Source organism: Leptosomus discolor, chromosome 4, assembly GCF_034619465.1.
Source record: "Leptosomus discolor isolate bLepDis1 chromosome 4, bLepDis1.hap2, whole genome shotgun sequence".
In the NCBI taxonomy this organism is placed as follows: domain Eukaryota; kingdom Metazoa; phylum Chordata; class Aves; order Leptosomiformes; family Leptosomidae; genus Leptosomus; species Leptosomus discolor.
Genome location: NC_141394.1, coordinates 33,528,358 through 34,105,073, shown reverse-complemented (window position 1 = coordinate 34,105,073; position 576,716 = coordinate 33,528,358). Strand labels below are relative to the sequence as shown.

The following is a 576,716-nucleotide window of genomic DNA, read 5'->3' as shown; positions in this document are numbered from 1 at the left end:
GTTGGCTATTTGTTGCAACACATATACAAAGGCAAGGTCTGTGGTACTGAAATACACTGTTGCTACCTCTATTTTTTTTAGCATTTAATTTTTCTGGTTTTCACTTTGGAAGGGATATGTGAATGCTACTCTAATAAAACATGTCCAACTTGGGGCAGCAAGGCAGTTCTTCAGATTCTTTTCAGCTATTTGAAAGGTGCTCCTCCTTTACCCTGGACTAAACATTTTTTTAAACTAAAATAGCCGACACGAATGTGTGTTTTGTAGTGTCTCTATGAGAAAGAAACTGAAAGGCGTTTTTTGTAATATTGGTACCTGCTGCTGTTTGGATATACTTTTATGTAGAAACACAAATGTATCCCTGGATAAGACTTATGAGCTGAAATTAGGGTGTGCTTGTAAAACTAACAATGTAAGATGTTATCTTCCGTTGCCCATTTAGCCATTACAGACTAAAGGAAACCAGTAATATTACCAGTTTGATTTTGCAAATTTAAATTTCCACTACTGCAGCTTTCACCAATTCACCTGTGCCGTACTGTAGACCAGTTCTTCTCAGTAAAGGGAACAATTCAGAGCACACTGGGACAACAATAATCAAGATCAATGAATACAGTAACAGATCTTTCCAGTTCTTATTAATGTTCATACAGATATACGTCTTAATGCTAAGTGCAATTGGCATTTATTTCCAAAAGTTAATTGTTAAAATTCTGGATGATCTCTGAATAAGAATGGACCTTTATATCTTATGTCACTGGCATGTTGTCCTAAGTAAATGCTCACATACGTGACCTCACAAATATTCATATGGAAAATGGATTGTACTTTTCTTAAACAAAGCTATCATCAGATATATACTGTTATTCTGTGTTTTGGTTTGTTCTTTTTCTTTTCTTTTAATGCAATCAGTTAATTGAACTCCTCTGTTCTTCTACATTAGTATACCTGAAATCATGAACAGCGTGTTTTCAAAGGACTCCTGAGGTTGGTATGCTATTCAAACATTGTGTGTTTCGAAAGATGTGGCCAACCAGTCAGTACTCCTGATCCTGGTGCAGTAGGAGCCTGTAATGATGCCTCTGGTTCTTCTTGGGTTTTTTTGGTATTCCCCACAATGACTTCCAGGTCTGTTTCATTTACCAAGTAAGCCCTGTAGCATTGTTCTCAGTAGGTCTGTATTCACACTCTGTTGCAAACTATTGACTGTAAGTTTTCAGTAAATCTCAACTATAGCTATAAAAAACCAAAATGGTACTGGTGTCAAGAGGGTCTCTGTTGAAAGCAATTTTTAAATACTTTTAAATCCCTGGTCTTCCAGACCATTATCTTATAACTATTTACTACTGTCAACAATAAAAGCTAAAATCAATAACCCTGTACAAAACTTACTAATTTTAGTGGTAGACGAAAGTCTTTCCTCACAAATTTTAGTGGTAGACGAAAGTCTTTCCTCACAAGTTTTATCATTACATTTTTTATGATAATTTATTTTCAACTTCTCTTCTGTAGCTTAAATGCTGGTATGTTCAATTTGTAGTCAGTTTGTATTCATGACAGTCAAATGGTGTTGTACACTGTGTTAAAGTTGGTATTTTAGTAGAGGTTCCTATATTTAATAAATGTCCTGATGATACAGTTTTGTGGCAGAAGTTATTACTGTCACAACTTTTTTTCCTTTTATGCTTTTTTTTTCCTTTTTTGCTTTTTTCATTTTCTGTCATGACAATGTACATAAGAGTGTTGAGTGTCAGTAAGACTGCAATGTTCACACCCTAATACAAAGAGCTTATGGCTATCACTGTGTTGTATGTACATTTTTTGGACATCTATAGAATTTTTCATTTGGTAGGTAGGGATTACAGTGATTTAGTCTATCCCGTTATAACTTGACTCTGTCTATGCACTAAATGACTAAATGTCATAGCATCTCAAGTCCTCGCATTGTTGGTATAGGAATCAGAGATGAATTCCCAGAATATAGTAGGCCCACCTCCCTGGTACTATTCAGATTTTATTGGGGGGGGGGGGGGGGCGCTTTTTTTTTTTTTTTTTTAAATTATGTATCTCTATGGTTACTGTTTAATACTGGTATAATTCCTCCATGTTACCACCAAATCTTTGTCAGGCTACCTATATTTGAGCTGTAGAGAGGCATGCCAGTGGCAATATTTTTTCAAATTGTCCTCAATAGAATAAAAAGGTATTGTACTCAGTCATTACACTGTCATCTTCTCACAGCAATCAGTAAGTCAGTTATGGAGACCTGTGTTATTGGATGGATGTTTTGTATTTGTGGACACTTCTAGCATCTTTACACAAAAATGCACTGTTTGGCATATTAACTGTAAATCTGAGAAATGACTTCTCAAAAAAAAAAAAACCAAAACAAAAAAACCCACAACCTTTAGCCACCATCAGGCAGTGGCAAAGATGAGTTTGAAGTCTTCTCTGCTGTCAAAGTTGAGGTCCACATCTGAAGTCCTGAGCTGCAAATCAAGTTAGCCTGAGAGTCACGGGCCTGAATTCGTGGACTTAATTGCCCTCCTCTGGAGATTACTTCTCACTCTTTCCATTCAAAATCCAAGGACAGGGTTAGTGACAGTGCTAGTCACTCTCCATATAAAATGGTTTTCTTGAAAGTAGAAAAAACTCTGTTTCTAGGTCCTTCTCAAAACCACATCTCTCGCTTCACAGCAGTAGCCCTAAAAACCAGCCACAGAATGCCACAAGCAGGAAGGATGGTTACTTAGCCCAAGGCTTTGCGTAAATAGTTCTGGAAGGATGGATTAGGGCCAGGATTCTCCTCTCCCAATTTTCTGCTATGCTTATCAAGGGAAATTTCTCTGTCTCTAACATTCATAGAATGGTTTGAGTTGGAAGGGACCTTAAAGATCATCTAGTTCCAACCCCCCTGCCGTGGACAGGTACACCTTCTACTAGACCAGGTTGCTCAAAGCCCCATCCAGCCTGGCCTTGAACACTGCCAGGAAGGGGGCAGCCACAGCTTCTCTGGGCAACCTGTTCCAGTGTCTCACCACCCTCACTGTAAAGAACTTCTTCCTTACAGCTAATCTAAATTTCCTCTCTTTCATTTTGAAACTGTTATCCCTCGTCCTATCACTACACTCCCTGGTAGAGTCCCTCTCCACCTTTCCTGTAGTCCCCCTTTAAGTACTGGAAGGCTGCTAGAAGAAGGTCTCCCCAAAGTCTTCTCTTCTCCAGGCTGAATAACCCCAACTTTCTCAGCCTGTCCTCACAGGGGAGGTGCTCCAGCCCCCGATCATCTTCGTGACCCTCTGCTGGGCCAGCTCAAGGAGGTCCATGTCTTTATTATGCTGGAGACCCCAGAGCTGGACACAGTGCTGCAGGTGGGGTCTCATGAGAGCGGAGGGGGAAAATCACCTCCCTCGACCTGCTGGCCACACTTCTCTTCATGCAGCCTGGGATGCGATTGGCTTCCTGGGCTGCGAGCGCACGTTGCTGGCTTATATTTAGTTTTTCATCCCCCAGCACCCCCAAGCCCTTCTCCACTGGGCTGCTCTCAATCCACTCATCTCCCAGCCTGTAGCCGTGCTTGGGATTGCCCCAATCCAGGTGCAGGACCTTGCACTTGGCCTTGTTGAACTTCATGAGGTTTGCAGAGGCCCACCTCTCCAGCCTGTCAAGGTCCCTCTGAGTGGCCTCTCTTCCCTGCTGTGTGTCGACTGCACCACACAGCTTGGGGTCATTGGCAAAGTTGTCCGACTGTGCAAGTCACATTCTTAGTCATCAGGAATTCAGTGTAACCCCAATGTACAGCCCCTGTTTAAAACTTCTCCTTGAAACATATTAATTTATGAATTCATCCTCTCAAGCCAATCAAGATATTAAAGATGTTAAGTTTTAGTCTGTTATCATCACAATCAAGATCATAATTTTAATCCGAAGTGGTCAGAGCCATTTGATCAGTAACAAGCTCAGTTTTGTCAGGCTATTAAGCAGTTCCTGAGCATATCTAACTTAACCAGTTTAATAGCAGACTGAAGTGAAGAGATGCCTCCTTTGTAAAGCTCAGATGGCCTTAGGTGGTAAGTGACTGCTAAAACACTTTCCTATTTTGCCACATGAGCAAGATCATGAACCTCTTGAGATTCCAGCAGAAAGTGGAAATTAGCCCTTACTCTTGAGCCTCAGCAAAACCTGCTGGCATAGCCACAAGCAAGAGACAGTAGCTATAGATTTTGTGCTCTGTTTCAACTAGGCAGGGCTGACCTAATGCTTACAAGTCGTCAAGTGACTCAGTATGAAGTGTTCTGGGAAATATATACATTGCAGACATGGCACTTAGGGACATGGTTTAGTGATGGACTTGGTAGGGTTAGTTTAATGGTTGGACTTGATGATCCTAAGGGTTTTTTCCAGCCTAAATGATTCTGTGACTCTATATTTTACTTTTTTTTTTTCAATCTGAAAACATGAAAACTTGCCTTTGTCCTTAGGAACCATTTCTTTACTGGTAGGATTCTCCTATAGAGCATTTGCAGAGATAACAGGCAAAATCATGGATTCCTTTTCAGAGTACAGAGCAATGGAAAAACACTGTGCCTAGGGAGATGTTACATCAGTACAGTCCAGCAGTTTCACTACTGTCTTTTAGGAAACTTTACTGTTTGGCAAAACTTGCTTTTAGTTTTACAGCTTGTTAACATTAACAGAGATGTTGTTCAATCCAGGATCAGAGAGTAAATATCCCAAGTGAATTCTAGAAGATACTGTCATTGCTAGTCTGTAAAAAGATTTATACTAACCGGATAGTAGAATAGTAATGTTTTACTTTCTATGTAGAAAAACAAGTTCTTTTTTCAGGAAGAATGTTTACAATTAAATAGAAGTTGGGTTTTGCCAGATATTATGAATACAGTTGAACTAATTAGGCTGTGGTTGTTTGGAGTAGTGCATTAGATAAAAAAGAGCAGGGACTTTTCCTTTAAGTCTCCCTTTTTTTTTTTTTTTCTTTTTTTTTTCTCTGCTCATACTGTTTATCACTTGCATGCCAAAAAAGGAAAAAGAAAAAGAAGGAAAAGAATTGAAGATTTAGTTGGTTTCTGAAGCAAAATGTTAAATAATGTTGACAGTTTCACTTTTGCAGCATGGTAATAACATGTCTAAAAAGGAGTCCAGCTGATGCTTTGAGTTGCCACATTTATTGCAGCCCTGTTATTTTAAGATGCTCAAATATTTTGAGACACTGAAATATTGTTTCAAAAAGTGTTTTGTTAATTCCATTCAAGAGGCTAAAAACCCTTTCTTGTGGTTTGTTATGGTTCTTTGAACTACTTTTTAAGGCTAATTTGTGATAGATTTTTGTACTGTAATTTTTATATTTAGTCTACTGAATCTATCTAACCTGAATAGCCCGAGGGAGATAAGTCAGGAAGCATAGAAATCAAGAAAACCTGAAGCTGGTACTTCAAGATGAACGAGAAGCTAGTATAACTCAATTTGTCAGTGAGAAATTTTGCTGGAAGAACAAAGAACTTGATATTTTTTTTCCCCATCATTCTGCCTTTGTATTTAAAAATTGTGATTTCTACGTATTTTTTGTAAAATAAGAAAGAACATTCAAGTTTTTGCTGATTTGAGGTAGAGATTAACAATCTCTGTAGGAAGAAGTGGAGTTTTCTAAAACAGATTTGACCTCCAGATCTACTCTGATGGGGTTTTGAAGAGGTTTGAGACATTTCCTTTAGTTAATAGCAATAGACAGGGACATTTTCATGCATGTTACACTTCTAAGTTGATGGGAAATTGGTCTCAGGTTCAGTTGTCATCCATATCCTTTTTTCCAGCATCTGACAAATACCAAGAAGAGGCTGTGCACTGGCTCAGTACGCTTGAGGCTGTACTGTACAAATTATGTTCTTCACAAAACTTGTTTTAACATGATAGTTAAGACAAGCAGAAAGGTGAACAGAAGCTTTATGGGTTTCAGTAAGACGGTCATTCACCTGATTGTCTTTTAAAGGCAAAAAACAAAACAAGGACAGATCGTTTGAATGACATAAGTCAATGAACCAGGTGGAACTCATTAGAAAATAGAGAGCTGGTTGGTTATACATAGACTTCCCACAAATTGTCCGGCAGTATGTAAATGAATAGTAAGTACCAAAATCCAGATGTAGAAAACAGAATTAAGATACAGGATCCATGTTAAAATTTTAATTCACTTGATAATAGCTGTGTCAGAGACTACAAAACAGTGTAAAACTTATGCTTCATTTACTTACTTGTTGTCAATCACATGGGTAATGCCATTTATACAAAAGGAGGGATCCTTAACAGGGTCTTGCCAAGTTTTGGGGAAGTCTCCAAAAATTGCAAGTCTAGCACATGTGAAGCTGAATGTGAGGTCTGAGGTGTACCATACACAGTCCAATTCCAATTTTGTTTTTTTGATATATACTATTACATACTATTGATATATACTATTTCACATCCCTTTTGTCAGCAACAATGTTAACTCTGCTGTTTTTAAGAAAAAAAAAAATTAAAAGTGAAGGATTATATTCCTCTAGTCTGCTCGCTACACAGTTGACAAAGATAGTTATGTATTTATTCACTGAGACTGAACCTGAAGTAAGAGGCAATGAACGCTACGTTCCACAAATATCTAAAAGATACGGTAGCTGTGCCTGAGTCCAGGAGCTCCAGGTGTGATTTTGGAGGCTTCAAAAGTATTCCTATTACTGAGTACACATCTATCATGTGGAAAAAAGGTCTCATCTCAGCTGTAAATGCTGAGAATTACATGTCATTTCCCTTCGAGCAATAAATGCTCTTTTGTCTATCTAGATTTTGGTATATGTTTTTCACAATAATTCCTAACAGTGCTGTTCTATGTCATTAAAATATCAAGATCTAGTAAGTCAGCTGGTAATAAATGGAAAAAATAGAAATCCGTAGCAAAGATTAGTGATATCTAAAAGTGGTTTATGGGTCCTAGTGGGATTCCTCCTTTTTTAACAACAAAGTGCAGAGTGAAAGAATATGCACAGCTTACTTTGTCTTCCTGTTTCTTTTGATCTGAAAGAACAATCAGATAAGGCTGATTTCTGAAGACCGTTCAGAATGAACAGATTTCAGTTGCCCCCAGTGATAACCATCATTGTCAACAGGAGGCATTCCAGGTACTGACACTAGAGCCTTAAATGTTCAGATACTGAATATTTTATCTTTTATTTTAAAAACTACTGCTGAGAACTCTCTTTATAGAATGCAATGGATGATGAGTATTTAGAAGAAGAATGAACCCTGAAGGAGAATAAAGCCCAAGCCTCAGAGACTGTCAGTGAACACCAGAAGGACAGAATAATTTAAGGTTAAGGTGGGGAATTTCATGCATACAGAAAACCTGAAGCTGTGGAAAATGGAAGGATAGAACTCGGGAGTTACGGGTTACAAAACCAAAATTAGAAGAATTTAGAGGACCTGGCCCTAATGGGCACTTGTCCAGATTAGTGAATCGGTACATGCTCTGTCAGATTTCAGCAGAACTAAGCACTCTTTCATAAGGAAGGCTCAGAACTAGAATACGTTGAGGCATTTGTGTAATCAAAGTAGAGGTATCTGGGTTAAACCAGTGCACAGAAATGCTAATAGTTATCTTCTGTAAGCCATGTCATTTATCAAGTGCTATCAGTCCCTTTAACACACAAGCTTCAGCTCTCAATTTTTGAAGAAAATATTGATTTTTGGCACAGTATGACAAATTGTGTTTTACATGACTCGTACATTATACAAAGCTCACTGAACATGGTACAGTGCTATGCAGTGTACTATGAAAACTCATTGTTTACAAATGTAAATAGAATATTTTTCTGATTAAAGGGTATTTATGCCCTGCCCGCTGCACAATGCTGAAGGTTATTTTTTAAGTTAGTAGTTACCTATCTTTATGATTATCTAAGTTAGTAATTGACAGCTTAACACACCTCAAAACCAGCATAAAATATGCTATTATCACTCACTCATCCAGAGTAAGTAATTTTGAACGAGCAGATGCAAATGAATTCGTAATCGGAGATTTTTTTTTGTGCTTAGCACGGCCTCTGCAGTTTAAAAATGTGCAAATAGTTTCCTCTCTCTACCAAACCCAGATACAGCATTCAAACACATTAACTTCAGTCCCTCTACTCTTGCCATTGTTGGTTTCATGGGTTTTGGATAATTTCCTTTGCCTGTTTTTACACTCATAATGGAAGAAGAGTTCATGCAATTTTGGAGATTTTCCAAAGTTGATTACTAATAGGAGCTCCATTGCCATATGTGTGTCCCTGGCATACAAGAGAAATATGGAATTGTTAAAGATTGAGTCAAACCATATTGACATTTGTGAGCATGTGGGCAACAGCTAATTTGTTTAAATCTAAAGAAGTCTTAGAATTATTTCATTTTTACTAGCATCTGACAAGACTTGAGTAGAAGGTGGTGAATCTTGTGGCCCAATAGGATTTTTCAGGGTGTTGATACAGCAAATGCAGGTGCTGGTGAGTTGATCGTGGGTCTGTGTTTGTGAATGTCTGTGGGCAGTAAAGAAGAAAAATCAAAACACACATTTGAAAGTTGCAGACATTGAGTAGTATAGCTAAAGGTCTCTTCTCTTCTTCCTCTCTCCATTACTTGATTTATTTCTTGATCCTTTCACCAGTTTCTACTTGTGTGAGGAATGCGTTGTTTTTTAGGATGCATTTGGTATGTCTCTTTGCGTTGGCTGTAACTTGACTTTTGGGCAATTCCGTGTGTGTGTCTGGCATTCATTTCTTCTGCCACCCAGCAGTGAGATATTATCTGTTAGATAATGGTCCAGGAACACCATTTTACACAAAGAGCTGTGCATAATGCAAACATAATTACTTTGCACACTGCACAGAAAAGGTTGCAATGACGGCGGGTGTGGAATATGACTTCTCAGCTATGTATCCTGAAACCAATTTTTCAAATGAAAATGTAATGTACCAGGTGCAAAAAAGTTAAACAAGTATCAGTTTGGCTTATTAGTTTTTTACTAAACAGTTTCTAAATAGATGTGCATGAAGGCAATTGGAAAAAAAAACTGTATAGAAAACATGTGTTGCAAATACTTGTGAATTTTAAGATGGGCTCTAGGTCATACGGAATTTGATTTGTGATCATGAAACACATATTAAACATAGAGGCACTTAAACTGTAAATCCTATGAGAGTGTCCTCCTTGAATAAGTATAATCCAAATTTTATCCGGCTGGGCCCTTCAGAATTTTAACAAATTTTTGTGTACTAGACAGATGAGTATGATCATTGCTCTGGTGTCCTCTGCTGCTAGCAAACATGCACCATTGGGTAACTGGAGATTGAAACCATGCTGTGGGCTTATATAAAACTAGAGAGCTCCATCTTACATTTAAAGTATGTAGAGCAAAAACCTAATGCACAAGAAAAACATATTTTCCCGACATGCAAAAGCTCTCTTTTTACTTTAGGTAGCAAGTTTTTATCAGTGACATCCGAAAGCCCACCTTGCTGATCTTTTTTCATGACTGAAATACCAGCACATTGCTTTAATTTTTATGTAAAGTTACACAGTGTTGACATATTTGCTAGCCCTTCTGTGTCAGGGCAGTATGAAAACCTTTCTTTCCATGCCTACCGAAGAAATCATTGGGGTTAAATGACAGGGCTGTACCAGTGATTTGCTTGTCATGGAGAACTGTAAATTGCAGCCTGTCTCCAGGATAGTGTTTATACACATTCCGAGATTAATGGTTTTGCATAGACACTTTGGACTTCAAATGATTTTGAGCTAAGCTCCATCAAGAAGATTCTTCCAGTTTGAACTCAGCTGAAAGTGCTTTGCATGAAAGTATGAAACTTTGTTGGTACGGAACAGACACTATCTGATATAGAAATGAAATGGTGTCTCACGTTCCAGACTACATAAAAATTTGCACCTCCAGATTAACCCTTTGTGACAGATTTCTTATGGTAGTTCTTAACACTTTCAAATAACAGACAGCGATGAGACATCTTTACATGATTGAGCAGGCTGTATCTTTTCTCTTAAAGGAGCATAGTTTGGAAGGAAAGTCTGTATCCTAAGTTTAGGGAAGAGGAAGTTAAGGAAGGTGTACGAATCACCTGGGAAAATACCTCCATTTAAGAATGTGCTAATCAATTCGCTTTTCAGAACCTGGTAATTGATGTGTGTTTTGCAGTGAATGAGATATGATTCAGGAACTCTAACTTAAGACAAAGGTGTATTAAGGTTTCATTTTTGTTTAGTGTGGTAAAGAGAAAATATTTTTCAGAAGAATGCAATGAATGTAGGCATTCCTTTTTCATGTGTTCTATAATCACCTGATTAAAAAAAAAATAAAGGAAGAAAACACTTTTATCATTATTATAAGTTTTCAAAGTTTTCAATTCTTCTGAATATGTACTGAAAATTGTATGGTTTCAGTAGAATATTAGACAGTCAGATGCCACAGCAGTGGTGGAAGCATGCAAGAAACAGCATAAGGGGCTAAATATTTGTATCTTTCTGGTAAAGTAACCTGTAGTTCATGTACGCTGCCTCTCCCTCTGGGCTAAGAGAAACATGCAGTTATTACTTAAACAGACTAGTCGTTGTATCATTGACTAAATACACCCCACCAGAGTCTGACAGCTTGTGACCTCTTTGTATTACCTGGAGTAGGAATTTTCCTGTCAGGTGACACTGGATGTCTTCCTTGTTCACCTTAGTATTGGCACGGTTACATGACCTCAAGTTTCTGAGTTGCATCATGTGATTAAAGGAGAATTAAAAGGTCTTTTCAGGGAAAAAAAAAAATTTATCTCTTCTTTTCCAAATGATATGTCTATTTGTTCAAATATTTATAGAAGCATCTTCATGATTTTTTAATTTCAGTGTTTAAGTTTTTACATACAATATTCGTGAATCTCATTTATAATATTTGTGACTGAAACATTGATTAAGATATACAGATGACTGAGATGAAAACAGAGATGGATTTGAACAGCCGATCAGAAGTTTAACTTAATGTACCAAACATTAAGTGGAGTCTGTGCAGAGAGCTACAGGACTCCCACCATAAAATCCCACAGCAAATGTGTAGTATTCTTCAGTCAACCTGCCAGTGATTTGAACACTCGCTCTTTCTCCTCCATGGTAGGTAAATTAGGTACAAACTGGGCACTACAGCTAGTAAAGACTTCACATCTCTGATTTGAAGGGCCAGGGTCCACCAGGAGAATGCATGAAAATTACCACTTATGGGCGCAAATCAACTGGAATTTTATTCATAGTGAGCACAGGCCTCAGCCTCCTAGTGACTGATTAGCAACCAGACTCTTTAAAAGCCATTTGAACAAAACAAAAAAGTTTCTTTCATGACATTGTAAGACAAAAATATCCAAACCAAGCCAAACTGAAACCCATTTGGATTTAGTGGGAAAACACTCTTCCCAGTTTGTGGGTGTGGCAATTGGTTAGAGCCACAGACGGTTACAGACAGAGCTCCTATAGAAGCATTGTAGTTCAGATTATGTGAAACAATAGTAGTGAGGGGCTTCTGAAGCCCTAGGGTGAAGTCAAACAATTAATGCGGTAATTTAATTTGTAAGCCTTTATTCCCCTTTGACAGAGAGGTGAGCCCATCTTTCAGGAGCCAGTTTTGTGTTACTCAGTGTGTCTGATTCTCTCCTTTAGAGACTGAGTTGTTCATGTAATGAGTCAGACTGCCATTGCCTTCACTCATTGAAAACTGGGTAGGCAAGTGATTATTTAAATTAATAAAAAAAAAGGCAACCCAACCCCCCACACAATATATTAGTGACAAAATACTTCAGTTATAATGGCTTCACTTGTTTGTTTTAATGCAGCTATGGAATGTATTCGACACTGTTGGGGTTTTTTCAACAACCAGAGCCAAGGTTTACAAAAAATACAAAACACAAATAAGTGTATGTAAAAAAATCCTATTCTGAATGTGATTAGTGCATGCCATTTGCAAATGTCAGCAGTTATTTTTAGTGGAGAGCATTTGTAAGATCTAGCAGAGAGCTCTTGAAATGTCAGGAGGGTAAGAGGAAGCATAGCAGAAGCCAGATACATATACAAATATGTTAGAGGATTGTAATAGTAAGTCCATCATTTTTTGAAAGACAAGATGGAGCTGTCTTGAAGCCAACCTGATAGATCATAATTCCCTTCCCATGTCATGTCTATTGTGCAGACATGGCAAAATTACTTGAATTTTTGAAAGAAGCTTCGTTTCCTTATAACCTGAGGAAAAAGCTTGTTCTCCCCCTCCCTTCTTGTTCAGACAGATTTTGTTAAACAGTATATTGCACTCTACTTTTAAGAAATGTGTGTTACACTTACATAATTTTGTTCTAGTAGATTTATCATCAAGATTTGCTTCAAAATATCGAAGATGTATACTCTACTTTATATATATATATATATATATAAATATATAAATACCTGTTCAAATCCCACTGGAAGCTGTAAAGGAAAGGGCAGTTCTTTGACAGCATTGTTCACAAGCTCAGGGATAATGCTGTTGAGTGCTGTTATCACTTTGCTTGATACAGGAATAGCTGTAGACATGCAAGGTATACTCTATAAACGTTTTCACAGTGAAAGATGGGTCAGATTTGTATGCACCAGTATTTCAAGCATATCCTTTATCTCATGCATGGTTCTAATTTTCTCTACTCTTTCTAATAACTCTATATGTTTCTGCTTGCATATAACCAGGAAAGCTGCTGAGTCATTATCGGTGCAAAACTTGATACCTCTTAGGGTTAAATAATTTAGTTTTTCATTTGTGCAGGAATAGCACTTTTCTCTTTAATAAACATTGTACTTGTGGAATTTGTGTCATCCAAGCTGAAGTATGGCATTTTCACTTACAGGTTATGTACGGTTTTTTTGTTTGCTGGTTGATGTTTTTTCCCAACACCTCATACTAGTTCCCATTGTCCTGTGTTCTCCACACTCAGTGCTGGTGTCTTTGCATCAGAACTCTGTCCTCAGAAATCAGTGTGAATTGCTACAATTGTTAAGGTCTCTTTGGGCATACTCCAGACTTTGTGGTCACCAGAAACAGAAATCCTCCCATCCCTTTCCTATTATGTTCTTGTCATTGATAGGTGAAAAATTGCAGGAGGTATACCTCTAGGGAACTAACTTCTTTTGAATAATTTTACAGAGGTTACATACTTTTTTGCTTTCATGGCTTACAGAAAAGGTAATTTTCATCCTTTAAGAGTAGAACAGCTTATGCAATATTACACTCAGAGTTGGAGACAAAATGGGCCACTCAGGTAAACAAAAGACACATTAATGGCCAAAAAACAAGTCTTGAGTCCTCTTCAGTTGCAGTGCATGTTCTGAGAATGAAAATATAGGATTTATTGATAGGCCAATTTATTTCTGCCTACAACAGAAACGACGGGACTGACCATGATGGAAAATGGAAAAGCAGAATAAGCAATATCTTAATTGCATTAATGCAATTAACAATTTCAAATGCGATGTATTTTTCCTGTTTCAAAGCAATTTTACAACTGTGATTTTCCAGAGTTCCTTTAAAAATATATAACAAGTAAAAATTATGCTTTCTGCCTAATCCTGGAGGGTTTAAATAAAATAAGTAAGGTCAATAAAAAACCTTAAGCGATGCCGTGAAACTTCAACACATCCAAAATTTGACCTAATGTTAAAAAAAAAAATAAAAATAAAAATAAAATAAAAAAAAAAGTTATATGCTCTGAGCCTGAGAATCCTGCCAAAATAAAAGTCCCAGTACAAATAAAAAAATCCCAGCTAGGCAGCCAGCTCCCATTAACACAATTCCTTCTTTACATTTGCAGGTATATCTCCTTTATCTACTTACTTCCTTCTTGTGTTAAATACTTTAATACAGAAGTGCAACATTCTGAAGCATTTACAGAGTCTAACTCTCCTTTGCTCTATTACAATAATACAGCAGACAGATAGTTAGAAGACTTGTATATTCCCAAAGAAAAGTCTACTACTATGAAAATGTATGTGTAAATGAAGTCAATGTTGTGAATTTATTTTACAAGTCTAATGTAAAACAATGTTTTCCTTTTTTCTATAATTATTCTGCGAGATTTCAGCTACTTAATATCAAAATATTTGGATAAATACCAGGTTTGGTTTAGACCTCTATGATGCAATGAACTACAGAAAAAGGAAAAAAAGACACAATACAAATCCATTTCTTTTTGTTGCGTTTTATTCATACAGAATAGTATGAGTTTTATTGTTGATGAAACTAAGAATGAAAGAAGAAAGATGTCAGAAGGCAGCTCCTTTTGTACTGGTGTGAAAGAAAAATGGCTCACATAAAAACAAATAAGCCTGGAACTATAAAAATACTGAATATGAAAGTATTTTTTTGTGGGAGGGCAAGATCTTTTTTTTTTTTTGAGTGGGGAATCGTTAATGGTATAAGAATGATTCAGAAGTTGTCAGAGTGCTGTTTCAAGAAAAAGTATTAAGAGTCAAAACTAGGGCAGGGCAAAATTAAAAATGAAATGACAACCTGAGTTTAGGATCTAAATCCACATTCAAACCCTTTATAGTAGAGTTGATATTTGAAAAGTGCTTAACACTCAAGATTTCCCATTGAGATCAGTATTTTAGAGCACTAGGGTCCTAGGAACCAGAGCATGAATATAGACATTTATGGAGGCTCCTATTTTTGTGACTCTTGATTAATAGCTTAATAAATAAAGCAATTTAAAAAAATAAGGCAATATAAAATGTAGAGGAATGATTTGTTGCAGAAAAGAGCTATGTTCTTCATCTGAATCCATGGAGAACCCAGAGCAAGAGACAGGAAATTTTAAGTTGGCATTACCAAGCAGATTTAGTTACCAGGAAGGAGACCATCACTTTTCGAAATGCATCATCTTGGAAAATAATTAGAGATTAATTAAGAGGGCCACAAGTGATGAAATGTGGGGGGAAAGCTGATGAAGATGTGCTGGAGCTCAAGGAAATCCAGAGAGAGGGAGCCGAAAAAGAAAGAAAAAATGCCATAATGGGGAAAAAAAAATCTAGTACACAGAGTTCATATAAATGCAGAATTTATTCTCCAAAAAATGCTAGTCTGGCACACTATTATTTGCCTACACATTTTGAGCACTGCGTAGGCCATGATTGCAAAATACAAGATATTTGTGAGATAGATATCTGTGATGTGATTATATAGTATTATAAGAAATTGAGAGACTTAGGACTATGAATCTCCTCTTTTTCCATCCCATATGTCATTCCTGATCTTTGCTTGACCAAATAAGTTATGAATATATCTTAGAATTGCTTGAATATGAAAAAAAAAAAAAATAGAAAAGCCTTCGGAGAATTTTATACATAAATTTGCAGAATTTTTAGTGTGCCATTTTGCAGTTTAGCAGATTGGCTTTCGAGGTACTTGGCCCACACTAATCTTTGAACCTAACAGAAAAAGAACACTGCTGTTGGATTTATATCTCAGTACAGTAGATATATATTGCTGACAAGCTGGATATTTTGGGTTTTCTCAGGGAATTCAGAGACTGCTAATAACTTGGTAACAAAACAACTAAATATGAATATAGTGTTATTTAGCTTGTCAAACAGAAGGCATGCAGCACTATTTTAATTCCCAAAAAAATCAGAATTGTGAAAGTGTCTGAGTATGTACTTGTCTAGCCCACCTACCTGCTGTGGCTACTCATTGCAGTCTTTAGTATAACTGTACTTCTGTTGATTTTGTGGAACTAGAAAAATTTTCTTCAAGAAAATGTAATAGACAGTAGTCTGGTTTGTTCTGAGATGTCAAATACCTACTTTATTATAACGAGAAAGTGACAGTCAATTTAAACCAGAATTTATTGAGAACATTAAGAGCTGGAAGGGTTTTGGCTAATCACTGTAATGTCCCCAACAAATTGTAAATGAAAGCATGAGGAAATTGAGTTAACACAAGTTAAAAGTTCACATACTTACTGAATTATATGAAAAAAACCTATACCCTAATTAAATTATCTAAAACTATTCATTTCAGTCTGTCCTGTTATACTGGCGAATGCATATGATGGTATTTTCTTAGACGCATAGCAGTTGACGGGTTTAGCATGACTCAGATAAAAAGCTAATGAACAAGATCAAAGGATGAATTGTTTACTAATGTGCAATATTCTGAACAGTTATACTCAGTGACGAGAAGAGGTTCGCATTGGTGCTTGTTTATTTCCTTCATATTTGTAACTTAAAAATTCAGTATTGTCCCAACTAGAATACATGGATAAAATGTATCCATTTCTCCTCCTTCACAGAATTTTTTGGAGGGAAAGGCTAAAGAGGGTGAAGTAGAACGCAATACGTATATGACCATAGACATGTATTTCAAGTATGCTGATATCTTTTGAAATTGTAAAAGGTGTATTACTGGTTTATGTACCATTATGCTACTTCACAAAGATTCTTTTACCTGCCTAGGTTTTGTAGTAAGATGTAACATTTTCATGTTTTCTGAGTTTCTGTGTTATCTTACCAGAATAATCTTTCAATTATTTTTCTTTAAAATTAAAATAAAAGGATAAAAATACTTCACTAGTATAACTGGCAAATTTCCTACAGTCCCTCCTACAGAGCCAGAGTTTATTGAAAATACAACGGTTAAAGGAACTTCGTGTGGTTTCAGCTTGTGGCATAGTAATGTGTGTTTGAAAACAATAGGCAGATCTTTAAGCATCTATGAGAAATTTGATTCAGTAGTCAGATAACAGCATGTGCATGCAGTAGCATTCTCACTTCTAGCAGCACATGGGACTGTTTCAAGAGAAGAACTTCTGGATAGTGAGCAGCAGAACTTTTTGCAATTTGGAGAGTTACTGAGTTTATGCATTTGCTGGTTTTGCTTCTTTGAAATGAAGAAAATCGCATAGGATACCACTTAATCCTTTGGCTAAGCACAGAGGACAGAACCACCATCAGAATACCCTTTCCTGGGAAAAGTCAAGCACCATAGAGGAGTCATCTCTGTCACCTAACAGACAAATCCGTAAGGAAAGTTACTGATGATGGCAGAAGAAAGAGGCAGCTCTCAGCTCTAGGAAAAAAAAAAAAAAAAAAGTGATGGCATGACTGTAATAAAATATCAAGATGGCATTCCAACAATGTTCAAAATTGGATGTAACCCATAGGAAGTTTCATCTTTTATTTCACTTTGAGGTACATTCTTCTCCTCAACAGTTACTCAGAAAAAATAGTTGCCTTTCAGAGAGAAATACAGTCACACATTTGTTTCTAACTGCTTGCTAAAAGAGAAAAGCAAATGTATAAATGAAATTTTTTTCCCACTCTCAGAGAAATAATTATTTTTTGAAATGAGAGGACTAGTCCACTCCTGTTTAATACTTCTAATTGCTTGTCTAGCAAAAGGAAAGGACATCATTAATTGTTTATTGCTGATATCAAGATTAGAGTCAAGGAACAATGTCAGTTTGGCTTCAGTAAAAGGAGAGCTTCTAAAATTCATAGCAATCATTCTTAAGTTTCCTCTCTGATGATTAGTTTAACATTAAGACTTACTGACAAAACCAAAAAGCATTATCCTTTTTTTCCCCAAAATATTTGATAACTTAATATATCTCCGTTTACATTTCTCAGTTTTAAACTGTAACAAAGGTAATATATGTATTTGAAATAAATAATAATAATTTTTCTGTGTAGCAGAGAACTGCTAGTTTTGATGCTGTACACACACACACCCCTCATCACCAAATAGACAAATAAATGAAAAATAGACACTCTACACTATAAATAGCATACTTTGGCATTTGTGGGTAGCTTGAAACCAGATTTAGGGAAGCCTATGAAAATAAGCATAAGTTTACTTTTTGAAAATGCAGAAACACCTTCATTAAAAATTGAGACATTTGTATATATTTTCCCTTTTAGACAGATAAAATCCCATCAATTTCTCAAACAAAAGTGAATGGAAGAAAAAAGTCTCTGGAAGCACAGACCAGCTTAGAAAGCCCATTACAGTCTAAGAAGATGACCAAACCTAGAGTAACTTTCAAATTGCTGGTGTACTATAAAAGCATGAGGAATTATGCCGGAGAATGATCATTTTGGACTTTTTTTATTCTTTCGATCTGAGTGCAAGACATTGTTTTTAATGAACGAGAAGGAAACAATTATATGTTATGGCTCTGAAGTGCTTTGTGGAACTCCAGCGTCTGTAATGGGTAATCAAATTCCCTTTACTCTAGTGGTAAGCTGCTGGCCCTTGATGATGCATGCCACGTGTCTTACAGTCCTGATCCGCCTCTCTGCTAAGGTCAGTGCTGGTGAAAATTCCGGTGAAATCAATGCGGTTATACTGACGTAAAGCTGGGCTAATGCAATGAAGGAACAAGCTCTAAACCACAAAATTCCTTATGTGGCTGTCAAGTAAAAATAGTCACTGCTTTTACAACATTTTGCAAAAGATGTTTGTAGATATTGTAGTGGGGTTTCCTAAGATCTTTTAAGTTACTACTTTAGATTGTCCAAGTGCAGGTCAAAAATCCCTTCACTTCACTCTCACTGGCATATACGCTATAAATCTTTGTGCTTTCACTGTATTATGCAATTACTTTTGCTCCTGCGAATCCCACATAATACAGAAAAAAAAAATCTTCTAATATATAGCTTATATTAAAGCAATAGGACATAGTATGTCAGATTTGTTACAAGTACATTCCAATAATGGCTTACATAAAAATGAGAGTATGTTTCTCTTAGCTTTGAATTTAAGAAGTATTGCAGTATCTATAAGTATCTCTAGTTGCTACATAGACATTCATCATGCTGAAATGATTTACCATGCCTAAACAAGCTCGAACAATATGAAATTTTAACGATACTGTTGTAAACCCATTCTTTAATTTTACTAGAATAATGAAAAGCATATATTACTTTAGTTTACAAAACATTGAAATGCTAATTCATATGAAGTGTTTATTTTCTACACATATATTGTGGTTCTGTATGTGGTATTAAAGTCTGTTCCTCTTTTTACATTTTCAGTTTTTCCTTTTTTATCTATTTTGCAATAGGAATTTCTAAAATGCCTGGACTTGTTAAAATTTTACCAAAGTTTCTAGACATTATCATCAACTTAGGCTTTCTGATATAAGAATATGGAACATAGAATCCTAGAATCATTAGGTTGGGACAGACCTTTGAGATCATCAGGACCGACTGTTGATCTAATACCACCATGTCCACTAAACCATGTCCCAAAGGGCCATATCTACACATTTTTTGAACATATTCAACTTGAGTTAAATAATCGTATCTGTTGTCAACAAGCAACCCTGAAACAGGTAGCAATTTAAATATGCAACACTATGTGTGTTCAGATATAAGATGGAACTAAAATAAGAGAATCACACAACAAACTAGAGATAGGCCCAAATTATTGGTAGGTAGACAGAAGATTTTAGCATAACTAGAACAAAGTAAACAGATTAAAATACTTTTAAATTACTATATTCTAACAAAGGAAAACTATTTCACCATTATTTATGAAAATCAAGTTATAGCAAACTATGAATTCTGTCTATTAATTTTCTAATGGCCTCTTAGGCATCTTTTTGTTATCCAAAATTAAACATTCAACCTTGTCTTATATTTTCTCAGCAATGCAACTTTTTAGAAAAAGACTATTCAGAACCACTGCTATAACAGAGGAGTGCAATGAGTTTGATGACAATTTCCTTTTTACATATTATTACATATTACTTTTCTCTTTAAATAGAACACATTTTGCATGCCATGTCAGGTTGCTTTTGGTGTGTTTCCGTCCAGATATCAAGTTATTTTCACAGTCACTCAGCAAATGGCCTCCTTTTTTTTTTAATTGATATAGTTCAGTATTTTCCTCTTTTTTTTTCTTTTTTTCCCAGCACTTTTCTCATCCCTAGAGTGCTCTTCTCCTCCAAAATTGCCTATATGCAGTTACTGGGGTTGAAACATAGCTTTTGGCATGTATTCTCTACTAATGTAGAGTTACTCAGGTGTATGAAATCCCCAAGTATCACCTTTTTATTATTTATTTTAATTAATATACGGTTACAGAAAAGTATTTTGGGTTTATTTTCAGGTTTTTGTTTGTTTGTTTGTTTTCCAAAAGTACATTAACATTTAAACACATAATTTATATGGATTTACATTGCAAATTAGCTGATGAACTGCCATTCCTGCTTTGAGAATTTCTGTGAGAACATTCAAGGGGTTTGTCTATTAAATTCAATTACCTAGCTGTAGTGACAGAAGTGCAGAGCATTGCATATGCAAAGATGCCCATGATTTACAAAGCTAAGAATTCAGTCTGTGATGCTTATCTGCACATATTTTCCTGACAGCTGTATATACTTCTGCTGCTTTTAATGGGACTTTTTGTGGGACTCAGGATTGATTCTGCAGCATTTGTGTAACTAAACTCGTACTAAACAAACTGGAAGCTTTTTAAGCATAGGGACTGCATTACTGATATCATATTTTCTTTTTGTTTTAAATATACTGGTAATTTTTGAAATAAACTTATTTTTCATGCGGTAAACATCCGACCTTACATTGTCACTTTCACACCATGAGGTCTGAAGAGATGTTACTGCAACAAAGTTCTCTGTTAACATATAAGGCCACAGTTGTTAATTCAGAATAATAGCATATTACAGAGTGTATTTGATTCTCAAAATGAATACATGTGCCTGTTATGCAGTGGAGCTCTTTGTCCTGTAAGTTCTTAGTGTGCACCGTACCAGTATGCTATAGCTGGAGATATTAATATTAATGAAGAACGGAAGCTAAGCTATAGCGACTCTCGTTCTTTCCCCAGCCCCCTACAAGCTAAATCCATTAGTATAGATAGATCAGCATTAATAAACAAGGGGGACAAAATAGCTCTCAATGCAGGGACAGTTTTGCATGACCTTTGGTACAATAAGCTTGTACTTGGTCATAGTGATGCTCTGAGTTGACCTATGCAGCAATGTTAAATCTGATGTAACCATAGAGAAATATTATCAGTGCTTCATGTTCAACTTCAGTGTTTCAAGCTGCTGAGCTTTAGGGGAAAGAAGTGTTGAGCTTTTCTGTTTGTACTTTGTTATACTGATTACAAAAGGGTTTCATTCAGGGATCTCACATGTAAATCCATAGAAAATTAGTTGTCAGGGAAAAGATGTAGTTTATTGCTTTGTGTTAAAAATGAGCTCTTTTAGCATGCTATGCTATTCATAAAGGCAATACTGACTCAGGGATCCAACTTGTTTCTGGATATCCACCAGAAGAATTATTTTTAATTGTTAAGGCTCAACATAGTTCCACAGATTTCAGTGTCTGAAGTATTACTCATCTACTGATCAAGTTTATACTTCTAGACACTGAGAAATTGCTTTGAGATTAAGAACACTAAAAATACTATACTCTTTATGCATTACAGGTCTGCTGAGAACATTGTTTTCATGAGTTTTGAAAGCTGCAAAACTTTCAGAACATAAAACCGTATAAAGTATTGTTGATTCAACTCAGTTCTAAGATTACACAAATGAAGCTTTAAATGTAGCTTCCACATCTACCATTTTATAAAGCTTCTGTCTGGATACTGCATGTCCAGACAGAGGAGTTGTGAATAATTAGGAGTGTCCTAGAAAAATGACAAAAGCATGCTTGCATTTTAGGATGTGTATAGCCATAGAAATGACCATACTTACAGTATATTACAGTATATCACAACTGGTACTTGTACCAATTACACAAGGTAATTAACTATTGTAAAAGAGGGCTGTAAAAGAGACGAGTACTAATTTTTAACTGATGTTTAAGTAATCTTCATTCAAAGCTGCAGGCACAGTGAGCCTAAGAGCAGGGCTAAGCATGATCCCCTGAACCCGGATTTAGAGTGCTAGCCTAACTTCTTTCCCAAAACTGTTTCATGTATACAGCTACTCTAGCAATTTTAAATGCATACGTTTCTAGTTATACTCTTCTGAGTATGTACTTTTTGTGTACAGCCATCAACAGCATTGCATTTGCGCAGACTGAGATACCTGTGTCTCTATGCAGTGTAGTAACTTAAACAGCATTGGTTTATGATTAATCAGTCTTTGAAAACCCTGCACTCCAGAAGATTCCCAAGTTTTCCAGGAATTGCATTTCCAGTTTCATCCCAGTCCTAGCCTGAGACATTTGGTTTTTCACCACAACTAAACTTATCTTTGGTTTTTTCAACCATCACAACCCCTCCCTATTCCCAGTATTAATATTCTTGGTTGATGTGGGGAAATATGAACATAGTCCTACTTCGGGTTGCAGTGAAAACTTAAACTATGACCTTCCAGGGCAGGGGGGAAATCCTGTCGTATTTGTAACAATGAATCCGTCACTAGGCAATATAGCTGGGCTCCGAAGAACTTTCCCTGTGTGTATTTTCCCTCTTATGCATTATTAATGTTGCTTTTTATATCCAATCTAGCTTACTCTCCTTTTTTTTTTGCCAGTACTTCTGTTTACTTTGGTATCCAGACTCTAGCTAGCTGCTTTGGCTGGCTGATGGAGACTGCTGTTTGGAAACTCATCATCTCACCAGGATACTTGCCTCTTCCAGAAGCACCATCTCTACTGTAGGAAGAAGGGCAGTGCCCTTCTCTGGGTTGAGTCAGCATGAGCTGTGGTAAATATTTTTCAACTGCAAATATATATTTTATTATATCTTTAAGTGCTAAAATGGATCTAGATTACAAAAGACAAATTCAGATCTAAAGGTATTAAGTGAAATGTCATTAACACTGATAAAGTGAGACTCAGACAAATTTTTGTATTCTGTATCCCTTTTCATTCCATTCCAATCTGCTGAAAAACTTAGGCATGCTCTAGAGGTAAATATATAGCTTAAACCAAAAAAAACCCTCGCTTTATTCATTTTAAAGCACTTTAAATTAAAACCATGTTAACTTCAGAAATGCTGCATCGAGAGAACTCAGTATTTCTCTCTGGACTTTTTCTTCTGTCTGCAATCTGCTCACTTTTATGATCAACAGAGGAAGTAATCAGCAAATCAATTGATCACATCTAGATAGTATTTTGTGAATCATACAGCAGGAACGTGAGTGCAAAGATCTGTTCTGGATGCCTTGAGATAGGACATCATTCACAAAGTGCCTTGTGGTTTATACTTACCCCAAATGTTGTCATGTTTTGCATGACAGTATTAGATGTTACCTTAGTAAGTTTGAGGCCTGAAACTTTTTAAGTAAATACTGAAAAGAAAGAAAAGGAGGGAAACTGGAAATAGTCAAGGAAGGAACATAGATGAGTTCTGATCTCATATTATTTGTCTGATTGTTATTTCCTTGGGTATACAGAAGCTAGAGCCCCTACTTAACCATATATTTATACTTAACAAAGTTCTTGCGCTAGCAGAATGCAACAGCTAAAATTGAAAAATACAATTATAGAGTGGAGATTGCTGCCACACATGTTAGTCAGTTGGAATAGAGCCCTTGGCTCTCTTCTTTGGAACGGAAGTCTCCCACTGCCTATGTCCAACCTCACAACTCCTCTGGAAGAAAGCCTCTGCCAATAACTGCTGGTCTCTGTTTCTTCACGTAATCCGTAGTTAGTAATAACACCTTCATGCCACTGAAAGCACTGTGCCTCTCGAAGCTGATTCCTTGGCATTAACGACTTCATAAGCATTATTTTACAATTAGCAATGTAATTATATAGAAGTACAATGTTAGCTGCCTAGTTTGTAATCTTCGTTAAGAGGAAAACATCAAAAATGTTATTAGGTTTTGTAACTTTTTTTCTCATCCCTATCCTAATTCATTATTCTGCAAAACACACATCCTTTTTCTGCTCCTTGCATTATTTCTGCTAGCAATTAGAGCAATTTAGTGATTTCAAGCGGAGAAAGCAAGTTGCCTTTTGAGCAATAAAGCACCACAGGTTATTTGAATTAGGATGTTTCAATAACAGTACAGCTGTCCCACCAACATGAAGTATGTCACCTTGGTAACAGGCTTAGTGTCCATCAGCCTTAGATCCTTTATTTGTTCCTGAACCCAGTTTCATACAATCCACCGTGGCACAAGACGAGTTGCTTCTCCACTCATTTAAGTGAAATCTGTACTTCTCCTCATGCCTCAAATAATTTGTTTTCTTGTCATACCTAAATTAAGTCATGCAAATACCACAGCGGCCACATTTGAAAAGGATATGTACTTGCAGAATTATTCTCTTTTTTAAGCCCATGCTTTCAAAGGCATTTTGTGAAGGATCTGTGAAGTCTAATAGGGCCTTTTCAGTTCAGTAGGAGCTTCCACTATTTTTATCATGGTGTATACTTGTCTAAAAATTGCTTCAGTCTTTTCATTGCAACAAGGAAAAGACCATGCAGAAGAATTAGGAAATATGTGTATCTTTAGATGTCACATGTGTAGCTTTTCTTTTTAAAAAAATGTACAAATGATATACAGGATATACTTTTTTTAAATCACAATTTTGTCCAGAGAGAGCTGTACATTAATCAGAAATTTAAAAGTCACCTCTGCATCAGTAAGAAAGGGATCAAAACTTTTTAAAATGTAAATTTCTTTAAATAGATACTTTTCCAATCAGTCTTTTTACTTAAGAACTTCTAAGTTTATTGGTAAAAGTAGTGAAACCATCTATATTTCCACACGATTAATACTAGTACAAGAATATATAAGACCAAAACACTATTTGAGTTATGAGTAGTGTTTCTCTATGTAAAAAGTTAGATATCTGCATTAATGATCATGTATCTAGAGCATAAGAATATGGTATTTCACTTGGAAATTAATATGGAGGACTGTGGTATTAGAAGAGACTTGATTAAAAGGAAGACTATCATGGAATTTTTCTTATTTTGTAATGATATGGAGCAAATACCAAATTACTTCAACTAGACTATAGCCCTTTCAAGAAGCTACAGAAACACGTGAGAGCTACCAAATCCAAGTTCTCTTGTTTAACTGTGGGAATTAGACTCTGTTGGAAGCATATTGCCAAAGAGTTTTGACTCTCTGTTTGCAGTATTCTGAAGGAAAGTGTAGGAAATACAAAAGTAATTGCTAAGAAAAACTGTGCTTATCATTTTATCTAATAAAGAAAATACACTGCTTGTTTCTAACCTCAGTCAAAAGTGACATTTTTACTTGACAATTATAGATTTTTTTTAGAAACAAATATTGAAACTCCATGTGCAAAAAGATCCTATTCAGATTGGCATCTTTGTGTGAGAAAAGGGCTTGTATTTCCTACTCTGTGCATGTTGTTTTCTGATCCTGAGATAACATGGGCTCTGAAATTTTAATCTGTTGCATATCACCTACAAATACAGTAATGGCACCTTTTTTAGCAAAACCCAAGAGCAATTGTAAGCAAATGACTGAATGGTGGTAACAAAAAAGTAGTAATACCAGAAAGACAAATACATCTGGCACTCTCAGGTATTAATAGGAGACAAAAATTGAAACAAGAGCATCTGTTTTTGGTGCCTACACTTCTGCATGTTTTGATTTATGTAATGATTTAGATTTGCAATCTTAAAATCATAAAGTGTATAAATAATTCTAAAAAATAAGTTTGTTTATTTTTACTTAGTTATACAATCAACTTCAGTGGTTACTAAAGACTTGAAATGAGATGGATTACAAAGTATCTCTGTAAACATGAAGTAAGTGAGCTATCGCAAAAGTGATAGCAATCCCATTTATCAATAAAAACTCAGGAATATAAGCATTAAACCGGTCTATGTTCTTACATAAAGTTATTATTAGTCATAATTAGTCAGGCCAGGAGTTCTTTCAAATCTGTAAATTTTTTTATTTTGCACACCCCCCCCAAAAAAAATTAAAACCAAAACCAAAACAAACTTCATGCTTTTGGAATATCAGAGTAATCAATGCAATGCTGAGAACGCACCTTAAGTGACTCATCCAAACCTAGTTAGCTTTTTAAAAGCAAGGAGCTTTTACTTCCTGCATTATGAATTGTCAGCTCTTCTGGGTGAATCACCTCAATCCTAGTATTTCCAGATATTAAAAGTATCATTAGTTTTAAAACTAAGCAGAATCATTTGACTGATATTTAACTATCACGCACAAGTTATATGAGTTTCTTAGATGTGCCTTTAAAAGTAACTGCACTGCAAGGACATGGGGTTTGTGTGACAGAGCAGCACTGGAAGGTGGTTTCACTGCAGCCCATTCTTCCAGGTGCTGCCTGGCTGAGTTAGCCACCTTTTTTTTTCCCTGTTTGGGCAAGTCTTTTACCTACTTTGCATTTTGATTTGCTCCTTAATGAAATAAAGATAGTAATATTCTAGCTGCTAAGCCTGGTTTTTAAAGCTTATTTTCTCAAATAACCTTTGAAATGGGCTTCACTATATTTGTACCTAATAATAGTACTGGTAGTAATCGTGAGGAAGAGAATATTATGTGAAGCTGCTAATTTTTATTTTATTTATCTTGAATGATAAAGGATGTTGACAGTATACAGGATTTCTGTTGACAGTGTACAGAATTTCAGTGACTGTTTTTACTGAATCTGTATTTATGATGATGTTTTTTGAAAGATAAGCAGTGGGAAGACGCCTTTGTGTGTATTTGAATCTATGCATTACAAAAGAGGAACAACTCTTCAGCTTAGATGAACACTTCATTGTAAATGCTAATCAACATCACTTAGCCTTGGGTGTGCTTCTTAAACCTTTAAGGAAGTTTCCTGGGACATAATCTCTTGCACATGTGCTAAGCACAGTTGTAAAACCTCTAGTCATGTCTGTCTGAGAAACACGGTTACTTTTGCAGTGTTTTTCTTCCTCATCACCACAATGTTAGGTAAGTGGTAATAACAAAAAGTGCTTGAAATTTATAGCAACTGATCACGTTTGGTCATGATGAAATGCATTCTACTGTATCTTATGTTTGTGTGAAATGATTTTTATAGAATTATTATTAAGCCACAAAAATAAAAATTTCTACTGTAAATAGTGACACAGCTTTAATCATAAATGCAGAACATCTAAAAGATAAACCGAAGTAGTTCACAAATTCCTGTGTGAGCTATACTATGTACAGGGTAGAGGGACGGATATGTAGACAGATAGGTAGCTGGGTAGATATCAGACATTATAAGTTATAGTTGCCAGTGTGGAGTGAGGGAATGTATGATATGAAATTAAATACATGTGTTAATGAAGTAGGGAAATTGTATACATTTAAGAGTTGTTCATTTTTCATTCACTTGGATGTGTAAATACACACAATAATAGCACCTGACAAAGAGCTAAGAGAAGGGTTAACATCCAATGTGAGGTGGAGAGTTTAATGGATGAACTTAAAAGCAGATAACAATATAGCATCCCATGTATACTTTCATAATTGCGCATTCCTCCAGAGATAATGGATATCATTATCAGCGGCGCCTGTCCTAAGAAACTTGGCAAGGTTATGATTGTTTGTTACAGCTTTGGTTATATTAACATACACATTAATATTTATAAATATTTGATGTCATGTTAATTTTTCATATAAGATGATTTATGTAATGCTGCTGTGCCCTGTTGGAGGGCATTTGCAGTGCGCTTCAGAAGGGAAGAAAATTGATGCGTGTTCTTTAAGAGGACTTGTCCATGTATTACAGTGCTCACAGTGCATTATTCTGGAGAACACTGATTTAAAGATGAATTATCTGAATCGCAGATACACTCCATTAACATTTTAAATAAAACATAAGGAAAAGACTACTCTAAAAAATAAAATAATAATATTAACATGAAGGATTTTTCCCCTCAGTAATGAAAAAAATTAGCAATAAACTCCTTGGTTTGACTTATATTCCAAGACCTTTTTTGTTATACGGGGGGAAATTAATAATTACTTTCATGGCCTAGTTATAGAAATTTGAGGGGAAATGCTGCATCAACTTTCCAAGCAGTTATTGAGGAAAGAATAATTACATCTATATTTTTATATATATCCATACTTTGATGAGGGAGGGAGATAGGTTACTATAAATCCAACCATACAGAAAGCTAAAATTTAGCTCTGTCTAAAGCAGTAGGTATGACATGGTAAGTGGCAGAGAAGTCAATAATTATGCCATTCAACTTCACTGTTTCTCACTAATAACTGGAAGAGCAATCACAAATCATTGAGTTTGTGAATTAGTGGTTATGCAAGTAAACGCAATGCAAGGATAGTGTCTCACAAATTGTACGGGGTTTTGTTTGACAAATATAGTTTGTGTGTTTGACAAATGTAGGTTAGTTTGAATTCTTCTTGATACTTCATACTGCCAAAATTCTTATAGGATATTTCCTAAAACGACAGAATTTGTGTAACAGAAAATGTTACTGCAGCACATTGCCTGTTAAATCTTTGGGAAATGATCACTTTCTGTGCATTCCCACAGACTTGCAAGTTAAATTGATTTTAGTGCAGCACTATCACATAATCATTTGTTCATATATGCGTACTTCTGCAGAGAGCCACATTATTAATCCATTCCTTTTACTTTTTTATATTTAGATGATGAAGCAAAACCTAAAGAATAGGCAAACTGATAGAAAAGAGGAAAAAAAACCCAAAACAACCAAAAAAACCCCCAAAAAACAATGATTTATATTCATTCTCGTTTATATGTTTACCAGGTGTTTAAAGTCACTTACAACATTGTCTTTATACTGATGGCTGGTTCTCCATTTGGGTGTCTATAATACATGCTGTTAGTACAGGTCTATTTCGTTCACAGAATTTCGTTTGAAATCCTGACTTCATACATATATTGCTTTGAATGAGTCAAAGTCCCAGACTTCTGAAATCTTGCATATTGCTGTGGGACGTCATCCTAGGAGGATCTGCAGGGTGCTGCCACATCCCTAATACAAGCAGCAATGAGCATCTTCCTGGCTGAGCCAGCAGAACTGAGCTTTGTATTCTACCCTCTGCTGAGCAGACCTCCAAAAATTGCTCAGCTGATCCTCCATAAAAATTAACAGTAGAATTTGGTAAAAATGGGTCTACTAGCCCCATGTTAGTAATATATTCTTGTAAGTTTGAGTCCAAAGTATTGATTCATTATCCTCAAAAAAATTCATAGCCTAGTAGGAGTTTTTTAAGGTTGTAGATTATAAAAATAGCTAAGAGTAACTCCATAAATATACATGAAATATATTCATGAGTTCTGATCGCAGAGGTTTCAGGTGATAAGGAACTATGACCATCTTTCATTTTATACTCCCTCCACAATGTGCAGTCACCGCTCATCTTAAGAGATTTTAATTTTGCCTTTCGAACACTAGGATATGCAGTCAAAATGTGATTGGCAGGCAGCAGGGAGTCCTGTTCCTGACTCTGTCACAGATATGCTGCATTTAGTCAGGCCAGTCATTTAGGGTGGTGTCTCTAACTTCACGTCCTACGTTGCACGTATCTACTAGTTACACATCTGCTTTAATCTAGTCATGTGAACAACTTCTATAGCTATTACAGAGGCAGCAATCATAGAAAGCAGCTCATCCCTTCTTAAGTGTCTAACAGTGCTGGAATGTATTGCTCATTCCTTTCCATTCCTTGAGTGGAAGTTAGGTAAGAAAAATTCCAACTTCAGTATGACAATATTTTTTGTGATCATGAAAATGAACTTTGGAAGTCAGGTTATGCAGAGAATCCCTGAGCTCTGCCAGCTTAGAAGGCAAATCAGTTCTTCTGAGATACAACAATCCCAAGCTTTCTGTACAAAACCGCCATCTCTCTTCCCAATTCCTTCTGAGGAATTTCCTGACCAAGGACTTTGATTCTCAATATCTGTTACCAGGCCGCTTTCAAATTAAGGTACAAGCATTAGGAAAAATACAAATAAGCATAATTTCGAAACTCATAAATTACAAATCTGGATTTTTCAAAAGGTGGGTATGATGGATGAATTAGTTTATGGAGAAATAATTTGTTTCTAAGATATGACCTACAGTTGTCCTTAATAGATAAAATATTATAAATCTCTTACATCTAAAATGTAGGTTTTTAACACTGGTCATTTTAGTTGTATGTCAGCTTCTAACAGTTGGGAAGTGGTTCCAGGTTAATTAATCTGGAACCAACAATAACGTTTAGTATCTTGTGGTCAGCAACTGATCAAAGCAGCCTGTAACAGCCAGTAGTATACAGGACCATTTGCCTAGGAAAAAAAAAAAATGTAAAGGTTTTATCTGGATATGGACGTCTCAAAACACATATTTTTATGGCTTCCAGATTGAATTGTTAAAATATATTATCTGTGGAACTTCCCTGGAAAATATTTTACAAGTAATGTCAAAGGAAAGGCTTGTTATCAATTTTAACAACAGGAAGCCAATGCATTTTTTTCACAGCACTCCAACATCACATGTCATGTATCCTTACTTTGTTATGAGTTTCTAGAATCTCTATAACCTGGCCCATAATTACCCGAACACTCACCTTTATTACTGCAACGTGTTTTGACTTTTGAAGTCAGCTGATGGGATTTCACTTTAAATCATAGATGTGAATGAACAGTATCTTTTGATTTTTAAGGCATCTGATTTTAAAATATTCCCTCCGCTTGTCCTATGAAATACAAGCAGATCTTCAAAAACATCTATAATATTACATAGACTTTTGCCTTCAGGAATAATATTTTGATGAATTTGTGGTTGGATTAGGTCAACTAAATTTATAATTTTTGAAAATAAATAAAATAATAAAAAAACTGGCAGCACATTGACCCACAGTTTAATTAGATAATGTAGTGATGAGTGTTGTATAAGAACCTATGCTATAAGTGAGAACTGGAGAAGATACATGGATTTAGGCTACTATTTCTTAAGTCCTCTTTTCAATTTTCAATACCAAATGAGAATTTCATCAGAGTTAACTACCATGGAAGGGGAGGGTGAGGAGAAATTACATAGAATCTCTGGGCTGGAACATGATTAAGTAGCCATACAATACGGTAACTGAAACGACAGTGGACATTAATTGGTTTGCTCTGTGGGAAATACCAGTATGGGGAGCAGATGCTGACAGTGAGAAGAAACGGCAAATTTGTACCAAATATAAGCACTGTTGTCTAGTGAAAATCTTATCATAAATGTGATCATTTTTAATGTGGAGATTGATTTTATGTGTGGTTTAAAAAATAAATCTGTGTTAGGCCAAATGTATGTTGTTAGTTTTATTAGGCATGTATTTCACACAAAATGCAAGTGTAAGGCAAAATCAACAAAAATATTCCTGTAATTTTTTGGGACCGGTAAAAACAGTTGTTCTTAATTGCATTAATCACAGTATTTTATTGATGAAATCTTAATGTTGTGCTAGAAAGAATATACCAGGGCAATGCTTTATTAACTTTCATTACCCAAGTTGTGAGAAATTGAAAACAATAAACAAATATCATATATAATGATCAATACATTGAATAATCAGAAAGGGAAAATTCTAGGTAAATCTTTAGTATTATTAATACCAAATGGAGGAATTTGCGATATGTTTTTGTATGGTTTGTGGCATTCTAAGCTGTTGAAAGCCTGCCTGAGGGTGATCATAACTATGCATTGACAGTAAGAGGAGCCAAGGAGGCACACTCTCTGTATATTTTAGCTACAAGAGAGCATGGAAAAAAGTGTCCTATGTTGGATGTAGCTTGAAGTAAAACAGCATAATTCCAGTTAACAGCTAATTTCAGATTTTAAAAATTCAGACATGTCAAGAGAAGTGATTCGATGAGACTTCTTTGTCCATATCTGGTTTTTTTCTTTTCTGTTGTGTTACCGGGCAGGAGGTTAAACGTGAGGGATACAGGTAAGAATAGATGTGGCAGAATGTGCTGGAGAGAAGAAAGCAACGTGAGCAGTTGTTGAGAAGATACAATCAAAGTGGTTATTCTGCAAGGGAGACGTTCACTAATTGGTGTTACATTCAGAACAGAGATACTTTCCAACAAAGAGTGGTCTGGAACCTGTCCTTAATTTACAAAATAAAAGGTGGTGTAAATTCCTGTACTATCCATGATACTAAACTACAACAGAGTAAATGTTGGTCACAGGACTGAAAGGAAGGCAATTATTATAAAAAATAGCAATAGTCTTTTTAAGCAATAGGTGATTTTAAATATTCATTTTAATAAAATATTCTAGTAAATAGAAATACTGCAAATGCTCAGTATTCGGTACAAATCAAAGTAAAATACAAATACAAGTAAAATATTTAACATTTCATTATAAAATGGTAATATATACTATAAAAAACCACAAACACGTTATTAATGCATTGATGGAAAGGCATCTAGCTGTAACTGACATTTCTATACAACAGCAACAAAGAAAGGTGACTAATTCCTTCCCATCAACTTAGAAAAAAAATTTTGAAGTGAGAAAAACGTTGAATGGAGCTTTTGCAAGGTAAATTTAAAAAATGGTTCTTTCCACTGCTTAACTTTTTGATAGAGTTTTATTAAGTATTTTTTAAAAGCTGCTGCTAGAAAATGGGGTCCATATTAGTAAGCAGTACAAAGTGAAATCAGTAAAGCCATGCTATTTTATTCTAATGTGTTTGAAATTTTCAACTAATATTATTCATCTCTTAAGCTTTCGTTTTATTATTTATTCTAAATGTATTTTATTTCTGTTTAGGGAACTTTTTTTTGGTAGCAAATACTAAATATTATTCAGATCCTTGCTTTTTATCCTGATATTTGTTTTACTATGAGCTATATCACATACAATGTGAAAATTCAGCCATTACTGGGGGGAGGCAGAATTTTAACAGCTTTTAATGTAGTGTGAAAATTAGCCAGCATGTTGGTTATGACAAGGAATGCTTCCTCTAATCTCTTCAGTTGCTTGTGCATAGATTGGTATGACAAGTGCTCGGCATCACAGGTTACCACAGCTAATCAAAGGAAGCCCTGTAATGAAATTGCACACCTCCCATTTCTCTTCCTTTGCAAGCACGGGGATGTAATCATAACAGCAAAGCAACGATCTGGCCATTTGAAACCTTTTCCTATATTTGATGTAAACAAGCAGGACGATCAGGAGAATAAAAAGTAATAGGAAATAGAAGGTGGTCAGTGACACATATTTTCTACAATCAGCTGCTAGCATTTTGAACAACTGGTTAGATACATTCATTATGGCTTTACAGACTTGTAAGCACTGTTGCTGTTCTTCCTCTTGGTCATTCAGGTCTTCCTCCAGACACTTTTCCAATGATATAGAAAACGTATTCTTCTATTTTCTAATTTTACCTGTTCTAGAAACAGGGCTGGGAGTATTGCACCTGCCAGCCATCCGAATATAAAATATATTCTCCTGAAACTTTCTATCAAAGTAGCAAGAGCTTGTAATTCCACAACTACATCAGGGTTTTGAAAGAGTAATTTATTTTATCATTTGGTGAGCTAAGTTACAAAGCATCTTCTAGAAAGAATATGAGATTATATTAGGAAACTAAGCAGTCTCACATCTATCAGCTCAGTACTAAATGCTTGGCACGGCTGAATGAGAAAATAGCCTAAAAAGGTTTAAAACCAACTATTTTTTAATACAATGTTCAAAAAATTTGACTCTTTCCCTAAAACTGTTTCTTTTCCTTTCATTGAGATTTAAATTTTAAAAAGAAACATGCTAGACCAGCTCCTCCCTTTTCTCAACATTCAGGATAAGTGCAGAAGAGAAAGATTTTAAGTCACTTCTGTGTAGTTAAGTGAAGGTTAGAATGGTCCTAGAAAACCTTCCCCTAATTTTCTGGTTATTCTGAATTAAATTGGCTAGAATAATGCCATGAGGGCTACTTGACGAGCCAAGATTAAGCTAAATCACTTCAATGATACTGGTACAGTGTAGAAATGTCTTTTAATGCAAACCTTATCAACTGACAACTAGTAGCAGTGAAGAGGTACAGTGGAGCTAAGTTCAGGATAATGTCCCTTGCCAGGAAGGAAATGTCCTCTTTGAAAGGTGAGGTTTCTGAAGATACTGTCTGAACTAAATATTTCCTACTTAAAAATTGCAGGAATTTCATCCCAGCCATTCTGCCTGGTTTCTGAAAGGGCACTGATGATGAGCAATGGAATTTAAAATAAAAAGATTTTTTTTTCCCGCTGTAGTCTATCTGCTAGTCCCAGCAGAGTCATATTTTAGTGAGTTGATGCCCACACATCTCCTGTGGTCAATTAAAGTGTAAAACTGAAGAGGAAGTATTGCAAGTATGGGAGAGCATTGAGAGGAACATGAGGTGGACAAAGCTCTGGAAAAAAGTCCAGAGCTCAACTAAGGTAGATTTGGGTCTGACGGCAGTGAACTGGAGGGGATGTACATGGGAAGAGCTAGTGAATGCCCCCAGGGAAGCTGGCTGAGTGATCACTGATTTAGTCTGATATCCAAACAGAAAAAATAAAGAGGGCTGTTTCAAGCAGAACTGAAAGAGGATAATGCAGAAGTTTAAAGTGACCAGGGAAAGAGTGGGAATTGGTTTGCTAACGCAAACATTTTTTTTTTCCTGAATCAAAAATGAAATGTCTTCCTTCGTTTCCAGTTATTTAACTTTGTTTAGCATTTTGCTTTCAAGTTGTTTTTTTCTGAAGAAAGGCATTTCAAACTGAAATTTGATATTATTTATTTTATTATTATTATAACATATTCCGAAGTTAAGCATTTCATTTTCAAAGTGTTAACCTAGAAAAAAAAATCCAATATTTAATATCTTTTTCATTTAAAAGAAAGTGATAGCTGAAACTGAATAGAAAGAGAATAACTTTTCCCTTCACCTAGTCCACAGAGAAACTAGCTACCAATCATACAAATTTATTAGTTGATAATAATTTGCCGACCAAAGGGTAAAATTTCTGAGTACTTACTGTGAAAGCTAATGTTTAGCCATAGAATACGTTTTTTGTTTTCATGGTTTTTTGCTCAGAAGCTGTAAGAAGAAAGTAAATTAATACTGAAATTTGCAAGACTATAATCTACAGGTAAGGAAGTAGCAAAATGTGGGTGCCTGTGGAATATTACTTCTGTGGTAGTGTTACATGGTTTAAATAAATGATGGCTTCTTGCACTGAGTGGCCCTGCTATAGAAATGAATCACCAGTTTGTACTGAATGGACTTTCCTTAGAACCTGTTCTTCTGTAGCTGAAAAGTAAGAACACGTGCTTGTGGTGGATTGCGAGGCAAAAGGTGATTTTGTGGTTAGGGAACATTACATGTCACCTGAAGAACCGAGCAAGCAGTTTACCTTTGCTACAGAATTTTTTATATGATTCTAGGCAAGTCTCTCGAGCCCAAATGTTCTCTGTTGACTCTGCTTCTGGGTTAGGTATTCTCTATAAGCTTCTACAGTGTTACATGGTTCAATGCTGTCTGTCTTCAGCCTGCTTGTGTATTCCAGATTAGGCAACCAAAATTTTTAGACTAGTCTGACAATTCTTGAGCTTTAATTCTGGGCCCCAGTAGGTTTATTTCCAGTGTTAAATACTGAGTGCCCTCAGTACTACAGAACTGCCTACGACAGAACTGATAATGTTTTTGTTCAGTGCATCATTCTAGTGGCACGTAGTAAGAAGGATTAGGCAAAATATATTGATTGTAGGAGATAAAAATGCATAGTGATTAACTACCTCTCCTCTAAATAAGACTGGCCTCTACAAAAACTAAGTATTTGATCATTAAAGAGAATATCCTTGTATCTAAAAGCCAGATACTGAATTACTGTTACACGGGCAGCCTTGATTATTGATGGCTGGCATTGGCTGATCTTTGATTGGTTGTTATAGCAACCTCATTGCTTTTTGCATATCACTTCTCATTTTAATGTGTAATAATAAGTATACGTGTTAAAAAAGCCTGATATTTACATGAAGATTAACACATGCAAGTGCACCTCTTTAAGCCAAAGTAGTACTTACACGTATAGAAAACATAGAAAAATGAGGACTATTACCAGCATAGACATGGAACCTATTATCAAATTACCAAAGGAAGTGGTGTGTGAATTTGATTATTGCCAATGTTGTTACTTATTTGTATTGTCATGTCTTCGACGAGCACTCAGACTGCGAGAGCTCTCAGACACGCTGCATTAGATGTAGCATAAATGGAAAAAGACTTTTCCTGCTTCCACAGAACTTCACTATCTAAGCATAAAACAAAAGCAATAAGGCACTGCAGCTAATGACAGCACATGGCAGCACCGGGAGTACTGGTCAGCACAATTGCGGATAAGCTTTTTGAAGGTATCACAGGAAAGAAAATCTCTAAGCGAGAAAACAGTTGAGATGATAGCTAGGTTTGTGGTTTCTACAAAGAATTTCTTCTAGGTGTGAGAGGAATCATGGAAAAAAAAAGCAGAGAGATGCATTTCAAACTTTAAGAGTTGGCAACAGCAACTGGCATCATATGCCAGGCTGACATGGGTGTTGAGCTCTTGACAGTAAGAAAACGATGACTGGCAGGATGGGAAAGGGCGATGGGAGAATCCTTAAAATGAAGACAAGTAGCTTAAGTTCAGTAGTAGAGAAGAAGAGTAGAGGAAGAAAGTGTTATTGCCACAGTGCCTGAAATGGCCAAAGAGGCAGGCTGTACAAATACAGCCTTTGCAGGGACACTTGAGAGAGGGTATAAGCCACATAAAACTGAATCCATAGGTTTCTTTATCTATTCTTTTACTTTCTATGGTAGAATTCCTTCTGACAGACATTACAAGTTTACTGTTCTGAGATTATTTTGAGAGCTATTTATTTTATAATGGAGAAATATAAATGCAGAGCTCTACTTTTGCCAGCACATGACCTATAGTTTTCTGCTGCTGCTTCTTTATGTTTTTCCATTTCTTTATTATTAACATAAAAACAGAAAAGCTTTATTTTTATGCATATACAAAGGGTTTTACTAATTTTCTTCAAATACTGAATGTTTCAGAAAGAGGAACTATAACTGTGTGTTTTAGAAAGCTTCCCAAAAGACTTATGTTGTAAAATGAAGCTGGTTAGGAACTATTTCCTTTTCTGTTTTGCCTTGTTGCAAGTCCTGTTCCTGAAATAGTGGGGTGGCCGCTGAGTCAGCAAATGTTAGAGCTGGCATTCGTGCTGAATCGGGATTTAAGTTTTCTAAGATTCTACCCTTTTGTCTGAATTCAGGGACTTGCTATGATACTATCAACACATCATAAGTATTCAGTGGTCTGATGACAATTTTAGCTTTTAAAAAAACCCTGACGTTATTCATCTTCTATTGAAAGCTTTGATGAACACACTATTTCGGATCTAGTCTTGATCCAGAGTACTTCAGGAGAAGTAACGCAGAATCAGACATGCTGTGTGCAATTACAGTGAGATAAAATCAGCAACGCAAATGTTGTACTTCTATGGTAGTAGCTGAAAATTGAATAAATGAAGGTAATGAAACCAAGAGTGATTTTATTCTGGTTTTCATCCTCTATTCTACCTCATTTTTCTACGTTCAAATTTCTGAAAAAAAAAAAACAAAACAAAACAGAAAGAACTCATGCATCCAGAAGCTATGGGTGTTTCAACATCACCTTAGTTAATATACACAGTATTTAATAGACAACTGAAAGAAAACACAAACAGAAGGTTGAAAGCATATGATGGAAAGGACTACAGCAGTCCAAATTTATATCAGTGTCAAAACTGCCTCCAATGGTGAGGTGAGATGTGTAAAAGAGTATAGCGTTCCACTCAAGCTGCTATGTTTCTGCATGCGCATACGGGAGTCACATTGTTCTGAATATGAGATGAATATCATAGAATCCAAATTTAGGTTACTTTAAGTGACTGAAATAAATTCTGTTCAGAACTGCTATTTGAGGGCAGAATTATTTGGTAGACAATTCTTTTTCTGTATAATTTTCACTGAAGACAGTTGGAGTTTTCCGTATTTAGTTTCTAGTGATTTAAGAGCTCTATAAATCCAATTCCATTTAAAAAAAAAAAAAAAAAAATCTGTATTTTTAATGTGTTTTGAACTTTTCCCAAGCAAGATAAATAAACACATTTGAACAGAAAATATTTGGAAATCCAGAATGAGGATAATTTGTATATCCTGAAACAGCATAAATGTTAAATTAAAAGAAATTGAATTCTAGTCTAGCAAAGTTGATACAAGGACATCAATATTAACACCTGTGGTGAAGTTTCTGATTGCTCTGTCAGGATATATCAATGCTTGTTTTTCTGTGTCACTTCCTTTGTTTTCCTGAATGGATATCTCTCTAGAGAGGATTTGCTTTCTCCATTGTAATTTTTGTAACTATTTAAAAGGTAATGCTGATAGATTGTGATGCAGTCAGCATGCCTGCGTATTAACAGAACTCTTGGTTATAGTTGCCATAGTACGACTGGTTTGGCACCAGATGGAAGGATTAAAAAAAGATCTCTACCTGGCAAACTACCAGAGTTACCATACTCTGTCAACTTCATACCTCATACTTGGACAGTGGCGTGGTTATAGAGCTGACCTACTCTTTATCTGCGTCCTTGCTCCACAAAATAGTAGGTAAGAAGTACCCCTGAAGTCTGGAGGAAGCAGAGCATACAGCTTGCTTTGTGACTAGCACTCCTCTTCTTTCCGGGTTCCTCCATCATCAGATTGCCCTGCTTTTCATAAACAGAAAGAGGACCCCTAAGTCATTCACAGCATGTGGGGCTCTCCATATGATTTTGCCAACATTCATAGCATAGTACCATACCAATATGGGAAATTAGCATTTTCAGCTCGTGCTGTTTCTTTCACACAGAATCTTGGTTTGAATGCCTAGCAGTACAACCCATTTCAACAACAACAACAAAACATTTTAAAAAAACCCATTTCACTAAGAAGTTACATTCCATTGCCATGGAAACACATGACGAACCCTACAGACAGGGTTCAAATAGGAAATAATGTTTAGGAACACAGGTCCAAAACCAACTAGACCTTTGTTCCTTAATAATAATAAGACATTGTTCCTCAATAATAATACTCCATTTATATTGCTGTAAGCAAGATATTCTGAGAATATATGTGAAGCAAGAATTGTAAAAAACAGTTATATTATCTGATTGACTGATAGACTTGGAAAAAGGACACAAGCTTTCAGCTACGGGATTCCTTCATCAGGGTCCTCTATCAGGTATGATAAGAAAGCATTTCCATTAAAAAAATAAGATATCACTTGACAGGGAAAGTGAATATATATTTATATATTTTAATTTTACAAAGAAGCACTGGAACACCCAAAGTTTTGTGAAATCAGGGGAAAAAAGAGTTCTATCTTGAGGCTGGAGAGACCCAAGAAATTTGGGGGCTAAACTGGCGTTTTTTTAATAATATGAAGTGCCATAGCGTCTGCGCATACACAGAGAGGTTGTAGCCCATCAGTAAATGTGTGTTGTGCCTCTGTTAGGCTCACTAATCCAGCTCTTCTGAGGCAACTCCTGTGATTCCAAACCTCTGAGACACTTCAAAGAACTCCTGTTTTAAAAAGTATCAAAGACATGATGGAAAAAAAAAAAAAAAGTTTCGTCCTCTGAACAGAGAACAGTACCTGTCCAGTGGTCCTAAAGAAAAGTAACTGGCAGGTTATTGTATAGAGTAGGCAATATTTAGACCAGGACAAGTACTTAGTTTAGCATTTTCAGCCCCGTGATGTACCAAGGCCTTTGTATTATTTAGAAAAAGAAAGGGAGAGTTCCCTCTGCCAGATATAAATCAGTGCTTGCTTCTGGTGCTGAACATCCACACTGCCATTCAGAAAACTAGAACACCTCTTACTAATGACCTAGAAAGCATAGGACTCCCAACACAAAGAAATATTTAATCTCTCATACACATATTAACACAACAAACAAACAAATTAAAAAAAAAAAATTCTGGAGAAGAAACATGAGATATGCGTAAGCCCTTTACAAGCAAAAGAATACCAAGATAGTTCAACAATTTTCTGCAGAGTATGTGAAACAGCCCAAATACAATAGCCGTTGTAATGGCACTCATTTGGAGCAATCTGCCCACCTCCATCATGACTTCACTCTTTCGTGCTGTAAAAGCAATGAGCCACAGCATCGTGCACTTTTCTTTCTGGAAGACAAGGCACCAGCATGAGTTTTTAATATATATGCATGTTTGTTATAAACAACACATACACTAGTGAAGATATTTTGGGATCTTGTGGTGCAGCTTTTCTGTGCTAGGGCAAAATGAATAGTCTTAAAATTTCTATTTGTAGCAAAGACCCTATCACCCAATTCTCCTGTAAGTATCTTCAGCTACTATTTATTTTTTAGGCTGCTATAATTATGCCATATATGATTTGATTATTAGGGTTAGCAGAACCGTGGCTAATGGAATCAGTATCATGGCTACAGCAAGCTTTGTGAATTCTCCTTGTCAGTTTTCTGCATAACTACACTTATGTCACTCAAGCAGCACAGGGGTACTCTAACAATTAATTGTAAACCAGGGGGAAACTTTTAATGGACCTCTTCTTGAGATCTTGTGTTAAAAAAAGAAAAGTTCCCATGAGTGAAGTATAAGTTAGCTTTTCCAGGGGGAAAAAAAGGAATGAATTACATTTTTCTTCTTGTCCTTTAAATGAATAGCATAGTTTGGGTGAAATTATCGGGCAATTGCATGCCTTTTATGCAGATAATGCTATTTGATGAAAGCGGTGTTTTGATCTGCTGAGGATAATACAGATCCAGGGTTGGATTCATTGGTGAGAGTAAAGCTGTCTTCTGTGATAACTTCATCTCAGCATGAGGTCAGACGGGGAAAACTGGGATGGGGGATTAAAAAATGACACAGTCGGAGCAGTATTCAGTTCCCTGCTGTGCTCCTGGCTGCACACTATAGCTTATGTTTCTGATCTGTTATGGTATTGTCTGCTTTTCTCTCCCAGAGCAGAAAGAGATTGCTTAAAACTTTTCTTTTTTCAGCTAGAGGGATTAGTTCAGTGCAGCTTTTTTAATTAAAGAAACTGTATCTTTTTCAATGTAATTTAAGGCTGTACAAGAAGGCCATCAGCATTCGTAACTTGGCACTATTACCTGTAACAAAGCCTAGCCATTCATTTTACATTAAGAACAAGAAATCGCTGTTAAAGAGTTTCGAGGGTTAAAAATTGATAATTGGCCCTACGATTTAAAGACTCACAGTTAACCATTATCTCCTAAAAGTTTTCTGTGAAGGAGCTTCAGACAGCTTTGCTGTTAGTTTATCTGGATTTTCTTAATTAAATCTCCATGACATCAGGAGAGTAGTTAAAAAACATTCTGATATATGGAAATAGACCCAAGCGTATTTGCTCCACAAAAAAATATAAAAATACCCTCAGATATTAAAATGGGATCTATTGAAAATATCCCTTCCTCTTTAGATCCACATATATGTGCACTCAACAGATTTTTCCAAAAATATAACTAGTACCTTTATTAATTAGTAATAATATGCAAATAATTGACACATGTTCATGACACCTAACAATGGTCAGTGCATATGCATGTCTACAGATGTGTTTATACATATGTGTGTGTGTGGATGTGTATCTATGAATATACGGATGTATATGTGTGTGTATATATATATGAATATAGATACACATCCACACACACTTACATATATTTTTCAGCTCAGAGAGTTGAATTTTCAGCTCAATTTAAACAAGGTTAATGGCTAAAACCTTCAAATGTTTCAAATAAGGCCCATATGGTGATCACTTTACAAAGCATACAGGGACGGTGCTTAGGTTGCAACATACACATTTCCAACTAAATTCCATGCCAGATCAATTAGAAACAGTTCTCCTGAGCAGACAGGAACAAACACAGATTGTTACCACTCTACTGCCTGAACTCTTGTCTTCCAGGAATGAAAGCAGTCGTCTTGAATACAACATATTTCACTACCAACGGCCTAAGAAATTTTTTTAGACCAGTAGTATTTTAATAAAATAGCTTTTTAGGCACACCAGGCAGAGGAGTTAGCATCCAAATTATCAAAATAAAACAGAAAATCATTGTCCCTCATTAGCGCTTTTAGTTAGAGAGGTGTGTTTCCCAGACTGCATTTATTAGTGATGTCTTCTACTGGGAGGAATGCATGGCAAGGGAGAAGGAAACAGGAAAGAAACAGACAATAGAAAAGCAGATTTGGTTTCTTTTTTCCTCATTCTGTGTGCTTATCTTTTATTTGAATAATCTTTTGTGTAGATTTCCTTTATTTGAACAGTTAATTGGTGGAATTCCTTGTAATGATTTTTTTTTTCATACATCTTTCAGCCAGGAGGCTATAAAGAAAAAAAATTGTGTTAATTGTGGGCATGAAGCTTATTTAAAACAAGGCATCTTTCTTCTTGTAAAAATCATAAATTCTGAATATATGTGACTTTATTGTGTAAACCTCTGCATGTGCATACAAGGTCTGTATATCGACTTCTGAATGGCTATGAATATTCTGCATTCCTCCTGTTAATGGAAAATATGGATAGTTACCCCCAGCTATAGTTTGCTGGGAAAGTGTTATACCAGCAAACACAAATCTTAAATTTTTCATGACCTCCTGTGCTAATTCACACTGATGGCAATAACGGCATTTTGTGACGGCTCCTACTTATGAATACAAGGTGGTTAAAATGATTACCTGCTGGATTTTAAGGCCATAAGTTTAGCTCAGGCAGTAGTTCCTAATGCAGTATTAACACCATATGAAAGGCATTTTTGTGTTCCAAATCATATGCAAACTCCTTCAGGTTCTTTCCTAAGAACCCGATGAAGAAGAGGGTCAGCAGTTGTGAACAGCTGAAGTGCGTCATTTTCACCAGAGGTCAGCTTCCGTATAGCTTTGTTTTATGCGGTGGAACACAAACTAATGTAGTGGAAAAGCATGACCCCCATTTAAAGGTTGATTTGTATGATAATCAGTACATTTAGTGGCTTCAAAATGAATGTGTGTAAGGCCCTATCTTGCTTTAATTAAGGTAATTAAGACATATTTCCCTCTGCAGACAGCTATTTAATTTTATGGCTTTGTCAGTGATCAGATTAGAATATTTGTTTTACAATTTTACCACAATTCAATACTCGGGGAAAGTGCCTTTCTCGATCTACTTCTTGCAGCAGAGCACAGTGGCGTCCAAGCCGGCGAGGCAGCGCGGCTGTGTCTGCGGAGTGCTGACGTTTTGGCTACATGTGGCCCCCGCACCTCTGGACTTCTTTCTTCGGCGCACCCCGAGCACACTGTCAGAGTTGCGGCCCCCCCCCCCCCCCGCCCCTCCCGCGGAGCGGCGCAGCCCGGCTCCGGCTCCCCAAAGTTTCCCCATCCCCAAAGCGGGAGGGGGGGGCGGGACGTGCGGTTTTCGCCGGGGATTACGGCGGAGAGGGGTCACGGCCGGCTCGTCACCTTCTGTCCGTCCCGCCGCGGCTCGCTCTCGGCGCGGCGCTGCGAGCGGCGGGGGCTGCGCGGGAGTTGCGCGGGGGCTGCCCGGGCTGAGCCGCCGCCCAGCCCGGGCCGCCGGAGAGGGAGGTGTAGCAGCTCCGCCGCGATCGCCTCAGGCGAGCACCCGAGCGGCGGCCGGCGCCGCCCCTGCCCGGTCTCGCACCGGAGCGGGAGCCGCGAAGCTCACCGCGCGGGGAGCGAACGGGAAGGGCTGCTGCCGTGTCAGGACCACCAGCAAGATCGATGGAAGAGTCGAAAGGAGCGCTGCTTTGCTTTTTTTAATTAGGACGGTGACTAGGAAGCATCCCGACGCGGGATGATGTGGCTAGCTGTTTCCGTCACGTAGAGGCAATCCTTACCTCGCCGCCTACCCCGCGGGGATGGGTAGTTAGGGACAATTTCTTCCTCCCTAGGCTGTAGATCAAGGACTTTTGACAACGCAGAGATTTTCAGAGCTGTTATTTTCAGACCCGCGAGTATCCTAAAGAGCGTGGAGTCCTGGGAGCAGAAAGCGCCGATAAGCCTGGCGAAGCCCGCGGACGGAAGGACACATTAAGAGCAGTTTAAGAAGTTTGGCAAGAACGTGACAATGTCTCGAATTTGTGTCATCTTTTGGTGTTGCTGGTAGACTAGCGCAGGAGCCGGCAGGTCTTGCATCGGAGGACGTCCTGCTCCCTTCTTTCACTAACACCCACCGTCCCAAAAGATTCCCTGAGAGTCACATTTGGAAAAAAAAAAAAAAAAAAAAAAAAAAAAAAAAAAAAAAAAAGCCTCTCGAAGTCGATAAAGATTGCAGATCCTTTTATTCCTTCTCTGCTAAAATAGGAAGGTTATTGGCCATCCAAAAGAGTAAGGAAGGGCTGGACTGTGATTTTAGAGAGTTTAGTCACATTTAATAGTTGACATTAGGAAGATAGTTTCCTACAGAGCTCCAACACAAATGCGACTGCACACAGTTCAAATTAGTTTTAACTCTGAAGGCTGAAATTTAATTAAACTTCGGTAAGCCTAGTAATGCTGCTTCAGTTATGTTCAAATTAAGAGCACCAAAATAACTTACTCTGAGCTTCAAATGTGTATTAGTAAGTAGTTGACGTTTGTTGTTTGTCTGTTGGGCTTTGCACCAGGAAGGAATTACACAATCTCTCTATTTATAATAGAGGAGCATCTTAACTCACTATGTTTGGAGGCGGAAAAAAGCTCAAGTTAGTACTAGATTAATGGATTTAGCTAAGGTAATGCAAATGGTTGTAGTACAAAAATATACCACTTTCTATGTTTGCATTTGCAAAATATAATTTTTAATTTAGTGTTAGAGGACTGCAAGTCAATAAGAAGAAAACCGTATGTAAAGCCTCGACTTTACAAGATTTGCTTTTAGTTTAGCAGCAATGCTATTTTGTATGCTATGCGACAACAATTATAGCACGTGGCGTAAGTTCAGGGTTAAGAATATTCCTTTGTGTTTAGCTATACGTGCTTTGTAACAAAGAATTTTGTGCAATTCACATTTTCACACTTCGAGGGCTTTCTTACAAGGACTAAAACCTTTGTAGGATATTTTATTTCAAAGACAAGGTCATGACGATTCCTATTCTACTTACAGCGTCTTGGCACTTAGCTGCACAGAACTCTATCTAGAGAGGTCTCTGTGACTCCTGCCTTTTAAAATGAAATCCCACCACTTCAGAGTCACCCCCCAAATCGGTGCAGATTATTCATTTCAATCCTATTGGTTTAGTTTGGTATCTTGAAAAGAACTTTTCCAAACTTGTGTTTAAAAGTAGTTAAGTCACTTTACATCTTTCCTGAGGTTGAAGACCAGTTATTTCCGTTATAAAATAGCTGTTTTGTTTCCTGTGTGCTCAATATCACGAATTACACATTGGGCGTCCACTTAAAAATGCTTGAAACATTTGTGGTTTTCTATTACTCTTGTTGCATAACGGTGCTTTGTGATGCTGGATATTTGCGCGCGCCCGTGTGTGTGTGTGTGTGTGCGTGTGCGCGCAGTATCTGCTGTGATTCTCAAATGCTGATCTCAGCACTGTCGAACCAGTTTAAAGACCCAGGTACCTTGCCTCTCGGGTCGAGCCCAGCACAGTACAAATGCGGTGGAAAACACAGGGGTAAAACACTCGCATGTGAGAGAAAACTGCTGGACGGACCATAGGTACACCTTGGCAATGCTCGTCGGCAACACTTGCAGTAGCATTTCTATGATCAGGAGGTATTTCCAGTTATTTTGGTCAGAGGAATACAGGGATTTTCGTCGGGAGCGTTTAAGATGACATAGTCGGACATCCTTCCTGACAGAGTCGGAGATGTGGCAGATAAAGTTTGGAAAATCAGAGTACTGCAGCGGGTAGCCGGCTAACTGTTCAAAGCTGCTCATCTATCTAACTTCCCCGAGTGTTTCGCATCCCGTGTGTGAAACGCCTTTGAGTTTAAAAGGAAAGGATGAAGGAATAAAAAAGAGAGAGCAGCCCTAGATAGACAGACAGATAGATAGGTAACATCTCAGCGGGGGCAAAGTTGCAGCTGCTACTTTGAGTCAAGAGGATGCTGAGGAGTCAGGGAAAAAAAAAATAAGCAGAAGCGCCTTTGTACGAGAGGGAGAAATGGCTTTAAAAGCAGATGTTTTAGCTGTAATCAGGTCACCCAGCACCTGCTTCCGCCTCACTCCGAAAATTGCCGGGGTGCGGAGGAGAGGCCGGGCGGGGGGGCTGCGGCTGCCCGTGCGAGGGGCGGGCTGCCGGGCCAGGGAGCCCCGCCGGCCCCCATCATCGGCTCCCATCGGCCCGGCTGGGCGCGGGGCTGCCGGGCGGCCCCACCGCCGCCTGCGCCGCCGTGCCCCGGCTGCCGGCAGCGAGCGAGGTGCCTGGGCGGGCCGGCCGCGGCGCCGGCTCTGCTTGGCGCGGCGCTGCGGGGAGCCGCGGATTATTTCCACAAATTCTACCCCTCCCCTCGCAAAAATAAACAGGTGCCCGCGGAAAACAAGATACGGCGGGCGGAAGATTTCTGCCTCCGCCGGGAGGGGGGGACGTGTAATGAAGCCGTGCAAGTTCATTAGTGTTTGCAATCAGGAGCACGCAGACACCTTCATCAGGGCAGAAAGCTGCGAAGAGCCATTCATCAGCCTCAAGTGCTGCGCGCGGATGACCCCTAAATCACCGCCGGCGCCGTGGATGCGCTGATTGGGCGCAGCGTGGGAGCCCCGGCCCGGCCCGGCCCGACACTCCGCGCCAGCCGCCGGGGCGGGGGGGGGGCAGAGGCGCCGCAGCCCGGCGGACCCCGTCCCGGGGAGCGGCGAGGCCCTCGGCCGGGTCCCCCGGACTACGGCGCAAGTAGGTGCTGGCGGCGCGGCGGCTCCTCCCCGCGCTCCTCCCCCGCCCGGCACGTTGCTGTGCGCGCACCTCTGCCCTCCTCTCCCCTCCCGCAAGAAGAGGGGCCAAACTCCCTGCCCTCCCCGGCGGGGGAGGAGGCGGGGAAAGTGAACTCCGCGGGGCGCGTAAGCCCCCGCGGCGGGGGGCGCGGGCATCAACTCGTGGCCCTCCCCCCGCCCGGCCCCCGGCCCTCCCTCCGCTCCCGCCCGCCCGGCCTGACAAAGTGCCGCCGTGCAGCTGCTCTCCCCTGCGCTGCTGCCGGGGCGCGGAGGCGGCGAGGGTCGCAGCGCGCCCGCGGTAAGTGGCGCGCTCTGCTCCCCGCGCCCGCGTGCGGCGGCTGGTACCGGGGAGCCGGGGTCCCTGCCTCCCTCTGGCCGAGGACGGGCAAGCGGGCGGGCTGGGCGCCGGTGCGCGGCAGACGGCGGAAGGTTTCCGCGGCCCGCCCTTTCACCCCCCCCACCCCCACCCCCACCCCCCCCGCTGGCGGCGGGACCTTTGCCGGGCGGGAGCCGCGGAGCGCCCCGGGACGCGCGGCTGCGAGCGGAGCGTGGCCCTAAGGTAGGGCTACGCGGGCGTGGGGGGAGCTGAAGGGAGGATTTGGGGACGCAAGTTGATCTGGAAACTCCGCGGTGCGGAAAATTCGGGGGGGGGTGGGGGGGGTGGCGGGATGGCTGCTTGTGTCAGCCGCGCTGCGCGGCCTCGGCGGTAGCTGGGCTGCGGAGGGGGAACGCGCGGCGGGCGCGCGCCCGGCCGCGCGGGGCGGCGGTCTCGGTGGTTTCCCGCGTCGGGTTCGCCGCTCCCGGCAGCTGCCTGGAGAGCGTCGCGGCGAGGGCGGAGGCGCGAAAGCTCATCCCAGTAAGTTTGTGGTGGGTCTCGAACTTCGACCGTGGCAGCGCGGGTCCGGGTGCTCCCTCCGTGCGCCTCGTCCTCTGGCGACGTGTCTGTCAAACGGCTGCCGGCGGTGGCGGGCTCTGCCGGGTGGCCCGCGGCTCCGGAGATGCTACTGGGGCTTTGCCTGCTCCCCTGTTAGAGGAAGGGGGGTTTGCGAGGAAGGGACGGAAGCTTTAACGATTTATTCGCGAAATCGTGGTGGAAGTACTGTTGCTGCGCAGAGAAAACACATGGTGACCCGAAAAAACTGTGTGTCACTGTGGTTTGGGGAGAGAAAGGGGTGGCCTCGCTCACGAAGTTACAAACGTTTCTGGTATCTGGTGGGGTTTCTCTTTACGTAGCTGTGGGCAGCAGGTCCGTGGTTCCGTGGGCTTAGAAGTTTCATGTTGTGAAGTTGCTTTAAAGCAAAGCCATGTAACAAAATACCCAAGGAGACGTCTTTATGTGCTTGCACGCTGCTGAAAGTTTTAACAGGAGCTGTTTCTGTAAGACACCACATAGTTTGAGGCTCATATAAATTTTTAGGTTTAAAATACTTTTTTGTAAGAAAACTTGAGCAGTTTTATTTTTGTACGCCAAATATCGTATGTCCTTTACATCGACCTTTCTTAGTTGGATGCTTCTCTGGTTTTATATATACTGTTACTTGCTGTATTTTATATATACTTCCTCATGCAAAGTATTCTGCATCATTCCACTGGAGAGTTACAGTAATGCTCTGTGGGTGCTTCCACCCTAAAATTCAGTGTAGTAAATAGCAGGTGGAAGTATAAACATTGCTAATCTATGGTCAGTTATCTTACAGATGAGTTAATTGTAAAACACTTAAAGACGTTCTCTGATTAAAAAATACAGCTGCTCTTCCCTTCTAAAATAATCCAAGTGCTATTCAGAATTATTAATGCATTCATATCTAGGAGATTGGCTTAATATTGTATGTAAGGAAAGGTTTTCATAAAGTGTACTTTGATGTAATGTAAGAGTAGTTAGGATGAAAGGGCCCTATGTGGGTATGAATATATATGAAAAATATATCACTTACATTTGGGGAAAATGCAATGGGTTGAGAAAAATAATATTATTTTACAATTCCTAGCTTCGCTGTTGCGGACTTGCTGGATTATTTTCAGTGGTCTGGTAAATTAGAGGAAAAGAAAAAGCCCACAGTACTGAAGTATTGGATGCATAGATCAGATCAAAAAAGTGGAGTGAGTTTACATGAGTGAACTCTGAGCTGAAAGATACTGTTTGGTAGAAGAAATACTTGACTGCACTAAGAAGATTCTTTTGTTTAATATTTATTGGAGTAAAAAAAATCCAGAATAACATTCATAATCCAGTTAGCAAGTTAAGACTGCCTCTTCAGTCAAATCTCTTTGAGCCAGGAGTAATTATTCTCTTCTCAAATGGAAAAGGGGAAAAAAAGGATTTAGTAATAGAAACTAAATTTAAAGTTACAAATCAATCCACAATAGCTGCATAAGCAGCTATTTGATACAAACCCCATAAAATATCAGAAAATTAAATAATCAACCTGAAAGTACATTTCTGTGATCTCCTAGCCCCAACGATTAACAGAGTATAGCCTTGGCTCAGTAAGATATGAGTACTTTTACCTGCAGTTGACATCGAGCCTTATGCAGACTGGTGCCCGTGTAGATCGATGCAAAAACTCCCACTGACTTGCATCAGTTTTGGGTTAGGCCCAATAAAAACTGAGTGCACTCAGCAACTTGGAGGATCAGGTGCTGTTTGTGAAGGGGCATCGTGCTATATGGGCTTAAAGGAAAACACCAGAGTATGCTAAGGCTTCAGGTCAGAGGTACTTTTGATTTTATAGTGATACTGTGCTTACTGTAGTGAATGCTGCATTTCTTTTATAGAGACCTCATCTCTCTGGCAGTGTGCAAAAAGAAAATACAGAATTCTTAAAGAGAAATCTTATAATTTTTTTTTTTGAAATCTTACGCAAGTAGGTTGCACTTGTGTAGGATCTAGAGGCAGATTTGAACTGTGGTACTTCGTACTAGAGATTGTTAATCAGATTAACGTATGTATATAATGTTGTCTTTTAAGAATAGCTTTACCGTATAATCTGTTCTATTAAACGCATACATGTGAACTCATTGGGTTTACTCTTTTAGCAAATGTAGTGGTAACGTAACTTTAGCTCCTGCAAGTTTGTGCAGTATCAACTGTATAAAAATTGATCAGAAATAATTTTAGTGTGTTATAATAAAGACTTTGGTTTGATGAAATAAATTTTTCTTCCTAGGCTTACTGGTTAATTAAGTTCCTTCAGGATGCTTACACATGGTTCTTCTTCATAGGCTGAAGAGTATCTGGTAATATTAAAATAAATGCTTTAACTTTATAGTAGTGTAGTATTATTTGCAGAGAGTTTTGGCTTGTGGTAAAATATATCAGAACCCCAAAGTTAGGGTAGGTGTCCATGCTGTCAGCTGAGCGATTAAAGCAAAACAAAAACTTAAACATTGATTTTTTTTTGGAGGTTACAGAGGCTTTAAAGAGTACCGTTGTAAAAATGTGCTGCTTTAACAACCTTTCCTTAGTTCTAAAACTGATTAATTGCTGTGTCTTATAAAACCTGATTTATTTCATACTTTTTTCATACCAAGCATTACCATTATGAAGCTCTTCTTATAATTGAGATTAATGTTTCTGAGCAAAGAAGTGGTTTGGAGGGCTGCATTCATTTTGAGTGCTGTCTAATCAATTTTAGATACAGCATTTCACAAAGTATCAGTCTGTATCCAAACCTGCCTTATTATGTGGAATTAACTTGTTAGTGATTGATAGCAAGCCTGCTCCATCTCCAGAGGTGATTTGTTTCAAAACAAGTGTTATGGCTTCCAAGAGTTTGAGTACAGGGTCAGGCAACTCAGGTGCCCTTTCTGTGGCCTGACTGAAGCTCGACAGAGTAGTTAGGAAAAAAAAAAAAGGTGTGCTTTTCTGGAAACAAAAAAACTCCAAACCAACAAAACCCCCAAACCCTACACTTATATTTAATGGTGTCCTTTAAACTATGATATTGGTCTTCACATAGTCTGGAGTGACAGGTGTAGCGCACAGATAGTGTCTTTGTGTGTCACTACGTGCTGTAACAATGCATGTCTGCTAGATTGTTTTGAAGAATAGCTTCAGTGTTTGAAGTGAAGGCTCAGGAGGCTAGTTTCAGATGACAAGGTGTACATCTACTGCGTATTTCCTGCGTAGGTAATGAAAGACATGCTAATTCTTTTTCCTCTTTTAAAAGTAGCAAGGGTAGTGCTTGTTTCAGTATCTGCTGATATATTTGCACATTCCCTCTGTGCACCTTCTGGTCTCAGCTTCGCCACCATTTCATTCTTAACCAATAGTATATGGTCACAGGCTACTGCTGAGTGTGATGCATAAATATTTAAAGTTTTGCAAAAACTGATTTCTTGATAGTGACATACAAAGTAAAAAAGGCCAACCTTTTTTTTTTTTAAAAAAAAGAGAAAGATGAGAAACCTCTGAAAATAGTAAACACAATTCTAAAAACACTTATGTGTGTGTGTCTATTATCAAGATACTGATTTCAATCTAAATTGTAGTTATTTATGTATTTTTTGTAAGACGTGCTAATTGCACTCATGTTTTTTAAGTTTGCGTATTGAGATAATTACATGAGTCTTTTAGTTTAAGTGTGCACGTCAACAATATCTAGAAGGTTGCAGCTGAAGCATTGCCTAAAAATTATTTCTAGTCTTATGCAGATCAGAAGCTAATAAAATTACAGAATGTGTAGAATACCAGGCTAAGTGCTCCCCACTACTTAGCTCAGTCTTTTGCTGTGAAAGAAACATTGTCAGTACAGGTTCATTTTAATGCTGTAACCGAAATAGCCGCTACTGAACTAATACGAAGGGACCAATCTTTTACATGTATTATCAAATAGACTGCAACACATACTGTATCTCTGATTACCTTCTTAGATGGAGGTCTCTGTGTATGATACAGACTTTCATCCTACAGTATATTTGCTTCAGTTGTAAAATACTTTTTACACAAAGGTGGTGCTTGGATGATACAAGACAGAAAAATAGTTGAAGGCCGGAACTGTTTTGTGCTGATACATGCTGTGGGTCTTGCGAAGGAGTGGGTCTGCTTTTCTAATTTAGTCTGAAATCCAACATACAAGTTCAGCCTAGCTGACCTAATTATTTTGTGACTTGTGTCTGTGTAACAGATCGAGGTTGTTGATAGTTGATGTGTATGTTCGTGTCTGCAAAAAAGTTAATTGTAAGCATTAGTGACTAGAAATACAGAAGGCAAACCAGTAAACTAGTGCTGTACTAAATTCACTGATTAATGTACCCTGCAGATCCACTGAAATCAGCAAATTGCCTGGATTACTATGTGCGACTGAACTGGGAGGCTGTAGTATCTCTGTGTTAAAGTCTTTTTTCATGTATTAAATGTGCATTATAGGTTATAGCAGCAACTTTGGTTTAGTTTTACAGTAGGCTTTCATGAATGTGAACGCAATCTTCATGTGTAAAAGAAAACAAAAACAGTTTTCAACATGAGAAAAGTAGTGTTATTTTTGTTGTTTCCTGTTTTTTAAATTTTTTAACACACTTCTGGTAAATGTTTAAATCTTACATGTGTTAGCTATGGATTATAATTGTGTAATAGTAGAGACTCCATTTCTCAGTTGCATGGGTTTTTTTTTGGTGTGATGTCCGTCGTCGTCCCGTGTCCGTCCGCCCCCCCCCCCCCCCGGCAAACCACTGGAATGATTGCAGGAATTCTTAGTGCAAAACAGGTTTCCATCTTTGTTTACTCTTTCAAGTAATTTATTTTAAAAGGAGGGAGAATATCTTTCTATAATGTCAGTCTAAAATGTGTATTCTGTGAGTCTTTTAAATTCGTAATTTAACCTTTGCATCTGAATTACATAAGTGTAAAATAGTGGTTTACAAAAATCTCAAGATATTACAACTCTAATTTTTCCTGTGACAGCATAGCAAAATGTCCAGAAAACCAACAAATATTATCGTAAAAGCTCTGTTGGTGCGGAACGTATCATACTGAAATCAGTAGTACTGTTGGTGTTCTTTTCCAACATGGTATTGAATTTCTAAAGGTATTTTTTGGATAGCAGTTGAGCCAACATACAAAGGAACTAATGTGTCTTATTTCCTTATTTGAGTCTTGACAATGTTTAGTGTCTTAAGAAAGCTCCTGTCAATGGTAAAATTGATGAAATATAGATTTAAAATATTTTTCTTGGCAGGAATTGTAATAGAAAGCTGCATGTTAGAATTTTTAGGGGGGGGGGAATGTAATCAGCACCTGATTTACCGTAATACAACAATAGTTACCTAAATCATAGAAGTCCTTGATAAATTTGTCTGGGTCATGGAGTGGGTGACTGTGTAGTGGTTGAAGAAATCATCATTGCTAATAAGTGTTACTTTAGATTAGCAAATGAAAGACTGCATTGTCCTTCAATGGCCTCATCCATTCTCATTATAATTCTTTGAACGTTTGCCTGACCTTTTTAAAGAAATCATACCGAAACTTTAAGCATAAAGTGCCACATAAATAAACTGACTGGCACTTGTCTCAAGAAGTTTGTAATCCAATGACAGAAGCAATAATGTGTCTTTTAACATAAAAATATCAAATTTTACTTGTTACAGCAAATTGTTCATTTATTTAAAATATCTCTCTTCCTAATGATGTGACGGTGATGAGACTGAGTGCTGAGCAGCTTTATGAAAGTAAATAGTATCACAGTTGCCTAACAAAAATCTAAAGCCAGATTGTATGGCTAATATTTTTCCTCTCGTCTGTGTTACTGTCTATACATTCAGAAAGCTTGGGAAGGTGGAGTAGTTTTGTTTTTGTGAATGAGAGCATGAAGATTTGTGAAGCTAGGACATGCCCAGCAAAAGCAAACCAGCAGAGCTCTGCTTACCTTAGTGAAGAGAGAGTGTCATTTACCTTGCAGATGGCGGAGTGTAGAGTTTATTCTCATGAAATGCTTTCGATTTATTTTTCACTTTAACTCTTCTTTTTTTTTTGTGAACAGTTTACTTCTGTCCTGTTACAAAATAAATTGCTAATTTGAGCATGCTTTGGAGCCCCTGAAAAGTGCCACGGCTCAGGCATTGTTTTCGGTTAAAAGAAAAAAACCTCATTCTGTTTGTTGGTGGACTTGGCAAAGCAGAAAATAATTCATGTTATTAAATCAATTTTTCCAAGAAAGACATTCTTTATTCATGCTACTGAATATATAAAGTTCTTAATGTCTCCCTGCTCCCCTTAAGAGATATTCTTGATTTCAATGTCAAAAGGTTGAGTGGTGTTATCCAAACCTACACAACTGGAACCGAGGAAAGATTTGATGTTTCAAGAAACCAGCTGATTGAAATTTTGCTTACAGGTTCTGAGCATTTGTATATCGCTTTAGCAACAAAGGCAAAGTCATTGGAAGTCTTAACATTCAGGCAGCAGTTACCAAACTGCCATTTGTTTACCGATCCCATTTTGGAAGGCAGAAATGTTTTATTTTTAAAGTAATGGTGCAATTTGGGAAATACCGTGTCTCCACAAATGATTGTCCGAGCTCAGACCAAACACATAAAAACATAGTTGTGATTGCTGGGGATTTCTAGCATTTGGTGAGTCGGACCGATAGGTGTTAAGTCTTCAAATTAGATTTCCCTTCGTCCATAACTGGTTAGAAAATTAAAACTTTGGGGAAGAGAGCCCTTTAGAAGTATAGGTTTTCATTTTTGTTTTGGGCCTGATTTAAGAGGTGACTTTGTGTGCGAGTGGGATTGTATAAACAGTAGGAAGGATCTTTTTCCATGCCTTGCTTTCCTGCTTGCAATGGCAATACGTACGCACCGTTTTAAATTGTCTAATCTTCAAGAGTAATAATTTGATTTTGATGTAAATTGCTGGCAGAGGAATGAAAAGCTTTCCTGGCAGCTTATAAACGTGTGTGTGTGTGTTGACCATTCAATACAGCTTGACTTAGTAAACACTATGGTACAAAATTATAGGAGGTTTGTTTTTTTTTTTCCCCTGGTTTGTCTGACAACTGCAGAAGTGTGTGATTTCAGCAGAGACCAGTATGTTGGGAGGTGTTGACAAACCTCTGAAACACTTAGAGTCTGAGGTCCATAGTGATCTCAGTGAATGCTGGGAGTAGAAATGCTCATCACTTTTTGGAAAGTTTTTCAGTCATTTGCGTATTATTAGACCATGAAACAAGACCCACCTTGTAATGGAATATTCATGTTTGTGGCCTGTTTTCATCTTTCACATATGACTTGCAGTCAATAAGAGGTAGCAATCTATCTAAAAGTATGATAACCCAGAAATACATCTATGAATGACTGCTCTACAGGAAACTTAAAAGTAATAAGTGATCAGAAAAGCTGGGGGTTTATTTTCTCAATTCAGTGAAGAATATCTTGGAGTGAAAATGGAATGTTAACTCTTACTTAGCGTGAAATAGTTATAATTAAATTTAGAAATGTTTTAAGTGGCTTAAAAATGTGTGGCTGCTTATATTATTCTTTTGATAATTTCATGTTAATTGTGGAATGATGCAGTGTTACTGATATAAAATGTTAGCACTTCTAATGATATGTTTAAGAACAGTGCAGTCATTAAATTCAGGAAGTGAATATGTGGGCCTCATAAATAAATGCTGAATTATAATACAAAACACACCGTGATCAAATTAATTAGTATGTTTAATCTAGTGAATTCCAGCTAGGCTGCATACAACATGGACATGTATTTAATTTCGAAATACACTACTTGCTGTATAAGTCAACTCTCAGTTATTCAGTGAAGAATTAGTAATAGAAATTTAATATCTTCTAGTGTTTTACATAAGATTATATTATTAAACAAGATGTTTTAACTCTGTTAGAGATTTTAAACATTGTCATTAAAAAAAGGGATGTGAGTGGTGATGCTTCCCCCTGCTCTTCTTATAATATGTTGTCATCAGGAGGTAGAATTCCTGAGGTCCAAAATAAAAAATTCACTCAGTCAAAATGGCAACACTCCTTCAGCAATCTGGGGCGGAATGTTTTGTTATTGATGCAAACTTTTCTGTTGGTTGCTTTGCTGTGGTCATTGTTGCATCAGATTTTATTTATCCAGGGAGAGTTAAAATGCCTTGATTTTTAATTTAAAAGTCTTATTTTTTTCAAAGAAAGCAGAAAATATAAGACTGTTTTGTTTAAACTTTGTACCTATGAATACTTCAGTTTTTCTTCTTAAATTATGTTTTTATCATGTACGTTACAGGGCATACATATTTTCTTGAACTCAGCTTCTGAATTCTTCAGTCTGAGTTTAGGATGGAAATAGGATGGTTTTGATGTGTTCCTTGATGAGTGTAATTCTGCAAATCTCGAAATAATCTGTTCAGTTGGTAGTTCCAGGGACTTCAATGAGATTGTGTAGTGAATAGGCATTGTGTCTGTGATCAGTAGAATACAGGCTTAGGCTCACTGCTTTCAGAGGACAGTCTGTTTAAGATGAGGAGAGTTTGAGAATAATCAGCGTGTTTTTTCTTTTTTTTTTTTTTTTTGTTGATATGGGATTACACACCCCGCCCATAACCTTTGATATGGGTCTACCTTTGCACTACAGTTTTTTTAGTAAATACTTGACTAGAAATGTCTTGATGAACCACACAGTTTTTACAGAGACCATGAAGCACTGAGCAGTCTGACTTGCACCCTGCTCCTCAGTCAAACCTTATTGTTAACTGTATGTAAGGTAATTTTGACGCCCAGCATTTCCAATAAGCAAGTCCAATGACTGTTTACCGGACCACACAAAAGAGCACACTTGTCCAAAAGGGGACACGACGAGGTTATGCTTATACTACTGTATTAAACACCATGCTGTAACTTTCCCACATGCTGGGACACAACCATCTGTATGGCTAACTCTTAAAGAGCGTCCTTATAGCGTTTTAATCTGTACCAATTTCTGTTCCCCTAAACAATTCTTGGGCATGGTTCTGCGGTCAAGACTGGGGACGTGTTCTTGGGACCATTCCCAATAAGTGCTTTACTTCCAGATTCCTGATTTAGAGGTTAAGACTTTTTACTAGCACAGACCTGATTTAATTAGACCTACTTTAAGCAGGTTGTGGACAAGATGACCTCTAGAAGTCCTTTCTAACCTAAATTATGTTGTGATTGCATGCTTGCTGGCTGCACTCCTTGCAATCCTTGTTAGGGACATTGAATTTACTGGTTGGGCATCACATCGGAGTTCAGTGTTGCCGATTCTAATTCAATTGACCACATTTGCAAGAATAATTTGGTTTAATGGGCTCAGAACTAAAATCATACTATTCCTGTTTTAATCAGTTATAATGAACTGGTGCTAGTGTTTTATAATGTGTTGTGCAGGGATAAGTTTTTATCCACCCTGCTTGTTAATAGTTCCTATTAACTCATCAAGAAGATTTGTGGGAGTGGACAGGCACAATGAGGACCCTCTGTGTTAGAAACTTCAAGGTATTTCTTGGAAAGGGCTATTTTACCTTTGGAAGCTAGCTCTTTTCAATACGTTAATCACAAAAAAGAACTGTGTTAAAAAGTCTTTTTTCAGTGCTTATTTCAAACTCTAGAATCATTGTTAGGTGCAGTAGGTCACCCTGCACTAGGAACTTGACAAAATTAATTCAAATGTTAAGAAAGAAAAAACTAGCTTAACGTTAGTACACACCCCTGCTATTTATTGCACAATGCTAACCTTACAGAATTCAAGTTTACTGGTTTATATTAAGTGCACAATAGCTAGTGTTACTGTTTACGGGCAACATCATGTATGGAGCCCAGATTATCAGCTTTTTGTTGAGGTTTTTATTATAAGACTGGATTAAAGAAGATATTAACTGACTTAATCTGAGAATCTCAAATCTGTAGTTATTATCTAAAGTTAATTTTTTTTCTTGTGGTTTGTTACAGAACGGACAAGAGTAACAACCTACAAGGCTGTGTTTTTAACATTAAGGAAATAAATAATAATTTGCAAAAATTGTTCACTAACTGCTAACTTTCTGGATGTGAAGACACTCTGCTTATATGTAGTACGTAATGCCTGAACTGAAGCTACATCACTAGGTATCACATTGATGTAGAAACACAGTCTATAGATTAGACTTAGAAGCATTTACTTAACATGGAATTGAACAGCAATTAGGTACCTGGACTGGAAACCATGTGGGCTGTAGTCTACTGAGCACAAGCAGTTAACTGAAACCCTAAAGGCAGGTGCCTTATGAAGCACTTTTTCTGCAGTGCTTCGGTTTTGTGTGCACTCGATGGAGGAAAATAAATGAAACGGCCTACAAGGGATCTTGTCTCCCTGAGGTTAGGCACCCAAACGGGTTATCTTTGTAAAGGTCTTGAAGGCATGTCATAACCTTCTATCCATTGCTTTGAAAGTTGGACACTTACTGCAGTGGTGCTGCTTTGTGAGATGCCTAAAGCGTAGGATCAGTTTAGTGATCTAAGCTAGACAGACTGGATTTCATACATACTGCCTCAACCAAAACTCTATCAACAGCTATGAGAGCATTGTAAAACCAGTGTGGATGTTAAGGGTTGCTTTAACTGGAATGAAAATAATTGTTTTCAATTTTGCTTTATTTTTTAATGTTATAACAAATCACATTATAGATATTTTGAAACCGTTGTTTCATCATCACTTTGCAGGCTAAATTTTTTCCCCAGGTCTAAATAAGACCCTGGATTCTACACTAACGTATGTGAACTGCACATTAGAAACAAATGTTGCTGCAAATATGTAGAAGCTTTCATATATATTTTTTAATCTCTGGCTTAGGTTGATATTGTTTTGCGGGGAAAAAAAATGTTGCTATGTTATTCCATTATAAACAGGTTAACTGATAAGCACTGTATCTACTCCTATCTTGAATATTTTTGCTAAACGCAATTCAAAGAATTTCATAGTAGAAAATGTGCAAAAGTTGGGTTAAGTGCATTTAACTATTAAAACTCTTCTAGCTCATTAATATTTTCAAAAATATAAGTAGACAATGGCTGTAGACTTCCCCCCCCACCCCCCCATAACATTACTAATATATTTAGTTTAATTTCTTATCCTACAAATCAGAAGTACTAGGGGTTCTGAAAGCTTGGTCTTAATATTTCTTCTTCCTCCTTCACTCTGTGCCATTTGTGTGAGTGTTTCACTCAGCCCTGTTATATTTCTCCCTGGTGGTTGAAAATGACTGTTAGATACCAATTTTTACTTCCAGAAGATGGGTTATATGACTTTTGTGTGACAAGCACGGGAACTGCTTGTTCTTTTGTCTCCTCTATGGTGGTTTGTAACTGTTTTAAAAAACAGTAAGGCTTTGATTTGATTAACATTTTAAGCTTTCGTAAGCTGCCAGTACTTCCTTTAAAAATAAAAATTGCCATCCTGCACCCTCTACAGCCTGTCCTCTGCTCTGTTGCCCTCTCCCTTCTATAAGCTCAGCTGTTTGCTTGGCTATGTGCTAAATTCAGAGCAGCGGTACAGTTGGAAAATAACCATTCAGAATATTTTTTTATTTAAAAAATTTTTTTTTTTTTTCACCAGGTCGGTAGTCACCTCACTGACCCAGTTCAACAGGCAGCCACAGCCTGGTGGTAGGTGCAGGGTGTGGGAATGTAAGGAGGGTAGGGCTGCTTTTTCAGTTTATTATTTTAAAAAAGGGAATAGCACATCACCTGTATTTTCCTGGCTTATTAAATTAGAAACACCTACAGGAGAAAAGGAGATTCTAAAAATGGGTTTGCAACTTATGTTTTTCCTCTCTGTGAATTGCTTTGCTTCATACTCAGCATCGTAGGGGAAAACTTTTGGGACTCTGCTAACCAGGAGAAACCATAAATAAGAGGAAATTGAAATACGAGACTGCCTTCCACCCCCCCCCCCCCGCCCCTCCAATAGCTGTATGTGTGCATGCATACAGTAAGGCCACATTTGTTTATTTTTTTCATATATACTGTTTTATAGAAGGAAAAACAATGATACTGAGATTCCCTTACTCTGTAATCAAATTGCAGTCATTCTCTGGGAGTTCAACCAGCAGCAGAAGGGATGTCGCAGCAATCAGCACTTATTTTCAGAGGACATAAGAGGGCTGATTTCTCTAGGCTGTGCATTTCTGTATTTGAGTTTTTTTAAAAAAACAGTTGTCATTATAGTGTCAATGCTTGTGTTGGTGGTTTGTGCTTCTCAGAAGTTTTCAAGGAAAGAGTAACCTGGAATTGATTGTTTTGTCTGAGAAATAAACTTGAAAGAGAACCGTATTTCATAATGTGGCTTTTCCCAAAGTCTTTGCTGATCATTTAGAGCTGGGCGTCAGCATTGCAAAAAGAGTACATGCAGCTATTTAGGCAGCTTTTCCCTCTACTCACCTATTTCTCCTTCCAGACATGGATCTATAAGGAGATCACGGGGGTTTTCACACTTTAACCCTACCCTTTAGTACCAGCTGATGTGACAGCAGGTAATTCTGCATCCTGTGATGGACTTACGGTTATGCCTTGTGCAGCCTTGCTGTTTTGAGGCGGCACAGTTCAGTTCCTGTTTTTTTCCTGGAGAAGGTCATCATCGCTTAGCTGTAGCTTATGATGCTGATGCTTTTATTTTTCCTGTTGGAAGTTGTTCTGCTTCCCATGAAGAACTTAGATTCATTGGATCAGAAGAGGGCAAAGAAGGGGGAATGTGTCATTGCAGCCTGATGCTTAGGGCATGCATCTGAGAAGGGGAGAACTTACAGCTTCCTTTAATCTGCCAGGAGTGTCCTTTTCCTTCATTCCTGCCACTGCTCTGATGCTGACGTGAGTGCTGGTACGCCTTTGGGCTGAGCCAGAACTTATCTGTCTGAAAGAGTTTTTTGTTTTTTTTTTTTACCCTGAAGTTAATTTTCTTTCTCCTTTTTTTGAGTTAGTCTTTTCTAGCTCAATTTGCGAATTGTCTCTTGGTGGCACAATACAGTTGCTAGTGCTGGCATGCAAAAGAAAGGAATCAGTAGCTGAAGCTGCAAGTAAGAAATTGCTAAGAAGGCTGGGAATGCACTTTTTAAAGGGATTATATGAGATTAAAATGAATATGTAACTATAACATGAATGCATATATATTAAAAAGCTAGGTAGGGCAAAACATGAGTACTCTCAGCTTGTAAGGGATGTTACCCACTTTCTAGCCTAAATCTGAGTTTAAGTGTGCATGTCCATTTTTTGATGTGACTTCTGTCTTTCTCTCCAGAGGAACAGTTACCAGTTTGAGTTTTGGGTCAGATTGTGGTCCTCGGTCACATGGGGCTGGTTTTGTACATGCAAAGGAAAGAAATATAAAATTAAAATAATGAGGTGAAGTAAACAGTTCCAAAATTAAATATAGTAGTTAAAAACCCACAAAGCCTCCTTATTTCTCATGTTGACAGCAGCACAGTGTTTCTGATGTAATTTGGCAGATTATTCTTGTATGCTCAGGTAACCTGGGCTCGCCCTCTAAATGCATACGTGCTTGCCTCCCCTCGGTAAGAGCAGAATGACTACTGTCATTACAGGTTGAAACACAACCCTCACTACAAACCCTTTTCAGTAGCTGATGGATAAAAGTTGAGTTTATTAGGTGTGATTAAAACATATGAAGCTTACTGTTATTTTACAGACCTGAACACTGAGGCAATGAAAGATGATTTGCTCGTAGAACCACAAGAACTTTGAGTAAAGCCCTCATATGACCTGACTCCTAATTAGGCTGTATGGAAGATGGTTCATGTTCTTTATACGCTTATTTTTGGCGTGCCCGTAATTTTGACTTGGTGAATTAATTTATCTTAGTTTTCTGGAAGCAGTCACACATAGGTCCATATAGAATGAAGATAATGTGTCAAGCTGTGGTTTTGAGTTTCTCGTTCTCAAATCTGGACGTGATTCAGAGTGGAAGACATTTTCATTCAGTTCCTCTGGTTTGAAAATCAGCCACCACTGTGGCTTCCTAATTCCACTATGATTAAATTTCCTTGCAAAGCTTTGCTGGCTATATTTGAAGAAACGAGGTGCTGACTAACCATGTTAATGTTTTTAGGTGATAGTCTCAGCAGCTCACACATTTTAATACTATGAGTTTCATGCTGCTGCCATCAGTGAAAACAGTGAATGTTCTTTAACTGCATGTGGTAGCACAGACATCGCCTTAAGTGAAGTAGTCTCAAAAATGTTCCCATGAAGGTGCACAGTGTGCCTACTGAATATAGATTTGTTGGGGTTTTTTTCTTAGTTGCATCTTATGCTATAAAGTCATGAACCAAAGATGAAAAAGTCATTGCGGTGAAATGTTTTGTATCTAGTCACTGACTGAGAACACCCTTTAATTTGGGTAATGGAAGTATGTTATTTTTGGTGTTATAAAACTGTTATTGGGTAGGTGACTTCATAGATTTGTATAATCACACTTAAAATGAGTATAAAATTAAACTTTTCCCCCATTCCCTCAAAAGTACAAAAATGTGCCTTAACTACTATATGAACATATTCCTGTGTTACTTAAAATCTGATAATAGTAAAAAATAATTAACTTTAAATTAAAATATTAAATTTTTAAAGAATATCTTAGGTTCCCTTCCTGGATCACAAGCCCACTTTTATATTTACAGTTGCATCTTAAGAGAATTTTGATATTGTCTCAGATAAGTAGTTGTCAAGGAGTGGAAACACTAGAAGGGTAAAGACAGTGACAATATTTGCAGGCTGAGCATGCTTCTCTGTAAGGAAGTGTTTAAATAAAAGTTAGTGATGTAGAGGAGCACGTTCCACCCATGAACCAGTCCGAGTTACCTATTCAAAAGAAGAAGAAAACTGTTGTCTAATAAAACAATTCCAGCATTTTTCTCCTTTTTGTCTTGTAAACCCAGGCTGAGCTGGTTCTGTTCTAGTTTATGTGCATATTGTTGAGCCCTAATGGGTTTTTACCCTCTCTTACCAGTTTACTTGCTGAAGTTGTTAATGTGAACCCGGTTTTAAACAGTGGCTGAGCTGTGCTGGCGTGAAAGAGGCTGGATGGAGACGATTTTGTTACCAGTTGAGTGGTAGTCTCCTGGAGCCAGGGGAAGATTGCGTGCAGTGCTCAGCCTCTTCAGGTCCGTAATCTGCATCTGTCACCACCCACCCACCTCCTTCCACCTCTCTGTGTGAAAAGGCTGGGGATGGAGAATGAGCTCGCCAGAAGGGATTGTTGTTCCACAGGGGAAAAATGTCTTTTGAGAATTCCCGGTCGGGTGACGCATTCATTGTATGCTTAGAAAGTTCTCAGGTGACAGCTGAGATGAAAAAGGCATACTTGTTTAGTGCTTAAAACACTTAGTCTCCAAAGTTTTCTGTGCTTTGCGAGATTAAGGACAGCTTACTTTAACAGAGAGAATGTCTCATCCATCACCTTTCCTCTGATTTGAGTTACACGATGTCCTTGGAGCAACTTGGAAAAGTAAGATTAGAGAAGTAAGATTTTTTTAAACTGTCTTTAGGAAGAGAATCATTTGCCTATAGTGAACTCTGCAGCTTTGTGTACTGCTTTAGTCCGTAGGTCACTGTTCAGAAGGCACTGAAATGAATGCATTGTCCTCCAGAAAAGAGCCAGAAAATTGAACTTCAGTTCTAAGAAATGTCCTTTCTCTTTCTTCCACAGTCAGCTGATCATTAATAATTTGTGGTACATGTCCGAGTTGGTTGGTTTTGATTTGTCCGTAAGGATGGCTAGATTATTTTGTGGCTCTTTCAGTTTAACTTTTGTAGGCTGCTCTGGCTCAGTATCAGTGTGATTTAAATTCTTACTCTTTTCTCCAGTTTTTTTAGTGTGTTTTTTTTTTTTTACTGCTTTCTCATTTCCATGTGCACTTCTTATTTTGAAGTGATGCACAGAACATCTGTCTGACTGTACAGTTTTTAGCGTTTAGCATTGCTGAAATGTTTCACGTAATACTTATTTCTGGAAAACACATGATACCTAGTGATCCTGTTTAGCTATTGTAGTTGTTATTGCTAGTTTTAGACTTTGAAGTGCCTAGAGGGCCTTTGTGCTCCGCACAATGAACTGGAGCCAGAGTTTCTTATTGCTACTGCAGAAGGAGCGGGTGTGTTCAGGATGGAGGTAAAAGCTTGCTCAGTTGTCATGGGGTTAACAAATGCAGTGGGCCACAGGAGAAGTTGTGCAGTTCTGGTACTGATGCCAAGCTACTATATTGGATGTTTTTTCAGACTTCGCTAGATTTGAGGACCAGATGATTGTATCTGCGGATATCTATGTGAATTATAATGATGCAGCTCAATCCTCGTGATTTTAGTGAAATGGAAGGATTTCCTCCTGAGGTGAGGGATTGAGGTGTTTGTAGTTGATTGTTTTAGTAACTCAAGAGTCTGAATGTCAGAGTATCTGCCAACTGAAACTGATTTTGTGCATCTAAGTAAATACTAGACTGTCAATGTAGGGTGCTGTGTCCTTCTTAAGCAGTAAGGACATTTTAGTTAAGCTGTCTAGTATGAAGGTAGACATATGCCTGTGAGGTCTATGTCAGGGTAACAAGCGTGCTTGAAGTAGTATGTCTTCAAAAGCTGACCTAGTCTAAACAGTGATGGCAGAGTGACCTTGCAAGTGTGCATCTGCTCTAACTTTGATACAGGGGTCATTTTATATGCTGTTGTCTTTGTAAATCAGGTTGCCTGTGTCTTCTGCAGGGTATACATTTTTCTGTTTCAAAATACTTTGTGTAAACATCATATTTTTTTTACCTTAGAGTGCAGAAATATATGAGAAACAGGGTTATACTGGATTTGAAAAGAAAAAAAACTAGTCTTTGTAAATACCCGGCTTATTCTTTTTAGAGTATTATGTCACTAAGAAGATATTTCTGCTTGTTCATATAGCATGCAAGCAATTATATAAGCATATAAAAATTTACAGAGAAAACTAATCATTTTATACATACCTATTCCACTACTTTGCTATCTTGTTTCTTCCTCCAAATTGTTACTCTACGTTACAGCTAGGGTGTGGTATATCAGATGTGCAAAATACCCTGAAATTTCAAGTGAGTTAAGGCAGATGAATTTTTTTTTTATCATAGTGATTATACTTTATATATCATTTTGCCACAGGACAAGTTTCTCCCAATAGCAGGGCACTGAACAGCTTGCATCTGTGGGAAAGTGGTGGCAAAATCGATGGAACAGTCTGTTCCTGCCGATCTTCATTTTGATGCCCCAGAATATGGCTTTCAGTGTGTCTGCTGCCAGAGTGTACCCTGAACTGATGGGACAAAAGGAGCAGCCTTGATCTTAATGTGCTAAAATGGGGAAATGAAATCTTAAATCTCACTTAGATTTGGCATTAAGTGGGTTGGCAACACCTGTGGAGCTTGAAAGGGGGGAAAAAAATGAGTATCTTACTCCTCCCTATCATGCAGCCCTCTGAAAGGGTTGGAAGAGTTCAGTGGAGGGTAGAAGCAGACAAACAGGAGAGCTTTTCTTGCAATAGCCAAAAATGAATTGAAAAGTAAGGGGAAAAGGGAAGACGTGGAAGTCTAATGAAAAAACATGCTGAATTTAAAATGTACCTCAAGAAATATTTGAGGAAAAAATGCTATGCCGTCTACAAGGAGAAAATATCTCCACTGTTGCTAAGACCAGTGAGCTCTCAGTATGATCTGCTGAAATGCTGAACTCTCTAGGGCAGCCCTGATTCATCATCTGATTTTTGCAAGAGGTCACAGAATTCCCAATAAGGCACCAGGAATCATGTTGCTCATACATAGTTTTTTTTTCTTCTGCTTCCCACTTTTCCACAGCGATGGGACCTACCTCTGCTCCTGTTCAAGCTGGAGAGGAGGCTCCTGTTCACATGGACAGTTTAGGATTGGGCATTTTTTTTAAAGGAGATTCTTTAAAACAAATGTAGATAAGGAAATTGGAATGTTACTTATAAATACCTTCTACTCACCTGAATGTGAAAATACCATGAAATAATAGGGTCAGGAACGTGTATAGAACAGGGCTTTGAAACTTGTATGTATGCTTGGTATGCATAAAGTGTGTATCTGTAGAGTGTATGTATAAAAAGCCACGGCTATATTAATTTCTTTAATCCATGTAAGGTAATTTTAAAACAATGTGGTCTTTCATTCCATTCACAGCTGGAGCTGTTCTTGCCCCCCTCAGCCCCGCTGAGATGACAAGTAAGTGAGTAGGTGTCTGTTGCAGCGAAGTGGAATGGCCACCTTCCTTCCTGGCTGTATCAGGCTGCTTGTTTTTTTCCTAATAATTTGTCACTCCATTCCTCAGTCCTCTAACCAGAAGACTGAAGTAGACACCTTTGCAACTGATTCCTGGCCTTTGACCTTTGCGAGTTAGGTGAAGACTTTTTTTTTTTTTTTTTTTCTGAAGCTTGTATTGTAGAACTGCATGAAGTCATTATTTTAAGATTGCATAAAATTACCTGAAAAGATTTTTTTTTCTATAGCCACAAAGTAAGCTTAATATGTCTCTCAAACCATGTGATATTTAAAAATACCAGTCTGTCTTCAATTCCACCCCTGCCCTGGCATTTCTCCAGGGAAAGCCAAATAGAGCATCTTTGACCTTTTTGTTTATCAATGAATTAATAAGACATCTCTATTGTAGTAATAGTCTCTGACGTACCTTACACTGTGTCTTGCTAATAGAGCAGGTTTGTTCCATTGGGGGTTAAGAATATTTAATCCTTTAACACTGACATATACAACACATAGCCATGTCAGCTACAGCTGTTTCCAAACACCAGTAACAAAATTATAGATGGTTTTGAAGCTTCTGTGGTGGAAATGAATACATCTGAGGATTCAACTTGCTGACAGTGCTATGTAATTTAATCTTGCCATCTGGAAGAAAGTAAACATTTTTTAGGAAATTAAAGTTAAGGTAGCAAGCCCCTTGTGGTTTCTGGCTGCTGCAGATAACTTAAGTAGAGCTGAGTTGATGAAAATCTTCAATAGGGAGAGGATCATGGTTATACTTAAAAGATTCTTATACAAGTGCATTGTGGCATAAAACTGTTTCAGAATAGCTGCTTTATTAACTTCCCTGCTTATGCAATAGTTAAATACCTTTCTTTCGCTCAGACAAAACCAGCATGTTTTAAAATGAAATGTGATAAAATATAGGAAGCATATGCATGCAGAATATATAGGTGTTGCATGAAGCAGTTATGTGATCGCTTTTCTCCTTTTTTTCTGTTCTTCTTTCCTATTTCTCCTTGGGTTTTTTCATTCTATATGATGATTTGTTTCTCAAATACCTTACTTTTTTCCTTTGTTCATCTGCTTTATTATTCCCTGAGGTGGTCACTTCTTTCTATGTTTGTAGCTTGGTTTTCTAAAGAAACAGAGTTTATGTGATCTTACCATGTGTGCATCAGTCCTGCTGTAGTAATTTTGAACCTATTAACCAATTTCAAACAAATATGAGAGTCAGGAAAAGATTCCAAAGGCACTGAGTTTCCATAATGTTTGAGTCCAGGTGGCTTGTTAGAGGGGAGGCAGCTTATCAGTGTGATCTCAGTGGGGCTGAGGGAGCAAGAACAGCTTCAGCTTTGACTGAATGGAATGAAAGACATCATCTTTATAAAACTATCTTGCATGGATTAAAGAAATTAATAAAGCCATGGCTTTTTATATACTCATTTTACACATATATACTTTCTGTGCACATATATGTCTCAAAGCCCTGTTCTATACACTTTCCTGATTCTATTTCATTGCATTTTCACATTCAGATAAGGATGAGCTATAGGGAGAGAGAAGAAAAGATGAAACACCTGTAGCAAACTAGGGTTAATTAACTACGCTGGTCGTAAGATCACTTAAATGCTAGCCCCTTAGCCTCGCTATTCCACTCTGTCATTTTCTGTTTGTGCTGTCTGATGGGAAGTTTTATAAGATGGGACAGAGGCAAGATACTTTTCATAGTTGTCATGGCCTAAAATGTTTATATACATATAAGACATTTCTGGTAGGGAGCTGATTTTAGAAGTACATGATTTGAAGGGATGGACAGCGTCAGCCATTTTACACCTGGAGATTGTATGATTGCTAGGAGTGGATGGGACAGGATTGAAGTGGAGCACATGAAAGTTTGGTTTGCCTTTAGGTTTTGAGCCTTTAAGACTGTGTTTATCTTTGCAAAGGGTATTTACTAGGTGTTTTTTTAATCTTTAATGAGATCTTAAATTCTCACATAAGATGTTACGTTAAGAAAAATCTCTAAATTATGCAGCATTTGTTAAGAAATCTAGCATTTTGTGACAAGATCAACAAGCAGACAAACAAATGGTATAGTATAGTAGTGGTGCCCTTGGTTCCTAAGGGGGAGGAGGACAGGAAAAAAATTAGCAGAGGTATGAACTCAGCAGCAATAGTTTGGTAATGGTAGGTGAGAACAGCACTTTTCAGTGTTCTGTAAAGGCTCTGTAAAACCAGGAGAAAGCTATATATGCTGTTCCTGCTTAACTTCAGTGTCTGGTGATTTCAGCTGGTTCTTTCAACCTCTGTTTTATCTGTTGTTTGAGATCATATTCACCCTTCTTTCTTGTCTAAATCCTCCTGCTCTGCTCTCTCCTGATAGAAGCATTGATTTATTTACTTAGGCTTGTACAAGCGTGCTAGTGTTCTGCTAAAATTAAAAATACCGTTGCAATATAGGAGGTGGTCAAGTAGTGGGGTTTTAAACTAAAATATCTAACTTCATATTCAGTGGAAGCTGCCTGTCAGCATCTTTATAGATCTGAACAGGCTTTTAAAAAAGATCTAGCGCTAAGCCTTGATGATTGAACTTGAGCTCCTAAGTTGCTTATCTACTTCTGAAATTTAAACCTGATCTTTGTTGTAAAACTGCAATGAAGATCTACATGAAGATGAAATAGGATGTTAATGGAGAATTTCTCATTTAGGCTTGCTTCTTAGCAGTATAAGCAACAATTTTTGTTGATCTGATTTTTATAGTCTGCATATGAATGACTTGATAAAGCTAGCTAGTTGGTGTCCAAATCATGCCACATTCCAACTTTGTCAGTGTGACCTGGGTATTTTGCTTGAAATAAATACACAGACTGGTGAGTTTGTAAACTTTTATAGCTGTGCCCTGTGTTAAATAAGGACTATGCTTTATTTTCATGCAGTAAAATTTAATTAGTTGTAAGTCAGGTTTTGCTTTAGTTGTAATTAGTTTAGCATATAATTATTGTGTCTAACAGCAATATGAAATCTGCAAGCATTTTGAACTTATTCCAAATTTAAGAAAAAAACCTCTTAGATGTATTCAATCGGTAGCTATAACAATCTTATTAGTCAACCATATTACAGACTGTATAAATCTTTAAGTGACTAAAGCAGTGTTTGACTGATGCTTATTATGTATTGCATTAAGGAGGTATATAAAAATGTTTTGTATTGGACTTGGTTTTTTAGATGATTAGGAAAAAATCAATGATTTGGGTTTTCTTGGTGTACTTGATATTTGCTGTTTGATTCTTAGCTTTTTTGGATTTATTTCAACATTTAATTTTAAAGCTCTTAAGTTTCATAAAATATAACTGGGAACTGTGTGTGTGGAAATAGTAATCCTTCAATTTTAATGAATGGACATCTAGTAAATTTCATAATTTACACACAAGTATTATTGACTGTTAAAAGGTGTTGTAATGGTTAATGGGTAGTTTTTTGAAAAATGTTTTGTCGTATGTCTCTCAGTTGTGGCTGGCTGGCATTTCTAAAGAAGTTGCCCTGCCAAGGAATCTTCTGTCAGCTCTGTTTATGGACTTTTGTATGGGAACAGCTTTACAGCAACAGAGAAATACAGAGAGTCTGGTATGTCGTTAGCTGCAGTGGAGTAGAGGGGAGCAGAGCTTCTGTTCTCACTTCCAGTCCAACCTAGCTTATTTTTTTGGCAGATATCCTATTTAGCAGTGGTTTAAAATATTACTTGCTAGTAATGTTGTTCTAATTTAAATTTCATCTATATTATTAATATTAAGGTTCCTACATGTTTACTTCACAAAAGGGCTCCTCTGATCATTTTGTCAGCCAATAGGTCAGGAAGTCATGACTAATCAGAGCACAGAGAATGGTACTTTTTAAAGTGCTGAATAAATTAACAGTAAACAGCCTTGTACTTGATGAATATTTGTCTTTTGGAAGCTCTGGGATCTGATTGGGAGGAATAAACGACTTCACAACTAGGAAAGAGATATTTGGATATTGACATTTAAAAAGGAATACGTACTTTAGACTAGGAAGGAATTGCCTCATTTTTAGGGAGTGGAATTTTCAGTTCCTTTGCTTTTGCAATTGCCTGCCCTATAACTCTCAAAACACTTAAATATTTCTGTTAAATTTAGCAGGCACATCATATGAGTTAACTTGTCATTCACTTTTCTAGACTTTTTATTTTAGAAGAATGAGTAGGGTACAGCTTGTAATTCTGTTTCAGTTTTTTTCCAGAGCAATTGTATTGATATTATCTGGCATATTTTTAAAGCCTTATAAGAACAGAATATTTGACGTGTATTATTACATGTAAAATCGTGTGTGTGTAAATACTTGTGTATGCAGGTATTACGTGTAATTATAGAACTTAATACTATACATATAAATATGTGAATATATACATAATACAGAATTAAAAGCTTAAAATATAGAACATACTTGTGTAGAAACTCAAAAATGCTCTATTTGCCCATGCCCACTTGTTAAATGTTGTTATACTAAGGCCTTAGTGAAGGACTGTTAAAAGCTCTAAAATTACTGTTATTACTCTGGAATAGCAGTAGGGAAAATTGAACTTTCTTTGGTTGTGTCGCACATTCCCCCCCCCCCCCCCCCCCCCGAAACTGACCAAAAAAATATTTTAATTATGAAGGAAAAAGAAAGAAAATAATATTGCTTATAATAAAGTAGTATATTTGTGCTTTATTTTTCTTGCATCTAGGCTAGTTTAAACCTTGGTTTAAAAAAACCACTCATTTGGCCTCATTGGATTGAAGTTAATTTGAAACCCAAATGTTATAATAAAAACAGAAGTCAAATATATTCCTCTTATTGCTTAAGAAGCTGTAGCTAGAAGATGGATATGGAAATGGCAAAAATACCCAGCTGCTTTACAACAAAGACTAGTCTAAGTATAAATAAACGCTTAGAAATGTTTTGTCTTTAAATTGAAAGGAATTTTTTTTAAGAAAAAGATTCAATTCAGTGTGACAAATGAAGTATGAATTCCATTTTGAAATAAATAAAAGGGTTTTATTTTTGTTCTTTTAACCGTGTTTTACCCAAGCATATGAATATTGTATACTAAATAGTTTCAGAAGATCAGAGTTGCCAATCATTGGAGCCTATGTGCATTTTCTAGGCCACAGCCACTGAGCTGACTGAGGGAAGCAGAGAGATGTGAAAATCTAGAATAATAGAGAGCATTCCCAGCTCATAAACCTGAATTTCACCTGGATGCTTTGAATTAGAAAAGGGCAAATATGAGGGGAAGTATCTCCTCTCCAACTCGTAAACAGTCTCAGAGGGTCTTGCAGCCGATTAGGGCGCTTCCTACAGACTATTATTCACTGAAGATCTCCACAAAAAAAAAAATCCAGGGTTTTTCTCATGTGATAAACAGAGACAGAAGCTCCCCTTGGGACTCCGTATGATCTTTATATTTTATGTAGTTACAAAGGTAAAGCATCCTATACAGACAAGAACATTATTAAATATCCATCTCAAGGAATCAGGTTGTAACTACATTTGGTTTTATTTGTGTTGGGATAGCAGTGAGCAGCACCAGAGCAAATAACGGCAGAGTTTTGCTGGGTGTAGTGTAGTAGAGCTCAAGAGCAAAATAACAGAGGGAAAATGTTTCATTTTTTAAACAGGTTTTCTAGAGAAAAGACCTGGTGAGTCTGTTTTCTTTTGCCCCATCCTTTGAGGCAATACATGATCCTGGGCCTACTCTCTAATTAGTAAGCAAGAAGTCTTCAGGCTGATTTATATGCTGTCCCTGTTGGATTAAAAAGTAGGAAATTTCTAGCTTGCTTACTTCTTTAGGTGTATGGGTTTGGTTTGTGATATTACTTGCATTTTTTTTTAATAAGTATAGTAAGCTGGAAAATGACTCAAAGTCTTAACTTGCATGGAATTAAGAGACTACAGGAGTTTGTTAAATTTTGGGGACTTATGGTAGAGAAGTAGATGAACTTCTGCAGAACAAAGGACAGAAAAGCCAAAAGAGGAGGTTAAATGACTAGCTAAAGGAGGATGGATTAGGCACCAGGTGGCACCCTTTTCCCATAACAGGTTGGTTATGGTTAGTTGGTGGATGGCAAATGCCATCAGGTGGCTCTCATAGGCTTCTGAAAGTTTTGTTTTATTAACATCAACATCCTCTCCCCACAGTAGCTTACTTGTCCTTTCTTTGGTTTGCGAGTTGTTGGCTTTGGGTCAGCTGTTTAGGAGGCAGCAGATGCTGTGATTGTTGCAGAGCTGCTAGGGTGCTGATTAGCTTCTTGGTCAGGGACTAACACATATGTCCACTGGCCACTTCCCCAGAGCTGCTAGAGGGAAGAACCAAACAGGCAACCAAATGTCTTCATCAGGTGAAGAATATGTAGGAGGTGTAGAGGGCTAAGAGAAGATGACAGCAAAATGATTGGCAAGAAAAGGGAATCGGGAATTTATCAAAAAGAGATAAATAACTGAAAATCAATTCTATGGAAGGGGAGTAACATAGAGTAGCATACAGGTAAGGAAATTGTATAATTAGTTTGAAGAAAATAAAATAATGGAAAGAAGAAATGGCAAATGGTCTGTCTGCTCCTGCTTACTTCAGGAGTTTCAAGAAAAACACCTAAAGAAAACCCCAAACAAACCCATAACAAAGAGAACAAATGGCCGTAAGAGGAGAAAGAATCCAAGAAAATCAATTTAATATCTTTTTTTTTATAAGATGTTTTGGTGATTTTTGGAGAACTTGCTTTAGGCTCTGCTATGGGAAGACAGAAGGGACAGTTGAAAGAGTATTGGATAGCTGATAATATTGCTGTTTTATCATCTGTCCAGTGTAGCTTAAACCCCTGGTTGTTCATGGTTATATAGCAGTAGCTTTTCCAGTTGATAACAGAGTTTGTACTCTTGAGATTTGCGTCTCCACAATTTGAATGGCATGGTTGCTTTTGACTTTTTCTGGGGAGGCTTAACCACTCCAAGGTGGAGACTGTAAATAAACTGAAGCTGCCAAGGCAAAATGCATTCTGAACCTATAGTTAAAAACATCTCTTGTTTCCAGGTAGTACTTCTTGCTGAACCCTTGACATGATTTAACTGACACCAGGGCAGTCCTAAAGTAAGTAATACGTGTCGCTTTGGAAAGCATTTTTTGTCCTTAAGATAGAGAAGCATAATTCGGCATCTGATAACTTAAAAAAAACTTTTCCAAGGCTGCTGACCCAGATGCTTTAAGACAGGCTTCAATTTGGTGAAATTTTATTCCAGGTTCTTTTTACTGACCTTCCCTCCCCCTCTCTCCTTGCATATTTCCTTGGTGGTCTTTCAAAAGCCAGGTGTCTGGGATTGTCTCCAGCCTACTCTGAAAGCACCCCAGGCCTTGGATTAATACATGAGAGCTCCCTTTTATTGAAGTCCATCCATTTACATAATGCCTGCTCAGTCAAACCCACTTACAATATGCAGCCAAGTTGAACCAAAACCTTAGCAGGTCAGTAGTGAATGGTCCTGGTTTTTTACTGAATTTAACTGGAAACATTGCACCTTTTCACAATGGAAACTGAAGAATATTGCAAAGGCATTTTGGATTTCTGATTCACAGAGGGATTTTCAGACATCTTTGCTGATCTTTGTGTAAAAGAATTGGAAAAAGAACTGTGTAAAAGTGTACTCCTGCTTAAAGGGGTGAGTGTAGATCTAATATCGGGGTATATCAGGGTAAAAATTTCATTGTGTATATGTGTCATGACAGTACATTGCTAGTATAAAAATACTTTCCATAATACATAGAACAGATTTACCTGGACTGTATCAATGCATTCTGTTATACCAACTTTTCATGCAGAAAGCATCGTTTCCACTAAACGAAACACTGTAAGTGTCATTTTCTAAATGCAGTACTGAATTATCAGTATCTCAAAAAAAAAAAAAAAAACCAACAACCAAATTTCTTGTTATCCTGTGTTGCGTGTCGAACAGGCTGTTTTTTTTGGGGAGGATTTCTCCTTGTTTTGGCCTCTTTGATAATCCTGATTGTCATCTTTTATACCTTGGTGTTGCCTTTTATTAGAGTCCTTTTCAATATTGTTGGAAGTGAGTCACAGGGACCTGGTTCAGTTAGGAGTGCAAGGAACAACTGCAGAAAATAGTGAGCCCTGCTTAAAGTGTGTGATCAAAATGAATTTGCAAACAGATGGTATTATTAGTGATTGTTTTGATTAGAGGTGATATCCAAGTTCTCCTGCCTGGTTAGCACTTGAGTGAGCACAGTTAAGTAAATGAAGTACTTTGTTGGTTTTTTTTTTAAATGAAAATAAAAATGATCAGGTAAAAGAGCCAAACTTTAGAATACCTGTTACTTAGTGATAGGCTTGCTTGTCATGAGTTGCTTTGAATGATACAACTTAGTATGACTGTATCAGATGGGCATTATTTTTGCCATATTTCTGTCTCTGATACTTCTTTTTAACAAAACAACACAGTCTTTGAATCATCAGTTCATTCCAGGACTTAGATATAATGTTGTTGTTACACAATATGGCACTGCTTGTTTTCCCTGATGAGCAAATAGTTGTTTCCTGTATTTTGTTCTGTATGTAATTCATATCTGTATGGATATATTTCTTTAGACTGGAGTATGGTATTAATAAATGGTTGATATGAGATTGATTAGTGTACATGGTTTATAGTTCTTCAATGACTTCAGAATGATAGTGATTACATTTTACTACCATTTCTGAATTATCTTGTTGATGAATATTCTTACTTGAATTTTTTTAGCTTTATAGGTATTTCAATAATACACAAGCAAAAATCTCACTTTCTGTTGCGCTCTCTTGACCCTGAATTATCTTTGTCACCTTTAAAGTTGGTTGGTTTGTGTTCATTTGTGTTTTCCCCCTAAGAATCAGAAATGTTTGCTATCTTTTCTTTAGAATTTCAAGATTGTTTGTGCCCTGCATATATGAATAAAGCAAAGATTCATTAGGAGTAGCATAAGAACACATTATTTACTCTACAAATTAGTTTTCTATACTGTATTGTAAAATTCTGAAATACATAATCAGTGAAGTTATACTAAAATTTTTTTAAAAAGAAGAGGGCACATAAATGATTAGATTTAACAGCTGATCAGGTCTCATGTGGGCAAGATAATTGTACAAAATTGCTGCCAGGTTAGGTCTTGTCCGCTATCACATGGTTAGGCTAAGAAGAAAAAACTACAAATCTTAACATAGATTGTGAAAAGAGATATAAATAAGGACTAAGCACTTACAGATACAGAAGTGTGAAGGTTGTAAATATTAAAAGCTATACTTAAAAGGTTGGATAACAGTGACAAGGAAAATACAAATAAAAATAAGAAACTGTGGATTGGAATAAACATTCAGTGTATATTGTGAAATAGACATATTTATTAGGTGGAAGTTTCATAATCTGTTGGTGGAGTTGTTACGACAGGGCGTTATGTTACTCACTGATTTACCTGGTTCACCACGATGTAGAAGTGGAAAACATAGAGGTTATTTGGATCTCTGATTGTATTCTTTAGATTTTTTTTTTTCCCCCCTTGTTTTACCACACCGTAATTTATCTGAAAAATAAATACTGAAGAAATTATTGTGCTCTTAGCTTGATTTTAATGTTACTGAAAAGGACAACCTTTCAAGAAGGCTCTCCTCCCATCTAAAATGTTGTCCTGTGCACAGCAAAAGTGTCTGCATGACAAAATAAACCTTTAGGATCTTAATATTTTCATTGTGCTTGTCAAACTGGGAGCAAGCAGTGATCCATTTAAGAGCAAGTACTGAACTTACCATGGAGGTCAAGATTTGATGGTGATGCACATCTTGTGTCCAAGGCAGGAGGGATGTTGGAAATCGCAATACTTTTGAGTAGTCAGGGGCCCAACCTATCCAAATAATTCCCCTTTGCCAGTGGCTTCTGACTGTGACATGGACTGTGGTGGAAGATTTCCAGTGCATGATGGCTTTACACCAGCTTTGGCCAGCATCTCCAGCACAAATGGTCCATGGAGCTTTCCATTAACTTCTGTACATACTGAGGTCCCCTTTTTACTACCACCTGCAAATCACAAGGTCACCATCTGTCGTGAGAATTAGTATATGACCAGCAGTGTTTGAAATAGTGCAGAGGCACTTTAGTCCTCCTGTAACTTCTGCTACCTTTTACTTCCCTGTCTACACTGGTTGAAGGCCTTATTTGACTCAGTATGCAAACCTTCTCTACAAAAAAACCCCAAATAAAAGTAGCTGACAATGCGTCAACAGAAGGTGAGTACTGAGAACATGTTCAGTGCCATTTCAGAAAGCTTAGTGAATAACTCATTAAAAAAAAAAAGTCAAAAGTTTTAATACTTTTGGAAATTTGGTTGTGTGACCATATTTTGTTGTTGATGAAACTCAGCACAACCCTGGTTCCGAAATGAAATTTAAAAAGATGTGCTTGCTTTTCCAGTGTATTTCACGAATACATATTTTAATTAAAAGTAAGAATTTCTAGCTTAACTAGTTGGAAATAATTGCCATAGGGTGGGTGAGGAAAGGTTGAGTTTGTGAAGATAGCCTGAGGGAATGGGCTGAGACGAAGTTTGGTCATTATAACTGTATTGATCAGAGAGAAAAAGATAAACCATTGTGACTAAAGGTGAACAAATGATGAAAAGGAGGGAAATGCTGGTAATAAATGGGTTGTAGGTATTTGGGGAGAGGGGAAGGATTTTGTTGCTAATCTGGCACAGATTCCTAGGTCCTCTTAGCCCATTTTTGGGGAAAGAAGTGCTGCTAAATTACTCACTGAAGACTCTTCGGTCAGAACCTCAAGACGAAGACAGTTCTGACTTAAATAAATGTGCTTGAGTTAGTGGCTTGAGATTAGCTGAAAGAATCGTATTTAACAGAGTTCAGTTTTTCTTTCTAAATATTTGGGATTTGACAAATATCTTAAGGTTCAGACACTAATTACTTTTGTTAGTTGTTGCTTTTTTATCTAGCATTAAAAATTTGAAAGACAGCTGCACAATCTGATTTTTGGGTTTTATAAGTAATGCAAAATGAGTAACAGACGAATGGGGTATAAAAGTATTCTTTTTTTTTTTTTTTTGTTTGGGTGGGTTTTTTTGATGTTAGAGAGCGTTATTATTGGGAATTGTCAAACAACTTTAAGTGCGAGTGTGGTAAGGCAGGATCCTTGATTTAACCACTTCAAAGGACGTAAATACATTATAAGCAGAAGGCTTATATACAAAGCTGACAACAGCCAGTTGTGACCACAGTATGAAAATGATCTATTTTAAAAGGCTGACATACATACAAATGAAGTATGCAACTTCAAACATTTTAAGCAGTTGTGTTTCAGCCTGGAAAACAAATGAGATTTCCACAGTAGAGTTTATTCTTAAAAGGTGAATTTTGTGATAAGAGTATTGGATTTAAATTAATAATACGCAAAAGGCATCTATATTGACTTCTTATCCGTCAAATATTGTCTTTTAATTAAATTTATTATAGCATGTTGCAGTTTTGGTGGTATATAAATTGCTTAGCAGACTGTGTAACAATACTTGTTTCTTCCTTTGTGCTACAAAAAAACCCCAACAATAATGAGAGGGTTTTTTAAATACATATTAATAAGGCATGTAAACTTCCTTCCCCCACCCCTTCTTTTTTTGATCTTTGAGTCATACCATCAGTTTTGACATTTTCTTAATCTTGCATACGGAGGAGATTTGTGATGTGTTTTGGATAAGACAGGAAGGTTTAATGGTCTGTCCTGGAGATACAGACTGGCACCTTTTCAGTTCCTAAGTATCAAGAGCAGACTCAACAATGTGACAGGGAAGAAAATTGAGCTTGGAATATCCTGACAATAGGTATTTTGAGATGAAGAAAACATATGGAACTTGCTAACAGAGAAATCCTAGAAGTAGCCAAATTCAAGGCAGCTTAGGTTTTTACTCTTTTTCTTGGCTGATATTGATGCTCTGTAGCAATTACTGAGGAATAGGTGCATTTGGAAATCATGGCTTCCAAGCAGAAACTTGAGTTCAATCTGATTCTTCAAGGAGGAATACAAGAAGGCTTCTATTAGAGATAGATCTGATACTTCAAGGCTTAATGTGTGAAGCTGACCTTGAGGGGGAAAAAAAAATAATCCCACTAACAATAGACTGCAAATTATAAGTATCAGTGAAATATTGAAATAGTATTGCAGGAGAGTGGAAAACTGCCATCAAGATGTAGACTTTTGAAAATCAAAATTTGGTAGCTGTTGAACAAGTGCGAGTTGTTTAACTTGCTGTGGAAACCATGGGATATTTTCTGGGACTTGCTTTGCATGGACTAAGATTAGGAGTAATATAACCTGAATCTAATACATGACTTACATTGCAAAAAAAAAAAAAAGGCTGGATTGTTATCTCTGCTGCACAAGTCTAGGTCTTATTTTACAGTAAGTTAAAATATTTTTTCAGTTGTAGCAAAAGTACACATTTGATAGATAACATTTACAATTGAAAAGATTTTGACAATTTGTAGTAGGAATGCACTTGCTATCCCCTGCTCTAGCCTTTGCTTCTTTAGAATCTCACCTGTGCTGTGACAACAGAGCTCAGATATTAAACAAAGGTTGTGCAGGAGCAGGTTCAAGAAAGCAAGAAGTGACCAGATAAAGTATTAAATGAATGAAAAAGGATGTGTGCGCCGTGGTTTGGAATAGGGAGTATTGAGCAATATAGGTATAATGATTAGCTGTTTACCTTTGCTAGACAAATTACTTTTAAAGAGCTTTTTTAAAGACTGAAATCCTTTGTGATAGGTTGTTTAGTGTTTAGTTGGGGTTTGGTTTGGTTTTGTTGTGGTTTTTTTTTTGGGGGGGGGGCGAGGGGGAGGTGTGTTGTGGGGGTTTTGTGTGTATGTGCTGGTATATTTTTCTGAACCAAAGAGGCACCTTTATGATACTCTTTCAAGGCTGTTTTGAAACAAACTGTCCTGTTATTGTTATCTGTATAATTCCTTACTTTATACAAAATACACTACCATATTTTGTAGTATTTTTTCTTTTACAAAAGAACTGACACCATCTGAGGATTTTCTGTCAAAACCACTTAATTTTGCTGGATTTAGCACTGCTGTACGTTAGACACTTTCTGTGAGATTTTCTATATGCAGACTTTTGCAATGCTAATGGTTACATGTAACTAAAATGGACTTGCAGCTTAGGCTATGGAATATCTGGGTTTAGGAGTGCTTTATCAGTTTCCACTTCTTAAACACTTTTGTTTGCTACCTTTTTTTCCCATATTGGAAAGCTGTATATCTGAATTGACTGGCATCTTGACTGCACTCTTGTACCTAAGATGAGTCAGTTGTGTGGAATAAAGTAGACTGCTGTGTAGACTTCTTTTGTTGTTGAGATATAATCCTTGATATTTGTTCTGTAAAAGCCTTATTTCTTTTTTTTTTTCTTCTTATGAAAAAGAATACGAGAAGGTTTAAAAATGTAACCAGAGTGCATGCTACAATGATTTGTTTTGTTTACTGACTTCTCTTTAGCTGATTGCATGAGCCACTTGGCGTGGACATATATATACATACACAAACACACACACACACATATATATATTCATTTTCAGCTGTTAATTGGAGGTTAATAAGGTTTACGCTGATGGTACAGCAGAATAAACAACAGTCTTTACAAACACTTAAGCGTTTGGCCAGAAAGTGTTTTACATCCTTACAGTGATCCATTGTAGAGACCTTATCGTGAACCTGAACAAAGGTATTGAGTCACGCAGGTTCTTCTGACTCTCAGAACATGAGGTCAGAGTTTGAGTGAAGTCCTCAGATAGCAAAAATACTTTCATTTTCACTGAGACAACAAAGGCCTCTTAGCCATTGCTGGGTAGTTAATATTTTCTGAGTCTCACAAAGACAAAGTGCTTGTTGGTTACAATTCCATTATTGCTCTTGCACGTGGTCTGACAACCCCGTACCCTTCAAAATGAGGAAAGTACTGAATTGCGTGACATAGTGTATGCATCCAGTTGTCTTTCCTGACCAAGTAAGTGAAAAAAATGATGATGTGGAGGGTCTTAAAGCAAAATCCTTCCCTTTCCGGAAATTTCTTTCTTCCGTTTACTGAACTGATCTGTGAGTGAAACATGCAAAGTTACAACTGTAGAATTTACAGTGTAGGATCGAGTTGTTCAGAAGAAAATACTATTTGCCTGTGACGAATGCACAAAAATACTCTATCTGGCCTATTTTTTAAAAACAGCAATGCTTTCAATATGTGCTGCTGCAAGAAAACAGGTTTCATCATGAATTAAGAATCTGTCTGAGTTTGTAAACCCTAGGATAATTAGAGTAATCAGTCTCTGGCCTAGAATGTTGCTACTATGTAGTTAGTTAATGTAAGGAGGAAACAAAGTTCATGTTTCTTTGCTAAGTAGATGATATAAAATTAAAATGTATTATCTAAATAAGGATACTATAGAAAAATTCTGGGGATGAAATTCCAAATGCACAGGTGTCAGAGGGGGAGAGGGGAGTGAATCAACTGTTCAAAAGTATTCTAAGATGCTTTAAAAGAAAAAAAGGGTAAAAAAATCTGGAATATAATGATGATGAAAATAAACATTGTTTCCAATTTTATAGTGTTTTCATGATGATATGAACACACCCGAAGACATACTGGGCTGCTTGTTTATTCTGTACTTCTGTTAAACTAGTAGCAGGTGTTAGCCCTTTCAGGTAGATATGGGCAATATTATAATTATACCATACTGATTATATTTGTATTCAATATTTGAAAAAGTAGACTGCGCAGTTTCAAGATACTGTATTTGTTGCATCTAGCACATTCTTGGTTTTGAGGTACACAAAAAGAAGTATTAAATTTCAGCTTGCAAGCACTCTTTACTGTGATTTGTGTGAAATTAAGGCTGTTTCCCCTGAAATCAGTATTAATATTACAAATTGGACAGTTAATTAGTGTTTAAGTGTATTTTTATCTATAGAATACAGTAAAGGTGGTGCAATTATGGACTTTGATTCTTCATGCCTGCCACTGAATTTATAAAAATAACCTTTCACCCTGGTTCTCCCATTTATGGAATAAGATTAGTCCAGTCCTGGTGAAATGCTCTGATGCTTGTGAAAGATCAGTCTGCTCTCTGTGTGTTCTGTGTTGTGAGTAGCATCATCACTACAAAACTGAGAATTTGTTCAGGAGAATATATTTGCAAGGACAGTTGTTTTTGTTTCGTTTTGTTTTTCCATTTTAATTACACACTCTTTATTCTGTTTCTTTGTATACAAATTTAAGGCTAAAATGAGGCTTGTGTCTTAGCACAATACTGGATCAGTGGAATGTCCTCTGCTGCATAATAGTACAAAGTATATAGCACAATTCCATAAACTGTAAAGAAATTAGTAGCTTTGAACATATAATTTATATATATTTTAACACCTCAGTCCTTGCATTCAGAAATTTGTTATCTTTCTGTTCAAGTGGAAATACAAATATCTTTCCAGTTTGATCCCAGTCAGTATTAACCTTCTAAAACAATGCACTAAGCCTAAAACAACTTCTAATAAGTGTGTGTGTTAGATAGGTACTTTTGAGTTTTCTCGTTTTCATGCATTGTGAGAATAGGTATATTGGTGGAAAAATAAATACTCACTGACATGCCTAAGAGTTGAAAGATAAGCATTTGTAGGGAAAAATGAGAAACTTCAAAAAAAGAAAATCCTCTTGAAGTTTCTTTTTCCCCCACATATCACCAAGGGAATTACAAATAATAATGGAAGAGATTAGAAGATGTTAATATGGGATGGAAAAACTATAGCCATGCCTAAACAAATTTTTCCCTGAAAAATAAAAGACTTTGACACTTTTAATTAAAAAAATCCAAAACCCCCCAAACCAAAAAAAAAAAACCCCTAACAGCCAACCCACCCACCCACACCCAAAAGCCACCAAAACACCCAAACACCACCACCACCCCACTACCCTACCCCCGCCATGCTTTCACATGGCCTCCCAGAAATCTGTTACTGAGAATGTAGACCAGGAGAGCTAAGGTATATCTTTGTTTCTCTTGCTTAGCTGTAAGGTAGAGTAACCAGTATCCAAGTCTAGGAGTGGGTTTTGCGATTCTTAGGTAGAAAAATCCGGTACTTCATATCTTAACAGATTTCGGCTGCTGTTGCTCTTATGCATAGTGTCTGCATGGAGCTGTGTGATACAGAGCTGCAGTTGTAAGACTGCTAAAGATATGAGTAGATCAACTACACTGTTTTCTTTCAGTCATTGTCACAGTGGTTTATACAGTAGGACTCCTGGATAAGACCCTGGATTTGGGTGCTTGTTAGTAGAGGAAGAATAAATAGTGATAAGTTGCAAATCAGCAAAGATGATGATCACTAAAAAAATATATTTTTTATGCTCCTAACAGAACTACTTTAGCTGAAAGGTTTCTGTGATGTGGGGATCATTCTGGGAACTGTTAGAAGCAATTTTTCTTTCTCATTTGGTGATTATTTTTTGATTTAAAAAAAAAAAAAGTAAAATAAGGGTAACCCATTGATTCCTTAAAATGCTAAAACTGTGAAATAAGAACATAAACGGGAAAAGCTAACACGCTTGTTAGCTGAAATGTCTTTTAATATAATTATATTTTTGCTAAATGTTGTAGTGCGCAGTATTTTGTTCCAAGAGGTTGAAATGGATTCCGTAGGACAGCTACAAACGTAATCTCTGTTGGCTGTTTTATCTCTATAGAAGAAAAAGAAATAAAGAAATTCTGGCATTTGTATTTGTGGTGTCTATGGCACAGAAACTACTTGAACATTCTAAAGGCAATAAGGTGGTTTGTTGTTGTTCTGCTAGTTCGGCTAAATTTGCTTCCTCCTTTTTAATATGTGTAATTGACAAAAATAGAATGTGCCATTTTGCTCAAGAAAATGCACAAAAATTTTAGTTACGCCTTTGTGAAGCGTGGTACTTCTCTTATGTAAAAGACGTCAACAATTCAAGTGAGGATTACCCTAATTAATGTTATGTGGGCTGCTTGGCATTTAACAACCAGAATAGCTTTGTTATTGCATCATTAGCAAAAAAATGTCTTTCTTTTCATTCCTCATGACTGAGAGTGCTTATGCAAGCCACATGTTTGTCCTCTTGAGTTGTAGGCTTGCTTTTTCAGTCTTGCTAAGTTGCAAATTCTATTGATTACCTGTATCGGTACCATGTGTAGTATGATAAACAGCATTAGGCACCGGTGTCCAAAGATATCTCAAATAGGGCAAACTGTATTAATGTCTTAATAGCAGTATGTCCTTATAACCTCTGTGTAGCAGATGAAGTATCCCACACAGGTGCTTCCACCAAGTATTTAATCTAAAGGACTGTCAGGTATGCTTCTGAAGGCATCTGCATGTGAATATGCAGTACTTCTTGTCTATCTGAACAGCATAAACATGGAAAAATCAACGGCAAGTTTAGAGTGGGAGAAAGTAATGTCTTGCCTGCTGTGATGTTCATGAATCAAGAGATAGTTTATGTTAATGATTCTTGTGCTGGAGATGGGTGTAGTAAGCCTAGTCTTTTGTTTTGAAAGATAAGTGGAAGTTGCTGGAATACTGAGTTGTTTCCTTCTTCATGAATAGATCTGGACTGACGGGTTTAATTTGGTGGAAAGAAAAATTTGGCATGTTACTGCTAAATTTAAGGTATTGTCTGTTAGCTGCATGGTCCTTCTGCTCTGCCTTTGTAGTCTAGATTAACAGTGGAGATACAGACGTAGAAAATCTACTTTGGAATAAAAATTTGCAGCAGAACTAAGTGCTACATACAGATGGGGGGGTGGGGTGGGTAGGAATTTACATGGAGGTACCTAAAATTCTGAAATGTTCTGTGGGGTGGTATGTAATGATACCCTGAAATTTATAATTAGAAACAGCAAGCAAGCTCATTTTTATATTAGCTTGGAAATTTTCTGTAAAATGTGACAGGACAAAATTCAAGTTCTCCTATTCCTTTTGTAGTAGGTAAGGCTGTATCCAGTAAAGAATTAAACAAATTAAACACAAGGGGTGTGTGTGGGGGGGGGTTATAAAATTACCAAGTATATAGAGTATTCCAACAACTATAAACCATGGAAGAATGTGCTGGGAAGTCAAAAGAAATTGACTAAGTTGCCATTGGGCCTTCCCTGAAGTATGTTCCTACAAATAGAATACAGGTGTGTTACAAAGGTGAGTTAAGAAAGGATTCTCCTTTCTTGTGAAGAGCATGTGAAAGCTTCGAAAACACTGGGAGCCTTCCCTCCTATTAAGAATTACTTTGTCAACCAAACTCCTTGTCTTTTCTTTTCTTGGGGGGGGCGTGGTATTTTGGCAGGGAGGGTGTATTGAAATTAAATCAGAAATAGTTATTACATGAGCAAGAAGAGAGCATATTTTGGGTGTTTGGGGGGCTATTTCCTCTTTGGGTGTTGATCTCAGAAATTCTACAGTTTACGATTTTTACCATATGCTGATCACTTAGTAATTTTCCATAGATCTTGAAGGATGCCATACTCTTCAGGCTACTTGCTGTGGCAGGAGTACAGTGAGCCTGAATTACTGGAAAAAAAATTGCTGTTATAAATTATTTGGAGATTGTATGTGAGTAGGTGTTTATGTGGGGAGGAACCTCCAGAGGTTGCTCAGCTCAAAGCAGGCCTGGTTAGATTGGGTGGCTCAGTGCCACATCCAGCTGAGTCTTGAATGCCTGCAGGATGGAGACTCCACGGCCTCTCTGAGCAACCTGTGCTGGTGGTTGCCCATTCTTATGGTAAAAACTTACTGATTTCAGATGAACTAGCAAGTAGGAACTGGCTTCTTTGTCTTTCAGTTACTGCCTCCTGGCCCCCTTTCCCTCTTCTCTCTGCACCTGAGCATAAGCCAAAGAAGCTGGTATTATGCTGCAGCTCTTGCTAGACTGCTTGTTTCTCCTCAGAGGATAACACTTCTTAGACTTACATTCTTTAAAAAAATATGTAGTCGAGTTGTAGTTTTGTGTGTTATTGGGAAAGAACACGTTTTTTCTCCTAGCTGATTCTGCTTCAATAATTGGCTTTCCATTTTCCATAGGAGTCTATTGCAAGGTGAAAGAAAGTCTATGAGACGTTGGCAACAACAGATAACTACTACTTTAACTTTAGAGGTAAGCTATCATTAAGTGTCCTGTTTGGCATCATATTGGAAGGGAAGTGAGAGGAAACTGGAAAACTAAGAGTAGTGTTTAAGAAAGATGGTATTTACATGTATAAAAATAGTTTGCCCTTTTCTGTGGATGCCTGTAACTGAATAATATTTGAGCTCATCCTCTGCTGATGTTACATACATCTTACCCTTTATCTATTGAAATGCAGAACTTTGTACTTCCCCCATCCCTAGTTGGCAAACAGACATTTTTAAATAGGTATGCTTCTTCCCTGTCTCACTGCCGGTAAAAAAATAATACTTTAGCTATTTGTTCAGTTATTTAACCACAATGAGAGTGGATTGTAAAGGAGTGTATTGCTAGGGATATAGTTTTTGACTGAGGCAAGGTAAATCATACTTTTTGCCAGGAAAGTATTTCCTCTAAGTTTCAGACAGCATAAAAATTTATGGAGTCAAGATGTGATATACCAGCTTCCAAAATGTGGCAGTGCCCAGCCTCCATGCCCCAGGTTTAAAACCTGGGAACTTGTCGGTTGTATAAGGGTTGTAGTAACTCAGTTTGCGGAGGAGGGGGGAGGGGGGGAGGGGGCTACCAGCAGAATGAACTATTGATTATTTTTTTTAACACCTAAAATACTGAATTTCTGCAATAACACAAATAAAAGGAATATGCTGGAATATAAATTTAAGATTTCTTTTCAGAGAAAGAACTGCATAATATTTTTCTTCACTGTGGAATGTTACAATTTACCAGGCTAATGATATACCAGAAGGTTAATCAGGTGTCTTCTTTTTCTGAGGCAGCTATTTCTAGGAATAGCTGTTTCTGAGCTTTTCATCCCCATTTCTGTCAACCAGATTTCCACAATGAACAGCCCAAAGGAACATAAACAGCAGCTTCTGTTGTGGAATGCAATTCCTTTGTACTTTAAAGCGACGATTAACCCTTTTATTTAAAACTTCCTTTTGATGTGACTGGACAAAGAGAGACTCATACAGCCCTTTGGGATTTGCCTGCAGTGAACCTTCTTCAAAAATCATGACCTTGGCTGTCCAAGTGACAAGGCTTTCAAGTTGTTAAAGTAGATTTAAATGAGAAGAAAGCAGAAAGTCAAATGTGCATATTTCTTGCTGTAGATGTAGCGTAGCAGCTAGCAATACTTCGTACTAGTTACAGCACACATGAGTGTATTAACCACACAGGTTGTTGTTTCTATCCTGCTGACAGGATAGAAAACAGAACTAAATCCATGCAACAGTACAGTGGAACAAACTATACCAACATCCTTGTATCTGAACGTGCGAGCATTTAATACATAAAAATGAACATAGGTTACATTTTCTTTTGTCTGGGGGTAGTAATATAGACAAAGTCTTTCTCTGTCTGTAACCAGGACATTCTTTGTAATGCATATGTGTGTATACCTTTTTCTTTATGGTCATAGCAACTTCTTGTCATATGAACCAAAAAGTCCCAAGCGAGGCTTTCGCGTCATGGTAGAACAAGAACTCAATAACTTGTTATTCAAAACCCTATGATAGAATGCATTTCTGTCTTCAGAAATTGGGTTCTTTACACATTTCCCTGGGAAAAAATGCACTCCAGTGATTGTTTCAATGTATGCACTGGGTTATAAAGGGAGTTTCAGAGATACTGTACTTATCAGCTGCACATGAACAGTTTGCAGTTTGAAGAGGGAACCTGGGATGGAGAAATCCAACCTTCTGTATCCAATTTTACCCAGTGGAATATGGCATTAAACAACCCTGTTGTGTGTTTAAAATTTCGTTTTGTCTGTTGGAACACTAGACCGTACGGTTTATCTGGAAAAGCTTAAGGATAGTTTGTTCATCACTGTTTCCTCATTTTCAACTTTATAAATTGGATAATGTGAGGAAATATATTGTGATAGTCAAAAGGTAAATCTTAAAGTTCAGAATGGTCTAAAACTACACCTCATACCTTAATTATTTTGTTGGAACACAGTTATGCCTTTTTGATTTAGGATGTACATTTGAATTAGTCAGATGGAACTGAGAACTAAAACTCAGATGAGTGAAATATTTAATTAGGAAAGGGTATGGATGTTCTGTTTCACAAGAACTACTTGAAGAATTAAACATCCTCAGGAAAGAAATTATTACTACTTTTAATGTGTGAACTGGACTTCAGCTGTATTTTCTGGTAGCAGACAGTCTTTTTGATTTTTAAAGCATGTGCTTGTGGCTTTTTTTTCTTTTCCACTATGGCCTACATTTATTTACTTATCTCCTTTTATATCATTGTTTTTATACATTAGTTTACAAATGGAAGATTTTTTTTAAAAAAAGATATTTAGGATGTATTATAGCTAACCTGTAAAAGTGTATAAGCTATGTGAATATATACACTGTCTGAGAGACAGACTGGAAAGCTGTGTATCACTACTGCTTTATATAGCTTTTAGCAGTGCTGCTTATTGCTGTTTATTTAGATCCATGTTTTGAATGTGTTATAGCATTTCTTGCTTCTGAGACTTAAGTTTGAGTGGCGCAGCCTCACAAAGAAATGTCCTTTCATGATAAGACTGCAAAGTAAAATGAATGAGCAGAGAAAGGATGTCAGGACTGTAATAACGTTTGTTACATTCATTAACTGTTTGTTAAGTAATATATTCAGACTGACTAGTGTTTCCCAGCTTCTACATAACCCATTACGTGTTCTAGTAAATTAAAGCTAGGAAGCCTTTGTTGGAGTTATAATACGCAAACTGACATCTAATTCCTCCAGACAATAGGTACAAGCCTGCAAGCCTCCCTAATTCTTTCCAGTCTTTACATTTATTGATTCTTTTGTAAACATGTTTCATCCAATCTGTTACAAATAGCACTGGTTAGAAGTGTGAAGTTTACCGCACTTGACCTGAGGCACTTTAAAAACAATAGCTGTCTGGCATACAGTTGTGTATCTCAGACTTAATTTTAATCAGTCAAGCAGTTACAGATCCAAATTTTCTTCTGGTTTGATACCCTGCTTTGCTCAGAAGGACTGACATATTAATACTTTGATCTGACTGGTTTGGATATGAATTTAGTTCAGCTATCACTTGTATTCTAGGCTCTAAATATTTTATTACTTGAGTTAGCTTATGTAAGTAGTTTATTTTGATTCAGGACTTCATTTTGTCTAGTCTTGAGTAATATTTTGCATATATAGATGTAAGTTTCTTACTGCAAAGTGTGGATGTAATCCTTCTTTTTTTCTGATGATGTCAGGTTTTTTTGCATCTCTTGTTATTGAAAAGTTACCAGATAGTCCATTCATAATCTCTGAATGGGTAAAAAGAACAGTAAATTGTAGTGAAATGAACATAATACATTTTTATTTTGTCCATATCTTATACTGTAAAACATATGTGATAAATAATTGATAGTAACCAAACACGTCTTATTTTTCCCACCATATTTATCATCAGTTTCAAAGCATTGAAGTTCGGTAAATAATTTATGATAGTTGTTAGTGTAAGGAAATCAAACTGTACTTCTGATCCTGCTTTCTTTTTGTCCTTGTTCTCAAGCAGAACTTGAATTGATATCCAAACTGAATGATGAAGAATGTATGAACAACTGATGGGATTCATTAACAGACTGAAAATTAGATCACATATTTTTATTTGAAAAAAATTACTTGAAATACGTAATGAATATTTTCTGTATTTTAAAAATTTTTAATTGATTATGAATTGCATAAACAATAATCGAAGTAAATATTTTTAATACAAAATGGAACATGTTTTCAGCCTGCTTTTGTTCTCAAAACTTCTATCAGGGTGTCTCTTAGCCTGGTTAAATATCTTGCTGAGACCTGCTGTATTTGAGAATTTAAAAAACAAAATCAAAAACAAAAACAAACAAAAAAAAACCACAACCAAAAGATGCCAGAGTATAGAAATTTAGAAATATGTGGTTTTGGCCTCTAATTAAATGTTCCATAGAATACGTGTTCTAATTCCTTTGTTATCCCTTGTTTACATGGAAAAGTCAAAGACTTTGGAGAGATTTTTAAGCATTGAAGAGATTTATTTTTTTTTCCAGGTTGTTCAGGCTCTTTATAAGAACACATTTTTATTTGTGTTCTTATAAAAGTTCTTGAATACCCCAATATATTGTCAGTTTTACCTATTCTGATTTATCCAAAAGTTAATATAAAGCAGAAAAACATATGAGACTTCAGGCAGAAATGTAAAAATTCTGTGTAATTCTGTAAATTCCAGGTACTGGTTTGTAAGATCTTCGAGGCAACTGTCAAAACAGAGTGAGATCAGGACAGAGCAAAGTGATTTGAATCCACACTCATTTTGGCTGCAAAAAGCAGTGCAGCATAAAACCTCACATGTTGATTTCCCAGGCTGGGTGGGGAACTATGGCAAAAGTTTTATGTTCCTGAGATTTTTTTCCTGTTACTTCTTTAAAAAAACATTGTGTACATATACATGCAGATGCATGATAGTACTTCTATCGTCAGGACTGCCTAGGAAACTTTGGCCTTTCTGACTTCTCCGTGTGTGGCTACAACCTACAGCACTTGTCTTACTGTGTAGTTTTGCATATGTGAAGCCCTCGGTTTTTGCTTTGTTTATGACACCAGGTGGGAGGGGGAGCAGGGGATATAAATAGGTTCTGTTTCATACCGCTGTAATTACAATGAGGTGTCGCATTGAGGCTTTAAAGGATATCTTCAATGCAAGGCTGGATATGTTAGGCACTAACAGGAGGAGGCAGTTATTCCATGATATAGGAGCTTCTGGGTCTGAGGTGTAGGCTGTTTTGTGAGGCTTTCTACATAAAGGTGGTTTATAGGTAGCATCAGCTAGATGTTGTGAAAGTTACCAAGAATAGCAAGGACAGTTAATCCTGTTCTTGCCTTTCAGGGAGGTGTTGTCTCTCAAGAATTCCTGTATACCGCTGTTGTTTCCCTTGAAGTCAATATGGGTCCTGCCTTCTGTTGGCAAGACCACGTTAAGCCAGTATCTTAATTGACTCACTCATTTTTCTGGTGTGGCAGACGACAGAAGAGGGACGTTTGGGGAATTTTCTAACTTTGACAAATATAGTGATAATTTCACTTGGCAAAGACACGTTACTACTTTCTCCCTATTGAGTAGTTATAACCTCCTCCAAAACCTGAATTTGTTAGAACATTTGGGGGGGGGGGGGGAAGCCACCATCTTTTATAGTTGAAAATGTTAGCCTAAATATAGATGCTATCATCGACTGCTCAGTGTTGTTGGACAGTGGCAAATTGTTTCCTTTAGGGATCTGTAAATGATGTGATGAGCAAGTATTCAATCTTCACTTTGTAGCTCTAGCTGCTTCTTAAAAAGTACTTTAGTTTGGTTTCTTTCTAAAAGCTCTTCTTTTTCTTTCCTCCCCATGCCTTCTGCCATGCTTGTTTTGTCTATCTTAACCTACAGCATTGTAAAAACGGTGATGGCAGTTGATAAAGCTAATGATGTTTGCAGATGAACACCCATATTCTTTTGGAAGCTTAAAAATTATTTTAAAAAGTATCAGCAAAAACATTGCAAGAAACATGTGACTACAGTATGACCTCATGCATGTTAATTTTTCAGTGCAAGAAGAACCTGTATATTTGCCTAAAGCATCGCAGGCTTTCCTAGATCAGCTTGAAGGACTGGGGCTTGTTTTTTATAAGGAACATGCAAAGCATTTGTCAGCTACAGCTCCCCGTTTGCAACAATACATCACCTTCATATCTATCTCTGGTCACAGAGAGATTCTGCTGACAGCACGACTATGATAGAACAGGCCGCATCCCCCATTGACTTTTTCAGTGTCACCTTGGAGCATCATGTATAGTTTCCAAGTAATGATAATTTCTTAACGGTTTTTAGTACTTCTTTTTTGTTGTCTTGCGCAGCCTATTGGCTCTTCAGAGGCTAAGTTCGTGTGTTTCAGAAAGTGGATGCAAAAATGCTACAGAAGAAGAAGAAAAATCTCAATAACTTTCAAGCTGCCTTCTTTGTAGTCAGATATTTTGAACACTTAAGAATCGTGTAAAATTGTATTAAGCTGTAATCTGTTTTTGATTTCTTGGCAAGGAAGATGGAGCAGAAAAGGTGGGAAAACAGCTGACTTCAAGAAGGATTAAATTAACCTGAATTAGAGGAAGCAGGTTAACATCCGTACATTGCCAATGTTCAGGCTAGAATATTGTTCACACAGAAACCTCAGTTATCTGCAGAACAAAGGAAGATCTTCAGTAACTGTCAGTACAGAAAGCTCATAGTAGTAATCTTCGAGACCACTAGTAAGCTCATAAAAGGCAAGATATTCACAAATGCAACGCTTGGTTCTTGGTACTGAAATCTTTGGAGTTAAATTAACAAAACAAACTTACGTAGTTATCGGTAAATGCCTTCATGAACTAAATGTTCCTTTTTAGGTCACTAGAAGCAGTATTAAACTATCAAAAGCAGTGTTCTTTAATTGAAGTAATTTTTTAGTGTCAATTACTTGAAGAACCACGTAATTCACAGTAAAAAAGATTAAAATGGGAACATGACAAATGTGTATTTGTACACAACTTTCCTACAAGTATTGAACTCTCTTTAATGTGTATTAGTTGATAAATCGTCAGATGTCTGAGGTGAGAACTGAAGAGCTGAGAGCAAATATTCATAGCGGAAGCTGGTAATAGCCTTAATTAAGGTGCTGCTATCTTTCCTTGATAAATTTAGAACTTTTCCATAAGTCATCTGACTTAATGCGTCATTTGCATCCAGGAGTTTTTGATTTAGATCAGTTTCTTTGTGAAGAGGTCTGCAAATGTCTGTTTGATAGCCCTAGCTCGCTCTCATTGAAGAAGAGCCCAGGAGCTTTGTTTCTGCTGTGGTGCAGTGTAGAGAAGGAGGTGTATATTGACCTAAAGCTGACCTCTCAGCATTTAGCTTTTCCAGGGTTGACATGCCCTGAGAAATACTTTTTTTTTCTTTAAGAACTAATGCTTTCTTGTTCCTATTCTTGAACCCTAAATTCCTTAACCTCTTTTAGTTACTGTGGAAGGTTAAAGATGAGATGTGCAAATAGGTGGGTAATAATTGTCCTCACTAACACTTAGTAATGACATCTATTTTACAGAGGCTGTTCCATGCAGCTGTGTCACATCTGAAACTTTGTGCATTGCATTCTGTGTTATGTTCAGAAAGAAAGATATCCACCTTCTGAGGTCATCAAGCTTTTATTTGGATCCAGCTTCTGTACTGGAATAGACATTTCAGTGTATTTTGAAATTACAAAATCATAGAATCATTAAGGCTGGAAAAGACCTCTAATATTATCAAGTCCAACCCAACACCACCATGCCCACTAAATCGTGTCCTGAAGTGCCACATCTACATGTCTTTTAAATACCTCCAGGGATGGTGACTGTTCCAGTCTGTTCCAATGCTTGACCACTCTTTCAGTAACGAAATTTTTCCTGATATCCAATCTAAACCTCCCCTGGTGCAACTTGAGGCCATTTCCTCTGGTCCTTATATTGGGTAAGACACTCAAGGTGGGTACTCTCCGAGCTTAAAAAGAGCATTGGTTTTCGGATGTCATCCAGGGTATCATAATCTGCTAGTTTTACACAACAAGCCCAAAATCTTGATCTTCTAGACTAAGTTGCAATAGTTGAAGATAGGAAAAAAAGGATAGGTGCTGGTCTGATGAGGTTTTCTCATGTTTGTGGCAGAGTTTTTCATGGGATCAGTTTCTGCTCCTGGACAGCTGTGTACAGGTGGTGATTTGACAGTCATTCTGCCCATTTGTCTCATTCCCCTCTGATGCAGATTTCACTGTAGTTACCCATTTCAACCTCATATTCTGCTACTGCACAGTATCTAAAAGTTAGGAATAGCTTAAGAAAACTGCTGGCACTTGCTTCATTCTAAGAACTTTGATCTTGAAAACTAAAAAGATGGTTTCAAGAATATTTTTAGAAGTGTTGGTGAGCACAGTCTAAGACAACTATATTCCTGTAGTGTTAACTGCAAAGAAACTGAAAACCTTTGAGATAGCAACTCATTTGGTGGATTTTTTTTGAATAGCAAGTTAGTATTATGTCATTGGGTTACTTGGATGGACTTATTTTCTCTATGTATTTTGCTTTTGGGCATTGAGAGACACTTTTTTTTCATTTTCTTTTCATGAGAGAATAATTGGAATTGAAAGGTAATTCTTGTTTTAGAATTTTTTGATCAAAAAATAAAACTCAACATTTTTCCTGTCTAGAAATTCTATTATTGTTTTTGAACGAGACACTTTAATGGTATTCTTCTGTATTGTTTACTTAAAAAAAAAAAAAAAAAAAATTAGAGGGAGCATCCAGTACTACTCCCTCACAAATAGTGAATAAGCAGTATTCAGAAACTGTAATTCTTATAGCCAACAAAATTAGAGATAAACTGGATCATTAAGTTGATGTAAATTAAGTCATCTGCATGTTTGGCTTAAAGTACAGTATTAATGTATTTTATGCCAAAACAAACACGAAACACTAAGGAGTTGCATTTCACTTGAGTCTGAGAACTGGTGTGAAAGGAAAAGGAGCTCTGAGCGAGAGATGTGGAGGCTCTGATATATATCTATATATGACCACTTAAAAACAAACAAGAGAAATCAAGCTTGTTCTGCCATATTTCTGCTGGCTCAGCTTTATGTGCTACATTTTTTTCCTAGCTCTTGTCTGCTTTTTACTTTTTTTTTTTTTTTTCTTTTTGACTTGGTATGCCTCTGGACAAATTTTTAGTTGTTTTGTTTTAATAGGACCTTTGGAAAAAAAATCAAGTGGCTTTTTTCTTTGTGTGTGTATACATGTGCATGTTTGTTGCACTATGGTGCTGCTGATTCAGCAGTTTCGTAACTTCTGAAGTGTTAGGGTTTCTTGGTGTCATACCTTGCGAGGTGGGGAGAGCAGAAACCAGTAAGAGATACTACTCAATATGCGTAACTAGCGCTTGAAGTTACAACAAGTTGTTCTTTGGACAATTGCCATTTGCAGAAACTGATGGCTGAATAAAATATTGTAAGTTGTCTTACCTATCAATCATTCAGGTGGCGGCAGCCAGTTGAGTGGAATTTGTACCTGGAATAATAAATTTTTGCAGTGACATCTGTGGATGGTGTGTGTTGTAAATTAGCTAGTACTGTATGTTACAGAAGTAGATGAAAAATACTTTTGCAAAAAAGAAACTTAGAGTTTATTCTTCTCTGATCTATAATTAATCTGTTACAAAGTCTGTTTGTTGTCTGATTAGTTGCATTTTAAGGAGATTGAAGGTGTAAAAGTTTCTCCATGTGGGTTAATGTTATGGGTTTTTTTTACCAAGGTAGCAGGAATGTTTCTGGACAAATACAACTTCTGTTTGAACAGTTCTGCATACCAGCAGGTGTAGGAACATCAAACAGGAAGATGGAGATTCTCTGGTTTGGGATTAGAAACGTGATGTGTGTAGGTAACTGCTGCAGATGAGTGGATATCAAAGCTTTGCTTCATTGCCTTGCTCCACTCAGGTTATGTACTGCCCTCTTTACTCTGGTATTTGGCAAACGCTTCACTGAGGTAGCTGTGTTTCCAAAGAGCTGCTGAGAACAGAAGCAGATGGCAGCTTGGTCATTTATCCATCTTGCACGATTTACTTTTATATTTCTCTGGAAACGGAAGTTAATTGATGTTAAGCTGTAACTTCCTACCTCCTGCTCTCTTCTCTTTTTTTTTTTTTAAGGGGAGAATAGAAATCATGTTTGTTTTTTGGTTGCGTGTATGTTGGTTTTGCGTTTTTCTCCTAGTCGTAAATATTTCACAACTGTAATGAGTGATAGTTGAGAACTGGTGGATACCAAAAGACTAAAAATTAACAGACAAGGCAGTTTATTCTGTTTGTAGAAACAGACATCAAGATGATGATAAGGGTACGCCTAAAATACAAATTAGGATTGAAGGTTTGTGTGTTTTTTGGCAGGGGGAGGAGGCATACTACACCAGTCCGACCTAACTTCCTCCCATGTTGGATCCTTTTGGTCAGTGTGGATTTTTAAAGACTCTTGATGACTTTTTATGCGAAATAACAACAAACAAACTTCCTCCACAGCAAAAAGTTCTCCAGGTGGATTCAGCACTGCTTGGAGACCTCCACTTACAAAGTAAATATCAGCAGTTCATTACATACACAGGTTATATCCAGTTAGGTTTTGTATGGTGACCTCCAATGGTAATGAATTTTTTTGTTTTGTTTTCGTGATATAGTGGAAGACACTGTAAGCTTTTTTGAATTTTGCCATCAGTGCTTTAGTATAAGCTTAGAATCAAATAATCTTAACAAAATGAATTGACATTCAGTCTGGTAAAAGAGAAGATTTTGCTGCTTAGAAAACATTTGTGTGACACATTTCACAGAATGGTAGGGGATTGAAAGGGACCTATGGAGATCATCTAGTCCAGTCCCCCTGCTAAAGCAGGTTCACCTAGAGCAGGTCACACAGGATTGTGTCCAGGTGGGTTTTGAATATCTCCAGGGAAGGAGACTCCACAGCCTCCCTGGGCAGCCTGTTCCAGTGCTCTGTCACCCTCAGAGGAAAGGAGTTTTTCCTCATGTTCAGATGGAACCTCCTGTCTCCAGTTTGTGCCTGTTGTCTCTTGTCCTATTGCTGGACACCACTGAAAAGAGCCTGGCCCCATGCTCTTGACACCCACCCTTTAGATATTTATAAGCATTGATAAGGTCCCCTCTCAGTCTTCTCTACTCCAGGCTAAATAGACCCAGGTGTCTAAGCCTTTCCTGACAAGAGAGATGCTCCAGTCCCCTCATCATCTTTGTAGCCCTCTGCTGGACTCTCTCCAGTAGTTCCCTGTCCCTCTTGAACTGAGGAGCCCAGAACTGGCACAGAGCTCGAGATGTGGCCTCACCAGGGCAGAGTGGGTGGGGAGGAGATCCTCCCTCGACCTGCTGGCCACACTCTTCTAATGCACCCCAGGATACCACTGGCCTTCTTGGCCACAGGGGCACATCACTGGCTCATGGGTAACTCGCTGTCCACCAGGACTCACAGGTCCTTCTCTGCAAAGCTGCTCTCCAGCAGATCAACCCCCAGCCTGTACTGGTGCATGGGGTTATTCCTCCTCAGGTGCAGGACCCTACACTTGCCCTTGCTGAACCACATTAGATTCCTCTCTGCCCAGCTCTCCAGCATGTCTAGGTCTCGCTGAGTGGCAGCACAGCCTTCTGGTGTATCAGCCACTCCTCCCAGTTTTGTGTCATCAGCAAACTTGCTGAGGGTACACTCTGTCCCTTCACCCAGTTCGTTGATGAATATGTTGAACAAGACAGGACCCAGTACTGACTCCTGGCAAACACCTCTAGCTACAGGCCTCTAGCTGGACTCTGCACCGCAGATCACAACTCTCTGAGCTCTGTCCTTCAGCCAGTTCTCAACCCACCTCACTGTCCACACATCTAACCCACACTTCCTAAGCTTATCTGTGAGGATGTGATGGGAGACAGTGTCAAAAGCCTTGCTGAAGATGAAGTAGACAACATCCACTGCTCTCCCCTCTTCTACCCAGCCAGTCATGCCATCATAGAAGGCTATCAGATTGGTCAAGCATGATTTCCCCTTGGTGAATCCATGTTGGCTACTCCTGATAACCTTCTTTTCCTCCATATGCATCCAGAATGAGCTGTTCCATCACCTTTCCAGGGATGGAGGTGAGGCTGACTGGGTCCTCCTTCTTGCCCTTTTTGAAGACTGGAGTGACATTGGCTTTCCTCCAGTCCTCAGGACCTCTCCTGTTCACCATGACCTTTGAAAGACAATGGAGAGCGGCTTAGCAATAACAGCTGCCAGCTCCCTCAGAAACTAAATAAATACAGGATGGTGGACAGATACCGACCACTACTACTACCATTTCAGTAGAGAAAAATGTGCAAGGTTAGACTAGATCCCATTGCCTTACCGTTGGGGGGGGGGTGTGGTGAAAAAAAATAATAAAAAAAAAAACAACAAAAAACCCCCACAAAACCAAAAAAAACCCAAAACAAAAAAAACCCAAACCAACACCACCACCCCCCCCTCAAAAAAAAAAAACCAACCAAACAAAAACACCTCCAAGGCTGAGCTGAAGTTCTGAAATTTATGTTGCAAGGTCTGTAAACTAAACAGTACTGCTAAGACTTCAGCTAGTGTTGTGTGTTCTGTTATGCACAGTCCTTCAAGAAATAGTATGATCACACAAGAGTTATGTGGACAGACGTAATTAAGAAGGGTTAAGTCCAGAGAAAATGGGGAGTGGGGGGAGGCTGTTGAATTAGTGATGAAATACTAGTAGGATCACTGCAAAATGTTCTGAGCACTGGGGATCAGGCTTATTTACTTCATTTAGTAACACTTCTGCCTTAGTTGTGCATTAACTCTGAACATAACACTATCTTTCCTGGTGAGAACATCAGACATGGAACAAAGTGAGTAGTGGATGTGTCAAGCCAATGCCAAAGTAGATCTGAATTGCTGTACTTGGATATCCTAGGATCCCCCTCCCTTGGGTTCCTGCTCTCGCCTCTCAGTTTGCATGTGGGTTCTTCCCCTCATACAAGTTTGTGGAAAAGGTAGTGTGAATGAGAGAGCAGGCAAACAGTTTTGATCCATTGGTTTAAATATAGTTTCTGCAACGTTCAGGGTATCTGTGTTTTCAACTAGCATGGCACCTTACCTTTGAGCTTCATGCCATTTGGAGTCCTTATACTAGTGGTGTTACAGTTGAAGGCAAGCGAGCAATTAGCTGAGGTGAAACTCAAAAGTCTGCATGGCTCTCAAATTCCCAGTTAGTGGTTTAATACGGGGTAAAGGAAACAGAGTGGCTTACTTTGTGAAAGGTGGCTGCGTACTTCATTGTGAATGAACCACTAATTTATGTGAACGCTATGACATTTTGAATAATTTTTTTTCATGGTCTTCCTTCAAACCCAAATCCTGGGCTGGAAGAAAGAAAGAACGCAATCCTTGATTGACTGCCCATAATAGTAAATGGGAGAGGAGGAGACTGGTCCCATTGTATTACAACTTCTGTACGCCTCCTGGAAATTCAGTTTCTTTCTCCTCTTGGATCTGATATGCAAGAGGCTGTGATGGCAAGAACGATATTGCCCATAAATTGGCTTACATTAATTTCTGTTCCAATTCTGTATAGCACATGTAAGTGAAAATCTTGGAAATATGTTTGCTAAATCATGTGGTAAATGGTCTTGTTGATGACTGCAGAGCTGCTCTGGGGCTGGAGTTGTTAAGCACTTATTATAGGAATCCAACAGGGCAAATTAAGAGAAACCTCTGTGTGTGCTTGTTATTTTAGGACTTTTATGCTTGTCTTCTGAGAGGCCTCATGTAGGATCTCGTAACCTAAAAAGACTTGATGTCTTTTACTCAGAGGTTAACTTCTGAAACCTCTGTTACTGACCTATCAACAATAAAAATAATTACCTCCAAGGGAGGGTTTAGTGTTATTATTCTTTAATGCCAACTAGCTGAATATTGCTGTTAATAATACATATAAAGTAGCTTTTTAGCATTCTGCGTAGTTGTATGTGGTATTTTCACTTGTAACTGAGTCTTTCTGTACTTGTAAATTAGGGGGATTATTTTATGTTTCATTTTAAGTAACTGCTGAATGGGTTTCTTGCTACTTTGTAACACCATTGCAAACATTTCCTTAATCCATGAGTGTTCAGATGCAGTGGGTGGAACTATAATCTGTACGCAAGTGTTCCTGGGAAATGCTATTCCAAGTACACAAAAACACTGTGCGTGGTAGAATTTGCCATTATAATGAATTCTATCATAGAAGAACCAATGCATGGTATTTTTTGCTGGCTTTAACTGTTTCGAGACTTAAATGTACAGTCCGTTTAAACCAAGTATTGCTGTTGTTTATACTGCGTGCTAGATACATCTCCAGATGTATACATCTTTAAAGACTTATCAATTTTTAATGCTAGTTTACAAATGCATACTTTTACATAAAGTTCAAATTTCAATGTGGAACAGGTGAATCGTTTTTTGTACTGTTTTTTTTGTTAGCCACACTTTCTCTGAAATTATAGTAGCTGTCAGAAAAACTGTTATCTTCCTCTAGTGCCTTTTTTGCCAGGATCATAAGAATTTTCAGTAATGCTTGTGAGTAGCTTTAGTGACAGATTTTGAGTTCCAGCTGACTCAGTTAAGGCTTTTGATGGCATGATTATTTTGCCAGTCACCATTATTATAACAGTGGAACTCCCCTTTGAGGGGAAAAAAGGGGTCATCATCTTTTGTAAGATTCAGACATGAGTTTTACCACTGTAGTAATAAAAATCATTGCTTGCTTGCTAACCACAAAGGACTCATATCACTGGAAAATGTAACCACACTTAGATACGTTGTCATGTGCACAGTTAGGTTAGTTTTAGAATAAGCCCATGACAATGGAAGTATAGCATACTAATGTAGAGGGAATGTGTGATCATTTGAATTGATGGAATGCTGGAAAGTTTTGACAAAATCTTAAAAACACCTGAAACAACATTCAGTCCTTCCTGTTCTACCTCAGATTCCTTTGGTAAGGTTTATGAACTTGGGTTTTTACTTATATATATTTACATCTGGTATTCTAAAACCCTGTGTTGTCTTTTCCACCAGTCTTACTAGTTTATTTATAAGGCTCTGTATCTGCAACTCCTATAGCCTGTGCTTAGATGGCTTCTCGTAAACTGTAGTCTAACCATCTGTATTCACTACTATTCACTTCTCGTTTTCATCTTTGTATTTTGTTTGTAGTATTAATGACAGTATACAGTATTAGTTTTATCTATGGTTACAGAATGATTTATTCATGTAGAAACTGATATCAATATTATCTCAAATAAATTTGTACTAGTTAATATCGCTCTTGTGAGACCATAAAACTATCAGCATTAAATGGACTTAACAAGATGGAAAGTATTGCTTTTCAATTTGGAAAAGAAATCATAGGCCTTTTAATTTGTGTAATTTTACAACATGTGGTATAGGGTCTTACTGACTGCATTGTCATCAAGGAATGACTTTCATTCAGTGGTATTATGGAAAATTTCTAGAATTCTGTATTAATATCTTGGGCTGTGACCTGAGCTAGCTTTGCTGTGGTACGTTTGCTTCTGTTACTACTGTGGGCTGTTATCTTCAAGCACAGGGATCAGGCAGTAGTACTGATTTAAACTGCAGTTGCTAACCTGACCAGATTTATCTGCTATACAAACCACAAGGTCCTTATGGCTTGCAAATCGTGTTGAGTGTAAACCTTGTCAGTACAGACAGAAGAAAAAAATAACTGAAATCTAAAAAAGCTGGGTTTAGGACATGTCAGGTTTTTTCGATGATGCCAAGCACTTTCAGTTTATATTTAAGGAAAAAGGTGTGTAGCATTTTGGAGGTGGCATGCATCAACATGCAGGGATGCCTGGTAATAGCAGTACAGAACACTTTCCCCTCCTGATGAATCCTGAAAGGAATTTTAGGCTTATGTTTGCAAAGGCAGCAATAGAAAGGATAACTGAATGGGGTGGAGCAGAAATAGCTCAGTGTTTCCGTCCAAGGACGTAGAAAGCACTTTTCAAAGGAAGATTGCTACTGAATCCATTGTTGTTGATATTTCACAACGAGGTTCTGTTAGGCTAATCTTTTTTTTTTCTAAATAAAGGTAGCTGAACACATGCATGGAATGTGCATTGAATGCTAAAATAAGTACAAATCACTGGCTGCACTTCTTAATGAAGAAAATGTTGGTGTTGGGAAATGTAACAGATATTTCTTTTAATGAAATGAAGTTTGCACATATTCCGTAGCACATTAATCTCTAGGTGATAACCATTCCCTTAACATATTCCAAGAGCTACAGGTACCTAAAGAGAAACAATAAAAATAATTTTGTACACATTCATCTTTAAGATTTTGTTGTCTGACCGCTTTACCTCTTTGATGGAAGCTGGTTTGGCTGGAACGTGATGGCCTTCTAAGTGGATCTTCTACTAAGGTTTTTAAAGAATTCTTGAGATCCTAATAAGTAATTGAAAGAAGGAGAGAGCTAAAGGAGAGAGCTTTTTGTCCTGCAGACTACAGCTGCAGAGTATTTCAGAATATCATGTAACATATCACTGCAAGCTATTTTGTACAAATGATGAACCTGGTTAAAATACCATATGATGCTGCAGAGTATTTTAAAGAATGATTTTAATATCTTGAATGTGCTAAAATATCATGTGTAGATTTACTGATTCTAATTGGGATTTCACAGTAGTATTGTTGTAAAGGAGAATTTCTGTGCAAGCTAAGTTTTGGGCAGAGGAGGGGGAATAAGACTATAGTATAATATAAACTAGATGAGAATGAACTTTTGCTAAAATGTGTAACAAACTTGGTCATCCAGCATGCTGTTAGCAGCACAGTGGGTTTTATGGTGCTTCTGTAATTTGGTTTCTCTGATTTGGAGACTTAATTAAATTCCTGGGCAACATGGACTGTTGTACATTCTTAAGTTCTGTAAAGACTATTTATAAGAATGAGATTGACATTAACCTTTTAAGTTTCCTTTTTAAAAATTTATTTGAAAATATTTTAAAAATAAGCCTCAGTAGAATTATTATAGGTTTCAGGAAACATTCTACTCTCTTAGACTATAGGTAATCATTCAGTTTGGCTCTTTGTAACAGAAAAACCAAATTTACTTTTTTTTTTTTCCTGCCCTCAAATTACCAGTGTAAACCAAGGGGTTAAACTTCCATTTCAACTTGGAAAGAGCAGCTGCCTTGAAATTCAGCCCAAAAAAAGTGGTATTTAGACAGTGGATAAATACAGAAAAACTTAAAATCAGGAAGGCACAGTATCCCCACTGATTTTGTATTCCAGGAAGGGAATGCCAATATAGGTGTGTTGAGTACTTCAGAGACTGTCAAAAATAGCAAGCAATATTTATTTTGTTCGTTTTTTTTTTTTTTTAACTGTAACTTTAGTTTGTGAGGTTGATGTCCTGTTGCTCTTTAAGTGAAAGTAAGGTACGGGTGCACTGTTCTTTTATATTGTTGCTGGTGCTTATATAAAACCATGCAAGGCTGGTTCAGAAAGCTGCTTAGAGCAAATATTAACCTTAAGCTCCTCTTTATTTCCTCCAGTATTGTGACTGCTTTCTGAAACAGTGTACCTTGCAATCATTAAAATGTCAGAGCAAAGGAGGGATTTTGTGGACAAGGTGTCAGGGAAGAGCAGCAGGAATAGTGACTTGGATTGATTTAAATTGTTACAAAATTTCATTAACTTCATTAGACTCTGGTGTGCTTGGGATTCTCATCAGTGTGTGGCTGAAAGATGTGATGTGTCAGGTAATCTGATGTCTTCTGCGTATTGATTCTGTTTGATACTGGGCTGTGGGAGATGTACAAATACCATGGGAAATAAAATCCACAGGTTGTGGTGTGCAAAACTTTCACCTGGCATAGGCCTAATAATGATGTCAATATTTGACTTTTTTCTTTAAAGGGAGCATTCTTGGCAAAGGAATAGCTACTGGGTAGACAAACTGATTTTTCACATCTAAACTCAGAAGCAGTTAATCACATCAGGCAGTTCTGAAGACGTTTGAGAGTCTGTCTACAGGCCATCATACAAAGAGAAGTATAAGTTGTAATGGGAGCAGTATTTCCCCAAGCATTTGGGGAACACCCTGGGGAAAGGAGGAATCTGCACCATCTGGTTTCCAGGGAACCAAGAAATTCCCTGATGGAAAGAAAAAACTACCTTAAGAGAATTTTGAATATACAGAGTAATTTTGGCTTGAGCACTTTGTTCCCACTGGTGAGGAAACTGAGACAGGGCAAACTGAGTGCACCTTTATACTGTTTTGTTTGCATGTGCATGTGTTTTAATGTTAGCTGAAGTTAAAAACCAGATTTTGGAGTCACTCTGTGTTTTGGTGCCGTAGTTTTCACTCATTTTCCTGGAGGGTATGACTTGTTAATCTAGAATGCCTTCAGGTTTTAGAGCCCTGTGAAGGGTTGCACACACAGGGAACAGGATTTCATGAGGTCAGACTCTTACTAGGAGGCTTAATCATCTCCACTGCAATGCCTGATTTATGGGAAGGATGAGGACATTTGCCAGTGAAGCCAAGGAGAGGGACTGTGCCAAAGCCTTTTCAAACAGAGCCTTAAGCTCCTGGGGCCTGCAGTCCTTTTTTACTAACTGTCAAAATAGTACATCTCCTTTAGCTTGCTTGAAGACATTCCAACAGATTTTTGACCAGAAATCACCTTTTCAGGGTATTATACCAATATAAATTTTTTTGTTTGGGAAACTCATTATTCAGATCCTGAATGTGTGCTATTAAGCTGTTCTCCAGTGTATGGTAAGGTAAATCAGGGAATAATTTCAGTTATAAGGGTATTCTTCAGGTCATCTAGTTCAGCTTCTTGCTCAAAGCAAGGCTACCTTCAAAGTGGTCAGGTGGCTCAGGGTCTTGTTAAGTCAAGCTCAGAAAATCCCCAAGCATGGAGGTTTCACAGTCACTCTTGGCAGGCAGTTCCAGTGCTTAACCGTTCTCATTACAAAGCTGCAGGAAGGTGTCTGCAGTGTATTTTGCAGATACTGCATCCTGATTTGATTTGGGTGTCCCGTTTTTTGCTTCGGGGTGAGACGCAGATTAATTTAACATACCGAGCCTGTTTGTTTGATCTAGAGTGTCTAACTGATGCCTTCTAAGAATACTCATGTAATAGACCTTCATTGCTTTTAAATCAGTGTTAGGATTTTATTTGTTGGCATCTGTTTTGATATTTTTGAGCTGCTATGCAGTGTTTTATAACTCCTGAAATGTTTAGTTCTGTTACTTTATATAACATAGTTTACATACATTTATTTTGTTTCTCAAATGTGAGTCCTCATTCTGTGCAGGTGCTGAGATGAGGAGCTTGCACCTATCTGTGTTTTTGCGCATATCTCTGTATGGAGTACCATTATTTTCAGCTGGCTTCAGAAAAAAATAGTGTTGTGGTGTGTGCATCAAGTTGCATAGCTTGAACGGTAATATTCCTAAGAGAATAAAGGATCTGAAAGTAGTAGATAACAGTAATTTCATGTTTTAACTAGGTTATGTGTGACCTTGGAGGGCAAATAAAAGGGGGAAGGGGTAGGTTTTTTTCTCATGTAACCCTCTACCTAATCAAGGGCTTATAAAATTAAATAGGTGGTTGAAGATAGATACCCATAAAGTTTTATCACTTTTCATGTCTGTGGAAATTATTTTATTCTGTACAGTATGAACACTACTATCTTTTGAAGAAAGGGTCTCAGCTGCAGTGTTATTAAAGTGCAAGGAACTGAAGTTGTCGCTGTTGTAAATGATATTTTCAGGAATGAGAAGCTAGTTTACCTGATACCTCAGCAAAGCATCTTCAAAAGTCTAAGGTGCTGTCTTTGTGAATTATGATGGAAAACATTGAGAGGATTTGTTTATGTAGTCTGTCTTGTGTATCTTTTCCAAAACATATCATTGGGTAAATATTTTAAAACATATTTTAAAGCAAAACCAGTGAGTTTGGTACAGATGTAGCACTTGTGTTCCCTGAATTAAGGGAACTCACTATTGGTGAATTATGCTGGTCATTCCAAATGCATGCCAGAAAAACCCATCCATGTTCTGAAAGATTTGACCATTTGACTGAGAAACTGTTATAGAAAGTATTTTAAGAAATACTCTAACATACAGAAATTTCATACTGCATATAAAACTAAGCTGTTGTCTTTACTATGACTAATTTTATAGGTTTCGAGAGAAATTAATTTGTGGTTTATCTTTCTAAGACTTTTATTTTTGAGATCCTCTAATACCTGCTCATACTAGAAGCAGAAATTCTTGAAGTCTTCATTATAATATAAACCTAATAATTGGAATGCATTCTGATTTAGTGGAATGTTACAGCACTTCTGTTCTCCTAAGGTTAACTTGGTAGGTCACCGGATCATCGTTGCAAGGGACAAAGCAAGTATAAACATACCAGGTGCATAGCTGTTATTTTTACATCAGTCTCGGGTCCTGTTAGAAGCCACTTGAAATCAAAGCGCTTGAAGGAATTGCCAAGCATGGACTCAGCCTTGGAAAATGGGAGCACAGCCCCTACTCTGAGTTTCAGTGAGAATTTCTTGTCAAAAGACTAGGGTTAAGATCCTATTTGCACATATGGAATGAGGTAGGATTTAGGCATTTGGACTTTTGAGAATCCCTGGAGACACCTTTCTGATATCTGAAGGGCTGTAAGTATTCGTAATAATCCAGCTGCTAGTCTCCTGTTGATATTTTTTTTTTGTCATAAGTAAGTACATACCTGCTGTTTGAGACTGAATATTATACAAGAAATAACTATACAAGTAAATATATGTTAAAATATATGTTAGAGCTTGCTAGAGAACTTGTTGCACTGACTTAGTGTCCTAGTGGATCTGTTGTCTAATTCCAGTGTTATGTTCCCTGGTGACCTTGGCTAACACGTTTGACCTTAATGCTTCAGCATTTCTAGTTAGCATGTTTGTTTGCTAACAGACAGACCCTTGTGGGAAGGAGCTCTACTGCATTGTATGTTGCATAGCGATGAATATGATAGTCCTTGCCCTAGGGGTACATACTGTTAAAGATAAAACAAAACTAGCATGTGAAGGCCTCCAATAAGCTATATGAGTACAGACTGAGAAAGGTGGAGTATGTATTACTAAAAACAGTTGATGATTTTTAACATCTAGCTGTATGAAGTTTTCCTTTAGTCCTAGTAAGTACACTATTACCTAAACTTTTACTAAGTACATCATCAAGTCTGAAATGCTGAATACCAACATTTTTTCCTGATAATATAGGATTATTTGTATCTTAAAAGGTATGCATTAGAAATTCAAGCAAATCCTAGGTTTATGCACAATTTCAGTCTCATAATCAGATGTTTCCTGAAAATATGAATAGGTGTGCTGATCTTGCATCAAAATCTCTTCTTTTTCATATTCATCTTCCTTATTTATTCATCTAAAACTAGGGAAGATACTTTATTGTTGTGTTGCATAGCCATTTGTTATGGGTTGTTAAAATGCTGCATAGTCATTTGTTCTAGAGTTAAAATCCTGTATGGCCATTTGTTACGGAGAGTTAAAATGTTGACTGCAATAGTAAGAAATTGAACTCTACTTGGATTATTAACGTTTTGCCCCCCTAATTGATATCTCTACTGAGAGAGCTGTCATTTAAAAGTAGTGGGCTGCTCGAACAATATCTGACTGTCATGAACTCATAGTCATAATAGAATTGCAAAGATATATAATGGATAGCATCAGAAATTTGGGTGGGGAATTAATAACTGTAATTTACTTTCTTGTTATGCTGCCTTTTGTGTCTTAGAAAATAGTACTTTGATATTTAGTGCAGACACATGTTGCCGAGTGGCAATTAAGTTATGGCTTTTTTCTTATGCGTAAAAAGCCATAAATTTATTGGAGATTCACTGGGCAGCGTGGAAGGGAGAAAGTGGAGTTTTAGTTATGTTTACTTCATCTCAACTCTACCTCCTTGACACCTGCTTTTCACCTGTGGCATTGGTGACTTGCCCTCCTGTTTGCTGCTGTCGCTTCTCCCCAGCTCCAGCCCCGTGTAGCAGCTGGGCTCTGCACGCTGTGTCCTGATTTTTGTCTTTTCACTTGAGTACCTCTGCTTCCTCATCTTCAAAAATATGCTCTGGTTTAACAGGGCAATAAATCAGTCCCTGGAGTATCCAGTATCCCAATACCAGATCAAAATGCCCATACAGTGCAAATTCTGCCTCAGTATTAATTCACTCTTCTGGTTTGTTTTTGTTTCATTTTTTTTTGTTTGATTCACTTTCTATAAGCAGTTTTTATGTTGGATTGCATGTCACCTCTCCACACCATTCTGACTTGGTACAGAACTGGGTGTCATCTTGCTTAAACTTGCATAAAGTCCATGTAATGCTCTTTGACTAGTTTGGCTGATGTAGTAGTACTATGTTGAGGCCAAATCCTCCAGGTCAAATTAGTACCGTTAGGTGATGGAGCAGTGCTCCTCTCTGCTGCCGCCACTGTAGAATCACTGCCTTGTTATCCCGCCTGTTAGTAAACATTTTTAGTTAGAGTGCATCTCAGGAAATGAAACTTCTTCCAGACTGAAAACCACTTTAATATCACTATCTCATTTCTGTTATTCATGTTCGTCTTTTTTATGACAGCATTACTTGTTACATTTCATAAATGCTATATATATCTATAAATTAAATTTAGATTTCAAATCAAGTACAATAGACATATAAAGTTGAGGAGGTTAAGAAAATGAGTGATGCTTGCAGATACAACCTTACTTCTGTTTTCCTGTGCATGTGTCCTGCAGTATCAGTCATGGACTCTGTAGCAAATATGTGATTATGTCATTAAAGATTGCATCGTAATGCATGAAACTGAAATAACATTTTTTAGTTTGTGTATTAATATTTAGTTTTAAATGGCATCATACACGTTTCATTCCAAAATCTCTAAATTATCATCTTGCAATATGGATAGTGTATTTTTAAGTGCGGTTTTTGGACTCATAGCTCTTCACCATTGCAACAGAGTCTGCCATATGAACTACAGAACTGTTTAACGAACACCTGGAGAAGGTCACTAGATTAGATTTAGGAGATAGATGTGTTTGAGAGAGCTGGATGAGTTGGCTCCTTATTTCAGGAGTTTGAATAACTTCTGTTCCTTAAAGGGCTTCCGAAGTGGACTGGCAGCACCGTGTGCCAGACTGAGTGGCTATTGCCACAGGGAAGATCCAGATTGACGCAGGGATTCAGGTGTTCATCCCAGAAAGCAGTGAGGTGGCTTGGGGATTGCTGTTTCCAAGTTGCATGGACTTCATACTTGAGTTTTTAGAGCATAATCTCTCTCCTATCCCTTTGGCTGTGTTTTTTGCGTTACTCTTAATTGCTTTGGGCCCCTGGACCATGCCTTTAAGATATGCTGATAATGTTTGTGGAATATGTTGGAATTTTAGAATAAAGCTGTTTCTACTTTATGTTTAAAAGATGTAATCTGAGAAATTTCTAACTTTTATAGGGCTCTTTCTCATACAAGTATGTTTAAAGATAAGTATCAAAATGAAATAGAATATGCTGCAGAAAAAAAGTAATCTTAGAACTGAGAATTCTGTTCTTTCTTGGTGGTGTCTTAAGTCTGACTAAGAGCAGTGACTGTCTCATAGCCCTTGTTAAGCACCTGAACAGTTCAACAACAGCTGGATCATTTACTGACTCTTCTCTTCACGTGGTTTCTTCTGGGATCAAATAGAATACTGCCATGCTGAGCATTTTCCAAACGTAGGAGAACTGAATAGAAGACAGACTTGTCTTACATTGACGACTAGATTGATGGTAAGCAGCGCAGAAGGTTCAAGCCCCATGCTAGCTTGAGACCATTTGACAGAAATATTTGTTTATAAATTGAAAGAGTAGGTAATAATAGTGGGTTTTATGATTACATTACATGATATTTTATGATTACACAGACTAATAGCTAGCAGATGGCAGAGTGTACGTTTTACTTGTTTACCAAGATGATGGATGGCAGTGATTGAAAAACAGTTTTTTTTCCTTGTCATGTTACTATGAAAGCTTGTAGTGGACAGGCAATTTACAATATAAGTCAACGATAATTTATATCTGCTTTAGATTTTTGGGGACATCAGTTATTCTGTTTCTTATTTTATTGGAGTTTTTTCTTTTTTTTCAATGATATTCTCTTCTTAGAGGGAGGGGAAAAAGAAATCTCCTAGGAAAAACAGGCCTTTAAAAGGGTGCGTGCATGCCTGACAGCCTTCATATACAACTAATATCAATTTGTATGAGGAATAAATGGTGGGAGGTTTTTTCACTGTTCTGTTTCAATGTTTATCATATTACTCAGGCATTTTGACAAAGAGATATGCTCTGTCTTTTGTTTAGGCACCTCAGCACAAATCTACATTGTTATATTGCATGCTACTAAGATGGTTAAAGCTATCCAGTCACAGTAATTTTTTCAGTGTCTTTCATCCCTTTTATTTAATTGGTATTGACTTACTCATCTATGTGTATGTTTTATATGTATCTGCTGTTCAAGTGTTGTTGTGTTTAGTTTTCTTAGGTACAGGTTGTTCCATAAGTGTAGACCTAAAAATGGAATTTTTTTCTGTGTTCATTCCCTGTGTATTTTAGTCTCCAGTGTCAGATGTCCAGCTCCGTGCCATGTCCCTGAAGTCTACCAGTCCTTTTAGCCTCTCTCAATGATTTGTGCATGGGTTAGGAGTGGCATGCTTGTGGCTTCAACAAATAGTACCCGAATTCTGCTTATATAGTAGATTGCCATTTCTCCAAGGGAAAAGGGACAGAGCCACAGCTGCTTTTCCCTCAAAAATCACTGTGTTGGGTCTTGTTTTTCTGTAAGCTCTCTAACTTCTGTGAAATTCCTGAGACATCTAGGATTTTGCCAAATCTGATAGAATTTGGACAACATGGTTCAAATGTTATGATTTGATGTTTAGTCCTCTCATAATAACATTAGTTTCCTGGAAAAATCAGGCTGAAACAATCAGATGGCACCAGGGTGTCTTTTTTCCTTTAAAGGACTCAATAAGATAATGGAATTTTTTTTTCCCCCCCTGGTTAAAGAGGAAGGAATAAAACATAACTTGAGATGTTTTTTCCACATAAGAAGACTCTTGCCTTTCAGCCAGAGGATGCTCCATAATGTGTATGTCTGATTTCTAATAGAAATATTGAGTGTGTTTAAAACTGTCCCTTAAATTGCCTTTATTAATTTACATACATGATTAAGAGCTGAATGGACATTAGAATTAGGAAGTTCAGTTTTATATCAATCATAAATGGATCCACTGAGTCCCTGTAATTCTGCCCACTTACAAGTCTCTCAAAGGATTTTCATCACTGCAAACTGCTAGTGACCTTTCAAGAGGGAGAAAGCTTATGATATCTTATCTTTTGCAATGTGAAAAGAAAAAAAATATATTTAGACTGGTGTTGGCAGCTTTAAAACTGACTTGGTGAAAATGAGTATTTAAACAGAGCAGATGAGCTCTGGTAACAAGGAAACCACAAACTTTGGGATGGGACAAGGGGCAGGGATGCACAGACCTGGGTAGAAGCGGTGAAACATGGGATTACTGCTTTTAGGGCTACTGTGGGCTTATACTTGTGTAAAGTTTCATTAAAAACTAATCTTAATCCTATTATAGAAATACATATGCAGATTTCTGGATTAGAAGATAAGAGTGATTGACGAGCATGCGCTGTTAGAGTGCAAATCCCAGAGTTTTGTCAGGATTATAGATGATAAACTAGGCAATAGGTATTAGTTAAAGAATATATAAAATGTACAATTGACTTCAGTTGTCTTTACCCAGGTTTTTATTAGCTTTTTTGTTTGCAACTTTCATTCTTCATTATGCACGTAGTCTGAGGACTGCTAGATTGCCTTTGTAAAATTATGCAGCAAAATTTTAAATAGAGGCCTTTTTTAGAGTATGTAATTGTAATACGTGTCTTACTGCTGCAAAGCTACATAGTGATTTTTAAGACTATTCAAAGTCAGTCCTTTGTTAAAGCTGCTTTTTTGTATGACTTGTGTTTTTAATAGTTCTCTTGTTGAGAGGAAAAAGAACTTTACATTTTGTGCATGTATCTAAATTATGCCTTCATGGTTTCATTATATGTTTAGTTCTATTTTTATCCTGTTTACATGCCTCATACAAGTCACTTTGAAACCCTTCTAACAATGTAATACTTCCATTAACCTTCATCGATGTTCGCAAATAGGAGATTTATTCAAAGCAGGTAACAAATTCTTAAATTGTTCCTCAGAAATGTTTCCAATGTCTCACAGCATTTTTACAAGTTAACTGGGTATGTAAGATGGTGTGAATATTGATCAAATTTCAAAATTGAACCTCTGTATTTTGGGGTTGTAGTGAAAGTTAACCACAGATTGTCATAGCTAATTTGCTATGTATTTAGTCAGTGAAGCGTGAAGGAATTTAAGAAATCTATGGAAACCTTATATTTTGTGTTTCAGGACTTTTAACTCTTGTTTTTCCAGAACAATCTCCTTCCAGGTACATCTTTCTTCAAACAGCTTTATGGGCCAAGGGAAGTTCTTGACGACTGTGGAAGGAAGTGCTCTTGTCTGTCCAAAGCAAAAACTACTGTGCATGCTTACTCCTAGTCTTGCAAGCATTTGTTCAAGTACCTGAATGCTGCTCATTTGTGTGCTGCTAATGTGTGTGTCTCCAAGGTGGTTCAAGTGTATCCCAATATTAGAACAAATGAATTCAGGTTTTCTGACAAGAACGAACCACCATTCAGATTTTAGCAATAGATTTGACCTCTGTGTGGGAAACAAAATGGGTTTTGTCGTGATGATGCTTGTCTCAACCATTTACTAACTGGTATGAGTAAAATTTTTTTAACGTTTGGGGGGTTTTGTTTTTACTTTGGTTTTTAGAGAAGACAACCTATTTTATTATTGTCTTTGTGTCAATGAGCATGCTTCAGCTTCCAACTAAAGCTGAAGGTATATAAAATGGTGTACTGGTCCATCAGTATTTTCATACAATACTGCATCTTCTAGCCGATCCAGCATTTTTGTTCTTCAGATTTGCAAATCATTGTTTCATGAGGACAGCAGTGAAGGAAGAGGGGTGGGGGTGTGGAGAATTGCATTTTGGGAAAAACAAAACCAAACCACACAACAAAAAACAAACACCAAAACCAAAAGCCTGTTGTCTCTGTAGCAAAAAAAAAAAAATTTACTGCCTGGCATATGACAAAGTCTAAATGCCCAGTTTAATTTAAAAGAAATAATTTACAAATAGTTCTGTTTTGTGACTTTTGGAATAGAAGTTTTCCATTGTATTCTGTTCCTTGGTTGAAAAGCCCCAAGTTTAATACCAATCCTGACAGAAGGCTGTAAGATTGTATGTGTGAAGGGATGGGGGAACACGAAAAAAATACAAGAGGAAAAGTAATTTGTATTTCCAGGAGTTCTGTTTTTAGTTACAGAAAGACTTTATTTTTTTGTGTGTATTGTGACTTTTTAGTCACTTTTCAAAATTAGGCTCAGGTATTTGCCATGGTTTTTAGTGGAATTTGCATATTGCATGCAGAAGAGAGAGTATACAAAGTGTGTGTGCACATACGTATATTAATTTCTTACAGCAAATCACTTTAAAGTATTATAACTGTACAAGTAAGACCCAGCCCTGTACTTAAAAGAAAAAAAAAAAAGGAGGGAGCAAAAGTTTCCACTGCTTTAGATCTACAAGAGTGTCTAGAGAGAATGAAGCGGCAGAACAAGAATTATTGTTCTTTCCCTCTGTGTCATCATGGTGTCCAGTCCCCCTTCCCCTTGTTCAATGAAGCTGATCAGTTTGTTTTGGTTAGGAAGGTAGGCTTGATGTCGCTTATGTTCCAAATGCTAGGGTTTGTGAGACAAGAGCAGAGGTCTTGCTCAAGGTCACAAAAGGCAAATTCTGTTTCAGGAGTCTGACTCAAATTTGTTCTTTCTGCTTAGCTCCATTCTTGGCCCATGAAAAGCTTGTTTGAAAAATCAAGTAGTATTCATTTGTACTGTCAGTTTTCTGTGAGAAAAATAGTTATATTAAAAATAGAATATTGATCTGGAGGACTATCCCAATGTGTAAAATAATCACTGATGTACCTTGTGTATTTCCAGTCTGTTCCTTACAGGCAAGTTTGTGCTGCTTTCATTTTTACTTAAAAATAAATAATAATTAAAAAACCCACAACCCACCACTCTTTCTCCCCCTATATAAAATAAGTGACTGTATTAGTCTAGATCAGTTACACTGTCTTGGGGAAGCTAGAGGGGGAATTGGAAATGCATCCACTGTATCTCTTGTGTAAATTAGGTTTTTGATCGTTATGATAGGAGGTAATTGCTTAAACATGACAGTTAATTTGTTTTGTGTTCCACTGTAGAAGCTTCAGAGAAAGTGTGTTACAGTGTGTACAGCTGACTTTAAATTTTGACTTTATACCAGAGGCATTTTTATCTCAGCTTGAAGTACAGTACTGTACATATTTTTGCAGTATGCTAATACAGCAGTCTGTGCAAGGAATAGAATCTTGGTTTGAATGTTATTTTAGAAGTTATTGACAATGACAGTGTCTTTGCTATAGAATATTACAAAATTGGGGAAATGTAATATTTAATACCTGACCTTCCGTATGTAGGGTCAGAATATCTTAGCTGAAATCAGTGTTCCCAAGCAATGCAAAATACAATAAATTTGGTTAAAAGATTTATTTTTAATACATCTCTTTATCAGATGTATTAATTTGATATAGTATATGGATGATTAGGAATATATTTTTACTTCATAATAAAACCCATAGTAATCTAGCTTTCAATGAAACAGTAAATGAGTGAATAGTCATATTTGCAGTTCTGACTATAAAAGAAGAAATCCAGGTCTTCACTGTCAGTCTGTCTGAATCAGTTCTCAGGTTTTTGTGTTTGACATAAATTGAAATGAAATAATTGAATTGTAACGTAATGCTGTGTTGTCACACCTCGGTCTTAAATTGTGCTTGTGCTCAGAGTGGTTTGAGTAAATTAAGAATCTCCATGGAACCAATGCTGTGTAATTAATGAGAAGGTAACAAATCGCTGTATGTTTGATCACACTTACTTTGGTGTTGCAGGAGGAGTGAAGCAGAAAGAAAAATACCTGAAGGGAGAAGAGCAAGCAAGGAGTTTGTGGTGTTGGTTTGTTGTAGCTCCTTGCAGGGGCTCTGTGTCCCTGCCTTGGCATGTCCTGCTGGAACTCCATGATGGTGCTCTGGGGAACCGTCCATGTGTTGAGGGTCAGCAGTTCACTAAATGGCCTGCCTCACTGCTCTGCTATTAGACAGCACCGTATTTAGATTTAAGAATGAATTTTAAAATAGTGCCTTGACCATCTTTCAGCACCATTTTGCAAGAGCGTAGTGTGTGTTAATTTATATTTGAAAACATGCTTTTAAGACTCTGTGTGCTTTATCGTTATTCAGAACAACAGAAATCTTGGAGACAGTAACATGGTCACTTTACAGTCACACTCTAACTTACAAGGAACACTTTTCACCACTTCATCATTATGAGAAATGTAGCCTTAATGATTCTTAAGACCTGGAGTAACTGCATACAGTAGAACAAGTCTGAGGGAGGAGTGTTAGGCTTGAGAAAGCACTGAGAATTTATGCCCCTTGTTTAACATTCATTTCTGATTTATACCATAGTCCATAATGCAGGCAGTGACTGTGATGGGGCAGGCTGGTCTGCATAACCTGTCTTGGGTTCCTGGTAATTCTTCCTGTCAGGGGGAGCCTGGTGACTCTTCCTTCTTTCCCCTGCCTGCAGTGAGTGTGGTGTCAGCAGGGATACACCAACTAGAAGCAGAGCACTTTGGTGTTTGAGAACAATCATAACTTACCCTCACTGTCCTTGTCTTAAAATTGCTCTACTTGTGAACGAAAGTCTTAGTAATGGGTATAATGGTATTGAATAATATCAAAAAAGTAAGTTTACTATTAATTTATTTGATTGCTACTGTGGCAGAGATCCTGAAACCACACCTCTAATTCTTTTCTTGAATAAGTTTATTCTCCTGTAGGTTTTGATTACTGTCCTGAAAGCTCAGTGCAAATGTCAGAGTGGTGCTGTATATTAAAACCTGTCATTATTCCTCTTGGTACCATAGCATGATATATCTGAAGTAAAAGATTTTTAAAGGCACACATACATCTTCCTGAGACAGATTTTTGCAAATCTGTCTCCATTTACTCTCATTAGTATTAAATCAGTACAATTGATAACAAATGTCAGACTGTAATTTTTCTGGTGAAGCAGACCATCTGCCTGTTTTGTAATATGAACATTTATGCTTGCAATCAGTATACTTCAACAGCTGTGCCTGAAATGCCAGGTAGTAATGTCTGTTATTTGAGGTCTCTGAATACATTATGTATATTGGAACAATAATTAGTTCCATGCTTTCTGGCAAATGTAGTTATTAGAGGAGGTTTCTTTCCGTGGATTGCTCGCCTGCCTTGAAAATGCCATCCTCCTTTTAGCCTCTGTGTTATTTCCCTGTGATTGTTTTTTTTGCTTGATTCTTACCAATGCATTTATTTTTCAAACTAGTTAGCCTCTTTTTGAATAACTGAAGTTTGTGAAGGCTGCCAGTCTACCAACTAAAGTAATGTTGTGATGCTTGAACAGAATCATGTTGCTATCAACCTACTAGTTCACTCTAACTGAAAGTTTTTTATTAAAAACAAACATTAAACAAACTAAAAAGAACAGAAATATCTGTGAAATCTCTCAATTAAAGCTTTCAAGACTGCACTGCAACTTGGCTTTCTTCCACAGGGAGTGATGGAAAGTGAAAGATGAGTTGTATTTCAGATGACTCAGTTTAGTCATCCTTCCCATATAGATGCATGTGCTTTTACTGGGACGAATGGAAGCTAACGGGCTTCAGTCTCCTCAGTTTTCCCTAAATCTGACTTCTTCACATTAGCAGTTGAAATCTTTGTATTTGTAGCCGGACACTACCAGTTCTCAGTTTGCATTGCCACTTCATGTGCTGCATGTTGTAGGAGCTGAGTGAAGCCACCATGGTCAGGAGAGCTGAGCTGAGCATGTTCCTGCTCACCTCCACTCCTGCAGCATGGATGGCACACTGCAACCACAGGACCTGACCTGGGGGAAGCAGGGAAGGGTTTAGCACTGGCTCATTTTACAGAAGTGCTGCTACGCAGGTCATTTAATTAGCAGTAGGACTTAATGAAAATCACTGGCAGAGATGAAGAGGGGATGGGAGAGAGATGTGTCTAATGTCGCTAGTTTTCCTCAATACCTTTTCATGGAAGAGGAGACTCTTCAGTGTCTTTGTGGCTGTGGAACCTGTTGAGACTGTGGTACAAAATAGGGATGTAGGGTTGGCTTTTTTTGAGACCGATATTAGTATGCATAAAAGGAAACTGGAGAATTGTGGTCTGTTAACAGCAAAGCTGCATACCTTATGTGGAAGTTTTTGTCACCAAGAAAGACTGTAAATAAAATCAGTAAAAATATGCTAGATGTATTCTTTATTCTGTTTTACGGTACCCTTTTCAACTTGAATATGACAGGGTTGTTAACACTATGCTTTTATAATGGATAGAGGGGATTATTGCTAGTGATATGTAAACTGATCTGTGCACTTACTAAATCTGCTAAATTTCTTACAAGTTGTGATCTTTCTCCATTGTAAATTGAGAATGACTGCTAAGAAGCTAAGATAATTGAGCTGTTCTTTTGATTTTTCAAGATCAGATAACTTGAAATAGTATTTGACAAAAAAACCCTTTGTTTTGTTGCAGGATTTATTTTCTTTGTCATTGTGCTGATGGTTTTCAAATAGTGGCAAAACTACATCACTGCTTGTCCCACTTGTGGCATATCACACTATCCTATGCTTTTAAGAAACTTTCCCCTCTTTGCTGGTTTATTCAGCATTTTCAGAGCAGTATGTTAAATTCACAGCTTTCATGTTTGGCTTGGAAACCTGCACTGTTTGACACTTGAAAATAAGTAATGTTCACTTATACATTCATCTGTTTATCTACTTACACTGCAAGGTTTCTTAAGAGTATTATGTCTGGTTAGCTATGTGTGTAACATGTAGGTATGTATATAGTGTATGTATTTGAACATTTGTTTATATCTGTGATTTTTCTATCAGTGCTTAGCACATGTTTGCCTTTTACCAGTTGAAGCAAGGTTAGAAAACTTTCCTGTAAAATACAAGTATCTGTATTTCTGATTTATCCACTGAGTCTTGGTCTGACAATGCAACAGAGATGTCTTTTGTGTACTGAACATTAAGAAATTTTGGATGCTTCAAATCATCAAGATTTTTAAGCAGAGGCATTTTGTCAGTGAGAAAAATCGATTGAACAATAATTTTCCTTGAGATTACTCTAGTTCTTGATGCCGTGATTCTAAGCAGAAGGTCTGGTAACTCGTATACAGAGTTCCAATCCTACAATAAAATCAAGGCCTGCAAGTTGTGCCAAGGTTCTTAGTGAGTAAATATTTAGCAGAATCTGTCAATTGATGTTGAAGAATGTAAAAGGCAGCAGACATGCAAAATTGCAGGAGGTTTTAAAGCTATAGAGCTGCTTCAGTGGAAATAAAATGTTTTAAATCACAAACATGTATCATATGCTTATCCTTGTAGAACACTTAAATGTAATCATATTAGGGCGTTTCATTTTTATGTAACAATGTGCATATGATGCATCATTGTGATTTAAAACATTTTAATCTTCATGTATTCTTTTATCTTCCTGGTTTTCTTTCTTATTTCCATTTTCCTCGTCTCTAATAGAGAGGCAGCTTCTGATATTCTGTCTTATTTGTTTGTAAGGCAAAGTTGTGGCAAAACGGTGCAGGAGTTTTCAGACTTACAGCCCTGCTTGTTAAGATGGTGTCTGTTTGGCTTAATTCATGTCAAAACTGCGAGACTGGAGAGGACTTTCCCATTTTCACCTCCAGCCCATGTAAAAGAAGTACCAAACATATGTATGAGATAAATAGATATTGCATGAGTTACAGGAAGCTTAGAACCTAGATCTGTTCTCAGGGCTGTGGAATTAAGCATCCACCAGAATCTAGATAGTAAGAAAATAAAGAAATGTTACAAAAAATTGCTGATAGTTAAGACTTCTTTCTTAGTATTGTTTTACTGTTTTAAGTAGGCTTGAGCAAGTAGATAATATCATTCTAATTTTCTCATTAACCATTTTATACTATTATATCGTTGTACCAATATGTACTTATTAACCATTTATATTATTTCCTGTGATGACAGTATGGTTTCTTCAAGTAATAAGCACATTCTGTTAAACTATAGCTTGAGAGAAGCAAGGGGACAATCTAGAAACTGTTCAGGCTCTGAGAGAAGAAAGTTTGGCATAGACTGAGTTGCTAGTTAGTCAGACACTTATGGAGTCTTCAATTTTGGTTTATTCGTGAAGTGTAGAGCACCAATTATAGCTGATATGTGCTGACAAGTGATATTTTCACTTTACAATTCTATCTAGTTAGATAATTTAATTAAATGGGTAAATGTACTCAGTACCTGGAGTGAGCTTGCTTACCTGCTGCTTTGCCTTGTGAGAGTTGGCTTAGATTGTTCAGTTAATAAAAGTTTTAAATGTCATATCTATAAAAGGCCTGATATAAAATCCTCCAGCTAAGGAACATTTTTATCATGAATTGTTTGATAATGAAAAAGAGAAGATACTCAGTCTTAGACCTTACTCGTAGTCTTTTCCAAAATATGTGCTCAGAAATTATATTTGAGGTTGACCTAACTGGGTAATGACTGCCCTGAGGAACTCTGTGCAGTCTCTGTGTGCAGATATTATTTCTTTCACTTTCTCCTTCTTATGTAACAACTGCATTTCTACAAATCTCTCATCCAACTGCCTGCCCTATCCTGTTACTGAAGACTTTTTTCTGCACATTTCTTAAAAAATAAAAGAAGGTGTGTGTTTGTTCACTTCTTATGTGACAAGACCCTTGCTCTCTTGAGTCCCTCTCACAAGGGTCACTTCTTGGCCATCTGCTTCTTTCTATATGCCGTGTTTAAACTATCCTGCAAAGTGACAGTTATGTACTCGTGATTCTTAGCTGTACATATTTCTTGACACCTTTAATGACTCTTCTCTGTTCTCTTTCCCTGCTTGTGTTGACTTTCCCTCTAAATACTTTGCATGGATGTGTTTCTCCTGGGGACAAATCAACTGTTCTGCTTGTATAGGTGCTATTTAGATTTTCTGTGAATAACCTCAGTATCATGTTTGATCCTGAACTTCACAACTGATACCTTTCCTCTACCTGCAAATCTCATTTGCTGTATATAACATTGGCATTTTTTTGATACGTTGTGGTCTGAACTTTCTCTCTTGACAGTTTCGTTTCTATCTATTCCTTCTTTGTCTCTATATTTGCTGTGTGTGAAAGCAGCATTCATTCTTTTTCTGAGCATCCTATACCTCGGCTAGCTTCCAATTAATTTCAGGGGTCAATATGAAAGCATGCTCTCTTACTCAAAATCTAAATATGCCATCTCATATTTTGCTTTCAGTGTTTTTCTTTCCTTTTAGCACAGATCTTAGTTACACAAGTTGAACTTATTTTAATAGGAGGTCTTGAGTCATGTATATTGCTTCAAGATTAATTTTAGTCTTTTTTCTTCCAGCTACTATATCATGTTGCTTGAGTGTATGACTTTCTTAAAACTTATTTTTAAAGTTGTTTGGGGTTGTTTTCATTTGTTAGATTATGAAGTGATTCATACATGATACTGTATACAGTCATTCAGTTTTTGGAGGATAACAAAACTCCCTCTACGGTGGTGGCTCTTTAGGGTACTCCTGCATTACCATGTCCAATGCTAAGGTCCTTGGCTTGTTGACTGGTTTAGGCAGTCTTTTAGATAGAAAACTGGCAGTTCTAGAGGTCTAGTGATTAAGAATACAGTGCATATTACTGCTTCTACATTTCTCTATATAAAGCTTCAAGATGCTTGGATCCATGCTGGGCTGGGTGCAAGTGTCCTTGATCATCCTATTCCATGTAAGCACTTCTGAAGTGCTAGAGGCTGTGCTGGAACAGCCTTGTTAGACTTGTCTAGTGAGCAGCACATGCACAGCCTGGGAAGACTCCTGTGATGGCTAGTGCTGGATTCTCAGCTTGCATATGCATTCAGAGAGTCAGTCTTCCTGACCAAGAGATTCTTCATTCTTACATATTTACATGGGACTGATGGGAGCTAGAAGCTGGTGCTTCTTGTGAAAATAAGACCTCACCTCTGTGCAGTTCAGTGGAAGCTGGAAGCTTTCACTGTGAGCACCAGCCAGTTGTACAAGTAAGGTGCAAGAGACAGGGGAACACCTCCCAAGCCGTGGTGCTGTGTGATACCCATAGAGCTGAATGGCAATAACAGCTCTGCCTCTGAACTGGAGTCTTACCTCTATGACAGCATATCAGCTCTCAGATCTGTAGAGCTGATACGATGGTCCAGACATGCAGTAGCTCCTACTGTCAGATTCCAGCCAAAGAAAGTATGGGTTTTTCCTAAATGTCAGGTCTTAAAACATTTTGGAGTTTTTTGAATGCGGGCAATTTGTTCATTAGTGTATTGTTGCTGGCTATAGCTGCAGAACTTCAAAAGAGGTGATCAGTTATGCAAAAGTCACAGTGTATTTGGAGGCTCGTGTGTGTAAGTCAAAGTGTTTTAATTTCAAATGTGAGCTAAGGAAGATCAGCTCCTGCTAAAGTGGTGTTTTCACGTTGTAACAAATTCAGTTAGACTTCTTTGACTGACCAGAGAGTAGCTCTGAAAGTTGCTATGTTTTGAAATTCATTCTATCCAAACCTTTAAAAACATTAGCAAGTTTTCCCTAGAAGCCTTTGAGAGACCTTTAAGTCTCCAACTTTGTTTGAAAGTTCAAAATTTCCTTTTTTTGTTGAAACATTTTTCCACTTTAGTGTTTTTTCTACCTCATACAGTATTTTAATATTTTAGGAGCATGCAGAGGTTTGTCAGTTGTTTTTTTTTTTTGTTTGTTTTTTTTTGTTTCAGATGTAATTTAGTATCTCCTTAGTAGCCATGGTGCAGGCAGGTAATTATTAGAAGTTATTGTTGGGATTAGTCTTCCAACTTGCAGAATTAATGTTCTCCTTTTAAACAGAAAAGCATCTTTAACAGAGATTCTGCAATGCTCCGACAAGAATTTCTTTATCATTTAAATGTAAAGGCAAGAGTTGTTTTGAAGTAGGAGTTGCGTATCAAAAATTTATAGCATGAGTATGAGATTTTTGATACCTCTGTCAGTGTAGGCATATAGTTGTCATTTTCATTAAGCTTACTTGTAATAGTGACTTCTAGGAGAAATAAAATTTTAGTTTTAATTTATGGTTAAGATCAGGTTATTTTCTTATTGTAATCTAGAATATTGTTTTATGTATGTTGACTTTACATTTTGGGGTAAGGGGAAAAAAACTAGTAATTTCATTCTATTCTTAACCATTTGTCTAGAATGGGATATCATACATGTGAATACTGGTTTAGAGGAAATGGATAGTGATTAGCTGAACACTTTCCTTATTCTTTTGTGCAAATTTCTGTTTCTCAGTGACAAACTTTTTTGGTTTCTGAACTAGATTTTTTTTTTTCCCCCCTATTGTTGAGTTTCTAGTTTGCCATTGTGGAAACACAGAGTATTGCTTCTAGAACGTGTCTTATTTTTCTCACTGACATCTATCAACAATACTCACTAAAATGCCATGAATCTACTGTTAAAGTTACTTGTTTAATTTTATAAACTGGATAATATACTATGGCTCTAAAATTCATTCAGTGGAACAACCCCATGTACCAGTACAGGTTAGGGCCTGAGCTGTTAGAGAGTAGCACAGGGGAAAGGGACCTGCGGGGTCCTGGTGGACAGCAGGATGAGCATGAGCCAGCAAGGTGCCCTCGTGGCCAAGAAGGCCAATGGCATCCTGGGGTGTATTAGAAGGGGTGCGGTCAGTAGGTCGAGGGAGGTTCTCCTCCCCCTCTCCTCTGCCCTGGTGTGACCGCGTCTGGAATAGTGTGTCCAGTTCTGGGCCCCTCAGTTCAAGAAGCACAGGGAACTGCCTTAAAGAGTCCAGCGCAGAGCCACAGAGATGATGAAGGGCGTGGAACATCCCATTATGATGAAAGGCTGAGGGAGCTGGGTCTCTTTAGCTTGGAGAAGAGGAGACTGAGGGGTGACCTCATTAATAATGTTCATAAATATGTAAAGGGTGAGTGTCAGGAGGATGGAGCCGGGCTCTTCTCGGTGGTGGCCAATGACAGGACAAGGGGCAACTGGTGCAAGCTGGAGCACAGGAGGTTCCACATTAAGATAAGGGAAAACTTTTTCACTGTGAGGGTGACAGAGCACTGGAACAGGCTGCCTAGAGAGGTTGTGGAGCGTCCTTCTCTGGAGACATTCAAAACCCATCTGGACGCGTTCCTGTGTGACCTGCTGTAGGTGGTCCTGCTTTGGCAGAGGGGTTGGACTAGATGATCTTTCGAGGTCCCTTCCAAACCCCACACTCTGTGATTCTGTGATTCTTTCATGGCTTTAAAATATGAACAATAAGGTATAATCATTACTTTTTTTAGTGTTTTCTAAGCACTGTAGCTTGTTTGAACACCTCAGGAATTCCCTTCTATATGTGGTTGTGTCTTTTTTTTTTCTTTTGAAGTGGTGGGGTTTTTTGTTTATTTGTTTTAAGTTCTGGTTTACACTAAGGGATTTAGGAAAAATTAGTTCTGACTTGATATTCACTATTTCAAAACAGACTGTGTAGACTTGTGAAAAGGGGATAAGAAGATTTCTGTTAGATACTTTTATTCTAGTATAACTGTGTCCAAATTTGAAGTATGTCTGGTGTGGACAGTTACCATATCAGGTATGAAACTCATGGATATGCAGCCAGGGTGGCAATTTACAAACTACCTTCAGCTACCAGGGTGAAAGGCAGTTTGGCAGGCACTAAATTTGTTGACTCCAGGTATACGTTTCTGAGACTGGAGGGAATCACAAAATGCACTGCATTGTTCAGAACTACAAACGGTGCAGTCTAGTTTACAGTGTGTGTGGCTTAGTCCTTTAAACCTGAGGAAAGCTTCAGGGAGATCTGGGAAATGCCAGGCAAAGTGTCATCTCCAGGACATCGATTATAGCAGCAGGGATGATTCAATATGTCTAGTTTGTATTGTAGTCAGAGCTTTTATGTTCAAGCAACACTGGACACTGGAGCTTTATGATGCTTCTACTGCTGTCATATGTGTACTTCCTGGCCCGCTTTCAGAGCAATCTGCTGGTGCTGAATGAAAGCGTGAGCAGGGACTAGGCAGAACACTTTTATGTCCCATGAGGTACAAGTTTGGGTGTAAAGTCAATGTTTCTAGTTTACTGTCAGTTCTAGAACCGTTTCAAAAGTACAATTTGGGAGAAATTTCAGTTTCAGACTTGATGCATCCCAGTCAATTCGGGATTTAAGGATGCACAGAGCAATTTTTATGGATTTCTGTGCCAACCTCACTTAATGAGGGACAACAGACATGCTTTGGTCATTAGCAATAGGGGGCTTTTCCATGGGAAACAAAACTTCCATCACTCTCATCTCGTTCTGCTGGAAGGCAAGTGTTACATACATAAGGCTGTAAGGGAATGCTTACTTCTCACTGTCAGTGTGCCTGTGTGACTGTATGTGCACAGGAGCACACTGATATGTTTTTAATGTATTCGTTTCTGGTGGGAACAGTTAGTCCTCTGCTAAGTAAAAGGGATGATATTTTTAATCTCCAGAAAGGGGCTTTTCTCTGCTATCAAGAATGTCCTTTGGTCTATTGTCAGTGTCCTGCACAAGGATGATCTAGTTGAGAGACCAGTATACGGCTGCAGATTTGGGGCAGGAAGACTTCCCTGTCTCTTTTTCACTCCCTTTTCTCTCTCTGTCCCTTTGACCTCTGTCCTGCCTATCACTTGCTTTGATTTCTCATTGTGAAATGATGGAGAGCCTTGTCTGCCAGTATTCCAGGAAAGAACTGCAAATCCTACATGCCTGACAGAGGCAGGCTGACAGGTACTGCCTAGCCGTAACCTGCAGATACGAAGAAGCAAACTCAAGACAGTTCTTTTCTCTCCTCATTTTTCATTCCTACTCTTTCCCTAAGATAGTTGCTCTAACAGTCAAAGTAGCACGCTGTACACATCAAGGCAGTCCCCTCTTACTGTGGGACTTAGATGCTGAATGCTCAGCTCCCCTGGGTGCTCCTGTTGCTCTTACCCAGTGCCTGGTCTGTCCCTGGGACCATATTGTCCCTTCTCCTGGTTTGTAGGTGTCAGAGCTGCAAGCACCAAGCTTGGGCACTTGCCATCACTTTGTCATCAAAAGTGTAAGCAGTCTTCTCAACTCTAGCATAGACGCTGTTGTCCTTTGCTTTCTACTACACGGACGAGAGATTTTCCTACAGCTAGCAGCTGTGTATGTTGCATGTGTTTCCATCTGCTGGAAGATGCTGTCGTAAACAGTATCACTGCAGAAGTGTCCAGCAGCTGCGCTCTGAACAATGCTTTGGGCCTGGCAGGTGTTACTTCTACAGCTCTTAGATAAAGACATTTCAATGTTTTTCACATTCACAAAGTTAAAAGTGCTAAATGGCTGTGACATACTGGTGGAGGCTGAAGGGCTGGCATCCAGATCTGGGATCTGCAGGCAAGCAAGAGGGATAAGCTTTCTCCAGCCTGGACAAGACAGTACTACAAGAGGATGCCAGTAGGCTCAGTGTTCTTGATACCTTCTTGTGACCAAGATAAATGACTATCAAACACTTTGTGTTGCTATGGAGAAGATTTTTTTTTTTTGATCTAGTGTTTGCCTGGAAAGCATAAAACTTTATTAAAGGGAAAGGAACTTGAATGATAATTTTTCTTCATAGTTATGCCTTTGGTCATCAGTGAGCAGCTTTTGCTTTTCTTTGCACTCTCTTGCCACCATAGTTGGTGTAAGTCTTCATGCCAGAGACTCACACAAACTCTTCAGAAAGCTTCATACTGAATATAAATGTAGCAAATACTTGCAGTGATGTAAACTTATTAAGATCATCAACAAAATATTTTTATTAAACTAATGGAGGAATCCGTCAGCTTGGGAAATCTTATATGCAGTGTCTTTCACCTAGCCTGTCTGTTCATTCTTTCCCTATAAGGCTGCTGTAATGTAAGTATTTTGGACTTAAGAGACATCTCCAAACAAGTGTTGCTTCAGATGTGTATTCTTTGGAATATTTATAAAATAAAAAAAAATAGAATGAACATTTTTCACACTGGTAAAATTCTACTTGGCTCTCCAAATCTAAGAATTACTCCTTTCAAAGGGACAGAACACATATGCATTTCTCTTAAACCTCTGTTCTTCCATTTCCATCACATTTCATCTTGCAACATATTTGTGCATGGATAGTAAGATAGACAAGGACTCTGTCCTGTACTTATCTTGTACTAAATTTTTCTTTTAAGCTTATAGATTTAGTTTTAAAAGCTCCAAAACTCAAGATGCACTTTGCAGGGTATTGTTGGATTAAATCCAAATGCAAATAGGGATTTTTTTTGGCTTTTAGTATGTGCAATTTCTTTATTAGTAGTAAAAATACTACATTATTGGAAAAAATATTTGCAGCTAGGGTAGGTGAGGAGGTAGAAGGCACCTGAGCAGAAAATTAATCTTGCTGCAAACAGATAGTTCTCAACAGTGTTTTCTACCTTAGAAGTAGAAATTAATACAGTGAATTCATCAAAATATCTTAATTAGAGCTATGGTTATGATTGCCTCTTTAAAGTGAGTCATTGATAAGATCCAGAACTTAGAAATCGAATTCTTTTTATTCTTACGTCATTCTCAAAATTTTGAGATGGATTTCACCTGCCAGCATGTGACCTTTACAAATCACATCACTACTTTATCACTTGATCCTTTTTCTGAAGAAAAGCTACTTAGATCACACAGGTACCATCTATTATTATCTTGGAATCAATACAGTCCTTGTAAAAGTCTCTACTTTCCGGAAGTTGCTGTAAATAAAAATGTATAGTATGGAAGTGTTTTCTTTTAGACAATTGTTGTGAACATAAGATTTGGTAAATATACAGTATTTGAAAGACATTAGGTTTGAAGAGCCAGGTATTACATAGTTATAAGCAGTAGATTTTATTTTGGAAGTATGGAGACGGAAGTATTTTTTCCAGCGGATATGATAATTATTTTTGTTCTGTATGTCGCAAATAATGAGCAGTACACAATTATAAACCAGCAACATTGTGTATTAGATAAATATGCTTTTCAAGCTAAACAAAACACTTTCTGCATGTGAAAAATCTTCACTTACCTATAAGTGTTCAATTTTTTTTTTCTGTTATTTTGTGAGTCTTCGTTGCTTTTTCTGACTTTATCCAGAAAAATGAGTGGTTTGTAACTGCTATTAGTAGTGTTAGTATAATATTTTAAAGTGTTCTTTCTTTTAGATACGCTGATTCAGGTCTATATTCTGTCTTTCAAGCATATGTTACGGCATTAAAAGTAAGAAAATAACAGATAACCTACTGTTTGTTCACGTGTTTTCCTCATAAGAATGACCTCAAGATACCAATGTTGACAAACATTGGTACTTTGCCTTGCTGAGTTATGCGGCAGTAGCTGTGTAAATGCTGAATCTTAATGAAAGAGTAGTTGTAACTACTTTATTGGTAATTTTTGTTTTCACTGAGTTCTTCCATCAAAAAAAATTTTTAAAAATACATGTTTTTCATATTTATGCCTTTTTAAAAATACAAATTAATTCCCTGCAGTGTCCTTTGAGCTCTTACAGAAAATGCCATATTAAAACCAGCACTCTCAGCCTGTGAGACAAACTCCCCCTGGACCATCAGATCCAAGCATGCTCTATGGTGTCTTATGTGCTTCATATCCTTTATATTTCCTAGCAGTTGCTTGCTGACACTCATTGTCCTATGTAAACTAGCATGCAGGCACAGTAGGGCTGAGAGAGAGCAGAGCCAAGCTAGCTCACCACCACCAAAAGAGGCCCTTCTCTGAGCTATGCTGTTTCTTTCACTCCTCACGCCAGCTCTGCTGTTCAGCATGGTGAGATGCTTCAGCTCACTGACCCAGTACAACCTATTTCTTTGAGTTGAGAAACTTCCCCATGGGGGGCCAGAAGGAGAGTTTTCTGTAGGTTTCTCTGAGAAATAAAACTGTTACAATTAAAAAAAAAAAAAAAAAAAAAAAAAGGCGCCAGGCAAGAGAGAAAAAAAGTGTTTGTAATATGATACACTAAGGTTAAAATTATGAAATTGCCCATTTTTCAACTTTTTTTCCCCGACCACCTTCATGCTACTTGTATATCCTAGAACTCTCCGTAGGAGAGAGAGTTATTCTAACCGAACATGTGAACTTCTGTAATTCCTCTTCTGGAAACAAGTGGGTTTTTTCCCTTACATACTACCTTTGTGGACGCATGAAAAACAAACCCAGCAAAACAAATTGGCTGATTTTCTAGCTCGTCCTGATGTACAACTACTAGATAAAGCACTGCAGGTATCTCGGTTGTGTAGAAGGGGAGTGAACACCACTTTTGGCAGTGGTCTCTTGGTAGTTTTAATTAAGACATGCTGTAGCATTGTGCTGCTGGCATGTTCTAAAATAAAGGTATAAGAACAACCGTACTGGTCAGGTCAAGCATTCAGCTAGTTTAATATCCTGTTTCCTTCTGTGCACATATGTGAAAAGGTATGAAGAAATCCCTGTTTCTTAAGTTGTATGAGACAGTGAATAGTCATATCTTCAGGCTCAGTTAATTTTGTGGCTTTGCTATTAATCTTTCATTAGTTTTTAGCACAACTCTCTGTGGGACCTTTCTCTTCAGAGAAAACACTTATTCAGACCCTATTTTGCTATCATATGTCAGTTGGTTTGTCTCGGAGTATTTTCCTTGTTACACCATAGCAACTTACCTTTTTGGAGCCTGTCTTGGAAGGAACTTTATCGAATCTCTCCTTTATCATGCTCATTTTACTTCTGTAAAAAATTTCTTCTAGAAATTTGAAAGATCTAAAGAAAGAACTCGTACAGACACTTGAGTATTCTCCACTACATCAGTGGAGTATTATATAGATCTTGTATGTGTGTATGTATAGATAGACAAACCATGCCTTTAATATTTCTTGACAACTACTGTTACTCTTTACATTCTGAATTTGATTATTACAATCCAATGAGCTACCAAGCTACTTTGGAGTCTTAAGACCTGCAGCTCTTGTTCCTAGTGCAGTTGTCTGACAGATGTCTCAAGGACATTGTTCTCAAATGTCATCAAATAGTTGGGTCAGTGGGGAGGGGAAAAAAAAGAATCCACAGGATGAATCAGACTTTCCCATTAGTTGGTCTCTTTGCTCGTGCTTTTATTGTATTTACATTCTTATGACTTCCTAATGTTCTGAAATGGTTTTCAGTTTGGAGGGGTTAGAATACGACATCTGTAAAACTAGGGATGAAAAAAATCCTGTGTCCTCTTGCAATTATCATTCTTGTTTGTTGTCCTTTTTACAAGGAGTATCTGTGTTGTTGTGTGTAGGGAGAAAGTAGATTTTTTTTTTTCTAATGTAATAGTGTAATCTTAGAAGATCTAACATAAACACTGTAAAATATTTGCTGTTTTGTTGATCACAGCATTTTGAATGAAGGAAAAAAGTTTTACAACTTTTGAGTTACCCAGAATACTCAGGACCATATGGCTGGTCTTGTCTTCAACTCTATTCTCAATGAGCTGGTAGAAAACCATAAAAGTCACATTTTACCCCAAATATGACACACAGTAGCTATCCATGGTGTTACTGTCTTCAGCTCATGATCAAAATGGGATCATTCAGTTCATTTGCCTTGCAGGGAAGGTTTGGAGATCACTAATGAGAAGGCACACATTCTTGTAAACTGAGCAATCTTTATATGGGAAGTAGTGAAGGATATTGAATTCAGCAGCTCTGTCTTATACAAAAGACACCTTCTTAACAAGTCCTTTGGGTTCTGTGTCTGTAACATATGCCTGAAATCTTTCTCCTCTTTGCCCGAGTTAATTCGGTGGCTAGCAGTGAAACTTGAAGACTGTATGGAGTGGGAAGAGCTGTAGGAAGAGAGGATGCTTCCAGCCCCCTTGTAAGCTTGGCTTTGGGGGTTTGGAGTTGTATCAAACCTTAACTTGCTGTGGAGGATGGGAGAGAAACCCTCTACTCCCTCCAGCAACTGCTGCTGGCTCAAGCTGGGAGAAAAATCAGTGATGAAGGTGTATAAATTGATAAGGATTCCAAGACTGGAAGAGACAGGCTTATTTGGGCACATAAAGGTAAATTTTTATATGTTTAAATGGCTTACATTTCCCAAGAGAGTGCTTCAGGCTATAGTTTACATGTTGTATCTTTTACTGAAGGTTGTGATTTGTGATTGTTTTTTCTGAAACATGGGTTTCAAAGCATTGTGCACCAATGGAGCTTCACTGACAAGTATTTTTTTACACTAAATAAGCTTGCTATTATGTGTTCTTTATGTAGTTGTTCGTAATGCAACTTCTATAAGAGGGAAAATTTGTCATAAATCTTAATCTGTGTTGTCTATTAGGTTTGCTTTGTTGTTGTGAAAAAGTGAATTTGGAAAACTCTTGAGAGGCACCATTTGAACCTGAACAGCTAGATATGAAAATATTAGGGGCTTTGTGTTGGGTTCTTTGGATGTTTTCATACAATTCTGTTCAAGATTTTTTTATAGAATGCACAGCTGCATGTGGATTGTAAGTGATTATGGGAGACAGTTAAATACCATGAAGGAAACAGCTATGGTAATTATAGATTACGTTTCCATACAGTATGTTACAAACAATGGGGGTTTTTTCATACTCATCACTAATTCTGAGATTCTGACTAATCACTCTAAGGTGAGTTGTCAAAACTTATTTAAAATTGGAATACTGGAATGTAAATCATTCAGCAAGCAAGACAATTTTTTCAGAGCGATAGGCTAACTTGTATACATAAGTGTGTGACCTTGAAAACTGTATGTGTAACTTTGTTCCAGACGTTAGACTCCTTGCTGTAGTAAGATCAAGCATATATGTAAGTATTAGCAGGCTTAGCAGCTTATGGCTGTGTACGCATTCCAAAAATCCATTTGTTACCATTTTTTATTTAATACCTGGTTTCCTCTGAGCCTGGACCATAGTGCCCTCTTTCTCCCTCTTCCCCCCTCCAATAAAAGTTAACAAACAATGCTTTTTACTGCTACCAGTAAGTTGTAATGATCTTAGTAAAAAGAGGAAGCAATTAATTTGTTGACATTCTTCCATTTTTCAGCACACAATTCAGAGTATGAACATATCAGACTCCCATTGTCTGCTCCTAATAAATAACTCAGACACAAATATTTAAGATTTCACATTGACAATGCGTTCACTGAACTCACAAAGTTTAAAGCAATTAATGATGCAAATCTCTTGTGTAGGTGTTTTCCATCATTCATCAGTGTTTTCAAATTATTTCAGAATTTAGGAATGAACCTTAAACTGAGATGCTCTACTTGGTTGGATGTGTTACTGACAGTTGTGCATGTTTCCTTGATGTTTCTTTCAAAAAATGCAGCAATTGAGATGTGCAAAAAAAAAAAAAAACCAACAAAAAACAAAAACAACCAAACCAAACAAAAAAAAAACCCAAACCAAACAAACAAAAAAAAACCAAAAAAAAAACCCACCAAAAAACCAAACAAAAAAAAAAAAACAAAACCGAAACAACAACCTGTATTACATTTGGTAGTATCTTACCTTAATATTTCTGATATTTCTGTTGTATGTACTGGCTGTGTTTTGACAACAAATTAGAAACATGTAATTGATTTTTTTTTTCTTGGTGTAGTTTCCGTTGGTGCTTGCTGTTATGAAGGCTATAACACAATAAACGAATTGTACATGGCAGTCATTATACCAACTGGTATTTCTTGTTTACAGCTGAAGATAAATTCTTAGCTCTTCGTTGTTGTTTGTCTTCCTTTTTCAGTATTGTATGAAGATTACTGGTGGTAAGCAAGTCCAGCAAAAAAATTCATGTACGTGAGCAGTGGTTATTGGTGTTCTCTGAAGCAGCCCAGGACAGGGCTCTGAGCTGGACAGTAAAATCCATTGGTAGAAATTTATTTAAATTTGCTGGATTAAATGAAATGCGCCTCCTGTTCTGCTGCTCAGTTTCCTTCCACACTTCACCAGGAAAAGTGGGAGAAGCCCAAACTTTGACTTTCTTCCCAGCAAGGAAAACTACCAAAAATTGGACAGGGCATGGTGGTGTTACTGGTTGTTACTGGCTTCAAAGAAAACATTGTGGTAAAGGAGTTAATTACTTCAATTTCTTAGTTAAAACTCTTGGTCTAAGTGGAAGCTGCTGTGCCTGTTGAGTGGTTGAACATAGTCTATATTGAGCTTGCCTTATTCTTTCTTGTCTCTTCTTTATAAAAGCTAAATAGCTGCAGTAAATTGCTGAACTTACAATATGAAATTATAGGTATGCCTCCTGTATGCTGGCTGGCTGGCCTTTGGGGAGGTATTTTGTCTTCAAGAGGCAAGCTGGCTTCCAAGACTTCAGTGTTCATTTAGGACAAAAGGAAACGGCCTCAAGTTGTGCCAGACTGGATGTTAGGAAAAGTTTCTTCACTGAAAGGGTTATCAACCATTGGAACAGGCTGCCCAGGGAAGTGGTGGAGTCACCATTCCTGGAGGTATTTAAAAGATGTATAGATGTGGTGCTTATTGACGTGGTTTAGTGGTGGACTTGGCAGTGCGAGGTTAACAGTTCTTAAAGATCTTTTGCAACCTAAGTGATTCTATGATTCTATAGATTGAGTGGCTAAGGGGAGCCTGCAGTTGCCTTTCATGAATGGCAGCTTGTGTTATTCCCATCTGTAAGTGCAGTAGCTGCTTTCTTAGTTGGTAGGAGAGTAGCCTAACAGTCGCTCATCTGCAGTGTTCCTAGTGTTCTCCCTCTCTGTCAAACATACAGGCAGCATACCTGCCTGAAGTTAAAGAAATCCAGTTTCTTAAGCTTGTAAAAATTGCTGTGTCATTTAGAATATATAGAGTATATGTAAATTCTACCACAAACACAGATCCTTGAGTTGCTTCCTTTGCTAGACACCTAAGAACATCTTATTACCCTAGAGCTGTGCAAAGCAGCTTATGTGTTATTAGAACCTTTTAGTACCCAACATAATCTAGACTTACACATGGTATGAATGTACTTTTTTTAGAGAGGCAGAGATAGTAATACAAAATTATCAAGAACTCGGAATGCACTATGACTGTCTGGATTACTCAGTTTTACACAGGATGTTTACAATGGGAGATTGCAGACCTGCAGCATTTGAGAGGTGGGAAGTTTATAAACACTTTTGACTCTTCGTGCAGCATGCTTCTGACAGTCTGTATAAAATTGATACGTTTAGGAGCCTTTTAAATGAGAAACATACTGTCCTATTCTCAGAATGATAAATATCTATTTGTGGTATTTTCTCTCAAGAAAATATTAAAACAAAATTTATAGCAGATGAGTAAGTGTGGACTATTTTGTTGTGGGTTTTTTTAGGTTTTGTGAAACTTCTAATTTTTAGACATGTTTGGGGAGGTGTGCGGGGAGGTTGTTCTGAGTGAAGGATGCTTGGGAGAAGGATTACCCTCCTCAGGATAGAGTGCTGGTATTCTTTCTGCTGAAGTCTGAGAGAGGAGTTTTTTGATCTCAATAATGAAGACAATGAAAAGTCCTTCAGCAAAACCAGGGAGACCAAATTTGACATTTTGTGATGTATCTAAAGTTATTTGGTGGAACGGAAGGAAATGAGGAAAAAGTGGCTGGGAGCAAACCACAACCTGCTAGACCTTGTTTAAACACTAGGGCTTGGGGAGAGGGGTGGCTTGTTTGCTGTGAAGTGGGTTTGGTGTTTGGTTTTTTAATATTGCTTTTATTTTATTTTTTATTTGAGAGGGGAAGCATCGTAATCTTTCTTCCTCCCTTAGGTGGTCATCTTGACCATCAAGTTGATTTCAGCCTGAGGAAGAAAAGAATTAAATAGATGAGTAAAAATATTTAGGTGCTATGCTCCACTGTATTAACTGGCAAACTTTTTTTAGTATGGAAGAATACTCCAGCTTCATGGTTAAACACAAACTCGTGATTCAGTGCAGCAGCCTTCAACTGGGCGCATGTTAGAGTTCAATAAAATTTCCAAGTTAAAAGTTTTGACTGGTTATCTTCATGGAAAATGAAGCATTCACTGTAACGCAGATCCTTTGCACATGTATTTAAAATAAGCTTCTTCACCAAAAAAATGCTTATAATTTAAGTGAATGGAGGAGAAGATTCAAGTAAAATAGTAGTTAATCCCTTAAATACTATATTGCTCTGACAGTTACCATTTTCAAATAAAACTGCGTATTGTGTGTGTGTGTATATATTTACAGCCTTCCAGTGTACTTGTTAATCACAAGATTAAAGAGGAAGTGGCAGTGAATTTACAGTCTTTTTCAGGAAGGCCTGAAGGGGAGTATTCTCAAGTGTTAGTCTTTGGAAAACAGGTGATTATACTGCTCATATTTATTTTTAATAAATGTTTTTCAAGTACCAGTGTTTCTGTGCATCAGTATCAGATTGCCTAGTTACAATACTTATGCTGACATCTGTCTATTTTATAATTAAACATAGGCCTACTGTACATCAAGTATCTGAAATAGCTACAGCAAATGTGAGTGCTGGTACTGTGTGTATAACCACTGAAAGTTGTCATTCCTTTGTGCTCCTGTTATTTTTGTACTCTAAGCTAAACAGACTAACTGCTGCTAAGAAGCTGTCAGGGGATGCATGTCAAACACTAGGTGTATCATGCGATCAGACCAGTGCTGGGATGGAGAAGTCAGTGGTTGGAAGGGGGAAAAAAAGTGACCTTTTTCCTTCAACATTGTCTTTACACTGAAAGGAACAGATGAGTTTCTGAATTATTCACAGTACTGAAAGCTTGTAATCGTTAGCAACGGTGGCAGCAGGAGAGTATAGAGGCAGAGGTTGGTTTTTTTTTTTTTTTTTTGGTTAAAATGCCTGATTCTGAAGCTCATAAAAAGATTCATTTCACAAAACTGTCTCTGGGAATTTGAGTATTTAAGTTCTGTGGGAGTGAGGGCCGTTTCCTCCAAAGGATAAAGAAAGAATATTTTTCTCCTTACTTTTATAAGGATCTGTGTTGAAATAAAGGTTAATATTAATCACAGGTCTTACACAGTAATGGAACAAAAGTGCTGTGAAAAGGGTTTGCTGTTTCAGCAAGTAATCTCCATGAGTCAATTACAATGTTACTAATAAAGCAAATATTTTAACCCATAGTATAATTACTAGATGTATAAATTACCTATCCATCTAAACAAATAAACCAATTCCTGTGGTAGTAGAATGTGCTTCAAACAAAAATAGGCAGTAAGATTGTTTAGGTTATAACTGATATGTGGTAGTGGAAGGTAAGGCTTTTCTTGATCTCACGTAGGGTTTTGCCTACTTAAACTACAGACTGTTTATAGTTTTCTTGAAGTAGTTGGCTTTTAACGATAGTGTTTAAAATTCCTTAATTTTAGTAGGTCAAATTTAATGCTATATTCTCTAAAGTTTTTTTTTATTCTGAAAGGTATGGATGCTTATTACAAATTTGGAAAGCGAGCAATTGGATGCAGTGTGTAATAATTACACTGTGATTTAGCATGCGTGTCATCAGTGTCTGATGGTAAACGCTTGTCAGTCAGATGTTATTGCCAAAATGAGAGCTTGTGTGGCAGCATCCATAATTATCATTACTTTCTACTACATGTTACTAAAGACAAAGTTTTTGCATATGGAAAGAGTAAGGAAAAAACAATGGAAAGCAGCAGGAGAGATAATGATCTACAGCCCTTGGGAACTGAAGTTTTTAAAAAACTTCTAATGGAATTCTTCTATTCCTTTTGGATGGGAGGATATGCCTGTTGATACACTCTGCATCTTAAGATAAAAGGGCACATGCCATAGATAAAGATCTAAGATTCCTAGTAGTCCAGTTGGTGTTTTAACAGTCTAATAGCCCATAGTAATGTAAAAAAGCCTATTTAATAGTACATTTTAAATTGTTAAACAAAACTTCCAAGTGCTGCCCCTTTTTGGCATTATGCTCACTCTTCCAGTGTGCCTCTGGGTTATGAGGGTGGAAACAAAATGGCAGGTGTGGGGGGGGTGTTTCCACAAAGTCACCAGCATTTCCTGCTTTCCACCACAGGGAGCATGGTGTTCATGGTGGGGCTGGCTTCTTTCTTGATCCTGGTCCATGTGGGACTGGTTTTGTGTGTTTTATTGTAGGGTGCTTTATTCTCAGCAATTCCTAGCTCAGGTTTTGAAACTTGCCCCGAAGCCTCCCCCCCAGACTCAGCTAACATAAAGGGCTTCTCTCTGTGACCCAGTGACTGCTGTGGGGTGTCAGATTTTCCCTGTTATTTTCAGGGACAGGCCAGGCAATAATTGCTCAACCACCTGGCAACTGTTAAAACCAGCTCAGGTCAAGACAGCCCCAGACAGCTCCTGAGACCCTGCGCTGCCAGGTCAGTTCAAAGCCTCTGGCCTTTTGCTAGTATTGGCAAGAATCATATTTATAGGTCTAGTTCATATATAGAAATATAATTAGGTTAAAGCTCTCTGAAATGGTGAGCGTCTGGCTTATATTTCCTGTCTGAGGGAACTATGTCAGTCAACACTGCCAAATGCACTCAAAACAGACTGACTGAAGTAATAGCTGCAGGTCAGAAGCTTCTTATTTAAACCTGGCTAAAAAAGATCTCTTTTTTTTTTTTTTTTTTTTTTCAATGATAAAACAAAGTAGATAGAAGCAATAAGCTAATGCTGTGCTGCCTAAGGAGAAAAGGTAGTCTTCTTTTTTTCTCCAAACCCTATCAACCTCCTCCGTGTTGCTCTCCTGGCTTCATGGCTCTCTTATGTGCCACACCAAGGCCCAGCTTCAACAGGAGAAGTGTGAGATGATCCCATGTGCGTTCAGGCCTGTTCGGTTGTGGAGGGCTGGAGCACGGATTTGCTCCTTGTGGATGAGTGGTCAAATGAGGGGATGCATTGAATGCATCTGCAAAGGGGAGAGGAGGGAAGGGAACACTACTACGGTTGCTATTGCCCTTCGTCTTTCTTTTTTTAAAAAACAAGAAAAGATGTTCCATTTGATTTTTTTTTTTTTTTAAAAAAAAAGTTAGTTTTAAACTGAATTCCTCATAAGCATCTGCTAAATCCTATTGCTTCTTCAGTCAATAGGGAGAACATAGATTCCCTCAAAAGACTCCCAAGTCTTTTTTGCTGTCGTTGCATGAAAACGCAGACTGTAGAATTTTACCACCGGGATTCTGGCAAGCGGTACTTTGTGAATCTGAATTATGTTTCATTTGACGAAGCCAACCTGCTTCATGATTTTGTGGATAAGGCATTTGGAAATTGAGACTGACAGATGGCTAAGAAGACTGTGTTGTGTCCTGTCACAAGCGTGATGCACAATGAACTGGTATGCTTAAGCTTTCGGGACTGACATCCTAGTGAGGTAAGATACTACTTCATTAGTTCGTTATATTGTAGCTGTTACTGAATCACTGTGACACAATCTCTAATTTAACAATTCCGCAGGATAGTCAGTGCCCTTTAAACCAGAGTCATGTACCGGTCAGTAATGTTTTTGTTGTTGTTGCCATGTTGTTGTGAAAGGTAACTAACTGCTTAAATAGCACGTGGAAGATGCAGCGTCACAGCAATGGTTTTGACTCGCTGATGGACAGTACTTTTCCTTTCTGAAGCAGCAGCTCCTGATAAATCTGGCATCTCTGCCAAAAGCTACTAATTTCTCCTTCAGGTACAGAGGAACATAGCCCTGTGGGGATAACAGGTAAGGCAATACATAGCAGTATTTTGCTATTATTAGTGATGCTGGTTTGGTTTCCGTAATAAATTTCATTTTAATTGAATAAATAAGATAAAAGGAATTTGGAGGGAATTAGTTTTATGTTTTTCTAGCTGCAAAACCAATGTAGAATTTATCTACACAATGCCATTTTGCACATTTGATTATTTGCTCTGTCATCTAAATTTAAAAATTTCTACCCATGTGTATTTGGAGGAAGATTCCCCCTTTTGTTTTCTTTAGGGGAGGGGGAAGAGGCACTATATAAAAACTGAACTTGCATAGTTACAAGAACATTCCTGCCTTGCCACTTCCTCCATTACTCCCTGGTTGTTTTGGTTTGGTCACTTTTACCATAAAGAACTCATTGTGAAGAGACAAATTATTAACATTACGGTGTTTTGGAATATACAGTTTCTGAAGGGGTAAGGGAGTCAAATTAGTAACATAAATTTCCTAAGCTGGCATGACTTAGGTTAGCTACGTAATGTTTTTTGTTATTTTTGATTCAAAAGATTACTTATAATAATACTTTCCCCACAACATGGCCTTCGTAGGTGTTTTGTTTTTATATATATATGTGCATATATGTAACATTTATTTTTATATGTGTATATATATGTGCACATACACATTTCACTATCTTTGTAATATTAAATTATTCTTTTTAAGCATTAGGGAAGCAAGATCTGCACATCAATTTAGATCTGATGGCTATGTACATAGTCAGGCCACAAAGCTATAAAATGCCTCCTCACCTTTCCAATCTGTCCTTTACCTGCTTCGCTGCAGTCTCTATCACTATGTTTCAAGCTCTCTGTGCAAGTCTGTCTTTCTCTGTTAAAGCTGTGCTTGGTGTTTCTGGGTTTGTTTTGGTTTCATTTTGTTTGCACTACTTGCTGTGGTGTGTGAGAATTCTTTGGTTACATATACTTTGCTGTGGTTTAGGCACACCCAGCTGGCAAGAAAGAAGCACCATGCAGCCACGTGGGCACTCCTACATGCCCCCCACCCCACCCCCTGTGGGATGGGGAGGAGAAAAATAGAACAAAAAGCTCTAGGGTCGAGACAAAGGACAGGGAGGGCTCACTCACCAATTATGGTCAAGGACAAAAGACACACTCTGCTTGGGGAAAAAAACCATAAATCTAATTTAAACACCACCACCACCACCAATTCACCAATCAGATCACAGTAGGATAATGAGAAATACAACCCAATATTGAAAAACACCTTCCCCCCCTACCCCTCCTTCCTCCCCAGGCTTGGCTCTGCCTCTGATTTTCTCTGCCTTCTCCCTGAGTGGCACAGGGGGATGGGGAATAGCGGTTGTGGCCAGTTCATCACGGGTTGACTGCCACTCCTCAGGGAGAGGACTCCTCACACTCTTCCCCTGCTCCAGTGTGGCATCCCTCCCACAGGAGACAGTCTTCCACGAACTTCTATGCAAGTCCTTCCCACAGGGCTGCAGCTCTTCATGAACTGCTCCAGCCTGGGTCCCTTCCACAGGGTGCAGTCCTCCCAGTGGCAGACTGCTCCAGCATGGGCTGCCCTCGGAGTCACGGCCGCCTTTAGGTGCAGCTGCTTGCTCTGGTGTGGGGTCCTCCATGGACTACAGGCAGGCACCTGCTCCACTGTTAATCTCCATGTGCTACAGGGGGTCAGCCTACTGTCTCACCATAGGCTGCAGGGGAATCTCTGCTCTGGCACACCTCTGCCTGTCCTTCCTCACTGACCTGTCTGCATGGTTGTTTCTCTCACATCCCCCTCCTCTCCTCCACTCCCAAAGACTTGCAAACAAAAACTCACGAAGAACTTGCCCAACAGATTTTTCTCCTCTTAAATATGTTATCGCAGAGGTGCTGATTGAATAATAGAACACAGAATAGTTTGGGCTGGAAGGGACCTCCAAAGGTCATCTAGTCCAACCCCCCACTGCAGTGAGCAGGGACATCTTTAGCTACATCAAGTTGCTCAGAGCCCCATCCAACCCGACCTTGAATGTTTCCAGGGATGGGGCTTCTGCCACCTCTCTGGGCAGCCTGTGCCAGTGCTTCACCAAAAACGCTGTAGTGTGTGTTGGCTCAGCCTTGGCCGGAGTCAGGTCTATCTTGGAGCTGGGGGAGCTTCTAGAAGCTTCTTACAGGAGCCACCCCTGTAGCCACTTCCCCACTACCAAAACCCCACCAGACACAAACCCAACACACACTTAAATTCAGTTATGTGGAGATCCTAACTGATGTAAAGGAATATTTCCTTTATCCCTCCTGTTCCCCCATATGAAACATAAACTCCCCAAATACCAGCACATATCCTATGTTAAATCTTTTTGTTTCTGACGCCTGCTTCTTGGGAGCACCAATTAAGTCACACCCCAGCCCCCCCACAATTGTATCACTAATCTGCCTGACAGCTCCGTGCAGCACAGCAAGGCAGCCTGTGTATGAATTGGAGGTGAGGAGTAGCCCATTCATTGTTTCCAGGTAAATGGGACACACACCACGCCACCCCCCACCCCCCCCGAAGGTGAGTGTGTCCAGAGATGATAGCTGAGCAGTGTGAACTCCTTCATTCACCCTGTTGGGCGCGCTCATCCTTTCACCTGGATGCGTTAAGAGCCTATCATATTTATCAGACTGGCTCCAGTCTCAGGACTTATCTACATCAGTGGTTTTAAAAGTGCACTCTTCTGTCAGCATCGCTGCATCTGCACAATAAATTTTGCTGGCTTAAGCTATGGCTTCTAGTAAATTCAACTATGTTGGCAAAACTTTTCAGTACAGACTGGATCTCTCAGTACCGTCAGTTTTCACGCATGCTCCTCAGCTCTGCGAATACAGAGACAAGATTTTGATGTCACCAAGTTCAGGTACAGGTGGTGGGCATTTTCTTCCTTTTCTGATGCCTGCGTTTCTTCATCCTAATCCACCCCTCAGGAGTAGGAGAGAAAGATCAGAATTTTCCTAAAAGTTTAAATGCTTCTGAATGTAGCTAATGCAGTTGAAGGAACTTCTTGGACTTCCTGCTATGCTATAGGGTTCTTCACTTTAGGAATGGGCATGAGCCACTCTACTCCATTGAGTAAATCAAGAAACCTTCCAGATCCTACCTTCTCATGCCTCTCATGAACGCATCTCATGCCCTTTTTCTGTCCCACAAAAAAAAATAAGAAGTATCAAGACAATTCAGGAAAAAGTTAATGCTTGGAAGAGCCTATACTGGAATGGCATTTGTATCCTTAACTCTAGAGTAAGAAAATTACAAATAGTTTCATATTAGGTGTAAGGCCATGCAAGCAATGAATTAGTGATACTTTCACTTTGTTTCATGTTAAAATGGAGCTGGAAATACTTGAAACAGGGTGGAAATTAAACTACCTGCTCATCCACCCAGTTAGTCCATATGGACTTGCCTGAGCCATCTTGACTGTCACTGCGGGAAAGATTCTGTTCCTTGTTCTGCTTGTGCTGTCCTTGTCCTGTAGATGAGTTGAAGCCTGCAGTGTTCCTGGCTTTCATCTTGCACCTGTGCTTTCTAACCTTACTTACGAAGAAATACAATTATGTGTAGTTTAGTTCTGTTGCAACTGAACTGTGGAGCTTTTCTACAAACTCATATTGGATCAAAAAGGATTTCGTTGATAATTGTTAAATATTTTCATTATTCAGTTATAGTTAATTGTCCATGTGTTATGAGTCCAACTTTCCGTTTATTTTATTAGGAGACTTTTTTAAAGGTTCAAAATTGCCTATCCTTTAGAGGTCACCTTCAGATCTGTTGCTGAAGTGATTTGTTACTTCAGTTAGAAGGGTTTTTAATCAATGATTGTGCTAAGAAATTTCTGAGTATTATCTTAATTGGGAATTTAAAGTATTTAAAGAAGCAAGTTCCCTCCCCTCCAAAAGCATAATGTGAAGCTCCTCAACACTTACTGTAGAAATGTGTGCTTCTTTTGCAAAATTGGGGTCTTCTGGCGATGAAGCATTTTTTTTTAAGTCGAGACTGGTTTGTCTCAGAGGTATGAGTGCAGTGGACCAGGTGCTGTCATTGGGCTCTGCCAGCAGCAGCTCTCCTGCATCCCTGCCGTAGAAATTTGGCGGCATGTGGAAGCACAGCTGGGTGCCTTACCTACAGGTGACACACACCCGGGGAAGAGGAGGTCAGCAGGAGGTAGTTCTTTGTCCTACTTCTGTGGCTTCCTGAAGGAGGCTTTGCATTATTAAAGGTTAATTGTTCTTTAAGCAGTTACCGGAGACGATCTTTGTTGGTAGGTAGGGCCATGCCCGAGTAGGCTGTGTGGACACTTTCAGAGGGAAACATGGTCCTTTGAACAAAATTGCGAAGTACTGTGGGAAATTTTGTCACACGTAGTTAGCCAAAGACCTGATTTTAAAATGCATTATTCCTTTGTTTGCCCCAATCAGTCTTAGTTCCGTTGAAACTGGAGACAAAACTTGGGACATAAGACTGGAATGGGGTAATTTCAGGACAAAAAGTTTTTGTATGACCTTTAAGGTGAGGCTAAAAATCTGATGCTATGAAAGGGGTGGTTTGAAAGAGAGTTAGAACAGGGATTACAGAAAGGAAGTGATCCAGCAGGGCAAACAACCTCCAGCCTTTACTGTCTGCTGATGTTGGATAGTGCTGAAGAAGAGACAGTTAGAGGTTGTGACTTGAGAACACAGCTTGTGCAGGGAGGGAAGCGGGAACCTGGGGAGTATAGAGGAAGACATGACAGCTGATGCAGTCTGAGTAGATGTGATAGTTAAATACAGTAGTAGGGTTTGCTAAGGTAAACTTAATCAAGTTAAACAATACTTTACTACATGTTATGTAGTCATTGGCTAGCAAATTTTCGCACTGCTGTGTTAGGAGTTGGTAGATCAATGTTGTGACATTGAGTATACAGTACTCCTCATGTTTCTGTGGGGATTTTTCATCATGTTTGGGACTCTTCTTATTTATGTTTATGTTTTGATTTGTTGCTGTTTTGAGAAAGTAAGTTGGGGGGGTGCACGGGGGCAGGGCAAGGGGATAAGTTTGGAAGAAACCCCAAACTCCAGAGTTCTTGAGCATTAAAAAAATTGACAGCATGCCTCATACATCTTTCTAGTCGCTCTCTATTGAGGTGAGTCACTAAATAGTTCTCCAGGTTTCCAGGCTGTAGCAGTATCCTAATTATAATGTGACTGGGACTAAAAAATCTGGTTACATGTTGGATCATTGTGAAAAGAAAAACCTTCTTGCGAATGTCTCCTGTTTATGCGGAATTTCAGCTTTCACTATGAGAAGCTGTACATGGAAAACAAGGCTGATGGTGAAAGTGTATCCCATGTCATGCAAGCACAGCAATAACTTCAGCACCTCCTGTTTGCTATTCTTTCATCCCTGTCTTGTGTGTCCTCAGTGACATCCTCATTGGAGTTTCCTCAGGTCCTCCTTTCATTTCTGTACACCTTCACAATGATATTTTCAGCTCAGGCTTGTGACTGTATGCCCAGATCTTGCATGTCACATGTAATATACTTCATTTCCCTTATAGTGACTTGAGAGATGTGTTATTTTTGAAGCCTTACTACTGTCAAATTGTTTGAAATTAACTCTGAGTTATAGAAGGGGGAGTTGGAATGATTGACAGCCTGTTCAGTTGGTGAAGCTGACATACTGAAAGCTTTGTTCTCTAAACAGAAATGTAGAAACCATTGTGCTCTGCTCTCTGCTTCGGGACTCGGGGACTCTTGCACTTTTGCTAACACTTATGGCTTGTTACCTGTTGTTCATGTGTTGGGTTCTACATCCCACTTGTTTTAGTTTTAAAAATCCCTAGATTTCTGTGGCTTTGTTCCAGAACAAAAGTGGAATATGCAGAAGAGCTCTGAGGAAACGCAAAAGTAAACTTGGGAGATACTGTTCCAGAAGGAATTACGCTTGCATAAATCAGGAGACCACTGAGGTTGAGTATGAACATGGTGAGGGTAGGCAATCATGTAAAAGATGGGGAGGGAAACAGATAATAGCATAAAGGATGAATTCTAAGTTTGAGGAGTTGAGCAAAGTATTTAGGCCTTTTTAGTTGCTGCTGAATGATGAATTACTCAGTGCTGACTCTCTGAGTTTATTACTTTGTCCTGAAGTAAATGAGGCACAAAGTTTCTCCCTTCTATAGTGTTCTTTGGTTCTTTTCCTCCACTTATTTTTTCCTCTTAAACTCTTCTCTCTTTCCAGGCTTGCTGTGTCACTTCTTCTCCCAGTGTTGCCATACAGAGTGCTAATGATTCTGTCTCCCTCCACTTTCTGTCCTGAGCTCATTTTAGTGTTCATTTTTTTTCTTTATACTGCAACATTTCTGCTCTGTTAACTTCCTTTGCCTCTCCCATCTTTTCATCACATATTCTCGCCCTCATTCTTTCTACAGGAGCACATCACATTATTTCACTCTCTCGGTCTTCGTATTATCTTCCTCACTTAGTGCTTTTGGCCCTTCAAGATACAACACATCTTATTAAAATCCCCTAAATTAGAGGCAGATGATTCCTCTCAGGATCAGAGTTCATGACGGTTTCTGCAAACCATTCTTCCCAAGGAGAAACGGAATTTGTCAGTGCTAACCCTGTATGGAGCTCCTCCAAAGAAGCTGTTCTTGTTCACAGATCAGTTTATCCAGTGTCTTAGCCCTTCCTCCTTGCAAGTTAGGTTTTTTCTGCAGGGCCTGCTTGGCAACTTAATAGCCAGTGCAGCCCTAGGCTGTATGCATGCATAGCCAGCTTCTGGCTATTTTCAGTTTTCTCTTCTGAAGGTTTGCAGCCTTGCTGCGTGGAGGGCTTCTAGCAAGCCGAAGTAGCTGTAGCTCCATCTCAAATGCTGCTGTATGGTCTTTATGACCTCACAGGAAAATGCTATCTGAAGAAGTACTCCCTCTTCTCCCATCATTATAGAGTGTGCATCATCTCTTTCTGCCGATATGAGGGAAGGCATGAGGTGTTCTTTCCCTCTTTCTCCCCGCCCTGGGGTTTCAATTTTAAGCAATGGCAGCAGTAATTACACAAACATCAACCTCTATGACTAACCAGGGCCCTGCAGAACTCTTTATCTTGCTAATTTTCCTGATTCTTATTGCAAGAAACTTTTATAATGAACATAGAGTACATTTATTTGTTGTTTATTCTGTCTCTAATGAAGTCGAGATTTTTAGATAGACCATGTAAAGTAACTTTTTATTAACATTACATCCTGTAGTGATGGTAGATATGAGTGTTCTGTTCCCTGACTGAGGCAGAAAAATACTTGAAGAATACGCAGTATTTTTTCCTGGTCTTCTGCTCTCTTCTTCTTCTTTTTCTTTTTCGTTTATAATTTAAACGAAACATAGGGTTAGTTAGTGACTTAAGGAGGCTTTAAATTTCAGTTTGTGAACTGCCTGTCTGACAGGCCATCTGTTTCCCACTCCATCTTAAGAATGCTGGCTTTGGATGCATCCTCTCTAGTTTCTGTGCTGGAAGACAGACTTTTAATATTAAGAAGTGAGTTTCTAGATATGATGACCTGAAACGTCCATGTATTAAGAGTCATCAGTTTGACTAATGGCACACCGTGGCTACAGATCATCCTAAGCACCTCTTCAAAGTGTCATTTTTCCAGCTCAGTTGATTTCTGACATATCTCACTTTATCAGCCATTCAAGTGGAAATTTCATCACTCTTTTATGCCTTTTGAGTTTTTCTTAGTATTTGTTTGTAATAGGTTTTATGGGTGATTAGTTGTGTGAATTGTGAGTATTTTTTGTGGACAGGAGATTGTCTTAATTTCTGCATATTGTAGTTGGGCTTTTTAATCTGTTACATGTATCAGCTGAATTTGCTTTGTTCCTTTGCTATTAAGAGGCATGAAAATACTATACCTAGTGCAAATTGTAACTAATGTAATATTTACATTAGTAAACAATTACAGATTAAAAGGAAATTATTATTAAATTAAAATAATGACACTTGCAGTAATGTATCTGTTCAGCCTTGCTACTTAGACGTTATTTTCAGCAACTGTTGTCAATGCTGAGAATAGGCACTGTCTGCGCTTATTTCAGACAGAAATTCAAGCCTGCGTCTTCTCCCAAAAGTCTTATGCTTCTTTTACTGCCTGTGTTTATGTTGTAGTGTACTGTGAAAGGAAATTTGTTCCCGATCTAAGCAAGCATTCAGACTGTCCTTGTAGTAAGGGATCAATGTGAAAGGATCAGTGATTCTTAATTTGTAATAATAGCAATTAGTAATAAAAATAATAGTAATTCGATAATAATAATAATGATGATACAGGCTTTTGAATGCAGCTGGGAATACTATTATTCTTAGGAATGCCTAAATTGTTAGATTTAGGGGTTGGGAGGGAAGGTTGTGGTATGTTATATATACAAGTTCTTTCCCTGGCTCAGTTTTGATGGCCTCAGGGTAGTAAAAAAGGGCTCTACTTTGAGCAGTGCTCTGCTTTCCCTGCTGTTCCTTCTCCTTGTGAGACAGAGAAGGAAGGGTCTTGTTTGGCTTTCCTTATAGCAGTGTTTTGTACTCTGTTCCTGTTCTTCTGTAACAAAGGAATCTACAGGTTTTATCCTAACATGTTTAAAACCTTTTCTATTCCAGCACTGTATATATTAAAATAATGACTCTTGTTACTCTCAGAACTAGTTCCATTTTTGCTTTGTATGTTTTGAGATGTCTAAAATGGATATAAATGTTGAAAGGGAGTATAATACATACCATAGTAGATTGATAAATTGTCCCAAGTGGTGACATAATCTGTTCTAGACAATTATTTCTTCATTTTGCTGACAAACATATTTTATTTCTTACCTTTTTGCTACTTTCTGCCTGTGTAGCTTTTTAGATACTAAAGGGCATAAAATATTGAGGTATACTTAGACTTCTTAATCGGTTACCTTGGTATTCACTGAACAAGGATTCGTGCTGGAAGAAGACTCTCTGAGTGAGAGATGGGGAGGGAGCAATGCGTAGGTTAGGCAGGTTTGCCATCCTGATGCCAAACTGTAATAACCCTTTGGGGAACTCTGAGTTGAAGCTGGTGAATTAAATGCAATAATTTTCCATAACAGTTTAAAAGGCCTGCAGGCATGCTAAAGTTGTAGTTGGGTGTTTTGGATAACACTCTGTAGCATGACCCTAAAGCCTTGTTTACATCTTGGCAATTAAAATATATAGTACATTTTATGTCTGTTGTACTTCTCCTATATTGCAGTGTAGGGCTTTAGTGTTGAGGCTTTTTTATTGTAAAAAAGGTAACTTTTTTTTCATTTTCACTACAGTGACTTTATTTCACATTGCAATAGGTGATTAAGAGGAACTGCTGAAAGGCTGTCCTGGGGAATTTTAAATACAGTGTATATCTTCTACTACTGCATTAGTCAGCTTTATCTGCAGCTGAGACTTTAATCATCAAAGCTCCCATGGTAGCTTTGACACTTGTGTGTGAATATGCCTCGTGCTGTGTTTTGGTGTTTACAGTTGGGCTTTCTATGACACTTAGAGTAAAAGAAAGAATTTTGATAATTTACTTGTTTTAATTATCATTTGTTTGTACCTTGTCTTGGTTTTACCTTGGTAATTAAATATTGTGCTAAATGTGCTGATAATGTCAGAGGTCTTCAAAGTAGCCTGGCACATAAGGGAATAAGCTCTGTGGTCCCAGTGACCTGGTCATGTACAAGAAATGCTTCCCTGGTTCTCCTGCTTCCCTTCTAAATGAAGTTAAAAGAAGTATATAAGTATTAGTTTAAAAACTGTCACCTCCTCTTTACAGTTTTGAACTGTTTTAAAAATTTGGAGTGATGCTGGGAAAGTGCAGTCTGACTGAGGCTGCAATCAGCCTCAGTACACAAATGGGATGGGCATGACTATATAAGAGCTGACATGTCAGTCTGGTGATTAGCGTACACTCTTCTGTTTAATCCAGCCAGGAGCCTGTGACATTGGACAGATCACTGAAAAGGTCACGGGAGATCCCAATGCTCAGTGACACAGATGAGCATCCTCACTTTTTATACTTACGAAAGCTTTAGACACAAACCTGAAGTAGTGGCATGTACCAGCAAAATCTTTTTTGATTTTCTTCAGTATTTGCAGGCCATTTCAAGTTAGCGTTGTAATACAACATGTAATGGTACTTAGCGTGGCTGTTTTGACATCCTTTTGTGAGTGGGTGAGTTAGTAGTTCAATAGCTTTGTAAATATTGCTCTATGAAAATTCTTTCATTTAATTGGAGCGAAGCTATTCGATGGACCATAAATATTGACATATGGGCAAAAATTACTTGCATATGAAGGCAAGTGTTTTTGTAACATGTCAAAAAAAATTTAATTTTATTTATTTTAAAATTTTCATCTGATTTGTCAAAAACACTGTTCATGCATCAAATTAGTTGCTGTGTTCCTTTGAGTTTGTATTGTACTCAATACCAGTATTTCATCTGAGTGTCTTACAAGGCATAGTAAAAGAAAGCTAGTCAGTGCATTTGGGTAACTCCCACTGGGATGCAGCTTTTATGTTATAGGAAACAGAGGAGAAGAAAAAATATTTTCAAATTTGTGCACCAGTTGTTCATTTAAATCTGAAGAGTTGAGTGGGAAAACTTTTTAATATTTTAACTACAGTGATCTTTATAGGAAAGAGTTTTTTCTTAAAATGTTGTTCTCAGTAATTGAAAATATTTCTCTAAAGTTGGGGATGAGGGGTGTTTTTTAAAAGGCAGGAGTGGGGAGAAAGAATTCATGATGGGACAAGTAAGTCCTGCATAGTCCCGAGACACTAAAACATCCCACTGCAGTAATAAAACTTCAGATCTGGTAAAGCCATCTGCAAGTCTTCCTTTGTTTGAGTTGTCATTGCTGGCTTACTACTTAAATGTTAAGACTGATATCTGTTTCTGTATTCTGCAAATATGTTTGTGTTCTCTGTTTTTTCTAATCACGGTGGAGAACATTTATGTGTAGACAGATCTTTAAGATAGTTTGATTCTGTCTCCTTCTTTCAGATATGTGTATTAGCTCACTGATGAAGTAATTTCGAAGACGTGAGCCTGAGGATGTTGTGTTTCCTAAAACTTCTTGAATGAATCTATTAATTTTTAAAGTTAAAGGTTACTGAAGTTAAACAGGTGATTTGTAAAATGCCAGATTCAAAAAGACCTGAAATCATACAGGATTTTTAAATTTTTTTTTTTTAAATGCCCACCAAAAATCCAGTAGTCTTCATTATTGTGGCAGTGTAATCAGTTAAAGTGTCTCCATAATGTGATGGTATTAAACAGCTTATATTTTTTTTAACCTTTTCATTCTTTGCCTGGAGAGGCAATAGATAACCCAGAAAATTGCCTTTTGAAGTTTTATTGAATTCATTGACTTCCGTGGGAAGCAGATCAGTACTTCCTTATGCTTCAGCATAGATTAAATCTTTTGAGGTTTTTAGCTTGGTATAGTAACAAAGCATTGTGCAAAGAAGGGTTTGGGTTTGGGAGTTTTGTTGGGTTTTTTAATTACATTACAAAGGAGCTTGGAAACTTAGAGAAAACCTCAAAATTATTTCATCTTTGATGATGAATAGTGTATGTCAGTTTTCCCATGGCACAACTTAGAGACATTAGGAATTAGTGGCCCTTTAAAGTCTTGAAACACTTAGATGAAAGGGGAGATAGGCTTCCAAATGAAGTCTTTACACTGCAAAAGAATACCTGTGTGTATCTGTTAATAATGATTTTTAAAATAAGGATTCAGTTTAGTGTTAGTAACACAAAAGTTTATAAAATATCTATAAAATTGTTCTTACATGGAAAGAACTTGCATTCATTAGTCAAATATTTTAAAATCTGACTGTTTCATATAGATTAAAAAGATGTGCTACATGGGCATGGAGACATCTAAATAGTCATAAATTTAAAAAACTATTATGTTATAAAACTCTGGATTTTCTGATCATGTACAAATATTTCAGTTTCTTTTTAACCGCTTAACATTTGAAAACATAATAAATATGGAAGAGAATTTGCTTAAATGGAAGGCTTTGTAACTTTGTCTTTTAGTCTGAATTGAGATTCACAAAGGCCAAGAAATGCAAGAGCTTTTTGGAGAATTTCAAAACAGAATGATAAAAAGACTGGCTGCCATTCACAAAGTTGAATTACGCATCTGTATTAAATACTCTCTAAAAATCTTTTCAGGAGTGACAGCTAATCAGTTTGTTCGATATTAAATGTTTAAAATGAAATAGGAAAGAGCTCTAAAGCAACTTTGGTTTTGCTGAACAGAGTGCAAATGGAGTTGGCTGTTGCTTTGTGATATGTGCTGTAAGCTGTCATTACAATTCTACATCACAAAGGGCTTGACTGATAGTACTTTGTAAAATAATCTGTCGTGTATTTAAGTACTTTAAATTGAGGGGAGCACCCAGGAGAAAGTTCTTGAGACCAAGGAGAGAACCCTAATATATAAGGTGTTTAAAAAAAGAAATATCAAGGCCTCAGTTAACAGCTGCAGTTGCAAAGTATTATCACCTGAACAGTTCTTCATTTAGATATTTTGTCAGCTGTTTAAAGATACAAACTATATTCTTTATTTTATTTTAGCACTTTTCTTTAAAGAATAAACACAAAATTTCCAAACTATTTCTTACTCTATTAGAAATGTAGATATCTTGGTTAAGTGTGCAGGACCCAAGAGATGAAACTGAGAAGCCTTGTTTTGAAAACTAAGTGGAATGAAACAGTAAAGAAAAATAAGTAGTAATAGAAATAAGATCCTTACTGTAGTATCCTTAAAAACTTGAGGGAAGGAAAAACTATTTCTGACTGTCATTTACAAATCAAATAGTTATTTGCTTTCTAGCACAAGTCATATAGAATATACTGCTGTGGAGAAGTCTTCCTGCATATAATATGTAATGCTTTTGTAGCTTGCTGTGAAATGATGTGTATATGTTCTTGATGAGAACAATTTTCTTAGAATAGAAATGACAATAAAACGTTGTAGAAATCTGTATATAAGAGACAGACATTAAAACCAGAAGTTTCTGACAAGCAGAAGGAAGTCAGACTTGCCATTAAAGCATGCATCCTTCTCAGAAAAAGAGAAAACTACTTACCTGCACTCTAGGTGAGGAACATGTTCTTAAAGCTGAAAAACTACACTTTTTTTTTCTGCCCAGTTCTTAGTCTGCTTTTGATCTTCTATTCTGTTGTATAAAAATGAGAAGTTTTGTGTTGCAGTTCAAGAGAATTTCTTTGCTTATTTTTTTGACCAATGCATGAAACTCTGCCAAGTCTTGCAAATGTTCCCGAAGTGCAGCTCACCCATCGTTGATCAGATCTATCTTTCTCTTCCAGTTAGGAAGCAATTGCAGCAATTGGGGAACATTGTAACACATCAGCGTTTGTCTCTCTAATTTTGTTATAGGTGAATGTAAACTGAATGTAAAGAAGAATTCCAAATAAGCTGGACTGATGTGCACAGAGAAGGAATGAAGTATGGATGTGAAGGAACGTAGGCCTTATTGCTCCCTGACAAAGAGCAGACGGGACAAGGAACGGCGCTATACAAATTCTTCTGCGGAAAATGAGGAGTGCAGAGTGCCTACGCAGAAGTCTTACAGCTCCAGTGAAACCTTGAAAGCTTTTGATCATGATTCCTCTAGGTTGCTGTATGGAAACCGGGTAAAAGACTTGGTCCACAGGGAAGCAGATGAGTATTCCAGACAAGGTAGGCAAGATGTTTTAATTCAGAGTATATAAATCATTAGTACCAAGTAATAGCGCATTCTTGCTGCAGGAAGAGTATGTTGTTATACCAGCTTCATCAGTTTTAGTAATACTTACACACAGTACACTTCACTTGCATCTCCCTAAATGTTTTACAAAGATAGGAAAGCATTGTGTTCCATCTTTGAAATAAATAATATATGATGCACGTGAAAGTTAAGTCAATGATCCATGTTGGGTCTGTGACAACATTACAGACTCAAGTGTGAAGTATTCAGGCCTTACAGTTTAAAAACTAGACCCCCAGAATAAGTTGAACTCGCCAACAGATTGCCTGAAAATTTGTCACTCCAGTATACCTAAAAAACAGCTTCAAAATTAATAAAAATAAACAAACACAACTGTTCCAAGAAGGCCAGGCCCTATGAACAGGTTTGGGGAATCATAGTATGTGTGGATGAGCATATGAATAATGAATTAGCTCAGTGCCTTTATCTTTTAGCTTGCAAGGGCAGTAACAGAGCATTGTACAGCGAGTAAGGTAAATTAGTTCACGATTAATGCATTTGGGTTTGTGGGATTTTTTTTAAGTTGGTATCGGTGATATCTAACCAGGTGCTAACAGATTGCTAAGCTCACTGTTGAAGCTGGAGGCATGAGCGATCTAACTAGCCACGGAGGTGTTCAAAACATGACTGGATATGGTCCTGGACAACTTGCTGTAGCTGACTGTACTTGAGCAGAGGATTTGGAATAGACCATCTCAAGAGGTCCCTTTGGACCTCGGTGATTCTGGGAGATTGCACTTGGCTTCAGTTATGGTTAAGCATTTATGTGCCACTTTTGCATTCAGAACTGTAGTTTCTGGAATTGGCATTTCAACATTTCCACAACTAAACTATTTAAAATAAGGAGGAAAAACAAAAGTTAGGAAATGTGTGAAGTACTGCAGCCCCTCTATCTTAAAGGATAAAGCTGGGCCAAGACCTGTGTGAACCTACGCCTCAGTCTTCTGTATAAAACTATCTTCTCTTTTATGAGGAAACAGGAATAGATTTAGGAGTAGAAAAAGAAAGCTTCCTCCTTGTGAGGAAGTTCATAATTTTAATTTTAGAAATGTTTAAAAATATTTTCCCCATTGGTGGTTTTTCTTTGTTCCAAGTAGAATAACTTTACATTAGAATTAGAGCTGGGCAGATGGTGTTGACTTTTTTGCCTACAAATGTTTGCAAGGGAAATAAAAATATTTCTCTTAGGCTTATATAACTGAGTCTTGCTACTACTGTAATCTGTTTGCTTTTTGCTGTGTATTTTTGGTTTCTGTGATGTGTTGAAACTTCAGGTCATGACTACTTTCTAGTTTTAAGTCAGTACTCACCTTGATCTTATTACTTTAATGAGATAAAATCAAGAGGAAGTTTTCTAAGACCTGTACTGTAGATGCTTTTTTTAGTACTAGTGACAAAATTACATCAAAATAGGCACTATTTATTTAATAAATTCATAAACTATTGCCAGAATAGCGTACTATTATTTTTAAATACCAATAACAAAATGGAAGAAGTTCTGTAGTCTGTCATGTCACGTATGATGGTGCACTGGGGCTTTTGGGTTTTTTCCTCTTCATTTTCTTCAGGAAAGCACATAATATTTAGCTAATACTTATTGCCCAATATACAATAAATTACATGTCTATAGGCCTAAAATGTCAGCCTGGGATGTGTAGCATCATCTTCACCTTTCAGTGGTCTCAGCACTGTCATCTGTGCCCATTTGATTTTCCTCATTGTCTTTTGAATTGTTTTTGTATGGCTTATTGGCTTCCTCTAATGTGTGCTGGTTTAGCACCTTTGGGGACTACCTGCAGGTTTGACAGGGTCAAGTTATAAAGGACTTGTTTTGCAGTTGCAGATAGTGTGTTCCTTTGATTCATCTTTGACTGAGAGATTTTACTGCTTCTGGCATTGGAAGCATTTTGTGGAAAAGGTGTTCAAGGTCATTCCAAAGCTTTTTAAAAAATATATAAAACACACTTCACTGTATTTATTTTCCCCCCCTCTGTCTAGAAATTGTGTGCAGATGTGTGGCTCTGTTGACAGTCTAATTGCGTTCTAGCCTGCTAAATCAACAGGAAATAAATCTATAAGCAAAAAAAAGGCAAGCTTTAATAAATACCTTTTATTGGAAATTAATTTTTAAAATTAATTATGAGCAGTGTTTCACTTTTTTTGCCCAGACTGCGTAAACTGTTTCACTGTGTAAAACAACAATATCAGGTTTCCGGTGTCCACTTGAAAGCTACTGGAACAGTTACGTGAGTTTCTCGAGTCTCTCAAATGTGGCACAACTTTAAAATGTCAGTGTGCTTTTATGGCTAACATTTTGGCCTAAAGCCCTTCAAAGGTTTCTGCTAATGAATCAGAACTTTCCCACTTCTTCTTCCTGAGTTGTTTCAGCACACGTCTTTGTGCTTCCTGCTTCCCAAAATCCCATGGTAGGAATTCAGAAAGGGATACTGCTATAGGACATAGATGTGCCCTGTTCAGTGGTAGCTTTATCCCAGGAGATCTTTACTTGTGGAGTGGAGATTCTCCAATTATCGGTTCCAGTCACAGAATCTTTCTTCAGTTGAATTTCTGTTCCTTGAGATTAATTACATAAATAGAAATGAGAGCCTAAAATGCATATGTTTGTCATTATAATTCTAAAACCAACATTTAAAACATATAGTAAAATAATTGAACATTAAATTGTTGTATAACTGCGATTACATTAATTTTGAAACCCATTTGACAAGACTGGAAGAGCAGGTATGCTTGTTTAGGAAATTGTAACTTCATTTAGGCAACGTGCTTTCAGTTAACATCAATGAGAAATAAAACCTACTGTGGTCTCCTTCCCTTCTTAAGCCCCTTCATCTGTTGCACAACTGGTTTTAGTTTTAAACTCTTCAGATAAACATTTAGTGTACTATTTTTAGAACTTCTAATTTAGTTATTTATTTTCACTTTGTTGTTAATCCCCACGTAAGATTCAAAAAAATTGATAAGCCTGTGCGTAAGTAAACTCAGCACCCAGCCATGTAAATGAAGACCATGAGCTTTTTTTTCTTTGAAAGTATTTTTAAGCTAGATACACAATTTATATTGTGTGTTTGAAAAGATAGCTAATCTCATCCTTGATATTGGATGACACACTGTGAAAGACTATATATTTTCCAAGGTGTGATTGCTGGTTATGTGTTAGAGAGGAAGACAACACCTATTTTCTTATGCTTTGAAGTATCTGACTATAATGAACAGCCTGATTTAAATGTACAACTTCTCTAATTGAATTCAGCCACATAAATTCTTGTATTTTGGAATACGCCCAAGTATCTTGCTGAATTCAGGTTTAAAGCTGACTGTATAAAGTTGAATTTCTCTGTTGTACAGAGAGAAATTCCTGTGTTTACAAAACTAAACTGCTCTGTGAAGTGATAAAAAGTACAGAGGAGACTGCTATACAAAAATCTGAAAGTGTGACATGACTGTGAGTGGGAGGGGAGGATTGTAGAAATATAGAAAGTAAGTAGTATTTTTTAAATTGTGGTTGGGAAAAATAATTGAAGTCATAACAATATGAAAATAATTTGGAGATCATAAATCAAACCTGGACTCAGAAGAACTGAAAACCTTTTTATCAAGTTAGTAAGAAAAATACAGGCAGGTAAAAACTGTATTTTATTTACCATCAGATACATGTTAAAGGGAAGAGAGGAATATGCAATACCTCTGAAGTAGTCATTGTTCCATTTCAGAGCTTTGTTGTTGCAGGACATTATAGTGATCCTGTAGAGTGATCCACGTTTGTCAGTGAGTTTTTGCACAGGAGCGGGAGGCTGACCCACAAGCGCAGGTGGCAGGATGTGCTGCAGATTTGTGCGTGTTCATGTTTACATGCAAAATAATCACAACACTGTGAACTGTGTGAAATGAAAAGCTGAGCTGCAGGACTCCTTTTGCTAATAGAAGACCCGACGAGGTAGTGCAGGTTTTGTTATTTTTTTACTTTTTGAAAGCTTGAGTCAGCTATGGTTTAGCCTGCAGGTAAAGTTTTTTGGTCTTTGTAGCTGGCGGTGAGAGTGATTTCACCATGTTTATCAGTCATAACAATTAATTGTCAGCCAAGACTCGACATCGGTTTATTTTCGTGCTACCCCTTTCATTTTTGCAGGAGAAAGTACTTCTATGCATAGCTTTGTACCTTTACTTTTCTGCAATACTTAAGTGCCTAAATTAGATTAAAAGACCTAGTAACTCCTTGGAGCTGCAAAAAGAGGAGCTGAACTCACCAAACAAGCAAAGAATAATTTCTTTCTTTCACAATATGCTGGATCACTGATACCAGCTTGCTCAAAAATGAAGCCTTGTGCAATACACGTTACAGTGTGCAGATGTATCATAGGTATCATTCAGCTGCCACTCCCATAACAATTAGATTTAGGTGCTGGAAGACTCTCATCATTCAGCAAAGGAGGGACCTGAAACAGTGATCTATATGTTTCAACAATTTGATTTTATTAGTTAATATATTAAACACTGCCAGGGATACATTTTTAAGACTTCAGAAAGCTGAAACATTAGTTACAACTTCTATCCTAATGTAATATGACTCCAAAGTCTATTGCTTTTAAATACTAGCTGCTCAAAATGAGTTATTTTGATAGCAAAATGTTTAATCTTTTTGGTTACCTTAAATGTCAACTGTAGGATTAAAGGATTTAAATGGTCATGTTTTTAAACCTGAAGCTTGAGTACTTTAAACTTACCTGTTTGAAGTAGTGGATGGATAGATATATAAGATCATTTTTGACCTTCCACTATATATGCCTTGTTGTTGAGCTGATTTTGACTATTGAATAGGCAAGTGATTCTCAGTAGAATTGAATCAGCCTGTTTTGCAGATTATTTACAAGAAGATATGAAATAATATATAAGTGACTTTGTGATCTCCTGATGAGCCAATTAATCACCATTTAGTGACATGGAACTGCTGTCTTTCAAAATCTGAAACAGACACTAGAATTAGTGTGTTATGTTCCTGGCTGCAGTGCAAGATGTCTCCTGATTGTCATCATGACAGATCCTTTTTTGTTATGCTAAAACATGGCCACCTGCCTTATTTGCCTTATTTGAGTGGGTAACTTTTGTAAGCAGCATACAGTGCCAGTATGTTCTAGATAATTTTGTGGCCTTGAGCTAAGCACATAACCTTCTGACAGAGGTGTCTGGGGTTTTTTTTCCCTCTGTAATACAGGAATAACACTTGCCCACCTCACAGTCATATTGGGAAGATTAATTAGTTTACGTTTGCAAAATGCTTTGAAGATGAAAAGCGCTGTAAGTGCTAAGTAATATTATCATCTTTCATTGCTATACTAGTTACTTCTTAAAGTAACAATAAGAAGTTAATTGGTTTTCAGGTTCCAGGTGATAAGGATCTGTTGACTTTTAAAGTTACTCTATTAGCTACAGAGTGATACTAAGAAAAACATTTCACTTTTATTTGATTAGAAATATGTTTAGCTCATGCTCAGTGATACACACACTTGCTCTAAGGTATTCATCTAGTTGAAATTGGCCCCTTGTGGATCATGGTCTGTAGATGAGCTATGGATCTGGAGACAAAGGGCAATTGTGATTCTCCAGGGAAAAATCAGCCTTGGTTATTGGCAGTAGACTGCTTGATCAGGCATTTCTATGCAGCCTTGGTCCACAGAGTAAAAACCTTGTCTTTGACTAGTCTAGTTCTAAAATAAGAGAATTAAGTTCTTGATCATAATGATTAAGGATTTATAAGGTGAGCAAGGGGCCTTCACAGGGACTTTCAGCCTCATGGAAAGGAAGGTACTGTAGAGGGTCTTTAATTGCTCTTACGTCTTTCCATAGCTCGTATACTGAGATGTACATGCTGCTTCTGTTCATAACAGAAACTAAAATGAGGACTGGGGAGATAAATGGATCACGTGTATGGCTATGAAAGATTACTTCAGCATATTGACATCTGTGGAGAGAAAAAAGTGAGAGAAGTGCGCGGTTAGAGATGCAGTGAGGGAAGGAATGAAAGAGGCCGAAGAGTCCCGACTGTCCTGTCTGTTGATTCAGTGCTTAGGGCTGAGAGTCAGGGCTGCAGGCCAAGCTGTGAGTGATTGCTTATTCTATCGCTGGCAAATAAATGCAGAAAGTGAAGCAGACATGTAAAATAGGAATAATTCCTCAGAAAGTTCCTTGATACTTTGTGAAATTAGTTTGTAAGATGTCACAACTTACTGACTTGAGAACCAGTACTAAGTGTTACTGAGCTTATTAAAGCTGAAAGAGGAAATGGCAGAGCCAAGGGAACACATTTGCCTCAAGCTTTGTATTTCTACTTTTTTTTGCTTTGCAGTGCCATAAATATGTCTGAGTCATTGTTTCTTGTCTTCAGCATAATGGACATGGTGCTGAAAAATCTAAATTAAGGCAATGCTACACTATGCTTATTATGGAGGTTTACAGAACAAAAACTTTTTTTGGGGTTATGACGGGAAGTGTGAGTGAGAGAGGGAGTAAAAGAGGTTTTCATTGCTGCAGAAAGCCTTGGGTCTGTATAATCTGTTTCTTGCACTTACCTACAGCAATGGTCTTGAGTGCCTCATTCTGTCCATGTATTGCAGAGGTGATTCCCATGCATATGGGATACTTGTTTATGAAATCCTACGAACAGAAGTATATGGGCTGCTCTGAATGGGTGTGTTGGGTTTTTTCTTTATACCACTTCAGAGCCTGTTGAACTAACTAGGTTTTGTACCATGCTGTAAGACATATCCCTCTGTGGGTCTGTTCGCTCACTTGTGGTAGGAGACATGCCTTTCCCTCCTGGAAAGGCAGAAATAGTGGTTGGGTTTTCTCCTCCCCATATGGAGGAATAGCAGTGGGCCTGAGCTCTATTTTGCGTGCTTCTCTTTATTCTGCCTCCTTCTTCCTTACCAGCTTTCCCCACTTCAAGACGTATGTCATGTCATTAGCATCGTGCTGACCTTAATGTGGCAGTTCATACCTGTCAGATCTGTGGTTGTAGGCTCTTTGCAGACTGGATAACCATCATCTCTACATTGCTTACCCTCAGGTCATATTTTCTTCACATCTATCAAATTTAGGCTTTATTCACATTTTGTAATAAATAGATGTTGAGATGTTGATGGTTTGGTCCCAGGATCCAAAGATTAAGATGGAGGCCTAAAATGTCTATACTGTCGTTCTGGTCTAGATGATCTAGACTTTGTGATCCTTGCTACTTGCTACTCATGGAGTTTTATTTCTTTTTTAAATCCACAGAATCCTTTTTTTTTCCCTTGTGGCCCATGATCTGGACAGCTGTGTTAATTTCTCTTAATTTAGTTTGTATATAATAGTAGTCATAAAACCAAGTATTTGTATAAAATCCCCAAATTTGGAACAATAATGTTTAAAATATTAATTCATTTACTGGAACATGATTGCTGATGCTGTAGTTGAAGCTTTGAATTGTGCAATTGCGAAATTATCTTCAGCTCACTTTAATCTTACTCTGCAGTAACTTCAGAAGGGCTTGATGAACAGTCCTTTATCCTTATACTGGATTAAAAAGTGCTTCTTATGTTCTAGTCTGTGGATTAGTACTGAGGGTCACCTGCCACCCTCAAGCCTAACAGGGAATAAAATTATGAGACTCCCATACTGCACAAAAGTGTCTGCATGTTTGAACCATAATTTGGAAAACCCGTGGCAAGAAGATACTGTTTTTCATTCGCATTGATTCTGCTCTATTTCTTAAAACAAAAACTTTCCCAGGCTGGTATTTCAATCAATGTCTACTTGTGTTTCTGTAGTTTAATGCTAGTAAAAATACATGGCTGTTTTAAATATCAGGTTTGAAATACTTTTTTTTATTTCCCACCAAAATAAAAAGCTTTTGTTTTTTTCCCTCTAGAATTAACTTGGGTTTTGAGTCTTGCACTCCACCAAAAGTGGCCACAGTAAGTGCAGCTCAGAGAACTCGCAGTATCTGGCGCTCACTCTTTCAGAAGTCACTGAGACCATGAGTTAGCTCGCCATGCACTTTTGAAAACCCATAAGGACTGGGAGAACGGTGTGGTGAATGTTTGCTCAGACTAGTGAGCACTTGAAAATTACATGCACAGTTGCTAAGACTTAATATAATTTAATGCTGTTTGTTATTATGTAGTTTACTGGAGATATTGGAGAAAGTTTACTGGATATATTGGAAAAGCAACTGTCTTTCATGCAAATCTTACAGCTCCACTCTAAGTCAGATAATGACAAGAAAAGGAGGTTAAGATGGAAAAGTGAATAGAGTGGAAAGGTCAAGAAAGAGAGATTAAGAGGTGACAAGGAAGAAGGCTGTGATGAGCGAAGAGAAAAACATAGGAATTAAAAACAGGAGGAAAATGTGATACAGTGGATTAAGATGGTTTAAATTTCTCAGATAATTTTCACAAAAACAAAAGAGAAAATTGTGCTGAAGTAATAACAACAAAATACTGTGCCAAATCAGAAAGAAAAAAATGTTAACATAGGCAAAGCTCATTACTTGTCAGTCTTCACTGCTATTTCTTGCATCCTAGCAAACAGAACTCTGCAAGTACAGCTTTGAAACCTCGTTTTTACTAAATATGTTGTGAAGTTTGCGTGACAGACGGGTGGTATCACATCTATTACTTATTCTCGCTTTTGTATAATTGTATTCTACCAACCTAACATTCTGACTTCTGGAGACAGCATTTGTACACTTTTTATCAGAGTTTTATAGAGCACCCAAGGCATCTGCTTTGCTATTTTCCTTTTTAAAATCTTTGTCCTTTCATTTCCAGCAAATTTGTTATCCTATGGTACCTTTACTTCCATTTTTATGTCCTTCTTTTCAAGACCTTTCCTGACAAAGGACCACCTTTGTAAGTGTGCTGCACTATATTTGCCACAGTAAATGGATAAATGGAGAGAAAAAAAAATATTTTATTTACAAAGCTACCTATTTTTCCTTAAGAAACCAGATAGAACTGACACTTGAAAGTAGATGATGTTTAAGATCCCATAGGATTGTGTGGAATTCTTGCTAAACCAGTCCAGCTCTGCTTTCATCATCTAGGAAGATGACATCTACCCCTTGTTTTTTCAGTGGTCCCGTAGTGCCTAGCTAGTGCCTTGAGAACAGAAGAGACAGTTTTGCTGCCTGTTGTTATATACAAAGCAGCTCCTTTTTCTATCTTTGACGAGCACATAATTGAACTCTGTATTTTTCTGAATTAGTAAAGTGAACAGCCCTAACAGTTTGCAGTTAACAGAGCTATTCCTTCATAGTTGTCATGTGTATGAGTTAGAAAGGCAAGATACTGTTGAATCAGGTCAGTAGTCTTGAGCTCTTGGTTGTACAGAAATGATGAAGCATTTCAAAGTTGTGGTGCAGCTATGTGCTGACTTCCACTCTACAGAAAGTGTTCAGAGGTATTGGGAATGAGCTCCAGGTAAGAAGCTTCAAATAGGAAAAACATGCCCACTATATAGCATCTAAATGTGGATACAAAAGGAAATAAAGTACTTTTCCTGTATCAAAATAGTGAACACCAGCATGGTCATTGCTGTAACACTTTGACATCAGTGCTGCTTATACAATAAGCTTACATGATGAGCATTGTATTGTGAGGACGTGTTTGTTTGCAGTAGTCTGCAGGCATAAAATAAAAACCTGAGGAAAATTTTTCCTCATTTCCTTTCTAAATAAATGAGACTTTTTAAAAAAATTAAAAGTAGTAAATAATTAGGATTAGGTAGGGAATAGAGGAAATGTAGGGGAGAAGATTGGTTCTCCTAAGGACTGTGATCATAGTTTTTTGCATTTGTATAGCTTCAGCTGTTTCACAATTTTTCTTAGTTTAGTATAAGTATTTTTGTCATGATTTATCACAGAATGGTTATGGGGAAAATGTGCTTGTTTTTTTAAATGGCAAAAGGTGTTCCAGGCAGATAGAAGAAGGGAAGATACAAAGAAAGAATAGGTTAGAAAGAGGACTGACAAGTAATGGAGGATGCAGAGAGAGCAGACATGGCATTAAACTTAATCAGAAACATAAGCAAGAGCCAAAATAAACAGAATTTTTTGAGTATGGACTTGGATGGGTTTAGGACCCCTGCCTTTTTCATACTACGTCTATCCTGTTGTGACAAAACCAAAGTCAGTAAAGGCACTCAAACTATAATTCCTCTGGTTTAACAGGTAGGGGGCTGGGTGTATTTTTATGCGAACAAGGCAGATGCTTTAGAGGCTTTTCAGATTATTTTTTTCTTTCCTTCTTTTCCAAAATATTCTATTATTGCTAAAACCTGACTTGTCGAATTATCAGTGGTTAATGAATTACCAAGGATGATGCTGATGTCTGCAGATGCTGACAAATTCTCCGTTGGATATTTTTTGTTCATTCCTTCTGTTTGTTTCTTTTCCCTTTCCATGATTTTTAAGAGACTATCTCTGTATATATATTTAGTATAGATCCAAATTAGAGCAAGGGCTGACAGCTGAAGAACATGGGGCCTTTTGTTCAGTAGTCCTCTTCAAAAACCCATTTCCAATTTGAAGCTTAAGTTATTATGGATGTTCTTTGAATAACTTCCCCAATTTAGGCCAAGGAAACAAATGTGGCACTAGTACAGCAGGTTTCTATTTAATTCCAGCTGTTAACTTCTGACTTTCTAATATAATACATAATTTCTGCATACATCAAACTTGCTTATATGCAGTATTTGATCGAACTAAAAAAAAAATCATTTACATTTCTAGACAGACAGTGTAACCTGTGTGTTTAGGGCAGAGAAATATGTATATACACACATACATACACTCTTTTTAAAAAATAATAATTGTATAAAACATTTATTAAAATTATGGTGGTATATTTTTTGTATATATTTAACTAATGTAGTTAAGGAGGTACACCAATTGTATGAGGATCATTGCTTACACAGAAAGTGGTTGCAGCGTAACAGGTAGATGTGCATAGTGCTTTTAACAGTCATTGCTGCACAAGCTCCTGAAAGTTATTTTACAGTTATTACATTAATTTTGGAGTTATTACATTAATTTTGTTCTTGTCTGCACAAATGGAGGATGTCAACAGTCCTTACGCTACCCATAAATTGATATTCCTAGCCAAGAAAAATGCAGTATCTAATGGTGGAGTGGTAGTAAACAGCATTATTGTCACTTTTTAAAACCTAACTCCATGATACATCATCCCAAATAATAAAAAAAATCCCCAAAGGTGTCTCCAGAACAAGTGCCCTTGAAACGTTGTGTCTTGTTGGGGTTTTTTTCTATTTTACCATTCATACTTTCTTAAAGGAAAGGGAAAAAACCCACAAAACATTGTTCCTATCTGTTTGTTCTGTATCTACATTTTCTTCCCAGGAATTAGTTCATTATAATTGCCAAGTTGTTTTTAAGTCTTTATGAACTGTTGAGGCACTTATTGTCAGTGGGAGAAATTGCAAATGCGTGTATAGTGTAAGAAACCGATGATTAAATCCCTCACATTGAAGTCATTCTGGAAAGGTTAATTAGAAAATTCAAGAACATAAGAAGGAGAACATCCTCTCTTCATACTCTGGGGTTTTTTTGTTGTTTGGTTTTTTTTCCCCACTAAGCTACAACCTCCTTTCCAATTTTTACTTTTATTTCATAGTATTGTTCATTATCAGGTAAAAGTCCCCAACTAGTCTGCTGCCCACTAGGTCTGTGTGCTATCTGTGTTCAGCTTCCCCTGGATCCTGGAAGACTTCCTGTTTTCATTGTTCAGGGATCTTAAGATGATGTAAAACTTTTGTATCACGTATGTATGATTTCCTTTGGGATATAAATTCCTACGCGGATACGTATTTTTACATGTCAACTTTTTGGTTAGGTTTTTGTGGTTTGGTTTTGTTTTGGTTTTCAGTTGTGGAGGCAATTTACATGGAGTAAAATCCTCTTAGTAAAGCTCCTAGGAAAGCTTTAATTCAGAAGATGATTTAGCCTGATGTTTCTAAAGCTGTTACAATATTTCTGGGCTATGCTGTAAAATTTCTCAGCATAGTGAAAAGCTCCAATATGTTGAATGTGATGAGAGCGCGATGTACAAACCTGCCCCTCTTTTCTATTTTGGCCCTGTGACATGCCATTTTGGTTTTCTTACCATTCATAAGGGGTGGGAGGGTGGGGTGCAGTGGTGTAGTATTTTACATGGAGGTAGGCTGTTATAAACTTAAAAGTAAAAAGTAAAATCCATTAATACATGGTAGGTGGTATGTTGTGTTTGAGACCAAGTCTCCTGGAAAGTGGTCGTGGAGGATGTTGTTATATAATGCCTGAAGTAGTTTCTTTTAAAACAAATGGTTTGCTTAAGAGCTAAAAGAAAAAAAAAAACAAGTGGAGATAGTCTCTTCAAATTGATGCACAGATGTCTCCCTGAGTGATTTGCTGAGTGCAAAGAGGTCCTTTTTGCACTGGGGGGAGCACGGGGCTGTGTGGTGCAGGCTGGCAGAGGAGCTGCAGGTTGCGATGCTCACCTGCTGCAGCTGGCCTAATTGTGGCTCAAGAGGCAGCATCTGTGTCTGTCCACGTCCTTTCTTGCCTCCAGATCTCAGCACCATGAGGTTACAGGGACCATAGGCATGACACCTTGTAGTGTTGAAGTCAACGGCAGTTTTGTTACTGACTCAAGTGAGCTTATCTTTGTTCAAAAATACTTTTTTCCTTTCCATTTTGCTTCCCAAAACCCTGTTCTTAGAACCAATAAGATGTTGCAGGTGCAACTGCGTATACAGATTAGCTGCTTCATGTGTGTAGGTACACCTGTACACATACACACGTGCACATGGGCTTCTCCTATATTTGGTTCTGAATTTAGGCAACTGTTCAAAAATGTAGATTCATGTAATAATGTACCAAACACATAAACCCAGGCTTCTAGACTGTCACCTTTAGCATGTGTTTACCAAAATGCAAAATAATAAGCATTTTAGATACTTTACTACTTTTAGCTCTGCTCCTATGACCACTGGGCGGTTTGTTTGGCCTGTTTGCTTCTCTGATTAGTTTCAACTGTCACAAAATCTGAGAATTCACATGGCATGACAGCTTTAAAAAATGATGAGATACTGTCAGTGTGCATGGTAATCCCCTGTTCTTATACCCTTCACACTGTTCAGACATAGTCATAGATATGCTTACTCCTTTTATATTTACCTCCCCAGCTGTTTTTTCATGCAAATGTTTATTCACAGTTGCATAATAAATACAGTTTAATTTGTACATAATCATAGTAACTGATTTTCATTATTTATGAAAGTCATTGTCAGAATTCATTTATGGGTCTGACTGTGAAGAAACTTATAGCTACAACTTCATATGACTGTAGCAATAAAATAATTAACTGGCTTACTTAAAACAAGTCAATGGCCAGGGCATTATCTCTTAAGATTTCAGGAATTATTTACACTTCTGTATTCACATTTCTGCAGTTCTGTTACTTTCTGATTGATAGGATTCTGTTCTTGTTGTATTATAAGCTTTAATTATCTTACTAATGTATTTTTATGTTAAATTACTAATATTGGAGAAATTAGGATGCCTGTCAGGTTCAAAAATTGAATGTATGTTCTAATTTGTTTCCAGAGCTATGAAATAACTGTGGGCTAGGGTGGAAAAGCATTGTGGGTATAGGCATGCAAATGAGCTTGCCAAGTGTCTATATATCATAAAATGTCTTAAATCTACGGACAGCAGGATAAAGGCACAGCCATTAAAAAGGCAGTCATTTTTGAGTATCACATAATGTAGACACTTTAAGTTATTGAAGTGTCATGAGTTTATTGCACCTAATTTATTAATACAATCATTTGGGATTCACTTACGTCTCTTGCTCTGCCCCAAAACACAGTCTAAAAGTCTGTTTAAAATGCACAGACTCTGCTTCAGCAGTAAAAGCCCAAAATGTTTCTCAAATGATGGAGACATGAAAAATAACAACTTTACTGTAGTCCTTGCAGGTAACAGGTGGCCGTCTTCCTATTTGTTTATATTAGTGTCTTAAAGTAGGGCAGGGTGATCCAATAAACACCAAGTGAGTTTGGTTCCCATTTAGTTTTGCTTCCATTGCCACATTAGGTGACATCTGTACAGGGAAAATAGCCTGTTTCTTTGGCCTCTAACCAGGACCAAAAAAACAAAACAAAAAAAAAACCAACCCAAAAATGCACCACCAAAAAAGAAAAACCAAACCACAAACCTGAGAAATGCCTTGTTACTGCTTTCACCTTTAGAAAAATTGAAAAAAGTTTGTCATTTATTTTTAATTCTTTCATGTGTTGAATTGGCTTTTCTTAGTTTACTGGTTCTTTTACATTTCTTTCTTACCCAGGAGCATTTTTGATGCATTTAAGCAGTTGACAAAACAGTTCTAAGGTGTAGTATGAAATGAAAAGGGGCACTGTAGAGAGCTGGAGACAAAAGAATCCACTTGATTGTAATACATGCGGAGTTTTGACAAAACACCTTGTGTGATACCTGAGACAATTATACACATGAAGAGTTTTTACTTTTAGGTTCTTTTAAAAAATAAAATTAAAAAAATTCTCATCTTATGTTATCTCTTTTTCCCCTAATCAGGACAGAATTTTACCCTAAGGCAGTTAGGAGTTTGTGAACCAGCAACTCGTCGAGGACTGGCATTTTGTGCGGAAATGGGGCTCCCCCACAGAGGTTACTCTATCAGTGCAGGGTCAGATGCTGATACTGAAAATGAAGGAGTGATGTCTCCAGAGCATGCCATGAGACTTTGGGGCAGGGGGGTCAAATCGGGGCGCAGTTCCTGTCTGTCGAGCCGTTCCAACTCAGCCCTCACTCTGACTGATACCGAACATGAAAACAAGTCCGACAGTGAAAATGGTAAGTTCTTACATATATGCCCATATATAAATCAATGTTTTATTTGCTGTTTTGGTTGACATTCAGTAATTTTAAAGCATCAAAGGAATGGCCTTGAATTATTTACTTCCCCCCCCTCCTCCCTTCTTCCCAGAAAAGTCAATATTCAGTATCAGTCCTAACTAATGCAAGCTTTGGGTCTGATGTTTTAGCTGTAATTTTGAAAGAGTTTAATCACAAAAAAAGATTAGCTGTTTTATCTCAGGCCATGTCACCTGTTACCCTTTGGGAAATAGCTAAGTGGTGATAAAGTTGATCCCCAAGGCCAGCTCACAATCAAAGGTTTCATTGTAAACTCTTCTTCAAGACATCTTGGAGAAGTTGCGGAATCTTAGAATGGATGAATGAACACAAAGAATAGCTTATTAACAGGGCTCATATGATTGGAAAACAAATTTGATTGCGCTTTAAACTTCCTAGTTGATGAGAGCAATTGGAATCACGGTGGAGAGGGACATGTGGCCTTTGATGTGCTTGGGGGACTGGATTACTGTGCAATTAAAATCTGCAAAAAAAAAAAAAATCCAGCAGCTTTGTAGGATGTGGGTGTGACCATTGTATATTAAGGCTTAGTGTTTAAATGAAAAGAGGTTAATACAATTGACTGATTAATTTTTAAAGCTTTTCAAATTTTTTCCTTCTACTTGAGGTTATGAACAGAACCTAACGTGGTGTTAAATGCTAAATGCACAAGTCTTAGAAGATGTTTTATCTTTAACTTCTTTTTACTTGCAGAAGATTTTCAGCTTTACTAGAATTAAGGTGATTGTTCTGTTAACTTCATGACTTTCTATGTGACAAATTCAAGAAAGGAATAAAGAAAAATGGGTAAAAATTAAGAGTAGTGATGGCTATTGCTGGCATGTCTACACATCATTTTATTAATTTATTAAACCTGTGCTCAGCTGTACAAAAGTCAGAGCAATTTTATTTCTATCCTCTGGGCAATAACTAGAACACTTCGTGGGAAACAGCAATGTAGGTGTCAATGTATGGTAATCTTTTTTTTTTTTTTAAAAAAAAAAAAACACTTTTATTTTAAACTACAAGCAATAATGTTTAGTCCTACCTATTTATTATTTTAACTTCACTTTGAGAAGACAAAATGAAAGCTATATTGTTATCTTTGCTCTGGTGGCTGATTTTTACCAAAAATGCCTGTACAAGACTACTGTCTCAGATGGGATCCTCTTTCTTTGTATTAGACTTAATGCTGTATGGTACCTGAGGAGATGGCTCTCAGTGTCCACAGGTGTCTTGTCTCATGCTTGGAAAATTTACTTTGAGTTGGAGGCAAGTTTTGACAGCGGAGGACAGGAGTATTTGCCTACCTCCTTTTGGCAGTGAAGATTCTGTTGGATGACTCCTGGTATTTCAGCTGCAAAGCAATCTAGAATAAATTGTTGAGCAGTCCTGTGATTTTCCTTTTAAAAGGTCTAGGCTGAAATAGATTCTCCTGACTCTTTTGTAAAACCCTAGGTTAATGATCATGAAAATACATACTTACAAATACACGCATGCACACACACAGTTTCCTTAGAGTTGTATCTTTGCATTGCCAGAGAGGTGACTGCTTCAGAAGTACAAAAGGTTTGATATACTTTTTTTATAAACTTTATATTTACAACTTTTAAAAAAGCAAAATGCCGGATTACAATATGCCAAAACTTCCTCCATGAGCTTAAAGTTAGAGATTTATTTTATTTTTTCATGTGTGAGAAGCCTGAGAATATGTTAGAAAAGGCATTATTCTGCACTGGTTAAAATTATGCAAGGAACGTCTGATGTTTCATACAACTTCAAAGAAGAGTTTAGTCACTAAAAAGGATTACAGTTGATTTATTTATTGATATGGAGGCCAGCAGCCCAACTTAAGAAGGTACTGGGACTGCTGTGAGGCTAATGAAATTTTGATGGCTTGAGAGTCCCCTAGGGTTATGAAAGATATAGCTTGGACCATGTGATGGGTCGCCATTTCAGTGGAGATGTTACAGAAGTGGTAAAGAGCTTAATCTTCTTTGGTATTTTTCTCTGAATTTTTGTTCCCACTAAACATGGAAGATTTGGCTGAGAAATGATTTTATACACGTAGTTGGAACTCAGTATGTTCAATGCTCACAGTAGAATAGAAAATATAATTTAAAGGCAGGGAAGCTGTATTGTCCTGGCAGGCATAGGTGTTCTAATCAAAAGACTAAACAGCAGGTGCAAGTTTTGTTAATTTATGGCCTGAAGTTAATAGCTGTACCAGTACACTGTTAAAATCTGACAATATCATAAGGCTCTGAAACCAAAGTTAGAGTTACTGTGAGTCCTCTGTACTGTGTCCCCTTTGCTGTGTGTGATAAAACTTCCAGACGGAATTTTAATTAAACACTTTTACAGGTATCTGCAATTCTATGCAGCATGTTTACCTCTGAGGTGGTTAAGGAGCAACAGGTTATGATGAGCAAAACACAACCCCAGGTCATACTTTCCTCACCTGAAGGCCTCAGTTCTTGAGCAATCCCACTATTCACCCAGTAAAACTATTCACTGTTTAAACAGTCTATTACCATAAGCAGACCTTGTTGGAGTTAATGGGACTATTCATGGTGATGAGAACTGTGATTTATCCTACAGGTTTATGAATTCACTATTATCCATTTGTAGAATGTATGTGCGGTTTTCTTTCTCTCAAGTTAGGCAAGAAGAGAAGCTTGGCATCAAAACACAGCTTTCTTTCCTTCCTTGTAACCGTTTTGTGTATTTGATCTTCTGAAATAGTTGTGGATTGCTTATCCTTCAGGAAGGCAAAACTCAAGGTTCTGTTGCATACTTAGACTGAATAAGTGGAAATAGTTTGTTGAAGATATTAACATTTATTTGTCAAGATCTCAACATTGTCCTTCTAAGATCCTACAAAAGCAACCTAAATTTGTGAATAGTATTGGCAGGATCGGAAGTTTCTTTAAACAAGTAACATTGCAAATGATTAGGTTGAAAACTTTTAAATATACCAATAAAATACCATGAATGCCAGCAGATTTAAAAAAAAAAAATATTTAGAAAACAGCAGAACTGTTTATCAAACATAGGGTTTATAGATGTATTCTCACATCAGAGTTTTAGGTTATTGCTCAGTAAATCATTCTGAAGAGAAATATTTTTCTTTGAGCTCATTCAAGTTCCATGCATGACTCTTGGCATCATATTCTGAGAGATTTGTCATGTCAGCCTCCCTGAAGGAGGACCTGCAGCTGTTAATCTGGGCAAGCTACCAGTGTCACGTACAGTATGATGTATCAGTTGGAGCACACTGAGCACGCATGTGCTTCTTCAGGCTTTCTTCTCCATTGCCATTGCAAGTTGTTTCATAAATGCTGCATCAAGAAATTTGTTAGTGATTGTTTTAGGAGCTGTGGCTTTGAAATACAAGCAGCCCATCTTTTACATGCTTGCCAGTAACTTTATGTTGTTAAGCTGTTCTGAGATTACTAAAGCTTGTCTTTTAAACTTGCTAAATATTCCAGCAGTGTGTAAGGTGGAAGTTGTAGTTAGGCTTCAAATGGCCTTTTTGCTTAAAGGGTCAATATATTTTTAAGGTATTTTAGGATCTGCTTATTTATTTAAATTATTTTTAATCCATTAAACTGCAATCCCTGACTTCATGAGACATCAGAAATCTAATAAGCAAAACAAAGAAGTTAATTTAGCAAGTTATTCCTGAAGTCCAGCTCTTTATGGAGTTATTTATTTATATATTGTGAAGTTATATAACCAGTTTTGTATGCACTTTTTGTGCTGGCCTGAAACTCAGGCTGCAGCAATGACTGTGACTGGAAAGCTGCTCATTTAAGACTTAAGCATGTCCATGTCACCTTCTGTCCCTTTGGAAGCAGTATTGACAGTGCTTCTGAAAAAGTTGGGCACTCCAGATAGATGTGTGCCACATAGTTGACTCTGCCCACAGCCACAAAGACTAGCCGGGCGTACAGAAAATAGTTCTGATGGCATTAAAATGTGGGGGGTTATTTTCTTAATTAGTGAAAGTTTTGCGCTGATGGGGATTTGTTACAAGGCCAGAGGAGATCTGGATTTAGCAAAATAAAAAGAAGAAAGGGAGAGAGGAGTATGAAATCATGGCCTCAGGCAGTCGTTCTGAATTGGTTAGAGAAATGATTTGAAACATGGACCCGTTTTTCACAGATACAGAAAAGTTGATATTGCTGGTAGAATGTTCATTGCTGAGGATTTCTGTAAAGAGAATATCAGTTTATCAGATGTGTGGGCACCTGCTCGCTTCCTCTCCAACTTCAGACAGTTTCTGAAGATAGCATTCTTGTGAACCTAATACTCTCTTGTCCTTCCAGAATGGTGAATTTACTGGCATTCAGATCTCTGAAAACCAAGAAATACATTGGTAAGATACTTGTCAAGACATTTTAAATCTGTTCTCTCTAACCCAGTACGTCTATAACATATACTTGAACTCTGCATTCTTAAATAATGCACATCATTCAGGAAGTAGTGTTACACGTTTTCACTTGTTTAACATCCTTCTTTATGCTAAGGCAAAACTTGACTTGGATGAACTCTGCTGAATAGGAGCTGCTTAGTACTTGCTAGCCAAATGCTGAGCCTACTGATCACAACCAGCCACATAGCTGATAAATTAATATTCACCTTACTGCCATACCACCATTTACAGCTTCTTCACTTTCCCACAGTATTCCATTTAGCAATTATCTATCCCTCATTAAGCATGCCAATATCTCTGAAATCCTCTTTTGCTGCTAAGAAATTTCATGACCGGGAAATCAGTCTGTTTTACTGTTCACAGAAGTCAGCTCTTAAAGAATATTTAATTTCTGAACAGCATACAATTTTTTCTTTGGTTGCAGACACATGGAACACAAATTCATACACAAAAGTAGTTATCCCTGGTTTTCTGCAATATTATCACAACTTTTCTGTACTTACGTAAATTTTCAGATTCTGTTGTATTATGATTGTAGTTCTGTGGATATATTTCAACAAGTCTTCTTAGCATTCACTGTTAATGCAATTGAAAATCACGTTGATAATTCCTTTGACTAGTGGTAGTCAAAGAGGGAACAGCTGTTCTGACCTTTTTCCATAACTTTTTGGAATCTCCTGGATTTCAGGTTTGAGTTTCCCTGAACTTGCTGTTGAGGAAGGGCATGAGATTCCAAAGGGCCATCTTAATGATGCTTTCATGATGGGAGTCAAGTACAGAATATCAGGCCAGATGATGGGGCTCTTGGGAAACACTTAACCAAATCTTCCGATGCACAGTAACTGTAGGCTTAACAACAGCCAACAGCAATAAAATTAGGATTGGGGTTTGCAGGCAAAAACAAATCTAAGAGGAAAATTTCAGAGAATTCACTCTTGGCTGTTAAGCTTATAAGCCCTTCTAATGTTAAGGAGTGGTGGAAGAGGTGTTTTAAGACCAACTGTCGTAGCTCAGGATTTCTCCAGAGATCTGAATTTCAAGAAGGAACCAGAAAATGGAAGGAAGGTCAGATTTCTGAGAAGGGGCTTACGAAGATGTAATTAGGGAGGTCCAGGCATCCAAATAAAATTGGGACATAATCAGCAAAAAAGTGAAGAGTTGTACAGAAACATGAAGACGAAGAAAAGGGAGAAGAGGGACTTAATTTGTTACTTAACAATGAAGGAAGACTGGTAATATATTGTAGATATGTTTTCTTGTGGTTGTTTTAGTTTCAGCATTTGCTACCTGGGTAACTGATCATAGAGCTAACATTTATGCTATTAAATAAAAGATTAGAGGTTACATAGGTAAATAACATTTGTCCTGCCTGTATAGAGTGTCTACAGCCTCTGGGCTTTTTATGACGCATGTCTGAGAAATCATTGATGATGGATATGGTTCTGGAAGGCAAAACCAAACAGGATAACTTCAGAAGTGGCAAAGAGAAGGAGGAGGAACCTGCCTAATCAGTTAAGACAGAAAACATCCTAGGAAAAAGAAAAAGTAAAATATTTATGCTTTATAACAATAAGCATGTGTTTGTACTAAATGAGTCTTGTCAAGCTGTAATTATTTCCTTCTGTGATAGTGTAAGCCACTCCTTGATTAGGAGAAAGGAGCAGATGCTAACAGTAATATCCATTTTGATATTAGTAAGGCTTCCGACACAGGCTCACTCCTGACATAGAGACACACGGTCTAGGTTCATTATTGTAAGATAAATGTACAACTTATTGGAAAAATCTGTAAATAATGATTATCAGTATTTCATGAACTGGCAAGTTGATATAGTATGTCAAGATTTTCTTAATGACTTGGATAATGCAAGTAGACTGTTGTAACGTGGAAAGAATCACATAGGCTTTGTAGGCCAGGAAGAAAGCAGGAGAAATAATTCCTCATGAAAAAATGCGGTTCAGGAAATATAAATGCAAAGACCTACATTTAAGTGAGAATAATCAAATTTCCCAAATGTGAGAAAGATAAGTGGCTGGATCACAGTCCTTTAGAAAATCATAGAGTAATTCAGCTTAGAATGGACCTTTTGAGGTCGTGTGGTTCAACCATCTGCTTAGTGCTGGACTAACATTAATTTAGATGAGATTACTCAAGACCTTGTTCAGTTGAGTTTTGAAAATTTATGAGAAGGGAGATTCCACATCATCTCTGGACAACTGTTCAGTGCTTAACCAACTTCATTATGAATTTATTTCCCCTTTCTATCTATTCAGTGTTTCCCTTGCTGCAATTGTGACCACTGCCTTGGGTGGTAGAGTCTAAAGTTAGTTTTCCACCTTTTGCTTTTTCCAGGCTCACTCAGCTTGTCCTTGAGTTGTATCCTTCAGCACTTCAATCATTGTGGTCAGTCTCCACTGAATTCATTCCAGTTTGTCAGTGTCGTATGGGTACTGGCAAGCCCCAAACTGAATGTTGTACTCCAGATGTGGTCTTCAAATGCCAAGTAAAAGGGACTAATCACTTCCCAGGGTATGCTGGCTCTGTTCTGAATGCAACCCGGTATGTGGTTAGGCCTTATTGTTGAAAGGGCACACTGCTGAACTTGTTGTCCACGTTGACTGCCCAGATCCTTTACTACAAAGCTGCTTTCCAGTGGGCTCCCAGCTAGTACTGTTAGATGAGGTTATTCTGCCTTTGGAATTCATGAGTTTCGTTCAGCCAATTTTTACAGCCTGTTGAGATCCCTCTGAAAGGCAATCCTGTCCTGCAGTGTGTTGATCACTCTCTCCAGCTTGGTGTCATCCACAAACTTGCTGAGGGCACATTCCATCCTATTCATTCTCCACATGTTAAATGTAGTACAGACATAAAACAGCATCAGCCCCAACATTAGCCCCTGAGGAATGCCATTAATATTGGCCAACAGTTGGTCTTTGCATTACGAGACACTATTCTTTCAGCTGCTTCATACAACTGGTTTTCCACAAACTGCACTTTGTAGCTCACCCATCCAGTCCATCTCTCTCCAGCATGGCTACCAGGATATTATGGGAGGGCATGTTGAAAGCCTTGAAACAACATCCACTGCTCTCTCTTTGTCTGCTAAGACAATTACCTGTTCATAGAAAGCAATCAAGTTGTTTGAGTGTGATTTGCCTTTGGTAAATACATGTTAGCTGTTCTTACTTTCTTTTCCTGGAGGCTTATCCAGGCATATGAAGGATAACTCCAGCAGTATTTGTTCCATAATCTTCCCTGGAAGACTGGGGTGGAGCTGACTGCCTCTAGTTGCCTATATTCCTTGTTCTTCTTGAAGGTAGCATGACCTTTATCTTCTAATGAGTCATCAGGAACTTTCCTGCATTGCCATGGCCTTTCAATGACATTGGTCAGCTCTGCCAGCACCTGTGGATCCTCCTGTCTAGTCCCCTGGAGTTGTTTATGCCCAGCTTGTGTAAGTGGTGCCTAACAGCTTGCTCGTCCTCTGCAGTGGTAGGGCCTCTCAACTGTGGTTGAGCTTCGGCTTCCCTATCCCCCATCCTGCCTGGCCAGGAAACGTTTCTGTATTCCTCCTGGGTAGCCATCAGCTCAAGGTTATAGTGGTTATTTTTCAGTGGTGTTTTCTGTGGTAGGTGAGGGTTTCTACCATGACCTTATAATGTGTCTTCGTATACAGTGCAGCTGAAGTAATCCTAGTACTGCACTCAGCAGTGCTAAGACAGAAATACTGTGTCTCTGTGATTGGTTTTGGGACTACATTTTGAGGAAAATGCAAGCCTAGAGGCCTAGAGAAAGGGTAACAAGAATGATCAGAAGTTTGAAACATACAGCACTAGAAGAGATTGGGAGAATTCAGACTGTTGTGCCTAGCATGTTCTGTCTAGATATTGCTGCTCTTATAAAGTCTTCATGAGGTAAATAGGACCAGAAGCAAACAATGCAAATAGCAAAAAGTGGAAGTTAGCTCAGACGAGGGCATTCCACAGATAACTTGGTGAAAGAGATTGCTGGGGACCATGTGAATATTTAAATATCTAACATATTTTTCCAAAACAATTCTGAAATGTTGCTGAAGTTCCTATACATCCTGGATCGTGGGAGAGAATGGACAAAAGAAATTCTTCACTTCCCTTTCTGGTTTTGTTTTCCGTGAGTCAACTGTGTTATTCAACCCAAAAATTAATGAGCAGGAGGCATGTTGAGAAAATGAAGGCTATAGAAATATTGCACTGCAATTTACTATAATATTAATTTTAATATCTTGGGGTTTGTTCTAATTGTAAATGGTTAACTTTTCATAATTTCTTTTCTATTCATTTTAAGTTTATATAAAAATACTGCTGTTCAATCCCCCTAAACAAAACATGTTCTTCTGGACATGCTTGTGCAAGGAAATCTTAAAGAAAGCAGCTCTTCTTCATTTAAGTTGTGTTTTAATTGTGAGATTGCCATGAAAGGGAAGCATGCTTTGCACATCTATAAACTGATGATCTCTGCTGTTTTGATTTGGAATGTGGTTTTGATGTCCTTGAAAAATCACAGTGGTAGCAGTAAATTGTTTTAATTAATGAATTAGAGAGCAACAGATTTGCTGAATCAGGTTTATTGATGTAATTATCACTGGAATAAAAGGAGGGGAAAAAAAAATCTGTCAGAGCTGTGAGATTATTTGGTTTGTTGTCATTTGAAAGCAAGTTTCTCAGCCACCACTTTTTTCATTTCCTGTATAGTTACGTGGATATGGGGGGGTGTGTGTGTACATGTGTACAAACTCTTGTATGCACATAGAAATATATTTAGGTATTCATTAGAAAAACCTCGAATTGTAGAGGTAAAGTGTAAATAACACCAGTTCTACATAAAGATTAGGCTTATTCTTATTTAGTTGTTTCAAAGGCATTTTTTAAGCTTCATCTAATTTTGATTTTAACTAAGATTTTAGTTGCATTTACTTGTATAATTAAATATGTCATATTGAAAAATAATCTAATAATGATTTCAACTTTAAAGTAAACATAGGCTAGGCTAGTGTTCGAGTATCAGTAATAATTATAGGTGACAGCCTTGGTATGCTGGTCAAATAACAGCTGAAGGAAATTTGTCAAGATGGTGTTTGGGTTTTTTACAAAAAGCTGCAAAGGCTTTTGGAATAGACCTTTAAAACTGACTCTTATTAAACCAATGTAAAGACATATTTTGATCTTTTCTGGACAAAAAGTTCTATTTCTTTGATTCAGATGTGAATTCAGTTTGAAATTAAGTTTAAAATCAAATTTGAAAATTAATTCTTAAAACAATATGTGAATTGAACTCATCAGAACTATTTTTGGTCTATATAATGTGATGCCTGATCTGTTGGCAAAATCTAAGCTTTTTTTCTTGATTTAAGGTGGGAAGAAGATGATGTCTCAAATCTCTGGAAAACAAATGCTTGTTAAGAAGCTGTGGTTTTGGTTTTTATTCTACCCCACCCTCATTCATTATACCATTGTCTTCCTAAATTATATAGGTTTTGTGTTTGTTTATCTGTTGTTTTCACTTGTGTGTTGTAGAGAAGTGTAGGTTTGGCACTGAAACCAAGGAGAATAACTTATTTTTTTTCACTCCCTGTTAGAAACCTTTCAGTTGAAGGGCATTTGACTCCTGCTGTAATCACTGTGGGTTAGTCTGGATTTCTATATAGTACATGGGAATTTGCAAAATACTTACCAATATCTTACTTAGATTTTTTTTTTTTTTTTTTTTTAAATTTAACAATTGTGTATCCACAGCATCAGTTCAGGAAAGATGAAGGGAACAGTGTAAATTAATTATGGATTAAATTATGAATATGCAAATGGTTAATAGCTATATCTCATATCTTCTATAAGAGTGTCCACAGTACATAACTTTTCTTGGAGTTTGAAGATTCTATGCAGCTGCCATGCCAGATCTGCGCTTCTTCTGGCGAATCCCTCCCTGGGGTACTGTAGCTGTGGATTAGGAATGTCTGGGACAAAATGTGAGTGTTTCCACCTCTGGTGCAGTATTCACAGCAGAAAAAGAAGCAACTGAACTGGGAAACCCTCGTTCCAGATTGTCAGACCATGACAGAGGAAAGACTGACAACAGGCTAATTTCTTTGGTTGACTACAATATGATTGCTTTTTGTCCTTTGTAGTGAAATAGCCATATACACACATTTACGCATCTATGAATGCATATATATGGCTGTCCTTACAAGACCTTTTCTTAAACAGTTGTGTTTTTTTTTCACAGCTTATACACATTGTTTTCTTCCAGCTTAAACATACAGGGTTGAAGACTGATTTCTTTTTCTTCGGATAACCTAGAAACTTTAAAGCATTTCCATAGCGAATCCACGAGCAGTCATGAGCATAGGCAAAGGAAAGTTATTCTGGTGTCACACACTCTGCCACTGGCCTACTGTATGCTGGAGAAAGAGATTGATTTTTTTTTTCCCTAATTGCTGTTTTTTTAATAAATGTAATACTTCTATAAACTGCTTTATAGTTACAAAAAAAATATCTTGTGTAATTGCTAATGACTAATGCTATGGAATCTCAGTCTGTACCTGTGGCAGACAATCTAAATAATTTGAGTTGCGTTGTCTCAAAAAAACTTGAATTTCTTTTTGTAGTGGGCATCGCTGAACCAAACTATATTGATTGCTGGTGCAGTTTGTAGAAAAATAGCAGAAATGAGAAGTCTTAAGATCCTTTTTGGCAAAGGTTAGTTCTTGGAGAAGGTTTGAGATGTCTTTTATGCCTGCTGTTGAAGATGGATATTGAACATATTGAGACAGTTTATAATCTTTTAGTTCTCTTCAATATTCAAAGTTTCCAAGATACCTAGGTCAAAATGGCTTTTAAAGGAATGGTCTCTGTCATCGCTATTTGGTTAAATGGATAGTATCCAATCTTCTTCCATGTACAGTTAAGCAGAATTGTCCAAGCTGCTAAGTTCTTTGTTGCACAATTGCTGTATGTTCTATAAGGAGATTTATTTAAAATTGCTTAAAAGCTGCACTAAGTGGGGAATTCTGCTGCTCGTTCCCTTAACTACTTTAGCTGCAGAGAACATATGACGTCTTTTTCATTAGCTGTCTTTGCTGCTTGTTTGCTTTCAGTGGAGTTCTAGGAGATTGTGATATTGTTTTGTAAACTCAATATTGCTGGGTCCTGGCTGCTTATGGCAATTGAGATGAGATTAGATGCTTTTGTTAACAAGCCCCAGACTTTAAATTTGTAGGGACTAGGCACCATCTGCTCTCAATTAAAGGTCCTGAGCTTTGAAATTAATTCCTTCCATTGGTCCATTAGACTCAATCTTTTGACCTGAAGTCATGATAAGGTTATATTAGCCTCTTGAGCCTTGGAAAAGTGAGGAGTTCATGCAGGGACAGTACTGGATATTCCTATTAGTCCTTGTATCAGTGTAGTTAGAAGGCAGAAAGTAATGATTGCTTTTCATTTTACAGGTAGAGCAAGGTCTTTTAAAAGCACCCTGGAAATTTAGAGCTCACATCCCCATGACTTGTAATAGGACTTGTGCTCCTAAATTATATAAGTGCTATTGAAAATCTTTCACAAAAAAGTCAAATTAATATAGAGTACATTGACTAAACTCACAGGAAGACTTGATATAGAAGTAGGTTGAGCGTAGACTCACATTGTTCCCAGACTCACATTTGCTCATTAGATAAGCCTCAAGTGTTTTTGCCTCAGCTATCTTTCATTGATTGCATCTGCAAAATGTTGGGGGATCTTACCTGGACCTAGAAGTGTTCCACCAGTCCTTTTGCTGAATTTGTATCTGTCCTGTGGTGTGCATATGTTGCAGAGAAGAAATGGATGGATGGACAAGTTGGTTTACATTTTTGCAGTTGTAACTTCTCCCCTCCTTCTCATTTACTTTCTGTGTTTGACTGAAAATTGGGGTTTGTTCTGTCAAAATACAGGAGGGAATACTATGGAATGGAGAGAACCTATAGCCACAAGCTTTTTAGTTCCGAAAGAAAAGCTCTAAGATGCCAAATACTGGTTGTTTAAATTTAACTTCAATTTCTCATACACATGAAAATGTGTTTTAAAGGTTTCAGGATATGATAGTTACTCAGCAGACTTTCGTTTCATTTATACAGTGCTAGTAATTTTCTGGAAGACAGTTGAAAGCGTATTGTTTTTGAGACAAAGATTTCTTCAATGTCTGAGAGTGTTTCTGTCTCACCCCAAGATGCAAATTATTAGAATGTTTAGGGATCTGCTGGCCATTAGGCTATGAGTAGAAACAAGCAAGGAGTGAGTTCATATGCTTGTTTTTATTCCTGTCTAACAATCCCCATGACATAAAAAATGAAGGAGTATTTGACTTGATACAGGGAGCAAACAAAGTCAAAGTGACTGCCTTCTCAGTGTAGAAGGAACGACTTGTGACTGCTCCACCTAAATGTTGCTTGCTGTGACCTATCAGCCAGAGGTTAAACTTGATAGTTCTTTTTTTGTTTTGTTTTGTTTTCCTTAAGTTCATCTAACTGTCCAACTCATAAATTTCTTATTCACAGGGCAGTGAGGATACTCACCTACTCCCGGTGCTGCAGAGGTTTATACCTTGAAGGCTGACTGCAATGCCATTTCCTTCTGCCATCTTGATGCTGCCAAGGCAGTTTTATGTAGTTGTGCATTCCTCTGTTGTTTTTTTAGGTTACCAGAAGATGGCTGTACCTGCTAGCTGAGCCCTGTAACTACTGGCTGAAAAAGGATGGAATACTTTTTCACATCCATGGGGAAAACCGCTCTTCTTGCTATTCTAGTAGTTAACAATTCTTATTTCCAGCAAGGCCAAGTCTCAAAGCAGACAGGGACCTGTTGTCTTTAAAAAGTGGGTTTCGCTACAATCTAGGTGTAGCCATGTAACACCTTTTTATTTGGGTTCATAAATTGGGTAGAAATACTTGTCTGCTGCCTGCAATTAGGAGCTCATAAAGTTTAATAACTTGGAAGATACCTATTTTTCAACATTACCTGAACTAGAATAATGTTGGAGTCCCCATGGTACTAGGCATTATCAAGTGTGGCTTAGATGGCTCTGTGACATATATATACACTTCAAAGTTCAGTTTTAGTTGTTAAAAATACCCAGCTACATTTTTGAAAAGATAAGTTAGAGTTCTCACCTTTTTTCCAAATGTCACGTATTGTATAAAACTATTAAGTGAATTTTTATAGAAAATGCTGAAGTGTCCGCTTCACATACATTAATAACGTTCTCCTTATCCAGAGAGTCATCTTTGCATTTCTGGGTCTTAGGGAACACATTTAAACAACTATAACAATATTGAAAATATGGTAACAGAGTCCATGTACTTTTAGTTAGTAATTTGCTTTAAAAAAACCCAGAAATTCATTTCTTTCTTGTTTTCTTACAAGTTCTTTGTTCTTTGCAGTATCAGCTATATTGATTTTTATGAAAAACTTAATCGGCTTACCTTTGTTCAGAGCGGATTTTTGTTCCTCTGATCAGCTCTACACAATTGAATTTTTCATCCTCTTTTCAGAGGTATTTCAATGTTATGAAAAAAGCATTAAAGAGAATTCTGATAAATTATTCCTTTAAAAAAGATTCTATTGCAATGCACTTTTTTTGAGGCTGAGAGTTAATTGAACTCAAAGATTTCTGTTTTGTTTTCAATGAGGAAGATATCTATGCTTGGTAAATACAAGAGACAGTGTCTCTTGGGGAACTGGATTACATGGTTCCCTGCTGATTCTGGTTACCCCAGAATTCATAATATGAATTTGAAGTAACCATGGCTTTAAACTGAAAGAGAATAGATTTAGATTAGATGTAAGGAAGAAGTGCTTCACCGTGAGGGTGGTGAGACTCTGGAACAGGTTTCTCAGAGAAGCTGTGGCTGCGCCCTCCCTGGCAGTGTTCAAGGCCAGGCTGGATGGGGCTTGGAGCAACCTGGTCTAGTGGAGGGTGTCCCTGCCCATGGCAGGGGGGTTGGAACTAGATGGTCTTTAAGGTCCCTTCCAACCCAACCCATTCTGTGATTTAGGTGACATGGTACTATTGACTATCTCAAAATCCAGTTTTCCTTGTGTTTTAAAACATTTTAAAGTAGAGTTTGAATACAGTGTGCTAAAAGATATGGGGAAAAATATTTCATAGTCATATCAAAAAAAAACTGCTTTCTGAATGTTTATCATACTCTGTCATTCTTTTATGGACCAATGTTTCTCCTCCCCAGAACCTATAAAAAAGCCAGACAGTGTAATATATTTTTATGCAAAATGTGCGATTATCATATTTTGCCTTAAGAAACAAATAATAAAAATAATAATAATTAAAACCCAGGAAAATCCACCCAAAAAAACCCCCACAACCTTTTCTTCCATTGTGGTCCTACTTGTATTTTGTCTGGTTAAATCAAACCTGACTTAATCTTTTATGAGTTGTTTTTGTGTCTGTATAACCTCAGGCTGTGCTCTCATCAGACTTCACTAGCTAAGTGGACTTGAGTTCTGGATAGTCTGTGGAAATAGTCAAAGAAAATGTACCGTGTTCCTGGATATGATGGTAATGGTTCATTATGTCCATTAAATTTAGTACTGAATCAGTGCTGAGTATTCTACTGTGAGTTCAGGTTAGACTTAGTGTCCTGATCACTTGCAATTACTAAAGCGCAGCTGTTAGCTCGGCTAAACTCCAATCCCAGTGACTTTCATTCTGCATATCAATTTCTTCTGAACTTTAAATGTGGGAAACCTTCAAAGTATTTGCTTTGAAGTCAGAGATTATGCAATGAAATCCTGATTTGGTCGCTAATTTGCTGTGTCTGCATTTGCACATTACTTCATCTTTCTGATTTTGTTTTCCTACTCATAAATGGTCATCGTAATGCTTATTTTCTATCAAAATTCTGTCCTTTCTATCACGCCAATAATTTGAAAAGGTTTGGTATTTTTTTTAATGTATGTATATATATATACAAAAATAAAAACACATTTGCAGTAACTTTAAAAAAAGGCACAACTTTTATAAATTCAGAAGGGCTTCTGTATCCTGCAAATAATCTCACTGAATTGTATCCAATTAAAAAAATAAGCAGATGCAAAACCCTAGACAATCTCTGAAATTTCAGGTGAGATCAGGTGAGTAGAACTACTGCACAAATCGTAAGCACCTTTAAGATGTTTGCTTTTGCATATTCTGAATACATGCAAGTAGTTTTGTACGTTCTTAAAGTGTATGTCAAATTGCCGTTACCGGAAATGTATTCTTTATCTACTTGTACAAGAGTAGATGTTACTGCACTTTCTTTGGTTACATGCCGTCTCCCATTATAGCAGAGTGCAGCTGAGCTTAGTGTTCTTGTCTAGGCTTTGGCTAAATTGCTATGAACTTCCTGAATTGATTCTTTTGATTTTTAGTTACATCAGTACTCTCAGATCAAGTATGGACATTTTTCACACTCTAATACCATTTTTATGTTTTTCCTTATCTCCTGTTCAGGGCTCTTCAACCTGAGGCTTCAAATTCTATCCATTCAGTAAAAGATTATTTTTCTTTTTTTTGAAAATGGGCACAAGTGTCTCTGTCTCCTGTTTTGGAGAGCTGCACATACTGCCATGCTCACTGTGCTTGATGTTTTCCTGTAGGATGCACAAAGTATGAGAGACAGGAGGTGAAATCAACTTTCTGGAACTATCTGTACTGACCTCATCAGATCTAAATGAAGCAACAGGCTATCCTCCACTCTGCTCCCATCCCACCAAAACCATGAGAACAGATCATCGTCAGATAGGCAAGCCGGCCTCCATTCTTTCACTAAATGAATGTGTCACAGTATGGGCAACTGCTGATTTTTTGGAGATGGAGGCAGATGCTTGGACTTTTGTCATAGAAGGGTATGAAGAAAGGAGCATGCTCAACCATGCAGAGGGTTTACTCCTTTCCTGCAGTGTCTGAGGTAAAAGAAGATGCCTCCAAATTCCGGTGGTGGCAGAAAGTCCAACATGGCTTGCATCTTACCAGTCACATAAGACTGGGATAGCTGAAGCAGCAGCTGGCACTGAAGCACCTGCTGTTACATGTCCCGGTCATGTGTGTATCATGCTGCTCATTCATGTTTGCGCTGCCTTCCAGATTACTTTGTGGTAGAGTAAGGAAATCTCTGCCCTAAATTTGGTGGTTGATACTGTGGAGAGCAAAGCCAGGGTTGATGGCGCAGGTAGCAGCCCTGCCTAGCCAGAGCATTGCCTTTTTCTGCTCGGCTCTTTGAGTGCTCTGACACTATGCTAAACATGTCTGCCATGCTGTATTTTCTATGTAGTACCTTCCTAGTCCTGCCTGAGAGTCTACTGTAGACAGAAGTGGCTGTGTTTTCTTTGTTTAGGAGCCATAGATGATGACACAGCAGAATTCAAGAGAAAATGCTTGTGTTTGTGGGATTTCCTCATTCTGAAATGTGGGATGGCTTTAACCTGTCAGGTGTCTACATTTGAAGAGATTCAAGAAATCCATAGGTTTCTTGTTAGCCCTTCTCATTTCAGTGCTCCCATTCTTCAGACTCTTCTGGTGCACTGCTTTTTAACTTGAAGGTCATATGGCCACCTTCTGAGCCTGCAAGAAATACTCCATTTGCAATTTCACTCCATAGCCCGTAACATATGAATAAAATGATTTTCCAGACAGCCAGGCATTGCAATATATATATCAGTTGTGGATGCATGCTTGAGGTGGGACCAAATCCGTATGCAGGTTGACTGACATCATCAGAAGTCACGTGAAGCCTGCAGCATCAACTAGGATATTATGAAAGCTGTGATATATCAGCTCATACTGTTCTAGATTATAGAGTTGGTTGGAGCTGTTGTCTATCAGGGGACTGAAAAACAAAACAAACGTACTGAAAGCGTAGTCCTATGAAGGCAGTATGTGGATAGCTGGACATCTGAAATCATATGTCATATGTAATGCTGCTTTCAAGACTTCACTCATAGCACCTACAGGTTGGCTCGAGTTGGTGTACTGCCCTTCCAGGTAAAACCTGAACTGACTGATTTTACAGATCAAACAGATTTTATGAAGCAAGATCCAGCTTGATGGCTTGATCCCATGAACAACATGTGGAGATTCTTTGTTTTTTTCCTTGTGACTATTCATATCAAATGCACCAGTCAGATTGAGTAACTTGCAGATACAAGGGATGTGATGTTGACGTTAACTCAAATTACCTAGTCTTTCTTCCTAGTTTTGAAATTTGTCACTGTCCCACTCAGTGTTGTTCTGCATCTCATTTTTGTGTCTGACTTCAGAGAGCAAGTCTTGAAAAACGACACACTTGAAAGCTAGAAGGACATGGAATTCATTCATCTCATCTCTGCCAGGAAGCAATCTGTCTCACAAGGAGATCTTCTCATATAAACTCTCTATTTCTATGGATTCTGCAGTGATCTGGCATTTTCAAAGTAGTCAAATGATGACTTGGGACCTCAGTTACCTCCTCTGCAATATTGTGTCCTATGCAGGGCACATTCTTGCAGAACCAAGGTCCCATCTGATCCAGTCGTTGGGGCTGGTCTTGAATGTCAGTGGCTTGAGGACCACTAGGAGTTACTGTACCTTGTGGATTCAGGGAATCGCTTTACAAAGCAGAAAGCATGAGGACTTCTTCCTTAAAGTCTAAGGATTTTGCAAGCAAGATTTGGAATATTTGGATCCGAAGAGAGTTTCAGTAACATAGAGCCTAGTCAGGGAGGACTGAGTTTCACGTCTTTGTTCGCAGTAGTTGGTAATGAAACTCCGGTACCAGAATTCCTTAAGACTCTCAAACAAAATCACAGACAGCTAACCTGTGGAATACTGTGCATATGTTCAGTACTTTTTCTAGAGTTTTGCATTTTTCAAGTAGCATATAAGATTAAGTTAGATATGTAGACAATGGACTTTTTATTCCACTTCAGTATCAGTAAAATATCACGGGTCTTCCTGCTTTCACTGGCAAAATACAATTAAAATCAGTAAGCATATAGCTAGATTGGAAATACATCAGTTTAAAGCCTTTGTGCTGAAGAACTTCCAAGTAGAAGTCTTTAAAGTAGGCAATAGACTATTAAAAGGCTAAACAAACTGCTGACTACATTCATTCAGAAACTAAATTATTCAACAGTATCCAATACACATTGTCATAGCATGAATTTATATCTAGCTACTCTTTGGGAGCATTTTATGCAATTACTGTAACTTGAATAGTAAGAACTGTATTACTCAATCTTATTTCAAACTGATCTGCAATATCTGCAGAAGCTGGATATGCACACCTCCAAGTCCCTGACTTTTCTTAAATTGAAAGAAAATATTTACATATGTAAATGCGAGTATGTGCAGAAAACTATGCAAGACTGTAGCCTATATGACTTTAAGAATGTTTGCATGATAGCGTAATTCATAGAAACACAAATACGAATCTTAAGATATGGAGAATAACTCAAGTGTATTTAAAAATTGGTATCTACACCTTATTTTATTCTAATGAATATGACAGAAGTTGTCTTTCAGAACAATATTCACATTTCATGCTATTGTATTTAAGGAACTTTAGTTGAAAAGCTTTATAGAAAGCATTTCAATATGTCTGTGGATATATTAAAAACTTAATATTGAACGATACATCAAGGAGTAAAAAAGTTACTATAGCACTCCCCTGTGCTACGATAATTTGGGTATTATCAAGGTCTTTATTATGAATGCAGTTCCTAATGTAGGCCTGTAATAAACAGAGTGTAATTGAATTTTCAGTATTTTGCCACCAGGGAGTAATTTTCTTACAAGACCTCTGCTCCATCTTCTGGCTAATTGTCAGCCGTTACTCAGTATTACTGCGTTAATGTCACCAAACAGTGAAAACAGAAGCTACCTGCTTCTACTATGTGTAAGGATGTGTATTTACTGATTTTGAGTTGTGTGCCATTGTCACTTGCATCTTTATTAACAACATAAAGTTTTTTTGAAAATACAAAAATACAGCCTTGGACACAAAACATACTTCTCATAAATTTGGCTTGGTATAAAGTCTCAATCAATTTGAGAATTCCACATAGTAAACCCAGAAACATCCACAGCTTTAGGATTTTCAGACACACTAGTGAGAAGATAATTTTGTGTGACCCATGAGTGACTGAATACTTTGTTTTGTTTCTTAGCAAATGGAGTTATAAATTTGGGAATATCCATTGCCTTTCACTTCCATTACAGGTTGTATTACACCGCAAATATAACAAGAACAGAATTACAGAGTGCAGAGGAAGGCTGATTGGTCTACTAGCTAAACAACCAATGGCTGATGTTTTGTAAAGTTCTTGATTCCACTCCTGGTCAATATTTTCATGAAGGTTTTGAATGTTTGGAGTGGTTTTATTAACCTTCGCTAGCAGTGCCAGGCTAGGAGGAGCCACAAAGGCTTTTCTGGAAGGGATTATCATTACAATCTTTGTATGTTGGACTCATGAGCAAAAAACTGTAGTAGATAAGCTGCAGTTCAGTAAGAGAAAGCACAAGTGCAATTCTGAAGTAGCAATAATTAGTTCATACCTTCAAGATGGGAGAACCACTTGCCTGGCACAAGTTCTGTAGGAAGGGAGCTAAGTACTGCAAGGGATTTTTCATAGAGTGTGAATCAACCAAGGAATCATTTTGTGAAGGGAAAGGAAAAAACCAAAATCTGTTGGGATGTGATCATGAGTGTTATATGAAATAGTCATAAAGTAATTTCTTCAGCATTTCTCAGCACTCATAAGGCCTCACCCATAGTACTGCCCACCGCTGGGATTCACAAATCAATAAAGTTTTGGACCTAAGACTGTTGGAAAAAATTTGCAATGCAAAGTGGAGAGTATGTCCTCTGAAGAAATGATGGCCGAACTGGACTTTTTCTGAGGAAGAGAAAATGATGGAAAGACCTCGTACATTTTCAGGTACATACAAGACTGATGGTAACAAGCAGGTAACAACTTTGTGGGTCATTCTACCAGCAGATCAAGAAATAATGTGCTAATTGTTGCAAGAAAGATTTCGTTTAGGCATTAGGGTAGCAAAGCACCGGCTGAGATGCCTTGGGAAGACTGTAAAATCTGTCTCCCAGATGTTTTAAGAACAGGTTTCTGATCTATTAAGAGCAGATAATTCTTCTCACTGTCTTGTTCATTCCTGTGGATATGTGGTCCCTGCAGATTGCTGTAAACGATGTGTAAGAAAGGTTGCATTTTGAAAGCTGGCAAAAATAAAATGTCTGGCATCATCCATCTATCTCAGTTGCTTAGCTGGACTTAAATAATATTTAATAACAATGCATATCTGTTATTTTTAACACTTGCAAGTTGGACTGTTGAGAATTGTTTTGATAATTTATTTATTTCCTCAACACCTGCTAGTTTGAGAATTTGCCAGGTTTCTTGACATCCAAGTGCTGTATTTCAAATTCCAGCCCAAACTTCTATGTTAGCATGAGAAAAAATAAACAAATGTTTTACAGGATTCTGCTGGCAAATATGAAAATACTGTTAAGTGTATTTACAATGGAACAAATGAGCATCAGTCTACAGTTATCTAAATCAGGAACTTTCCTCCCTGCCCTGCCCCCCTTCTCTTCCTTGGAGGAGGAAACATAACGAAATGTGAAGACAGAGAATATGCTAGAGCAGGAATTGCTACCTGTACTGCAATCATGCTCTCTTTACCCCAGCACACCTTCTTTACAGTGCTTTTTATCCCAGCTGTCATTTAGAAAATCCCATAATGGGGCAGGTGCAGTGAGATGAGCGCTGAGAAACCAGGGTGCAAATGAAGCAGGAGGAGAGAATTAATTGAAAATGCTGCTGCATAGTTTGGAGCATTGGCAAAATGGAGGCTGATGATTGTGCTCGTAGGTGTGGAAGAGCTCAGCAGGGATGGGGTGGGTTCAAAACTGAGGCAAGAGAAGTTTTAAGTCTGTACAGTCTTTGAACAGAGGAAGAAACTTGGGCATGCTTTTAAGATGCGGAAGTTGACAATTCTCTCTTTAATGAAAAATTTGAATAATAATTTTGCATTCAATTTATTGACAATATTATATGATGCTATAGTTGCTAGTCAAATATAAAAAATTAACTTAAGAATTCAGCCTCGATAGCAGGATTGTAGCTATAATATTCTTTAAAACGTGTTCAGTGTAATTTTGAAGGTCAGAGTCAAGGTACAGAGGCCACAAACTATCTCCTTGTCATCCGTTAACAATTACTTGCACTTTGCTACTCAATATGGTCAATATAATTCTTTGTAAAACATGTGCTTGAAATTCTATGTACTCTGTGCTAATTGTACCTTAGCTCTTCCTGCAGCATAAAGAATCTGCATGCTTTTGATTCTTTCTTGTTACTGTGCAAAGGATATTTGCCCTGAAAAGGCATTATAATAACTCTATAGCATTCACATGCCTCCTGGAAACCTTACAAGAAGTTCAAAGTGAGGAAATGCCTTCATTTCCCTCTGGTCTCTTTTGACATGAGCACAAGGAGTCTGCTTTTATCAGACCTGTCAGGTCTCATGATTTTAGTGGCAGACTGATTCCCTCAGTAAGATTTCTCTGCCATTGCTTATGTCATCACTGTACAGGAAAATAGTGCTGGAACATCTTCTGGCACTGTAATACTGATGCATTCAGTGCGTAGGATCCTATAGCAGAGTCTCATAGCAAGTGAAAAGCCCTTGAAATGGTAGGATCACCTACTTTGGCCTTGCATTGCCATTGGTCTCCCCTTGTATGTTCCTGTAATCTGGCTTGTGCAAGTCCTGACATGTGTTTCATGAGTTAAATCTTTTATATTGTTTAACTTTATAAATTCCCTTCCCAAATTTCCATTGTGACAAACATAGCTTTTCTGTTTCATACCTTTTATCTGTGAGTTTTGAAGTGCTTCATACTTTTTTAAGCTGTCACAATTCAGCATCTCTACGAAGCGGATGATGGTATGGCCCTTCTTCAGATGCACGGCAGAAATGTAAAGATTGATTTACTAATTGGGGCTTAACCCAGTTTTCTTTCTTGAGGATGTCAGTCAAGGCACTTGTTGAGGGGAAAGCAAGTCTCTAAGTAGTTAGGAGTATTGTATTTTTCAGCTAAGGGGTTAAGAATTGCTTGTCAAGTAGTACATGGACAAGTGGAAGGCACATGTGAAGATAAATGTGAAGATTTTAGTATCTGGTTCTTGGATGAAATGTGTTGGCTTTCTGAGGAATGGAAAACAATTAATTTCAGATGAGATCTATCCACTTAGCACCAATAAAAATAATTTTAAAAACTAGTGAAAATCACTGCAAGGTTTTGAGGTATATTCCTTCAACTCCTCAACAGCAGGATAGTTTTGGTAGCTGGTAGGCAGACAGTAATTGGACTGAAAATTGGACGGTGAGATCGTTTATGATGACAACACATAGAGTGAGAATTACTGCTTTAGTTGTGAGTGTACAGTCTGTTTTTTGCAGCAGATGTGAATTAAGAAAAGTTTGCAAGTGGTCAGAGGCTTAAAGCAGCTCTTGTTTTACTAACCTGGTTCACTTCCCTGAAACAGGGGAAATGTAATGTCAGATCTGCTGGGAACTGTTGGAAATTCTCAGACTATAATTATATCCTTGAAATGAATTTGCATGGCTCCTGTTGAAATAACAAGGACATGTAAACATCAGTTTGAGATTTAGGTGTGTGCTGTGTTTTTTGCTTTTCAGGTGGATAATGAGTCTCTCCTGGCCCATAGGGTGAGAATAGTAAGATATATAACGCAGAGAAGACAAGATCAAACTAGGAGTCAGATGCAGGTAGGGGAATTAGGTGGGCTTCTCAGGACCCATGCTATATAATTTAGGTCTAGTGTGCATAAGGGACATGGCATAACCCCAGTTAAGACCTCAAAAGGTAAAGTTTGGTAGTTAAGTGAATACTTTCTTTTAAGTGTTACTTAAAGCTGCTACAAATTTAGCACACAATATGCTCTTGGTATCCGTCTTCTGAAACAGAAAGTCTCTCAGAAATTGTGAAGTGAGTGTGTTTCAGTAAAATGTGTAAAAATCACTTCTATAACAAACAATCTTGCCTGTTGAAAGGATAAACTGCTCTTTACTTGGCATTTTGAAGCTGGAAAAGGTAAATTGAGAAAATGCAGGTATTATATCTTCTTGATACATCTTTTCATATATTGTTATAAACAAACATACAAACAGATCTTGTTCGTTTCCTGATTCCGTTAAGAAATAGTGTTATTAAGGTGCTAGAGAAATGGTCTTAAAAATAAAAGCAGCACTGAGTGTTTTCTCCTCCCCCTTTATTGCTTCTCTTGAGGAATGTTAGTATATGAGTAGTCTGCATTTTCTTTGTTCTTAAGGTTTAAGGTTTTGTTAGTAAACGTGATGTGTGTTTGATACCTCTTGGAGGTTTTTTATATTGCTTTTTCCCACTCTTTCTAAATACTCTGTCTCATTTTCTCACAGCATCTCTGTATTATAGCTGTTTTACAAGCTCCCTGAGATCTTGTCTATATTAGCACAGTCCCCCGATAGGTGTTTCTATTTAAGCTACTTAACTAATGCTTTCTAAATGCTTTGAAGCAGATGGGTGAATTCTGTTTGACTTAAAGTATTGATATAGGTGGGATTCAACTCCCTGCAGGTTTCTGTTGTTTCTGTGTTCTTCAGCAGACCTAGTTTGAAGGTAATCACTTCCTCACCCCTCTTTTTTTTTTTTTTTTTTTTTTTGTATGAGTATTCAATGAACTGGGATCTTTATATGCTGTTTCCCTACCAAAAACAGACTAATGAATTTTGTCAGCTATTCTTTTTTCTTATGGTTGTTGCTACTTTGTTTTGTGTTACTTCAACCAGTGATTTTTAAGATGTCACATCTAGGATTATTTTATAAGCATAAGTTCTGTGTGTGCTAATGTCAGTCTTATTTGTCAAAGTTAGCACAGCAAGGATTTGTCTGAACAGAGTCAGTGTCGATATTCCCTTTATAATCAATGGAGAAGAACTCTAGAATGTGATTCAGGTACTTCAGGGCATAAGTAAATGCCCAGGTCATGTCAGGTGATTTGCTTCTAAGTGTGTGTCTTTGACTGTAGAGGAAGCATGAAGTATTATACCTGAATTTAGTTGCGTGTCTAGACTACCAAGATCTTAAGTCAGTTTAGAAGAAATAGGCCTTATTCCCGCGCCCCCCCGCACACACCCACACCCGTGGCCCCCCCCCCAGTGCAAAAAGTTCCCCCACAGTTTGCTTGGGAAAATGTGATTTTTCAGAAATTATACTGGAGGAGCTGAACAAACCCATTGTTAACACATGTGCAGTAAAGCTAAGCAAACTGACCACAATCCTACACCCCGCAGCATCCACCGTTGGCAGCAAAACTGAGAAAGCTGTGAAGGAAAGAAACAGTTCAGGGGGTACTGATCCTGACAAGAACATAGATATTTTGGGGCAAAAAGTCATAAAACTGTAATTGTTCCGAATACTGAAAATAGCAAAGAAAGAAGACGGAAAATCGTAAAGTCCAGTACAAGTCTTCGTAAAATGGGTTGCTTCCTAAATGCTCCTTGTTTTTTTTGGGAAGGAGTGTGTGTGTTTGCCTTTTTTTTCCTAGGTCAGCCTACGTATTTTGGGGCCACAGCTGTGGTGCACAGCGCAGAATATGGGAACAATGCAGATGCTCTGTGCCATGGTCAAATGTGTGCATTTTTTCACCCCTCAAAGAACAGTCTAGATCATGGTATCACACCATTTTAAAGCTTAGAAATTAATTTGCTGAATTCTTCAGCATTCAGGGATGTACAGTTTGCAATAGATTTAGTCTACTGATAGTATTTTTTGTATTCCTTACAGAATTTGTAGCATCTAGCTTTAAAAGTGGAAATAATAATTAGTATCAATTAAGCTATTTTAGATTCATAAGTTTATTCCAAACCTATCTGCAGAAATTATTCTTCTTTCCTGCGAAGTTAGCTTTGCAGACAGACATTGAAATTCCATAAAACTTTCTTACATCTCAAAAAATGTACCAAAAATTTAAATCACTATTTGGTATCAAATGGCCTCAGGTTTGTGTTGTGTTCACATGTACTGTAATTCAGGCAGGGATACTTCCAAGAAAGTCATTAATATATAGTCTCAAAACTTGTAGTGGTTTGAAGCTGTGGTCCGCTGTCTTCCATATACTACTTGTACTGTTAACAGCCCTCTTTCAAATAGAATTAAATGCAATTTTACAAGTGATGGAATGGAATTGTAGTACTGTTCAGTAAAAATTAGAAGACCAATAAACATACTAGAGTTTTAACATCTACATACAAAGTTATTAGAGTAATATTTCTGATAGATTTAGTTTCCTCAGCTTTTAAAATGTAAAATACTAAACATTGTTTAAAAAGTTATTGCAGCCATTTCCTTACAACTGGAGGATCTGGGGCTTGACGTAGGTCTTCTGCATGAGTACCTGTGCTGGTACTGCTGCTGGCACTGTCAGGATGTGACACTTTTTCCTCTGGTTAGTAACTGCTAAGCAGTCGAAATTTAGAAGACTGTGCATCATGTCCAAGCTGAGAAAGAACAGGTGGGGGGGAATGCTAAACTTAATTTGGTTTTGTGGGTTTCTTGTGGCTGTGGTATAGCCAATGACTTCTCAGCTCTTTAGCTCTGAGAAAGAGTTCTCTCTGAAATGCCAATATTATAAACATACTTTTTTTCCTTTTTTTTAGCATGCATGCAATAAGCAAGAGTCAGGTTTGTTGCAAATGCAATGTTGAGATTTGATTTTCACTTTTTCTGCTTTAAAGTCTGTTTCTAGCTTGTTTGTGGGGTTTTTTTTGGGCCACTTTGTCCCATGTCATTTCACAAACGTGCTTCTTTCCATATCATACATGTAGTTTTCACTCTGGCCTATTCCTAATAAAGAATTTTTTTTTTTAATCGAGATCATAAAAACAATCATGTTTGTTCATAGTGTTCCTCATGATAGTAGCAATCAAAACCAGGCTATTGCTCTTTTAATAAAATAAGAGAATGTGTTTGGTTGCTCTACTGATAAAGAGTTAAGAAAATGCTTGCAGAGGCAATACAAGTTTGATTTTTAAAACAAGTCTAATGAATTTCTGGGCTTTCAATTGTCACTGAAAAACCACTGACTGCAATAATTTTAAACAAATCACTTCTGCAATGAATACCTGATGTGCTGAAGTGTGAAAATATGAAATGGAAAGAAAACCCGAACAAATATATATATATATATATGTGTATATGGTAGTTTAGTGGAAAGAGTAGCAATGTAATGCATGTATGCTGTTAGGAACAAATCACAAACATCAAGGTATTTTTGCAGATGCGGGGAGCCGTAGTTTAATTTTCTATCAGAAGGTGACTGCTTAAAGGTCATTTCCCAAAGCATAAGTCAGATTCTTTGGGGATGTATCCTTTAGCTTCATCTAATGTTTCATTGACTATATAAGCATTAAACTCTGCAAGAATGACAGGCTGTAGTAAGTGGATCCCAGGTGGGCCTTGGGATCTGCAGAGCCAGCTGTTCCCCAGCTCCGATAACTCTTTCAGATTTGCAGATCCTCTTGCATCTGACATGGCATGCCAAGCCTTTGTACTGCCCAGTGCTGGTGGTTTAAAGGAGAACAGCTTAATAATTTATTAACTGCTACATTTCCTTTGGGATAGGAAAGATAACTGTATGATGTTGTTGAGTCACTGAGAAGTGTAAATACATAGAAGTTAACAGAAGCACAGTCTTTTAAGAAAGCCAAAGCTTTTCCTTTCTTTTTTCCTTTATTTTTGTTTTTGACAAAGGACTCCTCTGAGAATTTATTGTTGGTTTACCATGTTAGGAAAGAAAAAAGTTCTGCTTTTTAAATCAGGGCTGAAGCATGTTTTGGGCTTGTTAACATCATGCCTTCCTCAAAATAATTAACAGTATAATGACAATATATTTTCCTACTGCCAATATCAGCCTTTCCTAATCTCTGTCTCAGCATGCAGTGTGTACATGTATCAGCTCTTTCCCTTCAAATTCAGGAAACGTATTCTTGTCCATCATCTGTGTCTTTGTAATATGTTAGTGTAGACTTCTGCCATGCTGTTAAATCTCCCAAAGGCCTCCTGCTCCACAGCTCCAGAAAAAGATAATGAAGAAACCATAGTACTTCTTCAGTATTTCCTGGCTAAGTGAAATAAAATTCTGTCTTCTGGTTCCCTGAATAAATACAGTGAAAAATGGCTAAAAATGGATAATTTTCACACTTGCTTCTTCATGCTCTACTGTCCACTCCTGGAAAATCAAAGCATAATGCAGTCTTGTCCGTGCATATGGATTTATGATATACATTTAAATATCAGTCCATATTTTCTGTTACATATTTATGAGTAAGAGTTATGACACAACTACAGAACTTCGATACCACTATTTTCAATAAGCTGGAGTAGTACAGTAGTGAATTAGGACCTCTGCAATATCTGTGCTCAAATACAAAACACAGTATAGTGCTGTATTTAAAAAAACTATTAATTTTGTTTAGATATTTAATGTGAAGGCCCTAAAAATAGAGGTCATAAAGGGTTTTCTTGGTAGAATAATACAATGGAGAGAAGACAGACTTTCTCTATTTCCTTTGCTTTATTTAAAACATCTGAGCTTGCAGAATTTACTGTATGTTTAAAATATTAATTGCCTCTAATACTAAAAATTAATATCAATATAAATGTAAGCTATTAAGAAGAGAAGTTTTAAGTGAAAAAAATTTTCTACTAACTTCAAATAAAAATTTTGCTATTTGGATACTCCTTCAATTTAGTAATAAAATACTAATTTGGACAGAGGCATCACTTTCATTTCATATTTTATCCATTTGTTAAAAAAAAAAAAAGGTTGCCAGCTAGAAACTTTCATAATTTTTGGTGCTTCCTCTGTTTCCTCTTTTTTTTCTGTCAGGACTCCACTTAAACTCTGTGGAGGGACCAATAGGTATTGGGAAGCAAGGGGACAATCCTCCTGCAGAAGAATCAAAATAAATGGGCTTTTTAGGTTTGTGGAAATCAGTCAAAGAATATCTGAATACCTGCAAATATGTGGTAAATAGTGTGGTAGAATGAATTGGATAGAAGTTAAATCTGATATGACTTGAGTTTTCCAACTCCAGCTAGAGTGTTCACACTCTGTCTGCGTCCCATAAATCTGGGAACAATGCCATGCAGATTTTCACATGCTATGTTACTGCTTTTATTTCTGTGAAATCACCAATGCTTCATTACTAAAAAGCTGAGATAATGATTATACGGCACTTGCAGACTTTATGCTGGCTTGAGCATCAGGATATGATAATGTGAATTATTTTTCATCTGTTCAGCAGCATTTAGTCTCTGTGGAGGCTGAGAGCATTGTGAAAGCTTTTCATATCAGAAAAAGAGTAGACAAACCTGATAGGTATCACCATCCAACACAACTGGTTCCTAATGTAAAGAATGATACATTATTTTCTTTATCTAAAGCAAGCAAATAAGTCTTGTAGTTGAGCCATTCAAGATTTCCTGAACAGGGTTAGGTTTTCCAGTGGAAGTTTGAAGCATAGCTCTAATATGAAAAGAGCCTCTATGAAAATAACCATTTCCAACTCAACTGCTGGGAGCCTTATACGTGCTTGAACATGAAAATGCTGATTTATATATCCTTTGGTCTTGCAAAGTTACTGTAGCTTTGGATTAGTGAATTGTGGCCTGCTCTGTCCTGATCCTGTTTGTAAATTAATAAAATGAGGTAACTTGAAGTACATTTCCAAACTCCTCCCTTCATTGCTTTCCCAAAGGTGTTCACAATGGTGTTTCACTGATGCAGCTGAGATGGAATTCACCAGAGAGAAAAGATCTGGTTTAGATCCAGGAGGAGTTTATAGCATTGGCAGCTATAAAGAGATTTCATTCTTTGTAAAGGCAATAAATCCAGCATAGAAATTATTGAAGCACAAAACAAAATAATTTTGTCCTTTTTTTTTTTAGCTCAGATTGTATCTTTGTGGGTTCCCAGTTTCCAAAATGACAATGAAATTTACAAACACCCAAGTGAAAATACAAAACAGTAAAAGAGATTGTTACTTATTAATGTATTTTTTTGTGTTCAAAGCTTAACCTCCTTTTTCTTTGTGAATGAAGCTTACAGGCCAGCATTTTTTTTAATAGACTTCTAATGCTGTTGGAGCACATATTACTTCAGAGAGACTCCACCTACAAGCATGTGTCTCACTACTATGCATGCACAAAGCCAAATACAAATTTGGTAACACAGTTCAAGAGCTCGTTCCTGTGTGAACTTGAAGGAATTTTTAACTTGAAGCAAGTTTTTGTTTTGAGCCTTATAAAGAAAACAGCAGTTACTCATTTTCTCTTATTTGAATGGGCCATATTAAAATGGAAAAATGTGGATGTACAGTAGAGACTGAACTGTGAAAGGAACTGCTGGCTGATCAGGGATTAGCTTCCCCAGGCAATTGTTGGACAGACAAAAAAAAGATGGAAATACTGAGTGATTGCTCTCAAATGTACGTGTGTGTTTTTTTAAAAAAACAAAACCTTTTTTTTTGCTGACGTTACTGTTTGCTTCAATAGCTTTGTTGCTTTAAAAGTACTGTCTTATTAAACAAAAAATATGTTTGGTATGTATTTACCTATGCACAGAAAGGTTAGTTTAGAAAAGCTTAAAAATCGTAGTTGGAGGAACTGACTTCCTCACTTGGCTTTATAAGGGTTGTAAAACAATCTCACCTTATTCAGTAGAAGACTTTAATTTAGAAGAGTTTAGATCATGTTCCTACCTTGATGTTGCTTAGCTGAGCTCCTTGGGAATGTAATATGTAGAAAATTTTATAGAAATAGATTATATGTTTCTTTAAGAAACTAATTTTCCCCCTAGTTTCTTATCACCTACAAACAATTACTGTCAATAATAAAGCACTTCTACATTCATTTAAAAAAAAAAATCCAATACTGTACACATTAACTAATATGTTATGCCTGGATATGTCTACATATACTGTTCTCATTGGCTCTTGTAGGAGCAATCAATGTACGCTGAACAACATAATTTGGTCCTTTCTTACTTATGTTGCAGCATCACAATGCTATAAACCAAAGAAGTTGCTCTTGTTTTGTCATTTTTAATAACATTCTGCTTTGATTTAGTCATGCTTAATTCTGTTCGTTTCTGATCTGTAACCAGGCAGAAATGAAATTCGCTCATGAAAAAGAAATAAAATTTTCATCTTTATCAGTCAAGCACAGCCACCTCTGGGCTACTTGGCTTACCTACTACTACCATATCCGTTTCAAATAAAAAAATTCCACTAGTTCAATGCACAGGAATTATTATGAGAGGAAAAATACACTTGTAAAACTGCAAATTTAGAAGCCCTGCTTAAGATCTAGTTGCTGGGTTTTTAAAAAAATTATTTCAGTTAATCTATGAAGACAGGGTGGATGGAGTAACTGTGGTTATGTCCAAATGCCAGGCCTTTTGTGACCATGTTTTTATGTTAAGAGTTTTTATGTTAAGAGATCTGGCTAATAAATACTACTGACACTTATTAATAAATAGTAATAGTCGCAGTCAAGAAAAGTATCGTTCCTAAGTAGGGATGCTAATTTCCAAAGCACAATTAGGTACTATGAAATAAATGGACAGAAAATGGTATTTGAAGTCAAGCATGGCTCTGTGTTTTCTCTCTGATTTGGGAGATTTACTGTACCGGGTAAATAGGTGATACTCATTGTTGATTATTTTCTGTGTGTCTCCCACCAAAATGTGTCATGGAATATTTGCTAATATATGATTTTAGCTAGGACTACCATGTCAACCCTAACATGTACCTTGAAAAACTATTTGGTTGTGACAGAGGGCATGAGCAAAAGCTTTGGGTCTACTTAGTTGGTGGCCTCTGAGGTCTTAATGGCCTTCAGCCCCATGAGTCTTGGTATCACTATGTGCTTGTTAATATTGATATTTTTTTCTTTTGCAAGGAAGCAGCAATACATTTATTTTGAAAATTAAATTGCAAAATAATCTCTTTGCAAGTATTTTATTTGTGTTTTGTTGATTAGTAAAAGCTTTATTTCTAGTCACCTTGCCCCTTTTGTTTAGAAACGCATTTGTGAAAATGGAATTGATTTTTCATTAAGGAGCCTTTGTTTTTGGCTACAGATAAGCCAAATTGACCCAGAATATTCTTAAAGCATATGCAGAGGATTGTCTGAATTCGTAAGCTGTCTTCTCAGGTACTTTGCTAATGTGGCATTGATCAGTCTACAGATCCTGAACTGCAGAGAATAGGAGTATTGGCCACAGGATGCACTACAGGCCAGAAAGATAAATTGTTTGGGTTGTCTTTTTGCAAGTTTAAGGTCACAATTCATTCATCTTGTTACTTTGCTGTATCCCTTTAGTGGCTTCAATTCCAGGATTAAATATTGAATGGTGGCAGATCATTCAATATATGGCTCTTCTACTTTGGCATTAGGAGGCTTTTCATGCTTAAAATGGAACGATGTACACACAGAATGCCAAAGGTAGTCGTGCCGATGATCTATTCTGTAAGATTAATCCCACAACAACATTATCAAGCAATTCTTAACACATCGATTTATTCCTGATATGACACTTCTGAAACAAATGGATAAATGCTTGGCATATCCTCAGCATCCTAGGAGGGAGAGTGTGGAACTGAACCCTCTACAGAAAAGATCAATGTTTAAAATTAATCCATTAAAAGATTAGTAAGAAAAATTTAAAATTTTTAGACTGAAATTCGTGGTCCCTCATGCAAAGCTGGTTCATAAGAACAAGAACGGGCTAAGAGGGAGGACTCTTCCCCAGAGGCTAGATCATAGTCTGCAGATTGGCCACATACATACCTTGTTTACAGTAATGGTTGTGCCATTACACTTTTCAACTAGAGAAGTGCTTCATGTTTCAGTGCCTCTGGCTTCTGTCAGAAAGGCTCCTCTCTGCACCACTGCAGGGCTCTGCTCTAAAGCCCCCAGGAAGGTGCAGGATCCCTTGCAGACCTTTGCCTTACTGCTCGCCTCTTGCAATTAGAAAGCAAGCGTAGGCTTTGCAAAGCTTTTGGTTTTCTGCACTGGTGAAAGGAGCAAGAGAATTTTGCCTCTCGTGATTGGCACCTGTACAAACTGTGTAAACACCTTCTGTGTTTTCAAAGAATATTATATACAGAATATGAAAAACAGCACAGCTGTTGAAGTAAGTAAGTGCATTTGCAGGTTTTGTAACTAGCATTATGATTGTAGTACAAACCAGCTAAAGGAAGGAAATGAGTTGCTATTGATTCTTAGCTTTAGTCCTGGTGTATATAAGGATTCTGAATTGGCATTGTATTTTGTATGTTATAGAGGGTTTTGTTAAACCTATCTGCAAGTTAAGAGAGAGCCTCTGGATTTCAAAAGCACATGATTAACTTCAGCAAGCGAGAAGTAGCTCCAGAGGTGAAAATGTAGTCTTGCTTTTTAAAATTGTACCTGATGATTAAATATGTGTTACGTGTGAGTTGGGATAAAAGTGAGATCCAGTCCCAGTCTTGCATCTGACTTGTGGATACTCTATCATTGGGTGGAATTAAAAGCCTCAGGTTAGGTGCCTACACTTCCTAACAGTGTATTAATTACACTGCCTGTGCAGATGTCTTATGCTGATATTCACAAAAGGCTGAGCAATTTTGCGGCGTCACTCATGTAGCCAAGCAGGTGCCAAAGAAGGAGCTGTTGCAGGAGTAATACCCAGGAAGGAACTTGTGCCCTGGGCTCTGTAAGGTGACACCTGAAGGCTCAAATTCATAATAAAGGAATTTCTGCTTTGGATTTGAGAGCTCTGAGCACATCTGTACTTCCTTGAGAAATTAGAAGGAAATGTCCTCTGTGAAGTGGTGTTTTGGCATCGCCCAAAACTGATGATTAGGTTACTTACACATATGTACATATATCTAATATATGTATATATTAAACCCCTCTCTTTCCAAAATTATTTAAACCCAGGTATCTCATCTCAGAAGGAATATTTGAGACTGCTGGAGTCTCAGTAGTTCTATCAGTCATCTGGGATATGAAGGAGTCTGGTACAAGTCCTGCATCCAACTGAAATTTGCTTATGCAAGGAAGAACATAATAGAGAAGCCTGACAGAGACCTGCTCTCATTTTGATAAAGGCAGCTTACAGAGACCTGCCCAAATTCATCTGATGTGATAGACTGTCAGAGTGCATTTCTTGAAAGTCAGAGATCTGGTTACAGGCACTTTCTTTGGGAAGATTTGATTCTGAATCTCTCTTGCGCATATAAAAGGTATAAGAAGGATCCTCTCATTATCTTGTTTGTGATTCAGTCTGTGTGTGTCCATACCCCTGGTGCACTTATCAAAACAGAAGCTGTTGACTTGTTAAAGAGATCAGCTTAGTGAAACTGGCTGACTAGAGATATAGGGCCAAAATTGTTTCAAAGGTTTATTCTTAACCACTGATTTGCATTGTGGTCTTAAGTATGAAAAATGTATGCTAGGCCAGGTTCTTAAATTAGTGCTTTTTTACCATGTTGCACTTATATAAATATTAAGATGCGTGAATTCTGGTTGCCTGACTGCCAAAATCTCATCTGGATATGGTTACTACGTATATACAGCTACTGTTCACATGCTAATGTCTGTAAATATTCAGGCTAGCTAACAAGACTGTTGCTTTCTTTGCAATTTCTTCATGTAAGTGATTCTGTAAAGTGACCATCTTAATACATTTGAGCTTTAAATATTCATTGAATTGAATTAGTTGAATTGAGAGTCGAAGCTTATTGATCTTCAACATTTTTTCTTAATGCCAGTAAAATGTTTTTGTTGTATAAAACACCTTTCACAGTTTGCTTTAAGCTGCTAACGTGTTTGTTTATTCTAGTGCCAGTGTAATGAAAGCTTACCTGACAATGTTTTATACTGGAAAACAGTGTGTATTAAATGCTCTATGGGTGGTCATAAGTGTGTTTGAAAAAGCAGCTTTTATGTGGATGTGAATAGTTGTCTTAGTTATGAAAAAGGCATCCTGTTTCCTCTGAATTTGGTGACAAATGAAAGTGATCGTATTCACAGATTTGTTACTAGAATTGCAAATAGTCTTGAGCATGGAATTAAAAAATATATATATTTAGGACCTTTTTTTTCTTTAGCCAAAATCCTTGCTTGTACCAAAAGAATATTTTAATTCATTTGGCTGTTGTTGACATCATAATACCATCAAAGTCAGCATGAAATACAAGCAAAAGGGAATCAAGAGTCTGTTCCAGTGTTTGTGCTGTAGATTAATTTTTTGTACTATCCACCTATCATGATGCAAGATTCTTTTGGATCTTATGGAGAATTACACATAATAATCAACTGCAGAATATGTAGTAGTTTAGACTCAATAGAAAAATTTCTTCTTGGTGTTTGAAATAGTTTTTTGGAATATCTTCTGTTACAGTTAGACCCTGCATGAGGACATTCTTAGATAGCTGCATGTGCTCCTGAAGTACACACTTCCCTGTAACATAGATTGCAGATAAATTGCTGCATGGGTGTCACTTTTTTGGTGAAAGTGTTTCGCTTGGACTTGAAGGTGAAATAGCAACAATGGGAAAAACAGCGTGTTACATTCTCAAATCCACAGGGTGATAAAATCATAAATTATATGAAAAGTTGGCTGGAATGGTTTTCCTTATTTTAAAAATCCTACTTTCACTTAAATGTTGATTTTTCTGGTTACAAAGTGATTTAAGCTGTTCTTTTCCTTTGTCTAGATTTTTTTTTAGCACCATGAAATTAATAACCCCATTATCACATACTCACTAGCCTTATTTTCGTTGTTTTATTTTAGTTGAATTGGCATAGAATTCAAAGTGCAACTTTGGAGGTGAAAAGCATCACTGGCCTGGCGATTTGACTTCTGAGAGATATATATATATATATAAAAAATGTGAACCAGTGCTCCTCTGTTGATAAGCAATGTATGTGACCCGTGACGGGCACCTTGCTGTTCTGGTGGAGTGAATTGTTACAGTTAGAGCATGCAGGCTTCTGCTCCACTGGACTTGGAATAGATTAGTGAAGTACTGCCCCAGCTCAAAGGGTTTTAGGGGTTTTTTGTTGGTTGGTTGGTTGGGTTTTTTCCCCCATAATCGATTATAGATCAACTCATATGCAAGTTTATTGCAAGATTCCTCTGAGACCCCTAGCTTTTTATGAATGGAAAGGTCATTTATAAATGTTCAACATCACTGTGTTTTGTTATTTTTCCCATAGGACAAGATAGCTGTGTTTTCTGTAAGAGGCTGCAATTGGATTTTAAAACCACACAGATTTAATGTTGTACATATTACTTGGGTTTAAATAACTGAACACTGTAGTGAGAAATATGTTTGATTTCAGCTCATGGAGGTCTCTCTTATTCATATATTACAATCTTCAAACCAGAACACAGACTTTTCCAGGTCCAGAAGTCTTCAATTCTAAGTTACTGATGCAGGGCCAATCTTTGCCTAGCACGTGGTTTTCCATAATGCTGAAAAGTTTCAAACAGTTTGAACAGTTTCTGACGCATCTGATACTTCTTTGCTGGAATGGCATTGAAGTCCACTATTTGTGGTGCTGTTTGAACCATGGGGTCATATTGATGCTTGGTTTGGTCACTCAATTATACTTCATATTTGTATTTGCTAGTCTTAGTTCCTGAATTATTCCTTTAGGCATAATGCATCTTTCAGTCACTATAACATCTAGTTTGTTATCATCTCCTTTAAAAGCATTAATATTAACTAGAAAAATCTTTACCCAGGGAAAGTCCAGGACTTGAATGTGTGCAGCCATAAGTAACATTCATTATTGTAACATAAAATGTCAATTAGTAAATTTGAGAGTTAAAGCAATAAAAACAGCTCTGTGATCTCATAGAGAGATTCAATGTCAGGCACTGAAATTCTTCAAGCATTTCTTCCCTGGCTTAAAGCTCTAAAGGTAACTTGGATTTTATTAGTAAGGCTTGGTAGCGAAGTACATGCCTGTATTTGTGTTATCATTGCCTCCAGAACCCCTACGCTCAGTCTCACACCAGGAGAAAAGGCACCAGCTCCAACTGCGAAGCTGTCTTATCAGCATTTAAATGATTATCACCAAAGTTTAGAAGCAGTTTCCCAAGATCGTGGAAAAAGCGTCAGGGTAAGAAGAGTTCCTCATCATGGATATGGGAGGGGAAATAATCTTTCCATGTTCTGAAGCAGACAATCAATAAGAACCCCAGCTATACCTGAGAGAGCTTCTAAAAGGTTTGTGTGGAACATGTTCTCCAGCATGCAAATGCATCGATAACTAGTGCCTTGTTTTAAATTTCTTGCATAAAAGAGAAGGGCTAGATTGCTTATGAGTTCCAAGGTGCAGGACTGTACCCCCAGCTCAAGGCAATATTAAACGCAGAGTAGGAAGGAGAACGTGAAGTGTCTCACTTGCACACATCAGTGCGGGAATACCTGGCAGTTCAAACTCATAAGATTTCCTCTTGAGAGATTTAGGAAAGATGGTTGCTCTTAAACTAAAAAACATGTTTGTCAGTGGTGCACAGCTGTGTTAATACCAACTTCTCTGTAAAGTATTTAGTGGCCCATGAGGCTTTAGATTTGTAGATTTAGCTCAGTGTGTAGTGCTGGACACAGATGTTAGATGGCTCTATCATATTAGTATTTAAGTGGTGCATAGGTAGGACTCAACATACTTTACCAGAAGCATGTAATTGGTGTTTTGCCTGTTTATAAATTGCGCCATACTGGTGGGTTTAGTCTGCACAGTACCATGTTTTCAGATGCTTTTTAACATGATCTATTGGACAAAGAGAAGCGAGTCTGCTGTTTCACAGTGGGGTCTGTTATTTCACAGAGTAGTACAGTGGTTCCTTGTTCATTTGTTACTGTTCTAAGACAAGTTGATTTATTGCCTTGAAGGGAGAGGATTATGGGCCAGTATTATGTTTAATAGCTTCAGAAACATCAGCTTTTTGTGTAAGGAATCTAGTAGCTCTTTTCTCCAAGAGATGTCTCAAATTTTTGTCTTGAAGTTCTGTAAATAGCAGGAGGTAGACCAGGTTCTTGCAAGTACTTGTGAAACATTATTTTGAGCAGACATTCTGAACCTAAATGATATTGAAGCATTGCTTGTGGGGAGTATTGGCAATGAGAATACAATGAGATCAAGAGGCAACTGTCAGCTGGCAAAGAAAGCAGTCTTATTAAACAAAATGTCAAAAGTGACGATATTTGATAGGGACAAACTGTTTTCCTTCCTCCTGTGCATTTTCCATAGTTTGTTGCCATCTAGAAATAGGCTAGAAACAGTTCATGTTTCCCCTTCAAATGCCTGAACTCCACCTTGCACACACAGACACATGACCATACTGTTTTTCCTAGTATCTCAAGTAGACAGGATACAAAACAGCCTTTCTGGAGAGTCCAGAGAATAACTGTGCACATTCCCTTGAAAATAACATAATGTGCTTACCAAATAAGGACAGCTGGCATTTGTGAGTAGGTGCCTAATAAAATACATGCGTGTAGTATGTGTCTGTTTTAAGATATCTCAGATTGCTCTAGCTGGCAGTTGCTGTCTTAAAACCCTCCATTGTCAATATGGGCAAGTACACAGTGAGTTTTTATATCACAAATACCGAAGTTTGTTTCTCTCTGTGGTACTTGTTCATATGTGGTACATAGAGCTGAATATGGGAAATGACATTGTGTGCCATAGCTTAGTTTGCACATTAGTTACTGTGAGATCCCTTCCCTCCTGTCCTCTCTCTTCCCCTTCCTTCATACTCATGAAACTTAAATCTGTTGTCTGGGCAGTTTGCTGGAGAAGTGAAGTTTTCCTTGCTGTAACTTTACGTATGAACCAGACTGGATGTTAACGAAGCTTCAGGCATGTAGCGATGAGACAGGCTTTGTCCAATGCTGGTTTACCACCTTCTGTGTGTTTATCTCTGTGCTGTAATAAGATGTTAGGCATGGTTCCTCCTTAATGCTCCCTTGCACTAGGTCTGGTTTAGGTCTGTTTTTACAATTCCTTTTTCTTAAAGTCTCGTTGTAATAAAACCAACCAGCCGAGGCTTTCTCCTGTAGTTTAGCTGCTCCTACAATGTACCCTCAGGACTGCTGAGTCCACTCGACAGGCTGTGGGTTTCAGTTACGGGCCACAGACTACTTTTAAGGGACCTGGCAAGGTAGCCAAGAAAATTGAGCTTGGCAAAATTAAACTACCGTTAATCACCAAAGATTCTGGCCCACTGTGCTGCTGCTGATACCATTTATATTTATGGCTGAATTTAACTGAGGGAATTACAAATTGAACTTGGATACCCTCAGACACACCTGCTTATAACTCCTGAAATGTGTGAACAGAAATGGTCATTGAGAGACTATGTAAAGCACCGAGAGAGACATCCGAGAAGTTCTGAAGCATGATCCAAATGCCAGACCCCTTCGCAGCAGTTTAAATATAGCACAAAAATCACATTAAAAATGTTTTTCCCAAGCTATGTGAACAAAATCTTTATTGAGTTAAATGAAATCTGATTTGATGTAAAAGAACTCATAAGTCATCTTCTAAGATCTTCTGTTCACTGTCAGGAACAGTAGATGCTTACACATTATATAAAATAGTATCTTTATTCCCCCCTCCGGTTTTCAGCTATTTTTTCTAACTAATTGGGTTTTTATACATTCATTTTATTGTACTTGAAGTTTAATATTTAAACTGCTTAACATGCTAATAGATTAATAGAGGGCCAGACCCTGCTACACATTTTTGTCATGTAATTTTATAGACCTGTCTGCACCTAGTTAATCTTTTTCCCTTGTGAACCCAATCGAATTGCCTATATCTGAAGTACTTGCAGTTCCTTAAAGGCACAGATTTCCACTGGAGATCTATATTCTCATTATGGTTGATGATTCTGGCAATTTTATTTTTATGTGGTGTAGTCCTCTAGTCCGTCAGGGCTGAAGATGTGTGAACTAGGGCATAAGGTGAAGAATTTTTTGTTGTTCTTCCAGAAATTAAGGTCTCCAAAATCCAGGCTTTGTGTATTTGTCAACTGTAATATAGCTGCTGATTTGCTAATTACCCGTTATTGAGCTTCAGGAGACTTGGACACTGTGTACAGCTGGGTAAGAAACCCTGTGTCATCTACTCCAGAATGAGACCAGCCTGCCAGAAAAGGTAGGAACCTGAGATGGGTACAAATCTGAGCATCACCAGGTATTGAAGGGGATGCAATTCCCTCATTAGTGCCAGGACACCAAAAGTTGTTTTAGATGGATGTAAGCAATGTGATGTCTGGTGATCCTTGCTCAGAGAAGCTTCTTCCTACTGGCAGCACAGATCCTGATTCAGAGAGGGAGTAGGGATGTATGTGGGGTTGGGCCAAGAAAAAATGATGTTTGGTGTGGAATGGTTTTCCATGGTGCTCTAAGGGAAGTTGAGGGCATGAAGGGCGTACTGTGTCAATGCAGGGGACATGCTGCGGGATGGCTGCAGCATGGTTGGATGCGGGTGGATGGCAGTGCGGGACTTGCAGGAAGCTTTGGAGCTGTCGTGGTCTTGGGAAACAAGAGGCCAGGCTGCTGCAACATGCGGGAAGGATACGAGGGTCACACATGGAGTGGGAACAATATCTACAGTGGAGTGGCAAAAGTGGGGGGTTTTATCCCTTTAAAACCTTATGTGCTTTTGATAAATGAGGGTACCTTGGACTTGAGCCAGAATGGTATTCATTTTTCCTTTTCTAATGCAACTTTATGACCCCTCAAGCACAGCAGAAAAAAAATCTTTAGTGTCTTATTTATTTTCTTTTGTTTGTGTTTTTGAAGGATGTGAACAAGAAGTCAGGAAAAATGTATTTTAATGTTTCAATTTCAAATTAATTTAGTGATTTAATTAGCCAAACTTACTTTTGAAACTGGGAAGGATAGCTATTTTACAACTTAGAAACCTTATTCTTTTCCAAGTATTATCGGGCTGTTAATTCCAGGCAGCTTAGCAAACTGCAGAAAACCTGAGTTTAATTGCAAACCCCATTTTCCTTTGCAAGAGCTCATCATATTTTTCAGGCAGCAAGTCAATGAGGAAGCATTTCTGTAACTTCCTCCCTACTAAGCCCATTATATCTGTCTTTGGTCATGGGTTTGCTCTGTTAATATGTCATAGACGGAACAAGCAGGTTACTAATCAGAAGGTTAAAGGTGACTTGCTGAAATGGAACGACGTAAGCCAGACTTAATGTGAAAAGACAATGAAAAGCGGGGAAGAGACAAAGAAGGGAGAACAGCAACACCTTTTTCTACAATCTGTGCAGTGAGGATGAGGTTAGCCAGCATGTTATTTTGGTCCATTTTGCCCTATTTCAGCATACTGAAACATACCTATTCCAGCATGGGTGCTTTTTGTTAGGTGTTTGTCTAAGATCAAACATTTCCTTAAGTCTGATTTGTGTTTTCGTCACTGTAATATTTGTAATAGGTAAATAAAATAAAGGTAGCAGTGTTTCAGAGAAAATGGTGAAAAGACATGGCTTACTTACACTGAGCAATGAAGAGGAGAAATGTCCCAGTTTGTACTGACCCCAGCTGATAGATCTGCATATTAAAAAAGCAACACTGCAGTCTTGCCACTTTGGGTGCAGAAGTCTGTCTGCATTAGCCAGGAGCTTCACCCAGACTAATAGACCTTGTCAAGAGGTACAGCATAGTGCTAACACTCTTTGATGTTTTGCAGCTCAGAGGTACTTGCATACTTGCCAGGTCAGGTATTTTAGCATCCATATGTAGACATTCATCCTTAGATGTGCAATTTGCAAAATGTTTCTGTAATAAATGGAAGGAAGACATGTCCCTATTTTGTAAAATCAGTAGCAAATACTTGGAAGTAAGTTGTTTAAGCACACTTGGTTTTAAACCTGCTCTGGTTTCTGAAAACAAAGAGTAATCAATAAATTCAAGAATCAAGATGAGAGTTGCAGATTATTACTATCTTTTCATTACCATAGTTACTTGCATATTGGTTATATGATAATTATTGTTGTTAACATCCCACTGATTCTCCCAAGAAATTAGATTTGTTTTCTGTATAGAAATTTAATAAATTAATAACTTAAATAGCATATAAGTACAAAGATAGAATGAAAATCACCCTTACCCTTTTCATCAAGTAATAAAACATTTTTATATTAGCACCTGTGTCGCTAGTGTAGGTAACATTTTTTCCAGTCATTAAAATCATTACTAGTGAATAATGCATTGTGAAAAAGCATGGTAAAACAATCTGTAGCCTTTCAACTCATTTCTTTCACATCATTTCATTCAATTTAAACCTGTTTGACATTGTCCAAATTAACAAGTTACCCTCATCTGGTCAGCACCTACTGGTGGCAATCCATAAATCAGCAGCATCTCATGCAGAAGCATGAAAGACCTCATTAAATCTATTTTTGTGTGAGTTAACAGATCTCCAAATTAACCTTTCTTTAAGAATAAAGTAAGATGGTAAAGGTCAGCCTTTTTGTACAACAAAGTTTGCTGACCACAGAGATTTTCAAGCCTGATGGCACATTTGACTGCACGGTTGTCTCATCATTTTGGCAGTGATCTGTTTGATGCCAGTGAGGAATGCTAAGACTCTGTCTGAAATGTGTTAACATGTAGATTTTTTTTTTTTAAAAGCAGGAAGTGAGAAGTGGAAGAGAAAATGTCCTTAAGTTCTTTTTTTTTTTTTTTTTTTTCCAACAGCAGTAAATTATTGATGTGAAATTACTTTTGCTAATAATCTGGGGGGAGAAGCACTCATCTCTCCATTCACTTGCCAACTCTTTGAAAAGCAACACAATGTTGCATTTTGTTTGATTTATTCTGTTAGGATTCTCTTTATTTCATTAATAGGTAAACACAAAATATATTTTGACGTAACAGTTGCAGAAAGACTACATAAGAATGCCATGTCTTACTTGAACCTGGACTGTTAACAGTTTAGGCAATTAATTAGACATCTAAAGGCAAAAACTAAGCCCATATATGCTGGTAGTCATAGTATTCAGGTATTTCTGAAGATGTAGGAAGAATTTATTTTAAGCACATTACTTTTTCAGTATAGGGTATAGAAGCTAATGTACTTCTAACAGAAATCACAAATATAATTCACTTACATTATACATAAAAGACAAATGACAAATACTTCCAAAATTTACAAACGGGACTGTATATAAATGCAAACACTTTAGTAACATCAAATAAAGGCAGAAGGAAAAGATAATAAAGCATTCAGAGGAAAAATGAAGATGCTGAGAGTATAAATAGCATTTTAGTAACATTATTACAGCAATTCCTGTACTTTTGAGGTTCTGTGTTAAAGAACTAAAATCTGATTATAAAATATGTCAAGTAATGGACAGTGCAGAGTGCAAATACTTGTAGCAAGGTGCAAGACAATTCATGTATTACATTGGTTAAAATTACTGCTACACTGAACTAGATTAATTTTCTTGTCATTTTTATTTCGATTTACACAATTCAAATAACAAATATGATTCCATAAAAGACTGCATTGTATGGTCAAGGTGGGTTCTTCTCCCTTTTGTTACTACTTAATAGAACATGTTAGCATTAGTTAAAGTATGGGATTGGTTCTGAAAACCCACTCAATGTTGAACTTGATCCAGCACCTATGACATAAATTCACACCAGGGGACGATGTGACTTGTTAAGAACCTACCTGTAATATCTGAGTGGAAAAAAAATTGTATTATCATGGGGATTTCAATTGAGAGATGATGTTCTGTATGTCTCATGCTGTCAGAACTAAAATGACTCTGACATTTAAAAAATCATAGACAACTAAAATATTGGTGCAATAAATTCTTTATTAAACATCATATTGATGGCTAAAAAAGAAGAAAAAAAATCACAGTTAATGTTGGCTTTAGCTGAGTGAACAGGTTAATTTATGACTTTGTTAAATAGAGGAAAAAGAGAACCAGGAAATATTCTCTGTATGAAAAACTGTAATGTAAAATCTTTCTCAGTAAATTAAAAACCCATTTTACAAACTCAAAAAAATATTCAAATCCAAAACCTGAAATGATTCTTTCAAGTTTGTGCTGAAAACTGCCTTAAATAGGAGACAAAAAGCCCTCTCAAATGGATCAGTTTGAGAGGATGCGTATTGAAAAACAACTGGAGGAGAGCATAATTTGATGATAATGAGTGTGTATCAGCTAAGTTATTTGGAAAACTGAAGCGGCATGAGGACAAATTAGGGAGAAATCCATGGCCAGTAAGTGTGGTGGTTTTGTGGTTTGTTTTTTCCCCTTTTCTTTAATGGGACAGATACTGGGCTGCTTGTTGTGGACGTTAAGATGAAAAGGAATGAAAGGAATCTGAACAATGTCAAACAAAACTAGGCAAAAATAGAAGAATTCCCCTGAGTAAGGCAGAAAATGCTGAAGTATTCAATAAATATTTATATTCTATACTTGGATGGAGGAAGAGGAGGTAAAGGGGACAGTTGGATCATATGATAAAATACTTACTTTTTTCTATGGAAATATTAAAATGTAGCTATTGATACTGGATGTTTTCAAGTGCTATGGCCGGATAACTTCACTGAGGAGTGCAAAAATATTTAGTGAAGCAACAGGCAGACGTAAAGCAGATGAGTTAAGACTGCAAACACTGATGCCAATTTCTAGTTCCATTAAGAACTAATGAACTAAAAGAGCTTGCTGAAGAGCTCAAATACCGACCACGTTACAAGGCTGACTTTTTCTGGCGAAATGACTGAATGATGTAGGAATCATTCATGTGAATTTTAACGTTAACACTTAACGTTCAGTTGTATTTTAGCATCACAACTAATTAACCACTGAAGCCATCTCTATGGTTTTATGGAAGATTTTCAATTTCCAGAAGATTTTCAATTTCCGGAAGTTTTAATCATATTTTCTCCAAAAATCAAGTTAAACCAGAAATGTAACTAATGGTAGTTTTGTGGCCAGTGTTCTGCATGCTTGCAGTGATACCTTCGAGTCTGACTTCCATTTGTAGTGTGCAAGATATGCAAGACCATAATAAACCTTGGCAGGTTTATGCCATGTTACAATTGCATTCTTTATTTTAAAATCTTCACGAAGCAAGATACTAGGAAACTATTTCTATAATGTCTGTTTTATTTCCAGCAGCTGTCTGTAGGCTGTTCTTTTAGAGGCATAGTTAGAATAATTGATATAAAGCCTTTTGAGATGGTAAGGAATGTGATGCTTCAGACCATCTGTAAGATGGTGGCCTTAGAATAAAAATGAAATGAATAAAAGAAGGACTAGGTGCTCACTGTATTAATCTTTTTCTCTGTCTATGGTCTTTTTTTTTTTACCTGTAATAGAGCTCTAACCTTTAAATGTTCAGAGTTGGAACAATTTTTCGTGATCCAGCTGTCTCAGGATTGTTTTAGTTTAGTTTAATATTTCTTTTGATTCACTGTTGGGTTATATTTTTTTAGCTATTTATGGGATTTAACATCTGTGCAAGACGGGTTAATAAATCATGATTTGATAATTATAAAATAATTCCAGTTGAATAAATCAATATGACTTCATTAGAAAAAACTCTTAAAGCCACTGGGTTTTTTCCAACAACTAGCTGTTTGATGTTACTTTTCGATACCCCTTCTCCTAATAAAATATAGGCATACCAAATCTGTGCTTTAAAAGACTTTTTAAAAAAAGCTGCGTTGAAGCATATTGATGTTTTCTTGATCTATTGATGTAACAATTTTCCCCCTACATGGTTATAATGGAAAATAGAGTTTATTTTTAATAAATAATTGTAATAAATAATTTTTATTTTATTGATGAGATTTCCTACAATAGATAAACCAAACCAATATCCATATGCATCAGAAAGGGATTAGCCCATCCCACTTGATTCCAGCCAGATGCTGTGACCTTTTTTTTTTTTTTTTTTTTTTTTTTTCAGACTTACCACTTAATTACACAGACACAGAGCATGTCAGTTCACTGGATGAGCCGGGGCGATGGTCAATGCTAGCATACATTATGCTGGTACTGCATTGATCTTGACTCTTGCTATGCAGTGGCTGTTATTTCTTTATATTGGGGCAGGCTCTCACCCGATTTCTTAATGATCTAGGCCATTGAGCAAGCAAAGTATTATTCCCTGGTCCTCTCCCCACCCCCTCTACCACCATTTTCTTTGTATAGTTTCCTGAAGATTTAGTGGCTTGAACTTGCTCCCTGCAGAGTCAGACGAACAGCACAGATGACAAAACACAGGAGGCTGGGTTTGGAGAACATGGACATAACTGCAGCAGCACTAAATATTTTAATGTCAACTTTAATGGAACTGTATCCTAACCCTGAAAAAAATTACCTTACATCACCAGCCAGCTGAACCAACTCACCCTGCAGCTGCACAGGCTGATCTAACAAAAAGGGGGAGGAAGGAGGCAGGCAGGAATCTGTGGCTTCAAGGGGTAGGAAGTGGGACCTCCCCTTTTGGCAGGCTTAGACTGACATAGCTGTAATATGAAACTGCTTAAGGTTTACTGAAGAATCTGGGAGTGACTGATTCAGTTTCACATCATCTAGTTTGTGCCCACATGTACTTTCTCATCACTCATTGCAATTCATATTTACATTACAAAATTATTGGTGAGGCAGAAAAAGGAAGAAATTAATTCAAAACCAAAATTTAAAAGTGCAAATAGGACTTTCCATAAATGAACTTGTCAAAATATCTACTTCAAAACTAAATGTACATTTATTTTGGACCCTGATAGTGTCCCCAAGACCCCTGTACTCCCTCTTGTACTACACATAGCTCGTACTGTTGTACCTTCTTATTTGACCTCCCTTTCCTATGAAGGCACAAGTCAAACAGGAATTCACTCTCTGTTCACTTATTTGTTCCACCTGTATTTTCCTGGGCTTCAGAAACTAGGTCTCAAGTTAGAAGAGGTAAATTTTCCCATTTTGATCTGGTGCTTGGATCAGGCAGGTAAAGGCCATTAAACAGGAGGGAGGAGGACGGTTATGTCTGACATAAGTTATTGCTGCTCCAGAGTGTCACTCGCCTCTGTTCTTTACTGGTTCTCTTTTGTGTCCGTTTAACCATCATTCAGATATTTCAGAATGACACCTTTGTTTCCACAAGCTTTCTTAGCATTGCTGATGTCCACATAGGCTCCCAGCTGAGTGGGCTTGCTTGTCAAACTATATGTGTGAGCAATGCATGGGACTTCACAAATTTTGTTCATTGAAATGCACGGGGGTTGATCATCTTCAGGTAAATCTGACGGTGTCAGGACAGATCCAAGGAAAAGCAGCTCATTCTGTTAGCTTGTTTATTCTGAGTGTGGCTATAATTTTCAAGCCATAGAAAGAGTGACTGACTTCAGCCTAGTCTAGGTCACTAGCCTCCTCTAGTATAATGTAGCTTTCTGAGCAGGTTATCCAGAAAAGAAATTTTTATTAGGGAGGGTGAAGAACATAGACTCCTTGGAAGCTATGGTTTTAACTTCCTATTAAGGAAGCTTTCAATATTTGTCTTTTAATACTTAAGCTACTGTGTAGCTTTCCAGATTACCACCTCCCTGCCCTTAGACAGACACTGGAACATCCATTTTACAGGTGAGGTAACTGTATGTTAGTGATCTCATATACACTGATGAATTGTGAGTTAATGCTGCATCATCTGAAAGCAGCCATGGGATTTGTGAGACTGACAGAAGTTTCTTTGTTTCCTTCATTGTTTGTCACAAGTTTGAGTAAGGAAGGAATACATGTTTATAACTGTACTTTCAGGTATCTGGAATTGCAGGCCCAGGTTTAGAAACTAATGGTCAATATTATGTTAAAATAAGAGTGTTACTTTATAACTGAGAACAAATAGTGTGTAAAATTAAAAATAAACTTGTCTTTCTGTAAACTCTGTTCAAACAATTTTACAGGTGGATTTGTGGAGTTGGCTGGGATGTGCACAGAGTCCTGTACTTAAAAGATAATAGCCACTTACTCTCCAGAGTCCTACTAAAGAAATAATGCTAAAAATTATTTCTTCTCCACTAGTTTTGTCAAGCTACAATAATTACCTCTGTTTCACTTGAAAGCATCCTTACCTTTTCACAAAATGTTGACACCATGACAGGTTTTGTAGTTGAAAAACTGAATGTTCTGGCTCTGTGGTCTTGAGAATTAAATGCTTCCATTTATCTTAAGTCTGAAATTTAAAGTTAATAAATACAAAATCATTAACTTCAAAATTAGTAGTATAAAATACGATGTAGCTAGTGATGAATTTTTCTCTTCAGTTTATAATAAGTAACAAATCTATGAATAAAGACACTGCAACAAATATAACCTTTCTTGTTCTGATTTCAAAATTAAGTATTATTGCTTTATACATTTCATATTTTGCAAAAGTGTTAAAATTATGTGTAGTCATTACTTATACAACTGCTAATATCATTGGAGTAAGGACTTCACAGTTGGTCCAGGCACCATATGAAGGTTTGAAGTAGGCTTGGATCCTCCTTGTCTTGTCAGGGAGCATTTAGGAGCGAATAGAGAAATCTGAGCTCAGCAGCCAACTGCTTTAGCACGTCCAACGTAACTGTATTGTCTTGTTATTTTTTCTCAATGCTATGTTCGCCTACCTCTGCCTGAGGCCTGAGCCACTCTACCTACAGAAGTGTTTCTGCCCTTGCCGTGAGGTTATACAGCCCTATCATGCACATCTTTTCATGTGGGAGGACTTTTTTGCTAGTACTAAATTGCTTCAAGTAGATTTCCCGTAGCAGAAGAGAAAAGAAAAAGATGACGTAGTTCAGTGAGGAAAGGAATTGCAGCAGTCTGTCAAAGCAAGCAGAATTCCCTTTGGTTTTGGTTACGTATGGGTACTCCTGGACTCTGGAAATAAATATATATATGTAAGTGTCTATTTGTAGCTAAATGGGACTCCAAGACAGTAGTCATGTTCGCAGTTACCCACCTTTGGCTATAAGCTTTCTCTGTACCATGAAGGAAGAATTGATCTCAAATGCTGTGCACCAGTATGTGCTTGTAAATCAGTAGACCTGAGTTAATTTATGCTGCATTTCACTTAGCTGTTTATATCGGTTAATCATACTTTGTCATTAGTTCTCTACATATGTCACTCTATATGCTCTTTTTTCCCCCTGCCTCCCATATTATTCACAGGAAATGTAGGTTTACCCATCAAGAAGTGCACTGTTACTCTTATATAGATAACTATATACAGAGAGAGAAATAAAATTAGCATTCAGATAATTACAGATTATTAATATGCATCTTTGAAAATACCACTTTTCACTGACAACTTCGCAAAGCACAAGGAAGGAGGTATAGGTGAATCTAGGACATGGTGTAAGTTTATCTGCATGTAGGCTACTGGCTCACAGCTAGATTTATTTTGTTTTATTTTGCAGCTCTAGGCACAAATACAGTAGGATTGTTAATGCACCATATCTTTCAAAAAAACCCCGAACTTCCAAATCAGTTTTTATTTCTAGGGTCACTTGAGCACCACAAGAATGTGTGTAAAAGGAAGTGTGTAGGTAAATGTGGTGGGTTGACCCAAAATACCAGGTGCCCACCAAAGCCACTCTATTACTTCCCCTCCTTAACTGGACAGGAGCAAGGAGAGGAAAAAAATAACAACAGGCTTGTGGGGTTGAGATAAGGACAGGGAGATCACTCAGCATTTACCGTCGCGGGCAAAACAGATTCGACTTCAGGAAAATGTAATTTATTGCCAATTAACTCAGAGAGGAGTAATGAGAAATAAAACCAAATCTTAAAACACCTTTCCCCCCCCCCTCCTTTCCCGGGCATAACTTTGATCCTGATTTTCCTCCCTCCTCCCCCCAGTGGCACAGGGGGAAAACAGGGAATGGGGGTTGGGGTCAGTTCATCACACTTGTTTTCTGCCGCTCCCTCCTCCTCAGGGGGAGAACTCCTCACATGTTTCCCCTGCTCCAATGTGGGGTCCCCCTCACGGGAGAAAGTCCTCCATGACTTCTCCAGCGTGAGTCTTCCCCCCGGTTCAGTCCTTCATGAACTGCTCCAGCGTGGGTCTCTTTCATGGTGTGCAGTCCTTCAGGAACCGACTGCTCCAGCGTGAGCCCCATCATGGGGTCTCTGACAGCAAACCTGCTCCAGCGTGGGCTTCTCTCTCTCCATGGGCCACAGGTCCTGCCAGGAGCCTGCTCCGGTGCAGGCTTCCCACGGGGTCACAGCTTCCTTCAGGTATCCACCTACTCCGGCGTGGGGGCCCTCCACGGGGTGTAGGCAGTCATCTGCTCCACTGCCCATGGGCTGCAGGGGGACAGCCTGCCTCCCCATGGTCTTCACCACAGGCCGCAGGGGAATCGCTGCTCTGACGCCTGGAGCATCTCCTCCCCCTCCTTCTTCACTGACCTTGGTGTCTGCAGGATGTTTCTCTCACATATTCTCACTCCTCTCACTCACAGCAATTACTGCTGTGCAACAACTTTTTCACTTTCTTACATACGTTATCACAGAGGTGAAAAACGCTGTCGCTGATTGGCTCGGCCTTGGCCAGCGGCGGGTCCGTCTTAAAGCCGGCTGGCACTGGCTGCTTCTGACATAGGGGAAACTTCTAGCAGCTTCGTACAGAAGCCACCCCTGTAACCCCCCCGCTACCAAAACCTTGCCATGCAGACCCGTTACATTAAACAAATAAAGAATGACTGAACTCTTTTCTCTCTTTTTTTTTTTAATTTTTTTCATTTTGTGTGTGTGGGATGGTATTTGTTTGGCAAGATACTTTAAGAACAAATGGTAATTTGGGGATGAGAAACAGTGATTCAGCTAGGTGGCCTTTCCTCCTGTAGTTATAAAACACAGCGTACTGAGAATGTGGAATTGCATAAAGCTGGGGTTGGAAGAGATCCCTGGAGCTCATCAGGTCCAGCCTTCTGTTGAAAGCAGGGCCTTAGACTTATATGATCCAGGGCTATGTCTCAAGCAGAAACTGAGATAATTTCCACCAAGGGGGATCCCACCTCCTCTCTGGGCAACTTACTCCAATTTTTAATTGTTCTTGAGGTGAAGTTGTTTTAATATCCAGACAGAATATCCGTTGAAGCAGCTTGGACCCCTTGCCTCCTGTCCTGTCACTGTGCACCTTTGTAAAGAGACTACCTCCGTCTTCTCTACAACCACTTTTTAGGCATTGGGAGGCTGTGATTAGTTCCCTCTGAGCCTTCTCTTCCCTAGGCTGCATGAATCCCTTCTTCCAGCCTTTCTTCATGTGGCGAGGTCTCTGATATTTAGATCATCCTGGTTCGCTCTCCACCAGACTCTCCAGCTTGAGCTGCGTGGGCCAAATTATTGATGTTTTTCTACAGTCATTGCCTTGCAAGTATTTTAAGAGGGCAATGTATATAACTTTGTGAAACCTATTAGTGCTATGCTGTGTGTGTTATTGCATACATTGTTTAAACCTGTTATTTGTGTAGTCTTTGTATATGTCCTAAATAGGGTATGAGATGGTATTTATTTTATCTGAAGACATCTATGTTTTGGTGCTATGTTTAGCAGAGCGAAAGCATTTTAATTATGTATGTCCATGCTTTTCCTTTTGTACTTTATATGGTGTGGGTACTAGTGTTTGGAGGGGTGGGAGGTTTTCATGTTCCTTTTTTTTAAACAAATAAAAAGGGGAAGACTATCAATTTGCTCTCTTACGTTTCCCACAATGTAAAACCGCTGTTGTACCAACTAGTTTTAAACAGTGAGTGGTGGTTTTAAATAATCAACTACATAAATGAACATATTTTGAAGCAGGAACGTAGGGGTTCAGTAAGTTTGTGTACTGGCATTGAACTGCAATACCAGAAGTAATACAAAAATTTTTTTTCAAGGAAATCCAGCAAACAAAATTGTGTTATCTTAAGACAATGACTGACGGCATTTGTATTACTTATATATCCTAAACTCTGATGTTCCCTGACTCACATTAACCTCTTTCACAAGGATCACAAATCTTCAGAGGATCTCCTATATCTATGTAATTTACTCTCTGTCAAACATATAAAACAAATCTCAGTAATACTTTCTGTTAGGGGGGAAAAGGAACTTGGAAAGGAAATCAAATCTCTATCATGGTTGGCCCTGAAGTTTGACTGTCCAGATCAGACAGATGGGAAAATCCTTGTTTCAACACCCATAACCATGGTTAGACTGATTCTTGGTTAAGCACATTAGCTCAGAGAGTCCATTATGGTTTTGTTGTGGTTTGTTTTGGGGGTTTTTATTGGGGGGGGGGGGGGGGGGATTATTCTGTCACAAGATAATTGATAGAGACTTTTTTAAATTACATGAAATAAGCTAGAGTAAGATTAAGCATGTAAAAATTTGACATTTTTGTCTATACAGCTACGGGTGTTAAGTTTTAGCTCCCTTTTAAAAATAAAACCAGCAGAAATCCTGTGCAGCAAAATATCTGGGAAAGTTTTAAGTCTCTTAAGTACTTTCTTAATTGTTGCTCTTATTTCTTTCTTGTTACTGTGCCAGGCTTCACTTTGTGAGTTGTAGGTTATCCTATTTCATTTATAGTTCTAGATCTCCCCTCTATCTTCTCGTATTTCCTGGTTCATAACACAGATCTTTGCTTCTGAGTAGTTAATTGTTAACTTCCCATGTACTTGTATGATGTTAGAAATATTTCTGTACGATGACTAATGGTGCAGGTAGACATATTTATGTCCTTCTTGCTGATGAGCTTATTTTTGTCCTTTTTGCTGTATAAGAATGTGTCTATCTTTACCTTACACGGTAATTATTTTAAACATATGTTCATCCATAGTTTTGAATCTCACTCTGTTGGCATTACAGAGTAGAATTTGACAGCTGGGTAAGTCCTATTTAAGAGCATATATTGCTAGAACTACTTCCTGCAAAGAAAAACAGAAAATATATAAAGTCCCATTTAAACGGAAAAACAGGAAGGGAACAACTCTTCAGCACTAAATTTCCTAAAATTCCTTTCCAATACATAATCAAAACCTAGGCAAAGTAATTTGGGATTGCACCCATATCTTCATTCCAGACTGCTGCTCTTTTTTGCATTTTCTCTGTATTAGGAGAAAATCTATGTGCCCATGGGTTTAGATTAAAGGCTAGTTTTGATAGTGGAGTAAGAGCTGTAGAGCCTTTCACCACTATGAGGAAGTAGGTTAAATGCCTCCTTCAGAGAGTATGACCTGTGTAAAATTCAGCATTTAATTGCAGTCCTACTTGTACCACTTAGTTACAGTATCACCAGACCAATTATAGCAACATCCAGGCTCATCAGAAGACTGGGCAGAACAAAGTCCAGAGCTATTCACTTACCCTAAAAGTTGCATTAGCTCAAATTTGAGAGCTCTGAAAACAACCTCATTGCTGCTGATGTTACTGTAGCTGGGCTGTGGACAAATGTAATTTTAGTCTCTGATGCTGTCAATCTGGAATCTTTCACAAGTAGTGATTATATTATATAAAAATTTAATTTGTCTGCCATATCTTATGGGGTGATAGAAAATGATGCATTTAAAAAAAATGTTGTTAGAAGAGAATTAGGGCAAAGACTCCTAAAAAGTTGTTAACTCTGGGGGGACAGACTTTTAAAGGCCAGTGCACAGTGCCAAACTCTTGTATTGAAAAATTTTGGCTGAAATACTGGGACATACAGATAATATGGTCCCAGAAAACTTGCCAAGGAAACTGCAGACAGAAATGTAGGAAACTGTCCAAGATTAGGCCTCAGACATGCTGCATTCATTACCAGCAGCTGTGCATGTAAGAAATGTTTCTTTATACCACACAGCCAAACCACTGTGGCCTGTCACTGTCATTTTTACAGCAATTTGCTGACTTTTTAAGAAACAGGAAAACATTTAACTAAAACAGAAGTTGAAATGACTGACAGAAGATAATTTAAGGGAATTTTAGTGGCTACAGAGTGTGTACTGTAGAGCTATGCTGAAGTGCACATGTGTTTAAGATTTTACTTTATGTAATAAAAGTCACTAAGAAAATTAAAAAATTGTGATGGTAATAGTTTAACATTTACTGTAAATCACAGATGCATACCTTAAAAGATTCCTTAAAAAGCCGGAAAGGGGAAAATTATATGACAGTAGTATTATTTTGAGCATTAGGATTTTAAGTTATTGACATTTTCTTTTTAAGATAAATTCAAATATGCCTCCATTAGGGGGAGTTACGCATTCATCACTAAGTGCTTCAGATTTTCAGACACTGATTGGTATGATAGATTTTTCTCTTGAATTTTTTTGTTAACTTTTAAAACACTCTGTTACTACTAGTACCGCCTTGTTCCTCTGTAGTGGGACACGTTTTTAACTTGTTTAATCAACATGAAAAAACGTGCAGCAAAGAAGGTCCAACTTCATCAATTTCTGAATACTTCAGGGGAAAAAAACCCCTATTATAATAGTAAAAATATCTTTATTAATTGGAGGATTTTCCAGGATGAAATATAGATAGTAAGATTTAGAAAACCTGGAGCAAAATTCTCTCTGAAGCAGTTTTTCCTTTGCCCATCCTTTTTTTTTTCATCTGTGAAACTGCTTCTGCCTCAGGGTAGTTCAGGAAATCTATCAGTGTCTAGTTTGTTTACTTTGGTGCAGGAGAGTTTTAAATAGCAATGTGACCCTTGTGCTGGATGTTAGCATGAGTGTTATCAAAAAGGCAAAGAATATCAATGGACTTCAGCTGATAAATTCTTGTGCCAGGCTTTAGAGTATAGTAGTTTTAGATGAGGTATTGAAATCATGTAGTTACATGCCTAAGCACTCTCCATCTAGCTAAGCTCCTGTGTAATGCAGATAGTGACAGATCCCTTTCCTTTATATAGAGAACTGAGAGCCAACCAGTTGAATTCTCTGTGGAGTAAGTCCACTGCATGTTTGCCCTACAGTCACAGTAGGAGCCACTGTGCCCTTGCATAGTGCTTGGAGTACTTTTCTCAGTGTCTGTGGTCCAGCTGGAGGAAGCACTGACTCCTGTGAAACTTCAGAAGAACTTCTGGGAGGGCACATAAGTAGAAAAAGGGATTTCAAACACCCACAATCTAGGATTCTGGTACACCGTATTTGAGGGCTTGTCTCAAAATGAATGCCAGTATCGGTGCTCTGCTCTCTAGGACAGAGCTCTACTGGAGACCTCCTATCTCTGCCCACCATGAAGTTACCACAAAGGTAGGTAGACAAGATGAGAAAGCACAATTCAAGGTGGGGAGAAGGGGAGAGGGAGGGATTAACTGATGACAGCAATTCCTGAAATTCAGTTTTCAACAGTCACTCTCTTTGCCTAGATAGATGACTGAGTTGTGTATGCATAGACATCCTCGTTGTAGAAAAAAAGTATTTGAGTCTCTGGGTGGTGGACACAGAGATGTGAGAATAACTTGTTTACCAGAAGTGGATTGAGACATTAAATGTTGAATAGAGATCTTTCTTGTAATAAAATTAGTATCTTTTGCATACATTTTCCATGCAATTTTAAGAACAAGCCGTTTTCCATAGTTTTCTACTGTTTTGACCCCACTTCGGCCAAGTACTGAGCAGGTACAGCGAGATATGTGTTTCAACTCTAATGAAGCACAAGCATCCCCAGCAAATGGGAAGGAGAGAAGAGTAATCCCAAAGTATGGGAACTTCCAGGTTCTTGAGAAAGGGCTAACAATGTTTCTTGCAGTATAATAGATAGCAGGGGGAAGCTAAGGCAAGTTGTGTGCATGTGGGGAAATACTTCAGAAAACACTGTTGTAGAGAGCAAAGTGAACTCTTTGAGACACTGGTAACACTGTATCTGACTCTTTACCAGTATTAAAGACAGCTTCTATAAATTCTATTCTCTTCAGGACATATGTGATAAAAGCTGCATTTTTACTGAATGTTTTTCTTTGAATCCTTTTCCAGCAGGCTCAGCATTGACCATCTCAGTTACATTTTTGGCCTCAGAACTGTTGCAGTCACACTGGCATTTTCAGTCCTAAATGTGGTTCCACTCTTCCATGTAGGTTTTCATTTCGGCTTTCACTTTGCATGCTTTGCTCTTAAAATGTAAGCACATGGTGGGTGGGAAGAAGGGGGTGAGGGAAAACCCTTTCCTGTAACTTGTGCTCGTTCATCAGCAGTCTAAAAACTCCTGTGTCATACCATTGGCTTTTGTATGCCCTCAGTATATACATACTACATTTAGTTTCTTTCTTTTCCTTGAGAAATACTTTTATGCAGAATAGTCTACCACTTGCTTACATTTTAAGGGCTCTTGTATGAGAGAATTCAGCTGGCCTTTGAATTCCTTCTCTTGGCAGGTAACACCAGAGCTTGCAAATCTGGCAGTGCTTGTGGGAAGGTCTTTAGTGAAATGCATTGTTAGTGAAATCATTTAGATGATGGAATTAGGAAATGATAGTGATAAAGTTGGCTGCTGTGAAAATAGCAGCTGAATGACACAGCCAAACTCCGTGATTTCTGAAGCTGTTTCACACACGTGGATCCATGGCGGTCTGACATCTATGCAGTGGCGTGCCGAGCAGATAAATGGAGTATGGGGAAGTGGGAGTGGGAAGAAAGACTTTAGGGACTATTACACATGATAACTTCTCATAATATACTGTGTTCTGGAAACTTGTGCAACGGTTAGCCTTGCTTGAAGTAAGTTGAGCCCAAGTGGTGGTTTTAAGACCTGCAGTACAGACCGATGGTTCTGTGTCTGACCACAAGGTGAACAGGCTCACTAAAATGTAGTGAGCACATAAAAAAAGCCTGAAATACGGATAAAATGAAAGAAGAAATATTTTCCTCTCCTTCCTCCCCTCATAAGTAAATGATAACTTTAAATTCTTGATAGTGTCTATGCCCTGTTTCTGAATATGCCACGTCTGGTGGTATTGAGTAAAATTATCTCACTAGCAGTTCGACATGTTGGCAAATATTAAGTGTCTTGCGTTGAATGTAGAAAATGATCACCTGATCTCTAGGAGAATTAATATCCAATAAATCACTTCAAGGTGTGCCACAAATGCAATTCTAGATGCACTACAGCACTTAGGTCTTGTACCTAACAACCCACCTATCACCAGGCATTCATCATCTGCCTGAACGTGCACCACAGAAAAGTTTGTTCATGTAGGCAGTTCTGAGTGTACATAAAGTGTATATGAACCCTATTCTTACAGTTATGAAAACCTCCTCTTCTTTTTTTTTCCTTTTTCCTGGAAAAGGTCATAAGGTGCCTACTTAACAGCAGCCTGCAATGTTTTTTTTTAATATATAAACCCAAGTTAATATTTTGGAAAACAATTATTTTATTTTAAACATATGATTTTTATAACTATTTTGTATATAGACCACTTGCAGGGATATGGCTTACACCAGGTGTCAAGAGTAGCGTGAAATAATTTTTATGCCACCTTTCCAAGGCAATAAATGTCATATAAGCATACACAAGTGCAGATATAGTACTTTTAGATGAACATTCTCAAACTGTATGTTAGAAATCTGTTTGACAGACTTACCCAAAGGAAGGATGACACTTTTTTCTGATCTTGCCAAAGCAGCAACTGCGTAACAAGAAAATTTGCTCTGGTGGTTGGGTTTTTTCCCCCAAGGAGTTCTGATGTAAAGGGAGGGAGGAGAAGCTGTAATTAGGAGAAAAGAAATGGTTTCTTTCTACTGAGGAAAAAAAAGAAATTTCTGACCAAAATGATACAGGGATTTTTCAGTCATCTACCCTACAATAAAAAGACAAAATAGGAGATGAAGGACAACAGCAGCTGAACCCACAGTCCTGGCCACATAGCTTCTGTCATGATCAGTGTAATGCTTATTCCAAGAAATATGTGAAATATTTTTTGTGGGAATCACATGGATATTGATTTTTGTGTGTGTGTGTGCGCCTCTGTTATTTTAAAATACCTTTTTAAAGATGTCATTTCAGAGAAGCACTTTGAACTTTTTTGTTGTTGTTTAAGATGATCAGAATACAAGTTAAACTTTTCTAGAGATATGAGATTCCAGCTTCATTATTAAGAAGAACAGTGTTTTTTCTTAGAGCTTGCTCTCTTACACTGATAGGATTGCTCTGCTGGTGGTCTTTACCAATTCTAAGACATTCACAATAGGGTAGTTTTTTCATGAAAGCAAATTCTCTTTGTCAGATCTCTGTACAAAACTATTTTACTCTAAATGGATTGTTTCAAACAGCCTATAGATACCTTGTTTGTTATGAGATGTCCTGTATCTCATGAGTTTACATACCAAATTGACCTCTTTTTCTTTCCAGTTACTTTTTTTGTCACTTTCATTTGCAGTAAATATCATCCTCTTTTTCTTCTGACAAAAGTGTCCATTTTTAATTAAAAAAAAAAAAAACAAACGGTAATCCAGAGGGATTTAGAGCTGTGGACCCAAGTATTAAATGTAAATCAAAACTTAAGTCAGTTGGAAGCTGCTTATTATGAAGATTAGACACTCAGTCTCCAGTTTGGAGCATTAGCTGTGCAAGCAACTGCTTCTTTGCCTTATTTTCCGTATGAAAGACAGTGAGTAGCAGCTGCTGATAGAGGTTATTGAAAAAACGGGAAAACGATATGAAAAATTAAGGGAGGAAGGTGCCACAATTGTTCATGTTTCAGGATCTTTCATAGTTTCTCTAGGGTCCTAAAGTGTGCTGATGCGCTGAAGTGAGTCTTGCGAGATACAAACAGGATTCAAATTAGTTCAGTTTAAAGAGAGAGATAAGGCTCAGATTATAGTTGGATTTTTCTTTCCTCAGTGAAGGATTTAAACTTTTTCCTAGAATACTATTGCCTTTTCCTCTAAAATTAGGTAAAATGTCTTGAAAACATCAGAGTATTATTTTTTATTGCTTCATCTCACCACTGCTATTCATATAGCAGTTCTTCTAAAGCAAATAGGATTAACCTCTTTTTTTGTTGGGTATTTTTTGGTGGTTTTTTGGTAGTTTTTTTTTTGTCGGGGGCGTGGTGGGGAATGTATTTCTTTCAAAGGGCTCATTGATACATCATCTAATCCCCCAGAACTTTTGTGAAAATATCTTCGTCCTCATCACTTAGCTGTACTATAAGATAAGGAAAGCATGTATGCTTTCTGTTTCCAAGAATTGTGTTAATCATTCAAAGCATATGTGCCCTTTTTCTCTGCTGGCTGACTGGTACTGCCTGCATTCAAACACAGGAAATGTATTAGTGAAAAAGTAACTAAAACGATATAAGTATTATGAAAAGTATCATGATCAATGTTTATATCTTCAAGAATTCAGATTTTGGAGACTAAGATATTCAATTTGTGTAACAACAGCAAATTTGTGTTTTCCCATACTTTTATTTATGCCAGAAATTAGTGTACAGTAGGATGATTCTAAGCAGGGCGTTATACTGTTAAACAGCAAAATTCTAGTTATTGTTATACAAAAACATTTTGCATTTTTCACCTTGCCTGAAACTGCATTGAGCTCGCTGGGAAATTTGTCCAAGAGCAGAGGAACGTCATTTACTTAAATATTTTAAGCTACAGCACTCAAAAATCACAGTACAAACATACACTGGGTGGTTTTGTGTTGCTTCTTCGGAAAAAACCAAAACCAAAACCAAAACCCCACGTTATCCACTTACATTCAAGAAAAGTGTCACAATTCAATCGTTTTTTGAAAGGACTGTATTTTGCTATAACTCTTGCCCTTCCCCAGTTTCATCTACTTGCTTACAATTTCCACTTTTATTTTTAGTGACAGTCTGATCTGAAACTGCAAAATTCTTAATATACTCTTTGAAGGGGTTATAAAAAATAGACTTCAGGTTTATCTATGTGACTGAAAATGAAAAAAAAAGTTTATTGTTTTCAGATTTGAACCCTGACTCTGAGCTCATCGTGGTCTTAGTCTGTTCTCGTTTAAATCAGCACCATTAGTGCATGAAAAATGACTTATCTTAGTCTTTACTTGTGAGAAAAATCTAGTCAATGTAGTGTACTATTTAAATCCTTAAGAACTACAAGATGTTCTGCATGTAAATATATTTGGGCACATGCACTTTCTCATGGGAACACGTTATACTACTAAGCCTGTTGATATCAGTAGTATTCTTAAGACTTTTCTTTCTAGACAAGAATTTTCCTTTTTTAATACACTCCCAGCAGGAACTAGAAAGCTAAATTAGAAATATTTTACTTGATTAAGTCTGTTTTGTAAAACAGACATGAGAATATATGTTGCCGTTATAAATGATACCTTATCTAACAAAAATCTTTCTCTTAGGCAGTGTTTACATTTCATAGCTTAATACCCTGCTTTTTTGTAGGGTCGTAAGAAAAACAGGTTCCAAAGTGATGTACTGATGCTATGCAATTTTGGCTTCTAGGTAGATACTCCATTCATGCCTGTTTGTGATGCACATGCAGAAAACAGTATTTCTTTAAAGTACACCTAGCATTTTAGTACAAGTAGCTGTAACACTAATTAACTATTTATGATAGGATGTCTTAACAGGGCACTTAGGCTACTACTATTCAAACAGGTGAATTAATATTTCGCTAAAAAGTTGTTTGTTCCCTTTTAATTAATGTCACTGGTCATCGTTAATGTTGATAAATAGCTGAAATTATTATCTCAATGATGAGGAGAAGAAGGGTTCAGCGATTAGGATAGGCCTTGGAAGACTACCCGAGGCATCATGTTTTCCCTCTCCCATGGTACTACTTTTGTGGTATTGACAAGTCGGCTTTGTGTCTCCATTTGCTATTTAAAAACGGGCATAATAAAATTTTCTACTTTGGCATGATGGCACTCAGAGAAGATAATAGTAAGGACTGACTTGTTATGGGATGCAAGGAGCACAGGTTCTCGTACATGGGACACTCTAGTCTAATGACTACCAGAGTCAGCTCCAGCATAACCTCTTAAGTCCTTTCCAGGCATCAACCTGAAGTGATGGAATTACCAACGTGTCAGTTCTCTGGGATAATGCTTATCTTTAACAGACCGTGAGTATGGCTGTTTGTTACCCCCTTTAAATTCCTGAAAACCCAACACAAATTCAAATGCAAATATCAAAATTAATCATCGTGACTAAGATGCAATAGCCCTCCCTCCTCAACTGAGTGCAAACCAGCCAGATTGAAAGCTGAAACAAAGCCCTGCCTCCAGAAACTAACCACATTCCCAATTCTCCCCTGTTTTCATATACTCTGGAAAAATATGAACTATGCAACATGCTATGAAGGCCATAAAATTTGAGCTCTTCTGGATAAGGGAAGAGGAAACAGTTCCAAAAACTCTGAGTTCCCACAAAGAACATCCTGTTAGCAGTTCCTCACCCTTTTATACCAGCAAAGCCCCAGCTCAGTTGTTTTCAGTGATCTAAATTGTAGCAGTATGACACAGAGAGAGAGAGAAATTCTTCCGCATATGTCAAGGCCAGCTCTGTGGTACCTTTCGGTCCTTTAAACAAACAAACAAAAAAGGTAAGTTTTTAGGTGACCTTGGCAGTGACCTGAAAAGGCCACCATGACTTCAGTTCAGCAGGGAATGAGCCTGTTGTCCGTGAAATGCAGCTTCCAGTAAGGAGAGTAGAAGTAGCTACCGTAGTGATAAATGTACTTGCAGATAGCTGCATGGATTAACACAGCTTTAATTTATTCCACATTAAGAAAAAGGACTATAATGAGTTATTAATAAAGACAGACTAAAAATGGGTTCAAATTCAATGGTTAATGCTCTGCATAATTTACTGTAATAATCCTTCTTTCTGGCCAAATAATGGGGGGGGGGCGGAAGTATTTCTCTCTTTTCCTGTGAATGAAACGTATATGTTATTCTTCCCCCCCACCTACCCACAAGGTTTTGTTTGATCTTTGTACTGTTTGGGCATGAGCAATGTTGGCATAAAGTGTGGTATCTGTGCTCCAATTTGCTTCGCCCCCATTTGTCTACTCCATATAAATATTTTCCCAAGCAAGCATCTATGTTTTAGAGGTCTTTAGTGTTGCACCTAATAGATTTCATGAATCATTTGTGCTGGCATTAACAGGACAGTGGAATTGCAGCACAGGGGGCATCAAAGCAAAGGGAAATGCCACTGCAGCTGGCTGAAAATGGGGAGAAGAGGATCCACTGCAGTGACATCCAGGTCTGTTCCTGGATGTAGAGATGAGGAACAGCGGGGTAAAGAGAGGTTGGCGCTGGCGTCGTTAAGAGAGGCAGAATCTTGCTTTTTTCATAGGCTGCAGTCCTCAGAGAGTGAATGTACAGTGGTACGTATTTGTAGAAAAATGGTACAGAACGTGTAGGTGGGTAGTGACAAGGTAGCTTTCTTTTGGGAAGGGGGACTATCTAAATACCTCTCGCCTTCTATAGCATCTGGCTTTTGCAGGACCCAGTATCCTGGTTGCTGCACAAGTCCATGGCAGTCTTCTGTGGAGGGGGTACAATTACTCTGCCAAGGGCAGCAATTCTCAAAAGAGCTCTAGAGCTCTGCATGAGCTGACTCCAAGCACCCAGTTCCCATTGCTCTTTCTTTCAAGATCTGTAAGGATATATGCCTCAATTAATTACTTGTTCAGTAGATTTTTTCAGTGGTAGAAAGTGCTTATCTTTAGGTACTCCATTCAAGCAGTTTGGAAAATAGTATTTGCATGATCTAATACCCCATTTATTACAACTAGACCTCTTGGAAAAGATGCAGAGAATATGAGTGTTGCTGTGGAATTGCTAGAGACTTTCTTCCTTAACTGACTATATTAGTTCATGATTTTATCTCATACATCTCTTCTTGGCTGGTCTTGCAGCTATCACAGATGTCTGTCCAGAACTTAAACTGCAGAAAGCTTCCAATTTTCAGCACCTCCCCGCCCGCCCCCCCCCCAGCCAAAACCTGAGCAAAGTAGAAGGCAATGCTGACTGTATTACAGTTTCTCCTTGTGCTAAGTTAAGGCATATGTACTCTGTTGCATATCTATCTCGAAGAGCTTCAGTTCAAGATGTAGTATTAGTGCTATTACTTTGGGATTTTTTCAGTATTTTCCCCATTGCCAGCCAAGACTGCCCTCATCAGGACCTGGCTACTTAGCTCATTATTTTCCCCCATTTCACAGTTCTTCTGTTTCAGTCTGTATAGTCTTTGTTTCTCTAGGAAGTTGCAAATGAGCACTAATTGTGTGAGCTTTTTGAATATTATTAAATTTCATATGAATAATACATCTAAAATATGTGCTTTTATTGCAGCCTTCTGCATAACAGTGTTGAAACATATTCTAGAATGGTATTATCTTTCCTGGAAGTGCTGTGTAGTCATTAACCATAGCTTGATCTGATTTTTTGCAAAATGTGGCTTCTGGGTAGTTGCTGTGATAACTTAGCCTGTGTCAGCAACAGAGCTTGTAATAGGGTGAGGGGAGTTAAGGTTAGTTGTTATTAGCAAAGGTCCAAGGGGAAAAAAACATGATATGAGAAATTTTGTAGGAATTATTACACATCACAGTACTTTCTAAGCCAACTCAGAAGAAGGTTCTTTGTATAGTGATGTTAAGACTGAAGTTCGAGATACCATTCCCACAAATATTTTAAAGGAGTTCCATGTTCCACAAGGGGTTAATTAAAAAAAAAAAAATTTTTAAAAAATCTAGTTCTTTTACTAAAGACGGAGGCACTAACTTAAGTTTGATTACAAGCTGAAAGTAGGATTTTCTATTTTGAATTGAGTACATTTGTATCTGTATTTTGTAGGTATCTAGTTGTTCAGGCTCTCTACCGTATTTCAGAAATGAATGGTGACTAATGTGAATGCTGTATTTTGTAGCTTTATCTGACAGCGATGATGCACAAAGCAATGCACCTGATCCTGTGTCCAGTCTGATCAGACTGCAGCTCCAAAGGCTTCGTTAGGAGCAGACTTGAGTATAAATTGTTGAGTATTTTGAAGTAAGCCGAGTTTATTGTAATCATGCCCGTAGAGATGTGAAGAAAACCTGTCCCGAAAGGTGGCAGGAGGAGGGGGAGGTGTTCCCGTTTCAGGTGACGCGTGACGAGAGGGTCGGTTCTCACATCTGTGCGCCCACACCTGCGCTTCGGGCCAGGCCCTGGTGTGGGAGGCTTGGTGATGCCCCCACGGGAGTCCCCTGCTGCAAACACTGGCGGGCTCTCGTTGCCGGCGGTGCCTTACAGGCTTTGGTGACAGTCGGTGCGGGAAGGAGCGCTGCAGACAAAGTTGATGCGGCGTCACGGAGAATCTCCGCGGCGCGGTAAGCCCTTGCCGGCCGCCTAACGTGCCCGGCCGCCCCGCCAGGCCTGCGGGCGCCGCTCCGCTCCGCTCCCCCTCCTCCGCGGGAGGGATCCTTCTGCCTTTCTCCGGAGGTCCCGACCTCCAGCTGTAAGCGCCCCCGGCCGTTTGGCGGCGAACCGCCCGCCGCGGCCCCGAAAGGGTTACGCGGTGCCAGGCCCGGCCCCCGCTCCTCGCCGGGGAGTAAACACAGCCGCCTCAGCCTATCGCGGCGGCCGGCTGCGCGGGACCGGGGGCGAGCGGGGCTCCGCCGGGCGGGCCGCCACAGACGGGGCCGGGCGGCGGAGCGGAGCGGTGCGGCACGGCACGGTAAGGCGAGGCGAGGGGCGGGGCGGTGTCGAGGAGGCGGTGGCGGCGCTGGTGGCGGCGCTGGTGGCGGCGCTGGTGCACCCCCGCGGCGCGGGTCGGGGGCCTGGGGCGGTGCTGGCTCGTTCGGCTGCTCGGGCGGCCCCTGCGAGGAGCCGCCGGGGAGCGCGGGGTTGCGTGTGTGTGTGTGGGTAGTGTGTGCGCGGGTGTGTGGGGGGGGGGGGGGGGGGGGTAGTGTGTGCGCAGTGTGTGCGCGGGCGTGTGTGTAGCGTGGCTAAGCCGAGAGGTGGCCGCTCTTCTCCTGATCCTTGCCCGGCTGCTACCAGAGCCCGACCCGGTGCCCGGCCGGGATGCGGTAGGGTAGATTCGCGAAATCGGAGATGTGAGAAATGAGAAGTTTTTGCGTAATTTGCATTTGAGGTGTTGCATCTCGCTGCGGAGCGTGAGCCTTTGAGCTCCCTCGCCTGCCTCTGTTGTGCTTGTATAATGGGTAAAGTATAAAGTGTTCCTAATTATTATACTTCCTAGAGGCTGCGATACCTGATGTACTGGGGGAGGGGGTTGGTGGTGGAGGAGATTGTGCTAGTTCAAAAGTCTAGAGAGAAAAATGTAACTTCACAACAGTGCAAATTATGCAAATAAAAGTATGGGGATAAAAAAATCAGCCTAGGTTCATTTCTAAAGGATTGTAAAATCCTTCATTTAAAGCTTAGTGTAATCTTTGACATTTATGTGGGCACCTGAAAAAAAAAAAAAACAAACCCTAAAGCAGAGCTCTGGTATGGAAGTACAGTGCTGCTGTGAGCAGGCACATTTCTGTCTGCTGGCTCCTTTTTTGTATACCTAATAAATGATACGTATAGAAAATACAGCTGTGTCACAAAGTCATTCTGTATTCTTAAAGCTTAATGTAATCAAATTCATTGCCTAAAGATGGTGTAGTTGAAGATTTGATCCTTTTTCACTGAAGTGGAAATACTTTCAGTAATTGAAAGCAGATTCATGTCTGGAGTTGTACAAGCCAAGGTTTTCATTTTTAAAATAAACCTTTTGTTCCCCAGCCTTAAATACTTCAGTGAGCCATCCGGAGACCTCTGTTTGTTAATTGCTAGAGTAGACTATAAGGAAGGATTGGGAAAAAAAAAAAAAACACAACTGAGAAAGGTATGTCAGCGATTAAATTTACTTAAAATTATAACGTCTGTATTCCAGTGCATGAACATACCATTGCAGCTTTTGTGCCCACTACATTTTAGGTTTTCTGTTATGTCATGTGAAACTGAATTTGAACTGTCCATCTGTCTGTAGAGTGTTTTGTTTTGTTTTAAACTATCTTAGCTTATGTTCACCTTCCTTAGCCCATTTGTCATTTTTTTAACAGTATGTTGAACAAAAAATCTGGACTTTGAAGATTTGGGGGAATACTGATCTGTTCTAGTAAACAGACCTGACACTTTGCAGCAATAGCTCCCCTTTGTTAACTTTGTGCCTGTTGTCTGGCTGTTACTGTGTAAAGCTTCCAGAAACTTTGCCTTCCGATATTTCAGCGATGGGGACAGAAACTGAGGATGTGAACTACCAAACCCTCAGACAACGACTGAGCTGCTTTCGATCTGTTTGTTACCGGCTACAAAGGTAGAGAACAATGGAGGGAGAGGAAGGGAAGTACCTTCTCTCCTAAACTCTCTAATCTGCAGAATAAACTCAGTAAAAACATGTGGAAAAGTTACTGAAGGTGGCAAGAGTCCGCTATGGGTTAGAGAGTGTATTGACTGCATAATAGACACAAGGATGCGATTGCCTGATGTTAAATACAGGCCATCATTAAGATAAGAATTTGTACATTTGCATAATGGTACTAAATAGGCCAGGTTTATTTCCCTGAACTTGATGGTGTGCATGTGGCTGATGTAGTTCACTTTTCCCTCTTTCTTTCAAAAGGTAAATCTTTTAATATATCCTCAGTAAGTTCAGGTGGAAGCATTTGACTAAAACCTGGGAAGGGGAAAGTACTCAAACAGGATCAGAAAATCTAGCTTACCATTTCTTTTCATCCATCAGGCTGGGGCTCAAAACTGTGAGGCAGCTCACTAACTACAAATGAGACGTTACAAAATTTTTTGATTAATCGCTCTGCGACTCTATGTGGAGAATAGCCCCATATATGTCACAGTATGGAGTTTTGTTTTCTTTCAAGGAGTTCTAAAAAGGCTATGCTACAGTTTAGAAAGAAACCTACAACAGCAGAACCTTTACAAAAATATTTAATGTTTAGATGGTTTTGGCTTACTTGTCATTTTTACTTTCTATCCTTTTTACAGTAGAATTGAGAACATGTGAAGTAATAAATTCCATCCGGTATGGGATACAATTTAATTTATTTTTCCTTTTGAAGAGAAGCAGCTAATGTGGTAGCTCTCTAAAAAATTGATAAATGGTACTCGATGCAATAAAAAAATGTAAAATGTCATGTTAGGTGTGTGTTTGTTTTAAAGGTCCACAGTAAGAATGCTGCTGAGCACCCATCAGTGTATGATGCAAACTGACTCAGCTTAAAGAATTTGTCTTGAGCTGTATTCTTGCATTTCTAATGTGCATCTATGAAGACTTAACGTGACTTATCAAGTTACTGAAATCATCTGATAAGCAATTATGAGATCAGACTATACATCTTTTCTTTCTGTAACTTTTTTTGCATCCCAATTCACTTGTTGAACTAAATAAGGAAAAATAAAAGGTCATATCATGTATGCTTTGTACAATGTTGGTGTTTGAGTGGTGATATCAGAAAATAATACTTCACTGTATTGTTTTCCAAATGAGAAAAGACAGTAGCTTTCCTGTCTTTCCACATGTCTACAAAGATCTGACTGCTGATAGTTTCATTCTAAATTTGGCCATAGGCTTCACTCTGTGTGGGTCTGAAAGACTTTCCTCAAGAGGTAGTTACAGATTTATGCATTTCCGAGTAGCAAGAGGGCTTCTGTATGTCCAGAGCTGTGTAGAGAGATGATGGTGTGAGCTGGTGACATCACTGGTGGTTTGAAGATGTATACATCTTTTTAGGTTTGAACACTTCAAATATTTTTATACAAAATAAGGAATCTGCATGGAATAAAGTAACTGTACTAATAAAATGCTGTTTTCCAACTTACTTAAGTTAAGCTTTTTAAATGTTAGGGACAGGAGGGAAAAATGGCTCTTGTGTTCCTTTGGAATGCTTCACTCCTGTTAAACTTTGAAGAGAATAGGTAGGTAGCTGAAATACCCTGAATGAATGGAAAACAATCGTTCACCTTCTTTGCCTAAGGTTGAAAGAGCAATTCTTCAGGAAAAATTTAGAACTCGCTGGGGCTAACAACAAAGTACATAGTCTTCTTTTGGGACTGGCTAGGGCAACCATCTATCCAAACTTGAAATGGAAATAATTGTTTTGTGTAAACTGCTATAAAGTAGATCGTTTATGAAGCGAGTCCTTTAAATGTAAGAAAGTGGCAGAGTTCTCATATCTGGAGACAGTGTATCATTCTAGCAGGATCTACATGGGAAACAAAACACAGGGTTACCATTTCGAGACCTAGCACAGAGTGAAAGGCCTGTTTATGACTTGTTATATACAGCAGGAAGAATTTTGCATAGCAATAATATATGAATCATTGCAAACTTAAGATATTTGATGTGGTAATCAGTGATGGTAGAAGCACTGATTTTTGTATTGGGTAGTAGAAGGTAGCTTTACAGGAAGTTTAAATTCTGGGGTATTCAGAATTCTCAAGTTGAGTCTGGATTAGAAGTGTAACAGCAAAAGATTTAACCAAATACCTGAACGCTTTGAAATTTGGACGAACTACTTCTACAGTTCAAAGTAATGGTGGCCTGACAAAATGGAAAAGGTAGATATTGTTGCCGTTTCTGAAGATCTGCATTATGGTAAAACTCTTGATTAAATACATTAACAGGGTTTCTGCGTACTGTATTTTCTGTGGCAAAGGAACTGCAGTTTTTGCCGTAGCAGTAAGCTCACATATCTAGTATCACGTCAACAGTGACTTACATGTTTTTATCTTCCTGATACAACTTGCTCTTCTGCCTCTTTCTGGCTCTTACAGAGGATCCAGACCTATACAACAATATTTCTAAGATACCTATAAGAAAAACAGATTTAGATGAAAAAAAAGATTAATCTAAAATAAGATCTCTTGCATGCAACTACAAAAAGAACATCCGACTGCTTTGCCTGATTTTTTTATTCTTTTTATCCTGTTTCAGTTGTTATTAGTGCAAGTGCTATTGATGTGGGGTTTTTTTTCTTGGTGTGAAGAAGAACTAGTGTCTTGAAGAATGCTTTGGGGTGCAAGAAGATATATGAATAAATATTAAAGAAGAAAATAACTGCTATTATCGAATGGTGTTATTTGGTCATTTTTCGTCATTGTATAAATCATGAGACAGCATTACCTTAAGTTTCCAAATTGTCATAACTGCCAAATGAGTTTTTGAACTACTTAAATTTGCATGTCTGGTATAGTTGCTGACCACACACAAAGGAATAAAATTAACAGAAATGCTTTTATTAGAGCAGATCTTCGTTTAATCGTATCGACCTGCATTTTCATAAAACATTATTGTAGCCATGTGTGAAATATAGCCAGTTCCAAATCTGCAGAAATTTCAGAGTTGTTAATTTTTGCAGAACATCTTTGTTTCTTAGTCAGAAACTGCGTTAAAGAAAAGACTGTTGTCCTGGGAGTTGTAAAAAGTAATCTGGAAAGCCTTTTATGTTCTTTCTTTTAAATAAAACAGAATCGCCTTATGTACCAAAGTTAATTTTGTTAACCTTTCATAATTATTTAACCATTATTTCATTTTACCCCCTGCTTAAACATTGTACATTAATGCAATAGACACCTGGCTGTGCTCTTAAAAGTTTATTTGTCTTTCAATTCCTGTGATAGTAGGGGGCAGTATATCTCCTTAATTATCTTTGCTCAGGGAAATGTTGAAAGGCCAGAGTAGTTAAACAAGGCTATTTGGATTTGCAATAAGGTCGAAGTCAGATGCAAGGAAAGTGGTTAAATGCATTATCATCTTATTGAGCACATCATCAGTAAAGTGACCTTGATAGAGGTGGAAAAAGCCATTTGGCTATTTTATGACAGCCACCTCTCTTCTGGCTTTATCCCTGCCAGAGTGTACTTGAAGTAGCTTTATCACAGTCTCCTCTTGTTGCTTTGAAATCCGTTTTTTTCTTAATTACAGATAATGAGTTAGAGACTGAACACTGAAACGAACTTTTCTAATAATGCCAAATTTTGGTACTTAAGAGTTTATCCTTTGGCTTGGGAGCTACAGAAATATCTCTAAATTGAATGTTAAGGTTACATTAATGTTGACTATTGTATACATGCCTTTAAGGGTCTCTTAGTGATAATCATTGTTTTCCATTCATGCAAGCTCTTATTCTACTACTTTTTAAACTTTTCAAGTTACTATGAGGACAGGCAAGTCAACTTCCAGCCTTAGCAGCAGGGACACTATTTGTTTTAACATGTGTGTATTTATGTTTTTATAAAGATACTCAAACCATGGGAGGCCTGTGGCTAAGCTGGAAACAAATAGTTTAGAAAATGTGTAACTAATGCTTAAATTCCTATGTCACTTACTCTTTGTAAAGGCAGTCAATAATGATGCCTTAAAAGCTTACAAAAGTAAAATCTCAGCTATTGCACGTTAATTTAAGTATTTAATCAAAGTACTCCCAACTGTCCATCCTCCCTTTCCTCCTTTTTACCCGACTTTTCTCATTCAAAAATGTTTTTTCTTTGGTGTAAAACTACACTGATTTGGAACAAACAGTGTAATTTTAAATTTCTGGCTTTGAAAAGACTTCGGTGATAGTTGTGCTTTTTATAGTGCTCTCTGTACAGGCATTGGCATAATTACTAAGGGAATTTTAAAACAAATGTACAAAGTACAAGGGAAGATGATATCAGGAAAACCAGATCCAAATTTGAGCACCTTAAGACAAAGGTTAATTGGCTGAAACTCACAGCAGAGAATTACAAATTATTAGAGATTTCTAAGACAAGATGAAAATAAAGAAAAAAATACATAGCACAGTCTCGTGACAGATCTGCATCAATAGAATAAACATCTGCGAGGTTTTTAAAGACCATGTGGACAGGTGGTATATCTAGATGCAATAAAATGAATTTAAGGCCCAGAAAAATATCAGCTGCATATCAAGATGCATTTTGTAATGGTAACATCCTGAAGGTTGTGGAAAATATCTCAGCATAGTTGATAGAAGTCCCATTTTTGGAAAGAACAAACATTACCTGTTTTATAGCAGAGTGTGGAGTGTGGCTTTCATACCTTTTGTTCCTAAGTTTTGATTAAATGTTTTGAAGGTAGATGTATTTAACTTCCACTTTGCGACTGATGATCTCTTATTCTTCAACATATAAGTGATCTCCCAAGAAGAGAGCAGGGTTGTTCTTCCTGTCATCACCTCTGTCTTCAGAGCTGCAAAGCATCTCATAGTTATGTCTCCTCACAAATTTTATTGCAGTAAGAAAGCGCATTATCCTTGGGTACGCAGTGCTTTCCTGAGACCTTTTACTTTGGTCAGTCAGGATTTTAAAGTTGCTAGCAATGTTTTGGTGTGGTCTTTAGCCGTGGGTTGTAGAGTCAGAATGCGTACTCAGCATGAAGCATTATCCAGATGGAGAGAGAGTCTCCCTTTTCTCTCATGCCAAGTTCCTCTTTTTCCTCACAGACTTGCCCTATTGCTCTACTTGGCTATATGATGGAAGTGCCCTTCACCTTTGTACTATGAAGAGTTTTCTTACATTTTCTTTCTGTTTAGTTATTCTTGCTTCCTCCTCAGCACTCTGCTGGTACTTATCAGTCACGTTCTACCATGAAGCAGGAGGATTATCTGTATGTGTGTGTGTTTTCGTGTGCCCAACTGGAAGACAAACCTTTTGAAGACAGGTACATAGAGTCAGAGTTTGAAAATGTAATTCTGCCTTCTCCCTCTGTTGAACTCACTTTTTCATCAGATAACTCCAGGAAGGTCGCTGCACAGATATACCTGTCTGTTGTCTTGTAATGATACGGAATCTTAAGGTGTCTTCCATCACAAAGAGACAAGCAGTGAGCTGATGGATCTTGTGCTGAAGAGGATCTTGCTGTTCCTTGACAAGTGTGCCGAAAGCCTTGGCAATATTTGAGTCTTTTTCATAGCCTAGAACTTCTCAAAGAATTTTTCTTTTCCTACCCCATCTTACTTTTCTTTTGCTCCTCCGTCAACCATTTTGGTTTTTGGAGCTGAGCACGTATTTCATTGCCAGGGGAGTTTCTTTTTAACAGCTGTCCTTTCTCCAAAACATAAAGTAAGGTTCATGACATTAAATAAGCATCTTCATAGCATTTCAAATAGTCTTATTCTGCAAACCCTGCTACTCTTCATTTGTGCAAGATCCCCATATTTACTGCTTCCTTCTTCCCCTGAGGACGAGGAATCTCAAGCAGACTTTTCAGGCAGTTGGTTCCTCTCTGGATGTAAACCCTTCTCCCCAGATGATTTTTTCTATCAGTGGAATTTTGATAGGATTTCCAGTTATTCCTCAGCAGCTGTGCCAGCTTTTCACAGTAGAGACCTGTGTATTACTTATCAGTTCTCTTTTCTCATTCGTGCCCTCCAGCTTTTACATTACCCCCTCATCCTAGTCCTTTCTACCTAATCCTAATTTACTGCTGATCAGAGCAATGGCAGCAGGAGCAGTTACATGAGGTGAAAAAAATAAAGAACAAAAATAAAAACCTACATCAGACAAAGTTATGTTTTTGCCTTTGAGGTAGTTGGTTTTGCTTGCAGTGATCTTGGTGAAATTGGGCAGAGCTGAGCATTCTTCATCTCGCTTGTGTATTGCCTGCCTTTGTTTCCTGTAGTGTGACTGTATCCCGTAAAATAACAGGTAACAAATCAGTCTGAGTGTTTGATTTCTCTCTGCAGCATAGAACAGAACTTGTGCTAGAATCTGTTCTTTGATTATTTTTTTCCTGTCTTTTTGCATGCAGTTTTATATGTGAGTGGAGTTTCCATGTGTGTTCATGTGCCAAACGTGGTCAGTATTAAACTCATATGCAACAGACTACATGGGGGTCTTTACTAAGAAATGTGAAAATGTACTGTGGGTCCTATTTTAGCAGGCTGTGGACTACTGTAGTTCCATGGAAGTATGTTTATTGGGTATAGTCTGTATAGAAATTATATCTTTTATTCAAATAATTTGTAGACTGAGCTGTGTTAGTCTGAAACAGCATACGCATGCCTGTGTGTAGGTTTGCATTTTAACCAAGGGAAGGAGTTCCCTACACTCAGCTGGCTGATGTTCCACTTGTGTTCATGGCTATAACACAGCGGCTCTTTATCATTATACCTGATTGCTCCAGAAACTGTTAAAAGGTATCCTAGAATTTGGTGGGTAAAAGGCTGTGGATGTTGATAAATCCAGAAGCCTGGCAAAGCAGTAATACTTGAGAAGTAATAGAAAGTACCAGTTCTGCCTGCCTGCTGAGAACTGCTTGCAGCTGTAGAGTGGTGTGCTGCTAGCTCACAGCTATAGCCACGAGGTGTTCTCTCCTTTCTCAGATTTCCCAAATCCTGCAGTGTTGTGAAACAGGGCAAGGAAAAGGGAGAGGAGAAAACAGCCTGGTGCCTTTTTTTTTTTTTGCACTGTAGAGAGTAAAATTAGATTGTAGAGGAAGAGAGACAGCTGCATAGCCTTTGTCTACACTAACAAGGGGAACAAGCCAAGGTCCATTTCCTGACTGTCATGGCACAAGCATCACTGATGTGCACCTGTCCTTCCCCAGCAGCCTGGGGGGCCTCATTCGTATGACCTGTTGGGAGCATGCCCTGGTCCATACCCTTCCCTGAACTGGATGGGCATTATCTGGGAGAGCACTGATTGTCAGGGCCTGAAATTAAGGCAGGAAAACCACTATCAATTACAAGTTATTCATGATCATGTACCAGTGCTTGCACTCAAGCTTGCACTAAACTGTTCCTTTTGAGTTAGTACAGATGTAAGCGTTGAGCCTCAGGCTTATGGTAGGAATAAGAAGGAAAGAGTAAAACAAAAGCCCTTACAGGGACAAACCTGTCTGCTCTAAACAAATTTGTGTTTGACAGAAGCCATTAACACTTTCCATGATAACGGTGCAAACTTAACAATAAATTCATCCAGTATGTCTATCTCAGAATTTTTTTCACATCCCAGTTAGATCTGGATCTCTTTGTTCTTTTTTTCTCCCTGGTGATTTTTATATGGGGCTGTTGGGGGAGAACCCTTTTCAGCATGGTCCTGACAGACCTGGAGCAGATGTCCCACTTTTCTTAAAGATAGCAGTTATCTCCACTTTGCTAACACTTGATTCCACAGATTCACTTCCAGCTACAGGGACATCCAAATTATGCTTTGCTTCCAGGTTTCTTTGTCATATAGCTTTTAATTTAAGATGAGATCATTTTTTAATTGTTTTTTTTTAAAAAAAAAAAAGAGAAATCCACACAAGAATATGAAATGTCAGTTCCCATTCAGCACTCAGCCTAGCTGAGTGGCTGCATGTGTAACTACCTTGGATGTGCCAGTTCTTGGCAGATTTGTTGCTCCTTTGTCAAGGAAATCATCTTGAAAAAAAGTTTAGCTCTGCCTCATTTTCATATATATTTCCACTTTGTTTTGAGCCACTTAAAAATATTGTAGCTCATGTTAGTGGGCACTATCATTTCTTAAGTGAGATGATTAAGCAGCAAGAAGTGTTTTGATGTGTTTTCTGCTGGATGTAGATATATGCAAGACATTTTTTTAGCTCATAGAAACAAGTTCTTCCCTGACACACACATCATCCTAAAAGTTGTAAACCTTTGTACCATGATATTCCTATTGCTGCAGTTGTATTTTAAGTTGGTTGAAAAATTTACAAATGGTCCCTTTTGGCTACCCATCTGAAGAGCCTAGAGAAATGCACTCAGCTCCATTCTAAGTCAATTATAACTCAACGCTGAATAAATTGATTCAGTAATCTTTCTGTGTCAGAGGAATGACCTAGCTAGCCTTTGTTTTGGATGGAACTATATCTCCTTTTGTAAAGCCACCGTTGCTCTGTGTAAAGAAAATTATTAACACATGCTTGTAATTCTTATAATTTCCTGAGTCATGCCAAAGAGAAGATTATAAAAGATACCACTGTTAGTTTCACAGAATCACAGAATGTTAGAGGTTGGAAGGGACCTCGAAAGGTCATCTTCCCTGTAACTTCAGATACCCATACTTAAAATCACTATTGTGAGCTGTTCTGTGTCTATTAATAGAAAACCTGAAAGTAATTTAGATGCAGTGTCATAAGATAGGAGTCCTTACGTCATTTCAGACTACACCTAGCATTCCAGTGAGCTTAATGAGCTCACTTTTGAAGATGAAAAGTGATGGGTGCTGTTAGAACATATTATATGCATCTTCGAACTTTGGGGGTATGGTAGAGTTATTTGAGGAAAGTATAATTAGACTTTGTCATAATGCCTGTGTATTAAGGGACAGCTCAAGTTCCCTGTGCAGCCTGAACTTAACAAAGTTAAGAAACCCGTCGGAGGTCACAGATGGGATCTGAGGTCTGAACGTGTGGTGTTTCTAGCTCCCATTGCAAAATTGAGATCAGTGCCCCCAAGAAGTATTCCAAGATAGCGTGAGTGAGTTAGTTGAGCGCATTCATCTCTACTGCACTCAGATGTCTCTGCAAAGTCACCCCAGTGTCCCCAGTTCCACACTGCAGCACAGAGCTGCCTAAGAAGGCACAGGGCCAGCATAGCTCTGGTACAGTTTAGGTTGGAAACCACTAATCCAGACTGTTAGACCAAGACATTAAATATTAAAATAAATATTATTATAAATTTAAATATCATTAGCATTTTAAAAAGTAGTTTAGACTCTTAACCAGCTGGAAGAAATCTGAAGCTTTTTTCCCCCCACCTTTTCAGAGGAAATTTGTATGCAAGCTGACTAGTATACCAAATTTCAGCCAGATGTGAATTAAAACTGCTAAGCTACGAATGCTTGAGAAACAGAGTGCATAGTGGAAATGACAGCTCAAGCACAAGAATGCCAGGAGCTGCTGTAATAACTTAATATTTAAAATCCAATAAAATCAGAAATAAGCATCTTTAGATTTTCATATTTCAGAGGGAGATTATGGCTGAGACACATTGCTTCTGTCGACAAATTCTCTGCAATTTTTATAGGTACAGCACTAGCAGGTCTTCACATGCCTACAAGAATAAATCAGTTTTTAAAGTGGTAGTGTGTTTGAAGCTTCAACAATCAGCTTTTTGTATATCTTCATTTACAACATTTGTAAATGTTACAAACATTTGTAAACTTTGAGGTGCTGTCTGTTGGAGTAAAGTTTCCTGAAACATACTTCTTGTTTATGTTTGATGTGTTTGATACCTTGCTTGGTTCTTCTCAGGTCGGGAACTCTTAAAATCATAAGGTGAAAAATGTTTGTTTATTTTACAGATTGTGGTGATGTTAATTGCAAGTGTCATTCAGATGGTCAGCATTTGAGTATTGTTATCCTTTTCATTCTATGAAAGCCTTGAGAAAGGGGAAAAAGCCATTTGCTGAGAGAGTTGTTACTGTTGTTCTAAGGCATCCTCTTCTCTTTCATACTTCATAATAGATCCAAGCACTCAAATGCGTTGGTTTTCTTTTCTGTCACAAAAAATTATTGAAAGAAGGATTTGGAAAGCAGTTTTGCAGGCAGCAGGGTAATGGGAATATTTTAAACTCCTTCATTCAGATAAAGGAAAAGGATGTTTCAAATTGTTCTTTTCATTATAACGTATGAATAGTAAAATACTACCAACACTGTTAAGCAGCAGACTACCAGCTAATTTTATTGGATAGCAACAGGTTACAAGTGTGGCTACATTTCAAATCACAGATAGGTGTAGTATTTATGACAATAAATGCAGTAAAAGCAGTAGTCCTTCCCATCCCTTAGAGAATATTGAACGGTTTAAGCCCAAGAGACTCGAAAATCCTAATACAATGGGATATGCCTGATCCTGGTAAGGCACATTTCTCCCATATTTCTTAGTAAAATTTAAGCATAATCTGAGTAGTAGTTTTCATACTTGTCTGTGACTGATGTTGAAACTTGCATCTTACATGTTAAGATGTTAAAACTCTCATCTGTAGCCTATAAAATAAGTAATCTTTGATAATATGAGTGGAAAATGGGTACTAAAATTATGTTCATTAGTAATGAATGGAATTTAAATGGGTAAATCTCCAAGAACTAGAAAAATGTTTTCCTTTCGTCATTTCTAAAAGGCGTTTTGTGTAATGCCAAAAATCCTGCATATATAGGTATGAAAAATTGACTAGTCAGAAAGTCACACTAGTCAGCTGAAATATTTTGAGTAGACAATATATTTCTTCATGCTATAGAGCCGTGAGAGGAATTGCAGACACTGGATTCTTGGACATAGCATAAAACAATATTAAAGTTGTTGAAGAATCTGTGGTTTAACAGCCTGTGTAAATTTACATCAATACTTTAAAATTATGCATTTGTTAGTATGTGGAGTAATAACATTTTGATTACAAACTTAAAAGTTTGTAAATACCAATTTGTTAAAACTGTGGCACCTTTTTTGAACTGTAAAAGATTCTGACTGGCTACTGCAGGTAGATTTCCAGAACAAAACACTGGACTACTTGTTGTAGGAGGTTATAAGTTTAGAATTGTTGCATAAAATGTGTTAAGGATATAATAAAAGAAAAAACAAGCTCTTTGCTCTCGCTTCTCATAGACCATAGCTCTTACAGGAACATATATTACAGGCTTACCTTTCCCACTGTGTTTGTCAGCAGAGGTGTATCTGCAAGCCCTGCGCCTGTTCTCAGTACTAGAGGCATGTATTACTTCAGTGAAAGAGTTTTTGCTTCCGTAGTTTTAACTGAGTTCTCTTGCTACTCCTGCTGCCATAATTTTATCTATGGTAGGACATTTATTGGCATAAATGTGTTTATTTAGAGGTGTCATTACTTTTTTCCCCATTTCTATTAGGAAAACAAGTCTACCATCATATGCATGCTCATCTGTTTCTTGCAGTTTTTATAACAAATAATAATCTCTAAGCGGTAACTATTGTGTCAACTATTTCACATTAATATTTTCCCAGGGCACTTCGTGGGGGTATTTTAAACAAAGAAAGAAACCTAATTGGCCGCACAAAGAAAATACTGACAGTGCCACACACACAAACATTGTCAATTAAACCGTAGCAGTATTACCCTACCCTCCTTAAATGCAGTGTGTTTGCTATAGAGGCACTCTAGTGACTTTAAACAGCTACTTGCAGAGAGAAGCTGAGCTTTTACGTGTTACATATTCTCCTGCACGCGCTGTCACAGTTGTATCCAGCCCAGAAAGTCTTATCTCCACTATATTGGCAGTTCAAACTAAGTTTTGTCCCTAAAGCTTTTCAGTGAAAAAACCCCTTCCGAGCTAACTCCTGGTTTAACTGATTCAGCTGGCTGCATGGGATACGTGGAGGGTTGTAACATGCGGAGGAGGAGAATGAAAGTTGAAGTTTAGGTCACTGTGCTGTAATAAGGGTGAAGTATCTGGATTTACAAGTTTATCTAACAGTGATCCATGGACACTGTGCTACTGCTTTGTGTAGTACATGCTGTTTCTCAGGGTGGCTAGCACAGATGAGAAAGGCATTGATGACAAGCTCTTGTTTCAGATGTACATGGTGTAGGCATTACTTGTCTCTATTATGAAAACATTTTCTAGCAGGATTTGTCTGTGTTTGATTTCTTTAAATCATGGGTTTAAAAAAAAAAAAACCAACAAAAAAACACACACACAAAAAAAACCAAAACCAAAACCGAGGACAAATCCAAGTAGCTGGAACAAGGTGCTGTTTTACAGTATGTATAATTATTTGTAGCACAGTGAGCTAGCCTGTATTTATTTCAGAAATATGCTTAAAATATGTTTAAAATTAGAGAAAAATAGCAGTACATCCTCAAGTTAAAACCTCTTAAATGCATACAGTTTACATTTAATATTTTAATGTGCTGTGCATTCATTAATTTAATACAAAAACACCATCTGTATAAAAAAGCTCAAATAAAATAACTGCTGTTTTTTCCTCATATTGAACAAAGTAGTTGCCAGATAGCATACAGCAGGAAGAGCAAAAGCCTTCCCACTCTTTCCCCCACCTCTGGCGTCTGGGGGGGGAACTGGGGTACAGTTTTCTTTTGTACTCTCTCCTTGCCAGTGTGGTACTAGGCAGGGTGATTTTTGACTAAGGGGCAGCTGGCTGTGTATTTCTGAGCTGTGCTTATCTCCCTGATTGCATTTTGTTAACTGTGTTATCCATTCTTAACTGGTGTGGGGGGACAGGTCCACAAGAGGAGAGATGCAGCCCAACATGCTTCATGCTGGAAACTCACTTGAAATGGCCTGAAAGCTGCATCCCTTTTTTCCATGTCTTGTTCTGAAATCTTCCTAATTTTCCTGTCCCTTCTCCTTCATATCTGCTCTGATTTTTTACTTCCTTATATTTTTCCCCATGGGCTTTTTGGTTGTTTGGTTGATCGGTGAGTTGTGGTGTTTTGTTCCTCACCCCAGACTTGGGCTCCTTTTTCATGTGTCTTTACCATCTCACTGGAGCCAGCAGTGCTTTTGGCTTGGGCTCATCTGTGACTGGACCAGACTGCTTAGTTCTGGTTCAGATCAGTGACTCAACAGCTAGATACACTTTTGAAGCAATGTATGGTTGTTTAAAGGAGAGAGCAGGAGAAAGGTTTGGGGCACCTCTGGAGTTTCAGGGAGATGTGAGCAGCAATGTCTCCCTTCCTCCGGCCTCCCTCTCCATCCCTACTTTCTTACCCAGTTGATAATCACCTTTTTGTTAGTTTGGTTTAGTCTCAGTGAAAACTCGAGATTATGGGACAGGCTTAATTCTTTCTCAGGAAATAAAAAAAAAACCAAAAAAAACCCAACAAACCTCAAACTGCCTTTCAGTGTCCTGCTAGAAAATGTACTGACTTACTAGACTGCAGATTTCCATATAGATCCTGTCTTGGGTGAAGTAGGTATCACCAGAGAGAAAAAGCTGTGCTTAGGCTGTCCTGTGAGAGTGGTACATTCTGGCTTGAGCAAGAGCAGGACTGGTTGCTGGATTAACTTTAAAGAAGTTCCTCACTACTTAATCCACAGCAGCTTCTGATGTGGTGTGCATCTCCTTTTACTGTTACTGCGCTTCTGCTCAGTCCTGGCCTTCCCTAATCCAACGTCATTATTGGCGTGGATGGCAAGGTTGGAAAATACTGATTCAGGAAATGAAAGGTAGCTTACTTGCTATCTTGAGGAACCAGGACCTTGGCGCTTTGCACTGGAACCTATATGTTTATGCTTTGCGCTTTCAAGTTGATGTGGGAGGAAAGATCAAATCCTTTCCAAATTTCAGATTATTGTTAAGCAATTTATTCTAAGATTAAATTTGCATTCTTAAAGGAAAGCTATGAGCCTTGAAACATTTCAATTAGTAATAGTTTTTGGCTCCCAAATGCTTTCTGATTACCTGTGAGCACCTCTAAAGAGATACTGTGGAGGTTGTGGCTAATTATGAGAACTGCATATTAGCATTGTAATTGGCTAGCTTTGCCTTCCTCAAACAATAAAAAAGCGAACTCAAACTTCTTGCACAAAGTCTGGATCTGTGAAGTAGATATGATGAATCCTAAAAAGACGGTATTTATTAAGAGCAAATCATAAACAATTGGCATATATCTGAGCAGTTACAAGTTCAGTATCCCAGTTCTAGAACTACATTATTATTACTTCCCTTTTTGCTTCAGAAATGACCAGGAACATGGAATGACTGGCATAAAATAAAATACTGAGTTTTCTTTTGCAAATAAAGGTGGTGTGCTAGAAAATGAAGACATCCAACTGAACTTTGCTTACTTCCCAAGTAACTGCAGTGCTGCATAGATCCGAACAGAAACCTCATACTTCCAGTATCTTTGAGAATACTGTTTTTAAGGTGGCTTTCTTTTACTTTCTAGCTTGCCATTTACTTGCAACTGCTTCTCAAGTTTGTCGCCCACAGTTTCAGAGAAGCTCACACTGCTGCTTCAAGCTGCTCTGCAGACGTGCAGGCTACCCAAGGCTTTACATTTATCAAGCATTGCACTATTACTCTGTCCTGCTAGTTGATGATATTAGGTAGGAATTATGGTTCCTGCTTATGTCAATAAAATTTTGGCAAAGGCCCCACCTACTCCAGTAGTGTAAGAAAGACAAACAATAGGGTCTGGTACTAGAACAGACAAGTTCTTCACTGACCAAAATTTGCAAGGGCTCAGTTTTTGCAAGTTGAACAAGATTTTGTACAAGGGTTCAAATCCTTTCTATTATATAGGAGCTCCCCATATGAGTGTAATGGACAAGATTTTCAAAGTCCGTGGTCAGTGACAGGAGAGGATAAGACAGGAAAGTTGTTTCCCCTGTTACTATCCAAAATCTTGAGGTAGAGTCACGCTCTAAGGCTTTAGCCAATCTTGAGCTGACAGTTCACTGCTGCCAAAAAACATAACCCAGAAGAAAACAGATAGGGGGAACAAGAGCATAGTTTTCCATTGAGTTAGCAAGTCAAATCAGCTCCCCATGCAGATAGATGGGTAGTAAGGTGGAGGGGGCAGGGCAGGAATGACTGGCTGGAGCAGGGGGAAGGTAGAGTGGGATGTCCCCTTTTTGGTGGCAGACCATGAGGCTAGCTCAGCTTGGAACTATAACTTCAACCCTTGTTTGCACTACTGATGTCTAGTACCTGTGGTATTTTAAAAATCTTCATCTTGTTTTGCATCTTTTTTTAGCATTCAGCTGAAGGCATTAGTGGTGACAGGATAGCTTGAGTTCCTGTAATGTTTCTGATTTTGTCCCCTACCTCAATCTCTCATTCTTTAAGGTTTTTCCTTGCACTTGGAACGTCTGTAAGGCACAGTCATATTAGTTAAACATGTACATTGATGGTTGCAGCATCAGTGAAAGTGAAGGTTTCAGTGCTGACTTGCAGTGTATTTGCTATTTATTTACTTTTCGTGCTACCTAGTGGGATATGAGAGTGAACTTGTCCTGCTCTTATTTGAGCCTCAGTATGCTTACTGTGCACATTTGTGCAATTGCTGTGAAGAAAAAAAAATCACTACAGTAGACTCATAAACCTGAGCAGCTGTAGGGGCTTTCTCCACAGAAAAATAAAAGGAGGCTATTCCAGTTGCCCTGTGAGTTTGTGCTCTGTGGCTTGCTGCTACTGTCCTCTGGCAGCACAGGAACATGGTCCTGCTTGAAAGACATGGTGCAGTACAATCTGGACTGCAGTCAGTCCTCTCCCCAAAACCCTGCTGCTCAATCTTGTCCCCTTTCTGCTTTCAGGGACTATTTACTCCTTAAAAAACACCTCTCAAGGAGCTGCACATGGGTGCATGCAGGCAAGCACTTTTAAATAACATGGCCCCTTTAATAGCTAGTCTTTAGAGCAGAGTGAGATGAGCTAAGCTTCTTTATTTTCACAGAGCTGAATGTTTGCCCAGTTCCTCTGTAGCACACACCCCTACTTGCTACTCATAATTGTGCATGTTTGTAGTAGCAGGTAGTTTCCTGTTTCTGTGAGAGATGATGAGGTATTTTGAAAGAATGATAAATGAAAGGCCTAAACCTTCATTCTCAAGAAAAAAATAAATGCTTTGCTCCCCACATACAAGTCTCTGCTGTTGGCCTCTCAACCTTACCACTATGGTGATTTTAAAATCTCTTGGACAAAACCATGCAATGATGGGAAAAACTGGACAGTGAACCAAAAAAGAATTCACTGCTCAATTTTTATTATTTTTCTTTAATAAACAAAAGGCTTTATGTTGAGTCATCCCTGCTCTCTCCTTCCACTTCATTTTGTGCAAGTCTGCAAGGGAGATGGAGAGAGGGCAAAATTCAGGGAAGAGATACCATCTAATCCTGTAGCCTGCTAGGGAGGAAGGGCTGGGCAGAAGGAATGTGTGTGCTCCTGATGCATTTATTTATGGTAGTGCAGCTTTACTATTTGCCAACCAAATGGATATTTAAAAGAGAAGATGAATAGTGGAGAACATCAGCTCAGACCTACTGTGGCTGTTTGAAATAAGGCTTATCTGATAAACAGTATCTCTATAAGGTCATTCTGCATTTTAGTTGTTTTACTGCAGGCTCTTGCTAATAGATTTAAAGCCTGTTTTAAGAGGTCAGGTTTGTTCATTGGTTTTGTTGAGAGAGAGACCTGTTAGACATGATGTGAGGCTGTACAGCCTTTTTGGGTAGTGAGTCCCTGCTTGTTAGCAGTGTTACAGGAATATGCTCTTGGTACGTGCACCTGTAGGCCAGTGGGTAGGGACAGCACACTGCCTCTTGGCACTGAGCCTGTACTGGTGGTTGTTACAAAGCTTGCTTGAGTTTTGAAGGAGTGCATTAATGTCTCCATCTCGAAGTTCAGTTTGTTTCAAAACAGACAATGCCCTAAGAAGCATATTTCTTCAGGTATCGTTTAGCTTCAACTATTTAATTAATTTTACTGATACTAAAAGAGAGTGTGATATTGCAGCAAACAAACTAGTTTTTATTTAGAGAAGATAGTAAGAACATTGAGCAAAGCATTGAAATGTCTGATATGCATCCCTCTTCTGCAAAGCACCAAGATAACAGTGTATCTTTGTTGCAATATTTGTATTTCATCGCCTTTGCTGAGATTCAGATAGAGTATTATGTTAAGAATATGAACTGTTTTGCAGAATTAAGTGGGAGATAAGCACCAGCTTTAGTGCACCAGGGTACCTGTTTATCGATAAACCTAAGAATACCATCAGCAGATAAAATCTTGTATTTTCCACAATACTCTTAATTTCCCAATTTTAATATAAAATTCTTTCAGAAATTGAACTTTTAATGTCATTTCATTCGGCTGAGGGGAGGAAACATTAAGAGACAAGAAAAAAGTGAAGAGGTTTTTTTTAAATTTCTTTCTAACATTTCATTTTTTGTTTAGCTTGTTTGTACTTGACTGTTGGTTTGTAGTGAATCATCCACTCTGTTTCTCAATAGATGACAGAGCTGCAGTCGGGAGATACTAACACTTGCTCTTAATTCAGTGCAGAACAAGCAAGGCAACTCCACATGCAAAAGTTAATTCTTGGTAAAGTAGGAGGTGTTTGTAAAGAAAGTAAGTAAATTGCAGATAAATCCAGATAAATTGCAGGTTCAGAGTAGCTGCTGCCTTGTACTTAATATTTGCTGTGAGTAGATTAGGAAACCAAGTTAAATCAAACCAGTGTGCTTTCATTTCTGGGGCTTTGTTCCAGGCCAACACCAAGCATGAAAACGCTGGTTGCCATTTCGTGGGGTGCAGGTTGCTGGATCCATGAGTTCTTACTGGGCCCTTTCATGGGCATACTGGGAGTTTTTGACAGTATTTCAGAAATGCTCCCAAATCCCCTACTGGAAGTATTTCATTAGTGCCAATGCCCCTTAAATTTCTGTGTGAAAATTTTATTGTGCTTTTTTTGAACCAAACCTGACACAGTCTCAGGAGGAATCTTCCAAATTCTCCATGATAGTGGCTTACCATGCTGCAGGTGGTTTCACTGCTGGTTCTCCGCAGCTTCAAGGAAAGAGAGGTTGCTGTCCATTTTGAGGGGGATGCACTATCTCCTTAAAATGGCGGTTGTGGAAGGGATCACTGTTGTGTCGGCCTGGATTTTTATTTATTTTTTAAATGGAATCAGAAGCTTTTATATGCTCAAAGTGGCATAGACCATGTTGCACAGAAGGTGGAAGTCCTCCTCTGGGCAGCCATTTCTTCAAGGCCTTTCCCCACCAGCAAAATCTCCATACATTTTCCTGCCAGAGGTCGGGATCCCACAGGCAGTGTCCAGAGCCTCCTGAAGCCTTAGGAGGCTTTGAATATTTTGTGTTTGGCCTGTTGTTGGTAGGACATTTTTGTGATGGCAATGTACAGCCCTAACACCTCAATGGGCACATTTTTTATGTTGTATGCCAAACACTGCCGTACAGTTCCTGCTGCTGCAGCCCCACATGATGGTGAAGAGTGCGGATGTCGGGCCCCACAGACGCTCAGTGCTGCAGGTTTGTGAAGTCTATTTTGATAAGTAACCTTCATTATTTCACATATTCGGAAATTATTTTGTGTTTTAACCATGGTAATGTTCATCTGGTTGAATTCGGTACCTTATGAAGTCTTTAAAATGCTCCGTCACGACGTAAATCCATAGAAGGAAAAATGCGTGTCAGCAGGTGTCATCCTGCAGTGCTCAGTGAAGGCCTTCTTGTCATTGTTGTGCAGGCGTAAAATGATATATTAGTACCCAGGCAAAGTAAACTGAGTAATTTGGGAAACTGTAGTCTTGCTGCTTTTAACTGTCCTTCTTGTGGCATGTTTAATAGCCAAAAAAATTTGTACTGCTTCATGGAGGGCTTATAGGCAGAGTGGCAGAAGGATATGACTGAAAGATGGGCTTATTTTTGGAAATCTAATTATAACAGCATCGTTTTACTTTTCCGTTATTGTTGCCCAAGGTTTGCCATGTTTCTAGTGTTGCTATTAATATCTTCTTAAATGTCAAATTCAAACTGCTGATGGTGATCATCTCATTTCATATTGCTAAATATATGCACGCTGTTGAGAATGTCTGATGTAAATGTTATGCCAGACCCTCTACATATGCATATTAGAAGTCTTCTTATGCTAAATAGCTGCTATCAAATATATACTTAACTATTTTCCTAAGTGGTATACGAAACAAACAGACTTTTTTTTTTCAGGAGACCTCATAACTGTTGTATTATTTTAAATGATCTCTGATAAGGAAGATCTTGCTTCTGAATAATTGTGACACTAAATGCTGCTAAGTAAGAAACTCCAAATACGTCTTCGCTGATGAACTGAAAGCTAATGTAATTTCCTTCTAATATTGCTCTGAGATCTGAGTGCATGTGACTACCACCTAGCAACTAGCAGTCAAATGAAGAAAACCAAAAATGCCTCAGGGACATTCTTAGTAAAACTTTCTAGTGTGTGTGTGTGTGTGTGTGTGTGTGTGTGTGTATATATATGTATATATATATAAAGTTGGCCCTTGTAGTCTGATAAATTCGATACAGTTTCAATTATTAATGATAAATAGCTCTTCATTTTCTTTTCACTGAGTCATTTTGGAAATGAAAAGTCACTTTAAGACATAGGTTCTTATAGTCATTAAATTAGTTGGCTGGTTAATTGTATGTGAATTACTACCATGTGCAGTTTAAGTTGTGGTGTTCAGTTTACTACTTCTTGGAAGCAGGCTATGCGAAGTTTTCCTCTGATATATATTGAATTTCATGCATTTAAGCTATTTGAGGTGTACAATATTTGTAATTTGGATTGAAACATCAATTACATGCTGTTGGAGCTGTTCTTTAAACGCTTTTCTGTGTAAGAAATCACCTGTAGCTTCACTGTGTAAATAAGATTGCAAACATAACTGAAAAATGAGTTAGTATCTTGTTGCTGCTAAAAGTGGTTGCAAATGACTGTGGAGATTACATGCCAAGGGAATAAGATTTCACATTTACAATGGTCTTGTGATGTTTTCGGTGGCCTTTAATATCTGCCATTATGCTTCTTTCATGCTTCAAAAGCAAGGTCTTGAAATTTTAGAGTTATAAATATACTTATTATATTCACAGACATCTGCGAAAAAAACGTGTCTGACTTCTGGCACATGAATACATAATTGTGGGATTTAAGACTCCTCTTATCTTGTTAGAACAGCAAACCTTTGGATATCAAATATGCAATTTTGAAGAAATGAGGGATGCCATTTGTTTTTATTAAGCTGGGATTTGAATGTTTGGAGAAAACATTGAGGAAGACATTTCTTTTGAAATGGAAGTAATATTCCTCATTTGTGATCTTAATAATATTATTTTTGGCATAGTTACGTTCTTTATAAATAAACATAAGAATCTGTGCCTAAAAGAAATATGCTTATTTTCAACGTCTACTTGGTTTTTTTATTATTATTTTCACTTTCATGAGAGTTTCTGTGTAACAGCAAAACCAGAATTGAATGTACTGTTCTCTAAATGTGCCATCATGGCTTTGTGATGGAAAGGCCAATGTATTGGTTACAGAACACTGAGGTATTGAAAAACTGTTCATTCTATTATCAAGTCATAAAGAAAATGAGTGAGTGATGGTTTTCAGGCAAGGAACTGCAGAATACATTGAAATTAACTATTTTAGCTGACCACAAGCAAAGAGAAAGACAAGGATAATAAAGCTTGGAATTCGGCCATTACTTCTCTTTTCATTTGTTCAATGAACACATTTCCATCCTTTGTGCAGCTTTCTACTCTTGTGCTTTCAGTTATTCACATATTCCAAATACCCAACCTTCTATAAGTATGCTTTTCTATCCTGAGAAGCTTGCACTTTCTATGAAAGATTAAGGTTTTAGTTGATCAACTTAAATTTACAAAAGCCAACATACTTGTATGATTTTAGTTCTAATGTACAATAAATGTAGATGACACAAGAGAAGTTTATGATTTTAGACCTGTCTTATGTCCTGACCTATCCTGTTCACCATGAGAAATTTTAATTCTCTTTTATATTTTTCAGTGTCCAACCTTGAGGTGTTTTGTACTGTTTCTCTAATTATACTTACAAAGTGGCATTTGGGGAAGCCTTAGGGAATATTGGGAAATCATTTTCATAAAGGTTGCTCTTCAGTACAGGATGTGTGAAGAATTAGTTCCTTTTTGGTGGGTTGTGTCTGATTACGAGGAGATTGTATCCTGCGTTTAGTAAGGTAAAGCCAGCGTACCCTTCTTCATGAAGTGACAGTGGGCTTCCGCTATGAAATTAACTTAAGAATTCAGTAAAATGTATTCTAACTCAGGCTTACTATTTTAGTGCATTTTGTGTTCATGGCTAATATGATTATTCCTTAGGGTGTTTGGTATTAAGGACAGCTTTATGAATTCAGCATTATAATTGTTTAGTTGATCCTCATTTCGATGCCTTGTGTTTCATCGTAAGCATGAGGATGTTTTTTTTTGTTATGAGGAATTCTTGCAAGAAGTCAATGTGCTGTAGGAGGACAAGCTATTATGGAGAAACTGGCAAATACAGAGAGGTGCAATTAGCAGAAAAGGAGAGAAAATTATCTAGCCAGTAATAATAGAAATAAGGGGGGAAATTACGGTACATGTTAGAAAAATGTATAGATTGGAGAATAAAATAAGCATAGTATTACTCTGAAGAAAGTTATCTAAGCCCTAGAATTTTTTTAAAAGTTGACATCACTGAGAAATAACACATATAGAAGCAAGGAGAGGAAAGGGATAACTTAGTAAGTTTTATCTATCGCTAACTTACAGCTGTAGCCTGTAAGTGAGATTCAGTGAAACCAGCACCACCAATTTAAGTGCAGTATGTGCTTCACCATGTCCTGAACTGTGAATCAGGAGCAGCTGGGCACATGATGGCACTCTTTTGCATTGAGTAGGTCAAATTAGGACATTCAATAATTTCCTTATATAAATTTAATATAAAAATTTTTGTGATGAGTGCAGAGGAGTTAACCTAATGGTAAGGAAGACAGAGCATGCATGAAACTTAGGAGAACCCTTGCACTGGAGCATGCGGTGGATCACAGTTGAGTATAGACATTATTTTCCTTTTAATTATTTTATTTTTAAGTTGGATATTGTCAATGCAGACCTTGTCAAGCCTGCATTTTGTGGTGTGAAGTATAGTCAATGGCAGCTACCATGTACAGCAGATAGAATGCCAAGAGGGCCCTCTCCGTGCAGCTTGGATTGGATCTGCAGGCTTAAGTGTCTGAAAATCCAGTCTTTCATCTTTCTGAGCTTTCCCTCCCTTGCCAAGATTACACCTATGACAACCCCACAGAGATATTTGTTGCTGCTCTTGATATTGTTAATATTAAATGTTAAAATTCAGTATAAAATATTAATATTTTAGTCGTCACACAAGTTTGCACACATCTTTAGAGCCTCTTTGTACTAAGGACTTTTCAACAATGTAGAGGCATAGCTCTGTCCTGAAGTGCTTGTAATATAAAACAAAGCATGTATGAAAAATGGGGAAGGATGACTCCATCACATATCTGTCTTATATATTTTTATTTTAATTTATGCGTAAAGCACCAAATGTTGCTATTCTCTCTTCAGCCTAGCTGTTGGTTGGCTGATTTGGAAGGAGAAACTGCAAATAGATGTGGGTTTGGATTTGCTTTCCCTTGCTTCATACTTTTGCACATTTCTGTAACTCATAAAAGCTTGTAGCTCCTCAATTTTAAAAAAAAAAAAAATATTCAGATGCAATATTAAAAAAATATTAAAGAGAACTAAATTTATAGGTCACATTCCTGGCTGCTCCTGTCTTATATTTTACTGTCTAGAGAATATCCCAATGCTAGAAAAATGCCTTTTATAGCTAAATTTTGCTGTCTTTGCTCAGATTAATGACAGTACAAATTGATTCCAGATCTGAGATCCAGATTTATTATAATTGTTTGAAAACAGATGCTGATTCAAATTACTGCATTTAACAACTAGAAATAAAATGCCATTGTCTGGTGGTCAAGTGTTAATTTGGATGACTTAAGGGCATGGAGTAAACAGGCTCTGCTGCGCCTTTTGTAGCTGCGCTGCACAGGAGAGGCAGTGGGGGGACGGCACAAGTAGGATGGACCTGCAGACTGGCTTTCCTTGGTGAGCTGGGGCTTTGGAGACCCCCATCCAGGAGGCTGCTCTGTCTGTCAGGGCAGACTGACAGAAGTTGGGCTGTGGATGCTTGCAGTTGCAGTGACCAGAAAGAGAATTTCTTGCTTAAGATTACCTTAGACTTCTTTATAGTGTTGGCTGAGCAGAAGCAGCTCTGGGAAGACAAATTCTTTAATTTGTAACAACTTGTGAGGGTTATTACAGCCCCTAATATGCAAGGTCCAGCAATGCAATTTGATGACCAAGGATCCTTCTCACAGAAGAACTGTACAGTTCATTCATATGAAATATAAACACAATAGGAATGTGCATACATCAGTGCCAGTAAGAAATGTCATAGACTGGTAGGACGTGGGCCTTGAAAGGGCAGCAGAGTCTTTGGCTTTCATTAGGATTTCTCCCACTGCTGAAGGAGTACCTCAGTGTACAAAAATGGGGCATACCTCCTACATGGGCATCTGGTGCAGCTGCTGCTTAGAGGCAGGTAGATGATTCTCTTCTGCATCTTAGCCTTCTCTAATTTGACTTTGTTATCTAGCCCAGATATGCTGGTGTCTACCTCTGTGTGCATCTGGCTTGGAAGGTTTGGTCCTTCTGTGTCTCCTTGCTTGGGATTCCCTACTTACAGAACCTCCCCCCCCATTACAAAGTGGTTCAATCTGCTCCATAAAATTAACAAGAATACAGCTTGTTTCCTTTTGTGTTTTTATGACAGTATGAAAAGTTTCTGACTGGCAGGCCTGACTCTTCCATATGGCACTCCAGCCTCTTTGCTTTTGATTAGAGAGGGACCCAATCTATCCATACTTCTGGCTTTTCTGCATGCTCTGTTTAGTGGTCTGTTGATTTTCTCCCAGGGGCCTTAACCTGTTGTATCAGTGCCATGAAAGTTAATAATTTCTTGAAGCGTTTCTGCTTTCTGTGAAGCCTAAATATGAAGAAGTGATATTTTAAATACTCTTATCTTACTCCAGCTACTGACTATGTATTTTCCATATATTAGTATTTCTAATGTCTCTGTTTTTGAACTGTTTGTGGTTTTTCTAATGCTCTAACTATCTGGAATATTGTGTCCAGGTCTGGGCCCCTTCATTCAAGAAGGACAGGGAACTGCTTGAAAGAGTCCAGTGCAGAGCCACAGAGATGATGAAGGGGGTGGATCATCTCCCTTATGATGAAAGGCTGAGGCAGCTGGGGCTCTTTAGCTTGGAGAAGAGGAGACTAAGGGGTGACCTCATTAATATTCATAAATATGTAAAGGGTGAGTGTCAAGAGGATGGAGCCGGGCTCTTCTTAGTGATGACCCATGATAGGACAAGGGGCAACGGGTGCAAGCTGGAGCACAGGAGGTTCCACATTAACATAAGGGAAAACTTTTTCACTGTGAGGGTGACAGAGCACTGGAACAGGCTGCCCAGAGAGGTTGTGGAGTCTCCTTCTCTGGAGACATTCAAAACCTGCCTGGATGCGATCCTGTGTGATCTGCGCTAGGTGGTCCTACTCTGGCAGAGGGGTTGGACTAGATGGTCTTTCGAGGTCCTTCCAACCCCTAACATTCTGTGATTCTGTAACCTTTTTTAAAAAGTCATCTTGTCCTATATATAGCAACTACATAGCGACATCTCTTTTTATATGAAATAGGTGTCAGCATTTCATATTCTGTGTTCGTGAATAAAGTCTCTTACTTCATGAAAACACTAGTTAGTGATTAAGTGCTTTGTTTATTTGGGGCTTCTAAGCATTACAGATTTTCTAATCTGCTTGCTTATGATTACATGAGACCACAGTGTTTTTATGATGTCTTACATTGACTTACATACATTATTGCAAAGCTTATAGTTTTATGGTCTCTTTTTTACTGCCACAGTCCTTCAGATAAATCAATGGGAATAAGTTTTAAATCTGTGTGATGACAAATAGGACTGTGATGTTTTCAAATTGATGTCTTCTCAAAGCAAAACAGGGGCATGGCCGCTCTGGCCAGCGAAGCAGTGTGCTAGCCACACTAGCTTATCATGGTATCACTTTTCTTCCATGTTTCTTTACTTCAGTTTCCATGACTAATAATCATAATTTTATAATCATTTTTAAGAATGTGCACAGTTCGACTTCTCTGACTCTTTGTATTACTCCTGTTACTACAATGTTACAGAATTCCATGGTGTCCTTCATGTGTTTCCAGCTTGTTCTTCTCATCTCTGCACAAGCTAGTGTTCCTGAACTCTGCGTAGTACAGCAGAGCTCGCTGGAAGCCCATCACTGTGTTGTAGCTGTTGAGACGCAAGGTGTTGATTCCCCCAAACATCTATTTACATCTTGAGTTGCTGCACCTTGCTCTTTCTCCGTGGTGGAGTCTTCCTCCACCCCCTTGCACACTCCTGGCAATATGTGAACTTTGTGTTCATATATTTGTTAAAGAGTTTGAACAGGGAGCTGTAAAACAATCCAAATGAACTTTGTGCTCTTGACATTCACTCAGTCACTAGTGCCCTAAGGGGTATCTTCTTGGAGTTTTTGTTTCCCTTTTCAGAGTTAATCAGACACATAAAGACTATTTTGTCCGGAGACCTACAACCACTGAAAAGCAACAAAGGATCAGCACAAATCGCTGAACTTCTTATAGCATATTGGACTTGGTCATCTCATTAAGTATTTATGTATGCTCTCTTTTTTTTCCTGCAGCTGTCATATTTCTCGAAGGGGACACAGTACCTTATCACCCCATCCACTTGTCTTTATTCTTCTTTGTGAAGCTGCAGTGGGAAGCTCGATCTTTTTTTAGCGAGTCAGACATAGTAAAATTGCTTTTAGTTTAAGCATTTTGCAGTCTTGCAGGAAAATATTCTGGGTGTGAGCTGTTTAGATTCTGTTTGCCAAAGTATGAGCTGGCTTTCATAATTCATTATTCTTTGCTGTATCTGAATTCTAGGAGTTCTGTTTCTGGTGGTTTGGTTTGGGGATTTTTTGTTTGACTTTGCTTGGGTTTGGGGTTTTTCTTGGGGTTTTGTTGTTGCTAGCCTTCTAGTCTGCATCATTAACATGGTGTAAACCTTGACATAATGAGGCATTTCCCCTTTGCATTCTTATTTCTTTTCTGAGTAAAGGATTTCAATAATGGGAGATTAGTATCTGGTTTTGTACAGTTTGTGCATCTACTGCTTGCAGGTTCCTGTACTCTTTACATTGTTCTTGATGTTGAGCATCATTGCAGCCTAGATTGTGTTGGCAGTGAGCACATTGCTCTTCTGCCATCTGGGTCACTACGTATTCAAAAAGTACTAAGCTTCATATATCCCAAAGAGTACTTTCTGACCCAAATGGAGAAGTGAAAGTACAGATCTTAGAACTTTGCTGCAAAAAGGAACTAAATTTGTCTTCTGGCCACATCTATATGTACTGAAAAGTTTTTTTTAACCTGCCCCCACAGGGTGAAATACTAATACTATGTTTTATGTATTTTGTAGCTTTTGAGGGTCAGTGCAAAGCTGTGCTCTGTTTTTCCTGTGTTACTCTTCACTGGATCTTCTGGCTTTTCCATTTCCTAAGTTACTGTTGCGTATATTTGTGGTCTTTTCTAGCCTTGCTTTAGAAAGTTTATAAAATGTATTAGAGGACACATATGCAGGGCTCAATATACACCCACAGCTTCTTACAATGCAGACTCAAAAGTAGTGAAGTTTTCTCATGCTTCTGTATCTTTGATTTTGTCAAGAAGTTTGCTGGCTCCTCACTCCTGTATGTTGATGTGAACATTTGTATTTCAATAACACTCTGTCCCAGGACTGGAATTCATTCCCTGCTACAGGTCATTCCCAGCATTCTGACTTTTAATCCTGTGTGTTTGAAATACTGTATTTCACTTTCTGATGTTCTGTTCAATATTGCTATTGAACCTTTCTGCTAAGCTACAAAGCACAAAATTGTGATCATATCTTTATCTTACATCTTTGTATTTTAAACTACTATCATGATGCAGTGCAACTACTAAGTAATTTGCTGCGCTTCTGATCTCCATAACATTGCTACTAGAATTTACTTTTCATCCTTTTCTCAAGTCTGGCCAAAATCTGTTTCTGTACTCAAAAAAGACATTTTCATGTGTATGACACTGATCCTTTGACATCTTTTACATCTTTTTTTTTTTTTTTTTTTTTACTTTCTATTTGAATGAATTTAATTTTATTCTGATGACTGATACTCTGCTTTGTGTGGAAAATTCAGCGAGTAGTTTGCCTGAGAAATTCACGCTAAAATGCAAGTAGATGAGACGATTTCTCTGAGTAAGCCAAAATATGTTGCATAGAGGAAAATCCTTGTCAGAGAAACCTGCAGAGAAAGTTGTATATCTGAAATTGTGAAAGACAGTTTCAGTTGTCAGCTATTTTGAAGAAAAATAAAAAGTTAAGAAGAAAACAAGCATCAGCAGTTGTTATGAGAAATACTGGTGTGTGATTCCACTTTTTTTCTCCCCTCTCATGGGTTGTGAATGTTGACAGTGGCCATAATACAGAAATTTTACAGGAGTTTTACCAGAACCTTTATGGTTGCTGAAAATTCATTTCCAGAGTTGTCTAAATCCATTGTAGTGCCTGAGTCATTAAATTCTGTAATCTGGCAGTAGGTGGGTGAAATTAAATTAACAGGACTTTAAATGCACTTACACTTAGGGCTAGGAGTGAATTAGGTCCTGTGTTCTGGGCACAACAGACTTGAATGGCTCCTTTGAAGGAATCCTAACTTAGAGGGCTGGGCAACCTCATGCTCATTAAAAGTAAGAATCATAACTTGACCTTTGGCAGTAGATTCTGTATGCATTTGACTGTGGCTTAGACGCAGCAAATAAATGCAGTGCACTAGATGCTGTTGCAATTCATATGGAGTAATGAAAGAAGAGCTTGTCTCCTTTTACGTAAAGACATTTTCACTCCCACTGTTGCTACTACTACGCATTCAACTGCACTGGAGTAGAAAAGAGTGGCATTACCAGGCCTTAGGGACTGTTGCTGTTCTATCTAATGCAACTGAAACCAGCTCTGAACACGGTGAGAGGACAGTAGTCTGGAAACCTCTTGTAGCTGCCTCTTTCTCAGCAGTGCAGTCGCTAGTGGGAAATGTCACTGACATGACTTGGTGCGTCAGCAGCCTTTACGGTCCTGGATGGCTCTAATTATTTGTTGAAGTCCACTGATAGCACAGCAGGTAGTGTCCCATAACTGTGCCGCTCAACTTCACAGTTGGCTCCCTGCTCAAAGGTGAGAGAAGGGCTATTGAACAAGAGCTATAGGATTATCAGAGGTGTAGAGAGGAGCGGCTGCCTAGAGGGAATGACAGTTTGTTTTGTAAAGCTGTTTTTTATTTGAAAGTGCATTTTAGCAACCATTTCCGTATTAGCTTCACAAAATATTTGAAGCTGTCTCTGTTTCTTGGGTGGAAAACAGCTATAAAGTAATCTCAAGATCTTTACCAAACCTTTGTGGCTTTTTCCCCTTCTCTCTTTGTCCTCTTTTCATCTTCCAAATTGCGTTTTCTGGGAATTAAATAATAATGGGACTGTTTTGTCAAAACTCCCTAGCCGCTGCAGTGTTACAGCCCAAAGAGAGTGTGGGAGTTTTCTAGCAGTACATTGAATTTCTCGTCTGATAATTCTCAGGAACAAAAGTACGATTTCAGTTGCTGAAATCCCAGCTGCCATATTTTCAGGTAATTACTGGGAAAAAATTATCTTACTGTATGGGAAATGGTGACTGAATGTGCCCTAATTTTCAAGTACAAGTAAGTTTAGAGAATGCCTCGTATAATATAGGTATCTGTTGCTCTTACACAATGGTTAGATAAGTTATATAACAGTCTTGGAGATGTTATTTCATCTCCTTCATCAAATTGTGATAAAGTATGGAAGCTTTTATTCTGTTGGAATGAATAATTGACTTTTCACTGTTATATCTTTATTTTATTTCCTTCCCCTTCCTTTCCACTTTTTTTCACTTTTCTATTCTGGTATATTTATACAGTCATTATAGAAACAGAATTTATGGTATTTTGTAGTGTCTGTACATCATGTTGTGCATAATACTGTAAACAGAGTAACAAAAAGTCAGATGATATTTTTTGGGAAGTTATGCATTAAAAATTACTGCAGACATTAAATAGTAACATTGTAGTGGAGCTCTGATCTTGACAGATACTTGGTCATAATTGTAGCCTGTCTTTACAGATTTTTCATCTCATATTTAAGAAATAAAATATGGAGTTATGACAATCATAATAGTGTGTGCAAAATTGTTTTGTATGTTTTAACACTGTTAATACTTGTTAACCTGGACTTTGGTGCTTACCAGTTTATAAGTATTTTCTGATTCTTATGAGGATTTAACTATATGATAAATCTTACATTCCACAAAAATGGAAAAAAAAAATTAATTCTGATTTTGGGAGTGAGGCAGGATTCAGATCTAGGTTACTTTCCTGGTTCTTTTGCAGACGACTTCTGACTTTAGGTATACTGTTTAGGCTTCCATCCTCCCAAAGGCTTAGGTAAGCATCCCCAAACCTTAGTTTCTCTCCTGTCGCTGGCAGTGCTCTCTAGTTGGTGGCAGGGACATACTCTGCTTTATTGTCACTTTCTGGTCCTACAGATTTTGCATTTAGCACAAAGTGCCACAGCTTCTATTAGAAGGAAAAGGATTTCTTTTAATAATTAAAAAGGGTCATGTTTCCTCTCCTGGTGCTGATTGGAATGAACAGAGAATTGTGCTGAACTCTGTGTTGCTGGCGAGCGAGGGTTGCAGTCAGACAAGTCTGCTGGCAGCAGCTGAACCACGTAAGGGGTTTCTGCTGCCAGCTGCTTGTCCTAGCCTTCCCGCCGTGCGTGCCCGCTAACTGCCCAGGTAGCTGCTCGCTGCCCTGGCCTGTCCAGATAGCCCCCATTCCTTCACGCGTTTCCGATAGCAAAGCCTTTTTAGCCTGTCATTTTGACATCGGGGGTTAGGAAATGAGTGTGTGGTTGTGATGCTGAGGGGTGATGTTCCCCCCTCCTCTGCCAAAGACGAGCAGCTGGGAGCAAAAGCCTCTTTACCCGCCTCAGATGCATCCAGGGCAATGCATCCGACGATGGCCTTAGGCAGTCAGAGCTTTCTTAGGACTCGAGAGCCTCAAGGGATTTTGGCCAGTCTCCTTTGTGGGTAGCAAATGGCCTGGAGATGCAATGTATTCAGTAGCAGTAAGATAAGATAATGATAAGATACTCAGTAGCAGAATTCAAGAAGCTCTTGCAGCATTGCTGGTGAAAACTTTGTCCTCTGTGAGTTCTCAGGCACATTAAGGTAGGGGGTTTTTGAGTATGATTCCTGCAGTGAGGCACAGAAATTCCCACGGTAAGCATATACAAGTTTCTATAGCACTTGTCTGAGTCCCAGTCCTACCAGGTGTATTGGTGGATGACTTAACTGTGATTTAACTGTGTATCTGATGTATATGCTTTTAAGCAGACTATGCCATGGCTCATTTTCCCCTTCTTTGTTATGATTTGAAGTATGTCACATGCTCAGCAGGCAACAGAAATAATCTGCATAACTATTCTAAACAGAACTAAAGAAAAAAACAGCTTTAATGTTTCAGGAGGAGTATACCCATTCCACATCAGGACAAAATAGAAGCCCTCAAAGTTTTAATGATTGGTAATACAAAAAAAAAAAAAAAAAAATCACTGTAATTCATTGGAAACAGTTCCTAAAGATAATTTTGAAATGTTTTGGTTATATTTAAACTATATAAAATAACTTTTAATGCTGGTTAGATTACATTTGGAATCAGTATAGTTCAAACGGGCAAATAGGAATATTTCTGAGATATTTTAAAGTGATCACAGACAAAATGCTTTGGAGTCCACAGCTTTGTAGTGCCTCCAGAAAGCTTTACAAGTGAAGTGTCTCCTCCACGATTAAGGAGCCTTTAAGTAGAGCATTCAGGACTTTTAAATCTGATTTGGAAAGAGGAGCTTGATGCAAAAACTGAGTTAGAAGTATTACACCACCACAGGTATTGTTTCAGTAGAATGGAATTTCAAAGTACATCCTTTCTACAGCTACAGATTTGCAAAATACTGTTTCAGAATATGTGGTGTTGGGTTGATTGGCACAGAAATGGATGCGTACTGTGGAAAAAAAAAAAAAGCAGCATGTTCAATGTTGTTGCGTAACTGAAACTTGATAATTGGGTTTTTCTCCCTCCTTCCCTCTACTTTGCTCCCACTTTTTTTTTTTTTTTACTCTGATATCTAAGTGCTTTAAATGCAGTGGCATAAAATTATAGTAAGGGGAGCTAAAGTAAAATGTCTTAAATATGCAACAGTTTTAGCATCACTTCTCTCGTCTTTCCTTCAGGCTTCATCAAAGCAGAAAGCAATCCCTTCTTACCTGGCTGTTGCAGATTACCTTTAACAAGGTGGTGTTATATGAGGGGTGTACACTTGCATATTTCCTTCAGAGAAGGTGGAGAAAAGGATTTGGATCCATTCACTTCATATGCTTGTCGGTTAGAGCAACTGTCTTTGTAATACTTAAATCTGTGCTTAGAGAAGTCACGCTAGACTGAGTTTTCAAAGGCTGAATCAAAATTTCTGTTGGCGTGTGTTCTCCATGTAGGGAATCATTTGGATTTTTGGAGGGGGAGTTATAAATGAGAGGATAACATTGCATAATTTCCTTTTGTGTACCAAAACATGCATGTCTAAAAACAAAAGCATTTTCCATACTTTCAGATATAATGCATCAGACTACTTATTTAAATTCTGTTTTACTGAAGGAGGAAGAAAAGAGTGGGGAAAAGAGGCAAGCGTATTTCTTTCTGCCAAAGCTGCTCTCCCCTCCGAAGAGTGGATACTACTGCAATTTCATATTCAAGCTTTAGCCGTGCCTATCAATGTTTGTTACAATCTACTGAGGCTGCACTAACAGTCATCTTATTTTATCCAATATTGGCATTGTCTGACAGGGTTGTGGTACGGCTGCAGGCCTGTTGTGGCTTTGGGGAAAGGACCTAGTGTAGCAGCATCAGCCTGAATTGCCACGCACCTGAGCCTCTAAGTGGAGCCGCAGGAACTGGTATCAGGCTGGGTCAGGGCTCAAATTGGTCCAGACTGACTTTATTTTTTTTTTTCCCCACTTGCACAATATTGTTCAATATTGAAAGTAATGATTTGCAGGTAGAAAAATGTAAAGTATGTTATTTTTTTTAAATTGTAGGCTTCACACTTTGTTCTAATACCTCGCTTTTTTGTCAACTGTGTTAGAGGAAGTCGTTTTTCAGTTTAACATGACATGTCTCTGCCTTTTCCACTCAAGGCTGTAGGCAGAGCTGAATGAGCCCAGGTAACAGCTAAACTGAACCTTTGTTTTCAATTTTAATAACTTTGCCATACAGATCTTCCAGTTTGTGTTTGTAGAAGCTACTGTGGTAACTGTGACATTAAAAAGGGGAAAAAAAAAGGAAGCAGGTCTACCTAGACCTGTGTCTGTGCCTCTCTAATTGAACCGAGTCCCTGTCTATATGGCTTACTGCTTCTGGGGTTTTAATGACAATGAAATGGTTCTGTCTAACAGTATTTTTCTCATGCATGTCAGTTTTCTGAATTTAAAAAAAATATATATTTTTCAGTCTATAGGCTGTACTTACTCACCAGAAAAAGTAAGCAATGAGCTTTGCAGCAAAGGCACTGCCATCAGAATGAAGGGTTACGGACAAAGAGTAATGATTTAAATCTAGAATAATTACCACTGCTTTCAAAATACAAAATCCTTAAAATTCACTATTCCTTTTCTCAAAAGCAGCGACTGAGAAATTTCCCTAGTGCTGCAAATGGTTTATTAGTCCTCGTGAATCCAGATCTGTGGCAAATGGCTTGAGGAAGTAAGTAGAAAGTTCATAGTGCCCAGCTTTAAAACAGGAAGGGACAGTGGGCTTGGGGAAGGGGGCAAAAGGAGGGTTTTTCTTCTATGTGTTGCAATTTTCTTTTTTTTTAATGCATTGACAAAGAGAAAGGAAAAAAATATAGGCAGCACATCTGCAAATGGCCACAGCCTTGTGTAGCCCACTGAATTAAATGAAGTTCCCTGCAGGCACACAGATCTGACCACGTGGAAGGAAATGTGGGATTGAGCCACAGTTAGAAGACTTAGAATATTAGTTGTATTAATGAAAATCAACGTAGAAACAAACCAAGTTAAAATTATGCTGTTAAAGTGATTTTTTTTTTCCTTTTAGGTTTTTTCTTCACTGTATTTTTTTCATTTTCTTTGTGCTTCACACCCACATCCCTGGGACTCCTTTTTCCTTTTTTAAGGTAGAAAAAAATCTAGTCTTGTGACAAAGCTACAATTACCTTGTTAGAAAATAATCTGTCTGAGCACAAATGAGATCTTTGAGCATGTAAGCTAAGGTGAGGCACATAGGCTTACGTATGAAAACAGAACTCAACTCATGATTTGAGGGCAATGAGGTTTTACTGACTATCCAATATTTTTATCCTGATTATTTTATTAAGAAATTTTGTTAAAAGTTGAACTGCTGACTGGAATATGGAACGTGTTCATATATAAAATGGGATCTCAAGTCCATCTGCAGAACAGAGGAGGAATTGTTTTGCTTGTGACTGAGGCAGTACTGCTTTTGAGGCTTTTTCTTTCCAGTCTTTTTCCTAATTTCATGCCTTACTCTTATAGTTTTGAATTTTTTTTTTTTCGGTTGGACGTTTTTTAAGAATAATTGGTTAAACCTTGGAAGAACTTATGTTAGCTTTTGTTGAATGGAGTGTAAATGTCTAAAGCACAAAATATTTTCAGACTACACTCTGACTAAAATTGTCAATCCAAACTAACAAGGCCTTGAAAGTAAACTGTCGTGTTCTGGCTTGCTGGACTAAGGGAGATGAATGAGAAGAAGCAGGCAGGCTTGGTAGCTTGATGAAGAAAAAGAAAGTAATCCATTTTTTTTCAAGCTTTGCCTTCTTGTCTGTTCATATGGTAATCCAGGCTTGCTGAAAGGCTTGTGCTTCCTTTGCTTTCTGAAGTGGATACATATGTGGCAAATAAGTGTGGTTTAAAAAAGTCCAATGCTCCATTGATATTAGTGGAGCCAAAAAAAAAAAATAAATGGCTGATCTTGTCAAATATACCGACTTCCAGAAGCATAATTAAAATTCAGAAACAGCAGCAAGCATACTGGTTAAGTACTATACTGTTTAAATTTGTTTTCTTGTAGTATTTTTGATGGACATCAGTATCTCCTTTAGCATTTTCCCCATTTGATGGTATGGTCAGGAAGTGTAGGAATGTGCAGAGCCAAACTCAGATTTTATTTTTTTTTCTGAGCTCAGTCCCAGTGTAATAGTTTGTAGCCTATAAAATGTCTTTTATGCCCAAGACATCCCAGATAAGTATTTTTCAAACAGGAGGTTTGTGTTTTAAATTTGTATTTGAATTTAAATGTAGCAAGATGGAATGTCTTGAAGAGAGCAGGAATGGCTTATTTTATCTATATCTGGTTGTGAAGGGGAGGAAGAAAAGTTTATTATCTAATCAGATGTATTTTTAGCAGGCTTCCTTAATAGGCATGAGACCCTCAATCTAAGCACTTGTTCTAGAATGGAGATGAGCTGATCCTTTCATGTTCACTGGTTAGCTGGAACAAAATTTCAGTTCACACAGAGTTTTATGATACCCTTTCATTTAGGGGCTAGTGCCTAAACAAGGCCCAAGTGTCTAATGTTATCAGATCTTATAAGAAATTACTTGCTTATTTAATGTAGTAATTGCACTAAGCAAAATAATTGTTGTTCTTGTTTGATTTTTTAATCGATCTTATTAATTTTTATGCCTTATTGTAGTATTGTTACTTTAATTTAGCTAGTTTCATTTCTAAATCTTGGTACATATATGTTTTGGTGCTTCCTCTCCAGATACTGCTCTTGTGAGTAGATCCAAATATGTTTTTAATTAATCAGCAAAGAATTTGGTATAGAGGTACCCAAGCTACTGCCCAAATCAAAAGTAATGCATCTATGTGAGCTCACTACAGTGCCTAAGATAATCAGAAGCAAGGCTTAATAGCCTGCACTCAGTGCTGCAGTGAGGTAGTTAAACTGATCCCAAGATGCAAGCTGCTGTTTTGCACATTTGGTGGTGTGTTGAATTTTAGAAATACACTGGCTCCCTCAAATAGCTTTTTTTCTCTTTGTGCTGCAGTCCTCTGTCCTGTAAAAATGCATAGAGATAGTTTGGACAACTATAGCAAATTTCAGAACACTCGCCTCCATTTTAATATTTAATTCAAGTACATGTAAATAACTGTGAAAAGCTTTTTTTTGCAGTTGTGGGTCCAAAATAACTGTGTTTGTTTCATTTATAATCTCAGCTCTGTGCCAAAATACACTTAATGTGTATTTATTTTCTTGTAAAGCAAGAGATGCCCAGGAAAGTGTTGCCTGTGGTGGCAGGGTGAAGTAAATGAAGCCCATAGCTGAGTGTGTTCACTGTGTGTTTGTAATAAGAAACTCCATATTCACTGTCAGACTTAATTAACATGGTTTGAGAGGTGTCCTGCAGGTTACTTTTGAATCAGTGTTCTTCTGTCAGCTGCTACAGTTGTCTTCTGCTTACTTGAGCTATAATACCTCTCAGCCTTTTAATCAAAACCAACCCAGGCAGAGTAGTCAGGAGTGTATGGTGGATGACAGTCACTCAGGAAACCCTCTCAAGCTTTAAGTCTTCTCCACTGCTTCAGTAAAAACTGAAGCATCTTCTGCATACTCCCTTTGGTCTCTGAGAGTTTGGAGAAAGAGGCTTTTGGACTTTAAATACAACAATGAATACAACCTAAGAACTGGGAGTTACTAACACGTAGTGATTTTTATTTTTGCGTTGTTTAGTTGGGTGTTTAGAGAAAATGTCACCGAATTTCACTGCGGTTCTTTACATGGAGTAGCACGTTTTTTCTCCCTAAACTGCCCTTGTACTTTGAGCCACTGTTTCTACGTAGATACGCAGTTGATAACTGGACAACTGTGTGTGCAGCTTTAGCAAAGGTTGTCAGGAGCGTGTCTCCAGGCCGAGTATTGCTGACTGCCCTCCACAAGGCTGGTATCTCAACTTCCCAGTCGGAGACTGGCCAAAATAACTATTCTGAACTAGAAGATGTTTGCTACCTTTTTTGATAGCTAAGAATTCTTAAATGGCAGATCATCCTCTTCTCCTTAATATTTGATATGTAGTCATCTTGGGGTGTTTTTTATTTAGGTTTTCAATTAGGGAAGAAGAGTTGCGATACAGATCTTAGGGCAAAAATACTTTCAGCCAGATTTGTGTGCTTTGATCTCAAGTGGTGCACCAAAAGTAATAAAAGATTAAAGTTTGTGGCCATTTAATGTCAAATTAGTAGTCATTAAGATCTTTCAGGTATTTTGTAATCATTAATTCAGTTCTTGGTTCATTAAAAATATGTATTTGTTTAATTTGGGACTTCAGAATTATTTTGTTAGTTGCAAAACTTCGATGTCATCTGTGTCATAGCTGCCATTAAGCATTTCTAAATACGTTTTTTACAAAGCACAGTCACTCTTGTACTAGAGTTCTCTTTCACAAATAAAAAGTGCAACTACACGACCTGCATCAAAAGCAGTGTATGTGCTACCTATTTCCATGTGCCTGAGAGCAGACTCTCATTTTCCCTCACTCTCACAAACCCTGGCGTGATACAGTGATATGTCGTTTTTCTTTTTTTTCTGGAGATTTTGCAAATGACTTTTTATGGAAATACCAAGGTGAACTTACTGAGGAGTGACGTAACTGTTCATATTACTCCGGCTTTGATTATTATTTTGAAAAGTATCTTTACCAGGAGTTTTTGTGGGTTTCTTTTGTTGTATTCTCTAGCTGTTGAAGGGTAAATAAGTTAACTGAATGTTCAATGTAATGAGCAGGGTGTTTTATTCAGGTAATTATTCGATCAGTACAGTCACATAGGTATTTTAGAAGGCGTGTTTATTATGAGAGAACCTCTACAGTAAAGAGATGATCGATTTTTTGTTGTTGTTGGCAAACTAGAATGTTTGGTGCTGGAAAAAAATTAGATGATACACAAAAGGACTTTTTATCAAGTGCAGACATTTCTTAGTATGTTATTGTTTAGAAAACCAGAGTACCTCTTGAGTGCTCTGAGCTGAAATATGACACCTGAATTCGGAGCTAAAAATGACCATATCTGGAAGAATGCAGATGCGTATCTTAGACTTTCAAAGTTTAAATAACTAATCCAGTTTTAGTTCTGTGATTTAATAGATTTTTATAACATAATGAACTGAACATTAGCTTTTACACACACACACACACACAAAAATCCCTTTCTTCCGTGTTTTGAGTAAATTTTAAAGAGGAAGAGCTAGTGAAGGTAAAGCAGTCTCCTAGATTCTAACACTGTGTTTAAAAGGAATTTCTCAGACAGGTAATGCGCTATAAGTAGAGCATACCCATACATTTGATGTTTATTTTCTTTAAAAACAAATGTTTTCATGTTGTGATGCAGCTACAGTGTCTTGGAGATGAAAATAGTCACACATCTGCAAATGAAAACATAGGGTGGAACAACAGTTGTGTGGTATAAGTTTAACTCTTAAAAGTTAAAAAATATGTGTTTGATTTGAGTATGTCTCATAATTTCTATAATCTTAGAAAGGTCATTTTTATAGTGCCATTCTTTCAATTTCTTATTTCTTTTCTGTGCATTCCTCGAAGAAGCGTATATATGGTATGATCCATTTGTATACATATATGAGTATTCTTAATGATTTGTGTGGTTATGTATATAAAATATTCATACCTTAATAGAAGCTAAAAACAGTCTTTATTGAGTTAAGTTGTGAATGTGGACACCAGGCTGCAGAAATGATTGATGATTTTCTTACCACATGTAATAGCCTTAACAGGATTTCACAAAACCTTTTTTCACACACTTAAAAATTACCAGAACATTTCCTTAAAATAAAGAGCAGATAGTATAATCCTAAACTGCTGCTTCAGTATTTCAGAGAGATTTTCCTAAATGTTGCTTCAAAAAATAGGTCTGGAATTTTAGGACATTTTTTTGTGTGTAAATAAACACTGTAGACTGCAGTTGCACATAGACTGAAATATGTTGTGTTCATTTGTTGAACAGAGTTCATTCATTGCATCATATCTAGGTGGTTTGGGGTTTTTCTAACAAACACTTTCCAACATAGAAATTGGAAGTAAGGTTAATTATAAAATATGATTCTGTGTTATTTTTTAGTTTCCATCTGGAAGTTACATGCAAGTATCTTGAGAAACAGTCACAGTCCTATTTCACCCTTTATTAAAAACCTCCTCGGCCTGTGCTGCTGCCTCTTCCTCATAAGGTCCCTGCGCCTTATGCCCTTATTACAAAGTTGCCACTATCACTTCCTTGCTTTCCAGTTTGCTGGAGTGAACTCTGCACCTTACGAGGGATGTTATACCTGCCCTATGATGTGCTTACTGTATTTGTGGTTTAGTGTGGGTCGGGCATGTGGCCTTCCAGCAAATCTCCTGGCTTACCGTACTTTAATCTGTCTCATGGAGTGGTATCAGAGCACAGGGGCTGATGCCTGCTGGGTAGCATTAAGCTGGAAAACGCATCCCAGAAGTGCTCTTCCCGTCCTCAGCTGCACACGTGCTCCTGCCCACGGGACCACGCTGGAACTAGCCTGAAGCGAAACCTTTAAAATATGAATCACGTGGCTATCGGGTTCTCTGCAGCAGCTGCTCCACCCAGCAGATCTGCTCCTGTTGGCATGCTCTGCTTTGCAATGTCTAATGTAGCCACGGCCCATGAGACCTGCGTCCCTGGTGGGGGACCTGCTTGCCTAGAATTGCAGGGTCCTTTTCTGATCCTGCCAGTGCTCGTGACAACACAGTTGTGATCCTGGGAACAAGAATTTGAGAGGAGGTGCTTTAAGATGGGTACCAGGAATTCATGTCATTCATCAGACAGGAGTCTTCATGTTGTATGCTGTAATCACTGTAATTAAGGACTATAGTACTATTTTGTTGTGGGTAGCACCCTCCTGGTATTTTTTTCTACCCTTCTTTTTTCTCAGGCTTGCTTATTCTCAGGAGTGAAATTATTCATGGCCAACTCCTGTATCACCCCAGTAATTTACTACAACTTCTGTGTTCCTTGTTCCCCTTTGATTGGCCTCTCCATGTAGTCATGTAGCGCATAACACAAAGATGGATTGTATGGCATTCTCTGCTGGGGAAAATCAACACATAGAGTAGGCTCTCTGCCAAGATGCTCATAATTAAGCTGTTGCTATGGACAGGATTACATCAATGTTTCTATCAATCATTTGCTTCAGTTTTGTGGCTATTGGTACTTGGATTTTTTTAAGTTTTAGTTTTTAGTCTTCCTTCTATTTACCTTAGTTTTCAATCACAGTGTTGCAGCACATAGAGATGTATAAATAAAATAATTACTGGAACACGCAGGAAAAAGAGAAGCCAATTCCATCATTCTGACTCTGTGTTGAAGCCGCTGTCTTTGTGAGGTGTTTGCATTTATTCAGCTAATAGAAATGGCCAGATGCAGTCATTCCCGTTCAGCACTCATCACATTGTTGTGACCTAAGAGTCTGTTGCAAGACTACCCCTATGTGGTAACAACTCTGTATGGCCAGAGTGTTACCAGTTTGCATTAAAATGTTGCAAATACAGCAGAACAGCAGGCATAGCAGAAAAACAGCAGCAAAGCAGTTAAACCTTTAGGGGTTTTTTTTTGTCCCCCATCCATTCTGTTTCACGTGCAGTAGGTTGTGAGATGGACTAATGTCAGTATAGCATGAAGTACGCTGATGTGTTGGAACAGAGCTTGCTTGCCCAAATACGATGACTCTGCTTCACCTGCTACCGTATCATTGCTACCGTTACCCCTATTACGATGATCTTCAGCAAGTAATTCCTTTTGGTAGCACTCAGAATGTCTGGTATTCTAGCTAACTAGTGTGCAGTGCATTAAATGGAGAGAGGTCCAGGATTACAGCACAAATAAGGTAGTCTGAGGGGTAACAAGTGATATCGAGTGCAGCTGAGATCACTGTAACGAGATAAACAGTGTGGTGTCACAAAATTATCTCCCAGTTGACAAAACAATCCATATTTTATAGATTGCCTTAAAAATTGAAGGATGGATTCAATTATAACCAATTATGATGCTACATTTACTGGAGGAGTTTTCATATCCTTTGGGGAGAAATAAGGAAATGTTCAAGTCAGTCAGAAAAAGCTTTTGCGTTTGCTTCCTTGTTTTATCTGAATGCAGTTTTTTCCTATTTTTTCAGGTAAAAACTGCATGTGAAAGCTGGGGCCAAATTATCTTTAGGAAAAAGATTTTTTTTTTTTTTTTTTTTAATTCTTTCAGTTTTCTTCATGTTGAATATAACATTATGGTAGATAATGTGGCAAATAGAACAATGAACTCGAACATCAACTCCCCTCAGTTACATTTGCGTTTACTCCAACAGATTTGTAAATGCAGCCTGGTGATGGCAAAGCCTGCTTAGACAGTTCATGACATCGAATTTTACTTGCTTCTTTCCAAAAAAAGAGCTTCATGTCACTAAAGAAATACCTAGTAGATCATGCCAATTTCCAAATTTAGTCTATTAAAGTGAAAATAAAGGAGTGAGAGCATGGAACGGTTTGCCATGACCTGCAGTTGCTTTTCGGTGAATAGATGTAAAATGGGATACAAAAGCAGTGTATTGAAGATGGACAGACGGATACCCATATTCTTAAGAGATCTGATCATAGTCGCAGTGGCTGAGAGGCAAGCATTCATTTAATGGCCTAGTACTGTGTCGCTGAGATTATCTCCCTCTTCCCATTTTGACTCTCTGGTAGCGTTATCCGAGAGCTGCGCATCCTGTCTGTCTCATTCTGCAGGACTGACTGTGAGGAGTAGTTTCCCTTCACTAGGAAAGCGTGTAATTACCTGTTGGTAATTAATCAAAGATCCAGCTAAATAGATAAAGGTGTATTCAGAGGTGAAAGCCAACAGCAAACAAGTTGTTTTTGAGAAATGTTTCAAAGTGTTCTCCTCCTCCTGTGTTCAGGATTTCATTTAACCAGCTAGCTTCAGAGGGTGACCTAGTACATGTGCCAATGACAAAAGCTACTTGTAACAATTCAGATCATGCTTTCTGCTTTATGAAATGGGATTGTAAAAATCCTCTCAAAAATGACATCTGAAATAGCATTAAAACACAATTTCCCTTTGATAAGGTCTTAAGGCACTCATACGAAAAATGACACTGCTTTGAGTGGCTCTGTGTCAGCATTATGCAATGTGTTGCACATAAGTGACATTAATCCATTAAGGGTGTGAGGGTCACTTATTTTTCTCATGAAGTCATTAAATACCTTTATTGATTTCTGTTCAATCAGTTGCATTCTGCTGCAATACAGTGGTCTCTAGACATGCTAATAGTGCTGTTTCTAATAATGATTATAGACCATAGTTTTAAAGACAGATATTACATTCAAAATAAATTATCATGCCCAAGTGAAACACAAAGGAGCTTAGGGGAGCAGTAATATTACGCTGTTTGCAAATTACCTGAACCTGCTTTATTGCAGAAGATGATTTTGTGACACATGTTCTAAAATCAATAATTAGCCATCTTCAGTACTTTAGTTGCTTTTTCTAATTGTACAAAATTAATTTATATATTTGGACCGCTTCTGTTACATGGCAATAAAGCATCTTTTAAAAATCAAATGCAAACCTGGAAACGCTGTCATAATAAATATAAAATTTGTAATACTAGTTTTTATGCTGAAGACTTTTTAAACCTTGGATCATAACAAATGCTGCACATGGAACTCGTGGGTACTTACTATATTACTAGATTATTTTGTCATTTGAAGCAATGTTGTGTATATGAGATGCTAGTGGATCAAATGCCAATAAGAGTATCTTTCTCCTTCATGTCTTCATGATGAACAGATCTTGTAGGAGGAAGTACATAAAACTCAAATGTAACAGGTGCATTTTAGCTTTATATGAATGGATGCACACTAGATACAACAAAAAAGGAAAAAGAAGTCATGTTCTGCCCTCCCTACTTTGATGCCATCCTAATGACTTTACCTTGACAGTTAGCCTGAGCTTGTTTCCTCACCTAACAGATAACTACAATTGTATTTTCTATTTTTCCTACTTAGAAGGAAATGAGGTTTCAGATGAATTTAAAATCTGATGGAAGAGTTGTGATGGTCCTGTTAATTTTTGCAATAATCTGATATTGCAGTTGTTGCTTTTTACTTCACCTCTTTTAGCTTTTTTCCCTTTGGACACAGACAGTTTATCAGAGTAAATTGCCAGCTTTGCCCAGGGCATAGCAAAAGCAGACTGGTACATTTATCTCTGCAGCTAAAATGTGAAGTTTTCACTTCCAAGCAGTGAATTGTATGCTGCTGAGGAATTACAGTTTGTTTTGTGGGTTTCTTCGCTAGGACCCTTAAGGGGCTCTGACAGTTCTTGTCGAATAGCATTGGTCATCCTTGTCTCGGATACCAAATGATGCCAAGTAGTGGCAAGTTTATTGCATTGTCTTTGGAGAAGCTGTTGTTCACTCAGCGTTTTCTTCATAGGCCGCCTGCCTGATTTCATTGAAGGAAACCTGAGCAAGGCGGTGTTATTAATGAATTATGACAAGCCTTTTGCCTATCAGGCAGTGAGGTTCCTGCTATCTCCTCTTAAGACAAAAACTTAATGGAAGATGCTCAGCTGGGCAAGCTCTCTGGTGATACTCTTTAAGTGCTCATCCCAGGCTGATGCAAATACACAGAGAGCTGTGAAGCTGCAAGTGGCAGCGTTTGATACAGTCTCCCTCATAGTGCCTGAATAATTTTCCAGAAAGCGATCGCCACAGCTGCTGTGATCGTGGTTATTTGTTTATTTTTCACCTTGATCCTGGCAGATTGCTGATCTAGCTAATCTGCCTTGCGCGTGGGGCCAGCAGTGGGGGGGACACGTTGACGTTTCTCTGCTCACAGCGCCGGCACTCTCCTGAACATGACAGGATCGGCAGCATGAGCCTGAGACGGGCTCCCGAAGCCCGGCGGAGTTACGTGGGCTGGCTCCCAGGTCTGCTCTGCGAGGGGAGCTGAGCGATGGTGGCAAAGGATGGGAAGGAGGCGATGACGGAGCCAGCTTATGTTTTTCTTAATGGATGTTTGTGAGCGGGAAGGAGATGGCATGGGCTGTCAGGGTGAGTTACAGAATGCGCTTCGCGATCTCCCTCCGGTCGGGTGGCTCATTATGTTAAACAGTGCAGCTTTTAAAGTGCCATAGCTCTCCTTTTATGTGCCTTGGCCTTCATTTGCTGAAATGCTTTGAGTTCACAGTGCTCAAGTCATTTTGGAAACAGGATGTAATTACAAAGGTTTCTTATGCTTACCAACAGCTTTTTTGAACCACTGTAATTATCATTACTTGTGGATACTGTAAATTGAATATCCCCTCCCTAATTACATTAAACTCAAGGGTTGGCTGCTTAAACAGCCAAATAAGAAAAGTTCACTGTTTACTATAAATAGCAAAATTGTTCTTTTAGTTCTGCTGACCTTTAAAGCGAAGTGCTTTACACGATGTCATCAGGTATACATTATAAAGATAGCTTGTAATTAGATCTGTAATGAGGAGCTCAGTTAGAATGGCTTTCTGAAAAACTTCATTTATTCAGCATTTTCTAACTGCGTGACGGAATTAAAGTTTCAGGGTGCGTCAGGACTTTTAAAGGAGCCGGCAGCCGTTTCGCACTTCACCTGCTCTGCACCGATGATTTATAGCTGCCCAGTGCTACTGCCAGTGCTCGAAGGCAGCTGCGGTAGCTGCAGCGACTTAGCCCTGCCTTCTGGAAGCAACACGGGGTCGAGGGAATGGTCCAAGGGTTTCTGTGGTTCATTAATGTTTCTTCTCTCACTTTAGAGACAGCTAATGACTTAATTTGTAGTGAACAGCAGAATAATGAGAGGGAAGAGGTGGCTGCCTGATTTTTGTTTGGTTTTCTTCACTTAACAAAAGTAATTGTAGTTGTGCTGAAATGTAAGGGGTCTTGTCTGATAGAAGGACGCAGAGCTTTAGTTAGTGAGTTGATGTGCCTGCCTTGAGTTCAGTCTGCTGCCTATCACAGCTTCACCAATTCTGTGCGTGGCTTTAAGAACATGGAAGGCATTTCTCTTGAGAAGTTTGACTTCCCTTACTTGTGGTGACTGAAATTTTTAGTGCATTACTACCAGCTAATACTTAGCTTTGCTTTCTTCATGCTACTTTAATTAAAATCATGCCGTTTATTCTCTGTAGAAGCTTTTTTAGTCAGGACTACTTATTTTCCCAGAGCGCTTCCTGCTGAGTGTCCTTCGTGACCTGTCATAAAAACGTGCTTGGACAGGACAAATTGAAAAGTGTGTCTTTGAAAAAGAAACAAACTTCAATTACAGTTCAATCATAAATAATTATGGCTATAGGAAAAGAATAGAAAAAAAATCCTTAGAGCATAATGGAATACTGTAACATTTGAATTGAAATAACTCCTAAGTGATTTTTAATGAAATGTGAGGCTGGAACGAAGGCAAAAAATAATTTGCAACTTGATCTGTCTTGGTCTATTTTTCAACACGTGTTATTAGCCCATCCGCACTCTCTTGTGGCAACCCTTAGCTAACAGTTTAAACTAATTAAATACCCTGCATAGCTTTTATTTCTTGTTGACAAACACTTATGTTCATATTTGATACATTTATGGCTTTAAAATTGAAGAATAATTATTCATTACAACTTTTGTTTTTCTTCCAACATATTTTCCACCTTTCTGTATTTATTGTGTTACATGATAGGCGAAGCTACTGTATATATGGGTTTTTTAAATAGATTGTGGTGGTAATGCATTTCTCTTATACACACGCATGTGTATATGTGAAGCGAATAGTATTTTATGCAAGTAGGGTACATTGTGCATAGCCAGTATTGATAGACAGATTCTGTGTCTGATATTTGACAATCCACATGAAAACCAGAACAGTCTCATGGCTTATGCAATTAGACAAAGAAGGGAGGAGTATGAGTCCATTAACAGACAGGCAAATTCTTTCTCATAAAAGCAAGAAGTAGATGTTTTGGTAGAGATGTGTAGCGATTAGCTAGGAATTGAAGGCCTAGACTTACTTTAGTTGTTCCCTGTTACAGAATCTCAGTGGGTAAAAACATTTCTGTGTTGTTCAAGCAGCAGAATCTGATTCCAGTGGCACCTTGAGCAGGCTAGCTGATAGGAAAGGAAATGAGAAAAAGAAAGCAGTGAGAAAGGCAAGACTAAAAATTTTTAGATTCCTTTGTTTCTACCTACCCTTTTGCGGTCACTTGTACTTACCCTTAAGGCTTAAAAGCTTTAGCCCCTTCAAAATGGCACAGCAAGGTGATTTTTAGCTGACTGTATACTGCTAGAGTGCAGGCAAATCTTCAAACTTGTCTTTTCCTGGCTATTTCAAATACTAGTAAAGCTTGTGCATTGAGCAATAGCTAAGGTTTTGATACAGGGTAATGCTTTTTAACAGAGCTCATTGACTATATGTGTGTATTTCATCTATCTGTTTTTTAATGGTTTATCAGCAAGTATCTAGAAGGCTCTGTCTCCTTAAATTTTGGATACAGTCTCAGAAAAAACTCTTACAAAAGCGAGATGCAGACAGTGTTAAAACTGATGTCTTTGTCTCCCTAATTATAGGTCATTCTTCTACACTCTTCTTTCAGCTTTGCTGCTACCTTTGTAAAAGTAAACACAAAATACTCAGTGATGAAGCATGTCCCCTAAATGCCTCCCTGCTGGAAGCAGGGACAATGTATGAACTGGGTGGCATTACAAAGTGGCATAACTGTGTTTTCTGTTTTGCTTCCTGTTCAGTTCCTAACAGTACCTAATATTTGGGCAGGTTTCTTTCAGCAGCTGAGCACTGAGCTGACATTTTGATGGCAGTATTTATTGTAACCCCAAGGTCTCGCTCCTGAGCAGTAATGTTCAGCTCAGAGCCCATCACTGTACATGTGAAGTTAAGGTTATATTTTCCCATGTGCATCACTACACTTATCCACACTGAATTTAATTTACCATTTCATTGTCTAGTCACTCAATTTCATAAGGTCCTGTGATTCTTCACCGCTTGCCCTCATCCTTACTGCACTGAATAAGTTTGTATCATCTGCAAACTTGGTTGCTTCAGTGCTCAGCTACCTTTCCAGGTCAATTACAGGTATGGAAAGAGGAGCAGATCTGACTGCAGATCCCTGTGGTACTCCATTGGCAGACTTCCTCCGCTATGCAGGTTGACCATTTGCCACTAATCTCTGGTTATGTCTTTTAATCAGTTACGTTGCTGTGCAGAGACCTCTTTTTTACCATGGGTGCTTAGTTTCTTTAAAATCATATAATTGTTTAGCTTGGAAAAGACCTTTAAGATTTTCTAGTCCAACCATTAACCTCACACTGCCAAGTCCACCACTAAACCATGTCAATGAGCACCACATCTACACGTCTTCTAAATACCTCCAGGGATGGTGACTCCACCACTTCCATGGGCAGCCTGTTCCAATGCTTGAGAACCCTTTCGGTGAAGGGTTTTCTAATATCCACTCTAAACCTCCCCTGGTGCAACTTGAGGCTATTTCCTCCTGTCCTATCGCTTGTTACTTGGGAGAAGAGACAGACCCCCACCTCACTACAACCTCCTTTCAGGTAGTTGTAGAGCATGACAAGGTCTCCTCTCAGCCTCCTCTTCTCCAGACTAAACAACCCCCGTTCCCTCAGCGGCTGCTCACAAAAACTGTTCTCCAGACCCTTCACCAGCCTCGTTGCCCTTCTCTGGACATGCTCCAGCACCTCAATGTCTTTCTTGCAATGAGGGGCCCAAAAATGCACACAGTATTCAAGGTGTGGCCTCACCAATGCCGAGTGCAGGGGCGTGATCACTTCCTTGCTCCTGCTGGCCACACTATTGCTGACACAGGCCAGGATGCTGTTGGCCTTCTTGGCCACCTGGGCACACTGCTGGCTCATGTTCAGCTGGCTGTCAACCAGCACCCCCAGGTCCTTTTCCTGTGGGACAGCTTTCCAGACACTCATCCCTAAGCCTGTAGCGTTGCATGGGGTTGTTGTGACCCAGTTGCAGGACCCGGCGCTTGGCCTTGTTGAACCTCATACACTTGGCCTCAGCCCATTGGTCCAGCCTGTCCAGATCCCTCTATAGATCCTTTCTAGTCTTCAAGCAGATCAACACTCCTGCCCAACTTGGTGTCATCTGCCAACTTACTGATCTCCTCGATCTCCTCATTCACATCATCAATAAAGATATTAAACAGAACTGGCCCCAGTACTGAGCCCTGGAGAACACCAGCTGTGACCAGCCACCAGCTGGATTGAACTCCATCCACCACCACTCTTTGGGCCCGGCCATCCAGCCAGTTTTTTACCCAGCAAATAGTACACCTGCCCAAGCCATAAGCAGCCAGTTTCTTCAGGAGAGTGCTGTGGGAAATGGTGTCAAAGGCTTTATAAAAGTCAAGATAAACAACATCTACAGCCTCTCCCTCATGCAGTAAGCAGGTCATTTGACATAGAAGGAGATCAGATTAGTCAAGGAGGACCTGCCTTTCATAAACCCACACTAACTGGCCCTGAGCACCCAGGTGTTTTGTACGTGCCACATGATGGCACTCAAAATTATCTGCTCCAAAACTTCCCCTGGCACTGAGGTCAGACTGACAGGCCTGTAGTTCTCTGGATCCTCTTTCTGGCTCTTCTTGTAGATGGGTGTTGAATTTTCTAACCTCCAGTCAGCTGAGACCTCCCTGGTTAGCCAGGACTGCTGGTACATGGTGAAAAAAGTGGCTTGGCAAGCACTTCTGCCAGCTCCCTCAGTATCCTTGGGTGGATCCCATCCAGCCCCATAGACTTGTGTGTGTCTAAGTAGTGTAGCACATCACTAACAATTTCCCCTTGGAGTATGGGGGCTTCATTCTGCTCCCCGTCCCTGTGCTCCAGCTCAGAGGGCTGGGTCCCTGGAGGACAACTGGTCTTACTATTAAAGACTGAGGCAAAGAAGGCATTAAGTACGTCAGCTTTTTTCTCATCCTTTGGCACTATGTTTCTGCTCACATCCAATAAAGAATGGGGATTCTCCTTAGCCCTCCTTTTGTTGTTAATGTATTTATAGAAACATTTTTAATTGTCTTTTATGGCAATAGCCAGATTAAGTTCTAGTTGGGCTTTGGTCCAATTTTCTCCCTGCATAACCTCAAGACATCCTTGTAGTCCTCCTGAGTTGCCTCCAAAGGTCATAAACTCTCCTCTTTTTTTCTGGAGTTCCAGCCAGAGCTCTCTGTTCGGCCAGGCTGGTCTTCTTCCCCACCACCCCATCTTTCGGCACATGGGGATGGCCTGCTCCTGTGCCTTTGAGATTTCCTTCTTGAAGTGTGTCCAGCCTTCCTGGACTCCTTTGCCCTTCAGGACTGCCTCCCCCTGGACTCTGCCAACCAGTCTCTAAACAGGCCAAAGTCTGCCCTCTGGAAGTCCAAGGTGGCAGTTCTGCTGAACCCCCCTCCTTACTTCTCTGAAAGTCAAAAACTCTTTCATCCCGTGATCACTGTGCCTGAGACAGCATCCAACCATCACAGTCCTCCTCTGTTCACAAACAACAGGTCCAGCAGGGCCGCCTCTCTTAGTTGGCTCACTTGCCATCTGTGTCAGGAAGTTTTCTTCCATGCACTCCAGGAACCTCCTGGACTGTTCTCTCTCTGCTGTGTTGTATTTCCAGCAGGCATCTGCTGAGTTGAAGTCCCCCATGAGAACAAGGGCTAGGAATTGTGAGACTTCTCCCAGCTGCTTATAGAATATTTTGTTTGCCTCTTCCTCCTGGTTGGATGGTTTATAGCAGACTCCCACCATGATAATCTGTCTTGTTGACCTTATCTGATTCTTACCATACCTTACCCCTGATTCTTACCCATAGACACTTAACCCTAACCCTGTCATCACCATCATTAAGCTCTAGACAATCAAACACTCCAAACATACAGGGCTACCCCACTGCCTCTCCTTCCTTGTCTGTCCCTTCTGAAGAGTTTATAGCCATCCATTGCAGCACTCCAGTTGTGTGAGTCATCCCACCATGTTTCCGTGATGGCAACTATGTTATAGTTTCCCGGCTGCACAGTGGCTTCCAGCTCCTCCTGTTTGTTGCCCATGCTGTGTGCATTGGTGTAGATGCACTTCAGCTGGGCTGTTGATCCTGTCACCTTTTTGGCGGGAGAAGTCCTGATTCCTACGTGACCGTTCTCAGACACGTCTATGGTTGCTAACACATCCATTTCCATTGCATCTTTGCTGCCACATGGATCTCCAATCCCTACTTCCACTGAGGCAGCTGACTGAAGGACCTCGCTAGCACGCTGTCCCTCAAACATTGGTGTGCTACCCTCAGGCTTATCTCTAGTGAGCCTGGTTTTATCCCTTTCTCCCTTGAAATCTAGTTTAAAATTCTTTCAGTTATCCCTGCTAACTGCTGTGCAAAGATCCTTTTCCCCCTTTGGGACAGGCATACCTCGTCTGTTGCCAGCAGGCCTGGTGTTGTGTAAACCAAACCACGATCAAAAAAACCAAAGTTCTGGCGGGCACACCAGGCTCAGAGCCAGGTGTTGATCTGTTGGCTCTTCCCGTTTCTTCCCTCATCATTCCCTGCAACTGGAAGGACAGAGGAGACCACTACTTGTGCTCCTGATCGCTTAACCAGTCGAAGTACTTCACTTTGGTGAACTACTTGTTAAAAGCCTTTTGGAAATCCACCCAGGCTGTGTTGACTGAATCACTGGTTTCGCTTGCTTGTTTGAGCTCTGTAAAGAATTGGGTTAATTTTGCAAGACTGAATTTCACTTTATGAAAACTGAAATGACTCTTCTCAGACATGTGGCCACTTAGTCTATTTGTTACTATAGTTTTGATTAACTTAACTAGCATGTAGACATCAGGCTTGCAGATTGCCATTCCCTGGAGCTTTTCTGGAACCTGTGTTAGCAGTTGGCAGCACATTAGCCACATTGGAGCCATCGAATAGCAAGGCACTGGAGAGAGGGGTGACACATCGTCATTAGTAATTCAGCTATTTTGCCTTTGAATTTTCACTCTCAGATGAGTGCTGTCTAGTGCCAGCCATTTGTTACTTCATACAGAGAAAGAACTGAGGTTTTTCTGTTGGATGCTTCTATAATGCCCAGCACAACAGAGTTCCTTCTAGCCGCCAACATAATAATACTCATAAACTAAAAACAGATCAAGTAAAAACTGGGTTAAAAAAAATGTGACTCGTGCTTTCACTATTATTTGCAAGTTTTAACAATACACTATTCTGTTTTATTTTGTATATTTTCGTTTCCCTTACTGATATTTGAGAGAGTAGTGCAAACGGCTGAAGAAAGGGCAAGATTTCATTTACAGAGAATGAGACTTTAAAAATCCTGAAAATATATAGAGTGGTTATTTCAGTTATGTAAATCTGAAATGTTATTTCAAACCATGGTACTCCATAAAAAGTCAGATGGAAGCAGTATTTTTAGTTTGACAGTTTCCTTTTAATGAAAACACATACGGCCTCCATCAGTAATTATCAGTCTTAAGTTACATTAGTAAAATCTTAGCTCATGGATAATAAATGTGCACCACCATCATGCCTGGTTTCTGAGTGAAGCTTTTGTGATGTTTCAATTTTGGGGAATGTTGCTTTGGCATTCCTCATTATGCAGCTGTCATTCAAAGATGGACAAAGTTACAAGTTGTATTAAAAAAATGACTGAAGGAGAAGTTAGGGGTCATAATCTAGCACTTCTGTGGACAAAACCATGTCAATGTTTGTATTATGTATTCATATTTTAGGGATTCAGAACTGATTTTTACTCACACTGGGCTTAAATTTTTAATCCACCAGGTTTTTGAGCTCTTTTAAATCCCTGAAGTGGGTTTCCACCCCACAAGGCAGAAGAATCTTGTGGGTGAAATGCTTGACAGCAGGTCATTTTGCTGCTTGAAAGTAAAAAGTGTTAAGGCTCCTCAGGTGCCTGCAGGAGTGTAGCCACGATTTTACTGCAAAGCTCAGCTGAAGAAAGTTCCCTCCCACTCAGGGTGGAGGCAGAGCAAAAGATTGTCTGTTCTTGTGGTTTTTATCTTAAGGAAATGGGCTTCATGGTCCTTTATAGGGTCCCACGTGATGTAAAATCTGGCAGCTCTGATCCACCAGCTTCACTTTGCTCTGTATTTCGTGTCCTGTCAGCCCGCAGTGGGAGAAATGACTGATTCTCTTTTTCTTCTGCCATGGGCATTCAGGGGCATGAGGTATGATTCATCACAGACATGCCACTCAGTCTGATACTCCATCATGCTCATATCAGAGGCATGAGAAAAGAATACCCTTGCAGCTGGGATTACAGTGTTTTTTCCAGTTACGCTTAAGGATTTTGCCAATTATAGGATAAGTTTTCTGTTTGTCAGGACAAAGGTAGGAAAGGTGAAGAGAGAGAAAAACAGGGCAAAAGTTACCAGGTAATGAGGTAACATGATGTGCATTTAACTTAAACGGTTTGGCAGGCAAAGATTTAATGGAAATTTACCTATAGTACTGAGCACTGCTTATCTAGGGGTTTTGATAGTGATTTCATTCCTGTTCTTTCATTTTTTTCAATTACTGTGGACAGATCAGGAAACTGAAGTACCCTCATAATTCTTCACGAACACAAGGAAATACAGCATAAAAGAACTGCCAACTTCTATTCCAACTCCACTTTTTTAATGATAAAAATACATGCACTTTACAGAATTGCAATCTTTGGGAAGGCTTCCCCACATCCCTCCCCACTGTATTCATCATTTGTAGACAAATCTTCTGGGTTTTGCTTTCAGAAAGATTTCTTTGACAAAGTGTCTTGGGAGTGTCAGAAACAGGGCAAGGCACAAGTTGGATATCAGCGCTCCAGTTTGCTTGGACATTGGCAAGATTCAGCTGTCAGATTTGATACTGAGGAAGAAAATCCCTCACAGGTCTGAATGGCAAAAAACTTTAAAGTCTTTTTTTCTTAGGTTGTGCTTTCAGTGAGGATCACCTGCTAGGATTATGTGGACATATTACACCCGTGTTCATTACACGGACCTTGAGCATTGGTCTCCTGAGGACTAACATCTGTAATTTGAAAACTGTAGGGGAGAAACTGTTTAACAAGAGGATTTTGAAAGTTTGTTTCAAACATAAAATAGGTAAGGAAGAAGACACAAACTACTTTTTTAAAGGGGGAAAAAAAAAAGGCAAAGTGGGGGTTTAGGTCAGGATGAAAGAGGCATTATGTAGAGGATCTGGTCTTTGGGAGCTTTCTGAAGATACGCTAGGGACAGGCATGAGCTGTGGACTTGTGCATACCAGCAGGTCATGGCAGCTGAGTTAGAGTGCCTTCTTAGTACATAGCATCTCCAATATAAGACTGCGTACATCCACACATAGACTTTTTCACACCTGCCTGGAATGTCTCTTAAGACAACAATGTTGAACTTCAGATTTGTTATCAGGCATGGTGTTTTCTGGCCACAAATTGGCCATTTGTGCTTCCTTTTTAAATATATAATAGGAATGAGTATAACAATAATAATGGAATATTGTGGGTATAAGTGTTGTTGGAGTTCCTGTAGGGAATAAGAGACCTCAAGGTAAACAACGAAGCTTGGTCTATTTCCAGACCTTCTTTGGAGTGAGCAGCTACAGAATGTGTAGATAAACTGAGAATGACCATAAAATTATTTCAGTGAGTGACTTCAAATCCAGATATTTTGTGTAGGGAATTTGTTATAACTGTTCTTTCAGCTCATTTCTGTAGTTCAGGGATGCACAGCTCATAGCCTACGTGCTAGATTTGCAGCCCAGTGGTTAATTCAGTCAGTCATCTGCTGCCTTTCAAGGCCTGGCTGAAATATTTTGGTATTTGGCCTTCTTTTCTCAAGCTCCCACTTCTTCGAGGCACAGCAGGCCAGCCTAGCTTGCAGCCAGCATGTTTTCTGCTCCAGAAAGGCCTTTGGTGAGGAGGGTAACCAAGGCCAAGCTGTGTGAATTATTCTTCAGTCACCGCCTGCTCCCAGCCACCCCTTCCCTGGCAGCAAGGGAGCAGGCAGGGACTCAGTTGGGCACAAACCCAGGGGTAATGCGCGTGCAGAATAGTCATTGTGTGCGTGTTTAGTAAATCCAGCTTTTCTGGAAAGCGTTATGCCTTCCGCTCCAGCTGTGCACTTGCAGTCCAGCTGGTTCTCCCGCACTCAGCCTCATTTAGCCAGTTCTTCCCAGCCTGCAGACAGTGCTGCTCCTGCCGTGGCATGGACCCCGCTGCAGTAGCTGACACGGCTTGATGGGTTTGTTGCCAAATGTACTGTCATTTCGCCAGTGACACTGAGAATAATTTCCAGACTTCACTGGTGTAGGCGCTGCCTCCTTAAAATGTAGACTGGGACAACAACTAGCAGATTCCTTCTCTTTGCGTGTTTATTTTAGGTCTTAATAGACTTAAGTATTTCAGGACTCTGTAGTAAAATAAATGCCTGAGGGAGCCTAAAATGTTCACACATAACTAAGGCTGGCAGGAGAACAAGAATTCAGTGTCATGAAAAATTTAGCAGGCTTGGCATTTGTCTTGATGAGGAACTAAACACAGCTCTTCAGAGATTTCAATGAAAAAAAGAGAGGGAGAAGAAGTTGCTCTGCTGTTAGCTGAGGGCTCATTAATTGGGACACTCACCTGGAAGGTGGGAGACCCAAACTAAATCCTGCTTGGTTCAAGCAAAACGTTCAAGTATCTTTTCTCTGGTCAGCTGCTGTCTCTGCCTGTTTCTTTCTCTTATGTTGACCAAAAGTTGGGTTAGCCATCTGAGATGCCTCTTCAGTAGCAGGTGGTTATAAAGATAGTTCTGAGTCTCTTCTCTCATTGAAGAATCTGTCGTTCCTTTTGGTAAATGGTTGGGGCATACTCCATAAAAAAGTGCCCAGCTGTATCCACTTAGCCCATTTTTTTGAAACATGTCTGAGTTTGCTTTCATCAAAAGAAACAGTGGCATTACCAGTATTACCTGTGTATTTATGTTATTCCATGTACATGTCACAAAATGCTGTAAATAATTTCTAAGTATATTTTGGTATGCCAGTGGTTTACATTAAATGGCATAGTTATTTAATTAGTGCTACATTCAACACTCCCACACATCTTATCTTGATAATTTTTTAGTGGAAGTTCCCTTCCTTTTCTACAGTAAATTATTTAATTTGTAACAGAAAAAGCAAATGAAACTTTTTTCAGTTGTGCTGTGAGTGAAAATAGAAAAGGTGTTCATTAATGAGAAGGGTGTGTGAAAACAAAAGGGCAGGAAGAGGTAAGATGGAAGAAGGTGGAAAGGTAGAGTTTTCCTTGGCTGTAGAAGCAGAGACTGGAACATCAGGAAGCCTTGTCTCTAGGAGGTCATAGATGCCATGATGTAGGAGATGCCTGAAGCGAGAAGATAATTTAGTGTACTCTGTCCGGCAACTTTACATTCAACTAGCATGCAAGCCCCTTCTTCAAAGCCTGGTTTATAGAAAACTAGAGGGGCGGTTTGGGATCTTTTTATGGATAACATCAGTGAAGACTAATCTGAGCTGAGGGTGGGAGTGGAAGAGTTGGATGCGTTTGAATCCAATAGAATCCATGAAAACAGACTGTAACCATAAAAATGTCAAATAAAGCAGTTGTATATTATTGTTTATAATGAATTGTTTTCTGCTTTTTCTGCTAATCGGGCATTTTCATAAATCTATTTTCCTTCCAAATGGATATGTTGTTGTTCCCATGGAGCAGCTGCAGTAACATATTGTACTTGCATGCTAGGATTTTTTCTTTCAAATGGAATGATGTATGAGTCATTTATGCTTAAAACATGGTAAAACTTATTATACCATCATTCATACCACATCTTCTGAAATAAACAGATCCAAAAAGACACTTGCAGTGAAAGTTGGGTTCCTGAGAGTTTGCATGGGCTAATGAATGTTGCAGGCTCATGTATCATTTTTATTCAAAAGAGATTTGTGTGTGGTTCTTAATATCGCTGCCTGCTCATCTCAGCACACATAATCTTAACAGCAGTGTGACAGAGGGGTTTGTATTAAGCTGCATTGATTAACATCCTCCTCTATTTGACAGGATCTGACTTTGAAGTATCCTCTGAGTTGTCTTCTACTTGTGGATGTAAAAATTCTGACCAAGAATTGACTTTGCATGCTGTAACTGCTTCAGAAAACATGTAATGAATAATTATTTGGACTACTAGGATACCTCAAAGATAAATAACAAATACAAACAACACAAAGAAAAGAAAGCATCTCAGATAAGAGCAAGAGAGCTAAGACTATTCCTTTGTCTTTATCTCTTCGTGTAGATACCATGGCATTTTGAGTGTAGGAGGCTAAATCAAGTAGGATGTAGTAACAGCAACTGCATCAGAAAACTGCATGTATATTAGGCAAAAACGTGCCAAAGGACAAAAGGAACGAAATGTGGGTAAACCCGGTTTCAATTCTAGGTTTCTCTTTCTCTCTGAGATTATGAACTGCATTTCATATGGTCTGGTCCTTTCAGAATTAATCTATTTAGCTTGTAAGTATTCCTGAGTAATCTTTTCCTTACATAGTGCTCCATTATCAAGCATCATATAAAATGAGTTACTTTGTGCTGATATGAATGTGGACAAAGTCAAGCCATTAGTTGGCTTTTTCAGGGACTACTCTCATAATTGGTTGCATTACTTCTTTTTATAAAAGGAGCATTGTGTGAATACAAATGTCATCTTGGCCAAGAACCTGTTAAAAAGTGTCTTTTTCAGAGGGGAAAAAAAAGCCAGTCAAATAAGAAATCTATTCATGTCTTTTCTTATCAGTAAGTGCTTTGGTAGATGTTTTGGCAGTAGAGGTTTATGAAGGTTGATGTGAGGGAGTGGATAATTTTGGAAAGCATGTGCAGTAAAGTATATGGGGAATTTTAGTTTTACAGGGCAGGGCTTCCAGACCGATGCCTTTAAATGCTTTCTGTGTAGTAATTGGCTTTTATCTGGCAAGTTTTACAGGTACCAAGAGGTGCATCTTGAAAGTATAATGCTTCAACATTAATAATTTTTCAGGAACTAAGAGGCTTATACAGCTTCTGCACACACAATCCTACTGTTTAGATGAAGAGCAGTTGTTTCAGATTTTGCAAAGCACTCAGACAAGAATTTCCTTTCATCTCTTTTCAAAGAGATGGATAACCTCTGTCTGTCAGCAGATTTGGATGGCCCAGTTGGCATTTCCCTTGTCCTTGGAAAGGCCCAAGAATTCTGGAAGAAGCTTGGTAAAGAGGGTTTGTTACCCTTGGCTCTGGTCAGGTGTAAACAAGGTTTTTCTCTATTTTGGAATTTTCCTTATATGTATTTTGGCCCATTTTTTCTAGCCTTTTCTATTTTCTTTGAAATAAAACCTCTTAGAAGTAATGGGTGTGGTTTACTTTACTTTGGTTTTTACTATTCTGGAGCAGTCAAACTGGCAAAGAAATAAAGATTATGTTATTACTGCTGGATTTTATAGCTATCATTTAATGAAACTTTATTAGAACCCCCTTTAGTTCATTAGCACATAACCTTATGAAAAGCACTTTTGGACTGAAATTTTCCATGTTTAGTCTGAGCTGAAAGGGATTTTGTTACCTCCGTTCAGCATTTTCTGACCTGCCTAAGCTAATGTGAGGGCTTTGTATATTTTTTTAAGAAATGTTAAGTCTGCATTCTTCTGAACTTGAATGGGTAACTAACCCTATTTGAAATTTATGGTTTTAAATTGAACATATAGCTAGAGCACAGTGCAGTCCTGCCAAGTATAAACACAGATAAAATGTTACAAAATTAAAAGCTATCAAATAGGGGGTTTATATAACTAGTCAAAATATATTCTATTTTAGATCACAATAATTTCCTCCAGTGTAAGACAGTGACTAAAAATATACAACTTTCTAGTGCTTTACAAATATGGATTTTCTCATCAGTTAAAACATTATTGTATATATTCAGGCAAAACTAAGGGGCTTCATTGATGTGGGGTTTTTGTTTAATGCTGAATTTCCAGAGACACCTAAATAAAGAGTACAGTCCAGCTTTCTCTGAGTTCTCAGTACCCAACAGTTTTTATTGTTCTCAGTTTTCTAAATCATCCTTCAATGAGACTAGGCTTTGTCAAAAATCTGGCCCTAAAATGCCACCTCCAGCCCATTTCAGCACTGCTGCCTTAGTGGCTTTGGTAGCGAGCTAACTTTGGTGATCATGTGGCGGGTTTTCATTTAAGCTTTCCAGCTTCCTGCCTGTGGTGGTCTATTTGTTTCTAAGGTAGAAACATTTTCTCCGCATGGGCAAAGCTGATAAGTTCTGTTCCAGCAGAGAAATAAATTACATACTAGATGTAATGAGACATCAATGTCCAGTAAATGTCCTGTTGCTTGTGAGAGTGGTACTGCGTGAGACAACAGTTGATAATTTTCTGGTAATTCTCTAATTCCTCCCCTTCCCAAAATTTCTTTGTTAAGGAGTTACATTTAATACAGCAGAAAAAAAAGCCCTAACAAGGAACAAAACCTGAAAATGCAGCAGGAAGAGAAGGGCTTTTGAAAATGGAGTGACGAAGAGCTAACAAAAATATCTACTCGGCTGTGTAACCTTAAGGCATAGGAACCCAGTAAAGTTCAAGACTTCTTCACTGGTTAGACAAGTTTGATGTTTTGTTAGCACGACTGCTTTCTCCTTTCTTCTTGTTAAACTTAACGCTTTTGTAAACATTGCGTGGTTCTTTGGTTTTGTGGGAAATTTTATTGGTTTACTTTATTGGGAAAACACGGGGTGTAGCGGCACGATGTTTTATTTCATATGCAAGGCTCTGGCAGTAGCGCTGCTCGTTCTGGTGGCTGCCTGACAGCATGCTGGTCCTTGCAGGGCTGTGCTGGGAGGCGCATGGAGCTCATGTCAGAGTGTGTGCTGGTCCCTGGGGCAGCTTTCCATCAGGAGCTGGTGAAGATAGGAACAGTCATCACGTCCCTCCTCGTTGTCTTCCTCCTCCTCCTCCTTTGCTATGCCACAGCCCCGATCTTTTGAAATAGCTAATGGTCAAAAAAACGTAGCTAACAGGGATATAAATAACCATACTAAAAGAACAAATTTGAATATTGAGAAATAAGGTAATTATTTTTATAGGTGAGTTTTATGGAACATTTTCTCAGCAGTTTGTTGATCTTTGTTAGCTTCTATCAAAAGCTCTTTAAAGTGCCATGTTCCCGTCTAAGACAACAAGTCATCTGAGGTCTGCAAGCATAGGTGATCCAATGTCTTTTAGAGCTTCTGTAGATGCTTTGCTTCAAAGATATGGTTCCCTTTATAACAGACTGCAAAGCAGCAGCCACACTGGTAGCAAAATTGGCATCCCTACCATTGTTTTGACTACTTTTCTCATGTAGGACCCAGTAGAATTAAGAAAACCAAATATAGTTAATTAGTATTTACTTTCATTCCTCTTTAGACTACTTCTAAACATGGTGGGAGGAATGAGGGTGAGAAATTACCTGATTCTGAAAACTGAATGGTTTGTGAGTCATTCTCAGAAGATTTATTTTTCTCTTTAACAAGCCTCTCCCCTACTCTCTTCCAAAGAAAAACCAACCCAACTCCTCTTGTGCTCTGCAAGGTGCATTTCCTGTCCTATTCCAAAAAGACTTTTTCCACCCCCTACAGTTTAGCCCAAAGCAACACTGAAAATACAAGTATGTAGGCTACCACAGAGTCATGCTGGAAGAATGATAAACCAGATGTGACATGGCTCAATCCATTTCACCTCTAATAATAAAAAGTCACAGATAGGAAGAATAAAGAAGCATTTCTTCAAAGGTTACTTTTTTAGGTGATTGCTCTTCATGAATTGCCATCCAAAAGAATATCAGCATCCAGAAAAATGAGTCATTTACAAAGGTCAGGACTGAAAGTGGAAAATTGGTGAACTCTTCAGCCTCATTGCTGAATGAATGCAAGACATGCAGAGACTGAGAGTGGCTATCCTGTATCCACCAGTTATAGGATATGCCAGCAGCTCCATTTTTGGTGCTCAGTTTTTTGGTTTTGGAAATGCAGAAATGCATTCTGAAATGCAGAGATGGGTTTTTTTCCTGAATTTTGCTTCTGCTTGTGGTGGGTTGGTAGTTTGGGGTTTTTTAAAATGAAAATCCTGGCAGGTTTTTGAGAAGGGCTAGATTCTGTCTACAGCACAGTGAGGCTGACTTAGTTGTTTGGTTTGTACTCGGTTTGGTGAATAGGGAGTGTGACTGGCTGCACATCCCCTCCACTCTGGAGACCTCTCCTGCCCTCTCCCACCCCCACGTGGTGGTCAGTGAAGCAGTAAGCCCAGGCAGCCGAGCGCAGCGGTGCAGGGCTGTGACTGAGGCAGAAGTCGTTAGCCACAAACGGGTGCCTCTCGCGTTGTTCAGTACTCAGCTCTGTGTGCGTGCCTGTGTGTAGAGAGACCCTGCACCTCTAATTTGGCTGGATTTGAGCAGGCGCCAGCTCGGTGGCTGTGGTAGGAAGAAGCCAGGTTTGTGGCCGAGCCGCGCAGGGCCCACATGGGGACTGCAGGAGCTCCCCTGCCTGAAGAGCCCGAGCGCTGTGTGCCCTTGGAGACCTCCTGTCTGCGATGCTCCAGCTGCCGTGTGCTTGCTGCCCGGGCCTTGCAAGTTGGTTGCAGGTGGTAGTGGCTTGGCCAAAGCTGTGAGCATGTGACTTGGACGGCTGAGCTGGTGGCTGAGCTGGTGGCTGCCTGTCCTGGCTGTGCTGGATGAGGCTCTTATCACAAGGCAGAGGAGCTTGAATCCCAGTAGATGCTCTAAATGGAGAGGTGACATTTTCATGTGAGAACTTTCACATCTCAAGTGGAGATGCAAGTTAATCGAAACATTTTGCAATCTGGTGTTGATTCCATCAGCTTGATTCTGTCCAAAAACCACCACCACCACCTCCAAAAAAAAAAAAAAAAAAAAAAAAAAAAAAAAAAAAAATTGGCATCTTTTTCTAAAAATACAGAGACCTATCACTTAAAATGATTTTCTGAGTGGAATGAGAATTTTCACTCTTCTGGAAATAGCTCTCTGTTCCCCTTCCAACATTTTGCATGCCCACTTTTAATTAATATTGGAGGAAATAAAGTGGAAAGTTCAGTTGAGTTGAGCAGAATGGCTCCTAAAAATAAAACCTGGATGCCAGAGATGTTTGAGTTTTTAGTTCAGCACATGAACTTTCTGCCTAGCTGAGTGGCCTTTTGCTCTGCACCTGGTTCTTACATTATAAAGTAATTCCTTTTGAAAATAAAAATAATAATAAAAAAAAATTAAAGGTAGTGAGTGTGATGCACTGCAGTTAGGATAATCTGCCAGTTAAGGCTCAGATTCTGCAATTTCTTTACAGACATTTTACTTCTGTTTAAAGCGAAGATGATCACTGCCTGAGCTCAGGATTGAAGAGGGAGCTGTTGTGATCAAGCAGTCTGACCCTTGTAAGAACAGGGCACTCCTTTTCATTTAGCAATCTGCCGAGCAGCAGCTGTTAAATTTCCAAAACCACCAAAATGCCTCAAAACACACAGTTTGCTTTGTAAATGAGTGTCAGTTCTAATGCATAACCATTTTTCTTAAGAAATCTTTCTCTTTTTCAGAAGACAATTACAAGCTTTATATAACAGACTGTGATTGCTATACTACATTTCCAAGAAGAAAAAACAAAACAAAACAGAAATGAATTTCACGCCAGCATTTCTCTTTCTAATGGACTAGCTTTGTTTTCAAATCAGTGTCCTCTGATTATAGTCCTGTAAAGTTTCAGCTTTCCCAGCCTACAGAAGCAGTTGCAAATTTGTGAGTTAAAATGCATGCCAAGATAATGCACCTGTTTTGTTTAGAGGTAATAACTTTTCAAGGAAATCTAGGAAAGGTAGATGTCATTTGTATTTAAGATTTGCATCTAAGATGTAGTCACAGTTCATCAGCACTCAGAGGGATTTGAAACTTGGAAAATACACTTCCCAGTTCAGGGGTAAAAGGGTCATTATCTGTTATGTGTACAAACAAAGCAAAACAAAAGCAATTAAATGGAAGACCCACAGTAGATTGCAAGCATCCTTTTAAGGTGTTTGAAACCATATATTTCTAAAAGAATTCTTGGCACATAGTTCTTCTCACTGGAGTATTTTTCACTATAGACGGATTTATACAGTCTTATTTATAGAAGTGTATGTGTGCGTGTGTGTATATTTGAAAGACGGCCTATGCGTTATTTGCTTGGGTAGATCTCCACAGTAGCTACAATGGTCGACTCTAGTATAAGTAGATAAAAAGAACTGTGTTGGTTATAAATAATCGTTCTTTGTGTGCAATGCCACAACACTTTTCAGTAGTTTATTTGCATGTAGAGTTTTAATTAAGAGATAACTGTCACTGCAGGTTGGCTGCAGAAAGCTGCAGTATCCAGCAGAGAGATAAATGCCAATGCCAAACCATACAGGTTGGAGAGCATACAGGGAGTCCATAATAAAAAATGAGTTTACTATTAAAACTCACTTATTACTAACTTACTGTGTTACACACAGAGATGAAGAGGTCCAAAATCTAGTCGCTTAGGGTCGTACATACCAGGTGTGGGGTTTAGAGTTTTTAGGGGCTTTTTTGGGTCAATCTACATGTGGTACATTGGAAATTGAAACTTTGGGATGCAATCGGTAAACTTGTTAGGAGGGTATAGGTGCTCTATTTAACAAGAATGTGTTACAGCTTTCAGCACGCTGGGAAGCCCTAGAACAGATTGCAAAGATTCATCTCAGCTTGATTCAGAAGAGCTGTAAGTGTCCTTCTGCCTGTTTGAAAGTGTTTTGGTTTCTAATTAATTTAGCCAGAAGACACGTTATTTCTGACCTTCACAAACCACTGCCTGTCTGATCCCAGTTTTAAAGATCTCATTAACTCTTTTATTAAAAAAAAAAATAAAAACAACCTGTCTTTTCCTGTTGTGAGGAGCAAAGTACAAAATGGATATATATAGCTACTGTTAGTGAGCCATTATATGTATAACATATTTTTCCACAGTATGTGGTATGGGTTTGGGTTTATATGACATAATAGTGCCATTTAAAATAACATGAAATATTCATTTCCGTGAAGTCACCAGCAAAAATCCCATTAATTTAAGTAAAGAAAGGAGATATCTACCTTGCAATTTGTAATTTAATAGCATTTTCTTACTGACATTGAAGTCAGTAAGTACTCTTTACCACTAACTTCAAAATAAGACTCTCCCCCTCTGTCTTTGAGATGCAGATAGAGGAATTTTTTTCTTCAGTCTAAATGACAAGGGCTGCCAAGACACTGAAAGGAAAAATGCACTGTTCTGCCATAGCTGAACACCCTAAACAGAGCTGTCTGCTCTTATATTGCTTTAAGCAGCCGTCAGAAGTCGTATGTAAGAGTTAGGTATAGGATTTATGCATCCTGATTGAGATTAAAATAATGGCCCTTCAAATTTTTATGATGAAATTACTTTTGCAAGGTGTGTAACTCATAATAGATCTTATGCAAAGTGAGTTGATAATGCCAGGTTTTGAGAAGTAATCTAGATATATGAACAAAAGTTCAGCATTAAAGAAATTCATGAGGCCAACAAAGACTTTTCTGAACTAAAGCGTGATCTTAAGAATGTGTAGATTTATAATTGCAAAAGAAAATAAACAAGTTTTTTCCTTTCTTGTTGGTGTCATTGCCAGCAAAATGTCTCTGTTTTAAGAGTTTGAATCTGTTGGGAAGTTTTCATCAGTGCATGTATTTTAGGGCTCTGCAGAGACTTTCTGGGTCATCTATTCCAGCCCACCCACCCTGCAACAGCAGGAGATCATACCATTGCTTCTCTTCCATCCTACTTTTCTCCTAAATGGCATGTTCCAAAAGTGTCCAATACTATTTTCTCTAAAATACACCTAGTGAAGATGCAGTGTGTAATTCATCTATGCACCCGTTGGTGTTGAAGCAAAGTGATTCTTTAGCATGTGATGACAGGTGAAAGATGAAAGCTGAGCAGTTGTTGGATTTGTTCTTGATAATACAATATGAATAAGGTGAAGTGCTGCTAATGGCTTTTTTTTTAAGGGACAGGGTGTAGGTGACCTTTACGCAACTGTACGCTGCGGGTTGTGGCCGGGTGGAAGCGCCCCTGAGGCTCTGGGGTTGAAGGCACAGCTCTGCCCTGCCCTGCCTCTGGCCTTTCCTGTGCTCTGTGGTAGGCCCACTCGCTTCCCTGCTCTCATACCCATGGAGTTAGGCAGCAGCAATTGCCAGAGGCTCAGCTTTAGCTTACTTAAGCTTTAATATACTTAATACAGAAAGTCCCACACATCGCTATGCCTCCCATTACTGCCAGTCCATTGATGGCAGTCTTTCCCATTGTTTATTTGCTATTTTTTTATGGGTTGCACTTACCATACTTGTCCCTTTCAGCTCCTCCATATGTGACGTCAGCTCTACTTCAAACTTTGATTTTATACCATCTTTTAGATCAGTGCAGATCTTTGCACAGAACAGTAGAGGGGTTTTTAACATAACTATCTTGTACGTATGTATTTAATGTATCTGTTATTAGCTCAGGTGTATCTCTTTGTTAACGTTCTTCTTACAACCAATTTTCTTTCGGTTTTACTTTCTTTGGGGACTCATTATTTCCATAGCAAATTTTTTCACATCTTCACATATTGCAATATTGAGTCTGTTCCTGCAAGAGTTTGCTTATATTTGCCACAAATCTTTTTTGCATTTTCATGTGAGATAATTTTTTTTGAATTACATAAAGATAACCAAAAGTAATTTCAATAGTGAAAATGCCAACAAATTAGTGTTTATCCTCATAACTAACCTAGAAGATGAGATTTAAGTACTCTTAAGCCCAGTATACTCTCTCATGAAAAATATCTTACTATCTAGTATCAAAGTCACACAGTAAAAACAAGAATATTTGCTTTTTTAAAGTATGAGCAAGAAAGTGAAAGCAGAAGAACCGAAACTTTTGCTAGGTGTATACCAAAAGAAGCGGAATGGGGAAGAAATCAGTATTTGTATTTTTGTGGTTTTCCTTAGCATGAAATATTCTTTGCATCATCATGTGCCTCCAAGCTGTATGGAAAAAGTGTTATAATCAATATAATTGGCTTTTGTCATACTTAATGATTTTTATGATTTATAAATGTTTGTTAAGACTTCAGTAAGAGATATTACCAAGTATTTTTAAATTACTTTTTTTAGGAAAAAAAAATTGGAGAGGAATATGCACATCATTTACAATCCCTCTTTCTAGTGTCTCAAGTATTTTTTTTCTTAACATGTAGCTTATTCTATAAATGGTAGTATAGATAGCTGTCTGTCTTTTCACTTGGAATCAAAGAGAAACTCACTGCAGAAATCTGCCAGTGCTGGATGAAGTTGTACAGAAATATGCGTCCCAGCTGGTTGGCCTAGGGTTCTTGTGAAGAATTGGCTCATATGATAACCAGCTCCCTTTTCTCTGCAGACCATGTAACTTTGTGACAAGAAAAACCTGCCTGCCAGAATTAGGTTTATTTATAAAAATCAAATTACCAAAGTTGCATGATTTCCTGGTGGTGTTACAGCCCCAATCAACTGATTTTTGCAGTAGCAGAGATCTGTCCCCACTGAGTGTTATAGTGGGAGCTTTGCTAATAGCCCTGTGCTTCCACCTCACACCTGACACACAGTGTTTTCTCAACTGGGAAACTCGGTAAGCCGAGCACCCAGGTGATGCTCTTTCTGGATGGCTACTCATCAGTGCAGTGCAGTGTCAGCTAGCCACATAGCACTGAAACAATTAATAAATTTGGATAAGTGAGGGAATTTACAAAATAATTAAGGGACTTTGGACATGACACATTTTCAGGCAACAGGGTATTTTGTATGATTACGGTTTGTGTAATCAAGACTCTGTTGTGTATGAAAGTTAATGAGTGTAAATTGAGAAGGAGAGAGGAAGCATATTGAGAACAGTGTTGTGCATAAGCACCATAGGTATTACTGAGATGCTGATTTGTTTCAGACATTATACATCTGGAACGTATTACTATAGCTCTCCTCTCTACTCAGAGAAGTCCAAAGCAACTAAAGGAGATTTGTTCCAAAATAAAGAAAGTAAAAATCATAGAATTAATTTGTATTTGGAAAAACAAAACAAAACAAAACGCTGTTAACTATTATTGGAATAATTCAAAAAATGAAACATAGTGGCTATCTGAATTGGTTTGGGTATATCGTAAATAATGCATTAAATACTCCATCAAGAAATAACCACAAATCCAGGTTACTGAAGCAAGCAATGTAAAAAATCAAGCTATAGCAAGAAAATCTGGTGGCATTTTATTTTGAACCTGAGAATATGCCCGCTCTCTACTTTCAAATTCCCAAGTTGAGGCCTGTAAAAATGTCATTCTCCCATCCTTGTTATTTCCCAATGATAAACCTTGGGTTTCACACAGGAGTTGAGTAATAGTAAATGCTCACTTTCTTTCCAGAAGCGGAACTGAGTCTTAAATTGGTAATAGTATATATTGTGCTTTTCACTACAAGAAAAAGTAAATGACATGTGAAAGAATTAAGCAAACAGTTTGTGATGAGGCTGTCATGGGTTTCTTTCCAGGGAAACCAGTTGGACTTTAGCAATGTGTTTTAAACGTCTCTGAGATACTATGTGATGGACTAAACTGAATATGAAAGAAAAAAAAAATTAAAAATCAGCACGATTCTAGCACTGTACAAGGGAGATGGAGGGAAGGTAATTCAAGCTATTGGTACCAATATGATTTATCGTATTAAACTTAAATATAGCATTGAAAGGTGCTGCACCTTTCCAGTGTGATTGTACTACTGAGTACTGTAAAAATAAATCATTACATGATGAAGAGAACTCGTCTTTTCCTTTATTTTAAATTTAGATTTGTAGTTATGAATGGTATCCACGCAGGTTAATGTAATTTTTTTAACATAAAGTATGTAATAAAGCTACTTCATTTTCTGGTACAATTCCCCACCTACAGGCAACATAATACTTTCTTCAAAAGTGGTCCAGCAGTCTTACTCTCACAGAGTGAGATCTGTACTGACTAAATACTATAAAGAACCAATATATTCACAGGGTAAATTAGGTAACTATCTGCTGCTTACTGGATTTAATTTTTATTCCATTGAAGGACTAAATGCATTGTTATAGTATCCTAAAGGTTTATTTAAATGTCTTCCTCCATGATGCCTTTATGATACTTTCAAGATGTAGAAACGGGATGTAGTCGTTGCGTATGCACATTTCAAAACAACTTGTGCAGACAGGCTCAAGTTTGACCAGTGAAACATTTTAATAGTTTTAAATAATATATGTGTCAGAAACACTGCTAAATCTTAAAATCCTGTCAGAATAACTCATAAGGTAGAAATTTAGGGCTGTGATTCACTGTATGAGCTTGGAAAACTGTTCCTATGTCTTTCCTTATCTGTATTATTTTCTTCCACAAGTAGATTTTAGACAGGAGTGTGTTACTGAAAGAAGCAGTCTTGTATTTGACCATATATTCAGTACTTTTGTTCTACTTAAAAGGTTGAAAAATAGAAAATACTGTATTTTCCAAATGGTTGTACAACAAATATTTCATTTCTGTTGGCAACTGTTCCTCTGTCATTCTGTGTTGCAGAGACATTGGAATTCCAGGTAGTGATAGACACTGTCCATTGAAATAGCAAGTCATGGCATTGTGTTATATTTTCTAAAGCTCCTAAACCAGTTTGTTACAGGCAATTGTCATATTTTCTTTGTCCATCTCTTTTTATTTTTTAAAGTAGACTTTCGGTGATGCAAAAAATAAATTATTTGTTGTTCATGCAATACCTTGACCTATATTTTAAATATTTTTTATTTTTTTTCATAGGTCCTCCCATGCCATCCTCCTCATCTAGTCCATCAGTTACTGAGCATTTACACTCCCCTCCTCCATCACCCAATCTCCATGACAACCAGAGGTGGTTATTAAGTAATAATGCCAGCCAGCCAGTTCAGGACTCTGATACAGATGAGGACTATACTGCCAGCTCGTATCTAGTACAGACCGGTACTATTTCAGTGTCTGTTCCAGGTCATGGTAAGAAGAGGACACTTTGTCCATAGTTTGAATACCCTTTTATTTTCTATCCTCTTACAAAATTGCCTAATAAAAATTAAAGGTATCAAAATTACTTTATATTTTATACTGATTTTCCTTTAAATGTCACAAATGATGTTTCTGTGGTAGGATAAGCAAGAGTAGAAAATAACTTCTTATATATAAAAGCTCGTTGAAGTTCTTTTAAAATGCAGTACTTATATGAAGCATTAGCCATTAATGATTTAGTATGTAATGTAATTTGTAGCACATGACTAGCCTTTAGCTGTACTTGTTACAGGTTAGGCTGAAGTTGGTTAAACTGTCATGACGTTTAGCTTCAGAATAATGTAAAAATTATCTTTTACTGCCTCATTGAGTTCAGCAGAGTCCAGCCGTTCCTTCGGTTTCCCTGGGGCAGGAGGCCGTGATTTGTACATTACTGGATAGGGCACTCTAGGTTGAGGAAAGAGATCTAGAGAAAGAGAGCTGTGTGGTGAGACAAGGCAACCACGGCCCGAGATATAAGTTTCTGTGTTTCTTGTCCTCCCAACCGGTATGAGTAACCAACAGGAATGACATGTACTTGACACACTAGTGCCCACTTATACATCATGCCCTAAGAAACCACATTTTTACTTTTTTTTTAAAACATAAAAAATAATAACCGCAGGCTTCCATTTTTGTTGTATGATTGAACAGATTTCCTTGGGGTAGGCAGACTGGAATAATGGTTTGTTAATTCACAACCCTTCCCCAGTAGATCAGCAACGCTTGGAACAAGCCTCTTCATTTTCTAAGAGCCATTTCTGTCTTTTGTTTGTAAAGAACTCTCCTAAAGATGAACCACTAGAGGGGGTTTGGAGAAATATTTTCCTACAGATTGCACATTAGTGGGTTGGACAGAATTATTTTGCAGAGCAAAACCGCTAGGTTTGAGCTTCTCTTCCTAGCTGTGAGTGCAGCCTTGGTGTTGTGCCTAAAAGGCCAATCTGCTAAGAGCGGTTGTGTGTGTGAATTTGACAACCGTCCTGCCCTCCCCCCCACCCCCCCCCGCCACATGTTAGGGGCTTGGATTAAGATCTTTAAAATTCAAAATGATAACTGTTCGGGGTTTTTTTGCATGTTCAGCTTGCTCAATATTTAATCTGTGAAGAACTCCCCAAAAAATGTTAATACATTGTCATAATCAGGGTATGTTGTGAAGATGTCTCGTTTATGTCCAGGAATATGAAATCTGTTAGAAAACGCATGCATTATCCAAAAGGTAACCTGGTTTAGTTCAGTAAGTCAATGCATTCAGATTACTGTATCCACCAGCCCTTCCCCTACAAATGAAAAATGCAAAAGCAACAGAAAGCTGCTAAAAATTTTGAATAGCTGGGATGAACTCCTTACACCTCCTAGCCTCTTAGGAAGCTAGTAAATGTTCAACCTTCCTCTAGGTTTTAGCACTTTGCTGCTTCTGAAGTTTTCAACAGTTGCCTGCCAGTCTGCGATTGCCAACCTTGAGGAACGTTCCTTAACCCCTTTCATCCCAGACTAGCCAAAATAATTTCAGCTGGTCCCATGGCAAGTCAAGTCTTGGCCTTTTAGCAGGATAAAATAAGGGAGTTTTTGATAACAAGCAGGTCAGAACATGCGCTGTGATGTATATTGAGGGAGTTGTTCTTGGTAAGGCTTTTGCTAAGCAGAAGGGAAACCCAACATATTCTGTTAAGTACATGTTAATTTTCCCTTTCCTTCTCTCTTTCTCGTGTGCTCCCCTATCTCCTCTATCTGCAGATGTCTGAGATTCCACCCTTCAGTGTATATGTGTGCAACAGAAGGGCTTGCAGTTTCTGCTTCCCGCTGTCAAAGAATTAAATCAATGGTATATGTACACTCATAATCTAGTGGTGCTGACAGCCATATAATACAGCTAATGATCTTTCTCTTTCTCCACAAGATTAGACTTGTTTTTAGAAATGCTTCAACTTGCTAACCATGGATACTGTATTTGTTATATAGTAAAAATAAAAGTAGGGTTTGTTTTGTTTGCTTTTCTGCTGGACAAGGAGAAGACCAGACCATAGATGTTCCAGTAGTGGGCTTCCATCCCTGCAGTCAGCTGCAGAATCAGGGTTTACATTACTTGAAGAAAGGATTCTTTCATCCAGCACATATATGAATATTGCTTGGAATATATACTTGATTTGCTTCTGGTTGGTTTCTCGTATCTTATACTGTTAGCCTATTGATGGGGAAAAAAATACGTTCTTTGTAAAACAGGCTGGAGCAGAATTTAATAATTAAACCAATAATTTCTAAGTTAGCTACAACTTTTCTTCTGCTAGATGATTTGCATTGTTGTGTAGCTTTTTTTACGAGTACGTGGAGCTTTCCAAATCTACCTAGAAAGTAAATATCATTTAATTATGGTCTTTGGTACAGTCTTATTTGAGTATTGTATCTGCTTTAACTAAAATGGTAAATAATATAGCATGTGTAGCACTTTCACAGAAGGAAGGGGTTTTTTCACCAGTTGTCGTCTTTTGCATCTGGATAAATTAAGCTTTCCATGCTATCCAGTGTTGATGGGTACAAAATAATTCCAGTGCGATATTCTGCATGACTTTGTCCAGTGTTTATATTGGCAGGGGGTGGGTGATCACTTCTGAAACATTTAGGGTTAAAAAGGTACTGATCAAAACCAATTATGTAATTGAACTGGTTTCAGTTATATGGACTTTATGTGAATAGCAAGTTAAATTACCCTCTCTTTAGTCTATGCAAACATCTGATTGTTTTACTTTAGTCTGAGTTCATTTGATCAACGTAGTTTATTTGATCAACTCCCTCAAAATTTAAAGGAACTGATTATGTATTTAGAATTATATTAAGCCAAGCCTTTGGGTTTGGTTAATTTGTTTTGTTAACCAATGGGAATTAGTTCTCATTTGAGGAATTAGTTAAAAGAGAAATGAGAATTGCTAAAATCAGGTATCAAATGCTTACCACATGAGAAGAAAAGGTCTTCATGGTAGTACTGCTAGTTACTTTAAAATTCAGATCAAGTGCAGACTGTTCTGGACAGTTTGCTAGGAATTATTTCATTTCTCTAAAAGCAGTGTGTTAATAAGTTGTAAAATTCAGGAGGGGATAAATTTTAGGTCATAACAGTGTTCCTTTCCTAAGCATCTCCAATTTATTCTGCTTGTTGTTTTTCTGCACGGTGCAGCTCAGTATAGTGACTCTGTTCCAGTAGTCAGCCTATTTTTCTGCTGATTTCAGAACAATTTACTAGTTCTGTTGTTTTTAGAAAGAAGAGCAAACTTGTTTATAAAAAATAGGGGCATCTGAATATGTCTGCAGGGAAGAGGAACAGTTTTTTAAGCAAGAGAGTGAGTAAACTGGGAACCTGGAGGAGAGGATTCTTGAATGTGACTGAGGTGGAGAGGGTTTCTTTGTGTAATAATCTGCTTCTAAACAATAGAAGAAGTCACGTAAAGGCTGTATTTAAGCATCTTGATAAGCTACTTAATCTTCTTCCACCAAAAAATGTAGATTACTCAGAATTTGGAGGGGAATTTATTGAAATTAGTAGTCGCTTATCTTTCAACACAGATATGTATTATGAGAAGTACAGTGCTAAATTCTTAGGTTAAGCAGAGGCTGTGAAGAAAAGATATAGTTAGGTGTTAATGCTTATTACTGACAATGAAGACTCTGAATTTAGAAATTCAGATTTCAGGATTTTTACCCCCTATATTGGGAATATTATGGCAGAGCCATCAAATGCAAAATAGAGAAAGATGTATTTCACAGCAGCATTTGTACAGTGTATTTCAACATTTAAGTTGTATAAGGTTCTTATGTTTCTTAGTAACAGTTTGTGATGATAGTTCATCTGATGGGAAGATCTGAAAAATTTTCAGTATAATATAAAATGTTTTTTTCAGTTGTCCTTGATCAAGGACCTGCCAGGTGATGCACAATAAACAAAATTTTGCTCCAGCCACATGGGAGTTGCAAATTGATGGGCTTTTCAGTTCAAAACGGCTAAGCTTTTCTGCAAGGAGACAAAATTTGGAAATCTAGAGCACAACTCTGAATTTCAATTTGTGAAAGAGAAAAAGTAATATAATAAGGCTGGTGGAATGATAACGTACAAGAACTCTTCATATTCAGAGGTCTCATTGTAGGACATCCCACTCTACAGACACCAAATGTTATGTGGCATAATTCTCCTATAAGCATAATTTGAGGACTTTAGTTCGTGATGACTCACAGAACGTTAGGGGTTGGAAGGGACCTTGAAAGGTCATCTAGTCCAACCCCCCTGCCAGAGCGGGACTCATTAGAATTTGGTGGGAGAGGTTATATAAAAGTATCTGTCATACAGAAATGATTACTATTTTATCATACCATAATGTCAAGAAGACAAATTCAGAACCTTCTGCTCTTGTACAAGCACCTGAGAGAATACAGGCCAAATGCTCAAGTCTGGCAGCAGTAATGACCAGATGCAACACACATACAAAGCATCGGTGTAAATTTTGTTAGGAGTTTGTTTGGGTATTTTTATATGTGAGATTTTTTCCCTCCAACTATCACATTTTATTTTTCTGCATAGATATCTCAATTAATGTATAACTACCATAACTCATCAATCTGCTATTTCCTGATCTCCTCACATCTGCTTTTTCTTCCCACCAGAAGCAAATGAAATTGAAGTGTGAATGGAAGTACACACAGGGATTTGTGTTAAAAGTTAGTGGAAGAGGCAAGTGACTTTAAAGCATCTTTTCCTCCTTTGCAGCTCTTGCTCTTGCTTTTATGAGGGTAGGAAGAGGACAGTGTGATTTACCCTACCATAACCACAGGCTTGTGAGAAGGTTGGAAATAACCCGTGAATATTGAAAAGATGGAAAATTAAGTCAGTCCTAGACAAAATCTTTCAAGTACCTCATGTAACTTTCTGGCAGTCCTGCTTTATTGCTCACAAAATACTTCCCAGCCCTTATTCCATCCCTGCTTTGCCAAAGTTATTCCACAAGGGAAACTTTACGTGCTACTGAACTAGAACTTAGCAGCCAGGCTGTCACTTGCTGTGTAATCAACAGCAGCTTAGTTCTGATTATTGGGGAACAAAAGGAAGGGGGAAAAAAATGCTAGGGGAGAAGGAAACACAAGCATGATAGCATGAGCTTGAATGCTTAAAAACTGTTTGGGCTTTTTTTTTGATGAAGTGCAAATTTGCTTCTTTTTCTCTCCATCAGTCTGAGGGCTGGCAGTCCATCTGAATTCCCTGGAAATTCTGTGGGTATCCATGCGCCTTACTTTCATTGTCATCTTGCGCATTGTCTAATGAGATTTTTTTCGTCTCTTACCTCATAATTCATGATAAATTAAGTTTTGCCATTATCGTGTCAGTACATACAATTTGTCTTAAGGTCTGACATTGGTCCTAAGATGTGTTGCTTGAAAAATTAATTCAGACCTGTTTGGTTTGAAATAGGCTGTGATAATAAATTAAGAATAATAGATCAAAATAGGAGGAGATATGTTGAAGAACATCGAGGGGATATGCTATAATCTTGGTTTTATTTAACTTCGTCATTAGTTATACGGATGAAGGAGTAAAAATGGCACTAATAAAATTTTCTAATGATACTAAATAGTGAGAGTTCTGAGTGCAAACTGGGGACAAATTGTTAATAGAGAAGTACAAGGAAAGATCATTAATTGTATGGCCAGAAACTAATGAAGTGAAATTTTAACTGAAAAATGTAAGCTGGTCTGAGATGCAGAATATTCAGGAAAAGTCTGAGGCGACATGGTGATAGAGAATTTTAATCAGACATAAATCTGCAACATGGTGTGACTAACACGTACAGTTTGAGCTGGGTATACAAATATATCAGCAAAAGGGGAATGATAGACAAAGCATCAATGGAATATAAGTTTTCAGTGTGGGCCTCTTGCTTTTTCAGAGTTCCTGTCAAATTCTTTTATTATTTCTAGAATTATTGCTATTTATTCTAATGTTCAGATGTGTTTGGATGAAAACAGTTAGAAGGTTAGAGACATAAGGTGATATATAGGAATAGGTAAGAGAATAAAACTTTGACTCAGTACATAATCTAAGCACTAATTAAGTGCTGATGAAGGGAAACCAATACCCAAGATGGAATGGAGCATGTTGTATACCATTGAGATATGGTAGAGATACAACTAAAAGCAATAGAATGAAAATAAGGAAAGATTAGGCACGTTATCAGGAAAGACTATCTAACAGTGAACTGTATTAAGATCTTTAAGTCTATCCCAAGGGATGCAACAGAAGCTTTGTCACTTTGTAACATGAAATTAAAATAAATAGAAACGTCAGTCATACTGCTGAGAACAAACCTACATTCGCTTAGGGGAAGGTGAACTGAGGTAACCTCCTGGAGCTTTCCTAGTAATACCTGCGTGCATTTCAAATCAGTTTTACATGAGTTTGTAGTTTATAACAGAGATTATGGTACTAAGCTGTGGTAAGTGTGTTTCATTAGCAGCGTGCATGTTGCAATGCATTGTCTGTTTAAATGTACCAGAAAACTACAATTTGTCCTGTAGCCCAGACTTCACTCTGAAATTGTCCGCACCTTCTACAATAAATCATTTGCAAAACAACAGCTTTCCCTTCCCACTTGCTGGACTAACTTATATCCTGCAAAATTACAAAATGAGATTGCCGGTTCTCAGTGAAAACTGCCAATGTGTTCTGGGCACGTGCATGCTCATGTAAATATTTCATAAGCAAAAATGTTTGATACCAATAAATTCAAAAGGCCGATGATGCTGAATAGAGGTATTTGACAAGCTTTCTGTAAATATGGAATAAGTTCATGCTATAAAAATACATGCTGACTTTTTTTTCTGGGGCCAGAGACTGTTGTATTTCAACCACTATGTAGCTGTACTTGGAGGCTTCCCTGGTAGCTACAGAAGCACTTAATCTCTTACAGTCAAAAATGAGACAATGCAGGAAGGCAAATATCCTTTAGGTACAGATTGACAAATTTATCTGTTCCACGTACTTGGGGCACATACAGTTGCTTTAAAAACTTTAAAATTATATCTTGAATGCTAGCCAATTTATTTTTGATCCCTTTTTGACATTTGATTCCAACTTCATGAATCCATCTTTTTATCCTCTTTTCTTTGGTTTTTAAGCCAAACTTCTGTCAACATTGTTACCTTAATGTACAAAAATGTACATTTGTTCAGTTTAATTAAGCATTCAGTCTGTTTCTCAAGAGCAAATTACAGTTCCTCAGTCTCACCCTTACCCCTCCAAAATCAAATTTTGCAAAGTGGCGGGCAATTAGTTCTCGTATCTGATTGTTGTACGTCATGTTTTCCTCTTAAAAGATTTTTGTAGTTTTCAGTCTCTGTTACTTAATAGAAGAGCCAAGACCAATTATTTCTCCTCAGATTGTGGCCTTTGTAGCCTTCGAACAACAGTCTCCCACACACCTCCTGTATCATTAGCTGCAAAATATCTTTCCAAAGATGATTTCGGCCTCTTCACAAATCAAGGGATTCAGAGTGACAAATTATCCATCTTCTACTCAAATGCGTGCCAGATGGGACAACATGCCAACTGTATATCGTACTGCAGATATGATCTGATGTAGAGACATTTCCTCCCCTCCTCCCTTCCCCATCAAAAGTCGTATTACAAAAAATAATGGAAGTTAAGAAAATCTGTGAAGATAAATTGATTCTGAAGTACAGTGAAATATAAAAGCCAAATACACTTTTATCGAAGAAAGGAAGCTGCATCCGAATGTCAGATTGCTTAAACTGAACAAACATGGTCAGGATCAGACACAAGTGTCTCGTATCATCACATTAAACTCTGTTATTTGTGATTTTTCATTATTTTATTTCAGGAAAAGGTCTAATATTTTTAACTTTGTACCACAATACAAAATCTTTTTTTTAAAAGCCTTATTTAGGAGGAGAGGCCTGAAGATCTTGCACGTGCTCTAATTTGTTCATCACTCGGTGACAACAGCCTGAACTTAAATTTTACAAGCCCCTCTTGTCAGCTCTAATGCTCACCAAGCCTTGATAGCTTTGAGAATATAAAAGTTCTTCTAGCAACAGAGAATGAGTTGAAGATTGTGAGGTTTTGGTAACATATTGATTTTATATTATTTTTAATATTTTTTATCTTCTGGCGTCTTAGTCTTTAGGCTGCTGTCACTGTGGGTTGGTTTTGGAAAAAAAAAAAAAAAAAAAAAGTCCTGTTTTTTCCCAGCTGTAATAGCTTGCTCAGGCATTTCAATTGTTGTGTGGTTTAGCTGAATTAAGTAGTCATGCTCATTCTAAGGAGCTGGTGCTTTAGACAGCACCCAATGTCTACCAGCTTGATACAAAATGTGTAAATTTAGTAAGGATAACATGCACTGTCCTGTCCTCCTGATTGTGGAAAAGTTTATCCCTGCAGCTGGGACTGAGTCTTTAATTACTGGTGAAGAAAAAAGAGCTGTGCAAATACATAAAATGCCTAATTTATTACTTAGTTCTGTTGAATGCTGATGATTACTAGGGCCTGATCCCATGCTTCTGAGGAAGGCTAGGTTGCTGTTGGATTAAATGGAAGTTGCCAGTGGGGGTTAATACAGGAGTCAAGTCACTGTAATGCAACTCCCACCCATTTTATTCTACAGTGTTGAAAAAGTCCCTGTAGCAAAAAAATATAACATTTGACAAAAATAAAAAAAATCTAATTTGTCTCCTCATTGGCTTTTGGCTTGAACTCTGTTCTGGCTAGCTGTAAGTTGGAGGACAATGTTTTAGTGCTTTAAACATGCTGCTTGCTGGAAGTAAACAGAACTCTCGCAAATTCTGCTGGCAGATGCTTGTCACAGTCTTTCATAGGAGATATACTGAGGATTTTGCGCTTGAGTCACTAAGCAAAAAATAAGTAGATGTGCATTGGATGATTGTGAAAACAGAGCTTATCTCAGACCTGTTTTGGAAAGTAAAAGGCTAAACATTTGGCACCTTTAACATCCTTTATCTTTTTAAATATTACCGATGATTTTAAAAGCCTAAGGACTATGCTTAAAGCATAATTTCTCTGCTCTTCTACCTCATACACAAAAGGCTTCTCCATTTAGTATCTTTCTATGTCTGACATAGCGTTGACATGAATTTCTTTGTCACTAACCCATTAGGAGTGCACAGGAGTAGTAACCCTACTTTTTCAGGATTCAGAGATCTGACTAGAAGGCACATCAGCCTTCCTCTCTCGTGCAAGGCCAAGGATTCCTATTGTCAGATGCAGTGGGCATGAAAGCAGCAATTTTACAGCACAAAAACTCCAATAACATTTACTGCGGTTGGCTGAGATTGCAATGCACACAGGCACTGCTCAGTCTTGGTTGCTTAAGCACCAGCTTCCCTTGGCCTTTTGCCAGCCTGCACGCTCCAAAGAGACAAGTCCTTTAAGGGGAAAGAGTTTTCCTTGTAACTTGCTATGGGGTAAACAGACCATTCAGGCATAGTTTATTGCATTACATACTTGACTATGCATACTGGAATGTAGCAAAGTAATTGGTAGAATTATTTTAATCGTTAGAATTCATAGGTATGAGATACGTTCTCTGAGCCAGGAAAAAAAAAGATTTTCTGTAAGGATGTTTCTGTCTGCTAAGTTGCTGATCATTTATTACAAAGGACTAAAAATATTCTCTCCATGGGAATTCTGTGTGTTTACACTAGTATCTCTGCTACGGTTACAGAAAACTGAATTAATTTACCTCTTTATTGCTATTCTTCTCTTGAAGATAAATCCCATAACAGTTAGCAGCAAGTCACGGTGTCAAAGAACAGTTCTGTGTATGTAACAGGATACTTTGTTGTCATAAATCCCCCCCCCCTCAATTTGGAAACACTGTAAGTGCAGGGTACTTGCAAATTAAAAGAAAGTCCGTGACTAAATTCTACCATCACTCCAGCTCATCTTTGCATTGATATGTACTCTGTTTTGCAGTAATCAGCAGTAAACTTAGCCCATTATTACCATAACCTGGAGACTCCACATGAAGTAGTCTCTTGAATATTATTTTATGTGCATTTCTTAAAGCTTTAATTTAACACTGCAGCACCTATTCAAACAACATACAACGGAATTTATTTCTACAAAAACGTATGTTATGATAGCTGAATATACAGAAGGCTGACTTAGCGATAGTGCAAAATGTCAGCTGCTGCTGTTTGAATCTTTCAGTTCATTCAGAAAGCTTCGAAGAAAAGTAAAGCCTTCCCTTGATTTTGTTGCTAGTAGTTGGTGTAAGGGGGCTTGTTCTGTTCATTCTTAAACCCAAAGACCGCAAGGGTTTTTTTGTTGCATGCTTTCTCTTCAGTGGTGTCCTACAGTGTGTTCAGGAAAGGTGTAAAATACTGTCTGTGGTATTTCTTGCATCTCTGGGTTACTTTCAGGTAGCTTGTCCTCTGTTGAGCGGTGAAAAGGCAAGGACAGGGGTGACCTTGCACCCCTCTCTTTTTGTACACCAACATTGAAAATGCTTCAGAAAGCAAGTGAAGCGCTTCTAATGAATTACGCTTTTGATTCTTTGAATCTGCACAGCAGCTCCATCAGTTTTTTACAGCTGGACTCTTGCTATAATTGCTACTGGGATGAGATGCACAACATGGGGTTTTGGAGCTAAGTACTTACATTGTTTTACTGGCCAAAAGTATATAGCGTAGTAGGAGTAACAGACTTCATGAAATTCACACTTGTATATCTTCATGTTCTTCACCCATTTCCGACATGCTGCTGATTTGCCAGCCGGCACTCTAGATGGGGATGATAAAAACGGAAAAGCTGAAAGATACAGTTTCTTAAAGCAGTGGTGTATTAGTAAAGCTGTTGCTTGTCCTTATGAACATGTGATAAGTGTCCGAAGTTTTTCATTAATTAACTTAAAAGTATTTTTTACTGGAACTGAAAAATTAAAAAGAAGCACTTCACCATTTTAATCTTCGTGACATCAGAATATGAAATATTGCTCAGATAAAAAGTATCCAGTGATAGAAACAATAATTGGTCCCTTGTATGCTTCAATTTCCAAGGCCTTTAGATCTTATGTGTCTCCAGGTATGCATCATTTTTGGCATATTTACCTGGCTAATTCACAGATAATACTTTTTTCTCAAGTCTTTATAATGCATTTTTCAAGAGATAGAATATGAAGTTGTTACTTTATATGCCCTATAATGTGTAGTTCTCAAAATTCACTGCAGTATTTTTCTTCCGATACCCTTCCTGATCTATTTCCTCAAGGCCTTTAATCAGTAGCTTGTAATATGGAATATTTTTCTGTTTACAGTTTTGTATGAATAACTCAAAATAATTGGCATCAGAATGCTCTGCAGCATCACGTATGGATCTCTTCCTAACTCAAGTTGGATTATTTCTTATTTTAATCTTGCATTTAAAAGTCTTTGTTGTCTCCCCTAATTGTAGTGAATTCTGGCTACTGTGTGCCTAAGCCAGAAAACCCAAAGGCAGAGAGGGAGGATGGGCTAGATATTTTTAAATCTCCTTTCTAGCTTCCAAAAAACCCTCTAGAATAAACTGCTTGTAACAAGCCTTCTGGGACCGGAGGCCCTGAGGGACATTCCTGGGCAGGGCAGAGGAATCAGCCAGTATACTTGCATTGTCTTGAGCCTGAAAGGGGTATTCTTCCCTCCCTTATTACAGTTATTTATACTGTTAGCTAGACATTAAAATGGCTAGTGTTGTAGAGAAAGATCAGCGGAATAATAGCCAAGTGAAACAGTACAGCCTGCCCAGGTTTATCCACTTGCTTTATCATTAGTAATACTCGGGTAGATCAGAATTTCTTTTAAATAAATTTATCTGGAAGTGCTTTTGATTCAATCTTGAAATTTGGATGCAGCTTTGCTTCATTACCATATAATAATTTTTGATGATAATGGCCACAACAGACCAGATTTTTTTTTTCCTCTTTGTGTGTGGAAAATTCCTTGAGAGAGTTAAAATACGAGCTAGTAAAGAATAAAACGCTTAAACTTAAACATTTTAACCATGCATCTCTAGAAGTAAGTACCCTGTAGTACTAGTTCCGTGCTAGGGAATTTGCGGGAGCTTCCATATCCTTCATGCATGCTTGAGCAATATTGATGTTCTTGTATGGTGTTCTGCCCCAGATTTAATCTGTTCTGTCACATCTTAAAGGAGCAGACGGCGACTATGAATTTTGCACCTGGAATTTTAAACTAGCAGGTATTTAGGTATGTATTTTGGAGTGATGGAGAGGATGCTGTTTCCACTAAAAGTTCGAGAAATTTGAAGGCAGAAAGAACAGCAAGAGAACGATTAAAAATTTTTTAGCTTTTTTTTTGAGTATGGTTAGTAGTATAGAATTTGTCTTCGACATTGATCCAGAAATAATAAAATGTGAATACTGCATAGTCTATAATCAATGCACTAACCTTTTGTCTTAGTGATGATGGTTAGTGACTCTCAGTTTACGCAAATGCAAATCAAGGCTTAAATCCTGGCAGAATTAAATTGTAGTTACTGTATGCTTATGTTCCTGCTTCCAGTTACTGTACTGCCATGATTACAACAGAAGTTAAAATGTAGTTAAAGAAATGTGAAAAGTACACTCCCGTGGTTACAAAGACTTGAACAATTCAGTGGCATCTGCAGAAGGCCTTTGGGAAAAGCTCTTAAGAGTTATGAAGTATGGGAACCTCAGGATTAAGTGCTCTTTTAATGCCTCATCAGTGCTGCTGTAGTTCTCTCTGGTTCCTTGGGAGATCTTGAGTAGCAAAGGAAAAAATGGTAGCAGGTCCAGTATTTCCACCACTCAAACACACACTCTCTGCTGAGATAAGTATCGGACAGCTTCTTTGTGGTGATTTCTGCCTCCAAGAGCAAAGCTCTGCTGCTGCTTTGTAGGTTAATACACCTAAAATGGTATGCTGTTTCTATTACACTGTCTGAATCTCTGGAGGGAAAGAAGTTGCCCCGTGCCATATCTGCTTGTTAGTAGTGACTATGAGATAGGAGCGAAGCCAAGAGGTAGCACATCAAAGCCTCTAATTTTGAATCCGTAGAAGGCACTGGAAAATTAGATCCCTTTGTCTTGGTGTGTTCATTGTTTACCGTAGTATGAACGATGGTTTCCATTGCTGCGTTACTGCTGTGGAGTGTCAGCAGGCATCATAAGCACAGTTCCCCCACGTGGCAAAGTAAATGAATGAATAATGGTGACTGCTCATCTGCCACCCCATATCAGTTTCTGGTGTTGTCAAATGTTCAGATCTCTTATGGAGAGGCAGGCATGAATCCCCTATTCCACTGGAAGCATATGCAACTAATTAGGGGACAATTTTTTTCTGATGCCACCCCTCATCTTGGAACAAGAGGCAGGGAGATGTTCTTTCCAGGCTCTTTCTGAGCCTGACTGCTGGTAGCCACCTCGAGGCAAAGCAGAGGAAAGGTAAATGTAGATGAGAAAGTAGAGATGGTCATGGACTCATCTGCCCTTACCTCCATTCCTAATGACTCATCTGTTTACTGCTCCTTAAGCAGTCAGAAGTGCTGAGGAGTGCCATATAGTCAAATGTACAATACAACAGACCAAACAGGCATGAGCCTATTGCTCCCTGAAGTGATCTGTTGCATGGATGTGATTTTTTGCCTTTTCCTTCCCATTCTTTGGAGAGAGTTTTTTGGGTTGTGGTTTTTTTTCTCTTGTTCCATCTTAGTTTTAATCCTTGTCATCGTTTTAAGTGTGCTCTTTGAATTTCCTCCTTTTCCTCTTTTTGCCCTTTCTTCTTTGAAGGCTTCTTTTTCTTACTACGTCATTTAACCTTTATTAGACCATACCATGCAACTCCATCCAACTTCCTACTTTCTCTTTTATCCTTTTTTCTCTTTTCTAATGGACTCTTTTCATATCATTCTCTTCTCGTTCAGGCTTCCTCATTCCCTTTGTTGTTCTTTCCATGGGACAGGTATATCTCATGAAAAGGTGCTTTGTTCAGAATGTATCTGCCTTGGGGCAGCTATTTAATGAAAAAAATCAGCTTTCCATCCCATGCTTCTATCCCTCTGAAGCCCTACACAATAAATGCCAATTACAGTTTTACATAATTAAAATAACCATGTCATATTTCTTTTTTAATATTAGTGTCTTCACATTAAAGGAATGGAACGCTATGCAGCGTGTATGTTGTTCGACACAAAAAAATAAAAATTGTGCTTCTAATCTGTATTACAGCCCTCATTATCCAGAGTCGTCTTTAACCCTCCTTTTCTGTTTGGAGAATATTCCAGCCATCTGTAGAAGGGGTAGCAAAAACACAGACATGAACGCTTATAAGAATTCTATTTCCTTTATAATTGGGGTTGAAAACTAACATCCTGCTTGCTTCTGATCCCTCTTACACTCTTGCGGCAGGAAAGCTGTTAGAAGAGATGAAAATTGATCCAAAAAACCCAGCAGACTTTTCTCTTGATGGCTGCTGTGATTATTGGGGGAATTTGCAGTTGCAGAGAGGACAATGGAAGATACAAAGAGTATCAATCTCAGGTGGTTTTAACAGTGCAGGATAATCTTAACCTCTTGGGTGCTGGGCTACTTGTCCTGCCCCAGGGAAGTGAGGTGTTCCTGGATACCTTAATATCCTTATAAGAGGATTAAAAGCAGAAATGAAGGAGATGTTAGTACCAGTAATGGCATGATTTCCTGCAATGTGACCACTTTTGCTGTACGGAGTATCTGATTTCAGACTTCTCAGTGAGATGCTTGCACTTAAACTGAAATGCCACAGTCTTTAATGTGTGAGTTTGATATCAAGTGGCTCTTCATGCTCACTGTGCAAAAGTTAACATCTGGATTTGTGCTTTTCCCCAACCATTTTTTCCACGTCTTTTATTTCCACTTTATACAGTCTCCTATTCCTACTCATAACACACAGTATTGTGAGAATAACTGGATTTTAAGTAGCTGAAGCTGACAATCGGTATAGAAATGAATATGTTTTAGAAATAAGGATCTTACCTTTTTCTCCCCAGAATTTTGTTAATGTTATTAGATGATATTTTAAAAGTCAGATTTTTAACAGCAAAAGTCAAGTTTGGAATTGCAGATTTCTCCTGAAGAGATTAATGATATAAATGAATTATTGAAAGCAGTCTTAGGAGCTGTGTTCTCTGTAGTGTTTCATGCTCAGGTAGTCTCATTAGAAAAAATATTTTTGTTCAAGAGATGACAGCCAGTCAGCAAGTAGGACTTCAACAGCATTGCTGTATGTAAAAGACTGCTTTTTGCCTGAGTGGAAGGATCATAATATTAGAGTGGCATCAGGATATGATTCCAATGGCAGTGACACGCTTGTGCCTACATGTGAGATGAATGATTAATTGGTGGACAAAAAAAAATAGATGTGCTGGGAAAAACCATCAGCATTTTATCTAGAGCATTACAAAAAATTACCATGTGTAGACGCACACCACTGCCTTGGTGACTCCCGCATTGTATGCAAGTTGGATCACACCTGAGAGTCTGTCTGGAGTGGAGGAGCTATGTTGTCTCTTCAGAGAAAGCTCGGTAGTTAATTTTGCTCAGCAATTAATTCTATAGTTGTGCTTCCAGCACCCTAACTAGTCATCCAACAGTTTCTGCGTGGGCCTGACGTACCTTCCCATCTGCTTCGGAGCACCCAGTGCCCTCAGCCACATACCCTCCAAGCACGAGTATGGCAGCCCTGTAAAGCAGCCCTCTGGTTGTGCTGGTGGTTTTCAAAAGGCTTGAGTGGTCAAAGGAAATTAGCTGGCATCATAACACAGAGCAGATGTATGTCTGTGGCATAGATAACCAGTCCCAGGATCTCTTCCAATGCTCTAGTCGTGTGGTTGGGACCAGTCTACTTTAAAGGAAAGAAAATATGGGCAGTATCATTCTAAGGCACCCTGGAACGTGGTCAGAAAAAAAACCAGAATTGCTCTTTGAAGCAAATTGCAAAAACAGGATAGCTGCTGCTTTTATGTCCTAGGACAGAAGTTCCTCTTGGGTGCTTTCGTCCTTCCCTTGTCAGTCTTTTTTCTCTTTCTTCACTCTTTTTTAATTCTCTCATATGCTAGTAGAAACAAGTTTGACATGTCTGAGTGGTTGTCTCTACACATTTGCCATTGTGCTTTGTTTTTTCCTTTCCCAGATGTTTGCATTTTTAAGGGATATCACTGCCTAGAGGCTATTATTTCTCAAAAAAAAAAAAAAATCAGGAAGAGAGTATTTAAGTTGCTTTTGTTGCTTTTCATAAAGCACAAGGAAAATAACTTATACTTTTTTTTCATCTCCTGTCATATTTTGCTGGTGTTTATATTATCAGTTTATCAGTCTAGGAATTTCTTAATCATGTTTCTCAACCGTGTGTTCAATATGTCATTATTACATGTGTGGTGCAATAAGATGCTGTTAACAACGTGAAATGCCCAGGCTATATTAAGATTTACAATCAATCACATTAATAAATGAAAGAAAAGAAGAAAAAAAAAAAAAAAAACCAACAGAGTGGGTTTCACACTTAGTATTATAATCCTTCAAATCTGTATACCCCTTTAATTTTTTTAGTTATAGGTATTTTCTTTTGTTTTCTTACTTAGTATGTAGAAAGGAGACTCTGTAAAAGACACTTCCTTGTAAAAGAAACACCTGACAAGGAAGTAATTTCCATTCATTAATACAACACTCTGAACTGATTAGTGATGCCAATATAATTTTGTATTTCAGAAGTAATAGCTTGAGTTATTTTTTTCCAAATTGTTCATATTTTGTTGGCTGTTTATTTTCTATTACATTACTTTTCAGATTATGGAAAGTAATTATCAAATCCTTCATTTTATGCAATGAATGTATTTCGCTGGACAGCATTATGCATTCAGTGTTACATTTTCGTTTTGCAGCTGAAGACCAATTACACTTATGCACATAGTTCCTTGTTGAAGTTTTGGGTTTGTTCTTAAGTGTTTTGAGGTCTTTTTCCAGGGTGCTGTGAATTTTGCATTTATGTGTTAGGCATGTGCAATGCAGGACTAGTTTTAGACTTGTAAAATCATAGACTAAACTCTCATTAGCTACTCTTGTGGTTCTGAAGATTGAAACTTACCGTGGCACCTTGTATCTGCAATTGAATTTTAAATAATAACTTCTAGGTCAACACCCAGTAGTTTTTAGTACAGAAGCAAAATGTTTGTGGAAACTTTTCCAAACTGTTGATTGACGTTTCCATAGTACCTCTGTCCTTCCAAGAGAAAGAGCAGAGAAAAAAAAAAAACTTCTCTGCCTGGGGCTTTTATGCTTACATGCCACGGAGACAGGAGCTGTATACAAATTTTGTCATTTATAGCCAGCACTTTGTTTTTTGTCTGAACCCGGTGATTTTAAAACATCATTGCAGGAGTCATTTTCCTCTTGCAAGTAATAAACATGCCACATCCTTAAAACACAAAGTGTGAGACATAGCTATAATTGCTCAGTTTTGGTGCCAAGAATAAGTGGTTTGAAGAAAGCTTAGCACCCTTTTCCCTAGGGAGATATAAATTATCACAGGCAACACCAGACATGGTAACTTCTTACTTGAGTTCTAGTAAACAGCAGGACATATCATTGGTATAATAGTTATTCATAAAGTAATATTAATATGTCCTTTTTCTGACACATATTTATGATGTTAGTAATTTTGTATGCATATGCACAAATACCTATAGTGCAAAGTATTAGTATCCCAAGAGCTGTAACAGAGCTGCAACTATCAAAGACAACATGAATTATTCTTTTATTCTGTAAGAGTAGATGCCTTTCCTAGAGCCACATGCTCCTCAACATGTTCCTATGAAAGCGCAAAAGAAATCGTGGGTCAAGAGGAACATTCTTACTGTCACAGCAGTGAGACGCACACCAACCGGGTTTGACTTTTATGGCACGTGTACCAGTAACCAGGATTCCTCTGGTTTTATCAGGGAGAGAACACTAATAACAAGCTCATAGAGACTACTGGTATTAGGAAAAGCCCTGGCCATTAAACACCTGAGCTCCAACTCTAGGGGGAGTAAATCTGGCATCTTTGCCTATGTTCAGCAAAGATCTGTACAACTTGGAATATCTGGGAGGTTGTCATGTAGGGGGTGTTCACACATCCTGTTGTACACAAACCTTATGAGTTTACCAGCTGGGACTATGAAAACTGACAGGAGATTAGCTGTAAATGTAACTGTTATAGAAAACCGCACTGGCATGAGAAGCAGCACATCAGTCATCAAATTTCTTTCTTGGGATTTGGTAGAGAAGAGCTAGCATCATCTCTCACTCAGTATATGAGTCACTTATTTTGATTGCCCAAGCAAATGATTTTCATCTGTATTCTGATAGCGTGAGGAATATTCAGCAGTGCCCCCACAGCCTACATTTTGAGGATTGAATATAAGCAGCTGTAAAGCAGGAATCATGCCTCTGGCAGATATGATGTTTTTCTGCAAATTCATGTTTTGGAGACATGATAAGCAATAATCAACTGGCATTTACTTAACCTACAAGGGTCTTACTGGAAGGAAACAATAAAGATTTATGTCGGGTCTCTGAGCTTGAATGAAGTATGGGGCCCGGGAGCATTGCAAGTGCCTTCCTCTTATATACTTTCCTACCAGTCTGACTGATGCCCATGGTTATTGTGAAAGCTAGTCAAAACCAGCACATGCTCATCCAGGTAGATGTCTGTTGGCCAAGGGTAGACCTTTTGCATGACAACAACTACAGCCAGCTAGGTTCCAGAGCAAGTATACCAGCAGTGTGCCCAGGCGAACAAGAAGGCCAATGGCATCCTGGCCTGTATCAGCAATAGTGTGACCAGCAGGAGTAGGGAAGTGATCGTGCCCCTGCACTCGGCACTGATGAGGCCACACTTTGAATATTGTGTGCATTTTTGGGCCCCTCATTGCAAGAAAGACATTGAGGTGCTGGAGCGTGTCCAGAGAAGGGCAACGAGGCTGGTTAAGGGCCTGGAGAACAGGTTTTGTGAGGAGCGGCTGAGGGAGCTGGGGTTGTTTAGTCTGGAAAAGAGGAGGCTGAGGGGAGACCTTATCATTCTTTTATAGCTACCTGAAAGGAGGCTGTAGTGAGGTGGGGGTCGATCTCTTCTCCCAAGTAACGAGTGATAGGACAAGAGGAAATGGCCTCAAGTTGCGCCAGGGGAGGTTTAGATGGGACATTAGGAAAAATTTCTTTACTGAAAGAGTGGTCAAACATTGGAACAGGCTGCCCAGGGAAGTGGTGGAGTCACCATCCCTCGAGGTGTTCAAAAAACGTGTAGTTATGGCACTTCGGGACATGGTTTGGTGGGCATGGAGGTATTAGGTCAATGGATGGACTAGATGATCTCAGAAGTCTTTTCCAACCTTACGGTTCTATGATTCTATCCATTGTCTTTCATGGGATGAGGGCTTAAGTTTGTTCTTGTGTCTAGACTACCAGCATACCCAGTAACTCGGTAGGTATTTTGATGAGAAATTATTCCTTGCCTTTTTGAGAAGTCCTGTACAGTTTGCAAAGTTTCTGATTATAAATCACTGAATGTGAACATTCTTCAGATGTTCCAGTTGTGTTTAAACGAGCATATAATACATGTAACATGCCGCGAAGAAGTCCATACTTACCAAAAGTCATTAGAAGGTCTTCACCCAAACTTTACTGAGAGCTATTCCAAAAATATTTTGGAATCTAGGCTTGAAGTTTATGCTGCTATGAAAGATTATTGCAATGCAAGCATCTTATTTTGTAGCTGGTGCACCAAATCTAAAATACCTCTTAGGGTCTGTTACATATCTCATTGGTATTTAGAAATTTGAAAAGTCTTTTTGAGGCTACGTGCAAAGTCAGGTTTTTACTTTGAAAGGTTCTCAAACACTAAAAGAGCAATTGGATTCAATTATTATTATTAAATGGTAACAACTAAAAGAGGAAAACTTGGAACCAAAATGTACCTATTTAAAAATAAATATTCACACATACAGAGCTTTACACTGTTTTTATTGCCAGTTTAGGCTACACAATTAATCAGTGCTTCTGTTATCTTGATAATCTGTCTGCTTGTTGTTGTAAATAACTTACGCTTGCTGGTGGAGCTGCTGACAGCTATTAAGACTTTCAGCTTTTAGAAATGCTACTAATTGTCCATGTTTACAGCTTCTAAAAGCACTTGCTTCTGAGGTAATTTTTGCAGCTAATGTACCTCAAAGTCTTCACTGTTTGTATTTATTTTCTTCAGATGTGTATTTCCAAAGTGTGACTCTCTAATAGATTTAATTCACCTGAGACTATAAAGTGACCCAGTAGCTTTTGCTGAAAATGTTACCTTGTTTGTGACGTTGGTTTATCTTTGTGGAAGACAGAACGTTCTTTTGTAACGCTGCGCGTAACCTGTGAAACCTCGCACCTTGGCAAAGGGTGCGTGCATGAAATTTTCACACTTACACCTGCATCAAGCCAGTGAAATTGGGCTGCAGGGAGTTCTGCAGAGAGCAGGTGGGATGGGTTGCATGCCCTTCCCCACCTACAGGTTCTCTCTGTGGAAAAGTGATGGAAACTTGACCCATGTCAGGAAAAACTTCGTATCCTGAATATCCCCTTCCATTCCCCACTTTGGCAGTGGCATGTGGTCGCTTCTCAGCAGAACACAAAGCGTACCCTTCCTCCTCATCTCCTCAAACATGTTAGTCTGTGTGCTCTTCATTGTAAATTCAGTCTGAGAGCAGAGGACTTTTACTCACCTCTGCCATATATGTTCAAATTCCACCCGTAGAACATCTTTCGTTTCAAGAACAGTGAAAAGCGTTTGGGCGGGTAATTGGTTCCTGCAGCTCCCTGCGCCTTGGCAGGTATAGTTAACCAGCTTTGGCAGTGAGACCGCTGGACGTACAAAGGTTCTCGCTTGCTTGTGATCATGCCATAAGACACTGGCTGTGCCAGAAATAAAAAAAGAGATTTCCTGACCACAGTCTTACCACAAGACAATTCTCCCTCCTGAAATGTTTGGTTTTAGCCCCTGGTAGTAGTTTTATAAAAGTGTGTTAAATACCGGACTTCTCAGCCTGACACCGTCCATTTCCTTTGCAGTCACATACCACCCACACACACAGGTTGCTTGTCACCAGAGTTGGGTTACAGCAGAAGACAAGAAGAAAGGCATTTTCCCATATGATAGTCTAACCAGAAGATGGGCCAGGGAAACGTGTTCAGGCAGAGGGGGCGTGATTATGCTAGAAATAGAGGGGTGTTTTCCACGAGTATGAGGCAGCAGGCTTCCAGGGCCTCCAGTCATTCAGATCCCCTCTGGTTCTGTGTCTGTGTAAGATCTTGTCCCCCTTGACTGGGGCATAACTTGCTTTATAAATCAGCAGTGTTATGTGGTGAGCAAGCTGTCTTTGTAAGTGCTCTTCCAGCATACCAAGAGACAGTTTTGCCAAATTTGTTGCTGCTGAAATGACGGCTGTTAGGTATAAAGGGAGTTTACACACTTTCTGCACATTAAATCATTTGAAACTCAAATTCTGTTTATGTAGAAATTAGGTTACTATTAAGAGGTTTCGGATCCATCTTTTTTTAAGAACTAAGTAATATGCAGAATTTGTAATTTTGCCAGAAGGACGTAGAATTGTAATGAATCATTATATTTAGCCTTTGCTTACCCCAAAAGAAGCAACAACATCTCTTTTGCTGCTGCAATTGCCTGGAAGGCAGGAGCATTGTGGAATTCAACTTGCATTTGCAAGTATATGGGAGATTTCATCACTTTTCGCTGCACCATAGCGGTGATTTACTTTGTGCTTATTTGTGAATTTTTGCCATTGTTTCAAAAATATTTATTTTAACTCTGCTCTTTTTGGGGTTTTATGTGTATTCTATCCAGTTTGCCACTTAAATCAAAGAGCGTAGTTGTGAGCTGTGATTTCTCTACCTTTTATCTGCTCTGTCAGTATCTTTCTTAGAACTACAGCAGTGTTATTAAAAGGAAAAGCTTACTACAACATGAATCAGCCATATTTTTAAGGAGCTTGGTTCAGGCAAGAAGGTGTAAAGTTTAGCTAGAAACTGATGGGAAAGATCACCTGCTGGAAACAGCTTTGGAGCAGCAACACAACTAGGACATAATGAAAATATGTACAGGAAAAGGCAAAGCCTACAGTCATTTATGACAATATATATATGGAATTTAAATGTAAGAAAGACTGATTTTCACAATTTGATGTGCTTTATAAATTGAAAGAAAATATTTGTGGAATTTCCACCTTACCTTTTTGTTTATGATTGGACATAATTGTTTGTTATCATTAATTATAGTACAGTCTGTTTAAGCTGCTCAGCTTACTGCTGTCCTTCAAAGCATTTGCAGAACAAATAGTGAACACATACAGATGTCTAATTAAATCACTCTCTGTGTCCACTGATACCTCTGGCTTTATTGTCGATTTACTTCAAATACTGTGCTAGATATGGGAGAGTTTTCTTGATACGTTACATGGACTGAGACAATCAGACCGTAAAGTAGTTGTTGTTTCAACTCTTAGCAATTCAAAGTTTGATTTGAGGGTTAACAACTCTATCTTCCTTCTGAAAAGGGAAGCAGTTGTACTGGAATCCCAAAACATCTTTTAAGAAATCTTGTGCAACGGATTTCTTCATTTGATTGATACCTAACTAGACTTGATTGTCATTAGAATAGAATAATATCTTACTAAAATCAAGAGGTTTTGGGGGGGGTTTTTTTGAAAAATGTAAGGAGAAAGAACAAAATTCTAATTCACATGTAAGCCGAAAAAGCTTATTTAAAGTCATTAGAGGACAATAGTTCCTCAGTTTGCTCCTGTGGAGGCCTCCCCCTTTTATGCATTTCTCTTCCCTGACACAGTTAGGAAAAAAGAGGATTTAGAAGCTATTTTGAAAGCTTGGTTGCCTATTCTTTTCCTGTCTTTCATGATCTGCATATTTCTTATACTTGATAACAGGTAGATCGATTAATTGATCTGGAGACAAAAATTCATCTGCTGATCTGTTTTATTTCTGTCTTGCTCTAAAGCCCAAGCTGCAGTCTATAAGAATTTTTACCTTTAACTCTAGAGGCCAAGATTAAACTCCTTTTTTAAAAGTCAAGGCTCTAGAGTAAGCATTTCACTTCCGTGTTTTCCGTAAAAGTTTAGTTATTATGATTTTGTACTAAAATTGTATATGCTTTCTCATTTTTCTTAGACTTTTTCTCTTAGCTGTTCACTTTTGCGTCTCCTCTGTGTATTATTCATTCAGTCTCTTTTCTGTGAAATTCTACCATTTTTTTCCCCCATGGTTTTCTTTTCATCTCACTGTCCCTCTTCCTTTTTCATTTCCTCCAAAGCAAAACATGAATCCCTCTTATCTGAGTTCTTTCAAATCTGATGAAACAAACCCACCTATTTGTGCTTAGAAGTTTTATATTGTATTTTCCCATTCCTAACTTATCTTTCACAGATTTTATTAGCGTGGCCTTGTGTTCTCAGACAAGGCTGAGAATGCGGAAATTGGTTGAGAATTTAATCACTTCTGATTAACTAATTTTGGATTTATAAATTTACAAAATGTTGAAGAGGAGCCATGAACCTTAACAAGTCCATGACAAAAATTCAGTTGACTTAATTAGTGAAGAATTTTCCCTGTGGCTCTTGGAATTCAGGAAATCTAGTGGTTTGCTCCTTCACCATGAATGTCAGCCATATGTCAGTAAGAGTCAGGTTTACTAAGTAGTAAAAGAGCCTTTAGATGCTATTTTATTTATTGGGAAGAAAGGCAGTTTTTTGCAGCACTGGCTATGTCAGCTGTAAACATTATGTAATGACGACTTGTGAGTGTATTTTTTCACGTTAAAGGTTTTGAAAGTTTGCGATTTTCTAATCTGTACAGTAGGAACTGTGCTTCTAAAGTAAATAGCTTTGGAAAATTGTTTTTCTTGGAAGTGTTAAGAAATAAATTCATAAGACAAAGAAAAACATATAGTCATAGCTCGCTTTGGGTTAATGATTTTGGATAGGAACCAAAATTATCTAACACTTGAAAATGCTAGGAAATCTATTAAGAAGTTGTACATCAAACTTTGCAATCCATACCACACTCCAGTTAAACATGTGGTTTGAAATGAAGGACATATATTAACACGCTGTCATTTTGCCTGAATCAGGATTATAGAACTTACTCAGCTTACAGCTGAAGCATGGTACTTCATTTTTATAACATTTATTTATAAATCACAATTTTTGCAGTCAAAATTAAGTGGCTGTCTGTATTTGGTATAAACATAAGGTGCTGGGTGAGCAAAGCAGGAAATGGGTTACTCCACACTGGTTTTTTACCTGTGTTTTACAGGCAGGTTTTGGCTATGTACTTCAAGATTTTTCGGATTCATGCCAGTCACCTGTCAACGTTTTGGAAAGCTGAATTTTTCCTCCCCCTACGAGGTCTTTCAGCCAGACTTCCCCATTTTTGTTTCATGTTTTGTTTTCTTTCAATAAAAACCTGAATTCTCTGGTTAAAAAGCTAGCCTTCAGTTTGTGAACTCAAAACACATTTCTCCACTGATTTCCGTAAGTTATCAGCAAAGAAAATTATCTGATGCTAGCAATAATTGCATAACTTTCTCACTTGTGACACTAAACAAGGAAGAAGGATGATCTGATTTATGAAGATGCAGAAACTCTATTCTTAATAGAAACCAGTATGACTTTAAGTGAAACCTATGGGCTTGGTGATCCCCAGCCCCAGGGAGTATTGCTCTGGGAGACTGCCATCCCCAGGGGGAAAACACCTGAGCCCACAGTCCTGCAAAACATGTGAATCCCACTGTGGGGAAGCCAGGCCAGGAGCACACCAGTAAAGGTTGCATTATTGTATTTTGAATCTCTGCATAATGTAAGCTGAATGTCATTTTTGTGTCTCAAGTGAGCAAGCTTTTGTCATTTCTCACCATGTGATAGCATCTTTTCGCAGTTTGATCTCCAGGTAAATTGTTGGAAATAAGTAAATGACATTTTACCATTGGAGGGTTTTGTTTGGTTTCACAGACCTCAGGTCCTAAAATGAGAATAGAAATAATGTCTATTAGAATCCCTGCTAACTACTCTGTGGGTTAGCCTGGGGTGGAAGGAGATGGTGTTCGCATAATATAACAGCAGGCTTGTAAGTACACTGTTGCTTATAGTTCATTCTGTGTGCATAGCTGCCATCGTGCATTTTATGGTTTTTCTTTTTCTTGTAAAGCAAGATCATGTTACCCCAGCAGATTAAATTTCAATTTACTTTAGCAGTGTTTCTGTACTTTTCTTCTTTTTTCATCTTTCTTCTTAAATGCCTCTGGGGATAAAGAGGCCACTATTAGGAAGGTGGTTTGCTGAACTAGTTCCCCCTATAGTGTTTTTCACTGAAGCTGAAATGTTTATCTCTGTTTTAGCTTTTGTAAGGCCATTAAGCTGTCCTCAATGCAGTCAAAAACCTGCAGAGTTTCAGTTTACTTTGTACTTATAATGTTTGCCTTGTGGATGACAGCTTTGTCATCACTTTTGCTTGATCTGGGTGAATTTGTTCCCCCAACCTGAGCCCTTTCACCATATATACTTCTGTAACTACCTTCTGTTAGCTGGTCTCTTATATGGTACCACGGACAAGAAAATGTGTATCACTATATGGTATTTAAATTAAATAGATTTTGCCTGCCATAATATTGACTGTGTGTTACATATGTATTGAAGGGGTTAATGGAGTAGTTGCAGGCTGGAGGTGGATATGTTGGAATGCTTTGAGAATCGATTCCAGCTAATGGAAAAAATGTTTTAAAAGTGAGCTGGTTCGGTTCCCACAGTGAACAACAGAGAGTGGAAACAACATTTAATAAACCTTTCAGAAGTAAATCCCCTGATTTTTCCTTTCACCACCACCTGTGGAAGAAATGCCCGCTTTCTTCTCAATGGGCAGTATTTCTTCCCGCAGTTCTGTTAGGTATCAGGAGAAAGTTCTTTATGTCTTTGGATTAAAAGATATTTGAAAAATACATTCTATTAATGTGTCCTCTAAGACTTAAGTTTTATTCACTTTGCACGGTTTTGTTCAAACAGCAGGTTGACCAAAAAATAACCAACCCTAATATTCCTTCTCGACTGCTCCTAACTATCTGGTTTCCAGTAAATTGAAGAAGTCTTAACTATGTCCATTCCGTTTTACAACAATGGATGCTGCAAATGAAAATCTCTGTTGTACTTGGATTATGGGGGAATGTCGCCTCTTCTGATTTATCTGTATGTCACCTCCATTTTAAAAATTAAGGCCCTTAAAAGATTTGACAAACATAACCTGTGTCCTTGTGAAAATAATGCATGATTAAATTTGTTGTGGTTTGGGGTTTTTTTCTGTATAGTTTTCATGCAGAGTTAGGGGGCTTACAGTAATATTTTTGCATTGCTAATTAAGATGATTGTATACAGATTTAGATTAAGGAAGAGCTTTTGTTCTGTTGGTAAGCCTCACTGCAAAATCCAAGTTTTATTTTGCATTGAAGAATTGGCATGATTTTAAATGCAGGGCATATTTGTTGTGAACCATGAACAGTCTTCATGAAACCTGAAAAAGATTTGTGAAAACAGCCTGTAATAAAAATCACACATGCTTCATAAAACACTGCTTGATAGATATCACTTGCACCATTAAGAACTAAACGACAAAGGATGTAATTTCAGTTCTGGCATGCAATATTAATCGAAAGCCTTTAAAGCATCTTGCTGATGGGAACTGTGACAACATGACATTGAAGAATTACGAACTAGAGACATCTATCTTAATCAAATTTTCAAAGTAAATGCCATAAAATAGAAAGTTACTTTATCTGTCTTCACAGGGTCACATATCATATAGGGTATATAGCTTTTTAGCTTGTTTATTCTAAAAATACCAGGGACAAAAAATTCTGCCTTTCAAGTAAGTTTAAAGTTCAGTTCATATACTTTACAAAGTTTTTGTGAAAAGATTGTTAGTAACTGATGGTTTCTGTTTGCTGCAATAAGATTTCTAAAACATTACGGAGAACTGAATTATAAAACAGAGCTGAGCAGGCACAGATATTATCAGTATGAAGTTGCTGAGGGGAAATGCTTTGCTAAATGGATGCAAAGTGGAAAGACAAAGTTACAGGTGTACATTTCACCTGAATTAACACTCCTGTAGATAGCACATCTGAAAGACACAACTGAAAGACATTGGTAAAAATATTTTTTCTTCAGTTTCTAAAGATTGCATTTTTTGTGACTCGTTTGTTTGTCTTCCAGCGTATATTTAACTAGTAAAGAACAGCTTCCTTCTATTATAGGGTATAGGAAATTATCAACGTTTACTTTGTGGTTTGAAATACCAGTTTGGTTGGGGACTATTCTACTGCCCTCCAGGGAGCTCCAGCTACTTCTCTCCTCTTGTCATCTGTTAGATCTTAGACAGTCATTTACCACGTGCACCATGAGACTATTTTGAGTTTCTCCACCATCAAATAAGTCTTTCTTCCCTTTCACAGCAGAAGTCTTTATTTCTCTTCAAAAAGTAAAATAATGTTGAGATTTAAAGAAAAATGTGTAATGTGAATAACAAAATTCAGGTTTCCTTCATCGTTTCTTCCAATCTTAGGATGCATAAGCAAGGCAATGCAATCTTTCAGAGCATACCCTCCAGTCAAATTCACTCGTAGTTTCTCACTCCCGGGTAGCCTGACAGGTTGTCAGACCCTACAGGCAGTGTACTGATGAGGAGGCAAACATTGGCCCACTTTGATCAAGCTACTTGTATGACTTTTTCCTATTTTATATTATAATAGTATACACATACACACACAAAATGCATATCTTGATCAAAGTGTCCTTGTCACTTCTCCACATTCTTGACACCATGTAGCTAGCACAGAAGCACAGAGTGCTGCAAGAGGAAGTCAGCAGCAGTGGCTGCGGGTTAATTCTGTTTCCATCTGTATGTCCATTAACTGTAAAGCAAGCAGAAAAGGAAAGTGCAGGCTGACAACAAATCATAGTGAAAGGCGCTCCTGTGGTGGTAGGCACTGTGTCACCTCATTCCGTGGGTTGAGTGTGTAGTTTTGATCCTTAAAGCAGTTGGCAGGGCAGAGCCAATTTGAACATGGATAAGATTAAACAAATACTTGGGATTAACCACAAAATGAGCACATACAGCAAGTTATCTTGGATCGCCTCTATAGCTTGTAGTAAATGATCAGAAAGGAAACTTTGAGTCTTGCAGACCTTGGCAGAAAAAGCACACTAAAGCAGTGGTTCATTCAAAAGACAGATCTGCCCGTGTTTAAGAACACTTAAATACGCAATTTTTCTCTAAACCCATAACCTTCTTTTTGCTTTCATTAATTAACTACAGCTTCTCATGAAAGGTGCTCCCAGACCAGAGACTTCTGGAGTGAATGCTTTTACTCACCTGCATAATCACTGAAGCCCTGGTCATAGCAGTACAGGTAGTCTGACTTACCCCTCCATAAGCAAAGACTCAAAAAAAAGAGCTCCTTTGGGAGCTTTAGGAGTAATTAGGCCATAATATCCACTCTCTTCAATTTGCAGGGATTTCCAAGGTAAATCCCACTTCTACTTAGAGCAGTTTTGGAGATACGACCATGTGTCAGTTATGTAAAACTTCAAGTCCATCTAAGTGTTTTATTGAGGAAATCAAACCAGTTCTTACGGAAATTACTTTTGACTGCTAGCAGACCAGGGACCAGCGACCTGGAAACGAAAGGTTATCTTTCTTCATTACCAGTTTTCTAAAACATTCGGTCTACTCCAGCTGCTTACTTCTGGTATATATTGTGGATATTCGCTTTACCATGGCACAGACTCTTCCAGGAGATGAAAAAAAGGAGCAACCTGCCTAGAAAAAGTTGAGACTCTTGCAGATATTGAATTACATTATGTTCACATTTGAACTGTTTATATCATAATGGAAGTCTTCACTTTTGTGTTCGTCATGGAAACTCAAAGTTAATGTTAATTATACGCTATTAAGAAGCCTAATCCTTATCAAATGGAAATCACCTTTTTCCTAGATGAGTAGCTAGCTGGCAGGTCTCGATGATCTGTCTGTTATAGAAAGGCTATCACACAAAATGTGCAACAAATTGCTTTTTTTTCATGGATACTTGGTCTGCTTTTCTCCTTCTGAATTAACCCCTTTCTCCCAAATGGCAGTAGTTATCATAAATGTGTCTCCTTACTTTTTGCTTTCACATTTTTCTGTATTCTTTTATATGCTGTTCAAGTTCTGTAACAATTAAATGATAAAATTAATTAAATGTAAATTACTTTTCGAAAAAGAAAAGAGAAAAAGGTTTTGTGAAAGGCTAAAGAGTGCATATATTTTACCTCTACAATTGAAATGGCTGCTTTGCTTTACTGTGGTTCCCTAGGGTAAATAACAATTTAAATATGTTTTGAAAAATTCGTGTAACTGTGGTAAGACAGCTTTCTACCCAAATTTGTGTGACTTTTCCAAGTTCTGTACATATGTTTGCATGCATAATTATCTGATGCTGACTTACGCAGCAAGTGCCTCAAAAATTTGGGGCTTTTTTTTGTTACACCCGAAGAACTTGAATGCACCGGCTGGTTGCTGGGCCAATTTACATTTGCTTCTTGCTGCAGAAATCGTCTCTTTAAGATGAATGGGATTGCTCTACAGTCATTAATGTCTAGACCGAACAAGAAAGTTTTAATTAGAACTTACCATTTTTAGACATAAGCCCACCTGCACCCATAACTGCTTATTTTTAAGGTGAACCAGATATTCCCATTTAGACTAAATCAATTAGGATCACATTTAAAATCCAATTTAAAGCAAAGCAACTGTAGCTTTCTGTAATAGTTTTAAAGTATTTCAACAGTTGGGCTTTGTCAGATTTGAGTGCTCTGTCTTCTTCCTGATAATCTAGAAGACAGAAATTTCTAAGAAGTGGTTTGTTCTGAGGGCCATGGCCAAGTCCCAGGACCGCTGGTCTTTTCACTAACCAAGGGAAGAACTGTTTCCCTTCAGGATTCCCATTTTCCAGCAAGCTGATTGATAGAGAAGAAGGAGGAGTTACAGGGTCTCAATACTGGCCGTTGTAGCACATGGCAGGGGTATTTTCACTCTGAGTAACCTCCAGTGTTGCAGAGCTCATGAAATACGTATCTGTGTCATGAAACTCCCACTGTCTTTATCAGTTCCTTAATTATGAAAAGCAAAAAAAGGGTACTTTTCTGGCCGTGATGGTGGTTTCTCAGGAGACCTATGTCTTAACATATGCTCCTCAGTTTCTCTGCGTGTGCAATGAGAATATTTTCATGGTGTCACAGGGATGTTAAGAGGCTTAGTTACTATGTAAGACTGATAGCTTTGTATGAAAATTGCAGTAACACTGAAAACCATTCTTTAGCTCTTAACTCCTTAAAAGATGAGTGAAAAAAGATAATATGGTTCTGGCTTAAGAACAGCATTCAGAATATGACTGTTGTGACAATTATATCTTCCTCGCAAATCAGTGGTGCAAGATTGAAGTTTCTATTAGAAATGGCGTGGCAATCAGAAGAACTGTGGATTCAGGAAATCTGGCAGGTTGAAGAAAAGATCGAAAGAGCAGTCCTCAGTGATCTGTCATCAGAATGACAATATAGGACTGAGGAAATTTAGAGGAATATAGATTTTTAGCTCTACTGATTTATGGAAAATCTAATCTTGTTAAACTCAATTTTACCTGTAGCTTTTGCACAATTAGAAGAGGAATAAATAATTTCAGATTTTTGGGGCATTTCTGATTCTGTGGAGGTTGTAGATTCTCTGCCAATTGAAGTCACCCTCAGACACCAGAAAATGTCACCTGGCAGCATCCTATGGAGAGAGACAGCAGGCCTCGAGGACATGTGATCTTTGCAAAGTTCCACTTGCTGTGCTCTTCTAGCCCCCTTCTAGCCTTGCGCCTTACAGCTACCAGCTTATCCCAACTCTTAAATTATTTTATATGTTACTCTGTAGTTTCAGTGTCGGTAACATTTATAGGTTATATAGCAGAAGGGCTTTGTAGATTCATAGTAAATTTTGGAGGGAATAATCTAAATCCCGAGCAGTGGCCTGAGTACTAGGCCTACGGGCTGAGGCATACAGTTTCATTCCCCCAGCATGTTATCCGTGTACTTACTAGATCTATGCATTTATTTAGGGAGTGCATGATGTCCTTTACAGAGCCTTTACTATTCCTCTTAATCACTAGTAGAGTGTGTGGGAAGGTCTGATGTCTACCTGAGACAAGCCTGCAGGCCTGGCATAGTCCCCTTACTCACACCCTTCCTTTGTGCAAGAGAACAATATTATTTTATCCTCTGCTTTGCCTTTAGCAGAGGATAGTGCAAGATCTTTAGTACTAAAAATGATAGATTAAAAAAAAATTATTTTCAGCTGAGATTTTAAATGAGCAGAGAAATTAATGAATAAGAGGGACACCTCAGTAATGTTTCAGACAGTAGGAGCTGCAGAGGAGGACAGCGTTGCACTGATCATGGCAACACTGTTGAACAAGGCTAGGCAGGTAGGACAGTCAAAAAAGGGAATAACAAAGACAAAAAGTCAGGTCCTTAAGACAATTTGGATTAAGTAATTTATCTGATTAAAAATAAATGAATGAAAATTATTTAATTTCACTTGTATTTTTTTCTATTGTGTAATTAGTTACACATGCACATGTGTGCATATATATATTTATATATACACATTCAACTATATATTACAAAATATAGGGCCACAGTTAATTCTGCACCGGTCGATAAATAGCTTGTAATCTGAATTGGATAAAATTTTAAGTAGACATGAGAAAAAAGTCTTTGCTAGTGTTAGCCTGTTAACTTCTGTTCAGCTGGCTTGTTGAAATGTGGCTTGAAGCCCTTCATAGTGATTGTAATCATATGCAGTGACACCCTCTGTGTTAGCGTTAGTAAAGACAAAGCTGATCAGTTGTATCCTTCCTGGAAGGTAATTTTTCATTAATGTATTAAGGATTTGGTGTTGAAAACCTTATCAGCAACACAAATGCTGTCATTATTTTAGTGACAGATTCATAATTACTGTTTGTGACAAGTCATATTGACCACACAAGATAACTGGAAAGGAGAATGGGATTCTTGGAAAGGAAATTATTCCAAAGGCTGGATTTTCTGTTGAGACTTAGAACATCTATTCCTTAACATTCTCACATTTTCTTATGTTCATGACGTGAGAAATTACTCACTGTTAAGTTATTTTTATGGTAGTCACCTGTAAGTTATTGGAAACATATGTTTCAACAGAAATACTTTTCCTGTGTTCTCCGTACTGAGGTATTACTATTGGGTTTTTAACAATTTGCAGTTATAACCAGTTCCAAACAGGGAATGGCTTAGGAAGATCAAACAACTAATTTAAAAACTATATGAAAGCGTTTACACAGTGGGCAAAGTGCAGGCCCTTTATCTTTTGCTCTGCTGAAGACTTGCATCTATATTATTATGTTCTACTACGTAAGTTTAGGAAGTAGATTGCAGTTTGAATTACGTATTAGTAAGTGTTACATTTTTAAGTGTTATCAGTCATTGCTCGATCATGACAAATGAAGTGTCTTGAGGTTTTTTTAATTTTGTATTCATTGTGTTGTATGGCAAGGTTTGTCTTCTATTTATGACTTATTTACTACTGATTTTACAGAAGAGATTGTTAAAACCTAACATTGATTAGTATTGATTGGTATTTGATTGTGGGTTTTGCTGTTTTGAGTTTTGAGGTTTAAGCTTTATGGGTATTGTGTGCTTTTGTTAAGTCAAAAAATATTTCCTTTTGTTTTGATGGCCTGACTCTCTGATCACCTGTGACTTACTCCAAATTGTGGTTATATTGCATAGTGTGAAATTGGAAAATCTGTTCTGTGTGTGTTCTAATGGATGTGACGGTCATTAAGTATACGAGTCTTCTGACGTTGTAATCAGATGTGATTCAGTCTGTTAAATATCCATGAAGCAACATCTGCTTCACAGAGTGACCTTCTGCTAAAGAATACTTAGCATCTATTAGCAGATCATAGTGCAGATCTGCCTTATTTGAAATGCACTAAACTAGAGTAGTCTACTGCTGTTTAGCAACTAGCTTGTAATAATTTATTGCAGTTAAATAAAGCTTAAAAAACTCCATTAAATAATTATAGGGATTATATGCATTTCGAAAACCTTTGTGTTCTACTAAAATTGCCCATTTAATTTCAGGGTTGGTTTGTTAAAAAAAGCTGAAATCTAAAGGCACATTAGGGGATCTGTCAGATGCTATTTTCTGTAGGTGTTAATAAAACCAGATTAAAAAAAAAAAACTGAAACAAATTAAAACCAAAAGCAATTTTACCATCTGTTGTATATTAATTAGAACTTGGTGTGTCAAGGGTAAACTTGCTCTTAGAGAATGTCACTGACTGTCTGCTAATAGAATAATATGCAAATATATTAGATGATAGGATTATATTGAATTTCTCATTCTGCTTTGGTTGTAGCAAATGCTAAGATGGTGTATAACGAACTTTAATTTTCTTTCTTCTTAGAACAACCTCCAAATAACCAAGGCCAGTCGACCCTGCAGCCTTTGCCACCTTCTCACAAGCAACATTCAGCACAGCATCACCCATCCATCACCTCACTTAACAGAAACTCACTGACAAATAGGAGGAATCAGAGTCCGGCCCCGCCGGCTGCTTTGCCCGCCGAGCTGCAAACCACACCTGAGTCAGTCCAGCTGCAGGACAGCTGGGTCCTTGGCAGTAATGCGCCACTGGAAAGCAGGTAATTACTTAGGTACTAATACAGACTGTGGCACTTCTAAGAAAACATTTAAACTTGATGAAAGATGACTAGCAGCTAATACTTCCTCACATTCAGGAAACGAAACTGAAAACTTTTCACTACTAAAAAATCTGTCCTCTTTCTAAAATCCACAATGACACTCTTTTCCCTTACAATGAACATTGCAGAGTAATTGGACTCAGAGAATATATTCATTTTTCCAGATAAGCATTTTCCTTCCTGTTCATAATCTGTGACTTTTGACTGTTGGAAGAAATTTCTTGACTTGCCTGCCAGATATGTTATGTGTCAAATATATACTGCCATACAGATCAAATGTCAAGGAACTTTGAGTAATACTTTTTAACTCTTGTACTTGGTCCCTTTACAGTAATACCCATGTGAGGCTAGGTGTTTATCTTAAAGTCACCTAGGATTTGATGAGAACAACGAACTCACTTAGTTCTGGTATAATGATATATTTGTCCTCATTCTTTTTTGTCTTCTGCAATTGATAACTGGCTCTGGGAAAGAAGCCTCTGCTATAAAGGGTGACACTAGCTTCTTTAGATGTGGAATGATGTGTGATGCAGAATGATCTATAAAAAAATTTTATAGGACTTACTGGCACAAAGCTGAATTTACCTACAGTGATTAATTGATACTCATGTAACACTCAATCAGCACTAATTTTTTATTAATGAAAGTCATAATATTCCAATTTAGTCATCAAACTGAGCATTTATAACTGTATTGAAGCTGACAGTAATTCTTGAAAATGTTTATGAAATCCCTTTCGTTCATTCTTTGAATCTCTTCGATGTTTTGTAGCGAAGTAAAGATAGTGTAGCTGATTTTGACTACTTTAAAACATACGTGACCTTAAGATTCTCTATTAGGTAGTTTTATCCCCATAGATGTTTCAGGCAACTCTTCTGTCAGGCTGTTGGGAATGGCTATTCATTTTCTTAGTTTCCCTGGACCCAGCTGTATTGCTCATGAGACATAAACACGTGGAATAGGATTCCACTGTAGGGATTTCATCATCATACTCGGACAACTTAGTACATTAAGAAAAACTTTTCTTACGGAACAAGTTTGTAGTGGTAATAAGATGTTCGACGTTTTCCAGACACTGGTTAATCTTCAGTAGATGGGTAGGTTCTTTGATGTTTGCTTCTGTTGTGTTATATGTTTTCATTGTGTTTATAAAGAAAAAGACATAGAACTTGAATGATAATACCACTTCCAACCCAGAGTAAATGTTTTTTGCCATGTAGAGTCTTTTCACCTTATAAATGTTCCTGATGAAAAGCTAAGGGTATTTAAGTGTTCAAGTTTTGAACACTTGTGAATGAGCTGAAATGTGAAGATTTCACATAAAAACTGACAGAGCCCTACTGTAGTTTCTCTAATAGTCTCACTTGGTTGGAACTCTGGAGGTGAAGAACCCATATTATTTGTCATTGATTTTTCCCTTTTTGGTTAAAGTTCCCTACTGAGTGTGATTCTTAGGCTCAGTTTCAGCTATACTAAGAGCTTTGTGATAGGTCTGTTCCTTCATCCTCTTCTCAGCCTAAAAGAAAGTTTATTTCCTTTTTGGCAATATTTTAGCTTATGCTCATAGTAAGCTTTTTTTTTCCCCCTCTTTTTTTTTTTTTTACCTGACTTAGATGACGGCCATTTAGAGGTACAGAGTGTGAATGACAGCATATATACCTAGCTATCCTTCTATCTCTGTAGGCTCATATTGGTGATGGGTGGCATAAAAATGACACACAACTTGCTGTCATGTATAGCTCAATAGGGAATAGGCTGGTTTTGTGTACGTGCATGTAGGTGAGAGGGATGTATTTGCAAAGCCTGTGGGAGGTTTTAGTCCAAATCATTTTGCAGTAGTAATAGAAATACTTCAAAATACATATTTTATAATACTGGATTCAGTTGTATATATAATAGAATATTCTGCAATTTGGCTCTGTGTAGAGTTAATACTTTTGTGTAAAGCATTGCTGTTACTGATTAAATTAATGAACTGTGAGGTGATAGATTAATAACATCCAACAGAAATTCCAATTTATGTTTTTTTAAATATAAAAGGACTCTTTACTTAAAATTTTATAAGGGCCTAAAACTGTAGCTTGGTTTACGTGAGTGCTTCTTTCATCTTTGATGCCATCTTTAAATGACAGTGAGGTTATTGAGCAGTGGCAGAAGTTGTCTTCACTCTGTTGCAGGCTCAGTAAAATCTACATTTAAAAAAAAAAAAGAGAGTAAGAACATATTTCCTGTAGATTTCCTGCAGACTGCAGGACCTTTTCACTGGACATTTAATAACCTTTACTATTTGACTGTTCCTCTACCTGCTGTGAGTTTATGTTCAGCTGTAGAAGCAATAGATTTGCTGGAGAAGCCAGCACCGTAGGACAATGTCCAACTTTTGAAGAAATAAAAAAGCAGGACTATATTGAATAACTTTCTATTTTGTTCTTTGAATTACTGTTTGGACAGAAAAAATCATGCAAATGCATGACTACAGGTCAGGTGTCTGAATATTATAAATTATGATTAAGTAATTAAATACTAGTAGGATTTTTATTATTATTGGTCTTTAAGTTTTTATTCACTTACTAGTTTTAGTAATGAGTTCTTGAGCACCAGGATCATTAATTACATTCTCATGGCTTTGTGTTCTAGTAGGATCTAAATTACTGATATTTAAAAATACTTAGTAATCACTTCTTTAAATGCTTTCTCTGTTAAATATTTGAATGTGCAGAATTTGTCTAATCCAGAGTCAATTATGTATGTTAGAGATGTGCAGAGAAAAAGTGTCATAGAACTCGTAGATTTGTTGATAAAAGTAAGCTGGTAGCATCTCAGTGCATTTCTCAAGCAATATTTCACTAATTTTAGGCATTGAACATCTAAAATAAGTTTGTCAGCAAGGGGAAATTTATATATTCTAGTCAAGGGATAGATCTCTGAGAATACTTTATTCAGAGTCTGTGCTAATGTGTCAGTGAATCTAAGAGCTTTGCTTTTTCTTACTTGACTTGTTGTATACAATACCTCATTTTTTGAAAGATGGCTGTATTTTCTATGACAGACTGTGTATTCTTTATAGAATCTAACCAAAAAACTAACATGTTTTTCAGTATCAGTCTATACTGATACTGCTTAGTCTCTTACCCCCTAACTTATACTTAAAAATTGAGTGGGTAGGAACAGTACTGTATTCAGTTACTTATCTACTAATTTTAGCGAGAAGAAAGAGGGAACTGGTTGAAGAAATGTTTGATGGCTGGAAAATATTTCAGCATTTTGAAGGATTTAATGAAAGTACTGTGTAATAAGTCAGAAGTGGTACAGACAAAACAATTCCTAGAATGTGTTGCTTCAAAACCATTCTGCAAGCTTGATCCAAACTTCATTTCAGAATGCGAAGATTTTAGAAACTCCTAAAGTGTGATGAATGTACCCATATGTCTTTATTGGGGTGGATTGCCAATGAAGCTAGCGTCTTCTGTATTGATTAAGGTGTGGAAAGGGTGTTGATAGTTTCCAGGGAAGTCTTAAATCAATTTGTGTAGAGGCTGATTGATCGTCTGCAAAAGCACAGTGTTGCTGGAGGTTAAAGTCTGCTCAAAGCAGCTATTTTATGCATTCCACCCACTAAAACAGTGCCTGGTTTAATCAAATTCAAAATTGTTCCATTCTGTAAGTCTTCCAGGTTTTCACACATGGACTTGATTAGACATGTTACTTACATTGAGAAGGCATGGTACAAAATAAAGGCAGAAACTGGAGATGGAGTTCAAGTCCTGCTCTCCTGAAGACCCTGCGTATCACTGGGCGTGCCACATTGCTGGTCTGCAAGTCGTGGAGGCGACTCTACTTAGATGGCTGAAAGCATGAATGCGTTTTTAAAGACTGATATGCCATAATTATGGCGTCAGTATATGGACATGTTAGACACGTTGACTAAGTCAAACAAACAGTATTGTTTTCAAAGACTAAAGCTGAATTTAAAAGTTCTGTTTTCTTTGGGCATTCTTATGCAGTCAGATGCTTACCAAGCATCTGTGTTTGAATCCTAGCACGCTGGGCCCATATGATTATAATGATCCCTTGGTGTCAATAGTATCTTACTTTAGATTTTTACTTGATCTCTCTGGCACCCTTCCTACTTAAGAATCCCTTGCTGTCACCATGAATACTTAGAATTTGACCACACTGTGTATTTCATCCCCTGTCTCTTGGGCCAGCACTGACAGTCCAGAATTCAGTAGTATTTGCGCAGAATCCCTTGACTTTATTATTCCCCTCTTCAAAGATATGTTGCCATCGAAGCAAGCATGGAACCAATTTTTTTTCCCAAAGCTAATCTTTTCCTGGTTTAGATAGAACAAAAGAAATACGCAGTTCTAAACAAAATAATAGTGCCTAGCTTGGTTTCTCCCCCTTCGTTTTCTCACCATTCCCTGGGAAAGCCAGAGTCTCTGATCCTTCCTTTCCCTCCCCTGCTGCTCTGCAGTGTCGTTTGCAGAACATGAGGTCTCCACTCATTCTGGTAGCCAGCCCTCTGCATGTTTTCTGGCTGACTAGCTGTGCCAGATAGCCAGCAAAAGACTATCTTTAATAGTCTCAGTTCAGTTTTATTACTTCATCTCTGGTCCAGCCTCATCAAGTAAACAACATCCCCGACTATGCACTGTTCAGTCCTTAAGCCTGTCTTGCCACGGGCAGCAGCCAGGAATTTTATTCAGGTCTTGCATGTAAATAAGGGATCACCCAAGGGTAGTGACCACCTAATGGTAGCCTTGTAACACTGTGTCTTCAAATTACAGTCCAGCATGTAGTTCAGAGTACAGCATGGAAGGCAGATAAGTCCCACATTCAAAACACAGTTGTAGTTTTGCGCATCTGTGGAAAAAGAAAGTTATGAACAGAATTAGTATATTCTTTTTGTGGGATCATCCCATTCTTTAATTTGAAATTGCCACTCTAATTTCATCTTTTTTGTATCTTTGTGTATAGAGAATTAGGAAATCAAGCAATCCTTGCAAATGGTCATGACCACCTTATAGAGATGGATGTGTTTTCTCCAACATATCACGATAGCAGTTATGGGTATGTGACTCTAAGTGTTTTCATGCTGCTAACTGTTGACACAGAAGACAAAATGTGATTTAAAATAGAATTTTGGTTACAATACTCAAAAACATCTGGAACAGACTTTCTCATCTTTATATCTGATGTTTTAAAAATTAAATAATTTTTCATACTGACTCATGGTAAATACTAAATGGTAAACTTTGACTGCCAAATCTTCTTTGCTTTCACTTAAAAAATAAGAGTGCAATGGAGGTTGTATTAATTCTCTGTGGCCTGATTCTGCAAGTTGTTGCAAACTATTTGCATGATTACACATTTGCCAGATCTGATCCTTAGTTTTTATTATATTTACTATGTGGCAAATGTTTGTTTTAGAAACATGGTGACATATTAATATAGCATAAGGAATAATCAAAGTTAAGAAGAATTATATATCTAATCTGTAATATTTTTTACCAGCTAATTTGAAATCAGAACTGCTGATAAATATATAACTGGAAATAGAGATTTCCACATAAGTGAATATTTCCATTTGTTTAAATAAAATTTATATTATAGAACTGTTCAATATCTACTTAACTTTGTCATTAATATCTTTCTTACATTTGAACTGTGTTTTGGGATTCTTATGCCAATTCAGTATACTTGGTTTCTGATCCACAAACAAAATAACCCTGACAAAGCACTAACATTTCTGATGAGTTCCAGCCTCTTAATCAGCGCAGTATGCTAAATTGTAGTAAATAATTATTAATCATAAATTTACCTTTTCTGCTTTTGTTTATACTATGGTAAAAGTCAGAGCTTTATGTCCAAATTCTGTTTTGCTAATTGTAACTCTTAACATTATTAAGGGGATAAGGTGCTATGTGGTTAAATGAGGACATGTTCATCTGCCTGTTAATAACTAATTAATCTGTAAAATAAATTGACACTGTACATTGATCTGCTTCATGTTCCAAGAACTCTTAAACTTTCACTTAGCCACAAATTAAAATCAACAACAGGAAGAGAATGGTGTGTTAAATTCAATTAGTTAATCATTATCAGCAAACAAAAAGATACTGCAGATACTTACCAGAAGACCCTAATATATTTTCTTTAAAGTAAAAATGTAAGCCTACTGTATTAAAAAAGAACAAAACAAAATATTATTGTTCCCTGTAGACCAGTTACCATACAACACTGCTACAGATGCATAATTGCTGAAGTAGATTTAATAGAACTATGCCTGGTTTATGCTTTGTATGTTTGTAATGGGACCACCAAATGCAAGTATTTTGGCAAATGGAGTATGTTACATGAAATTCCTGGTAGTTGATACTAATTCGGGTAACAATGCAATGACATTTATCTTGTTTGTAGTCCTTTCATTTTTAAAATTATGCTAGCAGGGTTCATCTCCTGGTGTGAAAGTTGTCCAGAGATAATAACACATTAGTTTCACAGAGTAGTAGGTTTGAGACTACAACATGCTATCAGCATGAAGATTCAGTTTATCAACCTCACTAACATACTGTGTCACAGCTAGAATCATTATATATTTGTTTCTTTGTTTTCACTTCATGCCTGTGTTACATTATGATATACTAGTTTCTTGTTTATATGGCTTACGGAGAGAGCATTAATCTAATTAATTTGACAATTTTAGTGTTAATAATGATAATAGAAAAAGACATTTTGCATAGAAATTCTAATGATTCATAGGCCTAGACCTAAAGTATAGTTGTTTATAGCTTCAAGAGATTTGTGCACAGTGCATTAATTATCGTAAGACAGCTGGAAATCTCTAAGTCTTTTAGCGGTATGTATTGTTGGCTTTACTTGGTACTGCTGTTCTTTAATATGTAAACATATGTTAGTATACATGTTGACAAATCAGCTTAGTTTGGAGTGAAAAGTCTGCTTTTCTTTCACCTAACCTGATAGTCCTCTCCCCCAGTTATCTAGATATCAAAATTTGAAAAAAGATTCACGATCAACAAATGACCATATTTGTATTTCTTATAGATAAAGTTTCCTAGCATTTTCTATTTCTACAGAATCTCGTTTTCTGAAAATTTCATATTTTTGCAGAATTGGGGTTTGAAAACTTCCTGTTGTATATAAGTAAGAATTCTTTGCAAGGAGGTTGGCTAGGGATTGTTGTCATCTTTTGGGCAAAAAGTTCAGGAGAGCTGAGTTAAAAGAGGTCAGGTTGTTACAACAGCATAGTGAGTTAAATTTAAGAGTGGAAGAAGCCAGGACTGCAGAGTGAAGAGGAGAAAACTGGAAATGACTGGGAACAAAAGGGACAGGAGTGAGTGTGCAAATGAGTAGGTGGAGTGGTCCGGACGGAGAGACTGAGAATGGTTGGTTAGGCAAGGTAGGACTTAGATAAAATGCTAGAGGCCTAGAGACTGAGTATCTAGGATGGAAACCAAGATTTTCGCTTGTTCTTTACTACTTGTGATTACTTATGAAATCCTTTTGAATAGCATGCATCTCATCACCTGTAGGACTGACTCAAGATGATGCAAAACTTTGGCTGCTGGCATATGCTTACTAGTGACAGAAGCAAGAAATAAACCAAAGATTTTGTGACTTCAAAAAAATTGGAAGTTAACAAAAAAACACTTCAGTAAAAAAAATGTCATAGACACCATGAAGTTAAGCACACAAAATTTATAAGTTAAAAGCTAGCCTATTTCTCTGGATACAAGTCTGCGGTCAAGCCTGCTGTTGCAGGAAGTGCAGCTCAAGTTGAACCAGAAAGGAATTTTAACAGATTCTGGAGATTCTTTCTGTCACATTCAAACAGGTGAGAAAACAATACTAAACATCATGGCAAAGCAAAGACCTGGATGACTGGATAGTGCTAGCATCCAGCATCTCTGATAATGTTGATTGCACAAAGAGAAGTCCAGCTCCAAAAAAGGCATATGTGGAAATGAATACTGTTAAAGATAACATGTCACCCTCTTCTGGGCACAGGGTGTAATCCTCTGCCTTGTTGAATCCCTGAGTAGTGGGTCTCTCAAGTCTACAGATCTTGGCATGTTGCATATGAGAGAGTATGCAAGTGTAGCATATATAGGTTTTCACCAAGGAACACCAAGGACTGGAAAACGGGAATGATTGTTGCATCACATGTACATGCACAGTTGCCAAGTTGGTGGTAGTGGCTGTAACTCAGAGGTTATGACAGTGCTGTCACTGTAGTAACATGAATCTGCCTGTTTGAGTGACTGCTGGTAGCATAGTAGTGGCAGCAGAGTTCATCACAGGTTATCATGGACTCCGAATTGCAAGAGAACCACAGCTATGGATATCAATAGGCAAGCTAAGGTTCTCAGATCCACTGTGATGGAAACTTCGGGCCACTTGCAGCTGGAGGCAGAATCAGATCCGATCAGTCACTGCCAGAGTAATACTTCACTTCTTTAACTTCCCTCTAGTTTTATCTCCTTTTAAAATGTCCAGTAGCTCAGTTGGGTCTTTCAGCTGCAGTAGAAACTTCAACCTTTGTTCCAGCTTCTGAATTAATCTTTGGGTTAATAACGCAGCTCTGAGTCTCTCTTAAACCACATTTGCTTTCTGAAATTGTGTCCATGTGCCTTTTGAGACGTTTAGGTCAATTGTTGTCTTTCAGCTTTATGAAGACAGCAAGGGTAGTAAAAGAGATTGGAGGAGTTCTTGTGCCTGAACTTTCTTCTGATTTTCTCTCTGGAAGGCTTAACTTACTCAATATTCAAGACAGGAACTGGCCAAGATTGGAATACCTCATCTCAGAGACAACTTTCTTTCTGTCTTAGTAGGGATATGATTCCAGAAGAGTGGAGAACAAGATAAGGAATTGTAATATAAATTCTTGCTGCTCACTTAAGCATTTCCAGTCCTCACTGCAAAATTCAGATGCTTTCCTCTACTCTTTCTTTGGAGAGAGAAGAGCTGGAATAGCATGAGCACTGTCAGTGTCAGAAAGTGCACTAAGGGGCTGTCAGGTTGACTCCAGCTACTGCCTTTTCCAGAGGTTGAATATCACCAACAATATAGAGAGCCAAGTCACTTACTGTAACCTAGATGGAAGTCTGTGTACGTACTAGTCCTCTGAGAGACCCAGAAGAAGGCTGTAGGAAAAACACAGCCACTTAATATTTTTTTCAGCAATGCGTAAGTCTAGTTTCACTGTCCAGGACAATGCTGCAATGATGAGTATGAGTAACTAAAATTGTGGCAGGTTTCTCTTCTTGCCCACCCAGCCCCATGAGTCATTCTTTGCATCGGACTCTCCTGCTCACTTCTGTGAAGTGTGGCGTAGTGTTGTTTGTTTCCCTTGCTCATCTGCACAGAGTGCAACATAGCAGAGAGGAGCACAGAAGAGCAGGCTTGGCAGAGCCATCTGATTATACTCCCTCTTTTGATCCTAGATGTGCATTTACATATCTAGAGAAGTGACCTCCTCCGGGGGAGAAGCTAGCCGCCCAAATCTGAGTTTAGAGGAACAAATAATAGGATGTTTACAGGTGCCCTCTGCATTCTGTAGCACTATATTATTTCTTATACCACCAAGAAGGTAGGTGCATTGCAGAGGAAGAGATCTACTTTTGCACACCTAAAGAGAGGAAGTTTGGGGCTTTCGTCAGTATCCAGTCCTTCAAGTCACCATGTCCTGGTGGCTTTCACAGCAGATTCGGATACTGTTGTGTCTGAATTGCTGTTTGAAGCTTCAGCTGCACGTTGCCGTGCCTGACTTCTCCAGTCTTTCTCCAGCAGCAGCCAGCAGTGGAACGGTAACCTGCCAGAGGGCCAGATGTGAAAGAACACACAAGCAGTAAGGAAGGTACTTGCAGCCCTAGTAGTACATTTTTCTTTCTTGGCTGTCAGTCTCAGTTTGTAAAGAAAGCATGTCTTCAGTGTAAACCCACCCAAATTCAAGCAAGTGTTACCATATGTAAAGTGGTTTTCAGAAACATTTGAATAAGCTGTTAGTAGAGGCTTATCTCCAGTTCCCACAGATGTTTCCTCTGGTTTTGCATATGGATAATGGCTCTCTTCTCTTTCTTTCTTTCACACAAACTTAGATCATCATTTGATCTGATGTGATCTTGGAGCTTTTTCTGGGATTATGATGGTATTAATATTGGCTCTGAGGAAGCGGAAATTCACTTTTATGTCTTCTAAGCAATTTTTTGATTGCGATTCTGCACAGAAAATAAACTGAGACAAATTTGAAGCATAATGGAGTTTCTGTGCTGGCTTGGATTTCTATTAAATGCAGCCCTATGGTTCTGTGGAAGTCAGTCATAAGCCTGGGCTAAGGGCAAACACCACCAGCTACAAGGTTTCGTCTCAGAAGAATGTGAACAGAAGATGAAGACAGGCATAAAGTGCTCACGGAGAAACACAAATCCAATTCCTTCTGGAGCCCACTGGGAAAGCTGATCTCATGCATAACCAGAGTTCATATGAGACCTAGCCAGTATTTTCTGTTATCTTTTACATCTTCCTTATAATGTTAGTCAGCAATGATTAATCTGCTCTTTCCACCTGCTTCCTCAACTCAGTGCAAGGAATCAAATTTATTGATGTGATCTATCCATTAGTGAACCAGGCAGAGCTTGCTAATGTCAAGTGGCAGGTGAGGGTCATGGTCTCACTTGGAGAACCCAGTGCAATCCACCATGAATAGGGTCTGTCAGCAGAGAGAGAGCACACCTGTCAGTAGATGCAGTGCGGTGATTGATTGCAACCTTGGACCACTGTTTTTTCCACAGTTAATGGTTTTCTTCTGATTCTGACAGTTAATGTATCTGGTAGGGGTTTTGTAAACAAACAAAAAGCATGATAACTCATTCCCAGGAGGGAAAAATTCAACTGCTTTGCATTAAGGAAGGTCATGGAGAGATAAAAAATAAATCTTAAATGAGAGAAGTTTGAGCAAGCTAGAATAGCTGCAGCTGGACATATGCATCCTGTCTTGAAGTTACTTCCTTAAGATTAATTGATTTTTTTGTATGGAAATGGCAAATAAAATGCTAGGTCTTCACACAGGCACAGGCACACACTGTCTCTGCATGTGTCAGTAATGACATATTTGAGGTAGAGCTCCCAAACCTCATAAGTCTATTCTGTCAAACTTGCCTATACCCCTTTAAACCCTCAGAAAAATAAAAAGATAAAGCTGCAACTACCCTTAGTCTTACTTGCTTACACTGGCCTCATGGTGCTGCCAAACTGTTGTAGAAAGTGCCATTACACTTCTGAAAAGCATAATTACTGATTGCTGCTGTCTCCAAATAGGTGCACTATAATCGGGACCATTTTTGAACAAAATCTGTTATTTTATTCTTAGTTTAGGTGAGCAGTCATCACAGCTGTATTCATTACAAAACAGAATAATTACAGTTTTTCTTCCCAGAAATCAAATAATGCCATTTTATTAAACATCACAAACAAGTCATTGGGAGTACTATCGAATTCTGAGCAGAGAAGTCCTGCCTCTTGAGAGGTAAATATGTCACCAAAACATAAACTCGCTAAAATTTACATTTCTCTCAACTTGCATTTACTCGAAGTGGATTCTGCAGAAGTTTTTTCTGCCTCTTAAGGCTCAGGAGAATGTGATTGATGTGTTCCTAATTCTAGATGTCTAAGCTGTAGATATTACCACTTCATGCCTTGGAGTGAACATAAGGTAACAGATTGAGGGCCTTAGCAGAATGGATAACACCATTTACCTGGGCTTGCTTACAGATGTCTTAATTCATATAATAATGTCCACAGATTCAACAGTCCTTGGAGCAAATAGATAATTTTTAATAGAGTTAGATACTGGCAGATTTGAGGTGGTTTTGTGGGACGATTAACCCTATGAACCTCAGTGTAAAAATTGGTGCGCTCATTTCATAAAGTATTTAACCTGTGATTACAGAAGACAGAATGGTATTGCCTTGGCTGGAAGAGGTAAGTAAAGTACAATGATCTTTTGAGACAAGAGTGATCCCTTGTGCTGGTAATTGTTGGTATGTCCAGGGTTTTTCTCAAATGGCAAGGAGAACAGATGAGCCAAATATAACAGATTAGTGGACATGAAAGAAATTTTTAGAGTGCCATGGATATACTTAAATATTTGGGGGTCTTTTGTACCTAAAGGTAAAACAAACAAATACAAAAAATGTTAGGTGTAGTTTTTCTTTTCTCTTCCACCTCTCCTCAAGTCACTTTCTGTTCTGTCGTCTTCCAAATGTCAGTTTTGTTACATTCTGCACTGAAACAACAGGGATCTGAAAATAGCTTTCCTCAACTCCACAGTTGCCTTTGCCTGACCCATAAAGTGCCTAAATTTTGCTTTCTTGCTTTAGGCAATTACTTTTTAATGCTTTTGTGTGTTTTACTCTAAAAATGAAGTGAATCAAACTAATATTATAAAAATTTTGTCTTTATGTACTGCGGGGCAAACAGTACATACTCATACAAGAACAAGAGAACAATCAGTTGAATTTAAATTGAAATTGATAGAAGAAAATACATTTTGACACAATATGTGTTTAGCCTACAAAATGAAACGCCACAAGACATCAGTGAAAGCATGAGTTTTGGACTATTTAGAGAAAGAGTGAGCTGTTCGTGAATAAGTAGACAGAAATGTGTTCATCCTCTCCCTTTGTACTGGCCAGTTTCAGACAGGGTATTGTTCCTTGTGATCTGCCCTACTGCAGTAAACAGTAAACCCTGTTACCGCTTCTTGGGTTACAGTTATACACAGACTTTGCACATGTAATTGTTCTCTATCAAATAAGGTTATCCTCCTTCTCCATGGTTTTTGGAATGAACTAAGTTGTTCATTGTACCACATATGCTTGCAGGAATCCTGCCTCTTACACTGTTTCTTAGACAGAGACCTCCTCCAAAAGCCCAGGTCAGAGATAATTTCTAACTCTGAATGCCTTTTGTAGTGTAGTCTTCTGAGTGTTACAGGTGTTCTTCCACAGTGGTCTTCCAGGAGCGTCTGTAAAGATTTGAAGAGCCACATATCATGAACACCATCATAGAACTGACCAATAGGTTTATTCTGCTCCAAATTCTTCTGGTGCTGGTAGTATACAACAATACACAAGATTCAAAGATTTTGGAGGGAGGGATTTAGGTTTTTGAAGCACATATATTCTAAATGCAATTGTATTCTGGATCAATGGCATTGTAGCTCTTAAGGTGAGGAGGGTTTTGCTGTTGTAAACGCGTAAGGCCTAGCAATATTGACCTTTATTCTGTGACAGCAATCATCATCTAAACAGTAACATTGCACAAAATAACAATAGCTGCCTTTAAATCTCACTGATGAGGTAATAAAATATGATGCATGTTCTGACGTACTTAGAGAAGTTCAGTAGAATTTGTCTGGCCCTTATTCACAGTTCCGTATTTAGTGTGAATTTTGTAAAAGTCCTGTGTGACTTAATACATTGTGACATTTGCCATGGGATTCAGCACTCTTACTGGTGTGGTTGTGCTGCGTGAAGTACTTTAAAACAGAATTAAAGTGCTGCCAAGAAAGTTGTTGGAAATTATAAGGTAGGCTCTTTCACATGTCTTCCAAATTTATGCAAAGCATTCTGTATATGATGCCCAAAATCAGAGAAATTGTAGCTACAGATTGCAGTGAATCTTTTGCAAGGGAAAGCGGTTTCAGCATAAGCAAAAAAAAAAAAAAAGTTATGTATCGAATGTAAAAATTATATTACGAATGTTAAAATTGTGCAATAATTCTATACAAATTGAGACCAATCTACTTACAAGTAATGTGGAATGCTCCTTTTTGCTTGGTGATAGTTTATTTATATAATATCTATGCTTCTGACAGCCTGGAGTTTCGGGCCTTCCAGATGTGTTTATATAATACTGCATTTATTGATGCATAGTATCCATTTTCTTCTAAACTGCAGTCAAAAGTTTTTGTCACAGATCCTTTCGTAAAGAAAGTTATTCTAAATCACATTTCTGTTGCTGGACACCTGGCTATCCTCTATCAGATGTATTTGAGCTTGTGGTCTGAGCCTTACTGTCCTTGAATGTTTTGATAATCTATCTCCATTTCTCTAAAGACACAGTTTTCAGTTAACTTAATCTTTCTGCCCAACTCATGGGGTTTTTTATCACTTTTTCCTCGTCCTGGTCTCCCATTTACTGAATTTAGTAGAGGATGCTTCAATTTTATTTTCCACAGAGGAAGTGGCAGCACAGAGAAAATCTTATTTGATGTGAATTCTCCCCCCAGAGCTTGAGGAGGAAGAAAACTGTCTGCATGTCAGCATATGCACACCAGCACTTGGTGCTCAGAGAGTACAGGGTTAAATTAAAAGCGTGATTTTAGTTTTATTCATATGCTTCTGTTTTCTGAGCTGTCAACTTTGAGCTTTTTGATGCTGAATTTCTGTCTTTTAGGGGCAGAAGATTATGTTAAATGCCTGCCATTTATGAAATAAGGGGACTTCCTAGCTGTCTTTGCATCTAAGGATTAGTTTATCACATAACTTTGTATTTTGTTACCGGTCTGTAGTTTGGACTTGTTAGGTAGTTTAAATTTGTTAGGTACTGAATTCTTCCCCCACTAAAATGTTAAGATTAGCTGCACTTTTTAATAGAAACATATATTGAATAAGCAGACAGAAATACATATTGAATACACCTAAAAGTAGATTATTTGCTTTAAAAATTTAGTTGAATTATTTAATAAAAACAGAGCTAGCTTATCTTGTAAAATATTAACATGATTCGCTTCATTTTTGTACTCTAAAGCTTAATAAAATATTTAAAGTACTGCGTACATGAAGATCTAGCCAGTGCTTGTTAGATGATTGGTTTTGAATGGAAGATACACTATTGTAGATGTTATCCCTATGAGATGAAACATAGTGTAATTGCTGGTAAGTCAGTGCCTGGTCAAGTAGCGCAAACAGTTTAGGCTTTAGAAACTATCTGTTCAAGTTCCACAGTTTGAAAAGACAAGGTAGATGGATATATTTTAATTATCTAATTAAAATCATTTGTGGATAGATTATGTTTCAAGAGCATAAGAATTTCAGCATTATCTGGAAGCAACCTGGATTTGTTGTCAGATACCATATCCTTCTGAGCGTCTCATAGGAACACTATTTGGCATGGCTCAGTGCGGCAGGCAAAATGTGCAAGTCTGATAGCAGCGTTACACTTTAAATACTTATCACTCAGAGTTAATGTAGCAGGAGAGTCTCTGACAACTTTGTTAGTAACTCCACTCATTAGGAATAGAGAGATCCAAACAACTGTTCTTAACCCAGAGTAAGATACCAGGCTGTGTTTTCTGTCTCAGCGTTCTCCAGCCAGCCGGTGTAACGACGCTGGCGTTGTATTCATGGGACTCGAAGCAAAGGAGGAATAGCTTAAAAGTGAGGAGTTGTGCTGTGTGCTGCCAAGGACTACACACTGCTGAATTCCCACTGCTAACTTCCCACAACATTCTCCTGGAGAAACTGGATGCTCATGGCTTGGACGGGCCCTACAGAGGGATCTGGCCAGGCTGGATTGATGGGCCAAGGCCAATAGTATGAGGTTCCACAAGGCCAAGTGTCGGGTCCTGCAACTGGGTCACAACAACCCCATGCAAAGCTAAAGGCTTGGGGATGAGTGGCTGGAAATCTGCCTGACAGAAAATGACCTGGGGGTGCTGGTCGACAGCCAGCTGAACATGAGCCAGCAGTGTGCCCAGGTGGCCAAGAAGGCCAATGGCATCCTGGCCTGTGTCAGCAATAGTGTGGCCAGCAGGAGCAGGGAAGCGATCGTGCCCCCGCACTCGGCACTGATGAGGCCGCCCCTCGAATACTGTGCGCATTTTTGGGCCCCTCATTGCAAGAAAGATATTGAGGTGCTGGAGCGTGCCCAGAGAAGGGCAATGAAACTGCTGAAGGGTCTGGAGAACAGGTTTTGTGAGGAGCGGCTGAGGGAACGGGGGTTGTTTAGTCTGGAGAAGAGGAGGCTGAGAGGAGACCTTGTCACGCTCTACAACTACCTGAAAGGAGGTTGTAGTGAGGTGGGGATCTGTCTCTTCTCCCAAGTAACAAGTGATAGGACAAGAGGAAATGACCTCAAGTTGCTCCAGGGGAGGTTTAGAGTGAATATTAGGAAAAATGTCTTCACCAAAAGGGTTCTCAAGCATTGGAACAGGCTGCCCATGGAAGTGGTGGAGTCACCATCCCTGGAGGTATTTAAAAGACATGTAGGTGGGGTGCTTAGGGGCATGGTTTAGTGGTGGACTTTACAGTGCAAGATTAACAGTTGGACTCGGTGATCCTAAAGGTCTTTTCCAACCTAAATGATTCTGTGATTCGCATACAAAAGTTACAATTTTCTCTCATTGCCTTTATGCCTGAGGTGGACTGTCAGAGCTGTGACAGCTCATGCCACCACAGACATGTGGCCATCTCCCAAGTTTATCTATAGGATTAACTCCTCAAAGGTTTTGAAAATATGGATTACATTCTCTAGTAGGCTGTGCTGTATCAAAGCCAATGTCTCAGCTCTCACTTTCTCAGAGAAAAAAAAGGAAAAGATCAGAGGCTGACTGTTGCAATATTTTCTTAAAGCTTAGAATATATGGCATTCCATTCAAGCGCTCGTATAATGCCAGTTCCCACTTTTAATCTGTTGAGCCTAACAGTGAGAGCAGGAGGACGTGAAAATTGCAGGTTGGTCAGGCAACTTCTTATTTTTAACATGGAAGCTGATGTTTAGGAGTATTATTATTATTATTGTATTTACTGTATGGCTTTTCTTTAGTCCCCCAAAATAGTACATGTTGCACATAGAGAAGGAAACAGCCACCTTTGTGTTTGGCATTTTTTTTTGAGATCTGTGTAGACATTGTTTGTGAAATATACCTGGACATAGCCTTTACCATATGTAACAGGTCTGTGTGGCAAGGTTTTGGTAGCAGGGGGGTTACAGGGGTGGCTTCTGTATGAAGTTGCTAGAAGTTTCCCCTATGTCAGAAGCAGCCAGTGCCAGCCGGCTTTAAGACGGACCCGCCGCTGGCCAAGGCCGAGCCAATCAGCGACAGCATTTTTCGCCTCTGTGATAACCTATGCAAGAAAGTGAAGAAAGTGATTGCACAGCAGTAATTGCAGCAAGTGAGAGAAGTGAGAATAGGTGAGAAACATCCTGCAGACACCAAGGTCAGTGAAGAAGGAGGGGGAGGAGATGCTCCAGGCGCCGGAGCAGCGATTCCCCTGCGGCCTGTGGTGAAGACCATGGTGAGGCAGGCTGTCCCCCTGCAGCCCATGGGCGGTGGAGCAGATGACTGCCTACACCCCGTGGAGGGCCCCCACGCCGGAGTAGGTGGATACCTGAAGGAAGCTGTGACCCCGTGGGAAGCCTGCACCGGAGCAGGCTCCTGGCAGGACCTGTGGCCCGTGGAGAGAGAGAAGCCCACGCCGGAGCAGGTTTGCTGCTGGTGACCCCGTGAGGGGGGCTCACGCTGGAGCAATCGGTTCCTGAAGGACTGCACCCCATGAAGGAGACCCACGTTGGAGCAGTTCATGAAGAACTGAACCCGTGGGAAGACTCACGCTGGAGAAGTCATGGAGGACTTTCTCCCGTGAGGGGGACCCCACATTGGAGCAGGGGAAATGTGTGAGGAGTCCTCCCCCTGAGGAGGAAGGAGCGGCAGGAACAACAGAGTGATGAACTGACCCTAACCCCCATTCCCTGTTCCCCACCTGCACCGCTGGGAGGGAGGAGGGAGAGAAATCGGGATCAAAGTTAAGCCCGGGAAAGGAGGGAGGGGTGGGGGGAAGGTGTTTTAAGATTTGGTTTTATTTCTCATTACTCCTCTCTGAGTTAATAGGTAATAAATTACATTTTCCTGAAGTTGAATCTGTTTTGCCCATGACGGTAAATGCTGAGTGATCTCCCTGTCCTTATCTCAACCCCACAAGCCTGTTGTTGTTTTTTTTTTTTTTTCCTCTCCCTTGTCCAGTTGAGGAGAGGGAGTGATAGAGTGGCTTTGGTGGGCATCTGGCCAGGGTCAACCCACCACACTGTATGTGGCCAGAAATGAAAGAGCATTAAAGATCAACTGGATAAGACACTTTATCAGGACTTATGAATCTGCATGCTTCTGTGAGTCTGTAAAATCAAAGTAATGATGTTGTAAGGTGTAAAACATTTTTTACGTAGGGCCAGTTATTATTTTTGCGTTTGCTACATGGAGAATGTCACAACTTTTAATGAAATACCTTCTTAGAGAGGATTTAAACCACCAGGGCTTTGTCTTTTGAAATCGTTGGTAATCCTCTGAGCTCAGAAGCCAAGAAAAATTCAGATGTGGTATTGTGCATCAGTAGATCTAGTGTGTATCCTTCTTTTGTTACTGCCAGCAAGTTTAAAATTGTTCAAAATTAAGTAACCTGTGCAGCATATTTCATGGGATCATGTTTGTAATGCAAATATTTTCAAGGAGAGGGCTTATGCCAAGATGTTCTAGTTAACCTCCCATAGCAAAATCACCTGCAAGTAACAAACCTTGTTTATCAACTGCTGATATTTTACTCAGGCTGCAGTGGGGCAAATTAATTTCTAGTGTCTCTACAGCGCATTTCTGACAAAGCCACTATACCTGTATAGGTTGGTCCATTACTATGCAAGGATCTAAGCATGGGTCCTGGAGGATGAAAGTCCCATCAGCTGAGAAGCAGTCCACAGTGCTATGTGGTGTAACTAGAGGGCTTTCCCCTCCACAGCTACCTCATTTGGTGCTAGATCCTCTGACCCATACTATATAGATGGTATACAGTAGACAAACACATTGTGGGTATGCACTTGGCTTCAGGACAACCAGGTTATCAGCAATTCATGAGTGTCTCTTACCTACTAAAAAAATGCAAACACCTTCCTAGTTCTGTTTAGCTGTTCGCGTGCTCGGTAAGTTCAAAATGCTCGACAGTATGCTTTCTTACCATTTTTAGCTATAATGTATTCATTTTGCAAAGCCTAATTAGGTAAGGTCAAGCCTTACACTACAGAGTTGCCAACATAACAAATTGGTGGGAAAACCCCTGGTGCAAAGATCTTTCTTTGGCTGAGGTTTTGTTGTTCGTAGAGTTGTCTACGTGCGTCAGGAGAAAAACTCCAGGTAGTATATGCCATGCTTAGAGGCTCTTCCAAAATAATTATGCTTGCATGAACTAAAATTAAAGGATTCTACTGTAGATAGGCTCAGGGAGTAATATTTCTTTTAGATATTTTAATTGAAAAAAATTAAATTTACTGGTAACTCACAGAGTCTTAGCTTTGGCTTTTCTTTTAATTTCTCTTGCTGGCTGTGGTTCTTTTTGAGCACTTACTAAATGTATTTCTTTAGAGTACTTCCTGGGCTGTAAGTAGCTGTTGTATCCGTAATCAGATCTTATTATGGTAAGGTTATGTGCAAGGAGATACGAATTAGTGAACTGAGTATTTAGGACACATAAAAATCAACTTGCCAAAAGGTTGTATCTGAGAGATTGCTGTTTTCTTTGTACTTAACCCAGGAAAGCTGTGATAAGTAGCGTGGGCTATAGTCAGATTGCTCGTTATTGACTTTTTAATGGAGTTCCCTCTAGTCTGTAGTGGAAGCCAACAAAAATAAACAGCAGCAGAAAGCCTGTCCCTACTTGTCAGATAAACTTGGAGAGCCCTCCTCCCTACCAGACCATATTTTGGGTAGTTTTGTTTCCTGTCTGGATACCAGTGTATTACTAATGTTGCGGGGGGGTTCAGTCTTTTCTTAAAGGCAAAGTGTCTTTTTTATGTGCGACTGTCTCAACACGTATTGCTTCTATGACCCTTTGTAGACTGGAGGTTGTAAGCTATTTGAAAAATAGGCAACATGAAAGAAAAAGAGGTATGACTGCCTGTGCTCCAGCTTTATTTACTTTTCATACTTCACCATACACTCTTTCTTCTACAGGCATTTCCTATTCAAAACAGGAACAGGGACCACACCACTGTTCAGTACTGCAACGCCAGGGTACACAATGGCATCCGGCTCTGTTTATTCCCCTCCTACTCGGCCACTACCTAGGAACACTCTATCCAGAAGTGCTTTTAAATTCAAGAAGTCTTCGAAGTACTGTAGCTGGAAATGTACTGCACTCTGCGCTGTAGGAGTCTCAGTGCTGCTGGCAATACTGCTGTCCTACTTTATAGGTGAGTCCTATTTTTTATAATTGTCATCATGAACAGGGATGTCTGATGGACTGTGTATGGACTGTGACAAACTAACCGTTAACTGGGAAAGTTTTCGGTAACAGTAAAAACCACAACAGTGATTTAATGAAAAGTCCCAATTGGTTAGAGGAGCCAGAAAATTTGAATATTTTGCAAGCGTTCTGCAGCATAATAGTGGGTGAAGTAACTTCAAAGTATTTGAACTGCAATTATCTGTATGGTGTCTAGTTCTTAAAAAAGTATGTGTAAAATATAGTCTGTAAAAATTCTATAATGTGAATATAACTTGCAGCATATCCATGGAACTCTTCTCCTCTCATTTTGCCTGAAATGTAACTAATACAGCATTTAAGAATGCTAACTATCACTTACTTTATCATTACATACACGTATGCTTGTGTATAGAGCTAGAGCAAAAGTCTAATACAGACTTTTGATTGCAAGACAGGAATAATAATTGTCCAATAGGACAACATGCAGAGAAGATGGAGACTTCTTCCTCTCTTGTGGGTTGTTTATTTTTAATTATTCTGTCTTTTTCTCTGTTTGTTTGCCGAATTCCATTTCCCAATTTTTATTTTAGAGGATTGCCTTTATTTCTTCATCTCTTTAATTATTTAATTTCATAAATGTTCACTATAAATATTAGATAATTTGAGTTTTAGGCAGTTAATGGCCACAGTGCTTGTCTGTGAGAAAAATGCCATTGACTTTAATAAGGGAACAGAGCAGCCCTTTTTGGGCTTGTAACTTCTGCAGCTTTGTCCAGATTACAGATTTTTTCACATCTGAGTCCATAAATGGTCTTCAAAGATGTTCTTCTAACTCATTTGTTAATTAGAAGTTTAAGTCACCACAGTTACAGAAATATAAGTGTAAGGGTCTGGTTTTTGGTATTGGTTGCACTCCCATTCAGAGTCTTAAGAAGTCAAGGAAGGAAAATAGAAAGAGGAGAGTCAATCTCGCCTAGCCTCCCTCTTTTTAAAATCAGTGTAAATTAAAAATAAAGCCTAGAAGGCCTTACAATCCTTAAATCTTCATTGCCTTTGTAGAAACAGACTTGCTACATTTCAATGCAAGGCACAGCATAAGCTGTGTAAACCCTTTGAAGCAGTTCTTACTGGGCTGAAGCTCCTGTGAACAATGCAAGAAACTGGGTGGTTGAGTAGCTGGAGAAATTCCTTTCTGCTCCAGCAAAGCAGAGTCCCCTGAGCATCCTTTCCACCTCAGCTGCCAGCCCCAAAGAGCGAAAGGCATGTATGCAAGTATAGGGCTTGCCACTGCTGTCCAGCACCTTTCAATTACTGGATTTGTGGTTATTTTGTGTGAATGTGCACAGGAGTATAAAGGTGTGGTTTAGAGTTAAGGTGTGACCCTACATCTTTTTTTAAAGTGGGATTGAAATAATCCCTTTTATAAAACATATTAATTGTGCTCAGTCTCCATAATACTGCCTCATAAGTCATCAGAAGCAAACATCTGCTACTAAATAAATACGGAAGAAGGAATTAGTATGAAGTATCACTGTGAAGAACTGGGAAAAACAGCCATACAGATAGTATTGAAGACCCGATTCTGATCTTAGCTCTACACTTTGCTAGCCCCAAAGAGCCAGATTACTTATGAATCTGAGGGGCACAGGAAGATAGCTGTGTTGGATTATTTCTCCCACAGGCACATTAAGAAATACAAGCATTTCTAACGCGCCCCTATTCCTGTATTCAAGAAAAAGAATCAAGCTTTCCAGTGAGTGAGAGCTTTCAGCTCCACACATCATTTATTCACAGACCCTGTAAAAAAAAAAAAAATATATATATATAGCTGTACAATACTTCATGGGCGCATGCCAGCTCACATCCTTGCTGCAATAAACAATACACAAGAGCCTTCCTCTGCCCATAGTCAATAGGGAGCTCTTTGCCTACTGGTGATATTACACGTTTCAGCTAACTCAGCAATCTTAATGTAAAATCCAGCACTCAGGGATGCTCTCTAGAGAACTTTGGGTCCATAAAACCATGAATGGATTACACTCATTCATATATGTGGTTTTTCCATCTCTACAGAGGTAATATCAGAAATACTCTCCATTTAATAGGCCATCCAAGTATAAATCAGTGGAAATCATTAATGTAAGATGGAAACAGTCCTTCATCTTGGTTAATTGTTTCATAACATAGGTGTGAAAAGAAAATGACTGAGTAGGAAATTGCTCATAACATAAAAAGATGGGAAGGACTGTGGTATTGTGTGACCTCTAGCATCCTGTGACATGCCTCTAACACAGTGGTCTGGCTTGTCTGCTGAGGTTTACAGCAGCTGAGGTGGCATGTCACATTTGTAAAGGCAGTTTGAGACATGTTTTGAATTTCACAGAGAGACATTGCCACAAGTGTGAAAATGCTACAGCCCTTGCTGCAAAATATGCCAGTACACATTGGTAAGGAACATAGTGTGGCTGATGTCCACTGTGTGACTGTGCCAGCTGCAGGCTGAAGAACTAATAGGAACTCTTGCCCGACGAATGGTGATGTAACCAGGCCCTTCTTAGAAAGGCGGAGAGATGAATGTGTCATGCCCAAGCTTATTTTAGTTGCAGTGGATGTGGGGTAGAGAAAGTGACTTCAGATCCTACTGCCTCTGCTCAGGCAACATAAGGCAGAAGAGACAGTTTGCTAGACTTCATGTCTGCCTTTGCAGAACTGCTCAGTCAATTACTGCTCTGTCAATTAGCCCAGCCAGAGGAAGGAGCTGCCTCGAGAGTCTGGTCTGTCTTGCACTTCTTCCATCACTTTGGCAAGAAAGACTCCTACATTTACAAAGTCTACAGAGAGGAGGTGAGAGCAGAGGATGTTGGCATGGGTAGAGACCAGAGCAAACACTGCACTGTAAGACCACTTAATGCAGTCTTGGGGGTCACAAGGAATTGAAAAATCTTATTTCAGTTTAAAGGAAAGAAAGTCTCACTTCCAGCCCCCCCTCATATTGTTGCTTTCTAGCCCTCAGGGTCTCTCTCAACCATTTTGCAATGTACAAAAAATTTAAGTTTAGCATTCCTGTCAATGGGACCTGCTAATTTTTAGAGAAAATAGAAGTGAGTTGTGGAAAATATTGGTCCCTTGTTTAGAGGCTTGACCTACTGTTAAATAGTTGAGAAACAAGGAGTTAAGCAACAGAAATGTGCAAATGCTGAACTAAAAGATTGTGCAGCAACATACAGAGGAGTGGAATTAAAACATATCTCTAGTTTAGAGTAAAGGATTCAAAGAAAAGCTCCCTGAAATAATGGGTTAAAAAGATGGGGAATAAAGATTATAAACTGTCTCATTTTGGGATCAAGATTACACTGGAATTTCTTCAAGCTGCTCATTTGCTTAACATCTATCCATAATCAGATTTGCAACCAAGGCAGAAAATGACCAATTTTTTTCCAACGTGAACATTTTAGAATCTTTTTCCCTGTTTGGAAGACTAGGAAGAGCATTATTAAATTTAAGCCATGAAAGAGTAAGAAGTACGAAGTTGCCTTAGTTTGACCTCTTTCTATATACACATTGATAGTTTTACCCAAACTTTGTACCAGGGAGTCTGTGTGAGAGTCAGAAATAGAGTCCAGCTTTTCTGTTTTGTCTTGCACATTGTATTTTGTCCTTCGTCTCCCCATGGCTTACTGCCTCATTCAGCATCCATCATTTGCAGTGAATGAATGAAGGGAGAGTTTTGTAGAGCAACTCCTAGATCAAACATGGGCATTAAATCAAAGTTTCATATGTAACCTCCATCCTTCAGTTCTGCCTTTTGGGATCTTCTCTGTCCACTCTTGGTTTTGTTAACAGGAGGGGGTTGTTTTTCTTTGGTGTGGTTATTTTCTAACAGAAAAAATCCACTGTGAAATTATAGAGATCTGCATCAGTCAGGAGGAGTTGTTTCCAATGTAGGGCATGCTCTGACCAGCTACATTAACAGACTGATTGGTACTGTACTAGTTATTTCTTTAGTGTGGATTCAACAACTGGATGAAATTAATAAGAAGTTGGGGACATCATGACCCCTCTTTCTTCTCCAGGAATTGCTCTGGCAATTGTTTCTCCATTGCCAATGGCACTATCTTGACATTGTCTAAGTCAATACAAGAAGTTAGTGCCATTTTCACTGTGCATGGAATTGAAGAGGTGAGCAGTTTTCCTCAGTCAGTGCTGGAATTACATAACAGTCAACTGAGCTTGAATGGTTGTACACTGAAAGATTGTGTGCATCTGTCATGAATGTTGTCTTATGTCTCCTAAATAGGTTTCTGTGAACATAAAACGTTCTTTGAATACGCAGTGAGACCTGACCTATTTAGTCAGGCCTCTGCTGTCCTGAGTTCTTCACAACAATCTGTCATACTCCCAAGTCTGTTGAGCATTTTACCCTCTGTGTACCTTGGGATCTATCATTTTGCTAGCCTTAGCTCTGCAGCCAGTGGTCAGGACAAGAATATACACCAGCCAGCTATTCTTTGTGATAAAGCAAATATTTAAATACCAGTGATAAAGAAGGACATCTCTTCTGTAGGGAAAAAAAAAAAAGGAAAAAGAAAAAGGAGTTTTATTTAATTGCAAAGGCCACAGGACTATTTTTATCGCTACTGCTTGCTGTGAACAATTAAGCAAATCCGTTTTGGACAGAAAACAAAGCTAACATTTGACGTGCAGAAAAAAAAAACTTTACAACCTGAAAGGTTATAAAGTAGGTATGTTTATTGCGCGCAGATGCATGGGGGATCGCTCCACCACAAACGTGCATGCCCATCATGGCCGCTTGTCCAGTATTTATACAATTAAAACACTACATATTCCAGAGACATCTATACATATTCATGATCTATCCCCGAAAAGGCAGTTCCTTCCGGTCACTCCATTTCCATAATCTCCGCCTTTGGCCCCTCCTTGGTGCGCTTGCACAATCCCTCCAGGTGGTCGTGAACAGGGGTCTTCAGGGATGAGGGCCATAGGTCTTCCTCGCTCTGTACTTTTCACCTCTCCCCTGAAATCTCTAATTTGGCTGAGCTTGCAGTCCCAGACCGGTTTCGGCCTGGTCTGTCCTTGAGTGCACATCTGGCTACCTCCCTTTTGTTATTGTTTGAAGATGGATGTTAGCTAGCCCTCGTTAGCCCTTATCTCCTCCCGCCTTTGACACCTTTGAACCATGAATTACAACCTTGGTCTTCTCTTTTCTGTTTCCCCTTATCAGCTTCTTTCTCCAGGATTCCGGGCCTCCTTCTCAGGCCATTTGCAAGAGTTAGTAATTAATTGCCTGCTTGCATGCATGTTAGTTCTGGGAAAGCAGGTTTTAATAGTTTTAGCATTTTCTATGTAGCTCTCTATTAATATTTTCAATATATCTTCGGTTAGAAAGTATATTTTCTATATGGCCCCCTATCACATTTAGACTTAACAACTGAAACATCTTCTGGGAAAACACATTTTAGTTTATATTTGATTCTATGAGAAGCAGTAGAAAAACTGCTGTTCTGCTATGACACAGAGATGACCATACAGCCATAATGCAAATTGCAAATGAATTGTGAATGGAAAAGAGATATCAGACTTGAAAGCCATGTTTGATAATTACAGATAATTCATATTCTCAGCATTTGTATAAAAATAGATATATTGTGCTTATTCTGTGGTTGTATTGTGCATGCATGCTTTTTGACCATCTGAAAATGTTACTGTTTTGTTATCATCTCAAGATATTTGAAGTAAGCTGAAAGTTTATAAACTAATAGATTTCTAGTAATGGACAACTATCTTCAGAGTTATCTCAAAAACTTACTGAAAATAATAACAGAGCAAGAGGTTGAGATGAAGAGGTTTTAAGGTAGAAGGAGAAGAAGGAAGTGGCCAGGAAAAATAGCAAACAAGTTTCATCATTAGAGGAGACTTGACACAGAAGGATGCAGGGTGTGAAAATTACAGCTGAGGGTCAATTAACTATCCTGCAGGTGAGTTTTAAGTAATACTTAAAAATTAGAAAATTGTTGCTTTCTTCAGACTGAGGTTAACTTTCCATGTCTCCAGTGCTGTTTACAAGTTTGTTGTCTGTGGTTCTCCCATATTACTCGCGATTTAGTGTGACTACTGCTGGCATTCACATCTATTCCCAGATTGCAGAGGACCAGATGCCTTTCCCGTTGGGCTCAGTGGCAGAAGTCATACTTGGACAGAACCACTCTCCCCAAAACTAATGGACTTACAACCATGACAATTATAGAACTGAATTTTTGTGACTAAAGCAATAATCAACTACAATCAAAAGGAATCTATTTTACTTTATCAATAAAGAACAGTATAATATTTCTTTTTGATTGCAATGCCAAGTTAACATTATTCTGCTGTTTGTAAAGCTCAATTACTGCCAGGAATGAGGAAAACAACTTAATTAATAATGCTATTTAAATGGAATTTTTATTACGGTACCCAGCATAGGTATTGTAATTAACAGGCATGAGGGAGAATGTAGTTTAGTTGCCATTAATCACCTTTACTTAATTATGTGTTTATAGAAAATGTTTTTCTCTTTGACTTGCATTTAATTCTGAGTATTGTAATGCTATTGTCACTGAGAGTTTCATCAAGAACTTCTGGTTTTCCACATTCTCTCCCCATTTCTCTCTACTTCCCTAGGTTGTGCTGGGACCTTAGCTATAACTGGAGCTAGGTTTATGCTTTCACCCCATTTCTCTTTGCATCAAATGAGAGGCATTGAGGTAGACTAATAGGTTTATATCTCTGATTCTTTTGAATAAAAAATCAGAAATATTTTGTCTTTTCTCTTGGTCTATTGTCATCATTTGAAGAAAGTGGTCTGAGATTTTACAGTTTACCAATTCCACATATCACAATGTATTCAAGCTACCATCCGAAAATCTACAGCAGGGAAACTTTGCTGCTGTGAACCTTTCTGACAAAGCATATCAGCTATCTAAGCATGGCTTCTTAGTGTTGTTTGGTTGCACCAAGCGCTTAGGAGAACCACATCAATGTCTCGTGTTCTTGCGCAATGTGTGCCTGCATCTGGAGCTGTGAAGGCAGCCAGTGTCTAGCCCTATAGAAAGTACATCACTCCTTGCAAAGTCGTAGGCAACTTCTCATTTTAACAACCCACGGGGCATTTAAGGAAGGCTTCAGGTGTCTCTAGTGCATTTGGAGGGAGCAGCAGTTTTCCCTGTCATCCTTTCTTTTCCCAAATTAAAGATTTCCAGTATCAGGTCAAGCTTGATGGGAGTTGGAAGTGGCTGCCTCTCAAAGTAAGCAGCTGTGGATTAGATACATGGTGATGTCATGCTTCTGTCCAGAATGGACATTTCCAGGTCTCACTCAGCTCTAGATGTCATGGGCAGCCAGAAGCTGGCTGCTTCTGATGGCAACGCCATGTGTAGGGCTCTACTCCACCAGCCGTTCTCTGTGCCAGTCAAAATCTGCTTGCCTGTTGTTCTAGACATCAGTGCCGCACATTGCTCTTCTCTGACAGAAGAGCAGGTATGTGGTCTAACTACAAGGCAGGACCAAAGGGTGTGTAGTCTCTTCAGCTGGGCCTTCAGTGTGTGGTCATATACCTGGTGAATGCAGTACAGCACAATTATTTCGCAGGTAGAACTCATCTCCTGAAATGTCTAAAGGATTTTAGCATCCTGAATGGACCTTAGGAAAGTCCTTGAAGTCTGAAGTACCAATGTCCTAGTTCCATTTCAGGACTTCATAATCTTTAAAAACAGAACTATAAAAGATGGATAATTGATACTTATAGGCCATGCCTTGCTAACAGCGATTCAGGCAACTCCTTTCAGTCATTTCTGACGTGTGCTTTGTAAATGTCAGCATTGAGATACACATGTGACTGTCCCCACTGTTTTTGTGCTTTAACCTGAAGCCTAATATTACAGCTAGTACTTCCATGACTTTCTGCATTGCTGAGATTTTCAGTTATATGACATGAGATAAATTTATTTTTCTTGCTATCCCATAGCTATGACTTTTAGATATCTGTATGAGTTTCATATAACGTTTACAGCAATGCTGATGAGCTCATTGCGCCCCCATAGTGTGGAAATATTTTGTAAACAATAATGTCATTTCTTATGATTACCACATTCTTTCTTTCAAAACTGGGAGACAGAGAGAGAATGCTAGTCAGAAAATAAAGTTCTTATGCTTCACCACCTTATTGGGCTGAACTGGGCTGAAAGTGTTCTTAACTTTTTCATTGAAATAGTACAATGAACATCTGTGTCTTGAAGCATGAACATTAAATATACTTTCTTGTCTCTTCCAAGAATACTATTATGGATAATGCCTTTGGTTGATGTTTTTTAAGCACAGATCTTGTTACTGTGTTTCAGACTAAGTGCAAAGCATGATATATTTACTGTTTCAGGAGTGCACAGTATTAACATTTGATTGGTGTTGTGGATGTCACATGCTATTGTTGTTAGTGGCACTGAGAGTAAAACGTTCATTGAGAAAGATAATCCTTACACAGAAGGAAGTAGAAACATGTAATTGGCAGTCAGGAGGTTAAAAGAGACTTGACAAGATTTCAAGGGATTAAAAAAGTTAATCTGTCAAGGAACATACCCACCTCTGCTCTGAAAAAGGCTTGTATTCTAATTAGGATTTATCACAAGGGTTTTGGCAATAGTCCTGTCACCCTTCCACTTTTGCCCAGTGGAGCAAACTGAAACTCAGTAATCCAGGCAATATAGCAGAGGTAGTAATAAACTGCAAGGTGGCATGATGTCATTGTCCACAGATCCCACACTGTGTGATTCTGCCATCATACTGTTTTTCAAAATCTGGATGGTGTTTTCAGGACTCTCTTGCAAGAACATAGTGTAGAGATATGGCGGGCCCTTCTGCACACCTCCTGTAGTTTTCTGGCAGACTCCCAAAAAGTAGCAATTTTTTTAGTCTAATGAGAAATGAAGTTAAATTACACCAGCTACCTTTTTTTTTTTAAATAGCAACCTTAGAGTAACTTAGAGATGTGGTTCCCATTTTATCAATGCAAGTAAACACACAGTATATTTCAGTAGTATGTAAGCATATGTAATACTTCAAATGTATGCTTATGTTTAAGAGATTTTGCGAAGCAAAGATGAAATTATTCAGGTGATTATTCAAGTTGTTGTGGACATAAGATTACAGTCTTCTCTCTTTTGCTGGTAGTTTCCATTAATTTCTGACTTGTGTCTGTGAAGAAACAAGCCAGCAGTTAGAGATGTGCTATCTGCTGTGACATGCGAATCACAGAATGGTAGGAGTTGGAAATGACCTCTGGAGATCATCTAGTCCAACCCCCCTGCTAAAGCAGGTTCACCTACAGCAGGTTGCACAGGATCACATCCAGGTGGGTTTTGAGTATCTCCAGGGAAGGAGACTCCACAACCTCCCTGGGCAGCCTGTGCCAGTGCTCTGTCACCCTCAGAGTAAAGAAGTTTTTCCTCCTGTTCAGGTGGAACTTCATGTGCTCGAGTTTGTGTCCATTGCCCCTTATTGTCACGTTAAGAGTAAGAATGTGACGTTTGCCTGTCAGAGCCCTCTCAGGGACTTTCACTGAAACAGTTTCACAAAGTTGCAAATATAGGTAATTTATTAAGGCGACAGATATAACAGGTATGGAATTGCCATTGATAAATGCAGTTTCTGCCTTAGCGCTAATATACTGTAATAATGCTGGCCACGTTTTCCCAGGTATTCTTTGCCAGGGGTGAAGGCGCAATTCTTACCAAGAAGGTGTCCCTGTCTTGGGTGGAGGAAGAGGAGCACAGCCCATCAACCATCTCTTCTAGATCTTAAGTCCCTTTCTCCCAGTTTTTACCCCTTATTCTCCTCTTTTTCTTCTCTGATTCTTTGTTTCCCCTCCCACGGTTTACGTGTAGCATGATTTAGGTGGAGAGTTGAGTGACATAGCCATATATGTATAGAATTAAGCAGGGGTGTTAACTGTAATATTAATTTTCTAGATAATTAAGCAAAAGTTTCACTCCAGGGCATTGTAGCCTTCAGAGGTTTGTGCTGAAACAGTTTTTCTGCACTCTTTAGCCAAAACAGAGCCATCTTGCTGCTGCAAGGCTCCCTCTTTCAGCTGTAACCTCCCCTCTCAAGGTTTGTAGAAGGGAGAAGCAGATACCAGCAATCTTATCCTTTTGCTGTTTTTTGCCAGATGAACAAGTTGCTCAGCTCTTGTCCTTGCTCTGCCAGGGCATCGTAACCTTACAAGCCTAGCATTTCCCCACACTTGTTCTGTCACTGGGCACCACTGAAAAGAGCCTGGCCCCATCCTCTTGACACCCACCCTTTAGATATTTACAAGCATTGATAAGGTCCCCTCTCAGTCTTCTCTTCTCCAGGCTAAACAGACCCAGGTGTCTCAGCCTTTCCTCACAAGAGAGGTGCTCCAGTCCCCTCATCATCTTTGTAGCCCTCTGCTGGACTCTCTCCAGTAGTCCCCTGTCCTGCTTGAACTGGGGAGCCCAGAACTAGACACAGGACACCAGATGTGGCCCCACCAGGGCAGAGCAGATGGGGAGGAGAACCTCCCTCGACCTGCTGGCCACACTCTCCTTAATGCACCCCAGGATACCATTGGCCTTCTTGGCCACAAGGGCACATCGCTGGCTCATGGGTAACTCGCTGCCCACCAGGACTCACAGGTCCTTCTCTGCAGAGCTGCTCTCCAGCAGGTCAACCCCCAGCCTGTACTGGTGCATGGGGTTATTCCTCCTCAGGTGTAGGACCCTACACTTGCCCTTGCTGAACCACATTAGATTCCTCTCTGCCCAGCTCTCCAGCATGTCTAGGTCTTGCTGAGTGGCAGCACAGCCTTCTGGTGTATCAGCCACTCCTCCCAGTTTTGTGTCATCAGCAAACTTGCTGAGGGTGCACTCTGTCCCTTCACCCAGTTCGTTGATGAATATGTTGAACAAGACCAGACCCATTACTGACCCTGAGGAACACCACTAGCTACAGACCTCCAACTGGACTCTGCATCGCAGATCACAACTCTGAGCTCTGTCCTTCAGCCAGTTCTCAATCTACCTCACTGTTCACACATCTAACCCACACTTTCTAAGCTTATCTGTGAGGATGTGATGGGAGACAGTGTCAAAAGCCTTGCTGAAGATGAGGTAGACAACATCCACTGCTCTCCCCTCCTCTACCCAGCCAGTCATGCCATCATAGAAGGCTATCAGATTGGTCAAGCATGATTTCCCCTTGGTGAATCCATGTTGACTGCTCCTGATAACCTTCTTTTCCTCCTCTCTGACATCCAGAACGAGCTGTTCCATCACCTTTCCAGGGATGGAGGTGAGGCTGACTGGCCTCTAGTTTCCTGGGTCCTCCTTCTTGCCCTTTTTGAAGACTGGAGTGACATTGGCTTTCCTCCAGTCCTCAGGCACCTCTCCTATTCACCATGACCTTTCAAAGATGATGAAGAGCAGCTTAGCAATAACGTCTGCCAGCTCCCTCAGCACTCATGCGTGCACCCCATTGGGGCCCATGGATTTGTGGGTGTCCAGTTTGCCTAAATGATCTCTAACCCAATCCTCCTTAACCAAGAGAAAGTCTTCCTTTCTCCGGACTGTCTGTCTTAGCTCCAAGGTCTAGGATTCCTGAGGACCTTAGAAGTAAAGACTGAGGCAAAGAACATTCAGTAACTCCACCTTCTCTGTATCCTCCATCACAAGGGCACCGCTTTATTCAGCAGGGGCCCCACATTTTCCCTAGTCTTCCTTTTGCTACTGATGTACTTGAAGAAGACCTTCTTGATATCCTTGACATCCCTTGACAGCTTCAATTCCAAGTGGGCCTTAGACTTCCTTGTTGCATCCCTGCGTACTCTGACAACATTCAAACAATTATAATATATGTATTAAATCATAAATTATAATATACGTATAAAGCTGGTAGTTTTGTATATAAATTGCATCTTTTCTGCAAATTGCAATATTTTCTTGAATATTTTCTCTGAAGAGAACTGCTTGGTCTCTTTTTCGAATGCTTTAAAAAATTCATGCTGTTAAAAATGTCTGATTTAGATGAGATTCTCATAAACCTCTCTATATACAAGCACTTTAGAATAAAAAGGTCAAGTACATGTGTCCAAACTTGCTTTGAGCAGTATCATTTGATGTTACATTTATGACTGAGATTGGAAGAACACATGGGTTTTATATAGGTGTAATTACCCCACTGCAGTGATTAATTATGGATGAAAGTTAGATGTAGAAGTAGACAGGAATCTTTAAATATGAGATCCTTCATTTTGACATTGATACCATTTCAGAAAACTTTATTCACAAAAACAAACCAAAACCTGCTGTCTCTTAGCAATCGTCACCTATAACAGCATTTGTGGCTTTATAATCCAGGAAAAACAAATGTGCTACAACTGTTTAGATGATGTGGACATTTGCATTTGAAATGCTTAATTTTCCATGGTAATAAAACCAATCAAACAATACCAGAGTGATTTTGCCAACATTTGATGAAATAGGACCACACAAAAGCATCTCTTTTAATAACTCTATAGGAGTAATATAGGAGGGGGTTAGGTATTGTAAATTAATACCAGCCATTTGGAAAACTAGCTAGCTCCAGAAACCTTTAAGTAAAGAAACAGGTATGTTTCCTGTGTTTTTCAATGAAAAATACATCTAAGTTGCCATTACCATGGTACAGAAAGAGTAGTGGTTTTGTTTCAATAATGCTCATTGAAAAGTCTAAACCAGCTGGCTGCATAGAGTTAACAGCCTTTGCTAACCACTGATTTACATGAGTTTCACAAGATGTAACACAATAACTGGGTACAATAAATCTATCTTCACTTGTGAAAGCTCCAAACTCATCTGTTGTTTCATCTTCTCTTTAATCTTTGAAATGCCAGGTTTCACATGGGTTTTCATTAAGGCATTTTTGCTGGACAGTGAGCTTTCGTTTGATTCGCTCCAAATCTTTCCACATTGCCAAGGAACATTTCTTTATGTTTCCAGCTTGTTTGCCAGGTTTTGCTCCCCAGCAGCTTTCTTTCTGTCTCTCTCCTGTTAGTAATCCCAAATAGATGTAATGATATTGAGGTATCCACATGTTTGAAAAGAAAAGATACAATCCTTCCTGTTATTTCGGTTCAGCTGGAGCCAAAAGTAGAGGATAATTTTAAAACACGTCCTTATTACATCTTTTCACATAGTAAAAGGGTTAGGTGGTTTTCTCCATCAGTTTTATAAGTGACTGCTACTTTAGAGCTAAGACTGGCTATTCTTAATATCGCCTGTAAGATTTTATAGTTCAGCATCATGACTGATTTTATTTTAAGGGGGAAAAAATCAGTGTGAAACTGTAATCCTACCTTGTTTTTCCCAACGTTTACATAACTCCTAAAAAATACAGTGTCTTACGAACTGGCTTGCAAGCAACACATCACTGGCCTTACAAACAATTCATGGTAAGATTGTCTTTATGTCATATGTTCCTTTCATAAATCATATATGATAAATTATTTTTTATTTTTCCCTTATATTAGTAGTATTTTTCATGTACCTACAGTATATGTTTGCTCACAGGAATAGTTTCATAAAAGCCACGTCTCACTTTAGTGAGGCCTCTGGAGGAACACAATATGTTATTCCAGTGCACATAAAACACGTTAATGACTACATAATAAAGGATACTCCATCTAGTAGCCAGTCCCTCTTGTGTGTCTCTGGCCCAGACACACAGCTACTTCGGTAGTTGTGATTCCTGGTGATGTAGTGAGGAACTCGGTCCCTGCGCGGAACTGAGCTAGAACAGAGGGTGGTGGAGAGGTTTCAGTAAGAGGATGACTGCCGTCACTGAGCTGACTTAAGCCTTGGTTTTGTGAACTTGGATTTGCACAGGATTGTTTGCTTATGCAGATAGCTAATGGCTTAAATATTTATATTGGAGGTGTTGAGGTAAGATAGAGTTGTGTAAAAAGACCTTTTTGATGGTGAACTCAACATGTCCATTCTGTTTTCAAATATGGATTTAAGTGGAAGTGCTGTGGTTTTAGAAGTTGATCTGCATGTAGTGGTTGGTTTATGCATCTACATAATTGCACAGTTCAGGTAACTGAGTGGTAATTATTGTGGATAGATCTAAGTCACCATAAAGAAATTTTGTAAAGAGGTTATCGGTTATTTTGGCCTGTCATGTACCTTTGATCTACAAGTGGACTGCTGTAATGGTGATACCAACAGCAAAGGATTAGAAAACCTGTATATTGACTTGCACGTTCAATCAACTTGCATATGATCTCAGCAGGAAATTCAAAACAAAAGCTAATTTATGGAAAAATATGTAGTTCTAATCACAGTTTAGCTCTGTGGGGTTCCAAATAACACACTACAATCTCTATATGTAGATGCTTTCATCTTATGTTCCAGATTTGGTGACATTCCAAAAGTTCTTATCAAACCTTATTATCATCTTTTATTAAAGCTTACTACATTTCTCCTTATTGCATGTTTGCTGTAATATTCTGTCATTCTTAATATGGAATTAAAAAGCTTTGATCTTTTTTAGCCAGTCATGGGATGGGAATATGCAACACAAGTATTTCGCTATATACTATATAATCCCAACTCGGTGTGTCCTTTGAACATCACATTAATTGGTCCTTATTTCTTTTTCCTTTGGTTCTTAAATCTTTTCATCAGACTGCACTTCTCTATGTCATCAACATGCAAATAGGTTATGCATGATCATATAGTGCCATTTCATCATTACTATATCCCTCAAGAGATTTGTGGGGTTTTGTTGGGTTTGGGGTTTTTTTTGTAATAAGTAAGGCTTTTGAGCTATAAAAATGGTTGGACCTATTCATTGATGCTCTTGCCTAAGAAAGATGTCTCCAATGAACTTTGAGACAGACATCATTGCTTTTCTTAACACTTGTTTTATGAGGACTGCGATCTAAAGGATGTCGCCCTGAGCAAGAATCCTGTTGGAGTTGTGGAAAAAAAACTAAAATAGATAGGCAGGAACCTGAGCCTCAGCTGTTTTCCAGAGAGTGAGTGTAAGGGAGAAAAAGGAAAGGGTTAAAGATTGAGAAGGAAGAGAGTAAAGAAATTCCTGGAGGAATACAGAGAAGTAATTATCCTGCAGTCTTAACCCAGTCTTGAAAAGCATAAATCAGGGGATTTTTTTTTTTCTCACCCACAATACTTGACAACAAAATCATTGGTTATGACTTTGTTAGATAGAAACCCAAAACTTATGGAATGTTTTTCATGCCTTTGTATGAACTAAGAGAGACAAAACAACCCTCATCTCAAAGGAGTCAGCAATCTAATATGCAATTCCGCATTGTTTCTGTACCTGTAATGATTTTTCACCACCTTGTTAACTGTGAACAACATTATCTGAAAAAAAATAAGCTATTTTCAGGAGAAAGCCCAGGATAATACTAAAGACTATTTAGGTAATACTGAAGACCATTACCTAGTGGGGAATGTTGGATGATCATCAGAATAAATGGGCAAATCTGCAACAAGACATAACAGATACATCTTATTTAAATAAGAGGCTACTGAATAATGGTCTTTTTTTCTGTTTTAAGAATTCTGGATTCTCCCTTAAGCTTTGAATGTGCGTCACATAATGCTGTTGACAGAATTAGACCATTATTATATAAAAGTCCCTGGCTTGACAACTAAAACAAGACATCTAGCCATATAAGTTTTCCAGAGGAATAAGTGTTCCATTTTTGTGTGAATGTAGTAAAACTAGTTACACCAAGACTACCACACATCTTTCTTAACAGTTCAAGTGCAACAATACTTTATAATAGCATATAATCATTTTTGATTAGTGGTAAAAGAAAGTGAGTTTATCCATAGCAGATAGCTGATACATCTTTGTGGCTATATTTTTCCTAGGCAATTTTTTGTGATGTGTTTTGCAAATCTTTTGTTAAAAGGTTCCAAGAGAAAATGAGGAATAGAGTATAAAGGTTGGATTTTTTTCGCAGGTGAAACGTAAAATCAATGGACCCATTCAACAGTTCAGGATAAAAGGAAAGAGACCACACTTTTTCAGTTACTGTATTGATCTTGATAGGTATCGCTAATTTTTTCATATAATGCTATACAGAAATGTTTTACATTCAGAATATAGGTTTGGAAGCTTTTATATGATGCTTCTGGTGGCTAACCTTTTGAAGATGCTCAAAATCATGTACTTTTAAGTTATTTTAAATTTAGAAATAACAGGCTTTTTGTTGATTTGAGAAAAACAGTAATAAATAAAGAACTTGTCTTGGTAACTTTTAATTCAATTTATTTTAAATTTTAATTAACTATTTTTAATTCACTATTTGATCTGCAGCAGCATCCAAGGCATCCTATTATCTTAGAAAAAAGCAAATGAATGCAAATCACTGACAGCTGATTTGCACATCTTCTGGTCCACTCCAGGTCCTTCAGAATAAAATAGGTTTAGATTCTAATTATAGCTGCAAGAAAAATATATGGGAGATAATTCTAAAAACCACTTCAATGTTCAAATATTTCATTTGAAAATGTATTGCCAACAGGGAGATGAACTAGAAGATAATCCTTCAATAAGATTGAGCAATAATTCCAATTTGCTTAGTTTAAATTATAATCTTTTTGCATTGCTTTAAATATAAATGATATTCACTTTTCCTTATGTGCAAGTGTGCATATATATTATTCTATTTAATTCTAGGGAAGCAATTTTGTAAATCATGGTTTGAAAGCACCAGCACCCAGAAATATGTAGCAGTAGCAGTCCTGGAAGATGAGTTCAATATCTTAGCAAGAAGCTCATCTTCAAGCACAGCTTTATGAATAATAAGACTTGATTACCATACCTTCTAAAACGCATGGGAGAAGGGAAGGAGGGTTACCAACATCATTCCATTCCTCTTGCCAGCTTTTCCCACAGTGTCACATTCTTTATGTTTATAGAACATATTCCACAGGCCTTATCTCCAGAGGTCTTGGGGAGATGCATGCTACTCAGAGATAGCCAGTGTTTTTTCTTTCTGCTGTCTAGTGTTAATTTTTCATCTGTCGTTATTCAAAGAAGAGCTGGAGGAACGTTGTAACTCCATTTCCCAATTCAGCAACTCTGTTGCTGCTTCTTTCTACTTAAAAGCGTCCTTCTGTCTGTGAATTCTTGTTCCCCTGAAATGCACTGTGTCACATTTAGAATTCTTTCACTGCAAAAAGCAAGTTTACCTGCTTCAGAATGGAAGCTGTTGAATTACTGGCACTTCCAAGCAGTACTTCAGAGATTTCAGACTCAAACTTCAGATACCTCTCCAGTTACTGTAGGGCTACTTCTGTAAATAAAGCCTCTGCTTACGTGCGTATGGTTTTGCTTGTTCATCCTTATCACCTGCATCTTTAATACTTTTACTTGCACAGCTCACAGAGTCTTTGCTATTCCCTTTGTTTTTCATATGAACCTATTTGTCACTTACAGTACTTTAAAAAAGATATGGCTGATCCTGGTGAGTTACAATAGAGATGCCCTTGAATTTTGACCAGAACAATAAATAACTTTCTGTGGGTTTTATTGCATATTGCTACTCTTTCCTACAAAGAAAAAAATATTCTTTCTTTCTGATAGCAATCATAAACCCCAGCATTGTATGTATGTTCGCATCTGTGGCCAAGCTGTGTTTTCACTTCAGAGCTACATCCTGGATACTGGAGAATGCTAACACCTGTCTAATTTCTTTATCAACTAGCTGTCCCTATCCTCTTACCATTCAAGCATATGGGGAGAAAAAAAAAAAATCCAGACAAGCCCGATGTTTGCTAAATGGAGAAACAGATACATAAATTGCTTTTCTGTTACAGTTCTTTTTTGTGCCTCGTGACTTTGGCAGAAGAGAGCTTTGAGCTAGCGAGCAAGCCAGCAAAGGGAAAGCACTCCCCAGTCAAATGCAGCAGGTAGTTGTCAGCTCTCACCGTTCTAGTTCTGCCATGTAGTTACATAAATTATCTTTCTATCTTACCGCTTACTAATAAAGGGACTGATTTCTTTTTGGCTTGCTGAAGAAAGTCTCAGAGACGGTTTTGAAGTGATAATACAGTGTGTTTGCTCAAGAGCAAATTCCTTGTAAAGCGAATGCATAAAGCACAGCAATACTACCTTGAGAAAGCAGAATGCAAGACAAATAGGCTGGCAATGTTGAAAGAATGAAATGGCCTGATAACAGCAACTTCTTCCTGAAGTAGTTAATTGTGAAATGTTTTACATAGTGTAAACTACTTATAATATTTTTTTCAAGTATTTACTCTGAAATGTATTCCTAGTTGCTATTTTAATTATTAAGTGGAGATGAAGGCCTTGTAGGCTGATCACAAACCAAAATAACCAGACATTAATTACAGAGTGAAAGGTAAGGTCATCCAAGCTTGGAAAAGCTGTTTAAGGTGGTTCAGAAATCCTTCAGTGAACTGTGTTGTGACAGATGGTAAGGTTACGCGATAGCCTGTAACAAAATATAGCATTTTTGTAATAACATCAACGCTACTGTAGGTATAAATGCACTTCTTTAATCTGAGCTCTGAATCTTTCAAATATCCCAGTCCATTTGGCATGTTCTGCTTTGCAGAAATATCAGGGGGGTTGGGGGGAAGCCCAACTGTTAGTTTGGTTACTGCTTGTATGTTTGAGATTTTTTCTGGAGAATTCAGCCATATCCACCAGCACCACCTAGACACTGGTGCTATGTTCATGCCAAGAGCAGCACAGATCCTAAAGGACTTTTTCCTCTCTTATGCCTCTCCTTCCCACTCTGTTAGAGGGAATGGAGTCCTCACCATTTACACTATCACCGCACTAGGTGAAGGCTGGCCATAATGCTGGCTAGTAATGGTGCAAATACCACCTTAAAGAGCTCCATCAGTCTCAAGATAAAATGCTGTCATAACTCCAGCAAGTGCAGAGGATCTGTTGGTAGCTAGAGATTACTTTGCAGAATAGACATGGAGACTGAAACAGCAGAATAGGCAAAAGATATCATCTGTTTCTCTGCTTAAAAAGTCATCCTATTCCACGATGGGAGCAATCATCCCAGTTCTTGATACAAGTGAAAGGAGGCCTTTGTTAGGGTTTTGGGGCACATTTGGAATTGTGACAACCTGTCTTTTCTCCCATCCTCTGAGGATTCATCCATGCTTGCAGCTCTGGGTTATTTGGATTGAGTTGTGGTCTGTGACCACAACCAACCATCATAAGCTGCGTGCCTTCTGGTTAGAGGCATCTGGCATTCTCAGACAAGTCCTTGCTGCCATCAAAGATATGCCAGTATTGAAAGCTGTTCCAGTGTTAGTACCCTCATAGATTTGACAGACTCAGAACTAATTACTCTAGGTAGGGTCTCTTGTCTTCATTGTCATTGTCTAACACCAAATAAATGCCAAATTAAATGGGAATAAACCAGACCTGACAGGCAATATCTAATCAAAAAATCAGGAAACTGCTTTACATTAGATTTGGGACTAAATTGGCAGCTGAGAATAGGTAAATATATTTTGCTGTATATGTTTTTGCTTTGATTTTGTTTCATATATCAAATTCTTTATAGAAAGTAGTAAACCTACCATTTCTCTGAACATAATAGAAACAGAGAAGGAGATTGAACTCTAACATCCCCATCCCAAAGATGAAAGAAAGTCTTCATCCTTTTCTAGACCTGAGGAAATCAAACAAACATATACACCACTGCAGTCTGCCTGCATCATTCCCCCTCTGGAAATTCAGAACTAGTTCATAACATTTGACATGCAGGTCTCAGACCCCCTGCTGAGGTGTGCTCTCAGTGTGCAGTTACCAGTAGCAGGTGCTGCTTATCAGACTCATTGGGGCATCAAGAATTTTTAACAGGTGCCTTACTGTCCTTATAACACTGATAAGAACTTAAAGTTTGCTTTTATATTAGGTGGCTGGCTGAGAAGACACCAATCTTAACTGACAAAATAGTCCCTTATTTTATCTTAATCAGGCAATTTACCCATGTTCTTAAAGTTCTTCCTCTCTACAGAAATTGTGCCTTGTATTTTGATCCTGTATCAACAAGACTAATTCTTTCATGTTGTTCTCCTATGTTTGTAGTGAAAGGAGAATTCTCTGAATTCCATAGTGCTGTCTCAGAGAGACTACGTAGTTGAATTATTTGGTGTATTAGTACACACTGTAAGTTTTGGGTTGTCATTGAAGTTGTCAAGCAACATTTTTGGTCTGCGTCAAAAATATCCCGATATTCACAATCTGTGAAACAGCTGCCTGTATCTATCTCTTCATTTTTATTAGACATCATTTATTGAACGTGGTGCTAGGTCAGTGTCAAAGTTGAGAGAGCAATAGTATTATTGAGGGATACAAGTATTACTTACCATCTTTGACAGTGAACTACAGCAGGACTTACATCAGTACAAACACAAAGAAAAGGTAATTGTCACTTACCTTGTCGTAGCTATGGTTCTTTGAGATGTAATCAATATAGATCCTACAGTCCTTGCCTTTGAAGACTTCAAATTCCAGCTGTTTTGAATTATGAGGGAATGGCTAAAAGGTCATGTTTGAGTTTCTCCTTCTGATCTCTCAGTGGAACATGAAGAGGCACAGGGCATGTACACAGCACCAGCAGACAGAGCTGTTAATGGTGTCCTAAGCTCATGTGTTTGGAAGGGATGCACTTCTAGAGTTACAAAATTAATGTCACTTTCTTTTTTTTTTCTCCTGAAGAGTATTAGAAGTGATAAGAAGCTAGCAAAGTTAGGAGAGGTGATTTAGACCTCCAGACTGAAGACAAGAAATGTACTGGGTTTGAATCATGAAGTATTTAGCTATTTGCAGTCTTCATTGCTGCCGGTGAAGTGAGTATAACAGATAGTAGAGTTTGATCCTAGGGATTTTGATGAAATGTATTAAAACAGATACAATCACCAGATGATTAATACATAAATAAGAATTTCGACTGAGGTAGGGCCAAAATAATAATGGCTAATTCCAGTGATGTGCCAAAAATGGTGGTGTTCGGATTTATGGTTTAACAAGAGATGAGAGGGGAAAAAAGAAATAAGGTTTGAGGGTCAAGGAACATTCTACATTATCAGGCTTTGACAGGCAATTTAAGGTCTGAGAAAGAAGAGTAATAGTAGAGTCAGAGACTTGGAACAAAGAGATATGTCATCTATAGTCTTTGAAGCGTTCAGAAACAGGTCTTTGGTTGCATTCTAGTTTTTTTGTTTTGTTGAGGGTAAGGGGGAGGGTTTAAGGCAAAGACCTGGCAGAGAGGGTCTTAATTCTGCAGTGTTTGCTGCCTGCCCAACTAAACTTCCACTGATGCCTGTTCGTCTTAAGTGAAGGCTCCATGGTCAATACAGAGATGTTGAAAGATCAGAGATTAAACCAAAAGGGATGAAGAATAGTTTGTCATTTGGATAGAAGGAATGAATAAATTAATCAACTACTATAGCAGTCATCTGTTTCAGAGACATAAGGTGCAGAAGCAACAAGATACAGTGAATTATCTTCCTTATATTTTGCACTAATAGTTAAAATACATTGTTACAGAGGTTTTTTCCAATGTATTTTTATTCCCTAGCAGCACTGAAAGACTATTTTAGCTTTGGAGATAACTGCTGTCAGGAATGAGCAAACCTATGTTATATACCAAACACAATACACCATAGATAGCAAGAAATTGCATATGTTATGTGTTTCACAGTATAGCATTACGGTGATTTTTTTTTTCCCATATTTTGTCTCTAAAAGTTTAGACGGAGGGGTGCATTCATTAGTCCCTGGTGATACCAAGGTTCCTTAAGTAGTTCCCCCAAACACCATGGAAGGTTGACTCTGTCTTTCGTAATTAGCTTAGCTAAACTTTTGAACATGGTATCACCTTTCTAATAAACGTGGTTGTGAGGAATTATGTAGTTCAGAAACCTAGCTTATGCACTATCATCATCAGAGTGAAGTGCCCCAGTGTTTCCATCTCTGCTAATGGTCTTGGCCTCATTCTGTAGACTAGTGTGGGGAACGGGCACCTAACTGGAGGTTGTGCAGGGTATTGGTGACAGCATGAAAAGGAGTGTTCATGTCTTAGGTTAGCCCTGCAACACCAACAGCACCCTCCTTCCTCTCCTTTTACATTGTTTCTTTTCCATTTCTGGCTGGCCAGAATGGATCCATCTGCTGATGAAATAATTTATTTTAGTAGGTCATTTAGGAGCTCACTTAAATGGTTCGTCTCTTCAGAAGGATCAAAAATGAAAAAAAGAGAAAAGGACATAATTACTGCCTATCATTTTGAACATTGATTTGGGACCGATAAAAGACTCAAAATGAGACTGGTGAGCTTTCTGTCAACTGTGCTCACCGAAAGCACTGTATCATTAAAGGACAGTGGTAGTAATTGCTTAGTGCCATTGCTAAGTTCAACTATTAGTCTGTCAATGCTTGTTCCTGTAATTTAATTTTTTAATGTACAAGTTGTTATTCTGCTGCCAAGCATGGAAGGCCATTATTTGTGTGATTTGTCATTGTGGTTAAGAGTATCAAATAACCTGTATCCTTTACCACCAGCAATGCATCTGTTTGGCCTCAACTGGCAGTTGCAGCAAACTGAAAATGATACATTTGAGAATGGAAAAGTGAATTCTGATACTGTGCCAACACATCCTGTAACTGTACCTGCTGGAGAAAATGGTAAGTGAAACAGGCACCAATTTCTCTCCTTCTTTTGGAGCATTTCCTTTCTTCATGTCTTATTTACATTGCCAGACTTTAACAATTTTCCTCTGAAACTCTGTATATTTAATGGACGTACACAGCATTTGTAAGTAATAGTAATGTTAAATAGGTATGTAGATATTAAACAGGAGATGTATATTAAACAGGAGCTGTATTTCAGTTGAAAAGAACGCACCGTTTCTCCTACCTAGCATGTGAAGGGAGTGATGGATCCTGGACAATAATGTTGATCTTACCAGGAAAGCTGGCTGTCAACAAAAATTCCTCATGGGAATTTACATGTAGTATGTTATAAGTACAGAAAAGCTCCTTCGCATGAGAAGCAGAACCTCCTCTTACTCTAAAATCTTCCATAATGTAATGATTGTTGTGGGTCCTCAGGGGTAGCAAGATGGTACTGAGGCTGGCTTGGACTATCCTGCCTGAGGGGCTGGGGTGGCTGGGGTCTCATGCTGCAGAAGTGGCCACAACAAAGCCAAGGAGCCCGAGGTGACAGGACACATTATTTCATAAGGGGGACCTGATAACAAGGTTCGATCTTCGGAAGTCCCAATGAGCTCTGGATAGTTTTCAGACAAAAGCCTTGTCTGTGGCAGGGGAGGCATAATATCTTTTTCTGAAGAACTAGCACCAGAAAAGGCACTTCAGGGAGGTTTTGCATATTTTCAAAGCTCTCTTAGCTGTGTTTAGAAGGCAACTCATGATCAAGGAGTTTCCTATGGCGTGATGACCTTGCTATGAAATGGCTTCTGTTTATCTCTAGAGATGATGATGATTTTATTTTTTTTTAATTTCTGTCTGAAATGTAATAGGTCATGTATAATATGTTCATTTGTTTTCTCAGTCTCTAGCATCTGAATCATCCAACTAATATACAAAGTAAAAAAAGAAAAACAAAACACCCAACTTTATTAATTTTGTTGTAGGAGCTTTTGAAATACAAATCACATAAAGGGATTATATTTTATCGACCTTTTTCCATGTTGCCCTTTAAGATTCTCAAAACATTAAAGAGCCTGTGCACTTTTGGCTAACGGAGGCTTTGAAAGCAATAGATTTTGAATGGAAAACTTGATTTAAATGGTTGATGAATGTGGTGTTTGCTTCATTACACAAAAATCCATTTTCCCTTTCACAAGGTAGAGCTGACCTCCTTACCACTGAGGAGGAGGGAGCATCTGCCAGCAGCTGACATCTTGAAAATTTTTCAAGTTATCACAGCTCCCAAGTTATAGAAAAGATACCCCTCAGTTCATTCTTTTTGTCATCATCAGAAGCATATGAAACTTCTCCAGCAGGACTTTTTCTTTTTTCATTTCCTTTACCCTACTGCCGTTTTCTTGCACTTAGATATTCATTATCTCTATCTGTGTTCTTACTTGTTTTGAATTAATAGCAAAAAGCTACTGTATGGTTAATGAATATTGATGCTACAGTGACAGCTCATCATTCCACTGTCTTCTGCCCTCAGTAGCCAGTATACTTTCTCGTATAAAATACATACATGTTTTCATAAATATTCTATAAATATAAATTGTTCTTTTTCCCCTTGATAATTTTGAAATTTTTTTACAAATTAAAATCTGTTACACTTTGTCTCAAAAATAAAAGGAAATAACAAGTATATGAAATCCCGTTTTTCCTTCCTAAATACCGTACAAGAAAACAGGTTTTATTCCATCCACTGTTAAAATGCTGTCCTCTGCAGAATATGGTAAGTGGTCATTTATCAGCATACACTAATACTAACCAGACCAGAAAATACACATTTTAAGCCACAAAAGGAAGGTTAAGCAGAAGGGAAAGTGTGATGACTAGATGTGAAATTTAAGGAGGGGAGCCCTGTGCTATCATACTTGTTACTGAAAACTGTAAGGAAGAATCAGGAAAATCTTGATTTGGATACTTCAACAGCTGAACAACTTTCAGTACTGCCTCTCTTTAGCCCCAGTAGTATTCTTATACTCTGATCTAGATGGGAGAAATTCCCAGTGTTGTATGGGCCATGCATTTTCCTCAACTCTCTCTTGCCTAAACTTTGGATAATACTGGGCCTGCTTTGGTCAGAAAATCATAGCCCACTATGTCCTAGATCCCAGGCATTCATTTGCCATTCAGAAGTACAGGTACTTTGTTTGATATTTGAGATGCATGCTCATGACCTCTGGAGAAAATTCAGCTGTGGTTTACCTAGAAACAGTCATAAATTGACAGTAAAAGCATGTTAAATCATCCTTAAATGCAAATCATTTGGTAAGAGAAGCTTGAATCTCTGAACAAGCCTTTTCCAAAGGTTTTTTGTTTGTTTCTTTTGTGGGTTTTTTTTTTCCTCTTCCAGTGCTTCTCTCTACATGGACTGCTGGCGACATACCACCTGCTTATCCAGAAAGGCATGACTCAGGGCTGCATAAGGTGGCATAAGAGTGTGTATTTTCTAAGGACAGGATGAATTTTATAGGCCATTTCAGTTTAGGTTCTCCAAAGTAATTTGTAAACCGTGTTTAATCAAACACGTTTACTTGACGTGCATCAGTGCTTTATCAGTTTTTATAACTAGGCAATAGAAAAGTTAAAAACCAACTTGTTTAACCATTGTGGTCTAGCAATTGGTCACATCTCACATGTTACTGGCTGGTTTATGTCATATAAAACCTATGTGCAATTTGGAGATAGTTTATGATGTATATGCCTAATTGCAGATTTTTAAAAAGTGTAAGAGAGGAAAAAAGTGAATGGAAAAAGGGGCATTTCTTTTGGCTTACTTAGATGCGCTTTTTGAGATTATACTTATTAAAATACATTATACTTGGGGTTTTTTGTTTTGTTTATGGTATCTCATTAATTAAGGGTATAGTAACTTCTTAGTTAGATGTTGTGTTGGGGATTTTTTCTAAAATGGTATGTGGTGAAGGAGGAATTTGATTTCATTTCTTGAAACGGTTGTTGCAGAAGGATATATAGCAGATGTCTCAAAGAAAAAGAACTGAATACAAGGTTATTCAATGGAATGGGAGAACACGCTATTGACTGTCTGTAAATCCAGCCTTGCAACCTAGTATTCTAATTAGTACTGCCTTTGAAGGATGGAAAATGATATTATGTGTGACACTATATGGCAATTATTGTTGTTTGTGTTTTGGTTGTGCATTCATTTTTATTCTGTGTTATAGATACTCAGTTATTCACATGTATCTTTTAATCTATAGAATGTTTGCAAATAAGGAGAGGGAGTTTGGCTTCATGTCATTTTAGTGATATTTATGAATTATTTTTCCTGTATAATATTGAATTATAAACAATTAAATATTGTTTATTGCTTTAAATATTTGTTTAGCTCAGGATTTTGTCCACCCTAACCTCAGACAGTTGAAATACAATTTACAAATACTAAATTTTACAACTATTTTACCTACTAATTAGCCATAATGCATGGGATTATTGGTATCACAAATGCATCATATAATGATTGTATATGTTAGATAGTATGTGATCTAGCAAATTAATGTATTTTGTAAATTAAATAATACTGTATCTAGCAATATAAGTAATAATGATGATATAAATATTATTTACCTATAAATATTTATGTGTGTTTGTGTTACTGTCTTCTGGAGATGGTCTGTGAAAAAAGAAATTTTAGGGGTAGAGAAGCAGTATAGTGAAAGAGAATATATTTAGGAGGCTAGGTATTTTAAAATTGGGTTTCTTATTTGGACCGTTACGTCACGGAATCGTGTGAATAAACGTGACATTTCATATTTTGACTGTGTATAAGAACTGTTGCTATTTAGAAAGTGAAGAGGAAATTATGACACTACTAAGATTTTTCTTATGCCCATTGAGATACAACAGGGAACAAAGAATAATGAACATCCTATTCTTAGGAGGGCAAACAGCTAGGGATGATTTTGAGAGATGCTTAAATGAAATGAAATAGTGAATACAGATTCATCTTCTAGAATACGTTAAGTCCAAAGTTAGAAAAGCATCAGGCTTATCCTGAAAAGCGTAAAAAAAGTGGTTTCTCCAAGATCAGATATTTCACTGTCTCTTCTCAGCAGAAGTGCTCTTCTCAGCACTGGTTAATATGATGATCCTGTAAGTGAGACATTTTCAGAGACTGCAACACCACTGTGGCACAGCTCTGATGATACTCTAGGCCACTCGGTAGTGCTTCTGTACCTGTTTAATTCAGCAGCAGTCTCTGTTCATCTTGGATGCACAAAAAGTGGCGAGGATCAGTCTGTGACCTCACCTGGCATTTCAGATTTTAATCTCATTTTTTAAAGTCTAAATGTTTGCAAAAAGGTTGTGTCAGTTTGTTCTGTCAAATGATGAATCATGTAGAATTTGAACATAAAAGACAGGGCAGCAACAGAGTGTTGTCAGTTCTTCAGAACACTTGTACACAAACAGGTCAGCATCACTTGAACATGCTTATCACATTCAGATAGATTTTGTTAAATCTTTATAATAGACTAGCTGCTGGAAAAAAAGAGTTTAAATTGGTAAAAACAGTGGACTGTAAGATTTTAACTACAGTTCCATTTTTCTTTATATTGCTTCACTCAAGGCTCACCTTGATATGCCAGCTGCTTAAACATGGCATGCTTGCTTACTCCACAGTTGACATGTATTGGTAGGCAAGTTCTTAGACACATCTTTGCATCTTAGTCTAGATTTGACAGCACTGATTCTATCAGATTGAAGTAGGCTTTGACCCTGGCACCGTCTTCCAAGACTGCCTATGTCCTGCCGCACATCATGAAGGTGGTGTCTGAACATCAGATCTGAGTCTTTGGCCTCAAACAGACTTGATGCAAACTCATCTAAACCATCCCAGATTTTAAAGCTGAGTGGTGATGGTTTGTGCAAACCACTTCTTTAGTGCATCGGGTTTAGTAGTTCTGTTTCCTATGAATCTGGCAGGTAGAAGACACTACCACAACTAAATGACAATTTGTTTGCTGACGAGCTTTGAGGAAGATTTGTAATCTTTGTCAGATTTAACGTGTATGTGTGTAGTACAACCAGGGGCAATGTGGAGATCTCAGAGGTATCACAGACCTGTGCTGTCCATAGTGTCCAGCCCAGTGCCTTTCAGGGTCGTCACAGAATTATAGAATGGTTTGGGTTGAAAGGGACCTTAAAGATCATCTAGTTCCAACCCCCCTGCCATGGGCAGGGACTCCTTCCACCAGACCAGGTTGCTCAAAGCCCCATTGAACGCTTCCAGGGAGGGGGCAGCCACAACTTCTCTGGGCAACCTGTTCCAGTGCCTCACCCTCATGGTGAAGAACTTCTTCCTTACATCCAATCTAAATCTATCCTTTTTCAGTTTAAAGCCATTACCCCTTGTCCTATCACTACATGCCCTTGTAAAAGGTCCCTCTCCAGCTTTCTTGTGGGCCCCCTTTAGGTACTGGAAGGCTGCTATAAGGTCTCCCTGGAGCCTTCTCTTCTCCAGGCTGAACAACCCCAACTCTCTCAGCCTGTCCTCATGGGGAAGGTGCTCCAGCCCCCTGATCATCTTCGTGGCCCTTTTCTGGATCAGCTCAAGCAGGTCCATGTCTTTCTTATGCTGGGGGCCCCAGAGCTGGACACAGCAGTGCAGGTGGGGTCTCACAAGAGCAGAGGGGGAGAATCACCTCCCTCAACCTGCTGGCCACACTTCTTTCAATGCAGCCCAGGATATGGTTGGCCTTCTTGGCTGCAAGCGCACGTTGCTGGCTCATGTTGAGCTTATCATCATCCAGCACCCTCAGGTCCTTCTCTTCAGGCCTTGGGGCTGGAACAGTTTTACCACTTTCATTTATTTGATGATGCTTCACCAGGATAGCACAGAGCCTCGCAGGTTGTATGATACTGTTCTGTACTCCAGCTGCAGTGTAGATTCAGCCTCTGTTGCCTGGACTAACCCGCTTGAACAAAAAGTTTGTTGGGGGTATCTAAAGTTTACAGCTTTATTTTCTTCTTTGTTAATGCCACAACCAGTAGTCAGGTTTTTCAGCATTAGCAATTGACATCATGTGTCTTTTGCATGTTAGCATCTTCTTTGCTTCTTCTGGGCATTTCCAAGACATCATCACTGGCCTCCTAAGGCTAACTGATAGTTGCACAAATGCTTTACAGAGAAAAATCATTAATGCCCTTCAGTGCTGTGTTCTTATTCCTAGTAATTGGCCTGTAGGACAAATACATATCCATGCTATAGAAAATAGTGAAAGTACCACACTTTGACATGCTCATGTATATTTTATTCAAGAGACAGTGTGGACAAGGAGGTGAAAACAAGCTTGGGGCTGAGACTAGGGAGTGCAGAGGATGTAGGCATTATGGAGAGCGAAGGCATAAGGACACAGGCACAGTGGAGCAAGAAACATTGCCCTTTTGGGGGGAGAATGCAAAACCAAAAAATAGGAAACCAGAGCTGTAGACATTGTTAGCATTGTATAAATTCCCTGATATTTAATGTAGGAAAGACTGTATATTAGTTCTCTTGACTGCTTAAGTTTATGTATCTATTATTCTGAAAATCTATATGCTGCATTTCCCTTTACCTTATTTTTTTTGGTGTGAGACTTTATGCTGGAAAACTCCTGTTAAAATACTTGGGGGAAAAAAATGAATAGTTTAATGTAGATCCTAAAACCATTTCCGTAATGCTAGTGATTAGGGAAGTTACAGTATTTTTACTTGGTAGGTATTTGTGGTATCTTTGCCTTTTTATTTCCAAATCAGTGAATTCCCTGCGATCTTATATTCAGAAAGACTGTCAGGTAACATTTTATCTGAGGTGATCCTAAATATCTGATGGCTTGTATGAAGGGTGATTGAAAGCAAGAAAGGTGTGCTAACTTTCGATCTCTTATTATTCTAACCTGTCAGGAAAATCAGGGGGATTTGCACAAGAAAACAACACTATAGATTCTGGAGAACTTGATATAGGCCGAAGAGCAATACAAGAAGTTCCCCCTGGGATTTTTTGGAGATCACAACTCTTCATTGATCAGCCACAATTTCTAAAATTCAATATATCCCTTCAGAAAGATGCATTGATTGGAGTATATGGCCGAAAAGGCTTACCACCTTCACACACTCAGGTGAGAACTGCTTGCATTAAAAGTAGGACACAATACTGAAAATTGTGAGCTTGTATCATTTATATCTTTTTTTCTTTCTCAGGATTACATCCTTTTCCATTTTGCTCAGTTTTATTTTTACTTCTTGTACTTTATTGATCTCATGTGATGTCCAAATAATTTATAATACTGTAAGTGATGGGATCTAAAATGGGTGGGTATTCTTATTTATGAGCTGTTTTGAGTGCCGTGAGCAATGATGATGCTTTAGATATGGAGTTGTTGCATGCGGAATTTAAAGGTACTTTTTTCCTTCTGTAGTATATAGACATATCTTTAAAAACCTAAGCAAACTAATATAGCATTTTATGGCCACACATGTAGTTGAGAGTGCCTGGCAAAGACCACATTAGCCAAATTTCCAAGCAAGATGACACTATTTTTTTAAGGAAGTTTCAGTTTGCTCTACAAGCAAATGCTGCAGTGTTTACAGCTTGGCGTCTCACTAAATAAATACGTAAAAGAAAAAAATACATAATATGTGTCTACAAAGATACAGTGAACTGGCGTTGTAAAAGTCTTAGTCTTCACTAGGCATCTAGTGTCTTGAAAGTTTGTTCTGATGTGTCCCAGGGGATTTATTATGCTCCACCCCTCAGAAGATTTCTAATGACACTTTTTTATTGCATATGATCATGCCTTTGTGTAGTAGCAAAGAAACACCTTCTATGCATGGTTATAGAAAAGTTGAAGTCTAAAAGAATGAATAGCCTTCTCGAGTGGCAGGAGAAGGGCAGAATCATTGTCAGAGACAGTATTTTAGAATCAGTTTTATCCAGATTTTATTTTTAAGATGTAAGACCCTCCAAGTTTACATTTCTTTCAGCTCAATATTTGCCCAAGTGCTGGCTCTGAACCATTTTTCCACCTGGAAAGGGAGTTGAGCTCATGCTCTTCTACCCCATTAGGAGAATTACGCAATGTCTTACTGATTTTTTTTTTTTTTTTAGTTCTATGGATTTGCCTTGGACACATTCCTAAGTATAGCAACCTAATGGTATAACAGAATGGAGCTTGACTGTTGATGCCTCATACACAGTTGCAATAGCAAATCCATAGCTGCAAAATTCAAATATTACATTGGCTCTATTTTTTAGTTTAGTTTCCGTTAAACTACAATTTACTGAATGCAGAAAATACACTTATGTTTATTTAAAATTTTGATCCTCATAAAAACGATTAAATGGATTTTCTTCAGACTTTCACATATGAACACCCACCCTCAGGCTGATGCCAAGCACGAGAAATTCTAGCTCAAAGAAAATTGATTCAGAAAGTTATCAGGCATTGGAAATAGGGGTTTGGAATACAAATGCCATCTCAATGATAACAATAATAGCAGGAGCTAGGAGAATACATGTGTGGCAAGAATGAATAAAACTGAAGAAGCTGATCTGGACTGTGCATTTATATAAGAAGTTATGCAAGTAGATACATCTATGAAAAATGACGATTCCCTATCCTGGCAAAAGATTGAAATAGAGGTAACCTTTATCCAAAAACTTAGGAAAATGAGATAACTAAATCTGTTTCACATCACCTGTGTTACACAGATTCCTTCCACTTCGGATTCGACTGCCCAAGTGCTTGTTCATGTTTAAGGATGATACAACAGAAAGAATCATATGCGAATCCTGGTACTATATCTTCTGTAATTTCTGTGACATTTTGGATATATTGTTCCCAGGATATAGGTCAAGCTCTCTTGTCCTATTTTTGCCTGGTGTATAATTAGAGTATTTTTTACAAACCATTTAACTGACACTTGATACCTTGAAAAGTTAGGCATGCTTACTTATCAGTGCCCTAGTGAACTTCTAGGGCTGCTGAAGGTTCCCAAGGGTGAGGGGTTATCAGAATGTTTATAAGGCCTTGAACCCAATGATGTCTGGTTTAGGTGCCTGAGATAAAGCATGTATGTAATCTCCTAAAAAAGCAGTTCCAGTGAGCAGCTGGGGGAAGGGGGCAGGTTGTGACCATGCTCCTGCACATGGGGGGAAAAAAGTGGACTGAATTTTTTTCTCAACAGTTTAGGCCTTTCTGTAGCAAAGTCCTAATCACGGGACTTTGATGAAGACTTGTACTGGTAAAATACCTATTTTACCAAAGTAGCTTATATAAGCAAAAAAGGTATTTAGGCAAAAGGATGTCTAATGAAACAGAACACTGAGGGGTTTACAAGCATAAATCTGTTTATTGTTTTCTTATTTCCTCTAACCCTTATGGCTTGACAAAGTTCTTTACTGCAAGCCAGGCAGAGCTGGCAGGGTCAGTCTAACAGCTAATTCTGGGCTTCACTGCATCCTTCCATCAGATAGGGCAGTTTACTCATATAGCTCCAAGTGTCATAGGAGCGTATTAGAAAAACACGTGAATGTCCATGCTGGGTCTGATCAAAGGCCCATCTAGCCCAGCATTCTGTCTGTGATGGTGACTATTGGCAGATACGTAGAGATTAATATAACAGCATGACAGATTTGTAGTTATTCTTCTTACAGTGCACTCCTGGCCTCCAGCATTTTAAGGCTGAAGGACTTCCCATGTCAAAGGTCCTATCTTTGTATTTTATAACCTTTGATAGATTCTGTTTTCCTGTGAATTTGCATAGTCACTTTGAACCTATGGAAGCTTTTAGCACCCATGACATTTGCAAGGAGTTTCATGGCTTAACTACACATCTTACACTATACTCCTCAGTGTGTTTTGAGGCAGCCTCCTGGTTGACACCCTGTTGGTAGAGGCAGTGGAGAGTTTCTCACCAATTTCTTCTCCATGCCACCCTTGATTTATAGATCTCTGGTGTCCTCAGAGTTGTATTTTTTGTAGTCTGTTTTCATCATTTTTCTATGAAAGCTGCTTCAATCCTTTGATCATCCTTGTTCTTTTCTGAATGTTCTCCAGTTTTACTGCAGCCTTTTCAAGATGGGGAGACCAGAACAGCACAGAACGTAGCAGATGTTTAACTACCATGTTTCATACAATGCCTTAATGATGTCTGCTTTTTTTTTTTAATCATAGAACTGCTATTTCTGTAATCTGTCTACCATAGCTCCAAGATCTCGTCCTAGAATGATAAAAGTTGGCTCAGAGCCCATCTCTGGATGTGTAAAGCTAGGGTTGTTTCATGAGGACTTTGAAAAGTAGGATCTCACTCATATATATCACTTCATGTCTGCATCTCTTGAATGCTATCTGCCCTTATCTCCTAGTCACAGACTGACAAGTGCTAATAACAAAATTTATGCAAATTAGCAACTGCTGCCTGTTTCTCAAACGTCAGTATTTGAATTTTCAGGTCTTCTGTTAAGTAATGGAGAACTGATTACTACCTGCACTCCACCAGCATTCATAAAGTTCCCTTAACAGCTGTCCCCCTACAATATCTTTGCTCATATGCCTATGATACCCTACACATGTAACCACACACCACCATCTTCTTCAGCTCCCTCCTTACAGCTTCGGTGTTTCTATGAATGTTTGCCCTCTATCCATATCACCTTTGGCTATAATGCACTACTTGCGTATTAGACTTGCCACCTTGTTCTCCACTTCTCTCCTGGACCCTTTACCTGTTTATCCACCTCTTTTTCTGTATCCAGTTAAAAACAGACAGTGAATAAGAGGAAACTGGAGTCTATCTTTCCGTAGCTGTACAACCTGTGATGCCAATTATCCTGCCACTGCAATGGACGTAATGAAAGTATGATAGAAATGAGCTTGGAAGAGATCTCAAGAAGTCTTATAGTTTGCACCCTTGTCTTGGAACAAGATCGACTGTATCTAAACCATTTCTATCAGTTGCTTAGCATTTCATCATTATATCAGAATACAGCAAATTTATCCTGTCCGATAATCCAAAATAATAGGGGTACAGCATGTAGGAAATGGTTTGATGTATTTTAATTAGGAGAGAATTTTTCGTTGTGTTTCTGTATCCTCTTTAGGTACCAAAAGCAGTCTCAAGCACAGCCACTATTTGTGTGTCACAAACTGATCTGAGATGCCTAGTTCTCTCTTTCTGGGGAATCATAAATAAATCAACCAGAAATAATTGACGGTGGCTGTCCATTCAAAACCCAGTCAATGTGAGCCTGAAAGTCTTTGTGACACTTTCTAAAAATGTCAGTTCCATTGCAGCCAGAGAATCAATATGTTTATTTAAAGAGACTTTAAGAATATAAGAATGGCTTTGGTTTAAAACAAAACTGAATGGAGTGGTAGGGCAAATCAGTGCATTTAGACTTAATATAAAGGTAATTAATTTATCCTCATAGGAGGAAAATAAAATGGGTATGTTTTTTGCTTATGAAGGTAATTGTTTTTCCAGTCTGTTTGTATTATCGTGTCCTAAATATAAAAAAACAGCCTTTAAAAGGATTAAGATCAATTATTGTTTTTTGCTGGGGGACAGACTGAACAGTAAATTCTCCTCTGTATGGCTTTTTAAATGTAGTCTAAAATCGTGTTCTGATAACAGCGTATGTCCTTATTACATTACAAATACAAAATCATTAATTGTACCAAGCTTGTCTGCCATTAGTATATTCTTTGTGGTCAATCAAGTAGTGTAATCGCTTATTCCTGTATCAATAGTACGGTTTTCACCTGATACTGTCCTCCTACAAAAAATCATCCTCTGTGTCATACAAATTACAAGGTCACTCCTAATATCCATAAATGACTTGTCAAAACTCAGAACTCCTGAGCTTTCTCTTTTTTAAAATATTAGTGAAAAACACAACCAGAAAGAATTCTTCTTGAGTCAGATAGGAGGGAGAAAAAACCCAAACCCACAACTGCTGTTTTTCTATCTCACAAAGTAAGATAAATATTTAATTCTCTGACAAATGAGAATGTTGAGTGGTTTTGAATTACTGGTGCTCTCCCAAAATGGTTGCATTCATTTTTATGCGGTGCAGCACGTTCATTCAGAGTGACAGCGTATCAAGGTACTGGCTTCTACACATCCTAATCACATTATGTTCTGTTCTGCTAGTTCAGACATAGCTGGAAAAGCGTCTCAGGTGTTGATAGAGGCATATTAACTATACATTGCTTTCACATCCTAACTGGTAAGAAGATAATTCTGATTACTGGGGAGGAACATTCTTACAATAGCAGTGAATTTTGGCCTGCAATTTCAAGAAGGGAACATAAGTACTTAAACCCTTGTTCCATGACAAAGGCTATCATGTTTTCTTTTGTCCCAGGAGCAGTTTGTGAAGGTCACAAGTCAGGGTGTAAAACCACTGATTCTTTGGTCCCGGTAAGCAGTGTTATCCTAGCTCAGATGAATCAGCGGTTTCACATACTGGCCTTTACTTTAATAGGCGCTGGATGTAATTCCATTTGAGAGAGATCTCAAACACGTGGGAATATTTGAAGGTTTACATGTTACAGTTCACTTCATACATGTTCACTTCACACATAACCATGTATCAGAGTAAAAGCGAATAGTGAACAGACTCGGCAGGAAAAGCTAAGACTCTCTACCACAAGCAAGCATGCTCTTTAATTTTCCTACCTGTTTAATTTTGCTATATATACATTGATCTTTACATGATAAATGAGCAGAAGAGATCTTTCAAGCCATGAGAGCAGTCTCCCAGATAGTGTAAATCAGTGCAGAGCCTGGAGCAGATTTAGCCCTCCAGGAGTTATCAGTGGTAGTTAAGATTAACATGCATAAAACCTTGTGTTGTGGGTTTACTTATTGTAGCAGCATCTCAGCTGATTTTTCCAAGCCCCACTGATCATAGAAACATTTAAGTTGGATGATAATTGTTATCAATCTGGTGGTTGTTAACAAAAGCATATGTGCTGTCCGTTGACCTGAGGTACCATACTTTTTGTCAGTTTGTCATTTTCAACAGTTTCAATGTTTTATGCTTTCCATCTCCTCTTTTGGGCTTCTGTGATAGGAAGTAAAGCTCTTGCTTTCTTTCCTCCAGAACTCCAGAATGTCTGAAAGGGGGACTGAACAATTTAGTCCTTCATCTGAAACTAAATGAAAAGCAAAGTAGATTATTGGTGTTGGATATTATTATTAACCCCTATGCATGTAACACACTTTGAAATTTAGCTCTTACCTGTAGTTCAGGTGGCAGTCATGACTACAGATTAATTTCAACTGATGTTTTCTTCTCCCAATATAGGCAATAATTTCACTGGCCGCTTGTCACCAAAAAAGCTACTCTAATAAGCACGAGGACTGGTTGGCATTTTTGTTTGAAGTCTTAGCAAGCAGCAAAGAAATAAGCAAGGGCTGGTTTCAGCTCCTACTTCGCTGCTGCAAAAGGAAACTCTTGGTCAAAATACGAACATATTGTCAGGATGTTGTGGGGAAGTTGGCAGTGCTGTGGGTCACCTCATGACTTGTCAAGCTCCTATCTGTTCCTCCATGCAGTATGACTTTGTGGAGCTCCTGGATGGCAGCCGGCTGATAGCGAGGGAGCAACGCAACCTGCTGGAATCAGAGCGAGCAGGACGGCAAGCAAGGTCTGTCAGTCTCCATGAGGCAGGTTTTATCCAGTATTTGGATTCTGGCATCTGGCACCTGGCCTTTTATAACGATGGGAAAAATACGGAGCAAGTGTCTTTTAATACCATAATTATAGGTAAGCATAATCTTCAAAGCTCTTACCAAGTGCTAGGCTCTAGTCAGGTGTTTTAGGAATACAGAGATAAGTTTTCATAGGTAAAAGATCTGACTTTTTTTTTTACAGGATTTCCATTCGTAGTGTTTCCTTTGCTGCTCAGAACAAAATGCAGAATATCTATTTTAATTACTTGATCTAAGGTATAAGGAGTGTACCTTCTTGTAAAACAGTGCTTGAAAGGAGGATGCTTGTTTTGAAGTATTTGTTAAATGGCACAGGGCTGGATTTTAAGTGTGAAGCTCATATGGTTTTACCATTATAATTTGAGCCTTTTGGTTGGAAAGTAGTGTCCTAAGATACTGGAGGCATCAGCAATAGGAAATCACAGCTATTCATGCTCTTCAAATAAACTAAATATAAACACTTCTCTCAGAGTGACAGCGTGCTGTCAGTTACCAGTGGTTCAAATGATAGGTACTTCATGCGGTGGGCATCTGTGAATTATCCTCCTTTTTTTCCCTTTAGAGTCTGTGGTGGAATGCCCCCGAAATTGCCACGGTAACGGCGAATGTGTTTCTGGATCCTGCCATTGTTTTCCTGGGTTTCTGGGCCCTGATTGTTCAAGAGGTAAATCAACCCCATGCTTCTCTCAAGTCAGTTTAAGCGAGCATGAAGACAAACACATCAGGAAAGCAACTGGCATGTGACTTGCTTCTTAGATGTTCTTCTTTAGAAAGCTTTGAGGAAGAACTTGGTTTTAATTTTTCTGCTGTGTTTTATTTCACAGCAGCCTGCCCGGTGCTGTGTAGCGGCAATGGTCAGTACTCCAAAGGACGCTGCCTGTGTTACAGCGGCTGGAAGGGCACCGAATGTGATGTGCCTACAACTCAGTGCATCGATCCCCAGTGTGGGGGCCGGGGCATTTGCATTATGGGCTCTTGTGCCTGCAACTCTGGATACAAAGGAGAAAACTGTGAAGAAGGTAAACAAGTAAATATTTACCTCAGCATCTGCTGTTGTTGGTCAGGTTTCCAGCTGGCACATCCAGCTCTATTGATTTTGCTAGATCTAGATCATATGCACTAATGGTGTTTCTTCAGAAATCATTTTAGAATATGACAAATCAAGTTTGGGAATCACTAGTATTACTGAATTCTACAGAATTATGATACTTTATTTATTCTCAAGTAATCAGTGGGAAAATTCTTAATAATATGTGATATCTTTTTGCTTGCCAGTATATTTTTATTTATTTTTTCTGGCTGAGGTTAGCTAAGAAGAAAGCACACAAAAAACAGATGTTGGAAGACTTACTGGATTTTTCACAGTATAGAATAAATCATTAATGTATTGCATTTGTTAGTGATCTTTTCCACCAACCACATTGTGGAAGGTGCTGATTCAAATGCATCAGAGTGAAAAATGATGCGTCACTTTTGTATTCCAGAGATGTGCATAATAATATTCATTCTGGTGTGCTGCAAAATACAATTCATTTTCAATTCTATTTTTTTAAGGAGTAAAAAGCGCCATTTTCTTCCTCAATCAAATTGATTTTATTGATCTCCACGTACAAAGTAATGCAATTAAGTCTCTGGAATTAAATTTTCAGACCATTGACCCTACAAGTGTAACATTTTATTGAGTCAAATTGCTAAATTAAATCTCGTCATCTAAACCACATTAAAGTGAATTAAGACAGATACACAGTATGCAAGTCATTTATTTCTGAAACACGTAGAGGGTCCTATGCAGCTGTCAAAACTCTGTAGCGGAGGATCGGGTCAGCTGATGCCAAGTGCTGCAGGAAATCCAACCCTTGTTACACTGTGATTAGGCAGAACAGGGATCGGTTGCCCAAGACCCAGAGCCAATCTTGTTGTAATTCAGAAAAATTAGCAAACCTTGAAAGGTTCTCCATTAACATAGTGGTAGCCTGTAAATGTCTTGGTGTCAGTTATGTGCACACGCAAATTTCACAATACAGAAGGTGATGTGGAAGCAAGACATTTTTACAAAGAAAATTGCTGCTATGCAATTACTGACAATAAAGAGTGATTTATCCTGTAGCCAGAGAAGAGAGGCTGGCACCACGATACCACTCTGTCTTTTCCTCACTCGTTGCAATGAAACAAAGGTGAACTTCTCAGCTCCAGCCTACTCTTTACTTTTAAGATGAGTGCAATGCTGCCTATTTCACAAGGTGTTAGAACGTGGATTAGGCCCAAAAGTGCCATGAGCATCTAGGGTTTGATTACTGTTGTTAGGAATGACAAGTTTAAGGTGATCTTTCTCATCTTCCCACAGCGGATTGCTTGGACCCAGCCTGCTCTGGCCACGGCGTGTGCATCCATGGCGAGTGCCACTGCAACCCAGGCTGGGGTGGCAACAACTGTGAAATCCTGAAGACGATGTGTCCTGACCAGTGCTCTGGTCACGGCACCTACCTTCAAGAGAGTGGTACCTGCACCTGTGACCCCAACTGGACAGGTCCAGATTGCTCCAATGGTAAGGGTTAAAAGCACTCACATTTTGTGAAACAGTGGCATCTTGGATAGCAGCATTTTAATGACATTATTGTGCTAGGACCTGACCTGCTGACCTGATGGAAGTCTTTGAGTTGACTTCAGCATGAACTATGACCTAATTCAAAGGTTCAAAATAATTGATGAATTTGAAGTATTTGAAAGGTAATGTATTTGTTGGTGTCTTTTAGCTGCCTTCACCTGGTAACTTCAGGTGCTTCACATGGAAGTACAGAATTTTCTTTGTACGATATATGGATCTAAGTTTCATCTTACCTAATACATCTATTTAGAAACTTAAAACTGCACTAGTGAAACTAGAGACAGTCACATTTTAAAAATCTCTCCAGCTAATTGGAAGTATTTTTTCTTGAAAACCAGACAGCATTCCAGTTTGAAGGCAAAGGGAATGCAGGAATGAATCCTAAACAGCTTTTGAGGAAGGGTGTGGGCTGCCAGGATGGAAGGAGTTGGTAGGAGTGAGGAAGCAGAGGGATTTCTTGAAGTCTGAAACTGAGCTTATTAAATCGTAGTCTGAGCTTAGAAACAGAAGAAGACTGGAGGTACTATCATAGAGAGCAGAATCTAAATATTTATAAAGTATGACAGCAGCCTTTTGACAAATACAAGTTTTTAGAATATTGTTTGGTAGCCACATATCAAAAGAGAAATAGTGTCTAACTATGAGACATATATTTGTCTAAAACAGTTCATCTAACAACTCAGTTGGTTTTGTTAATGAAAATTGAACACATGGGCTAACTGGGTTTATGCCAGCTTATGAATAAATATAACTTTTTCAGGAGGAACCATCTTTTTAAAACAAATGTACTTCCTGACCAGGATCTGTGATACTCCATAATGGTTTATGCGTACAAGTGTGATAAGACAAGAGTTCCAAACATTCAAGAAAAACAGAGAGAAGAAAATGTCATCTTCTGTTAAATTTGTTTAGAAGAAAACATTCTCTGAACATTTCTAGCACTAAAAATGGCTATTTGTGAGAGACCCTTTCTAGTTCTCAGGCAAAACATGGACCCTCTATTTTTTGCTACAATGTCCTCTATACACTATTTTTGATGATTCAGTTGTGTTCTATCATTTACTTACATTTCAAGGAATGATTGGTTATTAAAATACCATAAAATATTTCTGATCTTCTCAAATATTTGAAAAGTGTAGAACTCACAAAGAGCTTTGTAAAAATACGCACAGACTGTTTGCTGAAGTCATGCAAAATGACCTTCAGAGTGGTACACTAAAAAAGCAAATCTTACCCATAAACATTTTGTTAAGCTGCTAGAAGAAAAAAGAATGAATTATTTCCATCAGAGGGGTTTATAGGTTTGAAATCAGCAGAGCTTTCTTCTATCTTCATCAGCAGTTTGTCCATTAATTAGCCCTTCAATTCCACTTCAATTAAATTAACTCTAATTAATAAGTTCATTACAAAGATTGACACACCTTGCTCAAAGCTAGTGTGCTAAAAGCTGATAAACACCTTCACCCTAATGAAAAATTGATTAGATTGAAGAGAAATAAACCTTTCTTTCTTGGAACTGCTTGGCGTTTCGTGACTCTAAAGTTAATCAAACCATCTTGCATCTCTTAATCAAAAATTTAATTCAAAGTAGATGTAAAATGCTGTATAGGAAAAAAAAGGAGGGGAAGGGGAAATTACAGCTATCTTTCTCTGTAAAGGTTTTGGGCGGTTTCTTATAGGAAATGTTACAGCACCTTGATACTATGTTTAATGTTCTACAGCACTTTGAAACAGAGGGTTATACTCTATGGGGGAAGAAAAACACTGTTGAGCAGGAAACTGGAAACCTTTCTTGTGCTGAATGCTTCTTTCTTTTGCTGTTGAAAATAATTTCAGTCTTTTATTACTAAACTGTTTGTTGCCTTCACAAGAAAACAAAAACTAAATACTTACTTCTATGAACCAGTATGTGGTTACAGCCAGCTGTATGCCAAGGAACCAAAGAAGTCCTTCAGGCTGTATTGTATCTCCTCTTGTTTTTCTGTTATCTGCTTAGCAGAATTAAAGTTTGGTAGAGTCTGACTAAATGAACCAAAACTGTAAATGGAATATCTGGCAGTCTAAATTATCATCTTGTGTTAGCTGAGACTTAATATGCGTTGTTTAGCCTCTGACTACCTTTAGCTGTTAACGTCTTTTTCAATTATTCTATCAGTTACAAGATCCTGTTACTATATGTAAATGACAAGTTAAATTGCTGTATGTTGATTTATTTTTTTTAACAATCTATTATTTAAACTAGACTGTTCATTTACTGAATGTAAAAGAGAATCATCTTTTATATTTAACAGATGTGTCAGTATGTCAGCATAGTACTAATTTGTCTCACTGAGGCTGATTTTTTATAATGAAAAAATGTGTCAGAAATGGCACATTTTTACTTTGAAAAAAAAACAGGGAGCAGGGTAAGGAGGGGAAACCTTGTTAAAATGAACTTTCATTAATACTAGATTTTCACTGACAACACACAATGACCTAGGTATATGGTACATTTAGTCATAGGAGTACACTGTAAGATCTAGTAGGTCTAAGCACCGTATAATCTAAGTTACAAAAGGTTACTCTTAAGGCATATGTGGTCACAAAAAGTGTGACTGAATATTCCTCAGAGCTAACAGAAGAGCTGTGGACACTTAAGCACCACTAAGTCTGCTGGATAACTTAGCATTAGCTAAGTGAGTATTAGCATAGAGATAAAACTCCATACTCTGTATTCTGTTGGGTCTTACCTGAAAATGCCTTTCACAGTACATTTCTTTGATTTAATTTTCAAAGATTTTACCTTTCTTATTCTTCACATGTTGAATTAAAATGTAGCACTGCTAATTAATGCATACCTTCTCTCCCATGTGCACTCTCTGCCTCCTTTTCTCCCCCTCTCTCCTCTCGAATTCAGAAATCTGTTCAGTGGACTGCGGCGCGCACGGTGTGTGCATGGGTGGCACGTGTCGCTGCGAGGAAGGCTGGACGGGCACAGCCTGCAACCAGAGAGCCTGCCATCCCCGCTGCACGGAGCATGGCACCTGTAAAGATGGGAAGTGTGAATGTAGCCAGGGATGGAACGGAGAGCACTGTACCATTGGTAGGCTGGCTATGCTTTACCCTGTCTTCACTGCAAAATTCAGAGAGCCAGCACTGCTGGCCACATCTGAATAAGAAGTGTATTACTTTGAAGCTTGTTTCTTCAAACAGAATATTTGCACGTGTCAGTCTGCGTAAAGGAGTTGATATTTTAAGGGAAATGGTTATATAATGGCTCATCAGTTCTTCGTACCTAGTTTGCCATGAAAAGGAGGTGGAAGAATTTCCTGTTCAATCTTTTCCCTTTAACTGCCTTTTGCTGAGGGGGAAGTTACTTTTATTTTAAACTGTAAATATATTATTTGATTTGTGCTTTTCTATTTTTATGTGATAGCTTTATGTCTTTTGGAAATGAAGCTTCCTATTGTTTTTCTGGTTTTATTTCTTTTATAGAGAAGAAGCTCTAAAAAGTGACTTGCCTACACAAAACTGTCTCTTCTCCCTTGTAATAAATGTGATCTAGCTGCCCAAAATTATCCTCTTGTCAATATAATGCTCTGTTTTAGAATTACATCAAATTTCTTGCATGTTAATAATGTAACAGTTTAATACAGCTGATTGAGAAGAAGCTATCCTTATTACAGATTCTATGTTTCTGTAATCATGTTAGTTCTAGCGCCTGGAAACCTCTGGAAATTACTGTGCTTTTATGAACGGAGCTTTTCTTACTCAGTTATTTACAGTCCGTATGTCCCATGTGCAGCGGGATATCCCTGCCCACTGCACAGGGCTTGACAGTGAGCCACCATGAGAAATTATGCATGTAAGTAAGGGGACTAAGAAAAAGTGGAGGAGGAGTTACCAAAAGGTTTATCATTTTTATATTGATTTTGTATAGCTGTAGTGCTAAGGAATTCTTCCTTGTGTAAGACACTGCTGGTCTGTAACACAGGAGGAGGGTCCTACCCAAACAATTTGTGTCTCAGCATAACCACACAGAGAAACTACTGCGTGACAACAGGTAGGAAGCATAGACAAAGGAACTGGCAATGATCTGACTATAAGAGCGTTACTCAAGTGTGTGGGGAGCATTGCACAAAGCTCAGCAAAGGCTGTGACAGGAGTAACAACGTGGCTTTGCAGGTATTTATGGGGCACATCTCCAAAGTGTGAGAAGCATCATGGCTGAGCACTCAGAGGTGGATTGAATAGACAATGAAAGATGTAGCCACAGTCAGACAAAGGCAGCACTGAGTGATGGTGAAATCATGGATAATCCAAATAGTCAAAAATTCCAGTAAGTAAATAAAACCCATAGGTTTATGATTGGAGAAATTGAGGAGAGTCAGTTAAAAGAAGTGATGTAGCCAAAGCAACAGGATAAGGCAGTAAGTTTAATAGTGGTAGAGCTGATGGATGTGAATGTAGCATGATTTGCTTTTGCCACAAACTAAGAAGAGGCTGGAGAATTTTAACTTTCATGGATATTTTGGAAGGGCTGTAACTCCAAATACATTAGCACAGCTAAGCCATCACTGGGGTGTAACCATCTAGAAGACAGTAAAACTCAAGCTGTGTTCCTGGGTAGCTTACAGCCCTGACTGGGTGGTGGGATGGTGATGGTGCTCTGCTTGGCGTTTATGGGAAACAGTGGTATGAGCTTTGAGGACAGGAAAAGTGAGGGCCTGTGACAGCTGTATTAACTGATACCCACCGGTACCCAGGAAGAAGAGACAAAGTTTTATTTTGTAAAAGGGGGTAAGGTGTGAAGTAATAAGATTGATTTGTGAATTATTTTTTACAGAAATTGCAATCAATTTTTTTTTTGTTTACTAATGAGATTGCTCAGACAATTCCCTCCCAGAGGGAGTGGGAATCAAGGTGCCTCTGCAGAATCCCATGCACAATCGGTAGGGTTAACATTTTTGAGGAGCTTCTAGAAAACATGCTGACAAAGAGCGTAAATAGGTGGGGAGAGAACTGCTTTCTGAACAATAAAATAAAGTAAATCTTTAGAAGTAGGATAAAGCCTTTCCCTTGACCGCTTTAACTTGCCAATGAGCAATTACTCAGCAGATCGCTCTGCTGTTGGTCTCAGCAGCTGTTGACCTTGGCAGCATTTCAAGGGTTGTAGTTATACACGGATGAACTGCTCTTGAACAATTTTTCCAACATATTAAGCACAAACAAGTTTTTCCTCAGCACTGGGGAAGCCGGTCTGTCTTCCCACCTGTTTATTTTTTAAATGGGTGTTTACTTTGCGGCTGCTGCTGTAAAGATAGTTTGATTTGTTTATATTGCCCTTACAGCCTCCAGGACAAGTAATGAGGTAAGGGCTCTAGCCTGCTGTTATATTTATTTTTCTTAGAGATGTTTTCTCCAGGAGCCCAGTGTTACAGAGGAACCAGGTCATTTTATTGCTCATTTCCAAGAGTATTTCCATTTAGTGGAGTAAAAATTCCTGCCTCCTCAGCTTGGCAGATGAAGAGTCAGATTGACTTTCTCTCACCTGCCCTAGAGTAGGTAGTAGCTCGTTTTGAGCAATAAATTTCAAAACACAAGGGACATCTGAATGTTTCTCCATACAAACCCATTTTTTATTGTCACCCTCCATTTGTAGGCATTTTATACTACTTACAACTCTCAACTTGGGAGAGAAATTTATGTCATTTGTGTTATGCGTATGAAAGACTCCCACTTTCCCTTTATATATCTAAACATAAGCAATTGCATCCTTATTTCTAAAAGTCATTAACCATTTAGCTGCAGTAGTGTGAAATATTTTAGAAACGTAGATACCTTTGTTGCAGCTATTAGCTACAAGTCACATGAAGTGCAACAGCCTAAATTTACAACTTCTTTGGGAAAGGAATGTTCCAAAGAAGTTGTAAATTTTAAGGGCAATGCACTTTATTCGCTTTTTGGGAAAGGAATAGCCCACCACATCTGTAGCTGGGTGCACAAAATGGGGTAGATATGCATGCATTAATCACAGAGGCACTAACTGGAATGTGTACTGAATCATCTAAATCCATAACACATTTGAATAAAGAGATTGTGGTATTTTTGTGAAGCATGAATGCCATTTAAAATGGTAAAAATGTTTTGCACCTCAACTAATGATTTTTATGTGTTTCTAAATGCTGACTATCTGTCCAGTCTCATTTTCAGTGAGCCCACTGTTTGTATTGTCAGTTGACATGTGTTGAAGGGTAGAAAGAAGGAAAAGACAAAGCTATATCCTTAGTTAAAACAAGGTAGTCCTTTAAGTTACTCCTCTCTATATCTTTTAAGCCCTAGATTGCTTCTTGAGTTATGCTGATCTTTATGTATACTTGAAGATATTCAAATGGGAATTTGGCCAAAGGAAATTCTAATTGATCTGAACTTCCAGAGACCACTTTTTTGTTTTTATTTCAATACTTCAGGACATTGAGACGCAAAATCATAGGTGATTGCAAAGGTTTGCATTTTTTATTCAGAAAAAATTTAGACATCTGCTTACCTGGGTTAAGTATCAGCATTTCCCTAAGGCTGAGGATTGCAAGATTGGAATTGGAAAATAATATACACATATATTTTATATACTTTTGATTTGCAAGAGAGAACAGAATAGACTAAATAAATCAGGGTTTTATTCTTTTTTTTTTTTTTTTTGAAGCAATGTGTGTTTAGTAAGGTGGGCAAGACTGTTTTGACTAATGCAGTAAACCTGATGTGTGTGGCTGATATCCACTGTTCCGTGATGCATCTCTGGCACAGGGTAGCTCCAGCTTCAATACCACAGCTGCTGTGGGCCACACTTATGAGTCATTGCCTTTGCTCTGAACACATACTTCTAAAGATTTATATCAAAGATGTTGAGCGGATAACTACATGCTCGGTGTTGTGATGAAATGAATCTAATAAGAATTAACAAAACTCAAGATTTATTGCTGTTGTTTAGCATCTTACAGGTTTGAACTAAACACTGGCGATGTTTGTTTCAAATAGTAGACAATTTAAGGCATCTAAATTGTTTGCTGTCTTTTCCCTCCTGAGCATTGTAAAGTTTTAACCATTTCCTGTATGCCTGTGAGAACAGGTTAAATCAACAGTTTATGCAAAGCTATGGAAAATCACTTGTCAATTATTTATGTGGTCTGGGAGTGACATTCATGGGTCTGAGGTGAACATCCATATATTATTTTGTGATGCTCAACATGCATCTCAATGTGATACAAGACCACATATGCACAGCTGGTGTCCAGGTGATAGCCTGGATAAAATTTTGCTCTGTAATTAAGTTTTCATAACACATTTGTGCTAAAATATGTTTTTGTTTCTTTTCTGTCCTGGCTGGCAATGAGATCAGTGACCCTCTCCTGTCTGAGTAGTTGTTTTGTGAGATTGGAACAGATGCTATTTCAGAAAGTCTATTATTTTTTGTGATATAACTGACTTGTGCCATGAGTAAATTAAGGTAACTGTCACAGGAAGCCCATAAATATGAATACTTTTCCAGCTGCTTTTCCATTAAACTCTGTTAGCTGAATGAAATTAGTAAATAATTATGTTGGTGGGGAATCTGCTATATCCATGGGCTGTGTAACTTCTCAGTTTTACAATGCAGCCTAATTTTTTCTATAGACCAAATTAGTTTTTGAGTAATCTAAATTGCAAATTGGCCAATTTGCATTAAAACGATGCCTTCTTGTTCAGATTTGTCAACACCTCTTTTTTAAAAAGTCTTTAACATTAAGCATGGGTGGGTAAGACCATCTGTTTATGGAGGTTGCCTGCAGCTCCATTAGTTAACACATGAGACAGGTTACAGCTGTTTAATTGTTATCGCGTTGAACAATTATCTTTCAGTCCAAAATTAATATTTATATATGTATGCATGGAAAGCATGTCGTTAAACGTAAGTGATCTAAATGTGGATTAATGTCATTAAGCATTCTTATTAATCCCTCAGGAGGGCTAAAGTTAGCATCATGGTACTTTGATGCTACTTTTGAATGCTGCGTGAGGCTACTTTATCTGGTATGCAGAACTGAAATTCAGATCGAATGGTGGTCCACTGTAGAAGTGTACATCTTGTAATATGTTTATATTTCAGTGAGAACTGGGATCTGATTGGTTTATCTTCTAAGAATTTCCCCTAAAGTTTAATTGGGAAAAAAAAAAAACAAAAACAGTAAGGGACAGCAAAGTACTTATTTTAACCTTTTTCTTTGCATCAAAAGTTGCTAACATGACATTCAAACCAATCAAACTAAAAATAAATTTTCTTCAGCAAGAAATTTCTTATTTCAGCTATTTTAGCTGTAAAAACAGGAAAGTCATCTGATTTAGATATTCAGAATTGTGAAAGAAATAAGTGATATCTAGAGCATACTCCCATATGTGTGTTTCTCTTGGTACAGACTCTGTCCTGGTGACTGCTTAAAGTGGTTTTCTGACTAGAGACAAACATGAAGGCATTTGTGTTCTGGTTTTCTATGTGACTGTGAGCAGTGTAAGCTCAGAAGTACTGCTAGTTGTTGAGGAATGCTAAGAAGTAATCTCGTCCACTAAGTTACATGGTCAACACATGTTTAGCTTAGGGCTCCGTATATTACAGATTTCAGATATGACTACAGGGAACTGACACTTTATCTGTTTATAAGATCAGAGCATAAGTCAAGACATATGTGTTCCTCCTGTTAATTAAAGGAAGTGCTTATAGAAAACTTGATATGGCTATATATCATGACGCTATGTATTTTTGAAGTATGGGCTTGCCAAAGTAAGTCACGGACCAGTTTGAGGGCTTGATTGATCTTCTCCGCATTTGCAGGTTAGAGGGAGAGCAGCGTGGATAACAGATATTGTGGTGACCACTGTCATTTTAGTACTGATGCTAAGTTGCCAAGAATGGTTTACTTTTCTCTGAAGTTTAAATTACCGAGAATATTCACATTTCATAGTGTTTTAATGTGTTAGGTATTTAATGTATCTTAATACACTCATGCCAAGAATTCTTCTTATATTTTAAGAGCCTTTTGAGATTTTAGAGTTTTGCTCAGAAGGAAATTTTTGTCCTTCATATTGAAATAGTTACTGCTCTATGAATATATTCTGTAATTATCAAAATTCCTAAATTTATGGGGTTTTCCTTAGTTTTGAGTGCATGGACTTATACCTCAGTACAAATGTCATCTGAAAAGTAAGGTTGTGTCTGAATGAAGGTATGACCTTTGACATTCAAACAGTTTATTCTCAGATAAAATCAACCAAAAATACAAAAGTAATTATAGCAAATATCAATTAGTTCACCACAATATTGTGAGTGAAATCCTACTTTCAAAACACCTGACTACATTGGAGTTGGGATTTCACCATAATATTTATACCTGCACCCTCAATGCAAACACTCCATGAAAAAGCAAAGATTGATTACTTTCTTGGCACCCAGCCCACTGATAACCACAGTTTAACAAGATTTCATGAAATTTAGAACAAATATGGTTTTGAGGCTTTTCTGTGCCTGAAGGGCATGTTATTAATTTGTCAGGCCAAACCCTGAATAGGCAAAATATTTGTACGTTTGGTAACTATAAAAATAGTCAATTACCAGATAAATTTTAGATGGTGTGTGCATATCTGAGGCTGTGAAACAAAGTGTATTATTGGTCAGGCCTTAACACATTTCAAGACCAAGTATCTCAAATACAAATTATCTGTTAGCATACTTTAAATTGCTAATTGGTTGATTTGCATTTAAATGAGGACCACATGTGAAGTTCACATTAGGCACATTTTCAGAAAACAGCATAATCCTCTGAGATGTGAAGAATTTTAAAACATGTTGCAAAGCTTACTTGAGCTGAAGTGGCCAGAAAGTAAGTACTTTTGTAGGATGTATAGCTGCATACTGATCAGACACATTCTGAAAGTACTTCCAGTCAGGAAGAAGGATGGAAACAATAATGTTTCTTGTCCCATTCCATCCCCTTATACATTTTCAAGCCAAATTTATCTTTCACACAGTTCTTACTGTAAGTGTCAGGTTTTACCTGCATCTGAGGTAGGTCTTTGCAAGTTTGTCAGAGGTCTCAAATAGGTATTTGAACTCTTTCAGCCTGTACATGTAGGACAGTTTTAAATCCTTAATGGTATATACCCTTTCTTATAAATCCTCTTACAACTAAATAGGTGTTAAATAAGAACTCATGAACTTACCAGCAGTCCCAAACTTCCTATGTCTACTATATCCTTAAAAGCACCTGACTCTTTTATTCTAAGATACATGTGGCTTTCCAGTAACAATTATGAGAAATCTTACTTTACTATAAAATAGTGAAAGACTCCAAAACAAAAATCTACAAAGGCTTATGTGCCTTTGTACTCAAAAATCCATAAATGATTTCTGCAAAGAGTGGTTGCGGCTTTAGCAAGGGATAAATTGCAGTGAAATCAGGTTTCTGTGGAGAGACATATGCAGCAGATATCTCTGCTGCAGGTCTACATAGACATTGGAGAAAACTGCAGAATTGATGAAGAAGGTATGATTTCAGGGTGAGGATTAAGTTTTTGCCTATGTAGGGAGGAGAACAAAGAAAATTGCCTGAAATTATTATTCCATCCATGTGTTCTTCTTTACAAGAAGGGCAAGATGGGAATTTAGGAGTAGAAAAGTATCAAAAGAGAAGAATGTTTGTAATCCTCCTCTATTGGCAGCAATGCTCTGAACATATGGTGTGTTTAAGACAAGGTTCTTATAAACTCAGAGAAAGGATGACGACCATGAGCTGCTTACAGTGGAGGAACATGTGCTTTCAGTACTGTTCAGTGATGAATAGAGAGAATTACATTTGCAAATCATACCAAAGCCCACTGCCCCCAAGCACTTTGGAAGCCAGGACAAGAATTTAGAATTACTTTAACAAATAGCACAGCCTATGCAGAAAAATAAGGTGCAATTCAACAAATGCTGGGTTCTGTGCTTCAGTAGGAATAATCAGCTGCACAAATTCAAGTTAGGAAGCAGCTCAGCAGGCAGAAGAGGATTTGAAAGGGCTGAAGTGGATGATGAATTTGACATGAGCGAACCCCTCTGAAGACAGGCTAGAACAGCGGCTGTAAAATTTCATGAATTCTGGACTCCTGTAAGTTTTCTGGTAGAGGCGTGGAGCTCCTCAGAAATTGCATATGGAAGCATGGTGGTTTTCAGTCAGCCTTCAAGAGTAAAAGCAGCTGCTTAAAGGGATCAATATGCTATTCCCTGACTTTGCTGTGGGTAGGTTAAGAAATTCTGGATTTAAATATCGTAAGGAATATTTGGGGTTTTGTGTTCAAGAGATGTTTTAATTGGCATGATTCTTAAACTGTGGCTGGGTGGAAATGAAAGAAACTTAAGGCTGATCTGGTAGCCAGGTCAGGAGAAGTAAACCACCACAGACAGAGTCTTGAATAGGTTAGAGGGGTCAGACCAGAGCTGTCAACTCTGAGTTTTGTTCCAGTTCACTCAAAACAAGCACAAAAACCTGTTCACACAAACTGCTTTCTCCCTAAAGCTTGCAACAGAACTCTCAGAGTTTCACTTCTGTTGGCAAGTGTCTGTGAAACGTTCTTAAATCAGGTTTGTCATTGCAAGGCTTTGAAGGGCTGTTGCGTGCAAAAACTCCACTTCATTTGTGCCAGAGACTAGTGCACGGGGTGATCTCCTGCTTAAGAATTATTTTGAAGAACTGGATTCCACCCTTGCTTCTACCATGTGTTTTCTGTTAGTCATTCGCAAAGGCAAAATTTAAAGAGGTGTCCTCTGACTGTCCTTCATTTTCTGGGGACCTGACTTGCTTGTGTGTGAATTGCTAAAATGCTGGTTTGTGTATGAAATCCTAGTTCTGGAAAATCACATCATAGGTGTTTGCAGATGAGTGGATGGAGACTTCTCACTTCAGTCTTTCTATGCCTTAGTTATGCTAAGGTAAAATGAAATAAGAATGCATTCTCTGTTCTCAGCAGCATTGTGAAGGTACTATACTAAGTAATTTTGACTCTAGAGTCTGTAAGAAAACAGTTACTTCTTTGTTTTGGTTAGCATGGTATGCCTGCTACTAGGCCATCAGCCGTTTGTTGTTCATGAGGGAATGAGTGCTGAATGGGCAGTGTCAGCTCTGTACATTGACGAAGGGTATAAAAATTGCACAAGTAGTCATAAACCTGGCATTGCCTACCTTTTGGGTGTTTGACTTGGCCACTCTTATGATATTCTTGTAATGTGGGGTTTTTTTGTTTGTCATATGGGTTGTAAACAGAGTTTTGGACAAATATTAAAAATTAATTAAAACATTAAGTGAAGATAGTAAAACTTTAAACAAATAGATAAATGTATAGAAAGCTTAAGGGAAACAGTATGCTATCAACATACCATAGTTTGTTTACAATCAGTTTTTCTACTTAGAAATTAAGATGACATTTTTACCTAGCATCTCCTTATATGACTCTTGGTGCAAGGTTATGTAGCAATGTAAACATGACGGATGCAAGATCGGTTGTTCACATCTTCCTGTAGAAGATCTATGTCTGAAAGCATGAAGTTTGCATTGGTGGCAGATATATGTATGCAGTTGTTCTCCAGTGAATGGGGATTGCAGGAGATGAGAGGAGTGAGCAAAGCAGAGCTTGCTCGGAGAGGAGCAGCACAGTGTTCTTCATTGTCACTGCATACTGAAATTATTTTTTCATAATCTTTTTATTTTCTTCCCCCCTTTGGCTTTCGTCTCTCCTTCTAATTTCTCCTTTCTGTTTTCTTTTAGAGGGAGAGGCTGTAACACAGTAAGGAAAGGAGAAAGCTGGTGGTATTAGTGGAGAGGAGGCAAGGGTTTGGTGCACACTTTCAAGGTGCAGGAAGCAAAAAACCTTAAAAGTGGCTTTTAATATAGGCAGACGTTGATCAACATGACTTTGGTCACATTCATTTGTAATTTTGCTTCACATCTGGTGGTGCTATGAGGTCAAATTCTGCTCTTACAGCAAAGTAACTCATGACTCTTGTGGAGCTGTTTAGTTAACACTGTAATGGGACTATATATACACTACAAAAAATATGTGGCATGTTGTAGTCTAGTCTACAGGTTACAAAGATTATGATAGGTGAAGATGCCTGGTGGAGGATAATAATGTAAACTTACAGAAATACAAATTTACTATATGGTATTTGGAAGCATGTCACCATTATAATCCTTCATGACAGAATAATCAGAATAAAGCAGTGTTGTAAGTACCAATTAAGGAACATCAAATCAATGGGTATGTGACTCATGCTGATTTAAACAGGAGCTGATTGGGATAAATGGATTTAATATGTACTTTTATTCTGTGGCAGTTCTGTCGTACCTGGAGGAAGTAGCATGTGAATAATCTAAGGAAGACACCGACTTAACATCTCTGATAAGAAACTAATGGGAGACATTAAACTTAAAAAAAACTGTCGGGGTTTTGACTGGTTATGAAATATGCCATGTTAAATGTGAATTTGCCTGACTGTTATCAGTTCTTTGTAAAATATATTAATCTGCCACATATTTATATAAACATCCACACACATTGATAACATCATTTATATTCTATGTTATATTAATTTTGAATGCCACTTACATCTTCTGAGATTTTTACTGTCCTAAAAAATGTACAGATTTTATATTTTCATTTTTGTTTTTCTTCATTCCATTTGGAGCTATATGAAGTCCCCCTACTCCTAGAAATAATAGCAAGATTTTAGATTTCACAGTCTTAAACCCTGCAAGAAAACCCTTGTAAGTATATTGCCTGGTCTGTAATTAGACTTTTTAAAGACTTAACATAACCCACATGTGCCAGATGTGTAAATCTCTTGCCAGCTGAGATGCTTGCATCCTACTGAAGTGCTCCAAATCCCACCCAGAATTCTCTATACAGAGGGGAAAAAGCCTGTATTTCGTACTTCAACACAGAGATGGGTTCATTCCTGTTTCAGCTCAGTGCCATGAAGATAAGGAAGATGGCATGGCTAATTAAACTTCACTGCAAAGTTATACTATTTTTGGTCACTGGCTTTCTGCTTTTTGATTCTTCTAGAATGCTGCCTGTTAACCAAAATAGTTTCTAACGTTGTCCTTAATGTCAACTGACCACGATTACAAGGAAGCTGGAAGGCAGAACTTGTTTTCCAAGCACTATAATTTTATGGTCTGGGGCTGACTTCTTATAAGACTACTGGATACAATAAATCTTAAAAAGTGTTTTCTTAATCCTTGGGTTTTTTTAATGCAGATTGGATTCCTGAAAGGAAAAAGCATGTGAGGGCCTATGATTGCAAGGACTGTTTGCCTAGGAGCTTTTTTTTTAATGTTCTGTCTTGTTACCTATCCCTGCATTTGTAGAGGCACTTAATGTTTCACTGGTGGACAGATGCATTCCCCAGACAGACCTAATTGCTTCCATTTTATAAAATAAAGCTTGATTTTTTCCTCCACACGTACTACACCATGTTCTAAGAGCAGCTGTGTAGGAACAAGGGGAATTATATTGGATGAGTAAGCGAAGAATTTGATCCACCCTGACATGCCACTGTATAACTTTTCTTTTTGTTTGTGGTTGATGTGAAAAGCTACTTAGTTTGTCACTGCTGTTCTAAATGTTCTGTAATTGACGTTTTCATCTCCTTACTTTGCCTCCTTTTAACCTTGCCATTATAGAAAAAAAAAAAAAAAACAGACACCAAGAATTAACTGTGCGGTGGGCACCTGACACTTTCTTTCAGAGAGGGAAACTAGAAAGTTTCCATCTCTTAGTCATAGCAGTGACTGTGGCTTCTGTGAGACTACATGTCTTATCACCTCTCTCCTTAGACTCGGGAAGAGCTTTTTCCAATTCATCCAAACTGGAGGAAAGGCCATGGTTGCAAATGGCTTTCTTACCCATCCAAGGCACAAAGTTGAGGGATAATAGCAAGTGACAGAGTACTTGCCAAACAGGGCCATTGTCCAGCAGGGATTTAGAAAAGGTCAGATTTTGAAAGTAAGAGAGCCCGTGAGGGCTCTGTTGAGAGAGAGACCTTGTCCGCAGCAAAAACTAGGGGATTGAATCCAACATTGTTGACTCAGCTTGGCATGTCCCCACTGCAATGGTCTGTAAGATCCCATCACCTTATGTGCAGGTAGCTGGGTTTGGTAGCCTGCGATGGACCTGTCCTGCATGGTTTTGCTATATGACATTAACTCTTATAACACAACTGCAGTTGATGTCTGTTCACTGAAAGTAAGGAGGGAACGTATAACCCATCTCTGCAGTGTTTCGTGTACTAAAAGTAGTGCCTGTTGCTTTAAATCCATCTTGTGCTCTGTCTGTCATTCATCCATCTGCCTCCTCAAATTTTTTGTGAAATTTCAAGTGTCATAACTTATGAAAAAAAAATCTCGCTATTCTTGGATATACCATCTTACTTATTTTTGTACATCTAAAGCCTAAGTTTAATTTTCACCGATTTTTCCAAATGAAACGAATCACCATGCTACTAACCCCACTACACCCTCTTCCACCGCATATATATGATCTAAGTTATTTTATATACTTGGTGTCTGTGCTCGGAAGAATAACTATGACTGAATTAAAGCAGAATAAAACTATTCCTTTTAAAAATCCTGTTAATCCAATCAGAATTAAAATAGTATGCTGGTTATGCTGTCGGAGTCATATATGACCGGCAAATCAAAGATCTTCCAGTATCGTGAGTGTTTTAAAGCTCATAAGCTAAGTAATTACTCCTCCATTGTGTTGAAAATTGAATTTTTTAACTAGCTTTGATTATATTTTTGTTATACATAAAAATCAAAGCATGTGAAGTTAGAAGAAAAACGTAGTCTCAGAAAGGTAGCATCCCTTTCTTCTGCAGACCTCCTTTCTGAAATAGTTTCATTGAACTATGATGATGTTTGCTGAAAAGAGAATTTCTTGTATTTTTAAAAGCTTTGAAGTACATTTTCATTTTGTAATGTAAGACCTCTCATGTCAGGTACACCTGCTTGATTTGCATGTGAATTCTGAACAATTCTTGTTTTATGTGACACTTCTGAAATGTCTGTCTGTTTTTTTTTTCTTTTTAATTCTCAAGCTCACTATTTGGATAAGATAGTGAAAGGTACTGTATATTTGCTCTTTGATGACATGCCTATACCTACATGTACTTTTTTGATATGAATATATAGTTACAAACGTACTAGTCTGGGCAAAAGAACCTTCTCTTACATACATTCCATGATTTGTAGATTTAACTCGTATGACTTCCAACTCATCTCAAATTAAAAATGAAATCTTGCTTATGTTATATAATAACATTTTAATAGTAATTATACATTTATATTCAAACTGTATACATGTATGAGATTTTGTTTGAACCAAAAACTGAAGATAGTATTCATTTGCTGTTTGGTGCTTTTTCTTTGTTAGTTTTGTCATTGGACCTCTGCCTACAAAACTGTAAATATTTAGGAAACAAAGCAAAGTGATACTCTTGTCACAGAACAGGTGTCATTAGTTCTAAAGAACAGATGCATTATAGATATGTGTGTGTTTACATATAGACAGCCCAATAGAATACCCCAGGCTTTTAAGCTTTTGTTTATCTGAATGTAGAAAATCTATAGGAAATTATGACTTGTATTTTGTATGAAGCTAGAAAAAGCTTGCACACTTTATGCAACATTTTCAATTAAAAGGTTCAAGGATGCAAAAGCCTAACATGAAACAGCAAAGATCCTTGTATCTTCAGTTATGGTGAAAAATTGATTTAGAAAAATGTTTAAAATATTCCTACCCCTCTTTCCTTGAGTATCTTTCTCTATTCCTTATTTGTGTTTTTTTCATTAGAATATGGCAATATTCATGGCAATATCCAGGCTTTCACACAATAAGTCTCAAGTGTACCCAGTTGACTCCTAAAACTATCAGTATTGCAATTAAATATGTAAGTCTTCCATAAATTAAAGAGAAGAAAGATTAAGAAAAAAATAGCTCTTAGTACATCAACAAATACTATTAGCAGCTACAGTCTGAAAGAGTAAGAGTAGCAAGGCTGGCATGATGGCAAAAGATCCATAATGGTAGCATCACCGTCCTTCCTCACAAGAGGTTTTCCTGATTCTCTGCCTTGTAAGAGTAATTTGACAAGAGTTAAGCAACCTTTATAACCTTTTTCTGGGCATGTTTGTAATTTGGAGCTACGTGGTTGAAAGGAGTCAGTAAATTCAAAAGACTTTAGACGAAAAAAATAGACTATTACTTTTGAAAGACTGTTCTAAGCTCAGCTAAGCTTAACCAAAATGGGTCAGTAGATTAGTTCACATAGATAGTACTACTACAAAGTGAAGAAGTGTTTAGCCAGTTCCTTAGGGTTTTGTGATAAAAGTTTACAGAAAATTGTTGTGTCCAAAAGTATCTGATCTGTAGCCACCTTCTCATAAGGTACTTAGTGCCACATCTGTACTTGCTTCTGTCAGTGTCTTATCATAGTCATAGATAAGGAGCACCAAAATCTACATATTTATAGTGTTGTCATCCTCATACAGATCATGTTGGCTGCATGCCAGATTTCATCACTAGGAAGTGACAGATACTGTTTTTTTAATGCAATGTTAGACTGAAAACAATTATCGATTTCGGATATATTAAATTATTTTAATTGTTTCCCAAATTTTCCCTCCTTGGCCATAAAAGCAGACAAGATAGGATATAAAGGTAACAGCACAAAAGCCTTAGGGAGATTGTCACAAAAAATCACTCTCTGCTATCTGTCTTGAAGCACGTCACTACCGTGTTTTTGTTCAGTCTATCAATGTTTTATTGTGGTCCTTATGGTATTTCATTTTGTCCGTCCTAAGTAATCAAATACGCACAGCTATTACATTTAGTTGAAAATCCTGTTGGTCCTGTCCCATCCGTATGCAGCCTGAATCCTAATGTTTGTTAGAATAGATGCTAAGCTGCTTCACTATTTCCTGGGCTTCGCTTATTCTGTGAAAAGGAATGTATTTTTGGCATAAAGTATAGTCATTAAAACTGGCCTATACTTTGTGCAATTATTTAATGCACTGTAATTTCACATGAATATACGGCAACTCTGAGACTAGATAAAGTTAATGTTCTCTTTTATTACGTGCCTAAAATCATACCCGTTTTCCTACTTAAGAATTTGGAGGGATTTGTTCATAGTAACAGGGAGCTTAAACATTTGTGCCAGTAAGTAACCAATGCTGCATAGAGCAAATAATGATCTATTCTATGAGAAAAATGTATCATTTTACACAGCTGTGTTTGCACTATGCACTCATCTCTTGTTACTTTGCCAAAAAAAAAAAAAAAAAAAATTAAAAACCAAACTTAATTTTGTCTGGCCTGCAGGTATTTAGAGGATTGGTGCATTTATTTCCTGCCTGTACAGGTAAGTGGTGTCTCAAGTGTCAGGCCAATCAAAGATGCCACTTTGTTAAGAATTACGTTCCCCAGGTAATGTTGCTGTTCCACTCCATGTGCAATTACAGTATTTGTGCTGTTCTTAAGGCCTGTTCCCAGTAAGTGTCCCTTGTTTGTATTTTTTTTTCTTTTTCTATAATTGCAATATTTAAATCACTCGTGATTTTTTTTCTTTGTCTGTTTCAACAGAGGGCTGCCCTGGCTTGTGCAACAGCAATGGGAGGTGCACGCTGGACCAAAACGGCTGGCACTGTGTCTGCCAGCCAGGATGGAGGGGAGCAGGCTGTGACGTAGCAATGGAAACTCTCTGCACTGATAGTAAGGACAACGAAGGAGGTAAGATATACCAACTGGATCTTTGACACTCAGGAGAACGTGTTGAGGAATGGAAATTTTACAGTCAGGTGATGAAATATACTGCCACGAGAACCATACATGCATTTTACTAGCTCTTATGCCTGCAAGAACACGCTGCGGTATTCAGTGTTTTTATATGGCATATCAGCAAAGCCTTACAAGCTGCTTGTGACCGATGAGATATGTCCGTAGAAAATGATGGGTGTCAACCTTAGTTTCCCTGCAATGTTCTTTTCTGCTGGAATAAAATATAGTCTCAACTCAGTGAACCGTAGTGGAGGGGAAAAGAAAGAAAGTAGTTCAAATTTTCACAAGGAAATTATCCCAAGAGAAGAGGCCAAACGAAGAGTTTACATTTTGACCTATGATACTATTGCTGGAAACAATTGGTTGCCAGGTCTACAGAGATCTTATCCCTCCATAGCCTGTGAACGCTCAGATAACTGACAGGATGCTCCCAGAAGTCTTTTTTTTTAACTTGCTTTTTCTGCCGTCTGTCATTCAGGTGACAGGTAACAATCTTCAGCGAGATGCAGGCAGAACTGTTGACTTAAGGAATCAATCTGCAATCACTGTTGTAGGGTAGGGAAGGTAGAGAGGCTGTGACTCTGGCATGACTCCAGAATCACACAAAAAAACACACAAAAACAAGATTAAATGTGAATGCAGTCAAATATTAGATCAGCATAATGCTTTTATTGTCTGTCTGTCTTCCCCTTCTCTCATCAACACTTTTTGTTTAACACTTTCAGATTCAGAGCAGAGATAAGAAACTCCATTAGGGCCTCTGGATGATGATAAAGTCATCTGTGACTTTGTTTTTCAGCTTTAGACTGCATAGGCCTTTGCTATTGCTGGTTGGCTGTTTACTCTCATATCCTGACTGCGGTTGGGATCTTAGACATCACAAACTATAAATAACAGCAGCATTTGCTTCCCGAGGAAAATAACACAGTTAAAACAGTGCTGCTGTTTATTGCTTTACACGTCATTTGATTTGTCGTCCTTCTCCATTACATAGTGTATATTTTAAGTCAGTTTTGCACATTTAGGGGCCTAAAGACTCTGACACAATGTGATGTGCGCAATCTGAGCTAGTGCGAAGCTGAATTTCTGCATGTAGAAGGGAGCAAGAGGGACGATGAGCCATAGCATTTCCATGCAGACATGGGCTGCTTGGGAAATAAGTTCACGTGGGCCAGGGGATTATGAACATAAGGAAGAAAGAGAAACCTGCAAACTTAAAAAGAGACAAAGCAGGAGGAGGAGAAACTACGTTAGAGCATAAACAACTTGGAGGAAAAAAATTAGATCGTGGAGGGAGAAAAAGCTGAAAGCCCAGTGGTAGACTAAAACAGATTCAGTAGACGTTAAAGTTAACAGAAGGGCGTGGTATCAGAGGGAGAGTCAAGAGCAGATAACAGAGCAATGGGAGGAAAAGGAGCAAGGTGAACAGGAATGCATGTAAACGGAAGAAGAGAAAAGAAGATGCTCCTTCAGACTGAAAACAGTAATAGCTGTTAGTGAGAAAAAGGAGAAAAGGAATGAGGAACTGGAGTAGAAGGATCTAATAGGATGACTTAAACTTGAAGAAGAAAGAACTATTGAAAAAAAAAAGTCTAATGCTGATTATTTTGTTGCTTTTTTTTCTCTCAGTTTTTTTCATTATTTCCTTTACAGACATTATAAAACTATGTATGAGGAAGGGATTGACCAAACAGTTGTTCGGCCATGATTGACCTATATGATGCTATTTATCACTGGCATTTCTCTTTCAGTGTACCTTATTTTAATTTATATGCTTCAGTACAGAGCATATTTACTTCAGTCTTAGACTAGTGGCTGAGGAAAAGGATTAAAATATAACAGTTAAATTAAATTAAGAGCTGGAAGCCTACCAAACAAAACTGGGAAAAGAGTCATCTTTGCCAGAAACCCACCTGGAAAGAGAAGCAGTGTTTCTTCCCTTTACAAGAGTACCTGTAATCAGCCCACTAATCTCTGGAGCAAGCCATTCAAATTCCAGACAGCTACAGGGAATGGCACAAGGATGCCTCTGCTGTATTTGTTTATTGTGGGAGATTAGATTATCTAAGCACTTATGCTGAATTTATACCATGACTGCAGGTAGTGTGATTTACATTGCACTAGGCTCAGTGGTTATATAATTAAAGTTATCTTGGTTGTTAGCAAATTGATATGCTGTGGTTAATGTTCATGTTTTATTCTACAGTAGATAAAATATATTTCATACATTAATATTATTATAATTCATTAATAACAGTGTATGCTGTTCCTTTGATTCTGAGCTCTTTATGGGGCTGATTGTTCAAATTCTGTGAACATGAGCATCCCAAGGACCTCAAGGGGAATATTCACCATAGGAAATGCTAATGACATCAAGGCATACTTGATCATTTTCCCTTCTAGATATTATTGACACATGATAGGATGATTATTACTTATCTTCTTTTAATACAGATTTCTGAGGGTCTTGCAGACCATTTCCTTTCTCTTTAAGGATCACTCTTTATTCTTCCATGTGTTTGTTCTGGACAATAAAATACAGAATTTTCTTTACATGTTAGCAACCCACGAGCAATGTGTGTGCAACAAGCAGACTTTAAGGCTGAATTAGACTCCTAGTGGCTTCATGGGGAGAGGGGAAGTCAGAGTCATCTGTGGGTGGAATATGCCTAACTTCTTTACTTGGGGAAAAAAAATCTGTCACTGTTTTACTTTAACAAAGTGGGACACGTTCTATCATCACTGTAGGAAGAATAAGCTGTTTACTCTTTAGTTTAGGTAGGTCTTTATTGAACAGATTCCTTTAAGTTTGCTTTTATTAGCTCCTATCCAATTAAGAGTAGTTAGAGGTTTCCACCAGCAGGATATAAGGGATTATTAATATTCTTTTATTACTAAAATGAAAATAAATACTGTAATAAAGCAAAGCGTACTTAGCACTAGTGTATTTTAATTACTTGCATAGGCTAGGATAGCTTACTCTTGATAAGCATTGTCACAGGGCAGTACAAATTCAGCCTAAAGATTACCTAAACCGGGGCCTCTTCTCTGATAGTGGCTCATAGCAAATGCTGAGCAAAAAGAATGTAATAGGACAAATGTGAACTTACATCTTCTTTGGTATACTAGCAGGCTGCTAATTAAAGTAGGAAAACACTGCCACAGAATGTTTTGAATATCAGAAGGGTTACTAAGTACAAAAATAACCCAAGCTCAGGAAATTTCAGAAAGTTAGTACTTGAGTTAGGACTGATACAGTGGCATGGTCATGTTCTCTGGTTTGTGCTCCAACACTTCCCATTATTTATTCTTCAGCTTTTTGTTTGAATCTGTGGTTACTGGGGAGTGTTGGATTGATATATCCATAGCACTTACCCATGGTGACTCCAGTATTTCCTTCTGGAGTGACAGCTCATTTAGAGCCCAACACTTTATATTTTAGGCTTCTTCACTCCAGCAGTGTGAGTGAAGTAAAACAATAATGTAGTCACTATGTCTTCTATATATAGAAGAACCACTTGCATCTAGAACAAAAAAAAATACAAAATAGCCACCTGAGACTGATAATGATTGTACAACTGGATGTAGGAGTTTCTATTTTCTTTATAATTTCACTGTCAGATTTGAGTGATACAACTGTTAAACCAGAGTTGAGCTAAGTCTCATATTTTTCAGGCTAAATAAAATTCATCAATAATTTTGCAGAGCCATTTCAGAAAGGAAATTTTGCTCTGCAATAGAGTGCTCCACTCAGTGGTACTAGATAGCTCTAGCCACATAAGTATAGAGAAAGAATGAAAAATGTTTTCTCAAGTTATAAGGAGACAGATTCATAACCATCCGTCACTCGCCTGGGCAAGTTGCTGATAAACTCCATGGAAAAATAACAAACGGCATGTCCCTATATCTTGGCTGGTGAAAATGAGATTCTTTCTCTGATTGATGTTAGCAGAGAGACTTGTAAAAATGCATTTCCAGCTGATTAGTTTGGAAGGTGTCAATCTCATGCAGTTTTATGACCTGCAGACTATACTCCAGATATACATTTGCTTTCTATAAACTAACAAAGACGAATTGATGAAATTTGAGCATTTCTTTGGCAACTGCAACAGATACTGCGTGGGAGACCATACAGAGATATAAAACCCCAAAACTATGCTTTTAAGCATCAGTACCCCCAGCTTTGACACTGATCCAGGCTTCTAGAGTTAAAACCAGCAAGGGAGGTTAGTACTTCAGCTAGGAAAGGATTTCAAATTGTACAAGAATGAGACTAGAAAATCACAAGAGCCACAGACTATTTGAGGTTGAGAAGGCCTCTGGAAATCATCTCGTCCCACCCCCGTCCACTAGAGCAGGTTGCTCAGGGCCATGACCAGTTGGGTTTTGAGTATCTCCAATGATGGAGACTCCACAACTTCCCTGCGCAACCTGTCTGACCACTTTCACAGTAAAAAAAGTTTTACTGATGTTCAGACAGAATTTCCTGTGTTTGTCTGTGCCCATTGCCTCTTGTCCTTTAGCTGGACGGCACTGAAAAGTGGTCTTTTTTACACCCTCCCATTAAGTATCTGTACACATTGATAAGATCCCCTCCCCCAGCCCTCTCTTCTCCAAGCTAAACAGTCTCAGCTCTCTCAGCCTTTCCTCATGGGCGAGAGGCATAAAGACCTTAACCGTCTCCATGGCCTTTCACTGAGCTTTCTCTAGTATGTCCACATCTCTCTGGAAGGCCCAGCCTGCACACAGCACTCCAGGTGTGGCCTCCCCAGTGATGAGTGGAGGGGAAGGATCACCTCCCTTGACCTGCTGGCAACACTCCACCTAATGCAGCCCAGGACATCACTGGCACCGTCTTTGCTGCGAGGGCATGTTGCTGGATTATGTTCAATTTGGCGTCCACCAGGACCGCCAAGGTCTTCTCCCCAAAGCTGCCTTGCAGCCAGTTGTCCCCCAGCATGTACTGGTCCATGGAGTTGTTCATCCCCAGGCACAGGACTTCGCACTTCTCTTTGGTGAACTGCATGAGGTTCCTGACAGCCCATTTCTCCAGTCTATCTGAATGGCAACATGGCCCTCTGGTGTATCCTCATCCCAGGAAAAATCAATGTTCTTTCTCTTAAAAAAGTTTAAACTTTGATATTCCTAATGATGACTTTTTCATCCCTTTCATTTTCCCTGAACTGACTTCAATGTCAGCTGAGTTAAATAAGAATTTTAGATGTGCAAAAGAATAGAAATCCCAGTCCTTTACTATTTTGCCAATTCTCCAACTGATCCACATAGCACAGCAATCCTTAGAGGAATACCTTTAGAAGATCTCTGTTTACTTATACTCTTTCAACATGTGATTGAACAGAAATGGATGATATTTTTCCCTTCAGAAAGAATTTTACACTAAAGCTAGATTCTTTTGTGAGAGAAGCGGTCATGGGCTTCCTCTGAGTACTGCATTGGTATATTTTTCAGTTTAGTACAGCAAGCAAGCTCCCTCTCTAATCCAAATGGAATAATAAAATGTTTGAGCTATTTCAGTCATGCTGTTCTTTTGGGGAAACAATTATCAGCTATGTGATGCCATATTACATTCATCTAGAAATTTTCTGTAGCTGACATTTCCAGGCTCATTTTCCTTATGACTTTACTTACAGCAAATTAGTAGTTATCAATTTGATCTTGATTTTAATCCTTCACCAAATTAGATTTCCAGTGATGTGACAGATCTATTGCTCATTATATGTGAATATTTCAGTACATAAGCATAAAAGCACCCATGTGTTTAAATCTTGTTTATACTGGTCAGCATTCCTCATCAGTTTATTCAGAATGAAATCTAAATGTTAAATACAGATTTTGTTCTCTCATACATTTTCATGGAAAATAGTTGTGGAAATTGCCTTTGCCAGTAGCGACAAAATCTTTGTGCCAAGGTATAAAGGAATCCACCTTGATAAGTGTTCTGATATATTTAAAGCTATTTGCAGCATAGATACGCTAAAAAACTTCAGGAAAATAGCCAAGTGGGAGTTACTTGTTTCTTTTCTCTAGCAAGCAAAACAACCTCAGCTAAAGCTACTTAGACCCACCTAAGATGTTTAATATTTATAAGTTAACAGTGTATGCAGACCCTGAACGCGTTCGTTTTCTAGTTTGTTTTTTAATCTCTCTGCTGGCTGGCTCATTCACCTATGTGCGAAGGGGCAGGAGGAAGAGTTTGTTCATTTGTGTGAATTTCTGCCAACAGATGGGCTAGTTGACTGTATGGATCCTGACTGCTGTTTGCAGAGTTCTTGCCAAAACCAGCCTTATTGTCGTGGCCTACCTGATCCCCAAGATATTATCAGCCAAAGCCAACAGTCGCCATCTCAGCAAGCTGCCAAAGCATTTTATGACCGGATCAATTTTCTCATCGGAGCAGACAGCACTCATGTCATACCTGGGGAAAGTCCTTTTAATAAGAGGTGAGCATGACTTATCATTTACTCATAAATACGAAAGAAACTGAAGAGTGCATGATATTCACATTTAGGAGAAGATCCACTGTGGCTACAAATTTCATGGCATGGACTTTCAACAGAGACCTTTTCTCTTAATGTACCAAATTGCTTATCTTGTCTCATATCCTGCAAAATTCAAATTGCCAGTTCCAGTAGGTTACAGAAGGTATTTGCCCTACTTAGTACCTGTATTCTAACAGGGCACTTCATTAATGATTAAATAAATCTTTATTTAACTAGTTGATTTGGGCTAGCACAGTTGGAAATACATCAAAGCAACGAAAACACTTCAAAAGGAAAAGCAAAGATGCACTTTTTAAACTGAGCTCACTAAATAATATAAATTATGAATTAATGTAATAGAACTGTTAAATGCATGACAGTATAATTGCATAAAGTATTTGACTGGTGCTCTACGAAGCAGTAATGACGTGAAAATAAACCAGTAACAGGAAGCAGGTGTCTGGGATCTCACTGAGTGAAGGAAGATGATTTACACTAGAACTACTGCGTTTGCAGTAATTTAACAGCATTAATGTGTTTGGGCACAGCAGTTGATTAAAAGTTGTTGTACAAATGTTCTTTATTGCTCTTTTAAATTTTGTACTTCGTAGTCCCTGCAGTTTTACAGATTGCTTTGATACTAATTGAAAACTATGTTGTTCTTGAAGAGTCTGTCAAGGGTATGACTTACAGTGGGCACATCTACAGTTTACAAGTTCTTCAAATTCTTCAATGAATTTCTGGTCTTATTAACCCAGTACAGACAAAACGAATCAAAGTAAAATCAGCAATACTGAAACAAAACTGTTATCTGTAGATTTCAAGGCATTTGTTTATACAGTGTAAATTATGTGAACTTGTAAAAGTGTTATTTGAGTCTCAGGAATCTTTTTTTTAATGGTAGTTGATACCATGTAGAGATGCGTGTGTGTGTTTTCACTCTACTAGCTTTCATTCATTCAAAAGAGCAAAAAAAGGAAATTCGAAATTTGATCCTGCATCTTTTTCACAGTCTTGCATCCGTCATAAGGGGCCAAGTATTAACTGCTGATGGAACGCCACTCATTGGAGTCAACGTCTCCTTTCTACACTATGCAGATTATGGATATACAATCACTCGCCAAGATGGAATGTAAGTTTCCTTTGAAGCACTTCTAAGTCATAGAGACAGCAAAGGCATTAATGAAGAGCTGCTTGTAAAAGTAAGATAATAATAAAACAATGGAAACAGAAGACATGAAAAAAGTGATTGACCAAAGTTGTACTTTGTATATTCTTCAAATGTTAAACATGCTGATTATATACTTTAGAAGTAGAAGGGCTTGCTTAATTTAAAGGCAGCATCCTAAACTCTGCATTCTCTTAGCACGGTATTACATAATATAATTTAATTCATTTCTCCATTTTTCCCAGTAGAGCCATTCTGCCTTCAGAGCAGTACAATGGAATGAAGAATCAATCCATAAAATGGAGGCTGTGGATGGCTTTGGAATTTGCTGACTAGCTAGCCCTGTTGGGTTTTTTTTCTAGGTTTGACTTGGTAGCAAATGGTGGTGCCTCTCTGACGCTGGTGTTTGAGCGATCACCGTTCCTGACACAGCATCACACCGTATGGATTCCCTGGAATGTCTTTTATGTCATGGATACCCTTGTCATGAAGAAGGAAGAAAATGACATTCCTAGTTGTGATCTGAGCGGATTTGTAAGGCCAAACCCTGTTATCGTGTCATCTCCTTTATCCACCTTTTTTAGAATTTCTCCTGAAGATAGTCCTATCATCCCAGAGACACAGGTAAAGTGTGCTTCAAATAAATAGGCTAGTATTAAGCAACTGTAATGAAAAGAGTGCAAATTACTGTTTTACAAATAATTATGACTAACTGCTAAGAATTTGCAACATGTGATTATGTTGAGACCAATTTACTTCTTTATTCTATAGGATGATTTTTTAAATTTCATCTGAAAAAAAGAGGTAGAGAAAACTTGGTGTACACTAGTGTCTGGTTTTATATTTGTTTGCATCATTTTATTTACAGAATGTCTTCAGCAGTCAGGCACTGCCCCATCAAAATGGACACACTATAGTACATCTGACTTTTTTTTGACTGCCCTCTTGTTAGAAGTGCACCTCAGAAACTGAAGATGAAAGGTGGTTTTCCACTGTCTAAAAGACCCGTACAGTTCAATGTATCTGTTTAGTCCTAATAAATCGCATGACACTTAGATTTTTATAAACTAAAAGAACTCTGTAACACCAAGGACAGGCTCACAAACCAATGAGCATGTGTGCTGACCTATTTCTTCAGGACTTGTAATACTGAAAGTAAGACTTAACATCAAAACCTTGCTTTAAATGGAAAGAGTTCTGACTGGAACGTGTTTTCTCTAACACAGATGTATTAAATTCCTACCTCTCAAATAACTAATCACTAGTATAGTCTTCCTCAACTCTTAAAGCAGAGTTGCATTTCAAGAAGTAATTTATCTCAATGATTTCTGATAAAACTTTTCCTAGTGAAACCACTCTTTCTGCCTCCGTCTTTCTCTCCCTCTTCCTTCTCTCCCTCTCCCTTCTCTCTGTCTCCTTGCCCCCTCTTTTTCTCTCCCGCACCTTCACAATGTCATAATTACATAGGGCGCTCTTTTTCCCATTCACTAAGAAATGTCCTTGTCTCTTCAAGGGAAACATAGAAAATGTATTCAAATGTTTTCATGCAGAGCTCTTAAGATCAAAATCATTAAGCAATTCATGGTAGGAGCAGGTTTAAAGTAAAGATGTAAGGAAATTACAACTAAGTGCTCATACAAATCTAGACTGTGCTAGGAAATCGTTGCTTTTATCCTCAGTATCATTTCTGTGCCTCTGATAGTTGCAAGTCAATTAAAAGTAAGTATTTGCAAAGCACAGTCCACTGAAAAACAGCTGTTTGGCAACAGATGATAGATTCAGTTCGTGAAGTGATGGAAAACAGCTTAGATGGATGGGGTGTAAATCAAGAAAAAAGTAATAATGTGTGAATGTCAGAAAAATTATATTTTTAAAAAAACATTTGTAGTGCCTAGGTAAACAAGTCATTTCATGAGCAGTGGGACTAATGAAGTCTGGACTTCTACTAATTCCTACTAACACCCATTGCTATAATTCCAGCTATCTGCCACATCCTGTCCTTCCCCCACTGACTGCACTCAGCCTTTTTCTTATGGGAGTACGAACTTGGCTACTTCTTCCCTACCTGAACCCTTTATTTTATAAACCCTAAAGGAACTGAATTATCTTCAGAGATTTCTACTGCTATTTCAAATGTGGTTGAAATTGGCTACCAGTTCAAAAGTAGTGAGGTGGGAGGGCTGACAGGCAGGACTGTTGGATTGATTTCCCTAGAAAACCAGACAGAAGGAAAGAGCGTATTCTCAGTGGATCCTAGGCAGTTGGTGTCAATGGGTCATTTATGATGAGGTAAAAATAGTACTGTTCTTATGTATGCAAAAATCCAGTTCCAGTACTGTGTTAAAAAAAAAAAATCAGGGAGTATTTTCTTCTATATTCTTTGCTCATCACACACATAATCCTGTGCTTAGGCAAGCAGGAGCTGCACATCCATGCCTGGGACATACCCCTTTAGGGTCAGGTTCCCCTCAGAAATGCATAATGCTCAACAGTTTGTCTCCCAAAAAATTCACTACTCTGATAAAAGATGGGCAGAACCAGATTCCGTTCAAAACTGTCTGTTCATCTCCAGAGGAACTGCTGTAGATCTTTTCATTAAAAAGGGGCAATGCCAGATTAAACTGGAAAGCACAGAGGAAGGAACCATTCCCCATGTTACTTCGGTCAGTATTAGTCACCCTGTTAGTGTGGTTTGACAGCACTCACTGGCACGTACTACAGGAGAAAGTGATGTGCTGCTGTAATCATCATCCATTGAAGTGCTTCATCGTCGCTTGGAGATAATGTATCCAAAAGAGTGTACTTAGTGGCTTATGAATCCCAAATTGATCAGAGGGGTAAGTACTGTACCAAAGTCTGTACTGAAGAAGTAGCACAAAAGAAAACCGAAAAAAAGAAGGCAAGCAATGGGAAAGAACAAATGCAGTGGATAAAGCGGTGATCACAGACCCAACAGATCATTACTCAAGTGAGATGATAATAAATAACGTTAACTAAATCTGTACTACTTAGACACGACTATATCTATTTTTAATTGCAAGTTAGCATGCTCTGCTTAGACTTAAGTAGCTGAGACTGATCAGACTGGAGATGAACAGACAGTTTTGTGTTGTGGTTTAACTTGAGATAAAGACAGTTTAATTGGACAGAAAAGGAAGGGGAAATTCTAATTACTAAATAATAATAATAATAATGGAATATACAAAATAAGTGATGTACAATACAGTTGCTTGCCACCCGCTGACTGATACCCAGCCAGTCCCCAAGCCATGGTTTTCCCTAGCCGGCTCCCCCAGTTTATATGCTGGGCATGCCATCATATGTATGGAACACCCCTTTGCCTCATTTGGGCCAGCTGTCCTTGCTGCGTCCCCTCCCAGCTTCTTGTGTGCACTCCCTGCCCTGCTGTCAGGGCAGTATGAGAAGCTGAGAACTCCTTGACTTAGTCTAAACACTTAGCAACAACTTAAACATCAGTGTGTTATCAATGTTATTGTCATCCTAAAGCCAAAACACAGCACTATGCCAGCTACTAGGAAGAAAATTTATTCTTATCCCAGTCAAAACCAGGGCAGTGTGGAACAAAACAGTAAACCACATGCAGGTGCGGGAAATCAGGTTAAGCTGGAGCTTCTAATATGTGTTAGGTAATATTGTTGCTGTCTTTTTATAATAAATGTTCTTTGGCCACATATTGCAGCATGGTCTGGCAGAAACCCACATGTGAGTCACAACGAGCAATTCTGAAATTAAGTTTTTGAGGCTTTCCTTCTCCTAAACTTCTATGATACACTGTTAGGCTTGCAAGATGCCTTCTGCAGGTCCTGAGCAGCTTGTTTCCACACCTCAAGTGCGGGGGGGAAGGAAGACTGAAAAGCTTTCCTTCAAATTATATGTTCAAGGTTGCCCACTTTTTTTTCCTCTCTCCTGACTCTCTCTCACTACTGGCTATACTATCCAGCAGAAGCCGGCAAAATATATTTACACAGAAAAATTCAGGGTAAAATATGGACCTCAGTAACTTAATAAAAACTTCAGGGTGGCCAGATTTTTCAGCAAATTAACCTATTTTATCATTTAAATAGGCAGTATAATAGGGTGTCTAGATATTCCAGTATTACATGTATGGTGGATCCTGGTTTCACACAGGTAAAATCTTCAGAACTTCAAGTCCATACTGAGAAAAAAATGGAGATTACACTTAGAGCCACAAGTCTCCATTCATGTGTCCTTATTTTTCAGCACGTTTTCTGGTTTTCTTGTCTTTGCTTTCAGTTTGAAACTTTATATATACCTCTTGATTTACTCTTTTATGGACACATTTTTAGGTTTCTACACAGGTCTGACTTTTTCCTATCCTTCTTCTCTGCCGTATGTCAGCAATGTTCTAAGTCTAGAAAAAACAAGTATTTTTTCCCCTTTTCATTTCTCCTTGCTTTGTATTGTTAACTCAAGGTTATTTCTTTACAAGTTCATTTAAAAGCCTCAATTCTAGGGGAAGTCTTTTTTTTAAAACGAAAGCATTTTTCCTTGAGACGTTTCGGCTTCTACTTAAAGAAGTATAATTTTAGTACTCCTTGGTCTCAAGGTTTGTGCAAAAGCAGTAGTTGCCAACGTCTACCTGTATCTAAAAATGCCATCTTTACGCCTCTCAAACCAAGGTGATGTTAAACTTTAATGGAGCAGTTCAGCTGTTACTTCTTGGCAAAGAACCTTTTTCTAACATCAGGGCTAAAGTTTGCGCTCATTTGTCAAATTTGTCCTCTAGTGGAGTTGCTCATTTTGCCAAAAAATACCATGGCAATACAGCAGGCATTTTTTCCCCCGTAATTGAATTAAAATCCTTTTTCATGGTTCTTAATACCATCAGAGCATGTCAGTTGAATCATACTATATTTTGGAGCAGGGAAGCATTGGATGGCTTTAGTCCTGCTGGCCACAAGAGGCAAGGAGCCCTGCACAATTTGTGTGACTCAAGTCACCAGCTTGAACTCTCAGGACAGCAAACTCTGTCTTTGTGAAAATTGAGGTGACCCTTATCTCAGTCCTGTAGGTTAAATATTTCATAGCTGTCCTTCCAAGAAGCTTGATCATCCATAAATAGAATGTCAACCATTAGAATTCGGTGTTTGGGCTATAACTCAGTCCCTTTAGGGTATCAGTCTTTCTGAAGGTAGTTTGATACTCTGTCTGGAAAAGGTAAAGTACAGACAGCTTAGCTGTGTTGGCAATTCCTAATGTGGCTTTTATACCCGGTGACTTCCCTGATTGCTTTACAATTGATGTGTTGTCGTGGCTCCCATAGGGTGCTCTCTGCTGTACCTGATGATTTAACTTTTTGGATGAACATTAAACTGTTTTAATTCTCTTTGTAATGCTTGATTCTGGGAGAGAGATTGAGATGCATAATCTTACCTCTACATTTCTAAAGTTCTCAAGAAAATAAGTTGCTACAGGGGATGTTTTATGGAGAAAAGGAAGTTACAAATCAGATTTTAGCAGATATTTGAGGCTTCTGCAGAAACTAATAATAGGGGTTCGGGTTTTGTTTTAAACCTCAGTGAGAACCACATGAGTGTCCTAGTTTCTAATTTGATAGTAATCCAAATACACAGTGGAATTTCTTGGAAATTGAAACTTCAAGGTGTCCTCTTTATTGCCTGTTATCTCAGCCAAGAGTACAGGAAGACCAAGACCACCTAAATGTTTAACGCTGCTCTTCCACAGTTAGAATTGTAAAAGAAGCAATGGTTGTAACAGGAGACCGGTGAAGTCCATTAAATTGTGTCCACTTACAAGCGTATTATTTCTTTTTCTCCTCTTGCTTATAGAGACCTCCATCTGTTAGGCTAGTTTTAATGTGCAGTATATGAGAATCCTGCTGATGTCTTGAGGAGGAATTTGTCTTTTATTCCTAGTTGGTTTGTGTTTTTCCTTCAAAGTCTTAGAAAAGGAATATGTTCACAGTCACTTATCTCTCTAGAGAGCGGGGTTTTGTTTGGTTAGAAGAGATTTGCTTGTTCTCTGGCTTACATACTGTGCATGTATCAGACTGAGGGAGAGCAGACTAGATTTACAAACAAATGATGCCGCTCTCACCTCCTTCCAGGTGATGATACTGCTAGTTATTTCTTCTCAGTGATGGCAGGTTCTTGGAAAGGAAAAAAGAAACATTCAAAGATTAAGAATTAAGAAATTTTAAATCTGAATTTAATTTGCCTAGTATCTTCCAATTCCTCCTTTACATCCTACAGCTCTCTTACAGTCTTACTGGAGAAGAGTCGCATGCCTACATATATCAGATGCAAAAAACCATTTGTGCCAGACAACGAGTCAAAATACTATTTCTGATTTTTTGTTACTGTTACCGGGAAGGAGATACATATAATTAATACCATATAAATCTTTCTTTATATCCCAACAAAAGTGCTAACATAGAGGATGGTGCAGCACCTGTTGCCCTCCTCAGGAGCACAAACCACATTATTTGATCCTATTCAACACAAGCAGTCAGTTTCTTAAAAGCAGTATCCAAGGATGTCTCTAGCATAGAGAGTTAAATTAGCATTTCTTTAGTAGCCAGCTTTTGATCCTACTTGTGGTGGGTTGACCCTGGCCAAAATGCCAGGTGCCCACCAAAGCCACTCTATCACTCCCCCTCCTTAACTGGACAGGAGAGAGGAGAGGAAAAAAAAATAACAACAGGCTTGTGGGGTTGAGATAAGAACAGGGAGATCACCCAGCATTTACCGTCACGGGCAAAACAGACTCAACTGAAAGGAAATGTGATTTATTACCAGTTAACTCAGAGAGGAGTAATGAGAAATAAAACCAAATCTTAAAACACCTTCCCCCCACGCCTCCCTCCTTTCCCGGGCGTAACCTTGATCCCGATTTTCCTCCCTCCTCCCCCCCAGCGGCACAGGGGGAAAACAGGGAATGGGGGTTGGGGTCAGTTCATCACACTGTTGTTTTCTGCCACTTCTTCCTCCTCAGGGGGAGAACTCCTCACACGTTTCCCCTGCTCCAATGTGGGGTCCCCCTCACGGGAGAAAGTCCTCCATGATTTCTCCAACATGAGTCTTCCCACGGGTTCAGTCCTTCATGAACTGCTCCAGCGTGGGTCTCCTCCATGGTGTGCAGTCCTTCAGGAACCGACTGCTCCAGCGTGAGCCCCCTCATGGGGTCTCTGGCAGCAAACCTGCTCCAGCGTGGGCTTCTCTCTCCACGGGCCACAGGTCCTGCCAGGAGCCTGCTCTGGTGCAGGCTTCCCACGGGGTCACAGCTTCCTTCAGGTATCCACCTACTCCGGCGTGGGGGCCCTCCACGGGGTGTAGGCAGTCATCTGCTCCACTGCCCATGGGCTGCAGGGGGACAGCCTGCCTCACCATGGTCTTCACCACAGGCCGCAGGGGAATCGCTGCTCCGGCGCCTGGAGCATCTCCTCCCCCTCCTTCTTCACTGACCTTGGTGTCTGCAGGATGTTTCTCTCACATATTCTCACTCCTCTCACTCGCTGCAATTACTGCTGCACAACAACTTTTTCACTCTCTTAAATACGTTATCACAGAGGCGAAAAACGCTGTCGCTGATTGGCTCGGCCTTGGCCAGCGGCGGGTCCGTCTTAAAGCCGGCTGGCACTGGCTGCTTCTGACATAGGGGAAACTTCTAGCAGCTTCGTACAGAAGCCACCCCTGTAGCCCCCCCCGCTACCAAAACCTTGCCATGCAGACCCGTTACACCACTGAAGTCTCAAACCTAATATTTGTGATGGTGCTCTCCCTGAAGTCTGTTTTCTACTAATGCTAATTAGTGTTTGGTCTTCAGACTTTAGCAGTAGGAGACAGGAAAGTAAAATAAAGCTTTCCAAATATACTTCTCCAAAAGTGCTCCTTTCACACCGACAAGGCTCTGGGCTTGTGCTTCAGTATCCTTTGCCCTCTCTTCCCACCAGAGAAACATTGTCTTTATAAATGTGTCTAGATACTTTTCTCTTTTCCTCTTTTTTTTTTTTTTCCAATAAGTTGCGATACTTGGTAGCTGATCACCTGAAGTGCTGGCTCTCAGTGTTTATGTCCTGACTGAGGTATAGGACAGTGTAAGCTGTCTTCTTTCATGTTATGCAGAAACCTTTCACATCTATCCATCACCCACAAAAGCTCCTCAGCTCAGAGGAAAAGACAAGGTAGAGGCAGGGAGGAACCTTTTAAAAATGAAATTGAATCATTGCACCTCTCTGAAATGAAAAAATGGTGAGCTGATGTCTGAGTAGTGAATATTGATCAGGAAATATGGAAAAGCTTTCCCTGAGGCATACTACTTATCTATCTTCGAAATAAATGGAAGAATGCTCTAGTTTAAAGTATTTACAATCCACAGGTAATGCAAATAATAAACCGCCTAACAGTCCTTCCTGCTCCTACAGGAGCAATTAGACTTCCTAACCCAAATCTGAAGCTTTGCAGTGCTTAGAGTCTCTACTGCCTTTATTACATATCCGTCGTTGGGACATGGGTGGCAGCTCACGAAGGGGCTGTTTTCACTTTGATGAAAGATGCTGTTTTGCCTCTTCGAAAAAGCAGTTGGGAATGTTTTCCCTTTCCATCATACTTCCTTTTCCCAGATAAAAATAAAGGAGAGATCTTTGAAATCCTTCAGCAGCAAGTATCAACTAAGCAGCTTCAGTATAATGAAGAAATTAGACTTCGCTTCTCAGAAAAAAAGGTGGTTACTTATTTATGTATTTTTTACATTATTAAATTAAGGACAGATTTAGATGGTACTTCCTAAAGGATTGTCATGTAGCATCATGTCAGGTGTCCTTTTATTACTGCTGCATTGTTCTGTTTAATTTGAAAATCATTCAAATACTGTATTTTTTTCTTACCAATAGGTACTTCATGAAGAAACAACAATACCAGGAACTGATTTGAAGTTGTCGTACTTAAGCTCCAGGGCTGCAGGATACAAATCTGTTCTGAAGATTACTATGACGCAATCTGTTATACCATTTAATTTAATGAAGGTTCATCTTATGGTCGCAGTGGTGGGAAGACTTTTTCAAAAATGGTTCCCTGCATCACCAAATCTGGCTTACACTTTCATATGGGATAAAACTGATGCATACAACCAGAGAGTCTATGGATTATCTGAAGCTGTTGGTATGTGTGTTATTGGAGGGTTTTTTGCATTTTTACTGTTGTCTTGAAAATAGGGCAGCACATCTCAAATACTTGTATCCATTAAGTAGAAAATGTTTAGCAAATAAGATGAGAAATAACAATGGATATTAAAATATATTAGAAAATACTAATCTGAACTTTGAATTACAAGGGAAAAAAATCCTTCAAAAGGAAGAAGAGACCACAGTCATTTTCCATTTCTAGTTCTCCCCCATGAAGCAGCCCTCAACCTAATAATGCAGTATGTATTTAGTCTGCATGTTCATCATGCTTTAGAGCACAATAGCATTATGACATACTTCGCAAAATGGCCTTCCTCTGTACTTGTCCTAATGGACTTACTTTTAATAACTAAAATTATGTTAATAACACAAGATTGCTTTCTAAAGGATTTTGGAATTCAAGTTAGTATTTTCAATTCATCTGAGGAAGCCATAGGGATTTTCAGGTAGCCTCGGAGAGCAGAAGAACATATGTAATGTAAAGAAATCACGTTGTTTACATTCTTCTGAATGAGATCTTATACTTAATGAGGAAATTTACTATTATTTCAGTGTCTGTAGGTTATGAATATGAGTCCTGCTTAGATCTAACCCTCTGGGAAAAGCGGACTGCCATTTTGCAGGGTTATGAACTGGATGCCTCCAACATGGGTGGCTGGACATTGGATAAACATCATGTATTGGATGTTCAGAATGGTAAGGAGTTAATTTTCTTCTTGCTAATTGTAACACTCAACTGCCCTGCACTTTAGGTATCTCATTCTAACTTTTCAAATGTTTGCTTTGTTATTTTAAAAAAGGAAATTATGGAAAATTTTGCATATGGTAAATGTGTTGACCTTTACAGTGTATGTCATGTTTCTTCATCCTATAAATACATATGCATTAATAATTTCATCTAACAGTGTCAGCCTGTGTTAGATATACTTACCAAAAAAAAACCCAACCAAAAAAATGTTGAAATTGTTTTTAGAAATTGAGTGATGCTAAGGAGACACTATTTCTAAAGCAGTTGTATGTGTCAACGTTGTTATTGGGATTAACTGTTTGTATGTTAACAGTATCTTGAATGAAGTTTTCACTTCCAGTTTTCACAATGAGTGAAAATTAAACAGCAATAAGAGACATTCCTGCCAAACTGAGAGCTTTTCACTCCCAATATTAAATCCCTCATTTATTCAGGACATGTCCCTTTTCATGTCATGATATCCCCAGCCCCAGCATGGCTGCTCGTGGGAGCAGTTAGGGCATGGGTACCATCTCTTCTAGAGGCTGAGTGCTCGTTTACACTCTCCTCCCGTTGAAATCCTTCCATGAGGTGAATCCTCCCTAGGATGCTCTGATCCGCTCAGCACACAGCAGGTGACAAATGACACTGCCTTGCATCAGCGAGGGCATTTGTGCTTCTTGTTTCAGGACAGAGTCCAGTTGCTAGTGTGCAAGTCTTCCTTAATTTCAGTGAAAAGACGAGGAGCAGTACACATTTATAAGAACTGTGCCTTGGCACCAAGGTAAGTTTGTCCAGTGTGCTACTCAGCAACTGTCTGGCGGGTGCCATGCACAGGAAGCCTCAGCTCAACACTGAACAGGAGGAAATTTGGAAAAATTTGGCTGTGGAAGCATGTAAGAAAGGTGAAAAAAGCAGAGTCACGTGGCTCAAGGTGGGAGTTGGTCGCACTGGATTTTTATGCAAAGGAGGAGCCCAGAAGCAATCTGTCAGGAAGAGAGTCACTTCTGCAGTATCTGGTGTCCTTTGGAGGTCTCCCACTAGTACATGAGCTTACTTTGTGTGATATGCTAATCACCACCTAAAGCATTGCTTCTGACTGATAGAAAAACGAGGTAACCAAATCAAGGGAAAAGGTGTCATTATACCTAATTCAAAATGTCAAAAAAAACCTGTGCAAATTATTGTAAGGTAATCCATCTAAAAATGTAAAGTGCTATAATTATAAATATATATGTAAGATTGATTCTGTTCACAAGGTATATTGACAGTGGCTTTAAATTATGTTCAAGAGTACGTTTGACAAGTAATGACTTTTCAAAGTGACATGTGTCTAATTGAATAAATGAAGTGGAGAGTTGTAATGACAAGGTGGATGAGCTGGAGAAATTTATTCAGGAGAGAGTGCAGACAGTGTTTGTATGGACATCCCAAACTGCTGCAGTAAATAGTCTAATGTACATCTTTTAGTCTGTGATAATAGAGGAGAAATGTGAAGGACCAATTTTTCAAGGTAATGACAGAATAAATCAGGTGCAATAGTGCACTGTGCTGACTTGTAGAATTTCTCTGATGAAAATTATAGAACTCAGCTATTTCAGGCAAAATTATGGAGCCATGGTTGTCATAAATGATGTAATCATAGGAGAGGGGATCTCGTATACTGTTAATGCATTCTGGCTTTAACTGTTCATGAAAAATACGTTCTTCCTCTTTTGATTTAGATTACTTATTTAGATTACTTGCCATTAGGTTTCCATAAACCATTTTCGTTCTTCCCGATTTTATCATGTATATTGGTTTTACATTTATAATATCCTAAATTTTATAACATTAAAAAGCAATGAAGACACTTAAAACATTTAAAGAGGAAAAGAAAGTATTTTTTCTCATATCTTTCAGTATAAAGAGTGCATTATGAGAGTGAGGAGAGAAAGAGGAATACATCTTAAATTTCTTCTAAGCATCTCAAAAGAGCAATGTATCCCTCAGCCCCAAACTGCCTTTGAAACTCTGAGCACACAATCAATAAAACACGTATCACTCTAAAGTACAAAGTGACATGTGGTTTACATGGATTATACCATGGAAAGATGTATTGTGACTTACTAGTATAACCATAATAGCTGACCATTTGTAGACTACACCTTAATGGATTCATTGAGATATATAATAATGAGGGTCCCAGCCACATTTTAACCACTGTGAAGCCACACTTTTTTTCCTAAGACTGAAGATTTAACAGAAAGCGTGCATTTTTCTTCTCAGATTTCCTATGGAGGCTATAAGGAAGAAAAATACTGCTGGCACATTGCTTTGTCTTCACGAAATTATTGTTCCTTTCATGCCTCAAAGCAGAATTAAGTTTAAGAGCCAGGTTGGCCTGGCATCACATTTTTTTTGCTGTTTTGACATTTTTAATAACTGCTATAACTGCAGACACGGTATTGAGGCAGACTTTGTTGCCAGAGGTACATTTTTGTTGTGAGCTGAGTAAAGAGGCTTTTATAATGTAAAATTGAGGCAATCTCCAACTTTTTGAAGTAACTCTTTAATTAATATTTACAATTTGCAGCAGTAATCCACTTTAGATTACATTTGACATCATATTCATAATTAGTTATAGGAGGATTTTAGGAATGCAATTTGCAAATATAATGTCTTCTTTTTTATAATATATGCACAGCTAGGATTTCAGTCATTTCTGGGGAATTTCAAAACTGTAAAGATTTAGGAACACAGACCTTGATTTCATTCAGTACGCCTTGCATTTCCTTCAACATGACAATTTTTATTCTGAATTATGGCTATTAAAATTATTAACAGTTAAAAATAAGAACAACTGAAAACTTTTTTGGGTTTTAAATGCTACCCTGTCTAATGTTTCTACTACATTTTGTGGGCAAGATAATTTAATGTTTTGCATGTCTGTGACTTAAATATAACTATAAATGTTTTAATAAAGTTCTGTTAAGTGTAGTGAGAAAAATAAGGTGATGAAACAAAAGTCCTTTAAACTACATTAATCAACTAAAAGAATATTTAGAATACTTATGCATTGGTTTATGTACAGACATTCAAAGTTTTTATAGACTATTTTTGTTGTTTGTTTGTTTTTTTATATATTATATGCCAGGAATCCTCTACAAAGGAAATGGTGAAAATCAATTTATATCTCAGCAGCCCCCAGTTGTTAGTAGCATTATGGGCAATGGAAGACGACGCAGCATCTCCTGTCCAAGTTGTAATGGTCAAGCTGATGGTAATAAATTACTGGCTCCGGTTGCCTTAGCTTGTGGGATAGATGGCAGTCTTTACGTGGGGGATTTCAACTATGTTCGGCGGATATTCCCATCTGGAAATGTAACTAGTGTTCTGGAGCTAAGGTATGTTTTTTTTCTCATCTCAGACTTTTGGAGTTGTGAATTACTGTTGCAAACTGAAGTATGGAATAGCTGTCTGACATTGTGTAAGTTAGAGTTTCTACGTGCTTTTGGGAACAAAAAACTGTTTAAAACTAAACTGAAAAAATTTTAGCCTGGTAAAATATCTTAAATATGCTTATCTAAACTGTGAGAGTTTAATGTAACCAAAGTAATTATTCTGTGGATTTTAAGAGTTAAGCTATGTAGTCAACATGAGAGGACAAAAGACAGACATTCACCACTTCACTAATGACAGATGTAAATGTTGCCTTCTTTTCATCTTTTAACATCCTTTCTGAATGTTTGTCTAATAATGTTTTTCTGTTCTTTTTTACTTGCTCACACCAAGAAATAAAGATTTTAGACATAGGTAAGCATTCCTTAAAGAAGATTTATATTTTTCTAACTGTTCTTTTTTCTTTTTTAACAAATGAATGCTTATAATAGAGAACTCATTTCTGAGATGTATTACTAGAGAAGAGGAGTATTTTTCAAAAATAATGAGTTCATATGTTTTAGTTATGTCAGCTGTCAGGCTGTATCGTCCTTTCGGATACAAGTTCCTCCTTTCTCATCACTCTCTGTCTGCAGTCAGGCTTCTTTTTTATGCTTGTGTATGCCCTCCTTCACTGTCTGTCCCCTCATCTCTGCTCACTCCTATTGCTTGCTGGCAGCACTTTTGCTGATCCTATCAAAACTCACACATTAATCAGATACCCCAAATACGATGAGAATGGCATATAAGTAATAAAATTACAAAAGTATCAAGTGGGTTCGTTTCATTAGCTTTTTGATGTTGAGTCTTTTCAGGCTCACACTTAACAGATTTGTTTCTTTAAAGGTGAACTTGTCTTAAGTGAAAGTTCAGTTTGTCCCATAATAACACTACTCCAGCAGTTAAGATTTTAAAGTACACCAAGGTTTGTAAGACTGGTCATGAAAACAGCAGTAATCAGAAGGATTGTAATACAACATTCATCCATCCTGGCATCACTACGATAGTGGCAAAAACAGAGGAAGGAGGATGTTTAGAATTGCTTTGCCACAGCAGCCAGTGCTGATAAGGAGACAAAAACAGTTATGCTAAAATCTTGTTGGATACATGAAACCTTGCAACACTGGGGCGGAACTGCTAAGTGTCTTAAGTGTAGGGCTTAGCAGCCCCACTGGTCCCTTTCTCTCCTTTTTTGCTGCCAATCGTTTTCCTTCCTTGCTTTTAAACAAATCCCAGAGAGTCGTATCTCAGTTCTCCTTTTATGTAAATTCACTTTGCTTTGGACATACTTCTTTGTGAGGAAGGGGTTTGTGTTTAAAAAGGTACGTTTAGGCAATGTGTTAGGCAAATGTGTTAGGCAAAAAATTCCATAACTAAATAAGGTGTTCTCATCAGTGCTAATGATCAGAATTGGGAGTTGATGCACTGTCTAGCTGGTTTTATTTTATTTTTGAGGTGTGACTCAGAAGCAGTCTCTTCTATTTGGTGGTTTTAGGTTTTCACTATTACATTCAATTTGCGTTTGTTCCACTCCTTTTAAAAGAATTATATCCCTTCTGGTATCACAAAGTTGTGATTGCAGCTGGGTAAGACATAGTCTTTGCAAATGTGTGGAATACAGAATAATACTCAAAATGGGAATTTGGAATAGACAAACGGGATGAAGGAACAGATGCATAAGAGGTTTATTTTGCTGTGATTTAGTAGCAACGCCCTCGCCTCCTCTGGCAGAACTGTAGTCACAGGCTCAACTGCAGTGTTTCAGAAACTAGATTCCTGCATGTAGGAAATTTGGTGAGGGAGAACATTGAAGCTTTTCTCCTTTATTCATGCCTGCATATGCAGAAGCTCCAGGTAGCAAAATTGCAGTCATACCGCCCAAATTAGTGTAACGGCATGTTGATTGGCCCACATAGTGGCTGTGAAATGGGGGTTCCTCCTGAAACAGAATGACGCACAGAGGACCATGGAGAACTGGCTCAGCAGGAGCAGTTGTGGAGCCAGTAGGCAGGAGGTGTGGAGCCCAGCCTGACACGGTCTGCTACGAGTTTGAGTTTCCTCTCCCATCATAGAACATTTTCCCAGTGTCCAGTCTTACCCTTAGGGGTTTACTGCTCAGGGGCTTTCTAAGCCAAGAGTGGCATCTTTATGCTTCATATCACCTGGCAGCTTTTTATTCCATTAATTTAGTGGATTTTTATTTAACATGTGTAAACTTCTAGGATCTGCCAGATCCTGTTGCCATGGGCTCCCCAGCTTAAGGACACACCATGAGACCAAATAGCTGCTTTTGCCTGCGTGAAGTCGTGCAGAGCCCTGTGAAATGCTGCAGAGATGAGAGAAGCCCATCTGTCTGGCCTGTAGGAGAGGGGGCAAACGGATTTCACTGGCAAGCCCTTCAAACTGCTGAGGAGATTTCTATTGAAACAGCAGTTTGGAAAACAGCCCTCAACAGACCACTTTGCAATATATAATTACTAGGTATCAAAACTAAGATAATGCATTAAAATATGCATTCCCCAAATAAAATTAATGAACAGGGCTAAATACTAGTTCAGATCTGTTATCTGCTTGAACACCTATAAACACAGTGCTTCAGCACAGAGTGTGATGTGCCTCCCACCTCAAGGAGCATGTACTCTAAATTAGACAGACAACGCGGATCAAATTTATCCTCTCATGTACCAGTGACCTAACATTTTTTCAGTCTCAGAGCTGAACTGATGTCTTTATACACACTGCTGCCTGTGGGTGATTAATGCTGATAGGCATTCATGGAAGAAGTAATTTTATAAGGACTTTGAAGACAGGGAGGTCATTTGTAGGCTATGGCAGTATCCCAAGTCTGTAGAGAGCCAGAAGAAAGTTTCACAAAACATAAAATCAGCTTTGAGGGTATATGGTTTAAAAGGCACAGTCTCCCTTTAGAGGGAGAGAGAGGGGGACTGAAGCAGGAAGAGTATTTTTTAAAAATTTGTGCATGGAGAGTAATGCAGGTAATCTGACAGCTGAAGAATTAAAAGATCAGCAAAAGCATGATAAAAGCAATGGGAAACAGATCATTACAGCTCTGTGCGGGTGTGCACGCACTTTAAATCTTTAGCACTTATTGTTTGGCGTAGACAGAACAAGTTAACTTGTAGTCATTTGTCTTTCCAGGAGCCCATGTTGGTATGCAGCAGTATATTTTGCAGAGCTATTGACAGCGATTAGGTGATACTGAATGAGTCAAGAAATCACTGACTGTGGATTTTATTTCTTTGCGTTTGTTATTATTGGTAGAAGGCAGAAGCTTAATATCGTTTCAAGCTACAATGAAATAGAATAAACTGTGCAGCTTTCCAGCTGCTGGCTGCTTATCCCTGTACTGTTTTTGAGGTCTGCATAGTGCACGTGGATGTTTTCTGGCTAGAAAACAAACGTAGTTTTCACTGGACAGTTACTCAAGTTCCTCAAGTTGTGCTTTGCTCTTGTGAATTAATGGTTTTTTTCTATCACCTAAAGCTACCTCAGCTATTTAACCTTCACTGGAAAAGAAATGCTGAAGCCTGTTGTATTATCTCAGAAAGGAGCAATTAGACATCTGCGTATGACAAGTTGGAGAGTGTATATGGATTCAATAATACTATCCTATGCACTCCTAAACTTTCGGGGTTTTTTAATAAAATAAGAAAATATCCTTAAATTATCAGCTGCATTTTTTTGTTCTGATGACAATATACTACTTTCCATGAGAACTCATCCCAAATAAGAAAAGCTTTGTCATTTTTCTTGGAATTAATTAGAACATAGAAATATTTTCATATTTATGAAAAAAACAGCTTTAAAAAAATCTTTTTAGAAAGAAATAATTGTGTTAGGCATAAGTATTTAGTTATTGATTTGATGACTCTCTATTCCAACAGTTGAAAAATATGATTGAGGCAATGTTAGGTGAGTTGAAGAGAGGTACTTTAATTTAGTTTTCAGTAGTTTAAGAAAGGACTTTATTTTAAATGAGAATGAAATAAAATTTAATTGCATGTTTCATATTATGCAATCTGTTTATATTTGAAGTGTCTGCAAAGTTTCTTAAAGACCAAAGTAATCATGTAAATGGGTATTATTTAATTTGCAGTCTATAGAGGTATAAATAATTCGTACACTACACAATGATCATATTAAGTGATCTCTGAGTAAATTAAGGCTTTGAAAATTCATTGTCAGTAATAGACTTCAAAGAGATAAATTTAAAGTAAGCCTACCTTTGATTGTTTTCAGACATGCTGTACAACACCCAGCTCTATAGCAGAGCTTTTTAAGAGGTGCTAATCACTGTATATTTGATTTCATTAGTCTGCTTCACTTGGTTTCTTCATTCGGAACAAACACGTTAAAAGTCTTAAAACCAAAGAAAATCCTATTTATGCAACACATTCTTTCTGTGGTTTTTTTTTTAATTGAATAGCTATAAAAATCTGTCCCTTCTAAAAGACATAATTTGTTCACAAGTTGTTCCTGTTGGTCTCTTGTTGGTTTTTCCAAGTGGCAGTACATAAAAATGTGTTACATTAGCACAGTTCTGTATTTACAAAACGTGAAGGATATCATTCTGCGAACAGATGTTTGGCTATCGCCGAGACTGGTAGATCTATTTAAGCAGCGCTTTTGCAAACACCAGAAGTGGGACTGAGTGTTCTGACACCCTGCTTCAATCCATTAGGAGAGCATCTGAAATTACCTTCTGTATTTACATGACCTTATTTCAGCTCTTCGTGCCATAAATGAGGTCAGGAATCCAAACTGCAGTGGATTTAAGTTTCTACATCAGTAGAAAGTTTAAGGGTTAAGTTTCTACATCATAATATATCAGCGCAAAAGGTACTCTCCAGGGCTGTTTTTTTCACCAGCAGGGGAGAAAAGACAGTAATTCTCAATTATGTCACACCAGTGGAGAGGCAAAATGTACGTTTCTGGGGAAATGGTTAGCGATATATATTTTCACTGTAATAAAAACTGTGTTGGCATAGTTAGCGTTTTTGTGCCAATGTGTACAGTTATTTGAAATATGACTCCGAGTTAAGAAGAACGCAAAAGCTCGGCGCAGTGCTCTGGTAGAAAAGATGATATTTCCTAATGTGTTAAATCATGCGTGTCATGTCTTTGAAAGCAGTGGATTAAACAAATACTTATGAAGGATGTCTTATCTCTTGCCTGTGAACTAATAATACAAACTTTGCCTTATCTGTTTATGAATTATATAAACCATGCACCCAGCAGCCTTACATAAACTGTAATAAAACAGATAGGATGATAACAGCAACAAAGTCTAAGCAAGGGCTGGGGTCCTGCTGCAAAGTTTGGAACTGGATCAAGATTCCAGAAAGCCTGGGAGTGCTTAGACCCCAGGATTTTGGTTTGGCCTATTACAGAGACAGGAGCTGTCTCTAATTGCAGAGCATGGAACAGGCCTGTGAGCATCACAGACAAAATGGATCTTTTGTCCCAAAAGGATGAGTAGTCTAGATTGGACCGCCTGTGACACAGGCATGAAACGTGAACTGGAAAAGGTTTTGGGGCCATGACCTGTGCTACCTATGCCTAGAGCGCCACCGTTGGTTTTAACTATTTATGTATTACTGCACACTGCCTATGAACTGAAGCGTTGTCTTCTTGATCCAACGTTAGGTGCAATTAATTACAGCACATGCAATGTATAATTCCGTTTTACAGCAACAACCCAGCTCACAGATACTACCTCGCAACTGACCCTGTGACGGGAGACTTGTATGTTTCGGACACAAACACGCGCAGGATTTATCGGCCCAAGTCGCTCACGGGTGCAAAAGACCTGACCAAAAACGCTGAGGTAATAGGAGGAACAGGGGAGCAGTGCCTTCCATTTGATGAGGCAAGGTGTGGTGATGGAGGCAAGGCAGTGGAGGCAACTCTTATGAGCCCTAAAGGTAAAACGAGTATCCCTCTGTTACTTTCAAAATAATACAAAAGTTTAGAGCTGCGGGCGTGATCATGTTTAATTACTGAACCTGGTAGTTGGCTGAAAAATGTGGTTCTGAGTAATTTTTTCCAACTGGAAAGACCACTGAGGAAGAGAGCTGTAGGGGACCCAGGCTGATGTTTTAGGAAATATTTGGCTTGCACAGTTATTGAGCGTTTTTAAATGCTCAGTTAGATTATGTGTTTGGCAGGCAATGGTGAAGATTTAAAATCAGTGTTGCTTTGGTCCCACTTATCCCATGTTTCAGGTTAACTTTAAAGCTACATCCTTCTCAACACGCAACAGCAAATGAACAGCAAATGCGATCAACAGCAGTAGATTTCATACTGAATATTGGTTTATTGCACAACATATGTTTACAAGCTGTTTTACTACTTAATGCCTAAGACTATTTTCTGCCCTTAATTTCCACTAGGTACATACCACTTAATGCCCTTAGTTATGGATAATATATTCACTGCTAGTACAAAAACCTAATTTTTATTCTCTCCACTAAAGGAATAGCAATTGACAAGAACGGGTTAATCTACTTTGTTGACGGGACCATGATCAGAAAAGTGGATCAGAATGGAATAATATCCACTTTGCTTGGCTCCAATGACCTGACCTCAGCACGACCTCTAACCTGTGACACCAGCATGCACATCAGCCAGGTACTTTTCAGCTGCTGCTCATTTGGAAAGCTGAGCTGGGGCTAGGAGTGGAAGTGCACCTTTTAAAACCGGGTGGAGTGCGTAATGGATATTTAGCAGGAGAATATGGGGAGAAAGAAACCTGTTCCAAGGGCAGGAATCGCAGTATTCTCTTAGCTATAAATGCTGCTGTATTCAATTTTTCTGCCCATAAAGTTCAGTTCAGTTTAGAACAGCAAAACTATCAGCAGGAAACATTAAGTCTGGTAGTAAATAGCGGGAGAATGGCAGATCTGTTAGAACTATCATGGCATGTTGATGTTTTCTGAATCGCTAATGTCCTTAGCCTGCTAGAGGGAATGGGAGGACATATACAAAAAACACATATTTTTCTGTTTGTCTCAAGAAGCTTGTGTAGGTAAGAAGGAACATCAGTCAGTGATATGTTTAAAAATGGAGTACAGTACAGTGTCTTATAATCTGGAAGGTAGTAAGTTATTTTTGCTATTAGGAGAAAAAAGATGAGTACTGTCCTTGAAATATGTATCTAGACTTTGATATCTGTCTCTAAAAAATAATTTATGCATTTGTGATACAGAAAGTATAGCATTTATTGGAGGGGACATTCAACCTGTATCATAGTTCCAATGCAACTGGTTTTTTTCTCAGTAAAATAGATGCCTGAACATTGTTCCCCTTGCCTCCCTGAAAACCTTGTTTGCTCCACGTATTTTCACACAAGTCCTTTTGTTGTGATTGCTTCAAGCAGATGGAAAATATCCTTACAGCAGTGTCTAAAACTGAAGGTTAATGAATTAATTTAATCTGCACTGGTTAACTGTTTAACAAAACACTTCTCTTTGTTAAGGTTCGTCTGGAATGGCCTACAGATTTGGCTATCAACCCAATGGATAACTCCATTTATGTTTTGGATAACAACGTGGTTTTGCAGATCACTGAAAACCGCCAGGTTCGCATTGCTGCGGGGAGGCCGATGCATTGCCAGGTTCCTGGAGTGGAGTACACAGTGGGAAAGCACGCTGTACAGACCACGCTGGAGTCAGCAACTGCCATTGCCGTGTCCTACAGTGGGGTACTTTACATTACAGAAACTGATGAAAAAAAGATTAATAGGATAAGACAGGTCACGACTGATGGAGAGATCTCATTAGTTGCTGGAATACCCTCAGAGTGTGATTGCAAAAATGATGTCAACTGTGACTGTTACCAAAACGGAGATGGCTATGCTAAAGATGCCAAATTTAATGCCCCTTCCTCCTTAGCAGTGTCTCCGGATGGCACCCTGTATATTGCTGATCTGGGAAATATTAGGATACGGGCTGTGTCAAAGAACAAACCCTTATTGAATTCAGTGAACTTCTATGAAATTGCTTCTCCAACTGACCAAGAGCTTTATATCTTCGACGTCAATGGTACTCACCAGTACACTGTGAGTTTAGTCACCGGAGACTATCTGTACAATTTTAGCTACAGTAATGATAACGATATTACTGCGGTAACGGATAGCAATGGGAATACTCTTCGCATCAGACGGGATCCCAACCGGATGCCAGTAAGAGTGGTCTCTCCTGATAACCAGGTCATCTGGTTGACTATAGGCACTAATGGATGTTTGAAAAGCATGACTGCACAAGGGCAGGAGCTTGTCTTATTTACCTACCATGGCAACAGTGGACTTCTGGCAACTAAAAGTGATGAGACTGGATGGACCACTTTTTTTGAGTAAGTACATAACTTAAAGCCAGATGCCTTACAGTTTTATTGAGTTATACAGTACCATTTGAAATATTTTCAGAGAACGATGAAGTAGCTGTAAAGATGACCCTTGACAACAAAAAGCGCAGAGAGATACTTTTTGTTTCCCATGCTGCCGCCTTCTGTCTGACCTCTTCTAAACATCGCGTCTGAGTAAATTCAAATTCCTTATTTTGAATTTCAGTTTTATGTATTGAAATAATAGTGAGACAACATTTCACTCTTGTCATAAAGTTGTAACTCAGACAGCCACTGTTTTGTAGGTTTGCATCAAAAACTAGACATTCATCCCGTTTGCTCATTAGATTGACATTGTTCTGCAGCAAATGCTGACAAGAAATTTGTCTTCATTGCTCAATATTTTTTCCTTTACTTTTTTCTAATTAAAAGCATGTCTGCATGGTCTTTTAGGAAAAAAAAAAAAAAAAAAGGCTGGGTGGGTATTTTTTTGAAGCTGTAATAGGTTGTGTTACACTGGGTAGCGGATATGCAGGATCTCCTGGATGACACAGGAGGCTTTCACACAGGTGGACCCAGGCAGAGGAAGCTGAGAAAACAAATGTGGGCTGTGGGGGGAAATGTCATTCCTGTAGGAATAAAATGAAAACACAGAGACCACCAGCAACATGTGGTGTACAAGTGCGAGCACAACAGCAAGAGGTATTAGTGGAACAGTAGGACTTGTATTTTTCCAGCCTCAGAAAAAAATCTTTTCAGTGAATTGCTTTACCCTGCGTTACAGTCATTAAGTCATCAATGCCTGTTCATAACGTAGCAAAACGTTTTCCAGAATCCTCAATTATATTGACTAAGGAAGGTCATGACAATTGATAGATAAACTGAAAGCACCTGAGAGATCACATATGGGTTTTAAAGGCAACTTCATCCCCAAATGAGCTGAACTATAAACTGATATGCCAAACAAAATGTAAGAAAAATGCAGCTTAAAACACAATTTATTTCAAAAAAGATCAATGTGGAATTAACATAGATTTTTACCAGTCATCTCTGTCAATTGGAAAAATGTGTATTTTTTAAATCACATGAAAGACATGCTAAGGTTGGGTAAAAATGTGTCTATGAAGGAGTGGAAGACGTAGGGTTAGCGTGATAAGTAAAAATGTTAGAGGGCCCTCAGCTGAAGTATTCAGGATTACAAAGGGCATCATGAAAATCCAGGAAGTCCCTCTTCTTTTTCTTTTTTTTTTTCCTCTTTTCTCCTATCTTTATGATGAAATGCAGTAGCAACTGCTGCCAAGGTCAGGGCCTAAAAAAAGCTTTCAATTCAACACACATGATAAAGAAAATAAAGTGCCGGTGTCAGGCAGTGGCAGCAAAGCCAAACATCTGTGTTCTGAGATAACTTCACATTTCTGTCAGCGTACATTTGGCTGAGGCAGTGTGCGGGAGGACTCTGAGCACCTGTATCTACTCTCCAGCCTTTACATATGCCCGTTGGAGACACGAGAGCAGCAGGTGCTGCTTCACTGCCTATTGTGTCCTAAAGTGGAGACAGGGCTAGAAATGCTGATCCCTAACAAAAACAGCAGGTGGAATGGTGCTGCTGCTAGTTTTAAGGTATTCTTACAATAATCTGTAAATTGGCAGGGCTTTGGTAGCGGGCACATTCCCAAAGCATTAGAGCACATCTGTAATATTTAATTGTGCATTGGTGCATCTGCTGTGTATCTTTTTAGGTCCTGCCAAGAGGACACAGACGCACAGCGCGGGTACACAGAGGAATGAGAAACTGTTCGGTCGGGAGGGCACGTGCTCTCCTTCTCGTGAGTCAGCCCCATCCTGTGTGCTGAGAGACCAAAGCACAGCTTCAGATGGGCTGGGAATAGTCATTCATTTCCACAGAGAGTAAATTCAGTGTTTAACAGTGACACGCACGACCACTTGTTTCCAGCAGGCGAGTTGGGCAAGGCAGTCAATTTGGGGGATAGTGAAGTCCCTCAGTGAAATTAAGGCATCTGCTGGGTACAGCAGGCACTTTAAATCATGCTGGCATTCATACTGGCTAATTGAGGACCTAGAGTTTTAATCAGGGCAGTAATTTCTCACCATGTTACCCGTAGTTTTTGCATAGCCTGTGGTGTACTGCAGAAGTAGCTGATGGCTCCTGAACGTATCTTAGTGGCGTCTGCATGATCGCAAAAAAAGTGGATATTATATTCACTATTAAGTGGTTGATAGGTCTATATTTTTCATCATAGGAAGAATTTAGGGTTCTGCATGTCATGAAGTACATAGTTATTTACTAAGTCTGTAAGTAGCCATCTTTCACACCTGATCTGCTCTCATGCAGACTTTCTGGTCTGAGTTAGGTCATGTCCAGCTGGCTTACGAGAACTCAAAGGGCAGGCTACTCCCCTCAGTAAGTAATAGTATTATTTCCAAGCTGCTGTTTATGCTCTTCCTAAACAATTACCTCCAACCAATGTTTCATTAGAATTCCCAAGCTGAAATAATTATGGAGAAAGCTAGGCGATTTCACTCACCCCAAATTTGCAAGTGTATGAGGCTTTTGCAGAAGCATAGATGTTAATCTGCTCCCTGTAGCCATGGTGAAGCAGTAATCTGTTTAATTGCAAGAAGGAAGATTCAGAGTAGACATTTGGAAAAACTTCACGGTGAAGATTTTGGAACCCTGGAGCAGACAGACAACAATCGTGACCCCTTGACCTTCACAGACTCTCTCTGAGAACAGATTAGACATCTTTCAGGAGTAACACAGGAAGAGCAGATCCTGCCTTGGGGTAGGGGTTGGATCACATGACCTCTCAAGGCCCCTTCCAGTCATGTTTTCTCTGATGCTCTGTACAAGTAAATACCAACAATAAAGAATTGCACTGATTATGTAAAGCTACAGGGAATAAGTGAAAAAAAAGCACAGTGTTATTTTTCTTGCCAAAACAGCATTCATAAACACATCCATTGGGCATCATAGCTGCTTACTCCTTTTTAACATAAAATCCCCGTGCACCAAATTTGTGTCTTTTGAAGAAAAGGTAGATATAAACACAACTATTTTGCCATTTTTTTATTCTAGAATCAGCAAACATTGTGACTTTGCTTTTCAGTGCTGATGATTTGTAACATTAAATATGACTAGGCTGCATTTCCAGAGTCTTCTGCTACTATTGCCAAAGTAGATGGAAACCGTGTATATCATATAAGGGCTTGTGTGGGGGTGACATGGTATATGTGTGTATATCTCTTTCCCAGCTTTTGCATATTCATGTTTGTAGGTAGTGTGGGCTAAAGAATTTTCAGCTGAAGAATTTTCTGTTGAAAAAAATGAAGCCTTGTTAAAACAGAAAGGTTCCCCTAAAATGTCAGGTGAGGAATAAGAAATTAGGAGAAGAAATCATTCTGACTTCCTTGTTCTATTTTAGTAATAGCAAAATATTTCCATTTCATTACTGAATGCATTTTCTTTTAATATCAGAGTTTCTTTATGTATTTTATTTATTCTATGGTATTATTCAGATTCTCAAAATATTTTGGGAAGGGGAGAGAATTTATATTCCATGGTGAATTTAGACTTTCTTCCCACTCAGAGTAAAAACTTTTCGAATGTTAGAATGTCCAATGGACTAGAAATGTCGTTTTTCAGCTAGCTCTGAGTATAGCTGGGTTGTTTCACCCTTTGGTTGTCACACATCTGTTTAAATCGCAGAAGTTACATTGGAGTAAAAATACTGCATTTTTAGTAATAGAAAGATCAGTCTTTGGAGCCAACTCAGTAATAGCTTCGTTAACTATTCTCTTGTACAAATCTGTTTGTAAAACTGGAGCATAAATCCAAAGAACTTTGATCATTTCAGTTGAGTTCTCAGTGATTTGAGAGCAGATTTATGAAAACTATTTAATCTTTTTTTCCGTTTTTTAGAACAACTTTTCAGTGAAAAGAGGAAATCTTTGAAAAAACATTGCATCCCAAAAATTGGCAATCACTGCTCTGGCACATATTAAAGCATTTGGACTTGTTTCTTTTCATGGCTTTTTTCCACAGACTAAATCACACTAATATCAGATCCAAAAGAAGTTTGCTTTTTTATTTCATTTACTCTGTATGCTAATTAATGTAGAATTTATTTTATTTAATCTCCACTTTGCCTGAAGAAGGGAAGGACTGACATACAGGAAATATTCTTTTACACTCTTTGTGTTTTTTACAGTGAAAATTGTAAGTACTAACTTGAATTATTTCAGATACCATATAATCTCTTTTCTGTATTTGTTTATAGACTTTGATTTTTATATATATATATATATATATCTCTTTATGGCAAAATGGATTTCTAAATTCCTATTGTTAAGGGTTACAGTCTGCTGATCAAATTGACACTTTGTATTTCAAGAATGTGTACTTTCGTAAAGGACTGTTACTAAAAATCGTAGTAAGTTATCTGTTATCGAAGGTCTAAAAACGTGCTGAATCAAAGAGATATTAACAGAGCATTCATAAGAAAGGATTGAAAATACAGGCATACTAAAAAAACAATGGAGCCATATGAAGCTAAAAGTCCTCCAGATTAGGTTTTATAATGAAATTATAATATTAAAGAAGTTATAAGAGTAATCAGCCTAATCAAATTCTGTTGTTATAAACCCGTGAGTACCTGAGCTAGAAACTGGTAACTGTAACTGCATATTATGTATGCATAATATGAACATTTAAACAGATAAATCTTAAAAGTTGAACTAATTGTATGCATATCAGCATTTTGGAAGTGACACTTCCTACCTAGCCTATTTTTCTGCAGCAGTTTCCATTCTGCTTTCACATACAGAGAGCTAAGCCAGGTGCACAGAAGGAGCATTTTGTCTGGACCTAAGTTTTTGAAGTATCAGAAATGAACTTCTAAAAAATCTTGAAGTGCCTCTGTGCTCAGTCATGTAAGAGGTCAAACCCACCCCCAAGCCTGAAAGCCCAGAGGTCTCTGTCAAAGCCCTGACATGCCAGCAGTTGCCAGCCAGGCTTTAAATTCAGCTGAAAACAGGTAAAATAGGTTAAAAGCTGACTATTAATTGAAAGTTTGATGATGCTCAAGAGAGTGAATCATTCCAGAGGAAAAGCTGCTGTTACTCATGACACTTAATCTGACCAGAAGCATAAGGCAGCCCTCCGAGAAGGTTCCAAGGGTCTTGTTCAGCCCCACTTCTTCTGAATCATCTCCTTATCCCAAGTCACTCCGTGGGAGCCGCAGGAAGCTGAAGAATGCACTTGAGGGGCTGTCACAACCTCGCTGCTCTCATTCAGCTTGCTCCATGACTACTTCATGTGTAACTTCAGCCGGGATGTTATGGGGAAGTCCTTTGGTTGAATCGTTTGCTTGCTGCCCTGCCAGCCTCCAGCTGCTTTGTGCTCCTTGGGTTGCTCAAGTAACTGGTAGAAGCTGCTCTGCAAGAGAGGATCCCTGCAGGGCAAGAAGACAGCCTTAGCTGTCTGGGCAGCACCTGCTGAGGTTGGGCTGCGCTGCCAGGGCTGCAGTCTACGTGCGCACTGGTGTGCTTGGCACTCAGGTGATCTCTGACAGCCACAGCGTCCTTAGAGGTGGTTTAGGACAGTGGTCCTAATCGTGGTCAGCCCAGTGTCAGGCATCTGGGAGCCGTCCCTGTGTGGTCCCAGCCCAGGTGCTTCTGCAGGCTCCTCTGTAAAGAGGCAACTGCTCCTCCATCTCACAGCTCCCCTGGGAGGTGCAGGCTGCATGTGCTCTCCTTTGGCCTCCTCTAAGCCCTTCAGTTAAACTCTGATACCTTTCCTCCCTTAGCCATGAATTAATTCAAATAACCACTGTTTCTTAATCTCTTTCCTGCCTTCTCTCCTTTTGCCTTCCTCTCCTTTTAGAAGCAGTGTCAGCAGGCAGTGATCTGATCCAGACTGATGCCTCCTCCTTCTCCCTGCAAATTCACTACCTTTCTTCCATGTCTCTTTTTTGCTTTCCAGACTTTGCCCTCCTACTCTCTTTCTTTCTTTCTTACCTTGTACATTGCTCCTTCCCATGTCTCACATCATTTCTCTAAGGTGTGTTTGTCTTCCCTGCCTTTCCCTTTCCCAGTGGTGCATTTCTTCTGAATCCCCTCTTGTATCTCTTGACAATCCATCCAATGTTTCGCTGGGCACTTCATGCCCTGAGCTCATTTTGTCTTCTCCTTCCCCTCCTCCCTCTCCCACTCAATTCTTGTCTCCATGGGAATGCAACAGAAATCAAAGAGAGTGACATTAGCAAGCACAGCCCTTACAAGTTTACTTTGCTCCCACAGTTGAATTAACGAGCTTTCCAGACATTCCGGAAAGGTGGTGAAATCATGCAGAATGTGAAATCCTTATGATAATTTATAGGCTAGAGAGAATCACAGGTAAAAATCTATTTTGACTGTGTGCTGCAGAGTATCGCTATTTGCATATTCCACTTTTATGAGCAATGCATTCGGTGCTGTGGTTTCCTTAAAACTCTGTGATGCAGAGTAAGATACTGCCTCTGCCCTGGACTTGTTACCTGTGCCACCCCACGTACCAGGCACATCATCTTTATCTGTCAGCATTTGGCAACAGGGAAGAGATGATATTTTGCAGTTTTCCTCTTGCTTCATCTTAATGTATTGCTTGTGGAGTCCGACTTGGAAATACTGAGGTTTGGCTTGTAAAAAGTCTGTGGAACTTCTACTGAAAGATTTCATTTAGATGAAAGCAAGTATTTAATTTTGATCAGGTAAAAATTAGCCCTCAATAGAAGTGCCAATTCACTTGCACTTTTACTGTATATTAAGAGGTTCCGTTTTCATAATTAATATTTCTATGCCATTTCCTGTAACATTTGTGGGGTTTTATTTTCCTGTAACATTTGTGTTTCTATTTGTGTTCATTTTTCTATCACATTTTTGTTTCAGTAATATGAATATCTAAAAATGCCGAGTCTTCTTTTTTCTTGATATTTTGGGGCTTTCTGTTTTCTTACAAGTACCAGAACTTTGTACAGAATTGTAACCTGGATTTTTTATCACCTCTAAACAGCATTCTCTGAATGTCCTTGGTTATCATAGTGCTTTTTGAGATAAATTTCTCCTTTTTCCAACCTTCTGTATTTTATGCTTTTACTGCTGCTGCTTCTTGCTTCATCAGTGTAAAACATAGTGGCTATGAAGTAATTAACCATACTCATTAAAACGGTTTTGTTCAGAAGATTATCATATTCTTGCATTGACTTTTGTGTCATCATATGAGCCCTTGATGGCAAACCATGACTTAAAAGTGCAATGTCTTTAATCTTCCCATATTATATTTACTCAAGCAACAAAAGACATATTCTCTTCATTCTTAACCATCTCTGAACTGACTTTTTGGTAATATCCAGTCCTTGCGTAAGTGCCTCTTGATCCACATTGTCTCTCTCCATACAGCACGCAATACGTGTATTTCTCTCTTAAAGCACATTTCAGGGACTAGCTGGTTCTGTTAGTCAAGATTTGCTGCTTCTCCTCCTCTCAACATGGCACAAATTGAAACTCTAGTAGGTATAACCCTCTCTCACCATTTCATGTAGACCCATGGAGGCAAGGCTGGCCAAAAGGCTATTAAAACATGTCCCTCTGTTCAAGAGAACTTGTAGGGAAAAATACCAAGCTGACGTGTTTGATTTGTGCATGGCCACAAGCTGAAGAATGACATGCTTTTTAAACCTTCCCATAGATACATCAAAACTACACAAATACGTAACCATGTTTCATACAACATGCAATTTCTGAGAGGAACTTAGTGACAGTTGTGCTTGCTGATCGTACGTACCATGTTTCTTGTTTAGATAAACTGTTAAATACATTTTTTAAATTTCTAACGTCAACTTCCTTTTACTAAGAATTGAAGTTATGATCTCACAATTTTCTAAACTGGAACTGTAACTCAATTTTACAGTAAATTTCATCATTATAATACAACATGCTGCATAAAGACTGCAAGTATAACTTTAGTCTTGTAAGACTTTTGCTGACAGTGGAGCACACAAACTTCCTGTTTCACACTCATCCTGCTTAATAACAAACCATGTTAAAAATAACCCATTAATAGATACCATTAGGTATCAAGTGAAAATTTTTAGAGTACTATAGTGTGTCCCCTAATTGCCCTGGTATCAGCAGTGTATCTCGTCTAACAGACATTTACCCATTTCCTCATTCTTGAATGTTTACTGTTCCTTGTCCTTAGAACTAGGCGAAGTAATGAAAGAAGAACTGAGAAACCATTGAATAGGTAATAATATCAAAATAACGACGCAAAAGGCACTTATCAACATTATTACATCTTACACGTATGAGAAAGGAAGAAGCGCTTTGATTTCTGTCAAGAAAATCAGCATGTGATGTCTCTGTGGTTTTGGAAAGCACTTAGAAGTAAGGAAAGTTCAGCAAAAAAATAGTATTGTTCCTTTTAATGACACAAATGTTCTGCATTGTCAATCCAGTCAGCTCTGCTCAGGCTCCTGAAAGTATCCATTTCACTTCTGGCTTTATCAGGGACTTAATAATACCATTTGTTCCATTATTGACATGTTAATATTATTGTCCCATGTTAATTTTCTTTGTCAAACAGAAGTCAGGGAGGCTGCAGCCAAGCTAGCTCACTTTCCTTTACGCTCACTTCATGGGAGCCTGGTACGGTGAAGGTGGAAGGGCAGGTCTGAACTGCACATGAAAAGGCATCCTGCTTTCAGTCATGCTGTATTGAAACACAAAGTCCTTATTTTGGCACCTCATCAAGAGATTTGGTCTTCCTTGATGTCCCCAGTGAGGCCAGACTCTTCAGCTCTTTAGGGAGCCTACGAGGCACATGCAGTTGAAAGCCCTACCTAATTCCCTCCAAAGAGAGGAGAATCTGTCGCTTCTGAAGCCTGCATTGCTTGGGTGTGATTTGTGCTCCAAAGGAATAAGGATGTTAATCTAAATTAACCATAGAACCTAAATCTAGCAATATTTGTTTACCATCTTGGTACTCTACTGTCCTAAAAGAAAAAACATACACCCATATAATTTTGCTTTTGTTTTGCTAAATTTGCATTTCAGACATAATGCAATTTAATAAGTTCATTATGTGCAATTTTTGTGACCCTGTAGAAACACATTCATAGAGTTTTTACCTTTCAAATTGTAAAAAAGAAGAAGAAGAAGAAGAATTAAGGGGGGGAAAAGCACCATTACGCTTACTTTGTGAACAAACTGTCTGGCCAAACAGACCAGCCTTACATCCTTTTTTCACTAAAGGCCTATGTGCTCAGCTCTGATAGCGTAAGCAGACTTTACAGCAAGGGACAAGCTCTCAAACGAAGTATATATACACCAATATTTCTTTTATGTGAAAGACTATACTCTGGTATTTATGTCAACAAGGCACACAGTTTATTTGTACAGTAATAGATGAGCTAAGAAGCTGGGGGGAGGTGACACAGAAACAAACCAGCAGCCTCATGGAGCCCTGAGATTAAAGACACTGTGCAGGAAGCTGCTGCAGGGCAGGAGCTGGCTCTGCGCACCCTGGCTAAAACCAGAGTCCTGCCCCTGCAGACCCCACAGGTCTCGGGGCAGTGAATTCCCATTAGAGGGAAGTTGAAAAGCAGGGGATGAGTGTTGAAGTCTTATAGATAAAAGCCTGGCTACTGTAATTTAGTCTCATCTTCGTAAGGACAAGTCCCCTTCAATTGCTCTTGAATTGGCTGCACTCAGTTCAAAAAGGATACTCGCTGCTGAGGCACACCTACAGCCCTGGGAAGCTGCTCCATCCCCAGACAATGCCTCTCATTTAAGCCACACCGCTTCCCTGGGCACTCCTTCGCCCTTGTGCGTACTCTGGAGTTGTTCTTCCTGCTGTTCGGAAAGCGCCATCATCATTAACGCTGTTTATTTGTGCAGGTTCTTGTGCGTGCACGGGGTGTGTCAGAAATGTGAGTTATGAAAGAATTCTTGGTTTTGTGAATCCTCACGAGAATATACGTGGCAGGTGCTTATTGCAGCAAACAGCACAGTGCGGGAGGATTGCAACACTGTACAGCAATGAGTGAAAAGTTTGACGGTATTCTGCCAAAAAGCACAGAAGTGGCCCCAGCACAATAAATTCACATATTGCTTCTTTCACTGCAAAACATCACTCCCCCCAAATACCTGTCTCTCGAAGTCACTTTGGATTAGGCTGTGAAGGTGGTCAATTTTACTGCAGCCCCAGCACTGAACTCACGCTTGTTTGCCTGGTTGTGCAGTGAAGTGGAAAATGAGCATCAAAAACTTCTCCATACGGAAGTGAGCGAGCTATCGTGAGGGTAGGTGGTGATTCATTTCTTTGCGCTCCCTTTCCAACAGACACATTTTCTGCAGTGATTTTCATTTAGAGTGTGCCTGTTGTTTTGCAGATGAGTTATGGCTGTCAAGAATGGCCTATTTAGGTGAATTGTTCACATGTCTGGAGTACTGAATGCCAGTTTATAAAAAAAAAGTCTAAAAACTATCCTTTTAACATTATGACAAAATAGATGCACAAAAAAAGCCTCAAAAGCTGCAGTTATAAGAGGAGAAGGTGAAAAGAGAATTGTCAATCACTTTCCAGCTGAGGAAATCTCTTCATTAAACCTAGGCTGAAAAATTCGTCACAACCACATTGCTAAGATAAAAGACGATTACCTGAATTATTTAACCTGCTGTGCAAACAGTTGCATAAAACTTTCCCAGATGAAAATGGGATAAAGACCCTTTCCCTGTGGAAGGCAGCCATCAGGTAAAGGAACAGGAAAAGCAGACCAGCTGCTCGAATTTAAGCTTGAGTTGTCTGATACTTGCTTGAGCAGACAGTGAAATTTAGCTGATACTAATACTTTTAATGCCCTTCCAGCCTCTCTGGTTTTCTCAGTTTGCATTTTCTGATCAAGTGCCATTAAAAAAACAAGTAGGTAAATAAATTCCTGTTCAGAATTGGACTTCAGGCTGCAGTTCACTTTAGCTCCTTCGTAGAATCTCCTAGACCTATTTTCTGTAATTCCTATTCATCCACTGTTTTCTTAGAGCTAGAAACAGGGAAAGGGAAGAGAGGAGGGAGAGGGAAAAGGAGTAGAGCAGAAACTAAAGGGAAAAGAAGGGAAGGAAGCTTTTTTTTTTACATGTATTTAAATATCTGCATGACTAGAAAGAATATTGAATTTTTTTCTCATGCTTAACAATATTGCAGATGAGAACAAAGGAAAAACGCTACCCTTCGTAGACAACAGTCAAATTAAAAAGAAAAAAAAATAAATCCACTTGTCATAATTTACAAGCCTACTAACATACGTCAAATTGTCATTTATGACACATTTGCTTCCTTCTTGTTAAGCAAAACAAAACAATATTAGCAAGACATACAGCTATCTTATTGTTTATGGTTCAATTTTTTAAAAAAATATATCTCAAAAGGAAGTATTTTGGGTTTCCTGATATATTCATACTGTGAATTCACAAGCAAGATGCTAAACCTCTTAAGATGTCAAAAACACTGTGTAGAAATAAAGGAATATGTGCATACGGTATTTCAATTAATTTTTAAAAGGCAGGTTATAAATGAGTACTTATGGATCCACTGAGGTGTGTATTTCAATGAGACTAAAGAAGAAATGTCAAAACAAAAAAGGAGAAATCACTTATCTGTCCATGCATCTGTAGATTATTTTCACTTCTTTCATTCTTAGCAGACTCATTCAGTCACTCTTCAGACAAACAAAAAGCAAAAATGCATATCAAAATGAGGAAAGCAACTCAGAAATGGAGTAAAGGGAAAAAATTAACAGAATTCATTATGTCAAAGTGTCGAGAGTCTTTTCCTCTCTTTCAACAACCCACATAGTGGTTAAAGTTGGTCAGAACTAGAGCTCCCAGTAAGTTGCCATGCCCTATTTTAAACCAGTGGAGAACAAGAGAGCTCCATAAGGGTGACAAAATGATAATAGAAGTGCTAGTATATAAACTATGGGTTTGTTTCCTTTTGATCAGCAAGATAACTGTTTTGTGACTGGTTTGGCAGTACAGCGAGTGATACCCTGTCAAGGTGGCTGCTCTTCGCTGTAGTTTTCCAACTGTGAATTCACTGTTTGGGAGGGACTAAACTTGCAGTATGCTATGGAAGAAGGCTGAATACAGGCGAAGGAAGGTATTTACAACACTTTATAGACAATGGTCCTTTGTGTACATGTGAACTTAATGGCCTCAACAAGCTGAAGGAGACATTCCACTGCCAGACAGATTTTTTCAGTATGTATTATCATGGTGAGTACACACACGCTGCATTTCTGGAAGTCAGCTTTGGACCTTCTGTTCTCACCTGCCAAGAAGCAACACCTTCCAATGAATAGTTTGAAACAAGTAGGGTAATGTTCCATAAATTTTTTAGCCACTCTTGATAATTTGAGATCCATAGAGAAAGCGCCTGATGTGTGTTGAGTGAGAATGTAACAGTACTTTTCATTTTACTGTCAAAATTATACACGTCTATGTTATAAAATGCATTCATGCCTCATTTCTCTATTACAGTATCCCAATTAATAGTATAATCTACAACCAGTCTTTAAGGGAATACATAATATACATTTCCAGTGTACATCTCATTATCTGAAATGTACAGGAACCAGTGTGCCTTGCTCTTCAATATGACATAGTTACAACAGCAAAAATAAAAATTACAGAATTTATTTCGTTAAGGGAGTGTGCTGCAGAGGTCTGTGGAAAAACAGTGTCTGTCATAAATTTGCAGCAGGCTTTAGCAGCAACCTTAACTATACACTTCATTTCTACAGCTCCCTATTTTATGTTGAAGTAACTTCTGATGTAAAACATTAATAATGTTCTGCAAGTTGGGGCTGAGCTAAATATGCTCCGAACTAGATACAATGCACATGAGAAACAAGTCAGAAGTAAAGAAAGTAGGGCATTTCCATCTGTGACAAAGCATACCAGGAAGTTACCACTGCAAAGTGAAGTGTCCTACATAGACTAGAACAGAAAATGGTCTGGGAAGGAATGTAATTAAAACTAAAGGAGACTTCCAGCAGGTGAAGAGCAAAAGGTCAAGAATCTGGGAAGCTGATAATCATTATCTCTGAGAAATTCTCACTGCAGAAGGGGAAAACTATCTGACAGTGGCAGATCATCCTGAAGAAGAAAAAGAATTTGATCTAAGGGGAACTTCAGCTAGCGGTGGTGGCAGCTGCCCCTGCTGCTCTCTCCTGTAGTTATTGACCAAATATGAAGATAGTTATGTTAATGTGAATGGAAATGAGTTGATGGGATTCATGCACGTGCGGTCACACCCAGTGTGCAAGTTTCCGTTTTAGATTCTTGAAAACTTCATGTGCAATGTGCTCTTGAAGAACTGAAGATGTTGGTTGAACAGCTTTGCTGTGGAGCCTGGCATAGGAGAAAGATCAGAGGGCTCCATGGTAACATGTGTGCCTGAGCTTGTGTTTGGAGGAAAAGATCAAAGAGGCTGTGAAATGCCAAATATAGGCGCTCGCCCTCTAGACTTTAGATCTCACTCCTTTTAGGGCAATTTCAATATTAGTACACTAGGTAGATAAAAGAAATCTTCTCAGTCTAAAACTGACAATCTTGGATGAATAAATTCACCTTGGCGGCGGAATGCAAGGATGTTTGGATACAATAAGAATAATGGCAGAGGAATGCCCAAAGGTATGAGTGATGTTGCTATGCTGAGCATTGATAAGGCTTTCATTGTGGGCAAAAAGACAGCAAGTATAAAGTAAGTTTAGTATTCGATGTGCTGTGAACAAAATGAAGGACACACATTACAATCCATCATAAAATGGAATATGTAGTAAAGTGTAGAAAGACCTAGTTCCCTTCTTTCTTTTTTGTTCCTGGCTGTAAAAGTATGAGAAATCCTATTCTTACCTTTCACATCTCCATCACATTTGTTTCCTGCACTAGGATGCCTGAACCAAGCAATCATGGCTTTTAAGATTCTTTCGGCTTTAAAGTCATGTTTTTAAGAACGTGAGCGTGTAGTATGATTTTTTTGCTGTTCTTTGAACTCTCCCCCACTCTAGTAATATTAGCTGCTCATCTCAGGCTCATGATGTGCTTTCATGTATTTGTGAAAGAAGAGACCAGTTCAGGAACTACAGGCACGGAGTCAAAAAATAATAATGTGGAAGGAAAAATGCATAAAACAAGAATAGAAATGTTTGAGGCTGCATAATGCAGTGAAGGGACATACTGTAGTGAACACTACTGATGTGTAGCATTTTCCAACTCAAGTTGTTTACTCAGAAATATGATAATTAATTTCTTACAATATTGTGATTCAAAGGGCAAAAAGTTCTTCTTATGGGGAAATCTTAACTTCTGCGGCTTTAGTAAGCATTGAAATAAAGACCAGTACTTGGCTACTGGAATCAAAGGATGTAAGTAATTCCCAACAAAATAATTTGTCACCATTTTCAAACATAAAGCAGAAAATAGAAAAGGACACTAATTGGACAATATACATTCCCCTGGGAGCTGAAAAGGGAAGTTGTGCATGAAAATAAAATAAGTTTATGGAACTGAGGAATGAGACTGAAGGTCATGAATAGACTAGCATGCACAGGGAACATTGGTATGCTTGTTTTGGTCTCCCACATAAATGCAGTATCTCATCTTGCCAAGTCCAGTATGTGAAAAAGAGCCAAAATTAGGGCTAGAAACACACTGGAAGAAACCCCATTATCTTGAAATGTACTTAACTTCAAATAACAAGTTTCCCCACTTGGTTTCCCTGGCTTGCAGTATGGTTTCTGATTTTTAAACATTCTTTTCTTTTTCCTGTTGCTAAGTGAAAGTCTTATATAAACAAAGGAAATCAACTGTGTTAAAAGGATGGAAATGACTGTATGCACAAAGCTGTCAAATCTACAGAGTAAGCAAACCGGAAAAAAACATTTCTTAACCTAATCCTTTCAGTTACAGCAATGCTCTGTAGTACTCGTGCTGTTCAGAGAACGTTAGTGTGTTGTGGGTTAAAACTATTCAGAATTAATTCTCTCAATTTAAGAAAAAGAGTTTCTGTAGCCTCAGTGATATGCTTGGGGATGTGGGGTTGGGTTTTTTTGGTGGTGGTGGTTTTTTGTGTTTCTTTCCCAGAAGGAGCAATTTTGATGATAGTTGTAAGCATGGAACGTCTTACAAGGACCTGCAGGGTCATGTTCTAGTTCCTTTAAGAGACTAAAGCTTCCTTCAGGTTCCCACTACATAGTCACAGGAGAAGGATGGAAAACTCCTGAGCGCAAATAGGTCATCTGTGGGCCTGGAATCACCCTTTGGATACTTGTTCCTCTCCATTGCAGGTACAGGCAGGCTATACTTCTGAACGAGGAGCCTCAGCTGAACACCTAGGCTGACAAACCAAGGCTGTAGTACTGGAAGAGCTAATCTTCAAGGCAGTTTTATGACCGGAAGCTTACATAATGCTTTACCTCTCTATACTGTGTCCACAATGCATGTTTGGATGTGAGCATGGTCTCAGGACTTGTACCAAAGGAGTATACCTAACACAGCATAGGAAAAGACATCGTTTAGATGTCATAGGTCTGCTTCACTTACAGAAATTATATCTACCCATTCATATTAGATGGATATATAGCTGTTGGTGTAAAGAAATGTCAGTAGAAAAAGGAATCTCCTGCACAGTTTATGCCACAATTCTCAAACGATGATCCACAGGCAGTTAACAAGTTATATATGCTAGCTGTTCTGATTTCCAGCTACAAGCAGCTTAAGTAGATTAAATATTACTCAGATTCTTTCTCTTAATAATACAAGTGATGTTAAGCACTCAGGAACAGGAGGGCAGGTGGTCTGCGTAATCATTGAATAGGAAAGGCCCAAGAGACACTGTTACTAAGATAACCTTTTTATGAAAAATTTTGAGGATTCCTACAGTAACAGCAAAATCTAGTCCAATAATAGGGAGTGAATACAGAATGCTACGGAATTTAGCACCAATAAATATGCTCCCTTTGAAATGGTGAATTAGGTGTGCAGCAGGATCTGGTCACACTTCAAAGAATAATATGCAGAGCTGAAGTTCCATCTGTTTGCTCTTGCTATCACCATTGAGGCTCCTGTATGTTAAGTAGTCTTTTGACTACTTCAAAGCACGTTTGAAGTATCTGCTGTGCCTATCCCATGCACAAAAAAGCAAACGTGCCTTAACAATATGAGTAGCTGGTATTTTTGTTCATTTTACTTGTAAATGAAAACAATTTGTTCCTGCTATGTATCATTTATGGACTCTTTTTTCTTTCTTTCTTCCTTTTTTTTTTTTTTTAGCTACGATAGTGAAGGCCGTCTAACAAACGTTACATTCCCAACTGGAATTGTCACTAACCTTCATGGGGAAATGGAAGGGGCCATTACAGTGGACATTGAGTCATCCAGCAGAGAGGAAGATGTCAGCATCACTTCCAACTTATCATCAATTGATTCTTTCTATACCATGGTTCAAGGTACCGTAAACAAAGACTTCTCAGCAGATACTAACCTGCATACTGTTTTCTTATGGTACAAGCAGCTCCAATCCTATGTGTTAGAGGGAAACTTTAGAGGCACAGTGTTTCTAGGAAGGGGTGATACATACATGTTTTTATATAGAAAGAACTGTTCAGGGAAAGAAAGAGTTGCAATGAAGGTAGAATTAAGTATCTTTTCTAACCAAATAGCTTTTGTAAACAGCTATGGGGAGCAGTCAGAATACCTACTTTGCATTAAAAGGGAATCTTGGAGAGAGAAGTGGATTGAAAGGGAAATAGGTGCAGGAAGATGGTGAAGTGAGATTTTATCTTTAAAAGAGCATGTGATGTCCCCAGCAGCCACATCCTTGCAACAGTCAGCAGTCAGAATATGCTTAGGATTAGGCCAAAAATGCCTAATGAAGAAACAGCAGAAAATGTATTTTGTGCCAGTCCGAAGAATACACTCTGAGGGTGGGACTTCCTTAAGCGTTTAAGTGACTTTGAAGATAGGTCCCAAAGGCATTTGTGCTCTCATGTGATACAGATATTCTTACCAATCTCACCCTGGGTGTTTATTACCATTGAGTCAGTTATGTGAAGTCACGATGTTACATGCACATATTGCATGAAGTGTGCAGGACAAAGGCAGTCTCTTAACCCATGTAGGTAACCTGTGCTGCTCTTTTTTTGTCTTTTCAGATCAGTTAAGAAATAGCTACCAGATTGGTTATGATGGCTCACTGAGAATCCTGTACGCCAGTGGCCTGGACTCACACTATCAGACAGAGCCGCACGTGTTGGCTGGCACTGCCAACCCAACAGTGGCAAAGAGAAACATGACCCTCCCGGGGGAGAACGGGCAGAACCTGGTGGAGTGGCGATTCCGGAAGGAGCAAGCCCAGGGAAAAGTCAATGTGTTTGGCAGAAAGCTTCGGGTAAGCACGCAAGCATGCATGGTATCTACTGCGTTTTCATTAAGTGAGAGGAAATGTAAACACATTCCTGTAGGTATTGCCATCCAACAACCACAGAATATTTACTGTAGACAAGCTTACTGTAGAGCTGGAAGTACTTGCTTTTATTACTTCATTTATTGGCTGTTTTTCCTTATTAATTGCTCTTTTCTGTGGACTTTAAACTGTTGGGTTTAGCCTGGAATGAATCAGGATAAAATTTTCTGCTTTCCTTCAGTGTTTTTGTTTCTGGTACTGAATTCACACACATGATTTTGAATCTTGTTTTAAATTATTGTACCATAAGTTAGCACAGTTCTAGGATTTTCCTTTTTTATTTTAAATAAAAATTGTACTAATACTTATTTATGGTAGAAAGGGTTTAACTGTATGTATGGCATATTCCTCTAACATATGTCCTTACCATTTTGTTGGCATTTCTTCTTCCTGTATAGTGAGCGAAATATAAGTAGGAAGCAAACTATGATTTATGACAGACATTTGGTAAAGACAACATAGATTAAGCATTTAAAATTAGGTTGCCAGGAGACCATGTCAAGACCACATCAGAGGTCTGACCTACTATTAGAACTGAACTCAGTTCTTTAAAATAAGCCTAGGCAGTATATCAAGTGAAGTAAAGTTCAGATCACTCAACTCCTAGAAGGTAACATGCCATTTTGAATCTTAAAATATTTTATATCTTCCTTCGGGATGAGAAAGGAGGGAATACTGTTGTGCACCCGATATTCTTCTCTGCCACCTGCTCTGCAAGAAGAACGGATTTTTTTCCAAGAAGGAAGAATGATTATGCACAGTAGCTGCTGCTTAAGAACAACATACTTATACCTAGCTATGGTAGCTGTCTTACATGGATAACGAAGAGGAAAAGTAAGCCATGCTTCTGGAGCTCATCCTTGTGGTTCTGATTCATAGGCATGTCATTACACAGCACAGTAGGATAATACACCTGCCAATTCATTTGTGACAGAAGCCCAAGAGAAAATAAAATAACTGATACCAATGGCATTTGGTTTTGGCAGTGAAACGAATCACCATGAGTCCAGTTCTCAAAAGTGAAGCAAAACTTTGCCATTCAAGTGCAGAGGAGGTAAAAGAAATGTCATGGGCAACTTTAACTTAGAAGAGTTAACAGGAAAAAAGGAACAGCAGAGGGAAAGATGTAACAAGATGGAGGGAAAAGTGAGAGATTATAGATTAGGATAAAGTAGTAATTAAAAGTGTATATACAAATGGAAGAAGTATGGCAGGTGGAGAATATGGGCTAATAAGAGAAAAATGCCTCAAAAAAAGAAACCTGTCAGCAAATTTAAAAAAATGAAGGCTTTTTGAAATTGATTTACATGGGAAGATATTACAGAAGTGTCGCTCAGGGGTGGGTGGGGGGATGTAGGAAACTAGAGAAAGAAAACAACAGAAAGAACAGGAATAACTTAGGGAGCTCATCATTTCCATCTACAGATATGTCAGTAACATTTTGCTGCAAAGATAAATGTAGACAAAAAGCAGTGACAAAATGTATTGCCAGTAAATGTACTCATATATATGACACTTTCACTGTGTTATATATATGCAATATCTAACATTAGAAAGTACACTCAGGTACTCTCTTGGTTTTCTATCTTCTCTTAGTTCTACCCACTACTAGTAGTCTTTATGAAAATAAATTAACCAGGAATTATGTCACCCTCCCTTAATTCAGCAATCCTCTGTCAATCTTACCTTTGCTCAGACTTGTTTTGTACTTGTTCGATAAGCTAGTTTTGTCCCTGGACCTGTATGTTCGGTCTGTAGGCTGGACTTTGGCAGAGGTCCCGACAGTCCTCTACATGAAAGAGCCTTCTTAGGGCATTTGTATTGAGGTCAGACAGACCCTCACTCTCAAATAAAGGAACTGGTATGAGCTCAAGGGTGTAGACAGGTCACATAGACAAGGGAGCTCACAGGAAGAGTTTGCTCTGCCTCCTCCTGAGACCTGACATGCTCCAGGCTCTGCAGAGGTCCCCAGTTTTCACATTAGCTCTTGAATCTCTCTGTAAGGCACAGCAATATACTCCTACTCCTAATGACGGAATCACAGTCAGCCTTCACAGAATCACAGAACATTAGGGGTTGGAAGGGACCTCGAAAGATTATCTAGTCCAGCCCCCTGCCACAGCAGGACCACCTAGTTCATGCTTCTCATTGGGAAGAAAAAGAGGAGTTGAAGCAGAGCAGGATAGATGGACACCTAAATCCCTGAAACGTAGCAGGACAGTAGGTAGGGACTGTCACGAGACTCAGTTTTGTGTTGTTAAGTGTTTCTTCATTGTACATTTCTTGAATTTCTATTTTTACTGTAATGAAACCCAGAGGCTTCAAATATATTTGGAGTGTGACTGTCTTAGATACAACAAAAACATTCAAGTTTTGCTGTAAAAGCATTTTGGTAGCAGTGCTGTTGTTAAGAAACTCTTCAGTTGAAGGCAGTACTTCAACTGAAATATTCCAGCCCCATACTGTCCAATGAAAGAAGCTATATCACCAAAACTTGTTATTATAATTGCCATTGTGAGATTATGCAAGCACAGCCAAAATTTCACCAAAGTTTACATGTCTGAATGGAAGAGCTCTGTCAGCAGAATCTGGAAGCATGAATCTGGCTGGAGAAAAAAGCATTTCCTTTCTTTTCCCTCGTATCCTGTCCTTACCCAGACCGGACAGATGGAAGTGAGAAGGCAAAGGATGTTATTATCCCATTTAGCAGATAAGGCAGTGAGATAGCCAGATTAAGTACTTTGCTGCAGTTTGCACCGGAAGGATGTGTTTAGCCAAGAAATTAACCACAATTGCTTGGACATTTGCCTTAACCATAAAGCCACCCTTCCCTCTTTGCCAATTCAGAAATCAGAAATGCCCATTCTCACTTCAGTGTCTAAGCCTGCGAGGTAGACAAGAAAATTAATAAAAATCATAATTAAATGTAAAATAAGGAAGGGGAAATGGAAAGAAAGGGAGAAAAAAAATCAGAGAAGCAAAACAGGCAGGGAGACACAGAGATGAGTGCAGGCATGTGTGGGAGAGGATGAGAAATAAAAGCCAGAGATAAACAAGATTTAAGAGTGAATTTGGGCAAATGAGTGAATATTAGACATTGGGAAATTCAAACAAAAACTACCTAAAAATTAGGAAGTCAAAAAAAATTACAGAAAGGAAGTGAATGGGAGTGCTACATAGTTAAGTTTAACCTACTTCTAGAATCAGTCTTGTAGCGTCAATTTTTCAAAGTATGTTTAAATAACATTTGATGGCTCATTAAATAGATACAGTAGTTATTCTGCATCTGCTAGACTTTGTGTTCCTTACTTAGCAGATTTACATGAAAACATAACTTTTGTCCCTAAATTGTTAGTACAGATTGTTCTCATGCCAGACATTTCATAATAAAAAAGAGAAAGGTAATGTAGATAGATAGACAGACAGACAGATACAAGCAAAACTGAGCATTTGTAGGATTTTTTTTTCATATTTGCCCATGACCCATCACCAGCACTTTAATACCTCTTATGCCAATAACAAAGAATCTAATTCATATTGATCTTTTAGAAGCTTATCAGCCTCAGGATATAAGTAGCAACATCCGTAATATATGGATTTTTGACCATGCAGACCTGAAAAATGCAGAAATCCTCCAATCATTTCTTTGGTCAGTTTATCTATCATCTTGTTCTTTTCTGAATGTTATTTAGCCATCTTTCTTCACCTCTTTTAATGTATGCATCAAGTACTTGAAAAGGAATTTTTAAAAAATTTGTAATACATACAGCTGTACGTCCACTTGTCCCTTACTTCCCATATGTTAGCAAAATACAGCATTGAAAAATCTTAATATCGGTGTTTCACCCCCACCTCGAATAACTTTAAAAAAAACGTGGTTTACAGATGAACACAGAAATCCTAGGGGCCCATTTGAGAACACTAAAAAACATTTCAATGCACAGGGGGAACAGAGAAGTGCAAAGGTACCAATGTGGGAAAAGAAAACTAGACATTTTCCTTTCATAAGTACAGAAATGAGAGCTGATTCAGTGAAACTGAAAGCGTATTTAGAACACTAAAGGAGGGGCGGGGTTCAATGTAAAAGTATTACATAGAAATCACTGTCCACTACTGTAGTTTACATATATCAAAAATACAGTTTTCAACATAAATGTATCTAGGCTGTGACTTCCATTTCAAATCAAAATAGTTCTACACTTCAGAGCACTTAGAAATGTTTTTCATTGGTTCAGTAGTCTTCCAGTCATTTGTGTCTTTAAGCGGTCAGTAAACTAGGCAAAAGACATAATCCTCTACTAAGCATTTCAGTCTTATAAATACACTGGAGCAGCGGATGGTATACTGACTTAAGCATTCCATTTGATCCAGAAGAGGAAAGCCTGTATTCTAAAAACTGTTTAATCTTAATTTGAAGATTTAGCATGCTTTTGAAGATCTTAATTTTGTATTTACCATTTTGAAAAATACTTGCCGTGGAGAATTAGGATTCAGTTCTTTCTTAGCGTGATTGTTAGGAACCGGACAGGCAGCTGTTGGGAATATGTTTTGACAATAATTTGCTAGATTCACTTTGGACTGCCTAGGAAAGAAGTAGTTTGTTCACTGAAATGGCCCCATTTATTACAGAAGTTTTCAGTACACGTCTTTCAGTATTTTCGTAACAGTTGAATAAGCATCAAGAAAGAACACATTGCAACAAATTCTGGGCCATCTCTTCTTATAATGAGACCTTCTAAAGTAGATGCTAATACAGTGCCTTACATTTATAACAAGAAGTTGCTAAAATAATTTACACACACAGCAAATCAATCACTGTAAATGGTATTTAAAGAATAGCTAGCTTTGTGGAAATAATAGGTGGCTAGGGTTTGAACAGTATGATTTATTGTGTCATTTTGTTTGCTTTAAAAAGGTTAATGGCAGAAACCTCCTTTCAGTTGACTTTGATCGAACTACAAAGACAGAAAAGATCTACGATGACCACCGTAAATTTCTGCTGAGGATTGCCTACGACACATCAGGGCACCCCACCCTGTGGCTACCGAGCAGCAAGCTGATGGCTGTCAATGTTACCTATTCATCCACGGGTCAAATAGGCAGCATACAGCGAGGGACGACTAGTGAAAAAATAGAGTATGATGGACAGGGAAGGATAGTGTCTAGAGTGTTTGCTGATGGGAAAACTTGGAGTTACACATATTTGGAAAAGGTAAAGAACACTCAGGTGTTAAAAAATGAAATTCTGCAGCATCTGACTGCTGCATACAAAGCACAAAGAAGTAGTAGAAGCACTTTTCAATTATTCTTAGTATCAACATGTGATTCCTAGGGGAACGTTTTATACAATAGATATGTAATCACGCTGTAGCTAATTGCTAGGAATTGATGTCTTTCTAAATTATTTAGGCCACCAACTAGCAAGAAGCATCTGTATTTACTTTTTATCTTAACACTTAAAATAAGGTACAGGGACTAGATCTCTGCAATGTAACTGCAGGTGAAAATAATTTGTTTGTAAATTCTTCGCTGTTGTTTTTTTCACTACGAGAAAAGCTCTTGTTTCCAAATAGTTACAGCGGTCAATTTGTACTTGCTATATGTTGAGCATTGAAATAAACAATAGGCAAAAGATTAGGAATCTTCATTGTATGTAACAATTGCTGAATGATAGCTCTCCCTCTAGAAATACCTGCGAAAATCCCCCTTGTGAGATCTCATGCCTGCTATGCAAAAAGAGAATCCATTTCTTTCTGGGGTTTAAATATATTTCTATTGAAGCTGTTGCAAGTACTGTTTACTAGCCATTGCAGACATAATTTAATCAAGACCTATGATACATATTAGCCACGCATCAGAAAAATGTCAGAATAATTCCAAGTAGCTCCTTTTGATATAAATAATCAAACAATTGTCTTGAAAGCTTAGAGAACAAGAACACAGTATTCAGGGATCTCAGGCTATTCAAACTCTTCAAAATCATCTCTAATTGTAGGGAAGAAATTTTATCTCCCATATGTTGTTCTCCTCGTGAGTTAATGGCTCTAAGACAGTTTTACTTCTCCCCATATTAAACATGACTTATCTGAATCCATTGACAATCTGCTGTTTAGCTGTGAGTGCTTGATAAAAGAGTGATATAGTCATAACAAGTAGCAAATTATGAATGTGGAACTACTAATTACAGAACCCCTTACAATTAAGCATCCAAGTAAATTAGGCAGGGAGATGTTGACAACATGTAAGGTCAAGGATAACTCAATTAAAGAGAAGATAATTTTCTCAAGTGGGAATGTCACATTTTTGTGAAGAAATAGTATCGGTATATGGGGGGGAGGATACTCCACCATTTGTCACATCCTAAAAATCTGTTTTTAATTTTCAGTCAATGGTTCTTCTGCTTCATAGCCAACGGCAGTATATCTTTGAATATGATTTGTTGGATCGGCTTTCTGCTGTCACCATGCCCAGTGTTGCTCGTCACACCATGCAGACTATCCGCTCCATTGGCTATTACCGGAATATATACAACCCCCCAGAAAGTAATGCTTCTGTTATAATGGACTACAATGAGGAAGGGCAGCTCCTTCAAACTGCTTTCCTGGGGACAAGCCGAAGAGTATTATTCAAGTACAGACGGCAGACCAAGCTCTCCGAAATTTTATATGATAGTACAAGAGTTAGTTTTACTTATGATGAGACAGCAGGAGTCCTGAAAACAGTAAACCTCCAAAGCGATGGCTTTATCTGCACCATTAGATACAGGCAAATTGGCCCATTGATTGACAGGCAGATTTTCCGCTTTAGCGAAGATGGAATGGTAAATGCCCGATTTGACTACAGCTATGACAACAGCTTCAGAGTGACTAGCATGCAAGGTGTCATCAATGAAACCCCATTGCCTATTGATCTCTACCAGTTTGATGATATCTCTGGCAAAGTTGAACAATTTGGAAAATTTGGAGTTATATATTACGATATTAACCAGATCATTTCGACAGCTGTCATGACCTACACAAAACACTTTGATGCACATGGCCGCATCAAGGAAATTCAGTATGAAATATTTCGGTCATTAATGTATTGGATTACAATTCAGTACGATAACATGGGACGAGTGACAAAAAGAGAAATTAAGATTGGGCCATTTGCCAACACCACAAAATACGCTTACGAATACGATGTAGATGGTCAGCTCCAGACAGTTTATCTAAATGAAAAAATTATGTGGCGATACAACTATGACCTGAATGGCAACCTCCACTTGCTCAACCCCAGTAGCAGCGCCCGTTTGACGCCACTTCGCTATGACCTGAGAGACAGAATAACTCGCCTAGGTGATGTTCAGTACCGATTAGATGAAGATGGATTTCTGCGTCAGAGGGGCACTGAAATCTTTGAATACAGTTCAAAAGGCCTTCTTACTCGAGTTTATAGCAAAGGCAGTGGGTGGACGGTGATTTACCGTTATGATGGACTCGGACGACGAGTTTCCAGTAAAACTAGCCTTGGCCAGCATCTCCAGTTTTTTTACGCAGACCTTACTTACCCAACCAGGATAACTCATGTATATAACCACTCAAGTTCCGAAATCACATCTCTTTACTATGATCTGCAAGGACACCTTTTTGCCATGGAAATTAGCAGTGGAGACGAGTTTTACATTGCATCAGACAATACAGGGACACCACTGGCTGTTTTCAGTAGCAATGGTCTCATGCTTAAACAAATTCAATACACTGCTTATGGAGAGATCTATTTCGACTCTAACCTTGACTTCCAGCTGGTAATCGGATTCCATGGAGGCTTATACGACCCACTGACCAAGCTAGTCCACTTTGGAGCAAGAGATTATGACATACTGGCAGGCCGGTGGACAACACCTGATATTGAAATCTGGAAGAGAATTGGGAAGGATCCAGCTCCTTTTAATTTGTACATGTTTAGAAATAACAACCCAGCCAGTAAAATACACGATGTGAAGGATTATATCACAGGTAAGAGAAGGTTACTTAATTGCAAGACTGTCTTCCACTTGCTCAAAAATTTACCTGTCTGTGTTCTTGTAATCTGGAATCTGATTATCTGGGTTGCAGGCTGAGGATATTGTCTGGGCAAGGTTAGTAAAGAAATTCTCAGGGAAGGTAATTGTTCAGAAAAGTACTTGGCATTTAGAACCAGATCAACAAAGTGATTTTAGCTTGGGGGTGCTGGACCTATAGACATCCAATTTAGACCAGAATTCACAACTTTGGTGAAGTACCTAAGTATGTCCTATTTGGAAAAGTTCTTTATGAGGAAGCATTAAACACTTAACAATGAGAATAATTACAGCAAAAACATATCAGGAATAGTGAAAGAGCAAATGGGAGATCTTGACAATATCTCATCTAGCTTTAGACATTGATTTAGGTACCTGCATAAGAGAATAAGATCCACAGGCTTTCAGGTTTAGGTAACTAAACCCTTGTGCCTTACACAGTCCATATGGTGCTTTTATTAGACTGATGACCCAAAAAGGTAATTCAGAGCATCTCACTATACAGAGGAGTTGGGTTTTCCAAAGTACATTTTGGAGTGCCAGTGGACTACATCTCATCCTCTCACATTGACTGAACTGTAACACAAGGTGCCTCAGCTAGAGATCTCAGTGTATTGGAAGAGGAAAGAGGAGCTCTAGGTTCTCCTTCCAATGCTGTTATGCATTACCCAGTGCTCTTACAATGAAAAAAAATAGATTCCTTGAGCAAGTACAAGAGTAAGAACCCCTCAAGACTATTCATGAGAACCTCCTTACATGTTTATTAGAGTCAGGCTTCTTCATGGCTCTGGGCTACTGAGCAGTAAAAAGTGTATATTCATATGGGCCAAAAAGACCAAAGACAAGAGGGAGTGAGACTGTAAGGAAGCGAGGGCAGGAGGGGTTTTTCTGTGACCAGTTTAACTCAATAACATGGCAGAAAATCATAGAATCATAATATTCACTGGAAGCGGGTTGATATTTGCAAGGCTACTAATGCAAATTGGCTGAGAAGTCAAATAAGCTCCAGGGCCTGCACAAAGTAATGGGTGCAGAGCCAGAAGCAGGGAAGGAGAAGGAGGATATAGAAAAAGGAGTGTGAATTTCTCTTTTGGCAAGAAAAAGCTGCTAACGTGCCACTTCTTGTATAACTGAGTTCTCAGGGAACCTATATGCTTTCTGTGGGTCTAGAGTTAGTGATGTATAGTGTTTTCCATTATTCTACATACAAAAAAAATCTGATTGCACGTCACCAGAAGTTTCTGAAAAATGCATGCCTCAGGTACATTTGAATGTTAATATTCGAATAGATGTAAATAATCTAAAATATTTTACACAGACAGGTCCAAACTACAGGAGGGGCACTCACGAGTTGTGAGACTACTACTCAGAAAAGCATCCTGGGAATCAAGTGGGTTTGCATTAATTTAACAAACAGCAGCTATTAACAGGGTTGCTAACAGACTGCCTGGGAGCAAGGATAATAACAGACCTTTGAATCTGTCCTCTTTTAGCAGCATGTGCTGTAGGGGATGCAGTTGCAATCAGATTCTTTGTGGCATTGAAAGTGATGCACTTAGTTCAAAAACTGCCCTCAAAATACAGTTTCAGTTCTTTTCTTAACCTCTTTGATGTATGGAATACATAGACACACACTGCTCATATAAGGTTATCGTTACAATTAGTAATTTGGCTGAATGGCAGTTTTAGATGCAGAGCCTTATGAGGTATCATTTATCTGGAAAGGTTAGAAATTATTCTAAAGTAATTTTTTTTATTCTTTTAACATTTGTAAAAATTTGGTTCCTTGTTCCACTTATTTAGGGTTTTCCTAAATTAAAACTACTAGACTTGTTAAGGAGCACTCTGCGAACTTCTGCTAAGCTTAGTATTTGTAAAAGACAGAGTAGAAAGACAGAAACAAGGCAGAGCATCCATTCTTGCCCAACAATTGTTAACTAATTAATTGTTGGCAAACCTAATTTATTTTTAACAGAACGTAAAACGTATCATAAATTACCTTATCTAATGCTAATTCAGTATCCTGTCTGCATACTGATGCAACTGTAATGCATTTCATTAGCTTTTAATTTCATTGGTCCAGCTTCATCTTGGGGAGATTTCTCTTGAATCAACATAAAATAACTGCCAAATCATTTAAAAGGTAATTGGATGTCTAGGTGTTATTTCAGGGGTAGTTTGAAGACATTACAAGAACACATACATAACAAGAGGACAAGCTGTGCTCTGCGGTACTTTTTTCTTTTTTGCTTTGTTTTAAAGTATTGATGATGACGGTGCAACATAAAGCGTGTTCAGCCTGACCATGAAGTCCCAATTAGTTTAGGCTATATTAGAAAGAAATCTCACTTGAATTGTGCTCCTATAGTTGTTCTGGAAGTCAGCAAGGCCTTCAGAATTGCTGAAACCCACAATGCCTTACAAACGAGTATAGTGCAACTCTTACATAGAACAGAAGTTTTCTTGCAAGTTTAGAACTTCAAGTTTTCTGTATAGGCTTGCTCTTCTAGCTGTAGCAAAAACCTAAATCCATACATATCAAAACAAAGACTGGTGAATAATTTTCATGTTACAGAAGGAACTCAACTATGCAAAAAGCTATGCCACGTAAAAATGGTATGATTGCAAAACACAGAACAATTCTAATATTTTTCTCTTTTTTTTTTAATAATTCTTTTTCAGATGTTAACAGCTGGCTGGTGACATTTGGCTTCCATCTCCACAATGCCATTCCTGGTTTCCCTGTTCCGAAATTTGATTTAACAGAACCTTCTTATGAACTTGTGAAGAGCCAGCAATGGGAGGACATACCAGTAAGAAACAAAACTAAACGGAACAAATGGAACAAGACAGACTGTTCCCTTCTACTCAGATCTTATTAGGCATAGATAATCCTGACAGCGTTACTTGCTAAGTTAAATTTGAACAGTGCTTTTCAAACCTCTAACTTTTATCTGCTTTCAAAAGAATTTAAGAAATTACGGATGGTGTTTTTTCTTACAGATTTACTAAGTTAGGTACCATTTTAAATAAGTTTTTGTTTGCTTTCAGCAATAATAAAAATGTTGAAAGACAATAATCAATGAAAAGAAGTTTAAGACCCTTTAAAGATGTCTAAGTTTCATAGCAGAAACTACAGAGATTAGATTTGTACTAACACTCTGCCTGAAGGCAGAAACTGAACACTGTAGTAAAAAATAGACTGTGAAATAAACAGAAGAACAGGTGATATAAATTATGCATACCAGTCACCACTACAATTTCACTTCTCTTTAATATTAACTATGTTTTATATGTAAAGATAAAATACTGAAAATTAAATTACCTGAGGTAAAACACATTACATTTCATAAAACCAAAATGTTCCAGGTGCTTATAAAGTTCTTTGGGAGGAAGAAATGAACTTCAGTCCTGAAAACCTGCTACAATTTTAAGTGATAGAAGAAATAAATGTGAAAGTTAAAATCTAAATTTGCTATTTAAGAAAATTATATTTACAAATCAAACTTACTCGAAGATCAAAGACCTATGCCCTGGAAAATCCTAGAGTTCTCAGTTGAGAAGGAAATGTTAAGAGTAAAATGGTTAATCCCGTTGTGAGCAGTCAAAACCAGATCACTTTTTACAAGAATCGTGATAGAGAATTTTACAAGATTAAAAGAGAAAATTCTCTTTAGACAAAAATATCATTAGAGGTGTGGCCCAACAGAAGGGAGCATATGGAAGCTAATTCTGCATGCATGAAGTGACCTGCTATATGTGTATTTTTAATAGCCAGGGATTGACAACAGGGAGACCTTAGAGCACAGCAAGAGAATAGTGTCTCCCACGAGCAGCAGAAGCAGTGAAGGAGGAGCAGTGCAGTACTCCAGGCAAGGTGGTTGTATCAGGAGATAAGAGACCTGTCATCAGACATGGCTGTGAAGAACTATCAGAGGTTGTTTATTTAGATCTCCAAAGTTAAAGAATGCAATTATCCACTAACAAACACCAGCAAAGGTGCATCAGGAAAAGAACCAGTCTGGTCAAAGAGATGAGAGCAGACAGCTAGTTGTCAAAAATCTTCAGGAAAGAGCTCAAGGTTGTGAGGAGTGCCAGGGGCATGTGACATGACAGAGAGAAAGAGAAGTGGGAGGAAAACAAAGATTCAAAATTCTCAGGTAGGAAGCAGCTGTGACTGTGATATCCACTGTCAAACAAGCAAATGCAACCCACAGCCAACGCAAACACACAAACCACTTAGTATTTCGAAACATTCTGGAGTGAGTGAGCTTTACCGAGCTCTGAGGTTTTGCTTCAGAGTTCTCAGGATACATGTTAAAAATAAACAAACTTTGTCATTATGAAGTTGCTATAGCATCTCGCTGCTCTCACTGATGAGCATGCTGTCTAGAATATATTTTGTGCTCAATAGCTTTCATGTAGGATTTACAACAGCTGAAATCCATACTTGTTAGCAAGTGCAGACAGGAATCTGCCACATTCCAGAAGAGTTGAGAGTCCAAGTCAATTCACAATTCCCTCAGGAACTGTCCCCTCCAGACAGCTGCCCTCACAGCAGAGCAGAGAAGCCTTTGCAGCCTTTTCCAGGCTTTGATAGCAGCAAGGCTGAATTAAGGTTGTAGGAGTCTGTTAATGACTCCTGCTTGGTCTCCCACCCAGAAGTTTAGGAAAACTAAACAGGCTTTTGGCTCATTTGTCAGCAATGATTCAAATGGGTTAAACAGTATTTTACTGAAGGGGGTCAACTGGAAGATAAACTGGATCATCTACAAAACCAAGTACTCCTTTTGAAAAATGCAGCTAAAGCTATTTAAATATGTCTCTCTGTTTCCTGCTGAGCAACTGCTAGGGCAGCTCTCTGCTCCCTACCTCCATCAATACTAACTCATTCACAGCTTGTAGCTGTTAAGACCCAGGGTTAGAGAGATAAGATGTGCCTATTCTGCGCAGTTGTAAGGTCTCATCCCAACCACAGTTGACCCCATGAGCTGCTCCGCTATCTAGCTGCGCTAGCTAACCATTCCTGCTAGCTGCTCCGGCTCTTCTAGCTGTGCTGGCTAACCACAGCAGTTACGCTGGCATGTCCTGTGCCCCAGCTATCCTCTCTCTTTACCAAGAGTGCATCTGGCATACTGGGCTACATACCGCTCCTAACAGACAAAATAAACTTCTTTAACAGATTCTCGTACACTACCTTTTCCATCTTGTGCATTTGCACCTCACAATTGCACCTCTTATTTCCTTCCCTTTATAGCACACCTACCTTTTCAACACCCCAGATATGGTAAAACATGATATACCAAGCAGGCGTATTTTAGACTTGCATTTTGGTTCTTTTCCTTCATTGCTCCTTGTCGTTGCTGGTTGTCAACAAAGCACTCTGCTATATTAAGGACTGCGCCTGTCTGAAGTGCTGGAGGTAGAAGCTGCTCCTCTCTTTTAGGCCACACGCTGATACTTGGAGTGAAATGGAAGCTCATGCAACTGAATTGGCCACAGCCTTTTCACACATCCGCTTTTACCAGTTTCTGCAAGTATTTGCAAGAAAAGGCATCAGTCCGCCATATTCCACCTCACTGCTCCTGTACCGTTTGCTTCCTTCTCTTTTACTGTAAAGACTATTGTTATAGTTTGATTCCCCTCCTTTCTTCAGCAGCTTGAGGGGTTATGAGAGCTTCCCTGCAGTTTGGTCTCAGACTGCAGCTACCTGAGAGACTCCATCTCCTCACTCAGCATGAAGAAGGGCTTGTTCCTGTTCTAAAGCACAGCTTTGTGACCTGCAAAAATCTCCTCAATTTGGATGGGCTCATGGTAGACAGGAATCATAGTCGAACAAGCTCAGAGGATGAGAGATGACAGTGCAGTAAGAGAGCCCTTACTCATACTGTTAGTATTGCAAAGGTCTGTCCTGTGCAGCCCAGTCAGTAGCCTCTGAAGTTAAATCTTATTTTTGTACAGGTTCTCGGGGAGACAAAAAGCAGTGAACGTTATCAAACAAAATAGTCTTGTAACTCAGCAGAACAAGCAGTATGTAGTTTTAATTAACTCCTTGGCACTGTCAGTTGTGGCACATCCTGTTGTCGTCCACGGGCAGCACACCAAGAAAGCCTGGCTGTTTGGCATCTAGAGGGCTACAGATGGCTGGTAAAACTTCTGTCTGTTCTTGTTTACAGCCAATTTCTGGAGTGCAACAACAAGTGGCGAGACAAGCAAAGGCTTTCCTTTCCCTGGGAAGGATGGCAGAAGTGCAGGTCAGCAGACGGAAATCCAGTGGAGAGAAGTCATGGCTATGGTTTGCTACGGTCAAGTCTCTGATTGGGAAAGGGGTGATGCTCGCTGTCAATCAAGGCAAAGTGCAAACAAACGTGCTCAACATTGCAAACGAGGACTGCATAAAAGTGGCAGCTGTTCTGAACAACGCCTACTACCTAGAAAATTTGCATTTCACTGTTGAGGGAAAGGACACGCACTATTTTATCAAGACCACTTCCCCCGAGAGTGACCTTGGGACACTGAGGCTGACGAGTGGGCGGAAGGCCCTGGAGAACGGCATCAACGTCACCGTTTCCCAGTCCACCACTGTGGTAAACGGCAGGACTCGTAGGTTTGCTGATGTTGAAATGCAATACGGTGCTTTAGCGCTTCATGTCCGCTATGGCATGACACTTGATGAGGAAAAGGCCCGAATACTGGAGCAAGCCAGGCAAAGAGCTCTTTCCAGTGCCTGGGCCAGAGAACAACAGAGAGTAAGAGATGGAGAGGAAGGCGCCAGGTTGTGGACAGAAGGAGAGAAGAGGCAGTTGCTAAGTGCTGGAAAGGTACAAGGATACGATGGGTACTATGTACTCTCTGTGGAGCAATATCCAGAATTAGCAGACAGCGCTAACAATATACAGTTCCTCAGACAAAGTGAGATAGGAAAGAGGTAACACACTGGCTTAGCTCAGGCTGCCAAAGAGACTGTGTACCAGTGTCTTCTAAAAAGGAGACGAAACTGTTTTGCTGCATTACTACTTGAGCCTAAGCTTACATCTTTGCTCAGATTTTTTTCTGTAGCACAATCCGAACAGACTCTGTAATGAAAAGAGCGCCTTCCAGAACAGTGACACTGCTAATGACAAAACTTTTTTTTTTTTCTCAATGACCTTAAAGGTGATCTGCTTTAAAGAATATGTTTACATATGCATATCGCTGCACTCAAGTTGGACTGAAAAGTATTAAAAAAAGAAGGAAAAAAAAAAAAGGCCTACAGATTTTGCAACAGGCTGGCTGTTCCTTTGAGGCACTGTATTTAATTAAGATACAGACCCATACAGTGTTTCCAAATAGTACTGAATTGTTGACCTTTGCTTACCAGAATTAGTCTCTCTCTTTCTCTTTTTCTCTCTCTTTCTCAGTGCATAGGATGTGGTATATATCTGTTAATTTTAAAACGTGGGGCAAAAATTACTGTTTATAGACAACCCAACTGCTTTAAACTGTGCTGCTTTCTAAAAGGACATTGGCACAAGTGACTTATGCTACCATGGGAATTTAATAATGGATTTTACAATGCTAACATGGTTTGCCTTGGGGGGAAAATGGCAAGTAGAATCCTTGTTGCAGATAAGCAAAGGAAACCCTGATTTTTTTGTAAATTATGTGAGACAAGTTGTTTATGGATTTTTTATATGAATTACAATTTACTGTACATCAAATATTAGTCTCAGAGGAGTTAATTTATGTAAAGTGTTTAAAAAAGTTTATACTTAAAAATAAAATGATAAAAACACGTGCTCTGTGTGATTTTTTTAAAGAAAAAGGAATTGCACCTTTTATGTTATAGCTGTACAGTATAAAGGATTATATTGTAGAGATATAACAGTGATGACTAATGTCCGAAAGTGTTAATATTTTTGTATTAGGTTTAAAGCTGTGCATCTATCACTCTGCTGATAGGATGGGACACTCCGAAGTGGCTGGCAGAATCAGACCGCAGCTCCCTCCCCTCCTGTACCTCTCCTGTCACCCAGGCTAGTGCCCCTTCATCAGTCATTGTTAGAAGGCGCAGTAACCAAATAAGTCTCGTTTATTATGATGGAAGACTTTAATAGGTTGGGTTTTCCTTGTCTTTTTCCAGCCCTAACGTAATAAATGGACATTTATTCATACCAGGTGGGGTTTCTGTTGTTTTTTTAGAAGTTTTGTTTCACAATGGAGAGAATAGTGTCTCAGGTGCTTGGCAAATTGTATGTAGAAGAAGAAGAAGAAATTATGTAGTTTCATCCAGTTATGTCAACTTTGTCTTCTGTATAATACAGCTCTTTTAGATGTTAATAACTCCAGATAGAAGAAGCGTACCTCTGACCTGATGCTACAGAACTGCTCTTTAGGCAGGCAGGCTGTTCAGTAGGTTCATCTCCTGGCCTTCAGCTGGCAGATCAAATCCCATTACTGTGAACACTGAACCTGGGATGGAGAGGAAGGTCCAATTCTAGTGCCTAGTCTGCATCTCCACACCACTGCATAGATTTGGCGTGCTCTGCTCCAAGGCTCAGTATATTTGCTGCAGGACAGAACTGAAGTGTGCAGCTGGTTCCTTCTAAGAAGCCTGTGGTGGCATCTATGGCATCTGTTCTACATCTTGGCTGAAACCAGTCTTAGATCTTTACTCTCATGAGCACTAAATTCAGCCACAAAAATAAGTATTTTTAAGATGAGACAAAATTGGGGGGTTTTGATGTTCATTGAAATATTCACAGTATTTCTATCCATGTATTATAATGACAAAACATAGTAAGTGAACGTGTCTTAACTATGAATGGTTCAAGTGGATGTAATAAAAATAGTTTTCTATCTGCTTTGTATTCTGAGAGTCTATGGTATTACATACTCTAAATTGCACATTAGGATTGTTTGATAAACAGATTTGAGTTTCTCCCAGCCAAGTCGCTACCAAATCTACAGTATCAGTGCTATTACTGTATGTGTGTATTTGGTAGAGCATACAGAACTAATTACACATATAATGAATGCTAATCATCTATTAGAATGAAAGCACAGATTAGTTGTTAGTATTTTTACCCTTGAAGTCTTGAGGGCCCTAAATTTAGAGAGAATAAGTCAGACCCCAGAGGCGTGCCATTGATCTACGTATTCTTTTTAAAGATGTACAATGCTAGGTGTTTGCAGTTCTGTTGGGTGGCTCTTCCACAGCACTGTATTTAGCATGCTGTAAGTGCTCTCTGTTGAAATAGGCTCATATTCTAAATTATGTCAAATGTTTCTGTTCTGTTTGAATATGAAAAGCTTGTATAACATGTCAACAATGAAATATATCTTCTACTTGACGCGTACCAGTTCCTTCTCCTTTGTTCTGGCACCAATAAACAACAAATTATAATATCTGTTGGTGATCATTTTAGATAAAGTCAAATCAAGCCAATTAGTGGCCTTGTTAGTAGGTATAATGAGCCTATTTCTTGCTCAAAAAGATTTGTGATCTGGACATGCTCCTGCAGGAAATAGTGACCTTGGGGAATATATGAACAAAAGATCTTTTTAAAGAAAAAATATGCATAATTAAAAGAAGCATATTACAAAAAAAAAAGGATATTTAAGTATTTTAGGCAATGCCAGTCAAAATGCTATCCTGATATTTTGAGATGTATATTTCGTCTGATTTGTATTGTTCTTTTAATTTACCTTCTTAACTTTATATGTGTCCTGAATTTTCCACAAATTGATAACTATAGATTGCATCTAGGCTTTCCAATAAAAGCCAACCCAATGTGTGTGTGTTGTGTGTGCGTTTATATTTGGGGTTTTTAAATCTGTATGTCAGATATTGCATCTGTGCTATTGCTTTTCTTGTATCGGAAGAAGCAAACTGATCCAGCTGCACTGGTATTGATTCATTTGCTTCACTGTTGGCAGTATCTTTTTTGACTCTCTCCAACCACCTCGTCTGCTAACTCAGCAAAGTGAAGTACTCCATGGGACCTCTCAGGTGGCCTGCTTTAAAGAAAACATTAAATATACCTCACAAAGCCAAATCTTTTATAGATAAGGAAAAGCCAAAGAACAAAAAAACCCCACTTGGAACTGTTTTCTCTCATGTCCTCCCGAGTAAAAATACAACAAAAAGTATTTGATTATAAATAATTAGGTTGGCACTAGTAGTTACATATATACACAGAAGAGATCCTTCAGTCTGCATTTAGACCCACTTTGCAGAAACTGCTGACTTCAGTGCTGCTGTATGTCAAGACACTACTTTGATTTTAGTTGGAACAGGCAGACTTCACCACATTTACTTTGTAGTGACAACCTTGAGTTGATAACATGTTGATCCAGCACGAATCAGGTCACTCTGCTTAGCTAACTGTGGCCTAATTTTATTATTCAAAAAAAAAAAAAAAAAAAAGCAGTAAGAGAGCTTTTTATGTTCACACTTGGGAGGTGAGAGATTTGCATTTGACAAGAGGGAAAAAAAAAAGCCAGTTACCACTGCCAGTCTTCAGAGGCACATTTAAAGTGATGGCTGAAAGACTGTAAAAGAGAAAACACTGCATAAAATAAGTTTAAAATTATTGTCTATGAGAGAATAGGCTGCATGTGCAGAGAATCTGAGATGACAAAATGTTTTAATTCTGTTTTCAGAAAAAAAAAAAAAAGAAAAATCTTCTAGAAGTGTTAATACCTTGGTTTACTGCTAACTCTAGAACGGCAAGCTACAGCTATACATATGGACAGCTTGAGAGCCTTTAAGAAAAAGAGGAAGAGACTAGTGTGTAATTCTTTGGGGATTGGAAACACAAAGCAAAGACACTTACTAGAAACAGCTTCTAAGCAGCTTCTAATAAGCTGCTTATTTGACACTTATTAGAAGCTGCCAGGGTTAAAAATAAGCCAAAGCAGAGAGCATCACACAGCATAAACTGAACAGGACAGGCACAGTGAAATCATACCCCTAACTGCAAAGCCACATCCAAACCGACCAGGCTGATCAGCTTCTCATCTACAGCCAATTAGTGCTAAGAACTAAATATGCAATGCTTATAAAATTAAATTGATCCTCAACCACACACACAAGTTGCTGAGCCTCAGCTATCCAAAAAAAAAAAAAAAAAAAAGACAAAAATGAAAACCAGTCAATTGATGGGTAGGTGCCAATTTTTCCCCCTGGGAAAAAAAGAAACACATGGTCTATACCCGTCATGCTGACGGACAGAGCTTAAGACTAATTTTTTCCTCTGAAGTTTTTAGCTTTGTGGCAGAGTGACCATATGAGGCAAATTTAACTGTGTGAGTGTCTAGGGTAAACCTATTAAAAAAGTCAAAATACTAATAATAGATAGAGCCTCACTCCTCCCCCCAGCCTGTTTTTCAACAGGAGTAACATAAATAAGAATGCCAGCGCTTAATTAGGTGCACCACCAAAATCTGAAAAACTGCAGCTTGTCTGTTCATCCATCCCAGAAACCCGCAAATTTGTTGCAGATCACTAAAAAATGTCTTGAGCCTTTCAGGGTGAAAAGATGGTGGAAATGTTTGTTTCTCATGCCACCTCCTAATCGCAAGATACAGTACTGGCTATTGCAGTTGGCACTGTGAGGGGGCCAGAGGAACAAGAATGCATTGTCTGATGCAGGGGCACAGTCTGCCCTGCTTCAGTAACGGCGTGTGCTGGGAATGGGTGGAGAGGGCAGTGGCCTGTCTTTAGGCGGTCTAAAATGCACCAGTGAGAATAAAGTCACACAGTACCACACAGGTACTGGCCTGAGGATTACTTTAACTGCACTATTCTCTGTATACGTGTCTAAAAAAAAAAAAGAGAAAAAAATATCCTGGCCTGATTTCTAGCATCAGAAATGCATGCAATGCAGAGCTGTGCAAGGATGACATAAAATGCATACCTAAAGATAAATATGCTAAATATTGGTCACCACTTCTAAACAAAGCAAGGTGAACATCACCATCCCTTTAAGTACGTAAGAGTCTTATGTGCAATTTGGAAGGTGAAGAACAAGCATAATAACATAGCAGCTCATTAGAGTGTCATGTTTTCACAGAACCTACTTTATTGCATTTGGTAGTTCTGCAGATAAACTCTCTTGCTGTTAATTACTGTACCTTCCTAGGTAAATTGAGTAAACCTTTTAATTTACTAAGTTAAAATTCTGTCATTGAGGAATATAAATTTCTAGAGATGCAGGCATTTTTTTCCTACTATAAACTAAGTCAAAGCTCATAGTAACATAATTATGCAGCTTAGAGTTAATGGTTCCCACAAAGCTGTCTTAATAAAGCCTTCTGGGATTCAGGAGGAAAAGGAGGAAATTCAGAAACTAAAAACAAGGCTGGAAGGCGACAACATGTTTCAGCTGGCTCTAGTTACTCAATCACACTTAAGCTGTCTGAGACAGCAGGGCTAGTGCCATGCATTACAGAGGCACGTGGGAAATTGTTAGCCCAACGCAATGAGGTATTTCCACATTCCAAGCCCAGAAATAATTTTAAAAGTGAAATTACAGAAATGGCTATCTAACGAACCCATTAACCTTTCATCAATCAAAAAGACCCCAAAAAAACCAACAGTATGGGGAAAGCTAATAGAGGAATAAGTTAAGAATTCAAATCTGAGAGTAACTATAGGCACGTGATGCTGTATAAAAGACCATCCAGTGTTTGCTGACAAGAACTACTGGAGGAAAAATGGGCTAGGGAGGCTGGGGGGGTGAACAAGACCATAATACTAGGACCAGGTGTTAGTCACCATTCTCCACAATGATGGGGAAGCACATACAAAAAAGAATTAGTGACGCCGACATCTGCAGATGACAAAAATTGATGGAGTGGCAAATAATAGCTAGGACAGAGCAGTCATACAGAACAATATGGATCACTCGCTGAAGTGAACCCATTCAAACAAAATGCATTTTAATACAGGCAACTCCAGAAGTAAAATATCTCAGAATAAGAAATGCAAATCTTGCTATGAAAGGTATGTAGCTGCCTACAAGAAAGCAATGACTGGAAAGAATGAGGAGTGCATAATAGATAAATAACTCATTGTGAAATTCCAGTACAATAGTGGTGGCAATGAAGAGCTCACAGGGGTGGAAAAGCTTAATGAGATTACTGGCCTTGTTAAACAAGGGAAATAGGAAGGCAATGTCATCTCTGCACATGCTACAGCAACACTACTCTTGCATAGAGTCCTGGAGCATTCATCATGAAGATGCTGTTAAAACCCTGGAAAGAGAGCACAAGGAGACATCACACATAAATCTGAAGCTTGGCAAAAAAAACGTCTTGCAGGGAGAGATACAAACAGCTCACTCAAAAAAAAAAAAAAAAAAAAAAAAAAAAAGCCAAAAAAAAAAAAAAAAGCCAAAGCGTGCCATGACAATAGACTCTAAGTGCCTTCACTGAAAAAAAACATCATCATAGTAAAGTGCTTCTGAACGGGGGAGGAGGGAAGAGGCAGTGGGTGGGAATGCAATTCTGATGAAATTCACGTTAGGTATTGCATACTAAAAAAAAAAAAAAAAAAACAAAAAAAACAAAACCAACGCAGGTGGGGGCGCCGCTCTGCTTCATGACCGCTAGAACAAACTACAGGAGAAGTAGTTTCCAGAGGCTTTTGGCAAAACAGGCAGGTATTGGAATTACATGTAATGGATGCTGGTGATGGAAGTTTAAACTAGATGACGGCACCGTCCATTTAGCCGCACAGGAGACATCAAAGTGAAACCTTTGTAATTCTGGTAAATGCCAGGCCAGAGGGCTTGTCTTCCTCTTACGCCCTCTCCTTTTCCAACCCTGAAAATCAATTTGATACAGACTGAAGCCAGCAAAGATTATTCTGAACGTCCCGAGTTTTTAAATGGACAGCACAAGGCTGAGGCATTTTTAAAACATCCCTTGGTTTCTACAGCAGAGACGTGCTGTTCTATTACGTTTTATAGCAGATGATTATTGAAACCAACTAAAGTAAGTCTACTCACTCTCTATTAAACCCTTTTCATGAGCGTAGTAGAAGCCGATATGCGTGCATGTTTATGTCTCCAAGGCATCTAGAGGCAAGTGTTGAGGTTAAAAAAAAAAAAAAAAAAAAAAAAAAAAGGACGAAAAATTTGTCTGCACCAACAGTGACTGCACTTTGCCCTGAGCGTACGTTGCCCTCAATTACCGGCTCTCCCTTCCCAGGTGTTTCATGCTCCGTCAGCTCCGGTGAAGGTGGGACAGTATCTAGCCACTACTCGGTGCCAAACGGGGAGCCGCTGCCTGCAGCGTCGGCAGGGCGGGCTGGCCGGGCCGGCACCCAGAACGCGAGGATCGCCAAGCTACGCCGCTGCCTTCCCCAGGGAGAGGAAAGCGCTCCCTCCGAGCTCCTGCCCCACCTCACACGGAAGCTCAGACGCAAGGGAAGAGATTAAAGAGCGCTCCCAGCCGCAAGCGCGCTGCGACCTGCCCAGGCACGGCAGCTCGACGCGGTGTCCGGACCGGGACGAGCAGGTAGCAGCTTGACCCCGCGCTGTCAGCCAGCGAGGCCGCGCACCTCCCCGCAAATGCTGGGGCCCGGGCTAGGGCCGGGGCCTCTCACCGTGCCCCTCGGGCGCCTGCCATCCCTACCTCCGCCCCGGGGCAAGCGGCGGCAAGAGAGCGTCCACGCCGCCGGGACTCGACGCCCACCGGGCCCCCCTCAGCGCCGCTCGGCCGTGGCTCGCGCGCCCCCTGGCGGGCAGGGGAGGGGAGGCAGCGGCCGGACCCGGGCAGCGGCCCCGGCGCGCGGGGGTCTTGGCCGCCATTTTAACGGCGCAGGGGAGGGGGGCTGCTAGTGTTGCCCCACGGTCGAGCTCGCTGAGGCCGGCTTCTAGCGAAAATAAATAAAGTTAATAAAAATCACAGCCTTAAAGTGCCACATCCCCTAGAGCAGCACCTCACGCCGACCTGCAGCATGGCGCTTGGCACTGTAACGCGCCATACCAGCAGCCCTGCAGAGGAGGTGGCAGATGCTGCGGCAGGGCAGCGCCACAAGCGGGACCCTGCCTGCTGCCCTCAGCCCGGCAGCCTGCAGGCCAGCGGCGCTGCCCCGTGCTTGCCATGGCCCCTGCTGCATCGCCCAGCCACGATGGCGAGTCCTGGTCTGCCATCCTAAAGTGGTGTCCTCTCGTTCACATTTCAGCCCAATTCATCACACCCAACGATGATAGCTGTGCTATTACCATCTTGTTCCTTTTTAAAAAGACAATCAAAGGATGCCAGCTTGACTGCTGGTATATGCATTTAGTAAAATACATGGGGGGTTCATTTTTAACTGCACAAAAGATATTTACAGATGGCTTTCATCTGCAGCCAGTGAATTGCAGCAGCATAGAGGTCAACTGCTTCAAAGAGCAGTCTGTTTCTCATCTTAGCTGGAGGGGACATGCTCTGGCTGGAGGCAGCCCCACAGTAGCTGGTGGCTGGCTGTGGCCGTGGGCACGGCCACAGCCTAACACCGGTGCTGAGCTAGATCAGCACTGTGCAGGGCAACAGCCGCCTCGGCCGGGAGGGTGGAGGGGAAGGGCCTGGTCTGGTATTGTGCAGCAAAGTGCGTGTGCACATGCCTTCAAAGTTAATTTGTGATTTTTACTCCTCAATAAATCAAGGCAGATGCCCCTATAAATCCTGCTCCTCGGGAAGAAAGCAGAAGGCCAGGAACTGCATGGAGCAGACAACAGGGCTATTTTTCTTTTTAGTGCCAAGAGCACATCAGTGACACTCAGTGCTGTGCTGGGTCAGGCCTTCACCCTCTGCTAAGTTAATAGCAACAACTCCTTCATCTAAAGGGCAGATAGTAACAGTGCTGCCCCCCCCCCCCCCCCCCCCCCCCCTTGCACTTTTCCACCTTTGTTTCCTCCTGTTGCAATAGAAATAGCCTCTGAAGGAGCTGCACTAATTAGTTGCTATTACACTTCTTGGGTGGCTGGAAGAACACACTGCCTCTGACCTCATGCTTTGCGATGTACCTTAGCAGCTTATTACTGATGTTGCATGGCAGCAATGGTTCATTTTATAGTTACTTTGAAAGAGCGATTCCTCTAGCGCTGAAAAATAATCTAAGACTAATGCACAGTTGCTCCAGAAGACTGCTGTTAAACTGTCTATAACCAAGTGTCCAAGCACTGCACAGAGCTGTTTCATTTGCTTAACATCGACTCACTAGCAATTAATATGCCTGACATAACAGCGCACTGCAAGGCCCATAAAATCTGTAGCAGTAGGGGAGTAAAATGATTATAACATTTTTTTTCTTTTTTCAGTAATACCAGACTACAGTTTGGGCACTGTAATCTTTTCAAAGCAAGAAGCTGAGCTGCATCTGAACAGCTGTTGTTTACTGGAGCAATAATTAGCAATGAACTGGTCAAAATATCTGCTACCTTCTGCAGCAGCTCAGTGGTCACTTGCACCCTGTGCCTGGAAGCAGAGAGGCTCTCAGCTTCACATGTAGCCTATACCTAATAAAAATCTCACTTAACTGACTTTGAGAAAGGAAATATTTAAAATGGCCGTGTCAGCCAGCCTTACACATACAAGTAATCCCACTGAACTCATTGTGAGCTGGGAGGCACAGACTTCAGCTCATACCAGATGTTGCTAACATGGTGGTTTTCAGCTGGTGGGGAACAGGACATGCTGCAAATAAGGTCTTAGGCACAGTCCTGCTGAATGGGCTCTACTGGCTCCTAGCAAGGCCAGCTGCACCCCACTCCTGGGACTGAAACCTCTGGGGAAGCATGTGTGCAAAGCCATTTGCCAGGTCTGCAAGTCTTCTGGCCTTACAAGGCTTTTTAGCTTAGTTTGAGAGAGCAGCAGAACAAGTAGCAAGAGAAAGGAAGAGGGCTGCAGAAAACAAGGGAGCAAAGAGGTAGCCATGAGCCATATTGAAGATGGACCTCCTGATTCCACACCTGCATGAATCCTAGAGATCAGTATGTTCTTTGAGTGGGGGAAAACACTGTGGAGGAAGTGAGACATCCCAAAGTAGTCATTTGTTTATTGATTAGGGCATGCTGCTGGTATGTATGAGTTTACAACCAGGAATCTGAGCCTGTGTTACATGTTGGGGTTGTTCAGCCTGGAGAAGAGAAGGCTCCAGGGAGACCTTGTTGTGGCCTTCCAGTACTTAAAGAGAAAGATGGGGGCGATCTTTTTAGCGGGACCTGTTGCGATAGGACAGAGGGTAATGGTTTTAAACTAAAAGAGGGTAGATTTAGACTAGGTAGAAGGAAGACATTTTTTAAAATGAGGGTGGTGAAACAAGTCGCCCAGAGAGGTGGTAAAAGCCCCATCCCTGGAAACATTCAAGGCCAGGTTGGACGGGGCTCTGAGCAACCTGATGTAGCTAAAGATGTCCCTGCTCACTGCAAGGGGGGTTGGACCAGATGACCTTTAAAGGTCCCTTCCAGCCCAAACTATTCTATAATTCTATGTTTTCAGCTCACACGCTAACCATCTGGTTACTGGCAGCAGTAGTGTATGTATTCATCTCCCTGACACTCAATGAATACATCAGTATACAGCTGTATGGATATATAGCTGTATACATCTGAGGTAAGGCTCAGAAATCAGGGTACCAATCAAGACTATAGCTAAATCATTCTAATGGCCTGCTGTTTTCTGAAGGGATAGTCGTATGCCTTTCTCCCACCTCTTCCCAGCCAAAGCTTCCCATCACTTGTGCCAGCACTTATGTACATCTGATCTTGTTGTGAGCCACTCTGAGGACATAAATGCCCTCCTCCCCTGATATTCATTCCCCATGGATCTTAGCTCTCAGGTATACTTTCAGGCAGCATGAGACGAGCATGACTGTGGACCCAAGTGAGAGGACCAGGAACATGCAGCCAGGCTCGGTGTGAAGGGGAGACAGGGGCAGGACCTCTGACCAGAGTCAGTTTAAGCGGCTGTTTCATACCAGTTTCAGTCACCTGCACCCTCTGTGGCCCAATAAATATTTAATTACTTAGTTAAACACAAAATAGAACTAACTCCAGATTGAGAAAGCCATACCTCATACTAGCAGTAGCATCCTGGAGCTCTGCCCATCTGGGCTATTGGGATGGGAGTTTAAGTCTCTAGGTTTTAAGTCTCCAGGCCAGCAGAGCACTAGAAGCAGTCTCCAAGGACCCAGGGAGGGATGCTGGCTGCACCAGGGTGAGTGGGGTGCTCCACAGACAAGCATCTGCCCTGCTCCAGAGATTCCTTCTCTTGAGTGACAAGACTTGCCTGCCAAAACTGATAGGTACATTTCCACTAATGGCTGTCAAATCAGTGACTCCTGATAAGAGAAAATAAAAACATTTTGACAGAAAATTCCCAACCAGCACTACACAATAAGCCAGAAACTGACTTATCTCATTATACCTGTAGTGCCTTTGAGTGCCATTTTCTGGCTAGTCAAGCTGTCCTTTTGAGATGGAGCTCTGATATTAGAGACACAGGGATCTGGGACAGTCAGTTACGAGCTTGAGGAATTTCAGTTAAATGAAAGAAAATATACCTCAAAGGTGTTTTTTTTGTCAGAATTCTATTTTTTTGTATTATTGAGAAATGATAACTATCACTTCTGTCATTGGAAAACCAACTAGAGTCACTAAGCTAATTAAAAAAAAAAAAAAAGCAGGAGACCAGCACAGACCAAACAACAGACCAGTATCAGGATTAGCTTAGCAAAGTAAGAAATGGCAAACAGTGAGCATGGTTTTAAGTGAGGTCTTCTAGATTTAGTTGGCAGGAACCTAACTGTCCTTTCAGTGATCTTTACCACCCTGGAGCTGCAACTGCAGAAGTTCAGTCATATTAAAATAAACATGGTGATATTTACATAAATGTAAATAAAATTAAGTCACAGCATGCCATACCTTTCAGGTCTATTAAGACATACCCCATGTGGTGCTGTGAGGCACAAGGCCAAATGAGTTCAATAACCCAAAAAATAGAAAAGGGCCCTCAAAGTGGCTGGCCTGGGGTGTTATTAAACAGAAACCTGAAATATCTGGAAGCAGAAGGGATTTGCACTTCCTCGTTCCTGATGGCGTGTGCGTAAATCACTGCAACTCAGTAAAGAAGCATCATTTGTTTTCCTGAGTCCTATTTCTTTTCTCAGTCAGAGCAGACAAGAAACATTCAACCCAAATGCTGCAGATGTGATGCTAGCTGACAAACCAAGGGACGTGCAGATCTGACAACCCATAGTTAAGAAAGGCTGGTGAGCACAGCCCACACATTGCATCAGATCACACCATGCCTTAGCCCACCAGAACATTCATCCAGAAGAGCTCAAATAAAAGCCTGTCTATACATAGAAGGCGCAAGTTATAATGGTATCATAGGCATTCAGGTGATACAAGCCCCATCAGAGGGTTCACACAGGTTCAGCTGCTGTGACTAGTGGGATTTGTATAACCTTTGATTAAAACAGTTCCATTGCCAAAACATTTCTACTGTACAAAATTTGTAATAATGAAGTTATGACAAGCCTTCCACTGAAATTCCTGGATCGTGTTGCAGGGTTAGGAGTTTAAAAAAAAAAAAAAAACAACCAAAACAAAGACAACAGCTTATTATAGTAAAAACCTCCCATCACTTCTCAGTTAACTTGAACAGTACAGTGGTTAATGGTCAGGTATATCCCAACTCAATACCCCCACCACAAAAGTGCTTGAGTGATGTGTAGCATGAGTATCTTCTTAATAGGGAGGAAAGGCAGAGGCTGGAGAGAGGATGGCCCAAACAGCATAACCTTGGCTTTGTACTGTCTTCCAGACCAGAAGCCTCTTGCACATAAGGGGAGCTGGAGGAGGCAGAAAGCCACTCAGCTTTGCTCCCTGCCCAGAGTGACTCTTAACGTCAGTGCCTGAGGGAGCAGTTTCTCTGTACCACATTGCAGTCTTGGGACCTCAAAAGACCTTGCCCTGCGAGTTTACTTCAGGGGACCTGTCTGGCAAGAACAAAAATCGTTACTCAAGCTCATGCTGAGGCATATGTACCAAGCCTATGTCATAGCGCAGGTCAGGTGCGAAAGCAGACGCTGTCCCAGTGCTGGTGACACACACAGCCTGAACAGGGTGGAGCAGGATCAGGTCCTGGATAGGAGAGGGGAAGCAAAGGGGAAAACAAATAAAAAGAAGAGGAAATACCAGCTAAAGAAGAGAACATTGATTAACTAGAACACCAGTAGCAAGTAAAGGAGCAGGAAGAAAGCCTCTGTACCACAGTGTAGCACAGAGGAGGCAATGCCACAGGGGTTGAAGCAGGGGAGAAGGCTCAAGGCCCTGATCTTGCAAGCAGTCTGTACCATACCTCTGCATGTACTTCCTTTCCATCTGACCCTCAAGTACTGTCTTCTTTCCTTGATATGTCTCCACAAGTTAGAAGAATAGGCAGTCTGAGACCAGGGATCTCCGAGATGTATGGGGCTGCCCCACCATCTAACCAGGGTTACAAACTTCTGCTTGTCATTCCCAAGCCATCCCAAACCTCCATGGGAGGGGCAGGGCCCTTTTTCCCTCTCAAACCACCAAGATTTTCCTTCGAGTGCTTTGCAAATGCCTGAGAAGACCTACACACCACATGCTCACAGAAGCAGCAAACAAATCTTGTTAATGATTTCTGATAATCTGCGTGCCCAGAGAGAGCACTTACTACTTCTTGGACTGAGAAGTACCATCTAAGAGCGTTCTTCCCATTTATTTTATGACATATTCTGTCACTACTCTGCTGGGGAAAGCCAAGGTGAAACTATTCACTGTTCCCACTCCCAAACTTCTGATTCAGGCTCTAGATCAGAATAACTGTCTAGATCAGAATCTGCCTGGGATATTACCCTAGGTAGAAGTGGAAGGTTTCCTAGCGTTAAATTATACAATTACTGGCCCAGTGCTCAGTGCCCCCACTAGGCAAGCCGGCCTCAGAAACAGCAGCGAGAGGCTCATGAGAGAGCCCACACACCTTCCAAGGCCACAGGTCTTGTAATATTTCACACCACAGGGGAGAGGAGGGGGTGAGAACAACAGAGGTTCTTAATAAAACTTAGTTCTTTTGAAACATCACTCTTTGAAACGCTTATAACATTGTATAAAAGAAGCCAAGCTTTATCCCCATTTTACAGAGAGATGATAAGTGTTGCAGGCAACAGCAGGCCAGGAGCAGAGTCAAGAAGCAGACCCCAGGTCTCCCAGGTTCTACAGGTCTAATGGTGGGAGCAGGCTGCCGTCATGGGAATCTTCTCATAATGACAGTTTCTCCATAAAGGCACTATCACTTTAGCACTAATTTTAAAAACATTTCCACCAACAGCAGTGGAAGAATTAAGTGCTGGTGTAATTCTTATGGAAATTACATTTGAAACAGGATCCCAGTTGCCTGTAAGAGCCTCAAATGTTAGCTTGTATTACAGCTGCCTTTTCAGAAGCCAGTTTCCAAACATCAGTTTAGAAGCTTTTCATACTCAGGCGTTTCTTAAGCCATTCGGCAGATGCTCTTAGGAAGCTTTGCACTTGTGTGAGATCCTCTAGAGAAAAAGGAGATCTTCAAAGGGATACAGTATCTATTTCTGATTAAAAGCCTAGCTTAGTATGCTGCTTGAACACCACTGGGTGCATACTGCATGGCGCATGCTGATCAGCAGTGCGTTGAACATTCAGAAGAAATATTTTTCTTGTCTTGTTGGTTTAGTTGAAGTTTAGGACTTTAAATGGTTCTTGACTGAAACACAAATACCCTGCAGTCAGCAGAGACAGCCCTGGACTGACTCTGTTCAGCAACAGTCACTCCTGCTCTGTGTCTCCTGTCCCAAGGGTACAAGGACTCAGGACAAAAATCCCCTGTTTTTCCACTGGCAGTGGTTGTTGGAGTGGCCAGGCAATGGTTAGCTATCAGCAGCTCACAGATCTTGGAGCATGTACTTGGGGAAGCGCAAGTCAAATTTTATTGTCAGTGTTGAATGCACTGCCACATTTACAGCTCCCATTCTGTGCTGCACCTAATGCTGTACTGCTATAGCAGGAGCCCAGGCTCCTAACATTTATGAACAGCGAGTTGAAAATCGACTCAAACCACGTTGTAAAAGAACTGACCTATGCTTCTATATTTTAAGCATCGGATGTGATTTCTTTACGAGCTACTACCAAAGTCTTCCTGTCCTCTAAAGTAACCTGCAGACCAGTCCTCTCTAGTTCTTCCATAAAAGAAGATATGCTGCAATACCCCTTGCAAAGGACGCCTGTATCATGCCTCTGTCCGCCCCAAGGTTACCAGGAGTCCAGCCAGATCCCCACATCCCCCAGCAATGCTGGCTTCCTGAGTGATCTGGGGGCCTGTATGTTCATGTAGTAGTCTGTTAGAAGAGCAAACCTCAGTTGAAGCATAGATGTTTGTTTTATTAGCACAGGTTTTTCTACCACTTCTCCAGGGAGAAAAGAGGGAAGTTTCTTCCTCACAAATGTAACTATTCAGACTAAGTAGTAAGAGAGCATAAAAGCTGCCATCACTGCTTAAACAAGAATAACAATGGTATGAACATGACAAGCCAGGAGAGACATTTTATATGCAGTGAAGCTCATGTAAGCTACAGAGCCTGGCACCTGATGGAGGAAGGACCAATGAAGGTCAAAAAAATTACATTGGCACTCTCTGCATTACTTTTAAACTAGAAGTGTTGCCTGTTGCCAGTGGCCTTTGGTGTCGTTTTCACTGTGTTCATATGGTAGCTATTCATTGTTGGGTAATTATCTTGGTTTATTTTTCTATTTATTTATCGAATAAATCAAACTAATAAAAATCCAACCCATGATTGCCATGGGAACGCTCCAACAAGGACAGATGTAGTGTATAGCTGTGAGGAAAGAAAGCAGGCTTCAACTTTATTAAATTATACACAAGGCAATCAATACAACTTAACACAAACAGCCCTTGCAGGCTCTGCACTAACCATCCAGAAGGCTCACGCAGTAACTTTAGAGCCTCTTGCAACACCAGACCTTAACAACCACCATGATAAGTTTCTGTAAGGGCACATGCTCCAGAACACAGTCTTTCTTGCCTTTGCCTTGCATCCTTCTAAAGGGAATCCCAGAAATCATACAATCAACTTTTCCGCCCCATAGATGTGCCAGTACTTTTTCCCTTCCCCAAATCCAGCAGATCTGTGTTGAATTATTGCTCTAGCAATCCCAGAATTTGCATTGAATGTTTAGTCCTAGTTAAAATAATACATTTAGACAATTTCAAACAGTTTCTGAAAGAAGAAATCAAATCAGTCGCAAACAAATCTGAATTGTTGTTTCGCTTAGCTTGGTCACTGTCTCTGCAAAGATGGATGACAAGACATAGGAAAATAGAAAACAGAGATGAGAGGAGATTAAAGCGATAAAGGGCCTACAAAGCTCATAGCAATTTTTCTCCTTAATTTCCTCATATTCAAGGTAATGCCACTGAGAGAAAGCCTACAAAAAGAATTACATGCACTGCCCAGACTGTATTTGTAAAAGGCAGTCTCATCACTCCTGAGCCTTTGTGTCGCTGGCAGGGAGGCTTGTCTTTCTGGACACTGCAGGGAGAGAAGGTGCCAGGCATTTGATTAGGCCAGATCACAGTCTCCTTAAGTCCCCCAGCTGGGAGCCATCTGGCAGTAACTCACTCTGTGCAGGTCATCCTTTCTATTGCAATGCCTTCCCACCTGCCAGAGTGCTGTGATTATCCTCCCAGCTCACATCCTCTTAAACTTGTCCCAGCAGTGCTGACAAGACCCCCCCCCTCACCTCTCATTGCAGAGTTAGGAAGAGGCCCCATCTCCTTTCTGCACTGGGCATCCTGAAGCAATCCTAAGATCTCTTTTATTTATTTCTAGTCCTTTTCTGATGTCAGTTTATCAGGAATCAGCTCTGTGATTAAATAATACCTATACTGATAACTTTGCAGAATAAAAGATAATGTTCATTTGCTTTGCTCCCTCTACCCATACTCTGCCTGCTTCTGGGATTATTTGCTATTTCATCTCCAGTACCAGCCAGCATCATCTCCAGTCCCTAGCCAGAAAGATATACTGACACTGCCTGGCGGAACTGCAGCACTGAGTGTGCAACTTCAAAACAGGCAGGCGCCAATCTTCCCTATTCGAGTTGTTCAAACCACCAGGTGACACCTCTTGTGACCTTTTTCTTCCAGGATAGCCATCCAGCTTCCACCCACAGTCTCTTGCAGCACCTCCAGGACAGAGCTTGGGTCTTTCCCTAACACCTTTGCCTTATCTACTCTGCCTATGAGAAAATCTAAGTGGTGCCATTCCTTCCTTCTGCCATTCCCCCACACATTCAGGTATGCATAGATGCATTTAGATAAGCTTTCCTCAAGTACAGGAACTGTGCCTTCTTTTATTAAATGCAAATAATCTGCCAACTGTATTGCACTATTCCTATTGCATTTGTCAGCTCTTTGTCACCATTACATTGCACACCAGAGTGACTGTCTGGCAAAGTATGCCACTGCTGCAACGGAAGGAAGGCTTGTGATAATGATGCACTGAAACAATCTTTTCATTAATAAACAAATGCAACTCCAACTTGGAAGAGGTTGTGTTTGCTTCTATGCTTTCTTCTTTGAGCTTTCTGAATGGAAGTGAGTGCAGAGTGAGGCACTTAGGGCTACAGCTGTTGCTTCCTGTTCCAACCTATTTAGGATGTTATCTCTCATTTCCTCCTCCATGAAGTATTTAAGGAAAGACTTAAGAGTAATATTATTATTGCTAACAAGATTGTGTTTATTCTCCATTGCAATGCACAAGAACACAATTACAGATAAACTGAGCAATACTACTAAGTTATTGCAACATCTTAATTTTCATCCCTTCTGATCAAATAGTTTTAGTTGATTGAAAGTAACAAGTCAATTGTCTCCTTTCTGCTTAACCTTCCAAAGTATATTTCATCCTTGAGGCTGAATTACTAGTGAGTGGCATTTGTTAGCAAAACAGTTTTCAAGAGTTTTGGTTCACTTTTCTTTTTGTTGAACCTCATTATGGCCAGCCAGCTATCATAAATGAGACGTCATAGTTCTGTAAGTGAAAGATGTTTCTCATTTGAGCATAGGGCTGTGATAAACATTTCCGTATAAAATTGTTGTTTCCTAATTACTATGTCAAGGTTGGTGTCATTTAGATTGCTAAATTCTATCTTTAAAATAAAATATGAATATGTATTTTGTCACAAAATCAGGGTAATGAAATGTTCTGTAGCAGCAACTTGATGATTATGTGGCAAGGCATATGTTTTTAATACCGATTTAGCTAAAGACAGTGACTGACTCATGAGGAAGACAGACTGCATGGGGAACCTTAGGAAGGTGCTTACTTTCTTCATTGCATTATTTGGTTCCGATGAGGACTGCCCAGTAGACCAGGATGCTTGCAAAGAGGCAATTCCTAGCAGAGCAGAGCCAAAACCAAAAAGTACTGTCAAAGCACTGTCAAAGCTGAGGAAGTGCTGATCTGGAACCTAACTTTACAATGACTCCTAGCCTCAGCCTGGAACCAAAATCCAGGCTCTGAAAAGCCTTGAACTCTGCAAGTTCACATCTGGGTCCGATCAGACAGCTGAAGCCCATTTCCAAGACTGAAAGGCATGTGGTGTGCTAGGGAGACAAACCGCAGATGTTTATTGTGCTCTTGTGCCCTTAGCAATTGTTTTAATGGGTTGGAACTCCTAGGAGACCGTTTGACTTTTGCTCATGTCTATACTGTTCTCTTATAACGCTGACTGTGCAGAAGCCTGAAGCTGTCAACAATCTGCTTCCAGTGTTATTTCAAGGAAAGAAAAGTGAAGTGACATCTGATCTGTTGAGAGCGGGTGGGGAGGGGCAGTATTTTTAAAATCCAAAGCAACAACAAAAATCTGTATGGAATCGATATTACAATCGATACCTTCTGCCCCTTTGGAAAGTGCAGCTTAGTCTGAAACGCCGGTTTCCCCTTTGTTGCAACAACTATCCATTAAAAAGACTAGTACTTACTTTGCCAAGACCGCATTGTCAGTAAGTGTTTTGAAGCTCTGCAATAATGATTATTGTGCAGTATTGCATTTTAATAATTCAAATAAACCATGGAACATTATGATCTCTGCGGCTAAGTAAATACTTTGTTGCAACTCCAGCCTTGGAAAGCATCCTTCATTTCAGTAGAGCTGTCTCTGCAGAAAGTAGCATTTTGAAAACACTGCTTGCCTTCATGAAGAGCAACCCTGGCTGCTGCTGGTCTCCTCTGGTCTATGCAGAGGGAAGAATCTATGTTTGTGAAGACCATCACCATGTGAGAACTATAGTTAAGTGATCTTTTGCTGTCTGTTCTACCGTTAAGACCTGTGCAAGCAAGAAGACCCATGTATATCTGTTGGACATTTAGCTCCTTTCTTTTATTCTTCAGTCATTAAAATAAAATTTGGAACCGGAACCTAGACAATGCCAACAAGAAACACCTGCCTGTCTGGGCAGGATTGACACCATGGCATTTCAGTTTCTAAATGGCCCTACAGGCCTCTGGTTTGAACACAGAGAATGTGAACTGCAGAAGTTACTGCAGTGAGGTATTAGCACTAGCCATGAGTTACCCTAGTTCTTCTTACATCCAAGAGCTGAACAGTGGCAGAGGAGGAAGGGGCCATCCTTCCTCTTTGAGATGAAGCACAGATGGTAAGTGAGAGAGGCTTTGTAAAGGGCACCAGTGAAGGATGAGTGGACCAGGAAGAGAAGAAAGACTCAAGGACAGTGGAGGGGAAGAAATGCTATAATTTTGCAGGAATGAGTAGAGCCCTCCAGGAAAGAAAAGAACTAGACAAAATTAAAAGATAACATAGAGGGCAGGATTAAAAAAAGAAGTGTAATTACTCAAGGGCATCGCTTTCAGGGGGAGAAGAGTTAGAAGACTTACTGCTTAGGTTAGAAGGTGCACTAGGGAAGGCTGTCAAATATGGATGTCAGCTGTGTAAAAACATACTGTTAGTATTGTTCAGCTGGCCTAAGATACAGCACACAAACTCCTGGATCTCCCTAGTCACTGGGAATTTTACAGACTACTTGAAAGACATGAGGATTTCACTTACTGTTTTGCCCTAAACACAACCTTTTGTGGCCACTGAGATTTAGATGGTAACAAAACTCCAAATTCTTGAGAAGTGAATGAAAAGGTTTTCTCTTGCTGATGATATGAAGCTTTTTTTTTTTTTTTTTTTTTTTTTTAGTTCTTATATGAATATGACAACACAGACGCTCATTTCTGTATTCCTTGCCTTAAAAGTTAGTATATTTGTGTTGGACACTTCTACTGCTAAAAGTTTGTGGAGGCTGTCTGGTCTATTTAGAGTGGAACAATAAAGAGAAAGGACATTTTCTAATCTGCTAAATCATGTAGCCCAAGGATCTCTCCACTGCTATGCATGTGGTTTTCTACATCCCTCAAAAGATAAGATCAGATTAGATGGAATATTATCAGAACTAAAATCACTAATGTGTCACTAGAAAATGAAAGAAGAAGCTGCTGTCTATTAAAGTGCAACAAAACTCCTAAACAGGAAATGGATGACTGGCTACAATAAATCAGAGCTTAATAAGGCTTTCAATCGAGGTGGAGTTTTATTTATATCAGAGAACTGAATAGGGTAATATTTCTCATTCAAATTTACATGAATATGATCTTTACTGTCTGCTAGGTCAAACAGAGCCCTGGTAGGTGCAGACACAATTCCCCTGGCCTGTGAGAAGTCAAAGTAACCATGCTTTTGAGGAATGTGTTGCTCTCTCAAACAGCAGAGTCAAAAGTACTCTATGACAGGTAGAAAATTTGCATTTCCATTAGCAAGGCCTTTGTCAAATGAAATCCCTAAAGGCAATGAAGAATGTGTGTGGAAGAAAAATGCAGTGTATTAGTTTACCACCACCCCTAAATATATTTTCACTGTGTAGTTCCATGAAACATAAGTTAAGATAAAAGGCAGAAGGAAAAGATTTACTTTCCAGGGGGCCATACAATAAAGGGATAGTGATTTATGCATGCTTTTGCCACAGGATAGCCCAGAAAAGAAATGCTTTTAGATAGCTTGGCTGGCTGGTAATTTATCAAGGACTCAATTCTTCTATCCTGTTCAAAATTTGCAGCTGCTCAAGTAATGCCATTAAGACATACTGACTTAGGGCACGGGAATCAAACTGAGTCTGTGCCTCAGCCACTTTGCTCCTCTGAAAAAGCTGGCCTAAATGCTCAACTACTTGCGAAAATGAGACCAGTTTTTACCTTTTTTAAAGTTTATCAAAATAGGGATACATTTTTAAGTGCTTCATCTTTTTGGCTGATGTCTTTTAGAAATTAATGAAAAGTTTGTGGATTTTAATGAGATTCCTATTCTTTTATGCTCTATGACACCTGTTTTTCGTGGATTAAATTCTTACTAGAAATCAACAGATCATCAGTGGAATTACACATAAAACAAGATACTATTTGGTGCGAAGAAGAATGTCAGAAACTGGTCCTAAGTTTGATTTGGCCAGCCTTTAAAACACATTAACATTATCACAACTAACCCTGGTCATTTTAGGATGTCTATATCCTGCATTAGTTCTTCATTAATATTCCAGATATTTGTCATCGAGCATCACTTTCTCTTGAGACTGGTAGAATTAAATTCAAAGATTTGGCATGAGGAAAGCCCATAGAAACACAATAATTGGTTTCCTCAGCTATGTTTGAGCATTTCAGGAGAATGTGCATCATAAAGACTAACTTAAGACCATACAGAATTAGTATTTTCAAATCTTACTAGTTTATCAGTGTGTTCTTGCCCACCACAGCCCATCCCACTGAGAGCTGGCCTTTTCTTCAGTATTACCTTCCCTTCTGACACCCCCTTCTTTATTCTGGCGCACACGGCTGCACAGCATGTTAGCTGAACTTGTTGCAGTCCTCACGAAAATTTACTTTAGCTTATTTGCATCATTGTGTCTGTGCAACACCAACAGTTTGCCTGGACTTCTAAATTCAGACGTGGAAACAGGATCCCCACTCCAAGTAGTTCAGGGAGAATAGTTTTGCATCTGTGGACACTGTCAATAGCTTTAGGAGTACCTGCATTCTCTTTACCAAGTCAGCTAGTGAAAGTACATTTCTTTCACCAAGAAGTCTTTTCAGGACAGCTCAAATATTTGCATGCTCCTTTTCATGCAAAACTCTCACAGGTTGACTCTATTAATCATAGCTCAGACAAGACAACTGCCAAGTAAAATTATAGTAATTCTTGGATAGGTATTCTTCTAGTTTATTCCTCCTCCTGTATACAGTCGTACTGTACTGGCACATGCCCCTATATGATGTGTGGTGCTTGTAAACCATTCCAGCAAAAGAAAATCCAACAGCTTGACCCCAGCCAAAATAGTCATATTGGAACAAAGGTTCTGAGTTAACTGGGTTCAGAAGCATGAGTCCTAATAATGTCTTCCCCTTTAATGGGTTTTCTGCTCTGAAGTCAACTATGAGCGTTCAAAAAGTCTTTCCAGGAATAAATGAATAGGTTGTGTGAGCATCACACCCCCCTCAAAAAAATCATAACCCTGCCAGAGTGAGAGTGCGTGTTCTGAGGTGCAGACAGCATGTCCACGATGAAGCTGGATTTTCAAGCATTAAGAAGTATCTCCCCAGATGAATTCAAGAACTGAGACACCATGCACACTGGTTAGCATCCTATTATCTAGTTGTTCAGAAACAGGTGTAAATTGCTTTCATTATGCTTGTATAAAACAGTGGGTTTTCTACAGGCTCTACTAAGTATTACTTTCTGGTTTGAGCTCTTTCTGCCTCTGTACTTATTTATTCCTGCCTCACTAACTTTATTGCTAGCAAAGTTTTTTAGCATTTCTTTCTTTTTTTCTCTCTCCTTTTTTCATACAGCAATAAATATCATTCAATTCAACAAATGCATATAAATTGTTTCCATTAGAATTTTAATTTACTCTCAAAATGAAAGAAAAGCTTTGTATAAATTTTTTAAATTACCAGAACATAAATTCAGACAGGGACATCTCCACCTCGGCTGAGCTGGGGAGTTCACAGCCTGCTGTCCTCGTTCATAAATTAATTGAGGTCTCTAGCTGCTGTAAATGAACAGTGCATCCTGCAAAAGATCATATCTGTCAAGATTGCAGATTGGTTTCTATCAGAGTTTGCAAAAGTCAGAGCACACAATGCTTTCATTATGTCTATGAGTATGGCTTCCCAACTGGAAAGAAATGTGTGTTTTGTTCTGTTGGGCCAAGATTTACAGAAAGCAATTTTCCTCCATGCTCCAGCTATGACAAATCTACTGAAAAATGTCATTTCATGACTTCTTTCATTCAGTCACCTTTTTACTGACAAATATACATTCTTTCTGCTCCGTGTGTATGCACCAACTGTGACATTTAATGGCCAAGGAAGGTTAATCACATATCCCTTTTGGATATTGCAAGCTATACTGCATTCACTACCACTTCTCCATTAGAAAGTAAGCATGGCTTTAGCTGGCTCACACAGCTACTTGTTTTATATTACAAATTCATAAATTTTTTAAAAGGCTCCTTAAGATTCTGAGCACCAGCCAGCATATCCATGAATACTTTTTAGGTGTCTTAAATTATGTTAGGGTTGTGACAGAGTGTGAAGAGAGTCAAAGGCAAGGTGGATATTATTGAGTCCTCAGTATCATTTTTTTTCTTCCCCTTTGACTTTGCGCTGTGAATCTGCAGGCACATGAGGGGTGGTGTAAAGAAAAGACAAAGCACCAGATCCCGGTGGGAAGCAGAGCTGGGTTTGCTTTTGTTTTGTTTTGTTTTGTTTTTTTCAATCAGTGCCATATTTGACAATGGTGGCAGGCACATAAATGTCTGTTTGTAAGAGCTTGGAAATTAAAAGGAGGGTAGGACTGACCAAAATAGCTCTTTACACAAGTGAGTAGAATTGGTAATATTTCAATTTACAGGTAAGGGACTAAAACTCAAACACAGCACATGCACACATTTCCTTCCTTGCTTATGTTGGCTGTGCTGGCCCTTCTGTCTTCACAGCTGAAGCTTAGAGGAGGCATCCCCAAATCACCTTAATGCCAACCTTTCACTCCTACCTCTCTTGTTTAAGAGAAGAAAAATCTCCCTGTTGGAGTGCACTGAGTATTGCCCAACAACTGAGTGTGGTTGTTCTCTGGAAGCAATAGAAGGCCATTATACCAGCTCTTGATAACAATGGGGAGATTTGCCACAACTAACAGGCACGGATTGCAGAAAGGTCTTGGTGATCTTGGTGCGCAAAAGACTAGCGAGGGCTAGGAGGGCATACTATGGCATTTTGTTCTGTAAATACACACAACCTTTTAAAGAACACAGATTATTTACGTGCTAAAAGTTAATGTGCCTGTTAACCTCTATTTAAAGGCTTCTGCCTTAATCTAATAGTGCCAAGCAGTTATGGTCCATGAAACAAAGGTGGCTGCCAGCTACAAGAGCCAAATATGTAGGAAATTAATTATTTACTTGGCAAGATCAGCAGTCACTTTATTATCAGAGCAATTGGGGCATTTAGCTGTTTTATTACATACTCGATAGTTCCGACCTGCATCACACAGGTGACATTTGGCATCTCTGTGTCATGATGCTGTCTCTTCCCACCATGAGTCAGGGGCACCACACTGTCAAACTCTTCTCCAGGAAAAATACTTGCAGGTGCAAACATCAGCAGTTGTCCTGGTAGTCTAGTTTAGAAAGCATTTAAAATAAGTATTTTAAATGTACAACTGCTCTGTGCTGGGCTCACACAGCAGGAGGGAAATTTCAGACTGGGAGTTTTTGTTGCCACAAATTAGAGACTCTTGAAGATGTGGATTGCAGTGGAAACCCTGATAACATGTTCACTGTAGCAGAGACAAGTCAATATGGAGTGAAACAAAATCCCTCCTAAGTGAATACTCATGCCAACATTTTCTATTATATCAGCCTATGCCTAATATGTACTAGTGGATAGGTATGTACTTCACTCCACTGAACAGCAGCAGAAAAAAGAAAACGAAAAAAGAGAGAAAAAAAAAAAAGAAAAAACCCTCAAGTATCTGTTAATTTGGAACACAAATCAAACTTCAGAGATTTTTGTTCAACAACAGTTTGGTCCCCAAAGTTGTGTTGCTCTTGCGTACAGCTTGCAGTGATGCTATCAGAACACAATTCCTCCAAATATTTCATTTTCCCCCTCCCTTTGTATTAACATACTGTCCCTAGTGACAGTCTTTTGAACTGAGTAGTCCCTCCCTATAACTTCAAATATTTGGGGACACCTCATTGCCATTTTAGGCATCATTTAAAGATGTTACCCATTTCAAGTTTTCCCCTCATCCCAAGTTCCTAATCGTTGTTTCACCCTCTCTATATTAGTCAGAGCAGAAACCGCCCTAACAGGACCCTAGCACTTGACAGTGTGCAGAACACCTAGCAGAGCAGTCCTATGAGGAAGGATAGCTTCTCTCTTCTCCATGAAAGGCATAGTCCAAAAGTCATGCCTGTTTTTTGAGCTACTGTATCCCATTGCAAACTCATCTACTACTGACTAACTCTTACACTACTTACTAACTTTTTCCAAAATTTCTCCCTCTCAGGGACTTTCTGTGTTTCAGATTATTTTTCCCTAGATGCAGTAATTTTCTTTTCTCTCTTGTATCCAGGTGAAGAATGGCGGAAGAGTCGTTAAGGAGCCTTGCAATATCTTGAGGGCAATTACCTGTGTGAGCCTGGAGCAAGACTCAGTCAGCCCAGCTAACTCCTCATTCAGGCTGGGAAGTCTAACACAGTTGAATGTCATACCTTCCTCAGACACAACTGATGAGAGAAACTATCACACTTTAGATAAGTTAGTCTCCTGTACCACCTTGGTTACTAAGCATTTGACCTTGATTTGTCCACAATCTAAGACAGGAAGGAAAAAAGCCAATGAGACTTAACAAGCCTCTTTGCCTCCCTGTCCCCTTTTCCTACGAATGATCAGCTGTGTGACTATCTTTACTCCAGTATTTACCTTCAGGTGACTAAGGCACATCCTAAATAGACCACACCAAACCATAGTCTAGAGACAACCAACTGTGATGCAGGATATAAACAAACAGTAACTGCCTGAGTTTACAGGAAGACAGTCCTCATAATATGCTGTTATATATTTGTTCATCAAATCGGGGGCGGGTTTAGCACCGATTTGAAGCATACAATGCTGATCCCCATTAGAGTATCTGGCTAAACGGACCATATGTGTATTTGATTAGATTGTAGGCAGTTCTGATGGTCCACACAGCTCCCCTAATGAAGGTCTTGGCCTGCCAAATGGATCAAAACCACATCAGCTCTAATGACTGGCATCAATCCTTCCCTACCTTTGTTTTCACAAGTGTCACTGCATTTTCCATATTAGTAACTGAGGATCTAATGACCACAATGCAGAGGTAATTACAGAGTTATGTACAAGGCAACAATTTTGTTGTATAAATTATTTTTGTTTTCTTTTATTCAGAGATGGTTAATGTATATGACTATCACAACACTTTTATTAAGGTCTTGCTTAAGAGACCTAAGAGGAGAGACGTAAGAGGAGAGCTAGCTCACACAACTGGTGCAGATGTTTCTGTCCCATAAACATTCTTAAAAAGTGGCAGAGGAAGGGATTTGAGGCTCTTGATTACCAAAATAAACAAAAAAAATAAGTAAGGGTGCTCTATCTGTGTGTCCAAAGAGTATTAGAGAGACTCTTCATCAAGAAACTTCATTTCTTTATGGCAAGTTTCTCACTATTGCTATCTATCTGAGGTGTTATAATAACCTCTACTTCACTGAAGCTTCCATCCATAGTTTTCAACAGAAATAGGAGTCAGGAAGACAAATTTAGGAAATTAATCTACACCTTTGCCTGCGCAGAAGCACAGATTGGAGCTCCATCCCACTTCAGGAGCCTGCATTAAAATGTGCTGGCAGCAGGACAGAAAGCAAGTGTTCATATCAGTGTAGGTAATTCTAAAATTTGGAATAAAAATGCTACAGAAAGATAGGATTTTAGTGCATTATTGAGGGGAAACGGAGAGAGAGCTTTCACGTGATGTAGAAGACTACACTAATCACTAATGTCCAGCCCCTAGCAAGCAATTCATCTCTCTTTCAATCTAGCTTTTAAATGAAAGGTGCCTGCTCTTTCTGAAGTTATTGGGTTGGATTCTGAAAATAAAGTTAAATTACACAACAAGTATCTGGAATATTTCATCAAAAAAATTGATGTGCTTTATTTTAAATTTTGCTTTCTTCCTTGTAACTTACATACACTGATCTATGGAAGTTTGTGTTCAGTAAGAAAAAAGCTACTGCTGCCTCAAGAAAAATACTGAAATACATTCTAAGACAGAAATAATTCTATTTATCAATCATTTTTCTTCCTCACCTCTTTGCTATTTAGAATATTTGCATGAAAACGGGATCTTTATTTCCCAAGTGTTCATCAGCTGTTCCTGCTATGATATCATTTCCATGGATACCAATTGTATGTGATGTTGCAAGCATATGACTAAAGGATAAGGAATAAAGAAGAAATAAATCAACTGCTTTATTCTTTGGCTATGCTTTTGAGTAACTCCATAAACAAAACCTAAAGCTTTATCTAATCAATTCATCACCTACACAAATAACCCACTCAGTCCTTCTCCCTTCCAAGCCCTCTTGGTAAAAATGTCCCCCACTTATTTAAATGTGTTCAGTCTTTCAGCTACTATCTGCTACTCAATAAGAACAAGACTCAGGATTTTAGAAGAGTTACAGAAAAAAAAAAAAAAAAAAAAAAAAGCCATTTTAATTTGCAGGTTTTTAATTGCTAATTCAGAAATTTAAGTGGTAGATTTTTCCATTAAAAAAACCCTCTTGGTAAGGTATTACTTTCAGTAAAATGATTAGCCACAAAGAATTATAGATATAATAATAATCTAGCTAGTAAGGAGGGAAGAAATAACAAAGAAAACACCAAGTTTCAAAATGTATTTGTTTCATCAGTAGGTACAGCATTTTAATGCAAAGTGCCTGCACAGCTACACAAGACTAGGTTACTTCACAGTCTGATGTGGATTTTGATACCTATGTCATGTTAAAAATCATTGGGAGAATATGTTATCTTTGGTTTAAACCCATTTCTATTAACAGGTTTTGGATGAACAAGTTTTCTCATTTTGTAACTATACAAAAAATATTTTTCAGATAAGCTTGATCAGACTATGACCCAGGGATTTCAATTTAGCTCAGAAGAGAAATGTCCAGAAGCAAACAGCAGAGTAGGCAGAGAGAACTGTAGTCTCCATTCACCTAGGGAACCCTGATGTGACTCACAGGCAAGTCCTTGCAATATTTCGATGTAATGGTAACACGCGTGACCTATGGAGATGCAGGAAGACCATCATAACTATAAAGCCCTCACCATTATCTGTAAGCCCTCTTTCCAAAGGCTTTCATAGGGAAGGAAACACAGAAATACAATGAGATCAAGAAACTTGGCCAGAGTCAAAGGCAGGGTTGGGAGCAGAGCTACAGAGAGAGGTCCCACAGCAGACCACTAGCCACCAATGCACAGTCCTAGTCCAAGGGTGGTCAGAGCATGGCAGCCAGGAGCACCAGGAATGTCTCACTTACTGTGTTTCTCCAAGCCCTAAGAGAATCTCCCCCCCGCCCCCATCTCTCAAGTCACTCCTTAGTTACACTTGGCAAGCAAAATCCAGCTTCTCTGCCAGCAGCTAAAAGTCACTGAGCCCCGCAGAGTTCCCGCTACTTTTGCTTTTATTTATCCCAGGCTCAGGCAGCACGCTGAGGGGCAACCACAAAAAGCCTCCCTGTAGCTTGCAGGTTCCTGCCTAGCGAGCCCATTCGCTAGCTGAGAAGAAATGGATGTTAACCCTCAGCACAGCCAGAGGGAGAGCCATTTAAAGTTTTCACAACCTCCCTTCTGGTATAGAAGGTTCAATGCAAATATTAGGCTGGGGTGATACAAGCTGGCTGCTGCTCAGCCCCCAAGGCAGGCAGTGTCCTGCAATTTTGTAGTCTCCTCCCAGAAACTGAAATCCAAGGTATGCATACCCTGCAACGCACAGGGCAAGGCTTGAGGTACATATTTCTGTTCGTTCTCTATTTCTCAGTAGCCTTAACGTTACCTCTGGGGTAGATAAAAACTTTTTTTTTTTTTTAACTTTGCTCATCTGTCAAGTCTCATTGCCTGACATCAAGGAGATCAATCTGCCTTCCTTAAACACAACTCCCGGCTCTTTCAAGAGGCTTCCATTTTTAGATGTTGGCCTCCTAAGCTCCTCTCCACAGCCTGTCTCCCGTGCTGCATCCTTCAAGAGATTTTTTTCAAATCAGAACAGACAACCCATACAGGCTGACATGCTCTTTGCAGTACTCACTGCTCATATCTGAATGTTACTACCCAATCTGCCTGCATTCCTGGGCAGCACAGTGGAGGAAAGTGGGGACAAGAGGTGTCTGCTACATGTGTATATGCATGCACCTTGGAAAGGACTCTTTTTCTGTAGTCAGTAAAAATAACATGGATGAGGAAATTCATAAACATTACTGCCGGATAGTTTTAAGCACTAAGACCAGAAGATTTCTATGGGAGAAAACATAAAAGGAAATAAAAAAAAGGCAAACATTCTCCTAGACTTTATCGGAATCTGCCCTCTCTTTTGGAAATTTTTCCTTAGAAAGAAAACACATTTGGGTATGTGAACGCATGACCTGCTCTCTCTTGAATGCCAAATTCTCAGAAACATCATTCATCTTACTAGCTATTCCTTCTCCACCTGAGCTAAAGTCAGTCAGTTCTGCGTGCCCAATGCTGGTAGTTATGCCTTAACCTTAAAAAGTAGTCAAAATAAGACAAATATGGTGAAGCTCCAATACCACACAGTTATTTTGACTTTTATAGGAAGTTATCCATTAGAGAAGACTGTGACCTGAAACAGCTCTCCTTCGCTCTTCCCCAGTCCGTTCCATGCCAGTTCCCCCCGCTGCCCCTGCCATGTGATATGTAAAAGAACACTTTAGCTGCATCAGTCTGAGCTAGAAGTGCATTTAAAATCAATCCAGGTAATGTGTAGCCCCCACCTGAGGCCAGAATCTCAAATCAGAATATTTATTACTGAGATGTAAAGCTGTGGTTTTGCAGACTTTGTCAGGAAGGCGCTACATGAACGCCAATAGGGACGTCAGGCTCCATCTCTTATAGACCTCAGGTCAGGCAAGGATGTGAGCACATAGTCAGCTTTAGCCCCGCTGACTTAAAGGATAGTTAAGCACATATTTTACATTCTGTCATGGGTAGGAAATATGTAGTGCTGTAGTCACCTCAGCTGCAAGGGGAATACACACACTTACTTACACAGGCTGCCTAGGTCACTGCAAAGGATGGTTATAGCTTTTCTTGCACTCTAAGTTATGATCAACAGAAAATGAACTGACCAGAAGTGAACAATGGGATCAGTCTGTTAAGGTTTCTATTCACACCAAATGTATGAAGGTTCCATTTCATTATGCCTCACAGCAAGAACCATCCTGGACATCAGTGACTCTTTCTGCAAGCTTAAGCCATTCCTATGGGGGCTAGGATCCCAAAGGCCCAACCCCAGGAACACCTGCTGGGCACTGACCTGGCTCACCCATACTCGTGCAGCAGCATTTTGAGCCAGAGAGATGAGCCAGTATGAGCAGTGAGGGGAAGAGCAGCAGGAACATCCCATTTCCAGAGCCATCCTACGTGAACCAAGCCACAGTGTCACCCCAGGAGAGAAGAAGTGTCCCTCAGATGGAGATGCTCACCATGGCTCCGTCTTCACACAACATGACCCTGGGGAGGCAGCTATAGTGCTGCAAGACCCCATATTTCAGAGAGGAGGAGTGGAAGGAGCAGAGATCCACAGACTTGCCAGGCGAACAATGACCCATGCCGCTTCTGTCATGCTCCTGCCACTTCTGCCATGCAACCCTCTTGCTCACATCTCTGCAAATCCCTGGAGGGAAAGAGGCTGTGGAAGAGATGACAGGGGCTGCAAGAAGAGACAGTGAGAGGATGCAAGAAAGCAGGGGAAGGAGAAGGAGGCAGCAGTCAAAACATATACCTGGAAATCACCAGGAGCCACTGCACTGTGAAAGCTGTTGGTAAGATTTATTTTTGGAGTAGAGGTGCTGACTCTCAGTGGGATACAGTCACCCTCCCTCACAGTCCCCCAGGTTACCAGCTGTCTGTGGGACTCCCTGGGGCAGAGGCTGTAGTCCGTCAAGCCTACACAGTAGTTTCAGTGCACTCCCATAAACTAACCACATAGGTGCCCTGCAGTGACCTTTTAGTGGCCAGGTGCATTAGAAGCACTTACAAAGCCTATTGGTTTCAAAAGACAATGACTCTAGTTAGCACAAGAGAAACAGACTTTTGGCATGCATGTTCCCTAGCACTTTGAAAAGCTCCTTCAGTTTAGAACAGGGTCATCTGACATGCTCAGGTTCTCCACCCTCCTTCTTACTGCATTTTTTCCTCCAAATCATAGGGATGCTCTTTCTCATCCTGTTTCCAGACAGCTTCCTTTGGCCTTGAAGCGCCTGGTAGGTAACAGACCTCTTGTGCAAACATGTGCTTCCTTTTCTCTCTTCCTTTTATCCTCAGATTTCAACATCCCATTGCAAATTTGGTTTGCTGTCGAGGACTTTATAATGTCCCCTGTCCCTTTCTTCAGGGCAAATCTCCAAGCACCAGCCAACACTCTTTTAAGTTGTTTCTACACCTAACTAGCTTCTGGTTTTCTCCTCTGGAAGATAGGTAAGTAATGTGAACAGCAACGGGTAGATTCACATTGACTAAAGCATTCATCATATGGCTGTTTCTTACAGCATAACGTCTCCAGTTGTCACAGAAACATTTCTGCCCCGTGAGATTTAAAACCAGAAAGAATAAATAGGATACCCATATCCAATGTAATTAAATACAGTCACCCTTGAAAAAGGGAATACATGGAATACAAAATCCTGGCATCTGAATGTGAAGCTCTTTAGCAAAACTTGTCAGTGCTTCAAGAAATAAATATGAAAACTGTACCACAAAACACTAGATGCATTATTAGTAGTATCTTTAGTAAAAGTACAAATATTATAGTGCCATATTGTTTACAACACAAAATTAAAAATTTAATTTTAATCAGTCCTGTTTACCCAGCAACATTCTGATTAGCAGTCAGAGTTGATTGAACAGTGAAGGTTAAAAAAACCACTCATAACAAGATATGCCACATAAAAGACTTCAGCACGAGTCAACAAGCAGCGGCAGCAGAGTTATACAGCCAACTAGAAAATGTACCCAAGTCTCTGGCAAACCAAGACACAACTTATGCCACTGAAGCAGTGATTTGAATATATTTTGTTTCCTCTCCTTTGGTGCAGGGAGCCCTTCTGAATTTTTGCATGGCAGAATTGAAATACACAATAGCTTGAAACAATGAAGGAATAGGGAGGTACAGAGCGCGGAGTAAGAAGTCCCAGGAAACCGTAGGCAACTGCTTCTTTATTATGCATATTTTGCTGCTGGAGCACATTATTCTCATTCTCCTTAGGGCACCGTTTGTTAAGAGCACAATAAATAATGTCAACAACTAAAAATCCAGCACATCAAGCTTGATTTCTTTTTTTTGCCTTATATTTGGATGAGACGAGTGCCCTGGCAGAGGCCAGATTTTCCAGCACAAACCTCGAAGCATACAAGACAGAAGTAGCAGTTTCCCATTCCCACCCCTACTCCTTAACTCCTCCTAGAAAAAAAAAGAAAAAAAATCAGGTAGAGACACAAAAAAATCACTGTAATTCATGTACGCTGGCACATGTGTCTCTGTTTTAAGTGTTGCCCTTCTGCTGCACAGTTCATAGAAAGGTGGTGCCCTTCTTGATCGGTATTCATTCAGGAGCGACAGGCAGCAGCCCTCCCGCCACAATTATCTGCTGATGCCTTACAGGCATGGAGCTGCCCAAGGCACCTTCCTCCTGGGATACCGCCTCAGCAGGGAAAGGGTTCAAAGCCCAGCCGCATTCGTGCCTTTGAAGCATTCAGCCGACGTAAATCCACTGCTCCTGAAGATGAGCAGTGTTAGAAGGCAAGCTGCTGCAACTAAGCTCCTACTCCAGCAAAAAAACCCCTCAAATGCTGCACTCTTCCATAGCTTGATTAACCACATGCTTCATTAAAGCTTTCACTGCCGTTTAACTGAGATGTAATTGCCAGGAAGACGTTGGGCTTTTTGAATGAGGCAGTTCACAAATCCTTTTTTTTTTTTTTTCTCCTCTTTTTTTCCCCCTCATTTCCTTCAAGCCAGGGAAAATAAACAGGTGAGTTAAGTGTAAAAGGAAGGGAACATGGATTTAAAGTTTTCCTGTAGGGTTTCTTAGATAGTCAGCTCTGTTTAATGCTTTTCCACTGTGTGCCTTTCAGTAGTTCTTAAGGCTGAGAACACAGCACAGACACAGACTAAGCATTTGAAACAAGTTTTACCCCTCTGTTCTCAAATCAGAGAGTTTTACATTAGATAAACCTGGATTTTAAAGGGAAGGGAGAGAGAAATCCACTAAAAGAGGCTTTAGTGGTGCAAACCCTTTGAGCCATCACCACTTAAGAGAGAGTTGCTACCTTACACTTCCAGCCCTGTGTTATCTAAATCCTTTTCTTACCTACAACTGAGAAGAAACAGCTGCAAATAATTGGCCTTTCAGCCGTGGTCACTCCTATACTCCATCCTTAAGCGCTCCCACCCAGTGTAGTAAAAACTCAAGCTAACCCTGTTGGATTACAGAGAGTACGGCTCGCTGCTCCTTCATGAGTCTCACGCCAGCGGCTCCCTGAAGCCCAGCAGCTCCCGGCTGCCCCAGCTGCACCTTGTAAACTTATCCCAGGCTCCCAGGTGAGACCCAGCCCCGTGTAACTGCTGCTTCAGGGCAATCAGGTGAGGCCTCTGTGCTTTGTCCTACCTCACTTGCATAAAGACTCCCATCACCCAGCTTCAGAGAGAAAAGCTGACTGCCAAGCCAGAATTTTTGTTTATTTTGCTTGTTCTCAACAGCTCAAAATCCCTGCAAGATTAATTTTGGTAGCTGATGAACTCCCGCAGCTTCTGCATATATGTACATAGAGCTTTCAGGCTGAGAGATGCACCAGAAAAGCTTTATTGCGAATGTTATCATAGGCCATTTTAGAAATCAGAAGAATTGTACTGGTCACAGCATACCTTTTATCTTTGTGAAAATATTCCTAATATACAAAGCAATAAAATGCTCAGTCAGTGATCAAAGCTTCAAAGATGGAGATTATGCTGTCATTTAGTATGCCAGCCTGTGAACCCACTCTTTCTTAAATGAAATTTATGTAAATAAGATTGTCAGTTCCTTGAGTTCTCTGACAGGGGAATGGAGTAATATTTAGAAGGAAAATCTAGATGATGGCAGGATTTAGATTTAACCTTTAAGACAGTTATACTGAACTGGACAGGATCTCAGCATTTTATTTGAATGTAATTTCTTCCTCCAGTTAATGCTCCTGAAGTAACTACCGAAGTGCTTCCCAGTTTCCTTTCAGCTTCCTGTACCGGGTTTTTCAAGCAACCCCTAATGCAGCCTCAGCCTGCAGTCACCTCCCCTTGACCCGGCAGGCTAGAGGCGTGGTTTGCCGTGGGAGTGGTGCTGGTGGCCACAATGAAGTTTCACACTAGTGAGCCATCAGGCTCAAAGGGTCAGTGGTTTGCGCTTCAAAGTCTAGCTCTATCAATGGCTGTAAGAGTGGGTTGATGGGAACATGATGATGGTCTGCACCAGGAACAGAACAACTCCAAGCTGGCTGGGTGCCCACTGGATGGAAGGCACCTTGGAAGAAAAGGACCCGGGAACCCAGATGGACAAGAGGTGAAGTGCCCTTGCATCAGAGAAGGCTATCCACACACAGGACTCTACTAGAAAGCATGTAGCCAGCAGGTCAACAGAAGGGATTCCTCGTGCTCCTCTAGTCAGCTTATGTGAGACCACACCTGGAGTAGTGTCACCTTTGGGCTCCCTAGTATGAGACAGACAGTGAGGGGACACTAAGACGGTGAGAGGATGGAGCACATGACGCACGAGAAAGGATGAAATCATGGCATTTGTTCACCTGGAGAAGGTTAAAGGTGGGGGAACCTAACCACTGACTTCAGCTACCTAAGGGATGGTTATGGAGAAGACAGACAGGACTCCTTTCAGACATGTACAACAAAAGGATGAGAGGAAACAGACATAAGCTGTAGCAATGGAAATTCTGACTGAAGAAAAAGAGACACAGTGAAGGGTGACAGTGACACTCAAGTATTGGAATTGATGACCAGAAAGGCTGCAGCATCTCTGTTCTTGGAGACACTCACCTGGACAAGGCCTGAGCAACTGGATCTAACTTGTAAGTCAATTGTGCTTTCAGCAACAGGTAAGACTAAATGCCCTCCAGAGGTCCTTCCAGCCCAAATGGTTCTATTCACCTTGAACTTGAGCTTCAGCAGCAGGAACACAGTTTATTATATTTACCTGTATTCTTTGTTTCCCCCTAGTAATTATTCTTTATTTGGAAGTCAAAGCACTGTCTCCTGAACTATTAAAACAAAAAAATCCAGAAGCAGACAGATTTCTAGGCATGCACACAAAGTAAGGGTCAAACCTTCTTTAAGATTTGCTCTAAAACACTAACCTCAAACTAAGCACGTGCTGTCTCAAGCGTTGTGCTTGTCCTTTTTCCCTTTCCATAAAGTTGCCCTGGAAATCAGAGAGCCCACTTACTAGCCTAAGTCAACTGACAATTACTCTGAAAGCTTGTATATGTGGCTCTATCAGATCAAAAAATGATAGGAAAAAATCTAAAATTGTACCATATTGTCCAGTACTGCTATTTTGTTACACAAACAGGAAAGTCCTGGGTAAAAAGAAGTCATTATGAAAAATAGTACATGCCTAAGAACACTTGGGCATTAGTTCAGTTTTTATGCACATTATACATTCCCATTATCCAAGGCCTGACATAAAAATACTTAAAGTAACCAGAATCACAATGCATATATCTTAAATCTGAACTTAGATCAGCAATTATCTATGAAGAAAACTGCAATTTTGCTGCCAAAACCAAAAATTCTGCTTCTTCTCTCCCCTCTGTCCCATTCTCAGACCAGTATAACTCAAAATGCTTCTACTTACTAATTCAGGCCAAGAAAAAGATATGCATAAGCTGGTTTAGTGACATTTTATTAAAGTAATTTTTCAGGTTTCACCCTCCCCCTCCACATATGTGCAAATTTCTTCTTCTGGCAGTAAGCCACAGACCAATTTTGAGTGGAAAACAGTTGCAGGAAAAAAAGAGAAAGTCAGAAATTACTTTATAAATGGACACATCTTATAATATATTACAGTGCTCCCTTTAGTAGCCAAATGGTTCATGAACATTACACTTTATGTAATATCACAAATGCACAAAATATGCTTTGCACATGATTGCAAAAACAGCAGCACTCTGGAGCCAAGCACATGGCTTAGTATTATAATAATGAGTCTACTTCAATGTAGTGGATTTTAATAAGACTTTAATAATACTGGTATGAAGCCAAATTACATAATGTCCCAAAATATGAAACAAAGCTTTTATATGGAAAGTAAAAGCTCACTGAAGTATAGCCACATTTAAAAAAAAACAAACCAAACCAACTACCAATGTTATCTAAACAGAGCCATTAGGAATATTTAATTTAAAAAAATCAAATTAGAGAAAAGGAACTCAAATCTATTCCCAGATCTCAAGATAAAATTAAAAAGGATATTATTTTAGGCAGCATTTATGAAAACGAAGGTACTACACCAGCACTGGGAAACAAGCTAACACCATAATTACCTCTTTTGGCACAGATATGGATATGGGTTGACTATCTCCAATGTCTCTCAAAGGACAAAAAATGATTCAGTTACCTTATAGGTTGATTTTAAGACTGAGCTATGTTGGAGCATCTAGAAACAGCTTAGACCAATAAAATAATTTCCTTCTACACATGAAACCCAACTCTAAGCAACAGACCCAAAGGAAAACAGCCAAATGATTTACTCCCTGAACCCCCTCCAATTCTGCAGTCTTTGGGAAAACAAGGACTTGAAAGCACCTGTAAAGCTCAGTCCCGCATGGACCATTCTCAGAACAACTTCCTCTCTCACCCCTCCCCATGTGTGACAGTGTCAGACAGCAATTAAAAGAAAAATCAGTATTTCATTTGTTGGATAACACATGCAGAATATCACACATTCTTTAAATATTAGTGTTACGCTAGTTGGAAGATTAGTATTTGCATGGAGAACACTTTTTGTACTTTATTAGGATCAACTGTTTAGATCCACATAACCAATAGAGAGATCAACATATATTAGCGTATTCCAACGTACTACTGGTTATAATAAGTACTACTGTTAAACTGAGTCTAAATCAATGCTGACAGCCTATCAGAGCATGTGGTGATGAATACAGCAAGTATCAGAACAGTTTTCTTTACATGCATTATATTGTCTCATCTACATGTCTCTAGACTTTTCAAGCAGTTTTGATAAAGCATTAAACATTTTTAAGTAGATTTAGATTCCACATGACAAGATGAAGTGAGGGGGATATTTTATGCCTTGAATTTCTTAGAAGTCTACTTTAGCTACAGAAGCCATTAAAAAGTTGCAAGTAACTTCAGGATGAAAGGCATTAGTAGCTTTTTAGAAAAGGATAATCACACCCTTCTAGAGACTTAATGAGACTTATTCACAGAAGATTTTGACTTGGTCTGCTGTTAATTGAATCAAAGTCGATGATGATCTTGTTACACTTTGGCTTGAATTCCCTAAAATAAAGAAAAACACAGATATTAGTTACTGAGTAGTTAAAGCACTTTGCTTGCTTTAGCTCCAGCTAAATTTTTGAAGGAATAAAAAAAAAAAAAACCCTCCTTGGATTCACATAGTTTTCATCTCTGTGCACGCCAATTACAGTGCACCACACTGAGAGAAACCTGGACAAGAAAGACTAAGACAAAAAAAGACACATGGGGTGGGTTAGCCTGTACATTCTTCGGCTATCGGAGTTCATAAGTTACCCAGGAGTCAAAGGACTTTTAACAACTTAGCTGCAGGTGGTGGCATCATGTTATCCGGGCTGGGATTTTTGTTCATACATATTTAAAATATTTTCATATATCTTTACAGATATAGGTACATATATATGTATCCATAAAAATATTTTCATGTATTGTATATGTATTATATATACACACATATATGTATACATATATATATATATATAAAAGATATTTCGAATGTATTTTGGTAAGTATTTTCATGACTTTTTTCCTGCCAAGTTTTCAAAGAACACTTTCAAACTTTGCCTCAGAATATTAAAATATTTTTTGTGCTAGGGGAATAGATCACATGATGCATCATACTGAGGAAAACCTGAACTAGTTAAGAGGGAATCATTTAAAAACTGTAACTTTAGAACTGTAAAATTAATACTGCTGCAAAATGTTTCCTTTTATTATCGTTAGAACATCTGCTACAGCAATTAGCAGGGAAGTTATTTGGGGACCAAGCATATATTTTCCAGTCTACCAGTAAACAAAGGATTATGCAAATAGTGTGGATTTAGTGCCTAATTAAGCTCTGCAGTTCAGTTCAAGAGATTCATTAAGTACCACCTACATCCTTAACAATCAATACTGTCAACACAGAAAAGCACATGCTGCTGACCACAAAAACTCTGAATACTTAGTCCAGAATAGCAATCTGAAACGGGAGAAACACTTCTCACCCTGGAGAAGTTACAAGGTTTGACTTGCAAGAGAAAGATTTATGCTCCTTAGTCAAATAGTCTTAGTAGCCAGGAAATACACTGAAGGACTAAAACTGAATTTCAAGTCCTGCTGTGTTTTTTCACGGATGTTTCTTAGCCCAGTAGGTACTTTTCATCCTAAAATTGTACGTCAGAATGTTTATGTTTGCAAGTTTTTTGAAGTCTTTATATTAATATTGTAAAACTTTTTAGATTTGCAAAGCCTCCCTGACTGCATAATTAGCCTCACCCACAGCATGTTACTGCTATTCAACTAACTGTTGAACAGATTTGTCTCTAGATATCTCTGTCAGTGTCTTTTAAAACCCCACTCTTCAAACATTTTTCAGATTCTCATTACTTTAAGGCAAATACTCCAAGTTTCATCTTTTTCTCACAAGAAGAGCTGACCAAAGACTGGACAGCTATAAGCACCAAGAATTAATTATGGGTGGCTGGTTTGACACCTTCCCAAATTGACTGCAACAAAAAGATACTAAAAGTTTCAATAAGGATCAGGTAATCCACACAAAAAAAAATATTTTAAAAAATCAACTAGTCATTTCAGTCCAACTCATATGATCATAGGGTAAGTCAGGCTGAAAAGGACGTCAGGAGATCATCTAGTCTAACCTCAGCGATGACTCTCCTGCGTACAACGTAACAAATAACCACCCCATTCGCAATTTCACTTGCAGTCCAGGGATGAAATGAGTATTCCAAGTGGACCATTTTCTCATACAAACATTATAAAATTGAAACGTAACCATACACAAGTCAAAAAAGAATGGTACAACTGCCAGTGAATGCAGTATCTTTTGCAGGCATACAGAGCAAGCTGTCTACAAAAACCACCAAAGAACAAAATGCTGCATAATGTAAAGAAGAAAAACTTTTGCCCTGAAGTTGGTCTCTCACACACCATTTTCTTCCTTTCCAAAATAAAAAATGTTAATCCAAAGTTCTCTTACCTGTATATAACACCTGCTAAATCGAACATCCGCCGTGCAGCTGTCATTTCTGTAGTGTCATGATACTTGTCAGACATAAAAATAACTTCCCTTATGCCTAAAAAAAGTCATATAGAAAACATGTTAGAATTACACTGGGGAAAAAAAAAAAGTAATATCTGGTGCACAAAATCAGAAAAGGCAGCATTCATCCACAGGCTCTAGAACTCCTTGGTACACCTCTACTTCCCAAAATACTTGTCTTGGTTTGAAAGACAGGTGTCTGCTGAGGAAAGCAGGAGCCTCAGCCTCAACAGCTCCTGAAGATGGTAACAGAATACTTTTTTTTGGGCACATCTTACACTGTAACCCAGGACATAATCCACCCCTTATTCTATTACCATCTACACCATACCCAACCCAATGCCCCCTTACAGATACATATATACACAATGAAACCTTACACAGAGTTCTCATTTAAAATTAGGTCTCCTTGTGGTATACAACGGGTTTCCCCATTTTTCTGCATTACCCACCAAGTGTAACCAGGTCCTCGAGCAAAAACAACCCCACGGAGGGGTGTGCCTTTGCCTGATGTGGGATTAATCCAAACAGTCTTTCCTAACATACCTCTCGTATGTACCACAGGGACTTTATCTCCATCCACTGTGTGCAAGGGTCCAGACTGGGCGGGACCAGCTCGATTGATGGACCCTCGGGTATTGACCATCCAGGTGGCCTTTGCTAAGTTCAGTTCCCAATTTTTGAAAGTCCCCCCTCCAAGTGCTTTTAGGGTAGTCTTAAGTAGCCCATTGCACCGTTCAACTTTCCCGGCAGCTGGTGCATGATAAGGGATATGATATATCCATTCAATTCCATGTTCTCTGGCCCAGGTGCTTATGAGGCTGTTCTTGAAATGTGTCCCGTTGTCTGACTCTATTCTCTCAGGGGTGCCACGTCTCCAAAGAACTTGCTTTTCCAGACCCAAGATGGTGTTCTGGGCAGTAGCATGAGGCACAGGGTAGGTCTCCAGCCATCCAGTGGTTGCTTCCACCATGGTCAGCACGTAGCGCTTGCCTTGACGGGTTTGGGGAAGAGTGATGTAGTCAATTTGCCGGGCTTCCCCATACCTGTACTTCAACCATAGTCCACCGTACCACAGAGGCTTCACCCGCTTGGCCTGCTTGATTGCAGCGCAGGTCTCAGTCTTGGATAACCTGGGAGATACTGTTCATGGTTAGATCCACCCCTCGGTCCCGTGCCCATTTATAAGTGGCCTCTTTGCCTTGATGGCCTGAGGCATCATGGGCCCATCGAGCTAAGAACAACTCTCCTTTATGTTGCCAATCTAAGTCTATCTGGGACACCTCTATTTTTGCAGCCTGATCTACCTGTTCATTGTTACGATGTTCTTCATTAGCCCGACTCCTGGGGACATGAGCATCTACATGACGGACCCTCACAGGTAGCTTCTTTACCTGAGTGGCAATATCTTTCCACTCATCAGCAGCCCAGATTGGTTTTCCCCTACGCTGCCAGTTGGCCTTTTTCCACCTTTCCAGCCAGCCCCACAGAGCGTTGGCTACCATCCACGAATCAGTATAAAGGTAGAGCTTTGGCCACTTCTCTCTTTCAGCAATGTCCAGGGCCAGTTGAACGGCTCTGAGTTGAGCAAGTTGACTTGATCCACCTTCTCCTTCAGTAGCTTGTGCGACCTGTCGTGTGGGGCTCCATACGGCTGCTTTCCACTTCCGGTTCATCCCTACGATGCGACAGGAACCGTCAGTGAAAAGAGCATATCGTGTTTCCTCTGCTGGTAGTTGGTTGTACGGTGGAGCTTCTTCAGCCCGCGTCACTTGTTCCTGCTCCTCTTTGTCAGCGAGGCCAAAGTCTTCACCTTCCGACCAGTTCGTAATTATCTCCAGAATCCCAGGGCGATTTGGGTTTCCAATACGGGCGCGCTGTGTGATGAAGGCAATCCATTTGCTCCGTGTGGCGTCGGTGGTGTGGTGGGTAGAGGGAACCTTTCCTTTAAACATCCACCCCAGCACCAGTAGTCGGGGTGGTGTTGTGCTTCCATGCCAATCACTTCCGAGGCGGCTTGGACTCCTTCATAGGCTGCTAGGATTTCCTTCTCTGTGGGAGTGTAGTTGGCCTCAGACCCTCTATAACTTCAACTCCAGAATCCCAGTGGTCGGCCACGAGTCCCTCCAGGCACCTTCTGCCAAAGGCTCCAGGACAAACCATTGTTCCCGGCTGCAGAGTAGAGCACATTCCTCACCTCTGGTCCCGTTCTGACTGGGCCAAGGGCTAGCGCATGAGTGATCTCCTGCTTGATTTGGGCAAAGGCTTATTGCTGTTCAGGGCCCCAGTGGAAATCGTTCTTCTTGTGGGTAACCAGGTACAGAGGGCTCACAATCTGGCTGTACTCAGGAATGTGCATTCTCCAAAAACCTATGGCACCTAGGAAAGCCTGTGTTTCCTTCTTGCTGGTTGGTGGAGACATCGCGGTGATCTTATTGATGACCTCGGTGGGGATCTGATGCCGTCCGTCTTGCCACTTTACCCCCAGGAACTGGATCTCTCAGGCAGGTCCCTTGACTTTGCTCTTCTTGATGGCAAAACCAGCTTCCAGGAGAATCTGGATGATCTTCTCTCCTTTCCCAAATACTTCCATTGCCATGTTCCTTCACACAATGATGTCATCGATGTACTGCAGATGTTCCGGAGCTTCATCCTTTTCCAGTGCAGCCTGGATCAGTCCATGGCAGATGGTGGGACTGTGCTTCCACCCCTGGGGCAGTTGGTTCCAGGTGTACTGTACGCCCCTTCAGGTGAAGGCAAACTGAGGCCTGCATTCTGCTGCCAGAGGAATGGAGAAAAAAAGCATTGGCAATGTCAATAGTGGCATACCACTTTGCTGCCTTGGACTCCAGCTCATACTGGAGTTCCAGCATGTCCGGCACGGCAGCGCTCAACGGTGGAGTCACTTCATTCAAGCCACGATAGTCCACAGTCAATCTCCATTCTCCGTCAGACTTGCGCACAGGCCAAATGGGGCTGTTGAAGGGTGAGTGGGTCTTGCTGACCACCCCTTGACTCTCCAGCTCACGGATCATTTTGTGGATGGGGATCACGGCATCTCGATTCGTCCGATACTGCTGGCGGTGCACTGTCGAGGTGGCAATTGGCACTTGTTGCTCTTCCACCTTCAAGAGTCCTACTGCAGATGGGTTTTCTGATAGTCCGGGCAAGGTGTTCAATTGCCTAATGCCCTCTGCTTCCACAGCAGCTATCCCAAATGCCCACCTGAGACCTTTTGGGTCCTTGTAATAGCTGTTCTGGAGGAAGTCTATGCCCAGAATACACGGGGTCTCTGGGCCTGTCACAATCAGATGTTTCTGCCACTCCTTCCCAGTAAGGCTCACCTCGGCTTCCAACAGAGTCAATTGCTGCGATCCCCCCGTTACCCCGGCAATGGAAACAGGTTCTGCCCCCACATGTCCCGATGGCATTAGGGTACACTGCGCACCAGTGTCAACTAACGCTTTGTATTTTTGTGGCTCTGACGTGCCAGGCCATCGGATCCACACCGTCCAAAATATCCGGTTTTCCCACGCCTCTCCCTGGCTAGAGGCAGGGCCCCTCTAGCACTGGTTACCATTTCCTTCCTGGACATACATACTAGAGGTTCCTTCAAGGGGATCTGTCGGATCATCCTCCCTTCTGTAATATCTGGCAGCTCGGTCCTGGGAGGTTGAGGCTACCTTCACTTTAGTGTTTCCCTCCTTGAGTTGACGCACCCGTGCTGCCAGGACAGAAGTGGGTTTCCCATCCCACCTTCCCATGTCTTCCCCATGGTCGCGCAGGAAGTACCATAGCTCAGCTCGTGGGGTGTACCCTCTCCCTCTGGCTGGGGGACATTGGGCCCCGACTTTGGGGCCTGTGACTTGTACCGGTGCCAAATGGGAACTGCTCCTCCTCACCTCCTCCTTTATTTCCCTCATCTCCTCTTGTAGGCTCTTAATCACAGCAGAGACGTTAGCCTGCATTGGGCCATGGATCATGCTTTCAAAATTTCTAAGCTTGTAGGTGACAGAACCCACTGTCTCTCGGTCGTTATCTGCATTAATCATTGCAATGAAGGTGGCGTATTGAGATGGCCCTAAAGCTGCCCGATTCCACAACATTTGCCCTGTGCACCTGACTTTGTCAGGGTCATTACCATGCTGTCCATCCCTCCCAAACAGTACCTCTAATACGGCCACTTTTCTCAGCTGTTGGATCCCTTCCTCAAGGGTCTTCCAGCGCATTCTGTGATGGTGCTCCTGCATTCTCTCTCTGTGGACAAACCTCTCTCTCATACTCATTAAAAGCCGCTCCCAGAGGGAAAGGGTCCCTGGCTCCCTTACAAATACCAGATTGACACCTGAGTCCTGAGTCAAGGGTCCCAAATTCCTTGCCTCACTGCCATCCAGTTGCACACCCATACCCATAAGGTCCCAGACCCAAAGTAACCAGGTTGTAAAAGCCTCACGCCCCCGCCGTACGATGTCTTTGTGCAGATTACGGAGACTGTCGTACGTCAGGGACTCGGTGATTATCTCAACCACTGGCTCGCCTGCAGGTTCTGAGGGCCCTCCTTTCTTAACTGGGCACTCTGATTTCATCTTAGATTTCCTCGTTTCCACAGGGGCGACTGCTGCTGGCTCTGACTGCCCTTGCGGTTCAGCTGGAACCTGGACGGTTGTAACGTCTGTGGCTTCTACTGCTGCACCATTAGACTCTCCCTCTTCGAGGTAGGAGAAGGGTTTCCCAGCAGCTGAGAGAATGCACTCCTTCAGCATCTGGCCCATCTCACGTATCTCCTTCACCCAATCCGGGTGGTTCATTTCTGATGTGAGCTGTGAGGCAGGGTCAGGTTCTGGAGCAGCATTCCTAGTCAGGGTGGTTATCCAAGTCAATCTCCCCTGATCTCTGAATATTGAATAAAATAGGACTATCAGCAACACCAGCCACTGTATATCATTAGCACTTAGGGAAGATCTGAATCCTTCGAAAACTGGTGGAGTAGACCCAAAGAGCTGGGTTAAGGGTTGGGAGAAAGTTTCTCCCGGTGTCATTTCCTCACAGTAGGTACCATTATTAAAGAAACCCCAAAAACATACAGTTAGTGTGTGATAGCTCCGAATCCATGTGCCCGCCTTCCAGAGGAAGTTAATAAGCCATGAATTCCTCACCTTATTAATCCATAAAACAAACTGGATAACAGTCACAGTAGCCTTAGTTATAGGACCCATGTTTAGATAAGGGCCTGCAAATGGGAGAAATATAGCCACGACCACATGCCACACAAACCAGGATAAGCTAGCCCACATGATGCCACCTAATGAGGAATCTATATCCAACGCACAAGAACCATTATTCCTTTTTCTCTCGATGCCCTCGTGCCCCACGTTGGGCGCCAAAATCTGTCTTGGTTTGAAAGACAGGTGTCTGCGGAGGAAGGCAGGAGCCTCCCTTGAAATGGAAAATGCAAACCCCTTCCCTCCAAATTATTATAATTTTGAAATTAAGGGGCCTTCAGGCAAAGATATGGGCAATAGGAATAACAGTTCTTTACTAATATATATATATATATAAACAATATATATATATATATATATATATATATATATATATATATATATATAAAAACAACCCACTGGTTTACACTGACAGAGTCAGGAATATAACCTGACACCCTGTTAGGGTGGCAGTAGCAGTCCGATAAGATGGTGGCTGCAGTCCTCCCGAAGCGATGGATGTAGTTCTGTTGAAGCAGTGATCAGGTAAAAGAGTCTGGTCTTCCTCCGAAGGTCCAGTGGTAGGTAGGTAGCTCTTGTCCTCTGGAACTCCAGTGGGGGGAAAAACTCCTCTGGGAATCCAGTGGAAGAAGGCTGCTAGGGTGTTCGAGATCTCCGTTTTTATTTAGCATGGAATGCTTGGCTCCTTCCCCCCATCTCACAATGGGATGGGGAGTCGTGAGGCAGTTCCTTGATGGGCCATTAACAGGAGATAGTCCAGAGGGGGGAGGCAGGGAGCACCGCCCCACCTGGTCTCAACAGCTCCTGAAGATGGTAATAGAATACTTTTTTTTGGGCACATCTTACACTGTAACCTAGGACAATACTATAGATTGTATTTAAGAATAAGGCTATGCAACGTAGAGCTGTTTTGGAAGGCAGTTCTTGCAATAATGTTGGAAAGCGGTTTTTTCCACTTTCACCTAAGTTTAACTCAGAAAACCAGAACCACAAACTTGTAGGCAAAAACACAAGATAGATTAGAAATTAAGCATTTTTGCAAAAGTAATATAAAATTTATCTTTCTACCTCTCTAACACAGATAAAATTCCCCACAAAAAACTTAAACCCCAAATCCTACTTCCCTTCCAAATGCATAGCTATAGAAAGGATACTTTTTTCTTTATAAATAACTCCCAATCCCAGGTTCAAATCCTCATAAACGCAGGCTGTCTCAAACTGTTGAATGATCTATGCCTAAATTACTTAGGCAGGGGAGAAGTGTATGGGCCGACCCAAGAGAATTCACAAGCATTTTAGAGCCTATCAACATCTTACTGCATTTACCAGACAACGTGAATACCAATACCCTGCAATTTAGTGCTGACCCAAGCGCATAAGGAAAAGGATGAGTGACTACACTGAGAACAAGCGGCCAATCTACCTTGAAGACTATTTGCTTTTGATTCTATAAATAAGAGAAAGGTAGCACAAATACAGAATACCATCATCTTTCCCCCTTCACCTCTCTTCATTTCAAACCTTACTGACCAAAATAAAGCATTCTGTTTGCTACTTTCTTCTTCGACTCCTGTGGCCATTAGTGGTGAGTGAAACTCCCCAGGACAACAATCCATACTAGGATTGCAAGACTACTCAACGAGGAAAACATGTGCTACTTTGAGCAGAGGTTTTTACGGAACTGAAGCCTACTGCAGATACTGCCTGATCTGAAAAAATGAGATACATTTACACCAGCACACTTGCTGCAGTGGCACAGATTTGTAACAATTGTAATGAAAGACATAATTAAAGTGGGATCATAGAAGTCTTACGACATTTATGAACTAAGATATTTTAAAATCTTCAAATATCTACCATGCTTCACATTCAAATTAAAATTTCATGTATATACTCCCAATAGACCTTTTGTCATGCAGAAGTTTATTTCTTTCTGCCCTACTCTATTCAATGTGTCAGAGCACAGTAAAATTGACAGTAATTATATGCAAAGCCTGTGTTGTTCTTTGGCAGCTCCTGGTCTAAGAAGTTACAAACCTAAATTAGAAGCACGCTTAGAATCACAGAAGATGCAATTAGCACTGGAAAAATTTGGCACCGTTCAGATGCTTAAAAACTCCACAAGTAGCATCTTATGAAGTTGACAGTGCAATTAATTTAGATCTAACAGCAGCAATTTAACATCAAATACATCCATGATAAGATACCAACACACAGGCAGCACTGCAACCCTGACAAACCAAGCTGGAGCTACTCCTTACCTGCCTGGATGATGAGCTTTGCACATTCATTACACGGAAATAAGGCAACATACATGCTGCAGCCTTTTACATCAGCTGAGTTTTTGTTCATGATGGCATTCAATTCGGCATGGCACACTGATTTAAAAAAAAAAAGAAAAAGGAACCAATTCATAACACTTCATTAAAATAAATCAGTCAAACTAAAATTAAAGTGTTACAACAGAACTGCTTACATCCTTTCAAAGGCAAATAGCTTGCACAGCTTGTCATAAAGGGCAGAGGAAGAAATAAAAGCAGAAATACCAAGATCAGTGAAGGTCAATTGTTCTGACCAGGCTGCCGATTAGTAATGATATCATTAAGCGCATTAGCATTGCCATTTGCTAACACCTATTGCAGGCAACAAAGCCGTAGGCTGTGGGCCAAGTAGCTGCAACCACCCTCACCGAAGCCATGTCTCACAGCTTCACAACTCTCAGGAGTATCTAATTGCCAGTATAAAACAGCTCATTTATGTGTTTACATGCACAGGTAGGAACAGTCTTACGGTTGTAAGAGCACGCTGTGCACTCTTACAGGCAGGAGAATCACGAAGTAACAACCGAGCAGCTCCGTCCTCTGAGTCTCAGAACGGCTCAGCGCTGCTGCATGATTCTCTCACCCCAAGAATACACAAGACACACTCAACCATAAAAATGCCCAGCTTTAATATTAAAGTGAGTTTACTGCTCATTAAAAGGTGCCAGACTTCCCAAGCAGGAAAACAAAGTCCTCTGTTTCTCCACGGATTTGAGATAGGCCACATAGCAACAGACGACCCTGCCTTATTCCACCATAACACAATAGCTCTTTCTGGACGGATCGCACCTTAGGGTTTAAGTTTTTATGCCGTACACATCAGCAATTATCTAATGTGTTACCAACACAGGTGAGAAGAGCGCAGTTTCTTGTCATCTACCATGAACCTCTGAAAAAAACATTAGGATCTCTGCGAGAACTTCCTGTTTACTCCTAGGAATGACAGCGAGTTGCATAATTTATATACCTACCTACTAAGAAATTGCCTGCTGCCCTGACTTACTTCATAAACAGGTGCTGCAGTGTAGTGTGGGTTTGAGCTCATCTAGAGACCTGCATGTGCAGACACCATTAGGAGTTTTTCCACTGCTTGTTTTGAAGAACGGATTTAAAAAAAAAAAAAAAAAGAAAAAAAAAAGTAGTTTTCCTCTCCCTTGCGTATACGTGAAGATTAAACCAGGCAAAGTTTCATAGCACAAGTTCACAGTGTCCCTGCTGCTACATACTGACCTCCGTGTGAATGATCTCACCACACAAAGAATAACTGTGTGCAGTACCTTCAACACACGGGAATCCTTACTGAATGGAAATGTTTTCCGCACACGCTATAGGTCTACACGGAATGGTCTATATAACAGCTAATGCACTACAAATTTACAGCCTAACTTATAGCACACAAGCTTTTCCATGTAGACAAGTCACAAAGGACCAAACACTTGCTACAGAAAGCTCAGTATCAACTTCTACAAGCAGTTTCCAGCATCACCATGACCATGCTGTCCAGTACCTCCTCATAACCAGTAAAGCCAGAAACTACCATAAAAAATAGGAAATAAACAAAAAAAAAAAAACCCCCACAAGCACCATCACATTAAGGTTTCTATTACTATTATTACTGTTTCTATAGCAACTGTAATTGGGTCACGCTGTATTTTAAACATATGCCATTTAGTGTACAAGATACACAATTATATGAGCCTATCGATTTAGAAAGTCCAGAAAATACAATTAACTCCAAGTGTGTTACTGAGTTGCCCTAATCTTACGTAGCCTTCACAATAAATAGTCAGAAAATTATTTTTCTGCAGTTACAGAGGATTGAGTGAAAAAGAACGTCATTATTTCCGCAACTGGAACTAGGTTATGTCAACAGGACAGAAATGTCACTTCTAAGTTTCTTTGAACACTATACTTATGTTCTAGACAGCAGTCTAAAATATGGAAGGCCTCCAGAAAGAAGGATGAGGGAATGCTTTCCAAGGCTCACATAACTAAAAAAAACCCAAAACTAATTCCTTCAGTAAATATTTTTCCTTCACTAGAACTCAGAAATTTTCAGCCATAAAACCAGACAAGTTTCATTATTAGTACTGCAACAAGTTCCCTTCCTGCGCTGATGAGAAAGAAAGGCTCTTTCAGCAGACTTCTACAAACGTTCAACAACAAACCTCTTCCCAAGCAAAAACAAGTTCAGGCCAAAAATAACTTACAGAAGATAATCAGCTGGAGCGAAGGAAAAGAGAAATGTTGCCTCCTGGTCATCAACACAATCTGAAGTTAAGAACAAATACAACTCTCCAGTGTGGAAAGAAGACACAGAAACAGTAATAAGGAAGAAACAGAGACTAATCATTCCAAGACAAAAAGTCGTGGGGGTCTCCACCAACCCAGCAGGCTTTCGTTTCAAAAACGAAAGGAGGTAGGTTTTTCATGCACACTGTAGCCTAAGTATTTCTTGCTGCACTTACTGCAGAAAGTAGTACGGGACTAGAAGTTTGCATCGATTGATTCCAGAAGTCATCTTTTTTCCTTCCTATATTTCTTTTTTTTTTAGTCTACTGGGCTATTAAATACAAAACCATTTTGGATCAGTTGTTGGAACTTGGAAGAATATTCTGGGGAACTATCATTACACGAGTCTTTGTTTTATACATTTCCCTAGACATCTGCTACCGGCCCCTATAAGGGATATCATGCTAGATGATCCTTAAGAAGGCACAGGCATCAGACAAATATTTTTAGGCTTTGTCCCACCACTCTTCATTCCATTCTCCTCATTATTTCCCTCTCTCTGGCAGATAGGCACTGACTGTTAACTAATTTATAGATAAGATAGACTATTATCCCCAGATTTTTCTTATAGACCTGCCCAGCTTTGTACAGAGCATTAGAGAGAGACAGAAGACAAATCCAGGAGTCCAAAATCCCTTTCGTTAATAACTAAGTAGTTCACATTTGGGGTGTTATGAAGTTTTCTAACCTGATAAGAGCTCCTAATAGTTGCATACTGTTCTCTCTCAGACAATAAGAAGCTAACTTAAAATAACCTTTCACAGGTGCACAGTATTCAGAACTCTGAAAACCTTGTACTTAAACAGACTAGTAAAATTAAGAACTTTTACAATACCTATGGGGAGCCCCAGTGTTTTGGGGTTGGTTTTTTAAAAATAATATTCATATATAGCCAACATAATATTAAGTCTGTAACACTGGTTTCCATTCTGGAAAAGTGGCTAGAAAAGTATTCTCAAAAGGCTTCATTAGCTGAAGAAATAATCATGCAATGAGAAGTTAGTGTATGCTCTGACATTCCCACCACCTGCTACTATATTCATGAGGAGAGAAAAAAAAAAGCCGAGGAATGACTGCTTCATTACTGGTAGTATTAATTAATTGCTAGTGTTTCTATCTCTTCTCATTGCATACTGCCTTCTGTTGCATACATGAGGTAGCACTCATCCTTAAGCCCACCTGTAAATGAGACACCTATTTACCTTATTAATGGTCATTTTTCAGGATTAACCACTTAACATGAACATGCTTTTAGTGGGTTGCAGAGTCAGAAATACTCTTCCCACCTACTAAAAGTGTTCTGACTAGTGATTTTATAAGAACCACAGGACTTGTGTGTTTCTTAATACCATTTAAAGGCTTAATACTGTTCAAATGCTTGATGCAGAGCTTGGAGTAGGGACCACCATAACATATCACCTTTTAAGAAGCAATCAAAGGAGGGGCTGGGGGCAGTGACCTTTCTATGTGATTAATGACTAACTAACCGAGCCAGACTAGGAATTTTGAGAAATTATGCACTAAATAAGGTGTTAGTTTGAAAAGAATACATTTCAGTGTATATAGATTGTCACGCAGCAAGTTTTGACTTACTTATTAACCTAAGTTTTCATACTGCCATGTTAATCAACTTGACAAATATTATGGGTTCCCAATACAGGTAGATGGTAATAGCATGGCGTTCTTCAACAGAAACCTGGCACAGAAATGGATACAGGGAGTTCTGTAATTCGGCCCAGTTCTTCTCAGTCTTTTGGTAAAATCTTCACCGTTTTGTGTTCATCCCTTGTACATTCCATCTTTGTCTAAGCTCCACCTAGCAGTTATCCTTCACCCGGATGCTGGACCTAGCAAGGATCACGGAAGGGACTGAGATGTTATTGAGAGGAACGGGGTCTGGAGCGACAACCACTGGGGACAGTGGTTTGATGGATCTGATTTTGTAGAATGACACCAATCTTTTTTTCAACCTTTGTAAAGCTTGGGGATGGTTGCTGGTCACCGCATTAGGGGAAGGCAGGACCCTGATGTTGGGCTGACACTGCCTTCAGCCATTCCTGCTGCTCTTTCTCGCTCTGCAGGCTGGAGGGAGAGCAATTGCTGTGGTCAGGACAGGGAGGAAAGGATAATACAACCAGATTTCACTGGAGTCCTAGCCTCTTCAGGCTGTAGTCAGAAAAAGGGAACAGCTCCAGCCTCACTGCTTTCTGCCATGAAAAAGGAGAACTGGGAAGTGAAAATGGGAACCACTCAGCCCATTTATGAACATCACAAAATCTGCTGGGGACAGACTAGAGAAGCCCCTCTCAAAACCTGAGAAGCATCAGCTAATCCACCCCATTTCCCAGTTCCTCCCACCTTGCTCCAAGTTTGTTTTACTCTCAGCAGAAAACAGAGGCATTTCTTACTGGGCACACAGAAGAAGAGAAATTATTCTTGGTGTTTCCAAATCTCCAAACTTTCTGGAGATTTGATGTACGACACCAGAATTGGACAGAAATCCATGCAGGACAAGCGAGTGAGTGGCTGTAGGTGGAGACTCTCTCCTATAGATCCCCTTTCCAGCTGAAGCCTCAGCTTTGCACTGCCAATTGGAGAGCGAGCATCACACTTCTTCATAGTGCCTTATCAAGTTTTATGCTGTCAAAATAACAGCTTCTACAGAAGTAACATTTGCCTGAATATCTTCGACTGTTCATCTCAAAAAAATTGACTAAAACCTCTCAATCCTAACATGAGAAACTGTTGATAACAGTTTGTTTCATTTTACACAGCAGGTACTGTTTCATTAGAGCATACTTTTTGCCACAGCACATATTTTATCATATCTGAACCTGTATAAATATTTGTAAGCATATTTACTCAGTATTTTCTCAATTGCTCAGAGGTTTCTAAATTTGCCAGTCATTTTAATTTAAAACTCTCTTAATTAGAGACTGGTTGTCAAATGGATGTTCTTAGATTACAGTGGAGACAGAGGGCACAACAGGAGCACAACAACTAGGATTAGTGGGAAGACTTGCGTTAATAGGATAAAAATGTAGTATTTTAAATGATCAGTGAGAGGAAACAGCATCATCAAACCTTGGATTCATCTAACAGAAACAGAGGGCACTCACTTTTGATTCCAAAAGACAGAATTTTGACTAATTATTAAGAAGCTTCTGCGCACAGTACTGAACACAATGCTTCAGGAAGAGCTTTTAATAACATCTTAATAAAGTAGGTATTAAAAACTGCCCTTCCATTTCTCTCCTGTGTGGAGAAACATCCCTGTTCCTGTTACTGACTGGCAGCCTGGAAAGAGCTAGTTCCAACATAAAACAAAAGCCTGATTTTGTATTGTGAAAAACAGCATTCTGCAAAACACCCTCTGCTTTCTGACATAACAAGGCTGTACTACTGAACTGCTCAAATATACACTACAACTAGAAGGAAAACAGTTTTGATCTGCTTCAAGAGTCTCATAAAGAATGCATCGTATCAATACAGGTGACCCACACCACTATTCCTGTAGCATCTGAATGCCTTGCAAGCAGTCGCATCCTCTGAGGTAAAGGGACCGCTACCTACCACATTTTGATGCTCTCTTTCAGTAGCAGTTAAGGTTACACTCTAACTGTAGATGGGTAAAACCCATTTTTTTAATCAAGCACCACCCTCTCCTTAACACTGAGCTAAGGACCCACACTTGAGTGTGATGGTTAGATACATACAGTATATTACAGCACACATAGATAACTGCGCCACTGGTGAATTTCAAGCCAATAAGTTTTAAGATACAGTAAAAATTAAAAGTGACAGGACTTGTTTAGCCTTACAACAAAAGTTCATAAGGTTAAGGTTATCAGTAAGCACACAGGGGAAGGAGGGAAAGGAGGAAGGGTTAATTGCAGGGAGTAAGAAAAGCTAAAAGAACAATGCCAGCAGACACAAGAATGTATAAACTAACCACAAATAAATTTAGAGTGGAAATCTGAAGTTTTCTAGTCGTGAAACAGGGAATCTGATCAGAGCTGTGGGGTCAATGCATCCATCTGTTCCGCTAGAGCTCAATAAATTTATTATAGGATCACCTAAGACACTTCTGCAAAGATAGCCTCTGGTTCCAATCCCCTGCTATGTCTATGCAGCTAAACACATACAGGGCCAGGGACTGACCCTTGGCCCTGAGGCCAACTGACATAGACTGGCTCGTGTTCATCTTACTCAAGGCTCCATCAGCATTACACAGCACTTGGCCCTGGGTTTCCTCAAGGCTCCACGTCTCAGAGTCCCACGGCACCACATACTTATTTTGTATGTCACAGATCAAAGTGCATAAACAAGTGAGATGAGTTTTTTGCAGCCCACCAGAGCGGTATTTTCACAGCATGAAACAGAGGATGCATTGCATATCCCCCAGTATGGCCTGAGGGAGGGAGGAGGGTTAAGCATAGCATCTCAGCAGGCTCTGCATTATAGGCCTACACAGGATGACAGTTTTCTTGCAGCCTTTTTTCCACCCTGCCCTCCAGAGCAGCCTTTGAGTCAGCCATTCACAGAGCAATACTCAGGAGAAAGCAATACTCAGGAGTAAGCTAGTCAGAGTGGTCCAAAACAGATGGGAAGTGAGCTAACGTTTATGCCTAACCTACAACAGTACATAAAAACAGGAGGTCGGCATTCAGATCCACCCCCAGGCCTTTTCTGTAGCACTGCAGATTCACAAAGTAGCTCTAGAAGGCATCTCCCGAGTTAAGCGTGTGATACAGGCGCGATTACCATCGGCTTTACCTAATAAACTACATTGCAGCTCTAGTGATGAAGGTGCCAGCATTCCTATGATAAGCTAATGGAGCACACAGTAAGATTGTACCACGTCTGAACAAGCGAGTCAGCAAAAAGCAAGGATAAAAAGTTCAATCTACACAAATGCTGTGATGATTAGCAAAAGCAGAAAGGAAAACATGACAGTTTAATGAGATTTTAGCAGCAATTCTATGTGTCTCTGCATCTCCCAGAATTTTTTAAAGCAGAAGATTTTTCTATATATATACTTGTCTGGTCTGTCAACTGTGCTATCAAGATTAATAAGAAACTGCTAGAGTTTAAATGATCTGTGAATTACAAAATAGGTCGTTTATTCATCATAGCAGACACTTTATGTTACAAAGTTGTGATTTTTTTTAATGAGGTGAAGACTTAAGATTCTTGGGGGGAAGGGCAGTAGTTAGACCCATTCCTAGCAATGAACTCTTCTCTTCAAGCTCTTAGATTGGTTAGTGCATTTTTTTTAAACATCACATATTTGAGATTTTTACTTTACGCCTCATCTTTTGGAGCCAGAATTAACTAAAAAAAAAAATAAAATAATTCTCAGGTCATCTTGTACAAAGATTCCTCACAAATTCATGCAGCATTTTTAGTTTAAATTTGTCAGCTTCGATTTAAGTGCCTGGAATCTGCTCAGGTCCCAGAGACCACCCACACTGATCTTAGTTCAGAACTGAGACCTTAGAGCAGCGTAAAGATTCAACCAAAATCAATACTCAGTTTTCAGTACTTTATATTTAATCAATGGGCTAACACTTGTTTCCTCATCCTATAAATAAAGAGCAGTCATACCAAGTTGTACCATTACGGTACTGTCAATATATGTAAAACCAGTGCTTCTGTGCTTTAGAGCAGACTTAAAATTTGGCAAGAGCTGGCCCTAGTATCGGGAATACATCCCTTATGAAAAATATGAAACTGTCTAAAGCTTAAGAGTTAACGTTAGAGGTTTTATAATAAATTGGTAAAGTGAACAAGGACAAAGCACCACGGTTTTAAGAATTCAAATACGAAACTGATGAATTATGTGCTGAGGCACTGCATATCATCTTTCACTTCAATGCTATGGGAAACCAGGAAATGTAATGCCGGGTTTTAGAGAGAGCACTGGGTGAACACAGGGAATGTTAAAACTCATGCAAGTCTAATTTCTGCATCAGACCAATTGTTAGAAGTTACAAGTAAAAAATAGCATTAGTAGGCAGAGATAAATACTGTACACTGGAAAAGACTCGGTATCTCTTTGCAAAAGCTAAACTCTGGTGCTCATTTACCCCCACCCATGCACAGGGAAGGGAAAATTTCTCAGGGTTCTTGCTCAGTTTTGTGATTCTTCCTCCTGCCATTCCCGAGCCCAGGACAGGCTGAGATGCAGCACAGGATGAAGGAGCTCCTAATACCCACTTTTCCTGTGCCCACGGCTTCTGCTGCGTTGGTCTCACCCCACAGAAGGAGCTAGTGTGAAAGCAGAAAGATGAAGAAGGAGATTTAAGAGACCATGCACTCCCTGCTTCCTTATCAGTCCTAACCACAGTTCCTCCCCAACATCAGCTATTGCAGGCCACCAGGCAGCTCTCAACGCCATTTCTACGCCCAGCAGACAGCACTCATGGCATGAAACCTGAGGCAGCCCAGCAAGTTATCTCCTTAGTTCCTGCAACCACACCTGGCCCAGAGGAGTAACTGTACAGCCCTGTTGACAGGTGCACCAAAATTCACAGAGGACCCTTCAAAGCAGCCTTGCACAAGGCCAAACTACACCTGCTGCAGACAAAGACAAGTTCCAAAGCAGTGCTCAGCCACATTCACCATGAAACTGTCCTTGCTCTTCATTCCTTTTGCTCATTTAGTAAACGTGAATCAAATCATTGGCTCAAATAAACAATGAAAGTCACCTCACCCATAGCAGCATAGATCCACTGCATACCAGATGAGGCAAAAATGGCATGGAATCACGGAATGACAGAACACAGTCACATACTTCAAGACAAACAAAATTCAGCTCCTTCATAATATGTATTGCCTATGTCATCAACACTGAACAATGGAATTTCCCACAACCACTGGAGTTTGCAATTTTAATACCTGTATTTTAGACACAATTATTTGTTTTGTATATACATGCTCTCTGCAATTTCTGTGGAGATGAACACACAGAAGCAGCAATTGTCTGCATACACTCCAACTGTGTGCCAATGAGCGGCATTATATTTCCATTTTCACTACACAATCCAAAATGGCTAATCACTTGATGAACATACTTCACCACGCAGTCAGTCCTTCATAAAGACTGTTTTCATTTCTTTTCAGAGCCGTGATTTTTATCCTGATGTACCACACATGGGCACATTATCAAAATCAGGTGAGTGCAAGAAAAACATCAATACTTTACCAGCTGAACTTTCACATATACAGACATCACAAGTCTGACCTGTCAACCACAAGAAGCCTTACCATAAGGGTATTTTGTGTCTAGTCTATGTGCTGCTGTTCTTGTCCAGGGTAGCACATCATCACTGCAGCCATTAGGCATCCCATTGTATCCAATTCCAACAATCTTGTTTTCTGAATTTACAATGCAGGCACCAACCTAAATAAAATCAGATTTATATAGTACCAACAGCATCCAAAATGATGTATCAACAAGAAAGACAAGACCTGAAGAGTCAGTCCTACAGTTTTCACTCAAGAGATACAAGCTTCACTTTATATAAAGTCACACCACCTAGTGAGCAAGGCTACAACTGTACCTAACTGGTGGAGTTTTAAAATAAATCAGGGCAGATGCAACCCTGCTACCCCTCCAGTCATGCAGTCCCCATCCCAGCCCGCCAGCACTGTTCCTGGCCCAACTAGGAAATGAACCTAGTTCAGGGAGCAGAAGCGGCGCTGAATTAACCCTACTAAACGTAAGTTTTCTGTCAGTTCAACTCCCCAAACTAGCTTTTCCAGCAGCAGTACGGGCAGCAGCAGCAGCAGAAGAGAAGGTATGGAAGAAGGAACAGAAATGCAGCAGTGCTGACTTAGGCAGACAGGCTCACAAACCTTTGTGGCTTTTTTTTTTTTTTACAGGAACGTGCACCAAAATACCAGACCTTTTAACTCCCACCCTTTATAACTTCAATCCAAGTCTGCACAGGGACCCTTCTTATAGAATGACAGTGTTCCATTTTTATGTTTTCTGCCCATATTTTAGATTTATTGAAATGGCAATAGTACTGATTTTAATTCACACAATGTGTTTATCAACCAGCTCTTGGATAACAAAAATTTAGCCCTAAGTGAATAACCGTCAGAGAACTAAGAGCCATAATGTACTGAAGCCAGAGCATAACCGAACAGACTGTTAATGCACATTTTACTCCATGGCTTTTCTGGGATTTGCTTCCTGAACTTTTTCACACAAAGTAAGACCAACAGGATGGCGGGGTCCTGCAGAACAGCATGTTTCAGAAGATGTATCAATCGCCTCAAACCAACATTCAACAGAGGCACATGAAAGAAGCAAAGAAAGGGGACAGACAGTGAACAGAGGGGGAAAGGGAACCTGAGGGAGGAACCAAACTAGAAGAAAACTCCAGTCAACCCAAGAACAAACAAAAGGGAATTTTTAAACCCTTACAGGTGAGAAAAAGGAACTTCTAAAATGCTGTGTCTTAAAAAATACAATCTAAAACTTTCAATTTTATTCTCCTCTAACAGTAACTATATTTACTGGAAAAAAAGGAGAGAAAATGCATGTGTTATTCTAACCTCCAGATGAAAAGATTTACAAAACTCCAAGCCACAAATGTACACAACAGAATTATACACACAAGGTCAGGCCCAATAAGACAATTTCTATAACAAAAGGTGCTGACCATGTTAAAAAATTGAATAGCTATATACTGAAATAACTTTTAATATGAAATCCCTGAAAGTGCTACATGTGCATCTGATGCAATGTGCAATATAGATTAGGTTATGTTATTCTTATACGTTGCCTTCTTACCTGAGAACTTGGATCCTTGCTTCTTTGTGCTGACAGAAAAGCTACTGCCATAAAATATTCAGGCCATTCCAAATAATCCTCTCGTTTTTTACAGGATGCTTCATTGCCGAAACTATAGTTTATGGAAAAAAAAAAAAACAGCCATCAGCAAACAACGCATAGCTAGAGTTATTACAGATGGTATTCTTTCAATGTGCACAAGTTTAAAGTAACCAGGATCAGAACCTAAGAAGATCACACATTCACACAGTAAACCTATCAGTGTTATGTGCTTTCCAGAAACTTGCATATGCAACATTTCCTTTCAGGAGAAAGGCATCCAAGCAAGGTTGCAAATTTCAGTTTTAGATAAAGAAGGCTGAGCTTTTCAGAGCACTGAGCTATTCAAAGACAGAGCAATTTATCCTTTATAGATAACACTTTGTATATTTCTAAGATTGAGGTATATCATGTGCTGGCATTCTTCTCACACAAACAACAGCCTTTTTTTATAATGGCTGCACTAACTGCAAGCCTCTAATCTAAGTTATTTTGTACTTCTGCCTACGACAAGTGCTCCCCAGATTTCTGTTTGGTAGCTTCCTGTGCAGTCATTTGTTTCTGCCTGTACAGTTATTGCCATGAGTTTGCCTCTCGTTACAACACTTATCAGCAAAAATCTGAGGCCATTCTGATAGTCCCCTGCTAAGCTTCTCTTTGAGACTATGTCCTATGAAAGCCTTCTAAACACTGAGATGGTTCAAGAACTTTTCCCTTAGATATAACGTATAAAAGTGGCACAAAACATTTCTTCTCTCCCTGCACTGAGGGGTTTATTTGGGGGAAGGAGAGAGGGGAAAAAAAAAAAAGCGATGCATCATTTTTGCCTGCTTATATTTGAAAGACTGCTTGGACATCGTGAGCGCAATAGGGGAACTTCTGTGCTTTTCAGCTCAAAGAGAAGATAGACATCTCTCTCTCCCCCTCCCACCCCAACATATTTAAGCTTTGCAAACTTCAAGGAAAAGATCAAATTCAAAGAAATTTGCCCAAACTCTCACCTATCATTGCTACACTTGAAAACCAAAACAATGGAACATCTCAAATACAGTAATTAGCCCATCAAAATACAAGGGGCACAGTACTTTTCTTCTTGGGATTCTCTTACCGAGAGCTACAGCTTAAGACTGAGATACTTTTCTAGCGATGTACAGCCATGCAGAAAAATACATCTTAGGTAACTGCAAGCAGCAAGACCTGTCCTAGCCACACTAGTACCGGCACTTTCAGAAGACAAACAAACATTAGAAGACAAGTATTTTGTTAATTATTACAATAAAAAACATATATTAGAGGCTTGCAGTTAGCTTGTCATAAAGAGGTTACACTACTTCAGTGATGACAATGCCAGCACATAATAAAATGGTACTTTAGAAACCCTACAGGGTGCTATTTACCAAAGATAAATTGCTGGCTTTGAATAGTTCGTATGTGGCACAGTACAAGTTAGCAATTTTGACTTATTCTTGGAATGAATGAGGATGATCTTTAAGGCCATTATCTCAACATAAGGCAGGTGAAACATACATTCTTGGTTTAACCAGCACACCCCTCTCACACTTTCACAACATTGTAAATAGTGCTCAGAGCTATCAATTGTCAAAGCAAACACACAAATCAAGTGTGTGATTCTGAGAATGCTCAAAATGGCTTGAATCATCCTAACTAAAGGGTTGGGGCTATATCCTACTAAGAAAGAAAAGTATTCTTCAAAGAACAAGAAGCTTACAGCAGGAAGAAATTAAAGACATGCCCTCACTCCTCTCCGTGCCAAACTGAACTCTGACAGGTTAAGTAAAATGCCAAGAGAGAGCTTCAGCTAACTTAAGTAATTATTTAAAATATCTCAGAAAAGCAGGTTCACAAAATCCAAAACACCATCGCACTTTAAATGACCAGTTTAATACATTCTCAACTACAGACATTCACAGTGGTGTCTCCGGAAAGGCACACAACACACAATGCAGAACTATGCCGAATAAAACATTCAGGGGAAAGGGCTCCATAAAGACAATAGCACTCTGAACTATGAGACTGTGAGATCTCCTTTTGTTAAATTATTTCCTAGCAACCCCATTTATTCAAAACACAACAAAAGCTACTATTTACTTTTCTCATAAACACTGAACTGTATGTAAGCGGAGATCTCTCAGAGTACCAACTTCACAGGGAGAGGAGCAAGCGTGGAAAATCAGCAGAAGGCTTACATCAAAAAGAACATAAAAAACCCCATCCTTACTCAATTACTTCTACTTGACATCACTGTGTTTGGCAAGATAATTCCCTCAACTCAGTGCACAGGAACGCAAGAGTGTGAAACGGGTATAAAACACTTAATTTGTGATTGAGCAGAAGCCAAGGCCTTGGCGGTCAGTCAAGCACACACAGGAAAATTAAGTTTATGGATTTGGGTCAGATGATCATCTTCCTTACGCTCATTTTTAAATTCTAGAATTACATGAATGAAAGCTACTCTAGAAAATATTAATAGCTAGCTGTAAAATAAGCAATTAAGGTTTACCCTTGTGATAACTCAGAAGAACTTATGAATAAAAATAATGGGACCTGAAAGCCATGAAGATAACACTGCTCAAGAAGGGGAAAAAATATCCTTAAATTCTAGAGTGATTAGCAGTCTGTAGAAAAGTCTCTGTAAACAGTATTTCAACGGAAAACAGAGGAAAAGATTCTGCAATTAGAGGACAGTGCCTCCCTTTTCAGTTCTTTTTCACCATCTCAGCTTCCTGAAAAAGGAACACATTTCATTCATCTACTAAAAAAAAATAATTCTATCTTAATGAAAAATTTAGTTGAGTCTTAAAACAGAATACATCACCTCAAATCTTTTCATAGGACAATTATGATGGTCAGCTACGCAACAACAGTACAACTGCAGAACTGGTGGGTTTTCCCTTCTCCCTCTTAAGTTTTTCCTCCGATTTGTTATCTCTGATGTCATGTGCATTGTGTTCCAACTGTATCTTAGAAGTTTTTTTCTCCAGTATCAAGTATGCTACTGAAGATCAACTGTCCATATTTTGTCATTCAACTCACAGAATTTAAGGTAAAAAATGAGGTAAAGCATGTATTAAAAATAAAAATTAATCTTCAGCAATGCTCTTGTTCCCCACAAGCCAAAGCACATACATGTCCTTGATGACTTTCAACACTAGCTGCTTAAGTCTCACAATTTTGTTTATGACCGCTATTATAATCAAAGGCATGTGGCATTTCCTTTACTTGAGGCTTGTCATGTTTCCCCCATACAGGTACTGACATGTGGTCATTACCTAAGTCTTACTGCGAGGTCAGGTTTCGAGAGAGACGCGAAAGAAAAATCAGCCTTTCTTACAGAAAAACAATACTCTGTGCATTCAAAATTAACTATATTCAATTTTTTTCCTGAGAGATAACCCACTGAACCTGTAAATTATAAACACTTTGCAGAAATACTGAGCCCCAACTGAGTACAAGAACGCTTCCCTTCATTGACTGCATTTCGCTTTTAGAGCATCACGTCTTCGACTTTAACCAATTGCACGTTGCTCACGCCAGTCTCCATTTCAAGAAGTGACGAACACAAGACACCCTACCTGCTCTTTTTCCTATCCCAATGATTACAAAAAATAAAGAAAACAGGCCACACCCTCACGACAGGACCTTCAGGAGCTTCAAGAAGCTCCTCTGCACCGCGGAGCCCGACCTCCCCGGAGCCGTCCTACGGCGGCCAGGCGCGGGTGAGGGCCCAGCTGCCTCCCCCGTCCCGCCCTGCCCCCCCGAGAGCCCCCCAGCCAGGGACGGACCCGCTGCGCTGCTGGCCCGGGAGGGGCTCGCCGCGTGGCGCAGGCCGCAGCCGGCAGCACTGCGGGCCCGCCGCCGGGGCTTAAACCCCGGGGCGGGAGCGGCCCGGCCGAGGAGGCAGCAACTCGAGTCAGCTAGGGGTGCGAGGGGGAGCGCGGTGCCACTGGAAGAGGGACCCGCCGGCTGACGGGCGGGAAGAGCGCGGATACGGCACCACGCAGCCCCCCGCCCCCACGGCCCCTCCGTGCCGCTGCCCGCTCCGCGCAGCCCTCGGCGGCGGGGAGGCGAGCCCACCCGCGGGCCGGGCCCGGGCAGCGTACCCGTTCAGGTGGCGGCCGAACTGGTAGCCACTCATCCCGCCGCCGTCCCAGTCTCGTTCGCCGCTTGGCGCCAAAGCGGAGCGGGCGGGGAAAGGGGCGGGCGGCGGGGAGGAGCGGAGCGGGGGGTGCCCCGCCGTCCTGTCGCGGCGCGGCCCCGCGGGTAGGGCGGGCGCGGGGGCCCCGGCGGCGAGGTGGGCGGTGGGCCTTTTTTTTTCCTGCACCAACAGCACCCGAGAACTGGTCTGGCTGACGCGGGGAGGGCACCTCCACCCCTGGGCTTCCGTGAGCCTCCGCGGCACCCTACGAGTTGCTTTAATATGGGGTTTGCAGGTTTCAGTTCCCTGGCAGGTGCTGCTTCAAACGTTATGCTTTGACACAAGCAGGCAGGTGTTTGCCCAGCTCATGCTCTTGAGGTAAATGCTGTTTATTAAAGCTTGGCATTAACGTATTAAAATGTCTAAAAATCGTTTTTTGTTCTCTGGTTATGAAATTTATGTGGAAAAAGAGTTATGGTTTATTAATACCTCCAGCTGCTGCCAGCTTTTAGAAGTCTCCCAGGATGCTGAGGTAGCTGAACAACATAGCCCATTACAGTGCAAAATAAGTGGTATAATAATAAGTGTTGGTATGGTGTGTTCATCTTAGTTTCGTGAGGAGCTGCCCACCCTGGCTGGCTGGTTGCAGCAAGGGCCTGCCTTTACGGAAGCCCTCAAACAGGAGCAAGGTACAGATGTTCACTCCACGGGGCTCCGAGACATCAGGTGAAGACTGCCCAAATCCAGCCATACGTGTCCAATTCAGTACGTGCCCCCCCACTGGGGGCAGTAACAGGTGCAACAAACTCGGTGAGAGCAGTGACGGACGAAAGGAAAACACTCACCTTTAAGAGCATCCCCAAGAGGGGCTTGTGCGCACAAGCCGTGCAGCTCATGCTGCACATGTGCTGCACCATCAATCTAAACATGGCCAACAGACATGGCTGAGATAATGGTTTCCTGCAGCCTGGTCAAAAATCTTCATCTACGAGGACACTTCAGGTTGGGAAAAAGGACATTTTTGGGAAACTGGGCACGTAGCAGTCCTATCCCAGAAGCTGTCTTTATAGTTCCCCGTCACTGACCATATGCATAGCAAACTGCACGAGTGGGTACGCCAGGTAAGTTAGTACACCAACATGGGTTGTTGGTGTTGGCAAGAAGAAGGCTGAGTCAAGGAACCTGCCATGTTCGTAGTCATTCTTGAAGCTATGCCAAAAGAGAGAGATCCTGCAGTGATCAAAAGAGAGGAACGCACTGCTAACGTTTTCATATTTAGATTGTTGTATCAGCTAGCTAGCTTTTCTTTGAAACAACTGACAAACCGTCAAATATGAAAATGTTACTTAATTTCACAGATAGTCCTATTCAGTTGTAATCAGAAAACTTGGCAAAAGCAGCCTGTTATATTTCAACTGACAAGTTTACCAGCCCTCAGTGTGGGAAAACATATAGCTGTTTCAGTTTGCAAGACTTCTATTATCACAATTTCATATGGACAACAAATGTTTATGTACAGTTTGTTAATGAATGAAAAGGAACAATTTAAATACAGGAAAAAGAAAAGAAATTTAATGAAAGTAGCATCACTCAGGAAAGCATAAGCCTGAAGGTGAAATGAAAGGCCTGATTATGGTTGATCACGAAGAGAGTTAAAGAGCACTCATTTAATTAATCTGGAGAAAAAAATAGAGTAATTCAGTTCCGAAAGTTTTCTACTATCTGTATATGTGTTTCTGCACTCTTGAAATATGAATTAAAATTAATAGTGCTACAATTACCCATTTCAAATTTGTTATCTTTGATAATTAAGATTCTGAAGACAAACCATAACAACTACTAACCTTTAAAAAGCAGTGCTTATATGCTGATCATACACAGTGAATGATGGATTTTCTATTCTGTGAACACTGATTAGTTCTTACAAACTATTTCCTTCCTCTGAATTTATCACATTTTCCAGCTAATATCTATAAATCAGCCAGAACCAGATTCAAAGTAATACAATCCCCGTTTCTCAGAAAGAAACCAAACTAAGATTCTTGCTCCCTTGTCTTTCTCTCCCATCGTAGAAAAAAAAAATATACACTGCAAAATAACTGCTTGCATTATTAAGCAATGAGGTTTTTAATTTTGGAGTGCAGTTTTAAACATTTATAAAATTACATAAGTTATATTATTTTTTAAATGCAAAACTTAAATGTTTTTGTTATGCTTAGCAAGTAAGTTTCCGTAATAATTTGAAACTACTCTCGTATTTCCATCTAAGTCCACAAATGTATAAATTTTTTTAATTTTTCAAAGGTTATTGACTCTTCTGTCTTGTTCTTCCTCAAAAAACAGACCAACATTCAGCATTTCTAATAATACAGCAGTGATATATGGCCTGAGAAGGAAAACTTCTGGTGGAATTTTAGTTAGTAGACTCCTATAGCGTGCTAAATGACACATTTTCTAGAAACCTAGATACATTTTGGTTTTCTCTGGGGTTTTTTTTGGTTTGGTCTGTTTTTAAATTGTACTGAAAATTTCTCTTGCTGCCAAGTTGTGACTGCTCTTCTGACAGTGTGCTATGGAGGTGGTACCTGACATGACAGCCTCTTTCTTCATGCACGTGTCGGGAGTAGGTTATGTGGTTACAAATATCTAGAGAAAGTTACACCCGGATTAGGTGAGATTTAGGCTGGGATCCTGTGGTCTAAACATAGGGTTGCACTGAGGGCAGGTAGCTTGACTTGCTACAGGTGTGGGTTCCATAAGACTTCTCTGGCAGCTGCCTGGTTCGCAAAAGCAGCAACTCCTCTGGATCTGCTGTCTGAATCCTCCTCTCCATTAACTCTATCTTAACACTGTGATCTAGAAGCTTATTTGCGCCTTTCATCTGTCTCAGGACCATTCAGATCTCTGTGACAGAACTGGAGTGCTCTGACTCAAAGCCCCTGTTGAGACAGGCATGCACTGAAATAGCCTGAATTTATTTTAATTTTGTATCTGACACTCTAGCCCTGTGCTTACCAGAAGGAGGATGTATGTGAAGAAGCATGGAGTACCTCAGGTAGTCTTTTATAGGTTATTTTTGTTTGTCTCTCATTTCCTAGGTGAAAGTCCCAAGCATGGATTACCATGACCTTGCTGTATAGATGTCAATAAACAATCTGAGCTGATTACAAATATTTTAGATGCTCTTATTAACGAGAAATTATGCAAGTTTGAAAGACATGCTAAATATATCACCATCTGTCAAGATGCTTGTATTTTTAGTTTACTGCTTATGGAATTTTCACATCCTCTACCTTTTGTCCATTTTGAGATAAGCAAATTTAAGTTGAATTTGGGGAAACCCCAGGTTTCAGAGCCCCTCCCCGCTTTCTTACTGTGTGCCAACAGACTCTTCTAACTTTGTTGGCAAGCAAGATCTCTCCCCAAATGTAGCATATGTGTAAGTTGTCACTCAGAGAGTAATGTTTGGTATTTGCCAGGATACGGAGTATGCAATTTGGTAGACCACCCTGAAATCACTCTCAAAACTTAAGGGAAAAGTAAAAAGAAATTGCTAATGAGCTGTTGTCTTTTTCTCTCATAGAATGAATTTTTCAGGAACTAATGACTAGATTTGGAGAGAAAGGCAAATAAATAATTACAACAATATGTCTTTATATCTTAACATCTGGTTCTTATCTGTCTTTCAGAGAAGTACTTTTTGCTGATAGGATAATTATCATAGAGAAAGGGATTAATTTTTACACAAGTCTCATCTTCCAAATATTTTTCCAAATAGGAATTTCTACTTGAGTTAAACTTTTCCTCCTGTACTTGCTTACACGCTGAGAACATACTAAATACAAATGCAGCTGCTGGTACATGATGCAGTTCTCAATTTCTATGGTTAATTTAATTAAAAAAATATGAATTTATGGCTTCCTCACTGATCAAATGACATTTGTTGCAATGTCAGGCTTTGTTCTGTGAACAAAGTCCTATTGATTGAACCCCTCGCTGGAAGACCTGAACAGGGTTAGCTGCAGCAGCTTGTTAGTAAACCAGACTGTTAACAGACTGCATTAATAGACTGTTAGATTCTTACATTGTAGCATTCTGCACAGGGAGCATAATTGCTACAGGATTTTTGACTTCCGCACGTAACTCTTTATACTATCTAATTTTGGAACCACTTATTAATAAAGATGGTAAATGCAACTTATTACCAGCCTTTAATCAAAACCAAATAGGATGGTATCATAGTAATTTTGGTGCGGATGAAAGTCCGTTGCAAATCCGTTCAAACTCAGGTGCCAAAATGCAGAACATCAAAATCTGTGGTTAGATGCCTACATTTTTACAGATTTGTAAACATTGAATGCCAGAAACTCTTGTGCATGACGAGTATCTCTGACAGAATCCAGCCAGTACTAAAGTATTTCTATGATTTTCATGTCCTCATGGAAACTTTTCTCTTCTCTATTCTTAGACTTCAATGGTTTCTGTATTACCTCACCTTTCTATAGCATCTGTTCCTTGGAAACTAGAATCAAGTGCTGGACCTAAGTTTTCTTCCTTCCTGTCCAAGTCAGACACTATTTTCAGTCTTCCAGACTCAAAATTTCTGCAGTTTACTAACTCTCTAAATTCAGAACTCCCTAAATGCAGGTTCTTACTTTGGTGAATAGCAGAGTTTTCTCTGAGAGCTTTCTTTTATTTGCAGTTTATTCTGACTGGGATCACAAGTGAGTATATAAATAATACTCTTTAAACAGTCTTCAGTTCCATTTTTAACATTACAGCTATTTTTCATCTTACCTACATTTTTTATGAACATGTGGTTTTCCTAATTTTGACTGTTTTCTTGTTTTATGCATACTGACGGTTCTAGTCATAGGCAGATAGTATCTTCCCACTGCCCTGATCACTTCATCATTTCTTTGATATCAGTATATTCTCCAGCTTGATTTTTTCTTTCTGTATGTTACTTGCTGATGCTTTCACTGTTTGTTTTTTTAATGTTTGTGTCTATGTCTCTGACCAGTCCTCTACTTTTGAAGCTCCTTGTTCCATTCATAGCTGCCCTTGCATCCAAATACCTTGTTTCATGCAAGCTAGCACAATTGACAGGACAAAGACAAGTGTTAGAAAAACAGAAGATATTGCATGTGATCTTTTCTCCTATCTCCATCCAGAACTGGGAATCCCAGCTAATCTTGCTAAGTTGTCCTTTGGAAAGCAAACTGAGACATAAAGTCTCAGACTGCAAGTGTTCTGGAAACCCTAGTGTTTTCTTCCAAAATAGGAATTACCTTCATTGCCCACCCATACTAGTCATGATCACAGCTATTCTGTAATTAGAAGCAAGAAATTAATTTTCCACTTTCAGTATAAAATTTCACTTTCTTGGCATGCTACTTCTGTACTCAGCACCTGCCTACATGCTTCACAGCTTTCTAGTTCTTCTGTTACTTCCTCTTATTTTTCAAGGCTATTTTTAATATCTAAGAAGATGATTTTCTACTTCCACCTCTTTTGATTCAGCATGATTTTCCTATCATGATGCAGTAGCTTTTCACATCACTTCCGTGAACTTTCCCTGAGTCCCCAAATCTGTTGCAGTGTATCAGCTTGCAAAAACTCCAACTGGACAGTAACATTACCTGTAATCACATCAGGCACATTCTGAAGAAAGACACCTTTACTCTGCCATCACATACAAATAATTTTGAATACATTTATCCCTTCATATCTGGGAACTTTGTAGGGTTTTTTTTTTTCTTCTCCTGATACAAATTCCTTTTATGCTTGTCTCCTTTACCCTCAGTGGAGTTTCTCTAAGTTTCTTCTTGTTCTTTTCAATTTTTTCTTTGTTTATGATAAGCTTTATATTTCTTCTAAAGATAATTTTCCTATTTTTATGTATAATTTCCTGACACTTATCTTAGCTGTATCTTTAGATTTTGTTATTACAGTGTGCTAATACTGAAATCTTCATATAAGAGCTGCTTTACAGAATCATTTTCTTACATCTTTATATGGGATTATTCTTAGATAGACTGCTTTAGCTAGCAAAATTAAGTTAAAAGAAACAAAAAGAACTGCTGCAATCACTGTTTTTGTCCTGTATCTCACCTCAGCATGACGAGATCCCTTTATCCTACTTGCCTTTCAAGTTGGCCAATATTCCCATTTCCCCAGATACCCATTAGCACCAAAGGCATTTTCCTTCCTCAGTAATAACTGCTCCATTCCTAGGACATAGCACCAAGAGAACTGTGAACCAGGAGGCATGAAGCCTTCATTTTGTTACATCCTGAGTGTTAGCTTGGCAGCAGGGCAGAGGGAGCTCAGGTGCCACTATCATATTATATGTGACTTCTTTCATCTCTTCCGACCACGTTCTGGCTGTTTCCTAAACTCATTGAACTAATTACAGAAGAGCAGCTAACAGCCACACTGCTTTAACTTATCAATAATGAAAAGTGAGATGGAGCTGTCAGGAAACACATTTGACATCCCAGCTTCGAAGGACAGGAACTCTGTGCTCCCTCTGTAGATATGAGGGGAAATATAATCATTAGTAAACCTAATTTATTTCATAACCAGAGTTGGCAGTGTGATTCCTTTTCAAGATTTCCTGGCACTTTCCTATTATGAGATTCTGCTTTTACTTGTCTACATCAGACAAACATGATTTGTTCAGCCTGAAGTAACCCAAGCTGAGCATTTGCTTCTTGTAAGATTATTTTTTATCTTCCAGGTTGTATCCACATTTTTATGCTACTGTAACTTTAGAACCGTTATAAATAAAAGTATATTCTCATTAGGAAGGCATCGACTGAGATGGCAAAGACAGTATATGGTAAATGAGGAATTGTAGCATGGAGCCACAGCAGCTTTGTGCTATAGAAAACAGATGATTAGGTGAAGAAGGCAAAGAGTGGCATGTGATCTTTGAAGCAGCAGTTGTGAAGAAATTCAAAGGTGCATGGGCTATAGATTGTGGAGGAGGAAGACAGACATTAGATATTTCCAATCTTATTTATTTCTCAGAATACAACAGAATATTATTAGGGTTCAAAGTACTGAAAAAATTGTCTTTTGAGGCCAGCCTTCACAGCAGCCTAGGGAGCTAAAGACATTAAATAACAGATGTACTTATTTTTTTTCAAAATGAAGGAAGCCAAAGGAACTGAAATGTAATAGTCTTCATTTACAGGAAAGTAAACTAAAAACCCCCCTGTTACTTCTACAAAAATTCTGTGGGTTCTATAGGGACAGTAATAAGGAGAACTCCAAATCTCTCCACTGGTATATATGTCCTCTGGGGTGAGCATTTTTCCACAGAAGACGAATGTCTTACACAAGCAAAATAAGAAACAGGCCAAAAATCGTAAGAATTTCATGGGCTTTGTGAAAACTGGCTACTCTTGTTAATACAGCTTTTTAGGATAAAAGTGTTTCCATGCAAAGAGTCTGCTAAATTGACTTTAATGTTTTTTTTAAAGGATTAGAGAACAGAGGATTCTTGCTGGGAGATATTATATGGGTCATTTTGTTTGTGCATTTTGTGTTAGAAAATTCTTCAAGAATTTGAACAGCACTTCAGCTGATCTGCAGCATAAGAACCTGAAATTAGCTAGCACAATGGAATCAGTATCAAGCAATATTTTATCTCTGAAAGAAATTCAGTCTGACAGAGAAGAGTAAGAGCGGTGTAAGGAAACTGAGACTGTCTAAAAAGCTGGACACAGAAATTCCCTGTAAAGCAGTACAAATTAGTTGATGTCACCAGAGCGAGAAAACCATAGTGACAGAATAAAATGTAATCCAGGTTCCAGAATACTTTCTTATCACCACCTTAGGTCACTAAGCTTCACAAGCTATATCCATCAAGTTTGATAGCAGTATATATACTCACAGCTGAAGCTAGAAGGTGCAGTGCTTTAATGCACTAACGATTTACATTAAGACACCTGGGTTCAAAGTCAGTTTATGACAAGAACAAAATGGATTTTTTGGTCTCAGCCTGCTCTCTAGTGGACAACTGCACATAAACCCAGTCCTGAGAAGAATCCCAAGAATTAGGTTTGGTGGCCAAGACATATGGTGAAATTCATATTCTCTGAACAGCATTATTAAAAATAAAATTAAACTGGATATCTGTGCTTTCTGTGCTATTCTGAAACACTGTTAAGACATTTCTACCAGCATCTCTTAAATACTTAAATTCAGTATTCTTGTTACCAGGATTTGCAATAATACAACAGAAGGGGAAAAAGTACAATGGAAGGCAACAAAGACAATTAGATGCATCCATGTTAGGGGAAAATGAAGATAAGGTGACATACTGCCATAACAGACATATATAATGTTTATAACTAGGTAAAATATTTGTCTTTATTTACCCTTTTTCATAACACAAGACACCGAGAAACAAAAAAATTGATACACATAATAATGATAAAAGGAAATATCTTCTCGATACATAACTAACCTGTAAACTCACATCTGAAAGACATCTTAGAGGCAAGAGCTATATACGACTTTAAAAAAAATTATGCTTTTATATGAATAATAAGAATAGCAAGAGTTATATTAGATAGTATTAAAATGTATGAGGAATATAAACTCCCATGAATGAAGACATAAAACAAACATAAATTGCCTAGAGCATGGGAAGAAACTACATCCACAGATGTTTTATTTCATTAGTATATCCCATACAATGGTTACATTCACTTCAGCAGGCAGACAGTAGAATGCTGGAGTCTTAGATTTGTGTAGTCTGTGGTATTTCCTGTGCTTCCAAGATAAATTCCTTAGCGACTCATTTGCAGAAATCAGCTGCAAAAAAATTGTCTGGAACTCTGACCCCATTTCAGGTCATTCCCCTTTACATTGCTTAACCTTTTATTAGTCAGGAGAACAATACTCATTGGCACCCAAGCATTTACAATTATAATCAGATGCCAACTAGAGAGGCAAAATAAAAATTGTATTGAATTAAATTATAATTTCAAAACTCTTTTTTAAGCATAAAAAAATACTGTTAGTTATCACTAGCTTATAATCAACCATTACATTATATACATATATATATATGTAAAATATTTACATGTATATACACTATATTAAGACAGGCTTTTTTACAGTCTTGTGCTTTGTCCTAGTCTAAGCTGATCATTCCATCATTTTTCATCATGTCATCTACCTCACTTATTTGCAGGAATGTTTGAAGACTTCTGCGTTCAAGTTCAAGATAAATTTAAAATTCAATTCTTATCCAAATAAATTTCACCTTATGGAGTGGCTACTGTTTATGTGTTTAGAATGCTGTATTTCTGGATTTTACACAATAATTTAAAAACCCCCACTCTTTTCCAGTCTCTTAATGTCAGAGCAACCTCTATGCCATTATTCTGATTCCAAATTTAGAAAATCATAATTTTTATAAGAAAATAGTTTTGCCCTCAATTTTGCAAAGAACTGCAACTCCAGTTATACTTTAAAGTGCAATTCATCAAACATTAATTTCCATTGCTCTCTCAGTTACTAATTATACTATTAATTTATCAAAGCTCTTCTTTCTATGGTACTTTCATAATTACCACTTCTGATTATTTTATTTCTCATCTTCTGATAGTTGATGGTTTACTTAAAGGTTGAGCCAGTAAATGCTAGTGTGAAAATGTGAGTTATCATTTACAGAAAAAAAAAATTTCTAGACTTTGTAGATAAAAAGTGAATTTTAACTACTTTTAAAAAGTGAACTGAATGAATCCGAAAGCCTCTAAAATCAGAGGGCAAATAAAGGCAAATAAAGTCAGCTCTTAATTTATCGGGGAAAGGAGATGACTCATAATTTCTGCTTATGTGAAGATGACAATATGCTTCCATAAGTAAATTCTTACTCCAAAATTATATATTTATGGAATAACTTGACAAGTATAATTTCCTTGAAGATTAAAAAAAAATACTTAGAAATGTTAAATAGGACGTAAATTTGTCAAGCATAATGCAGAGGAATGAAACAGCTAAGACTCATATAACTTCAAAAGAATTTGAATTATGCATTTAAATTCAGACTTGTGGCATGATCTAAGATAATTACAAGGAAAATAGCAGCTTTTGCAGTCAATAACAGACATTGCATTGAGTTTGTCAATTTTTCTGAGTTGACAAATGAAAGATGATGGCTGCTGAAATGACCTGCAGATTATATGAGAACTACTATGGTCCATAAGACCTAATGCTTTTATTCTCAAAGCCTGAAGCTGTAAGATATATTAATAAAGCTGTTTATATCTAGCTAGTTGTAGTGCATCGGGTACCCAGTAAAGAAAGGTTTCTTGATGGAGGTAGTCTTCTGTTTCTACTTGGCGTCAAACAGCTTTCTAAAAACGTTTTTCTGCTTTATTCTCCTGATAATTCAACAGCCCTAGGACCGACAAAACCCTGTCAGAAGTACTGACTGCTTGCACAGAATTTCTGTTGTACTCATGACCACCCGCTGGCAAATACTAATGCACGGAACAAAAATAAGTAAGATAGCTATAGCTCAAAATGGATAGTGCTGGAAATGGGATATAGCAAGTGTACTGGTAAAGGAGAAATCCCATCCATAATAGTGGTGCCTCACTGCTAGAAGACAAATAAATAAAAACCAGTATTTATGCTATGCAAAATCTTATTCTTTATTTGTGATCTTACAAAAGAGCTTAAAATCCTTTGCTTTCTGCAGAGCAAAGATCTCTGTATACTAAAGGAGGAACATACTGTAACCATGACTATATATTCCAGGGATATAAATCACTGAATGACAGCTCAGGATCAGCCAGAGCTGATCAAAGCCTCAGGAATCTTATCTCCCCAACTTCTGTGGGAGCCCACTGTGACAAGCTTATCTCTTTGATCCCAAATTTAGAATATGTCAGAATGGGTTAATCCTACATGCTTATTTTCACATTTGACAATATTTTTTAAATTAAAGTGGTAGGCAGGACCCAAGCTTTCAATTTTCTCACTGGTTTCCATCACTTGGAAAGTGCCATGGCATTGAGAAAAGTTCTAACTTTTGGATTTCAGCTTTTCCTCAGCTCTTCTTCAAAAGTTTCTGAACTGGGTTGCAGAGAAACATGAGTAGTAAAGAACCTTAGAACAGAAGTCTGAAAAAGTACCATAGAAAGAAAGCGAGAAGATTCCTAGTCTGATATTATTTTTACAGCTCATTATTTTGAAAAGTCATTGATTTTGAATGCCATAATGGAACTGTCGTAGCCATGACACAGGTTTCCTGGACCAGACAGTTCCCCTGTACCCAAAGGTATAGTACACTTCAGACAAGCAGGCCATTGCCCTGAGCAATGGACCTTCCTACAAGCCTGACTGAGTTACCCAAGGCACGCAAGGTCCCTTATGTAAGGCTGGTGAGAGGACAGCCCTACACCTTCTTTTTGCACAATCTTGTAATCATTCACTGTGGTCGGCATAACTGACTTCTGCATAGAGGCCCCAGTACTGAGCCATTCCCTTTGGTTCTGCTGACCCTGTGTGTCCGAGACTCATGAAACAGCTAGGTCACTGAACAGATACCATAAAGAGTTGTTCCTGTTGCTTTATCAGGGAAGCTTGAGGCACATGCTGCTATCTATAGCCTTACTGTGCAGAGCATCACTCTGATTGCCATTGTCATTCCAGATATGATGTCACAGAAGTCCAGTCACTCCCCACTGCCATGGTCCAAAAATGTCAGTAAGAGTGCCACAAAAATACAAGTAGGTACAACTGTTCACCTAAACCAATAGTGGTATGAGGGAGAGAGGCACAGGGCAGCTGCATGAATTAATTATCCATAGGAGTAGTGGGAAAGCAAGGGCAGCTAAGAACACAGAAAGTCCTAGAACAGTACATGCACATGTACCCCCATATCTCCTCATATTTATTCCTTTGTTCTTTATAGACCCAGCTCTGAGGAAGGGAACTCTGCCAGGAATCTCCTTCAAGAACATCTATACTAGACCATGGTCAAGGAACAGCTAGGGGCTTATACTCAGGCACTCCTTCTCTACAGTTTTGTTTTAATTCAGAAAAGAGTAATGAAGTAAGAAATAGGAAGTTTGTTAAAAGGAAGCAAAAGGCAGCTCAGAGTCTCAACTCTGTACAGGCACCAAGGAACCTATTTAAGGATATTGTAGTAGAAATACATACTTTCTCTTAAGAAAGCCTTCAGAAAGGGCAAAAGGAAGCTGGTGTAACTAACCAGCAGGGTAAGTGAGGATGTTAGAAGCAAAAATATATCTTTGAAAATGCTGAAGTTGTGTTCAAATGTCACAAGAAGAAAGAGTTACAAATTCTGACAGGTTAAATGTGAAAACATAATCAGGCGGACCAAAAAGCAGCTGAAGAATAACTAACAAAGGAATAAAAATTAATAATCCTTTTCTCTACAAAATACATCGGAAGCAGGAAGTTTGCCAGAATCTGTACGGCCAGTTCATTTTCAGGGCATAAAGAGTACTCGGAGAAGACAAGGTCATTGCAGAGAAGCTAAGTGAATTCTTTGCATTGATATTCACTGTGAAAGGAACTGGGAAGATTCCAAAACCAGAACCCTTCTTGGTGGGGGTCTCATCTGAAGATCAGTCTGAAATTGAAATTACTGTAGAAGAGATTTGGAATAAATAGAAAAAGAGAAAATCACCAGGACTGTATAGTATTCACTCCAAATTTCTCAAGGAACTCAAGGACGAAAGAGCTGAATTACTCATAGCAGGGTGTAACATATTGCTTAAAATTGCCTTGCTTCTGGAAGGCAGCAGATGTGACATCAATTCTTTAAAAAGGTTCCAGAGAAAATCCGGGGAATGGTAGGAATGCAAGTCTGATGTGTACTGGGCAAATTACTAGAAACCATGATAAGGAACAGAATTAGAGGACATCTGGATAAATCTGATTTATTTGAGAACAGTTAGCATTCTGTGGAGGAAAATATTGCTTCACAATTCTGATAAAAGTTTTTCAAAGGAGCCAAAAAGGATACGGATAATATGGGGGTGATGACGTTGGTACAGTCTACTTTGATTTCCAAAAGACTTGAGTTTGGGTTAGAATTAAAGTTTGCTAAGCCAGAATATCTACAGGGATGGTAAGACTGAAGGTAGAAAAAAGACCACCGAGGAAGTGCAGTGCAGGACTCTGAGGGGTTTACTGGGAGAACATTATGAGAAGGCATCCTAAGTATGTTTAGCCTGGCCTGATGTTAGCCTTGGGGTAAGACTGGGAAAAGTAGTTGGAAAGAGTGTGGCTCTTGTTCCCAGATGGAGGAAAAGGCCCAGAAAAGCGAAGACCTCTTACTGGTAAAATGAGACATTATTCACTATGTTATTCTTTTCAGTCCATTCAGATGTAGCTCAGTAAATAAGATTTTGCCAACACTAGTAAAAGGCCAGAGACTCTGTAGTGACCTGACAGTGCAGGGTCTCAGGAGCTGCCTGGGCTTGTCTTGACTTGAGCTCATTCTAATTTGGGTTTTTTTTTTCAGTGTATGACAATCATCTAGTGGTCAAGGGGGTATTGCCTAACAGGGTTGAGCTTGGTTTGTGGATACTTCATATGGTAAAAGTCTAACTAGCCCATTGTAACAGTGGTTTTTTACATTGAAAGGGACTGTAGGAGGCTGTGGGGCAAATTTCAGACTTCATCAATGAGAAGGATGCAGACTGTAGTAAGAAAACCCAAGCAGACCCCAAAACAGAGGGAAAAAACTCCTACTGTGAACATCTGGCAAAGGACACAGGAGCCCAATGACTCATGACACCTCCATTTCTGATGCAATCTTTTTAAGGAAGATAAAAGCTGTCGACCATAGGACCCAGTGGGACATGCCGAAGGTGAGCACAGCACCAGAGAAACTAAGTAGAAATAAAGAAGTTTATATACAACAATTCTAACTGTATTGCTAATGTATTCTTTCTGTATTCATGCAGTAATTTAGATTATTAAAACTTTAACAGGACTAATACTACATTCTTACCTCCTCTTTTAAGGCATGATCCCTTTAGCTCACAACAGTATTTGAATGTAACATGAATCCAGCCTCAGGTTAGGGCTAGTCCTAAGGGCTAGGGTTAAGGTTTGAAAACCCAGAAAGCTTACAGGGGGTGATGAGGCTGATGGTAGAAAAGGGACTCCAAGGAAATGCAGGGCAGGTATCCAGGAGATTCCCAGGGATAACATTATACAAGGGGCCTTAAGCATGCTACGAGGCTTCAGCCTAAGCCTGGTGTTAGCTTTTGACAAGTTCAGAAAAGGTGGTTGAAAAGAGTGTGCTTCTTGATTCAAAGTGGAAGAAATTGTCTAGAAAAGCAGAAAACACTGTCACAGGCAAATTCCAAGACACTATCTGCTATATTACTCTTTTTAGAATCATAGAATCACAGAATCACTTAGGCTGGAAAAGACCTTTAAGATCATCGAGTCCAACCATAAACCTAACACTGCCAAGTCCACCATCTGAACCTGGTCCATTTGAACCTCTGTCTAAGCTATGATTAAGGTTTGTTTTAATACAATCCTGACATGGTTGGTGGGACTGCGAGTAAGAACTGGAGTAGAGGGCAGGCCTTAAAAGGTTCCTTAGGGACAACATTAGGCTAGGGGATCCTGAACCTGTCTAAACAATGGGGGCTTGAAAGCTAAAAAAAGAGCATCAGAGTAAATGGTCAGTTTTCGTAGTGGAGAAGGTCACAAGTGGAGATTCACAGTGGTCTGCCTGAGATACGTTCTTCAGCATATTCATAAATTACTTTGAAATGGGAGCCAACAATGAGATGACAGTGTGTGCTGGTGATAGCATAAAATTAATGGTTACCGGGACAAAGGTTTGTTGTGAAGAACTGCTGCAGTCCCAGAGACCAGTGAAGTCCCTAAACATACAATACAAAGTATGTCTCATTTTTGAAGGGAGTGAAAGAGAATATACCAGGAAGGATACCCACTGGTCCAAGATTATGTGGAGGGAGAGGTCACCTCTGTCACTTCACTGTTTGGCCCCACAGTTACAACTATATCTAGTGTGGTTCAGGAGGCTTTGGGCTTGCATGGTCCAAGAGATCAATTGTCATGATGGACAATCGCCAGGGGCCAGAAACCCTCAAGAATCAATGGTAGGTCACATCAGCCAGTGTGGTAAAAGCATTAAGTCACATGAATGGCTGAAGAACCAGTCCTCTAAGCCAGAGTCTGAGGCTCAGTACCAACCTGTGAAGCTGGCTGTAGTGGTAGTTTATAGGACCATGCTCTGCATATGGAACACAACCATGTTCTGTCTGCATGGAGAGTCACAAACTCGGACTTTGTTCTTCTGATTTCATGCAGCCAAGAGAGAAGATGCTCACATTTTTTTGTTTATTTTTTGTTATTATTTAGAATCTATATCAATTAATAAAGCACAAAACAATGAACTAGGAAGTATGTAAGGAGAAAAAAAAGTGTGGCTAACAGAAGTCTATAATGCCCTTAATGGGCCCACAAAATTTTCAGCGAATTCAAAAGAACAGCATATGGCAAAAGTCTCAAATTAGACTTCTTTTCACCACGAATCCCTATGGAATTCAGAGGGGTTTCAGTGGCAAGGAATTTCAGTTCTAAATATATAAAAGCCTAATAGGTTGGAACAGTAATTCTTCTTCCATCAAATTTAATGGGTACTTTTTAGATTTAATGTCTTTGTGACATTTTTGCAGACTCATATTTCCTTTGTTGTCTTCATATTGCTACAGAGTCGCACCCCAGGGTACTTTATGAAACTGTAACTGATGTAAAAACTTGAATGGCAGATTTTTGTGTGTAAAATATATGTTTCATGACATTTAAAAATATTTCTTGATGGAATCTACTTCGTTCTCTATTAAGCTGTACGTCTTTTCTGTTATGTGAAAATGCATTTTTGCATTTAGTACAGTACCAAATACATTGCTTTATGTACTGTCAGTAAAACATTAAATATTGCTTATGGCAGGTATCTAAAAATACAAAAGGACCATTTCTATCTTGGCAAATTGACCAGACCTTCCATGCAAATAGAATGTTTAATATTTGTGTGAAGAGTACCAAAATGGAAATCACGCATAACAAACTGGCTTAATTTCTTTGAGGAAATCACAATAAAAGCAGACAAGAGCAAGGAAGTATACATTGTTCACTTGGATTTCAAGGAAGCTTTTAACCCAGTATCAAATACTTCATTAATGAACAGGGTAAGAAGGTAAGGAAGTAATACTGAACTGGATAACAAACTGGCTTGCTTACAAAGTCAAGGAATGACCATAACAATGATCATAGACAAGTTGACCACGAGCCAGCATTGTGCCCTTGTGGCCAAGAAGGCCAGTGGTATCCTGAGGTGCATTAAGAAGAGTGTGGCCAGCAGGTCGAGGGAGGTTCTCCTTCCCCTCTGCTCTGCCCTGGTGAGGCCACATCTGGAGTGTTCAGTTCTGGGCCTCCCAGTTCAAGAGAGACAGGGAACTACTGGAGAGAGTCCAGCAGAAGGCTACAAAGATGATGAGGGGACTGGAGAAGGGGGCGGGGGGCGACAACGACCACCACCACCTTATCAACACTTATAAATGTCTAAAGGGTGGGTGTCCAGAGGATGGGGCCAGGCTCTTTTCAGTGGTGCCCAGTGACAGGACAAGGGGCAATGGGCACACGCTGCAGCACAGGAAGTTCTGCCTGAACATGAAGGAAAAACTTCTTTACTCTGAGGGTGACAGAGCACTGGCACAGGCTGCCCAGGGAGGTTGTGGAGTCTCCTTCCCTGGAGATATTCAAAACCCGCCTGGATGCGGTCCTGTGTGACCTGCTGTAACTGAACCTGCTTTGGCAGGGGGGTTGGATTAGATGATCGCCAGAGGTCCCTTCCAACCCCTACAGTTCTGTGATTCTGTGATAACAGTAAAAGGAAGATGACAAATGCAGCACCACAGAGCTTAGCATTACAACCTCATCTTCATCATACTAATGAACAGGACAACTGAGAGAGCTTCAAGGTGTGCAGTTTGATGTGTCAGGAATACAGGTAACAATTGGTCATGAGCAGAAAGGAGGGAAATATAGTTCAAACTGAACAGAAAAAATGTGGGTATATATATGTGGTAGAAGTGAAAATTTTAAATGTATAAAAGTAAGCATAAGGGAGTTAAAAAGGTAACAGAGATTATGCCCTGAATTATGGGCTGTACTGAGCATGTCAAAGACCTGGCAACATTCAATACAAAGTTTAAAACATCAGGTAACTAGATAAATGATTATATTAAATTATGTTCAAGCCATTTGGTAAGAATGTAAAATATTGCATAAATACAAATAGCCATTCAATATCTGGCAGGATCTAGAAAGGACAAAAATTATATGCAGAAGATGGAGACTGCTAAATCCAGACTCATAGTACAAAGGAGTGTGAAAAGAATTGAAAACTAGAATATTAGTTTGAATCTGTCCCAGGAAAGCAAAGATCAACAGTTCTTTCCATCAGTTTACTTGTTTGGCTGTCTTTGTGCAGTGAACTGGTAATTATGCCAGCAGACACATTAGTGACTGACAGAATTACAAAATTAATTTTTCTCTTTCTCTAAGAATCTTCCAAGTTATTCTCAGAAAATCAGAAGGAGCTATACAGGTAGAGGACAGCACTTGTTGAAAGACTGCTGTGATACTTCTGGGAATAAAGAGGGATCTAGCGCACCATATTTCAAAAGTGCATATATTAAGCACTAAGTGATTGTTCTTCATTGCTATGCTAACTAGTGCAGTATATGCTACATTCATCACTGCTGTATATATCCTTGCACTTCGAGTGTTGCAGTGTGAGATGCCCCCTCGCCACGACGCTGCGTACTGAAGAACAGTGAGTGGAAGCAGTGCTATTGCTACCAAATCCTAGACTCCCACCTGCCTTTTCAATTTCCAAATACAGCCTTCAGGAGAACCAGTTAGACAAAATTAAGACAAATGCAAGCTACACTTCACCGCATCTGACCATACTCATTAGCATCTAGATGGCTTATTCTTTTGACAACAGCAGCTCACAAATAAACATTTGGCTGAAGCTGAAGCAAAGAATTAGGTGATGCTACTTGAAGAGCTCACAGAGGCACTAAGTCTTCTCTGACTGAAAATACAAAACTGTAAGGGCCAACTTGTGGATTCTTACAGCTTTGCCTCTGGGACTAATGCTTGCCCTCAGGCAGTTGGCTTTGTTGAACTGCACTAGATGATGATCTCGCTTTGTTATTCATACTTCAGTCATCTAGATTACAGGGAAGCAGTGTGAAACCTGCAGCTCTCCAGAAGCTCTAACCTGTTACTCATCTTCTGAGAATCAGAGTCATTCTGGATACATAAAACTGTTTTCCACTCTCCATATTGCTTTTTCATAGATTTGAAGTCTGAAGATCTGAGATCTCAGTATTCTGCAGCCTCAAGCCAAGCTAACTGAAAGCTAGAGGATGAAGAATGTGAAGCTATGGCTTGAGAGAACTGCTTCTTTGTGAGTCTCTATAATATCTACCTGTATGACAGACAAAATTCTGAAGGGACAGAAGGTAAGGGGAAGAAGAAAACATAGAATCAATTCTTGCAGAAAGAAGCCTATCACACAGGGTCACTACCTTCTGTTTCATGTGCAAGACCAGCTAAACCATAAAACAAACCCCTCCTCAACAAAGCAAAACCAAAAGATACCTGTATGTTTCCCTTGTATTCTTAGGGCAGAGGTTAAATGAGGATAGTACTCACACCTCATTGCTGGAAGGAATTAAAATAGTAAGATAGTAAGTGCAGCATAAGAAAATTAATAGAGTAGAAGAATAGAATAGAATAGAATAGAATAGAATAGAATAGAATAGAATAGAATAGAATAGAATAGAATAGAATAGAATAGAATAGAATAGAATAGAATAGAATGGATCTTTTTTCACAGCGAGTTCTAACCTTCACTACCTAAAGCAATACAGCTGCCTCCCTACTGATGTCAGATGCCTATGGAGAAAACAGGACTGAAAGCAGTGATTCTGGGGGATCCTTTCTGAGAGGTTTTTGTGCTGGGGATCAAGGCACTGAGAAGAAAATAAACCTTCTTTTTACCCTATCTGAATCCTTCTCACAGCAAGGGGGTGAACTAATCTCTGCCATGCTGGCCTGTTCTGTGGTGGTCTTTGTAGGTCCTCTATGTTATTAAATCTTTCTGAGTCAGTACAGAGAGAGTTCACGGTTTTCTTTTATAATTCCCTTGAATTAGCCTATGGCTGATCTTGCTTAATTCTCAACATATCTCAGATAGTTTCATCACCTTACCGGGTGCTGGTAATATAAATGCGCTGTCAAACTCTCTGATGAATCTTAGATTTCAAATCTAAAATTTTCTTGAAGGATTTTTCCTCAAAGACATTCAGATATCCATGTTTGGTAGATTTCCAGATTTTGTATCCACACATTAAGATGCAAATTACCCCTATTCTCCCTTCTTAAAGTAGTCTCCTAATGCTTCTTTTCATGATATTGTCAGTTTCTAACTTTTGAATGCTCAGTTTTGCAATACTAATGACCATTTTTGGTAGAATATGCAAAATAGAGCAATCTGCTGTTAGCACGACTGGCATCAGTGGTATTATTCCTACTCTTTGTGAGTACAATGATGAATACAAATAGGCCCAATGCATTTGAGAATAGTTTCTTGCAATCTTGTTCTGGACAATTTTCCATTTAATTGTTTCTTTCACAAAGTTTTCAAGACATCCAGAAATTTTTATAAGTCTTTCTAATAGGTTGGAAGAAATATAATAATGTTTTTAATAGGCATGTAGTGAATGAAGCTGTGAAAATGAAATGAGGGTAGAAGCAGAAATGGAAGCAATCTTACTACTGTACTATAAAAAAAGGACTTACTGCAAGTTCCTTGCTTTATGTTATTATATGGAGAAGAATTAATATATCAAATGTATATAACTAAATGGTCATCACCTATAGTCTATATGGTGGTCTTGAAAATTCTATTTTATATTCTCTACATTTACGAACAATGTTTCATCCCCTCAAATCATAATTGACAAAAATTATGTTTCATCCATGATGTTTGCTATAAAAATAATATGGCTTCAGGCATCAACTGACAACATTATTTTCTGAGCACAGGGGAATCATTAATCTTGAGAGACAATCAACTGCTAAATCAATTATAAAAATATAGGTGCTTTCAGTTACCTTTAATTGTTCATTATCACAAGAAATTGTAACCCTTGGTGTAGCTGCCTAAGGCACCAGCTAAGCAAACCTATGATGAAATTCGAATAGTTTGCACGAAAGCAAAGCTAAAATATTTGAGTAAGTCTTATCCAGGAACAAATTAATTCTCATACTCATCATAGCCACACCGAACCTCTATTAGTCTCCTCCATTTCTAAATTCCACCGAAATTTGAAGCACTGAAATATAGTGGTAGGTCCTATTCACAGCATTTATGGTAATGTATTTCCATAGAGCTGCTTCACTTTATTCTTTATTGGTCCACCTCCCTCGCCTAGGAAAAAAAAAAACAAACAAAACAAAAGCACCAAAAAAACCCAAGCCAGAAATGCAAAGGAAGAAAGAATTAGCTGATGCAGATGGGCATTACCAAGTCCCTGTGAAGTCCATGGGCCATACCTCACGCCTCTGTACGAAAAATTCCAGTTGCAAGCATTAGTGAAGGAATTTTTCCAAGTATTACTGCAAATCACTTTATTCCCTTTAGATTATCACTGATAGAATGTTAAAATATTTACATTATTTACCATCTCCTGCACCTCCTCATCTAAATGTATGCTGCAATCAATAAATCATCAATACCTCACTTCTTTGTTCTGTGGGATCTAAATTATGCAGCTTTCCATTGTTTGTGTATATATATATATATGTGTGTGTGTGTATGTATGCATGTATGTGTATATATATGTAATGCCCAGCCTTTCCAAACCCATCAGAAATAAACTTATTTCTAATCAATAAAGGTGCACCTATAATTTGAGAGCTGTGACTAGTTCTATATACTGAGTAATGAATTTAAATAGCACAGGATAAAATGGCAGAAGTTGTTCATGCATTCCAACTCTGCAACCTTACAACTTGGACGATGAACGGAACTAGGTCCGACATTTAGACGATGATTTTATTTTATTGTGAATTGTGCTCATGTGTCAAGAGAACCAAGAATGCTCAAGATCTCAAAATCTGTTTTACTGTAGAGAAGAGAAGAGAAGAGAAGAGAAGAGAAGAGAAGAGAAGAGAAGAGAAGAGAAGAGAAGAGAAGAGAAGAGAAGAGAAGAGAAGAGAAGAGAAGAGAAGAGAAGAGAAGAGAAGAGAAGAGAAGAGAAGAGAAGAGAAGAGAAGAGAAGAGAAGAGAAGAAGGTATAATGAGTGTCTCTGAATTTCTGCAGTGGTTTTAAAAGAATAGAATTGTGGGATACATTACTACCACAAAGTACCTTCCCCTTCCTGATTTTGTAAAATTTGTAGTGATTAATATGGAATGGTAAAACTTAATGAAAACAGAGTCTTTGTTTTTCAGTAAAATGCTTCCTTCAGGAAAGGTGAGATGGTTAATGAAGCAACAGCAAAAGCTTGGCATACTTTCCTTAGTGGAAGTCATCTGGGGCTTGTGGTAGGCCTTAGGTTGGCTTTCTGAGTACAGCTATACTTCACCCACAGAACTGAATGGAAGTTCAATTTATTTAGTAATTCAACTAACTTTATTTCAAACCACAGGGAAAAAAGCCCTTTAAAACTCCTACTATTACCCCCAAACTTATTTTAAAGGCGTCTTTTGATAAGAAAAACTAACCCATTAATCTGAATGACAATTATTACTGTTCTCAAAACTAAACCACTTAAAGAGTCTGGGAGTTCTTATGGAAAAGTTTTAAACTATTATACTTCAAATTAAATTTGAAGGTATTGCATATTGAGTTTCCTTTTTTTTTCTCACATCATTTTTAATTACTAGTACATTTGCATGAAAATAGGATCTTTATCTCTTGAAAGCTCATCTGTTCCTGCTGCTTATTCTTCATTGAAGGTGTCACATGCAAAGGGTTAGATCTTCAGGTAAGGTAGAAGCAAGAGCAGATGTGCTTAGAAGAAAGGAAGTTTTTTATGCAAATATTATTTTTAATAAAACAGAAGAGGATAAAAAGTGAAAATACATGCTCTGAAAGCAAAATTCCAGTCTCTCTTCCAGGAAATACAGATGTCCCTTCAAACAAAAATAATTCTGAACTTTAAAACTGAATATTGAACATGAAAATACAATATGAAACCCTTAAGATTCACTAGATCACTGTTTACTCAAGAAAGCCCCCTGATCTTATACTCATGCCCTTACTGTACAATAAGGAAACACAAGACCCAGGCAGTCAAGTTCATTTAAGCCCTCAAAATAAGACTTTTCCTATGCAAAAGTTTCTAATTTTTGATGGTCCTTTCTGAAACAAATGACTGATTCCTACCTGAAGAGAGGCATTTATATTGTAAAAATCAACAAGTCAAATGCTTATGCCTTATTGGGTCCTCCATGTGCAGATCCAGTTGAAACACAGCGGTGCAAGACTTTCAGAGAGTTTGCACCACCATGTGCCTGTGCTTTCAAAGAAAGCTTAATGTATTTAACACCATATTTAATATAAGGCCCCTGCTTCTATTTCTCGATAATGTAGCTTGATTCCAGCTAACAACAAAATGGAGTACATGAAAATAATAATGAGAGCCTGGGCTGTATCAGAAATACGAGAAAAGCCATGAAAGACTCACACACTAAAATAAAACTGTTCTGCTTTAAAAGAGCTATTGTGCTCTACCAAATTTTATTGAAGATTAACTGGTCTTCAGAAAGCTCTGCCCAGTTAGGTAATAAATGTGGCAGTTATGTTTGACAATCATTGCAACTGCCTGCAGCCTATCTGGGAAGCATTCTGAAGTTCATCACGCCAGGCGCCAGACTGGTGATGACAGTAAATGAGCAGTTATTCATCAGGTATTCCAAAACCGTATACAAAACTTGGGCTGTGTAAATAATGTTTTGAAATTATAAAATGGCACTAACGATTTCCACGGTCAGATCCCCGGTCCACACAGGGTAAACTTGAGGCACTGCTGCCTCCCTGCTGAAAGGGGGCACAAAAGTGGAGGGGAGGGGAGGGGAGGGGAGGGGAGGGGAATGGAAGGGGAAGGGAAGGGAAGGGAAGGGAAGGGAAGGGAAGGGAAGGGAAGGGAAGGGAAGGGAAGGGAAGGGAAGGGAAGGGAAGGGAAGGGAAGGGAAGGGAAGGGAAGGGAAGGGAAGGGAAGGGAAGGGAAGGGAAGGGAAGGGAAGGGAAGGGAAGGGAAGGGAAGGGAAGGGAAGGGAAGGGAAGGGAAGGGAAGGGAAGGGAAGGGAAGGGAAGGGAAGGGAAGGGAAGGGAAGGGAAGGGAAGGGAAGGGAAGGGAAGGGAAGGGAAGGGAAGGGAAGGGAAGGGAAGGGAAGGGAAGGGAAGGGAAGGGAAGGGAAGGGAAGGGAAGGGAAGGGAAGGGAAGGGAAGGGAAGGGAAGGGAAGGGAAGGGAAGGGAAGGGAAGGGAAGGGAAGGGAAGGGAAGGGAAGGGAAGGGAAGGGGGGCTGGGTTTATAACACGAGTCCTACTAAGAAAAATACCGGTCTGTCAAAGCTCCAGAAGTAGCATTTGACCTCATTTCTTCTGGTACAGAAAATGCCACAGAGGCAGAGGGAAGGCCTGGAGAGTGTTTTACCTGCAGACAGGAAAAATTGACAGTGCACTCAGATACTCATATTCAAATCTGCAATACAAGTGAATTGCTACTAATAAAAACAAAGCACAGAGTCCCTTTCACATTGTTTTATCCTATTTAAAAGACAAACATTTGCACACTGCAAGCCTCAAATGGATAAAAGCTACCATGAGAACTTATAAGCCATCTGCTAGCTTCCTAATGAAGCCAGTAACTATTATTGTTTACAGTTGAACACCAGGGGTCATGTGTATTTGCTGTAATGAAAGAATCAATGCATCACTGCAGATGCTAAAAGAGAACTTTTTTTCCAGACGGCTAATTATAAATACAATAAAATAGCAAATTAAAAAAAAATCTGTTCATCTCCATAGAGAAATAGTGCTTAGCACACAAATACATAATGCAGCACTGTTCTGTTTTCTAGTAAGTCTCCACTTGACAGACTCGGCTTACAGAAACAGAATCACAAAGTTACTCTTCAATACTTAACAAATAGCTGATCACCAAGGAATGCTTAGCCCCCAATTCTCTAATCTTCACAAACCTCCTACATTATTTAGTTGTATCATTTATATGAATGTAATGATGAAGTGTGCATTAGCAGATATCTCTCTGTTGCTGTTTCACTCTGTTTCTCTTGCTTGAAGACAACACCATGACATATGAAAACTTGGTATAGTTGAGCTATTAAAAATGCCCTGAAGTTTCTTGGATTTTTTAAATGTTGGTTAAAGAGAAACTGGTACACAGAAGTGATACAATCCATTTCTGGCTTACTATTTCATCACTCAAACAAAAATACGCTTACAAAAATACACAAAATCTTACATAGTAATATTAATTCCCAACATTCAGCAAAAACAAAGAACAATAAATAATTGGGCCTTTGTACCTGATGGAATTCTTAAATTCACTGAAAACAAGCCATTCGTTTTGAAATGTTGTTAATGGCCTTTATTAGCTGTAAAAGAAGTAACTTAATTTCAGGAAATTTCCTAAAGCCTATGATTCAAGAGAGCTCAAAACACTGCAAATAACTGACTATTCATTGTCCTCTGATACCATCAGGCCATGGCGCAGCCTTCTTGCAGCTCATACTCTCCTCATTCCACCTGCAGCATACACAGAGGTACATATCTATCATATCACTAAAATGCAGCACATCATAGCTAGATGAATTGCAGTAGACAGGAAAGCTGTCTTATTGTTGGCAACAAATCAGTAAACCCATGGAAAAGAAAGGGAACAAACAATACTCCTCTTTTACAATAATAAATATGTGTGGCAGGTTGTACTCAAGGCAGAAATAAAGCACGCCGTCAGCAGGAGAATACTGCTTCTTTTTTCAATGTTGTGGCGATGGCCAGGGAGAGCTAACACCAGGTAGACCAGAGCGGCCAGGGCTCATTACTGAGGTCAGACAGAGGAGCATCCCTGGGAGAGACCTATTAAGCCAAACGGTTGGCTCCCCTGCTGTACCCTGCCACTGAGGCTCCTGTGCGACACCCGTTCCCTGCTCCCAGCCCCACACGCCTGCTCCCTCAGATGTGACCAACCGTGTGGGGCAGGGGCTGGGAGCCCCAAGGAGGGGCCCCACTGCAGCCCTCTGCTGCGGTCCGCTCCTTGTCCGATGGCCGCACATCCGCAGCCAGCATGCACCGGCAAACCTGCCGTGTGAGACGCACATGCCGCACACGTTCCTGAGGTCTGCACGTACTGTGAGCCAGTGGCCTGAGACAATGGGCAAAGAGAAGATGGAGGGACTGCTTGGCATCCAAAGCTTTGCTTTGGCAGACCTGGCTGGACCCCTCCAGAGAAAACCAGTGAAAGAGCCGAGTGACAGGAGTACAGAAGAGGATGAGAAGAATAATTTAGTTTCAGTTCCTAATCTGACATTTCCATCTTTGTGGACTTAAGTGAATAATTTATATATCTTAGTTCTCTGTTTCATAAAATGTCTGAGATAATACTTTCTTCGCTAAACCATAGGCAAATGCGTATGAATATACTTGCTTCCTCAAATTACAGGGGAGTTGCAAGAATTAATTAGTTAATGTTTGCAAAGTGCTTTGAAGGCAGAAAGCACTCTATAAATGCTAATTATTAAATCAAAGGTCTATCTGACTTTATTACTAAACCACTAATAAAGTAAGTTACATAGCTGTTGCAGGTTGGAAAAGGGACTTTTACTGTCTAAGAGATATAAAGGTTTTAATTAGCAAATGTTTTGAAAGCGCTTTGCTGAGGAAAAAAATACTAACTGTTAATAAAGGTTTTCCCGAATGAAAACAGCCACAAAATATGAACTCCTGGATGCTACTGTAACTTGTGCATATATTATCCAAAGTTTTGTCCCATGACAACAATATTTTTATTTGAGGCACAATTTTTGTAATATTGATGAAAAAAATCGTGTTATGTTTGTCAAATAAATGTTCAGATGCAGTAAGAAATTAAAGGTATCATTCTTAGCAGAAAATAGCAAAACCTAATGTATTGTCAAATTATACATATATACACATACCATTATTTTTGCTATTTAACTCAAAGTTGTATTTTGCTAAGCTTCCAAGCTTCTGCTAGTTCACAAGCTTCAGCTCTTCCAAACACTCTACTGTCCCTGCACATATATGACCTGTTATCTACATGTTATCTTAAAATCTAAGCATGCAAACAGATTTGAATCTTTCACGTACAGGCAGTTAGAAAGACTGAATTCTGAAAGTGCCTCAAGCCCTCCGAAACACCATGGATCTTTAGGTTCACATAGTTTCATCCTGCTAGGAGAAAACTTCTGTTCAGCTGCTCGTGACACTTGTTTCCCCTCTGGATTTAATAACAGAAACCTGGGTATAATAATATTAACATATCGATTTATTAATATGAGTATAATAATTAATATATTAACATTATTGGTTCTGATTCATCCCCTTCCTACAGACATTTTAGACATAAACTTGCTTTTAGAGTCTTCCAGAGTCATACTGTTATTATTTCAAAATTATCAGATGGTAGTCAGCATTTCTCAAGCGCCTAGGCTAGTGGTTTGAAAAGAAGTTTGGAAGTAGATCTTGATTTGTTTAATGCTAATTGCAATGTCTGCCTCTGGCTGTAGAAAACATGAAACATTAAGCAATAAGAAAAGTCCTATTAATCTGCTTTGCTGAGAGGGGAGAGGCATGCCAGCATCCTCCCTACTTAAAACTGTGCTGATAGCAGGAGGATGAGGATCCAATCAGCCAGGCCGGCTCAGTGAAGCAATGCAGCCTGGCTGCTGAGTCAGAAGCTGCCCATTTCCACAGTCTCTCATGCTGTCCCTAGTGCTCCCAGCAGGAAGAAGAGGTCCAGGTGTTGCTCCTACAGAAAGAAAAGGGGTCTGCCACTTTCAGATCTGGCTCCAAAAGGTCCCTCTTGGGGGGGGGGTGGGGCAGGGAGGGGAGGCGGTAGTATGTGTTCATTAATTTGAGCCATAAATCGCAATTTCATATGGCAGGAAAATGTCCAGACAATGATATGCTACAGCAAGGGGTTACGTCCATTTCCGTGCTCTTACTATAGCTCTTCCAGGCAGATGGGGAGACTCAGAGCAGCAGCAGGAGTGATAAACCTTTATCACTGCACTGATTTGCAAAGCCGTCCCTGAAGGAAAGATGGCTGAGAATTTTTGAAAAGGAGGCAGGGTCCACGGTTAGGGACAGGAAGGGCCATCTAGGAATAGATGGGAAATGAAAAGTGTTCAGGAGACTTGTTAAAATGTCAAAAGGGTCCTTAGCAGAAGAAATTCAAGATCACTGAATTTCTTGAAGTCCAGGGGTTTTTGAGTGTGTTTTCTTGGGTTGCAAATTTACCTTATAAAACCATAATCATTATATATTTAAAAAATAATTCTAGAGTAACTAATAAACAGACAGTCCAAATTATTTTGTAGTTAGTCTAAAATTACATGTGAAATAAGGCACAAATGACATAAAGCAAGAGCAGCAGTGCTAAAGTAAGTTCTTGAATGATTTTTTGTTATAACTATTAGCCCTTATTTTTAAAAAATAATAGGAAATTGTGTGGCCTCTCTGGAGAAAGTTAATAGATTTTAAGATTAATGGATGGTATTAAGATTATACTAAAAATGGTGACTGAAGAAAAATAATCCCTTTTTTATTTTTAATGCTACATTAATTAGATCAAAATGGACTTTGGTAAAATAAAGGTATACACAAAACCTTGTTTGGAAAATCTTAAAATGTATGTCAACTTCCAGAGAATAATTTTGATGGCATCAGAGCTCAAAAAGACAGGTCTACCTTCAGTCCTGTATTTTGACTTTGTGTAGTTTAGTTTTTCATATTCTGATATGGACCAGTGGTCCATTCATGGATTGTAACAACAGCATCAGAAATAATACAGAAGCAAGCAGACATGGTCAAGCAACACTTCTGTCTCATATCTGGGGAAAAGGCACATTAAGTATCAATAAATGATGCTGATAAAATAAATTGACAGTAAATTGTGAAAAAAACAGGTGTGATGGCATTGGAGCAGGCATTAGAGCTTTGGAATATGATGGCCAAAAGTAAACAATATGGGTTTCAATAGGAAAAATATAAAATCATGTATCTCGGAAACAAGTATGCAGGTTATCTTTAGAGGATGGTGGCCTTACTCCCAAGAATCCCTGTCACAGAAGTACAGCTTAGGCCACAGTAGCAATCCTTGGACACAAGTCTCAGTGAGATGCTGTGGCAGGAGTTAAACCAATTAACCTATGGCCAAAAAACTACGGAAACTGCAGTAGAGGTGGATAGATGCCACATATCCCTATATCTGGCATTAGAGTGACCATTGCTGGGAGTTAGTTCTATTTCTGGCATTTCAAACTGAACAAAGATCTCCTTTAATTGGAGTGCAGTCAGAGAAGAGAAATTAAAATGATTAAGGGACTGGCAAGTGAGCTTTATAGTGAAAAATTACCAAAGAGGAGATTAAGAAGTGATTTGATCATATTATGTACATTTGCAAAGTAGAAATAGCCACTTCCACTTGTGCAAGATGAGATTCAAACACATCTGATAAAATACAGGAGTGAAGAATTCTGACATGGAAATGTTTACCTCTTTTCTGTAGCTATGCTTAATCCTGCTATGTATAGAGCACTAAAATAAAAATCCAATATTTGAAGAGGATGCAAAAATTGTCTGCTTGACTTGCTGCCAATAAAAAAAAATCAACAGTTACTAACATTCAGCTCTTTGGGTTTCCTGCAATCATTTGAAGGCAACCCTAAACATGATTTTTTCTATTTGGATTGCTGTTCCATTAACCTTGCTTACTTTAGCAATATAGTTTCTTCCTACCTGCTACACATTTGCTTTCAAGAAAGTCTGCTCCTGTGACTTGTCCCAGAACAATTTGCTTATACAGGTACACAGATTATAAATATAAATAAGCCTAGCTACACATTGAGACAATCTCACATCTCAGAAATCACGTGTAACAATCCATGTAGATTATATCCCAGTGTTGGTCAGGAAAAGCAAGGCTCTGCAGAGGTTAAGAAGCCTTGTCATACCCTGGAATTGACACTGTTTGCCCTGTACCCAGCTGGATGGCATTTGGAATAGGGGATCATGTTAAAGATTTAATCATTGGACTAACAGGACTTCACTTGCTGCTGCAAAAGTATCAACTGCCAGGTAAAGCAGCAGAGAAAACATAAAGTTCTGACATGCTCGTTATGGGTTGTGTTTCATCCATCACTTTCTGGCTTTGGGTTTTTTTTGCTATTTCTTAGTTTCCTGCAGGTCCTTCAGTTCAGTATTTGATATCATTTCAAAAAAATATGACATGACAAGACATCATAATTATTCTGTCATGATGATTTTGCATATTTGAGCATATGAAACCTCTGTAAATAAAGTGAACGGATACGAAAAAGAATTTTAGCTTTGCAGTCTTGTTTAAGGCCTTTGATTTTAGTTTGATTTGGAAATGTCATGGTTCACTGCAAGCTCACCAGAGTGAGTTTAATGGATTAGAATATGTTATTAAAATGAGATTGCTGAAGAAGTGTATTCCACAGATGTGGAATACTGAGAAGGGAGATGAAACAAAATGACTGGCAAAAGGCCTCTGCTGCATTAAAAGGCAGCATAGACCACTTTTTCTTTCTCGCCTTACAGGATAAAGGGCAGGAGTAGCACTACAGGTTCACTACAGCAGACAAGTTTTCTGTATTTCTAGCTTTTCTTCATTTATGATGAGACATCAAAAAAGATCTCTTAAACATATATACAGAAAAGCATTGATCTTTCATGTGGTGTTATGGACATAAAATGTATATATGTGCTTTTGAGAATTTTTTTTTTTCTTTTTGAGATTTTTTTTCCTGAAACATGATTTCCTTCGAGGATTTACTTGATTCGAGAAAACCTCTTTTCATAAACAACTCTGTACCTCCTCCTCCTCTGCCCCAGTGTATTTGTTTGCCTCCTCTTACCAAAACAAAACAAAAGCTGGTGTTAGCTTGCTCATGATCTACAAAAACCACCTAAAACTTAAAACCATATATTTAATTGGTCAGATCTTTGCTATCTCTTAACAGCATCTAAGTGCCCGTGATTAGTGATGTTACATGTAACTTGGGAATGGCTCTTTCCCAGCAACTAGTGTAGAAGGCACACCAATTCCAACAGCTCTCAACCTCCAGTTGCTTCTTTTTCTTCCAGGTCTCACCAGATGGAGCTGCTGATGTGGCTACTGGTGCTGTCTCGAGGCCTCTCAAGGATGTGCAGCATATTCAGCTCCGCTCAGAGACCTTCCCGAGCAGAATTCAGGGGTGAGCACTTCTGTTTTGGGTTTGACCCTATTTTTCTGTCTCACAAGAGCGGGATGGTTTGAGTCGCCACCCCCAGCCACTGACTCTAACAGCAGATGTCACTGTTGGCAGCGCGGTCCTTTGCTGGCTGTTCACAGCAACAGGTATGGAGGTGACTACAGCCACTAACAAGACTGTTCCAGGGAGTGGGGTCGTGGGATGCTCTGGAGAAGGGAGCAGCTTGGTTGATACAGGTACGACTGCGCAGACGGGAGCGCAGCACGGAGACACACCAGCTGCATGCAGTAAGCCAGGTCCACTAGCATTATCTCCACTGCAGCCCTGACCCTGGCTTCCCGGGAGCGTCAGGGGGAGCAGGTGTAAGAAGAAAGGAGGTGGGAAGGGGAAGGCAAGGAAAAGAGGACAAGACAGTGCCTGCTGTGGAAAAAGGTGACGCTACCTTTCCTGCCCCCAACCCCACCAGTGATATATTAAAAATTACTGCAAATCTTGGTTTAAGTATATGGGGTGAAACTAGATGGAAGCTGTAGAAAAACCAATGCTTGTTCCGCCACGTTTTGAAGATACACTCCACTTTATCTCCTTGGGTTGAAAGGCCTAATTATGCAATCTGAAGAAAAGCCCAAAATAATTGCTTCTTAGTTCCTGGTGTGGGAAGCAGGCTGCCGCATAAAGGTATCATACTTCTTTCACATTTACTATGTTCTGAAATAAAAAGGTCCCAAGGGTTAAGTAATCAGGGAGCTACTGTTTGAAAACACCATTTTTGTTCTCTATATGAAAGACACTTTTATTTGTTTCTGTTGCTGAAGGCAGCGTACTGAGTTGTACAAACATGCATTAATGCTTCCATAGAAGAACTAAGGTCTTCTGTGAGCAATGACGTCCACAATACCACTGAAGGCTGCAGGGACTGCAGTTCTAAGGAGGTTTATCTCTTGTTCCGATTGTCTAGTAGGACTAAAGGGAAAGTAGCACTGATTCTAAACACCCAGCTGCTCGCTTTCGAGGGCACCTCTGGACTAGAGTTCAAGAAGACAGTTTGCAACATAGTAGTTCCTTTGTTTTGGTGAATTACATGGTATGCTTTTGCTCTCTTTAAAGATGTGGAGAAATGGGCAAACAGGAACTTCATGAAGTTCAACAAAGAGAAATGTAACATTCTGCACCCAGGGAGGAATAACCTCATGCACCAGTACACACTCCAGGCCAACTGGCTGGAAAGCAGCTTTGTGGAAAAAGACCTAGGGGTCCTGGTGGACAAAAACCTGACCATGAGCCAGCAAAGTGCATTTACAGCAAAGGCAGCCAGCAGCATCCTGGATTAGTAGTGTTGCCGAGGTGATCCTTGGTGATCCGAGGTGATCAAGGGAGGTGATCCTTGCCCTCTGCTCAGCACTGGTGAGGCCACACTTGGCATGCTGGGTTCAGTTCTGGGCTTCCCTCTACAAGAGGCATAGACATGACATACTGGAGAGAGTCCAACAAAGGACCACAAGGATGATTAAGGGACTGGAGCACCTCACATAAGAGGAAAGGCTGAGAGAGCTGGGACTGTCCAGCTGGGAGAAGAGAAGGCTCAGGGGTATGTCATCAGCGTATATAAATACCTGAAGGGAGGGTGCAAAGAAGATGGAGCCAGGCTCTTCTCAGTGGTGTACAGGACTAGAGGCAATAGGCACAAAATGGAACAAGGAGGTTCCCTCTGAACATCAGGAAATGTTTTCTTCCTGTGAGGGTGACCATGAGGGTGATCAAGGACTGGAGAAGGTTGCCCTGACGGGTTATGAAATCTCCATCCTTGAAGATATTAAAAATTTAAAAACTGTCTGGACATGGTCCTGGGCAACCATCTCTAGGTGGGCCTGCTTAACCAGGAGGTTCCTTCCAACCTCAACTATCCTGTGATTCTACAATTCCTTTGTTATAAGTAGCAACTGTATATCCTTTGACTTCACACTCACACCTTTACAGAACAGCTGATCATCAGCAGCAGCTCTGACATTTCACAGTCTGATTATGTTGTAACAATTAAATTTTGAACTTTGCCTAGCTTTGAATTATTTTCTTTGAATTATTGTTCAGTGTAATCTTTTTATGCTGCTGCAGGCTGTTTCTTTATTAGTGTATTTCATTTATGAACACGCAAGTACAGCTAACTACAATTTATGCTTTTGTAATGTTTCTCCACAAAGTAATTCAAAGGAGAGTGCTGGTGAAATATTGTCATGTGTCTTATATGTGGGCGTAAGTATTTTGTAACATATGCTTGATCATATGGAATTGATAACTTTTCTAGACATTTTACCTGGAAATGAGATACTGAATAAAAGGAATTTTTTGGTATGAATTACAATTTTTTCCTTGTGATAAGAAAGCTTACCCCAAGTATTTTGGAGCTCACATATTGAAATAATAAAAATGACACAATGCAGTTCAACAGATTCACCTCAGGAGCTGAAAGCATCCTATGTTCTAATCCCTATCCTATTTCATTTAGGTATTTTTCACTCCATCAAGTCACTTAACACTTTTTTTTTATGCCTACTGCAAAGTGGACATAATAACATCAAGCTGTGAAATTTTTTCAGCCCTCCAAAAAGTGCAAACATTGGGATTACGGGTTATGGACAACCAGACTAGAATGAAAATTGCCATGAGATGATTCATACAATTCAGCAGCAGTCTAGAAGTGCTAAATCTTGGTACTGACACATCAGTCCCATTTTTGCTATAAATTTGTAGATTCAGATTTTATTTTTGCAGCATGGTTTTTAGCCCCAGTTAGCATAAGATACGATTGAGGTTCCTTTGTTGTTGGCCAGGATAGATGTCAAAGTACTTTGCATTCATGCAAAGAAACTTTTTTGAGGGGAAAGAAGAGGCAAAAAGTAGGTAAAAGCAAAAAGAAGCATTTTTTTTTTTCATATTATAGTTTGGCAGGTTGGTACTTGTTTTGTATTTCAAATAAGATTTTTCATTTGTTAGAAGAAAGGTTCCCTAAGCCTCTCCATCAGTGAGAGGATCATATTTTTTTTGTAATGCAGGTGTTAAATACTCGATTAGCCCAGTCTACTTCATTTACTGCACTGTATTTTTGAAAGCACATGGATGATACAGAGAAGAAACGTACTTCAGGATGTCATTGCTAAAACATTCCTTTTTGTATTTCATTTGTTGCCCCCCTTAGATACAACACAGCAGATGTACATTAAGTGCTTTCTTCTGGCTGTGGTGGGTGCACTTACTCCTTGCACCAGTAGAGAGGGACTTAAAAGTGTTAGCTCTGTAAACCTATGCCCTTGTATACTACTTGATGGAGCATCTTAAATACTTGAAGAAATTAATTGCTGTCCTCCACCAAAGGAGCTGTTATTGAGAAATTCCTTAATTCTTCCCTCCCTGCTGATGAGCAGAATCCCTCTATTGCTGGCCTACTTCTGTCTTACACATGGCCAAAAAGAGAAGACCGGGCTCGTGGGAACCTTCTTGGCTGACCAGGCATGCTTTTGTGGTTGTACAACGCTATTAGACAGCAGTGACTAGACACCACAATTCCATAGACATGATGAAATGTAGGAAAGTTAAATTTGTGTATACAAATACCAGAGATATATTAAAAATTACAGTGAGACGGTTTCTCTGGAAGATGTAACACAAAGTCAACATACCAAGACTGCATCAAGAAATTCTGTAGGAATATGCATCAGAGGATAATTTGGACCTCATCAATCCTGGTTTTTTTTGAAAAACCAAAATTCTCCATCTTCTTTTTTCTTTGTCCACAGAAACATCATCAGTATGAATCAGAGTTAAAAGAACTGAATGCTAGGTTAGTTTAATGAGTAGTTTGGGGTGAGTTTGAGAAGATTTTACCATGAAAATGTTACTCACATTTCCGTAGTTAGGTTTGAGGCAAATCTCTTACCACATGATTTCAATTCTACCTACCCTAAACTTCTAATCAGACTAACAATCAGTTAAAATTGTTCTGTGTGCTTGTTTTCAGATTTATAGGATTAGAATTATACCTGCAAAAGTGCAATTGCTCATTACTTTCTCCTGTGCATATTGTCTATATATGTATACATCCATTTGAAGCAGAACCTGGTATGGTCTTTTTCATTGATACTCTGGGAAGATTCTGTAGGACATCCTATTTTAGTAGCAAGCTGTCCAATTGAATGTAAGTGGAAAGAGCAGGCTTTGGAGTAACAAGAAAAGCCGAACGAGCATGAACATTATCTGTCTCCTTTCTGCATCGTTTCTGCAGAGATTCCTCATAAATTCAACCAAACAGTATTACTAAAAGATCTTTTACTCTCAGATTTATTCATGTATCAGAAGCTGACAACAGTAAAAGCAGAACTTCTCCTCCCTTCCTCCCTCATGCATGTACACTGTTTTTCTTTACAGGACTTTTTAAACTCTTCTTAAAACTAAAAATCTCACTGCTTAAAGGAGTCCTATTTCTCAGTGTGTGTGGGTTTTTTTAAAAAACCATAGCTGTCAGATAAAATTCACTGTTGTTAAATAAACAAATATTTATAATGCTGAAAATACTATTTTTTAGAGTTCTGCAGTAGCTGTATATGAGGGAAGTCAGATTTGTCCATTTTGGTGGTTTAAGTGTCTAAAAAACCCAACATAACTAACATATATTTTCAAACATTTTTGTCAGATGTTTTTAGAAATCAATTCTGTCACCATACTTCATAATTAATTCTGCACTCAAATTCTGTTTGAAAGCACTGGAGACTGAACTATGTAGATTTTCAGGGAGACAGCTGCTCTTGATTCAGAGCCATTTGTGGATTATAAAGTTAGAGTTGTAACAGCTGTAAATTTCTTCAGGGATGTCACTGTAGTGGATCATCAAGTTAAGGGAGTCTCTTGTTATGGAAGGATAGGGTACAAACATGCCTTTTATGATCACAGTCAGGCCCAGGAACAGATTTACTGTGACAGAAGAAGCAAGCAGAAGTATCAGGAGATTAACTACATTAGTACAGACTGGAGTAGGGTATGCTTCTTGTTATGCCACAGGGCACTCCCATTTGCCTTTGCAGACAACCTTTCTGGATTCAGCCACTTCCACACTTGTGTTCTGAATTTTCCAGTAGACACTTTTTCTTCTTCCAGCTGATAACAATAGGTAGAAAGGACACAAAATAGCTATGATTCGAGTGTGTTCCTCAGGGATCAGTACTGGGACCAGTGCTATCTAACATCTTTGTGGACAACATGAACAGTGGCATCCAGTGCACCCTCAGGAAGTTTGATGATGACACCAAGTTGTGTGGTGAGGTCAACACGCTGGAGGGAAGGGAGGCCATCCAGAGGGACCTTGACAGGCTGGAGAGGTGGGCCCAGGCCAACCTCATGAAGTTCAACAAGGCCAAGTGTAAGGTCCTGCACCTGGGTCGGGGCAATCCCAAGCACAGATGCAGGCTGGGGGATGAGTGGATTGAGAGCAGCCCTGCGGAGAAGGACTTGGGCGTGCCAGATGATAAGATGAACATGAGCCAACAGTGTGTGCTCACAGCCCAGAAAGCCAACTGTATCTTGAGCTGCATCAAGAGAAGCGTGGCCAGCAGGTTGAGGGAGGTGATTCTGCCCCTCTACTCTGCCTTGTGAGACCCCACCTGGAATACTGCATGCAGCTCTGGAGCCCCGAGCACAAGAAAGACATGGAGCTGTTGGGGCAAGTCCAGAGGAGGGCTACTAAGATGGTCAGAGAGTTGGAACACCTTTCCTATGAGGACAGGCTGAGAGAGTTGGGCTTGTTCAGCCTGGAAAAGAGAAGGCTCCGGGGAGACCTTCTAGCAGCCTTCCAGTACCTGAAGGAGGCCTACAAGAAGGCTGGGGAGGGACTTTTTACAAGGGTCTGCAGTGATAGGATGAGAGGTGATAGTTGGAAGCTGGGAGAGGGCAGGTTTAGACTACATACAAGGAAGAAGTTCTTCACCCTGAGGGTGGTGAGACACTGAAACAGGTTGCCTAAGGAAGCTGTGGATGCTCCATCCCTAGCAGTGTTCAAGACCAGGTTGGATGGAGCCTTGAACAACCTGGTCTAGTGGGAGATGTCCCTGCCATGGCAGGGAGGTTGGAACTAGATGGTCTTTGAGGTCCCTTCCAATCCAAACCATTCTGTGATTCTATGATTCTAATTCCCTTTAACTCAATCCTTTAATTATATACTAATAACATGAACTTCTCCAGACTGGTTAAACATGCATCAGCAAAGCAAAAGAGAGGAGCAATTACCTCCTTTGCATTGAGCATGTCTTGTTATTTTTCATACTTACTGATGTAAGTCATGCCATAGCTACATTGTTCTGTGCTTTTGGACAAATCCTTCATATGAAGTTTTGAATAAAGCATGCTTACATCTTCTGAACTACACTGTATTATGCAATTAAGCCAAACAATCTGTGGTATGCTGTCAGCTGACAATGTCAGCACAACATATTAGGCAGGTTATCAGTTGAAATGTAGGAGGTATACTTGAAAAACTACTTTTAGTTAGAATTTATAGCATATTTTAGGCTAAAAAGAATCATTACGAACATCTGTTCTGCCTTCCCATATTAGGCATATGAAAAAATATTAAAGGATAGTGGAAGAAATTATTTTCTACCAGTCCAAATTACAAAAGACCAAAAAAACGAGAGGATAATTGGATTCTGTTTTGTACAATAGCAGTCCCTCAAAAAGCTAAATGTTCCCACTGGTAATATTAAAGGCCTGACATCTATTTACACAAGTATTACCTACTTTTTTGTCAGTTTTTCTTCAAATATTGTCATTTTCAAGTAGTCCCAAACTGACATTCTGGACTGTAGACTCTAACTATAAATACGAACACAATGAAGTACTCAAACAACGGAAAATGGAGGGAGGAAAGAGAGAGCCTAACACTTACCATGCAACAATTTATATTTCAGTGTAAGCACATCTGTATATACACACACAAGCATATACACAGAAATTAGACAATCATGCAATGATCTTAGTATATTTGTTTCCAAAAATTAAGAACCGCAATTTCCATTTTTTTGTGCAAATGAAGATATTGATGTTTTCCGAGAAGTTTTACCCTGGTAAAGATGGTTATAAATCAGATCTACACCCATGTAGATCTCATCCAACCAATAATCAAAGATGTGGTTCTGACTGCCTTGGTGGCAACATAGAATAGGAATCAGGTACTACCTCAGGTGCCATAATTAACTTCAGGGGAAGTACTGACATAAACAAGGTTTCAGTTTTGTCTTGGTATTACAGATTTTCTAATCTCATGCTTTCTTTTGGGTGGATTATTTAGAGAGTAGGAGTATAGGAGTGTGTAACAGGCCTGGTTTTTTTTCAGGATGAAAAAGGCTGTATCCTTATAAAAGCTCCTTGTTAATGCCAAAGATAAGTAACTGGCAGCTAGTTTCAGAAAGAAAAGTATACCCTCTATAGCTTTTTATCAACTTACATAACAAAATGTCTCATTGATAACACAAACTGAACTTTAAAACAGAAAAGGAAATCCAGTTTATTCTGTCCCAGAACTGCCACACTGTAGGATGTCACCTTTAAACAAGTTTATAAAATTAGAGTAGACTACTAAAAGGACACAAACGTAAATGCATAGTGAAGTACTTTTTTTACACTGATGGAAAACAAGACTGGACTTTACAAACCAAGAAGTCCATCAAAACTTAATATTCTAAATGAAAATAAATGAGTCTGTCACTTTAACAGGCGATGATCCTGTTGCTTTCCCTAAGTGGCTGAACTCTTATGGATATCCAGAAGTTAGGGTAGCTCAGATTTTCTCCACCATTAAATATCAGGGCCTTACTTTGTGTATGTAGTTTCACTGTACATTACCTTAATACAACAGATGTGAAAATAAAATCTTCAGGATAGTCTGGAGCTCAACACACAGGTATTTTGAAGAGCCATATGAGCCATTTGTAGAGATAGTGTTACAGAATAAAATAAGTAGAATGACTAAAATAATAAAGGTCTTAGCTCTACCAGATTGGCAGTTAGCTAAATTAAAATCATATCTTGCTGGTACTTTTTTTCTATCTAGAAGCAGATCCAACAATGGGACTTAGATACCTGTAAATTAGTTACTGCAATGCCTGTCAGATATGTGGCCTCTGAAGCGGAATGCAAAAACTTGTTATGCACTGAACAAGTCCAGTACTTAATAAGTGCAAATTGTCTGAGAAGAATAATTCATAGAGCTGAATGCTAAAGATAGCTATAATAGAGTAGATAAACAGATTTAAAAAAAAAAAAAAAAAGAAAAGAAAAAAAAAAAAAAAGAAAAAGGATAGCTCTGGGTCCCAGCCTTCCTCTCCCAGGAAAATTTTGTTACTTTAAACCTGTAACTTTAAATGAAAAGAAACACCATTATTGTAAACAGGGCCTAAAACCTGGGTTACCTTGGAGTCCTAGCCACTAAAGAGTCATACTCCCCCATAGGTGCTCTACTTCTGGTGCCATATCTTGGGAATCAGATACACATGCAAATTAATAGAGCTCATTAAGTTACCTTCTATGAGCTGAACCATGGTAACCAGCCTGGACAACTCTTCTCCTGTGGCAAATGTGAGATAAACGCAGAGTAATTCACACCTGGTTTCCATACTTAATGCGACTTAGCTTCTTGCTTTTTTGGCCAGGACTGCTCAGGGCACAAATGGTGTGTGCATGTATTCTCTGCTGGTGCTTCTGTTAAAATGAAGTAAGTTTAGGTACTTCTAGGGTTAAAGAAGGGTTCCGTCGTTTTTGTTTAAGTTTTGAACGCGGATATTTTAAATGTCAATGGTCCTTTTTAGGAACCCTTGGGCCTTACTGGGGTTCAGCGAGTAAGAATGCGAAGCAAGGTTAGCAGCACCCGACAGAAGGGGAAGGTAACTCGACGCCGCCGCAACTCAGGACATAGAAGCAGCGGTAAACCTGCCTTTCCCCGCGGGACGTTCCCTTTGTCCCCCAGGAAAGCCCGAAAGTCTCCTGCGCCACCTGATGCGGGGCCGGCAGCAGACAAAGGGCCGCGCCGCCGGCCGGTCGGTCGGTGGGCCGGTAGCCCTCACGCCAGGGTGCCGCTTCGCTCGCCTCACCGCAGCCCTTTCGCGCCGCTCGCCCCCGTGGGCTGGTGGTGGCTGGGGAGAGGCGTGAGGGTTCCTGTGCCCTCCCAGGTGCCCCAA

The 576,716-nt window shown here is 38.8% G+C and overlaps 2 protein-coding genes across 10 annotated transcripts; one reads left to right on the top strand and one right to left on the bottom strand.

Annotated features, from left to right (window-relative positions):
• Positions 1 to 150,791: 150,791 nt before the first annotated feature.
• On the top strand, positions 150,792 to 473,958 carry TENM3 (teneurin transmembrane protein 3). Of its 9 annotated transcripts, none has more exons than XM_086464007.1 (31): positions 150,792 to 151,023; positions 165,741 to 166,019; positions 299,526 to 299,735; positions 333,468 to 333,705; positions 353,786 to 354,024; positions 376,686 to 376,808; positions 383,742 to 383,956; positions 390,402 to 390,612; positions 391,120 to 391,221; positions 391,382 to 391,576; positions 392,902 to 393,102; positions 396,059 to 396,244; positions 409,304 to 409,330; positions 410,905 to 410,925; positions 411,850 to 411,996; positions 418,289 to 418,505; positions 419,557 to 419,676; positions 420,075 to 420,336; positions 428,606 to 428,873; positions 429,449 to 429,592; positions 432,760 to 433,009; positions 433,398 to 433,418; positions 438,756 to 438,988; positions 439,540 to 439,694; positions 440,542 to 441,416; positions 457,794 to 457,969; positions 458,675 to 458,910; positions 463,901 to 464,197; positions 465,371 to 466,982; positions 469,709 to 469,839; positions 473,203 to 473,958. In XM_086464007.1, exons 1-31 carry the CDS (start codon positions 150,792 to 150,794, stop codon positions 473,956 to 473,958), a joined length of 8,379 nt encoding a protein of 2,792 aa, XP_086320133.1. The 9 variants fall into 9 exon arrangements, with proteins under 9 accessions (XP_086320133.1, XP_086320134.1, XP_086320135.1 ...); XM_086464014.1 differs by lacking the exons at positions 150,792 to 151,023; positions 165,741 to 166,019 and adding exons at positions 230,728 to 230,755; positions 338,746 to 338,838 and having other exon boundaries at positions 410,908 to 410,925; XM_086464008.1 differs by lacking the exon at positions 410,905 to 410,925.
• A 37,988-nt stretch (positions 473,959 to 511,946) lies between these two features.
• Positions 511,947 to 536,878, bottom strand: DCTD (dCMP deaminase). Its single transcript, XM_086464550.1, has 6 exons — positions 536,844 to 536,878; positions 532,684 to 532,795; positions 531,147 to 531,282; positions 521,526 to 521,642; positions 513,980 to 514,076; positions 511,947 to 512,025 (listed from the first exon to the last, which is right to left on the bottom strand). Exons 1-6 carry the CDS (start codon positions 536,876 to 536,878, stop codon positions 511,947 to 511,949), a joined length of 576 nt encoding a protein of 191 aa, XP_086320676.1.
• Positions 536,879 to 576,716: the final 39,838 nt, after the last annotated feature.

Coding starts and splice junctions, on each gene's coding strand:
- DCTD (XM_086464550.1), bottom strand. CDS start 536,878: ATGAGTGGCTACCAGTTCGGCCGCCACCTGAACGG. Junction 532,796..536,843: donor TTCGGCCGCCACCTGAACGG/GTACGCTGCCCG, acceptor CATAAACTATAG/TTTCGGCAATGAAGCATCCT. Junction 531,283..532,683: donor GCAAGGATCCAAGTTCTCAG/GTAAGAAGGCAA, acceptor GATTTTATTTAG/GTTGGTGCCTGCATTGTAAA.
- TENM3 (XM_086464007.1), top strand. CDS start 150,792: ATGGATGTGAAGGAACGTAGGCCTTATTGCTCCCTGACAAAGAGCAGA. Junction 354,025..376,685: donor ACTGCTGTCCTACTTTATAG/GTGAGTCCTATT, acceptor CTTTACCACCAG/CAATGCATCTGTTTGGCCTC. Junction 439,695..440,541: donor CCAGCATGCACATCAGCCAG/GTACTTTTCAGC, acceptor CTCTTTGTTAAG/GTTCGTCTGGAATGGCCTAC.